We start from the raw sequence: 576,716 nt of genomic DNA, 5'->3' as shown, positions 1-576,716 counted from the left end.
GAAACCTTCTTTGTGTTTCGGAGCCATGTTAAATGAAGGTCCCATGGAAAGTGCAGGCTTGCTCTAGGCATTCTCAAAATGTCACCTTTTGCTTCGTATCTCTCTTAATATTATTTGCTGTGCAGCAAGTCAACAATGGGCCTGTGAGGAGATAAAGTATTGCAAATGGAGCAGAATTACAGAGCATTGCCCTTATCCCACTAGCAACATCTCCCACTGTTCTACCCTGAGGCAAAGCAGCGCGAGGCTCAGACTGTGCTCAAGGACCACAGAGCTGCAACAAAAACAACAACAACTGAGACTGAGCTTTCTATAGTAGCATCAGCTGCATCCCAATTGTTACCTCTGCCTGTGCTGAAAGATGTTTCTTTAAAGGAAACATCTGTGTATCTGATTCTGTGTATCTGAAGAAGTGTGCATGCACACGAAAGCTCATACCAAGAACTAACTTAGTTGGTCTTTAAGGTGCTACTGGAAGGAATTTTTTTATTTTGACTATGGCAGACCAACACGGCTACCTACCTGTTTCTTTAAAGGAATTCAGCATGCTCTAGTAGTCTCCTGGGGATGCAGGTGGCGCTGTGGGTTAAACCACAGAACCTAGGACTTGCCAATCATTTGGCGGTTCAAATCCCCGTGACGGGGTGAGCTCCCGTTGCTCGGTCCCTGCTCCTGCCAACCTAGCAGTTCGAAAGCACGTCAAAGTGCAACTTCCGGGTTGGCGCCATCGCCGAATGGCGGACTCCCTCCGAGCTCCGGAGGGAGTCGGCTCGGCAGGGGCTGGGTCCTACCGCGCCGGCGACGCGGGGACCCTCAGAAACCACGGGCACGGAGCCCGTGGACATGGTGACTCGGCTGGCATCGTTAGCGCCCTCCCGACTTGTGAAGGAGCCTTTTTAAAGGCTACGGATCGGGTGCCGGGGAGTGGCGTGGTGCTTTGAGTCCTCCGCTTCCCCTGCCGAGCGCAGCCGCATGCCATTCGTCGGAGAGCACTGGCTTCTTCCTTTGAAAATTTGGACATTTGGCGATAACCCGTGAGTAATTGGAGTGGCGTGGTGCTTTGAGTCCTCCGCTTCCCCTGCCGAGCGCAGCCGCATGCCATTCGTCGGAGAGCGCTGGCTTCTTCCTTTGAAAATTTGGACATTTGGCGATAACCCGTGAGTAATTGGGTAACCGGGTACAAAAGGAGAAAAAAAAGGATTTTTTTTCGGATTCGGCACGAGCGGGGGGGGGGATCCAAAAAGGAAGTCAGTCCCCCCCCCTGATTGTAAACATGCGAAAACAAGGACTGGGAAACCAAGATCGATTTAGAAGTTTATCGATGACAAAAATTATCAACTCCACGATGTGAACTACAAGAATTGTGCTGGAGGAGAAGAGCGGAGGGTGAGAGAAAAAGGCAACCCCCCCGGGAACCGGGGCGATTTGGAGAGCCTGGTGAAGAGAGATGGAGAATTTGACAGCTGTCAAAGGAGCTGTCAAAGCTAGAGAATATAAAGAGGACTTTGTTACAAGTATTTTGCTGGTCAATTTTGTTACAATTTGATATAATATGGACATAAACTGTCGGGGAAAAAGAAACAACAAACTGACTTTTGGAATTAGAGGATACAAAGTTATTGCAACCCCCCTAGAGGGGTTTCGGGACATTACAAGTGTCGTATGTGGAAAACTACTCTGGGATGTGCACAGGTCTTATCTCCTGGGAAAGCTGTAAAACTGAAATACTATTTTGTCTACAGAGGTGACCATAATACAATAGAATCTTCTATTGAAGCAAGGAAGGAACTGGACGTAAGTCTTTGTCCCTGAATAACAAACCTCTGTAGAGCCATTAAATCTTGGAACAAGAATGTTTTAACAGCTGAACAAGACAGAAACCTGAGAAAGTAAGAAATAAAAGAGCAAAGGACTAACTACGACACGGAAAGAACAACGGAAGGAGCAACAAATGATTAAGGAAAACCAAAGGCCTCTACTAGACTGGATTTTTGAAGTTAAATATTACCAAAACAACCAAATCTAAAGAAAACCGGCAAGATGGATTGAGATAAATTTTGGCTGTGGACTTAAGACCTCCAGGCCGACAACAAACAGACAGATGGACATGGGGAATCTAAACCGGGGAAGGGAGGGGGAATCTTAGAATCCAAAGGCTATGTAATCAACTTTTTGAACTTTCCTATATTTTCTACCTTATATTCTTTATAACTTTGATCTTACATGTTTTTGTTTTTACTTTTTTTTTTAAGAAAGGGGGAACTCGTGGAAGGAAATGAGAACTGATCTTGGGGGAAAAATTTTGTTTTATTTTAAGATGAGGAATGTTGTTAAGATTGTGTAAATTTAAATTGGCTTATGAGTAAAATGTATTAGGTTTAAATTGGGAATGAGAGCTTGTGGAACCAACTTAGGGAAAGGGGAATACAATCGGGAGGGGAAGAAGGGAGTCCCAGAAAGAAGGCTATGAAAAGAAGGGTTTAAATTTGTTCTTCTGTTTCTTTCTTTTCTTTATCTTTTCTATTTTTTCTATTCTGTTATTATTGGAAATTTTAATAAACATGATTTTTTTAAAAAAAGAAAGCACGTCAAAGTGCAAGTAGATAAATAGGTACTGCTCCAGCGGGAAGGTAAACGGCGTGTCCGCGTGCTGCTCTGGTTCGCCAGAAGCGGCTTAGTCATGCTGGCCACATGACCCAGAAGCTGTACGCCGGCTCCCTCGGCCAATAAAGTGAGATGAGCGCCGCAACCCCAGAGTCGGTCACGACTGGACCTAATGGTCAAGGTTCCCTTTACCTTTACTTTAGTAGTCTCCTACTGCGGTGGAGAAGGAGACTCTATTGCCTCACTTGCCTTCTGTGATAAAGTCCTCGATGTTTCTGTGTGACACAGCTACATCCTCATCCAGTGGAAGAGCTTCTATGGCTGTCACAGTTATGTCCTTCTCTTTATGGTCCAGAGTTCTTATCCCCTGGAGAAGGGGAATCAGAGTCCAGGTGTCTGACACCTTCGTCATGAGGTGCCTATCTTCAATGTAGCAATAGGATTGGTGGTTATATAAGATACCACACACACAAAAGACTGATTAGGTCTGTCTTCTAAACAAGCCATTGCCAAGAACCAAGGAGGCAATGGCAGACACAGACTTATGTGCCTTTATTTTTCTCTCTCAGTCTAATGTGTATGTTTGCTTCTCCGAAAGCAAATTTAATAGTTAAACTATTTGGTAGAATGAAGAGAAAGACATTGTCTACAGTCTGATTTATTAACAAGCTGGTTTCTAACATTTCTCAGTACATATAAAACAAACCAGACAACTGTGGGGAGAGCGTAGGAAACCTAAACGGAACTCACAACCACACAATTGAATCATTCAATTTTAACATAGTGATTAAATTCACTATGATATACAGCTCTTATTTATAAAGTGCACAGCATTCCCCAAGAAAGACCATGTAGGTCTGAACTACATTGGTGTAAGATATTTTCTGAAAATCACATAACTCAATGCAGTGTCATTCGCAAGACCTGAGTTCATATCTAAGGACTCAGCCATATAGCTGCATGCATATAAAATGTTTTAAGTGTGTTGCAAAGTGCATTATACAAATGTGACACTATATGGCGATGGTGAGCTATGACAAATTCAATATATTTTTCAAAAAACTTTTTTTAAAAAGAATTTTCATAATCTTTTTTTATATGTGTCTAGATTCTACCTAAGTGCTTTCTGTTAAGCGACAAAATGCAAGACGGGGGTTCAGGCAGACTCACCCACACATTAAAATAACACAAAGAAGTCATTAGGCTTAGTTCAGCAAACACGAGTACAAGACCTAAACATAAACTAATATATGCACATAGAGGTTCTGTATGAAACAGGAGATCATGAGTGGTTCAGAATTCCTCCTTCACTTGAAGGAGCTCTATGTACATATGTCACCCTACAAAAATACATTACAATAATTTGAAGAATGTGACTGGAGGGCACTAGACAAAGCTTGGGGAAGGTTACAGACACATAAATTCATCAAGCGGATGCTCAGCATTTAGGGAATCTCATCCACAAGGGAGGACCCAGCTTTATTTTGAGAAATTTACTTTGCTTACTGAAGCAAAGCCACAGGTTGTAAGAGGCGAGAATAACTATGGAAGATGCTTTTAGCCTGAGATGAAGTATTAAGCGACCGAACAATACAGAATGAATTTGCTAAATTGGTTGACATGCTGCCTAAAATGGATATTGTTTCTATTTGGATTGCTTGCAGCAGTTTAGCATGAGCTTAAATAATTTATTTCCTGTTTATGACTTTAAAAGAGGTTTTTCTAAATATTAGCATGTGAAACAAAAAAGCTAATTTTTCATGAGCGATTTCTAACAGCAGTTAAGCCCTCCAGTGCATTCCAGGAAAAATAATGCTTTATTTTGATTCAGTTCTCTTCTTATTCCTGAACATGTTGGGTGGGGAAGCCACTTTTAATGACTGAAAGCCAAATGTACATCCTTTCATTGCTCTGTTGCAAAAGAGGTTGATGGGTATTTGTTGGAGGAGATTGACCAGATAAATTTTTGGCAAGGAATTTACTCCATCTTCCAACTGGCTCTCGGGACATCTTCCTATCCAATGAGGTTGCAAGGGGAGAAACCCAGATCTAAAAATTATCCACTGGGTTATCAGCACTTGTTTGAACCAAGCCATCACAAGCAGCCATTTATTTTTGACTGTTCTGATTCCAAATGAACTGCAGCAGAACAAAGAATGTTTTTATTTCTATATTTAAAGCTGCCTTTTAGAAAAAAAATCGTTAAGCCAGCCTTGCTTAACCCAATGCCTTCTTGGTGTTTTGGGTGGAATCTACACACATATAAAAAACGCTGTGAAAACACTTTTAAAAAAAGTTTTGAAAAATACATTGAATTTTGCATAGCTCACTGTCACCATCTAAACAAAATTTAAAAATTCCTTCCAGTAGCACCTTAGAGACCAACTAAGTTTGTCATTGGTATGAGCTTCCGTGTGCATGCACACTTCTTCAGATACACTGAAACAGAAGTCACTAGACCCACCATCTAGTGTCACATTTGTATATTGCGCTTTGCAACACATTTAAATTGTTTTATTTGCAGCTGTGTAGACGAGGCCTTGGACCACGATTCCTATCACAACTGTGCTGGCTGGGGCTGATAGGAATTATAGTCCAAAACATCTGGAGTGTACCAGTTCGGGCAAGGGTGCATTACACAGAAGCTTACATAAAACATCAATATACAGAATGTGAGCATGTAAAACACAATATCACAGTTACCAAAAGCAACCATTTAAAACTATTATAATAATATTATGATACATTTTAGTATAATGCTACAATATTTTATACTAAATAGTGATTGTATTAACAAAAATGCTGAACAACTGATCTTCTCTGTCGTCTTTGTCTTTCTTAAATCCCAGTGTTGCTAATTAGCCGATAAAATTACTTGGTGGATTTTATACTGAGTCGGCAGGAATATAGGCCACTTGTGATGTGTGTGTTGGGAGCATTTATTTTATTTTTTTAAAAAAGAGCAGACTATGAATTCCTAGCTGGTAAAATTGAACATCAGTCATTACCATAGCACTGCCTCCAAGGCGCCGCTTCCTTTCCATCCATATGTCAGGTCTCCGTTCTCTTCTCTGGGGTTATGTTCCTGTGATTTGTTCATTTATTTTCCCTACAAACCAATAATAAGCCCAATAACAGCAAGGGAGAGATGACAGTGGTTCTATCTGTCTTTAAATCTTTGCCTCCATAATTACTCTGACTTGTAGAGATACTGTCCTTAAGTTTAAATTCAGAATCAGCAGAAAAACAGCCGTTTCCCATTTGCAGTCGGCCACAATGAATGATTGGAATAGGTATAAAAATCACTTTCTGCTTTATGATGTGTGGATTAATGAAAGTATTAAACCATTCTAAATGATAGATAAGGAAATTATTTCCACTGTAGCTTGAAAGAAATAAAACCACTCTGTCTTAAATTAAAGAGCCTTAAAAGTTTGCCAGCTCATCAAAAGTACATGGCCACCAAAATGGGGGCAAGTTTATCACCATTTATGTATCACCTTAATTTTTTAACATTCATCATTTTTCTGCTTCATTACTGTTAGTGTTTCCCATCAACTTCAAGAAACACACTAATTTCTGCACAGAAGAAGAGTAAATATGAGTCGGGCTAATATGGTTTTATGAGGAGAAAGAAGATTTACCCATTTTATTAGCATTTTGCGCTATTAATTTTATTTCATTGACATTGTTGTCTCCATTGAGAAAGTCTCTCTGACTGGAAGAGCATTAATTTATGACATTTAGAGATTCAGACAGAAGCTGAGTCCAGTTAGAGATGCCTGTATGAGAGGTGTTTGTGAACGCATGGGCTTGAGTATAGCATGAATGTATGCATGTCCACCTGAATGTGAATATTTTGTACTTGCTTTGATATATATAGACCAAATACAGCAATAGAAAAATGCAATGCTGTTAGATAACTGAAGGCAATGGGTAACTGATGCCATATATATTGTTGTCCTTTCTAATGCAGAGTTATTCTGGTGTCCTAAAACCTGCTGAATCAATATGCATAATAAGATTCATGGCCATAGATGTCCAGAAGTGGGACTGAAATAAGAAGAGAGGGGGGGGGATTGATTTTTTTAAAAAATGTTGAATATTCTTAGATTTGTGATTTGGAAATTTAACTTTGAAGGATACTTCCATGCCGATACTTTGTGCAGGCCACCCAGACTGAATGCATAGAATAAGGATACCACACACTTGACTTTGGATTGAATAAGGACACAACTTTATTGAATACATATGAAAGAGGTTTGGCATAATAACCATTAACTTCCGGCCTGCCTGCCAGAAGTGATGCCAGGGACCAATCCAACGGCAGGGGTTCCTAATACTTACATCAAATAGGGGCACCCTCACAGTGATTGCTGCCTTGGAGAGTGCTATAGGCCCCAGCCCCCATCTGGGAAACTGTCCTTCCAATGCTCCAAAATGGCGCTTGCTTAAAGCTGAGCTACAAAATGGCACCACCCTTAGTACTCAAGCTCTGCTTCCTGCAATGTCATGGGAACAGCCTCCAAACCCTTGAGTGTGTCCGCTAGCTGGAAGAAGGGATGGGCTGCTAACGAGGCCGAGGACAAGGCTGTGGGACACTACCATTGGCACCAATGATTTCAGCTCTGAAGAGAGGGTGAACCGCAGCTGGGGCTTCAGAGCAGGTTCACTCCATGTACCATAGCAATAGCAGGAGACCCTGACCTGAAGTGCTGATGCTGACCCTGAAGATCCAAAACCCGACGAGCAGCAAGAATGATCCAGTGATCTGACACCCAGGTGCTGGGTCCAGGTGCAGGGTGCTTAAATTCCCTGGAAGCGTACCTGAAGCAAGCCTACCTGCTCCATCAGGTCTGCCCCCAAGGCCAGACCTGCATTTAAGCTTGCCTGCCATCGGTCAATCACACAAACAAGCTTGAACCCAGCTCCTGATAGGTGCGGGGGGCATTCTGCCCCCTTCAGGCAGGATCCTAGCATCCTAAGCCTCTTCTTCAGGCCTATGGGAAGCCAGTGCTGGCCCACAACGCTGCCACACTGGGGAGGGTGAGCAGACTTGTGAGAAAAGCTTATATTCCAGCTAGTGATGTTGTTGTAGTTTGTAATTTCCTGGCTTGGAACATGAACATAAAGGTTGCCATCATTATGACCCTTGAGCTAGAGCACTTTAGCTGACCAAGCTCCTTCTGTTATGATGACTATGGCAGAAAGTGATGCCTTTCTCTTGTTCCCACTCTCTAACTAATGTCAGGTTCTGAGAAAAATTGCATGTCCTACAACATGCCATATCAGTGATACAATCACCAGGGATGGATTCATGACCCTCACTTGTTACCAAGTCTGCATGTACCCCTGATTACATATGTAAATATGTGTCAGCATAAATATGTGATATTTGAAATTTTGGGTCCAGATGGAGATTTGTTCTTTAATTACTGGGGACATTTTGCAAAAGGTCCAAAGTTTGGTTCAAAATAAATTTAATTTTACTCAGTGTCAAATTGTCGCCAGAGAATAAAATAGCTGTATGGCTTAAACTGCCCAAAGGGTTACAAATAATTAAATGGATAGTTGGGACAATACACCTGCGTAGATTTCCTCAATCCCACAGTGTCTGGACCAACAGCATCCCCTTTCCTGTTACTAGGATAGATGTAGAGGTGGTGAATATTCCTCTTGCCTTATGGTGAAGGGCAGTAGAATCCAGCAGGTGGCAATGGAAATCTAGATGCAATGGGGGAAACTGAAATGCAACTGATGCAGTTTTGGACCACATGAAGGTAGAAAGTACAGTGAACTATGGGAAATGGAAGAGATAGAAACTGAAAGGTTGAAATGCTAATAGTTACCTGTTCCAAGGGGAGTAAAACAGCAGGTTTCTCAAGTTCCACAATGGCCTAAGAATCTGGGGTCACTGCTGTATAATGATTTTCTTGAAGCAACTAAGCATGATTCTCTGGATAAAAGCCAAAGTCTACCTTTCAATATTTGTAGACTCTAATTGACCCAGGGAGCCCTGTATAGTGTGGAACTGGATTCTCTAACTTTGATCCTCCAAATAGTTCAAGGACAGGGGAATTGTGTTAAGGGAGAGCACAGGGCTATATGGCTCCTTTAAGCCAAACATGAATGGAGGCAAGGGGGTGGGCTAGAGGAGGGGAGTTAGTTATACTCGGAGAAATCTGTTGTAGGAAATATCTCATGAAGAGTGAATATTCTGTGGTCCTTTGTGGACAAATGCTTGAGGGGAAGGGGTCAGCTGAGATGGAAGCTCATCAAGGTTCAGCCACAGAAGGCTAGAGGAGGAAGGGAATTGCAGAAGAAAGGTTGTTAACCACTGGAGGTCAGTTTGAGCACCAAGTACAATATTGCAGATCATGCAGACACAGCACTGGCACATAACATTCTCCATTTGAATTATGAGCAGAGGAAGAACTTCAGGGCAAGGCAGCTCTTTTTGGAGTAAATCTGAACATCCTAAGTTTGTAACATTATTTTCAAACTTTAGGGGCATCACTAGTTGAGGCCCCTAGAGTTTTATCCTTCAGTATTTGTGATCTTGAAGGTTTGTGCATATATAATGACTGAATGTTGCCATGAGGAAGTACATTTGTATAGTCGGCCATATGTTTGTATTATTATGTATACAAGACCCCCCTTGGGATATGCAAAATATTCACGAAAGCCTAGCTTTCTTTAAAACTAAGGTCCCATTTATTTGAATACAACTTCTGAAAGCAGATTTTTGAAATAACGTATCTTTACTTTCTTTCAGAAAAATGAGCAGTGACTCTCTAGAGCCAATTGAATAACTTCTGCAGTGTATTGAAACACACTGTTGTAGCCCAAGTAGCTCTCTATTTCGCATAGAAATAGCAAAACAGGGCTAATTCTGTGATGAGAAAAAGCTAAAATTGCCTTCAAAATGCATTGCAAATAGTGGGAAATAATTTGTATCTTTTCGCAAATTGTATTCATACAAGAACAATCCTATGTTGTTCATTGTTGAAATGTGTAATCAAATAAGGACTGGTTCACTAAACACCATATCCATGCACTAGCCAAATTTATGGACCATTTTATAATTCCATGTGATTAGGTTCTAGGAAGGTCTGTCATATTTTTTGCTTAACACCTTAACACCTTTTCTGTGTGTGGATAAAGAATATTATCCATATATGTTGTTCTACCAATTTCTTATGACAGTAATCTGCCAAAGAACTACCCAAACACCTCTCATTTAGCCAGCATGAGGCCTGCAGTGTGTGTTTAATGTCTACAGAGTATACGATTGAAAGGGCACCTGAGATTTTTGCTGCTTAGGAAATGAGCTTTTGGTGGTGGTGGTGGGGAAAACATTTATTAAAAATGGGGGGAAATCATGCCCATATTTGAAGAGGCTTTCATATTTTTTTTGAAGAAAGAAAAATGTAAATAGTCGTGACATTTTCTGTAGAAGTACTCATTTCTTCCAAAGAAAACCTCTTTTGTATCAATAAAAGCTTTTTGATGGGCCATTATTGACCCTCACAAGTGCTGCTCAAGGCTTAATGTTAAGGTAATTTATCTTTTCAAGTTGGTTTCCTCTGCCAAAAACACATTCCAGACTTTGCCTGACTGACATTTTGGTGATGTGATGAATGCACAAAGTGGAGAAAAGTGGCATATAGTGCAGGTAAATAGGAATTGCTAAATAGGCTTTGTATGAAGAGAGTTCCATTAGTCTACAAATCCCAGAAGACCATGCTTCACATTATAAAAAACTTGCTTGGATCTGAAGTCCCCATAGTTTATTCCTACAAGAAAGGATGCTGTGACCGGTTATGCATGCACACACACACGTCAAATATGTCCATCCCGTGTGGAAGTGGGTAGGACACTGGGAGCCCAGTATTCAGCAGTTGTCCTCCTGTAGAGGGCATCATATATATATATATATATATATATATATATATATATATATATATGCTTTCGTAGATTTTCACGGGTATAGGAATGCAGGTTTTGGTGTCTTCGGGTGTCTTCCCGTGTAAGAGTCGGGGTGTCTGTGCGACGTTTCGACAAGGTCTCACTCGTCATCTTCAGGCTGGTGCTTTCGGCTTCTTGTTACTGGAACAGAGCAGAATCTGGCTCAGATATGTTGACGACACCTTTGTAATTTGGCCACACGGGAAAGAAAAACTAGATAGCTTCCTCACACATCTCAACAGCCTACACCCCAAAATACAATTCACTATGGAAATAGAAGACAACAACCAACTCCCCTTTCTTGACGTCCTAATCTACAAAAAACCTGATGGCTCCCTAGGACACACTATCTACCGGAAAAAAACACACACCAACCGCTACTTACATGCACAATCACACCACCACCCTGCACAAATAAACTCCGTAGCCAAGACTCTCATCTCCAGAACCAAACGCCTGGCTGACAAAGACCACTTGACAACTGAGTTACAGAATCTCTCAAATGTGTTAATCGCCAATGGATACCAGAAAAACAGGGTTACGAAGCTAATCCAAAAAGAAACACCCCCCAAAAACCAAGACACAGAAGAAAACAATGGCATGGCCCTCCTTCCTTATATCAAGGGCACTACAGACAAAATCAGCAAAATCCTCCATAAACACAATATCAAAACAGCCTTCTGCACCAACCAAAAAATAGCCAATATCCTCAGAAACCCAAAAGACAAAATCCAGCTGGAAAACCAAGGGGTCTATGAAATACCCTGCAAAGTCTGCCCAGCCACGTACATTGGACAAACAAACAGACGAATAAATGCACGTATCGCAGAACACAAAAATGCCGTCAAAAAAGAAGAAAAAACTTCCTCTCTTTTCCAACACATGAAAGAAACAGGACACGAAATTAATTTTGCAGATTCCAAATTGCTCTTTAACATGGAACATCACCACAAGAGAATAATCATGGAAGCCATCGAGATAGAGAAACACCCTCACAACATGAACAAGCGTGACGACACGTCCCGCCTGCCAGACATCTGGAAATTAGCCCTCCCCACAAAAACCGACACCAGAACCAGAGGCACACAGAACGCCGTCACCAATCAACCACACCAGACCCAAACCCAGACCCTCTCCACAGACATATTACAGACTCCATCCAGCAACCAAACTATAGTGGCACCTCCGGATGCTGCACCCCCCTGCAATCCCTACACAGATCTGGCTGGCACAAGGCACAAAACCATAGCTCGCCCCTATACACGAAGCCAAGCCAGAGCACAACTAAATGCAGCACAGCCATCTTCTCAGAAAAACTCTTCACAAGCTCAAGAGGTCAAGACACGAGAGCCTCAGCAACTAATCTACACTTAATGACCCACCCAGTGATATTCAGAATATCACTCATGAAATCACCCAAGATATCCCTCAAGTAATTAATGACCCACCCAGTGATATTCAGAATATCACTCATGAAATCACCCAAGATATCCCTCAAGTAATTAAGGAACAAAAGAAGAAAAGGCACACTAATCTAGGAACTTCCTCTCTACCCAGAACGTTGGAGGCTATACACCACACCCCTCAACAGTATTTATAGGAACTCAAACACCAGATTCTGCTCTGTTCCAGTAACAAGAAGCCGAAAGCACCAGCCTGAAGATGACGAGTGAGACCTCGTCGAAACGTCGCACAGACACCCCGACTCTTACACGGGAAGACACCCGAAGACACCAAAACCTGCATATATATATATATATATATTCATTTGATGAGTGGTAGGCTATAAATATGCCTAACACACACCCACACCCGCACACCCCTCTTCATTTTGTTACCAACAAAGGCAATCTGGACTGGAGGCAAGTGAAAATAAGTTTACAGTTTATTTACTGTCATGAGGCCATGACACTTGTGTAGAGAGAGAAACACGAGTGTCGAAAATGCAGGAAACATGATCCTTAGTTTGCTAGGGTTAATTTGTGCAATTAAGTAATTGGCAGTTTATGGCCCTTGACCATAACACAGACTGACCTCTGCAGGAAAATATGCTTGCCATCAGCAAAAGTCTACTTGTATATGCTAATCCAGCACAGTTGTTCATCTTTCTTCTTGCAATACATGACACTGTTAGATGTGTCCAACACAGGGTAAGCTTTGGGGTTAATTTTGTGCTGTGTATATTTGCAAATTATACAGCAAAACAAGATGCCAAGAAAGGCAATAAATTGATCTTGGTTGCCACAGAAGGAAAAGTGGAACTGGTCTACAAGGGAGGAGGGAAGGTTTCAATTGGCTTTGCAAAGGACAGAGGAACATATTTTTAGAGACTCTTTAAAGATAGGGTTGGGGACGCGGGTGGCGCTGTGGGTTAAACTGCAGAGCCTAGGGCTTGCCGATCAGAAGGTCAGCGGTTTGAATCCCCGCGATGGGTGAGCTCCCGTTGCTCAGTCCCTGATCCTGCCAACCTAGCAATTTGAAAGCGTGTCAAAGTACAAGTAGATAAATAGGTACTGCTCCAGCGGGAAGGTAAACGGCATTACCGTGCGCTGCTCTGGTTTGCCAGAAGCGGCTTAGTCATGCTGGCCACATGACCCAGAAGCTGTAGGCTGGCTCCCTCGGCCGATAAAGCGAGATGAGCACCGCAACCCCAGAGTTGGCCATGACTGGACCTAATGGTCAGGGGTCCCTTTACCTTTAAAGATAGGGTTGCTGAATCTGAGTCCTTGTAGGAATCCAACTCATTTCAGCCCTAGCCAGCATGGCCAGTGGCCATGGATGAAAGGCCACAGTTTCCCTTCCCCCCTGTAAGATCTCTCATTACTAAGATCCAATGGGATGTGGCAGGGTGGGAAGGAAGGAAGACATGGCAGGGATTGCGAAAAGAGATGTGTGACACACCATAAACAGCTTTAGAAGTTTGGCATAGTACAGGCAGAACAGAAGTGAAGCAGATCCTAGCACAAAACCTCTACGTGAGTTGGAGATTTGAAAGTATCATAAAACTTCAGACATTGAACACTCCAGTCCTTGCCACATATGCACAGTCTGTTGGCTCCCTGCAGAGGAGACAGGGATGAAGACAAAAGGGAGATTCAGAATGGTGTAACATTAGGAACACTGATCAGGCTGAGGGGTGAATGGAACAGAAGGCAGAGAAATTTCCTCGCTTGACTAGCCCAGGCAGAAGGAGGTGGGGGGAAATTGCAGGTGGTGACTTATTCCCTCCCTTACCTAACGATGACCACCTTGTGAAAGAATTTGTAGGTTCTTTTGCCCATCCATCTGCCTTTCCACGATTGTAAACACCTGACTTTATTCCTCATCCAGCCACCTTGTGCATTCCCCTAATTAAACTAGGGAAAATGCATGCGATGAAGAGGGCTGCCGGAATTGAAAACAGAACTTTCTTGCATTCCTGGGTTCCTTGGCATCTTGACAGGTCACATAGCCACCGTAGGGGATGAAGGTAATTGCAGCCAGGAAGTGATTGTTAGAATCTTCCTTTTGATATCCAGACTCTCGTTCTGCTTCGCTGCCCTTTTATCCTCTCTTCCATGCGCACCTTATTATTCTCCCAGCAATGCCTGTGTTTTGAAAGTCAGCTTTGTACAATTAGCGCTTTTAAAAGGCAGTCTTTCAAAATCTCTATTATGGAGGAGGGTCACTTGATGGAATACACAGTAGGACATACAAGGTGAAGCTAGTGTTTCAAAATATATTGGCTATGAATCTTCTTATCATCTATATGTAGCAGCTGTATAAAGGGCTATGAGGTTGCCCCCAACGTCAGAAGTAAGAAGGACTTTCTGATTCTGTAACTTGTGAGCCAAGTGTGGGTTACTTGAAATACATCACCCAGGGGCTTGTTTTTGCAACTTTGACTCTTGGAAGTTTGTCAAAACTTGGCCATTTTCTAGAGAGAGAAAATCATAGAATCATAGAATCATAGAGTTGGAATAGACCACAAGGGCCATCGAGTCCAACCCCCTGCCAAGCAGGAAACACCATCAGAGCACTCCTGACATATGGTTGTCAAGCCTCTGCTTAAAGACCACCAAAGTAGGAGACTCTACCACACTCCTTGGCAGCAAATTCCACTGTCGAACAGCTCTTACTGTCAGGAAGTTCTTCCTAATGTTTAGGTGGAATCTTCTTTCTTGTAGTTTGGATCCATTGCTCCATGTCCGCTTCTCTGGAGCAGCAGAAAACAACCTTTCTCCCTCCTCTATATGACATCCTTTTATATATTTGAACATGGCTATCATATCACCCCTTAACCTCCTCTTTTCCAGGCTAAACATGCCCAGCTCCCTTAGCCGTTCCTCATAAGGCATCGTTTCCAGGCCTTTGACCATTTTGGTTGCCCTCCTCTGGACACGTTCCAGTTTGTCAGTGTCCTTCTTGAACTGTGGTGCCCAGAACTGGACACAGTACTCCAGGTGAGGTCTGACCAGAGCAGAATACAGTGGCACTATTACTTCCCTTGATCTAGATGCTATACTCCTATTGATGCAGCCCAGAATTGCATTGGCTTTTTTAGCTGCCGCGTCACACTGTTGGCTCATGTCAAGTTTGTGGTCAACCAAGACTCCTAGATCCTTTTCACATGTACTGCTCTCAAGCCAGGTGTCACCCATCTTGTATTTGTGCCTCTCAATTTTTTTTGCCCAAGTGCAATACTTTACATTTCTCCCTGTTAAAGTTCATCTTGTTTGTTTTGGCCCAGTTCTCTAATCTGTCAAGGTCGTTTTGAAATGTGATCCTGTCCTCTGGGGTGTTAGCCACCCCTCCCAGTTTGGTGTCATCTGCAAATTTGATCAGGATGCCCTTGAGTCCATCATCCAAGTCGTTGATAAAGATGTTGAATAAGACCAGGCCCAAGACAGAACCCTGTGGCACCCCACTAGTCACTCTTCTCCAGGATGAAGAGGAACCATTGATGAGCACCCTTTGGGTTCAGTCAGTCAGCCAAATGCAGAATGGTTCAGTAGAAGTGGCATTTAATGGGCAGAGTTTACTATGCATTTGGTTAATTTATATTTGTATCAATGAGTTTAATTCATATTTCATATGTTATTATCTCAATGTAAAATGTGGTTTCCTGTACCATCAGCTGCAGCAGCATAAAGAAGAAAAGAGCTAAGCAGGTGAAACATTCCAAGTGATTTCTTAAAAGAAAAAGAAAAAGCAATGAACCATCATTTTACCTCCTCATTAAACAATTATTGCAGTTTGTATCAATTTCCCCACTTTTATTAAAGCTTTTGAAAATAAGCTAAACATTGAGTAGTTTTGTTTTCTGTATTGTGTTAGCCTGGATAATTTCCCCCCCATTTTAACTATAAAGTATAGCAATTTTCTAGTAATTTTAATGATAGCACAGTAGTATTCCATTCTCAGTGGATCTCACATCTGGATTCTTTCTGTGGTTTTAAAGTAAGTATTGGTAAGCCAAAGTGCAGAAAATTGATTCCCTTCCCCCCCCCCACATCTCTTATTATGAGAATCCATCTCACAGCTGGTATTTTCCTTCTGTTTTCTCCACAATGAATACAATAAATTGCACTGATGTCTTTATATTTCTATCTGTATGCATGAGGTTGTTACACTTCATAATGAAAAATATCACAGATGAACTAATTTTATGTTCCTGGAGACTACTATGGATGTTGGGATAATGAGTGAACATTAGCTGCATATGGAGAGCGTGACTGTGACTGCAATGGACAGCAGTCATTTTCTCACTTCTTTGAAGGGAAGTTTACCGGAACATCGATTAGTGGCAAAAATAGTTAGCAATAGGAAATGGAACCAGAAGGACACTGTAACTTGGATGCAATTAACTTGTTAGAAACCAGAAACCTTTATGAAGAGAACAATTCCTATTATGTCCTTTTTATATTTACATTGCCCTCATCAAGAAACTGCTAATAAGAGGTACAGTGGTACCTCGGGTTAAGAACTTAATTCATTCTGGAGGTCCGTTCTTTACCTGAAACTGTTCTTAACCTGAAGCACCACTTTAGCTAATGAGGCCTCCCGCTGCCACTGGGCTGCCGCTGCACGATTTCTGTTCTCATCCTGAAGCAAAGTTCTTAACCTGAGGTACTATTTCTGGGTTAGCGGAGTCTGTAACCTGAAGCGTCTGTAATCCAAGGTACCACTGTATATAGATTATTAAAATTAATAAATAAGATTAAATAAATGAATGGATTGAAATTTAAAATAAACAGTTTAAGAAGAAAAGGTTTAGGATTTCTTATTCCATGCTATTTTCATCAGTGCAGGCATATCTTTGTATATGAAAACAAAAGTTTTAAGTTGTGTTGTTGTTTTTTTAAGTATCACTCCTCTTTCACCTCTCTGTAAACTGCCACAAACAGAAATCAGACAGGAGTGAAGTTAGCGTTATTAAACCATTTATTTGATTTCCTCCACATTCTCCACCCCAAGGCTAGTTTCTTTCTTTTGCTTTTCTATTGTTACTGTGCGATCATCATAGCATGTCTCTGGTCAATCTACTGCCAGACAGAATTTTTGTGCAGATGGTCAATAGTTTGCTTGAACAGGCAACCAACCATGTAAACAAGGACTCTGATTCACATTATTACCAGTCCGTTTCTGTAATAAAGCAAATCCCTCGGAGAAATAGCTTGCTGGTATCTCAAATTGATGATATATAAAATAAACTTCATTGCTTAAAGTTTCAGCTTTATGTTTCCTTTCACAGTGTGCCATAATGAAAAAGGGGCTGTTTTAGGCTTCCATTCAGACATACGTAAACCCCACTGAACTCATTGTGACTACTTCTGCATAGACATGATAGGATTTCACTGTAAGGCATCAGATCAGAAGTCACTTTCAGCTACTTCCTATTTTTAAAAGTTCTATGTGTGTTTCTGGCATTGCAAAAGATATGTGTTAGAAAGTTCAAGGGATGAAAAACATGTTATATAAAAAAGGATAACATTAACGCTAAAATCAAAAGGAAGTAGTAAAAGATCTGACAAATCTCACTCAATCAGAGAAGAAGTCTGTTCCTATACATCTACCATATTTTTCGCTCCATAAGACGCACCAGACCACAAGACACACCTAGTTTTTGGAGGAGGAAAACAAGAAAAAAATAATATTCTGAATCCCAGAAGCCAGAACAGCAAGAGGGATCGCTGCGCAGCGAAAGCAGCAATCCCTCTTGCTGTTCTGGCTTCTGGGATAGCTACGCAGCCTGCACTCGCTCCATAAGACGCACACACATTTCCCCTTACTTTTTAGGAGGGAAAAAGTGAGTCTTATAGAGCAAAAAATACGGTATTTGTTGGTAGCATTTTCCCTGCATTTGTATATGTCTCTTCCTTTTTCATTAAGGCATGCTTCATGGGAGCATTGAAATGATTGTACTTGTTTTCTTCCAGCAGTCCTGGTTTCCGATCTGTGTCCCTCTGCTCTTGCACTTTAGCTTGAGGCATGCTAATTGTTTCCTTTGGTCATTAGTGCTGTTTTTTGACCGTAGGTGAGCATATTTATGCCAATCATTTTATGCCAGCTCAAAGCAGTGTCATTCACCTGTTTCTATTACGTATACACCTGCTCTCTGGGGCTCTCATTAAAGGTGGAATGCATAAGTCTGTTCTGTGATTTCTAGCTCAATAGTGGCTTGGTACACTTAAAGCACACCAATTTCAATGTATCACAAGTTACCTGATGAAGCGACACGGGCTAGACCAAATGTGAACAAAGTAATAAAAAGACGAAGAGAAGAGTGCAAGGTTAGACCAAAGGGTGAGAATGATATCAAATCAAGACTAAATTATACTGATGAAATGAAGAAAGCTGTGGGTGACTAGGAACAGAATTTGGGTGGAAGGTCTGTGAGCCCCATTCAGTTTTGATAATCAAAACTCATTCCTAGGCTCAGAATTCTTTAATTCCAACTGCTAGTCTTGCACTAAGCTTCTAATCGGTGGATCTAGTAAAAAATAAAGTAGATCTCACAAGCTTGCCCCCAATTCAGATCACAGAAATCACACTTTCCTCACACCCTATGTGCCCTCTCCCAATTAAGGAGGCAGGACAAAGCCAGTCTGCCATATGCAGGTGAAAAAACTGCCGCAGCTAGGAGGAGTCATATTCGTTATACATCTTTTGTCCTTCTCTCACCACTAAATTGCTTTTGAACTTGGCAGACTTGCCAGGGAGCTCTGTTGATCTCCACTCTGAATGAAAACTGCCCAGTCTCTCTGGCTCCAGTTTATAGAAGGCAAGGCATAATAAATCACCTTCTTGCAAAAAAATAAAAATAGGGGTCATAACCTTTTCTAAAGCAACCTCACAAGGAAAAACAACAACATGTGTGTATCTAAAAAGTCTTTTATAATATGGCACCTGAGCCAGGACAAAATTTGGTGCCCCCTCCAATATTTCTTCTTTTCACAATAATTCCTTTTGCCACTGTTGCTTTTTTAATGGATCTTTTCAGTAAGTATCCATATAAATATAAGTTATCATCATTATTTTGTGCACCCTTGGCTCAGTGCTTTTTGCAGGAGAACCACCCACAGCTCCCTAAATCCAGTGCTGCCGATAGGTTCACTGTGAAACATAGATTCTGGTTTTGGAGAAATGTTGAATAACCTCACCTGCCTTACCTGGGAGCTTTGCTTTCCATGCTTTGCCTTGCCAAGTAAAGCTCTGATCTGAAATATCTGCCAAGGAAACAGCCCACATTTGTTGGGAGGAGAAAAAGGCAGTTCTGTAAACTGTCATGATTCTTCCATGAAAGGGTTATGTTGTGCAAAGTTCTTTTAAATTTGTCTATAAATTCCCTATTATTCCTGTCACTGGGTGTTTGATTGGTCTTGGGTGTTTTTATGATAGCCACAAACTAGAGGAAGGACTTGATGCTGGCTGTGATGGAAAGGAAATATGGAAAGGAATTCTCAATGGGACTGAGAGCGCCTTGAGCACAGCAGAGGTACAGTAGATGGGGAAGACAGAGGAATGCAGCTCTGGTACCTTTTCAGAGGAGAAGCAATGATGTCATCTTCCAAAGTGATTGACAGACTCTCCTAGCTCTTGCTAGTCAATGAGATGATAAATGAGGCTTTTGTTTGTTGGCGTTTAACTTAAAAGGAAGTCAGAGAAATCATACAGAGTCTTGATACAGTATTTCTTTCCTTTTCTTTGATGCGGATTCCACTTCATGCTGGGTGCTAAACTGCAAAATTGTGTTTGCGTTTCTAATTAAATACAATGAAGGTTCCATTTCAGCTGGTTGAAGATCTTATGTTAAAGCTCCTATGTTGTGCACCTATTCAGTTAGAACTAGGCAGCATTACTGAGTTTAATGCAGCTTATTCCCAGCAGGCTGTTCATCGGATTGTGGTCATGCCTGGTCCTAATAAATGGGGTATTATTCTATGGACTGGTCCATGTATATATAAAAATGGATCAACACAGTTGCCTTTTGGACTTGCCTTGAGCACATGGCTATGGAATCTTCTTGGGGTCACTGCTATAGGGTCACTGCTATGGGAGAGCCCGTGTGGTGAAGTGGTTAAGAGCAGTAGACTCGTAATCTGGGGAAGCGGGTTTGCGTCCCCGCTCCTCCACATGCAGCTGCTGGGAGACCTTGGGCTAGTCACACGTCTCTGAAGTCTCTCAGCCTCACTCACCTCACAGAGTGTTTGTTGTGGGGGAAGAAGGGAAAGGAGAATGTTAGCCACTTTGAGACTCCTTCGGGTAGTGATAAAGCGGGATATCAAATCCAAACTCTTCTTCTTCACTGTTGAAAAGAATCAGTAAATGTAGGAAACCAGAGAATCATCAGGCGTGCTCTGGATTTCTCCCAGGCTGCTCCAGTAAATGTTAACATTTTGTTAGAAAAACATGTACACAGTGAACATGTTTCAGGGTCAAAGTTGATTTACTTTTAAGCACATTCCCCCCCATTTTCCCCTTCCCCCTCAAAAAAAAAAGATATATTGCTGTGTCTAGATTCCTCTCCTCAGTATGAAAATACACACAATCTATATGCATTTTTAAATGTAACCGGGGGGGGGGGGATCCGATCACTGTTTGCTCTGAAAGCAATTCCTTTAACTAAAGATGCACAATCAGGAGAATGCATGAATGGAGAAAGGGCACATATTAATCTGATTCTCTGGGTTGTGTTGTTTGTGTTTCACTTTCTATACAGCTCAGGCCAACATTCTTCTGTGTTGTATTGTAGCAGGCCAGGTCAAATGACTTGCTGACATTTAAACGCACCATGATGTGAATTATATTAATTGAAAGAGATGCTGCCAAACTAGTAGGGTCCTTTGGGATCAAAAAAGTGCAGTATGGGGTTAACCTTTCAAAAAGCAGCCTGAAGTCATCCATTCTCAGTTTTACAACCAGCACAAAGAAATGAAACCATTTCTGCTGTGGATTTGCTGCTAGCGTCCAGCTCCAAGAGGGTGTTGCACCTCAAAACATATGTTGAAAAATATATATCATATTAAAGGAACTGATGTTGATAAGCCATGAGGATGAACCAATCAACATGTCATGTGAAATTTTAATGTACAGCTGGCTTTATTTGGTGCTGCAATTCTTACTTAGGATCTGTGTGATCTACTCCTGTTTTTCATAACAGTTCACTAAGCTACCAATTTATTTATTTATTTATTTAAAATATTTATATAACTCTATTCCTTAAAAAACAACCCCAGAATGCTTTATAACCATTTTATATGTATAACATAAAATTAAAACCCTATTAAAATGTTGAAATCAGAAATAAGCTGTTATGGGGGGGAAATGTATTATTAATTGCCTACATAAGCCTGATTGAATAGAAAAGTTTTCAGGAAGCTTTTACAAGTTGAAACAGAAAGTGCCTGCTGAATCTCAACAGTTTGCCATAAACACTAAATATGTGAGCTTCTCTGTAAAGCAATAAAGGTAGTTACAAAAACTGCACTTTTGTCCTAACAATTTGCCCTAACAATTTATGGGACCACACATTATTTTGATTTGAACTTCATCTCATCTCCAGGGCTTAAGACAGGGAACAATAGTTCTGAATAAAATCATTAGCTCCCTGTCTTTTAAAGGGCTCGCCATAAGAGCCAGACCAATACACGGCCTGGAGAAAAGGGGAACACAAATTGTTATGCTAAGGTTAGACTGAAAACATTGAAAATTAAGATTGTTGGGGGGGGGGCGTGCTAGGGGTGCCTTGGAAGATGGCCGACAATACCATCTCTCCGGCTCACACGAGGTAATTCAGGGGCTGATGATGGGAATAAATCAGCCTCCCGAATTCTTCCCAGGGGATGGGAAGATGCAGCCTCATCCGCGGTTGCCCATAAATCACCCCCAAGTTCGAAAGAAGGAGGGGGTGGGGGCACTGGACGGAAAGCCCTTGAGTGAGCTCTGGATCTCCCTGATGCTGCTTCTGAGAGTGACACTAGTTGCATTACTTAAGATTAATAATTTGGTATAAAAGTAAATGCAGCTTTCTATCTTAAAGTGCAATCCTTTTGCCATAATCTGAAAGGCATCATGATGAATGCTCAGATGAAACCCTCATGCTTAACTTTCATTGGGAGGCAAAGACTTGCTGACCACAAGTGCAGTAGAGGAGAATGTCCTGTTGCCAGTTTCAATGTAAGATTTAACTCTTATACATTTAAGAAGGGGAGGAGACATCATTTTATCCTTTGCCTCAGGCAGACAAATGTCTTGAACCAACCTTGTGTATAGGGCTAACATGTTTATTAATATAAGCTTGGCAGCATGCATGTACCACAGATTTGTTAAATGCATAGTAGATTTCCTCATGCCAGGAGTCCATAAACCTGGCTTTTTTACTTTTTATTTTTAAAACAAATTTCAGCTGCAGGTCTTAAAAATGATCTTGACTAAATATTGATATTGGTTCGTAATTGATAATTGCAGCTGCTTTCTGTGCAGTAGGATAACGCACAATAAAAGTGAAACTATTACTGAATGTCAATATAGATTTGATGCAGTAAGTTCCAATTATTCTGCCATTAAATCAGACAATCCTGAAAACCTAATTCATATGCTACCTGCTCAGGGGGCTGAAAATTCTTCAACATTAGATCTGTGAAGGGGAAAAAAAATCTTCTCTTCAAGATCTCTGAGGGAATGAAGCTTTAAGATTGTTTTCATTCCTCCTCTTAATTTTCCCTTGCCACGCTATCTACTTACAATTTTTTTTTTAAAAAAAACCAATTTGAAACTGAATCACAGAACACATCCCAGGCCTCATTGAAAGCCTACCAAAATCAAAGGGAGATTTTGTTAGTAACTTCAGTGAAGTTTTAGGCATTCTGTATTGTCTCTCTCTCTTTCTTCCTTTCTTTCCAAGACTGTTTGCTGTCAGGTGCAATCAAGCATCACTAGCTGTCAATACGGATGTGATAATGATCTGAGCTGGCATAAGACCAAATTTTAGCTAGAACATGCACACAAAAGGTAAAGAGAGAATGAACTAGAATGAGTAATGAACAAAGAGGTTATCAGAGGATACCAGGTAATATATATAATTCATGGGCAAAGTTATGGAAACATCCGTTCCTAACATTGATCTTCCAGCTCTGTTTTGTCAGGAAAATGGAGCATTTGATGGCTTTTCATACTTCTCCAGTTGTATGCAAGTATGTTTTTGTAAACCTTCCCAGTCTCTTTGTGCCTGTAGGATTCTAGTCTTACATCTCATTTGTAAATATCACTGAGATAATTCATCTATTTCCAATTTCACCCTGTCATTTCATGCCTTCTGTTAATATCTGTAATCTTTTATTCCCTAAGCTTCTTGGAAGATTGCCGCCCTCCCTCATCATCTAATGCTGACGTTTCATCGTCATCGTTATTGAGGGCAGCTACTTATGTCTAAAGCAGTGCTGTCCTGAACATTTTTTCTTATCTCATCCCCTCATCCCCGCCCAGCCATTCTTCATCAATTAATGAGAAAATAAATTGTATTACCAAAGATGTCCTCCTTAGAGATGGTAGTCTGGCTCCCTCCTTGCTGTCCTTCTGACATGAGGTGAAGACAGGCCTTTGGGAATTGACTGCTTTTAATGAAAGGGCTGGTGCTGTGCTGTTTTTCTTGTAATTATTGGTATGTTTTAAACAGATTTTATATATGCATATAATTTTAATTCTACCATTGTTCAATTACATTATTATGATTGATTTTTTTGTGTTTTTAGTAGTTCTTGTTTTTATCTGTAAGCCTCTTTGAGTCCCATTAAGGAAAAAGAGGGGTATAAATAATTTTATTATTATTAATGTTTCTATGACATTTTCATAGAATGGGATTTGCGGCTATGGGAGTCTTCTTGTGATTCTTACTTTTGAGGTTTTGTGACTCTTACAAGCCATAATACAAACTACATTTCCTGTGGTTCACATTCTGCAACATTCCCAGATGCCTAAACAAGTGAAAACCCCATGACACCCTCAGCTGGGCTTTTAAGTGTGAGAAGCTGGGGCAGCTGTCTGCCACACTCCTGGCTGGTGTTCCTTATTACTGTTGTTGTTGTTGTATAAAAAGTGACATCTATTTTTCTTTTAATGAAAGGAATGACATTTCTTAAAACAAAATTAGCAAGCATGCTTATCCCAGTCGATGGGTAACCAGCCTCCCTTGCTTCTCATGCTTCAATGAAAGTCCTGGATACAACCAAACATGAGCATGGATTTATTGAAGTGAATCTTTTTCAGTGTTTGTTTGTTTGTTTTGCAGTCCTTCACCTGAAGATTACAGTTCACAACAAATAAATACAAAATTCAGTAAAGCTTTCACTGCATTCTATAACCTGTTGATGCATCTTGTCCATCGTTTTGAAATTGTGACTAGGGACACAGCTACACTAATAAAGAAAAAGCATTTTATATGCATTATAATGCTGTGACACGATATGGCGCTGTGGAGTTCCATCTTTCATCAACATGATTTCCCACTTTGGGGTTTACAACACATTTTCTTGAAACACTTTTTGGGTGTGTCTAGATCCAGCCTAGGTAATAAAGATCTGTGTTAGCTGTGGTAAAGGTAAAGGACCCCTGGACGGTTCAGTCCAGTCAAAGGCGCTATGGGGTCGCGGCGCTCATCTCACTTTCAGACCGAGGGAACCAGCGTTTGTCCACAGACAGCTTTCTGGGTCATGTGGGCAGCATGATTAAGCCACTTCTGGCAAAACCAGAGCAGCACACGGAAACGCCGTTTACCTTCCCACTGCAGTGGTACCTATTTATCTATTTGCACTGGTGTATTTTTGAATTGCTAGTTTGGCAGGAGCTGGGAAAAAGCAATGGGAGCTCACCCCATCGTGGGGATTCAAACTGCCGACCTTCTGATCAGCAGGCCCAAGAGGTTCAGTGGTTTAGACCACAGAGCCAAGCAGATGTTAGCCACAACCGGACAGAGAATTCAGTACACTTAAGCCTATCGAAGACAAAAGACTTAAGCACTCATCTTTGTTGGAGTGTAGTCATCATCACTGACATTTCTAAAATGGAAATGTCACTACAGATTTGTGAAGGAATATCCCACACGTGAATTCTCAGTGTGGATTCTCTAGACACATTTCAGCCTGACTTCAGACCTACGTTAGGCATTGAAATGGCCTTGGGTGCCTGATAGATTATCTTTATTGGAAGAGAGATGAGGTAATGTACCTCTTTTGGTTCTTCTCAGTCTCTTCTTGGTTTGATACTAGTGATCACAGCCTTCTCCTGCATTTGCTCAGTGGGTTGCGAATTGGGCCCACAGTATTATGGTGGTTCCACTCCTATCTGCAGGACCAGCACCAGAAAACAGATTAAGAAGTTCCCTGCTTAGCTCCTTGGCATTTGTGCTACAGAGTCCTACCCGGTTTCTAAATGTCTTTATGAAAATATTGGGCGCTATCACTGAAGGATCTGGAGTGTGGTATCATCATTATGTGGAAGTCTCCTAACTCTATCTCTCCATTCTCCAATCAGGAGATACCATGTGCTAATCCAGTGTCTGGAAGAAGTAATAGGCTGGATGAGGGCCTATGACTGAATTCTTTTAAGAGGAAGGCTCTGTGGGTGGTTCTCTGGTCTGGTACTTTGGTAAACAGCCTGCTCTGGATGGAGTTTCACACCCCCTGACAAAGCAGATGCATAGCTTAGGGAGGTGATCTTACAACCATCATTGTCACTTGAGACATAGGGAGCCTTAGTGGCTATTGTCCCTCCCAGACTGAGATAACCACAACAGTACATCATTTAGACTACTGCATTGTGCTGCCCCTCAAGACACTCCAGAATCTGCAGCTGGTACAGTTCTGCACAATTGTATCATGTGACAACCAATACCTCTATATCGTCATTAGCTGCTGGTTTGCTGTTAGGCCAAATTTAAGATGCTGGCATTGGTGTATAAAGCCATGTATTGCTTGGGATCCAAATATATGAATCATTATCTGTTGCCTCATGCCGCTGCCCCATACATCAAAAGTGTAGTTTGCAGTGTCAAAGCTTAGAGTAGGGCCTTCTCTGTTCATGACGCTCAATATATGGAATTTCATTTCTCTGGAAATATTATTGTCCACCTCATTTTTTCATTTTAAGTTATATATTTTCCATAAGGCACCTGGGGAACATTTAGCTGAAGAATTGGTCTTGCATTCCATACTGCAAAATCTCATTGTAGACCCCATTTAGGTTTATGTATAATATTCTTGAAGTCTACATGCTATGGACATAACAATATGTATCAGAGGATTCTAAATCCCAAGCGTAATTCAAAACTAATTTCAGTTAATTGTGGGAGACTGGAGAATCAATTAGGCTACGTTAAAACAACAGCTGTTCATGTAACTCTGTGGGCATGAGACATTTTTTCTTTATAAACCAAAATTTTACTACCTGACACCCAAGAAATGCAAACAAACAAACAAACAAACAAACAAACAAACAAACAAACAAACAAACAGTGATTGGAATAGTCATGCTTTCCCCATCTTCAGGCATTCAGAAATGGTTTGTAATTCCTTCCTTCCCATATTTCTCTGTATTGATGCACCTGCTGGCCACCTGCCCCACGACCACACACTTAGTGCAAAAAGGGACTTATATGTATACAGATTTACATGCTCAGCGCTGTGACTAAGAACTCTGGCCAGTCAAGGAAGGTGAATAAAGCCTTAATTTGTACATGTTTCACTATTGTCATTTTTCATTTCTTTTGGAGTAGAATGGAAAATTCAAATCTCCATTAACTTCCACCACCCATTATTTCTACATAGCACAGGTAAAGATTTTACGTCGTTGTAAACTTCCCCCAAACACATAGACAAGTGTTAGCTAAACATACCTATAATATGTGTGATATGGTATCCTTATTACACAGATGTGGAATTCAGAGTGAAGTATCCCTTATGAAAGCAGGCAAGAACAGTTAAAAATAACTTTGAATATGGGTTGTTGGGGGCACCTATAGGTTGGATTTGAGAAAACCACCATTCTATACAGTTGTGAAGATAGTACAGTTGTAGCCACTGGGCTACCCATCTTATATGTAAGGCATGCACATGGATAATTCTGAGATCTAATCCCTTGTTGAGTGCCAGAAATGGAAAAACAGGGTTAACACACACCACGTGGACATTTCAGCTTAGTGTAAACCAAAAACAAATAATGTGATCTTCTACTAATCACACTTGTTATTTCCCACATTTACTTTTTCCTTCACTGAATTTTGTATTCAACCATCCTAATAAAATTGTTTTGGGAAAGCTTTAAATTACCCACATGGTGAGTACCAGAGACGTTGCAGAGAAGGGAAGCCCCTCACTCTTCTTTTAAATGCCAGGTAGATGTCCGGCCCACAGATTTCCAAGCTTCACATTAATGAGGGCTAGATGCTTGTATTTTGTTATAAATATGTCGTGAGATTCTCAGCAAGCCAAAATCTAGATCCCTCGATTCTTGCACTGCAACAAGGTAAGAATAGATGGAATGCACATGAGTACCTGCAAGTCACCATTAGAGGGGGATAAAACACCACAGTCTTGCCTCCTCTTAGCACTGATAACATCTGCACTATTGAGCTGAATGTCATAGGTAGCCATAAATAAGGTGGGCAAAGCTATAAACCAGTTGTTCTTTCAGAATTGCCATACAGTATATCTAGTAGTTGATTTCCTCCCATAGGCTGTGTAGCCACTCTCATAAAAATTGCCAACGATGGATGGATCATATTAAGAATCTAGCACACCATCATCTTCAGGGCCTGCCCCTTCAGTGGCAGTGAGAGCCAGTAAGGCCCCAAGAGTTGATTGCTGGATTTGGATGTGGTAAACCAGGTCTGCTGTCAAGCTCAATGGGTAGTCTAAAGAAAATCACTGGGCATTATACTAAGATGCAAGGTTGCTGTAAGCTAAGATGTGTAGACCCCAAATCCAATTCTTCAGCTGTTGATCACTGAGGAGATGATTCTCATGAATCTTGCTTCAAAAATCAAGTGAGAAAATCCAAATACATAATTGCGCATTGTGGGTGTGCCAGATAACACTGTTTAAATAAAATTCAGTTAGCTGACCTCAAGTAATCAAAATCCAATGCAAAGGTACTTTTCCTCTGAAGACACGCTAAATTTAGCCCTTTGAGTAATGTAACTGTAGGCAAAGGAAGATTGCCCAGAAGAAAGAAAATGTGGGTTTTGTTAGTGATTTCAGCAGAGAACTGCACCCCATATGTTTAACGAATGGGTTATCTTATAAAAGATTCTGTTTACCCCTCGGTGTTCATAATTTTGAAAATGCACAGCTCTGGTAATTGACTGGATGCCTGCTCAGTGAGCACATGCTGAGCACATGCTTAGGAAACAGAGAATATATAATTTTGGATAGAGCGCAAAGTGAAAAAAGACAGAGAGATTTTTGCAAAGGGAAAAGAGAAATGGGTACGAAGGTGCTTCCTTTTTATATAATAGCCTATAATAAAAATATTCAGGAGTAAGCAGATGGGAAACAAAACCTCATTTCACCCCATCCCCCCTTTCAGATTAATGCCATACTTGTCTGCAAACAGGTATCTCCTGTGGCAAAGGAAGAACTCTCAGCTGGACTACAAATCAATCCTAATTAAGATCACTATGATGATTAAGAGCTTCCCACCCAGGGTGCATAATTAGGATTTTATTAATAGTCTGGGAGATGCATAGGCATGAAGCATTTTCAGCAACACCAACTGTGGATATGTTACATCTCCTGCAAGATTAGGTGGTTTTGTTATGAGTCACTGAAGTAATACAGATTTCCTCTCCCCACCTTTTCTTCTTCTTTTCAGTACTAATATTGTTTTAGTTAAGTATAAGGGTTTGGATGACGTGAAGTAAAATATGATTCAGGGCCCACTGCCAGGTGTGTAAGGGCAGAAAATCCTGTTCTTTAATGAAAGGAATTCTTATTTTTTATGGCAATTTTTAGTGCCTCAGGGCAGGGGGTGGGGGAGATGGATCAAATCATAAGTCCATCTGCTCCAGCACCCTGTTTCTGGTTGTCACCAACCAATTTCCTCTGGGATGCTCAGAAGCAGACTTGAGGGCAGTATTCAGCTCCTGCTATTGTCCCCCAGCAACTAGTAATTCTGTAGTTGTGGATTTCCTGCATTGGCAGGGGGTTGGACCAGATGACTTTTGATGCCTCTAACCTCTGAGCCTGATGGTAGCTCTGGGAGACCTTCTGGCCAACATTGTTGGTACTCCTGTTGATGCTCTGGTCTCACTGTAGAACTTGTAGATGGAAAGGGCTCTTGACAGGATCACTCCTAAATGCCTTCTCTGAAATTGCAGAGCCCACAGAATCCCCTGGTATTCTGGGGAGCTGCAAATAATGAAGGACAACTGTTAGGTCACATGTGCCTACCATGTGGAAGTTGTCTCCAGCACCATTGCATCCTCAAGTAAGGTAAAGGTAAAGGGACCCCTGACCATTAGGTCCAGTCGTGACCGACTCTGGGGTTGCGGTGCTCATCTCGCTTTATTGGCTGAGGGAGCCGGCATACAGCTTCCGGGTCATGTGGCCAGCATGACTAAGCCACTTCTGGCGAACCAGAGCAGCACACGGAAACGCCGTTTACCTTCCCGCCGGAGCAGTACCTATTTATCTACTTGTACTTTGACGTGCTTTCGAACTGCTAGGTTGGCAGGAGCAGGGACCGAGCAATGGGAGCTCACCCTGTCACGGGGATTCGAACCACCGACCTTCTGATCGGCAAGTCCTAGGCTCTGTGGTTTAACCCACAGCGCCACCTGCGTCCCAGCATCCTCAAGTAGCTGTCCTATAAAGCTTTTCTGAGTAGAGAAAGTGCCTTGTGGGAACTGCCCAGGAAGAAGAGTTGATAGTACCCTCAGTAGTCTGCTGTGACCAGTTTTCTAGGCACTTTGAAGATAAAATTGCTCATATTAATTCAAAATTGGACACTACAGTTTTGACATGTCTGATGGAGGCATCTAGAGCCATTTGGCTCAGTGATGCTGGAACAATTTCAATGACTGTGGCCTGGTCCATTTAGTTGTCTTTTTCTGTGCTTTCCTTTGCTCTGCAATGTGCTTTTTGAGATACAGTAAGCAAAAAAATACACAGTATTTCAAGTGCCTATTACATTATTTTTATTTTGATATCCTTTCCTAATGGTCACTAACATGGAATTAGCCTTGGCCACAGCTGCTGCATAGTTATCAAGCTATTAAGTTATCCACCTAGAGCTCTTACCTAGTTAGTCTGCCAGCTGAGATTCCATCAGTGCATATGTAAAGTTAGGATATTTTGCCTCACTGTGCATAATCTTACACTTAACGTATATTAAATTGCATTTTCCATTGAATTGATCACTTGTCAACACTTTGGAAAGATTCATTTAGAGCTTCTGGAGCCCATTGTATTCAGGACTCCTACTGAAATTCTCCTCCTGGTCCAGCAATCCTCTGTTGTCTCAGGAACTCAACACTCCAGGATGACTTTTAGCTTCTATGCCCCTTCAAAGGCTGTCTCCCAAAAAGTATCCTAATCCTCACAGTTTTCTCCTGTTCTAGCCAGTAATTGCAGCTATTTGGGTTTTTCTTGAGGCTCCCCAGGCCTCTTTAAGCCATACTGATCCTTACCTGGTCCAGCTTCCAGCTCTCTCTTAGTTAAATCTCCGGACCTCTCCTTCAAGGCTCACACAGATTCCCTTCCACTGTGGTCAGGAATGTCCATTTCTTTAGCCAATTAAAGACACCAGATTTCAGTTCTCTGTATTTATATAAATAACCAGGACCTCACTTATGAAAGTGCACATTGATTTTGGTATAATGGACCCAACCATCCACTGGCTCTTCTCCTGATACGTTGTATATATAGGTGAAATCAAGACACGTATAAAAAAATGCTGTGAAAATGCTTTTTAAAAAAGCGTATTGAAAAATAATTTGCCATTAAGCTCCCCATTGCCATCTAATGTCACATTTGTATAATGCACTTAAAACACACTTAACATCGTATTTGCAGCTGTATAGCCGAGTCCACAGTCAATTCAGTTATATGAAGTAAAATGGCACATATGTGAATCCTTTATAATTCACAATAAAGAAAACTCTATTAGGAAACAAAAAGTGATTTCTCCACAGAGCTGTTTGTGATCCCTTTCTGTTTCTACCCCCCGAATACCTTGGTGTCAGACCTCAGCAAACTTGGCCACCTCACTGCTCAGCCCTAATTTCAAATTGTTAACGAACAATTTAAAAGGCAAGAGTCCTGATACAAATCCTTTGTGGACCTCACTTCTTTCCTTCCATTGTGAGACATATTATTTCTGCTCTCTGCTTCAGGCTCTTTAACAAGTTACTGTTCCATAACTTATCCCATCACTACTACATTTTTCCAGGAACTCTGGCTCCTAATCTGTCCCTCAGGCCATCCTTGACAGGTGGGTTGTCCCACACACTTGTCAAAGTGCCAAGCAAAATGACTCCCAAGCCCTGTCATCAGCGCTCCCCAAGTGATGAGCATAGGGCTAGCAAATCTGCTTTCTTCGGGGATCGGCTGCATGATCAAATTCCCCATGAGGAACTCAGGTGGACAGCTAATCTAGGCAGCTCACCAACACAACCTGTAAGCACCCTAATCCACCTTCAGCATGTAAGTAAAGGGCATTCACCCAAAGAGAAAAAAGGCTGTTACTGTGGAATTCTTCATGCAGAGAGGGTGCTGTGCATGGCTTTAAGGACACCTTGACCTTGGCTAGCAGCATTCTGTCACTCTAACCTTAGGGGGGAATTCAGACACTGAAAGTCATTTTGTCTGTCGGTCTGGATTGCTCACAACAAAAGCCAATTAAAGAATAAAATAAATGTTCTGCATCTGCTTCTTTCAGGCTCCCTCTCCCTCTCATAAGCCAATTGAGGAGGTCAGGCACGGCATACCATTATAACACCAAGCTGATCGCAGGGGTGGCAGTGGGCTGGGTATTAGTCTGAAAACTTATTTACTATTTATTAGTGGAGAAAATACAAAACGAAAGCCACCATTTTAGTGCTCTGCACACCCAGGCTATGCAGGCTATAGTAAAAGAATTATTAAATGCAATCTGGAATGCATTCTATGTTTTAGACTTATTTAGGATGAATGAGACTGCCAGTTCCCATTTTTCCAACAATACTTTATGTGGAAAGGCTTTCCAAGTTGATCTTGTGCTACACTTGGGACTACAGCTGAGGTGTCAGTTAGATTTTGAAAGCAGGAAAGGCAACCCCCGAGGTCAGGATTGTACAGATAAGAGGAGGCAGGTGAAAAAGCCCCGACTCCGCTCCTCACTGCTCCCTTTGACTCTCCCCACATATTTCCCCCGAGTTTGCTTTTATTCTTGCATCATAAAGGTCCTGTGTTCTCTGAAATTGTCTCTGGGATTGCAACTGGAGCACTGAACGACTTATCGTTGGGGTGACACTTCTGTTTCTGCAGGGCTAAGGGGTGAGAAAGAGAGTTAAATTGAATATTCATTGTGAAGTCTGAAGTGGGCGAATTTTCTAAACTTACGACATGTGAATTCCGACTGGAACAAATTCGGAGAAGGGCTTATCAATTTGTCCTTTGTGATTTTGGTGCTCAGTTATCATTAATTCAGCATTAGCCCATTTTGTTGTTATTGGTTTGCTTTTTGAAATTTATACTTAGGTGCCTCGCATAGCTGAGCGGGTATCCAGCAGGAATGAAAGGCCTGCTTTATGATAGTAAAAAAGAAGAAGATCATAAACAAGTTACGGTGTGTTTGTTTTTGAGACATAATATTTAAAGGCAAGTCGAAAGGAAATGAAAGAAACCAGAGCCGTTAAAGCCAAATATTCAAAGGTAAATTTCACAGAGAGTTAATATTCAAATTTCTATCATCGTAAAGGTAATCTGCAACTTTATTTGCTTAAAGTAAACACTTTAGAGCTTGCAGGCATACAGGAGTTTTTACTTGCAAACAACTGACCTCAGCCACATCAAGACTGTGAAGTCATATGCAGTATACACCCTCTCATACATTTTTCAATAGATGTGCAGCTCACAGATTTCTGTGGCACCATCATTACCAAGTGTTATACCTTTCCCACCACCATTCCCACATCCATTGCCTACTGCTGAGGCTTCCGGCCCTCATCACCCTGTCCATATCTCACAGTAACCCTCACCCCCCTGAGTCCAGTTTAACTGCTATGATGATCAACACACGACCATCCACCTCAGACCCAATGCTACTCTCATTTCCACCACAATACCCCTTAACCATTGTACTTTCTTGTGCTTCTTCATCACCCTACCACACAGCTTAATATTTTTTCTTCTGCTCCTGCTGATCATGAGCAGAAGAAGACCATATTGAGAAGAAAGCCATAGTTACATTCTTGCTTGCTTACTTACATCATTTGGCTTGCTTACCTTCCTCACAACTTGCAGCTAACATGCAAATCCACATTTAAAGTTCTCTGAAAATCCCAGTCATGTCATCAGAATCAACTATATAATTTAAAAAGCAGATTTACTCATTTTTAAAATTTATTAAAAGCTCTACTCTAACTAGTTGCTCAAGAAAACCAAGAAATAGAGATGGGGGAGAAAGGCAATTCTGTTTCAATTTAAAGATGAACCTCCCTGCTTCACACTTTCCAAAATGAGAACCAAAACACAGCATATACTGCAGTAAAGTGGGCATAAATAACATGCAAAATGCATTATATTAGGAAAAATCATTTTGCAAGAAATGAGTGTATTAGGAAAAATTGCATAGAAACATGTGCATATTAGGAGGAATTTGCACTAATATATTGATGAATTTTCATGAGTTATTATTATTATTATTATTATTATTAATTGCAGACTGACGTGGAAATGTGGAAAACTGAAGCCTGGAAAAAATGAGAAACTTGAAGAAACTAAAATTAACAGAACTGCCCATTCCTACCAAAAAACAACTACCTTATGCTATCCTAAAATGACCTTTGCATGCATATGATTGCACTGTTAGAAAATTATAGCTGTCCTTATGTTGTCCATGTTTAATGTAACACTGCATGCTTAGTAAATAGGCTTGGCAATTTGATCAACCACTATGATGATAATAATGTTTTCTACACACACACACACACACACACACACACACAAGACAGAGAGAAAAAGTATTCATGATGAGATGTAAGATGAGAATGCACTAAAATTTTGTTGCAGATTACAGTCTATTGTTTGATGCTTTCTCAGAAGTGAATTCCATGGGATTTACTCCCAGGTTAGTGTGCCTAAGACTTGAGGTCTTAAGGTTCCTTCTAGCTGAAGGCTGAAATTTCTTGGAGGACAACTATGTTTTTAAGACAGACACACAAAAAGTAAACGAGTCACTTCCTCCCCAACAAACCGTGTTTAACTGAAATTAGGATGCTAATGTGAAGTCATTAAGCTTTGGTCCTGTTTTCTTCATTAGCAGTGAATGAACATCTAATAATCATTCCTCCCCATTTCAGTATTAGAATATTTAACCAATCACATCAGCTTACAGATGCCATAAGAGAAAGGCAACGATGCATGCAATATATTACCGGGATAATAAATATCCAAGAAAAGAGCTAGTTATTACTCCATTTAATATCAATGTTTAATTGCAGCATTAAATACATTTCACAGGCTTGACAGAGCAATCCTATGCTCACATTATGCTGTGTGTGTGTGTGTGTGTGTGTGTGTGTGAGAGAGAGAGAGAGAGAGAGAAAGAGAGAGAGAGAGAGAGATCTGCAGATCTGCTACCACTGTGCCAGTGTGTAATGGAAGCCATATCAAATGCACACTCAGCCTAGGAGGAGGAGAAGACACAAAAGTAGAAAATACAAAAATGACAAATGAAACCCCACCCACAGCATCCCTGGAAACACCACTACAAACCCACAATCGGGGACTATGCTGGTGCCCACCCACACACTGAGGGGACCAACGACTTCTGAAGCTGAGAAACAATTATATCAGAGGGTGAGGGATTGGTAGGTGGAAGCATAATTTCATTTGCTTATCCTCAGAAAGGCAGGATGAGAATTACAAAGTTTTGAACAAGTAAATACCATGCGTTGTCTTTAAAAAAAGAAATCAGAGAAAAGCCAAGTGTCACATTATATATGCCGTCAATAATAATAAAAAAGCCTGATGATGGGGAAAAAAGCCTGTGTGTTCTTGTTTCTTTAGAGGCAGAATCTAAGGCATCCAGCACATTCTGAGTTCAATTTCTTTCTCTCCCATGTCACCTTCAAGAGAGAATGTGCCTTTAGGTTGCCCTTAATTATTTATTTATATGCCTCGCCTCACCGAAATCTACCAGGCCCCTGATGGTATCTTCTTAACTTTGCTTGAGTTTTGCTTTGGAAAGAAATTGCTTTGCTAAGTCAGTTTTCTGAGCTGAATAACATCAGTTTGGTGCCACAACTGAATAGATACAGTGGGACAGATATAGATGAAAGATGAGTTAGCTAGTTATCATTTGAAGGAGGAGGAGGAGGAGGAGAAGGCAGCAGTGGCAAGTTCCCCCTCCTCCTGATTTTCTCCTGTTACACACATTTGGGAGTAATATTCATTACATCTGCATGAACATACATAAGATCAAGCAGTACCTTGCTAAATAGTTCTTTTGTTTATTTAAAATATTTAGAGCCATCTTCTGAGGTGACAGCCAGAGATGTTACTGCATAGCCATTTTGAATTTTAAACTTCAAAGCAGGTTTCATTATGACATGATAGCAGAGTAAGGATACTTTCATATATCATGGTATCAACCCTCAAATGACTTTAACTAGAGTGGCGTTTGGGCTAAGATAATGACATGGGAACATAGCAAACATAGGCTTGATGGTGATTGAAAAATAAGTTGCTTAATGCTGTAATCTGTCAATGGCTTAAATCAAAGTAACTGGATTTGCTGTATTTAGTCTATTGACTTGAATACAGCTAAATTAAATCACATAGAGATGGAAAAACTGAAATGGATGATCTAATCCAACACTGTGCCCAAACAAATTATTTCCTAGAGCTAAAATATTCCCTCCATTTGCTGGTGCAACATTTTGGCAGCTTGTGAGGGAGATTGCCTATCCTTCCCTAAATATGCTTGGCACTGGGTCCAACCTTAGCCTTTTATATGTGTCTGATGCCGTACTCCACCCCCCAGTCCCAAGCACATAACAGTTGTCTGCAAGTATTGGAGATGGAGGAGCTCTAGGATTTTGCAAGCAATTCACAATCGTGCTGCCATTTTTGGTGAAAATCCTGCCATGAAAACACCTCTGGTCTGCTTCTGGGTTCCAGAAAAACTGAAGCTATCCTACTTTATAGCTGTATATAACTGCTTATAACCCTCCACCTGGTAACTGTATTTTGGATTTCTTCCCTGGTTGCTTGATTCCATAAAGTGAAATCTGTATTATCTGTATGCTACTAAAGAAGTGGAATTTCATTTCTCTCTACCATATGGAATGCATGAGGTTGGCAGTGTATTGTGATATCTCCTCTGATCAAATGCTTTATTTTTCATTAGAACTAGCTAGTGTGACATAGATACAGATGGAGTTTTCTGAGAATCTCAGTGTTGAAATTACAATTTTTTTTCTAATTCCTGTCTCTCTCCTCAATATTGATGAAGATCAAGTTCCCCTGCCCTATCATACCAATAAAAAATGATTCTTGTATATTTTATGCAATATTATGCGTGGTAACATGCTTATTATTATACATTATTATATACATATTATGCTCATATGCACTCCCAGTTTCCTAAAAGTGGGATCATCTTTAAGGATGGTCCTGGTTGCGGGCAGGCCCCCAGGCTGGTTCCTCCCCCCTAGCATGGACGGAGTCATGCTGTCATGCCAGGGTGGCACCACGATCACCCCGGCTTTTTGGCCAATCACTTTTGTGTGGGGTGATCGTGGGGGGGGGTATAAAAGTGACAGCATAAGGCATGTCAGGCACCTGCTTTCCGCTGCCGAACACCCGTCCACCCACCCTTTATTTTAGATGTCCTCTGGCCTTGCTTTGGACTTTGGTTGGTCACCTGTCTTGGGACAAGGGCCAAGTAGGAATTTTTCCATTTGGCAGATTGGCACTGGCCACTTGGGTTTTGCCTACCTCTTAGCAATTGTCACAAATTTGTAAGGTTTGGCGGTTAGGCATTGGCTCACTGATTTGTGGGGGAGGGGAGGTTGGCCATTGCCTGCCCCTTCATTGACCAAGGGTATTCCGTTAAAGGAATCCAGGGCCTGGATCCTGTCCGAAGTCTGCTTGAGGGGCTAGGGCCATGCCAGGCCTCTGGGGACACCGAGGAGAGCTACAGGCAGGTTCCCCCAATGTGGCTTCCTCTTTGGGTGGTTTACCCTTACTGACTTCCTGCAAAGGGGGCAGGAGTCCGATATAGTCCTTTGCCAATGCCTAAGCCAATACCACTCACATTTCTGTAATCAATAAAGTTGTGGCCTAAAATTTTGCCCAATAACCTTAAACCAAAATTCTGTGTCAGTGTGAATTTTATTCTAACAAGGGGCTGGTTTGGGGGCCTTGCCATGCAACAACTTGTACATATATATGCAACAATGCGTATAAACTGTATAAAAGGCATGTGCATTAATATGCTTACAAATTATGCAGCAGAAATACAGTACAGCTATATTTCTGACCCCTTTTATATATATTATCTGCATATATATATATATATATATATATATATATATATATATACCGTATATAATAAATTTGCATATAAACAGTCAGAATTACAATACACAAGATGCTCAGACATAAGGGGGCACTTCATGAAAGAGGCGGTCCAGTGCAAAAAAAGCCTAATCATATTGGATCAACCACATTCCAGCTATAAATCCATTTAATACAGATTCTCGATCCATTCCTAGCCATAGTGTTATGCAGGGATGACTCTGGTTCCTGGGCTTGCCTTGTGCTAGACAATCTTCCTTTTCATGTCAATGTGATACATCAGGCAGGAAAAGCTGTCAGTTCTTAATAGACTTTGCTTTTCAGAGGGTCAGATGTCCAAGGCTACTCTGAGCTTTCCACTTCTATGATTGCTTATTCAAATCCACGCCAAGACTATAGGAGGTCACTTGCGTGGCATCACTATGTGACAGCTGCTGAGCTGTCAATGGGCACAGTGAGTTGCACTTCTCATCAGCTCTAAACAGAAGAGTGTCCACACCCCACTAAGCAACACAAAAATTGGCATTAATTGGCATCCCTCATGACAAACTCAGCAGGGAAGCCCAAAAAGGAAAGGGGAAAAAGAACTACTACCTTCCATCTTCAGTGATGAGGCTTCTGAAAGCCATTGAGACATTTTAGTTGAGCATGGTGAGGAAGCCTATTTGTTGCCACATCCTCTTGTTTTATGCTTCTGAATCTGAGTATTATTATGATTGTTATTATTGAATTTATATACCTAGAGGTCTCAGGGCAGTTCACAGAATAAAATCAAAATATAAAACCACAAACTACATAATCAAAATATAAACAACAACCCCATACCCCCCTGTAAGCTATGGGGGTAGCAACAGTAAGCTATGTTAAGCAGGAGCGCCCCTCCCCATATTATTTCTGTACAACTATTAACAGCCCTAGAGTTTCTCTGGAAACCTTATGTCTGGCTGTCCTATCTAGTTTTGTCACAAAGTTGATTATTTCCCAGCAAAATACACTTCATGACAATGCACATGCAAATTAAATACATTTTACATAAGCTAGAACTCCTAGAAAAATGAGTTCTTCAGATTGAGCTATGGGTGGAACGATTGGGCTTTGCTGAGTTCATCTTATAGTTATGTGGCATGAAAGCCATGTCAATATGAATGGGATAATGCATATTTAAATATAAGGGAATGAAACCTAAGCATTGTATTCTAGCATCTTTGATCTCTCTTCATTTTCCATCAGCGCCAATTAATCTAACTGCTGGGGAATGACATTCTCTTCATTTGGACATGTCTTCAAGCAATGCATATAGATATACTTTCCCCTTTATAACATTTGTGGATTTGGTATTATTCTGTCTCCCATGTAGAGGACCAGTGAGGATTGAAAGAAAAACAGTGTTAGAAATGAATGGAAGTATGGGATAAAAAGCAGAGTTTACTTTAAATCACTTCTGTGCTTTATAGGATAGTTTTGTTTTTAAAGATAGCACTGAGCAACTATAATGCAACCCAGTTCACCCAATCATTACCTGGAAGAGTATCAGATGGAATCACAACACATAAAACAGGCATCAAGGGAGGTTATTGGAATTACCATGGACTGGATACTCCTTTCATAAATGGGGTAATCATTTATCCTAAAATAAATGTCTGCCTGACTGCAATGAGATCAAAAGGCAATAAAATCAGGCTTTACTTACAGCTTCCCTGTAACTAGAGAAACCACCATAAATAAACTTGAAGCTTTATATAGATATATTTTTTCTTTTCTGTTTCACTCATTGCACTCAAACTCAGACATGCAGCAAAATATGTTGGGTCAGATTCCTCCAACAGTGCTCTGTCCTGTCTTGGTGGTGGGATGAAACCACATCTCATAATGTGAACATGTAGAGATCTGAAAAAAGTGTGGTTCAGGCAAATGGCAAAATGATGTATTGACTCAGGAGACATGCTTATGCCCTCAGAGATATGATTGCTACTTGTCAAAAATGGTTCAATAAACCATCTTAATTTGTTGCTAAACTAAATTAATAACAGCAATCAAAATTAGACATGCTTTGATGATAATCAGTTGCTTAATATAATTAAGATACAAATGCTATCTATGCGTTTTTCCTATAAGCAGTGAGATTGCCCCCAAGATGGTGTAACTCTTTATGGCTGAGAATGTGAACTGACCTCATTAAAATCATTAGGTTTGTATCCCGATTAAGTTTGTTTTAGGTCTCATTGAAATCACTGTGAAAAGGCGGTCAGTGGTTTTGATGGGAACTATGCATAGCTGAGGCTGGATCCAACACATTTTGTTGGAGGTGAACTGTGGTGATAGGAAAAGCTGTTATCTGTGGTATCTGACATGAGAGGGACCATTCACACATGCAAATCATCTCTTGATGCTATACGTAACTGCAAGCTCAAGTGATAAGTTATAAAGTAATAAACATGCAGTTAATTCTTTGTGGACCCCATTTCATTAAGTATGCTTAAATTCAAATGCTGGTAATGGGCAAACACTCATTGGCTCAATTCCAAATTGGCTGGGCATTAACAAGCTTTCCTGGTCAGCATGAGGAACACAGCTTATCTGCTTCCAAAGAGGTCTCTCCTGACTTCTTTGTGCATGTGTGCTGATAGTAGTAGTGCAAGCACTTAATTCTATTGCCCCATTGAGAACTGTGAACCAGCAAATGCACTGGTGCATCCAATGACTTTGAGGAGGAAAAAATGTCTGTGGCTCCCTCTTTGCTGGCACTTGCTGACTAATGCTGAAGGTGATCTGTGCTTGGGAGGCAGACTGATGAATGATGGATTTAAGGAACAGCCCTCCAGCTGTTCTTGATTTGTCATCTTCCATGGAGGAAGAGATAGAGGGAGCAAAGGCTGCCCAGCTGTCTGGGGACAGTGTCACCACACCAGACGGCAGCAATTTAACTTCCATCTCTCATTCATGCAACGTATGGAGATGGGGATTTACTGTTTGTGCATTGCAGAGGATTTACTGGCCTCAGCAATGTTCTTGGGCAGTAGACTGTATTTCTGCGTGAGCAGACATGGACCTTAATATCTGACTATATTTTCCTTCCCTAAAAGAAATGCTTGGAGGGCCATCGTGTATCAGACTGCCCCATGAACTGAATGCACTAAATGTTCTGCATCTTGCTAAATGCAGATAAGACATTGCAGTTTATGTGAGATTTCAGGCATGAATGGCATGAATGTTGGCCTATGGCAGGGGTGGAACATATGGTCTTTCAGATGTTTTTGGACTCCAGCTCCCACAGCCCAGCCAGCATGGTCAGGGGTAATGGGAGTTATAATCCAACAATATCTAGAGGGACACAGATTCCCCACCCTTGCTATGGTTTTGCCTTCTAGGTAGACAACGCACACTTTGAAACATGACCTATATTTTTCAGCTGTGACAGGTTGTGCTTAGTTGTTTACTCAGTCCCACAACAGATTTTTTTAATCTTTTACTGCAGCATCTCTCTAACTCTCTCTCCCCTTTCTTAGTTTTAACTCTGAGATGGACAATCAACTTGTCAAATATATTTTACGACTAATCTTAATACAGAGCTTCAATTAACGCCACATCAAAACCTCCTCTTATTCTCAACTATCAGGGCCTTCTTTAGCATATGTGGCACCGCGGTGCAAAGATCTGCCCAGCACCCCCAAATTTAGTATAGCCCCCCCCAGCGCCATTGTGAATGACAAGCACCACCACTGTGTGTGTGTGTGTGTGTGTGTGTGTGTGTTTAGTGGGTGAAGGGGAGGATTCTGCTGCTCTCTCCCTCTCCTGCCCCGGCCTGTGTGCCCCTCCCGCCCCCAGCCAGGTTGAGCAAGTAATAGTCACCATATTACAAATGGAGGCGATGTTTCTGACAGTCATGAGTCTAAAGGTTACAGTGATCCCACACCACCATCTTTATGAGGTGAAAACTGGAATGGTCATGGCTGGGGAAGATTGGGAAGAGGCCAGGAGGAGCAGGGAGAGGTGGCAAAGTGGCTGGGGGAGTGTAGAGAAATGGTAGCTCTGGCAAGGCGGGGGGAAAGGAGAGGGAGAGCGAGCAAGCGAGAGATGGGCTGCTCCACCTTGGGGTTCTGCAGGATCAGAGGCAGAGGGCACCCACCCACCCCCTCCTCTGTTCTGCCAGCTGCTCCCGCTGCTCCCAGATCCATTCAGGAGCCACTGGGTGTGGCCAGGGTCTCCCTCTCAGCAGCAGCAGCAGCAGCAGGCGATCGGCTTCTCGTGGGCACGCAGCCACCACCAGGCGAGCGGGTCTAAGCTAAGCACGGATCAGCGGCGCTTGTTTCCAGCAGCGGGGACAGGCATGATCTCAACCCCCCCGCCTTCCTTCCTTCCTTCCTTCCTTCCTTCCTTCCTTCCTTCCTTCCTTCCTTCCTTCCTTCCTCCCCCTTTCCCTGCAGTGGGTGCTGTTGCTCCTCTTCCCTTCTTTCCATTGCAATGCAGTTCGCTGCAGGCAACTCTGACAGCGGCCGGGGAATGGGAGGTCAGGGTCGGGTGAGTGGCGTCGCCATGAGCCAGCTGCCCCGGGGAGCTTAGGCGGTTTCAGCGGCGGGTACCTGGAGCCCCCAGAATTCAGCGCCTGGGTGCCCCACACCCCTTGCACCCCTGGGTAAAGACGGCCCTGTCAACTATCATAATAAAATTTCATTGGGAGTCAAAAACAGATATTTAAAATTTGGAATAGAACATGCATAGAATGCTTGACATTTGCAAAAGACAATTTTGAGGAAACTTTGGGGTGCCAATTTGTTTCAGCTCTAAATTTGATGTTCCTTCTGACATTTTGACCATCCTTTTGCTCACATAAATGTTATAGAATTTACAGTTTTCCAACTCTTTCATATCTCTGTGTTAATTACCGTATTTTTTGCTCTATAACACTCACCCGACCATAACACACACATAGTTTTTAGAGGAGGAAAATCCGTAGGCATGCCACCTGTAGGCATTCCCTCCATAACACGCACAGACATTTCCCCTTACTTTTTAGGAGGAAAAAAGTGAGTGTTATGGTGCAAAAAAATATGGTATTCTCTTTCATTTCAGATAACTATGTAGAGTTTTAATAATGTAGATTAGAATTACCCCTCTACCTTTCTTTAGTATTTTAGTCTTTTAGGATGTAGACAAAAATGATGTTTGAAGTATGCAAATGTCAGCAGATTTGGTGGTTTGAGTGATGCCAAGCTGAATTTTATTATGGGCATCACTACCCAGCTCAGACCAAAGTGGGGAATGCAGGGAAACCTGCCACTGCAGCCAATGAATCTATTTGCAGCAAAAGGTCACAGCAGGTCAGGTAATATTCTCTGAATCCTATAAAAATTTATTGGTTGGGCTTTCTTCCTATTGTGAATAACTAGGAAACTTACTCTTGTTCAATGCAGACTACTTTTGAAAAGTACCCAGGAGCTGCGTCTGACAGCTAAGAGGTTTGTAATGAGTTTAAGGATTCCTTTTACTATATTTTAATTGACCTACAACAATGCATGCCTTCTTAGTATGAAAGTAATCTACATTATCTGATATTGGAAAACATCCTATAGGATGGATATGATCCTTGAGTGATCATGAAGCTGGAATCATTTGGGAGAAAGGGTGGAGTATAAATTTAATAAAACAAGACATTAAATGGAGGATTGGAGAGATTTATCCCGATTTTGTTTGACCTTCCTCTGATATTCTACTGATTTGTGTCCTTCCCAGAGCTACAGCATGGATCTGCTGTGGAAAGGATGGCCGATATGACATTTTTTTCCAGACCACCATAAAATCCACTCTCTACATGCATATATTATTCTGAACCATGTTCAGCAGCAGTGTAAACATCAGGTCCCCAATTTATTTACCTGCTCAAAGGCATCTGATTTAGGAATGATGTTGCCTCAGCAGTCAGCATTTGACTTTGTCTCCTGTGGCAACAAGTTCAATTATACAAATGGGCGCTCTTGGCCTTTTAAAGCTCTGGATAGTAGGGATTTGGGAAATGAGATCGAAGTTGTTAAGTGTTGCAAATTGCCCTTCTTGAGCTGCCATGGTTTCATGCTTCTGCTTAAGGGATTGTTCAGCAAAATGAATTGTATTTCCTAGCAGGATTTACTCCATGTTTAGATATTTCAATAGCTAACTATAGATATCTTGGCAATCCCAGTCTCTTGCCCTTATATAAGTGAGAAAAGATGACCAGTCAAAATCCACTAAGGCAGCCAGGTGGAAACACTTTCCCACTAATGAGCTCTCTCATAAATATATAGTCAAGCTCTCTCAGTATATCGGATAGCTTAATGTTAGCCACTTGTCAATCAAATGTAGATCCTCAGCTGCCAGCAAGAGCAGACAGTAAATGGGAGTCAGCATCTTGACCTGACAAGTCAAGTTTAACAAATGAGATCCCTGCAGATCAACTGAAGTTGTATAGCATCCATGGTACTGTGGACACATTTAAACAGTTCCCTCATTTCAACTGAGATATGTCCAAACCCATATTATAGATTTTAAAACTTTAAGCATAGAACAGTTGCAAATCCTGCCCCAGCCTTCATAACTCAGTGCTTGCCATAAACATGTATAACATGTACGGTAGATCAAAACTGGAGCTTGCATTGTAGGGTGTGGATTTGTGGTTGTGAGAACAAAAAGCCCTCAGATAATTCAGAATTTAGAAGTGTGATCTTGAGAATCAAGGGTTCACGTTTTGTCACTTTTCATTGTGTCCATAGATACAATGGAACCATATTATTATTATCCATAAGAACTGGTCCTCAGGGCTTGCCTCAAGATGGACAGTGAACACTTCTTCAAAATGATTTAGTGAACTCTTTAAATTACTTCTACCCATGAAGTCTGGGGCAAAGCTGAGGGTCACACCTTAAAGGATAAACCTGCCAGGGGTTAAGTTCCAAAATAAATGTTCTTCCCTTTAAGCATTTAAGTAAAGGCATAGTTTTCAACAGTGTTAAATAGGCAGCATCATGCATTGTGTTACATGCAATGAGAAGAGGCATCTTTACAGGATGGTGGTGACATAGCTAAAGGCAATCTATAGAGCATAGAATTGAACCTGGATATCTTGGGTGCTGGAAGCTGTCTTTTCCTTGCTGGAATCACAGAGATCAAGGTTGCACCTGTGTTGGTTTTCCTTTTTAATTATTGTAACAGCTGATGGAAAGAAACAACCCAGTCTAATGTCTTCCATCTAGCAATGACAGTTCCATTTACCCAAATGATCTGTCTCATTAGCTGGGGATGTCTATTTCTCACAGATTAACTCACTTCATCCTCCCACTTGGTTAAACACCAAGTGCCTTCAGCAGATGTATTATATATATATATATAATGTACCCAAGAAATTCAATCTCTCTCTATGAGACATTTGGGATGTTTGCTTTTATTGAGTGAGCCTTAAGGCTGTTGAAGGCAGCAAGAATGTCACTTATCCTCCATCAGTTTAGTCTCTAATCCTAAACCCATTTTCTAGGGTGAAAATCCCAATGAACACAGTATAGGAGTTGTTGGCTTTTAGGCTAGCTGTACAGGCCAAACATCCAGTTCACTGTGAAGGGCAATGAAGCTCTGGAGTCAGTTAGATTCCTCTGCAATTATATATCCCACTCACCTTTCCCAATGTTCCACTGAAAATTAAAAGGAGCATATGTTAATACATTAAGATGCTGTATTACAAAGCTGACCATTGGGCTATTGGGTCCAGTGCTGTCTGCTATGATTGTCAGAAGCTCACTCAGATGAAGGCCTTTCTGAGCCCCATTGCTTGAGATTGCAAAATGAGAAAGCAATGATGGAACCTGGAGTCTTATGTCTGCAAAGCAGATGCTCTACCATTGAGCTATGCCCCCACTGAGCATATAACAAAAAGGGTTTTTTTTTGTCAACAGCCTCTTTCAGATATTTTCTCTATATTCAAAAGGAGTAGATGACTGACAGCTCAAGCTTCTTGCAACCACACTAAAAAGTCCACAAAGCTGATTCTCCGTTTCTCAGATAATGCTATTGATATTTGAATTAGAGCTGGAATGAATTCTACTTCAGACTACTGTGCAGGTTGTAGAGAGATAAATGGCAGGATTCTGCTAATGCAGAGGTCAGCAATCTAAGACCCATGGGCCGGAAGTGGCCCATGAGGGTCGCTTAACCGGCCCATGAGCTGCCCCCAAACTGAGCCGCCTGCTCGGCAAGTCCCTGGGACTCTCTTCTGCGGCTCCGGAAATCACTTCTGCACATGCCCAGACGCTGGAAATCACATCTGCACATGTCAGCAGCACCGGAAATCGCTTCTGCACATTCCCAGACACTGAAAATTGCTTCTGTGCAGGCATGATTTTTGGCATCTGGGAATGCACAGAAGTGATTTCCGGCACCGCGGACATGTGCAGACGTAATTTCCGGCATCGCGCTGCACTGGTCCGGCCCATGGAGGATCTCTGCAGAAGTGATCCGGCCTATGCCCGGTAAGCCTTGCCCACCCCTAGGTTACAGACTCTTCAGGTTACAGACGCTTCAGGTTACAGACCCACTAACCCAGAAATAGGGTTAAGAACATTGCTTCAGGATGAGAACAGAAATCGCTTGGTGGCAGCAAGGTAGCAGCGGGAGGCCCCATTAGCTAAAGTGGTACCTCAGGTTAAAAACAGTTTCAGGTTAAGAATGGAACTCCAGAACGAATTAAATTCTTAACCCGAGGTACCACTGTATTGATTTTTTAACTTTTTTTAAAGAAAAAGTCAGAAGTTGTACATCAATAGCACCTGAAGTTAGTTTATACAATAATCTCTGAGAGACAAAAATCATAACAGTTATTTTAAACTGTCATTTTCATTTTATTAAGCCTCCTTACAAGAGAAGATACCTTTGCATTTCACCCGCCAATAAAATGAAGCCTAATTTATACTGGGCATCAGCAGATGGCCTTTGCAAGTAAGTTCTGTTTTGAGGGTCTGGTCACATGCAGCAGCCACCTGCGCATTAACCTATGCCCATCATATGGTCAGCAGTATAAGCTTTAATGACTCTGCACACAGGTGATATTCACTCTGACCTCATGCATTATCCCCACCTGTGCAATGGTAACTACAACTGCTAGATGTAAGTTACCTGCCTCTGAATGAGTTAAAGTGGGCATGTTTAAGTTAAGGGACCTAAATTAGTCATGTCCATTATTTTCAATGGGTCTACTCTCTCAGTAGGATTCAACCCATCATATGTCAGTACACCTATTTCCCAATCCACCAGGGAATGTGTGCTCAGAAGCCTGGTGGATCCCACAAATGGTGAGTGTCACCTATCAAAACAATTAACTTTTATACCAATTAGTTTACAATCTAACCAGGTCAAGATTACTTGTAGGAAAATCTCTCTCTCTCTCTCTCTCTGTGTGTGTGTGTGTGTGTGTGTGTGTAATTATCTTAGCCATTCTGCTAGAAGACTAGTTATGGGTCAAGAAGTCAACCCCAGTCTCATTTTTCAGACCTTGGAAACAGACCTTAATCTTCAACTTTGTGGATTTAAAAGCATGGGCAAAATCAAAAAGTGAGCTCTATCAGAACACCTGGATCTCAAATAAACATTTACTGCCTGTGGACAATTTCTGAATATTCAACAGAGATATGACTTTGTCAAAGTTCAGATTATAGATCAGCTTAATAGCAACGGGCACCTCTTCACAGATTTCTATTTTTAAAAGAATTCCACCTAGCACACACAAACAGACACTATGGCGGGTGCTCCTATTCCCATCGCTAATGTGCAAAGAAAGCTGAGAATCATTTTCCACAGTTCTGTGCCCACACAAATTACACATGTGCACGTTTTAGCTATTTTGGCTGTGGTTAACATTACAGTATGAAGTTTCTCATTCTTCAGCTTCAGCACCTGTTATAAAAATGCATCTGAGTGTATCTTACTTCAAAAGCAACTTTGTTGTAATCATTCAGCTAACTCAAAATTGAATTTCCGGGCTAGTATGATTGCTTTGAAGCAATGTATTTTTTGTGCCTCTCTTAAGCCATTCAGTCTCTGGGCTCACCTGCACTTCCTTTTGTGCCACGCATTCTAGGCCCAGGCCTGGGATTTCTAGGTTTGTGTCTGAGTGGGTTTTTCTTCTTTTTTGGCTCGCCGCTTTCATTATGAAAACTCGCTTCTGACTACTGAATCGGAACAGCAATCTGCCCAAAACCTGATTGCCATTTGTTCTGATTCATTGGTAAACAGTGGCACAACAACAGGGGCAGAACAACAACAACAAGCTGTTTAGACATGCCCCTAAAAATCCCAGACCTGTTTCTAGTAAGCAAGGTACCAAAGGAAGGGTGGATGAAGCTTTCCCTGGTGATGTGTTTGGCGATCATCAAACCACTGAAGCTAAAAGAAGAGACAGGTGAAGCTCTGAAGGTCAGCCAAAAGAACTGTGATAGGTGGGGAATCAACAGGGCCCTTTAAAGGCATATATCTATCTATCTATCTATCTATCTATCTATCTATCTATCTATCTATCTATCTATCTATCTAGAGCTATGTGTACAGCCATGAAGGTTTCTGAAATGAATGATATATTAAGACATGAATGGGGCAAGAAACTTGTCATTAGGCTCCAAGATGAAAGCAGCAAGGGACTTTAGCCAGAAACTCTATGCACCAACCTGGCAAGTTCTTCAGAGTCAGTTCTCTTTCAACCCATCATTACTGCTGGGCTCTGGCCATGCAGCTATGCTCTATGAAAAGATGTGATTCACAACCTGCTGGTGCTTTTTGCCCTTGACAGACTGTGCTTTTGAAACGCATTCCTAGATGGCATGCCAGCGTCTAGCAGAAAAGTTGCTCACAATTCCAACTGAGTTCCTCGTGCTACTTAGCTGGCTGCCTTCATTAGCAGATAGAGGCGAGCCTGCATAGGAATAGACTGAGCAATGCGCCATCCAGATTTGATCTTACTGGGCCAGTGATGAGACGTACTGCAATCTGGGAGTGATTTTTTTGCTCTCACTGAAGTGGCCTGTGCTCAGATTGGCTGCCAAACTAGAATTCACTTTAAAAAGTCAGCTGGGACAAATTATACCTTCTCTAATAAGATTCTACTTGGAGGATAGGCTTGCATGTGGATAATTTCTGCCCTTAAATCAGAGAGAAAGATGTGATTAAAAATGGAGTTCGTCCTAGTGAATCTAATCAGCGTGCACATTAAAGATCAACACAGCCCAGCAGTGCAACTTTGAAGACTGCTGATGCCAAAAAGGAAGCAAAATGAAATCAAGAGAAAAGATGGAATGAAGGGAAGGGGCACTCGTGTACAAAGAAGTAAAAGCAGGGTCAAGAAAGCTTGCATTATAGTGTATTTTGTTTACTATGGCTTTGTTGACGGAATCCAGGTTACTAGAGGTTGGAATATAAATGGTGAGGAATGTGCTTGCACCATATCCTATTTCTATATGAAGCAATCTTAGGCTTCCAAAGTGCTATGCTTTGTATATAAGTATTCACTTCGCCAAATCCAGTCTGTGATCCTCGGTGATGTGTATTCCTGGGTATCAATGCTAACCTTTTCTGTAAATAGCACTCTCATTCCTGTGGGATAGAACTTATCAAAGTTAGCTTCAGAATATACCTGTCCCCAGACTTTCAAGTAGACCTGTAATTTCCACATCACCTTTTGTGACTATCTTAGCTTAGGAAATTTCACATTCCAGTCCTAGGCCTCTTCCTCTTACAGTGTGAATTTGCACAGAAGTCAGATAACTAATATCCCCAGCTGTTTGTTCAGGCCATGTTTCAAAAAATACAGGATGGGAGACACCACAGTGGTTTCCCACTGCAGTCAAACTTCTCCTCAGATTCAGGGAACGTGTGCTGTTCCTATGCCAGGATCAAGTTAACTGACGTGGGGGGATCTTATACTTAAGTTGTTTTTCATTAATGAAATATTCCATCTGGGTAATCAGATCTGATCTCTCTGTCTCCAATTCCATTTGTGAATCAGAATCTGGTGAAAATATCCAGACATGTGGTTAAGAGCAAGACTTTGTTTGCTCTGTCACCCAGAATGGTGACCTTGCTTTTCTAAATGGCAGTCATGTCAATTTTAGGTACACAGTAGTTCCCACATTGATGGTGACAGCAGTCACGAAATTGAAAGGCGCCTGCTCCTTGGGAGAAAGGCAATGGCAAACCTAGACAGCATCTTAAAAAGTAGAGACATCACCTTGCCAACAAAGGTCCGTATAGTTAAAGCCATGGTTTTCCCAGTAGTGATGTGTGGAAGTGAGAGCTGGACCATAAAGAAGGCTGATCGCTGAAGAATTGATGCTTTTGAATTATGGTGCTGGAGGAGACTCTTGAGAGTCCCATGGACTGCAAGAAGATCAAACCCATCCATTCTTAAGGAAATCAGCCATGAGTGCTCACTGGAAGGACAGGTCGTGAAGCTGAGGCTCCAATACTCTGGCCACCTCATGAGAAGAGAAGACTCCCTGGAAAAGACCCTGATGTTGGGAAAGATTGAGGGCACAAGAAGAAGGGGACAACAGAGGATGAGATGGTTGGACAGTGTTCTTGAAGCTACAAACATGAGTCTAACCAAACTGCGGGAGGCAGTGGAAGACAGGAGTGCCTGGCGTGCTCAGGTCCATGAGGTCACAAAGAGTCAGACATGACTAAACGACTAAACAACAAGTTCCCACATTATTTCCACAACTGCCCATCTTGGCAGTCCTAACCATGTATTGTCATGATAAGCAAAAGGAGAAAAAATATGCAAACATGTTCAGATACTGAAAATATTATATTCATATGACTTTCTGTGCAAGAGTGGCAAAACAGAGACATGGGAAGCAAAGGAGAAAAAAAGAAACAGCAGTGTTTAAAATCTAATCAAAGTTTTGATGCTGGTGTCCACTCATGTCACCAGAGTTTGCACTTAAGAGTTCATTACAGTATAATTTTCCACATACGGTACCCAAACAGCCAACCACTTTGCTATGTACAGGTACCAGTAGCCTGTCCCTTTCAGAAAATCGATCCCTATCTTCATGTATCTATTCATCCATTATGCCTGCTGGCATCGTCAATTTTCATCCAGTGTGTAAATAGCTTCCTCCTTTTCATAGGGCAGAATTGATCTGTAGAGTTAGTTCGCTTTGAAGCACTGTTATCAGCACAACCTTGTGATAGACTTGTAATTTATAAAATAACACCTATTGTGGTGGCTACTGCATTAAAGAAGAAGAAAAAGACAGATTGGAGCAGGGGAGATGGGCTGGCAAGGGAGTGGGATGGAAGAAAGAGTTTATTTGTATCAGTCAAATAAAGTTCTGATGATTTTGAGAAGTCTTCCTCAGATTATATGAATCTGCGGTGATGTTAAGGTACCATTGTATTTGTGCGATCGCCTTTCTTGCTCTTTACTGAAGCAACGCAAGGAAGAAGCTCGAGTACAGAAGGGATTTTAGATTCTTGTGAGACAGAGGAGAGCAGCTACAGAGAGATGAGGAGGAGAAGGAAGATCCTACTAGATTACAGCAGCTGTAGAGGGACTGACATCTAAGAAGAAAGCTGCCAGTTGAGTTCAGCAGCTCAAAAAGGCTCTGAACCAGTGGATATCTGCACACTCCCTCCCTGCCTCTGTAATTAAAAGTTATAAAGAATCAGTGGAACTGTAGAGTCTATGGTCTGATTTATGCATTTTATGTGTATGTTGAATTAATTGATCACCTAATAGGAACAACTTAGTTTTAATATCTATACCATTATATGATACTTGTTCTTTTACGACTGAATTACTTGCTCACTTGAATTCTGATTCATTTATTTTTTACACACATCCAATAAATCTAACATAAGTTTGTGAAAGCCTCTTGGAGCATTTGCCCTCCTCCTTTGAAGCCCATGCCATTAGGGTTTCAAAATTCACTTGGGGAGTACTGCGAAGGAGGTTTACAATACTTTGTGAACAGCTGTAAAGAGATGTTCAACCATTGTTCAGAAGAGTCATATCAGCTTTCTTTCTTGGATACCTGCTTTTGTTAATGCATTCCATATATATCTGAGGTGTAATATTGATGTCTCCTGGCATTCTTTCATCTATTCTTTCCACTGTTTAGGATGGGGAGGTGGGTTTCTGCCTGGCCTTGTGTAGGTTGAGGCACATAAACACTGGAATGCAGATGAATAGGACTGAAGCTATTTACCTCATTATTTCTAAAATCTTCTCATCTGCCCGGACCCCATGCCAATTAGCCAAATTGAAGGAACATCACTCCAACAAACATCACTCAGCAGTACGGAGTAGGCAAAAAAGAGAAGACCCAGAGCCAATTTGGGTCTCCCCAAGAAATTCCTACTCAGCCCCTGGAAAACAGATGACTAGCCTGTAGGCCCACACTGCAAAAGGGTGGGAGGGTCGGCGCCTAATAAAGAAGATGGAAGAATATGGGGCATAGCAAGCTTAAATAGCTTGTCAGCACCTCTCTCTCTGGGTGAAACCACCCTTAGGCCATAGCATTCTCTATTAGGGAGATACCACCTTTCTTCTTCTTCCAGGAGAGGAGGGCAAATTTGTCCCCTCCAAAATAGAGGGAATGGCATTCTGACAGTTCTGGAGGAGGTGTTTCCCAGATTAGATAAATTTTGAGATGGGGGGGTTAAGAGGGCTTTAAAAACACGATGTACTTTACAGAGAGTCAGCCCAATTGTATATTTGATTTCGTAAATAAGGGCCATGAGGATTATAAGCAGGAACACCACTTTCAGTACCAAGGAGAGCAGCCTGCTTTTTATAGGGTTGCAGAGGAGCTGTTTGAAACACCAGGCTTTTAAAAATGTTATCACAACGGACTTCACGGTAGAAGTGCAACACTGCAAATGCTTTTTGTATTTCCATTGCTGGCGGCATCAGCAAAAAGAAACAAATGTGGCTTGGAGACTGTTCAGCCATTTCCCACAGGAGCTGCCTTCCTTGGCTCCGAGGCTAGTGTGTCGGGTAGCGCAAAGCCCTTTGCCCTGGCTACATCTGTGGCCCATCTGTCTCATACCAAGCAGATGTCATCTCTTTCCCCCTCAAAGCCAGTAACTTGAAATGGTATGTGTTGTTTTTCTCCCCAGGGCCAGAACTGGTTGTGATTAAATGTCCTGAAAGGAAACCTCTTGTCTCCTCTTTTGTCTTCCCTTCCACCTGCACCACATACAAAAATGAAATGTCCAACAGAGCCAAAGCTTAGCCTGACAACATTATTGTAATGAACGGAACCATGATGGAAACACGACATTGTAGTGGAGCAACTCGTGGAAGCAAGACAGATAGGCAATTAGCTAAAAGAGTACTTATGAACTTGTCAGGCATGACAATTTTTTAAAGCCATTTTTTTCAACAATTAACAGAACAATGGAAGCTGAGATAATGCATAAATATGTAGTTTGGGCTAAGCAGCATGAAAGAGAGAATACAGAGAAGCAGAAGTCTGCAGTCTTGACATAATTTATTGTGGGCTTATCACATTTATTGTAGTAATGACACACATGTCAGCAACATCAAGACTGCCATCTTGTAGATGGTTTATCTCAGGGAGGTTGGCAGGTTTCCATAATGACTGCATTTATATTGATGGCATATGCCAAATATGGGACACTTGCAGCTCTACAGATGTTGTTGAACTATAACTCTCACTATCCCTGACCATTGGTCATGCTGGCAGGAGTTGATGGGAGTTGGAGACCAACAATATATGGAGAACTAAAGATTCCCCATCCCTAGATTATTTCTTACCTAGAATGGCATTGGGGCTGCTGTCCCACAGTTCCTCATACATGGTTCTAGGTAAGGTAAAGGGACCCCTGACCATTAGGTCCAGTCATGGCTGACTCTGGGGTTGTGGCGCTCATCTCACTTTACTGGCCCAGGGAGCCGGTCTACAGCTTCCGGGTCATGTGACCAGCATGACTAAGCAGCTTCTGGTGAACCAGAGCAGCACACAGAAACGCCGTTTACCTTCCCACCGGTGCCGTACCTATTTATCTACTTGTACTTTGACGTGCTTTCGAACTGCTAGGTTGGCAGAAGCAGGGACGGAGCAACGGGAGCTCATCCTGTCGCGAGGATTCGAACCGCCGACCTTCTGATTGGCAAGTCCTAGGCTCTATCGTTTAACGCACAGCGCCACCCGCGTCCCATGGTTCTAGGTAGCATATACCTTTTTCAATCAAAGGGCTGCATTTTGCATGAGAAACCTTCCATCACCACTAGCCAGGAGTGGGTGGGGCCAGAGGCAAAGGTGAATGTGGCAATAAATTTGGCTTTTACTGTTGTTCAGCAGGCTACTGTGGTTGGACACAGAGGAATGGTGGGAGGACCAGCTGGGAAACCACAAAGGGAAAAAAGCTCAGAATGCAGGGAGTGGTGGTGGGACGGCAATGAGTGAAATCACCCACATTTCAAAATAAAATCTGGATTTAAATAGTAGCATTTTACTAAAGGGCTCAAATTCACATATATCTGAATCTCTCCTCTCCCCACTTGCTGTCCCACTGATCATTTATTTAGTATATAACATCCAGGAGTGTTATTGGGTTGTAGGGGTAATATTGGGTTGCTGTTTTTATTTTGATTATATATATTATGGTTTTATATTTTGATTTTGATCTGTGAATTGCCCTGAAACCTCTGGGTATAGGGCAGGATATAAATTCAATAAATAAGATCAAAACATTGAGTGTGATTCAACTTAGTTTCTACATGTGTGGAATGAGGTCTGCTCATGCAACAGGACTTCCCCCACTCTCTCTCACCTTGTGCCCTGCCCTGCGCTCTAAAAGTAGTCCATCTCCAAAAGTTTGTTGGAATAGGAAGGCCTTCACCTGCCAGAGGAAGGTGAAGGAGAGAGCCAGGGAACAATCCATTGTGTGTTCCATACACATAATTGACTTAGTGCTACATGAAGTTCTGCCCACTGTTTGTTCTAGAAGACAAAAAGTGACCTATGGGTGGCCAGGCCTCTGTCATTTGACACAGGATACATTCAGCCTAACTACAAAGGGTGGGCTGAATATGTGAATTTAGAGTATCTTTTGCAACTTCCAAAATATGGTGTTAAAAATGCCTTGGTATCAGAAGTAGACTGAAGAAAGGAGAGTATAATTTAATTGCTGGGCGGTTGCTAAAATCTCCTGCCCTCTTGCACTTCTGTGACTGTGAGGGTCATTCAGATCTACAGAGCAAGTGAAGACAGCAATCTGCAAATTATAAGCAGAAAAGACCTGATAGGTCACAGACCATCTCCCTGTGAATATGAAATGAATCCTTCTAGTATATTCTCAAGAAATATGCTCCATATTCATTTTGAATATATTAGTGCTAACCTTATTGTTCCCAAAGACTCTGACACTAAGGTACAGACTAAGGTACAAGGGAAATGATCTTATTTCTTGACAGCCTTTTGACAGAGGTGCTAAAAAGACCACTTGCTAGCAGCTTGTTACCAAGACCCTATCTAATTCAGCATATAAACACATTAATCCTCTGCTTCTTGCTCTGTACAATCCGGAAAGAAAAAAGAGACAAAGTTGTAGGAAGGCACTACTTTCCAAAAGTTATTTCTTGCATTTATACCATACTGCAGGGCTTGCCAAACTAGCACCCATGAATGCCTTTATGCCTGGCAACACCTAAGGTGCCCATGCAATTAAATATCCTTTCAAAGATACACATTGCTCAAAGGGATGGAAATATTCACACCATTTTGTGTTCCTATCACTTTCCCCTGCTCTTTTAGAGTTGGAGCCATTTTGTGTTATGCCGCCTCCCCGCACACACACATACACAGCTGCCATTTTGTGCATGGTGCCTACAACACTTTTTCAAAATTCCAAATGTGCCCCCGGCCCCCAAAAGTTGGTCCCCCATGCCTTGCTGTCACACAGAGTAGATCAGATTGGCTTCCATCTGAGGTTTCCAAGTAGTATCCCAGGAAGAGTCTTTCAACGTTTCACTTATCCTTCAGCAGAACCATATGTTGGTAAGTGACTCCTATGTCCAAGGAACTGGCCAATTGCCTGCCCTAGATGGGGTTGCACTCCCCCCGAAGGAGCAGGTATGCAGTTTGGAGGTACTACTAGATCCAGCATGATCCTTATAGAGGGTTCAGGTGCCCTGGCTGGTATAACAGTTGTGGTGGTTTCTGGACTGGGAGAGATTGATCACAGTAGTGTAAGTACCAGTGACTTCAAGACTGGATTATTGCAATGTGCTTTACGTAGGACTTCCCTTCTGCTTGATTCAGGAGCTGAAGATAGTGCAGAATGCTGCAGCATGGTTGCTGACAGGAGCAACACACCTTCTCAGAGATTGCTCTGGTTGTCAATTTCGTTCCCAGACCAAGATATTACTATTAGTATATAAAGTCCCTTAACAACTTGGAACCAGTATATTTGAAGTGGGTCTTGCCCCATATATGCCCACTCAACCACTTAGAACTTGCGCACAACATTTCTTCTGCTCTTCCAAGGAACTCAGGTTTAGTGCAGCAGTTCCAACACTCTGAAATTCATTCCCCATTGACATTAGACAGGTGCCTTCATTGTATTCTTTTCAGTACCTGCAGAAAACTGTGTTTTAGGTTGGCCTACCCAGAAATGCAAAGCTGATGTGTATTTTAATCTGTGCTTTTAGCTTATAATGTATTCTTTTATTTTATTCATTTTTCTTTTTTATAAATATTTTTACATTGAATTTTATTGACAATTTTAATGTATTTTTTCTATTCGTTGTAAACCAAATTTATAGTTAAGTGGTGTGCAAATTTTACATAAAAAGTACAGCATCTAATAGGAATGGGCAATTTTAAAGCCATAAAGAAATTGCCGGTTGGCAGAAACCTCATGCAGTTCCAATTTGCATTGCTTATATAGCATATGCTTTCGGCAATTGTTACCTGGGGCTAGGTGAACATACAAAGTGATGGTTTAAAGCTCTAAATCATTAGTTCTCAATTAGTGGTCTGCAGACCTCAGGGGTTCTTGTAAACCCACCCAGGGAGTCTTTGGCACCATTCACACAACAAAAACTACCACAGAGATCTCAAAAGTAGGGGGTCCAAAAGTAGGGGCTTGGCTTTTGAAAATCAGCAGTACTTAGCTAATTGAGAACCACTGTGATTCTAAATGTTTTGGGTCCAGAATACCTAAAAGAGCACCTTTCCTGTTCCAGACTGTTCACTGACAAAGATCTGGTGAATATACCTTTCTCTGTGTCCCACCTATGATGAAAGTACAGCTGGCAGGGACTAGACAGGGGGCCTTCTCTCTGCCAGCACCCAAGATGTGGAACATTGCGCCCCATGACATTTGGGCTAGCCTTCTCCTTTACTGTTTTCTGCAGGCTAGTGAAGACCTTTCCATCTGAGAAGGCTTTTGCATTGCCAGATAGAAAATGTTTTCATTTGAAGACTGTTTTTATCTGTCATCCCTGCCTCTGTTGTATTTCCCCGAGATTTCATTTTGCTATGGGATCATTTGCTGTGGTTTTACTGTCAGACTGTCACTTAAATTTATGTAAGCCACCTTGAGTGATGCACTGACTTCAAGAAGGCAGGATATAAACCTCTGATAAATAACTAAATAAATATCCTTGGCTATGTGGGTGTCTTTATCTTTCTATCTTCCTTTTTTCATTTTAAACAAAGACATGTCTGATGTTGTTTATTCACACATTCCATTTGCACTGGTTTGAACGAAATAACATTTGCATTTTTTTTCATTGTCAATACTTACAGTCCACTGAATTTTGGGAAACAGGGCAAACTATAAGCAAAGATAAAACTAGCAGAGCTCCCCCCCCCCTCAGTTGCAGGAATTCACATGGTACTGAAGAGGGAGATAAGAGAATCATGAAGTATCTGCCAGCTTCCTGGCCCCAAGCAAAGGAAGGGAAAGTTGTGACAAATAGGGAAAATAAAGGTGGAGTTTCCTAATCACATTTCTTCACAATCTCTTCTTCTGTAGCTACAGGATACCCTTTGCCAAAAGCGGTGCTCTCTGCCTGAGCTATTGTTGCATATTATAGTCTCCAAAGTCTCTCTTGCAAGAGGATTACTCTCTGCTATGACTTGGCTGTAAAGCTGAAAGAGAGCATCTGGGAAGCAAATGGCCACAGACTTCTGAAGATGAGCTTAGCATTATTCCGCCAGGAACATCCTAAAATCTGGGAGGTCTGTGTGTGGGCCTAGAATTTAAATTGGAGCTTGTATGCACAGATAACCATAATATTATAGTTATCTAGGGAATAATGTAAGAAGATCCTAATGGAAGATCCTAAATTGGCAGCTTGAACTCACAAGCACAAATTGTGAGGAGTATTATGGTTACTTAGTGACTAATGGAAGACACTTTGGGATAGAATGTAATTATAGCTTTGACTAAGTGCTCAAAAGAGAAATGAATACGAGCGGCAGATATTATTTCTGCAAGCCCTTCTGTCACACACACCTTTATAGTGCTTAGTGAGGGTAAGAAGCAATAAATACATGTTGGCTTATAATTTTGACACAATGGCAAATAGCAAGCCATGAAACTGCTTCTGACAATAAGATGTTGGCAACTGGCCATCTGTTTCTGTTCAGGCACAGCCACACGTATCTATTCTAAACACAAGAACAAGCAAGGTTTAAAAGTCCTTCTTGATAATTATACACTTTCCCTGCTTTAGGAATAGTAGTAGTAGTAGTAGTAGTAGTAGTAATAATAATAATAATAATAATAATAATAATAATAATAATAATACATTTCACACTGAAGCTGACCTGAGTGAAATTGCATTTTCTGTGGGAAATCCTTGCAAACCAGTAATTGGCCAGCTGGTGAATCTCCCTAGAGCTATTCTAAAACACGGAATTCTTATCTGTAACTAAAAGCTGCTTGTCCTATTATCCTCTAAAACAGCAGGACCAGAACACCACATAACCTTAAAGACCCACAGCAGCCTCACAGAGAGTTTGTAAAACAGTCCCTAGAGCTCAGCTTATATAACAAAGATCTGCCTTTTTTCTTTTTCTTTTTTACAATTATACTCTGCATTTTAATAATTATTATCAGACACCTGCACACATATAAACAAGATTCAGGGAACTTCCCTGCTAAACTGCTTCTGTTTTATTTAAATTTATACCCTGTTCAAACACAAAATAATATCTCCTAGATTTTTTTTTAACAATCACAGCTGTGCTCCCTAGAGGAAGCATGTAGCTTGCTAGCAACAGCCCTCAAGAACTTCCATTTGTTGTGTTGCAATCTCTTCTGTCTTTTGCAAAACCTCTGAACCGGTTTTTTTTTGGGGGGGATGGGGAATGAAAGCATTATAGTGAGCTGCTGAAACTGAAATGACAGGGAAACTGGTGGGTGCAAGAATTTGGAGCAAACCCACTATGAACTCAATCCAACAAAGTCTGCAGTGCTTTTATGCCACAATTCACTAGTTGTACAAATACCCAGTACTCTACTTACCTTTTTTTAAAGAAGGAGGAAGAGGAGGAAAGAAACTTGGAACCACATCATAAAAAGGTACTGGCACAACCTAACATTGACCAGTGGCTAGTGGATGCATGATTGCCAGGAATTTAAGCTGTGCACACAACACTCCCCTTTAATGTGCTGTGCTTTCACTGCATTTCCAGTACTGGGATTTGAAACTGTGTTCACACGTTATCAAAACTGCATATGTATCCTGTACTTTGCTATAAGACAGAACCTTAGAATTGTGGAGTTGGAAGGGATCCTGAGAGTCATCTAGTTCAATGTTGTGCAGGAATCAATACTACTGTTTGACGCATTGTTTCACAACTGGCTTCATAGCAAAGGGAGTCCTTAAACCATTCTTAAGTCATCTCTTTGTGGCTTAGGGCCCTTGTATTTACGGGACCGCCTCTCCTGGTATGCCCCTCAGAGGATCTTAAGGTCCATGAATAACCATAGTTTAGAGGTCCCGGGCCCTGAGGAAGTCAGACTATCCTCCACCAGGGCCAGGGCCTTCTCAGTGATGGCTCTGACCTGGTGGAATGCACTGTCCCACGAGACTAGGGCCCTTCAGGATTTAACTTCCTTTCGTCAAGCCTGTAAGACAGAGCTATTCCACCTGGCCTTTAATTTGAATTCAGCCTGATCTTTTATTTCCCTTCCCTTCTCTTCCCTCCCCCTCCCCTTTTATGAAGATTACCCGTTCTGAGACCCCACAGCTAATTTTCCCCTGGCCTCATCGCTGGCCCAAGTAGGTCTAATTCAGCCAGCTAGCCCTGGTGACTATCTAATGCTTATTAGATAGATTTCCCTTAAATTGATTTCTGAACTTTGAATTTTATTGTTATTCATGTTTTTATACGGTATTTTATGCTGCTTTTACAATTAAGTGTTTTAAATTTGTTGTTAGCTGCCCTGAGCCTGGTTTTTGAAGGGTGGGATATAAATAAAATTTTTTTATCTCTAGCCACCTTAGCTTGGGGTAAAGACATCCCCAGCCATAAACATCCCCTGGTATATACACAAAGAGCAATGAGCCTGACACCCCTGAAGCCATGCTGATATGAACAGATGTGAAATGCTCCAGGGTGGGGGAACCAATGTCATTGCATTCCAGGGTGGTAATGAGAACATACCATTTAACAAAAACAAAATGCCCATTGAGAACTGAGACTCTGCAATGTATGTGTGAGTGTGTGCCAAGATGCATAATTTTTACTGCTGAATTATTTCACTCACACACTCTATCAAATGTGTTTAGTCAATGATAAGGCATTCCGTTGTGCCTCTAGCCCTGCTTGGGCATTATATACCTTCACATGATAAAACCATGGTGCTTGCACATGTCCCACCTCTTTTGGCACATCACCTCCCTCTTTCATTTTTCAGCCTTCCATGAGTTGAAGGCTTACTGGAGTTGTTGTGCAAAATATCTGGAGGGCAGCAGGTTTGGAAGCCTGCCCTAAGAAGTAAAATGCATTGCCTTGAAGGTGCTCTAGTGCAAATATTACCTCTTGCCACAGTTCTTTGAATCCCATTTGCAACAAAGTTATTCACTGCATTTTAACCATAAAGTAGAAGACATCGTCCTGTGCCGTCCTATTTTCCATTTCCCACCAACCCTGGGCTGAAAGCAAAGTATCCTTGTACTTGTAGCTTCTCTTTCATTCCTGTGACCAATACAGCCTTTTAACGTTAACTGTAAAATTGGCTTATCGCTAGTGATGGCAACGCAGAAAAAGAAGCCAGTTCAAGACAATCAAAGAAACTCTTGATCAGCCAGCCTTTTTCACGCAACCTTCTTTTCCTCCAAGGAAAATCTCCTATTGATTGCTGTGATTAGGAAGGAGGCAAGGAAACAGGTCAAATTGGTGAGGACTTGTTCACTTCCAATTTATCAGGCTGATTGGCAGATGTAACAAAACCTTTTTGCTACTGCATTGCTGTCCACTATGCTAGGCTCTTCTTGCCACTTCAGTTAATGGTGCATTCCCTGCTTCCATTATAGAAATCATAGTAGACCATGCAACATTATTCATTTCCAGTGCCAACAATTACAAACATACCCCAAGCTATTTGTCCCTGAAATCATCCTGTTATCTGTGGAGAAAAGCGTGTTTCTTCTATAAATATTTTGTTGAAGGTTTCAAGGGTACAGCCTTCTTCTGATGGGTTATTTGGACAGCGTTTCCAGTGCAAAGTGATTAAGCTCTGACATCCCCAACGGTTCTCGCATTTTGACTTGAAATTAATTAAATAAGAAATGCTATGTTAGGTATTAGTAGCATCACCATCACCATTACTATTAAAAGAATTTATATGTCACCTTTCAAGAAGAAATACCAAGGTGATTTGCAAAGAAACAAAAGCCAACCGCAAAATAACAGGAGCAAAAGCAATTATAAAATTACAGTTACCCATACATAATATAACTACATTATAACTTCCAGAATTGAAATATATAATAAATGAGCCCATTAAAACAGGGTGACAGTTTAAACAACAAAGCAGAAGATTCAAGTCAGGAGATCAGGGAAACTTTTGTCTAAAGAGGTGCGTCTTCCAGAGCTCGCAAAAGTGAATTCGAATGCACCAGTGCAGCCTCCTATATTTCAGCAAGGAGAGCATCCTACAACACTGGTGCCAGGAGTGAAAAAGCCCAACTCTTGTGTTGCCACAAGCTGATAATCATAAGGCTGGTATTCATCATGAGTTGGGTATTAGACATATGGTTCCTATACAGTAGTACAGCTTGAAATATCCAGATCACTACCTCTGCATTCACTGCCCATTATTTATTTGCTATTTTTTTATCATGCCCTTCCTCCATAGGGTTAGTGTATTTTTATGTTCACAACAATCCTACAAGATAGCTTGAAAGATAGCAACTTGTGCAAAGTTTTATGGCTGACCTAGGGCTTGCTGATCAGAAGGACGGCGGTTTGAATCCCCGTGATGGAGTGAGCTCCTGTTGCTCGGTCCCAGCTCCTGCCAATCTAGCAGTTTGAAAGCACATCAAAGTGCAAATAGACAAATAGGTACTGCTCCGGTGGGAAGGTAAACGGCATTTTCGTGTACTGCTCTGGTTTCCCCAGAAGCGGCTTAGTCATGCTGGCCACATGACCCAGAAAAACTGTCTGCAGACAAACGTTGGCTCCCTCGGCCAGTAAAGCAAAGTGATGTCGTAACCCCAGAGTCAATTGCGACTGGTCTTAACTGTCAGGGGTCCTTTACTTTTACCTTTTTACCTGAACCTGGAATTTCCATATTGTAAAATGTTATTTTACAATTTGAGACAACATCATTGGCAATCCAGGGTTAAGATGAGTACATATGCTACTTTCCGATGTGAGAGATAAAATGTAGTTGTAGATATTTGCAAGTATCAACCTGTCCACTTTTAATATACTGTCATATATATATATATATTCAATGGTGAATCAGAAGTACCATGTGTCAGATATTAATCAATACTAAACAAAGGCATATGTGCCCTGCTGCAGGTGGCACACAGGCAGAATGGCTACAAGTTAACAACTGTTGTTTTACCCCATGGGCAGCATGAGAAGCAAGGTTTAGGCTAGGGGTCAGCAAGCATTTTCAGCCATGTCCACCTCAGAGCATGTGGTGGGCCGGACTATATTTTTTTGGGGGGGGAAATGAATGAATTCCTATGCCCCATAAATTACCCAGAGATGCATTTTAAATAAAAGCACATATTCTACTCGTGTAAAAACACCAGGCAGGCCCCACAAATAACCCAGAGATGCGTTTTAAATAAAAGGACACATTCTACTCATGTAAAAACATGCTGATTCCCGGACCATCCGCGGGCCAAATTTAGAAGGCGATTGGGCCAGATCCGGCCCACAGGCCTTAGGTTGCCTACCCCTGGTTTAGGCAGTCCAAAGCCAACATGGGGAGGGGTTGGGGAGCGGGGATCCAAGGATCAGCTAGAGAGACATGAAGACGCAAAGCAGAGAGCTGTTGTAAAGACACAATTACAGTACTCTGTACTGGAACTGAAGGCTTTTAAGCCTGAGCCTTCAGAGGCCCAGCCTGCAGATAATTTTGGTTGGCTGAGGATTTGATCTACCTATGAGGAGTATCTTACTGAGTCCTTGTTTCTTAGGTGAACACTGGGCTCCTGTGTCTGGTTCCATGAAGGGAACCATATCCCCCTGAGGATCCTGGATCCACCTGCACTAGCTGGTGGTCCCTTGACATGGTCCCCTCCTCCATATGTTTGCCTCAGGGAATGCCAGGTCATCACCCCAAGAGGATTCTTCCATCAGGGGAATGGTGATATGCCAAGGATCAGTGTCGGGGAACCTGTAGCCCTCCAGATGTGTGACTCCAACTCCAGCCAGCAAGTCCAGGGGTGTGGGATGCTAAGGGCTGAGAATCCAACATCATACCAAGTTGCACAGGATCTGTATCCCTGGAATATGCAGTCAATACAGATATTGTCCTTATGGAAATTTAAAGTGACATTGGATGTTTATATTTAAAATGTAATATTAAATGTATGGGGTTTCTTTTCTAGAACTTCCTAGTTCAGAGAGGATAGACCTTCCAGAGGAGGAAGATACCATTTCCCCTGGTGTTCATTCCAAGGATTTTATTTCCTAAACTGCCGTTCTGCCAGGATGGCTGGGTATTTTCTCTCTCCTTATGCTCTTGTAATGTGATACTGGAAAAAAAGCACATAAAGTAACCTAAGCATGAATTAGTAATAGAAACAGTTAGTCCACTGACTGTTTCAACAAGAATTACTTTCTGCTAAGTAGTATTCCTTTTCCATAACTGTTTATGAGCTTGTTGCATGATGAGGCATTCGGCTTAAAGAGCATACAGAGACTGATTGGACTATTTTTAACAACAGTTGGGTGCAATTTCATGATCTGAGGAACCCAGAAATGAAACGATCTGATTCAAGAAAGGTGAATTGTGCCATCAAGGTATTAGCAGAGTCACAGCTGCTCAATAAGATCAATTTGACAGGTTTTTGTAAATGCTGATGTGACACATGTGCCTGATACTTAGACACATAAACTCAGCAAGACACAGATTAATGCAACCTGCTTTTAACCCCACAAAGCATAAATTCAGGAGAAGTGGCTTTAAAATGAAATTCAAATTTGATGGATGTGTTTATGCCACATACTTAATATTTTGTGTGTGTATAGGAATTGACAGCTGTGTTTTATGTACGTTAGATGAAATGTAGTTTAAGAGAAGCAAAATAAATATTGGGCCTTTTATATGTATTTGATAGTCTACTGCTGTTTAACTGTTGTTAAACCTACTGTTGATGTTTTCAATCAGATTGCTATGTGATAGGCTTCCTTTCAGGAAATAGGAGCAGGCTCGAGATTAATTATGCCCAAGTGAAATCAATGGGGTAAATCATAACTCAGCTATAATCCCATAGATTTTAGCAGGAACTAAGTGCAATCTCAATATTGTATATGGGTGTGTGATACAGAGAAAGAGAGTGGGCTATTTTAAGCTACCTAGTGGCTTTGCCACAGAGTTGAGAGTCAATCCTTTTTTTATTAAAACTTAGTCTCATAGCTATTATGCTGCAGCAGCTCTCCCACCTTGCAATGTTCCTGCCTCCTCTTTTAAAAAATTGTCAGTGTTCCCATAAAAATATATTTTGACTTGCCTACTCTCATTCAAATGGAAGTCATTGGGCTAAGACTAAAGGGCTGTCCAACTGACCTGGCTGAGTCCTGAGCCTAATAGGGATGATTTGTGCCCAATCTGGAAAAGATGAGGACAGCTACAAATCACTACAGAGTGGGCTGAGATGTCCTGAATTGATTTGTAGTGATTTGTGCCAATCCAGAGCTCAAAACTGTCTCTAAAAAGCCAGACTGTGTGCAAAGTGTTGCAGTTATTAATCACAACATCATGTAAGGAGAATGCCAGAGGAGTATGAGGAGGGAGGCTGAGAGTTCTAGCTTCCAATTTGGGACAAGAATCTTACCCAAAAATCTCCAGTCACAGGGCTTGGAACAGGGATGCAACTGGGGAAGGAGGGGGTGCTGTGTGTTTTTATGTGTGTCAGTGAGTCTTGTGAGAAAATGTATCATATCAAAAACACTGGGAAGTCATCCAGTGCTCCTGCTTCACAGAAACAAGCAGGAAGACACTGGCAGAAAGCACTCTTGCCAAACTGGCACCCACAGACCCCATATGACAGTGCTGAAACAGCAAGGGGAATTGAGCTATTACACTGAATTGCAGCAGAGCAGGCCAAAGTGGAGCATGATCATTAGCAGGACTGGACGCTCAAGCAATTGTACAGTCTTAAATTTTTTAACAGTGACTAGTAAACACACAAAAATTGACCTACCTGTCTGCAATTCGGCAGGGTGGTAACTCTTGAGGGGCTAATATGTCTCCAAATTCCATGCACCTATGTGAAGAAAACAAAAAAAAATATTGTGTGTTACGTTTAATTGTTTAATTTTTTTAAGGTGGCTAGCATGAAAATACCTGAATGATATTTGTCACGGTTAATTTATTCCATTTATGTATTTCATGAAATTTATACACCACTTGATTGCAAAACAAAACAAAACTCCAGAGTGGTTTATAAAAGATAAAACAGTAAAATCAAGGAGGAGGGAATCACAACACTATTTTAAAACATACGAAAGTTAAATTATTAAAAGAGATTAAAATTACCTCAACTATCTATATATCTGGGTAAAAAGGTAAAGGTAAAGGTAAAGGTACCCCTGACCGTTAGGTCCAGTCGCGGACGACTCTGGGGTTGCGGCGCTCATCTTGCTTCATTGGCCGAGGGAGCCGGCATACAGCTTCCGGGTCATGTGGCCAGCATGACTAAGCCACTTCTGGCAAACCAGAGCAGCACACAGAAACGCTGTTTACCTTCCCACAGGAGTGGTCCTATTTATCTACTTGCACTTTGACGCACTTTCGAACTGCTAGGTGGGCAGAAGCTGGGACTGAAGAACGGATAGTTGTTGGGTAGGCTTATCTAAACAGGGATGTTTTTGATAGGTACTGAAAAGAGTACAATGAAGGTGACCCACAGTGACTTTCCAGAGTTTCAGACAAGGGTCTCTCCCTGCCTTACCTGGAGACGCCAGGGATTGAACCTGGGGCTAACACTCTACCACTGAGCTATAGCCCTCCCCCCAAACTGCCTCTTCTCCTGGCCTTCCATGCCTAGCACCTTACAGCTGCCATTTTAATTATCCCACGATGTCCTGTGGCATTGTGGGAAATGTAAAAAGGCAGCTCTAAGCCACCTCATGGTGATTTCAGCGCTGCTGCTCATCACCATGGCCAGCTCCCATTCACAAAGGAGTAAGCCCACACGAGAGCACTTTATGGGGGCCCTTTCATCCTGGAGTAAGGAAGTGGTAGCCCAGCTCACCTCAAACCCTCCACTCAGCACTATAGAGGAACATGAGAGCTCTTATCACTGCTGTGTGGCAACAAGGCACATATCTATGCTTGTAAGCTCCTAACATACCTCCTAGGTAGTTTAAGAGCATACCGTAAGGTCCTGTCGATCCATTTCATACTTGTTCCTTTCAATTGCTCTTCACTGACTCACGGAGTGCCTCACAAGCTGCCTTTGATTTACTCGAGTTTTACTCAGGGAGGCATGAGAACTTTTAATCTTAGGAATTTAATTGATTTGTGCTTTCAGCCATACTTTGTCATATGGTAAATGTGATGCCTAAAAGCAGCCAAAGAGTGTGACTCTCCCCCCATGTCACTGTCGAGAACTTTTTGAATATTCCCTGCCCTTACATTTCTATTCAGATGCATACATAAGTAAAATCCAGATTTGAAATTCAGCAACCAGCACCAACTGACAAATGTATTCCCATCTTTAGCATAGTTTAACTCCTACAGGTACCACGTGTTCATCTGAGGATGTATATGCTGCCAACCATGTTTCAACACATCACATGGATATGTGTTATCACTTACTCCTTTGCAGAAGATTAAAAATACCCGACCTGTTGTTTCCGAGACATTTACAAATAAATAACTTTTACAAATGTGCTGTTGTGGGGAAAGGGTTTTACATACCAACATCAAGAGAGCAAAAGAAGGCATTAAAATGCCATTAAAACAAAAAACAAAGCCAGGAATTATTGAGGATTTTCAAAGTTCTCTTTGTGATAATTATAGCACACTGGCCAAAACACAAGAGGAAGCGAGATTTAGCCTAGCTTTTCTTTCAGTTGCCAAAAGCCACAAGCTGGAATTGCTGGTAGTGTTGGGAAAAGGGAACACTGGGTTCAAGGTGGGGGAGCTCAAGGTCTTTGTTCGCTCTGCAATTTCTTTAAGGAATTGAGGGAACACGCATCAAATTTGCAGATGACACCAGACTGGGAGGGGTAGCTAATCTGCAGAAGACAGAATCAGGCTCCAGAATGACTTTAACAGAATGGAGAACTGGGTCCAAACTAACAACATAAATTTCAATAGGAACAAATGTAAGGCGCCTAGGTGCTTCACTGGGTTCCACTTTCCTTTCCTACAGGCACGAAGAGGGAGGTAACAGCATCAATCTTCACCTTATTTGCAGAGAAAGTCTAGAACCTGATGGAAAGTGGTAGTCTTCAGCCTGTTCAGTCCCCACCAGAAACTTAGCCTGGCCCCAGGTTTAGTGTAACTGGAAATTCACTCCAACTTTAAGCAGCTTCTGAGCAGCTTCCAGCAAAATATAAAAAAGCACAATAAAACATCAAACATTAAAAACTTCCTTATACAGGTCTTCCTTCAGATGTCTTAAAGTCATATAGTTATTGATCTGTTTGACATCTGGTGGGAGGATGTTCCACAGGGTGGGCGCCACTATTGAAAAGGCCCTCTGCCTGGTTCTCTGTAACTTCACTTCTGACAGCGAGGGAAGCACCAGAAGGCCCTTGGAATTGGACCTCAGTGTCTGGGCTGAATGATGGGGGTGAAGACATTCCTTCAGGTATACTGGGCTGAGGCCAATTAGGACTTTAAACATTAGGGCACCAGCACTGTGGAAGGGACTTATGAATAAACACATGTGTAACTGACAGGATGAGAAATAGACTGGTCTGCCCATTCCTAGTTCAAGGCAGCTAGGCAAGGAGAGTCATGGCAGGTATCAGTGATGGTTGCCTTCCACAGGACTGCAGGAGCTTATCGCCCAAAATTCAGACAGGTTTTCTGTCCTATGATACGTTTGCCAAGTGGGTGCTCTGCATCAGTTCGCGAGTTCTCGTTGAAAACAACAGTGCATATAGCTTACCTCTCTTGAATTGCTCTCCATAACAACACCTTCCACACAGTAATTAGAGACAAAATAAATCTTACTACCCTGATGAACAGTCTCTGAAACCGAAACCTGGTGATCTAGACAGCTCTGTGAAAATGGAACTGTGTATTTTCTGACAGTATAATTATTATGCTCTGTCAGATTTCTACAGCTTTTTCTTTTCATAAGAATCACTTAATACTGCACACGGATATTACTTTTGCCATCAAATATCACTTTTTTGGGGGAAGTTAATAATTTAGAACTTTTATATTAAAAAATGGCTAATTTAAACAGTGGATATGATGTCATCACCAGATGCCACTTTCATTATGGCAGGCACTGAAAATTGTATCTAAAACGTTGCAGTGAGTATCTTGTTTGTGCAGGAGTCTTCTAAAGCTTCTATGATCATTCAAGTATTCTGGTCCCAAATCTGTTGCACGGAACAAAGCTTATTTTGTTCAATGTGAGAAAGTCATCAAAGTGAATGGGGGGGGGGACAGGGAGAAGCAACATCTGAGCGGTGGACAAACTTCCCTTCTATCAATGCTTGTCCCTTCCCCATTAAAAAATGGCACAGGAAGAAAAATCACCATTGACAGAGTCCCAAGGGCAGTATGGTGATGATTTGTACTTTCTGTAGTAAATAATGTATCAGAAAAGTGCACTGTGAGATAACAATTGCTTGATATGGCCTTGTTTAACTTCCCTATAAACAAATCAGAATGCACGCTAAATAAATAGGTAATCAGGAAGCGACTGAATTTCAAAGGTCAGTTCCTGAGAGTCTTTCATTTTCGAGAATAATCAAATTTGATATTACCAATGTTCCAATAATAAAGGATTCCATTGTTTGCCTTTAAAGAAGCCAAGATATCAGTTCATTATACAATATGTTAATTCATTAGAAAAAGCTGTATCTGTATCTATGGTTATGCATTTTGAAAAGCTGTGGCCTGGTGTGTTATAACGCAAAACAAAACTTTTAATGTGTATTTATGCAAAATTACTTCAGTGGGGAAATTAAATTAAAAACCTGCTGCAGCATATAATTCCAAAAAGCAAATTCAGTCCATGAGGTGAACGCTAAACAAACTTTGAATTCTTTCATAAGGCAAACTGGGTCTTGTTCTTAAGCAATGTCTCCTGTGACCACTTCTTAGATGGTGAATAACTACTTTTGCTTTGAAGATGAGAAACGTGAAGTTCTGCAGGAGTGGAGATAGGAATGCAGTTGGCTTCTTTAAGTCTCTTTTTGTTACTTAATTACCATGAACAAACTGGGGCAAAAGATTAAGTTTTTCAACTAGAGTCCTAACGTTCTGTGGACAATGGTTGCCCATAATGCCTCTGACCAAATCATATTCCAGTGGAGATGATGTAAAATCAGAAAAAGAGGTGTGTTTCTATAGATGATCAGATAACATACTTCTACCTTCTAAGAAATATGGGCGACACCCAAAATAGTTTGCAGAATTACTCAGCTGTTTCTGCTGCCAAATCTCTCTGCTCCTCCAGGAAAAATGCAGCAAAACTCTTGTTTGGGTTTCATTAATCTTCAGAAAAGTAGTACAAGCCAACTGCACCACATTACAGGTAATTAAGCGCTGCCTGCTGCATCTTTTGGGAACTATTAACCAGTAGATACCCATCCGTCTGTGTCTTCTCCACTGAAGAATGATAGATGCATTCAAGAGTACAAAATAAAAAATTGTAAGGAAACTCAAATCTGAAAGAGACTGATAACAAGAGGAGCAACTCTGATCATCTGAAGGCTTTCTATGGTTGCAGGCTGCATTTGACAGTTTCATTTTTCTGCCTGTTTTCTCTCCACAATGTATTAAGGTGAAGAATAAATGGCTAATTAACTACTGAAGAGCTCATTGTTTCAAAGTTTGTCCACAAAGCACGCAGACACTGGTTATGAGAAGTTTAGGGTTCCCAGGATAGAGTGGCAAGCTAGATGGAGCCATGAACTTCAAACATACAGGTATGACATAACATTATATATGTACAACATATGTACATAAGTACATTTAGATTTTCAAACAGCACTATGCTAAGCTTATTTGCTCCCGTCCTAGAAATTTATCAGGATTGCAACCAAAGCCTGGATCCACTTATTCACCTCAACAGTGCCACAAACCAGTTACAACTTGGTTACTGGCTGATGCACCATAATAGTTCTTTGATCAGCAGCATTAGCAGATGGCAATGCTTATTTCCGTTCCATGGCAAGTTTCTCTTGCAGAGATGCCGCTATTCAAGAGCAGGCCAGACTGGCTTTCTAGTCAGTTGGCAAGTCCAGTTTAGAGTTGCTGCAGCCAGCTGAGCTTGTCATTCTCTGCCTGGGAGAGAAGCACATCTAAAACAATAATTGAAGAAAGTGCTTAATTTGATTGGGTTTTGCCCTGACTATTTCCTAACCTGTTTTTCAATCTTTGAGAAAATAAGCTGTGGCTATTTTTTTCACTTCTGAGTTATAGCAAGCTGTTCTATTTATTTTAAACCTTTTGTTCACCTTGCTCCTTGTGTACTATTAATTTACTTAACTCTTTTGAAACTGAACCAGCACCAGTCTTTCAGATGTCTGCTTAATTTTTCCAGTATAGTTGATTTTCATTTGCCTGAATAAACACACCTGTCACGTAAGCTGTTCACTGTAAGTAGGTAAATGCCGCTGAAGTTAAAAATAACTGTTCCTAATTAATTTATATGTTTCTAATGCAAAAAAAATCATAAACACTTGTCAGATCTAAATTAATTTCTTTGAAATAACACCTAAAATTGTGGAACCACCACCTTGTGGTGATGTCTGGCTACAGCTCTGCATATACCACTTGCTATCAAAGAGGAGGGAACCAGAATAAGTGGGAAATAAGTGACTGGGTACTGCATCTGTGACCAATTTACTAGTGGTCACACCCAAGCAGGGGTGCCAACTCCTAGGGGCCCAAGTTATTTTAATAATTTGGAAGGGGAGGACAGCCTCCCAGTGTTCCAAATGATCAGGGGGTGGAGGAAGCAGGCTCTTGCTCCTCCTGCCACATGCAGCTTCAGTGGCCAGTGGCTCCTCCTCCTTCTCCTGTCACATAAGGGAAGGATGAGGCTCTGGCTGGTGGAGGCAGGAGGAGGAAGAGGCCAGAAAGGTGTGAGAGAGGAGGAGACGCCAGCCATTGAAGCTGCACTGCTGTCACATTCAGCTCCACCCCCTCCCGACTTCCTGACATCCCAATGTCCCAACATCATGCACGCGCCATTGCCCTCCAATCTCTGGTGCAAGTTGGTACCTCTGCACCCAAGTCTTGAATTATGAAACTTTCCCTGTCCATTAGCTAGTTACATTCTGATGTTTGATGTCTGCTCACTTGATCCAGTGCCAGTTCTTTTCAACACAGCCATTCCCTTTCATTTCCAGGTTGCTGTAGCAAGGAGATCTTGTTGTGGGGGCACAATTAGCCCCCCTAGACTATTGCATTGTCCCAGGCATAAAGATTCATGGGATATAAAGGTGTAGGTATATATTAATCAACTTCTACCCACCCCCGATAGCAAGTTAGCTTGAGTTAGGGTGGGATATCTCATTTTCTGTGTGTATGATGTGTCACATGTTGTCATCATCTAATAATAAAAAAAACTTAAAAAGGGATTGCCATGCTTACAAACATCAGTTCTGACAAAAAAAGACATAAATGTTAGATTAAAAAAAGTAAATGCACCAAACACTAAGAATGCTATATCTATCTTAAATTTGACATAGTTTATCCACTGAAGAGAGTCTATTGTGCATGAAAATTACACCCAGCTCTTTTTGAATGCAGCCATCAGTGAATGGAGAGATGTGAAGTTTTAATTTTCCCAAAGCAAGAGTCACTTTCAGACCAGAGGCAAAGAGAGTGAGTGAATTCAATCAGTTTCCAAATCACTGAATTGGGATCTGAACCACATATTGTGTTCAGTGCACACCACCAGTGTTAATGTACCAGAGTGTAGCAATCTCTAGTTTCATCTCTCTTCATAGATATGAACTGGCCAGGCATCAACAAAATCTTCTGGTAGGCCCCTCTCTATGTTTCCAGTTTGTATTTGACTTGTTTCAATAAAACCTGTTTATTGTCTACCTCTCTGCACCATCCTAGACCTATGAAGCACACTTTAGGGATCTTTTATGATGTTAGAGAAAGAACCATATAAAAGCTCTCACCAACAGCAGGGAGAGAAATCAACTCCCATGTCGTGGAGTGGCATGAAGCAGTCTGCTCATTGGCAACAGTCCATGAAGAACGGCTCCAGGGGAAGAAGAAAAAGGAGCCTTTGGTTCAGTGATCAGATGCACTGTGGGGCATTATCATACTTCTAACGTGTGCTCACAGAGAAATGTAATATAAATCAAAAAAGATAGTGGCTTTGCTATAAGGCTCAGGAATGAACTACTCACCGAGAGTGTTGTTCTGAGCCCCAGCCACTAGTCTACAGTAAAGATGTAATTTGCGCTTGAAGGGAAATTGGTGATGAGCAACTCAAGATTAGACAAGATTTTAGAAATATAAGGGAAGAAGAAGGAGCAAAAGAAGCCCAGCTTATTGCTTGCTGTGAGAGATAAGGGGAAATCTCTATAGGAACCTACATGGGTTGGATAACACAGCAAAAGGTGAATGAGAAAATTTTATCCAATTATACTATTTAAATGACTACCCCCCCCTTTTGCCAGTTGAGGGGAATGAATTGGAAAGTTTGTCAGAATTCCCGAATAAAAGCATTACAAGGTGCCCTAGAAATCTCTTTCAAGCAAACGCTCATCCAGTTGGACACTTAGTTGGCAGGGAGCCTGATCTGAATAAAAAGCATTCAGAAGGCTGCAATCTTATAGTTAGGGAATAAGTCCCTTTGAGGTCCATGCATTATAAGACACCATTGTGCAGCAGGCCTCATTAATTTTCATGGTTCTTACTTCCAAGTAAGTCTGAAATCATGTGCACAGTTACTGAAGTGTCCACTCTGTTGAACTCAGTGGGGCTTACATCTGAGTAAACATGCCTAGTGGCTTGCTGAACTGCAGCCTTCACGGAATCACACAGGGTTGCAGTCAACTAACTTTTACTTTAGAACAAACCCACTGAAATGAATGGACCTAAATAGCAATGGCCATTAATTGCAATGGGTCTATACTGAGTAACACTTAGCTGAACACAGCCCACCAACTTGACTACTTTGTGGATCTGACTACTATGGCACACAAGAATACAAGAAGCTCTCATATATATTCTCCCCCAATATTGTCAACTTTGATTGGCGGTAACTGTCCAGGGGGTAGTGCAAGGGGACATCACTTTTCTGCCTGATCCTTTTAACTGGAGATGCTAGAGATGGAACCCGAGCTTTACTGGAGTTAAACTTCCAACTAAACACTTCTTTTCCTATGGGATACCCCCAACCACAACTGAGGACAACATTCTTCTCCCACTTTCATTTCCCAGCAAATGGCATTTGGAAGCCTGCTGCCTTTGATCCCAGAAGTAACATTTAGCCAACATGACTAATAGCCTTATCTTTCATACATTTGTTTAATCTAGGTTGGTGACTTTTACCATATCCTGTGGCAATGCTGCACAGAATGCCTCCTGTAGCCAGGCATAAGTACACTAATGGCACAGATCCATCTTTAACACTGCTGGAAGCTTTCTGTTTGTATGTATATGAGGATCATCTGTTCTTTTTTATATTTATGCTCTCCCTCTGTGAAAACATATTATTGAGTTTCATTGGCTATTTGAACAGGAAACATCTGCATTTTATGCCTTCAGCATTGTCTGTTATCCACCCAGTCATCAGCACTTGGACCACAGAGTAAATAATAAATATCTCTGAGTGAACACATCTTAATCCCTGAGGAAAAGCCCATGCCAACACTGCCATAGATATAGAACCAAGCTCTTCCACACTCAGCTTGCTTGCCTCTGCAAAATCTGAGGTGTCCTTTGCATTTTAGGGCAGAAGTTCCATGGGAATAAATGGAGGGTCATGTCATCCTTGTTAATAAAGTAATGGATGAACCCTTCATTTTCCATTCCACCAGTCTAGGTGCACATGTGGAAATGTCATTGTGATGTATATTCATGAAAGTAACAAGCTATTAAATGGTGATTAGGGCCAGGTGAAGATCCTGGAGGAAATGGCATTCTGCTGAAGTTGGCATCTGAATGTGAAGGAAGTATGTTAACTTGTAACAATTTGGGTGGGGGAAAGGAAAGAGCATATCATTCAATGAATGTATCAGCTTTGATTGAGGATATCACCTTAAGACTTATCTTTAGGGAACTTTGGCTGACTAAGCAAAGCTCTACACTTGTAAAACTAAGGCACATGAACCTTGTCCTACAAACCAATTAAGGCATTTGATAGCCAAACTTAGAACTTTTCTTTTTAACTTTCCTTTTTGAATTTCACTCTTTTCCTCTGAAACTGTACACCTGGCTGGTTTTACATCCTTATCCATGCATTTCCAGTTCAGACCTTTTTATTCTTCTTGGCAATAAAATGAAAATCTTGTATCTGAATCAGTGAAACTCTTAATGGACTATCTGTGCACTCGCTCAAGAAGTAAATTTCCAAGTAGAACAAATACTTCAAAATAGTAGCAGATGCAGCCCCAATTAAGCAACTGATTTATAGTATAAAGGGCAGCTTCTGTGGTGTTGAGGGAACCTCTCAAACGATACTCTACCTGCTCCAATACTGAAGCAACAGCAATGTTTGGCACTGCCCATTCAGTACTGTTTCACATGTTTGTGATGCACAACCAGGCTCTTAAGGAAAGGTAATGCAAAGACAGAGAGGGGCTACTACTGGACCATTTCCTAAGACTCACATAACAGGCTAGCGTTCAGGTGCCCATGGACTCCTTAAGATCTGTATCAAGGGATTTTCCTTCTATTTTTCATCACCTACAACCTATTGAACACTGAAGTTCATGGGAAGTGGACTCAGACGAGTATCATCTTCAGGTTACTTCTTCAGGAGGACTGTCATTACCTCATTCATGGCCCTCCGAGTTGGAGGACACAGCCCTACTACCCTTCTCTGACTCAGAGGATGAGCCCCTTGTAGTATCTCTGTCTCCTCAGCCTTGTAGAAGCCAAAGGACACAATAAAGCAGAAAAGCTCAGGCAGAATTCAGGCAGAAAGCTCTTTCGGGGAGTTGCAGCCTAACAAAACCCAAGTCTAGTCCGCCTACATAGGGCATCAGTTACCTTTAACTACCGTAATTGCAGAGACAGCACCTCAGGTAGCTGCCTTAGGGGAGCCAGTTAGAGCTCTCCATGGTCCTGTATGCTCTTTGCTTAACTGCAGCAACTCCTGTAAAATTGGGATGGGGGGGGGGACAAAAGCAAGCAAGATCTCTTGGATGAATACTGTTAGTTGTTCCCAGTGTTACAGTGGCCCAAGTGGCCTCAACGAGAAGTCAGGCATTTTGTCCAAGAGGATTAGACAAATTCATGGAGGAGAGGGCCACCACGGTTACTAGCCCCAATTGCTACACTCTGCCTTCATGGCTGGAGGCAGCAATACTTCTGAATACCATTTACTGGAAACCACGGGAGGGGATAGAGTTCTGCTTAATTCCTGCTTGCTGGTTTTCCTCACGCAACTGTTCAGCCATTGGCCTGATCCAGCAAATTTTTTCTTATGTTCTTAATCCCATGCTGTGGAACACTCTTCCAGCAGAGATTTGGCAGACAACCTTACTTTTGAATTTCATGAGTCTCTTGAATACTTTTTTATGCCGACATACCTATGCAATTATTTAAAATATCTTCTGACTAACCAGTACCTTTAATTATTTTTTGGGGGGGCGGGGGGAGGATTTTAAATGTTTTTATGTTGCTGTATACCCCCTGATGCTTTGCAAGCAGGCAGTATATATAACTATTTTTATAAATAGATAGATAAATAAGTCTGAGGCTAATTATAATAGGAAACGTATCAGAAGAGTCTGCTTGTTGTTCAGACTAATGAGCCAAATTGAGCTGGAAACTTCTTTAGGTATCTGGGGAGTATCAACCAACTAATTCTAGCCTAATGTGACTTCTTTTCTGGTCTTTGGAATCTTCTTATTTGCCAGACATTCACTGATGAGGGATGGTGATAATGTGCAGGCTGAATCTCTGCCTGCTAACTCATAGGGTCAGGACTCCTTCGGGGCTTTCGTTCTGACACATATTTCAAAGCGAAGCGGACATATATTTATTTACTTGATGTACTTATTCCCCCATGCTTCCTCTGACAAGATTCCCAGAACACCTTATGCATAATTACAATTATCCAAACAACAACAACAGTACAAAACAATTAAGCAGCAAAGTAGATGAAATTACAGCATAAAAGCAAATTAAAACTGATGGATCTGTCCCTTTTTGCTGTGTGAGACAGTTTTAGTGTGCTTATGAATGGCAAAGAATCTAACACCCTCTGCCAACCCACACCTTCATATACTGGGAAGAGGCTGAATGACAGCTTAGTGTGCTGCCTTCTTTTCATAGTGTCATAAGGCCTTCACCTTCTTCCTTGCAGAGTAACCATAACAGGGGGAAAGAAATGACACATTTCTTTTAATTGATTGGGAAAGTAAATCACGGTGAAGATGAAGGTTGGGGGGGGGGACCTGACTCCATTTGCATTTAAAGTAAAAAGTAATTCACACTTTTTGAAACAATGCGTGAACTGAAACACAGCCATCCTTTTATTTTTTCTTATTATTTTTTTTGCAATGCAGTTCATCAGCTAAGTCATGTGTACAAAAATCACATATACTGGGGCAAAGTGTATAAATGCATAAATGCATGTATTACTGAAAATAGCATACAAAATGAATGTATTATATGCATGTATTACTGAAAATGCATGCAAAATGCATTGTTGGGGGAAATGCTTTGCAGACCTGTGTATCTTAGGCAAATATATACGGCAAATGTGCATATTAGCAGAAATTCACGCTAAAATGCTGACGGATTTTCAGGAGGATTGTTTTTTTTTAATCACAAACTGATGTGGCAATGTGGACAAGGAGTCGGGGAAATGACAAAGTGAAAGTGACAGATTCACTCAATCCTAGGGAGGAGGTTGTGTTACAGCCTGGTTCACACAATACAATAAGCCAAATGAGGGCTTACCAGGACGGCATGAACATGCAGACTCTGGGAGAGACGATCTCGGCTGCTTTGTTTCTCCCTGGTCTTTTTCACTGCTGCACCACATGGGTCAGAGCCAAGGTTTCATTTAGCATGCCATCTGAACCAGGACCTGCGGTCAAGCTCTTTTCTTACTAACCACAAGATGTAGCCAAGGTTTCATAGTTCATGGCTAGTTAGGAGAAGCTAACTAGCATTGTCTTCACCTGACACTGATTTTGTGTTACACAAGCTTCCCTGGAGAGCGATCCAAATATGGGGTGGCGCAACCCAAAATGTTGTCACAATTCTTCCCCACAGCATGCTGCATGTGGTACAGGGCAAGACAGATAGCTAGAGGGTGAGATTCTCTGCATAATAGTTTCCATGCTGTTGACACACAGGAGAATGTGATTAGGATATCATCAGTTACTATATTTCATAGCCATTTATTTTATTTTGCTGCACCATTATCTGTTTTAAAATATGGTTTTAGTTACATAGAGCACTGCTAAAAAGTAGTAAAAACAAAAATGTAGTGGTTTTCTAATTATAGGTATCTATCATCCTAATTCTACTTATATCTGATCATTTTGTAGCTTTTATTCTTAGGTTTTGTAGGTTTGAATTCTTACAAATGAAATTAAAACTTATTATTTACAAAGAATACTGACCACTAGACATTTGCGTATTCTTCTAATGAAGCTTGTTAACCAAGATTTCCAATGTTTCTGCAAAAAAGGGGGTTCTTATGATCAAAATTCTTCTTTATGAATTATTCTCTAGTTGTGGCATTAATGTCATAGATGAGCAGTGAAAAGTGTCTTGTTGCTCTTGGAACAAAAGAATTGCTACGTTTTTCTGATTCTTGCTTAATTCACAGGGACCAGCATTTCACTGGCATTGGTACTTACCTATAGCAAAATCAGACACTCCTTAAAGTACAATCTAGAAAAGGAGTGTAGACAGAGAGAAGTGGTATGACATCTAAAACCTGCATCTTGATAGGTATTTTGAACTATTTTCCTACTGAAAATCTGCAGGATGTCTTTGCTAGGAGAACAATCATCCTTGTTATTTTCTCAGTGGCAGCCTGTAAACTACTATGGCATGTGGATTATGATTCTTGCATTCAGCTTGAGGGGGAGAGATGTATCTGTTTAAGTGGGAGGAGGACTCTGAACAACTGTCTTTTTTGGCTTTGTATGGGAAGGTGAATCACATCTTAACAATGAGGCAAAAAAATAAATAAAAATCCTGTTCCATTGACCAGCATTACAGATCTATTCCCTTCTCCAATTAGCATGGATGTTTTTTGCTGTTTTAATCATTACTCCTTTTTAAAAGAGGGGTTGGAAGATGGGGGATTAGTCTATTTTATGAAGGCTGGGAGCACCTGATTAGTAGCTGGTGGCAGTGTCAGGTTAGAAAGTGTCTGTTTGGGGGGGTATGAGGTGGTTCTGTGCCATTTTTGTGTGAATTAAATACTGTGGTGATGCTCAAAGACACCAGGCCCCTTATGTTCCATTACTTACTTTACTTATGCAGTAAAAGCACTCTACTGCTTTCTATTTACTATTTCAGTTAAACATGCACATCCTGCTCTTTGGGCAAACCAGCTTACAGTAAAACCCCACACAGAATTAACACAGTACGATACAGGACAGGACAGGTTGGTGGATTGCAGATAGAGGTAGTCATTTCTGGCACTTGACTGTTAGGGTTTATAGTTATGTTCCAGACTCTTCCCTCTGGAGAGAGAGAAAATGAGAAAGAACTGCAGAGGGCCACCCTTGCTTAACTGAGACAGCTGCTTCATTTCCCAAAATCGGAGAGAGAAAACTCTCCATTTGCAATATGTTCCATGTAGCGTTCTCTGCTTAAACTTGCTTGCTGCTGTGCAATACCGTCAGCACATAATATGTGAAGCTGATGGCAAGTGGCACACAGCATCTGCATGACTGTGGGCTTGGTTCGTTCTGTAACATGGAAAACAATAAACAGGCTAGTCAGTCCTGCATTTGCTCAGACCATTGGAGCCACACACTCCGGAAAGCTTTGATTACATTGCAAAACTTGTTAACTCATAGGGAAATATACAAAGGCAAAAGCTTTCAGAAAGCAGAATGAATGTAAACTGCACAATAATGGCCCTGAAAATGGAGTGATGGGGGAAGTGGAGGTTAGGCATTTGGCAAAAGGGGAAGAATGAGTCCCTGATTCACCCCTCATTAATAGTCCTTTGCCTCTTTTCGCCATCTTTATCCAGCCTGTCTAATTTAGACTGTAAACTCTCAGGGCAGACCACAGGTCAATTTCATGACCTGTATAGCTTTTGTCATAAGGGCTGGCAATCTGTGTTATGAGCAGCTGAAATATAGCATTGAACTCCCTACTATCAATGGCTTTATTGTGTATAAGATGACAATCTTACATTCAGTTTCTTTCTTAGGATCACTTATTTTGCATTTATCTTAGTAGTGGAAAAGAACTCACATTTTCCAAAAAGATTAGGCATAGGGCAGTTGATATGTGTAGCAGGCTTTCTGTAGACATGTAGCAGAGGATGCTGCCTTCAGAATATGGGAGGGGATGTTGCCCAGAGATTAATCTCTGTAATGGAAAAATAAACATGGAAGAAAGAGAAAAGGTTTTGTGGGAAGTCACAATGGAATTTTCAGAATGTGCTAAACATCAACCCTAAATCAGCAGCTAGGTGATCATATGAGCATATATCAGTGGCAATGAACAGTCGCTGTGTCTCTCCAGATGTCTGGTATGTATTTAACTCAGCAGATATATTATTGCTGCAGTATAGTCTGGTGACACAGTTTAATGATGATGGACAGTTTTGACATCGAGGCACACGCAACTATATAATATGCTCCCTATTTATTTAACCAGTGAGAATAGTTTTGTCATTAACAATACAAGTCACTTGGTTTCAGCAAAAATACATCTCTGTATTAAAAATGTGCATATTATTCACGCTTCTTGCAGCAAAACAATGACACTGATTCCATAGATCCTAATTTGGTTTGTGGTCTTCTCAAGAAATGACTGAGAATAAGGAAGATGCTGAGCGATGACTACCTAGAAAACTGTGGTGATTTACGATCAATGGGATTTCTATAAGAGTCTAGAAGTGGGGATGTAATAACAGCAAAAGGCTATTCAGAAACATTGTGCAATATTTCCTCCGTTTACAGTAGACATGAGTGAGGACTCTGTGTTAACTTGGAAATGATTTGAGATCTTGAATCATTTTTCTGAACCTATTAGAGGAATCAGAAACCCTCTACCTTCACCCCCAATCAGCCCCCAAACACACAGTCCCCTCCAGCCCCATATTGCACTATCCTCCTCACTTCACTCACCTGTCAAGTGACAGCAGGAAGAAAAAGCAATGGATCTGTAGGAAGTGGAGAGCATGGAGGCTTGCTCTTTTCCTCAATGCATGGTTGAGATTGATTATGGATTATTTAATTTATATAGCACTTAATATATTTAAAATATTTCTAAGTGGTGTACAAAAAAAGATTCTATTCTGACCTGGATAAGGAACTGTGGAGTCAAAAAGCTGACTTTTCATTTGAAGTGAAGGCTTTAGGCCAACATCTTGGCCAGGCTTCAGGGAAACCTCCGGCCATGAATCCACTTGATAGTTTTGGGCAAGACACTTGTCTTCAGACTCCTGTCTGTCTTTAAAATGGATTTAGCTCACAAACTGATGCACGCAATAAAATTCTGTTCAGATTACACATACTTTAGAATTGTTCTTTCCTTTTCTCTTCTTAATAATATCCCTGCTCTCTGAGTGGGGAGACAGTATCCCAAGTCATTGTCTAGAAATGTCATGGATATACGGCCTCCTGGCAAGTCTGGAAACTGAAAACTGGCTCCATTGTGTATGTATTCTTTTTTTTTTTAAAAAAAGATCTTTATTAAGAGTTTAAGAATTACAGAAAGCAGAAAAAGAAAAAACAATAAAAAATTAACAAAACATACATTACAATACATACATAAAAAAGAAAAAACATAAAATAAAAACAATACAACAATACAACAAAAAAGAAAAACATTAAAACACATCCGATATTCCATATCTTTACCTTTCATTTACTTGTTTCATCGACCTCCTCACACCTCCCTTTTTGTATTCTAGTTATATATTTGAACATGGCTATCATATCACCCCTTAACCTCCTCTTCTCCAAGCTGGGCATGTTTAGCCTGGAGAAGAGGAGGTTAAGGGGTGATATGATAGCCATGTTCAAATATATAAAAGGATGTCACATAGAGGAGGGAGAAAGGTTGTTTTCTGCTGCTCCAGAGAAGCGGACACGGAGCAATGGATCCAAACTACAAGAAAGAAGATTCCACCTAAACATTAGGAAGAACTTCCTGACAGTAAGAGCTGTTCGACAGTGGAATTTGCTGCCAAGGAGTGTGGTGGAGTCTCCTACTTTGGAGGTCTTTAAGCAGAGGCTTGACAACCATATGTCAGGAGTGCTCTGATGGTGTTTCCTGCTTGGCAGGGGGTTGGACTCGATGGCGCTTGTGGTCTCTTCCAACTCTATGATTCTATGATTCTATGATTCTAGTTCAATTAAGTATTTCAGCAAATTCTTTCCATCTTTCTCAATTTTTGTTCTATAATTTATCTTAACGGTCTAACCTTAAATTTTTTCATTTTGGCCCATTATCAATCAGCTTTTACTTAGTTCTTTATTACATTTCTGCTAAAACCATATAGCTTCATTCCAACATCCTTCTAACATTCATTAATTTTGCAATGTTTTTGTAAATATACTTTAATTTTTTTCCAATCTTCTTCCACCAACTCTTCTCCCTGGTCTCGGATTCTGCCAGTCATTTCTGCCAGTTCCATGTAGTCCATCAGCTTCATCTGCCATTCTTCCCTGGTGAGTAGATCTTGTGTCTTCCAGTGCTTTGCAATAAGTATTCTTGCTGCTGTTGTAGCATACATAAAGAAAGTTCTATCCTTCTTTGGCACCAATTGGCCGACCATGCCCAAGAGAAAGGCCTCTGGTTTCTTCAGGAAGGTATATTTAAATACCTTTTTCATTTCATTATAGATAATCTCCCAGAATGCCTTAATCTTTGGGCATGTCAACCAAAGGTGAAAGAATGTACCTTCAGTTTCATTACATTTCCAACATTTATTATTGGGCAAATGATAATTTTTTGCAAGCTTGACTGGTGTTATGTACCACCTGTAAATCATTTTCATTAAATTCTCTTTTAAGGCATTACATGCCGTGAACTTCATGCCAGTGGTTCATAACTGTTCCCAGTCAGCCATCATGATATTATGTCCAACATCTTGTGCCCATTCAATCATAGCAGATTTCACCATTTCATCTTGAGTATTCCACTTCAACAGCAAGTTATACATTCTTGACAAATTCTTAACTTTAGGGTCTAACAATTCTGTTTCCAGTTTTGATTTTTCCACCTGGAAGCCTAATTTTTTATCCAAATTGTATGCCTACATTATTTGATTATAATGGAGCCAATCTCGTACTCTATTTTTTAGTTTTTCAAAACTCTGCAATTTAAATCTGACTCCCTCTTGTTCCAGAATTTCCCAATACTTCGGACATTTGGCCTCCATATTGAGTTTTTTCTGTGCCTTTGCTTCCATTGGTGACAACTATCTTGGGGTTTTATTTTCTAACAAGTCCTTATATCTTATCCAAACATTAAACAATGCTTTTCTGACAATATGGTTTTTAAACGCTTTGTGTGCTTTAACCTTATCATACCACAGATATGCATACCAACCAAATACATTGTTGAAACCTTCCAAATCCAGCACATCCGTGTTTTCAAGGAGCATCCATTTTCTCAGCCAGCGAAATGCGGCTGATTCATAATAAAGTTTAAGGTCTGGCAGGGCAAATCCACCTCTTTCTTTGGCATCTGTTAATATCTTAAATTTCATTTGAGGTTTCGAATAAAGAAACCATTGTGTATGTATTCTTTCAGGGTTTTGCTTCTGAGCATTTAGAATAATTCCTGTAGTTGTCAAGGAGACAATTACTATCCGAATTGGTCTTGAGTTCAGACACACTTTTATTCCCAAAGGTAGACTTTTGGTAGTAGTATTCATTGATATATTCTTTCTCAGTTTGTTCAGTGTTACGTGAATGTTCATTTTTTTCTTCACTCAAACTATGCCTCACTTACTGTAATATATTGTTCTAGAATTGTATAATTATTCCCCAAAAAAGTTCATCATAAGATTTTTTGTAGCAAGGGGACAGAGTCTGAATTAATTATTTACTATGTAATACCAAATGAATTATTATTGTTATTCATAGTAGCGGAAGCAGAAGGAAATTCAAACATCTTTCCTATGGTTAAAAATAGACCCAGAAACTATCTTTCCTTCACATCCATTGTATATTATTTTCCTTGTCCATTAATTAATTCCAGCCTGTCACTGCTGCAAATAGTATGCCATAAAGTGGAACTAAATTTCCAATGAGATTTATATTTGTACTATCACTATCCAGTGTCACTAAAGCAAGCCAACACACACAAAACCACTCATTCTATTTGTGGCTTTTCATTTTCTCCTTTCTCTTCGTGCTTCCTTGACCCTTGACCTCTAATCTTTCCTATGCCTTACTGGACACAATCCTGCTCAGCAAACTTGAGAGACAGCTAAAATCCCCCAGATAATGATTCTTCCACATGGCTTGCTTGCCAGATCCTTTTATTCTCAGTCCAGCTTTTTGTTTAATTGACTCCTGCCTGCTAAGGCAAATGATGGGATATGGGTATCAAAACACTTCCCACTGTTAGCAAAAGTGATTTCTATCTCATTCATAAACTCTTGGCTCCCACTGCATCCTGACATATTTAATAGCCTATGTATTGTACCAAATGACAATAGCTCCATTGGTTAACAACATAACATTTGAGATTTTTGAGGCCTCAGCAAAAGGTTTCAACTGTCTCTTTTCTTGTGTGAGGCATTAAAATCTAAGAACACATTTCTTATTGCAATGAAGAAGAAGAAGAGAAGGAGGAAGAGGAGTTTGGATTTGATATCCCGCTTTATCACTACCCTAAGGAGTCTCAAAGCGGCTAACAATCTCCTTTCCCTTCCTCCCCCACAACAAACACTCTGTGAGGTGAGAGAGGCTGAGAGACTTCAGAGAAGTGTGACTAGCCCAAGGTCATTCAGCAGCTGCATGTGGAGGAGCGGGGACACAAACCCGGTTCCCCAGATTACGAGTCTACCACTCTTAACCACTACACCACACTGGCAATGAACTAGATTGTGTATGCTAAAGTAACAATCACTCATCACCGTGTGCTCATTAAGTTTTAAAACATTTAAAACTGTATAATGTAAGGAACACAACGCAATCATGGAAAAAGATACACAATCATGTCAATGTGAAGGCACACTAGAATCCTGCACTGAAAATGCAACTGCAATTGAGCATTAGGTGTAAATCAGTGTTGCTTCATTTAAATCAAGTGGAAGAAGGCTGATTTGCATGTTTAAAGATTCAGCAACTGAACTAAATACCTAAGAAACCTTCTAGTTAAATTTATTGCACAATCTCTCAGGATTCAGCAATGCCCCAAAATGAGATTACTGAACTGACATACATGCCTGTTGAGTTTTTGTCTTCCTTGGATTGACAAGACTCATGGTGAAAGTATGGTCTATACCAGGAATAGCCAACTTTGTTCTTTAGGGCTGCTCTGTTGTTCAGACCCAGGGCACTGTGAACTAGGAACAGCCAAATAGGTATGGAACACATGCACTTAGATGCTATTAGCTCATCTAATAAAGGATATTAATGGGTTTCCTTGATGGAAATGAGACTGGAAGATACCTTTTGTGTTTTCATATGGTGCATAAAATAGTAATACAATATACCGTATTTTTCTATAAAATAAATGGTGTCTCGCTGCCTCTTTTACATAAAAATGAAAATGTAAGCATAGTTCTTTTTATGATACAGTGATTAAACTAGTGTCAGCTAAATAATGTGCAAACCAAAAAACAGTTGTCCTTTCAAATTTGCACATCTCTGAATTTTGTGATGCACTTCTCCAACCAAAAAGAGAGAGAATATAGTGGCAGAAAATATGCATATTTAGAGAAAATGCAAAATGTGGTTATTAGGAGAAATGTACACTAAAGGGAGGGCAATCTTTTCTTAAATTCACAAGCTGGTGTGGAAATGTGGTGAACTCAGCTTAAAATGGAAAAATTCGAAACTGGGAGAAACAAATTCATTGTCCATAATTGTTCCATCCTTATGGATTCATAATCCTAAATGGTTTCATGCATGGTTATTACTAGAGATCTACAAGTGTAAGACTTCTTCTTTCTGCATCCCATTTCCCCCTGTCCCATCCCCACTCCCCAGTAAATAGGTGTGACTTGTAGAAACAGAAAATATGGAATCTAATTTAATTGACTGCCTAGAAACTACGCTCATAAACAACCTACAAATCAATAGGAAATGAATAGACTTGTAAAGATTTAACAGCAAATCTCTCCTGTATCCATTCACATAAATAACACTTAATCATCTCTTACTTTGTCTGTCAGGTTTTACTGTTGTGCAGCTGTGGATATTAATTTGGGTGGGGGGAGGCTGTGTCAAGATGAGGGTGGTGGTAATGCAGCTACTGCTCACATCCCTTCCACTCCAATGAACCTGCTGCAATAATTCGTGCACCAGGTGCTGGCCGAAAAAGATCTGGTGGACACACCTCTCACATACTAACCCCCAATAGGAAATGGGAACCCTTATTGACCAGTATTCTCCATTCCTGTCTTGAAACCCCTTCACATGAGAAGGGATGAGGAAGAATTTTGAATTTCAGTTCACAATAAAAATGCCATTGTTCCTAATGTACACTTTCTGGAACATTGCATGTACCAAAGTTTGCAAAACAGTTCTCCAGCCCTGTAATGTGTACAAAAACATATAGACTAGGGTAAAATGTGCATTGTGATGCACATATTTATGAAAATAACATACACCAATGCATTATAATTCAGAGAAATTCACACTAAATTCACAGTGAAGCTTTGCTGTGACTTATTCTGCTGTAAGTGCTCTGTCCTTTGGCATGTGGCCCTTGGAAGGCAGCTTAAAAGAGCTCCTGTGACATGTTATTGGCAGAGACCATCCTGTTAGTTGTCACTTTGGATTTCAGACTTCAAAAATGTAACTCCTAGCAGCTTGGCTTATGCTAACAGGGCTGGCCTTTGGTTTGGAGCCCCCCCCCCCCCGTAGCATACTGTCCTTTGATGAGACCCTGCAGTGTGGGTGGATCAATGGAGCATCTTTCCTGGGCATTGTGGGTAATTTTAAACGGTGACTCTAAGACACTAGGTGTGAGGGACTGGGAGCAGGTCTCAGCATAGTGGTGGACCCTGCCTCAAGTTGCTGAGGCCCTGGCAGCTGGCAAGGATGCAATGTGGTGAAACTGAGCCGTAACAGAAAGCAATATCATCTGCTGATTTGATTTTTGTAAAGTCACCCATAACCGAAATGTTAAATCTAAAACGCAAACCATTGCAACAAAATGAACAAAATATTTTTCATATTTCTTCTGTGTCTGGAACTCAAATGGGCTATCTATTTGCAACTCAAGAGGATGACCATTCTTGCTTTGCTCACATTTCTTTTCAAGGCTGGTGAAACAATCCTTTACATAACACAAAGCCTGAACAGTCTCCTGGTCTTCCTTTAAGCCTGGAGGTAGAGACCAAGCCAATAGTTGTTCTTTTTCCCTTGTCTTGGAAGGTGTTTGCTTTGCCTCGCTGCCTGGGAAATGGGAAACAAACAGTGGCACTTTCCTTGATTTCTTTACTTAATACTTCATCTCTTCTTTGCTTCAGAGTAATTCCCTGCCACAGCAGAGTTGTTTCAAGGAGAACAAATGTGGCTCAAGGGAAGCTGCAGAAGGATTTAGCATCAGGTTGCATTTGTAAACTGTACAAACCTCACCGTCTCAGGATGGCATAGTGTCCCCCTGGGAAATAAGTCAGTAATAATAAAAGGTGGGAGGGTCGTTCCAGTGCCAAGCAAGGAGAAAGGTTCTAACCCTCCCGAGGAGTTACTCCCTAACCCTCCTGCTTAATCAATCGCTCTTTGTAGCCATCCATTCACAGCTCCTCTGATCACACCATGAAGCTCTTCTGTTGCTGTTGTTTTAAAAAAGGTTGATTGAGTTACATCTCATTTTCTATTACCTTGCACAGAAATAAGAGTTGGTGAGCTGCATTAAAAAACACAACTTAGCAATGAGTTTTAAATTAATATCTGCTCCCCCCCATCTCCGAGTGCTTCTCTTTGGCTGCTAAATCTCTGTGAAGGAGTGGCAGTTCAACCATAGCTTCCCCATCTGAGTGAGCTGCAACATCAAAATGCAAATAATAAAACAATGGCTTCTATAGCCTTTTTTTCTAACCAACTGCAATCAACCACCCAGTTGGAAGGGTTTTCCTTCATTTTGGTCCAGCTGATTTCACTAACAGTTTGGACAGAAAGCTGAACACAATGTACGGTTTCTGACTGCAGCATTTCAGCATGTTTCTAGCAAATTTTCATTGCAGGAGTTGCCTTTTGAAACCTTCCATTTTGTTACAACCATGAAAGAGGAGTGTGTCTGCATAGCAGTTTCTTGCACTCTATTGACATGCCTCCACTTCAAGTTATATCACTTTTATAACAAACCTTACTCATCCCAAATAATCCTGAGAACTGTAGTTTGGCAAATTGCTGAACAGTCTATGTAAATCTCTCTCACCCATGATGCAAGTCTCTAAAAACACTGACTACTGTTTTTGAGAGGAAGGAACTATTAAACTAACTTAGATCATTAGTTTAGAAATGACTGAAATTTAGCACTTCAGTGTGGGAAACAATCTGGAATGAGTTAGGTTGATAGTATGTTTGGGCTGATTTTGTTTGGCCCTGAAATCAAACCTTAGGGATGCATGTTTGTTTGCTTAGGTATTAATTAACTTTTAACCTCATCTTCATCCAAAAAGGCTCCAGGACGAACTTATATCAGATCAATAACAAAGAAGACACAGGCTTCTTTAACCCACAGGCTTAAAATCTAAAAGACTTGTCAGAAAATAAAAGGGGATGGGAAAGGAAGAAAATGTGTGAAGTCTGGTCCCAGTTTTTTTATAGTTACAGAGTTCTTATAATGATCAGCCTGGGGAGTTTAGGTAGAGCTGGCAGCAAATAGAACTGATCTCTCAGCAGAGCTGATAGAATGGAGTCTAAATCTCTTCTTTCACTCGGCTGCAGACATGTAGGATGACAGATTAAGAAGAAACAAACAGAGCTAGACTAGCAGTAGAATGAATGGAATTGGCCTTGCTTCCTATCTTCTCCCACCTCAGAGCCCCACCAATGGTTCCTGAAGTTCTCATGCATCAAGAATGCATTTCTGCATCAGTTACAGATAGGTAGCCGTGTTGGTCTGCCATAGTCAAAATAAAAAAAATCCTTCCAGTAGCACCTTAAAGACCAACTAAGTTAGTTCTTGGTATGAGCTTTCGTGTGCATGCACACTTCTAGTGTGCATGCACACGAAAGCTCATACCAAGAACTAACTTAGTTGGTCTTTAAGGTGCTACTGGAAGGAATTTTTTTATTTCTGCATCAGACACACCATGTTCCTTTCAAATACTTACATCGCTACCTACAGTACTGACTGGGGAAAATGAGGGTGCTGCTGTGTGGAAGGAAGCTTGCAGGAAACTTAGACGTTTCACTGACGTTTTCCATACAAAACACAGAGGTCAGCTCCAAGTCAAAGAGTAGACATGAAACATGCATTTTGCAATCATCTTTAAATGCTTGTGTACACATATGGGACCTAATCAGGTCTCCCAGACAAATGCTTGAAAATGCATGTACAGACATGTGCCACTTCTATACTGGACATATTTGCTGTGGAAGGCAACAGTGCTTCTGACAGGGCTGTTTCCAGCAGTAGTGTGGCCTGGCTCAATCTAATAATAATAATAATAATAATAATTTATTATTTATACCCCGCCCATCTGGCTGGGCCTCCCCAGCCACTCTGGGCGGCTTCCATAAAAACCAAAAATACAATAAAATATCACACGTTAAAAACTTCCCTGAACAGGGCTGCCTTAAGATGTCTCCTGAATGTCAGGTAGTTGTTTATCGCCTTGACATCTGCTGGAAGGGTGTTCCACAGGGCGGGCGCCACTACCGAGAAGGCCCTCTGCCTGGTTCCCTGTAGCTTTGCTTCTCGCAATGAGGGAACCGCCAGAAGGCCCTCGGCGCTGGACCTCAGCGTCCGGGCAGAACGATGGGGGTGGAGACGCTCCTTCAGGTATACTGGACCGAGGCCGTTTAGGGCTTTAAAGGTCAGCACCAACACTTTGAATTGTGCTCGGAAACGTACTGGGAGCCAATGCAGGTCTTTCAAGACCGGTGTTATATGGTCTCGGCGGCCGCTCCCAGTCACCAGTCTAGCTGCCGCATTCTGGATTAGTTGTAGTTTCCGAGTCACCTTCAAAGGTAGCCCCACGTAGAGTGCATTGCAGTAGTCCAAGCGGGAGATAACCAGAGCATGCACCACTCTCGCGAGACAGTCCGCAGGCAGATAGGGTCTCAGCCTACGTACCAGATGGAGCTGGTAAACAGCTGCCCTGGACACAGATTTGACCTGTGCCTCCATGGACAGCTGTGAGTCCAAAATGACTCCCAGGCTGCGCACCTGGTCCTTCAGGGGCACAGTTACCCCATTCAGGACCAGGGAATCCTCCACACCTGCCCGCCTTCTGTCCCCCAAGAACAGTACTTCTGTCTTGTCAGGATTCAACCTCAATCTGTTAGCCGCCATCCATCCTCCAACCGCCTCCAGACACTCACACAGGACCTTCACCGCCTTCACTGGTTCTGATTTAAAAGAGAGGTAGAGCTGGGTATCATCCGCATACTGATGAACACCCAGCCCAAACCTCCTGATGATCTCTCCCAGCGGCCGCATGTAGATGTTGAAAAGCATGGGGGAGAGGACAGAACCCTGAGGCACCCCACAAGTGAGAGCCCAGGGGTCTGAACACTCATCCCCCACCACCACTTTCTGAACACGGCCCAGGAGGAAGGAGCGGAACCACTGTATAACAGTGCCCCCAGCTCCCAGCCCCTCAAGACGGTCCAGAAGGATGCTATGGTCGATGGTATCGAACGCCGCTGAGAGATCCAGCAGAACTAGGAAACAGCTCTCACCTTTGTCCCTAGCCCGCCGGAGATCATCAACCAGTGCGACCAAGGCAGTTTCAGTCCCATGATGAGGCCTGAATCCCGACTGGAAGGGATCCAAATGGTCCGCTTCTTCCAGGCGTGCCTGGAGTTGTTCGGCAACCGCTCGCTCAATCACCTTGCCCAGGAATGGAAGATTTGAGACTGGGCGATAGTTGGCCATCGTGGCCGCATCTAGAGATGGTTTTTTAAGAAGCGGTTTAATAACCGCCTCTTTCAGCGGGTCTGGGAAGGCCCCCTCACGGAGGGAAGCATTCACCACCCCACGAAGCCCATCGCCCAGCCCTTCCCGGCTTGCTTTTATTAGCCAGGATGGGCAAGGATCCAGGAGACAGGTGGTTGGTTTCACTCGTCCAAGCAGCCTGTCCACATCCTCGGAGGCAACAGATTGGAATTGATCCCACTCAACTTGACCAGACAGAACTCTTGCACTCTCCCGCCCCGGCCCTGCTCCCACGGTGGAGTTTGCTTCTTCCCGAATCTGAGCGGTTTTATCTGCAAAAAACTTTGCAAAATCATTGCAGGAGAACATGTGGCCCGTACTGGGCCCCGATGTTGCAGGTGGTTCCGCTAAATTGTGAACCACCTGAAAAAGTCTCCTGCTGCTGTTTTCTGCAGATGCAATAGAGGCGGTGAAGAAATTCTTCTTCGCCGTCGCTATCGCCACTTGGTAGGCTCGACGTTGAGCTCTAACCTGTGTCCGGTCAGATTCGGAATGAGTTCTCCGCCACCGGCGCTCTAGCCGTCTCAACGATTGTTTCATTGCCCTCAGATCCGTGGAAAACCACGGGGCTGTCCGGGCTCCATGCAATCGGAGAGGGCGCTTCGGAGCCAAACAGTCAATAGCCCTGGTTAACTCCACATTCCAGCGGGCCACCAGGGAATCAGCTGAAAGGCCATCAACATGGGATAAAGCATCCCCTACCACTCTCTGGAAACCATTTGGATCCATTAAGTGGCGGGGGCGGACCATCCGAATTGGTCCCACCTCCCTGCAGAGGGGATGGGTCGCAGAGAAGTCCAGTTGCACCAGGAAGTGATCTGACCATGGCACTTCTTTCGTTTCGCTTTTACTTAGTGTCAGATCACCAACATCCATAGAGGTAAACACCAGGTCCAAGGCATGTCCACGGCTATGGGTTGGGCCAGACTTATTCAGGGACAGCCCCATGGAGGCCATGCTTTCCACGAAGTCCCGAGCGGCCCCTTGTAAGGTCGTGTCGGCATGGATGTTAAAATCCCCTAGGACGACCAAGCTAGGTGTCTCCAGGAGAACATCCGCCACGACCTGAAGCAGCTCGGGCAGGGAATCCTTGGCGCAGCGGGGAGGTCGGTACACCAAAAGGAATCCTGTACTGCCCCTATTGCCCAACTTCCAGAACATGCACTCAGAAAACTGGGTCTTCCCAATAGGACGCCTGGTGCAAACTAATGACTTCCTAAAAATCACTGCAACCCCCCCTCCCCGCCCACATGACCTGGGTTGCTGTGCGTAAGAGAAACCTGGTGGACAAGCAGCGGCAAGAACAGGCCCATCTGCTTCATCCAACCAAGTCTCTGTTACACATGCCAGGTCAAATCCTCCATCCATGATCAAGTCATGGATGGCAGTGGTCTTCTGAATCATTGACCTGGCATTGCACAGCAGCACCTTCAGGCTATGTGGGTATCCCTTGCTGATTCTAGTATCCGTCCGGACAGGACCAGACCCGGAGGCAGGGATAGTCCTCAGACAACGACTAAACCTGCCTCCTCTGTAATGACATGGTCTGGTCTTAGCGTAACTCCTCCTCCTACCCGTGATCACTGAGATCGGTTGTCCCAGTGCATCCCCCCCTGTGGAACATGCCCCAGCCATTTTGTGGGCTGGGGCCCACTCCCCGGCAGCCCTGACCCCTCCCCCTAAAAACAAAATAACACCTTAAACAAACAAACAAAACCAATACAACAATACAAACAAAAAATATAAAAATTACAAAAACATCAAAATAAAAAAATAATAATTCCCCAAGCCCAACCAAACATCAATCCCACCCCCACCCCCCACATACAAAAAATCCAGGAAATTTTTTTTTAAAACATTTTAAAAACACTCTGTGCCTCTCCGGCAGTAACAACTGTCCTAGTGAGGCCTGTCAGGCCCCGCCCTGGGCCAGGTGGTAAGTGGCAGGGAGGAGCAGGGCCCTCAAGCACTCACTCAGGGAGCCTTCCTGGGCAGCAGGCCGCAAGCAGCACACAGTCCTTATGAGGCCCCAGGCCCCGCCCCAGGCCAGATGGTAAGTGGCAAGAGCAGGGCCCTCAAGCACTCACTCAGGGAGTCTTCCTGGGCAGCAGGCCGCAAGCAGCACGCAGTCCTTTATGAGGCCCCAGGCCCCGCCCCAGGCCAGATGGTAAGTGGCAAGAGCAGGGCCCTCAAGCACTCACTCAGGGAGTCTTCCTGGGCAGCAGGCTGCAAGCAGCACACAGTCCTTATGAGGCCAAAGGCCCCGCCCCAAGCCAGATGGTAGGTGGCAAGAGCAGGGCCCTCAAGCACTCACTCAGGGAGTCCTCCTGGGCAGCAGGCAGCAAGCAGCACACAGTCCTTGTGAGGCCCCAGGCCCCGCCCCAAGCCAGATGGTAAGTGGCAAGAGCAGGGCCCTCAAGCACTCACTCTAAATTTCAGATCAATTCAAATTCAATTGGAATTCTGCTGTAAAATAGGATTTTTTATTTATTTAAATGCAATTCATTTTGTTCCAAAGTTCTGTCTGAGTTGAAGTGAGCGAGATAGCTTCCAGATTCCACTCACTCAATAGTCTGCTTGAACAAGAAAAGAGAAGCATTGGAGGGGTGTAGACAATGAACAACACTAATCTCGTAAGAATAGTAAAATGGATGGCATGTATCTAGCAAGCCATCTAGCAGGCCTGCATTGTGTTGCTGCTCTTGTTCCATTTTGTTAGCATTCAGAGACTTTGCATCCTCTGTTGTTCCAATCCAGTGCTTTCTACTAGTACAAAACTGCCAGGAACTTGTTTCCAGAAGGAAAAGCCCAGAGGCAATTTTTAATAATACATTCATATTGATAGCATCGTGATAGAAACCAAATATGAAAAAACAAAAGCAAAGTGAATGAAGCCTCTCTGAAAAACAGGATTTCTAAGCCTGGATGCCAAACTGCTGGTGCTCTATTTGCTACCAATCTCAACCATACATGGCAAGGAACATAGGAAGATGCTCTACATGCCCACCCAAGGGGTTTGCCAATGTTGTGCTTGTCAGAGTCTACTGGGACCAATCTTCCTCACATTTTGCTATGGTCCTTGATTGTTGGATTGATTACATTGCACCCATATTGGTTTCCTGAGGCTGAAGGAGAGTTCAGTTAGCAGGGGAAATGTTCAGGGAATGTAACAGTTTCTCCAAGCTAAATGTGGTGGTCCACCAGGACTTAATAACCCCATTTTTTCCTGGTCTCCCAGAATGACAAGGGTGTGTGTGTGTGTCAATCACCCAGCTAATCAAAGTATGTGGCTCATTGGCAATGTTCACCTTGGAAAGTCACCAGTTGTGCACATCTGCAGCACTGTACTTATGTATTTGGTAGTATCCCTCTGTGTTTGGTGTGGGTCCCAAATCAAGACCTCAACTATTCAGCATAAAACAGAAGAAGGCCATAGCTGGGGAACAGAGCCATAACTCAGTGGCAGAGCACATGCTCTGAAGACAGGAAGTTCCAGATTCCACCACAGCAACTCCAGTTAAAAATAACTCAGGTTGCCTGAGTGGGAAATTCCCCTAACTGAATTTTTGAGTTTAATCACTTACTAGAGTCTAGACAGTACTGAGTGAACTAGACAGAACAATGATCTGGTTCACTCTATGACACCTTCATATAGTTCTTCATATGGGATGCCAGAGACTCATGAGCCACTCCTATACTTCCTTATAATCTCCTGGACCATGACTGGCTCCCAGCCTAGACTAAACACTGTGTGCTTCCATAGTTCTCTGAACTGCAGCTGCAGTTATAACAATAAGGGCTCTCTCCTTCAGGAAACATGGGAATGATGCTTCCCAGCAGGAGCGGACCTTGGCAATATGGCACCATGTGATGCCAAAATTTGATACATACCCTGCTGAGCCCTTGTGGTGCCTTCCCAAATATGGGTAAGGGAGACATCAAGCTCTGGAGGGAGGTGCAAGGCTCTGGCAGGGTCCTAGAGCCTCACCACCTCCTTCCCAAAGCTGAGAAAGTGCTAAGTAGGCTTTGGGAAGAAGGCAGGAGGACTCTAAGACCCAGCCAGAACCCTCCCCCCACCTCCTTCTCAAAGCCCAACACTTCTGAGGCTTTGGGAAGGAGGTGGGAAGGCTGGGAAGACATACACACCCGTTGTGTTGGGGAACAGGTTGCGCTGCCCTAAATCCATCTGTACTTCCAGGTAATATGGGAATGGTGCCTCCAAGGTTTTACTTTCCATTCCTGAAATACCATTAACGGAAATATGAGGAATGGGTTGTGGAGAAAAGTAATTCACTTTGCAAGCACTGACATGCAGATAACCTGTTATTACAAAAGGAGAAAGCTATTCAGGATGTAAATACTAGTCTTAATGAATTTTCTCAGACAGATGTTTCTTGAGTTCATTTCTTGGGTCACAATTCCAGAAGTAGCTAAAGCAGCAATCAGAGGTAGGTTTTACTCCAGAGTACCCCAATAATATTTAAGTGTGTGCCATGTGTCCCACAACTATGCCTTAAGAGCTCTAGTATGGCTTTTAAACTGATGTTGTTGTTGTTGTTGTTTGGTCCATGTAGAAGTGGAGTAATTCTACAGCATCTTGAAGCCCTTTCCCCTAGATATATATGTACTGTTAAGGCAATTCTAACACAACAGGAAGATTGAGCCCTCTGTTTGTCTGGGAGCAGCACCTGAGAAGAATTGTTGGAAGCCACTTATGTCCTGGGATTATTTCTCTAAGCAAGTTGCCTGCTGCACAAAGGCACATTTGTAAGGCAAGTACTACAGGAAAGTATATATATATATTTCATAGTTCTCTTACCCTCAGGGTTTAGGTTTTGCACCAAAGTCAGTTTCAGAGAGTTATTTCAGATGAAAGCTTTTACTCAATCTGCAATGCATTGTGATATCCAGCAGGTAGAACTCATTGAGGGAAATTGCTTCCTGGATTGATATATGATTCATTCACTCACATCTCTGAGCTATTTAGGGGAAATTATCCATGGGATTGTATCATTAGTTTAAAAGCTTCTGCAATTGTTTCCCCCTGCCTTCCCCCTTCCCATGTCAGGATAATTTTGAACCACACAAATGTATTAGTTGGAAAAACATTTGAAAAGGTTTTGCTCTCTCTCCCTGTTGTTAGAACGGGAATTTCAAGCAAGATTTCCCTCTTCATTTGTAACAACCAGTTCCATGAAGGTGGCAGAGAGCAAGGTGGTTAAAAGAAATAATCCTGGCGATGGCTGTGCACTCCAATTTCTCTATCCAACTAAGGCTAATTCTGTAAATAATGAATTCGTCATTGGTAGCGTATCAACATTATTGTTTAACCAATTTATACCCAGTCTTTCCTGATCCTTCAAAACTGCTAACAATAAAAGGAATTGCCCTCTGTGAGGATCCACATGGAATCACTCCAGGCAGAATTTTATTTCTATTTCATTTTGTTTCTTCTTACATTTATATCTCACTTTCTCCATGGAGTTCAAGGAGACATGCATAGTTTTCTTTCTGGATATTATCCTCACAACAGCCCTGTGAGGGAGGTTTGGCTGAGAGGCAGTGACTGGCCCAAGGTCACCCAGTGAGCGTCATGGCACAGTGGGGATTTGAACTCTGATTGCCCAGGGCCTAGTTCAGCACTCTAACCACTACACCACACTGACTTGTACATGAGCATGTGGAAGTTGCCACCACCACTGTAGAAAAACCTTAAGAAGTATCTATCCCTACTTCTAGCAGATGAATTAAGAGGGTTTAAAGGAACTTTTTTGAGGATATTTCCATTGCACACACCCATGCGTGTGTGCTCACTTGCACTCTTTGATGTCCAGGCTGGGGAGGGGAAGAGGAAGTCAGTACTTACTGCCAGCTAGCTTACCTCCTGACTTCCTGTGCTGTGCCTGCTTGTAGCTGGAGAAGGTAGGAGCCTGGTTGTCTCCACTGCTGGCTTCTAGCTTTATTTTTTTGTAAATCACTTATTGGGGAAATGATAAGCTTGGCAGATTGTTAATAAAAGCCAGCAAAATGCTGAGCTTTGAGATCAAATTGTATTTGAAACTGAAGTTTCAAGGACTTTGGAGAGCTGAGTACAACATGGGCAGTGATTCCTGCCAAAATAGTTCTGCTTATGCTTCATTCCTCTCCACAGTTTGTTTTTCAAATTATTACTTTCTTTTGTCAAACCTGTGTTATGACTGACTGTGTGACATCTCAAGTTTGAATGTACAAAGATGATAAAGTATGAGAATGTCAGGAGCTCGTCCTACACTCGAGTAGGACCCTGGTAGAGACACATGCCTGACTGGCATGTTCCCTCCCTCCTGGCCGATCATTTGGCAGCTTCAAAAGCTTTCTTCTGCCTGAACATCATAGTGACCGATGCCAACAGACATCGGCACACTTTGGGATCCGCACAGTATTTGCAGCTTGCGTGACAGAACTCAGCATTTTGGCTAATCTACTTTATTTACATATAAACACACACAAGGCGCATGGCAACATGGCTCCCTCTCTCTCTAGCATCAGACAGCAAAAAAAAAAAAAAAAGAGCAAAGGACAATAGTCCCACTTCACGGAACACAGTCACACAAACATCCTGTCTCCGTCACTTCCCACTTTGTGCAGTCAAAACATACGCCATCATGTGATAGACAAAAATCCCATGACTGCAATCATGGAGCAGGAATTCTAACAGAGAACACTATTAATCTGTTATTATTATGCCTCTGAATACCAGTTGCTGGGAACTGCAGTTGGGCAGAGTGCTGTTGTGCTCAGGTTGTGCTTGTGGATTTTCCATGACTATCTCATTGTCCACTGTGAGAACAAAATGTTGGATTAGATGAGCCACTTTCCTGCTCCAGCAGACTTATTTTATGCTCTTATGCTAATAAAGTTTTCTATTGGAAAATCAATGTTTATCTTTAGCAAACATGCAACTGAGGGTGCATTTAATGAAAACAATCCATTTATGTGGTGATAGTGTCCTCATTTGTGAACTTTCCCCCCATTGATGGCTACTGATGATACATGAAGACACACCACAAAGTTATATGGAGAATCTCCAAGCCACCACGTGATTGCAGTTATTATAACAATAATATGATGGTCTCAATCGACCCTTACTCATTAATCAGTACCAGGGCCAGCCCAAGACATTTTGACCCCTGAGGTGGACCCCAAAATGGCTCCCTACTCCCTAAAGGAAGAAGGGATGAGGGAAGATCTATTTCAAGAACAAGGGGGAAGAAAGATCTACATTGCGATCTGCTGCCCCTGTCGATCCAGCCTCCTGAGGTAGTCATCTCACCTTGCCTCATGGGTAGGCCGGGCTTGATCAGGTCTATTCAGTACATTTACTTCTCTAGTTTTCTGCTTAGTACTTGAGCAACATAGCCACTCTGTTTTGACTTTAGACATGCTCATTTCTTATTACAACAGCTCAAGAGAGTTTCAAGCCTACTGGCTATTAATCTGTCTTTGTTTCAATGCAAGTTAGATTCTCCCCACCCTTCCACAATTACAACTTTAAGTAATTGGATTAATCCAACACAGTGGGAGTTTCGTTCACTTAGCAAGAATACTAGATGCCCCAGAACCTCATTACTACATTTGTCACTATACAGAGCTTTCAAGTTCTGGCTGCTTCCTCATTCCTCCCTCCTCCCAACCCTGCCACCAGTTTTATGTGATAGTAGATAAGACGCTACACAGTTACGAGAAGAAAACAACAGCAAAGTTGCAAATAAGCCCTTTCTCACGGAAGAATCATTAATAGGTTTGGCGTGGAAGACAGATATCTAAAGGTCAAATGAATGAGACAAAGGGCACCATTGTTATTTTTTTATGCCCACCATAGTATAAGACATGCTCTGCAGAGAAGAGGAAACTATAAAATGCCTCCAAACTTAATGAGAAGGCCCATATTATATTCCAAGGCCAATTTAATTGGTAAGGGCAGTTTAGAGAGTGGTGGGAACGCTGCTAACCCCCCCAAAAAAACCAGTTCTACCCTTCTTTACCTTTACTAGCTCCAATAGTGGGCATTCAGACCACAGGTTGAATAAATTTCTGCCCTCAAATGAGTGCCAGCATCCATGGCAACATAGTGACAACATTGCCCAAAGGCCCAGTTATATAAATCAGGTCCACACTGGTTACAAACAGAGCTCTAGCCCCATAGAGCTACATACATTTCACATGCATGGGATCCTAGATTCAAGTGCTTCATATGAAATTTTATTGGAAAAATAGAGGTAGGCTGGCATGAAGTTAGGCTGGCAGATTTCCATTGGTAGAGACATTTTCTGAGAGCCACCTGCTTGGCAGGACTGCTGGCGTATCTTAATGCCCATCAATTGGTGTAGCTGGAATAAAAGATCATGGCCTTGGATAGCAATGCTCACACTACCTGGCTCCCTGAGATTTCATGAAAGCCAATTTTTAAGTATAAATTTGGATTGACTATGTACATTTCAAGGTCTAGAATTTGTACCCATAGTTTAAGAAGAAGACTATATGTAAAAATCTGTTTTGTTTTCCTTTCTTACTGCCACTTTTGTACCTGACGTATCAGCAATGGTCTCAGACTGAAGCTAGGCTCACCTAGAATAACCTGTGCCTTTGGAGAAATGCACTGTGATAGGGAAGAGCCTACAAAGAAATTCCCCAGAGGTGTGTAGCATAAATATATCTTTCAAAAGACTGTGTTTGAAAAGCAAGTACATAACCTGGAATAAAAATGCCTGCCTTTTGATACTACAAAATGTTATCAAGGGAAAATGAATTCATACATTATATCCACACCATTTCTGCCATGCTTCCAGAGACTCAATTTTATCTGAGTACTGTACTCACAGGTCAGAGAAACAGACACTTCTCCACATCAGGTGGAAGGAAGGGGATGCTGATAAACTGAATCTATGGAGGAGAGACCATTCAAATGAAAACTATTTTTCTAAATGATTGAGTGAGACTTTGGAGCAGATTGGATATCCCAAGAACATTACCTGAAAATGTCTTGGAAAATAAGAAACTCAACACATGATTAATGAAGAGCTTATGCTTTGTGTATGCCTTATCAGTAGTCAAAAAGTTGTGGTACATAATTTCCATATAAAACTTGTGGGAGAATCTCTCTGCCTGAGCAGTTTAGTCTTCTGGCCAAAGCAAAGGCTCTATGGGATACTTCACCACTGAGACCATAGCAAAGGCTGATTTAATGTCGATCCTAACCCTAGACATTTGGAAGTTCTCCATTCAGATCTTACACATTGCAGCTTTCCTTCACTCTCCTCCCCCCGCATACCTCCAAATCTGTTCTGGAGGGTCCCCAAGCTTCTGGAGCAGATTTGAGGGGTAGTTTCTGTGAGGGGGCAAGGAGAAAGTAGGGGACTTCCCTTATGCAAGTAGAAGTCATCACAGGACAACTTGGTTGCACTCAACCCTTTGTCCCTAGAAGGTAAATTACAAAAATATTTGAGATTATTTAAAGGATACAGGATATGAAATAAATGGCTTAGAATTTTCTTAAACCTTCAAAACAGTCTGCAATATATATGTCCATAAGCTATAGTGTGTGACTGAAGCCAGCATTTATTTATTTTTTGCATTCATAGTCACACCACAGCAGCAGAGGACTTTGGGCTCTCAAATTTCAGCGGTGCCCTGTGCAAATCTAAAATTTGGTTCCCCTGCCTCTCGTGCTCCATTCCAGAGCATTGTTTTAGTGCCCCCTGCAATGCAGCACCCGGCATGACCACACCAGTCACGCCACGCTAAAACTGCCTCTGTACACAGCGTACTTTTTCATGCGACTCTAGATAAATGCCAACATCAATGCAGCAAGAACTTCTAATGCTTGTCTTAATATGTGTCTGGTCCATTGTGGTATATAACACAGTTGGAAGCATGACATCAAGGGACCGTATTTGTTCAGTGCTTAGATTTTTCTAACACAATGGATGGTATTGCTCCCATAAAAGCTCATTTTATTATGAGAAGTTACATGGACATGTGTTTACAGAGCACAAGGCAATGCTTCCACCAAGGTACCAGATGTATACCAACTATCTTTGGAATCACCTAAGGAAATACTGGGAAAGGGAGCATAAAAGACAGAAATACAGTGAGTGTTTGAGACAGCTGAGATTCAACATACATTGCTTTAGTATGGTGGTGTCTTGGATGTTATATAAGTTCACAAATGCCTGCTTCTACTTAGTAGAGCAGAGAATGTGAAAATAAAAAAGTGATGCTTTAAACTTAGGAAAAGGGAGCTTCCTATATACAAGAAATTCTGGCACATCAGCACTGACAATTTGTACAGAATGCAGAGTTCTGAAATATTCAAGACAGGAAAATGTCAGCACGAAATTTGTTGGCATCCTTGACCCTAATGAAATATGTTGACACTTGGGGGAGGACGGGAGTGAACATGAATTTTTGGCAGATCCTAACCACCAACCTTTACTGTCAAGCTGATATTTTAAAGCTGGAAAGTTTCCTTGTGGATTGGGTAAACCAGGAAGCAGCCCCAGGATGGATACAACATATGCTATTTAAAGCACCCTTGAGCCCCTCTCCTGTTTTTGAGATGCAGAAATGAAAGACAGATGTATAGTTTCAAACTGCACTTTAAATGTTTTTGTAGCAAGGATTAAAATCAATGGATGGCTAAAGTGGATTTGCAATTGCATTTCCTTTAGAATTGCACCTTCATTCTTTCTATCACCTGTGAATACATACACTCTATCTAAAACATATGTACTGCTTATTGTCAGTTGATTCTCTGTGCTGTCCCCATTCCTTTGTGAAGGGGTATATGCACACCATCACAGGTGCACATATTACTATTTTCTTTTCTTTATCAAGGCACAATTTAACTTAATCTTATCATAAACCAGAGGGACAGGATCAAAGAGCTTTCCCTAACTCTTGTTAGTTCCACTAGAGGCCAGAGAGGAAGAAAAAGGGCAGTGGGATGGGAAAGCAGATGATGTAGAAAGGGAGGAAGCACTAAACTGTCAGACAGTGACCATTTCCATCTTTACAGGAATTTGAAGCTGCATCTGAATGGAGACAATATAGCTCAGCCTCATACTCTGGGCTGGATATGAAGGGGTGTTTTCTCCGGCTCTAACTGGGAGCTGCTAATTAGAGCAGGAAAGGCATAATTAGTGGGTGACGGTAATGCTTATTTGCTGAAGCCATGGAGGGTCCCCAAATGCTTCAAGATACATGTACTTTTGGCCCAGGAGGTGAGTGTAGCTACATTTTGAGTTGGGACCTTGGTTAAACTAAATGAAAATATAAGCCATATCAGTTGCTGGAAATCACAGGTAGGGAGTGTGCTCTTGCACTCAGGTTTTGCTTGCGTGCTTCCTATGGGCATCTGATTGGACCCTGTGAGAACAGGATGTTGGACGAGATAGGCCTTTGGCCTAATCTTCTCACATTCTTAAGCCTTTCAGATAAACCTTCCCCAAAATCTATTAGTTCTAGCAGCTCATAAAACTTGGAGAGCAAAGAGCTCTTTTTCAAAAAAAAAGAGAGAGTCCTATAGCTATAGCTTTTAGCATCAGATTTCCGGTTAGTTGACATTTCCTGCAACCCTATTGATAAAGCAAGGTTATAAAAAGAGCATTCTATTAACAACAAGAAATATCTGAAGCCATTCCTAAAGCTGGCAACTTTTTACATGTTCCTGTGCTTTCAACAAGAACTTGGCAGCAGAAATGAGCAGGTGGTTTTACTCCATGCTATGAGAAGCCAAACCCACTGAATTTCCACATAGCATCCTATTTTTCAAGTTACAGGAGCAGGCCACTAGGCCACGGCCCTTCCCTAGTCATTTAGCAAGCCATCTTCTTATTTTTATAAGACCACAACTGAATTATTAGATGTCCCTCCTAACAGTTAGCATGCCTACGATTCCTACACATTTTGCTCGCCAACCCTACACTCCTTTGCAAACTCCCAGCTCCTTCAACCTTGCACCCCAAAGCTTCTTCAATCCCCAACCTTTCACAGTACCTTCAGTCTCCTGCCCCCTCACGCCTCCTTCAACACCCCACCCACTTACAGATTTTCAAATCCCCCACACCTGCTTACCTGCCACCCCATCCCATTGCCAATCCCCACCCCCCATGGTTTAGCCCTAACTATCATTTCCCCACAGTTTGCTCAAAACTCTCAGGTAGAGTGAGAGTGACAACAATGGGAGGCCCGCCTGAGCCAGCTGCTAGCCTGTTCCCTTGGTCACTTTGCTGGTCTGCTGATTTGCACCACCAACCTGCTTCACTTGCTGCTTCTCTTCCCTGTTGTCATGTTGCTGTTCACATGACTAACTACTGCCAGTGTGGAAACCTTGTTTTTACAAAAAATATTATATAGTAAGAAACGGTACAGTAATAATGATGATGCTGTTCTGAGAGAAGATGCTCAGAGGAGGTCCTTCCCAACAGTGGAATGCTCTCTTAAGGGAGCTATTTTTGGTGCCAACACTGTATTATTTTTGGTGCCAGGTTAAACCATTTCTATTAGCCCAGGCATTTTAGATTATGATAGTTTTAGTTTGTTGAATGATTTATACCTGCAATTGTTTTGTTTTTGTATTATAAATATGGAATCTCAAATTTCTTTGAATTACAAGCTGATATCCATTATTGGATTTCATGTATGTTTTAAACACCTCTCAGATGTCTTCCAGAAACCTGCATTACATAAATGTCTTCATACAGAACTAGATGCCCTTTGGATCTTACATTTTCCTGGCCAGCAGGATTCCTGAGAGCCTCAGCAATACCACGCGAGGAACGTTCTTGTTGAACAAACAACCTCCAAGTGACCAGCCTGAAGCATTCAGACCACGCATGTAACAGAAGTACCATGATAAAATATCCTGATTTGACTCCTCTATCTACCCCAGGCTTCTTGCAGACCCAGAGACTAAAGAAACTTAACAGCTTGCACATTTCCACAGAGAAATAAAGGAGGGTCAAGGGCAGAGGGAGGAAAAACTATTATGCTGATGAAACTAACCAGAGCCTCAGGTCATCTCAAACCTGTTCAATCCCTTCCCCATTTCTTCCTTGCAGATGAAAGGACTAGAGGAGAGAAGAAAGGCTGGAGCACAGGGGATTTTTGTCCAGTGGTGGGGAAATGAAAAGGGGGTGAGTGTATCAGAACTTTAACTTTCATTACAAAAACTGTCAAGCCTTTGTGAATCCTTAAATACTTTTCAATGGTAGACTCCACTTAAAAGGATTTCAGGTAACCAGACTGGGAATGCCCTTGGCCTGAAACCATGAAAAATGTCACTAGTCAGGCTAGACAGTACTGCCCCATTTGCCCCAATCATCTAATCCCTTGTGTAATGGCTTTTTCTATATAAACACTCAGTTGCTTCACACATACAAAACTTCATGGGCACAGCACTTCTGGAAGCTTACACTGTCTCTTCTGATAAGCCCACATCATGATAAGTGAACGAGGAGTGCCGTCCATTAAGATCTGCTCCTGTGCATGTGCAAATCGTTTTTCTTTTTGTATTATTATTAAACTTGCATGGGGACATCAGTTGGTGGATTGTGACCTTGCTGTGCATTATCATAAATCATTCTGATTAAGAGAGAACTTATCAATACATGAATCTCAAGGACAAGCCTTATATTATCATATTCTCTGACCTTTGCTGCCTATTAGCACATCTTTAAGAAATGTAAGTCTTGGCTTGCATTTTTCGCTCTCCTTCCTTAATAATGAAATGCTATGCAGATGAACATAGCCCGTTACCTATTCTTAGCTCAGACCACTAGTACCGGATGCTATTTGAGAAGTTCTGGAAAATTTCATTTTCAGACTAAGTATCCTGTAATTAATGATAAATTGTCCTGAATATTTATGAAAAATGAGACCTCACGGGCTATTGTTATATTGTTGCTCCAGCAATTCCATTGTAATTAATACCAGGATATATATAGATACACACAGAGAAGGGGGGGAGAGGGGGGAGGGGAACACACACACAGAGAGAGAGAGACTAAAGGAAATATGAATTATGAGATTAGTTTTTTTATTTTTGCAATGGCAGTTACACTTATTTATCATGAAGTTCAGCAACTATATTCACAAACTGTTCATTACAGCTGGTGAAATTATAAACCAGAGTCACTTAACAACTGCTGATATCAGTTTCAACCGTGCAGTTCTTAATATTATATTGTATGTGCTATCCAGTGAGCTCACACATTCAATATAAATAGCTGGTATTGATGAACTATAGCACAGGCATTCTTTTTCAGGACCAGGAGCATAGTGAGATGTGTATTGGAATTATATGGAAGCATATTATAAGTACGAGGAGATAAGTAGCCTCCAACAATTATCTCCTTGATGCCTTTTTTGGGGCCTTCATAGAGGATTGAATCTGCTATTACCACATTTTGACCTTTTAAGTCACATCCTTTTAGGAGTTAACTTCATGCAGTAGATGCTATGCAATGGAATGTGAGCTCATTTTTAGACTCTAGAGATAAAATGGTGATGTAGCCTAACATAAGGACATGAGGTCATTCCTGTCCAACTGTCAAGATTACTGGTTAACTCATGGGAATGACAGAAACTAGGACTTCCCACGCTAATAATAGAAGAGGGCAGCTTGAAAACTCTTTGATGCACCTTAGAATAGTATGTGATGTTGCCATTGGTACTTCCCTTGGCTGTCTGCCATATTCCCAGGCCAACAGTATAAATATAAGAGATAGGAGCATTGTTGAGATCAGAGAGTAGAGACAGATGGAGGTCCCAACCCAGGCTATGTGAATGGAGGGAGAAGGACAGAATCCTGCTCTGTGGATAACCGTTCGCGCTCAGGTCTGACAGCAGATTGTGTGTAAGAATTTAAGAGTCTGAGAAGGGTTATGCTATGATAGTGCTTAATTGCTTAGTAGTTTGCCTTAGTGATTATATACGCATCTTTGTGGTTGTGTATCTAAGCTGTGTTAATCAGAAAGAAATATAAAGTGTCTAGTAGTGAGGACAGGAAAAGCAAATAAACATTTTTTATAGAGAGTTAGATAAGTGATGGAGTGCTTTACTTTTCCCCCATTTTTAATTCTGACAAATATTAATTTGGAAAGCACGCACTTTGGGTGAAATAATGTCATTTGTCCAAATATACTGAAATTAACAATCATGGATACTAATATGGAAGTGGAACCAAGTAGAACAATAAGAATAATCAATTTTAGACCCCGCCCATGTGGCTGGCTTTCCCACTCTGGGCAGTTCCCAACAGAAAATTAAAAGCACAATAAAACATCAAACATTAAAAACTTCCCTAAACAGGGTATAAATTAAAGTCAGGTTTTATGAATTGTATGTATCCAGTGCTGCTGTTCTGCTTACACAGCAGACTTCTGCTTGCACCATGGAGCTTCCTTCTCCTCTCCACTGAAGCTCCAGAGTGTTGGGGGACCCCTTGAATCAGAGAAGAGAATGGGGAAGTCCCGTTGTGATATCTGAACATGCATTATTGGATACAACCTTGAATTATAGTTTGGATTTGATATCCTGCTTTATCACTACCCTAAGGAGTCTCAAAGTGGCTAACAATCTCCTTTCCCTTCCTCCCCCACAACAAACACTCTGTGAGGTGAGTGAGGCTGAGAGACTTCAGAGAAGTGTGACTAGCCCAGGGGTCACCCAGCAGCTGCATGTGGAGGAGCAGAGACGCGAACCCCGTTCACCACATTACGAGTCCACTGCTCTTAACCACTATACCACACGCTATGTACCTCAAATGGGTTACTGAGGTACGGGGGGGGGGGGGAGTGTGTGTCAGCATGTCTGGGGAATCAAAAAGTTTGCTGAAGCAGAATAGTTTTTTGGAGGAATATCTAAGTGATGTGATAAGTTTTGAATGGAATCTCTTTTCTCAATTATTGGTGTAGAATGGTAAAAACCAAATGCAGGAGGAATTTCCAGCACAGCACTAAATATCATACTGAAATGATCAACAGAAACAAATGTTAGGAGTGAAGGCTTCAGCCCATAGGCTTCATTCAAGCCTGCTTGCTAGGGATATAAGCAAGCTATGCATTTACCAGGTAGTTGGAGTTGGATTCCTCAGGAAATGACATCTGGGCCTCTGAAGCAGCTGAAGGCAGAGAAGTGTGCATGAGAAAAAGCCAAAGTGCCAAGCAGCAGTGGCGCCCAGGCAGAAGGGTGGGGTGTGAAGAAGAAGAAGAAGAAGAAGAAGAAGAAGAAGAAGAAGAAGAAGAGTGAGGTGGCTTGGGGGACTCAAGAGTACCCAGTGGTGTGGCAGCACCCAGGATACAAACCCAATGCCCACACCAAATCCTACTTACATCTGTAAATAAAGCTGTGACCTATTTGAACCCAATATCCTTCTTCTGTGTCCTTGTCTTCTTTGGCCCCGCCAGCTGCAGGCAGCCTGCTCCTGGGCCTGCAATGGCACAATCTAACTTTGACTTGTGAAAGCCTCACCCAAATCATCCCCCTTTGACTTATGATTCAGTCTGCATACAGATCTAGTGTACCCCTCTAAGAAATACCCCTCACCAAGTTATTGGGGAAAAGACTAGGTAAGTGGGTATAGGAAAGAAGTCCTGGTCCCCCAAGAAGTTCTGGAAGGACCTAGGTTTCACATTCTGTATCCATTTCAGAATCCCCTTTCCAGTGCCACAGGTCTTCCCTTTCCCATTCAACTTATCATGAATTGAGAGATTTTTGCTTGATGAAGGCCAACTAGAATGGTACCGGTCTTGGCAGGGGCTAATCCTTACAGTATATGACATTTAATTTCCATCATCAAAGGAAGTTTCTACATCATTTGCAATAGCATCCCATGGGGCTAATGGAGCTGGGGGTAGATTGAACTGGTAAAACTTTCCCCACCATGGCACCTTCTTGCAAGGAAAGGGGCATAGTTTCATGGATTTCTGCATCTGTCTATGCAAGGCATAGCAAGCCTATCAGGAGGGAAGGAAGGAAGGAGAATTTGCTTTTGCATAGAATGCTTTTTAATGTGCTTTTTTAAAGATAGAAGTTCCTGGTCCATTGCTATGTTCTACATTCTTCTTTCCCAGATGATATTCTACTTTAGAAAATGTAACTTCTCCTTTCTGTCATCTTTGCTAAAGGGTAGTTCCATATTTCTTGGAGTCTCTGGCAATAATACTATTACTGTCCAGAAAATGACAAGGAACTCAATTTATGATTTTATGGGCTTTTCAACAAATCACTGGTGTCATTGAAAAGGGATGGTCCTAATTTATTGTGGAAGCTATCCTTCACTGAGGATGTGTCCCATGCATTAAAGCAAGCCTTTAAGTTCTTGTTTAGTGAGCACCATGGCTAGAATCTGAATTCTGAAGCTGGGATTTCCAGTCAATAGGCCAATCCTCTGACCACTTCGTCACACTGTCTCTGCACTGGAATTAGTGATGGATTTCGTAATAGCTACTGAAGCAGTTCTAGCTGAGTAGAAGAACCTCAGTGAGCTGAATAGCCACATAAAGTACTGGAAAATATAGCCATGTGATAGTTAATGAACTTTCTTACAGACAAACAAAGTGCTTTGAAGACAAACTGGCTACCATTTGTTAAATTTAGGTTAAGCAGATATGATTTTCCAATTTCCCATAAATGATTCTTCTCTGCACTGTACCCGTCCTTTAATCTAACACTTAATCCATATTTTTATCTCTACTGTGTTTTGAGTTGTGATGCACGAATATATCAATTTCAGTTTCTCTCACTTTCTCATTTTTCTGATCTTAAATTCAATTCCCCACATTTGGACATCAGATTGTGATTCTTTTGGAATGCAATTTTCCTCAATACATTTTTGTATGTTATTTTCACTAATATATGCATTTATATTTCACACTTCATTCTTGTATATGCATTTTTGTACACATTACTCGACTGGAGGCCTGCATTGCAAAATTCAGAGGTGTGAATTTCGAAGGATGGTTGTGTTTTGGTTTGTGCATTGCTTTGAAATGTGTGAATTTGGTAAGTTTGCATTTAAATGTGAACTGTGTTGAATTTCTCCCTCATCTCTAATCTTGAGTATAGTTGCTGCCAAATGTGAAATTTAGATAGCTATTGAAGATATCTTTGAGCAACCCAGCAATTTTGTGGTGTATTAATTGTACAGTTGAAAAAATTACTTTGTTGCTTTTGGTTTACTGAGTCTGTAATCTTTTGCATTTTAGCTTATATTTTCTTTGTTGACACTTCTTTGGTAGCTTTTGACTATGAAGCAGTTTATAAATCTGCAAATGGAATAAATATGAAAGTGTGTGCGGGTGTTTAGTTTGTGTAGCTTTTCCCCTGAGACCATATATATTCTGGGTATAAGATGAAGAAAACGGGGAAGAGTTGTGAAAAGAGTTTGAAAAGTTGTGAAATATGTTAGGAGGCATCAAAATGTTTTCATATATATATATATGCTCTGTTCCAGTAACAAGAAGCCGAAAGCACCAGCCTGAAGATGACGAGTGAGACCTCGTCGAAACGTCGCACAGACACCCCGACTCTTACACGGGAAGACACCCGAAGACACCAAAACCTGCATTCCTGTACCCGTGAAAATCTACGAAAGCATATATATATATATATATATGTAGGTTTTGGTGTCTTCGGGTGTCTTCCCGTGTAAGAGTCGGGGTGTCTGTGCGACGTTTCGACGAGGTCTCACTCGTCATCTTCAGGCTGGTGCTTTCGGCTTCTTGTTACTGGAACAGAGCAGAGTCTGGTGTTTGAGTTCCTATAAATACTGTTGAGGGGTGTGGTGTATAGCCTCCAACGTTCTGGGTAGAGAGGAAGTTCCTAGATTAGTGTGCCTTTTCTTCTTTTGTTCCTTAATTACTTGAGGGATATCTTGGGTGATTTCATGAGTAAGAGTCGGGGTGTCTGTGCGACGTTTCGACGAGGTCTCACTCGTCATCTTCAGGCTGGTGCTTTCGGCTTCTTGTTACTGGAACAGAGCATATATATATATATGAAAACATTTTGATGCCTCCTAACATATTTCACAACTTTTCAAACTCTTTTCACAACTCTTCCCCGTTTTCTTCATCTTATACCCAGAATATATATGGTCTCAGGGGAAAAGCTACACAAACTAAACACCCGCACACACTTTCATATTTATTCCATTTGCAGATTTATAAACTGCTTCATAGTCAAAAGCTACCAAAGAAGTGTCTCTACAAAATCTCGCTAAATTTCTCGCTAAGCAACTTCAGCCCTATGCAGAATCCATCGCTTCACATGTTACTAACTCCTTCCAGTTCATAGAAACAATAAAGAAACAATACCTACATCCCGATGACCTACTTGTGAGCTTCGATGTTGTATCTCTCTTCACTCAAGTGCCCATTAATGAAGCCTTGACAGCCATTCAAAACAAATACAACCCCCCCAAATACATCCTGGACCTGACCAACCACTGCCTAACCAACACGTACTTCATCCACAATGGACAAAGATACAAACAGATAGAAGGAGCACCCATGGGATCACCCCTCTCACCGGTCATCGCAAATCTGTACATGGAACACTTTGAAACCAATGCTTTAGACAAGTCAGAACACAAACCCAAACTTTGGCTCAGATATGTTGACGACACCTTTGTAATTTGGCCACACGGGAAAGAAAAACTAGATAGCTTCCTCACACATCTCAACAGCCTACACCCCAAAATACAATTCACTATGGAAATAGAAGACAACAACCAACTCCCCTTTCTTGACGTCCTAATCTACAAAAAACCTGATGGCTCCCTAGGACACACTATCTACCGGAAAAAAACACACACCAACCGCTACTTACATGCACAATCACACCACCACCCTGCACAAATAAACTCCGTAGCCAAGACTCTCATCTCCAGAACCAAACGCCTGGCTGACAAAGACCACTTGACAACTGAGTTACAGAATCTCTCAAATGTGTTAATCGCCAATGGATACCAGAAAAACAGGGTTACGAAGCTAATCCAAAAAGAAACACCCCCCAAAAACCAAGACACAGAAGAAAACAATGGCATGGCCCTCCTTCCTTATATCAAGGGCACTACAGACAAAATCAGCAAAATCCTCCATAAACACAATATCAAAACAGCCTTCTGCACCAACCAAAAAATAGCCAATATCCTCAGAAACCCAAAAGACAAAATCCAGCTGGAAAACCAAGGGGTCTATGAAATACCCTGCAAAGTCTGCCCAGCCACGTACATTGGACAAACAAACAGACGAATAAATGCACGTATCGCAGAACACAAGAATGCCGTCAAAAAAGAAGAAAAAACTTCCTCTCTTTTCCAACACATGAAAGAAACAGGACACGAAATTAATTTTGCAGATTCCAAATTGCTCTTTAACATGGAACATCACCACAAGAGAATAATCATGGAAGCCATCGAGATAGAGAAACACCCTCACAACATGAACAAGCGTGACGACACGTCCCGCCTGCCAGACATCTGGAAATTAGCCCTCCCCACAAAAACCGACACCAGAACCAGAGGCACACAGAACGCCGTCACCAATCAACCACACCAGACCCAAACCCAGACCCTCTCCACAGACATATTACAGACTCCATCCAGCAACCAAACTATAGTGGCACCTCCGGATGCAGCACCCCCCTGCAATCCCTACACAGATCTGGCTGGCACAAGGCACAAAACCATAGCTCGCCCCTATACACGAAGCCAAGCCAGAGCACAACTAAATGCAGCACAGCCATCTTCTCAGAAAAACTCTTCACAAGCTCAAGAGGTCAAGACACGAGAGCTTTAGCAACTAATCTACACTTAATGACCCACCCAGTGATATTCAGAATATCACTCATGAAATCACCCAAGATATCCCTCAAGTAATTAATGACCCACCCAGTGATATTCAGAATATCACTCATGAAATCACCCAAGATATCCCTCAAGTAATTAAGGAACAAAAGAAGAAAAGGCACACTAATCTAGGAACTTCCTCTCTACCCAGAACGTTGGAGGCTATACACCACACCCCTCAACAGTATTTATAGGAACTCAAACACCAGACTCTGCTCTGTTCCAGTAACAAGAAGCCGAAAGCACCAGCCTGAAGATGACGAGTGAGACCTCGTCGAAACGTCGCACAGACACCCCGACTCTTACACGGGAAGACACCCGAAGACACCAAAACCTACATTCCTATACCCGTGAAAATCTACGAAAGCAAATATATATATATATATATATATATAAAATTTCAAGCCATTGAAGTGAGATACTGTTAGTTGACATGGCTTACCTTGTAACCTCTGAGAAATTCAGTGACAACCAGGGATCAGAAGTCACATCCCAACTCGCGGTATATTCTGTCTTCACAAGTAATAGACACTTTCCTCTGCAATATTTCTGTTAAGTGATGTTACTTCTTGCAGTTAGAATGTGTAGAGATCCTTCCATCTGTCAGATACCCCTCAACTTGCAGGGAATGCCACAAATTTATTTGTTCTCCCCACAGTTTTGCTTGAGGGTGATAGCTTGTAGTCGCTGGGTGCTATTCACATATATTAAGATTTCCTCCCCCACTCCATTTATAGTAAGTAACAGCAAACTCAATCCTCTGAGCGTGGGGTGCTTGGATGGGGGAGAAAGGAAAAGCTGGGTAGAGGAGAAATGGAAGGGAACTTCCTGGAAGAGGGAATTCGTCACATTGTAATGTTTTGTTGCAGGTCCCACTTGTCCAACACTATATCAGGGGCTATGTATCTTATTAACTGATTTTTTATTGCTCTTGTATAGGTGCCTCAGGTGTGTCTGTATGTCTGTGCTGGATGCATTTTCAATTATATGAAAAATAAGTAACATATAGAATCTTGAAAAGTGAATTTAGATTCCCCACACAGAAGTGATCCTGGGCTAAATAAAAGCTGGCATGGATTCTCTGGGGATTGCTAGTTTTTCCAAGCTGAGGTTTGCAGCACAGAAGAAACCATTATTCTTCCTAAAGAACAGATGCTAAGTGCCGTGGAGAAAATGTTTGCTATTTCTTTTTGGTGAATTTCTTGCTACTTTCATAGCTTTAAGACAGAAATAATAAGATGAACAACTTTAAATGGGTAGGCAGATAGAAGCTGTGGTAACAGTGAAATGCTTGCACAATAGCCTACAAGGAGGGAATCTAGATTTCGGCAGTAAAATAATTTTTACAAATACTCACTCCAAATTTTGTTAAGAGAACTGTAAAAATGTGTGCATGTGTAAAGAAATCCTTCAAAATCTTGAACCTAGATTTTTGATTGTTTTAACTAGAACTGGATCACTGACTGAGGCAGAAATGCAGCAAAATACTTGCAGACTATATAGACGGGCTGAGAAATGTGGGTAAACTCACCAGAATTTTGGAGTTGCATGTGAAGATCCCCTCAAAATTCAAATTTATCATTTTATAATGCAAGACTTGGACTTCAAGATAAAGCCAAGTGTCGTAGTGGGATTTCTCTTCAGATTATCGGAACAGCAAATCATCTACAGCAAAGTTCAGCCTTGATTTTCACCAAGGCTGAAGACCCACACCACTGTGTACCGTAAAAGGCCTTTCAGGATGAGAGCACAAGGAAATTTCCATTGAACGCCATGCCTGCCTCTTGGTTTTTACATAATCAAATTGGTGCTAAAGACATGACTATAAAATAAGGATGTGTATTATCATATATAATATTGTAAGGGGTTTGACATACATACCTCTACAGTATGTTGTTACAGATTGCTCATAATCATAATTCTGTTACTTTCTCCTCAAAGTGGATGTATGGAGGATAGCATTGTACCCACCTCAGAGCAGATGTAGGGTCCAAGAGAACAAGCACTTTTTATCCACATGATGGTAGGACCAAGCAGCTTTTAACAGCAACCCTGACTGCCCTTCTTTTGCCCTAGGCTCAGTACCCACCTGGACCTCCCCAAATGTAGGACTAGCTGTAAACTTATGCACTTCTCTTGCCTATGGACCGGATTGGCATGTGGCACCTTCATGACATAACTTTAGCTGCCAGGTGAAAATATTTCTCTCCAACCACACATTTGACTGATTAACATTGTTATGGCTTTTAAAATGTGCTTGGGGAGGGGTGTTACTGGTTTGTATTTGCTTATTATATATCTTGTGTTCTCATTTTGTGTTTTTCTGTTGTGAACCACCCTGGGATCTTCAGATGAAGGGTGGTATGCATATTTAATAATAATAATAATAATAATAATAATAATAATAATAATAATAAATAAATAAATAATATCAGACCCATGGATGAGTGGTTTGAGGAACTAGTAAAATAAAGGGTATTTCCTTTGGACCCAGAGGTTAGGCAAAGGAACACCTTTGGTGTGGGAGCAGTCCATACCACCTTGCATCCAAGCCACCTTGCATGGCTGCAAGGCACAGGCACTAGCCAATAGGTGGCTATGGCACCAGTGCAACCACATTTCAGGCAGCATTCTGAAACCAAACCCTCTGATAACTGGAAGGAAATTTGCAGCAATAGTATATTGCAGTCTGACTGCTCAATACAGACGCAGTATCCCCAAAAGAGAGATAAATGCACCCTGTGTATTAAATTCTATATTCAAAGAGCAACGATATGGTTGTTTTCAACTACAGTGGTACCTCGGGTTACAGACGCTTCAGGTTACACACTCCGCTAACCCAGAAATAGTACCTCGGGTTAAGAACTTTGCTTCAGGATGAGAACAGAAATCGTGCTCCAGTGGCACGGCAGCAGCAGGAGGCCCCATTAGCTAAAGTGGTGCTTCAGGTTAAGAACAGTTTCAGGTTAAGAACGGACCTCTGGAATGAATTAAGTACTTAACTCGAGGTACCACTGTACTAGCCAAAAGATGCAGTGCATCTCCAGGCACCCAGTACAATAAGGCGCCATCTACATTGTAAAGGTACCCATGCCCGTAGGGGCCAGTCTTGACAGACTCTAGGGTTGTGCGCTCATCTCACTCTAGAGGCCGGGAGCCAGCGCTGTCCGCAGACACTTCTGGGTCACGTGGCCAGCGTGACGAAGCTGCTCCGGCGAGCCAGCACCAGCGCAGCACACGGAAACGCCATTTACCTTCCCACTATAAAGTGGTACCTATTTATCTACTTGCACTTAAGAGTGCGTTCGAACTGCTAGGTGGGCAGGAGCTGGGACCGAACGACGGGAGCTCACCCCGCCGCGGGGATTCAAACCGCCGACCATGCGATCGGCAAGTCCTAGGCACTGAGGTTTTACCCACAGCGCCACCCACGTCCCTACATCTACATTGTACCATGCTTCTAAATAAACATGGCTTTCCTGCATAAAATCCTGGGAACTGTAGTTTGTTAAAGGAGCTGAGAGTTGTTAGGAGACCCCTGTTCCACTCAGAGAGGTGCAATTCCAGAGTAGTTTAACAATGAATCCCTTTCCTGAGCCAGCGTGATGATGGCCTCCAAGTTGGATGGCTTTAAAAGAGGATTTGACAAATCCATGGAGGGTAACACTATCAATGGCTACTAGCTGCAATGGCTGTGTTGCACCACTGAAGGCAGCACATCTCTGTATACCAGTTGTTGGGAATCACAAGTGGGAAGAGTGCTGTTGCACTCGGATCCTCATTGAGGGATTCTTATGGGCATCTGAAGACAGCTCTGTTTAGGGAAGTTTTTAATGTTTGAAGTTTTATTCTGTTTTTAGTGTTCTGTTGGGAGCCGCCCAGAGTGGCTGGGGAAACCCAGCCAGATGGGTAGAGTATAAATAAAATGATTTATCATCATCATCTTCAGGTGAGCAGGATGTTGGGCTAGGTGGGCCTTTTGGGTGATCTAGCAGGGCTCCTATTATGTTCTTATAATGAATAACAAACATATAAATAATAAACAAAACTCCTGTTTGAGGTTGTCTTTTTATTCCACCCCACAAATTTCAAAATGGAAAAGTCCTAAGTATGCTGGAATCTTCAGTAAAGAAGGTATTAAATATTTAAAAAACCAAACTACTGGAAGACCAGCACAACACTGGCAGGAATGACAGTACAACTAGTAATTGTTGTATCTACTCCCCCCCCCCCCCGGTTCTTTTTTGAAAACTCACCAAAAAAGACTGGAAACCAAATTGTTACTGCATCTTAACATGGGTAGAAAGGGATCTTAAAATGGATTAAATATCAATTTGAAGCTAACAACTCCAGAATTGACCAAATCCATAGAGATTACTGAAACAAACATCCAAAGACACATTTCAGTTTGGAGAGTGCTAGGAATTAAGAAGGGAATTTGCTATTGATTTTGGGTTGCTGTGGTGGCGGCAAATCCATTATTGCTCCACTTCGGAGTGTCTCGTATTGCTCTTCCCTTGCAAAACATATCACCAGAGTTCCCTCTCCCCTTTGCTCTTCTCTTTTCATCCCTATTGACTCCATGGGATGAAATTCAGCCATGAGATATTAAACTGAATATCAAGTGAAGGTGGAGTAGGAGTATGTTGCGTGTGCCTGAGTGACTTCCAGCAATAACCTTCATTTTCACCACTCTTACATGACAGTAGTTGAGGGGATATCTTTAGAGAACTTTTTGAGGTCTTCGGTTCTGGACTGAATTGCACTGCTATAGGTCAAGATGTAAGGACACAGGTGGCGCTGTGGGTTAAACCACAGAGCCTAGGGCTTGCCGATCAGAAGGTCAGCGGTTCGAATCCCTGCAACGGGGTGAGCTCCCGTTGCTCGGTCCCTGCTCCTCCCAACCTAGCAGTTCGAAAGCATGTCAAAGTGCAAGTAGATAAATAGGTACCGCTCTGACGGGAAGGTAAATGGCGTTTCCATGCACTGCTCTGGTTCACCAGTAGCAGCTTAGTCATGCTGGCCACATGACCCAGAAGCTGTACGCCGGCTCCCTCGGCCAGTAAAGTGAGATGAGAGCCGCAACCCCAGAGTTGGCCACGACTGGACCTAATGGTCAGAGGTCCCTTTACCTTTACCTAGGTCAAGATAGGGATATGAACTAGGACTACTTTCCTGCTCTCATTTCATAACTATCTTGGCTGTGAGTCCTGGAAGACCTGCTTCCTGCCTTGCTAGGCTTTCTCCACCTGGCCTGGGAGGGCAGGACGCTGACTACAGAAGCTGAGACTGCTGAACAGACTCCTGGGCTAGGGTCTTGTTTAGAGGTTTCTGTTGCGGATGGGATTGTGGCTATTATCAATATTTTGTATCTTTAGTTTTAGATTGTATTATAATTTGGAAATTGTTCAGTTTGGTTGTGTACTTTTTGATATTTTTTATTATTTATGAGTACTTTTTCATGTTTGCAATTATGTAATTTTTTCATGTTACAAGCCTCATTGAGCATGGCTTTAACTATGGAAAGGCAACATACAAATAAAATGATGTCTGGATTTATAACCCTGCATTTAGCCTTTGTATCAGAGTCTTTGACAAGGTTTACCCAGTGAAATGGAAAAGCACTGTTTGGTGCTCCTCCACCGGAAAATAGGAAAAATAGGAAATAATGTCATCACTTCTAAAGGCTATATGACCAAAATAGCATTTTGTTAGTTAATATTCAGATACATTCCTGATTCAAAGAGTTTGGGGTGGAAGTTACTTAAGTTATTATCAGAGTAGACCCACTGAAATAAATGAACAGAACTAAATTAAGTGCAGGAATTTCCACTCTGAGAACAAGTTAGTTGAATGTCAACTTTAGATGCATTTTTTAGAAAGAATAAATATTTGGTAAGCCAAGGGAATTGTGTGTCCCTCATTTGTTCCATTTTATTTCCATGTGTTCATAACATCAGTCACTCAGTGTATGGAACCAGTGAATTAGCCAGAGATATAGACTTTCCTAAGATTTTGCAGAACTGGGGTGGTTCCAAAATAGTTCCCCCACAAAATGGAAGCCTTGAGGGGAGAAATTCCACAGCTGTGTAGCAGCCAATGAGAAACTCATTCTACATATAGTTGCCATCTAACAGGAATGCATGGAGTGAGTTATGAGGTAAATTTCAGTTATGAGGAGGAAGACATGGGGGAAGAGAAAGGGTATGAAGAACCCTTTAAATGTATTTTAGTTGTGCCATTTTGTAACTTGAGGGGTAAAAGCAAAAGGCCCATTTTAAATGAAAAATGTTGATGCAGTTTTCCAAATTCTACAGCTGTAGGTTTGGATGTTGTTACCTTTAGCGGCTTCAAGTAATGTCAATTGACATCTCCTTTCAATATTGCTGCCCACTCAGAAACTGAGAGCATCCAGTTATGAGGCTGGAGGCCTATAAATTGTCAAAAGCCAATATTTTTAGCACTTCACATTTGTCAAAACTCAGGGCAACTTACTGCCATTCTTCTCTGACATGAAAAGATTCCTATAGCTTCCTCCTCCTGTTCTCATACAGAAGCCACTAGACTTTCTTAAGGGGGGGGCACAAACATTGAGGGCATCAGTTTTATATATTTGCTTGTTCTAACAAAGTATGTACTGCTTGATTGTAAGAAACCTTCTGATTTACAAAAGCATAAAATAAAACACCAACATTTTCACTCCTGTTAGCAACTGTGCTGCAGCATTCTGCACTAACTGCAGCTTCCAGATCAAGCACAAGCAAAGCCCAGCATAGAATACAGTAATCCAATTTTGAAGTCACCAATGCCTGAACTATTGTGGCCAAGCTCTTCTGATCCAGGAATGGCCCTAACTGTTGCACCAGGAACAGCTGGCAGAAGAGACTTCTAGCCACTGAGGCTACCTGGGCCTCTAGTGACAAAGCTGAGTTGGGAAGCACCCACAGACTAAGAACCTGCTCCTCCAAAGGGAGTAAACTGGTGGACTGAGTACATCTTGCCAGGATTCTAGCTCAGCTTATTTTCCTTCATCCATCCCACCTCTGCATCCAGGCACTGGTCCAGGGCTTGCATGACCTCTCCTGATTCAGATGTTATGGAGAAATAGAGCTGAGTGTCAGCAGTGCACTGATGGTGCCTTGCCCCCAAACTCCTAATGACCACTCCCAGTAGCTTCATGTAACCGTTAAATATCACTGAGGATAAAATAGTGCCCTGTGACACCCCATAGCATAACCTCCAGGAAAATGAAAAGCACCCTCTGAACCAAAGCTGTCATTTCCCTTTTTTAAGGGAAATTCACTTATTCCGAATAGGATTCCTCGCAAGAAAAGGGAAAATTTGATAGCTATGCTCTGAACCCTGTCCCTTAACCAGAACCACTGCAACACAGTGCCTCCAATTCCTATTCCATGGAGCTGGTTCAGGAGATTATCACACAGTAGTACCAAAATCTGCAGGGAGATTGAGGAGGAGGAGCAAGGTCACATTCCCCTTGACCTGCTCTTTGTAAAGAACTTCCATTAGGGTGACCAAGGCTGAGTCAGTCCCATGGCCAGGCCTGACTCTTGATTGGAATGGGTCTAGATAATTTGTACCATCCAAGAATGCTTGTAGCTGTCCCACCACAATTCTCTACACCACTTTCCCCAAGAAGCAGCTATGTAACTGGTCAATTGTTACTGTAGTTTAAGGAGTCCAAGGCTGGTTTCTTTAAGAGAGGCCACACCACCAGCTCTTTCAAGGATGCAGACACCATCCCCTCACCTAGTGAAGCAAAAACTGCACTCTGGACCAACCAGTTAATCCCCCTCTGCTAGATTTAGTAAAACAGGAGGGATGGGGTCAAAAGGGCATGGGATTAGGCATATAGCCATCAGACCTCATCTGCATCAGCTGACTGCATCAGCTGAAACCGATCCCACAACACATCACCAATTAAGGCATTGAATAATTCATCTGGAACTGCAATAACTGGAGAGTCAAGGTCACTCTGAAGTCAAGTGACTTTATTGTCAAAATGTGTAGCCAGTTGGTCACAGCAGGTTCTTGAATTTTCAAGAGGTCCCTCTCCTACAGTAAAAGTCAGTAAACTCTGGACTGACTGAAATTACTCCACCTGCTGAAATAACAGTTATGATATAAGACAGAAGGGATAGCCCCACATTTCAAACCCTATACAATGTAAAATTTTACCAATGTTACAAATTTAGGGTATGAAAAAGAAAATCCCATTAAAATATTGATGGTGAATTTTTCCTTAGTGGCATTTCAAAGATGCATCTGTTTCTTCAATCAGCCAAGAGTAAGGAAGTTTGAAACACTTGGATTCAATTGCAACTGATACAACAAATAATATTTAACTAAATTTCAAGCCTTGGCATTTCAAGTTATAATGAGAACATTGGTTTTTGAGAGCTCCAAATTATTAAGGAGCATATTTATTTGCTACTACATGATTCAGGTTATAGGAACAGCATGCTGATCATTTGACTAGCTTCAAAATGTTGGTTAGAATTATCTATTTTTGGCCCAACTTGTTGACAGAAAAACATTAGTATAAAGATATAAAATTCAGTTTGGTTGTGTTGCTGTTTTGTATTAAAGTACTATCAATAGATAAATGTAAATTCCTTGGACCTCATTTTGTGGCCCAAGTTTATAACACCACTGCAAATTAATCAAGTACTGTCCCAGTCCCTGTAAGCCAGTTTGAATGAAATCTCATGAATAAACTAAGGCACGTTATTTCTGGTTTCTGGCTTGCACTGGGGAAAGTATTCTTAATCGTATAGTAAAACACTGCAATTTTGATGGCTGTCAATATCCTTTTCTATTAAAAGAAACCTGCGAATGTGATTAATGTCTAAGGTTTTAATAACATCTGGTTCATCTGGCACATCATTCAAGTCAGACCACAAAGCTCTTTGCAAACAGTAATTACCTGGATCTTTGAAACCTCCTGACCTCCTTGGGGTACATATCATTATATACATTTTGAAGGGGGAAAACAAAGGCATGGAGAGGTGAAGCTCTTTCACAGCGGGCTAATAGTGTAATTAGGTGGATGATGACTAAAGAGTTCTCACTCCCAGCTTCTTATTGTAAACACTGGAGAAGTCGCTCAAAATATTGTCCACAGCCTGCAACTGATGTTACATCAGAGTAATAGCATTTAGATAATGGTGTGCAGTAAACAGAAACTAGGGCAGTTATGGTAATAGAAAACTAAAACTGTGGGGTTGGAAGGAACCCAAAATGTCATCTAGTCAAACCCGATGCAATCAAGACTCTCATCTCTAACCCTGTCCATAGGTACCTCTTCCATATTCCCTCTAGCAGATACTGTCCTAACTGAGGGTCTTACAGAGACTCAGGGAACACATGTTCCAGTGGCGGCATAAAATCAAGCAGGGTTACAGTACTATGAAGCTTACATATCAGGGGTGTGGGTGGTGTTAGGGAAGGTTAGGGGTAGTACTTCTGGTGGGGGATACATCATGCTCCTTCTGGGGTAGTTTGTCCAGCTTTCGTCCCCACCCTACACTCAGCTCTCACCTGTGGCTCTCAGAAGCTGTCACTTTGTGACAGTGGCCAAGTCTGGGAAATAGTTGCAACTGGTTGGTTAAACGAGGTGAGAGTAACTGATGGGTCTCAAACCCTCAGTGAATTAGGGACTTCCCCTGCATGTGAAGCCATTTTCTGGCAGATTAAGTGGATAAGACCAATGGCAGCTCCAACGTGGTTTCCACACATGTTGGGCAGGGAAGTGAGGGGCAGATGGGGCTTGTCAACCTGGGAAGGTAGCCCATCTAGGAGAAGGAAAACTCTGACCCTAAACTTCAGCTGCCTTGGGGAATATATGTGGGAGAAGAAAAGGCTAAGGAGTAAACCCTACACAAATCTGCAGTGGAGTGCCTGAGACGATTGGATGATGCCTTATACACCTCCTTCTGGCTAAGAGGGGGTTCTTGTCTTCTGGGCAGCCCAGAACCTCCAAACAAACTGCCCAGGCTTGCGCCTTGGGAGACTACTTCAGTGGTGCTAATGCAGCTGTTTGACTTCACACCCAGAGTCACAATCCATTGTCGCTCATGACAGATGGATGCCCAGAACAATTTTTCAGAGAATTGAAGGGGTGTGAATGATCCTGACCTTCTGTACTGTAATGAGACCTTCAGAGTACAGATGGCTTTTGCCATCATAATTTTTTGGGAATCTTTCCTTTCTAATAATATACCTCTTCCTTTATTTATTTATTTATTTATTTAAATCATCCACGCCACACCCCACCCTTCCTCTTTAGCTGAAAAAGTTCCCAGGGTGGTTTACAAAAATCAGTGGTTATACATTTCCTGCCCTTACACTTAAAATCCAAGGGTGCTTCCAGATTGGCATTCGTACTGATTTATTTGCAGGGACATTTACAGGCACTCTTCCTGATTTGTTTGTGAAGAGGTTACATGATACGGCAACAAAGCAAGCTTTACCCCACACTTTCCAATGTATTTCCCCATTACTTGCCTTATTGCAAAAAAAGTCCATCATTCGGGGAAAGAGGGCTTGTTGGGTATGACCTTCCAATCAACTATAAGTGTGCGATCTGAATTTGCCAGAAAATGGTTGAATCCCGTTCACAAACAACAATTGTCTGGGAACACCCCAAGAGATATGACACACATGAAAAAGAAGAAGAGTGGAGAGGGAGGAAGAAAACAGCAAATGTAGGGACCAGTCCTTAAAGCTGGTATAATGACCAGCTGAGATGGAATTGTTTAGGTAGCCTGATGGAAGGGCTACCACTAGGAGGGAAGGCCAAAGGCAACTGAACTCTGAGCTGAGGCAATGCAATAACCTTGCTTCCATGTTCTTTTTCTGCTCTGAAGCATGATGGAATAGCTGCTGCTAAGTGACAGCTGAGACGTGGCTTCAGCTTTCAAAGCTGCATTTGTGTCTCTTTTTATCTGTATTTAGGAAAAAAACCCCAAAAAACCCCAATAATCCTGTTGCTGGATTAATTAGCAGCGACTAATATTCTTTTGTGGCTTATTTTATTAAAAATCCTTAATCTCTCACCAACATGGACAGCAAATATATTTCAGTTATATTGCTTTGTGCATCTCTAATATTAGGAGAGAGAAAATTAATATACGTCTCAGTTATCCTCATATTGATCTTAATATATATTTCAGTACTCTGGCACTGATGACTTACAATATAGATATTTCCTAGTGAAGAGCTACAAATTAAAAATAGTGATTTTCTTCACTAAAAGGTAACATCTAGATTATTTGTTCCCCTTCAAAGGAATAATGTACTATTCTAGAGTCACAAATGGGCTGTCACAATTTTTTCCTTTACTGCAAGAAAGATCTGTTTGACTGGGTAAGAAAGCAGGGACCATAAACTTACAAGCAAACTGTGGGTCAATTTAACATTTGCATTGTAGTAGACTTCTAACTATCAGGGTTGAGGTCTGTGTAATTCTAGAATGCATGCAGTGAAAGGAAGGCACAAACACAATTTTCAAGCACCAGAAACTTTTATGTGCTACTGTTTCAGCATTTGGATTGCTATCTCCTGCCAGCAGGGCTCCTCTGCTTTCACCAGATTCATGGTGTGCAGAAGTTCAACAGGTACAGTTTTGGAGCACAAAAAAGGTTTCTCTCACACAGCTCTTAAGGCACAAAAGCCATATTCTGAATATGGAATCACAAGATTAACCACGAAAGCTAATGAGAATTTCCCAACCTGTTTGTTAGAGCAGGAATTCAGAAAGGACTGAACGTGAAACTTCACATGGTAGCCTCTCCATTGGAAAGGTGTTTCTATTCTCTGTCATGCACAGAGCCTGGAGAACTGATGCATTCCTCCCTGATTTGCAATCCAAAATCACAAACAGGGTTTGATCCTGATTTGCAAGCAAATTACAGCTTGAAGTCATCCACAAGGGTGAAGGAGGTAAGGAAGAGGAGGGTGATAGAAGGGCCATGTAAGTATAGGACTTCCTATTGATGCTCCAGATCATGGTGTTGAAGCTCCTGGGCATGGAGAAACTAGAAGAGCATAAGGCTCATTCTTGGGAGGATTGTCCCAATACAGAATGTGTTTTCAGCTTGATTTATTATATTTGCAATGGAACACATGCATTTTCATAGTATTTAGATGGTTTTGGCTTATAGTAGTTACTGCTAGATTACTTAAATTGCAAGCAACTGCTGTTAGTGGATGTGCATATGAATACTGAACTCTGATCATTGATCATCACATGAGCAAAAGGATGATCTCATCTTGGCTGCTAGTCTCCTTCTGTAGATGCATTGTGTCAAAACTGAACAGCCAAGAGTATCTAACATAAGAGGTTAGGGAATAAGCGCCCATAAGTATACTGTTTCAAAAGATGAAGTGTTGATCGTTTGATGATGCAATAATGAGAAAGGAAGTGATGAAGGGAGAAGCAGCATCTCTTTTCATTTCAGCAGCCAGAGGTAGCCAGGAGGAGCAAAGTAGGAAATGAAAACAATTGAAAAGGATAAAGGAGAACAAATGGGGCTGCAAACAAAAACGCTTTGGCATCAGACCCTACAAAGGAAATGAGAATTACTTTGCTCTTCTTAGCTGATGGCAGGAAAAGAGCACAGCTTTTATGCTGAATGATTTAGTCACTGGGATCACCTTCCTGGCTAACCCATCTATATAATACTAGTTCTGTTTTCTGAACCACGATAATTCATGTAAGGTGAGACAAACTGAAGGTCATTTCAGACATTTATCAGGGTAAACCTGAGTCTGCCACATAATCTATGTGGACGTCTTGATAGTAAACCTGCCTTCTGGAACACTCTCCCCCCTGAACACACTTATTTTTACAGGTTTGCTGTATCTTATTGGTTACCATGAAGTTCAAACTGTTTTATGCCTTTTTATTTCTTTTGCTGGCATTGTATGCCTTTTGAAACACGAAATGGAAGTGTGCACTAAATCTGGCACTAAGCAGCTGATCTAAACGGTATTGCTACCCACAGAGCCCCGACTGGCATGGCCAGTAAGCTCTCCTCACACTTCCTGAAAAAAGTGCCCTATTTTTGCTTCATGACGGTCCCCGTCTTCACTGCAAAGGCTGCTAGGAGGAAGGAAGTGCGGTAGAGCACATGCTCAGTAAGAAAAGTGCCCCGGGTTCAAACCTTGGCATCTCCAGGTAGGACTAGGAAGGACCGTTTTCTAAAACAGATGGAGAATCTCTGGCCCATGGTCCCAATTAGGCCCACAATGCTGATTTCTCTCAGCCATGCCCACCTGTCCCGCACCTGATCTCATATGTGATGTCAGGTATGTGGCAGGTAGAGATGCAGCTAGATCAACTGTGTGGCTGAGTTAGTTCCTTCTAGGTAATTCACACACATACCCATCACTGCAGAAAGCAGTGCTTGAAGTGACCACCCAACAGCTGATGGGAGGTGAGTTCTTGGCTGCATGAGTAATTCCTTCAGGGGAGTGCCAGCTGGTTTGGCATTTGGTATTTCCCATGTGCTGAGAGTAGGACTGGCAAAGCCCCTTCTACAGTGGTAAAAGGTAAAGGTAAAGGTACTCCTGCCCGTACGGGCCAGTCTTGACAGACTCTAGGGTTGTGCGCCCATCTCACTTAAGAGGCTGGGGGCCAGCGCTGTCCGGAGACACTTCCGGGTCACGTGGCCAGCGTGACAATGCTGCATCTGGCAAGCCAGTGCAGCACACGGAAACGCCATTTACCTTCCCGCCAGTAAGCGGTCCCTATTTATCTACTTGCACCCGGGGGTGCTTTCGAACTGCTAGGTTGGCTGGCGCTGGGACTGAGCAATGGGAGCGCACCCCGCCGCGGGGATTCGAACCGCCGATCTTTCGATCGGCAAGCCCTAGGCACTGAGGCTTTTATCCACAGCGCTACCCGCGTCTACAGTGGTACCTCTTGTTAAAAACTTAATTCGTTCTGGAGGTCCGCTCTTGACCTGAAACTGTTCTTAACTTTAGCTAACGGGACCTCCCGCTGCTGCCGCGCAATTTCTGTTCTCATCCTGAAGGAAAGTTCTTAACCCGAGGTACTATTCTGGGTTAGCAGAGTCTGTAACCTGAAGCGTCTGTAACCCAAGGTACCACTGTACTGCGATTCCCCATGACTGACTGATTAATATCCTACAGCCTTTTAAAGGTGTCTGTGGGAAGCGGGAGTTATTGTTTTGTTGTTTTGGTTTAATTATTTACTTCTGTTTTATTTTGTATTTTATTCTGTGAACTGCCCTGAGATCTGTTGATGAAGGGTGGTATATAAACTTAATAAAATAATAATAATAATAATAATAATAATAATAATAATAATAATAATAGCAGCAGCACTAAGCCCCAACGAGCTGCTATTAGTCAGTGTGGGCATTTCTGAACTGGATAGCCTAATGGTCTAACTCCATATAAGGCAGTTTCCTGTGATCTTAGGAAGATCGAGGATGGCACCAATTGCAGCTGTTCTTTTGAAGTGGTACCTACTACCAACCTCTGGGTGGGCCTGCCTAATAATGAATGGAGTTGGCCCTCTGGAGCACCACCCCTATTTGTCTGAACACATTGCATAGGTGAAGAAAGGCCTGGGAGACATCTGGAGTGCAATTGTACTTCCTCTTCTTGTTGCCTGAAGGAATCCTGAATAGCAGATGAGCCCCTTAATGAGAGATATTCTTGTCAGCCCTGAGGGATGTCTCCTTAAAATAGGCAGTCAAACCTCTGATTGTGACCTTGATGCAAACACACACCCCAGATGATCCCTTTGCTGGGATTGCTGTTTGCATTTTTTTTCTTCCTTTCCAGAAGGGAAATGGATGCTTTCCAAGTTTGCAGCTATCATTGCTTTAGCTGTCATCCCAAAGACATGTTTCCAAATGCTGAAGACAAGTAGAGCCTCCTCTCTGTCTGTTCTTTTGTTTTTCTTAATAAAAGTTTCAGAGCGCTGACCATGAAAGATTAGCAAATAATCCTGAGGGGGTGGGTGTTAGAAAACAAACAAACCAGTGGCAATAAAAAACACAGAAAAGAGGAGCAGTGGTAGAAATGCCTAATCCAAAATGATGAAGCTGCCTGTAATTGCATATCACTGTCAAGATTAAGGCAGGACTGGAGACAGTGATTGCTCACTGTCATCTCCTTCTCAATTATAAAACTAATTACCAAATAAAAAATAATAACGTAATTAGCAGCAAATATTGTTCTTGAAATACCTTGCAATTTAGATCAAAGTGGTTTATGTGGTGAATTTATTGCTTACAAACATTAATAATTTAGTCTAGGAATTTGCATCCCTCCACCCTTGAAAACTGCCTACAGACCAAAATTTGTCACACTAAGGCCCCATCTGTAATATATATTTAAAGCAATATTATACCACTTCCAACAGTCATGGCTTCCCCCAAAGAATCCTGTAAACAGTAGTTTGTTAAGGGTGTTGAGAGATGTTAGGTGACCTAAACCCTTGACCTACCTGGCAGCAAGTCAATAGGTCAAGTCCCCAGCCCAGAGTCAATCCACATGTCCAACCCAAAGCCCAGAGATCCTAAGGCATCAAAGCTCTGCTGACCTTTCATACTTTGCATTCTGACTGCAGCATCTGGGCTTGGCGAGGCATGTGACCCTCACCTGTTCCAAGCCTACTCCAACTGAGGAATCACACACCTCCCAGAGCTAGTGAGCCCCACCTGGCCAGCCCTTGCCTGTCTCAGTCTCCTAGAGTGCCCTGCCTGCTGCTACCTATGCCTCAGAGTCTGCGATTTTTATGGAGAAAGGGGCCCCTCTGGCTCCGCTGATAAGTCCTATTGCTCTGGATCCTGTGCATGAATGCCCCCCCCATCTCTGGGATCCTCTTCCACCTCTTCTTCCTCTCTGTGGTCCTACCAGTTCATGACATTAGGAGACCCTTCTTCCCCTCATAGAGTTACAATGCTCAGAGTTCCCGGGGAAGAGGGATTGGTTGTTAAACAACTCTGAGAACTGTAACTCTTTGAGGGGAATAGGAGTCTCCTAACAGCAGTCAGCACCCTTGCAGTTTGTAGGATTCTTTGGGGGAAGCCATGACTGCTTAGAGTGCTACGATACTGCTTTAAATATATAGTGCAGACAGGACCTAAGACTGAAAGCTCCCTTATATTGAGTTGGACTATTGGCCTCTTAGCCCAGAGTTTTCTGTTGTGGTTAGTAATGGCATTTGGGCATATAGGTGTTTCCCAGCCCTGGTACCTGAAACACTTTTGGCTTAAGATGCTGGAGATCTTTTGTGTATACTTGTTCTATAATTGAGCCACGTGGCTCCATATCCAATGCAAAACCTGATAGGTTTCAAATAGTGTATGTCAATTGTACCATGACCCAATCAGGGCTCCTCCGCATGTGGAAGAGCTCTATGTGCATACACTGATATGGAGGTATGACCCCTGCTGATTTTGTCTGCTGAATGTGCAGATGGTTGGTGGCAGTCACCAGGTGGGGTAGGGGACAAGGTTAGTTTACGCAGTCCACTCCCACCCTGTCCTTTCATTGCATAGCAGGTCATCTGAATGTCCCTAGTACATTGACTTTTAACTGAACCTGTTTCTAGCCCTCAGTGTTGTAAAGAAAGCCCCAAAACATGTGCATTCACTTTTGCAAAATGCTAAGAAACCAAAAGATGTCACAGGGGGGATCTGGAATTCAGGATAATATGCTGAGTTTGCCTGGTCTATTCACCCTCAGTGCCTTTAATCTTACACCTGGTTCCCAAAACGTTAATACCCAGCCTTTTCTTCTCAGTATGAATATTCACTTAAAAACAAAGGGAAAACAGTCCCCTTTGTGAAACCACCTGCATATAAATAAAGCATGTAAAGTAAATTCATTTTCATCTGAATGATTTTGTTCAATTCCATTAGTTGGGTCTTCTGGGTCAGAATGCTTTTGCTTTGCTTAGTGCAGAATTATAGGTCTCCTGCTAATAATTGCTTTGCAGCCAGACATTCTAAATTATAGAACTATAGTAGGAGAAAATGTTCTCTATTTAGCTACATCAGATCCTTTTAGGGCAGTGTTTGTCATAACCTCACTATTATAAAACATCCCAAAGAGACAAATCAGTTAATGGAAGCCAGACACAGAAAATGCATAAGCCATTGACTTTTATTGATAATAGCTGAACACAGATACAAAGATCTGTGAAGCCTAAGGATGTGTATGCAAGTTGAGTGAACAACAAAATAGCAAGTTGTCTATATTCGGTTTCACTGTCTGGGTGGAATGGCCTACTTCCACTCGATGGAACTTTCTGCCACATCTCTAGGATGGGTTGCATGAGCAACAGTTGAATACGGCCATGTGCAAAGTACAGTTGAACCTCACTGTGAAATTCCAGGTGTCTCAGTTCAGTGAGGGGCCAGTGATTTTATCATCCCACAACCATGTTGGAGATTTTCCATCTTGAGGTGCACAGGTCCCCTCCTTGTATTCTTTTGGTCCTCCAATGCAATGAATCTATCAGATCTATCACGGTATTGGAGATCTTTCATAATAGGATATTGTCAGAATCCTGCCACACTCTCTGCCACACTCCAGAGAGTGATCTCAGGGTCTAGGTAGGTTGATATGGAGAGAGGCGGTCCTTTGGGGTATTGTGGTTCTGAGCCATTTAAAGCATAAGCCTCAATAAAAGCAGACCAAATGTCCTTAGATGTGCCCTCTGTGTACACAGTAAGCTCAAATAGGGGCAGAGTATGCAGACTATTTACCCATCCTTGTTTGGAAGAGGATGAGATACCTTCAGCACCACATGTTTAGCTATTCCCTTTAGGATGCATGATTCATAGTTAATGGCCTGGTGGGCAGTTCCGGGTAATATGGATGTAGTACAAAAATATGATGTTTCCTTTAAATACAATGAAATTTCCAGAACTGAATACATTGTACCAAAACCTCACCACAAAAAGCTCTTACAACAGGGAAGCTCCATATTCCTCTGCAATCCAGTCTCAGTTCTGCATAACCAACAGTTCAGGTGCAAAATTTAAAATTTGTCATGAAGCCATTGTGGTGTCCCCTAAGCCTGAACCATTGTTTTTGCTGAACAAGATACACTGTTTAGAGTATCACAGTCCATTGGTGTAAACTCTGTTTAGCAAAACAAATGCCCCAGATTTTCAAAAATGTGTTGAATTTCTGCAAGTTCACATTTAACAAAGGCAGAGTCCCCGGTTTTCAAAAATGTTCTGACTTTCTGCAAGTTGACATTTATAGCAGCAACCCATTTGAGCATGCTGGAAGTGTATTAAAGTTGCTTCCGGGCTTGCAGATGAGCAGCCCTCTCATAGAGATTCCATTTGTAAGAGATGATACCTTCATTTGGAGGCTGTGAATGTAGGCACCATACATGTGAACTGGGCCTCTGAATGTCAGATTTTGAGGTAGTTAGTTAAAAGAATGTCACGAGGCCTGCCCTAGGCAATAGATCTTGGGTTACTTTTGATAGGTTTTCCTAATGTGATGAAAGTAAGCATGAGGCCATTTAGGATAAATATACTGAAATAATCTATGAAATTACTTAAGGGAACAATCAGGAAATGCCAGATCGGATACATTCCATAAATGGTACAAATTAAATCAGTACTTTGAAAGAGTCTAATTTAATATCTATTAAGATTAATTCCTTTTTATTGTTCACTGTCAGCACTGCTCAGTGGCTGTGCAGAGATGCGGACTCACACTTCATTGCCCTGTTTTGCTTTCCTGCATTTGGTGAGGAGAAATATTACAGCACAACTGTGGATGCTTAATTGGATCATATGAAATCTTTGTACCGTGGTTTTGCAAACAAGCCAAGAACAATTTATAAACATGCAAGGTGCCATGAATTGAGTTAGTGTAAATTAATTCATAAATAACCATATTTTTTAATCTGTGGCAATTAGGACAGACTGAAGTCTGTGTTAACTCCCATGCCACTTTATTGCTCTTCAGAGCTTTGTAAATTGCTGCATATCTCATTCTTCCACCAAGCAAATTCCAGGCTCAATTCTGTCTCTTCCTTAGGAGGAAGATTGCATGAATAGGGTTCTAACAGTGGCCGTGAGCAGACTGCCCAAGGAAAAAGGTAACTGTGCCTGTGTGTGCGTGCATATGGCTCTGTCTATAGTATGATTGTCTTCTGAAGTCAGCATTGGGTGGGTACCTCCAAAACCTAACCCCTGCCCAGCACTTACATGCAGTTTTCCTAAACTGTTGCACACTGGTGGACTTAGAATGGACTCACACAGAGTCAATTTATGTAAATATAAGACAGACAGTCGTTAAAATAAAGGCAGGAATGATACAGTGAAACAATGTTTCCAATTAGAGTTGCTGAAGCCATAAGCATCTTTCATGCTGGGATGATGAGTTTGAAACTCAACATAAAGGTGTATCTTAAGACTCTAGGAATGCATGCTGCATCTGTCATCCCCACCACCAGATTTCTAACATCAGTAGTCCATTCAGCAGAGGAGGAATATTGCCGTATGGTCAAGAGGGACACGCTGCAAGCATTTACATCTGGGAACACATGTTGCATCTGCCATCCACATCACCAGATTCCCAATATCAGCGGTCCATCCAGCAGAAGTGGCAGATTAAAGTACAGCCAGGAAATATATTTTATATATTTATTATTTATTAATCTCATATACCACCCTTCATCTGTAGATCTCAGAGCGGGTCACAGCATAAAAATACAAGATGAAAACACAACATACATAATAAAAACAGGAACAAAAATAAAACAAACCAATAACCCCGCCTCCCCTCACCCCTCCAGATTTTTGCATTGTTCCCTTCCAAGCTGCCAGAAATATGCTAGCTTCTGTATACCGTAATTATTCCAAAGAAAACAGAAAGGTGACTCCAAATTCATCCACCATGAGTCTTCCTGGGAGAAGCTGCTTCCTGACCGAAGATGGCTGGAGATTCCCATCACATCACATGTTGCCTTGTGGTGAAGTCACATGAAAAATAATCTGAGATATAACCTCAGGGCTGAAATTTTCTAGTTCAGATTTTATACTGCTTACATGGCCCATGGATCCTAGATAACTATCCAGTGGAAAACTGATGGACAGTATCATCTAGTATAAGGATAATGAGGATAATGTGGAGCTGAGGATAATGTGGAGGCACCTAAGTCAAAAGAAATGGTAGGACGTTTATATGAATCTGATGAATAGCACCGGCAGCAGCACCAGAGTGTAGGCTGATTTCTAGGAAGAAATATCTCCAAAGCAGTACTCTCAATCCTCTCTAATATCAGCACTTGGTGTAGGCTTTCAAGGTGCCTGACTGTGACTAGGGATGATGGATACAGGTGAGTTAGTAAAAGCAGGGAACTTTTAAAGAACATATAAACTCTATGCATCATGTGTTAGGAACTGGGTGCTGTTTGACTTTTGATTCTAGACAGAGTCTATCTGTTTAGCTCAGGCTGAAACTGCTTGTATGCTTCATTGTGCAGAGTGCTGGAAGTACATCTGAGGCATTTTTAAGAACCTCAGGAAAGGCTTTGCTTTTTGCTCAGCCAACTTCTGAAACACATTTGGCAGAAACTTGAGAGAGGACTTTCTCAGTGGCTGCTCCCAGGCTCAGGAATCCTTTGCCAACAGAGGCACAGCTTGCCCCATCCCTGGTGACCTCACACCAGCAGGCAAATAGGTTTTTATCCAGACAGCCTCATAAGCTGAATTGTAAATATGTGGTAATTGCTTTTAGGTTTTTTTAAACTGATGTTATTGATGTTTTATCTGCCTCGTTTTAATGTGTGTGTGTGTGTTTTCTTTTGTATTTTGTGGTTTCATTGTATTTCATTGAATAATTATTTTGGTTAGCCACCTTGAGCAACATTTGATGGAACAGCAGGATGCAAGTTTAATAAAGAAACATGTGTTCACATTTTGGCTCACCTAAGGATTAAGGCAGGCATCCCCAAACTCGGCCCTCCAGATGTTTTGGGACTACAATTCCCATCATCCCTAGCTAACAGGACCAGTGGTCAGGGATGATGGGAATTATAGTCCCAAAACATCTGGAGGGCCGAGTTTGGGGATGCCTGGATTAAGGGCTGGTCCATAATACTGAAATTTGGCCATAGGATCCTGATCCTTCCCACCACAGTCCCCTTCTCTTTTATAGTGTCTCTCATCGGCTGTGAGTCTGTGGGTAGGAACTGCCTTAGCTTGTACTGTAGTTAGAAAGTTGTAGGTGCTTTAAAAGTACTTATTATTTCTAATGGTGGTGATGGAGAAGCAGGAGAAGAAGCCGAAGAAGCAAATGTTTGAATAAGCCCATTGAACAGAGGTCATTAAATTCAATAGGTCTACCCTGAGTAAAACCTAGCTGGATACAACCTTATAATAATCTGCTTTGTGCTATGCAATAATGCTTGCTTGAATAATGCAGGGATTTCCATGACCCAACCATATTGTTCATACAACTGAAGATGCTCTATTATTTTTCCGTATTTTGTCTTGCTTATGCCATCAAATCTTAAAATGTACTTTGCTCTGGTATTTTATACAATGAGCAGTATAGATAGTCCTACAACTAAAATAAAATGTGCAATAAAGAAGAAATAACATAGTGGAAGAGTTGCAAGGAATTATAAGCCAATCATGACATTAAGGGTGTTGTTCTTGGGAGCTAGGCCACATTTACAACATACATTTAAAGCACTAAACAGTCATGGCTTCCCCCACAAAATCCCAGGAAGCATAGTTTGTTACAGGAACTAAGAGTTGTTAGGAGACCCCTTACAATTCATGGAGAGGTTTAACCATCAGTCCGGAAACTCTTCTTAGGCTTCACTTCACTTCCTAGACTTAGGAACCACCCACCAATAGCTCCTCAATCAAACAGTTGACAGAGCTTTGAGTAGTAGGATCCAGACCAAATGAGCAGTTCTTCTATTAATCCTGTGTACATAATCTATCAGCCAGTGTATCAAGTAGTTGTCAAACTAAATTATATTTATTCAGGCTCAACCAGAAATGACCTGCTGTTACCTGCTGTCATAATAAATAAAATAATATATAAATATATACTATTTAAGTAAATAAAATAATCAAATGATATATGGAGATGCTATTTAATGAACACATAATGCTCATTGTATCAGCACAGTCCTGTATGCCTTTTACCTGAGCTGTTGAACTCTGTATTTGTTGATATTTATGTGTCTATATTTATATTTGTATCTCAGGGGACAAACCCATGAATTGATCACAATAAACAACCGTACTGTGTATATTCTGTGTGGTCTCCCCGCCGCCCAGCCCTCCATTTTGGCTAATGTTTCCTCCTTGAGATGTTATTTCTCTTTCCACACTCCACTTTCTCTCATTAATAATAAAACAGAGCATTTGCCTCTGGAGGATTTCCAAGATTTCAAATAGAATTATCTAATGGACAGGAGGGGGAAAGGTCTTATTGTGTGTTTGCCTAGATCTGATACACCCAGTAGTTGAAGTCCTATCAGAAGATTCCAGCTCAAAATTAAAATGAAGCGCGGGTGGGCGGGCGGGCGGGCGGGGGGGGAATTACTTGGATTTCAGATCCTCTAAAGCAGCCTGGTGAAACCATCCATTCAAATGAAGATTGACATTTTAATATCTCTACGCAGAAAAAACCATACATCTGCCATTTTGGATGAAGATCCCACAGGATGCAAGTAATAGACGTGTGTGAGCTGCTTTATTGCTAAAGACGTTAATCATTATTACCTATATTTTCCCCTTTGTGCACTAAAACATAGCATCAAAGTAGAAAAGTTTATATCCAGTCAGCTGTGCAAAGAAGTTTGAAGAACTCCCTTCTCCTTGAACGAGGGTCTACTATATGTTAGGGGCTGGAGCCAGGAGCAGGTCTACAATAACTCACAGTGTCGGTGAAGTTAACTCTTGATTCAAAGAAACAGCTCAGGAGGCCAGGCCTGTTGAGCACAGCAACTCTTCCTGGTAGCTCTTGCTCCAATGAGGCAGTTGTGAGGACTGAAGGTCCCCGCCCTCCCACAGCTATCTAAGTCTCCTCTTCCCCTGGTTCCTTTCCAAGCATTCTGAGGCTCCTTCGTCTAGTCTGTCCTTGCTCCACCTTCTTCATACCTCCTTGGGTTCTGGGAGATCGGGGGCAGGGGAGCTGGTGACCACAGGAGGGTGAGACAGTCTGGCTTCCACACCAGCCTGAATCATTGCTGCCTCTTAGCCCCTCTCCTCTCCAGCCTCCACTTATGCCTCCGATTCTGGACTCCTCGCTGCCATAGGCTCTTCCTGCTTATTAAACCCGGCTTTCAGCTTCTGACACCGCCTCCTCCCAGTCTACTCCCTTTTCTCCCTCTGACCACTCACCAATCTGAGCCTTCTTCCTCTGGGGGTTCCCCAGCTGGTGCCTCCCACCACTCCTCTGAATCCAGCCAGTCCTTGACATCTATCAGTCAAACACATCCTTTAAAAACAACAACCCTATGACACCCCATATATACTATTGGCCATCAGCTTTGGCTAGCGACAGCCTAATTTCTGTTGTCTATGCTCTGATAATCTCTAGATTAAATTACTGCCACATGTTATATGTAGGGCTGCCTTTGAAACTTCAGCTGGTACAGAATTCAGTGGCCAGATTACTCACCAGGGCAAGACTGTTTAAGCATATTACACTGCTTCTGGCTTGACTGCACTGGCTGCCAATAAGTTTCCAGGCCCAATTCAAAGTGCTCGTTTTGACCTATAAAGTCTTAAACAACTCAGAGCCACAATACTTCAAGGACTGCCTCTCCCCATATGAACTGCCTTGGACCCTGTGATCATTATCTGAGACCTTTCCTTGTGTGCCTTGTCCATGAGAGGTTCAGAGGGCAGTAACACAAGAACAGACCTTTTCTGCGGTGGCTCCCCATTTCTGGAATGGTGCCTTCATTACATATCTTTAGACGCCAGATGAAACTGTTTCACTATACAGTGGTACCTCAGGTTACATATGCTTCAGGTTACAGACTCCGCTAACCCAGAAATATTACCTTGGGTTAAGAACTTTGCTTCAGGATGAGAACAGAAATCGTGCTCCGGTGGCATAGTGGCAGCAGGAGGCCCCATTAGCTAAAGTCGTGCTTCAGGTTAAGAACAGACCTCTGGAACGAATTAAATACTTAACCCGAAGTACCACTGTAATCGGTTCTTTGGCTAATTAACATTCTATATAAACAATAAACAAGATGAGCTTGAGCTCTTGGTACAGCAAACTAAATATGACATAATAGGCATCACTGAAACCTGGTGGGATAAGTCCCACGATTGGAATGTAATAATGGGGGGATACAATCTATTTCAGAGAAACAGACCAGACAAGAAAGGAGGAGGAGTGGCGCTTTATGTCAGGGATGTGTATACCTGTGAAGAGATCCAAGATTTAGAACCTCAAAGCCAAAGTGAGAGCATTTGGGTCAAAATTAAGGGAGAGAAGAATAACAGAGACCTCATTGTGGGAGTTTACTATAGATCCCCAAGCCAAACGGAGGACATAGATGATGCCTTCCTGGAACAGATGGCCAAGCATGCAAAAGGAAGGGAGATAGTAGTAATGGGGGACTTCAATTACCCAGATATTTGTTGGACGTCAAACTCAGCCAAGAGCATAAGGTCAAACAGATTCCTCATTGGCCTTGCAGACAACTTCATTGTCCAGAAAGTGGAAGAAGCAACAAGAGGAACAGCCATTTTAGATCTGGTCCTAACCAATGTTGATGACCTGGTTAGTGGGGTAGATGTGGAAGGATCATTAGGCGCGAGTGATCATGCTCTTCTGAAGTTTACTATACAGCGGAAAGGAGCAGCCAAGCATACTAGGACTCAATTTCTTGACTTTAAGAAAGCCGACTTCATAAAACTTAGGGAAGTGCTGGGTGAGATCCCATGGACAGCAATACTAAAAGGAAAGGGAGTTCATGATGGCTGGGAGTTTGTTAAGAGGGAGATAGTAAAAGCACAATGTCAGGCAATACCAATGAGACGGAAACATGGAAGGTGCCTAAAGAAGCCAGGGTGGCTATCTAAAGAACTTTTAACTGAATTAAGTTTAAAAAAGGATGTGTACAAAAAATGGAAAAGGGGGGAAACCACCAAAGAGGAATTCAAACAAATAGCCAGCACGTGTAGACACAAAGTCAGAAAAGCTAAAGCACGGAATGAACTCAGGCTTGCTAGAGAGGTTAAAAGCAACAGAAAAGGCTTTTATGGGTATGTTCGTAGCAAAAGGAAGAACAAAGAAACAGTGGGGTCACTCAGAGGAGAAGATGGTGAAATGCAAACAGGGGACACAGAAAGGGCTGAACTCCTCAATGCCTTCTTTGCCTCAGTCTTCTCCGATAAAGAAAACAATGCCCGACCTGAAGAATTTGGAGCAAATGATTCAGCAAAGGAAACACAGCCCAGAATAACTAAGGAGATAGTACAAGAATATTTGGCTAGTTTAGATGTATTCAAGTCTCCAGGGCCAGATGAACTGCATCCAAGAGTATTAAAAGAACTGGCAGATGTGATCTCAGAACCACTGGCAGTCATCTTTGAGAATTCCTGGAGAACAGGCGAAGTCCCGGCAGACTGGAGGAGGGCAAATGTTGTCCCTATTTTCAAAAAGGGGAAAAGAGAGGACCCAAATAATTACCGCCCAGTCAGTCTGACATCAATAGCAGGGAAGATTCTGGAGCAGATCATTAAGCAAACAGTCTGTGAGCACCTAGAAAGGAATGCTGTGATCACCAATAGTCAGCATGGATTTCTGAAAAATAAGTCATGTCAGACTAACCTGATCTCGTTTTTTGACAGAATTACAAGCCTGGTAGATGAAGGGGACGCAGTGGATGTAGCCTACCTTGATTTCAGCAAGGCATTTGACAAGGTGCCCCATGATATTCTTGTAAAGAAGCTGGTAAAATGCGGTCTTGACTATGCTACCACTCAGTGGATTTGTAACTGGCTGACTGACCGAACCCAAAGGGTGCTCATCAATGGTTCCTCTTCATCCTGGAGAAGAGTGACTAGTGGGGTGCCACAGGGTTCTGTCTTGGGCCCGGTCTTATTCAACATCTTTATCAACGACTTGGATGATGGACTCAAGGGCATCCTGATCAAATTTGCAGATGACACCAAACTGGGAGGGGTGGCTAACACCCCAGAGGACAGGATCACACTTCAAAACGACCTTGACAGATTAGAGAACTGGGCCAAAACAAACAAGATGAATTTTAACAGGGAGAAATGTAAAGTATTGCACTTGGGCAAAAAATATGAGAGGCACAAATACAAGATGGGGGACACCTGGCTTGAGAGCAGTACATGTGAAAAGGATCTAGGAGTCTTGGTTGACCACAAACTTGACATGAGCCAAGAGTGTGACGCGGCAGCTAAAAAAGCCAATGCAATTCTGGGCTGCATCAATAGGAGTATAGCATCTAGATCAAGGGAAGTAATAGTGCCACTGTATTCTGCTCTGGTCAGACCTCACCTGGAGTACTGTGTCCAGTTCTGGGCACCACAATTCAAGAAGGACACTGACAAACTGGAACGTGTCCAGAAGAGGGCAACCAAAATGGTCAAAGGCCTGGAAACGATGCCTTATGAGGAACGGCTAAGAGAGCTGGGCATGTTTAGCCTGGAGAAGAGGAGGTTAAGGGGTGATATGATAGCCATGTTCAAATATATAAAAGGATGTCACATAGAGGAGGGAGGAAGGTTGTTTTCTGCTGCTCCAGAGAAGCGGACACGGAGCAATGGATCCAAACTACAAGAAAGAAGATTCCACCTAAACATTAGGAAGAACTTCCTGACAGTAAGAGCTGTTCGACAGTGGAATTTGCTGCCAAGGAGTGTGGTGGAGTCTCCTTCTCTGGAGGTCTTTAAGCAGAGGCTTGACAACCATATGTCCGGAGTGCTCTGATGGTGTTTCCTGCTTGGCAGGGGGTTGGACTCGATGGCCCCTGTGGTCTCTTCCATCTCTATGATTCTATGATTCTATATAGCCTTTTAAATGTGTTTGGGGGGGTTATTTGTTTGTTTTTGTTCTTGTTTTTATTATGTATTTTGTGTTCTCATTTTGTATTTCTACATTGTGAACTGCCCTGTGATCTCGAAGGGCTGTATACAAATTTAATAAATAAAACAATTAATAATTTCCCCTCAGTCCTTTATTATCCCAAACTTTCTGCACTCATTCCACCAGCACTTTTCCTAATAGAAATCACGTACCCAGCCCCTTGTTATTCTTTGTTATTCTGAACTGCCTCCAATTTATCTACATCTTTTTTATCTACATCTAAATGAGAGCACAATATTCCAGCTGTGGCCCAACCAGTGCCAACTGGAGTGGAACTATTTCATCTCATGTCAGTGAATCAATTTGCAGCATAAGAAATTAGTACATCAATCTTAGAAATATCTGTTGAGCTGGCACTGGCAACCTAGCTATTCATCATGGCAAACCAGATCCTGAAGCAAAGGAAGCAGCTCTTGTTGATCACATTACGATGAGGTTCCACATGCCTCAATGGCCTCTTCTGTGATCCCTTAGCATGCCAATTTGTGCTATAGCCACAAAGACAGATGCATATTATTTCATGCGTTCTTGTGAGGGCAGCGAATGACCTCTGTTTATTGGGCGCAAGATCACCAATAACCAAGCACCTGTTCACAGAAAAGTTCAGGCTAGCAACTATGGCATTAGCAGAAAGGCAGGCCAAGGCCATGCTAGAAAAATACTGTGGGAATAGAAAGAGGTTTATAATATCTAAGAGTCTGGTGAATCATACCATATAGTCTTCCTATTTACCACAGTCATAAATTAGATGCCTCTAGCCAAAAGACAAGGCATGGAGGCAATTGCTCATCTCCTGTTTCTTGCCTGCCTTCTCCTGGTTACTGAAGTTCCATTTAACTTCATGCTAATAGATTTTCCTTCTATCAGTTTGTCCAATGCCCTTTTAAAGCCATGTATGCTAATGGCCTGTCAGGACCCTGGGGTTAGACTCCCTAACTTGGGGGCATGTTGTCAGGAATTGACCTAAGACCCAGACCCAGATATCCCTAGTAACCCAGAAGCACTGATGCAATAACTTTGAGCTCAGTGAGTTTGTGTTACCATTCTCTGTCTCTGAGGACATCAACACAAAGTCCTAGTGAAACCACATCTCAGCTGCTCTGTTGAAGCTGATGACTGATAAAGCAGGCTGTGATCCTCTAGATTAGGAGACTCTATTAACTGAAAAAGGAACTAGCTAGTCAGATAGTGCTTCAGCTTCTATGAAGGCTTTGGCTGTGGATGACTGGTATTGAGACAAGAAGAGTAAGAGTCCTGAACTCTTGCCTTGCCAGAATCTAAACCTGATCCTACTTTGATTCAGCTTGTTCTGCTTGCCCTAACCTGAATTTCCCCCCTGGATCAGAACCCCTCTATTGCTAAGGTTGGCACTTGGAACAGCTACCCCCGGTAATTCTTCTGCAACTTTTAAAACTTTACAATATCCTTTTGGAGACGGGATGGTCAAATTTGTTATATATTAAAGGTAGCTGTACTATGGATTTGTATTAAGGTATGTGATACAGGAAGTCTAATTTTCAGTTTGTTTCCTAATCATGTCCAACATGAGATTTTTCATATTTATATATTTGCATGGAATTGAATAAAAATACAGTGCAAAATTACATCATGGATTGTATTCACAAGGAGACGAGGAGATGGTTGGAGATGCTGGAAGTGTTGGGATACTGCCAGGGAGACAAAGTCCATCATGGCCTCCAAGCCGTGTCCGGACGTCCATCAATCTCCCGTAGACACGCAGTATCAGCAATTAGCGACATGAGCTCCAGAAATAGCCTGCCACATTCTAGAGCTCAAGGCACTCTCTCTATCAGCAGATAATTCACAGCAGAAGTTGCACGCAGGAGAGCATTATTTACAAGTTTTATTCAGCGTTGATCAGAACAAAGAAAAACATGACTGCCTGCTTCAGTGTCTCCAGACACAGAGAGAAACGAAAGCAATAGAAAACATAAACTTCCTGTGAACAGGAAATGCGCAGACTCTGTGACTCACAAAGCCTGCTCCCTTTTAAGGTGAAACGGAAATATCCTAACAGGAAGATGGGTAGGAAGGCGTTTTCAGGTGGGGAGGTCTAAGACTTTACAGAGTGATATTTTTGCCTCCAAGAATCCTGAGATTCACTATGAATCTGAAGCAACACAGGTGGGAGACATGAATAACAAATATAACAATACCGAAGTCTGACAAATTGCACCAAAATCCGATACATAATAACAGGCTCATAGACTTAGAATATTGCTACTTGGTATTCTTAAACTGATGCAATAAACCTTTTATCTACACAATGAATGAAATAAACTAGCAAGTAAATCACTATCACATCCATTGTGAATGTGATGTGGGGTGTGTGTGTGTGTAGTTGAGAATTTGCAACTTGTAAGTCATTCTCTGACTATTCAAAGATGGCTAAATATGTTGATTAGAGTTGCCACTGAATTCCATGAAATGCCAGAAACCAGTGGTAGGTGAGAGATCTGATTTGCACACACCCATTTTGGATGGCACTTCAGAATCTCAGAGGTTGTTAGACTTCAGTTCCCATCACCCACAGCCAGCATGGCCAATGATCAGGGATGCTGGGAGCTGTGCTCCAACAATGTCTGAAAGTCCACAGGTTCCATCCCATTGGTGGAAGACCATATTATCACTATGCCACAGGGTGTAAAGGCATCAAACCTATTATGGTACTGCCCTCTCTACATCGTATTACTTACTGAAGCAGGGGACCAATATTCCTGCTGAGCAGGTCACCGTGATGCATTTGGGCATTGTATTTTTATAGTTCTTGCTCATAGTGTTTCAACAGATCATTTTTGGAACTGTCACAATCTTGTTTCCAAAAGAATAAGTTATTAATCCTAGTTGCCTTTTTCAGGCTGATAATTAATTTTCTGCAAGGTCATATTCAGCCTACTTAATGTAAGTCCATGCACATGCTGTAGAATTCGTTTGCTTTTCAAAAGGTTACAAAGGCAGATAGATATTCCATATTAGATGGTAGCATTCACTCACCTTTAAACAAGGGGTGGTGCATAGAGGGCTGGAAACTGTGTGGGTCACCAGTGATGTACAAGAGTCTTCCCAAACTTGGTGCCCTCCATGCTGCCTGAGGGAGGCTAAAGGAGATAGTAGTCCAAAACATCCAGAAAGGAGCAAGATTGGGAAAGCTTGTGGGGTATGCATTTCGGGGGGAGGTGTGTGTGTGGGGGGGGGGGTGAATGTGTTTCAGTCCAAATGAAAAACATGGACATTTGATCGGTCACTCCCCTTCTTCAAACTATTAGGGCTCCATCCAGACTTGCCCTTGCCCCAACACAGGGAACGTGATATTTACTGCTGAATGGGAGCAAACTTCTGTTGGGTTTTCTCTAGATTGATGTTTGCTCCAATTTATTGCTAATGAGTGGATTTCCCAGTGAAAGCAGTGGGGCAAAACTGCTTGGACCCATGCCTAGAATGTGTGGGACAAGTGGGAAACTGCTCAGACCTGTGCTTTCTAGGCATGGTAGGCATGGGACAAGGACAAGTCTGGATGAGCCCTTAAGACTGGTTTGCATACTGCTCAGCTTCAACTCATTTGCTTTGCATCTGTTTTGCTAAGTGTGTGTATGTGTGTGTGTGTGTGTCTTTTGTGTGTGTACATGTTTGGATACTCTCTGGAGTATGCCTTCATGTTTTAGCAGTACTATGGAATGCCCTGCACACTTTGATAGTGTGAAATCTTCTTTTCTCCACCACTTGCAACTTCATCAGTTCAGTTCAGCAAAGTCTGCAAAATTGCCAGCACCTGAAAAATAAAGAAAGGAAGAAACCCTCGAAATACCACTCTTCACAAGCAACCAAGCAGAAAGCTGAAATGCAAGGGCTTTTTACTGTTCTGTCAAATTTAAGATCTATTACCAAGGGTAAAAAAAAGACACAAACTAACGGTGATAATATATTTTTAAAAAGCTTTTCTGAAGTTGTGCTTGCATCAGTTCTCCAGCCTACTAAGCTAAGGGCAAAGTGATAAATTTGGGGTAGATGGAATGGTTGAGTTGAAATGAAAGGCCTTTGGGAGAATCCAATTCAATAGTCAGATGGGGTTCCTGTGTGCTTGTTTGTTTTCAGAAAAATGTAAAGATGTCGACCGTTACTGAGTTCTAGAAATTGTTACTTTGGGAGAAAAGGATAAGGTTGCCAACTCCTACCTTAGAGACAGTGCCTGAAAATTTAATAGCTTTGAGGTTGCAAGATATTATGCATGAACACTGACTCCTGCACTAGTGATGCTGTGGTTCAGCCTTAGTTATTCAGTAATGCTTCCCCCTTGACTTTCAACCTCCTGGGAAAGATGGCTTCATATAATACCTTAGGGTTTAATATTTTGCACTTAGTCTCTCTTTAACTCTTTTTGAACTCTTGCAAACAGAAACCTCTTAGACCCACAACAGCCTGGTAAAAGTGGTTTCTTTATTAGGAAACCACACGAAGAAGTGTCTAGCTTTCAGGCACATGCATTCCATCAATATGGCTTCACATGTAATGTAGATCTCTTATGGAAACTTGACTCTGCATTTTATACAGGCCATTATTAAACCCACAGTGATGAGAAGTCCATTACAAGATGATGGTCCCTTACAAGTTGATTGGCCTATCATAATATCTTAGACATTCCAAGCTATATAGTCTCTTATAGTCACTGTGACATGATAGATGGTATGGCAGTGGTAATTCACCAGCTACAAAGCAGAACATTTAAACATCCAGCCAGCGACATTTAAGTTTCATTTATGTAAGCCTGTGAGAATTCATGAAATCTACAAATAAGCATCGTTTTCATGCTATAAAAGTGATAAAGGACTTAACGACACACTGGATTCCTGCCCTCCACCAACAAAAATAATAATAATAATAATCCTAGGGCTAGTTGAAAAGACTTCCTCCTCTTCTATGGCATGCTTTTTTTTGTTTTTATACAGTATACAAAGGTGCCTGCAGTTAAAAGATTGTCAGGATGCAGAAAAGATATTGCTTCCCCTGAGTTTTATGAAGCTGATATCAATCTTTTATTTCATAAACTTCAAGTCTGGCATTACCCTAAAAGAGAGCTCTGCATCATTTAATGTGACACAGACAGGAATACAAATAAGATAAAGAAGGAATCATATTATCACATGCCAAATCCTGAACAGTACTATTCTAAATCTCCAGCCATTGAGGGGAGTGTCAAAGCTCAATCGAGTAAGACTAACGTAGCTTGATGGGTCATGACGGATGTATTAGCAAAATGACTACCAGTTCGGGTACACTTTGAATTACTTCTAAATTCTGGTCCAAGATTGCTGTGCTTATCGGCATTAAAATGTGCTGGCCTGGTATGTGAAGATGAGATAGATTTCCACACCTGCTACATTTATATCCTGCCGCTCTTCTAGGCCCAAAATGCAAAAGGTGCCTATAGCAAGCCCCATGCACCATGGAACAATCAACAGTGCACTATAATGCTCCCAGTTGTTCTTCTGCAACTGTGTCAGGTGTGGAGCAGGTATTTGTGGCTTGTGGAAATGGCCTTGTGGGCCAAGTGAGGACTGCTGGCAGGTCTAATTTGGTCAGCAGGGTCATCATGCATGCCTTGGGGGGGGGCAGGAACTAACCCACGGTTCTCCAGATTGTATTGGATGCCAACACCCATCAGTCCTGGCCAGCATGATGTGAGCTGTAGTGGTTTAAGCAATGTCTGGAAGGACACAGGTTCCACTCTTGCTGTAGTATGATAATCTCTTGTACCCAAGCACCAAATCTATGCACAATGCTTCAAGTATGAACCACACATGTATGAATGATGTTGTTGTTGCTGCTGCTGCCATGTTCCTCCCTCAAATATGAGCAGTCAGTGAGTCTGCATGAGTATTAACTACACTAGTAAAAAAGGGTTTTTTGGGGGGGGGGGTTGGGGATTTTTTTTTGCAAAATCGCAAAAAATGACGTTTTGGGGCCGTTTTTGAGGGAAATGGGCAAAAACACACATGCCAACATATACCCGGATTTCCCCAGCCTTTTTTTTTTCTTTTTGCCCATTTCCACTCTGACACTGCTTCCGACTGCAGTATTCTGGCTATGTCCGGAAAATTCCGAACATATGGCAACCCTACCAGAGTAGAATGACATGTGGAATCTTCAAACCATATTTTTGACTTCTGAATTAGGGAGAAGGGAGAAATTCAGTAACAAGAAAATTCAGGTTCTGTGAGCAGAATAGATTCCACAAGCTAGTTAGTTTATTCACTTTGGTTAACTGGGGCTTTTTCAAAATCGTGAGATTTTATGAACACACATGCACCCCCCCATGTGATAGATGAATTATTATTATTATTATTATTATTATTATTATTATTATTATTATTATTATGTCACTTTATCTTGCCTAGGGCAACCCAAAGCAAAAGTAGAATGGGCTGAAGTGTAGAAATGAGGAAGGTGAAATTAAGAGAGGGGTATAATTTTGAGGATAGTAATAAAAACAACCATACATTATAGCCACAGAAATATCTACCTAGGCTGTTTTTAGTCTCTCACTCTTTCCTTATAATCAAATTTACTTCCATAATCAAAGCAGCTACTTTTTTTTTAAAAAAAGAACCCCTTTGGTAATATTCCATATGGATGAAGACAGGAAGGTATTTTGAATTCAATGAAACATTGTACCCAAATGAAATTGATTGAGGAACGTGTAGGTGGAATGTAATTACCCAAGTTGGAATTTGCTCAGGGCAAGAGGGCAACTCTCCCACCCACCCTCTTTTTCCTTGAATTGAATGTCTCATTTGGAAAGGTGGCACCTGCATAAGTGGTTGCTTGATAAAGTAATCAAGGTGCTGAGGAGTTAATTGGACAATCTGCTGCGAAGTCTGTGCAAGCTCACTTTTAATATGCGCTGCTGTGAAAGGGATGATGTGCTGAGATTAGACAAATGGCAGCAAAGTAGTTCAAGAGATGTAAAACCCTGGAGCAGCTTCTCTGTGTGAAGGCTTCATAGTTTTAGAAAAGAATGGAGACTTACAAAGAGTGGAGTGACCATTGCAGCAAGTTAAGAATTGAGATAGTCCACTTAGCTAATGATACCTTCCAGTGGTATGTGGTCAGATGTTTGTTCACAGCCAAGGAGATTCTGGGTTTGAACTGCAGGGCTTATTCCATTGCAATGTCTCCTGAATCATGAATTAACAATTCCTTGACTGACCTTTATCCCCTTGTGGTGCTTGATCAGAATAGTCAATGCAGGGCTGAAAAGTATTATTAATAATAATAAAAGAACATGCTTAAGTCTGAAGAGTTTGAATACAGTGAATTTTGCCACACTTTAATTAAGCATTTATATTTTATAAACTGCATTCTCTGTCAGAGGAAACACCATACCATACCTCAAATTCATTTTTTAAAATTAGTTATTCATTCATTTATACTCTTCCTTTCTTCCAAGGAGCTCAAGGCAGCTTGTAAAGCTCTTCCTTCCAACTTCTACCTTCACAGAAGCACTGTGAGGTAGGTTAGTCAAAGAAATAATGAATGGCCTAGGTTCACCTGGTGAGCTTCATGGCTGATGTGACCTGGGTCTCCTGATTCCTAGGACTCAGCTATACAGCTGCAAATAAAACATTTTAAGTGTTGTAAAGTGCAATATACAAATGTGACACTAGATGGAGACAGTGGGCTATGCCAAATTCAATATATTTTTCAAAACTTTTTTTAAAAAGATTAAATTCACAGCATTATTTATATGTGTGTAGATTCCACCCTAGTCTGAAACCCAAACCAGCAACCACCCCTGTGGTGTTATTGAGCTACAACTCCCATCATCCCTGACCATTGGCCACACTGATATGTGGTTGATGGGAGTTGTAATCCAACAACTTGTGGACTGTCTGTCCAGTACAGCATACTGGCTTCCATGAAAACAATCAATAAAGCACATGCAGAGTAGCAGATAAAAACAGTTCAAATGTTAATGCATTTTTATCATATTTAAGTATTCTTATTCATACCACATTCAGCGAAAGTATTGATTGGACTCATGCCATGCTTTAATCCTACACATACTTGCTTTCAAATAATTTGCAGTGAAATAAATGGGGTTTAGGATTAAACTGTCAGCCAGTTTGCTTTATCTCATGTTCCACATTATCTGAAAAGGTTGGCATTATTTCACCCAATATGCGTTGATGGTGTATGCTACCATTGTAAGTAGAGACACCTTTCCTAATAATAATAATAATAATAATAATAATAATAATAATAATAATAATAAATGATTAGCTAAATGTACAACCAGGAACTGAAGTTGCTGGAGTTCCCCTACTACTGGACTTACATTTCCCCTCAAAAATGGTAAAGCACTGGGATAAAAAATGAGCCTGTTATAAGCACTTTCTTTAAAATCCTGCCAACCATTTCTTAAACTCTCCCTGTTTGTTACTGCAACTTTGGTGGTGGTTTGGAAGGATTGTGTCCAGTTCCTTTTTTTGTCAGAATCATGCAATTTAGAGATGACATTGAGCTAAATGGCAATACACTGCAACAGCAAGATTCACTGCTCTTAAAGTCATAGCTGACAGGCATTTATTATTTATTGTCTTGCAGCATTTCCAGCCTCCTTTCTCCTCAGGCAGAGTCCACCGCAGCTGATAACAATAAAATAAAATAAAATAAAAATGAATCAACATTCTAATACAAAGACTGAAAAACACAACGACAAAGCTGAGAGCAGCAGAGGGAATTTCAAAGCGTCTGCTAAAAGCAATCTCCATCAGATTCAAAACAATGTTTCATCCAGGCTTTAAGGCCCAGGAGCCTTCCCAAAGTGGTAGGTCTTCACAGCATGGCCAACTTTCCTGGAGTGGGAATTCTAGAGCTAAAATGCAGCCACCCAGAGTCCCTGGTCAACTGAGTCCCAACCAAGTGCAAATTTATGTGATCACAGCTTTGCATACTTGGCCAGGAAATAAGTAATTAAGTATAAAATGGGTGGGGCACTCTGAAAGAAGGGCCAGTAAGTCCATGTACACCCACCCCTTCCTGTTGTCTTCTGGAAAAGGAAGGAGGATGAATAACGAATCACAGATTGAACATGAGCGATCAGTGAGCAGCTGTGGCATGCTATGGGAAGTGCACAGAAAAATACGCAAGGCACAAGGACCATGGCTAATCACTGGTCATTTGCACTGAGCCTTTTGCAGGCAGAGCCATAGCTAGGGGGTGGTGAGGTGGGCCCCCGCCAGGGGCGCAGGTGAGGGGATGCACAAAATCAGCTTAAAAGTATGTCCATAAATATGTCTATACAGTGGTACCTCGGGTTACATACACTTCAGATTACATACGCTTCAGGTTACAGACTCCGCTAACCCAGAAATAGTACCTCAGGTTAAGAACTTTGCTTCAGGATGAGAACACAAATTGTGCTCTGGCAGTGCAGCGGCAGCTGGAGGTCCCATTAGCTAAAGTGGTGCTTCAGTTAAGAACTTTGCTTCAGGATAAGAACAGAAATTGTGCTCTGGTGGTGTGGTGGCAGCAGGAGGCCCCATTAGCTAAAGTGGTGCTTCAGGTTAAGAACAGTTTCACGTTAAGAACGGACCTCCGGAATGAATTAAGTACTTAACCTGAGGTACCGCTGTAAATAAAAATATCAATTATTGCCTCATAAGAAAAGGTTTTAAATAGAGGGTGAATTGAATGGGTGAAGGGGGTGGTGCTGGAAAGAAGAGCTTATTTGTCTGTGGCTAGGGGGCACAATCTGGACGGTTCTGCCAGGGGCGCAAGATCACCTAGCTACGGCTCTGTTTGCAAGCGCACTTCTCCTTCCATGAATGGAGAGCTCCTTCTTTTCAATCTGCTGTGTGTTATATGCTGTAAGGAAAGTGTTAAGAAACCGGGAAAGGGTTAGAAAAGAGGGGAAAGGACCATCCAGAATTTAACACGCATGACATGGAGGGGTGTGGAACCAGGATAAATGAATTCACTGACACTGGCAATAAGAAATAAAAAAGGAACCTCTTAAATTATGCCAAGGCAAACGGAGAAATTTTTATTCCTTGCCACCAAGTAGATTCAAGTTCTAAACAAATCGCTATGTGGTTGGAGGCAAGCAATGAACAAGCTGTGCACTTGAGTAAATTGTTCAGGGAAGCGACAAATGTTAAGATGCATTAAAGTGTTTAAGGAGCAGAAGAAATATCTGTAAGATGCACAAAGACCAAGTTAACATTGAGCAGGTCTGCAACTAGTCCCTTCCACCTGGATGATTATTGCTTTTCTATGGCTTCCTCTCACCCCTTGTTTTGCCTAATCTCTTGACCATCTCTGCCTTGTATAGCTACTACAGACAAAGTGGGGGAATGAAGGAGTTGCTTGGCTTGCAGTTCCATTTGAATCCAAAAGGTGACACTGCATTGCTCACCATCCCAATCTGTTCAAGACAAACAAATCAGCCAGAAGGTAAAAGAAGCAATTTTATTTGACTATTTAAAACTTTATTTTCCTGAATACCAAAACACCTACCTAATAGTGATTCATTTTTAAAGTAATGAAATATTTACGACTTGGAGCCCTCGGCAGCCGAACGGCACAGTGTGTTTATTCTGCAGCTCAGTAAATTATAGATAGATGAGGAGTCAAATGAATGCTTTCAGCGTATCATGTTAATCCAAACAAGCTTTCTTTATGCCTTTTAATCTGGAAAATTTGTTTTTGTTCTCCTATCCATAATTATTAAAGGCACCTATAATGCACCATAAATAAATTGGTTCCCCCCACATCCCTCCATTGTCTCATCTGACTCTAAATATGTATGAAATTCGGCCATATCATTTCTCCGCACAATGGTATGTTTTCTTTCGCTGTTTCTGGGTCCCTGGCAACCCCTGAAAGGAAAGTTGCCATGATAACTATAACAGTATTTACTTAATAAGAATATTTGTATTGAAATGAATGCAATATATTTAACAGAAATACCGGACAATTGTGGTTGGGTTTTGTTTTTGTTTGTATTTGTGCAAAGATGTTTCTGGTGTCATCCATACTATCATGTTCCATTTCAGTGTCCCACTGATTTACATAATCTCCAAGTACAAATGCAAATTAACAACATGGATTATTATCAAGGATAAATGGAACCCCAGTAGTGGGGTGACAAAGAAACAATTGTCAGGGGGGAAAACAGCTTGCTAGACAGAGTGAGTCTCCCCATTCCTCCTTCAACACATTATTCTGGGGGGAGGTTTCCTCCAGAGCCCCTAAACCAATTTTGGGGGCACACAGAGGAAAAGGGCAGGGAAATATTCCCTTGCACTAGCCAAAGTCCTTGCAAAGGCTCCCACTAGCGGGTCTCATTTGTTGAATTCTACCCAGTTATGGGTAGTTTGGATTAAGTATCCTAAAACAGTTAGACCAGGGGTCAGCAAACTTTTTCAGCAGGGGGTTGGTCCACTGTCCCTCAGACCTTGTGGGGGGCCGGACTATATTTTTTGGGGGGAAAATGAAAGAATTCCTATGCGCCACAAATAACCCAGAGATGCAATTTCAATAAAAGCACACATCTACTCATGTAAAAACACCAGGCAGGCCCCACAAATAACCCAGAGATGCATTTTAACCAAACGGACACATTCTACTAATGCAAAAACACGCTGATTCCCAGATCTTCCATGGGCCGGATTGAGAAGGTGATTGGGACGCATCTGGCCCCCAGGCCTTAGTTTGCCTACCCATGAGTTAGACCAAATACATAAGGCTAGTTGGCTAGCCTTTGGCTCTCCAGATGTTGCTGGACTACAATTCGCACAACCTCATCTATTATATTGGTTGGGGCTTATGAGAGTTGGAGTCCAAAAACAGCTGAAGGACCACAGTTTCAGCAATATATGGAACGCACACCATTATTAGACATAGTGGAGTACAGCTCTGAGGAACAGGTGCTGGTTTTTAGATTTTCCCAGTGATACTGCTGTGCAATCCTAAAATATCATTTTAGCCTTCTTAGTCATGCTTTGAATATAGCAGCTAGGTTTTTGCTATGTGTGATAATTAAATTTAACATTGCAAAAATACAGTCATCGGGGCATGCCCTATGTGGGCAATTTCTCCCTGACATCTGCTAATGTAATATATTCCATAAATTCTGTAATACGGCTGGTGACGTTGTAGTTTTTCATACTAAAAAGGATTGAGATTAATTTCTAAGAGACCATTAACAGAGATTTCCAGGCTGAAATCCTAAATGCACTTACCATGGAGTAAGCCCCACTGAACACAAGTAAACATGCGCAGGATTGTACTGTAAAGGCTGTGAAATTATGACCGCTTGCTCTGCCTGCACAAGTGATCTGTCACAGAGAACACTGGAGCAGAGCCAGCCATTCATAAATGCTCTGGGAAATGTTCATTTATTTAGGGATGCTGTCTGAACTATATAAAAGCACAAATACAGCATCTAATAATCAGATGCAACTTGAAGGAGTTGGGGGGGGAGGAATTTTGGCTGAAGAATATGCAATAGAGATCACACAATTCACAAAATGATCACTTCATTTACATGTACTTGTTTTCACAGTTCACCAGTTAAAATCCAGAACAAATTGCTAGCACTTGCCACTTGCAACCTTTTTTTGCTGTTTATTCATCTGTGCATGATATGAGTTCAGTGACCTGACAATTCTTTTTAAGATTTTTATATGTAAGTTGTGCCCTGAAGGGCCAGCTGAGATTGGGGCACTGTTGCATTTGGCATGCATACTGAAAAGGAAACCTGGTCCTTGCCTTTAAAAGGTTTTAATTACACCAGACAATGGGTATAGGGATGGAAGAGAGATTAGGTTCAGGAGTAAAATGATTTGCTTAACATTGCATGGTTTGTAAGCTTGTCTCTCATCCACTTTAACACAGGTAATGATGGGGTTTTATCATGATAACCTGTTTCATGAATCTTCCCAATGTAATAAAGCTATCTACTCAAAGTTCATATCTGTCACTACTTATTAGAGTTCAAACAAATATTCACTTTAGGCTTTTCCATTTAAATTAATCCACTAAATGAAACAAATGAAAGTCAGACAAGCTGCCCATTAATACATTTTGGGTGAAGATGTAAAGAATTGGAATGATTCAGCCCCAAGTCAAGGACATTGATTTCAACTGGAAAGTTAAATATGTGCTGAAAACATTCCTACTGAGAGTGTTAAAATGGCTAGATCATGCCTAACATTCCTAAATATTAATAAACACCAGAGTAATTCAATTCAGAGATCATCACGAGCAAAGAATATTCCTCATTTTGAAACTGAGCTGGATGCATTCATGACAGGTTCTGAGTATTACACATATTAATGTGACTCTTTTGCATTAGGGAAGATTTTCTCCCTAATGTTTTTGGCATTGGGAATGTTGAGATACCAGGAACATGACTCTCCGTTCTTAGTTTATTGGGATGGATCCTATGAACCACAAGCAGTATGCTGCTGGTATAACAGGCCTTTCCTCCCTCCTTCTGCATCTCCAAAGCCAACCTTGAGCATCAGGAACTTTCTGGTGTGACCTAGGCAAGTTGTACTGTACCTGAGAGGTGGCCATAATTCAATGACACCTTATATACAGGGTGCTGTCAGGGTCAAACCATTTTGTCAAAGATGAGTCTTGCTTACAGGCACTGTCATTAAACTGTAACATTTGAGATCAAGAAGGGTTTTCTCCCAGATGATGCTAGATACTGAAATGACATCTGTGTTCTTTTGATTTAAAGCTCATAGCATGGGATTCAACTAAGTTGTCCGACTAACGGAAGTCAAAGTAATCAAGGCAGTGAACTCCAGTAGAGGGACAAATCTTAAAACTTGTATCCCAGTGGTTGTGACTCTGAGGAAGAGCCAAGCCAGTCCCTGGCATCACCATTTGAAGAAAAGGGGGCGGAGGGGGGTAATGGGAAAGATCTTCATCTGTCAGGACCCTGGTGATCCAGGAGGAGACAATCCAAACTAAGTGGTCTGAACAATTTCATATACCAGTTGCAGGTCAACCAGCATCATTTGTGTCATAGCAGAAAATTATTTAGGAAAAACATCTAAAACAAGACAAACTAATATGCAATTAGGTAAAAACAGCAAGAATTATAATAGCCCAGTACTGGGTATATGAGTCACCATAGAATAGATGGATATTATGACTTGGAATATGCTTAAGCTGCAGAGTAAACTATTAGTGGTGCTTAATTGCATTTGGTAAATATTTATATTAAATTATGAACTGTGAATAAACATGGCAACTGAATATTAACACATGCACTAGAAACAATTTGATTTATAATCATTTTGTACTTTAATTTATATAAATCTTTAAATTTATATATAGATATACACTGGATATACAGTAGATATACAGGGACACGGGTGGCGCTGTGGGTTAAACCACAGAGCCTAGGACTTGCTGATCAGAAGGTCAGCGGTTCGAATCCCCGCAACGGGGTGAGCTCCCGTTGCTCGGTCCCTGCTCCTCCAACCTAGCAGTTCGAAAGCACATCAAAGTGCAAGTAGATAAATAGGTACCGTTCCAGCGGGAAGGTAAACGGCGTTTCCGTGCACTGCTCTGGTTCGCCAGAAGCGGCTTAGTCATGCTGGTCACATGACCCGGAAGCTGTACGCTGGCTCCCTCGGCCAATAAAGCGAGATGAGCAGAGCAACTCCAGAGTCAGTCACGACTGGACCTAATGGTTAGGGGTCCCTTTACCTTTATCTTTATACAGTGGATGCTCAGGTTGCGAACATGATCCGTGCAGGAAGCACATTTGCAACTCGCAGTGCCACGTCTGCACAAGTGCCGGTCGCGATTTGGTGCTTCTGCGCATGTGCAAAGCGCAATTCGGCGCTTCTGCGCATGCACAAGCACCAAAACCCAGAAGTAACCCATTCTGGTACTTCCGGGTTTGGTGCGGTGCAAACCCGAAATCACGCAACCCGAAGCGTCTGTAATCCGAGGAATGACTGTATACTGATTATCAATAGTTCCTGAATTGGAACATAAGCAAACACACAAATAACTTTGAAAAAATCCCATGGGAGGGAAATTGTAATAAAAGCAACCAATACCTTTCCAAATGTAAAAAATAAAAATAAAACTGTCAGATCTGAAGTGATAAGCACTTTAGAAATGTACTCACTTGAAAGCACCCATTTTGAATAAAAATGAAATCTATGCTCCAATTCAAACAGTATAGCTAGGTTCTCATAATTGCCTAATGGAGGCTTTCATTGCTGCTTTCTATTCCTTATAGTTTACTTAGAAGCCACAGGATCCTGGATAGATACTGTATATAACACAGAAGTGACAGACTAGCTCTGATGGTGACTAAATCAATACTGACTCAGACTTGGAAAAATAAGGTGCCGTTGACACAGATGCAATGAGGCATCCTGTACTCCCGTTTTAATGGCATTGTAGGATCTGAAGTAAACTGAAGTGGGAGGATAAACAACCATAGTTTGGGCGCATTTGTCTTGCTTGAAAAGAAATCAAGAGCACAGAGGAGGTTTCTTTTTTTATATATAGGTAATGTGTGGTGATGGTAGCAAAGACATCTATCTGCTATGCTGCCACTCATCCACCAAGCATTAGCTGGCAAAGCCACTTAAGGTCTTCTCAATCCTGCTCTTCTCTGTATCGTTTCAATTTTAGTATATGTGCTGCCGAAGCGAGCGCAACGTCTTCTCAATCCTGGTCCTATTTACCTAGAGACTGAGTCATCCTCCAATTGACCCTTGTCATTTGTGTATTTTCCGCTCTGCAAACAAGGTTTTGTGTTTTTGATTGTGTTTGAGGCTCTTACATCATATCAAACCATGGAGAGACTGAGCCCTGTTCAGGTTTTGGGGTGGGGTTGGTGGGCAGAGGAGGAGGGTTCAATCATGATTGGCCCCAGTGTCCAGACAGTGCACTTGAGGATGTGCAGACAACCGGTTAGACACACATGTACAAAGCTGCATGGAGGGGCAGTGCCATAAGGATGGAGGGAAGAGTTTGTTCTATTCAAAGTAAGAGATGGTGAAAACAGAGCTAACCAGTCATCCTGTTAGCAAATGCTAAAAGCATCACTGTGTCTATTATATCAATATATCGCTTGTCATATAACCATTCAGAAACAGCCCTTCCCCTGGTGCTGATCAGTTTGTCTTTACTGAAGCAATTGCAGGTCAAAGAAGTCAATGCTGTTCTAGTTTACATCAAATGAGCATCTGGCATGAACTCCAAATTACTATTTTTTTGAGGAAGAGAGGGAGTGGGGGGAACCAAAGTTAGGAAGAATAGCAAATCACGCTTTTTAAAAAAATTAAATGCCAAAAAATGCCAAAAGTGCTACTGCAGACTGCTTACGCTTAGCTGTTTCTTTTCACTGGATTGTTCTCTAATGCTGAGCGTTAATTGGAAAATAACAGCATTCCAGACGTCTTTTAGAAAATCAATATGCATTCTTTCTCCCTGTCCTCCCCCTTCCCTCTTTTTCTCTTGCCTTCTTAAGGTTGAATCCATTACTGAGATATTTTTGGTCTTGGGGATAAATGTAGAGACCAGCAACGCTACTTTTCCTTTTGAAAATAATCACAATAAGCAGACAAGGTGTCCTGGCTGTAATTGTTCCTTTCTGCTTTCGTTTATACCAGGCCTTTTGTGCCAGCAACAGCGTCTAAAGATGCTGCCCTCTAGAGCCCATGGAATAAATAACACGTGTTTCTGTTGGCACAGGGAAATAGGGATGGATGATTCACTACGGGGAGGACTAGGCATGTCCCCTCTCCGCCGATATTTCAATGGCAACATTGGGCCTATTGCTTCTGCAAGTAGATGTCACTGCAGATGGAGTGCCAATGAACCCAAATAAAAGAGAATAGAAAGAGGGGGAGGAAGAAAGCGAGATGCTAGGAACACAAATAAATAATGTAATATTTTACCAAAGACATCATAGTAAAACAAATAATAATTCCAGCAGCGTTGCATTAGACAAATTCATTTCAGATTCCCCCAGGATCTCATTAAAACTGTGTTGACCACCAACCAATCAAGATAATTATTCTAGTTGATCCACCAAAAACCATCCTACAGTAACGAGGGACACATATACTAAACTCTTTACAGATATGACTTCTGTTGTAAAAACAGGGGTGCGTGTTCTACTAACTTTATTTACTGTGGGTGGTTTTTTTAAGGGTGGAGTGTGTGTGTTGTGCACTGTGTCTTTCCAGAAATCTGTGGAGGAACACATTAGATAAGATGCCACAGTGGTTTATTGGCTGAAAGTGTTGCTTGCACAGATGTTAGAGGAAAGTAGACATCCCTTGTGTGTTAAGGACTCTGCAGAGTAATGGTATGGATCTGAAGTTCCGATAAGGGGAGTATATAGAGCCCCATAAAACATTTAAATGAGCCAACTGGCTGCTCGAGAGGATTTGAATCTGAAAAGCGGCTCTCGCTGTGATGAAAAGAGACACACTCGAGACAAGTTGCACACAGTGGTCACCATTAAAAAAACCAGCGTTTGACAAGGGCTGCACCATCTGGGAACCAATGTTTCCGACTTCTATAATTAGAATAGGAAATAACTGGCAAAGTTAAATGCTGCTCACGATATTTTATGGGCCATCCAAGGAATGTAAAAGTTGTTAAGGTGCTGTGATGGAACCCCACAAGTATTTGTTAAAAGTACAGATGGCCCACCAAGGAGACTGTTACCTGCTGTCTTTTCTGTAGCTAGTTTCCTCGGATCTATCCTTATCACTGTATTTCTGACTAAAAGTCAGTAGCGCTTGGGGGCACTCTGTACAGATATAATCCTTTCCCTGTGACTGGAATGAGTAATTCAACTTCTAATCGTGGTTGGTTTTTTTCATTGGTTTTTTTTTTTTTTTAGTATTTTATTGTCAGGGGCCAATTTGAGCACTGTACTACTGCGGCTTGTCTCAGTTCTAGAACACCCCACATAGTAATAAACAATTTATTATTTTATTTTAGAAGAAGAAGAAGAAGAGTTTGGATTTGATATCACACTTTATCACTACCCTAAGGAGTCTCAAAGCGGCTATCAATCTCCTTTCCCCTACTTCCCCACAACAAACACTCTGTGAGGTGAGTGAGGCTGAGAGACTTCAGAGAAGTGTGACTAGCCCAAGGTCACCCAGCAGCTGCATGTGGAGGAGCAGAGACGCAAACCCAGTTCACCAGATTATGAGTCTACCATTCTTAAGCCCTACACCACACTGGCGCTCACGTGTATGTGAAGATGGCAACATATAAAACTCTTTCGTTCTTCCTGAAAATGTTTACCACCCCCTAACATCAGAATAAACAGATTTTAAAATAGCTATAGCAAAGGGAAGAAAAGTTTTCTGAAGAGTTCTTTTTCATGTGATGCTTTGCCATAAATGGGGTCCCAGTACTAACTGAACAACTCACTCAGGAACCAATTGGTTGGAACCAATATCAAACCATTCTTAACTAAAACAATGTTCCCTGGCCTTCTAAATGAGTGAAAGGGAAAGGAATGGGGAGGTGAACAAGTCCTCAGAAGTTATTAGAGGATTTCTAATTGATTATTTCACCATATCGGACAATAAAGGATCGCTGCTTAAGCACTGTCTGCTTCAATCTGTGCCAACCTTCAGCCCTCCAGATGTTTTGTGCTACAACTAAGGCTGTGCTTGCTAGGGTTGATGTAAGATACAATCCAGAACATTTGGAAAGTACCAAATTATTGGAGTCTGCTTTACATCTAGACTGAAAAGATCAGAAGCAGCAATGTTTGTAGCAAATTCTGGAGCACCTCCTCCACTGAAACATCTGAGGAACGTTCAGGGAATGAAAGACTTTTGATGAGAGTTGACCCCCTCCCACATTTTCTTAGTTTCTTGCTGGATTTCACCTAAAGCAAAATAGGAAGTAAAGAAGTTTCCTCCTCAGTTAAAGATGTGAGGAAACCAACAAAAAGTTTCAGTAATCCTAGAGAAAGGAGAGAGCTATAAAACAGTGTTCCTCATCCCTGAAATAAGATTTGCCTGAATAGTCCTGAGAAGTGAAAGGGAGCTGAAGGGGAATGAACATGACTTCAAAATATACAAGAATATCCTTGGGTCTTTAAATCCCAAGATGGAAATAATTCATATAGAAAAGAGCCCACCAAGGAATATAAGTGATTGCATCTTAGCAATATCTTTTTGTTTGGCTTTAGAATACAGTGGTACCTCTGGTTATGAACTTAATTAGTTCCGGAGGCCCGTTCTTATCCTTAGGTGCACTTTCACTAATGGGGCCTCCAGCACGCAATTTCCATTCACATCCCAGGACAAAGTTCGCAACCAGGAGCACCTACTTCCAGGTTAGCGGAGTTTGTAACCCAAAGTGTTCATAACCAGAAGCGTTAGTAACCAGAGGTACCACTGCAATGTAAGTTGGCTGGGGGGGGGGAGGAAGAGGTTTATATGAATTTTAGGTGTCCACCTTCCCCTTTGGAAGAGAAGGCAGGTAAAAATACATTCCTGTAAGCAACACCCCCCCCCCGGTACCAGGAAATGTTCTTTTTTAAAAGGTGAATAACACTATTCACATGTGAATGCTGATGAGTCCACATAATGCTCTTGTGTTTCCAAAAATAGATCCTCCATTCTACCACCATGCTACACATACATTTCCCCCATTTGGAGACAGGCCATAGCTCAGTGGTAGATCATCTGCATCGCATGCAAAAGGTCCCAGGTTCAGTCCTTAGCATATCCAGGTAAAGTTGAGGGAGAGACCTATCTGAAACACTGGAGAACTGCTGCTAGTCAGTCTAGACAACACTTAGCTAGATGGACCCATGATCTGACTCAATATAAGGAACTTTCCTATGTTCCATTCTCCATTCCAATATCCCATGGCCATTGATCATGCTCTGTCCTGACTGGAATATATCCAATCAATTATTAAGATTTTTCTTGTTGTTGTACTTCAGCAAACCATGGGGTTTCTGTCAGCCTGCTGGCAGCTCATGTTTCTGTGGCTGGTGACTTTTTGGCTACATATGGAGCCACTTATATCAACTTGCTCATGAATTAATATCAGCAGGGAGGCACCCACTTGGTACTCTGCCACCACTTGAGGTCTATTATGCAGCAACATGAGAAAGGGTCTCCCTCTAAGGAATGTTTTCCCCTCTGAGGTATGGCTGGCACTGTCTCTTTTTGCATTTTGATGCCAGCTGGAAACGTATTGATTTTGCTCAGGCATTCCTAGGATGTTAGTGTATAGACCAGGTACTAAGATGTGGTTGCTTGTGGTTTAGAAACTGTTCCTGCACTGATCCATTTCGTTTGCCTTTGTTTTAATGTGTCATTCTGTTAACCTGTTTTATTATATAAATTCTATCATCTATTCCATCATTCTGTTTTATCGTAGCTTCAAACTGTTTACCCCATCATTCATGAAGAAGGGCAGGCTAGAAAACATCTAAATAAAGGAGATGTGTGCTTATAGAATATTGTAGTGGATCCTAATTGATAGCTGCTTTGGATGCAGCTAAATAGATAGATTGATTAATGCAATATCTTCATGCACATGTGTTGTCAACAATCATGACAAACTGCACACAGCATTCACAGACCATTACATTTGTACTCTTTTCTTCTTCATCATTATCTGCTTGCCTCCATTAAACTCCTCTGGAGTCAAGTGAAGAGCTAAAGGTGACAGTGATAGACAAGAATTTTTATTGTCTTGTCAATACAAATAAACCCAGAGCTGATAAAATGTCAGACTACTCATTCAGCAATGGGCAAAATTCAGTGATCTCTGAAGAGGCGGGGTGGGGTGGGGGTAGAGGGAGAGAGTGAAATCTAAGTGAATTCTTGTCATCTCTTGGGATTTGTTGAAGATTTATGCTATCCTGGTAGTCTGTCACCCAGGAAGGTAGCTTAAATGGTATTTATAGCTTGCCTCCATTTGACTTGCATAGCAGCCATGGCAGCATTGTGGGGGAAAACAAAACAGAACAGAAGTAATGAAGATTCAGGAGAAAACCATGCTGGAGTATAAAAGCAACTGACACTCTTGCTGGGAGAATCATAGATGAACATATTGTACATCGCCAATAGAGGAGTGGTGGAAAAATTGTTATGGCACCTGTTTTCAATTTTTGCACATTTTAGGTCTGAATTTCAGCTCCTCTCACAGTAGCTAGCTCTTTCCAAGCCATCCAGCTGCTAAGAGAGCCACTCTAGTTTAACGGAGAGAGTTATATTGGGACTCTACAAGATTCTGACACCATACAGTCAGTTTGCTTCATGTCTGCCTTCCCTTTGGAAAGGAAGTGTGTGCATTGCAGAGAAGGGGAAAGAGGGTTTTGGTAACCAAGCGACCTTTGTCCTTAGGGAAAGGGTCATCTGTCAGTGATAGAGCTCGTGCTTTGTATGCGTGAATCTCACAGAGCATCTCATATCCTAGGCACCTCCATAGGGGAAGGACCACAACTCAATGGCAGGGCACTTACATTTCATATACAAGGTTCCAGTTTAGTCCCCGTCTTCTCCAGGTACAGCTGGGGAATTGTGTAGCCAACATGGTGCGCTCCCGATGCTATTACACTATAGATCCCATCATTCTTAACCATTGGCCATGCTGACTGGAGCTGATGGGAGTTGGAGTCCAACATCTGGAAGGTATCTAGAGAGTCACTGCCCTAAAGTGCCCTTTATGATCCAATGCATGGATCATAAAATAAATTATTATTATTATTATTATTAGTAGTAGTAGTAGTAGTAGTAGTAAGTAGTAGTAGTAGTAGTAGTAGTATTTCTACCCCGCCCATCTGGCTGGGTTTCCCCAGCCACTCCAGGCGGCTTCCAACAGAAGGTTAAAAATACATTGAAACATCAATCATTAAAAACTTCCCTAAACAGGGTTGCCTTCAGATGTCTTCTAAATGTCATATAGTTGTTTATTTCTGGAAGGTATCTTCCTAAGATTGTGGCAGGTACTATGGTTCTGCAGAAAGCACTGGGAGAGGTTTGAGGGGAGAAACAGAATTGCTGAAAATTGCTCCCTTCTGTGTCCCATGGGCAGAAGGCTTACTGTCGGCTGAGTAGCCCCTTTGAATACAACCCTAAGCCTCTACAAGCATAGTCGATAAAGAAACAATTTGAATAAATGCAATGGTGGGAGTCCAATGAGGAAAACAACGCATTGTCCCATCAACCTCAGTCTGCCCTCAAACTGTTCCTTTCTGCCTATCTTCTGGCCATCTTTTCACTGCCTGTTGGTCTCCCCCTCCTCTTCATGTCAGTGTTTGCAACACTCATCAGGAGAGAGGATGAGAACAAAACTAAAACTAGAAATGGCTCTGCTCATCATTGGCTCTGGCTCCACCTGTCATTAGCCTCCATGGCAGATATAGGCAAACTCAGCCTTCCAGATGTTTTGGGACTACAACTCCCATCATCCCTGACCACTGGTCCTGTTAGCTAAGGATGATGGGAATTGTAGTTCCAAAACATCTGGAGGGCCGAGTTTGCCTATGCCTGCTCCATGGTTTCTGCCCTACCAGACCCGAAGGCCAGCAGTCACCACTGAGTAAAGTGGTATTCTTCTGAAATAGCAACCAGATAAGAGCTATTGATGTATGATGCTAAGAGCTGAGGACTTGTTTGTGATACTTCTGTGTGCTGAAGGTCTTACTCTTGCAGCTCTGGAAGTTACTTTCAGACCATCCTTGTGTACCAAAGAAATTAATCATATGCAAAGCAAACTTAGAAGACAAATATGTTTATTTTATTTGTGAATTGAGTCACACATGTTCTGATTTATAATAAGTAAGCTTTGTGGTATTCAGTATTCGTTCCTATGAATTTTTGACATATCGTATCAGTAATTGCTCAAAACATTTTTTTCCAACATCGGCCTGGATTTTCAGAAAATTAGGGCATCAGACAGAATGATAATATAATGTCAGTAAATGCTAAAATTTTAAAATCCACTGCCAAACATTATCAAAACAATGTGTCAATATTACATCAAAGTAAGCAAAGGAAAATAATATCCTTTCCCTCGTGCTGTTAAAAAGTGTTTTAGAGTGAGGTTATTATGATGCATTGATTGCATTGTCTCTATACATTTGAACTGGTCTACCCTTTTTTCAGATGGAATGATGAACTTGACATTGGGTGCTGGGCATTGTGCTAATCTAATATTAGCATTTGTACTTTGGTAGCAGAAATGCATAAAACTGTTCTAGAAGAGAAAGTATTCCTGCTATCTAGATGTTGGAGTGGCAATTTCGGCAAACAGGTCGAAGGGAACTGGAGCACCCAGCTGTGGTCCTTTGCACACTGTCTTAGAAGTAAGTTGCCATGAACATGGTGGAACTTACTTCTTAGCAATCATATATAGGATTGCACTGAAAATGTTCTGAAAACAGCTAGCACTGCCCATTATTAGAGATGGGAAGCCATCTCCAAATATGCAACAGAGGTGACCCAGCAAGCTGTTATTATGATATTTGCAACAAATGGTATCTTATTTTTAATTTGACAAAATGGCATAAGGATAGGGTCAGGTGCCAGGATGTCTAGCAGTAGAGCAGGTGACAAGAAACTAATGTTTCGTGACTTGGCATGGAATTTTATTTTTCACAGTCATTTTTTAAAAAGGTAACATTTCCACTAGACCTGCCTTTTCTGGTAAAAGAAAATATACCACAGATTTATCTTTCTGCACTCCTATGGAGCAAACTGCCAATAAGCAATAAGTTCAAACCTAACTTTTTATAACACACATTTCACACAAACACCAGCCCTATTTAAGCATTGTCTCTTAGACATACAATTGCAGTTCTCTGAGGGGGAGAGGAAGATGGGGACACACTCTCTGCTTCTGTTCCATCTGCCTCATTACCTTGGCTCTCCCCACAACTCTCCACAACCACCCTGGACTTCTGCAGTGGGGGATCTTCTCTACTCATGTGGCTCCCCACACAATTTAGTACCCTGAAGATCAGGATTCTGAATCTTGTGGAGTGATGGCAATGAAGGACTTGTGTGGGGAATGTCTAGATCCATAAACTATTCAAAAACTTTACTTACAGAACTTTCTTCAAAACAGAACAAAAACATCAAAGATACATCAAAATATTTCCATAAAATATATTGTGCTGTCCAGGCTCAGCATCTTAGAAGCTCCAAACATCATTGTTTTCCTAGAATGAATGTGAAGTAGGAGTTTCTGACTAGTGCTATGCAAGACATCCTGATTTGGTTCAGGATAAGATTTGGCAATCCTGATCTAATCCAGGCTAATACAGACCCAACCCAACCTGGGGCCAATATTAACCCTGAACCAGGAATTTCTTTTAGCCTGAACTTGCTGAAACTCAGTTCTGAGACCTCTCAGGGCCATTATAAGAGAAAAAGAGAAAAGTTCATGGTGAGTTCTGGCACCTCTTTTTCTAGTTCAAGGCCCTGAATAGATTCTGGGGCTTTTCAGTCCTAAATTTAATTTAGGGTTTTAAACGCCAATGAAACATTCAGTTAGGAGTGAGACAGGGCAGAGTAGGGGAGAGACCTGCAGGTAGACACTCTCACCTGTATTGTCTCATTCTCGACTACCACTACATGTTTAATCAGGGTTTAAAACCCTGATTAAATATGTGGTCAGGTGGAAGGAAGGAAAATGTCTGCATCATCTCCTTCTCCACCTCTTCTCAGTTCCCATTCCCCTTTTGACAGCCCTGGATCACTTCAGGTGGACTCGACCCAGCAGAAGCTTCTCAGGATGATTGAGGGCCCTGGCGCGACATCCCGACATCACACACATGATGTCACGAGGAGCCAGGGGTGGAGCCAAATGGCCTTTGAACACTGAGGGTGCCAAGCCACCTTAAAAAACCCCAAAACATTGGGGGGGCAGCCAAAGTGCTTCAACCCCTAGGAACCAGCACCTATGTGACCCAGGAAGATTTGGTGCTTCCTTGATTTGATCCATACCAATTTCAGATCAGCCCAGTTCAGTGCAGGCTCCAGGATTTGTCTGGATCAGATGTAAAACCCAATTCTTGACATTGGGTCTCTTTACACTTGATACATATGTTTAAGATCCACCCTATTATTTTAGTTATATCTGTTTTTAACTGATTTTAATATTGCATTTTGAACTGTTGTAACCTGCCCTGGGATCTTGTGGTGAAAGGCAGGTAAGAAATCAAACAAAGAATAATAATAAATGTTGGCCTATTAATACCCACAGCTTAAAATTCAGTTGTTGCTAGCAGTCTCTAGGACTGCTATATTTGAAAAACTAAGGAGCGGTTTGGCAGCCAAGCATCTTGACCTTATCCTAAATGCTAGATCTGGCTTGAAGGTGACTTTGAAGCAAATCATGAAATATAAACTCTCATTTTTCCCAAGGCTTTCCACTCACAAAACAGAGAGAACACCAAGTAACAGTTTATATGAGAGCCACAGATTGAAAAAAGCGGTACAATTTCAGAGCATTTATTATTAATTGTCCACAGATTATGCAAGTAATAGTCATCATTTGTCTGAAGGAAGTTCAAGCCACGGTGAAGATAATTGGTTTACAGTAGACTAAACTGGGGTCTGATGGTCAGATTACAGATAATTCATCACTGTTTCAACTTTTGCAGAAAGTACAGTGAAACCTCAATTAATCCTACTGCTCACTTTCTTGTTGCCACTTGCTTACATTCTCAAGGCTCCCAGCCAGAGAGAATATTTGAGGGCAAGTACTAAAATAATGATGAGGGAGAAACTTGAAATAAATGTCTGGCTGAGACATACTGCAGCAAGCCTGCAGCACGAGACTGGAGATGCTTAAAAATAAATAAGTGACCTTAAAATGAAACCAGAGTAAGTGACAGTTGCAGGATGGGAACTGCTGCTGGGATTAATGTGTTATGTACAACTTCCTCAACAGGATTTTGGGAGCAGCAGCTTCAAGAAGCCTCACTATGAGCTGTGGAGACAAAGCAGTGTGCTGGTTGAAGTACTGACTGTCCTTCGTGCCATCTTTGAATACTGTTAATAGGGGGAAATATCTGGGAAGGCAAGTTAAATAAGCATTCTCATTTATTTGTGTTCGTCTGCCCCCACCTCAGATGCAAAAGAGGTCAGGGGTCCTGTACCTTCAAGAGTTGTCATGCCTGCTGGAACTTTCTCTTTCACACAACTATTCAAGGTGTAAGAGTGCCATCCTCTTTAGCATCTAGTCCAGTGATGGCCAAACTTGGCCCTCCAGCTGTTTGGGGACTACAATTCCCATCATCCCTAGCTAACAGTACCAGTGGTCAGGGATGATGGGAATTGTAGTCCCAAAACAGCTGGAGGGCCAAGTTTGGCCATCACTGATCTAGTCATATTGTCTTTGAACAAAAAACAGACTCCCAGAGGTGCTTTCTTAAGATCAGTAAAAGCAAGACAGTCCCTTCCTAAAGGCTTGCAGAGATGCAATGCAAAAGAAAAAAGGGAAGAAGAGGGAAGAGGGAAACAAGTAATTTTTGGTACCAGTTACTGACATGATGTAGTGGTTTGAATAATGACCTGCTGGAGTGGCAACTGTTCTTGGATCCTAGGAACCAAATTACACCAGTGTCTCAGAAGAACCGATGAAATGGCCCTACTTTCTCTGCCTCTGCTGCAGCTTGATGGAATAGCTGCTCCTAGATGACAGTTAATGGAAGGACAACCGGATGGAGCTGGTATCTCAGCAGAGCTGATGGAATGACCCTGCTTCTCTTTTCCTTTCTGTTGCAGCCTGGTGTAGGCTTGACACTATCATTACAGATTTAAGGATAGGTTTGATAAAAAAGGAAAAAAGAATGTGCTCTTATTCACCTAGGACCCTGTTACTACCTTTTTAAATTCCTTATGATTGTAGGGGTACACAGGAGCCAACTCCTAGGGGCTGAGGTCCCTTTGACCCCCCCCCAATAAAATATCACACACACACACCGTTGATGGACCTTGCCATTCAAATGGTGGGTGGGTGCCGTGTCATGTGATTGATAATGTGGGGCAGGGCTTACTCCCCCCCCCATATTTTATTCAAGTTGGCACCTCTATAGGAGTGTGTTCAATGTGTAGTGCTAAGCAGATCTGGGAGTCTTATTAGAATAAAGTTATAAACTCATAAGTCTGGCAGGCCTTCCTCTCAGCAAGGGCCTGGTGCTAAGGGAAATGACTGATCAACACAAGGATTTTTACATATGCAGTGGGACCAACTTTTTCTTCATCTCCTCCTCCTCTGTGCTCCCTAAATATGTTCTGGGTCCCCCCCCAATTTGTCGGTGCTGATTTGGGGATTGTACAAGGAACATGTGGGGCGAAGAGAGGGGGGAATCCCCTTGTTCTGATGGTAATCCTTCCGTTTATGCAAAAAGTTCATTGAATACCACAATTAAATTTTTTATCTTACCTTTCTTCTGCCAGGGAACCCAAGGCACAGTTCTCATAAGGTCTGCCATCCGCACATAGACCAGACCCGCTTAACTTTAGGAAGCTTGCTATCAAATACCAATATCCAGGATTTTTCAGAGAAGTCAGGATAGTTATTAAACTGGTATAGAACCAATATAAATATATACTACATATTTCTTTTTTTAAAGTGCCTAAAAGAAAATGGCATAAGAACATGAAGTGCTTGCAACAGTATGCTTCAGAACACACACTAGGACTAGATTTTTGTTTCTTTAGCAGCTGAATGACAGGCAGAAATGCAACAGCTGGACTTGCCTCCCCACAATAAGAGCCTTCGCAAGAAAGTGTTGTGGCTCCATTTCAGCTTGTCATTCAATTCTTAAAGGCATAGGAATCCATCCATTAAAAAGGTGCCAACTCCATTTCTATGAAGGCGATGGAGCTCTCCAAAAGAGAGTCCCTGGCACCGTCATTCAGCTGTGTTTCCCTTCATTCTTCAAGGGAGGTCATAGCAATGAATGGCATTTGAAACCGACTGCTAAATGTAGAAAACTTCAGCTTTTTAAGGATGTTTTAAACACAAAACAGATGACATATGGATACTGCAGCTGGAAACCGTATCAACAGTCATTCACTTTCCCCAGGGAACCCACTTTTGTGAGAGACTCTAGGGACTGCTAACAAAGCATATTCAACCTCACCAAACCAATTTCAGGGGTTCTATGGAGAAGCCATGGCAGTTAAGCTATATTCACACCCTACATTGAAAGCTCTATGATTCCACGTTAAACATTCATGGCTTCCCCCTGTGAAAAACAATTGACTGTTAAGCTACTCTGGGAATTTTAGCTTTTGAGGCAGAGGTGTGGGGGGGGCATCACCCTTAGCGCAGTTTTTTGGGGGAGGCACAGGGCATTGTGAGCTGTTGTATCCTTCTCAGTCACCCTCCAGCTGGAGGGTGGCTGAAAAGGACGCAACAGCTCAGGCATCCTTTTGGTTTTTCTTCAGGGCGCTATCACAAATAGATGCACGTGTGGGGCTGTGCATGAGATCCAGAGCTTGAGCTGGCGCTTTGGAGCAGCCCTGATCTGGGGCCAGCATGACTCAGGTGGAGGCCTTGAACAAATCTGGGGACCTTGCATGGTCATGGAGTCACTCCTCTCCCAGCCACATGTTAAATCTGGGTTTAAAACTCTGATTAACCACGTGGTCCCGGAGCAGGGAGAAGGAGATTCATGCCTCTCTCTCTCAACCCCACTGCATGTTTAATCAGCATTTAAAACAATGATTAAATATGTAGTCGGGAAACCGGGGGGGGGGGGGAGAGGAGGAGGAGAAGGAGGAGGAGGAGGAGGAGGAGGAGAGAGAGAGAGAGAGAGAGAGATGTGCACAGGCTGCCTGCACATCTCCTCATCTCCCCTTGCTGCCACATCACTCCCCATTTTGATGGCTTCAGATTGTTCTGGATGAACCCAGGGCGATCTAGGGCTGCCTCAGCTCACTTTACCTGATTCTCAGGTTGAGCTGAATCAACCCAATTGGGTTTGAAATCTGTGATTTCCTCAGATCCAGTGCATGGCTCTAGTAAAAATAGTTATTGTACGAACAATAAGCTCTATCAGGTCTAACCCAACCTTTCCATTGCTGTGTATTTCTGTTTTCATGGAGACAGGCAATCATTCAAAAACAGGATCCTCCAGTCTGAGGCCGTGCATTCCGTTCTGACATCTCAACATATTATCATCTGCTGCAGGTATAATCAGTTCATGTGCACTTGAATATGCATCTCCAACACTTGCACAATATGTGTATGCACCATTAAATAGATGCATGTGGTTGTTTCACAAGAAATAGTGTATATACAGCCCATAATATGCACAGCGGCTCTGAGCATCATTAGACCAGTTATGTATCTCCCATTTGTTTCAGTGGCATTGGGACTTTATCCAATATTCTAATGCCCATGCAAAGCTGCATGTTCCATTAATGACTACTTGAAACTCTAATCAACATTATTAAACCCAAATATAGGTGGAAGAGAAGCCAAAAAAGACCTTCAAATGTTTGATACGGTTTGGAATATTTGACAAGCAGGAATGAAATGCAGGGGGAGGGAATATAAAGTGGTCAAGGAAGGGCAATGTCATGCCCCCTGGCTATAAATTACTGGCCATTTAGAGCTAGAGGGCATACACCTTGGAAATTTCTCTAAATTCCTTTTCTTGCTTTTATACTCCCCAAATCGTATTTCCATCCTTGACAGTTTTAATCCAGGCAGATCTTGGCAATGTTTGAGTGATTTATTTATCTCAATTCTGTGTGACAGCTACTACTTAAGTTGCAGGGTAATGCAGCTGGCAGTGGCGGGTGCCTTCCTAAGTTTAAATGGACAAAGGTGCTCCTTGAAGGCCGTGCATCAGTTTCTGCAGCCACTTATCCCAGGGAACAAGAGAAAGCAGACCACTGCCTGGGCAATATCAGAACATAGAAAGAGTCTGATGAATCAGACCGATGGCCCATCTAGTCCAACATCCTGTTCTCACATTGGTCAGCCAGATCCCTGTGAGAACCCAGCAAACAGGATTCGAGTACAAGAGCACTTTCCCCTCCTGCAGTTTCCAGCAACTGTTATTCAGAAGCAATTGCCTCTGTCCCTAGAGGTAGAGCACAGCCGCAATGGCTAGCAGCCATTGATAACCTTCTCATTCATGATTAAAGCTTATTGGAAGTTTGCAGCTGTACCTGTGCAATTGTTGTTGTTTAGTCATTTAATCGGTCCGACTCTTCTTGACCCCATGGACCGGAGCATGCCAGGCACTCCTGTCTTCCAATGCCTCCCACAATTTGGTCAAACTCATGCTGGCAGCTTTGAGAACACTGTCCAACCATCTCGTCCTCTGTCATCCCCTTTTCCTTGTGCCCTCAATCTTTCCCAACATCATAATTCAGTGGGGTGTGTTCTCAGGCAAGTGTGCAAATAATTGCACCATTAATGTGTGTGTGTGTGTGTGTGTGTGTGTGTGCAGCCATTTGATATTATGTGCTGTGCTTATTGACCAGGCAGTCACGGATTTGTGGCTCTTGGGTGGAGTGGGAATGACACACTGGATGGGAGAGCGTTTCACACTTCTCGCAATGAGGGAACCACCAGAAGGCCCTCAGAGCTGGATCTCAGTGTCCAGTGAATGATGTGGGTGGAGAAACTCCTTCGGGTATACAGGGCCAAAGCTGTTTAGGGCTTTAAAGGTCAGCACCAACACTTTGAATTGTGCTTGGAAACGTACTGTAGTTCTTTTAGGACCAGTGTTATATGGCCCGGGAGGCCATTCCCAGTCACCAGTCTAGCTGCAGCATTCTGGATTAGCTGAAGTTTCCGAGTCACCTTCAAAGGTACAGCACATTGCAGTAGTCCAAGTAGGAGATAACAAGAGCTTATACCACTCTGGTGAGACAGTGTACAGGCAGGTAAGGTCTTGTGTACCAGATGGAGCTGGTAGACAGGCGCCCTGGACACAAAATTGACCCAGGCCTCCATGGACAGCTGAGAGTCCAGAATGACTCCCAGGCCTTTAGGGAGGAGTCCCAGAACCAGGGAGTCCCCCACACCTGTCCCCCAAAAAGATTACTTCTGTCTTGTCAGAATTCAACCTCAATCCTCTGTCTCCCACCACTGACCAAAGGCACCTCACTTTATGAAAAATGGAACTTGTCATTAGTTGGTTTGTGCTGTTTGCATCTTATCTTGGTTTACCTCTGTATTCCTGAATTGGCTGTTTCCCTTTCCTCTGGTGACATTCATTCACCTTTTAAACAGGTATGAAGTCTGGCAGAGTGTGCAATCCACATTGTACTATCAGCTGCCATGCATTTTGGCATATTATCTCTCTTCCTCTGCTCATCTTTTGGTCCTGTTCCATTTTGTACTTTAGTTGTCTGTGTGCTTCTAAACCACCATCCATCCTGTTTCCTTAGCAAAACAGATCATGTAGTATCATATTCATCTCTCCTTTGATGTTTTGGGATGTTGCTGCAAAGCTAGCATTACACCTAAAAGCATCCACAGATTTTTCACTCAAATGCTTTTGAATACATGTGAAAGTGGATCCCTACCTCTGAGGTAGCCAAGGCAAGGTCAAGTTTAGCCACATGAAGGATTGGTGCCTCTGCTCAAGCAACAGGTGTGCCGTTATTTTATTTATTTATTATTTAGTTATATGCACCTCACTTTCAAATAAAAAATCACAAGGGTGTACACAGCCACTATTTATGTTGGAAACGCAATTCAAGCTGGGAAAGAGAACGCTATCCTTCAGGACAAACTCTACTCCATTCCATGTGACTCTGTCTTGTGTAAAATTCTTTCTGGGATCCCACTTCCAGTGACTGAACCACTGCAGAATTTACCATGAATTTTCATTTGGGAGAGAAACATAGCAGTGGGCAGGGGCAGCGGAGGAAACTAGAGACATGAAAATTTGTTGTGATTTTGCCATGGCTAAGATGATATTATGCTACACTGTATATCGTTTTAAACATTGTTAAGCGAAGTTTGTTTTGAACTGCGGCGGAGAAATATGTCAAGTAGCTTTCTTTCATTTCACTATACCTGCTCTATATAAAGATATAGATATGCGCACAGGCGCGCACCCCCTTGATTGTTTGTGCTTCTTTCTGACGTGAAATTTCTGTGATTCAAAGTGGACATTGGCTGAGATTTCAGAAGAGTTATGCTCAGCAGGGACTACTGGGCAGGAGCAGAGAAGTCCAGAGCGCCCCTCGCCCACTTTCCTTGCGCCCACTTTCGCGGGTGTCACCCCGACCCCTCCCCACCCATCCACCGCGCCAACGTGAGGGAACTTTGAGTGGCACACGCCGTCCCTCGCCTTAGATCCCCTTCCCGAAGGAGCCTTGCTCTCGCTGTTCACATCGTTTCTCAACACAGCCGCCGCTTTCCCCGAGGTGGCCAAGAGACGCGCAAGGCTGGCGGAGGGAGAAGTTGGCGCGGCCGCCGGGCGCCTGGAAAGGGGGCGAGCCGATCGCCCGTCCCTCCCGATCCAGTGACGAGAAGGAGCCGTGCTCGGCGCGAGGGGGCGGGGAGGCGATGTGGTGACTTCTTCTACAAAGGCAAGCCGGAGAAATCACCAGCCGGGGTTGGCTGGCGCGCTCGCTCTCCCTCGCTCTCTCTCGCGCGCTCCTTCAGCTCCTCCCCCGCGCGGTGGTGGCTTCCCCCCTCCATCAAAAGCCCGCTCGGCGACGCCAGCTTTTGGGGGGTGAGGGGGAACTCCGAAAGCAAAGAAAGCGGGGTGTTTCTCTCCTTTCTCCCCCTCTTTTTCTCCCCAGACTGCATCCAGGGTCTGAAACTTCGAGAGAGTTATCGCCGCTGCCTTCCTTGAAGAGCAGATCTGGGAATAAAACACAACCTGCCGTCTTCTCCCAACTCCCCTCCCATTTCGCTTCCCTCTCACTCCGTCGCTCTCTCTCCCTCTCTGTCTCTCGCACACGTTCCCTCCCCGCCCCTCCACCAGCATCAGGGGCAATGGGAAAAGTTACTGGCTGGTACCCAGGCTGGCACGTTGCTCTGCTAGCCGCCCGGACATGGCTTTTGATCCTCACTTTTGGCTTCATCGGGGCAGAAATCACTTGCAGCTCGTGCCGTTGGCAGGTGCAGCTCCAGCTGCGGGAGCAGCAGCGAGCTCCGGACGGATTATTAATGCACTTGAGGACGGCGGGGCGAAGAGGCGACGAGGCGAGGAGGAGACCCGGGGAGGAAAGAGGTGAGAGGCTCCCCGGTGGTGGCGAGGAGGCGCCGGCGAGTGCCGGGGATCGAGCCCTCTCCGCTTCTGCCCCCGCCGAGGAGAAAGACGCCCCGCCACCTGCATCGCGCAGCCTGGTCGGCTCCCGGCAGCTGAGCGGCGAGCGCCCCGAGGCTCGGCTCGGCCGCCGAGCGTCGCCCTCGGGTGGGAATCGAGCCGGGCGCGCCAAGTTCTCTTCCGCCGACGGGCGCCCGGCGGCGAACTCTCAGGCCGGCCGCGCTGCCCGATCGGCGCCCCTGGGCCGCCTGCGGAAGCCCGGCGCGGATCGGAGGCGGCTGGTGAGCCGGAAGCCCCGAGGGGCCCCGGCGGAGAGAGACAAGCCTCCGGAGAGCCGGGAACGGGCAAGTCCGGAGCAGCTGCCGGGGAAAGCCACGCGCTTCCGCCTGGAGGAGCTGAAATTGACGAGCACGACCTTTGCCCTCACGGGGGATTCGGCGCATAACCAAGCCATGGTGCACTGGTCGGGACACAACAGTAGCGTGAGTAGCCAGCATTGTCACGATAATATCAAGCACGATTGCGGGTGGGGTGGGTGGAGATGGCCCAATCTCAGCTGCTGTTCTCTAGAAAAGATTCAGGGAGCAGGATGATAACCTCGCCTTCCCACAGCACTGGATGATTCTTCGGTTTTAGTGCCCCTCGGGGGGAGTTTCGCCTTCTTCCTCGCGCGCTCCCGTCCTCCCACCCCCGCTTGTTTTAAGGGAGGGGTGGTCTTCTGTTCGTGCGTCCGTGCGGCGCTTTCTCTCTGGGGTAGAAAGTTTCCTGCTCCACTTGGCACAGCCTTGAACTGCATCTCGGTGCATTCAAGCGCACGCGAATGTACGAGGAGAGGAGAGCCCTGGATTTGGGGCGCTGCGAGTGGGAAAGGGCTGAGATCACGGAGGGTAAAATAGGTCGCGTCGCGTGTAGGATGGAAGGTGTGGATCAAACTGTTTCAAAGTCGGATGAAAAGTGTCGGATATTTCATTTCCGAGATGCTACTGGTATGGCAAGGTGGCACAAATTGCAGCCTGATTTCCATGGTGAGTGGTGGAATTATGGAGATGTGGTCGGGGGCCAAAAGCCCCCTATGGGGCCAGATTTCCTCACTGGATCGTATCTGATCTCCTGTCTGTCCATTTTCTCTCCGGCTTCCCATTTGATGACATGTATCTAACCGGCACACACAGCTTTCTCTTTTTCCCCATCGCCAAGTCAATTTTTCTTTTCCTCTTTCCCTGTGTGATACTGGCTGATTCTGCAAAATTTATAGAACTGTGTTTCTTGTACTGGGACACTAGGGTAGAAAGTGTCTCTCAGTCTCTATTATGTCACTAATTCATTGCCCCTTAGCTTTAATTTAATAGATCATGTCATGAGCAATCAGGGTTCAGTTTTGATCAAACGCATGCCAGTATTAGAATCTCTTCAAGCCTGTCCTGAATTCCTTTCCCTCAGGCATACTAAAGCACTTCAGGTTTTGCAACTGAGGATTGGCTCACCACCACATATCATCAGCTCCCGAGGGGTGGTGAGGTGCCCATTTATATAAAAAGGAAACTCAGGTTGCAAGATGAGGATAACTGCTCACCTGTTGTTCTGTGCTTTATCCCTGTTGATGCTAAAATGAGAGTTTTTCCATCCTGTAAATCTACAGTAATTAAATCCCATTTCATTCTAACATGTATCTTTTTTTAAAAAAATAAGAAGGGTACTTGTGTTACATTGCTGAAGATTTAGCCCAATAAACAGAGCTCCTTTCTTTCACAACACTTCCTAGTATAAACTGGATATCAGCTTTTAGAGAACTAGGACAACGCAGACTGGGCGTCTGTTTAATGCTGATCCCTGGGAGTTACTTTATCCTGCAAAGTTAAAGAGAACTAAGGAAATGTAAGATGCACCAAAACACAAAGGGGAAAAGTTTTTTTTAATTCATAGGGTAGATACACATTGAATCTTTCATGCTCCATCTTAAGGCATTCTTTGGGTCTGTCATTTCTAGTTCCTGTTACCTGTAGCCAGCTTTCAATTGTAGCTTTAAAAAATGATGATTTTACCATTATAAATTCCTTTTGGTATGAGGGAGTATAAATCGCAGTATGTCCATTTAGTATTCATGAGGATGTCATCAGCACTTCTTGAGAATTCAGACTTTATTGACCAGGCCATAATTTTATAGGGTTTTCAGGAACTTTAATCCAATAATGCAAAAAACCCTTGTGCTTTTCAGGGGATCTTTCCCCCTTTTTACCCATTTTGGCTATCAGATCTCTATCTAATACAGGCCCACTAAAATCAATCCTCCACTTCAAACTCCAGACTTGTAAAACTGATTGAACAAGTTTGTCACAGCTTTCATATGATACATGTTCTTAGCAATGGTTTGCAACTTAAAAGTAGGCTTAAAAGCTTCTGTCTGGGGTTGTAGCACAGAAGAGATAAGATGGAGACTTTAAATTAAAACAATATATAATTCTGATCATTACTGTATTGTGAATTATAAAATGCTACATTCCAATTTACCTTTATGGCAAGTCTTGTTGCAAAGTGAGTAGAGAAAAGTTCTTCAGTCAATTGGTCATATCCTTTTGAACTTTTGCATGTGTTTAAATGGGTGATAGAAGTCAGTTGTGTTATTTTATGTGTTCATGACACATTCATCACATTACAGTATGGTGACAGGGAATTGGTGTAGCAGATCACTTTAGATCTGCAGAATCTAGAGCAATCACCACTCTTTTGTCATTGCACAAAATGATCTTGCTGCTGAATCATCCTGTTTGGTGAAAGCAAGGTGTCTTTATGATCCAGTGAAATATCTACCATCTCAGGTGACTTTCCCCTCTAAAGTAAATGTCAGGGGCATCTTGACTAGAGTTTTTGGTTGTGTCAGGATTTGAAAACCAAATTCAGTGTTGGACCATTGTTGACTCTGGATAAGTATGACAATGTGTAACTAGGAGAGTTGATTCTCAGGACTATATCTGAACTAGTATATCCAGTGCTTTGTGTGGAGTGATAATATGCAAATAGGCAAAGTAAGCATCTCTAAAATGGTTTGGAAAAGTTGTGGAAGCGCCAGCAATCTAGAATGTGATGGTCTTGCAAATCACATAAGTGTTCTTTCTGTCTCACATGGACTTTCCCATTCCTGGCAAGCAGACTAGATGAGGAGTGGTTAATATTCACTGGCTGAAAGCCTTGCCAGTCCTCCAGGGTCTGCATGCCACTGCATCCCCCCTTCTTTGTTCAGGGAATCTGATGTCTGGGGTGGGGGGAATTAATGCACCCATCAGGCATCTGGGCTGGGGACAATATTTCCATCTACCTGTATCTACTTTTTTTAAGCTACTGCTGTTGCCAAAATTGATCAGGCCTTTATAAGATCAGCAAAAATTGATTGGAGTTAGGCTCCTGGCACAAAAAGGTTAGTCACCCCTAGGCTAGACAGGTGGTGTATTTTGACAGGAGCATCTTTCAATATATTAAAAAACTAGCTTGCTTTATTGCAGACACAGAAACCTAGTCATTTATTCAGAGCTCAAATTATGTAAGGGTGGGTTAGAGGGGCCTCTCTACTTTGTGGCAGCCCTCCTAGCCACTATTGTAGGTAAAACTGGAAGGAGTCAGGGATTTGCCCCCTGTGGATTTCATTAAGGCTTCCCCTTCCCTTTATTGTTAAAGCATTGCATTTATTGCAGCAATTCATTGGACAGAAACTGAAAAGGAATGGTAGGAAAGTCTAATTGTGTACATTTCATAGTTAATGCAATGTAAGGATTTTATAGACTTTTATTTTATTGAGTGTTTTACTCTGTTGTGTACCACCCCCCTGTGCTCTTTGGAGAAAGGGCAGTTCGGAAATAACAATCATGGAATAATTTTATTCCATCCCATTATAATAAAAGTTTCATCTCATAATTGTTAGATCACTTATTATCCTATGAAACATCCCAAAGAAATATTTCACAATGTGATAAAAGCCATATCCAAAACAACTGCACACACACCAAACACATATATATATCAATTGTTTTTAATATAAAATTTCAAATAAATCTGGTTATGAAGTGGGATAAAAAAATTCCAATTAAAAGACTTGTTGAAGGAGGACAGTTTTCAACAGGCACTGACAAGACAGTATAAATGACATCTGTCTGATATGTTATGAGAGGGAGTTTGAAAGTATGGGTGCCACCACACTAAAGGCCCAGAATTGACACTGAATGGAATAGATCTCCTGATAATATGGTATCTGCCGTGTTTGGTACATAAGGGATGAGATAACCTTTTAGGTATTCTGATCTCAAACTGCAGAGGCCTTTATACAGTAGTACCAGTCGCTAAAATCTAGCCTGGTAGCTAATTGGCAGCCAATGCAAATCTTTCAGCAGTGGTGTAATATAATGGCGATGTTCTGCTCCAGTGAGTTATGTTGCCATATTAGGTGCCAGTTGTAGCTTCTTGGCAGCTGCACATAAAGTACTTTGCAGTCATCCAGTCTGGAGGTTGCCAATGCATGGGCAAGAGCGGTCAAGCTAGCCTGGTCCTGAAACAGCCATACAGTGTAGCCTAATCACTAAAATGTGTTTGAGGGTTGTTTTTTATTGTGGAAAACTGTAGTAATGTCTGAAGTTATAATAATTCATGTGTTGTGTGATAAGAGGACTGGGTGGGGTATTACAGATATAGATGCTCCTTCCTGAACCTTTGGGTTCTTCTGGGCTCCTTTGGGAGGAAGGGTAGGATATGAAATTAATAAATAAAATTTTGTGACCTCATGAAGTTTTGGACTACAACTACAGTCATACCTCATGTTATGACTGCTTCATGTTACGTTCTTTCAGGTTACGTCCCACGGCGACCAGGAAGTACCGGAAAGGGTTACTTCCAGGTTTCGCCACTCACACATGTGCAGAAGCGCTAAATCACGCCGCGCCGCGCACCTGCGCAGATACAGCGCTTCCGGTTGCGCTCTTTTCATGTTGTGAACGGGCCTCTGGAACGGATCCCATTTGCAACCAGAGGTACCACTGTACTATCAGCCCCAAGCTGTGGTGTAGTGGTTAGAGTGTCGTACTAGGAACTGGGAGACCTGGCTTCAAATCTCCACTCAGCTGTGAAGATCACTAGGTGACCTGGGGTCAGTCAGTGCTTCTCAGTCTAACATATGTCACAGGGTTGTTGTGGGGATTAATGGAAGAGGAAGAGATCCATGTACACCATCCTGAGCTTCTTGGAGAAGCATTGAGAAATAAAAGCAATAAATGAAGAAGAGGAGGAGTAGGAGTTTGGACTTGATATCCTGGCTTTCACTCCCCTTAAGGAGTCTCAAAGCGGCTCACAATCTCCTTCCCCTTCCTACCCCACAACAATCACTCTGTGAGGTGAGTGGGGCTGAGAGACTTCAGAGGAGTGTGACTAGGCCAAGGTCACCCAGCAGCTGCATGTGGAGGAGCAGGGACGCGAACCCAGTTCACTAAATTACGAGTCCACCGCTCTTAACCACTATACCACACTTGACCAATGGCCAAAGATGATGGGAATTTGAAAGGGAAGTCCTGTTCTAGTGCAAAACATCTGGAGGATGTCAGGTTTGGGGAGGCTGATACAGTATAGGCATTTATTTTGTGTGTCCTCTTGGCCTGCTTCATGTAGCCATTTGCCTCATGAAGAGTTCTGGAGAACTTGAAAGCTTGCTAAATACTTTGCAACATTTTGAATGGTCCTGATAAAAACACTGCCCAGCCAGAGGAGATGTGTCCCATTCCACTACCTGAGGCAAAATGGAAAGTGCCACTTTGCCTGCTGCTCCTACTACTCCTGCCACCACCTACATGCTCCTGCCACTGCCTGTTCTGCTGCCTCCGTTCATCCTGCCACATCCGCTGCTAGTGAAGAAGCAGCACCAGCATTGGCACCTATTTTGGGTGAGATCCCACTTGAAATGGATGCAATCAGCATTGACAGTGGCAGTGCTTCCCAGCTGCTGGCAGAGGCAGTAGCCAGGTGTCCCACATGTGAGCATGCTGCCTGGGGGGCATGTGCCACCTGAAATAGTGGGCTTGCCCTGCCTAATGGCTGGGCCAGCACTATGCCCAACTGTGGATTTTGGAAGTTTATTTATTTTTCTCATGGACCAATATGGCTGCCTTTGTTATTATGATTAATCTTGATTTTAACTGGGAAAAGAAGCCAGGTTTTTTGTGGGTTTTTTTTTTACCTCTAGGAGAAAGAGAACAGCCTCAGTGAGAAGGAAATATTTTCTTGTCCTCTTTGAAACACCACCATTATTATGAACAGCTAACCTGTCTTTGAGTGCATAGGAACCACCATTAAGCAAACCAGTAAAAACAGGAAATCATGACAAAACACTGCAGCAACGCATGTAAGGATAGGTCGTCTCCACCCAGAGCAATAGAGCAAGCAAGAAGAGGTGGAGCTACAGCAACCACAGAACGCAACAAATTCTATGATGGTTGTCTCTATGTATGTATTATTGCACTTTTGCACACATTTAAGAAATGAACAAGTGATGCGGATATCTGTATTGCATGGCAAGTCCATTTTGTGCTCATGCATAAGCATGGAGGAAGGGAGCAGGCCCAGCTTCTCAAGTGTTTAGCTGCCACCTCCAAAGTACAGCATTGGCTGGCCACACGGACAAAGATAGTATGACTGTTCTCTAATATGGATAGCGGTCTACATTGTGCTTTTCTGGTGCACATATTTCCATTCATTTCCAGAAATATTATTCATATCAACACAAACCTATGCATGCTTATTTGGAAGCAAGACTTAATATGTTTGGTGGGGCTTGCTCCTAGTTCAGTGTGCATAAAGTTGTAGCCTATGCAATCAAAACTCTTAATAGCTCCCTGGAGATGGGCTGGTGGAAATGTATGGTCTCCCACAGAAAGACTTTCTTACATGTTGCTTCATAAGATGCAAAGCAAGAGGGAGACTCGCAAAAAAAGCTATATCTTTTAAAGAAACCTGTAGTTATTTCTCCAAATAATCAAGCAAAGAAATTGGCTTCAGAAGAAAAACTCTCATTATGAGGCAGTTTGGAGATAAGATGGCATAATGAGATTCCTTGTGGTTATTATTGAAAATGCAAGGTTGTGTACAACACAAAGACAGAATGAGAATGCAGCTTCTTTCCTTGGTGGAAGAATCCTCTGTGCTGAACAATTGTGGAATTGCTACCTGGGAATTTATACCTGCAAACCTATAACGCTTGAACATTCTAAAGTATAATAATAGCTCCGTTCTGGATGCCTCAGAGTGTGACTCTCTAAATTTGTGTTGTCCTGTGTTTGCAGCATTCAGGAGAACACCTCCAATAAATGTCATAGGCTATTTTATGTTGCAGAGCAATGCGCTTTGCTTTATAACAGTGACAGTAGATGTAAACATCCTCAGGACTGACTTCATTTGAGGTGATGAAAGTTCTCTCTGTGATGGTGTTCAATGGAAGAGTAATTATTCACACATGTCAGGTATCCCTTTGATACAATCATCAAATGATGCAAATCAGATTGAAGAATGCAAATCTATGAAGAAGGGAAGAACGATGTTTGGTTCTTCTTCTGAGGTCACAAGCAAGATGAGCGGGCATTAAAGTTTAGCATGGGTTTATAAGAAGAAAATGTAGCATTGTAGTGAGCGGAACAAGAAGGCATCAGAATGTGGGAGAAACAATGGCCTTGAAATGGTGTACAGTGGTACCTCAGGTTAAGAACTTAATTCATTCTGGAGGTCTGTTCTTAACCTCTAACTGTTCTTAACTTGAAGCACCACTTTAGCTAATGGGGCCTCCTGCTGCTGCCATGCCTTTGGAGCACAATTTCTGTTCTCATCCTGAAGCAAAGTTCTTAACCCGAGGTACTATTTCTGGGTTATCAGAGTTTGTAACCTGAAGGTACCACTGGATGCCAATCTGAGCCTTTCTTGTGGTTTATCTCTGTAGATCATGATATGAATAAAAGTTGGCATAACTTGATACAGTGGTACCTCGGGTTACATAAGCTTCAGGTTACATACTCTTCAGGTTACAGACTCTGTTAACCCAGAAATAATGCTTCAGGTTAAGCACTTTGCTTCAGGATGAGAACAGAAATCGTGCTCCGGTGGCACGGCAGCAGCAGGAGGCCCCATTAGCTAAAGTGGTGCTTCAGGTTAAGAACAGTTTCAGGTTAAGTACGGACCTTCGGAACAAATTAAGTACTTAACCTGAGGTACCACTGCATAAGATTCCCATTATGAACCATATGCACTCTATGATTTGCTGGATCATGGACCAATGAATGGGTGGCAAAGACCCTGCAGCCCTTGCTGGCACAGGTTACTAATGGGGAGAGCATAACTCTCAAACAAAAGGCACAGCCCTCTTGATCTGGGACTGAGGCTGTACTTACCCTTCAAGACAGGTATACTCTTCCCTCCCTTTCTTACTTCACTTCTAGCATGGGTCTGTCACAAATGTCTCTCAACTTTTGAAATAGGCATCATTTTACTCTTTAGATCAAGGCGTGGATCCTGTGTGATTTGCTGCCCACAGTAACTTGTAACTTGGCTATCTGAAGGAGCAACCATATATTCAGTTACTCTCATTTCATGTAATAAACCAATCTTTCTTTATTCCTCTTGTGCAAGAACCTCTTGGGGCATAAAATTAAGAGTAAACACACATTCATATCTAGCACAAGTTTTAATTTCCAACAAAAGGTCCTCAACCTCTTGGGTGTGTGTGTAGCAATACACATGAGTACTGGGCAAGCATTGTGGATTCAGACACATTCCTTGTATCAGCCTGAAGTACCTTTCCTGAGTATTCAGGTTTTCATGTCTCTTGTTATGTTAGTGCTTTTTTAATATTACAAAGTGCTTCTCAGAACAAATGGGATCTTTGCACGTTTGAGTAGAGCTTTGTTAAAAATGGCAGCGACATATAAAGTTCCATCAAAAATAAAAGAATGCCCCCCCCAAAGTTTCCCTTTTTTGCTTTTCTCAAATAATAGTCATCATACTCCTCTGTACTTCATAAATCTCTCCTATGCCCTCCTGATACGAAACAAATTCCTACAGTGAGAAAGCTCTCAGTAGAGAGAAGCCAACACAAACTGCAATCAGCCCTTGAAACAAAAAACGGTTTCACCAAAAAAACAAAGCAGCTTTTCATGTTTCAGAACCAAACCAAATGGGTGCCATAATTCTTCTGCCTTTGTCATGATTCATCTCTAGCTATATTTTCCACTGTGTTGCCCAGCTAGCTTTTTAAAAACTATACAATTTCTGTAACAAGATATACTGAAAATATCCTCCCCTCCCACCCCCAAGAATAACTCTATTGTGATGGAAAGGACTGAAAGGAAATATGATTCACTAGCTTTTGGGAAACTGGCTTGTGCTGAATGAAGAACACAAACCTATTGTTCTTTACAGATGAGTTGTGTCTTTCAACTGGAGAACATGGATTCAAGATTTTCACTTGCCAAGTGACTTTGGGAATGTAACCTTGCTTTGTCTCTCCCACTCTATGATTATATCATTTATTTTATTGAGTGAGACCATAGGTCCATGAAGGGATTAAACATAAAGGTTCATGTCTCAGCCCTGCCCCTTCAGCTCCTTTAACATGATAGTTTGGGAAGTGACCATGGGACCTTCTGCATGCAAAGTATGTACTCTACCAATGGAGCGCTAAGCGTGTGTTGTGTGCACTTCAAACCATTGAACTACAATGGGGCTCTCTTTGATCAATTCATCCAGCAGAGGTAGTGACAGTAGTACTGCTATTTGATAGGAAATTCTAATTTTGCATAATTGCAGAGAAAATATCAATGGGAATCAAATGGACTTGATATCCGTTGTGTTTGCCTAATCCTTATGGAAACCATCAGCTTAGATGAGAGGTGGAGAACCTGTGGCTCTGCAGATGCTGTTGAGTCCAATGGTCAGAGATTATGGGAGTTGTAGTTCAACAGCATCTTGGGAAGTCACAGGTTCCCCATTCTTAGTTTTGATGAAAGATAGGTCAGTCTTTTTCTTTCGGTGCTTTTGGCCAAAAATGCTAAGGAGAACCTATGTGGTCAGAGACAGTGCGCATCTGAATACCAGCTACTGGGGACAAACATCATGGGAGGAATATTTCCATCTACCCCACCCACTGTCCTTGGAAGACTTGCAAGTTGCTGCAGGGAAGGGACTGCAAGCAGCATCATGGAAAGGGTTTTTCTAGGACCAAATTGAAACTGTAATGCTCCCTTATTATTTTTGTTATTGGGTGCTGGATGTTGTTTATGTAATCATGTTATATTTATAGTTCTGAAATGTTGCTTTCTGTATGCTATTATATTTGCTATTGTTTTGTAATGTTATCAGGGAATTCTTTATGCACCATTTGGTTTTGAAATGTATTGTTTTATATGTTGTCAGCTGCTTTGAGCATCATTTTCTTTTGGTGGAAAAGCGGCATACCAATAAAATGAATGAATAATGGACACAGGAGAAAGTGATTGTTTTCATGCCTTGCTTGTCAGCTTCTGGTGGTAGCCAGCTGGTGGCTTTTGGAAACAGGTTGCTAAGACCAGATGGACCTTGATCTGTTCCAGCAAGTCATTTCTTCTGCTCATCATCATTTAACCTAGATGTACCCTTTTGTGTACTGATGTATCTGAATTAGATTTTACTCGGTTGCTGTCATTTTCAGCATTTGAATCATATGCTGGAATCTTATTCTTGACCTTTCAAACTATAATTAGATTTTTTTATGCATCATTCCTAAACCCAGTTGTGTATACTTAAGGCAGTGGATATCAATAAACTGGCACAACTGAGTCCTGCAGTCTCAATAGGAGGTGTTAAACTCCTACAGAAACTCATTCTCTCCCCCCGCCCATTATTTTCTGTCTCTGGAGCACTGCTGGAATGGACTGCTGCAGCAATACAATCATTTATGATTTGTCTTCAAAATATAAATATGGAATTTTGGTCGATTAAATAACTTAAATGATCATCAAAGGTGTGCATAGCTTTTAGGGACAGACAAATCTATCAATTTTTGTTTCTATCAGTTTATTTTTCCTAAGTTCATTTCTTCACATTTCTGGATCAGTCCATGAAAATTCATCAGCATGGTATTGAACATTTCTCCTAATATATGCCATTTTGTATGCATTTTTGCCTGATACAAAGGTGTGGTTTTTTTACAAGCTATTTCCTCCAACAATGCATTTTACATGTTATTTTTACTAATATGTACATTTTATCCATGCTTTCCCCTAATATACTTATTTTGCTGCACATTATTTGGCTGGAGAACTCCATCAAAGCATTCTGAGGGCAGCAAATTTTGAAGTCAGGTATTTTGGTCTGCATAATGTTTCAGAAAGTGAAAATTAGGTTCGCAATAAAGTCCAAACCTCATTGAATTTCCATCCCATCCTTAATAGCTACTTCACTTTGCACTGATTCCTCCACTAGCATCTGCCACTGAAGCTACTTTTCTTATTGTCTAAAAGTTTTGGAAATTATATGCATATTCACATATGAAATAAGCAGAGGGTAAAAATGTCTGACTAGGCCCTTCAGCTGCCTGGTTCCCTTGTTGTTTAATCAGCAGGAGGTGAATTAAAATGGCTGCATTTCAGAGTCCCATAAGCCTCAAAGGCAATGAGCCTCTCTTAGTTTTAAGAAACATTACAGTGCATGAAGGTGAAGCGACCTGCTGTGTTTTGGCTCAGAACAGGCAAAGGGTATAAAGCAAGTCTCTTTTGCCATTGTGTTCTCTGATGTTGAAGCAGCAGGAAGAAGTACTGTTGGACTGGCTGGGCTGACATAAAAATACATGGGGTGCCTATAATGCACAGAGAACTTGCAGTGTCTGGAGAATAGAGCCCAAACCTATTCATCAAGTAGATTTGCCACCAGCCACCAGGGCAACACAATTGAATGCTTAGCAGCTAGCATCTGACAATTTGCTTCCTAATATCCCTTAAAATTTGAATATCAGTTGTAGCTAATTTCATGTTATGCAAAGGCCTGCTCAGTCTGGCATGAATAACCAGGGAAAGGCAGGGTGGATGGGGAGGGCGGGGGGAACGTGGATAAAAAGCCAAGCACAATATATTCTTTGCGTATTCAACGTGGATGAAATATTTCATGAAGTTTGGTTCTCCTATACATGGCAACTGTTCCAGGCACACCATACTGCATGATTATTAAAAGAAAAATAAATCCCAAACTCATTTGTTTTGAAATTATGTGCGTTCGTTCTTTAGGATAGATAACCCATGGAAAAGTATTGACCTAGGCTTTGTGTGCTCCTTTGACTTATCAGCGCCCCACATCACACATCTAGGTAGCCAATAATCACAGGCGGCTTTCGTGTAGCTGGTGTTTAAATTTAACTTTCAAATGAATGACCCTTTCTTGTGAAATCTGGAGTTCTTGCAGTGTGAGAGGGCTGTGCCACATTGGTGTTGAGAGGTCTAAATTGCTTCTAGGCTGGTTGCAGTTATAAGCTATGAAGCAATTATTCAAACTGTCCTTTGAATCCACCACAGCTAATGTATATAATACAAGTTTTCATTAATATATCAATAATTTGAACAGAAACTGTTACATGAAAAGAAGGGCAATTTTGGAATTTGTACTAAGATCTTGAGTTCGATTTCTTCTACTGAGGCAGTAGAGGTGATGAGATATCTTCATCCTCAGCACATTGTTGGTACTAAACAAACATTTAATAGAAACTCTAAAATCAGAATGAGTGCATTGGTGCTAATAAGATTTTTGTTAGCTTGCTCATTGGAGCTGACTTACTCAAGCTCTAATTAATCATGATACTGGGAATTGGAAAGGAACTTACCACAGGCTAGAATACCTTCATTTGCTGGGATGAGATTTAGCCATTGAGAACTCCCTCTCTAGAGGTGGATTTAGGGCAGTGCAACCAGTTCTACCTCACTGGGCACTGAGTCTAGGGGGCACTGCAGGGCATCACAACCATGATGTGTAGTGAATTGAGCAGAATGGAAGATGGGAGGTGCTTGGCATGTCAAATTTCAGCCTCTAAACATACAAAAGGACATGGAGATAGGTGACTCCAAATTCAATTTTATGCTCAAATGAATGTCAAAGGAATACACACACACACACACACACACACACACACACACACATATATATATGGTGTGTGTGTGGGAGACCTATCTTGGTCTAATTTATACGTAGGTGTCTTTTGGTAGTGATAATGATAACATTTATTGTCAAGATCACATTATTATCCCACAGGGTTTTGACCGCAGGGATTTGACCTGGAAATGCAATTTGCTTTCCGCAGAGTTTTTACTCAGGCTTGCAAAAGTAAGAAGAGGCTTAAGTATATCATTACGTGGAAATTATTCAGCATAGTGTGACTTGTTGTTTCCAAGCCAAAGGCACATTGTCCTGTGATAATGTGAAAGTCAATAGATTTCATTTTTACAAAAGCAGCTTTGTTCCTTTCTTTTTCTTTTTCTTTTTCTTTTTTGCTATTGAGATTTTAGAGTAGTTCAACTCCCTCTCTTTTGACCTGCCTGCAGTCTCAGGAAGGCAATGTTGCCCTGGTTGTACTCAGGCTGCAGCATCAAGAAAGAAATATCTGAGTGAAGATTACTTCACATGACTATGTAGTCAGTAGTGACACAGAATTCAGCTAGTCAACTGCGTAAAGGCTAGGACTGAAGGAGCTATGAGGCTGGCCCAGTGGGAATGGCTGGCTAGCAATCTTGTGCAAATTCTCAGTTATTCACCCACAGAGCTCATCTGCACTTCCTGCAGCAAATATAGATAGATGACCTAGAGAAAACCCACTTGAACATGCTTGTCTCTAGACTGGCATAACAGCAGAAGGCAGAGCAACAGGCTGTCCTGCCTATTTGCAGTGCAATAAATCAGAGCTACATTTAGGTAACTAGATGACTGCAGAGTGTGCTGGAATTTGGTCTCCTGATATTCTGAGGTAAAAAAATGGAGCCCCATTTTAAAACTTTCTCCTTCCTCAAAGTATTTATATATCAATCTCATCTACCCAATTTTCAAGAATAAGTCAGGAAAATAGATATTAGGAGTTCAAACTGCAAAAAAATGCATCAAATCATTTGACACCTTGGGGTGAAGAATGGGGGATGAATGAATGAATGAATGAATGAATGTGTCAGATCCATAAGTGAGGATTCAGGCCAGTTAACTAACTTTATGTGGAATGGATGTATGTGTGTGCCATTTTGTCATTTGCCTCATAGAGCAAAGTGCCTTGGGACAGTCACGCTGTTTTGGCACCTTACACATGATTGTAACCTGGTAAAGGCATGGAAGTACATTGCAGTCATGCCAAGCAAAGTGTGTAAAGCAGAGGTGGGCTCTGCCACTGCAATGCCACCCCTCTGCCCTAAGAACCATTGATTGATTGCGCAGAGGCATCCTGACTTACTGAAAGTAAATAACCAGGGCATGGAAACACAAAAGATGGAGTAGATTAGCCTAAAGATTAAAACCTTTTGCAAATTATCAAAAGCTGCAGAAATGGTTACTTTAAAAGGAAACAGAATTCAATGTGCAGAACCCGTTGCTGGGCTCCACACATCTCCTATACACATAGAGGCTTATGACCATATACCCGCAGCATGCGGATGCTCTGAATGTGCAATCTGCCATTTATTTTTGAGTACACATAGTGAGACTGTGTGCTATATATAAAAAGGTAAAGGACCCCTGACTGTTAGGTCCAGTCGTGAATGACTCTGGGGTTGCAGTGCTCGTCTCGCTTTACTGGCCGAGGGAGCCGATGTTTGTCTGCAGTTTTTCCAGGTCATGTGGCCAGCATGACTAAGCCACTTCTGGCGAAACCAGAGCAGCGCACAGAAACACTTTTTACCTTCCCACCGGAGTGGTACCTATTTATCTACTTGCACTTTGACACGCTTTTGAACTGCTAGGTTGGCAGGAGCTGGGACTGAGCAACGGGAGCTCACCCGGTTGCGGGGATTCGAACTGCCGACCTTCTGATTGGCAAGCCCTAGGCTCAATGGTTTAGACTATATATACCCATGTGCAAAAACTCTAATCAGTGAATGGAGAAGCCAAGCAGGCATGGTTCTGTTGTACCCCTGCATTCATTTCTATACCATCTGGACATTTTCATTGGGCTTAAGTTGGCCCTGCATGGATGCATTGAGCCCACATTTTTAAAAGGTCACTTGGGTTACATGAAATTGGTCTGAACTTTGCCTTAGTTGTCAGCTCAGCCTTAACATTTGTATACAGAATTCCTACCCTTATACAATTCAATATACCCTTAGCGATTCCAGCATATCAGTTGGTTCGCCATCCGGATCAATGGGGGCCTGTTAGTTGTCAAAAAAAAAGAAAAAAAAAAGATGCCCACCAACTTTCCTAGAACACTGACTGTGCTCCTACAGCCAGTAGAAAACACTAGCGTCTAAGGAATGTGTTACACTACCATACCAATAAGCACTGTAAAACTGCCACTTTAACATAATCATATTAAAATTGAATTATTTTGTCACCTTTCTCTACTCCATGCATTTCATATTGAAGATTCATTTGAAAATATGTGATTGTAGCCCATGCTAGTCTTACTTAAACTCACTGAAATTAATGAACATGACTAATTTAGGCCCATTAATTTCAGTGTATTACACAAGGGTAATACACACAAGACCAAGTTCATGGCTACAGCATTTCTTCTTCTTCCTGTCTCAATTTATTGAAGACAATATGGGAAATTTCTCCAAAATTTTCTTCACAGCAAAGCCAGCAATTTTCTATACAGTGGTACCTCAGGTTACATACGCTTCAGGTTACATACGCTTCAGGTTACAGACTCCGCTAACCCAGAAATAGTGCTTCAGGTTAAGAAATTTGCTTCAGGATGAGAACAGGAATTGTGCTCTGGTGGTGTGGTGGCAGCAGAAGGCCCCATTAGCTAAAGTGGTGCTTCAGGTAAGAACAGTTTCAGGTTAAGAACGGACCTCCAGAACGAATTAAGTACTTAACCCGAGGTACCACTGTACTAGATTTGGCAGCTAGGCTCTGTTCATATCTCCAACTGGAATATGGTTTGCCCCTTCTTTTGCCCACTTCATTATGTAAAAAAAGAACTTATTCTGTTCACCAGCTTTTTCCACCCTCTTTCTGTGTAGCCCAAAGAGTATTGACACTGTTGCTGGGATGCTTCTTTGTGATGGACACATTGCAACAGAAACAATGATTTAAGCAACCCGAATTGCAGTCGGGAAGCTGAGATCGTTACTATAATGTGGCAGGCGGCAACAGCTGGAGACAGCATGATGTGCTGTTACTTTCTTGATTCATAAAAAAAATGTCACTCACAGGATAAGTATAGGTGCGAAGATTTTTGTCACTTTTTGCCCATACTGTGGGATGTGGAAGGTACATTTGCAGATTAAAAGGAAGCAGCCTTAGGTAATCTGTGCTTTAAGAGAAATTTCCTGGTAGCCAAAGGCTCCTTGGCTGGAAATCACTTCAGGGGAACAGACATGGCCAAGCTGGGTGGTTCCTTAGCTGAAATTAAACAGGGAAAGGGGCTTGTAAATACCACCAGCAGCCATGTTTTTCTCCATACAGTTCTTCCTGAGAGTGAATGAACGTCATCAAACCCCATCAGTCCCAGTGAGACTTTTCTCAATTACACTCCCAGCATGTGAGGTGAAAGAAGCCTCACACTGTAGTTTCTTCATGTCGTGATCAACTGGATTATCTAGTTTGAAAGGACAGAAATCCCTTTTAGCATAACCAGTAGCCCTTGGAACACATCATAAGTACTTTTTAAAAAAGAAATGTAGCCACTTGGTTTTTTTAAAAGGGTTTTCCATTTTAAATCTGTACAGAAATGGGGCAGGGTGGACTTTGTCCCATCTCCCATGCAGGACTCGGATGGACCAGGCTTTAATAGGTGCTTCCATACTTAATTCCAACATATACAGTTTCCCCAGAAGGATACCGTGGATAATGGTATTGAAACACACTGGGACATTGAATCAACAGGGACACACTCCCTCATCTTGCTCATGCTATCAGTGATCATACAGGGTGGTCAGCTGGTATCCGTGTCAAGGGTGGGCCTGTACTTCAGCTGAAATCTATCTCATCCAACAGTGCCTGAAGGTGAGAGCATCTCAGCTGTGCAATGTTACAGTTAGTATAAGTTTTCTTCCTCCTGAAACTAGAAGTCTTCCTCCCCATCACAAAAATATATACAAGAGGGTGCTGCAAAGTCTTGGTGTTCAGTATTTCATCATTGGTTAGTTAAAAAAAGATGGAGGCAGAGACCATATGGAATAAATAAATGCTAATTTAGCTGAAAACAGCACAAAAAGTGTGAGACAAGTGATGCCTATCACAAAATATACAGGAGGTCACCGCTAAGTCTTGGTGCTCAGTATTTCAGCTGGAGCAAGTGCAGTAAATGATGCAGATGATAATTACTTTCTTTTTATTGCATAGTAAATAGCTGTGTACAGTCTCTCATAAATAGCTAGAGTGCTGCCCTGAAGCACATAAATCTTAAGGAGCATTTTCCCTGCCCCACTAATAATCCTTGTAACATGCAAGGCAGGCATCTTTCTCCAGCTGCCTTTTGCCCTCATAACCCACTGGAGTTTGCTACCAGGCTCTGGAGGAAACAAGCTTGCAGAAAATCAAGAGCTACCTAATTGGTGCATCTAATCCACACCATGGAAGATTTTGTGCTGTTGTTTGTTTGATAGGCTTTAGTACTCAGTGTTCAGCAGGGTAGGTCGTGGGCAGGGCACTACACTGAAAACATCCCAGTGAGGAATCCTTATCATGCTCCTATCCTATAAAGGTCAGCTGGGAAAGAAGCAGGTCAACCTCATCATGTACCACAGTCATCTGCTTGGCCTTCCCAGCATAGAGCTTTGGAAGAAGGCCTCGATTATCAGTGGGGTTAATCTACATGGACTATGTCAAAGGATTCATTCATACTGAGTTGGCCAGTGACCAAAGTATCTGTCATTTGGGGTAGACTCTTGGATTTGCTGAGTTTATTGCAAACATATTGGTATCTGTAAGAAATGGAACTGTCTCCCTGGCACCCCCCAAACTGTTCCACTGAAATGGAGAGAATAAACAGCATGAAATAAAGCCTAGCATTTCTGGCTCTCTTTCTGATGAGAACCACACAAGTGCACACAAAATGGCAGAGAATGGAATTAACCAAAGCATTGTTACATGCCATCCCAATCTGCAAGCAGTGTGAGATTCCAGGGGTACCAGGCACACTTACCAGGGGCTTTTGGAACCATGGAACCTTTTTGGAACCATGAGGCACAACGGAGTCTGTGGTGTTTTTATTATATAGGGTTTATTTACCTTTACCTTACAACCTGAATCTAGATTGAGAGAATGCAGAGCATCCACATTCCAAAAAGGTTCTGTTCCTTCCATTGCTGCAGCCTCAGATCCCAAACCTTGTGTCTGACTTTCTCTTGTGTTCCTACCCCCTCAAGCTTGCAAAGCTCACACTTTATTTTCCTGTTCACTTATATAACCCAAACTGAAACCCCACACCCTTTAAACCATTTTGTCCCTTCTCATTAACTCACAGCTGGAGGAGGGGCCCCACCTTACCTTTTCTGGCATAGTCTTTGTCCTCCAAATGGCTTTCTTAATAGGTTAACGACTCAGCCATTGTTAGCTTTGTTCCTCCAATGAACAAAGTCCCTCCACACTCAGGCTGGGCTGGCTTGTTTGCATAAATTGAATCCAGCAGTGTTTGGCACAATTTAATCAAACCTTGATTAATTTTAACTTTTACTAAATCCAGGAATTATGGAGGGGATCTAGCACCCAGGAGCTTAGGAAAACCTCCTCTTGGCTGCATGTATTGATAGTTGGCATTAGTTGCAGAATGCCTGGATTTAATGAGATCTTATATCTGGATCCCTTTCCAGTGAACTCAGAGCAAGAGGAATACATTCCTATCACACCTCTGTATCATACAACAGGGTAACTGCCAATCCCTACAGACCGACAGTCAGCGGGACTAAAATAAATCCTGTTACAGATAGGTAGCCGTGTTGGTCTGCCATAGTCAAAATAAAAAAATTCCTTCTGGTAGCACCTTAAAGACCAACTAAGTTAGTTCTTGGTATGAGCTTTCGTGCGCATGCACACTTCTTGTGTGCACACGAAAGCTCATACCAAGAACTAACTTAGTTGGTCTTTAAGGTGCTACCAGAAGGAATTTTTTTATTTTAAAATAAATCCTATTAAGGTTTATGTAAAATGAAATTGGCAACACAAGGAAACATTTCCTATTTTGTTATGCTCATCTACATATGCTTATGTAGTGTAATTAACCTTTACCAGGAAATAAATACATATGTATTAATAAAAAGAAATATACACACATATTGGGTTTTTTGAGGGGGAGGAGGTTTGAGAAAACAAAACAAAACAAAACAAAACAAAACACAAGCTTTTTGCAGAAATCTGCAACATTACAACAAAGGAACTTGTCTAATATCTGTGAGCAGGGAGGTCCACAGTGTAGGTGCTGTCACACGGAAAGACTGATTTCTTATGAGCGCAGAACAGGCATTGGGTGGCACTTGTAAAAATGCCAGTTCCAAAAACCATAGTTGTCAAGTGTGCATATATATTGGGTAAGGCAACCCATCAAGTAGACTGGACCCAAGCTGTTACGGGTTTTACATTCTAAGAGTAATACGTTGGATTTGGCCTGATGCGAAATTGGCAGTCTGTATCCTTTTTTGAGCCAGGGGTGTCAAAATCTGATGGCGTCTCACTCCTGTTAGCCATCATGCTGCAACATTCTGCTACTGATTGCAATTTCCAGACCAAACACAAGGAAAAGCCTCACAGAAAGGGCATTGTAATCCACACTGGAAGTCACCAGTGCTTGGACTACTGTGGTCAAACTCTCCTAGTCCATGGACAACAGTAGCTGTCATACCAATCAATGTTGGTAAAAGGTGCTCCCAGGGTGGAGAATTTAGAGAGACCATTTGCATACAGCTCAAAAGTAAAGTGTAAAACTTCTGGTTAATTTTCTGCATTCACTTTCTTTAGGCATAGCATCCAGCACACTGCGATTCTAAACAGATGGTCTTCTGTAGGAGTACAGGTTATATTGCCTACAGTAAAACGTATTTTCTTTTACCCCAAAAATGTTCGGTATAATCGTCAGATGAAATGCAACATTTCATTCCACCCACCTCCATCACCAGAGTACATTTTTAAAATGAACGTGGGGAATAATGATGGAATATTTTTGAGGGTTTTTTTGTGTGTGTGCTAACCATTCCCTTGCTCCAGTAAAGCTAAGTAAGCTATTGAAAAATATTGTCTGAGCAGAGCAAGGGAGAGTTTAGAAAAGTGGAAAATTCTTTGTGATAATTGCATTCAAACATGTGTGGGGACCAGGGTATAGCAATAAGGTGCCAGTACCTGGAGAGCAAAGACCCATATGATCAAAAACTACTTTCTGCAGGGGTCTTTCTCACAGGGAATCCAGTTGAACCTCTTGTCCTTTGGAAAGGGAGAGAAAAATAAGCATTTTGGAGCTTTTTCTTTTGTGTGTCCCAGGCACCTAAGGGGTGCTGTAGGCTGGTTGGGATTACCAGTGATGAATAAGACACAGGAGACATTTATTGGGGTAAATTAGGCCACAACTTTATTGATAACAGGTGTAAACCGGTTTGGCAAAGGCATTGGGGAAGTTTCTGCCCTCAACCAATCCACCTGCTGGTTGAAACCAGGTAGTGGGTCGGTGCTGGCATGAGGGCCACGCTTGACACGGATCAAGTGTGACATTCCTGCCTGTGCTACTTCTCGGAAGGGATGCTATAGCCCAGGCATGTCCAACTCCCAAGAGACTGCGATCTACTTCCACTATAAAAAAACCTGGCACTTGTTGAGCCACAGTTGTTGAGCTTTTTGGGGGGAGGAAGAAGACCCAAATTTGTTGTGCTTTTTGGGGGGAGTATTCATCAAAGTTGTTTAATTTTTTTTGGGGGGGGGACAATCGATCAGGATCATGTGATCAACCAGGTTCAACCAGGGACGCCCCACGATCGGCCGGTAGATCGCGATAAAATAGTTGGACATGCCTGCTATAGCTCATTGGCCTCAGTGTGGGCTCCTAGACAACAATACCCCTTCCCAGGCCCTTTAAATGTAGTGCATTGATGTTAAAGGATACCACCCAATGCTTTATCCACCAAAGTTGTGATGATTTGCTATGAGGCAGGTGAAAACCTGCAGACAGGCCAATTAGGTGGGGGGGGGATTCCTCCCTGGCAGTGACAGAGTATTCCATTGCAATGTCCTCAAACTGTTCAGCCTACTCACCACTAGTTTGAACCATGCATACCAAGAATAGGGTGAGAGGGTGGGTGATCGAATAGGAAGAGGGCTGACACTGGATGCTATTCCCTTTTAACAAGTAGAGGCAGTTGCAGTTGTTGCCAAGCCTTCACCCAGCCCCCTAGCACTCTGCCAACTGGCTAGCTAAGAAGCCAGTTTTTGCACCAAGAAACACACAGCTGGAAGTGGAGTTCTTGCATCGGCCCTGGCTGCGTGAAGTTTCCTTTCTGAGCCTTGATACCCGGGCCGCTGCGGGCTGTGCTGGGCAGGAAATGTGCAGTTCATCAAAAGCAGGGGACAACCAGCTGGTTGGTGGGCATTTAGGAAGCACTGGAGAAGGGGCTTTGTAGGTATGGTTGATTGGCTGTACCTGCAAAGGCCCCTCTCAGCCAAGTCCCACCTTTACCTACCCCTCACCTGACATCATACGATGCCAGGTGTACAGCATAAGGGCAAACAGCCTTGTGGGTTAAATCAGGAAGCCTGGAGGCTCAGATTAGACTATAAACTATAGGGTTGCAGCAATGTAGCCCTCTAAGATTTTATCCTGTGAAAGGTATTCCCACATGGCTGGAACTAGATTTAAAACCATATTTGAATAATAGATAGCATATACATAGCAAAAGATGAGCTCTATGGATTAGACCAAACTCTGTTTCATTCATCATCCTGCATTCCACAGCTGCCCCTGGGAAATCCACAGTTAGGATTTGAACACAGCAGCTATTTCCTGCTTTGCCTTCTCAGCATCTGATATAAAGTTTATTAGAACCTCCCTCCCCTCACTCCCAGGATTAACATTTCAACTATCTATCAATCCTTAGCCATGTTCCAACTGCATATTTTCAGGGGGAAGTGCAGTCTCAGTAAACAAAAAGGGGAAAAAGAGACAGAAAAACATCAGGGACTCCCAGATTAAATGGCTGAAGCATAGTAAAAATGGTAGTTTGGGTCCCACCCCAAGTCATTGGCTTATGGCTATCCAAATGCAGCACTTGAGAAAATATTTGGATTCTGAAATTGTCCTCATTTCATGCCACATGGAAGTTTGAATTTGTGACCGTTAATCCCAATGTTGTCAATTTTACTGTTGTATACCTGGAATGAAAGTCTCCTTGGCCACACTAGACCTTTCACAGATGCCAACTCTTAGGGGCCGAGGTCCTTTTGCCCCCCCTAAAATATTTGAGGGGGCTGCTCCACCCCAAAAGTTGGACATTGCCTTTCAAACGGTGTGTGTGCACTGCATCTTGCAATCGATTATATGGGGTGGGGCTTACCTGCCCCCCCAATATTTTATTCAGGTTTGCACCCCTGAAGCCTTTGATAACCAGATGGCCCTGGGAGAGAAATTAGAAGCATCTAGCATGGTTTCTAGCCATGATATCACCAACATATCTTTATTATTATTATTATTTCTTACTGTGCTCCATCTTATTCTTAATCACGCCATCTTTCAAAGACATATCCATATTTCAAAGATGCTTTCAAAATCCTCAAACCATTGGATATCACTATAGTTGCATACTGTTTTGCACATAGGTTATTAGAGACTGAGGAGAAACATTGTTATTGGAATTAGCCAAAGCAGCAAATAAAATACTTCTCCTGTCCAAGCCAGTCCCATGTTGAAGCATTTATTAATATTACCCAGAATATTAATTAGTGGGACTTTAACAAACAGCCACACAGTACTGCCCCAACTACAAATTTCATGCATGTTTACACCATATCAACTTGTGTTATATCCTGTGTAAGGCAAACAAGCATAAGTAGAACTCTCAGGCAGAAAGATATACCACTTTCCTGCAGCTAATTGCCATCACACTGGCATTAGTCTTCTGGTTCCCATTTACCCAGGGATTTGATGGCTGAAAGTTTCTAGCAACCTTGAAATTATTAGCTGTGAGAGTATGTGGTTCTTTTTAGATGTTTTGTTATTTTATTGTTATTGTACAAGGCTGATGTGTTTGCTGTCCTGGGCTCCTTTGAGAGCAAGAGCAGAATATGAATTTAATAAATAAAATAAAATGTGATTATACACTGGTGTCACATAATACACAAGGCTTCAGGAAAGAGTGCTAGAAGTGACCCCATCACCATCTGTATGAGTATTTGGCTCAGCATTTGGGCATCATTTGTAAAGTGCATTCAGGAGAAAGCACCAAGTGGCTATTCTGTTGGTTTAGGAGACACAACTAGACTGTCTCTTGCCAACAATTATGAGATCCTGGTGCCTCTAGGCTGCAGTTCAAGTTCCTAATGGGCATTTTAAGCCACAGGTAATTGCTATGTGCCATGAAATGCAATAGCAACTTTACAAAGGAAACTTGTCTTTGGATATCTGACTGTTATTTGGACCTAACAATGAGCTATAAAGACTTAAAATCTTGTAACTGATTGCTGCTTCGAGAGAACAAAATGAAGCCGTTGGTCAGATGTGGAGGTTAATTTTGAAAAGCATCACTTCATCATGTCTCTTAAATTCAAAAGGTCCTCCATTTTGGTCTTCACCCTAAAAGAAAAAACAAGATAAATGTGTAGCTCTGTTACTGTATTGTTATTTCCCCCCTCCACACATCAAAAATGGATTCGATCCCCATGGTAACTCTACAAATTACACAACAACAATGAAAAGTAAGCCGCGCTACTAATGTCTCTAAAGTGGAGAGGTGGAATGGTGACTCACTGTTTCTGAGCTGATACCATGTGCATGGATAAGGTCACAAATGTAGGAGGCCATAAAAGGAGAGATGAGTGTAGATCAATTCTTCATGTTGTGATCTGTTTGCTTCATTGGCTCAGTCCTGAAATTCAAAGGCAACCCTGGGCATCTCACGGGTGTCCATGGAGCAACTACAGAAAACAACCAGCATGCATTTTTAAAAATCATCTGTTCTAATTGTATTTCTGTCGTTAGATTTGTAGCTTTAATCTGTAAACAAGGACATCATAAGGGATATAGGTAATTACATACATTAGATTGGAGAAACCATGCCAAAGGAGATGAATTTTGTTTACCCTCTTGAATTTGGCAGGGATTGGCTTTTTGTTGAAGAGTCTCTGGAGAGCTATTGTCTTGGCCTGGAGAGGACAAGGAAAGGATTTGCTTCTTCACAGATAAGAGTGTAGCAATCAAACAGAGCAGACACAGGAAATTACAACAGATGGGGACACCTGCCCCCAAATGTAAAGAGCTAGAATAAATGTTGAGTGAATCCAGCACTTTGGGAGTTTAATCCACTCTACTGGGAGAACCTGAGAGGAAACCATTGAAAAAACAATCACAGCTGCTTTCTTCCTTTGCTCACCTAGTCCAAACCCAAAACTGATTTCATATTCAACAAGGATGAGAAACACATTTTAGTATTTTAACCATACAAGTCCAAAGCATGTTCACTCCCCCCCTCAGTCATCAGCTCAGATGCCAGTGACATATTGAAACCAAAATCACATGACAAGATGCTTGTCCCTTCCCACTCAGGCCGCTTCGGCCACTATCTTGTGCACTTCATCACTCAGGGACTTCCTTTGCTGGATGAGTGCACTTCTTGGACAAAGCAGGGGGAAAATAAGGTGCCAAAACTGCTGTGGTGCGTTTTGGCAGAAGAAAAGCCCTGGAAGTAAGTCACAGTGAGCTCTTAAGTAAGTCACACTAAGCATTGAAGCTTACTCCTAAGAAGAGATGGGGCAATCTGTCAGTTTTTCTTTCACTCAGTTTCTCATTTTTTCCAGTCTTAAGTCCAGCTTTTCACATTTCCACATCAGTTGGTGATGTTTTGTTAAGCTATCATGAAAATTCATCAGCATTTTTGTATGCAGCTTTGTCCACATTTTGCAAAGCAATTTCTCTGATATAATATGTTTGTATATGCAATTTTCACTAATATGTGTATTTATAGGCATACTTTCCCCAGGCATTTACATTTTTGTACCAGGCTGGAGAAATAAATTTCAAAATTCAGAGAAGCGCGAACTTGGAAGGGTTTCTATCAGTTTGCATATTGTTTTCAAAAAATAGAGATGAGGAAAGTTCACCTTTAAATGCAAGCTGGATTGTATTTCTTCTCCATCCCCACTTCTAGGGAGTTTCAGAAGTCTATTTACTAGAGAGCTTCCCATTGAACAGAGTAAGATTTTGAGTCAACATGCACAGGACTGTTTAGAATTGCAACGTAAGACGTATGTATATGCAGCTCAGTTGGATTCAAAGGCCAGATGTTAGAAAACAGTTTCCTGATTCAGGCTTGGATCAGATAACTCCCTCACTCCCCAGTTGTTAATCCTGCTGCGTTCCAGAAGCTGAACAGGCCTTTTTCGCTCATGTAGACTAGTTCCCACATGATTTTGAACCCTAACCTTCCAGGGATCTAAACTGTACATGGAGTCTACATGAGCAGAGAAGGCTACCTGCTTCAGTCATTTGCACCAAACTCATGGGAAGCAATGAGGATAACAACAGGGGGTGGGGCTAGTCCTCCATCCCTGCAATTCTAATAACATGCAGGATTTGAACACTCAAAACAGGAGTTTAGTGGATGAGCCAAAGAAGGAGTTCCCGTGAGTGGAGTAAAGGATAGGGTCTGATTGCTCCTCCAGAAGCAAGTATTTCCAAAACTACAGAAGCAAACCGTATAATGCTGTGTGCAGTAGTTCACTTGAGCCAATTAAGTGATGTCTGAAGGACACTTAATTCCAGCATTTATTTCTATGGAAGATGTCGTTAAAAATTCTGTGATCCTGTTTCTTTAAGCAGCCTACAAAATGCTCTTAAATAAATATGCCTAACTGAAAAATGCACGTTTCATACTACTTTCCCCTCCTTCCTTCTTTGCACTCCAAAAGCTAGCTATAATTTGCGTCATTACCGTCCGCTAGTTCAGTTTCAGGTTTTTCACTAATAGATTTTAAGACCCAACGGAATCATTATAATCTTACATTTTGACCTCCTGTGTGTGTGTGTGTGTGTTACATAAAGAGATACTGGTGCTTAGTGGACCATTGATTTCGGTAGTGTTTCATACACGAGGGATAAATTTAGAAAATTATGCTTATTAGTTTAATCAGGTACTTCTCCTGCTATTTGAAGAGAGCCAGGAGTAGGAAGGGAAATGGCACTTCCGTTCTTGCTAGGTGGATGACAGCATCAGAAAAATATACTGATTTTTTCTGTCATATATGCCAGTAGCATGAAAAAGAGTGCTCTGATATAGGCATAGAGCTCTCCATTCTCTTGAGCAATGGGGACAGCTCTGGGTGCTGAATGGGTAAGCAAGACACCTCTGAAGGAGAGAGGTGTCTGCACCCTTTTTGCTGCTGCCATCTCAAGACAGTAGGAAGCACTGGAGAAGAATTTGAGCCAGAATTTTTAGATTTCAGCCCAGAGCAGGCTGTAATCAAGAGTTGATTACAGATTAAAACAGTTGCTATAGGCATTCACAGCTAAGAATGCCCTCCCATGGCATACAGCGAATGACACACTTCCTGGCATCTTGGAAATTAACCACCATTAGGAGATGCTGTAAAACATTTGTGGGGAAGGAATAATGTATCAAGGGTAATCCTGGTCTCACACAATTTTGTCTCTGCGCAGACAACTGCAATGGGATGAGAGAGCACTTGGATCCATTTTAATTGTGTAAACCTAAATTTCATCGGATGTGCTTGGATGCCTCTTGCAAAATACAGACAGTCTGGAGGGGTCCATCATCTCCTGTCCCCCACCAGAGCACCTCTGCTCTTAATGCACTGCTGCCACATTGAGCATGCAGCCTCTCAGAAAAACCATCTCTGTTAACAGAGTCCATAGGCGCGCATTTGGTATTTTTTAAAGTTTGTATTTTTAAACTAAAATTTAGTTCTTTTCTAGGGATGTGGGTGGTGCTGTGGTCTAAACCAGTGTTTCCCAACCTTTTTTGGGCAAAGGCACACTTGTTTCATGAAAAAAATCTCGAGGCACACCACCATTACAGCCCCGTGACGTCAGCGCGCAGCGTCACGCCGGGAGGGACATGAATTGCTAGCAAATTACATAATCACCTCCTTGAGGGCTGGCTCATCTTCTCCGAAGGCAGAACCCCATTAATTAACAGCACAGACTCACACCATAGCCAAGACGAGGGGGGAAAACCTCAGTCATGCACAGTCATGCACATGTGGGGGCTAAATGAGGATGAAGACCGGGCAGAGAGCAGGGTTCAAATCACCCCACCTGGCCAGGACAATCCCTGGGTGCTCCTTTGGGCCACTCGCCTGACCCACCTCGCAGGGCTGTTGTTGCGAGGATAACACGGGGAGAACCACGCGCGCCCCCGGGAGCTCCTTGGAGGAGAAAGCGGGCGATGAATGCAATGCACGAAATATATGAGAGGCGACCAGGTTTTGCAGGTGAGGGGCCCCCGCCAGCCTCCGCTTCCAACACCCGGCGCAACGGCGCCGAAGTTTCCCCCCGGGCTCGGCTCGGGGATCAGCGCTGCTCCCCCCCGGCTCCCCTTCACCCTCCCGGCTCTCTCTGCCGCCCACTGGGGACCCCCCTCACCTGCCAAGTCCGGAGCGCCGGTGGAAGTTGCATGCATGCATGCAGGGCGCCGCGTTGCCATTGCATTGCACTGCACTCCATGCAACGCCTGCACGCATGCATTGCCTTGCACGCCCGCCAAGGGGTCTCCCTGCGGTCCGATGCATCCCCTCCGGCGCGGATGCAGCATTGCAAAAATAAAAACCCCTCGACGCAGCCCTACCTGGGGGGCAGCCTCCGCCGCTCCGCCTCCGCGGGGATCCCTGGGCTCCATCCTGCCGCCCAATCTCCGCGGGGGCGCAGGCAGGCTGCGCGGGGTCTGCGCGGAAGAGCCCCTGCCTGCCCGGCCACCACGCTCATTCCATGGCCGGGAGAAGAGCGCTTCAAACAAAACGCCCGGCCCGCCAGGCCACGCTGGGAAACGTAGTTTGCGCACCCCGCGCGGGCGCGGAGCCCAAGGGCAAGGGGACTACGGATCCCTGCAGCCCCCGCGCCGGGGACGGAGGGAGAGAGGCCGGGTGCAGGGATGGAGGGACGGGTGGGCGAGCGAGTGAGTGAGTGGCAGCCGCCAAGCCTTGGCCGAAAGCCAGGAAGGGCCTCACCGGAGGAGGAGGAGGAGGGAGGCGCAGAGCGGGAGGGAGGGAGGGAACCCCAGGGGTCATCTAGTGACGGCGCCCCAATCGAAAATTTGACTTTAAAAAAAAAATCTTTCAAAATTTTTAATTTTTCCCGCGGCACACCAGGCAACATCTCGCGGCACACTAGTGTGCCGCGGAACAGTGGTTGGGAAACACTGGTCTAAACCACTGAGCCTAGGGCTTGCCGAATGGAAGGTCAGTGGTTCAAATCCCCGCAACAGGGTAAGCTCTTGTTGCTCAGTCCCAGCTCCTGCCAACCTAGCAGTTCAAAAGAACGTCAAAGTGCAAGCAGATAAATAGGTACCGCTCCGGCGGGAAGGTAAACGGTGTTTCCGTGCGCTGCTCTGGTTCGCCAGAATTGGCTTAGTCATGCTGGCCACATGACCCAGAAACTGTACGCTGGCTCCCTCAGCCAGTAAAGCGGCATGAGTGCCGCAACCCCAGAGTCGTCCGTGACTGGACCTAATGGTCAGGGGTCCCTTTACCTTTTACTAGTTCTTTTTTTAAAAAAGAAAAGGCAAAGTTCAGTAAAGTTTTGGCTTCTTCAGTTTGTTCGATAATGTCCTTTATGACTAAGCATGTATTCAGTAAATGTTTGCCTTTGAAATAAAATAAATCAAATTAAATTCACTGGGTGCACACCATAATTAAATGTGCCATGCATGCCTATGGTCTCATCCACAGCTCAGTTTAGGGCATTCAGCTGCATACTCCACCTGGCTCCTTGGCATATAACTTTTCCTCGCAGAGGCAGGTGCGGAGCAGCACACTGAGGACATGGCAAAAGTGGCCTGTTGGATGGCCATGAAGGTCCACTGGTTTTTGCAGGACAGTGGCACACTGAGCATGAAGGCTCCCTGGTGGGAAAGCCATTATAAGCCCTTTCATGTCTCCTAGAGCAGCCAAACACACCATGAATATAAATGCTAAAAGATAAGGAAGCATGTGCAGATGTGTCAATCAATGGTTTAAATCAGGTTGTAGAGATAGTAACTCAAAGGTTTATTTCTTTTATTTTATCTCATTCATACCTCACCTTTCAGGACAGCTCCTTACAAGGCAGCGTACATATTTCAAAAGCAATAAACATGACATAATCAATAAAAGCAATAGAATAGCACATAACGTAAGACAGTGCTAAAATGTGGTCTTTAAGAATCACGCTGGCACATACAGATTAAAACTAAGCAAAAGGGTTTTCAAAGCATGCTTAGCCACGTAGTGAGTGGAGTGTGCTCTGGGTTTCCCAAGGAAGGAAATTCTATCAACTGCGTGTCATGGCAGAAAAAAGCCCTGTTTCTGGTACTCACCAAAGAGCCTCATTCAGCAGGAGACCAGGGAGCATGACGTCAGATGAGGATCTTAAAACCTGGTTGGTTCATATGAGATGAAGTGGCATTTTAGATAACCAGAACCAAAACCAAATGTTTGGTTGAGATTTGTGGAAGTAGGTTCTTCTCCCCCACTGGTTCCCGAACTGTTTACAAAGATGAGGTATCCTTTGTTGCATATTAATTTTTCCAGAAGACATACAAACAGACACTGAAGAAATGATCATGGGAAGGAACTGTCTGATGGTTTTGCACAAAACCTCTGCTCAAGAGACAGGAAAATTCTAACTATTCCCAGGTGTTCCATAGAGGTTGCATGCCTAGAACCTCCTGTCTGGGTTCAAAGGACTTGGGCCTTCTGATTCGATGGTGCTTAGCACCTGTTATCATCCCTGGTATGTTAAAAGATTCGAACTTACTTTTTAGCACACAGTTGAGCGTTTTAGCCATCTCTCATCTTGTACTTAGATTTCCTACATCAGAATATTGTCATTTGGCTTTCCTGCAACTGCTAATCTCGGCTGATTCCAGCAGGATCAAGATAGCGTTCCAGCTGGCTGTAATCATTTGACACACAGGGCATATGTTTACAAGACATTTAAGGTTGCTTAATAGTAATTTTTCTCTGCAGGTACTGTAATACGTTGAATGCTGATTTGTGTGTGTGTGTGTGTGTGCATGTGTGTCAGGACTCTCTAATCCAGGCATAGGCAAACTTTGTCCTCCAAATGTTTTGGGACTACAACTCCCATCATCCCTAGCTAACATAATGCCCAGGATTCTTTGTGGGAAGTTATCAAAGCTAAACTGGTATAAAAGCTGCTATAAGTTTGCAGTATAGATATTACCACAGATTAGGAAAAGCAAACTTTAAAGAGGTTAGAGCATAAAACCAAAACCGTGTTTATGTGTGTTTATGCACAGGACTGGATAAAGAAAGAAGGCCACATGGCTTTAAGCACGAGTAGATTTTATAAGATGGGGTGCTTAAAATATCCCCTTTTATTCACCTCTGAAGGAATAAGCAGATAAAATTCAGGGGCAGGGTGCTAGCAACTGAAATCTCCCTTGGCAAGGGTTGTAGTACCTTGGCAGGGGAACTTTAGACTGCAATCAGCTCTCTCATCTTATTTTTTCAAGGGTAAAGTTCATCATCCTTTTTTACTCATGAAATATGTTGTTGTTGGTCTTTCCTGAAGACTCATTTGAAGCTTCCACTTTTATCTGACGGTCTGGATTTCAAAAAGGAATTTAGTACTCTTCAATTTATGTATTTCCTTTTTCACAGAAGAGGGTAGACCTTTATCTCAATTCCGCAATTGTGCAGAAACAGGATAGTGTTAGGATACTATTTGGTTAAATCCTGGGCACATTCTTGCTGGATCAGGAACCAATATCAAAGGAGGTGAATGAACAGACATTCAGAGTCAAGGCATTGAAACACAATCTCTACCTACACTGTGGCATAGGATAGGGATGTGGATCGAAATCCAGTTTGTCTTGAAATATAGATACAAATGAGCATCCCATTAGCTGTTTCAGGGCAATAGTTGATTATGACTCTCTTTGGACTGTGGCCTTCTCTCTGCAGGTTTTATACTATTTTATTTCTGGCATTCTGCTGTACCATCTGCCTGTTTTGCTGCATCTGTATTCACTTATGTTCAGCTTTATATCCACTTTTGAATTTATACAATACTTTGATTGTCATAGCTGCAATTTTATGTTTCAGGTTTTTTTTTAATTGTATGAATACATGAGCTGGAGACTAGTAATATGTGGTGTTGTATATTTCTCTCTCTCTCTCTCTCTCTCTCTCTCTCTCTCTCTCTCTCTGAGAGAAACAGCTTTTGTATCTATTGAATTTGAATCCGAAAAATAGTGAAGGCTAATTCTTGGAGAGGTTAATGCAAAACTGGGGAATTTGATCAATTCATTGTGGGTCAGTAAAGTTTCAGTCTTGTTTTTGCACCACAATGGATCAGAAAGCCTAATATGATTAGGAAATAAATTTATTTTAGCATAGAAAGTACACAAAATTATATGCAGAACAGAAATAATATACTCTAAACCAGAAAGGGAAGTTGGGGGAAGTCGGTGGGGGGGGGGCTGAAAATGTAAAATGTAATTTGAATTTTCTGAATATGTTAAAATTTGGTGAAAAATCTCAAGAAAACTTATTTAACCCCCCCCCAAAAAAAAGGAAAAAAAGGGGAGGGGGAGCCTAATATGATGTTATATGACCTGTAACATTTCCAATACAGTAGAACCTCTACTTACGGACATAATCCGTTCCAGAGGTCCATTCACTGGTCGAAACGGTACACTAGAAGAGGCATCTTGTGTGTGTGCACATTTGGTGGTAGCGTGCTTCTGCGCACGTGCAGATGGCAGAAGCACCTTCTGCACATGTGTGAATCATGGCAAACCCAGTGTTTACTTCCGGGTTTGCCGCAGACGCAACTTGGAACGTCCGTGAGACGAGGTGTATGTAAGTCAAGGTTTCACTGTACTGCTGAAGACACCAATCCAGCATGTGTTCATGTAGCAGAACCAGGTTTCTGGATCTGAAAGTGGACCCCACAGTTCAATCTAAAGGGGAAAAGATAATACCAAATGCAGGAATGTAGAGAAGTGTGGAATATATTTTGGCAATTTAAACAGAGAAAAATCACTTGCCTGTGACTTACTTAGGACAATAAACCATCTTCCATACGTTGTAAAGCAGGAAGGTCATGCAATTTCCCTCTGCTTTTTCAACTGGGATAAATAAGAAATTCATACACCCAAAAAATCCATTGCTATTGGATCCTTTCTCTGGGTACAACCCAGATCTAGTACAAAATGACCTCACATCTACCACAGCAAGTTCCCAGACATATTTGTTTTTTGGACAGTGCTAAAAGAGCAAGAGTTGGAACCCTTATGATATTAAGCCTTGCTCATGTTTCTTCCATTTGCTAGATTCTTCTCAGGAGCAATGCTCTTTTTTATGCTATCACCTGTTCTAGGTAAAGCATTACGTTTCCAGGAATGAGTCTTTCTAGTCTTTTGAGGTCTGTCTGCAGCCGTCAGCCTTGCTTCTCCATTGCTTTCCCAGCCTTCATGCAGAAACCACAGCAGCAGCCAAAAAGCTGTGCAGTAGTTAAATCTAAGTTGACCCTGTCATTCTTTTGAAAAACGCTCTTTCACATGTTTGCTAGGTTAGGGCTTTCAGTGTCTGAAATGGCTGCATGCTCCTTTATTGCCTAGAAACCACACCGAGGGACTAACAGGAAATTAAAGCAGCCCTTTGGGAGTGGATGATAGGGCGTTTAATCGTGCAGTTGCTGGATGGTAGTTTGAATTAGAACTGGGAGGCAGTTTGTTGGGTTAATGCAAATAAGAATATGAGTCCTGAAGTGCTAAAAATTAATTGGACACTTTCAGGATTAGAAGCAGATTCCCCAACAGCAAGGCAGTTTATTAGCAGGATGGAAATGCTTTTTTCTTTTTCTTTTAATGTAGCTAAATTTCCCTGTGCCTCAAGCTGCTAGTAAACATTACTTCCTTTCACTTTGGAAATGAAATCAAACCAGGTCACTTTCGCTTTTTTTTTTTAATTGTCAGTTTCCCTTTGTTGTGTTTTTAATAGATCCCTACAGCTACTGTTTCCTTCTCCTTCCCAGATCTAACATATAAGGTTGTTGCAAAGGGTTGCTTCATATCAAATGTTTTGTTCTTCACCTTTCTGGGGCATATTCTGGGTAATTCTTTATCCTGGATAGGTGCAAGTCGTTTTTCCCCTTCCAGTCACAGTATCTCTCTTTCCTTCCTAGTCCCCACCCCACCCTCTTTACAGATTCCAATTTAAAAAGGCAAGGCTTCTGTCAGCATACCTCATAGCCTGACTTGCAACAGAAATTATCATTCTGCTAGGAAAGATTCCTTTCATTGTGATTTGTAACAACCAGGAACTACTATTTAGTTAAGCGCTGCAAAACTCCTAAGTGTGCCTTGAGCTGTGGCAGTCAGAATTATGGTTTCTTGCCATGGTTGCAGGGACATCGCAAGAGGGGTGTGTGGGGTGCAGTCCACCCCGTGTGTCATGCCTGGGGTGTGTGTGACAAAATCCCTCTGGGTGGATCAGCGTGGGCGGTGCTCGCACCCCAAGATGGGCGGATTTTCGTGATCGGTGTGATCGGCGTCGTGAAAACCTGCCCACTGACCGCGCAAATATGCCTGGCGATTAGCTTGGCACACCCACGGCTGGCGGGGATCACATGGTTTTATGTGACTGTCAGTCGGATTTGCGCAACCTGCGGGGCGTATCTGTTTCGCAGCCAACCTTCCCTAAAAAAGGTCAACTTTGGGGTAGGGTAAAGATAAAGGGACCCCTGACCATTAGGTCCAGTCATGACCGACTCTGGGGTTGTGGCACTCATCTCGCTTTATTGGCTGAGGGAGCCGGTGTACAGCTTCTGGGTCATGTGGCCAGCATGACTAAGCTGCTTCTGGCGAACCAGAGCAGTGCACGGAAACACCGTTTACCTTCCCGCTGGAGCAGTACCTATTTATCTACTTGCACTTTGACGTGCTTTTGAACTGCTAGGTTGGCAGGAGCAGGGACTGAGCAATGGGAGCTCACCCCTTCTTGGGGATTTGAACCGTGCCGACCTTCTGATTGGCAAGCCCTAGGCTCTGTGGTTTAACCCACAGTGCCACCCACATCCCACAACTTTGGGGTACCCTCCTTTAAAAAAAGCTCAACAACTTTGGGCAACGTTCCCAAAAATTGCAATGTGGGGAGGTGACAAAAAATTATTCGCACCAGGTACCACCTGAGCTTGCTATGCCTCTGCATGGTTGTCATGGTTGCTTTGAGTTGGGTGGGAAGAAGGCTACAATCTTATACTAGCTATACAAAAAGACCCCAAACAACACCTGATTGAGCCAAGGTAGTAGGCTTTCCATGTTATTCAAGAGAGAGAGAAAGGCTTTTGGACTTCATAAGACTGTAGATCTTTTCTGAAGTAGATCTTTACTGAAGTTCAGCTGGTCTTGTGACAGGTGGAAGAAAAATGGTTGTGCGTTGAAGAGAAACACATTATTTTGTCATATGCAAAATGTTGTCATCTCTGCAATTTGGAAAAGCACAATTACTATCATTCCTAATTAAACTGTGCCTACACAGATTTCATTTTTAATATGCTGTGAATTGTTGATTTTGGGAGAGTGCGGATTTTTGTTCTTTAACTCTATTAATCAAATAGATAAGGCGTGTGGAAGAATGAAATGAAAAGATGGAAGACTTAGATAGCCTTAATGTTGGAAACAAATTCAACTTTTTTTGGAAAATGCTGGAGCTAGAAGCTTAGGAAGGGTATACCTCTTTTGTTTCTTTTCTCTTTCTCCTTTGCCTATCTAGTCTATCAGCCCCCATGCATGTGCCCCATCATTATATAAGCAGAGATTAAATTCAATTATTTGGCAATTCATTGTCCAAGTAAAAGATAGGAAAGTTGAAGAAGCAAAAAAGACAAATGTTGGTTTGCTCAATATTTTGAAAAGCACTGTTATCATCATTATGGATATGTACAGCCAGTCTGGTCTCATTTAATTCTATTCTTCTTCTTTCTTCTTCTTTGGCAATCACTTGTAGCAGAGTAAGATTGTCTTCCATAAACACGGTTTTAACAATGAGTCCGTAAGTGACTGTGGAGGCCGATTCTGGATTCACACGTCCTTCCACTGTGCGGACATTGGTTGGTTTCCTGGCGGGAGTTGATCACGGCGTGGATTTGCCAAGCATGCCTTCCTCTTAGCACGTTTCTCCCTTGCGTCCTGAGTTAGAGTGTCTTCAAAGCCCATGAAACCTTTGGTAAAGGCTGTTCTCCAATTCGAGCGCTCGCAGGCAAGTGTTTCCCAACGGTTGGTGTTTATACTACATTTTTTAAAAAATTGTCTTGAGACACTCTTTAAACCTCTTTTGCTGACCACCAGCATTAAGTTTTCCATTTTTAAGTTTGGAATAGAGTAATTGCTTTGGAAGACAATCATCAGGCATCTGCACAACATGACCAGTTCAACGAAGTTGATGTTGAAGAATCATTGCTTCAACACTGGTGAGCTTTGCTTCTTCCAGTACACTGGTATTAGTTCGCCTGTCTTCCCAAGTGATGTGTAAAATTTTTTGGAGACATCATTGATGGAATCTTTCGAGGAGTTGGAGATGGCGTTTATAAGTGGTCCATGTTTCACAAGCATATAGTAAGGTTAGTAGTACAATAGCTTTGTAAACAAGCATTTTGGTTTCCCTCTGAGTGTCCCAGTCCTCAAACACTCTTCACTTCAATCGGGATAAAGCCATATTCGCAGAGCTCAGACGATACTGGATTTTGGCATCAATGTTGGCCCTTGTGGAAAGATAACTGCCTAGGTAAGAGAAGTGAACAACATTTTCCAACATTACACCATTGAGTTGGATTTGTGGCGCTGCAGAGGGGTTAATTTGTACTTGTTGGTGCAGCTCTTTGGTTTTTTGGATGTTGAGAGATAGGCCAAGCTTTTCATTAGCTTCTGCAAAGATATTTAGGGTGGTTTGGAGGTCATCCTTTTAAATAAATTTTTTAATCCTTTTAAATTTGCTGTGAGAATTATCACAATGTTGAGTGAATTATAACTGAGTTGACTAGAAAAGAAAGGCTGCTAGGTATCACCACACTAAATTTCTTGCAAACCCATTTGCAACATTTGATGCTCAGCTGCTGCTCCTTTAGGCCACCACTTCCCTTGCGTAGGTAGCAGGGTTTGTATATCCTAAAATATAGAGTCAGATCCCTTTGCTTTTAAATACCATGTACTGCCTAAGGCTTAAAAGCTACAACTTGTGTGCAGTTGGCTCAATAGACTCATTGGGAAAAATAATGTGCTGTGGGAGAGGCTGCTGTTCTAGCAAAACAGAGATAGCTTTTTCTGTCTCCCTTTACCTTTTTACCTAAGGGGGGAAACTGCTGCATTGATTTTTTTCCTTTATTAATGAAAACAGTCACACTGCAATTTTGTTTATATATGTTGCTTGGAGGCTAACAGGAAAATGCTGAAGAAAGGACTTTATGAGAGGACTTTCATATAGCAGGGCTCTGCCAACACAGAGCAATCATTTCTCAATTAAATCTCAGTGTGAGGCGGTTTGATATTATTATATGCATTTGACTGATGAGCACATTGAGCCGTTAGGGAAGTTGCATAGTCTCCCCAGGATCCAACTGCAAGGCCACGGCAAGCACAGAAGGAACAGATGGCTAAATCCAGGCCTAACCCTCCAACATTATTTCACAGATATAAATAAGGACACGGCTGTACATGACTGGCTGGGGTATTGTTTAGGGAGGTTTGTTGGGGAGTGGTTGTTGCTGATTGTTTTTAGTATATTTATTTTGGATCTTGTGATTTATGTGTAAATTGTTTTATTTGTTTATGTACTTGTTGATGTTTGATTTATTGTTTATGACTATTTTTGTTATGTTTATACTTAACACAATTTTTCTCTGTTGTAAGCAGCCTTGAGCATGGTTCTAACTTAGGAAAGGAGGCACACAAATATAATGATTGCTTGACTAGGAGCGAAATCTGGCAGCCCAGCAGCACTGCCTAGTGGACAACGTCGGGGCCAGCAGAACCCAGAATTAAATGTCCTGTAAGGAGAAACCAAAAGAGCATGGGGCAGATGGCTTCAGATGACAAAAGCAATTAAGCAAACACATGTGCATAACATTGCCTATTGAAGAAGTATGGAGAAGTATGACATCTGTTTAAATCTAAGCCTTCGGCTATGAAAGAAACAAGAAACCTTGGGGGTATTAATGCCGTAAACTCCTCCAGTTTAGGCTCAGGTTGTGCATTTGTGTAAATAAACCATATATCAGCAAGAGACCACAGTCTCTGCTGTGCCTCAGTTTCAAAAGGAAACACAAACCTTGGTAAGCTCCTGAAACTCCTGGAATCTCACACTGCCTGGAGATTGGGGTGCCATAAAACAGCATGGAGAAGGCTTCCCATATATGAGGGAATTCTTAATAGCACATAACTGACTTTTTTTTGCTTCTTTTCCTAATCTTGCTATATCAGAATGCCATGGCCTCTATTACTAAACTGTGTCAAAATGCAATGATTACACCCACACACCCCAAAAATGCTTTTGAACACTTTCTCCTCTGTTTGTCATGACTTTGGACTAAAGCCCAGACAGAGAAGGAAAGGGAAAGAGAGAGAGAAAGAAATTAGTGGGTGGAGAATTAATTTGGTGTAAAAGACTTTTTGACAACGCAGGAAGATTGATAATGAACATTAGTACAGCTAAACTGTAGTGATTTGTATATTTCCCCATGTCAACAAGCTTACCATTACAAAGATATCATAGGTTACCATGCTACAGAAAGGCTGTTCAATGCATCAAACTGATTGCTCTCATTCATTCTGTTCCTTTGGGTCAAAGATTGTTTTAAGGGGGATCTTGGATGAGTCTGGTAAACTTTGGAACTTTTCAGCTTATCTCAGTCAATGGTTTATTTTTAGCAAGCACATGCTTTGCAAGATCTTTGTTTTTTGCTGCCAAAGCAAACCCCCCCCCCTCCATGTCTTGGTAAAATGACCGAAGAGCTGTCATACTCAGGAAAACACATACAACAAACAAAGCACAATCACCGTTTTCTTGTCAGTTGATTTGTGTGTGTGTGTACGTGCTTGTACAAGTGTGGATGAATTTGTGTGGGGGTGTGAGAGCTGACAGCTTAAACGTTACAGCATGCTGCATTAGAGATAGCACTGACGGGTAAATATTGAAGCAGTGTTTGAATCTTCATTTACTGAAGTAGAAGAATAAGAAAAGGCCATATATTTCCCACATAGATTTTTTTATTTTATTTCTTTGTCACGGGCTAAGTCCTTTGATCAGCCACATACCCAGAAGATGGACTGTCATGCTGCCTGACTGCTTCAAGTTCCTTATTATCTGGTTCCTGGCTGTTTCTTGAATTGCACTTCCATTGGATCCATTCACACAACACTGCGGCCCAATAATTCTTTTACGAAATGGGGTATTTCAGCTGCATGTCAAGGTGCTCATAGTGGTTTTGTTGTGCATCACCCCTCTTTCTCACCCTGAACACATGCAAAATGCCTATACAGTGGTACCTTGGGTTAAGAACTTAATTCGTTCTGGAGGTCCGTTCTTAACCTGAAACTATTCTTAACTATTCTTAACTACTTTAGCTAATGGGGCCTCCTGCTGCCGCCGCCATGCCGCCGCGCCGCCGCTGTGTGATTTCTGTTCTCATCCTGAAGTAAAGTTCTTAACCCGAGGTACTATTTCTGGGTTAGGGGAATCTGTAACCTGAAGCGTCTGTAACCCGAGGTAACACTGTATGTGTTTTTTAAAAAAATTCAAACAAAAACACACCTTCACGTTAAAAAAAACCAATTCCTTATTTGCCCAAGTTCCTTCAAGTAAATGTATGCATTCAATACCGTATTTTTTGCACCATAACACTCATAATAATAATAATAATAATAATAATAATAATAATAATAATAATTTATTATTTGTACCCCGCCCATCTGGCTGGGTTTCCCCAGCCACTCTGGGCGGCTTCCACAGAAACCAAAAAACACTAAAATATCATACATTAAAAGCTTCCCTGAATAGGGCCGCCTTAAGATGTCTTCTGAATGTCAGGTAGTTGTCCATCACCTTGACATCCGATGGGAGGGCATTCCACAGGGTGGGCGCCACCACCGAAAAGGCCCTCTGCCTGGTTCCCTGTAGCTTCGCTTCTCGCAATGAGGGAACCGCCAGAAGGCCCTCGGCGCTGGACCTCAGTGTCCGGGCAGAACGATGGGGGTGGAGACGCTCCTTTAGGTATACTGGGCCGAAGCCGTTTAGGGCTTTAAAGGTCAACACCAGCACTTTGAATTGTGCTCGGAAACGTACTGGGAGCCAATGTAGGTCTTTCAAGACCGGTGTTGTGGTCTCGGCGGCCGCCCCCAGTCACCAGTCTAGCTGCCGCATTCTGGATTAGCTGTAGTTTCCGAGTCACCTTCAAAGGTAGCCCCACGTAGAGCGCATTGCAGTAGTCCAAGCGGGAGATAACTAGAGCATGCACCACTCTGGCCAGACAGTCAGCGGGCAGGTAGGGTCTCAGCCTGCGTACCAGGTGGAGTTGGTAGACTCACTTTTTCTCTCCCAGAAAGTAAGGGGAAATGTCTGTGCGTGTTATGGAGGGAATGCCTACAGATGGCGGGGGGGGGGATCTGCTGCTGTCGTGAGCAGAGGATCTATGGTTCCCCTTCCTTCCCTCCGCCGCGGCTCGCTTTGAAACAGCAAAGCGGGAGAAGAGCCGCTGAGTGGGGATGAGAGAGGGACAGAGAGCCTGCTTCTTTAAAGGAGCAAAGCGGGAGAGGAGAGGAGCCGCTTACACGAGTGTAAGCGGCTCCTGTCCAGTTGGTTCCTTTAAAGCAAGCAGGCTCTCTGTCCCTCTCTCCTCCCCACTCAGCTCGCTACATAGCAGCAAAGTTTTTCAGCTCGCTAAACCGGGGATGAGTGGGGAGGAGGGAAAAGAGCAGAGCCTGCTTGCTTTAAAGGAGCAAAGCGGGAGAGGAGAGGAGCCTTCTCCCCTTATACCCCTCTTCTTCATTATTAGTAGCATCCTTCTCCACCCACCCCACGCGTGTTCCTTCTCCCCTTAAACCCCTTACCTGCATTATTAGAAGCATCCTTCTCCACACACCCCACGTGTGCTCCTTGTCCCTTGAGGGCTTTTCCTTCCCTCCCCACTTAAAACGTGGTTACAAAGCACGGATCCACATGGATCCTCAGGATTTTTGCACTGGGTCACCCCAAATTCACCATCAGATCACATAGCATGTCCATGGCTACATCTTGCACCAAAAAAATCACGCACCCACTGTTGCCTGGGGCCGCAGTGGTGCAAAAACATGGTTACAAAGCATGGATCCACATGGATCCTCAGGATTTTTGCATTGGGCTACTCCAAACTCACTGTCAGATCACATGTCTGTGGCCATAGCATGAACCACAAAAATCATACATCCACTGTTTTGTTTAGAATTTTTTTTCTTGTTTACCTCCTCTAAAAACTATGTGTGTGTTATGGTCGGGTGCGTGTTATAGAGCGAAAAATACGGTACATACCTCACTACAGGTATGAAATGGAATGGAATTGTGATATTGAAAAAACTGGCCTCCATTGGATATTCCTATTTATCTTATTTACCCTGCTTTTTAAGAGAAAACTTCTCTCTTGTAAACTCATTTACCCACTAGCAAAGAACTTGTTGTATGATCTAGTGCAGGGGTGGCCAACTCCCAAGAGACTGTGATCTACTCACAGAGTTAAAAACTAGCAGTGATCTCCCACCTTTTGTTGAGCTTTTTTTAGGGAGGGGTAAAGCCACACATTTTTTGGGGGGGGTGCAGGGCTAAAATGTTGAGTTTCTTTGGGGGGAGCCACTGATCTACCAGTGATCTACCACAGACACCCAGTGATCTCCCTTTGATCATGATCTCCCTGTTGTACGTGCCTAATCTAGTGGATGGAATTTACAGGCACAATATAGTGTCCAGAGTGGATCAAGCCAGCCAAATTCCATGCAAGTAGGTCCCAGCTGTTTTGTGCCCGTCACCTTTGGGAAGAAGAAGAAGAAGAAGAAGAAGAAGAAGAAGAAGAAGAAAAAGAAGAAGAAGAACCCCCATAATTGCATGAAATTATGGCCAATTGTCTGAAAACTGCAGACATGACAACTGTGCCTTGTAGGGAGGGAAACTCCCAAATTGGAAGCAAATTGGTCCAGTGGTTGTGTGGGGGTCATTACTTGGATTTCTTGGGGGAAATAACTAAAAGGTATCTGCCCCACTACCACCACCCTAAGCACTGGGATATGACAGTCTGGGTGAAGTAATCACCTTTGATTACAAGCTTGAGCATTGGAGCTCTCTTCCATTTCTCCATGTTCCATTGATCTGCCACTCTCCCACCCTCATGTTTCCTTATATAAGCTTAGAGATATTGAGAAGTATTCTACTTACAAGTCCCATTCTGCCAAGAAGTCTCATCCACTTGCACTATGAGACTCTTCCTCTCTTTTCCACCATGTGCACCCTACATCCCAAATCTGCTCCAGAGGGTTGGAAGAATCTCTGGAACAGTTTTAGAGAGGGGCAGGGGGGAAACAGGGGGGAAGCATTCCATTGCACAAGCAGAAATCCTTGCACTGATTTCACCCATGAGTTTTACTTTTAGCAGACCCTTCTTTGTCTGTAACAGGGGGGATATCATACTAACAGAACACCAGCATGAATGCCCCCTAATTGAAGCATCCTACATAAACATCAGTTGTTTCTGAAGCTATTGACATACAGCTATTGTGGATGGAGCATACCTTTTGCAAACTTATTTATGTGCCATGTTGGGTCAACTCATACACATTGCATAAATCTTATATTCCGTCTGTAGCTCCTGTAGTGCAGAGATGAATGATGAATTGTATACTAAGAGCTGGAATAAAGATCTGGGTTTCTCTTTTCTCATTCCATCAACACTCTTGACTACTGATTGTTTCATCCTTTAGGCAGACATAAAAGACAACCTGTCCCTGGGTTAAAAATGGTACCATGGTTCAAACTGAAGCATTCATCATCATTAACTGAGGGGTGGAATATTTACAACACATTCTTGCTTGGACCTTCTGCTATTTAAAAAAATGCATAAAAGCTGTTTCATACAAGTTCCAGGATCTTTCATTTTCACCAGAACTTTTGGACCATAATTTGAAAGAATTCAGGTATTTGTGCCCCATTTTAATGGGATGGGATGGGATGTGTAAGGCCTCTGTTTCATCTTTATAGGTGTGTTATTTATTGTTTGGTTATACTTAGTTTTAGTGCTTTATTGTTTTTGTACGTTGGCTTTTGTGAGGAAAGCAATCATGATGTTGTTGATGGTAATAATAATAATACTGAGGATGATAATGGCAAGTGTGCTAGCCCCATTGCCATAAACCCATTATGTTTAATTCATAATTGCATAACCTCCTCTCTTCAGCACCTGTGAAATGAGGGATTAATGAATGCATGCATGCATGCGTGAATAATGAACTTAGTATTTTCCTTGCAGGGGACCAGGGAAGACATTAAAATTTGTACAGCATTTAAAAATATTTAAAGCACAGCGTTCATACTGTGGCAAGGCTAATGACGCAATGTGTTGTCTAAGACGATCACAGCAAAGATGGTACTGAAGTGCCACTGATTTTTAAAATTATCTCAATTTATCTGAGAAAATTTGTACATGAACCACTACTGTATCAACTCAGAACTGAGCAACCAGTCATTATTTTATGAAATGGATGTTCTTCAAAAAGTATTTGCCATTGCACCCATAAAGAAGGCACAAGAACATATAGCATGGTTAAACAGGTTATATTTCTTAAAATATAAGAGTTAGAAATAAACAAGCTAGAGGACTATGTGCACCTTAGGGATATAAATCTGACCTGTACACAATGGCCTTGGTGGCCAGCATTCACCCTGCTGCACATGGCAAACTCACAGGGGTAGGGGCATCTCCAAAGACCCCAATGCCAAAAGGCAATGGAAGGTGGTAAGAATGTCCCATAGGAGCCAACTCCTAGGGGCTGTGGGGGCTTTGGCCCCCATAATAAAATATTATGGGCCCCCAGAAAGTTGACGGGCATTCCCTTTCAACTGGTGTACACCAATGTGTCATGTGATTGATTATGTGGGGTGGGGCTTACCTAGGCCCTCCAAATATTTTATTAAAGTTGGCACCCCCTGGTGTGTCCTTAACTCAAGAGTTTAAGCAAGCCTTCCTTAAATTCACTCATCCTCCCAGATCAAACACCAATAAACCTAATTCAAGGGAAACATCTCTTTATCTGCAAAACTGCTTATCTGGCTTCCCAAAGTGCAAGTCATTTCTGCTAACCAGTAAAGAGGAAGCGTTAGGTGTGGGTGCAAGTGCAGTGCTGAAACAGTCAGAATGGCTCCACTGCTGTACCTGCACCACACTGCTTTGTTGTGTTCTGAATCCAAAAGGACACAAGTTCCTTTTGGATTCAGAACGCAACAAACTCTCAGAGGGGGTGAAGGTTAAACAAAAGCTGCAGAACACTGCAATTATCTTATATCCCTTCCTTTGGTTGCTGGGAGCATATTCAGCAAGAAATGCAACTCCTGGGTCTGGAGCATTGGCTGGTATGCAGCTCTTTCTGGACCTACCCTGCATTGAGGTTCTGACAAGCAGATGAGTTTTCAGGACTTATGTACTATCTAGTTTACATAAATCACATCTGGCATTTGGGCCTAGATACATTGGTGGCCTTAACAATATTTCCTTGCCAGAGCAAAGGAGTAACTAATATACACAGCTTTAAGACTAGCAGATACTGTCAGGAGCTCGTCCGACACTCGAGTAGGACCCTAGCAGAGACACATGCCTGACTGGCATGTTCCCTCCCTCCTGGTTGATCATTCGGGAGCTTCAAAAGCTTTCTTCTGCCTGAACATCACAGCAACCGATGTCAACAGACATCGGCACACTTAGGGATCCGTAGTGTCTTTGTGGCTTGCGGAACAGAACCCCAGCAACTCAGCATTTTGGCTAAACTACTTTATTGACATATCAACACACATGGAGCACTGCAACATGGCTCCGTCTCTCTCTAGCATCAGACAGCAAAGAGAAAAAACAAAGGACAATAGTTCCACTTCACGGAACACAGTAACACAAACATCCTGTCTCCATCACTTCCCACTCTGGGGAGTCAAAACATACCATGTCATGTGATAGACAAAAATCCCATGACTGCAATCATGGAGCAGGAATTCTAGCAGATACTAGCCTACCCTCCTCTCAGAGGTTGCTCCTATATGGCAGCAGTCTCCATATGGGGAAAGCAGGTAGTGATGCTGAGCTACCCAGCAGGCTGCGACTGCATTTGAACTTGGGATGATGGAGAAGTGGAAGACACAGTAAGGTGTGTGAGCCCCAATTGTTATGCTGCTAGGAAGCAGCAAAGCAAGCTGTGTGATTCACTCACACTTCCTGTTTCCCCTAAAAGTTTGAATGCCTGAAACCACTTAAACTAATGATTGATTATTAATTTCTCTTGCCCCGTCTCCCATTTTGGAAATTAATTGAACAGGTTAAGTGCTAGCTACAGAAAAACTGTTTCCTTAGCTTTAATGGGAACCCTGCGCTGTGCAATTACACTCTAGAAACATTATGGCTTTGTTGTTGCAATGTCCAATTAAGGTTTTATTTTTCATAATTAATATTTTATTAAATTTTAATAAAAAGAACCCTAAGCTGTAAGGCCTGATAGAGATTTGATGACACAGCCAGTTATAGCTGTTCCTTCACAAGGGCATTAGTGAACAGCTCTTATGGAGTACAGGCAAGCTTAATGCTGACTTTGGTCTTCTCCATCCACAAAATATAATTATTAGTTGAAATAATAAAGAAATATGCAGACCATTAGGCATAATTAAGAATGGATTTAGACAACCATTTCTGCCCCCACAGGTATTTTTTCAACATTATTTGGACATAATATTCCTATTGGTCTGGTACCTGCCAATACTGATTTGGTCCAGATCACAGACTATTCAGCAAACCAGGCCGGGCCCTTACAATTACCCTTTCACAGGGTAGTAAAATAAAACACATTTGCTCCTTGATTTCCAACAGGCTTCTTGCATGCCTGGCTTCTTGTCCTGTATTTTCCTTCTTTGGCAAAGAAGAAGGCAGTAAGAAATTTGATACCTCAGCTGACATTACTCATCCTCAAGGTCAGGACTCACAGTGAGCTGACAAGAATTGTTCCAGTTCTCACTTTAAAAGCTGGCCATATTGGAGACAACAGAAACACAAGAAGAATAAATGAGAACAAGCGAACATTGGTAATGTTTGGCACAAGTATGGAGGCAAACTGGCTTAGCCAGTAACAATACTGAAAAACAAGGATCGGTTACAACCGGATCTCAAGAAAGAAAGGGGAAACAATGGTTCACTGTATCCACTAGGTGTCATGGGCCAGGAATCAGCTTCACCTGATGAACAGCATCCTGAAGGGGGAGAAGCCGAAGTGACTCCACCTGCAGCTTATAAGACTCCAAGGACACAGAGATGTGCTGATGAAAACCAGCTGGCTTCAGCCTTCTTAAGCAGAGATTCCAGCCGCAGTCAAATGCTGGTAACAACACTTTTAGTTCATGGCCATGCTGTACTGCTTCCTGCTTGTCTTGACCCCATGATCATCAGTTTCCCCGACCCCCTGGACTGTCTGACCACATGGACTGCTGTTCACCCAACCCCTGTCTAGACCTGACTTTGGATGCTGAGTCTTCCTCCAGGCAAGTACACTTCAGAGACTCTTCTGGTTGGCTGGCCTCCCACTCCACTGAGACTACCACGCTAAGAGACTTAGTATTGTAAATGGGTCATTGAAATATTTCAAACAGGTCATTGTTTTAAACTCATGGAAAGCATTATTAAAAATCAGATTGTCAAGCAAATAAAAGAACAAGTCTTGCTGAAGCAGAGCTAGTATGGCTTCTGCCAGGTAAGTCCTGTCTCACAACCCTATTCGAGTTCTTTGAAGAATGCCCACAAACACATTATGTACTTAAACTTTCAAGAATCTTTTAGTAAAGTCTCTCATTAAAGACTCCTTAGCAGTCATGGGACAAGAGGGCAGGTATTTTTATGAATCAGTAACTGGTTAAAAAACAAAGAGCAGAGACTAGGAATAAATGGACAGTTCTCCCATTGGAGGTATGCAAAGTTAGACTTCCAAGGATTGATGTAGAGAACCCACACTTTTTATTTCACATTTATCATATATGATCTATAGATAGGGGTGAGCCATGAGGAAGCCAGATTTGCTTATGATACCAGTTGTTCAGTGTGGGAATAAAAAAGGAATTGCAACGAGCTCCAAAGGATCTTTACAAACCAGGTGAATAGGAAGCAAAATAACAAATACAATTCAATGTAAGCTAGTGTAAAATAAGGTATATTGGTGCAAAAAATCCTAATTTCATATATATTTCATGTAATGGGATGTGAACTAACAAGGGATCAAAGTGGATAGCTTGATGAAGATTTGACCCAGTGTGTGGCAGCTCTGAAAATTCCATCTCACGGATAATTAGGAAATGCATTGAAAATAAAACTGCCCGTACCATGTCATAATGCAAATTTAAGCTGTGATCACACTTGGAATACTGTGTACAATGCTAATCACCTCACCTTGAAACACAATGGAATTTATTTCTAAGTCGGCATACAGTGGTAGAGGTTGCGCATTGCATGCTTTTAAAGTTCATAAAGTGCATAGGTGCAACAAAGTGTCTGTATAAAACAAAAACAATATGCCATCAATGTGTCTGAGATTGTGATCTAGGTCTCTGTGGTCAGGAAAAAGCCCATAAGTTATTCAGCAGTATCTGAAGGAAGGAAACAGAGGTGTTCTGCTTAATTGAAAGCTTGACTATTGGAGTGTTTCCAGTGCACACAGGAGAAATTATACAAACTGTACCCTAGAACAGGTCCCCAATAGATACATTAGTAGCAAATACAGATTGATATCACTTTAACACAAATAGTGTCTTACGTGTACACTGTATTTTTTTGCACAGATATATTTTTTTGCACACTGTATTTTTTTGCACAGATATATATATCTGCCTTGCGTGCTATGGTCCATGGGGTCACAAAGAGTCGGGACACGACTAACAACTAAACAACAACATATATCTGCAGAAAATATCAAGTGTGAAGCAGACCTCAGAATCTATTTAAATAAACAATACTTTTTCTTTAAGTACACAAGATTGCATTCATGTTTGAAACAAAGTTTTAAACATAACCCTTAAGCACTAAAGCCATTGATACATTAAATGCCATATGGATGTTATATGGATCATTCATTGAGACTAAGGTTTATAATTTTATAGCTACTCTTGAATGAAATATCCCCACACAGAATAGGTTTGCTATCTCTCATAATTACGTGTGTTCAAGGAACAACAGATCGTGAGTACCTTTTCATAAGAGCATAAATTTTCATTGTTCACGAGCTGCAAGTGTGCAGTAAGAAGGATCCATTTTATTTTTGCTTAGCGTATTCCTTTGTTGGAGGTCTCCTGGACCTTGTACACCAACTTCTAACAGCTGGAAAATGACACTCCAGCTCTAGGTACATCTTGGCTTTACAAGCTTGGGGAGGAAAAGAGGTAATGAAAACTAAAGGAAAACTACTCACAAGCAATAAATGAGTCTCATTATAGTGTATTGTAAACCAGCATTTTCATTACAAAGACTCGTTAAAACGGACAGGAAAAGAGGTAAGTGAAAAAGTTTGACTCCAGATTATCTCTGCTCTTGAGAAAACAAGGGACCTGGAGTAGAATATTGCTTACTTAATGTCCCTATGGTTGGTTGTAAGTTATTTTTGGGTTGTCCTGGGCAAGATAAAGTGACTAACAAATTTAATTAATAATAGAAAACAGAAAAGAATAGAAAATTGTGACATAGGTCCAGTGCAATTCATTCTTGGGCCCCTGCAAATCACGGTTCACAAATCTGAAGCCAGGTTTGCAAACACACAAATACCATTCCCGAGTCCCCTCATTTCTGTATCAATTCCACCTCTTTTTAACTTAAATAGCAGGTTAGAATGACACACTGTATTAGCAGCAGGAGCAGTTTAGGAATAGCACCCTCTGAAAAATTAATTGAATAAAGATGAGTGCTCATCTTTGGTCAGGGTTCAGTCTGACTCATTTTCTCCTTGTATAAGAACAAGCACAAAGGAGGTTCCCAGCCCGCTCACAGGTGCTTATAATATCAGTGGAAACAGTTGGTAACCGCCTTCAATTTTAACTTGAAGATTGCCACTTGTCCAGTTTTAATTTTAATTTGTTTGAATTAATTGTGGGATATATCTTAATTTATTGATTGCTTGTTTATATGCATTGTCTTACTTCTATGATGTTAGCTGCTCTGAGCCCAACTTTGGCTGGGGAGGGCAGGATATAAATAAAAAATATTATTATTATTATTATTATTATTATTATTATTATTATTATTATTATTATGAAATCATTTGGAAGAACCCTCCAAAATCTGCTTGCTCTCCCTGATTGAGGGTGGATTTTTCATAAACACAACAATCCTAAAATTATTAGAGTTAGAGAGAGAGAGAGAGAGAGAGAGAGAGAGAGAGAGAGAGAGAAAACCAGTCTATATTGAAGAGTTAAATATACAACTTTGTATAATGGGTGGATTTTGGCTCCACCCCTTGGACTTTCCTCAGCTAGATTTTTAGTTTCAGCTTAAGTTGTACTCTCTACCCAGCTAGAAAAAAGAAGTATGTTTGCCTGTAGTAAGATGCAAGAGCTTGTTTATTCTGCAGTTATGATGATGAGTAGAGCAGCAATGGGTGCTGATTACTAAAGGGTGAAATAAAGAGATAACTTAAAGTGATCTGAAAAAGACTACCCCTAAACCACCCTTTACTCTTTTAAAGTACTGAGTAAACTCAATCACAAAGGCTATTTCTTCTTTTTCTTGAGTAATAGATGGCAAAGGATGAAAGCATCCCCAGGGGAATAAAAACACCGTTGTGTGCACTGCAGTTAGCTGGCCTGCTGCCACTTTAGACTGTAATTCAGCCCAATTTCTGATTTTCCCAGGGTGTGCATCTCAGCATGAGGCCTTTTGATAGCCAGCAATAATAAAAATAAAAATATAATAGCTTTCAACAATTAGTTTCCAGTGGCTTAGTTAGTCTTTTATATAGCAAGTAGTTAAAAAGCTTTCCCTTAAATGTCCAACAGGAAGGAAAATCTAAAGGTTAGGGAGGAGGGATCCTCAAGGAGGAGTTAACAAGCACAAAGTATTTATCTTCTCTCAGCCCTTCATTAAACTTGAAGTATGCACAAGTGTTTTTTGGGTGGAATCTAAAACTGAAGATACCTAGTCCAGCATCAACGCTAAGCTCAGGAGCTCACTGTAAGTACTAGGGTAGTTCAGTTCATGAAGAATCAGAACACAGGTGAAAGAGGACTGCAGCTGTAGGCAAAGTCAAGCTTTTGAGAATGCTATTATTGGGGATCTCGTGTATTGGTGGTGTTGTGATACGTGATTAAAACTGATGTTTGGAGGAAACAAGTTCCTTCTTAGTTGTAGCACAACAACCCATTTTGTTTTTACACCTTTTGGTGTCCCCATTGTCCACTGTATCCTTAATATCCTTTTTTTCTTTCTTTTTTTAAAAATGCCAGCCATTTAAATACTGGTGTTCATATACAATATTTTCACTTGACCTTTACATAGCCCATTATGCAAGTCAATACACTCTGCGCATGTCGTAGTAGTGAGGGGAGAAGTCACTGCCTTGCTTTCCCCCCAGACTGGCATTCACATTCCTCCCATCAGTGGCAAGGGGAGAGGGAATGGCTGGTGCTATTAACACTCCACCCCCAAAATGTCCCACCTAGAAATTCTGTTTCCCCACCTAAGAAGGCAGGCAGGCTGCAAGGCTGCTCCCATCACCATCGTTGCTGCAGCTTACATGGGTGGGGCTGGGGTGGGACATGGTGGAAATGAGGCCAGGGCTGTGTGAGTGCCCTGACAGAACCAATTCAACAAGCCCAAAGTTGAATCCCCAAGCTTTCCACTGCCCTTTTGCACCCCAGCCCCATTCATGTAAACTGCAGTGACATTGGGGCCAGGAGCCCATCGCCATGGCTTTGCTTAACCTCTGCAGCCCCTACCCTTATTTGCAAATCATGGATTCCTGTGCCAATGTTAGCTTACACCTGATACTTAAAATAACTTACCGGTATGAGACCAATAATGCTTAATGCCTAAAGAACGAATGGGGAGGGGTTTTTTTGCATTAAGGTGAGCAGATTAGGGGTCTTGATCATTAATGTAAATACTGTAATATGGACAGGTCAATAAGGTTTAAATCCTTAGAGATGGTCAATACTTGCTGTCTGTGAGGTTTCTTTTTAGCTTTAGAGAGAAATTATGACTTTGGCAGGTCATTTTTAGCCAAGAGAATGTTTTAAGAGAAATATCTGGGAAAGGGCAGAAAGCAGTACACCATTATATGAGAAATTTTATTTTCAGAATATGAAATATATTCTGGTATATCTTTTTATTTAATATGTGCACACACAGTAACATTTTAGAAGTGTTACAAATTGTTAATGTAATTTTATACCAAAAGGGGAGATGACTGAGTGCATATAATACCCCAGTTGATACTTGTTTGGGAAGCAGCAACTAAACATTCCCTTGATAGTTAACTATCAGCCACCATCCAATTATAAATACCAATACATATTAATTCTCATATAGTTGAATTTTGAAATATCAAGCATTCAGTGAATATTCAGCACATATTTGACTATACTGAGAATATCAGTATCTGGCATATTTTACAAAGGACATTTTTAAGGATTTGGGAAGAATAAATTTGTTTAAGCTCTAGAAGAAATACAGCGATCAGGACACCCTGTTTGTAGCCTTTCATCGGCTACTTTACTTTCCACAGAGGAATACCTGCATTTGAATAAGCCAAGCATCAAACCTTTTGTTGCCATTTCGTTGTGTAAAATTGACCTGGACAGGATCTATTTGTTTCCTACACTTGCTATATTAGTCCTTTTTGTTCTTGTTGTTTGGTCAATGACATTCCATTTTAAAGCTATGCATTACAGGAATGAAATGTGCAGAATAGCTAGGCTATAAAGGATCTCTCTTATCTTGCAAACACTTTTACATAATCCATTAATTTTAGTCCCTTTCCATGGAGGTGCAGGTTGCAGCCACAGCAAAGGTGGCATTTTTCCATCTCTGCAGTATTAAGCAGTTGGTCCCTTACCTTCTCGCCCTGATCTGGCCACAGTGATCCATGCGACGGTCACCTCTAGGCTTGATTATTGTAACTCACTCTATGTGGGGCTGCCCTTGAAGCTGACCCAAAAACTCCCAACAGGTGCAGAATGCTGTAGTGAGGCTCCTTACGGGGTCCTTGCTGTGGGATCACATTTATCCAGTGCTTTACCAACTGCACTGGCTCCCGGTGGAGTACAGGGTCAGGTTTAAAGTACCATTTATTAATCATGACAATAAAGTATTTGAGTTACATAGGTGAATATAAGAAGTTGGCTCACCTAACTCTTTCCTGGGTTAAATAGAAAATGGGGGTTTGTGACTTGGGGAGGGCAGCCATTCTTAAGCTTTCTAGTAATTTGGCCATTAGTCACAAGATGGTGCTTTTACATTTATTCTTTGTGACTCTAAGAATGGCAGCCACTCCATCTGCTACAGTGGTCTCACACTGGCAAGGACCACAACTTTGCATCAAAGTCAATGAACAGCCATTCCCTTTTAATGCCCATCAGGTAAATGATGCCAGTGCTTGGGCACTGGCTCTGGTTAGAAGGAGGCAAACAAGTACAATAAGGGAATATATCATTGATTATGTCTTGCCATAATTTGAACTGGCTCAAGATTGAATAAGCAATGGCCACAGAAGCAGATGTAATATTTTAACCACTGGCATTTAAAACTGCCTCCAGAGTTGAACATCTTTAGTAACCAGCTGTTTAGTTTCTGTGGAAATTGCATGGTTTGGAAGGGGAGATATCACCTGAAAGAGGAACACAAAGGTGGGAGCTGCTGGTGGCTTTTAGGATGACCATAAGACTCTCCTCTATTTGCTTCTTCATTGTCTGAGCTGCTATTGCTCCTTTGGATCTGGCCTTTGACATGTAGTTAGCTGATGGGTTCAATATCTAAATTGCCCTTTGTCAGTTATGATTCCAGGGCAGTTTACAACCCAAGCATCAATACAACAGAACAATTTTAGAAATGTGAAACCAATATTAGTTACAATTCTCAATTCACTCATCAATTCATATCTGATGTCATCGAGATTAACCTGTTTCAAGGCCTGGATGAAAGGTTATGTCTTTGACTGCCATCAGATAGAAACCAAGAAAGGAAGGTGACAGTCATATCTCTTATGAAAATGAGTTCCATAATTGAGATGCCACCACAGAGAAGTCTTTTTAGACTCTTATTTTTGAGGACCAATGCTTCTTTTCAGTTGAGATGCATTTCAAAAGACATATGTCAAGATCAAATTTTTAAAAAAGTGTTTGTATATATTTCAGCTCCAACAAATATAAGAACACTGCAGTCTTATGCATGAGGATGAGTTAGTCGAGGTTTGCTGTATAGGATCAAAACATAATAAGCAAATGTGTAATTTTGGTTTTTCAGTGCATAATGCACCTGACTTCTACATTTCTTGAGCAATGCTTTTGCTGTTGTACAGGAGAATTACTCTGTAAAAGAAAATAGTAGTATCATGATCATTCTTAACAAAGAATCAACATCACTGGCTGTCTGGCATTAGGCAGTAGGATGACAACCATGATAAGTTATCTTACCTCGAATGGATCCTTTCCCTAAATTCTTGGCATGTCTGGATCTTGCAACAGCATGTGCTTGCTTATAAATATAAATAGTCTCATTGAAAAGAAACTGCCTTTTCTCAAAGCAAGGAAAGGAAGCAGAAAAGGCTTTTATGGAGAGAAGAGGAAATTGTCTTCCCTTGGTAATAGAAGAAAGCATGATAACTCTTCAAAATTTTGATGATGGTATTTCTGATAAACACACTCTTTGAAAGTTGAGTATAAATGGAAGCTGTATATGAAAATAAAAGAGGTACATATACCAGCTGTAGAACATTGTATTTAAAGTCCCATCAATATACTTCTTGAAATCATAAAGGCAGGGTTGTGTAGCAGTTAGAGCATTGAACAAAGACTGGGGAAAGGGCAGGGTTCAAATTGCTACCTAGCCATGAATTTCACTTAGTGATCTTGGACCAGCCAAAGTCTCTCAGCCAAACCTACCTAATACGTTTGTTGCACTCCTCATTTTAGCATGACAACAACTCTATGTGCCAGCCACATATGCTCTATGCTGATATAATAGGGTACTGATGGTACCACAAACCCACCTTATGTTACAGAGGGCAGTTCTCTATTTATAGGAACCTTCTATTGGTTCAGAGCTTATTTAAAGATGAAGCACCCGAAACTAAATAGTTTCTACTAGTGTAAGGGAGCCTCCCTTCTTTTGCCTCTCCCTGTGTCCTCCCAAAATCTGTTCCAGAGGGTGGGAAAAACCCCAGAGCAGGTTTAGGGGGTGTGAGAAGAGGAAGGGGGATTTCCATTGCTCACTCAATCGTCCCTGCATGAGCAGATCTGTTTAGCTGCATACCACCCCTGGATAGCAGGCAGAGCAAGCACAGACAGTCTACCCTGCTGTTTCCATCCATACAGATAAATTAACAAAGGTGAATTCTATGCAGACTTGTGTCCTCTTCTCCAATTGGATGTTTACTGAGTCCTCTCACTCCTAGCCTTCCAGCATACTGTAGATTTTTCTTGGTTCCATTCGGGAATGGATTTGCTTTCGTATGTTTGTCTGATGGTTTATTTTTTACTCTCTTCTGCTGATGTATTTACTTTTATGATTATTGGCATTTTTATTGTAATCTGGTTGTTTTATGCCTATTTTCATTTCTTTTTCAGTTAGCCATATCTGATGCCTGTTTTGCACTGAAACGGTTTTGGTTTTGTACACAATTTATGTTGGCATAAAAATGTTTCACAGTCAATATTTAAAAACAAAATTCTCAGAAACTTCTCTTTCCCCATCAGCCTCCAAATGTAATGCAGGAAGACCTAGGTCAGCTGAATGGCCAAGGCAGACTTTGATGAATAGATTCAAGCAAGACTCTGGTCTTACTTGAGGGCTAGTTGGTCACTGTGAGAACAGGACCCTGGACTATATGGCCTGATCCAGCAGATTTTTCTCATTTTTTTAGGGAAAAAGAGAAAAGAAGGTGTATGATGAGTAGGTGGACACGTCCTTATTCATCATTTCTCTTTGATTATGGCCTTCATGACTTTCAGAATGATTAGTCACTCACTACTAGGCAGCAAAGCAGGAGGCAACTCCAATTTTTCCTCTTATGAGTAGTAACTAGCATCCTTCTTGACATTTCCAAGACAACTGAAAAGCTCATAATTCAAGCAGCTGAGTGAATTTCAACAGCAGAGTGCCCATATATTAGGGAGAAAGAAGATTCTATTGTATAGGACACCTAATCATTCAGTTATCACAGATGTGCTGAATAAATTTTATTCTACTCCCAGGGAAGACAGCTGGAAAAGAATGAAGTAGGCAATGTTTGTTGATTTCAGTGATTCTGGATTGTGCTTATCCAACATAATAGGGGGGGGGAGAAACCCCAGTCTTAATTTCCCTTTAATTTCTTGCCTTTGTTGTTCTTCCAGCAACAGCAAAAGGAAAATGTTGCCCATTTCATTCTCATTGGGGAGATGGCAATGCTAAGTGTTGGATTGCATTATTGCAATGATAAGTCTTGCTGACAGAATGAGGGGAAAACAATGCTTGGAAATGGAAGGGGCGTTCTTCGACTCATGGAGCAGACTAATTAAAAACCAAGCCAGTCAGTTAGATTAAAAAATAAAAAGGCATGTTGATTATTCATTAAAACTCTAATAACAGAGAAGCAGTTCAACTGTTCAATTAGAGTCTGGTTTAAACTAAAGAGGCCAGATTCCTGCATGATTTAATTCGTGGCTGTGAAAATCTTGGACGCTGCCACTCTTATCCAAAGCCTATTGACGTACCTGTTGTATGCTCATGCATACAGAGCATATGACAACCTCACCCAAGCTACCCACCCACTTCCCTAGGAACTTGCTAAAACCTAGAGGACCATGGGAAACTACCTTATAGCAGGCCAAAATATTCATCCATTAAGCTTAGTAATGTCTTCCCTGGGCTGCTTTGGGAATAAGAGTGGGGTAGACATTTTAATAATAATACTCTAATGCTAGATGCATTCCAACAGAGATCTTCCTAAATTCTGCCTGATCCTGGATGGTATTCAATTAAGAGAAGACACCCTGAAATTGATGGACCCAACTTAATTTTGTTCATTAATTACAGTGGGTTCACTTCAAGTAAAAGCTAATTGAATATCACCATCCCTTTTTTATTTTAGAATCATAGAATCATAGAGTTGGAAGAGACCACAAGGGCCATCGAGTCCAACCCCCTGCCAAGCAGGAAACACCATCAGAGCACTCCTGACATATGGTTATCAAACCTCTGCTTAAAGACCTCCAAAGTAGGAGACTCCACCACACTCCTTGGCAGCAAATTCCACTGTCGAACAGCTCTTACTGTCAGGAAGTTCTTCCTAATGTTTAGGTGGAATCTTCTTTCTTGTAGTTTGGATCCATTGCTCCGTGTCCACTTCTCTGGAGCAGCAGAAAACAACCTTTCTCCCTCCTCTATGTGACATCCTTTTATATATTTGGACATGGCTATCATATCACCCCTTAACCTCCTCTTCTCCAGGCTAAACATGCCCAGCTCCCTTAGCCGTTCCTCATAAGGCATCGTTTCCAGGCCTTTGACCATTTTGGTTGCCCTCCTCTGGACATGTTCCAGTTTGTCAGTGTCCTTCTTGAACTGTGGTGCCCAGAACTGGACACAGTACTCCAGGTGAGGTCTGACCAGAGCAGAATACAGTGGCACTATTACTTCCCTTGATCTAGATGCTATACTCCTATTGATGCAGCCCAGAATTGCATTGGCTTTTTTAGCTGCCGCGTCACACTGTTGGCTCATGTCAAGTTTGTGGTCAACCAAGACTCCTAGATCCTTTTCACATGTATTGCTCTCAAGCCAGGTGTCACCCATCTTGTATTTGTGCCTCTCATTTTTATTTTATTTTTTTTGCCCAAGTGCAATACTTTACATTTCTCCCTGTTAAAATTCATCGTGTTTGTTTTGGCCCAGTTCTCTAATCTGTCAAGGTCATTTTGAAGTGTGATCCTGTCCTCTGGGGTGTTAGCCACCCCTCCCAGTTTGGTGTTATCTGCAAATTTGATCAGGATCCCCTTGAGTCCATCATCCAAGTCGTTGATAAAGATGTTGAATAAGACCGGGCCCAAGACAGAACCCTGTGGCACCCCACTAGTCACTCTTCTCCAGGATGAAGAGGAACCATTGATGAGCACCCTTTGGGTTCGGTCAGTCAGCCAGTTACAAATCCACTGAGTGGTAGCATAGTCAAGACCGCATTTTACCAGCTTCTTTACAAGAATATCATGGGGCACCTTGTCAAATGCCTTGCTGAAATCAAGGTAGGCTACATCCACTGCGTTCCCTTCATCTACCAGGCTTGTAATTCTGTCAAAAAATGAGATCAGGTTAGTCTGACATGACTTATTTTTCAGAAATCCATGCTGACTATTGGTGATCACAGCATTCCTTTCTAGGTGCTCACAGACTGTTTGCTTAATGATCTGCTCCAGAATCTTCCCTGGTATTGATGTCAGACTGACTGGGCGGTAATTATTTGGGTCCTCTCTTTTCCCCTTTTTGAAAATAGGGACAACATTTGCCCTCCTCCAGTCTGCCGGGACTTCGCCTGTTCTCCAGGAATTCTCAAAGATGACTGCCAGTGGTTCTGAGATAACACCTGCCAGTTCTTTTAATACTCTTGGATGCAGTTCATCTGGCCCTGGAGACTTGAATACATCTAGACTAGCCAAGTATTCTTGTACTATCTCCTTAGTTATTCTGGGCTGTGTTTCCTCTGCTGAATCATTTGCTCCAAATTCTTCAGGTCGGGCATTGTTTTCTTTATTTAAAAGACTAGAGTTGCAAGGGATTGGATCTGGGATCTTTTGTATACATGGCATGTGCTACCAAGGTAATGGGGGAATTTCTCCCAATGCAGGTTCCTCAGGACTGCAGTAAGGAAGGACAGTGTTAAATCCCTAGTCTATGGGGTATAAATAAATTTATTATTATTATTATTATTATTATTATTATTATTATTATTATTATTATTATGGCTGTGGCAATTCTGATAATTATAAACTCATTCTCCTTTTCCAGCCACTAAACATATTTATTCTTTTTTTTAAAGCACATTAAATGCAAAAACACATTTAATATTACGTTCAATTTGGCCCACCCTCCCTCTCTCATATGCACCCACACCACACACATGGAAAGGCTTGGGGCCCCATGCCTTCCACCACTAACTCCAGTCAACACAAGTATTTTAAACCCCAGATGGGTTCAAGAGGGGTTATACAAATTCAGTTAGTAAGAGTAACAAAATTAATGGGAAAGTTGTACTCTCAGGTGCTGGAAAGAAGTTGTTCCTGATGTATAATTCAGGAAAGCAAAACAATTTATTCATATATATATACATATACATATGAACTGTGGCTGGCAGAGATAAAGCACAGATAATACACCTACACACTGTTTCTTTTAGGTTGGCAAAAATGACAAATGTGCAGGCTTTGCATTCAAAACAACTTTTTATTTCCCTCCAGCAAGTATGACCTGCTTCATAAAACATAAAACCAATGGAACAGCTACACTGGAAATTAGGCTTTCTATATCCCATATTAAATGTGACAAAAATGGGATGGGATGCTGCGTGTGGAAAGTCTTATGCTTTTGTAAGTGTCTTAGAATTGGCTGAAACATTTGTGGGAACAGGTATGACATGCAGTTCATGGAAAGCAGCCCACACAACCAGCATTTCCAGGTACATGGAATGCACTGTCCTCTTTTTAGACCAGGTGTGGGGAACCTTTGGCCCTTCAGATGTTGCTGAACTCTGGATAGTTTGTCAGCTATGGCTGTTCCTGGACCTACATCCTAGTCATTCGTGTCCTAGTAACATCACAATTGGATGATCGCAATGTGCTCTCTGTGGGGCTACTCTTCAAAACTGTCCAGAAGCTGGTACATAACAAAGCTACATGTTGAGAAAGGAAGCTAAATAGAATTGTATCACCCATATTAAAAGCACTGCGCTTAGTATACAAAGACCTAAACAACATAGGCCCAACAGTGTCTCTTCCCATACTTGCCAACCTGGGCCTTGAGATATGTGGGGAAGACCAGGATCATGGTCTTGACAATGGATTTCACTCCTTTTGGAATTCCACTTGTCCCTTTAAGTGTTAGTATTGAGATGCCATTTGACACATTGTTTACCCAAGCGTTAGTGGAAGGAAGAGAACTTAAAGCCCAACAATTACTATGCCTGTGATACTGTATTGTGGAAATAGGCTGACTTATTATCTTTTAGACATATTCTTTTATGTATTTTAACTATCAATTGAATGGCAGATGTTTTTATCAAATTTCTATTCTTTTTCATAATTTTCACATGCAATTTATTTTCTCATGAATTAATGAAGAATAATTCTGATGGAGGGGGGAGGGAAAATAGGAGATTTTTTTTTACACAGGACTGTGTAGCTCAGATCAAAGAACAGAAGGAAACAGAAAGCTGCATAGACAGTGCTGTGAGCTGACTCCAATGTTCAAACAGCTGTTCGCTTGTTCAGCAACAGTGACTACATAACTACATTTAACTGTGAAAGAGACTCAATTTTAACCTGAAGGCTGCCATTTCTCTCAAGTAATTTCTTTTAAAAGAAATGCACACAGTTTCAAAACACCTCTTGATTCAAGTCTAATATATTTAAAATAACATGGTCAAAGGAAATAACAAAGCTGCAATTATCAATAATTGCAAGTGATCAGAGCAGGTTCCTTTAAAAAGTAATGTATATTTCCTGTATTTCTTAAAGGTCAGCATATCAAGATGTTAATGGTATGCTAATAATAAAACACGTTACTGAGAACGCCCAATAGAGAAATTCCTATATAAGCTGACATTAAGCTGTTATCAACTGGGGAGGGGGGAAAAGCATAGTACTGTTATTCTGGGAGACCTGGGAGTAGACTTGTTAATCACAGCTGAGGATATACAGAGTTAGTGGGCTATTGCAAGATAAAAAGCTGGTACAGATTGAACATCTGAGCAGAGTTTCAGGTGATTAATCTCATTGTGTTCTTCCCCCACTCGACTTCTCCTTACTGCTACAGATTGGCTAATTAATATTATAGCAGCATTTAGAAATTTAGGGCAATAACTACCATTGAGACCCTGATTTGTAACCTGCTGTGCTGACATATTGTCAGGAACAGTTCCCATCCCAGCGTGCTAGCAAACAACACATGTGAGGAATGGGCTGGGGAGTAGGGAGGCAGGGATAGACAGGCACTCAGACATTCTCCATATTCCCCTAGCAGGCCAGTGAAGAGTAGCTGAGGCCTCCTGTATATCAATTTAGGTGTTTAGCTTTGAAAGCCCTGTCCTGGTGTTTTTCAAGAGCCCAGCTGTCTACTCTTCGCTCTGCGGTGAATAATTAAAAAAGCTTGTTTAAGGAAAAAGAAAATGTCCAACCAGCCTCCCTCTGGGTGTTCGATCACTCGCTGTCTGTGGTTAAAGAGTGTTAGCCTTTCTTTCATTCTTTCTTCAGAGCCAATAACATAACAATGAGAGGAGAAAAGAGTCACACTAACTCACATCAATGAACAGAAAGCCCATTGTGAGTTAACAGAATATTGGAATGGATCGAGAAAGTGAGCCAACAGTGACATAGTGCAGATCATGTGTCACATCCTGCATGCTCTTCATTAGAAAACAAATGTAGCAAGTTTCATAACGAGCTTGTGGAATGGGTTAACACTTTTTCTTTTGTTTTGGCTTTACCAACTGCATGGCAGGCAAAACTATAACAGGTGGAGCTTTTAATTTAATGCCACAAAGACCAGTGATAGTGCATGTGTAGAGTGCTGAGTATTATAATGCAGCTTTAAAAATTATTATTATTATTCCACCTATCTGACTGGGTGGCTTCCAGAAAAATATAAAAACACAATACAGGGCTGCCTTCAGATGTCTTCTAAATCATATTGTTCTTGATCTGTCTGACATTTGAAGGGAGAGCTGCTCAGAGGAAAGGTAATCTAACAGTGTTACAGTTACTTTTAGAATACTGTGTGCAAGTGAGACTGTAACACACTGGTGGAATGCTCCAGTTCAGGGTTCCAGACATACCTCTTTTAAGTTCTCCAGTCCAGTATCTCTCACACTCAGTTTTCCTCCTCTCCCCTCAGCCCTGCATCCCATGCTGACTAACCATGTTCAATCATAATTAGCTGTGTGGTTTGTTTTTTGTTTTGTTTTATAAAGAAACATGTTCTGCATTTCTTCCAACCTTTGTTTCCCCAAGACTGTTGATACTTCTCATGTGCAGCAGTTTTGGCTGCACAAATACCTTTCCCTGGAGATTTAATGTAGGAAAGGATAAGACCTTCAGTTGAGTAATTCAACCCCAGGGTTGTCAGGCTACAATAGAGGGACCTCAGATCCACAGGTGTTGTGGAGATGCATAATAATCCATCTCATGACCCTAAAGAACAGGGGTGTCCAACTTCCAAGAGAATAAACTGACAGTGATCTACCCATTGTTGAGCTTTTTTGTGGGGAGAATCAGCCAAAGTTGTTGAGCTATTTTTAGGGGAGAATGAGGCAAAGTTGTTGTTGTTGTGGGTTTTTTGTGTTTTTTTTTTGCTGGGGGGCATCAGGGCCCAGGATCAACCAGGTACATCCCATGATCAACAGGTCGATCGTGATCCTGTTAGACACCCCTGCTATAGAACATTGCTGAAGTAAGAGGATGGAATGGGGGAAGTTGCTGCTGACCCCAAAGAGCCTAGTAGTCCCCCCCCCCATGAAACCTTGTGTTTTTCCAGAGGCATCTAGCAGCCTGTATAGGCATAGACATAACTGAAGTAATTACATAAAAGATAAAGGGACCCCTGACCATTAGGTCCAGTTGTGACCGACTCTGGGGTTGTGGTGCTCATCTTGCTTTATTGGCTGAGGGAGCTGGCGTACAGCTTCCAGGTCATGTGGCCAGCATGACTAAGCCGCTTCTGGTGAACCAGAGCAGCGCACAGAAACGCTGTTTACCTTCCTGCCAGAGCGGTACCTATTTATCTACTTTCACTTTGATGTGCTTTCTAACTGCTAGGTTGGCGGGAGCAGGGACTGTGCAACGGGAGCTCAACCCGTCGCGGGGATTCGAGCCACCGACCTTCTGATCAGCAAGTCCTAGGCTCTGTGGTTTAACCCACAGTGCCACCTGTGTCCCAAAGTAATTACATACATACATGCTTGCATATGCATAGGTTGCTAGTAGGGTTGCCAGTTCTGAAGCATTCATTGCAAGAGCAGTTTGAATCTGAAGAATTAGCAGATGAAAGTTTTCAGGGCATGAAAATAACCATGATCACCTACAATTGCTGCAGATCAGGCACATGTTAAAGGCAAATCTACAAGACAATCCTCAATGGTGAGAGGATAAGAATTAACTTCTAAGGTCATTAAGGATTGCTCATTCCCTCAGTCACCATATGTTTAAACATGTACAGGATGGGCAGGTTTGGAAACTGGGTCCAGTGACAGCCAGTTAGAAGAGATCAGCTGTATCAGTTTCTCAATAAAGGGCAAGCAGCTGTATGCTATTCTATGACAGCACTTGGAGAGATCCACCCACATTGGCACATTATCCAAGGTCATATTTGATGGATCACTACTGGGTTCCCTTTTTCTTTACCTTAGCACTGGTGTACAAGTAGTTCTCTTCGGCAGCGAGGTCTCAATTAGCTTTAATTACAGCTGGCTCTGTAACTTTAATTAAATATAGGTGATAGCCCTTCTTCAGTAATTGTTCCCCAGAGAAATTACTTTAGCGGGTGCAATATCTTGCATGAGAAACAGCCACGGTGGATTTGTACTGATATGCAGCAAGACTGATGGTGCAACGAAAAGAAACTCATCTCTTCATTAATATTTGAACACTGTCATTCTCCTCTCTGCCATTAAATTTATAGCATTTTTTCCCCAGCTAGTGGAGAATGACACAACTTAATAGGATATGATGGGAGGTTTGGAGAACTGAATATCTATTAGGAGTCTACAGATTTATAGTTATTGATCATTACGATAACCAGTGCACCTTGAATGTTTCACAGGCATGCAGTTTTAACTGGTAGTACTAGTAGCCATGAATGAGAACCCAAATGGATTCAACAAGCTTTTTACACTACTGATTTTATGAGGGCTCCCCCTTGCCTTATTTTAGATACCACACCAAAGACCCATGCACCAGCCACCTAAGACTTGTTATCATTGTGAGATCAGTAGAAAATAACTTTTAATTCCCTAGAATGTTTGAATCCAATGGGCTGAAACAGGACTTCACTGTTCAGAAAAGTACTGTTTTCATAAGAACCACCTAAATGTCACAGGATATCTCTGGTGACATTCTACCAATGTTAACATACTTATTACATCGCTCTAATAATTTGGTCTGGAAGAGCCCACATGCAGATGAGCCCAGCTGCTATGTTTCTGCATGGAAATATGGTACTGGACTTCTGATACTGTGCATCTTCAGTGCCCGTTGAAACCAACAGGACAATACGCTCTGTGAAATTATTCTTATTAATGACTCCAGTTGCATTGTTTGACGTGGCCATATCCAGTGTTGGCTCTTGCGTCAATTATTTTCGCAAGTGTAAATATAATGTGCATTATAGATAAAATGTGTGTATATACTCAGCAAGGCCTGTGATAGTACAGAGAGGGACAGAGTGGTGCAATTTACATGAGGTTTATTTTTCCACTTGCAAGCTTCTGTAATAGATGTCATGAATAAGGATAGGGAACCTTAAGCCTAGGGCCTGAATGTGCCCCCACCCCAATCTCTGTCTGGCCCTTGACTCCCTCGCTGCAGGCCACACTGCTAACCAGCTCTGCTTCAAATGCTTCATGAATGTTCTTTCAGGTTGAAATGTGTTTTTTTACTTTGATAAAGCCTCTTGCTTTCCTGAACGCAGGATAGAGAGGTGTGTGCATGTAGAAACTAGCCTACTATACAAAGACAAAAATTACATCCATTGCTCCACTAATTTTTGCCACTGGCCCCACCTGAATCGAACTTTTGCCTCTGCCCACCCCCATGCTATGCATAATGACTTGGGAATAACCCCTATTTAGCACAGTGGGATCTAGGGTGGCCATAAGTCCTATTTTACAGGAGCACTGTCCTCCTGTATGAAAATGTGTCCAGTATGAATCCACTTCAAAGATACAGAACCATAAGCAGAGAAGGCAGTTGCCCATCTGCAGCTAGTTCCCTTGTACAGCAGGATGAGCTGTCACAAATGCCATCTGGCCACAGTCTTCTCCACTATGGTCAGGTGTATTTCTGTTTAAATTATTGGAATCATTTCTAAATTTGCTAGCTATACATATAAACTGGTATATGCACATTTTATGAAAATCCATGTCCTGGTGATGCATGTGACTGCCCTAGTAGGATTTCTGAGTTATCAGGTTATAAATATGCTTAAATTCCAAGTACAAACGGAAACCTGTAGAACTGAGTCCATGCCACTTTGTTTGATGTTGGAAACAAAGGTGAGGATGGGCACGCTGAACCTAAATTTTAGACCTGTTCCATTGTTTGACACCATTCTTGATATTTTTGTTGTTGCAGAACTATATATGTATAAGGAAAACAAAGAGAGGAAAATGTTCTTAAAGTATGTGCACTGCAGTCCACTTTAATTATTCAAACTTCCCTTTTCCTCTTTTCATACTCTCTCTCTCTCTCTCTCTCTCTCTCTCTCTCTCTCTCCCCCCCTCCCTCTCCCTCTCTGCCCCCCTCCCCTTTTCCGTTTTCTTTTAAAGTCTACTCTGATCAGCTACACTAGTGTTCAAAGACAAGATTTCCCTCCCTGCAACCCCATGATGATAAATCTTCTTGGCATCTATGTAACAATTTTATCTTCAAAGTGTTGCATGCAGTAAATAATTCATTCCCTTGTTCCCACATATGAGGCAGGTAGGGGAGCCCCGCTAGGTCCATTTCACAGCTGCAAAAGAAGCTGGCAAACGGTAGGGGTGCTCAGAGTTAGCGCATAACATTTTTAAGTGATCCTTCCTTATCTTCCTCTTACCCCTCAATAAAATCAGCCCAGACAGGCTTCTCATTTATATCTAATGATGGAGAAGATAACTTGGGTGGATTTGGGGGAAATCCTTTTGGACCCAGGGATGGAATGATAAGTCATGGTATAAGAGCACTTACCTAATACTTACCCATTTCTGCTGCCAACTGAGGTAATTCATTACTTAACAGAAAATACAGCAGTGTGGAATGGCACTAATGCCAAAATCCAGGAAAAGCCCCCCATGCAGGATAATAGATCAGTTTTGAAGTCAATGGGACCTTCATGGTGATATCGTGGAAGGTCTCTCTACACCTGATAATGGGTGTATCTATTGTCCCTCAGCATTTTCCTGTTTCACAGTTTAGAAGAGGTTCTGACACTCTGGGAAGGGGACTACAGGAGGTGTAGGGAGGAAGAAAGATGGCTCAACTTTTGGATTTAACTCATTAGTGTTTTTGATGAACCAATTCTGCTTATATATACTGCACTCAATTCAAAATGCAACTGGGATACATCAAAAACATTATTATTATTTGTACAGTGGTACCTTGGTTGTCAAACTTAATCCATTCTGGGAGTCTGTTCGACTCCCAAAACCATTCAAAAACCAAGGCACGGCTTCCAATTGACTGCAGGAGCTTCCTGCACTCAAGCAGAAGCCATGTTGGATGTTTGGCTTCCAAAAAACATTTGCAAACTGGAACACTTGTGGGCTTGCAGCGTTCGGGAGCTGATTTGTTCAGGAGCCAAGCTATTTGAGTACCAAGGTATCACTAGTAGTAATAGTAGTATGTCGTCCTTCATACGTAGATCTCAGGGCAGTTCGAACATCAAATTACAATATAAAAACCACATATAAAAAGGCCTGTTCTCGTGTTAACACCCTCTGGACCTCTTGTACATGAAGAAGAGCCCCAGAGGATGATCTTCATATGGAGAGATGCGGTCCTTGAAGTACTGCACTCCTGAACCATTTAAGGCTTTGTAGGTTAAAACCAGCACTTTGAATTGAGTTGGGAAACTAATGGGCAGCCAATGCTGTTGGGCAAGGATTGGTGTAACATGCTCAAACCTTCTTGCCCCAATGAACAACCTGCCACTGAATTTTGCACCAGCTGAAGTTTCTGAACCGTCTCTAGAGGCAGTCCTACATATAATGCATTGCAGTAATCTAACCTAGAGGTTACCAGGCATAGACAACAGTAGCTTGGCTGTCCCTGTCCAGATAGGGGTGCAACTAGGCCACCACCTGAACCTGATGGAAGGCCACTGACCCTCAAGAGACAGCAATGGATACAGAAGTACCCCCACTACTTCAGAGGGAGTGTTACTAGGCAACCTCCCAGGCATCTGGTCTAGGAAACCACCCACTTACAGTGCCTCAGTCTTATCTGGATTGAACTTCAGTTTGCTGCTTCTCATCCAGTCCATTAGTGAGACAAGACAATTGTCCAGCACATCCACTGCCTCACCTGCAGATCTAAAGGAGAAGAAGAGCTGTGTGTCATCAGCATATTGCGAACAACGTACTCCAAACTTCCGGATAATATCACTCAGCAGTTTCATGCAGATGTTGAACAGCATAGGGGATAAAACTGAACCCTGAAAACCCCACACTGTAGGCGCTATGGGGCTGAATAATTCTCCCCAAATTAGAAAGAAAAAGCACCTTTTTACAGCTCTGTCCCACTATCTTAGGCATATGCCTAATCAGAAGTAAATGCCACTGGGTTCAATGGAACTTATTTTCAGGTAAGTGGATATGGGATTGCTGGCTTAGTGTGTGATCCACAGAACATGCTCCCTGGTCTACTTCCACCTCCCACCCCAAGAAAGGGCTTATTCCTATTAACTTTATTTCAGAATAGTTTCATTTGAAGATCCTTTCAAAATCAATAGGACTCATCTAGAATAAGATTGGTGCTTTTTGGCTTCTAATGGCCTATTCCAAAGTAATCTTACTGATAAATTTAGGGCCTGGATGACTTCTGAAAATAGGTCTTAAATCCTATTCTACAAATACATTAGTCAGTGTGATGATGCAAACTGATTCAGGCTGCATTCCTAAGTTCAATTTACTTTTAGGCAAGCCCCTCTGAACATAACGGAGCACAGGAATGAGTGGGCCAAACCAGTTCAACTATTACTTTATCAACTGTCTTCCTTAATTGGTTTGTGGAATTGATTATTAGATTCCTTAAGTCCCCATATCTTAATTAGAATGTTCTGTTCATTCCTGTTAAACTTTAGCCATACTTGCAAATATAAATACATTTAGGATTGGAGCTGGCTGCCTCACTCCTGAATGCATTATCAGAAGCAAACAGTTTTAAATAAATTGAGTTGTAGAGCTTGCACCCTCATATGTACTTTTGTCTTTTTAAAAGGCACAGCAAAATGATGCAACCATGTATTTCCCTGTCTGCCCCTGCTCAGTCCCTTTTCCCACCAGGTGCATTGGGTATGAACCTGTAAAGAAGAACTCATGAGCTCTGAGCCTGATTGTGCCCAATCTCTATGCAGCTCCAGCCATCCAGAGTTGCGGTCTAGCAACATCTGGAGGGCCATGAGTTCCCTGCTTCTGCTCCATGCGGTAGAAGCAATTTTAAGGGAGAACAGATTGTGTTGTTCTTACCTATGTGCACTGGAGTATGTGAATGGAGACCAGAATGTAGGCATATCATTCAACCTGTGAACGCTGAGCACACCAAGAGGACCTACCAACGTGATCACAACCCTTCCCAAACAACTACAACTACAACTAATTACTTATACCCTGCCCATCTGACTGGGTTTCCCCAGCCACTCTGGGCGGCTTCCAACAATAAATTTAAATACATTAAAACATCAGTCATTAAAACTTCCCTAAAGAGGGCTTCTTGGGAAAGATTGAGGGCACAAGAAGGGGACAACAGAGGACGAGATGGTTGGACAGTATTCTCGAAGCTACCAGCATGAGTTTGACCAAACTGCAGGAGGCAGTGGAAGACAGGAGTGCCTGGTGTGCTCTGGTCCAGGGGGTCATGAAGAGTCGGACATGACTAAACGACTAAACAACAAAGAGCCTTCATATGTCTTCTAAACGTCACATAGTTATTTATATCCTTGACATCTGATGGGTGGGCATTCCACAGGGCGTGCGCCACTACCAGCAAGGCCCTCTGCCTGGTTCCCTATAACTGCTTCTTGCAGTGAGGGAATCGCCAGAAGGCCCTTGGCGCTGGACCTCAGTGTCCGGGCAGAACGAGGGGAGGGGTGGAGACGCTCCTTCAGGTATACTGAGCCGAGGTCATTTAGGGCTTTAAAGGTCAGCAGCAACACTTTGAATTGTGCTCAGAAACGTACTGGGAGCCAATGTAGGTGTTTCAAGACCGGTGTTATGTGTTATGTTATACGTACCATATGAAGGGCAGGGAATCTTTTTTTCAGCCTGAGGGCCACATTCCCTCATGGGCAATTTCCTGTGAGCTGCAACTTGGTGGGCAGGGGCAGAAGCAAATGGGGATGGAGCAAAGGAGGTGTACAGCAGGCTATGTACATTCCAGCCAAGCAAAGACTGAGGTTTCTATGCCTACACCTCTGTCCCTCAAGGCATCAGGAGGGTATGAAGTAGAGCCAGTGACAAGCATGATCTGGGCAACCTAGCAGAACTTACTTCCTAGTAAACATTTAGGAATAGGTATGATCCGCTGTCTCAAATTAGTTATTTTCCTAATTTTTATCCCATCTTCTGTTATGGAATCCATGGTAGACACTATCTAGGCACTGACTAGCCCTAAGCCTGCTTAGCTTTAGCAGGGTGGTAAAGCCAACCCACTTACTTCACTGCTCAATGCAGATGGTATAAAACACCTATGTTCTGTCTCCACAGTAGGAGTCAGTAATATCAGTAGCTGCAAACCTTAGGAGGGGAGAGTGCTCTTTATGCTTGTATCCTGCTTGCAGGTTTCCCAGGCATCTGGGTGGGCACTGGGGCCAAGGTATCTCACTCACCTGGAGTTGTGGGACTTAAGTGGGGTGCCAAGCATGACTCCTTCAACACCTGAGGAGGTCTGGTCAGTTGAGGATTGGGGTAGCAATCATAAAATCAAAGGATTATAGGGTTGGGAGGGACCCCCGTGAGTCAACTAATCCAACCTCCTGCAATGCAGGAATCTTAAGTGAAGCATCAATGACAGATGGCCATGCAACCTACTTCTGCCTTCTATACAGGGGCATATATGCACTCACCTTAATTTGAAGCAGAGGTGGCTGCTAGGGAGCTCCCACATTAGTAATATCTCACATTGGTATTAGGATTGTTGTCAATGCTGTTAGGTTACAATAAAGATACCCGAACTAATTAATGACATGTGTCTCATCTTGTTATTCTGGATGTGATTGCAGTCATTTTCTCTCCAAATTCAGACTCGACTCTACTCTTATTTGGATTATGATACAAAAGCTTCATAAACTGTACTAGAGAGACTAATAACACACTTTTATAATTCTTATAATTCGGTCACACAAAAGTAAAAATTCAAGAAAGTGGATCATAACTTACAACTCATATTGTAACTCTAAATTCATGCATGAATTGAACTGTAGGCAGTTTGTTCTGCTTTGTATATAAAAACCTGGTAGCTTAATAATGGAGACTGCAGCAAACAGTGTCAAATACATAGGCCAGCTTCATCAATCCCTCTTTCCAACAGTTTTATATTTCTGTTTAATACAACTGAATGTTGGGTGGTGTGAAATGTTATGAGCATTCTAGACCTTCAAGCAGAGATATCTTACACAAATATAGTTGAAACAGCTGCTGCCTGGAATACTGTTTCATGCCTCTCTGGGGACATTTTGTTATAAAGTGGTAAATAAATAATAAAATGCTGGTCAGATTCAGAGTTTTCTGGTGGCCTTAGGCTGCAGCCCTGTATCTATCTACCTGTAAGTAAAACTTCATTGAACTTTCTTCTGAGTAGGGCTGGGCAGCTAATTCTGTTCATTTTTTTTTTGTCTGTCTCATAGGTCTATTCCACCCCATTGTATGCCTATGCACCCCATTCAATCTCAACAAAAGCATATTTTGCCTTTCTCTCTCTATATATATCAATATTACACACCTTTATGTAAAATATACACTTTTCAATGAATGCACCTTTAATATACACATGTCTCCATGCACTTTTAGAGGTGAGCTACAAATGTTTGTGCACACTTTTTGTGCACTGGAAAAGCAGTGCAAAATCTGGAGGACTGTGTAATCTGAATGGAGTTGTGTTCCCATCAGCAAGCAAGTTTCAAAGTGTTGTATTTAGTCAAATCATTGCAAAAAGCAGACTAAACTTCTGAATAAACATGTAGAGGATTGTACTGTTTGTCATATGCAATATGTAATCTGCAATAGGATCTTTGACTCTTCCAAGCCCCTCTGTCCTCAGAATATTCTACCATACTGTTTGAACAGCTGTTGATGTTGATTTATTTTATACCCAACCAATCTCTGTGCTCTGCAGGAGGGCCTTTTACAGATAAAAATATCACCAGGAGATCCCCTCCAAATGATGTTAGAACCTCTATATGATGTACCACCTACATCTCAGAATGTCCTCCTGTTATACATCAGGCATGAACTCTAATGTTTTCGGGTCGGGGGGTACCTATTTAAGATACGCCTTTTTCAACCAAAACTTTTAAGTTGAGATTTTCATCTTAGTCTGCATCTGTATTGGACTTGAAATCATTTTTATATGTCTTTATTTCTAATCACTTTGGGATGCTTCACAGGAAGCAATTCATGAATGAAATTCATAATAATATAAGATTTTTATTCTTCCCTTTCTCTGAAAGGAGGCCAGGGTGGCAAACAACAGCTAATAAAAATAATATTGCCATTTAAACAAAAGATTTTACAGCAAGCTAAATATCCCGCCAGCTAATAATTCCAAAAACAATGACTTTCAGTTACCAAATACCTATGTGAACAGGAATATTTTTGAAATTCTGCCTAAAGGCTAATAATGAGGAGGACTGGTGCATCTCACCAGGGAGGCCATTCTTTGAGAAGGGACTGGTTGCAGGTCTGTACCAGCAAGAGAACATTCATTGGTGGCACCACCAATAGTAATGAACCAAGGTTAGGCCTGCACTATCCCATCACACTCATGTTACCCTTTTGACATATTATCCCAGTCCCCATCAGCCAACTAAAAGTTCTATCCACAAAGGCTACTAGCCCGTGAAAACAGTTACCCTATATATTTTTACCATTCATTGGTGGAATAAAAGGGGAAAAAAGAACCAGTGCTTGTAAAGCTTCCATGCAACAGTTCCCGTATGTTCCAAAAATTTTATTAGTTTTCACAATATTATAAACAAACAAATAAACACACACACACACACACAAGACAAACAAACATAAATCATAGCCTTATTAAAAATTACAGTTATTAACTTTGTTAAGTGACTTCCTCACTTCCCCTTGGTTGAATTTCATTGCATGTCCTTTTAACGGTTTTCCAAATCCCAATTTTTTGAAATTTAACTTAAACATTAACATCCTTAGATCTTCACCTTATAGAATTAAACATATTAATTCATCACTTAACATAAATAAAATCCTAAGCCCATTAAGTATCTGCAAGCTATTTTCAGTTAGCCATGCAACAGTTCTCAGTCTTCGGAGACTTTGTGTAGTACTGCCAAGCCATGAACATAGAAGTATTCCACTCACCCAAATATTATTCTTGTATTCCAACCTTTTACATACCACTTAAGTACAGTCATATCTAAGCAGTCCACAGAAAACCCAATACATTGAAAATAAGAATGAGTTAAAACCATAAAATCAGAATTCAATTTTAAAAGCTGCTGGAATGATAAAAATGAAAACCTTCAATAAGCCCTAGAAGTTCACATTGTCATCTTTATTTCACAAAAACAACAGCAGTAGAAGCTTATTAGCCATGTCCCTTGATTTGCAGTGATACTTGCACAGGGCACTGGGGATGGTGTCTCAGCTATTCTCACACATTAGCCATTCAGCATGGTCTACAGTCCCAAAAATAGGACCCAAGGAAGCTGCCTTATACCAGGCCAGACTTTTTGTCTATCTGGCCCAGAACTGCCTGTTTTGATGGGCAGCAACTTGCTAGAACTTAGGTAGAGACTTTCCATATCACCTGTTACATGCTTTTTTAAATCATAGAAGCAAGGGGCTAAACCCCAGGCATTTTTGCATGCAAGGTGTGTGCTCAACTGTCGAACAGTCCTTGCTTTCACACAAAACGTGCTATGGTGGTATGTGGAAGACAGAATAATGGCAGCAGGGAGAATTTCATACAATATTCTACCATTCTTTTAGAGAGTCTGTTGCCACATTTCCATTAAAGATCTGAGATAGGAGAAGTTTTATATCAGTGGCCCAATGTGGGATTGAGATCTTGATGGATCTCCATCAGAACTCTTAAAATATAGACATGGATAAAAACAGCAAGAGAGAAAGAATACATTCTACAAGAGAAAATTTCAGTAATTTTCAATAACATCAAAAAACTGTAAATCCTCCCTTTTCTGCAAATGGGTTCTCCATTATAATTTTCAATTTCAATCTTACTGAGATAAGCTACACTTTTCTATGTGGATTATCTTCTAAACTGCTCACCTTTTCACTAGTTTCTTGAAAGCTTCTGTCTCCTTTGAAAATCTGCGAACATTCCTGCCAAAATCTGTCTGGCCAGATATAAAAACATTAAGTAAGAGACAATAAACCTCAACTAATTGCCTTTTTTGTTGCATGGAAAAAAATTTGGGGAGGGAAATGAGGCATTGTGTGGGGAAATTGCAACTGCCTTTTTTCACAGCATCACTGAACACAGCAAGCATGGATTTGTTACTTGTCACTGAAAAGGCATCATTATAATTTAGTAATGGATTTGTTTTATGCCTCATTTTCAATGTATTTTATAAAGCCACCATTTTCTTGCTCTCCTTTTTTATTACTTGTTTATATATAAACATGCAAGTATGAAGAAATAGCAAAAACATAACATATAACCAAACATGTTATTTACAACACTAAACCTTATGCTACTAACCATTACTTCTAATCATTACCAATGTTTCTTACATATGCTGGTTTATACATTGTTGTTCTTTCCCAATCCAGAGGGATGTTTGTCAAATTGATACACTACTTGATACATCATTCATATACACAATGAATAGGGAAAATGTATGAAATTGTCCCTCTTTACTTAGCCCTCTGATCAAGTAACTCTGTTACTTTGTTGTTAGATGTTTTTATACCCTTCCTTTCCTCTAATCCAGAGCACATAGTGGCTTCAGATGAGGATTTTTAAAACAAGCATCTACAATAAACAGATATGATGCTTCATTTTTGGCTAGTATAATCTACCAAACCTGGGTGATCTAACTATATACTGTGTCCAGATACCAACTTCCTTTTTCCTTTTCCCCCCCTGCCTAGATTCTTGCTGCTGTGAGCATGGAGATGGATATTTCTTTATTGCAATATTTGACTATCCACAAATACAACAATAAAACTAATTTGATAGTCAGGAATTGTTGTTTAGTTGTGTCCAGTAACCGCATTGCTCTGTCAAGTTGGAGCTGACACTAATTATGTGAGGGGTATGCCTCTTAAATACCCAGCAAATAAAACACATTTCAACAAATGAAAATTAGTAGTGTGTAGCCTCAGAGATAGACAACCTCTCCTTTTGAGATACTTTGTACTTCTAAGGGTCAAACTAGACTGGACCCTTAATGTGCCATTCACAACCAGATCAGTAATAATAATATAATAGGGAAACAGAAGGAAAATTTAATCAGAACTGCAGCACACAGACACAGGAGGTTGAACTCTCTGCAAGTGTGATTCCAACAAAGATTGCCCTCTATGCCACTATTGGCCTGAAGGTGGTGGCAGACGCTCCCATTGACACCAATGAGACCCTTTCCCCTCTAAGGCTAATAGTGTGTGTGTGTGTGTGTGTGTGTGTGTGTGTGTGTGTGTGTGTTGAGGGTATCTTTTTCTTTTTTGTAAAGACTGCGGCTGGGGAGAAACACTGTAATAGAGATTAAAATTGTTGCTGTGCCTAAATACTGAGTGGCAACCTTAATGTAACTGCTCATGACATGATTAGTGTCAAGTATAGTCTGGGATTTATATACTGCTCAATTTATTGTGTGGTGGTGAAGACCTAGCAATGACAAATAATTTCTCATTGCTATATACCTCCAATAGTGTTCAGAGACTAGTGAAAGAAGATCTATATAACCCCAAATTCCTACCAAAGAAAATTATCTTGTCTCACTTCCACAAAGTTCCATCATAGAATGCAAAGGCTGGGAGGGATGACTAGTCTTGCTCAGTGCTTTTTTATTTTAAGGATGATCAAATTAGCACTGAAATTGGATCGTGCCTGTGGGTGTTTTCCCATTCCATCATCAGTTTTAGTCAGTTAGATTTGTCAAGAGAGATGTGTTGTAGCTTAATGGCAAAAGCAATATAACTGTCCTTCAACCTTAGATTCCCAAATGTTGTTGTATTACAATGCTCAGAATCCTGAGCCAGTCTAGCTGTTTTCCAAAGGTTCTAATAAAATTACTTGCAAAAATAATTGTTATAACATCCTTTTAAAATTTCTCCGTCACCTTATTTTTGAAAACCATAGTACCAAAACCTTATGGAAGTATTGCTTTCAACCTCAAAATGGTGTGTTTCTGTTTGTTTTTAAAGAGTGCAGCTATTACCTGTTTCAAAACAAAGGGGGGGTGAAAAGGGCCTCTTCATCAGGGGTGTTCCGTGAATCTGGAGAGCATGCTTGTATCAGGACGTCAGGGTTGAATGTATTGTTCTTTAAATGTTACGATGACTAGTTCACGCAAGTTTCTCCCCCGAAAAGGTTGTCATATACAGTGGTACCTCTGGTTAACTACTTAATTCATTCCGGAGGTCCATTCAGGTTCTTAACCTGAAGCGCCACTTTAGCTAATGAGACCTCCCGCTGCTGCCATGCTGCCGGAGCACGATTTCTGTTCTCATCCTGAAGCAAAGTTCTTAACCTGAGGTACTATTTCTGGGTTAGCGGAGTCTGTAACCTGAAGTGTATGTAATCTGAGGTACCACTGTATAAAAATCCTTGGTGGGAGATCAAGAGTAGGCCGACTCTTGAGTCCAGTATGGTTCAGAACTTTCCCAGGTGAAATTATGAACATAAATGTTGGGGTACTGCTTGTGGGCTTCCCTTAGGCAACTGCTAAGGACCATAAGTACATAAGAAGAGCCACTGCATGAGGCCAATGGGCCATCTAATCCACCATCATGTTCCACAGAGGCCAGTCACATGCCCATGGGAAGCCTGCAAGCAGGACATGAGTGCAACAGTACTCTGTGTTTCTCAGCAACTGGCATTCAGATGCATGCTGCCTCCAATGGTGGAGGTAAAACATAGCCATCACGGTTAGCAGCCATTCATAGACTTATACTCCACAAATGTGTCCAAGCCTCTACTAAAGCCATGCAACTTGGTGGCCTATGACTACTTCTTGTGGTAGGATGCTGTGAGAACACAATGTTAGACTAGATGGGCCTTTGGCCTGACCGTGACCTTTGAGTTTCTTCGGCGCTTTAGAAAAACAAAGTACAAAAATGAGAGGTAAAAAATAAAATCAGAGGAGGGAAATGAAATCTAGGGAATGGTTTGGGGAAGGAAAACATCATGAGTGGAAGGCTAAGAGGACCAAAACACCAATTTAGGCATTCCTGTTATAGGTTTGGTTATGCGAGGGAGGAGTTTTTGCTAAAACAAAGTGATGGTGGGATTTTTTCCACCACTACTATAGGAACTGAGAGGTTTTGTGTGCATTTTGGGGTGAAGGCTCCTAACTTCAGTTAATGTGTTTTCCAATGGTTTTCACAGTGGCATGTGTGTTGATTCCCTATCCAGGAATGAGGGCGCCAACCAATGGATATACCCCAGTGTTACTTTGGGAACTTAGCAGAGATCCATGGCCTGCTGAATAGAGGCAGAAACAGTGTCTCTGTTGGAAAACAGCCAGTGTATATTTGCTGCTTTCTTGCCCTAAGTGTCTAATCCTCAATTATATTCTTCCCAGGCAAAACAGGGATTCTGGGAGAAAGATGCTCAGAGAAATTTTTGAAATAGCTGCTGGGCCTGCCCTCTTGGTACCGATTGGTTCACCCTCTGCCTTGATGCCCATTTCTGTGTGCCAAAGTTCAAAAATGAAGACTTGCACGTTCCTTTGGAGTTTTGCAGTTTGAGAAGTGCAATCCCAGTCTTCCAAACCTGTTCTAAACTTGGAAGGGTGCTAATCTGGAAAGCCTTTGTGGGCTGACCTTTGCCAAATCTTTCAGGGACATCTTTGGAATCTGTTTTCAAGTGAACGTTTTGGGAAAGACTTGAAGGAAAAGGAGAGGGAAATATTTATAAAAGAGATTTGCTGCTGATTATATCAGCGTTGGCATTTGCAGGAGCACTTCTAAGGAGCTGATATGAAGTTAAGCACAGCAAAGGAGGCAACAAAGTGGAGGATGCTGTGATTGCCTGGGTCATGAACTCATGTTCTCCAGTGAGACAGAAAAAGAGAATCTTTAGAGAGCCATTGAATACACTTGAGCTTCTGTCTAAGCAAACACAGCTAGCACTGGTCCGCAGATTCATTTTTAGAAGTTTTTCTTCTTTCTCAACATTTATTAAACATAGTCTTTTAAATCAGTTAAACCTCGAAGAGGAAAGGTCTGGGTCAGTTCTTGGTTTTCAGATGAGATGGGAGGCAGGATAATTAAACACCAATGGGAGCTTGCTGCAAGAGTCCTTGCAACAGAAGGGCGAAAGAGCAAATGACAAAGTGAGGGAAGTCTGATAAGCCCTTCTTCTGGATGACACTTCTGGCAGCTGGAACTGCTTTTCAGCTCGGCAAGGTTTCTCAATCAATATTTCTACACTCCATTGATCTAGTGGAATGTACTATAAAACAGCAGCAAGATTACATCCAAGCCTCCAATTTTCTCTGCCTGTAACTCACAGGATTGCTGATGGACCAAACGTGAGCCTGTGCCATAAAAATTAACATCATGAGATATGGCTTTTACATTTCAAAACTGGGGAGGTGGATCACCTTGGAGGTGTTAAAGCCGTATGTGTTTAATTTCATTAATACACCTTTGGAATAAATGCTCTAAAATACAGAATAGTTTCTTCTGTGCTCTCAGACAGTGTGGCTGGGAGATAAGCCATGATTATCTTTCTTTATCAATAGATAACAATGGAGCTCTAAAATAATACACTCTCTGCATGTGGGAGCTGCGTTAATATCCTTCTTAGGTAGGATTTGTTTATACTTTGAGTTTCGGTTTGTAGAACTTTGTGACAGGTGCAGTATTTTTACTTTCCAGAATGCACAATTCAGTGACAGAGAAAGGGCATTCAGAGGTACCCTTTATATTTAAGGCTCTTTTCTGATTTTACTTGGCAATTCAGTATGCATGAGTCTTGTTAGCTCAGCAGATGCAAAGAATGGAAAATTGTCACGGGTCAAAAAAGGAGTTTAGAAAAGTGAACAAAGACATGGAATGGGAATTTATCCAGCAGGTTCCAACAAAATTTCCATGGGCATTTTCCAAGCAAAGTCCAATTAGAATAAATCTGAAAAGCCAAAAACTGATATCGGGAATCAGCCTAATATCCCAATGGATATAAAAAAGTAATAGCCACACCAACATTTTTGCCCCTTAATGTTGATTGTTGTTGTTTAGTCGTTTAGTTGTGTCCGACTCTTCGTGACTCCATGGACCAGAGCACGCCAGGCACTCCTGTCTTCCACTGCCCCCCACAGTTTGGTCAAACTCATGTTGGTAGCTTCAAGAACACTGTCCAACCATCTCGTCCCCTTCTCCTTGTGCCCTCAATATTGAGGTGTGATTTAATTGCTTCCTAACTGCTGCCAACTATAGCATTTGCTTATTTCTTCTAAGCTATTAGGAATGTCATTGACAAGCTGCCTGAAGCCATGGTATATGAATAGTTAAGCATTGTCCAGTTTGATATCTTGTCATGTTTCATTGACTAGGATATATTAATGACTATATATGTGCTCTTGTGATGGTATGCTGTTACATCAGCTGGTAGGGGAGGTTGGAATGGTTCTAACTTCTTGAGTCCAACTCTCCCACAAGCCCCTAAATGCAGTGGGTGGAAGACAGAAACAGTCATTAAAATTACTCTTACAGACTGCTGTAAAACATTGGGATATATATTTTTTTTAATTCATGCTGAGTCCGGAGACGATATCTCCAGAAGCAGACAGACCAATGCCCCCAAATAGGCAGAGTCATGTCAAAGAGACATTAGGTCTGTCATGTTGATTCATATGGCGTCCAGATCCCAACATCAACAAAAAGTGCCGCCCTCACCTCAGGAACCCTTGTGCTGAGTTTGGCGACAATATCTTGAGAGGCAGTCAATCCTATACAGAACAAAAGGATGGACAGAAAAGCCACTTTCCAAAATATATAGTAGATATAAAAATATCAACAGGTACTGGAATATATCAATGTTTCTATAGATCTGCTACAAGACAATGTTATGTAAGAAACAATAAATAGACTATTGATTTTAATGGGAGTTACTCTGAGATAAAAGCAAGGACAAACCTAGACAGCATCTTAAAAGTAGATATCTTAAAAGAGAATGGCCAACAAAGGTCCGTATAGTAAAAGCTATGGTTTTCCCAGTAGTGATGTATGGAAGTGAGAGCTGGACCATAAAGAAGGCTGATCACCAAAGAATTGATGCTTTTGAATTATGGTGCTGGAGGAGACTCTTGAGAGTCCCATGGACTGCAAGAAGAACAAACGTATCCATTCTTAAGGAAATCAGCCCTGAGTGCTCACTGGAAGGACAGATCGTGAAGCTGAGGCTCCAGTACTTTGGCCACCTCATGAGAAGAGAAGACTCCCTGGAAAAGACCCTGATGCTGGGAAAGATGGAGGGCACAAGGAGAAGGGGACGACAGAGGACGAGATGGTTGGATAGTGTTCTCGAAGCTGCCAGCATGAATTTGACTAAACTGCGGGAGGCAGTAGAAGACAGAAATGCCTGGCGTGCTCTGGTCCATGGGGTCACGAAGAGTCAGACACGACTAAACGACTAAACAACAACAACAACTCTGAGATAAGCATGTATAGGATTTCAGCCTTAGGTGATCCAAGTAAGTAAACAGATGTTGACAGTGCTGTCACAACCCTGCTCCAAAGGTGTAGCTTTATGTGGGAAGTTACATTGAAGTTATTCATGAGATCCCTTCTCTAAGCACCTATCTTTTTAACTCTTGGTTATGAGTTCTCAATAGAGGAGGCAGTGCAAAAGAAGGAACAGTAGACAAAATTAAATCACATTCTTTTTCCAGTAGCAAACCGTTAAGCAGAATGGGAAATGGTAAGATCTTGAACTGTCTCCTTAGTTCTGAATAGGTTCAAAGGCAGCTAAGGACTGGCCAGGAGGTTCACAACTGCAGGTTGAATTAGTTATAGAACTTAGTAATGGCATGACCTACCCGTTTGCTGCTCCTTGTATCACTGTGAGCCTGAGCATCTAAGTTCCCACCATCTGCTGAGTTCAAGTTTAAACTTGAATGGCAATTTTTGGCTCTGTTAGAAGCCTCAAAAGTAAATGACCATCTGCTGCCTTCTATCTAGGTTTGTCCTAAGCAGAAAAATATCTAGTATCTGAACAAAATAATATCTGATGAAATGAGAATCTTGCCCTGCTCAGCAGCTCTGTGATGAATCAGAATTTGCTATTTAAATGTTCTTATACTTAAGAGACTATAATATTTGCTTAAAAGAGCATTACATAATTTGGATATGTTGTGGTGATTGGTTTGACTTGGCATTGACTATGTGCTTTGATTTATTCCACCTCAGTTTATAATGTTGGCACATGCACATGTTGGTGATATTGCTGTGTGCATACATGTACGTGACTCCATTTCCCCTGGAAACTAGTTTTTGTGCCACACGTGTCCTTGAAATTGTTGTGAATGCAAATGCTGCAGTGCTGTGGCTCTGGCAATATTTGCTTACACTTCATGATTTTGTTCTGTAAATTGCACACCCATTTTAAAAGTCCACATTATTTCAGAGTAAGAGGTTCATATACAATAAAATCAGGAGATGTATAGTGGCAGAATTGCTTGTGCAGTATCCTGCTTTTAGTGTACAGTGGTACCTCAGGTTAAGTACTTAATTTGTTCCGGAGGTCCGTTCTTAACTTGAAACTGTTCTTAACCTGAAGAACCACTTTAGCTAATGGGGCCTCCCGCTGCTGCCATGCCGCCGGAGCACGATTTCTGTTCTCATCCTGAAGCAAAGTTCTTAACTCAAGGTACTATTTCTATTATTATTATTTCTACTATTACTGGGAGGTGGACAAATATTGTAAAGAAATCCGTTCAAATGTCTCATTCAGATATCCGTTCCAATGGCATCACACAACAGTGAGAATGGCAGTGATATCTTAAAACCATCATGTAGGTAGATGGTTTGCTGCATACTAATGACAGTCAGAAAATCTTCCTGTATATTATAAAAATAATATTTTAATGTATTACGGGCTAGAAATTGCATAAGGTCAGCTGCTGTTCAGCATGGGATAAGCTGAGTATTTGGTTAGTGGTCTGAAAGAAGAAAAATATTATGTAGGGAAATTCAGAGTAAGACAGGTTCTAGAATTAAGGAACTGATTGGAAGTTTTGGGACCTCAAAGTAGTTCCTTTGTTACAGACAAATCCCTTATTTGATTGAAATGAAAATGTTGGAGGCCATTAAAAATTAACTATGTATTTAAATAATAGAAGGAATATCAACTCACAGGCTCTGAACAGGCACCCGACCAGGAGAAAACACATGTTCAGCATGAAAAGAAAAGCCGAGAAACAAAAGTAAGTGAGGGAACACAATGAAGCACAATTAGGAAAGCGGAGAGACATTGCTATGAACTAGAAAAGGCAAAGAATCAAATATGTTAAAGTGTAAAACTTCAAAAGAGCCATGTTTTCATTGGGAGAAATAAGCATCTTTCTCTTCTTACATTTCCCACCTTTGCATTGAAATCAGGTATGGACAATGCAAAATTGTCCTTGGAAAAGTGTATCTTTCAAAAGATCTTAGAATCTGAGCTCATCGCTGATCTCTCACAAACTTCATTGGTGGGAAAGGACTTCTGTATTTAGTTGTGGGTTTGCTCTGATCTTCTCCATTTCCTGCTCTAGAGAGTACTCATAGAATTGTAGAACTGGAAGGGACCACAAGGGTCATCTAGTCCAACCCCCTGCAATGCAGAAATCTTTTTCCCAATGTGAGGCTCAAACCCATGACCCTGAGATTAAGAGTCTCACGCTCTACTGACTGAGCTATCCAGTTGCCCCAACAACCAAAGTAGTTGAGAATGATTGGGATACAAATACACCATTGTACTACTGTAGTGGTGTGTGTGAGTAAAGGAGAGAGAGAAAGAGATGAATACTTCCCAGTCCAGACTTATCAATCATTTGATGGATTCAGTGTTTGGAACTGTAGCTCTTAATTCTGAAAGTTCACTAACTGAGGACTGCTCCGGATCAGCAGCTTCTTGAGTGTTTATTCTGATTTACTAGCACAAAATTTACACAGAGGTTAGATTATACCTGGTCTTTCCTGAGCATTTATTCTGATTTGTTTGTGGGGCAGTTATATGACAATGAGCATTCATCCTGATTTGCTTGTGGAGTGTTTATAGGTTTCCCCATTTGTCACTCCTTCCTTCCACACTTTTCAAAGCATTTCCTCCTAATTTTCAAAACTGCAAAATGTTGAATTATTTCTTAAAAAGTGGATTTGTTGCACTAAGCAACAGAGTCCTTTAATTCACTTCACAAACATACATTTTCTGGTATGCAGTTGAATCCCTGCCACAAAAAAATAACAGTCTGGAGGAACCCTCAGAATATTCTCCTCAACACGCATTGGAGTCTCAATGGTACCCTTCTGGATTTGTGATAAATAGACATTGGTTTCCCAAATGCATACTCATGATAAAATAAATGCTGGCGCTGTATTTTATTTACAGTGGCATATACATTTTTCGGACATAGAGATTATCTTTCTGCAAGTTAAATATCATAATTTAAATAGCCCTTAAAACTGTTGCGTTTTCCAGGTAGAGTTGCCAGCTGGTTCACAGAACCTGCTCTTTGACATGTAGAAATTTAGCAGTCAGAGCTTTTCCTGGCATGGATGTAAGGTGATGGGGAAAGCTTCATTTGCTTAATTCCTCCGCTTTAGGCTGCTATTTAAAGCACAAGAGGAGGGGAAATTTGAAAGAAAAGAGAGACTGGCAAATCTATTTGAAGGTATATTTGCTTTTGAAGTATGACACTTCCCCTTTCAATAGATTAGTTACCCTGCCACTAAATTTACTGATTTGGTGTAATCTCTTGCTTTGCTAATCAGGGTTTATCAGTATCACCAACAGTGCTTACTTTAAGCAGGTATGGGCTTGGTCAGCAGCCAGAATAATGGCCACCTGTGAACCACCTGCACAGTCACATGAATAAAGGTGTGCAAGAGATAGGTAAGAAATAAATAAGAAATAAAAACAAGGCCAATCCCCTCAAAATAAAGACTGCACAGTGTCATCAGTTTCTTAATGTTCTGTTATACATTTTCTGACAAAGAGCCTAGGGCTTTTTCCATGTTGCCTAAGGAATCGTCTGTCCATTCTCTGCTCAAACCCAGTTACTATTCTTGGTTAGGTGGAGGAAGGTCAGTTTGTGTCACTGCTATACCTCTGTGCTGCGTGGCTGAGCGGTATACCAACTCAAACACTAGGGTTTTCCTACCTAGTAGTTATTTCCCCCAAAACTTTAGTTTTTATATTAAGCAATATATTTTTATACAGAAATACAGAAATAAATACATTAAAAAAATTAGTGGAAGAAGCCTCAGGTGTCCACTTCTTCTTTCCATCAAGTGAACTAGTTCCTGTGGTCATGAACAAATGTCCCAGAGAGTACAGACTACACAATACTGGTTCACCTTCATCCAGCGCACATTCATGAAACCATACTAAGGGCTTCACTGGCTGCATCAAGTCCTGAAGAAGCACATACTACATGCACTTTGTTACAGGTTTTGAATGTTTCTCCTTGGGAGAAACATACCAATGGCGAGCCAACAGCCGGTGCACAAAATAGATTTAGAATCCAAATGGATAAGGAAAGCATTGGGCCGGAAAAGAGCAGGAAAGTGAAATCAAAGGTCAGTGGCAGGATTAGGTTTGGAATCCGTGCTCGCTGGCTGCTATTACAAGCCCTTGGCCTACACTCCACTGGATCTGCCAACATGCGATAAGACAGTTGAACATTTTCACAGCCTTTCTGTGAAACTAATACTCCAGCCAGCATTCAGCCCAAATTATGATGATCCTTTCTAAACCAATTTCAATGAGTTTGGAGAACATTGCCACTTCCCTGCCTGCAGTTGCTTTGACAGACAGGATGAGAAGGAAGACGTGCAACCTATATACGGCAAAGAAAGAAACAATGAAAAGATATGCCATAAAAATATGAAAGCTGTCTCTGAAATCCCGTAATATTTTATTGCATAATTAACAGCTCTTGCTGACATGCTCTCCCTCCTGACTCCCTTTAACTTGCAGCATCTGGATGGGGTGATACAAGGAGCCCGGTTCCGTTTTCCCCATACAGCAGTGTTCTGATTAATTAATCATTGTGAGTGTTTGAATAATACATTAAAGATAAACTTCAATGCTTGTGGGGGGGGGGAGAAACAAAAGAGAAAATATTGCTCTTGTTACAGAAAAGATGTGGTCCCCAAACAGCAAGCAAGATGTAAAGGTAAATACGGTCTAGTGCTCCTTGTTTGCACAGCAGCAGGAACCCGTACTCGGCTTCGTGACAGAATAATTTCCACCAAAGCTAGTTGCCAAACTGCTCAAGGGTTATTATTTTTTTGTGGGGGTGGGTGTGAGGTCGGGTGAAATGAAGAGGAAAGCTAACGCAATGGCTGATCATGAATTTTTGAGTCAACAAATAGTGTTCCACGAAGGAAGGCGGATGGGAAGATAAAAATACTTATTATGTTTCTGTTTCGATGTTCCCAAACTCACAAATGTAAACTTTAGAAACCTGCCAACTTGTGTAACTTCCCATGATCTCAGGTGTCTCTTTTATCTGTTTCTGAATTTTCTGTCACAGCTATGTAGGTATGTAGCTGTTGCTTGTTGATGCCTTCTTTGTAGATTTTCAATGGGCGAGAGGAAGGCAAGGCAGTGGGAGGCTTTGAATGCCTATTTTGGAAGTTTAGAACCAAAACACTGCTTGAGATGCTGCCTTGGTCCTAATCGTGATAATCCTATGTTTCAGGTAAAGTAAAGGTAAGGGACCCCTGACTGTTAGGTCCAGTCATGGACGACTCTCGGGTTGTGGCACTCATCTTGCTTTACTGGCTGAGGGAGCTGGCATACAGCTTCCAGGTCATGTGGCCAGCATGACTAAGGCACTTCTTGTGAACCAGAGCAGCACACGGAAATGCCGTTTACCTTCCCACCGGAGCGGTACCTATTTATCTATTTGCACTTTGACATGCTTTCAAACTGCTAGGTTGGCAGGAGTAGGGACCGAGCAATGGGAGCGCATTCTGTCGCAGGAATTTGAACCGCCAACCTTCTGATTGGCAAGCCCTAGGCTCTGTGGTTTAGACCACAGTGCCAGCCGCATCCCTGTTTCAGGTAGGGTGGTGTATATATTGCTTTTCAATTACGGTAATCAGGTTTCTAAAGTCACTCGGAAATGTCATTGATAGGAATACCATTTAATTTCACATAAATGTGTTCTGGAGTGTAAGAAAACATGTGAAACCCAGCATTAGCAAAGCATCATGATTCAGTCCTGTGTGCTTACTCACATTAAGGAACTGTTTTTGCAGCTCTGAAACAGGGAGATTGGAACATGCTGAATGACTATGTGCTCATACAAGCTCTTACATGACTATATGTCATTTCAAGAGTGGCAGTCAGTGGTAACACTCTTGAGCAGAGCTAGGACAGTTTTCTGCATGGATCTCTTGAAGGTATCAATGTAGGCTGTGCTATACTGCAGCCTTCAACATGACAGACTGGGGGTGTAGTAGATCAGTTGGGGAAGTCAGATTAATTCCAGCCAATTTATACAGTTTGTGATCCTGACCAAGAGCAATTTAGGAACGTGCCCTATGTATTTATTTTCAAAGTTTTGTTCCCTTTTATTATGAAATGCATTCATTCATTGATGTGCAAATGTGTTACATTATACCTGATACCTTAGAGATAACTGCATGGTGGACTTTTTGCACCAACCCACCTCTTTCTTTAGATATAGGTCTGATGTTATTGTCAGCTCCCCTGCCCACCGCCCTTTCTCCATTCCCAAGGCTTGCCATGCCTCATGTTTACACAGCGGGCCAGTGGGAAAAGGTCAAGTTTATTTCTCTGACCTTTTACAGTTTTGTAAGCATTGACAGCTGGAGGTCCTCATTGCCCACATGTCAGTTACAATGAAGCATTCTTTCAGGTAATGACATGCAAGCGGAAAGGCGCTGAGAAGATCCACCAGCGCTCTTCACGGGGAAACACAGAGTCTCTGTTTTCTTTCCGGCAAAAAGAATGTAGTAGCTCATCAGCCTCTGTGCCCTCGTCGTCTTCAAAAGATTTGTATTCTGAGGCTACATTCACATATAATTTTATCTTGAAAACCAGACAATGTACGATATGGAACATGAGGCACCGCCAGACTGGATAGTTGTTTGCTTGCTGATCCAGTGTCAAATTGTTCGGTTGTAAAAGGGGAACCATAAATTGAGAATGTGAGAAATAACTAGGATTTTGCAGAGCCATGTGGTGGTGACACATGCCTGGCATCAAGGTGACAGCAAGAGAGTCACAAACCAGTTACATTCCTAGGACTGTCAAAGAAGGATTGCACTCAGTGCTGGTCTGGAGAGCTGCTTCATATTTGTTAATAAAGGAGAGATTGTCAGGATGTAGCAAAATCCTGTGTCGTATTAATCAGTCCAGAGAATGTTTGTGAAGTCCGGGGTTATGCTAACTGAGTATTAGGTTGGCTATGTGCATTGTGGGTTTGCTTATTCAGAGAACTGGGAGGAAGCAATGAAGTAAAATTTGGTGCATTATCAACTGGAGTTTATAATTTAATATGGAATTACTTAAGTTTATATATGTGCATATATACATATATATGGTGGGGTTCAGGGAGCCGCTAAATCTGGACAATCAGAAATATGGCTACATGTCAGCATAATTGTGAACAAATTCCCTCTGGAGAGATTAGTCACTTCCAATCCTACATAAGTTATGGCTGACACCTTCCATTCTACCTGGGGCTGGTTTTCTCTAGCTGGTAATTGAGTCCTGCATTATATACCATTGGGAATGTGCTTTGTGATTCCCACAGTGACAGATAGCACACCACATAATCAAGGAGATGTTATTACTCATTAATACTGACTAGCTAGGTCACCCTCATGCATTATGCAGGGAATACACCTCTGCTTTGCTTTAGCCCAAGGGAAGCATTAATGGTCAGGTTCCAAATCTTAAACCAAAGACCTAGCAGGTAGTTAACTAGACATGTTGACATCTCTGTTAACTTTAGTGGCACTCTTGGGCATCTCTGTTCTAATGCGTACAAGTTCTTTTGTCTCTTGCTAATATCTCGTTTTGGTTGCTGAATATTTTAAATTGGGATCTGACAGTTACATGCTGTGATCATTCCCATCAGCTGTATGAACAATGTTCTTTTTCTAGGAGAAGGGTTATTTTGTTTTGCAAAGATAAAAGGAAATATCAAATGGTCTGAGATTTATGTTTAAAATAATGGGAAACAATGGGGGGGGAATTGCAATCAGTAACCTATAGAGTGGAATTTATTACTGTGACTGACATAAAAGGAGGGAAGTATATCCAATAACCCTTACTCTTAGTGTGCCTGGTGTTTCAGCAGATATACCAAAATGGAGTGGACAACTGGGCTTAATTCTATGCATTGTTTAAAGACCATGTGCATAGAGACATTAGGGTTCAAAGTTAACAGAGAAAGTCTGCCTTTCATTAATGATTCAAAACATGAAGATCAATTCTAAAAGATTTAGCACTTGCCCAGGAAGCTGAAAGTTTTTAGCACCCTTTTTTGTTTTTTTGAGGAACAGAAGGTGAGGAGGTTGATGCCTTCCACTGCAAAAGGAAAAAGTAATATCCCTGTGCTTTTGCTTTGAATGAAAGCATAAATGAATGCCAACTACCTTCTGCTTATCATGCCAGGCAAACTATCCTTCCCATCTGCCCCTCACCATTCATATATTAAGTACCTTGACAGTTATTATCTGGCATAATTAAATGTGAAATAAAACAAGAAATTGCTCCTGAGATTTGAGCATAGGCTTCAGGAGTATATTAACATGGCAGCTTGGGAAGCAGCATGGAATCTTTTTAATAAATTTAACAACACACACATTTGATTGTGTTAGATGTTCTGGCTTGTGTTTCAAAGTTGCATGGCTTAATTTCTCTGGGGAGAAGATGGGTTCTTTAAACATCTTCCTTTCTCTCTCTGATAGTCCATTTACTCTCACACACCCTGTGCCCTTCCTCGCTTCTTACCCACGAGGCATCCTGCTTTCTCCTCCCTGACACCCTCTTTGTGGTCACTTGACTTTCCCTCCTCTTTCTGCAGTCACTCTGCTCCCCTTCATCCAGCTTTCGCTTCCTCTCTGCAGTTGGTCCACTCCCCCCCCCATATTGTTCAAGGTGACTTTCTCCTTTTCCTTTCACCTTTTCCTTTCAAGGTACTTCATCTCTACTATGTCTGATGCGAATGGGTGCTAGAGACATTTCTATATGGAAGTTGTTCAGCTTCTGTCCTCCTGAGGCAGCAGCCATGTTCGAATCCACAAAATGCAGTGCTGGAAACTGAGTGGTTCCCATACAGATCTGCCACAGTCCAGTGAGGACATCTAGGCAGCTGGGGGTACAAGCGAGAGACTTGCAGGTGCAGGGGCATGGCTCCACGGGTGCCTTCACACTGGGGATTCCTACCCTACATTAAGATAGGCCTCTGTGGGAAAGCTTCCTTGGAAAGGGGGGAAATATTAAGAAAATGTCACCGCTTTTCCTGCTCCTACACTCAAAACTTTTAGGCCTGCTTTTGCCATGAATGCAAATAAAATGGAGTCCCACAGATTTCATGTGAAAGTTATGCTTAAACCTCTCCAGTTGAAATCAGTGATGCTTAAAACTGCTAAACGTTGGTTGCCTCATGTTTCCAGTTAGAAACCTGTGGGAAGTTCTGTGGAATAATTTAGGCATTTCTCTTTCCTTTCCCACAATGTTTTGATAGTCACATACAATTCAAGATATGTGGATCTGATTCAGTGGAAAAAACTGTATTTTTCCAGAGTTTGTTAAGGCTATCTGATGTTTATAAAATATTTGTTTTTTATTAACAGTTTGCATTTTATATGTACATTTGTCACAAAATTGTAACAGCAACTTGGCTACCCTTAAAAAAAATGAAGCGCTTTGAAACCCAAAGTCCCTCAGCACTGGATCAATTCATTTGATAATTCCCTAAGCTCGAATATAAATGTTACACCGTGATTAGCTGGCTTTACAACACTTCAAAGCTTCACTAAAGCCAGTCAATGCAATAAATAAATATCTAATGAGCTTTTTCTCTGCCAAGTAAAAGGGTCCAAACAGCAGGTGATACTTTCAATCAGTCAGCACAAACCCTGCCTTAGCTCTATGAAATCTTTTTAATATGGAGATTGGGATGATGAAACACACTGCTTAAAGAATGAGGGGTGGAGGTGGGGAGCCTCACAATGATTAGCTTTCTTGCAGGTAATAGTTAAATGTCACCCAGTAAAGTACAGCATGGTGGTTTGATTCTTCCTCCATATTAATGCATGAGTACAGCTGTGAAGTCTTTCCCCTCTACAGTCGGAGGCAGTATGCCTCTGAAGGCCGGTTGCTGGAAATCACAAATGAGCAAGAGCCTTGTTGCTCTCAGGTCTTGCTTCCTTGCTTCTCATAGGTTTCTAATCAGCCACTGTGAGAACTAACTGTGCCTTTGGCCTGATCTGGCAGGGTTCCTTTTATGTTCTAATGTTCTGCTTCCCAAGTTTTTAAAACACCATTGAAGATAGCAGTTTATTTTTTCTTCGTTTTCATGTTAACTCATGGGATGGCCATACTGTACCCAACCCAGGCATATGAGACTTGACCAGCTACAGAAAAGCACCTGGGAGAGCAGATTATAATACTTTCACCTGAAATCTGGCTGCTGCTCACTACAGATTCCTCAGCATCTTTCTTAGGGACTTCTATTGGTGAGGAGAAGGATCTTTGGGATTCCTCCAGTTGTAAGAGTCCTGTGAGCCAAAAAGAAACCTACCAGTTCAAACTCAATTCTAGCTATGGCTTTATTTTTTGCAAAGGCAATAGTTCCTTATTTATAAATTTTTCTTCTAAAGCTGTAGAACTGGTATCAGCAGCCAGTGCAAGGACTCAGAGCCGTCTTTCCCATTGGGTTTACTGGTGTGTTATGCCAGGCCGTCAGCATCTCAGGGGCGCCCCAGCGAGTGGGGGAGCTGTGCAGCTTTGCTGGCGGCCTCCCCTTTCCCTCCTGCACACCCGCCAGCTGCGCCCCAACAACCATATGGCTGGCAGAGGTGCAGTTTCCTTCCCAAGCCTCCGCGGGAGGAGAGCGATCCCTGCAGAGGCTTGGGAAAAGGTTGACAACTCTGAGAAATGGGGGATGGGGCACCGGAGGGATCTTTGCACCACGGCACCGGATACTTAGGATGGCCCTGCCTTTGGTATTCCTCCAGTTCTAAGAGTCCTGTGAGCCAAAAAGAAACCTACCAGTTCAATCTCAATTTGAATTATGGCTTTATCTTTTACAAAGGCCATAGTTCCTTATTTATAAATTTCCCTTCTAAACCTGTTGTACTGGTATCAGCAGCCAGGGCAAGGACTCCTGCTGGCACAGTAGGGTTCTCTCCCACCCTCTGCCCCCAGCATGCCTGCTGCTCCTCCCCGAAATCCACTCTGGGAGGCCAGGAGAACTTGCAGAACAGTGTAGGGGGTAAGGAAAGAGGAAATCATTTTGCCGGCAAGCAAAAATGCTTGCACTGACAGAATTATCTCTTTAGCGAAGCACTGAATTCTACCCTGTGTGTTGCAACATTCCATGTTGTGAGGTGAAGCTCTTCCATTGAATACATGACTGTACTAATCCTTGGGCACTTGAACTTAACACCAATAAAGCTTGAACACAATTCACTTATTGAAACAGTTATTCCACAAACATTTGCATGTGGGTTGTAGATGGCAATAGGTATGAATATAAATGAATGCTGTGCTTTTCTGAATGATATGATTGAAAGGCATCTCATCTTGGCTGACTGCTACTTCTCAGCTCTTCCAAGTGCCCTTTTGAATCTTTCTTTTATGATATTTTACCCTTCTTCAGGGCTTGCTGAGTTGAGAGAAGGGTGAGTTAATTGTTTTATAATTGTGTATCATGTTTCTCCCAGACAAGCCAAGTGATTTATGCCCTGCCTTTGCGTTGCTTGCTTTCCTCCATAAATCATTATCTTAGGCGGCACATACCCTGCTGACTCAGTCACTACTCTACTCGTCATGAAAGTGTTCCTCCTGCTAGCCCAAATGAATGAGGAAAATCAAAGCCAATCATCTTCAAGTGAATGGAAACCATTTTGAGAAGTCATACAGAATCAACTCAAAGTGGAAAGCAACATAACCTGATCCAAACTAAACACAGAGGCCTAGGAAAAACTAATGTCCAGCTGAGGTCCATGGAGTCATAATCCCTTGCTCCCCTTTGAATCCTGACTAATCAAGTGAACAGTCTTGAACCCTGTCCATCTAATGCTGATTATGTGAAAAGAAGGCGGGACTGTTGAGGTAATTAATGTTGCCCATATGGATGCAGTTGAATGAATAAAAACTGACTCTTCTTTGAAATAAGAATTATCCAGGCAAAAAATACGGTTCAAAGGTTTACTTACAGAAATTTAACTCCAAATAACTTGAAACAAATAAGGTTACATTCAGTTAGATGCATAATTTCTTATATTGATCCCAGCGTAGGTATACATATATTAGATATCTTGCGTCCTAAGCTAAAAATCAAAGCTCAATCTCTCTCCCAGACACCCTCCATTTAGCCTGAAGCTGCTTTCCTGGAGAGAGATTAGCACGTCTATTCTCTTCAGTAGTTGGAAAACAAAGGCTCACTCCACCCAAATGGATGCCTATAGATTAGCATATGCATGGGCCTGTAACGGTATAGTTTGCAGGTGACTGAGCCCTCAGAGATGCAGTCCCATGACACCGCCCAATTACCTGTTAGGCACTACATATAGGCTCTGCTTCAGCTTCAATGGAAATTCCCATGCCATGCTTCATAGTACCCTATACAAATACATTTTATAATTATTTTCCATTTCAATATACATTAAACAATTTTACTTAACAGGGACGCACCATTCAAGACAGTGCCCTAGGCTGTCCTTATAATGACAGTCATTCCCTCCACCCTTTGAATCCATGGTGACTGCTCCTTGCTCATCTTACTTATTCACTTCAGGCAAGACATGCAATTTTGCAAACCACCTCAAGGTTACATGTGTGTAGCTTGCAACATTTCAGTTTCCATCCAGTGAGAAAGTCTGAGTAGCTCATTTGTCATGAACAAGCTTCATTCATACAGCTCATGCGTAAAGGCAGCCTTTGCCCAAAGATACACACCAGGACTCAGATTTCTAAGCTGGGTTCTGATTTCCTTATTTCAGTAATTTAAAGCTCAATAATGAGCTTTAAAATTATATCCCATTTAAAGTAATATTGATCTCGTTTTGTGAACCTGACCATGTTGTTGTGAATATACACTGCTTTTTTCTACACCATCCTTTCCCAAGCTGACTAAGTAAGGCTAAGAATAAATCTTTTGCCTAAACAGAAAACTCTCAAGCACAGCCCAATGTTTATGTAGGACAAAGTTTGTATTTCCTATTTATAGCCCAGCATAGTTCATAGAATCATAGAATCATAGAATCATAGAGTTGGAAGAGACCACAAGGGCCATCGAGTCCAACCCCCTGCCAAGCAGGAAACACCATCAGAGCACTCCTGACATATGGTTGTCAAGCCTCTGCTTAAAGACCTCCAAAGTAGGAGACTCCACCACACTCCTTGGCAGCAAATTCCACTGTCGAACAGCTCTTACTGTCAGGAAGTTCTTCCGAATGTTTAGGTGGAATCTTCTTTCTTGTAGTTTGGATCCATTGCTCCGTGTCCGCTTCTCTGGAGCAGCAGAAAACAACCTTTCTCCCTCCTCTATGTGACATCCTTTTATATATTTGAACATGGCTATCATATCACCCCTTAACCTCCTCTTCTCCAGGCTAAACATGCCCAGCTCCCTTAGCCGTTCCTCATAAGGCATCGTTTCCAGGCCTTTGACCATTTTGGTTGCCCTCTGAGTCTGACAGCCTCCTACCTGAAGTGACTAGTCAAAGCTTTTATGTTTGAACCCTATGGTAACCATCTAGCTAACAGACATTTGATGCAGCTCTCATAAAGCAAACATGTGCTATTCTCAAAAAAAGGTCAATAAAGAAACGGGACATTTTTATTTTATTTTTTGCCTAGAGATTCTGAGAGAATATTGTTAAATGATATATTTTGGACTTCCATACACAAACTAATTCACAATTCCATTAAGAAAGCTAAACTAAGGGTTAACCTGGAGGAAAGAGGAGAATATTGAATGTAAAAACTCTAATGCCCTTGGTGTACATGTTTAATACATCAGGTCTGAGCCACTGTTCCAGTTTCTGATGCTGTCCTTGAGAAGAGATGTCATGCAGATGCTTGAAGAATGGATATAATAGTTTATGATTCCAGCACCTGAAGTCCTATCATACCATGAGCTCCCTAGAGATGATAATCATGCAAACCTAATATTACTTAGCTAACGATAATGTCATGCTGCCACGCTGAGTTACATGGATTGCTTTATTCTTGTCACCATGAATGTCTGGCCGATTAACTCTGATTCAACGTAAATAGAAATGATGTCAAGGATCTTGCAAAATAAAAATGGATAGATGTTAGCTGAGACCCAAGGAGCAGTATGATACAGATGTGTCCTTCAGATGGTATCACAACTGTAATATACAATGCCATACTTGCCTGTCGAGGCATCACAATGTGTGGAAATCCCCTTGATGAAAATTAATGTCTTTCCCATTGAATTGAAGGTTGGATTAAGCTTTTAGTTGACTTCACACAGGTGTGCATCTCAAGGCATTAGAACAAATGCAACTCCTGTCAAAGCAGGTGATCACAACATCTTGTGGGAGATTTATCTGCTGAAATTGAATGAGCCAGGATGCTTTTGCAAATAAATGGAAAGGGACACAATCTTTTTTAAAGTGTTGTGTGGCATTTAGGATGCATGCAAATTAGAATTATTTGTACTTGGACAATTAAGACAGCAGCTTCCTGAGAGTGGGTACAGAGCCACTAGATGGTCACAAAAACTTTTGGAACTGATTGCCAGGCTGTCAAAAAATAGAAGTAATTCAACATAAAGAGAGCAAATGAAAGAGAGGTTTATAGATTCAGGGTTGGATCCAGCACTGGGGAAGTCCTGTTACGAAAGCACACAACATTGGATACAACCCTCAGTACTGATTGTAAGACTTCTGGGCAAGGAATTTTTCTTTCAAGTATCACACTTAGCACTCTGTTGATCACCTAGGGCCGCCTAATAGAAGTGATAACAACAACCCTCCAAGGTTTCTCGTGGATAGGTCACCCTAGCAAGATGTTTGCTAGGAATGAGAACAAACTAGGCAAAATATGGAATTTAGAGCCTTTTTGCACCCCCAGTTTGGTAGTGACTGTGGTGGTGGTGACAATCATTCATTGAATTTCTGACCCACTCTTTACCATGAGTTTCAGGGCAGGTTACAATAATATAAAAATACAATATTAAAATCAGTTAAAATGATATTCCATCCAGTTAAAATGATATCCAGTAATATATGTACTGGGTTGTACTACATAATTTTTTATCAGGAGCACATGGTGGATATACTTATATATACTTACATATTTACATTCGTATCCCATTCTTCTTCCCCAAGTAGCAACAAAACATCAAATCAATCTATCATAGATATTTTTAATTTTATATATATATAAAACAATATTTAAAAAGTTACATAGTCTCACAACAAATAATGGGAAGATTGCCATGTACAGCAGATTTCAGGCATCGAATGCCTAGGTGAACAGGGACGTTTTAAAATTCTTCCTGAAATTTAATGAGGGAAACAGGGGAGAGAGAGATGGAGGGGATAGCCATCATTGGCTACAGCCTTCAGGCATTTGGAGATTCACTTCTTCATTTCACACACACACACACACACACACACACACACACACACACGTGTTCAAGCAAGATACTACATGAATGTAAAGTGTTTCATGGTTCAGAATACTGGGAAGCCTTAGGAAGTGACCCAGGTAACTCCCTTATAGGCTTTTTGATATGAAATGACATTTCATATCTTATCGTATGAAACCTAGACCCACTGGTGGGTTTTCCTCTTTCTTGTCTCATTCTTATTTGATACTATTGATCCAGCTATCTGTTTTTCATCTGGGAAACGCGAAAGTAAAAGCCGAGAGTCTTGATAATGGAGATTCTAATAATGACAACCTTGAAGGATCATTAGAGCAGTGTTTTTCAACCTTTTTTGGGCAAAGGCACACTTGTTTCATGAAAAAAATCACGGGGCACACCACCATTAGAAAATGTTAAAAATTTAACTCTGTGCCTATATTGACTATATATAAAGTAATTCTCTTGAATAGGAATAAAATAAACACAAATCAAATAAACACAAACACTTAACATCAGTGGTGGGATTCAAAAATTTTAGTAACCAGTTCTGACATTCAAGCATGGTTTAATATTTTTTTCTTTAATGGCAAACAAAAACGTTGCAGACTGTTCTCTGCTCAGCGGAGAGGGAGATGTTAGAGCCCCGCTGCTCTCTATGGGGAATCGGATGAGAGCAGACCGCCTGTCCGCTCTCATCCGATCCCATCCGATCTGATCCCCACCCAGGACGGATGGAAAATAGGGTGGACACAGTCCGGCGCCCGCCTAGTAGGCGAAAATGTGACATTATTTTTAAAAAAAATCTTTTGAATTTTTCAATTTTTCCCACGGCACACCAGGCAACATCTCGCGGCACACTGCATTAGAGTGACCGTTCCCTTCAGTGTCAGCTTTGTTATTGGGATCTGAAATGTGTGTGGGGCCTCTGACATTTTCCCAGAGGAAAAATTATCCCAGTCAATGCAAAGTTGCTCCTGGGAATACAGTGGTGCCTCGCAAGATGAAATTAATTCGTTCCGCGAGTTTTTTCGTCTAGCGAATTTTTCGTCTTGCGAAGCACGGTGTCGGGAAAGTTTTGGAAAAGTTTCAAAAATCACCAAAGTCTTCAAAAAAGGCTACCACACCGCGTTCTATGAGTTGCTCCTCGAAGTCAAGTTGCAACTGTATTAACGGTGTTAAGAAAAAGGAAACAAACTTGCAAGACGTTTTAGTCTTGCGAAGCAAGCCCATAGGGGAATTCGTCTTGCGAAGCAGCTCAAAAAATGCAAAACCCTTTCGTCTAGCAAGTTTTTCTTCTTGCGAGGCATTCGTCTTGCAGGGCACCACTGTACTTTTTGTAAGTGAAACCCAGACAGTTTTTGACTGGTAAGAGGCGAGACAGAGAAAATGTTGGATTTGAAGGTACATGAGATATTTACAGTCTTAGAGCACTTGTGTTGCATGTGGAGTTCAATGTCTGGCATATTCAGGTAGGACGGGGACAGGTTTTCTGCCTGAAACCATGGCGAGCCACTGCCCATCTAGCTACATGGGACAATGGTCTGACGCCTGACTCAGTTATAAGGCATCTTTCTATTTTCCCAGTGGGGAAATGTCATGTTTGGGGAAGGGCCATAGCTCAGTGCTGGAGCAGCAACTTAGTATGAAGAAGGTCCCAGATTCATTCTCTTGCTTTTCCAAGAAGACTTAGAAAAGAACCCCGTCGAAAAGCCCAGAGAGTTGCAGTCAGTCAGTGTAGGTAATACGGAGCTCAACAGACTAATAGTTTAACTTGGTATAAGGCAGGTTCCTATGTTCTTAGAAAATGGTCTGCATTTTCCTACTTCCATTCTTTCCTGGCCTGTACTACCAGCTGACTTCCCCAATAATTCTGGGAATTATGTCCTCCATTTTCCCTTCCTCTCTTCCTGCGTCTACCCCCTTTTCAGCTGCCTCTAATAAAATCTATCACATCTTTGCATTCAAATGTCTTCAGTAGTTGCACTTTCACAATTGAAATCAGAATCCGACCCCGACCGAACTTCTTTGATGATGAGTCTCTTGTTCCATCTTTTTATTATTATTATAATTGTGGTGAGGTGGGAGCAGGGCACATCAAATAGCATTAAAACCTGCATTAGCAAAGTCAGAAGAATCAGCAGCCTATTTAAGCTGGCTGCTTTTGTTGCCCTAAGTAACAGAAGCATTATTCTCATTTGTGTTTCATTTCAGTTACCATTGCCTAAAAAGCTGTATTTTATTTAATCATTTCAGCCTTTGGAGACATATTAAAGTGCCTAATAGGGCAAAGATAATACATTAGCAAACAGAAGAAGTGTAGTCTTGCTTCGTGACATGGGCTTGTGCTGGGGACAGATGAATCAGTCTGTCTCCTCTCACCAAGAAGTCTACCTCATCCTGTTTTTGCATTCATCTGTGATTTATTTTTATTTTTAAAAATCTTCACACAAAAAATCAAATATTTATTTCAGCACATACTTTTGAACTCATTTTCTTTCAAAGCACACAAGTATATCCCATGATACATATATCCACATGTTTTTGAGCTGTTAACTGCATCATCATGGCATTAGGGAAAATGCACATCAGGTTGGTTTGCATTAGAATTTCTGAAGACTGAATTGCTCAAGCATCCCATCTCCTACTGTACACACATCTTAAATGCTTACAGAAATGACTGAGTCTGATCTCACCTATAACCAAAACGATCAAGGGGGTAGCACAGCTCCCCTGTGTGGAAAGGCTGCAGCATTTGGGACTTCTTAGTAGTTTATAAAATTATGCATGTCATGGAGAAAGCAGACAGAGAAAAGTTGTTCTCCCTCTCTCATAACACTGGAACTCATGGACTGTCAACATACAGAGGGCCGGGAGGCCAGCTGGAAGCCCCAGCTGAGCCATCTCCTTCTATTGGCCAGTGCTCTGACGTAAATCAGCGACCAGGACTTCAAAAGCCAGGGTACGCTATTAGCAGATAGAACTGCACACACAGAATAGGTGTGAGGCTTGTGAAGTTATACTATAGCTACAGAACATAAGTAAGAACAAAGTAATGTGTCGTCTCTCTCTCATGTCGCAGAGAGAACGGCTAAAGCAAAAGCTATACACAAATGGAAGTTCCCAGCATACTGTGCTGGAATGTAAACGGGCATGTGACATGTAAGAATTCCACACTTCTGTTCCTTAAGGTGGAACAGAATTCTCAACATGGACATCCAGTGGTGCTGAATGTTAGAAGATTCAGGACAGATGGAAGAAAGTACTTTTCCCACAGTGCAGTAGTGGACTTTGGGCTCTCATATTTCAGCAGCGCTCTGTGCAATGCTAAAATTCTGTGCCCCCTGCCTCTCGCACTCCATTCTACATCATTGTTGCTGCGCTCCCTGCAGCACAATGTGGCTGAATATTATTATTATTATTATTATTATTATTATTATTATTATTATTATTTGACTTTATATACCACCCTATACCCAGAGGTCTCAGAGTGGTTCACATAAAAGGATCACAGTATATAAAATAAAAATAAAAGCAATAACCCAATCAACCAAAGGCTTGGTTAAAAAGGAACGTTTTTTACCTGGCACCTAAAGGTGTATAATGAAGGTGCCAGGCAAACTTCCCTGGAGAGAGCATTCCACAGATGGGGAGCCACTGTAGAGAAGGCCCGTTCTCATGTTGCCACCCTCCAGACCTCTCGAGGAACTGGCCATGCTACCCTAAAGCCGCCTCTGCACCACCCATAGTTAAACCAGGGAACTTGCTCCCACAGGAGGCAGTAATGGCCACCAACTTGGATGGCTTTAGAAGAGGATTGGAAAGATTCATGGAGGATAAGGCTATCATTAGCTACCAGTCATGATGGCTATGCTCTGCCTCCCTGGTAATACTTGTGAATACCAGTTGCTGGAAAGCACAGGAGGAGAGGGTGCTTTTGTACTTGAATACTGTTTGGCAGCTTCCCACAGGCATCTGGTTGGCCACTATGAGCTCAGGATGACCCTGTTCTACCTGGTCTGAGGATCTCATCATGCACTTAAAAAAAAAAAAAGGATCTTCCTGTAGTGGCTGGATAAGGATTAGAGGATGCGACATTTTTACTGACTGCAACAACCAGCTGCTTTAAATCAGCCCTGGAGCCTTTTTTAAATGAAACAACACTTCTAACTGACTCACATATTACCTAGTGGCATGGGGACAGCTTCCCTGATATGGGAAGTATAGTGGTGTGGATGTTCTAAAGAGATGGAAGTATGCAAGGTTGTGTGCTTCTTCTGGTAGAGTGCCCACAGGGTGAGGAAAGCTCATGTAATCCCTAGGGTGGTCATGTGTCCTACTTTACAAAGCTATGAGAGGACAGTCCTCTGTTTGAAGGAGTGTTGTGCTTGAAGGGCTGCCCAACCAAGTCTTGTTAAAAAGAAAGACTCAAAAGAAGGGAGGGCAGGTGAACAGTCGTCACCTAGACAGAAGGCAGACTGAGGAGGCTCACAGATCACCTGGTCTTAGGTTTCCTTCCTATAATGAAATATGCTGCATTTCTATCTAAATTATGGCAATTATTTGCATGCATATTGGCCTATGCACATTTTATACAAATCTGTTCCTCCATACACCCTTGGCAATGCACAAGTTGCCACCCTAGAAATCACCCTTGTGTATTTGGAATAATTACACACACTCTCCAGCAACAGGGATCTGCACTATGGGAAATTTTATTCTATTCTGTCTGGCATTTATGTGTGTGGCCCCTGGTAAATAATAACAATAATAAAATGGTATGCACAATGTCCCCCAAGTTATACAAACTATATATATATATATATATATATATGGAGGTTTTGGTGTCTTCGGGTGTCTTCCCGTGTAAGAGTCGGGGTGTCTGTGCGACGTTTCGACGAGGTCTCACTCGTCATCTTCAGGCTGGTGCTTTCGGCTTCTTGTTACTGGAACAAGAAGCCGAAAGCACCAGCCTGAAGATGACGAGTGAGACCTCGTCGAAACGTCGCACAGACACCCCGACTCTTACACGGGAAGACACCCGAAGACACCAAAACCTGCATTCCTATACCCGTGAAAATCTATGAAAGCATATATATATATATATATATATATATATATATATATATATGCAGGTTTTGGTGTCTTCGGGTGTCTTCCCGTGTAAGAGTCGGGGTGTCTGTGCGACGTTTCGACGAGGTCTCACTCGTCATCTTCAGGCTGGTGCTTTCGGCTTCTTGTTACTGGAACAAGAAGCCGAAAGCACCAGCCTGAAGATGACGAGTGAGACCTCGTCGAAACGTCGCACAGACACCCCGACTCTTACACGGGAAGACACCCGAAGACACCAAAACCTGCATTCCTATACCCGTGAAAATCTATGAAAGCATATATATATATATATATATATATATATATATATATATATATATGCAGGTTTTGGTGTCTTCGGGTGTCTTCCCGTGTAAGAGTCGGGGTGTCTGTGCGACGTTTCGACGAGGTCTCACTCGTCATCTTCAGGCTGGTGCTTTCGGCTTCTTGTTACTGGAACAGTAACAAGAAGCCGAAAGCACCAGCCTGAAGATGACGAGTGAGACCTCGTCGAAACGTCGCACAGACACCCCGACTCTTACACGGGAAGACACCCGAAGACACCAAAACCTGCATTCCTGTACCCGTGAAAATCTACGAAAGCATATATATATATATATATATATATTGCAGGTTTTGGTGTCTTCGGGTGTCTTCCCGTGTAAGAGTCGGGGTGTCTGTGCGACGTTTCGACGAGGTCTCACTCGTCATCTTCAGGCTGGTGCTTTCGGCTTCTTGTTACTGGAAGAAGCCGAAAGCACCAGCCTGAAGATGACGAGTGAGACCTCGTCGAAACGTCGCACAGACACCCCGACTCTTACACGGGAAGACACCCGAAGACACCAAAACCTGCATTCCTGTACCCGTGAAAATCTACGAAAGCAAATATATATATATATATATATATATATAAATAAAATTGGAAGTGTCTTGTGTTCTAGAATTATAATTTTGTGCTATAATTCTGGAGAGTGGGAGCAGAAAAATTAATGAATCTGTCTAAGAAAATCTTCATTACCCTGTGGGCTTAAAGCTATTATATCTTTTCAATTTTATTTTGTTGAAGTTGTATGCTATTTAAACCCATGCAATGTATATAATAATGAATCTGAGTATTCTGTTTTTTGGGAATGTATATACACACACATACTTCCTTACACCAGCTTATTTTGGCAATAATTTAAAATGTCCAGGATTAGACATTAAATCCAGACTCAAAAATATTTAGTCCTGATTGATTTTTCTTAGCCATGAAAACCACTAACATTTTTTTTCTAGAGGTTGAAAAAAAAAAATAAAATTCAGTTTTGCCTTACCAGAATAAGCTATGCTGTGCATCTCTCATTCAGTAAAATTCTGCTCTGGAAAAAGATAGTGTTGTGCTTCTTTCCCCCCTGCCCATGCCTCCCCCCCCCCATGATACAATTACTAGCATATCCATGTGAACAGAAATGGTAATAACAAGACTATATTCATTCTGCTTGTTTACATTGGACTTTCTTTGTGTAGGCAAACTATCATTCTCCCACCTGCAATCTACTGCTGCCCTCTTTTGCAAAGTTCCCTTTGTGATTGCAGGTGGAAAAGTGGTAATGTGAAGGGTAAATATGCTGCAGTGATTGGAATCAGAATGAAGCTCAGTCTGCCTCCACTTTGCAGTAGATGCTTCAGGGCTTGTTGTATTATAAATCAATTCAATAAATAAGTTGTGAAATATTTAATGCCAACAGACCTTAACGGGTAGGGAAGGATTTAATACAATACAAAACATAAACTTGATTATTTGTGCAATCAGCACTAAGCTATTTTACAGTAATAATATCTTAAACTCTGCCAAATTTAAATGAAAAGAAGTCACTGTTCTGGGGTTCTGTACACAGAAACATGGGAAGCTGCCTTAAATTGAATCAAACAATTGTCCATTTAGCTCGGTATTGTCTACACTAACAACAGCTCTCCAGGATTTGAGGCACCAGTATATTCCAGTCCTATCTGGAGAGCCCAGGGATTAAAGCTGGAACCTTCTGCATGAAAACAGATGTTCTACCACTCAGCTACAGAAAACAGATGTTCTACCAACCCTTCTAAATTACTCCTAAATGAAGTTGAGAGTATGACATCTCTAGAAAGGTTTTTTTCCACAGGAGAAGTACATAGAGAAGTTGAAGCAAAAATGTGGAAACGTTCTCCCCCTTCTCCAGCACAAAGTGTTTGAGAATTAGCCATTTCTTCAGGAGACTATATGAGCAAGTACAATCAAGCCTGTCTGTGACTACTTGCTGAACACCTTGCTGAATGAGTGATCCAAACAAAATGAATGTTTTCTAAGCGAAGGGTGCCTTTTAGGGTTTTCCAACATACAACCTAGGGTTGCCTTTTGGAGCATTAGGTACGCCCACAAGTAAAGCAGGACTCTAAGTGGTGTGTTTTTGGTCCAGTAGCATTCTGCTGGAAAGCCTTGGGAGACAGGGTTTCCTGACTCTAGATTGTCAAAGTTCCTTGAGCCATCTGGAACTATCTGATAGGCATTTACAAGATTGCTTGTGGTATTCTGGTCTTTGTGTTCATATCCAATTTGCAGGCTTCCTAGAGGCATCTGGTCGGCCACTGTGAGAACAGCATACTGGAATAGATAGGTCATTGGTCTGATCCAACAGGCTCATCTTATGCCTTTTGTTCCTATGACTGCATAAGCTGATCTTTGATAGACTCATTGATTCTAGTTACAGATAGGTAGCCGTGTTGGTCTGCCATAGTCAAAATAAAAAAATTCCTTCAAGTAGCACCTTAAAGACCAACTATACCAAGAACTAACTTAGTTAGACTCATTGATGAAAGCTTCAGGGCTACAATCCTATGTTCTTTGATTCAAGCATATTCCATACACACCTAACATCTTAGGGATGTGAAAGAGGGAGAAATCATAGAAGTTTGAAATACGGTACTCTCCAAATTTCTTGTGCAAATTTGACAAACATGGGCACTCAAGCATTTTTTATAGTCTACTGGTGGCTCTGAGAGTATAAACCAGAGGTAGCTTGTTTGGTTTTCCGAGGACTCCTGGGAATAAATAGTACTCTAATCTTGGTATGGACTTTATTTTTAAAAAATAACCATAGAATAAATTTAGATTGTAAAGAAAAGAATTTCTAGGCTTCAATAAATATTCTTAAGAAGCTTCTTTCCTTCCTGTCCCACCACTTAATTACAGTGTGTAAATATGCATATGGCCCTATTACTGATGTTAATCCTAGAGCTGATAAGGTGGGGTAGGAGAGAATGGAAATGAATTGGAATATGGATAAGCACACAGCTTTCATTAGTCTACCTAAAAGTAATCACAGATCCACGACTGGTAATATACATCTTCCAGATACACAGCACTAATTACTTTGGCAAAGTAGTGCTCTGTCATGCCTATCTCTGCATTGTATTCCTTCAGTGCACCAAGTACTCATATATCCTGGATTTTTCTTTTTCAGTTGGGGGAATAGTGGGGGCTTATCAGTCGTTCTTGCTGAAGTTGCAAACAGGCAATGTTTCATGGAGCTTGACAGGATTGTGGAAGCATTCCTTCTTTTTCATTTTGATTTGCTTACCCATACAGTAAACAAGGAAGAACAACCAAAGGTTCAATTTGCAATTAGGCAAAATATTTTGTGTCACTTTGTCTGATAATCACCGAATGCAACAGGTAAAACTAGCTCTCTCTCTCTCTCTCTTTTAAAGTGCTGTTCATAGAATAACTTTTATTTGGTAGATTGACTTAGAACAAAAATAAACAGTATGAGCTACTTTCAAATCCAAGGAATTTTATATGCATTGCAAAAAAACAACAAGATGCTATTCTCTTTCATTTTTACAAGTAAATCAAATTGAATTATTCATCAGCACAAAATGTTTCCTGTACTCCTTTCCCCCCTCCCAGATCTTTTTATGTTTTAAGTCATTCTCAGACACAGACTTTACACAAAGGAACTGTTAAGTTCTTTGTACTTCTTCTAAGTCTGTGCATGTCACTTTTCCATTCTGACTTTTATCAGTGGACAATGCCCAGGTGTTTCAAAACTGGAAACAACTACACAAATGTACAGCTGTATAAACAGGTCAGAGTTCCACAGTACACTTACTGGTAGGACTTAAGAGCTGTTCATAGTGCAAAGGTGAGCATTTCCATGACCACTGGCATTATGTTCCCTTCTCTCAAGGAAATCTTTTTCTTCCTGGGTCTTTGATTATGGCCAGGGAGTTTTTTTAAACTGGAAATCACCAGAACTCAGTTCTGGCACCAGTCAGGTGGGTACCGTGGCCATTATAAGAGAACAAGGGAGGTGTTCACTGCGAGTTCCAGCACCTCTTTTTCTAGAAAAAAATAGCACTGATTATGGCTGAAGCTTCCCAGTGATAAACTCCCTGTGGTTTTTTAGGTTGAATCATAGCTCCTCTATGATTACTCCCATGAAAACACAGCTGTGCATATATGGTTTTAACAGTCCCATCAAGGGCCTGACAGGGTTGCTGTTGCAAATACTGCCTTTAGACCAGGAATTCCAGTTCATCCAGTTTGGTTTTCAAGCCTTTTGTCAGGGTCTGGGCAGAGGAGGAATGGTGGAGAGAAGAAGACAGTTCAGAATTACAACAGGGGTTTGAGGGAGGTCACAGCTCAGAGGCAGATGAAGGGAAAAGCTGGGAAATAGTGGAGAAGAGGAGGAAGAGGAAGAACCAGGAGGACAACAGCTGATGGACACAGTGTCTTTAGAAAGCATTCAAGACCCCCCTCCTCTCCCAGAACCCAGGAAGCCTTGAAAATAGCAGAGCAGAGGACTCAGAAGCAAAGGACCCTCAGTGCCACCCACAGAAGAGATGATGAATGAGGAAGTGGGAGAAAAAGGGTTTGGAGAGTCACTCGGGACAACACCATTATTCCAAGAGGTTGCATCCCAAGCCTCTCTCTGTAAATATTGAATAAAAAGCAGATGGTAAGGACTTTTCCTTGTCTTATCCATTCCTAGCAACCTGCCATGGGGGGGGGTGTGTGTTTCTTCTGCCACCTGACACTGTTTCAGCACAATTCAAAGTTTCACAGTGGGAACTCGTGAAAGTGGTATGAAACTCATATAACTTTGTAGTATGAACAAATGCAACCAGAATCTTCCTGCTTATCCTTTGCTTCACATTGGAACCACCAGGGACAGAAGAATAACTCTCTTCACAAAACCATGCAATGTGTTTGAAACAGTGAGAGATATGCTTTCAGTGGGCACTCCAAAGCTCTAGGAAACTATTTGAAGAGTTGTCAAAGCCCAATACTTTTGTCATTATCCAACAGCAGTGGAATTCCTCTCTGTTTGGACTAGCAGTTGGTGGTCTGGTGTTAAACCATTATAAAATGTAATCTTAGCAATATTATTGCTAGTCACCCCCTTCTGTTTTCTATATTTCCTTTTGTTTTACACATTACAACAATGTAGCATGTATAGACTTGGTCCAGCCACTTCAGTGTAAGCATTGTGGATACTTGCTCTCTCTTGGTTATGTCATGTCTACACAATTGTGCTTAGGGAAGTCAGAATGGTGCTAGCTAGTTAAAGAAGTGTCTTGCTTCCCTCTTAGGTTAGTGCTTGTCTGCTATATTGGAAGTGTGTGTGTGTGTGTGTGTGTGTGTGTGTGTGTGTGCAGGGCATACAAAGAGTGGGGCCTTTAAATACAAATACAAATTAATATTATTGTTCATTGTATCACCCATACCTTAGAGAAGGGCTGGGGAATGGGGTAACCACATGCTCTACTGTACTTAGAATCATTTCTAAGTTTGCATCTATACATATGCAGCTGTGAAGAAAATGGGAGTACCAATATCATTATTAGAGTAAATAACTAGAATTGTATTTCTTCCTATAAAGAAGCACTCTGATTAGTATGCATGCTAAACAGAAAGCTTAACTCTCTTATTATGCAGTCTACACTGAAGTCAGAAAGAAAACAGCATCAGTATGAAACAGTGGTAAATTCACAGATTATTCTGTATCACTGCTTCCATAGTAATCTGCCTTGAGATACAAACACCTCCTTTTAAAAATCCTACCCATTAGCCTGTCATGCTATATCTGAAGATGATAACCTAGATATGAACTGCTCTGAGAAGAAAAAGTGAGCAAGCAAACTAGACTGCTGAATGCTTGCCAAGTATGAGTTCCTTCAGCTGGGCAGATGACTTTATAAGTATATATATAAAACATCCTGTAAAGGTCCCTGTGCACTGATGCTGCTGTGTAAACAATTACAAACACTGACAATGAGCCAGTTCACATGTAACTCTAAGCCAAACTAAGCGAGTGTGGGCTCCAACAACAGAGATTGCAGCCGCTTTTCACTGCCTCTGGTCCTGCTGTTGCTGCACTGTTGTGACCTAACCCATGGTCTGGCTCAGCATCTTATACAAACCTGGGCTTGTGGGTTGTCTCACTCCAGGCAAATAATGAGTTGTAAACAAGGTTTGCTCCTGAGTTTACAGTCCATGGTTTATCTGGAGAAGACAACCCATGAGCCCATGTTCAGATGATGTGCTAAGCCAAACCATGGCTAAGATCACAGTGCTACTGCAGGGGGAGGATGTAGGGAGCACCGCAGCAAGCCACAAACACCTTTCCAGAAAACTCCACACTCATGCATTCACACTAACTCATAGTATGCCTTAGTGGTACACGCAAACCAGCTCCATAAAAGGGAAAAGCTCCAGCCACCATCTTCATCACAGCCTCATCAATCCAGCACTGGCAAAGCGAAAGTTGTTCTTTCAGCCTACATGGACCCTCAGGATTTATGCACTGGGTCACCCCAAATTCACCATCAGATCACATATCATGTCCATGGCTACAGCCTGCACCAAAAAAAATCACGCACCCACTGTTGCGTGGATCCGCAATGGCACAAAAATGTGGTTACAAAGAATGGATCCACATGGATCCTTAGGATTTTTGCATTGGGTCACCCCAAATTCACCACCAGATCAGATGTCTGTGGCCACAGCATGAACCACAAAAATCATACATCCACTGTTTCGTTCAGAATATTTTTTTTCTTGTTTTCCTCCTCTAAAAACTAGGTGCATCTTATGGTCAGGTGTGTCTTATGGAGCAGAAAATACAGTAATTGTTTTTCATTTTTTCAAGCACTGTTCCCATTTATCAAGAAGAATAACATGAAGTGCTCCTCAAAAAAAGCAATCTATCTAATATATGGCTTTTCACTCCATCCTTTGTCATTTTACTAGTTTTATATGAGCACATTGTTTTGCACATACACATATATACATATCTGGGAAAAGCAGTGGTGGAAATGTGGGGTGCTCTGCACTTGACTTCATGTCTCTTCTTACCAAGATAGCTAACAAAGAAGATAGAAAGTTGTTTTCTTTCCATCTAGATCTTCCAGAAAACTGTTCTGCTTCATTTCATGGCACAACATTACTCTTACGTTTGTTTGAAACTTTGCATGGTGTTTCACTAGGGAAGTAGCATTAAATAACATGTTTTCTTCCAAAGCTTGCTATTAAAGCCACAGGGCTTGTTCTCTGACTGGAGACTGTATAATGCAAGCTATTATTTTCCCCCATCAGAAATGCTTTAATTGTCTGTTAAAATTCTAGGCTGCTCTGTTCTCAGAACTGGATTGCTTGAAGAGCATTTTCAGTGGATCCATTTATTGGCTTAACAACACATCAGTCAACTTAATCTTCAGTTGTCATTTATGTAGCATAATCCTTCCAGAAGTTTATCAACCTGATATCATGCTGAGCTGAATTTTATTTTTGGGTTGTTGCAAGGAAAGGCTTTGAGACAGGTATTTTGTTCACATCAGCCTACACAGGGAATGTTAAATTTCATTTTGGACATCATTGCTGAACTGAAACTTGGGTTGAGAAGAATATGGAACAACTTTGCCACTCATTGCTGAACTGAAACTTGGGTTGAGAAGAATATGGAACAACTTTGCCACAAGCAAAATTTTAAGATAAGCAGAGTGAGTCTGCCTTTTGGCACTTAAATTCTATATTTCACCTTGATAGAGTTTTTACAGTATCAGAACTCAATATGTACTGACTTTCTTTCCTTCTTTCTGCCATATGCTGCAACTGTGAACATTTCATTTCTGATCCTTCATATTAGCAATTGTCACTCTCATATAACTAAATTGGTTTTCTTTTTCTTTTTTGTTTTGTTTACCATTAACTTATATGAAAAACACAATAAAAAGTCTTAATTTTGAGGTTTTTTTCTTCAAAGAAAAATCATCACTGATAATATGAAAAATAGTTGGTTTGTCATGAACCATTATAATTTAGTACACAGAGTGCTGGACTTGTACTTCAAATTTTTACTCAATCTTAATTTTGCTGGGTGACCTTTTGCCAGGTAGTTTCTTGCTTTTCCAGTTTTTCAGATATCTTAAAATTTAGTATCTTAGAAGTAAACTTATTTTATATGGATTTTTTTTTTAAAAAAAAAATCTCCACTTTGGCCTTGAAAATTTTATTTAAAATAATCTAAATTTTCATAGTTCTGAGACTTGACAGACTTAATGGTATAATGAGATTCATCATTTGCAATGAATACAGTGGAATTTAGGGATGCTGATCATTCTCTGGATTGTGACAAATGGTTTGGATTGTGAAGTAGATGGTGAAACTCATTTTGTGGAAATGTTCAACTGGTCTTTAGGATGATCATCCTAGAAATAGATTATGGCCCTCACATTGTGAGAGGTCTACAAGGAGAAAAAGTGTGTGTTGCTAAGGGCCATGGCAGAGGGAGAACCAAGAAGGATGTTAGCCTTTCAGAAAATTAAGAGGAATTTATTTTTTTCTTTCTGTTTTGCTTAGGAGAACAGATATACACAACACAACACACCACACCACACATAAATGACTCACAATTACTCTCTCCCTAGGAACAGGTGCTGAACAAGCATCAGGGAAGGTAGGGAAAATAGGTATATGTTTCCCTGGAGGCAGACATGTCAAAAGTTAGCCGTAAGTCAAAGGGAATGGAATATAAAACTACATTCCATACCTGCTCTTTGACAAATAGCTGACCATAAGTGTAAGTCAAATTAGTCTAGTACATGGCTCACTGAACTGGTGACAAGGCAGCAGGTTTCCCTGAGAAATAATTCAAAAGGCCTCTGTTCCATTATAAATGAACACAGTTGCAGAGATGTTAACCCTTCCATTGCACCACAAACGTAATCCTATAACTGCTGGTACTCAGAGAAGCAAGGAGGCTTGAAGATCTGAACTTTCCTGAGCAGCGCTGAGCTGTGGGCTCCCATTTTGATTGTAGAATGGCAGCATTACTGCTGCTAAGGATGCCACGACTCCCTTATTCCATTTTTGTACTTGTTTAGCATCTTAGTTCTTTTTGCAGGAGTTTAAAAGGACTTGGATAAACATGGCTGAATATTTACCTGGTCTTCGAGGAAAGGGGGGGGGGAGAAAAGTGCAAATGGGAATTTTAGAGGACAAATACTATCTTAATCTTCATTCAAAGGTCACCAGTCCGATAGAACAACTTTCTTGTCTCGGCAAATTCTGAAAAAAGCCTGCAGGGTATAAGCAAAAGCCAACACAGATCTGTGGCCCATCAGGCATTAGAATCTTGGTTGGCACTATCAGATGCAGTTAATAAGATTTGAAATATTGTGCATTGCTTTATAATATGCTTTGACTTGCCCCTCTGTTTCAGTTAAGCAATTTGTGGCTGAGAAGTGTGCCAAGGGAAAAGAGATGATGCTCTTCAAATGGGGCTCATGTTACTGTTCAGTGTAAAATTGCACGGGATTTGCATGCAGTTGTTTCACACTGGTCTCCCTGTGTTATATGCCCTCATTTATGGTTGTCAGATGAAATCTACCAACTCCCCACCCCCCCTCCCACCACGAGAAGCTGTAATGTTTTGTAGGGAATATGATAGGAAGAAAAAAGTGACAACCCTTCAGAACAGTGATGACCAAACTTGGCCCTCCAGCTGTTTTGGGACTACAACTCCCATCATCCCTAGCTAACAGGACCAGTGGTCAGGGATGATGGGAATTGTAGTCTCAAAGGAGCTGGAGGGCCAAGTTTGGCCATCACTGCTTTAGAATAAGAGACATCTGGCAACCCAGCCTTAGTGTGTCAAACATGGCTAAATGAGTCCATTACATACTGTTAGCTGCTAGCTCTTAAAAAACAAAGTTATTGGTGCTGGAGATTGTTGCTGCATTCTTCAGTTTAGATACCACCTCCTATGTTGTTTTTCATAAAAAGAAAGAAGGCTTGTAGTGAATTATGGAAATATAAACAGCAGCTTGGAGCCTTGTACATGTGTCCGAGGGTGCCAAAATTGATAAATCCTTAATAAGATCACCAGCATTTAAGCAGAAATTTAATACACACACATAGGGCCTGCTCACACCACTTCCTGGTATGGATTTAGTAACTCATAAGAGTGCATACCCCTCAACTGCCCCAATTAAATTTGGGGATCTGTGCTCTGGTGTGAGAGCATGAAGATGAGGGTTTTTTTAATTTTATTTTATAGCAATGCTTTCTGGGATTGTGGCACATTTTCCCAATTTTTGTAGCCATGGGAATTGCTGGATGCTGAAATTGTGCTGGTTCCAGCAATGTAGTTCCTTGAAGGTACTTGGAAAGCCATTTTTTGTTTACTGTGTGAAAATATGTGAATAGGTTGGTATGCCGAGCATGGGTTGAGTGGATCTGTGCAGTATTCAGCAGGTTATGAAGTATCTATGTGACTTCTTTACCACATGATCTGCTTAAAACTCAGCTCACACTTATGTGGGCAATGCTCAACTCTCTTTCAGAATTTTTGCCCTGCTTATGATGGGTTGAGTTCAAGGTATGTGGATGCAAAAGGAAACCATTGGCTTAATCATATGCCTCAAACTCCACACACATAACCAGTCAACTCACCTTCTGAACATGTCAAATTGGTCATGACTGGTCTTTGTCATTGTGAAGTTCTTAGATTCTCAGGATATTCTTTGATACTGCTGGTTGATGGAAGTTTCCCAAAAGATATATGTCAAAAGTAGGGACATGGGGAAAATTCAATTTGGTCAGCATTTTAATGTGAAATTCTCCAATTCACACTTTCTGAAACAATATGTGAACTGACACACAGACATACTTTGAAACTAACACATCTCCTGGTTTTGAAAGACAGTTTTCCAAACAAACAATGTCTACAAAAATGTGTAAATTAGGGGGAAGTGTCCCTTAAAATGCATATGGGAGACAAAATAACATGCAAATATGCATTATGTTAGACTAAACTGCTTGCAAAAAATGTGCATTTGGGGGTGTAATGGTTCTAGGGGTTGCTCGTGCGTAAATCGGCACCATCACTGGCTGGGTTACCTGGGTGAACTCTCACTGTCCAGACAGCCATTCACCTGTGGCTGTCTCAATCGCTGGCAGAATCCGTCAGTGGGCGTTTCTTGAACTTCTTCCAGCATAAAAGTTCTTTGACACCTAGTCGCCGCCTACTCTTCCTGCGCGGAAGCCTTCTGCGCAAGGAGGGTGTGGGCAGCGGAGGACCAGTGCTCTCCCCGCTGGTTTCTGGCGAAGAGTCATGGAGCCACCTCGCCGATTCCCCCATCTGCCCCCCTTCTCCACTGGTGCCACGCTGATTTCCTTCCCCAGAAGATGGGCTGCTTCTCTCCCTCCCGGGACGCTCTCCAGAATCTCTCTGGACTCCTCCCTCTCCCTCTGGCTCCGATGGCAGTTCCCTGATGGGGCAATTGCATAAAAATGTGTATATTAGGAGAAATTCACCGTATTAATTTATTTTACTTCTTTTTTTAAAAAAAAATCAAACTGATGCAGAAATGTAGAGAACAGAACTTAGTAATGCAATGAGTAACTTAAAAAGAAGAGAGAAATTGACATATTTATCAATTCCTAGCCCAAATGCAAGATTAAATTGAACTGAATGTAGGCTACTTCTATAGCACAAAAGAGAACCAAACTCTTGACTGGCTCAGAATGGACAATTTACTAAGTTGATAAATTTTCTATTTGGCACCTGTTTATGGTGCACCCCCCACTCTTTCCTTTCTATGCCTCTGTTTTTGTCTCTTTGAATATAGACATCTCAGAAATATATTCACATGGGACACTTATTGGCAAGTTTTGATACTTTAAACATTGACATTCTTCATCTTTGGGGAAATTCATTGAAAATGTTTTGATTTTAGGGTTCATTATAACGGCATTGTTACTTTCACCATCTTGAAGCACACAGGACTAACATCTCAATTGAAGGTTGACAGTTTTAGCAGACACTAAATTGGCTCCATTAAGAGGTAGGAATGATTGCTTCTATTATGAAATCCCTACTCAGTCCCTATATCGGTGGATGAAAGCTTCCTAGATATTTGGTGTTGATAATGCAATCTCTAGCACACCAGATATATTTCTCTTGAAAAGTAAATGTGTCCCTTCCCTTTTGTGTTCAACATACACAACAAAGGAAAGATACTACTGCTTTAGACAAAGCATTCTTATTTCTTAGGAACATGTTTCTGTTATGATGCTCATTGATGAGTAGAGTGGGTTACTCCACTTACCTTAGAGCAAGTCCATTTTGATATAAGCACATAAATGCTTCCACTGAAACCTTGGAATAAGTAACCCCCATAGCAATTGAATTGTTTGCCAGATTCTACATTGTACTTTCCATAGCATGACTACACCACATTTCACAATGCTGGTTGATGCTGGTGTGGCAGAACTAGCTGCCAATCCAAACTGCTTTGTCAATATTACAAAGGCGGAATTTGGTTACCGAGTCAATGCCATGATACTTGTGCAGCCATTCTTCTGTTTTCCATCGTATTGTTTATTTACTGGCACCAACATTTATACAATCGGACACAGATGTATCCAAGACAAAAGGACTGTGTGCTAGATGTGAATTGTTCAGATTAACCAACCTTGGACTGGGGGATGGATAGAGGGAAGGGATCCAGCCTTTTTTATCAGTGTGAATTTGCTGATTTCAAAAATAGAGATCTGCTTTCCTGAAACTTGCAGAACTAGATGTAATAAAGCATTTCAACCAGGTACTAATTAGATTTCCCAAAGGGGGAAGGGAATTCTATTTTTGGTCACATACTAGGCACCTCATTACACAAAATGTGTAATTCTGTCATTTGTTACATGTAAACAGCTTCTATTGATTTCACTGGGACTTTTCCATGATTAACTAGTGACAGGATTATATCCAAATAGATAAATCTTAAAGTAGTGGCTTGAAATAGTATCTTGCACATAGAGCTTTTCATCTCAGCCTTTGTTCAGCCTCTGAGAAAAAAGAATATCTTTTTTTTTAATGCTGGCAGCACTACCAACAGGCTGCATGGAATATAGGAGCCCAGCGGGAATAGACCTTTAGCAGGAATTCATATCTGTACTCTGAAACATGCACTTTTTATTGGTTACATCCCCTAAGGACTTGTTAAGGCATTAGTTACATTTTACCACCCTAAATGTCTTTACCATAAACAAATGAAACTTTGGAATCCAAGTTCAAGGAATAAACTCAAATGAAATGCAATTTAACCACTCTTTGGGGATAAAGACTTAAGTGGGGAAGAATGAAGAATTGATAGCCTATTACGACTTGTAATTTTCCACCTTGAATTATTGACAACCTGTGACATTACACCCTTACAAATTACAATCTATAAACAGCTTGGAAAATATGACCTTTGCATTACAATTGGTCTCCAGATGCCTCTGAGCTTATTTTCAGGCAGCTGGCAGAGGGTTATTTTCACTGAGGCTGAGTAGGTGTGAGAATGCAAGTAAGTGGAGAACTTTATTATACACTCAAGCCAAGCTTTCTTTCTTTCCCCCTTTCCCCCTCTGCAGGAGAACTTGAAAACCTGATGGATTATGGGTGGCATGACTTTTTTTAAGGTTGAGGATGAGGGAAGTAAAAGTCATTAGAAATTTTTGGCAGTAATTGATTAGCAGTCATGGAATAAATAGAACTAATTAGCTAGAGTTTGTTGACTTAGCACTTTAACAAAATTGAAGGTGAGAAATACGGTGCATTCATGTATGTGTGTGTTTTTTAAAAGGAAAAACTGTTCTTTGGGAACAGTTCCTCAGGAATGAGTGGGCAGATTGGAAGGCATTGTTTAAGTGGAAATGAATGGGCTTACATTCCAGCCCTCCTTTTTGGCATCTGTCCCACACAAGGTCATGTCTTATGAGACTGTATAAGATTGTTGGGCTTTGAACTTTACTCATAAGCAACTGGCAGGAGCTCATTTATGCTGCCAAGACCCTGTTTAGTCAGTTCATTTGTCCAAGTTTAAGGACAGTAGCTTGTCAGATTTAATTATGACCTCTGAAAATTGCTGGTGACGTTCCATAAATGTTAATAGATTTTTCCAACAATATAATATATTCATTATATTATAATGTGATATAATATCTTTCTTTCATAAAGCTATTGTAGTTAACAAGACATAAAGACTTGTACGGGAAAGAATCTGTGTGAAACAGGTGAAGGGAACCTCTTTTGTAGCACCCTGCTTGTGGTTAACGCTTAGCTGGAATGAAATATTCAACGCAGCAATAGAGAAATTAAAATAATAATTTATTTGTCAGACAAATAAATGAGAGGCACAGTGGTATATGGTTACCAAGCTCTGGCCTGGCCTCCTGCCATTATGGCCAGCACTTATATTCCCTCAATCCAGCCCCCTTTGCTCCTCCTTTGGCTGCCTCTGTCCAATCAGCCTGGTTGGATTTCCTATTGGCTGATTGCTATAACCAATCCTAAAAGATACACCCATATCCTCCTGTCCTTATATGGAACACAAAGAGCTATATATTGTTACATCTATAAATGACAAATAAGTAGTAATATATCTTACATGTGTCTCAACAAGGAATCTTAATTACCAGCTCACCTCTTGCCCTCCTTGCCCTATTGCCTTCTAAAACAAATGGTTAATCTTAAATTTTTATCTTGAACAGATGTCAGAGACCTTGGGTTCATATTCTCATGCATCATCAATGAAATATCTCCTTTTGGAGGTCTTTAAACAAAGGCCTGACAACCATTTGTCATGAGTGCTCGATTGGCGTCTCCTGTCTGGCAGGGGGGCTAGGCTGGTGGCTGACTTAATTTCAGGATAAATACAACTCTTACAACTATATGAAATAAGAATCTAGCATTTCTTAAATCCTTTGCATAATTACATTTAAGCCAATATATTTAATACACAACACAGGTAGCCTCTTAAAAGGAATAAGGCCTTTGTAAAGTAGAAAAAGGAACTCAGTAAAAAGCAGTTTCAAAAGAAGCCTCTTCAGTTTACACCCCCCCTTCAGCCAGCTGCTTTTCCCATTAGCTCTTCCCAACATTTATTGCCCTCTAACTCTCTCAGTTTAAGAAAGAAACAGCTTTAAAAAAAGACTTCCCAAAAATGCTCTCTTTCTGCCAGCTAGATGCTTCTCCATTTGGTCTTGGCCTTTTAACCTTAGAAAGAAGATCTGGCCCATTTTACTGGGAGGCACATTGGTATTATTTTACTATTTACTCATTCCTAATTATGTTTATCTCTGCCTTTTTTATCTTCTGTAACATGTAGGGTCAGTGTCCTCGTTCTCAGCCTGTAATTCCCCCTTTTTACGACTTTGAGAATTGTTTTCTGCTATCAATCAAGGGGCCCCCTTGTCTAGGAGGAAAACATTGCCAGTGTTCTCTAAACAGCTAGTCTTCTTGCCTGGCATGAAACATTTGAAAATCTAAGCCCATTTAATTTAGGAACCTGATCAAGATATAAGCCAATATAAGCCTTGATTAAAATGCAGTCTATATTCAGATGCCACACTTTCTTTTTTGGTAACCTCCTGTGGACCCCATGCCAGTAATGGGTGGGGCCATAGGGAAAAAATGTGCAAAGCTATGCATGCAGATTTTACCTCTGCAAAATAGGCAAGTTTGTACACACACCCTCTATTGCCTTTGAAGCATCTGAGGACTGGAAGAGAGTTGGGTCTGAGTAAAGCAGGGGTGGAATGACATGGAGACAAGAAAGGTGGTGGTTTTAAACAATAACAGTGACATGAATAAAGTGAGGAGGGGGAGACAACAGAGAGGAGGGAGGTTGTGGTTTAAAGGAAGGTTTGGGTACAGTGAGAAGGATGCTGAAGCTTTGTTGTGTTAGCTTTCAGGTGCTGGCTTCTCTGTTGTACCCATCTCTACTTTTTCTCCTTGTTATTTTTTTTTAAAAAAAACCCTTAGTATTTCCCCTTCCTAATCTATCCACACCTCCCCAATTGTTTTAAACCACCTTCTTAGGACTAAGAAGGATTTCCCCTTCTTAGGACTAATCCACACTTCCCTTTTTCACTGTGCTTTCAAGGCAGAGATCCATGCTTTCCCAGTCCATGAGACACCACACAACCTTCATTGGGGGCCATACAATGATGATCTAGTGCAAATGTAGTATTGAGAGAAATGGGGAAGCAGTATCACAATACTGCCAGAGCAAATGTCTGTACTTATCTTGAGGAAAGCTAAGCTATGAAACAGCTTGCCTCTGGGGAAACGCTGTGGCAAATAATTTCGCAAATTCCATAGAGGGATCAGCTATCACTTGAAAGTGGCACCAGTAAGTTCCAGCTGATTATGTCAGTCTCTGCCTTCATTTTGCGACTGGTTCTGCAGCTTCAATACCATTCTTTGACTGGCAGACCTTAGTAATTTTCAGCCATTTCAAGTAGACCCTGGCAGCACCAGCTTTGAGAAGGCCCACTTTAACTAATAGTACATGCCCATCAGGTTTATCAGAAATAAGCCCCACTGTCTTCCAGGTGACTTATGATATCATTAATTAAATTTATGAAGTTTTAGGGAAGTGTAGATAAAACTATTTATACTGATGAGCTTGCTTCTGTTGTCCTCTCCCAATCATAAGGTAAAGGTAAAGGTACCCCTGCCCGAACGGGCCAGTCTTGACAGACTCTGGGGTTTGTGTGCCCATCTCACATCTATTGGCCGGGGGCCAGCGCTGTCCGCAGACACTTCCGGGTCACGTGGCCAGCGTGACAACGCTGCTCTGGCGAGCCAGAGCCGCACACGGAACGCCGTTTACCTTCCCGCTGGTAAGCGGTACCTATTTATCTACTTGCCCCCGGGGGTGCTTTCGAACTGCTAGGTGGGCAGGCGCTGGGACCAAGCAGCGGGAGCGCACCCCGCCGCGGGGATTCGAACCGCCGACCTTTCGATCGGCAAGCCCTAGGCGCTGAGGCTTTAGCCCACAGCGCCACCCGCGTCTCCCAATCATACATAGATATATTTTGTAAGGTATGCCTTCCCCTCTAACTCTGGGGTTCTCCAGTTACTCAAGGGCACTCCACTCCTTTATCATTGTTGCATTTTCCTTGTGACCATGCAGTTCAGTTCAATAACTCTGTCGTGGTATCTTTTTCCTTCTGACAGGGAGCTAAACAGTGATTTATTGCCTGAATGCCTATCCCTTTCATGAAAGCCATTTGTTTAAACATCAGTAAAGCACGAAATTAATTATTCATTGCATGCTAATTTTTCACTTTTATCTGCTTTAGAAAGCCTCAGAATAAGCTGACTGCTAGGTGTTCAGATATATATAAATATGTCACATTATTTCTAGCTAGCAGTTCTGGAGTCTGGTATTTTGTGTTTTAATTATTTCCCTCCCCACAATCTAGTGATTCTATTCCAAGGAAGGTTTTCCACATCAACCTTTTCTCCTCTCTTTGCAACATTTTCTCATTCTCCTTTAGAAAGTGGCTTACAAATGGTCAGTTCATATGGCTACAACTTCTGGCTAGAAAGATTTGTGTCTGGGGTTTATAGGATCTATTATAACTGCAATCGTAAATATACCCTGCAGGACACCATCTAGTAAATGAGGTTTGGTGTGTGTGTGTGTGGTGCTAATATACTGAGGTGATTTTGATATAAGATTTGTTGGGTGCTTCTGGGTAGTGCAAGATCATAACTTTGTTTAAATTTGTGCAGGACGTGTATGTGAGAGAGATTTTTCCCATCACATGAGTTCATGGGACAGTAATTATTTTTGTTTGTTTGTTTGCTATATGTACCCCATTCATCTAACTGGGTTGTCCCAGCCACCCTGGGAGGCTTCCAACACATATAAAAAGATAATAAAATATTAAACCTTAAAAAGCTTCCCTATACAGGGCTGCCTTCAGATGTCTTCTCCTTGATATCTGATGGGAGGGTGTTCCACAGGGAGGGTGCCACTACAGTAAGCACTGTTCAAGTTTGCAATCCACTTCATAGCTGTGAAACCAGGAACCATCTTCCTCAGTTTATCATTTCATATGAAGTGTGATAGTCACATGAGGGCTATTCCAAATGAACAAGAAAATGGTGGAAGTACAGTGATGGGAAACCTGAGGCCCTCTAGATGCTCCTAGACTGCAGCTCTAATAATACCTGAGCATTGGCTATGCTGGCTAGGGTTAATGGGCAGTCCAACAACACTCAGAGGACCATAGTCTCTCCATCTCTGCTTTAGACCAATGTTTATTGCTGCCCAACTGTCTCTGGACAGTTTTTCTGTGTGTTTACAAATGAACTGACAGATGGCAGCCATTTTGTGTGAGAGAGGGGAACTAATCAGTCTAGAAAAAGCTATGTGTTTACCACAAGAGGGACAGCTTGTTTGAGCAAGCAGTCTTGCTTGTTAAATTAATTCTGTCATGGCCAATTGACAAGTCAGATTTTTGTCACTTTTTTGGGGGGGGGGTGTCTTCTGACATATCCAAGATTGTCAGAATTGGAAGTGAAATATCAGATGGATAAAGGTTTAGTATTAGAAGGCTTAAATAGTATTATCTTCATTTTCTTTCTCCATATTTGCTTTCACTCATAAAGCATCTGCTATATATTTATATATGGCACATATGTAGGAAATCCAAACATTTTGGGCAGGGGGGTCAGACTTCAGAATGCAACAACATACATCACTTCCATGTTTCATCTCCCCAGCCCTACCGCCATCCCAAATGCTGTGAGGTAACTATTCAACACAGTTCCTCTGGCAGATTTGCTGCATGAAAAGTATTTGTGTTTATTTGTTATATTTGAAAAAGGGATTTGTTTCTTTTCCCTATACAGTTTGGAACAGCTCACTTCTGTGAGCTGTCTGTATTACCTAGAGGGAAGATGAGTGCTTTGTTTACCCATAAGGAAGCTTGCTTAAGAAGCAGTTTTACTTGTAAAAGCAAGTAAGCCATAGCCAATTGGCTGGCTGGGACTTTTGACATGACACAATCTGCTTGTACATGCCCTCACTTTGTTATGGATAATATGAGTGAATCTATCAGATATGAGGCTTGAATACAGAGAGTGCCATATAAACTCAGAGAGAGAGAGAGCATTGTATTGGATGTCACAATCCATGTTCCTTGTTTCATGTTGCCTAGGTTGCTGAGCAGAGGTAAACAATGGTTTGATGTATGAAGGAATGAGTGAAAATTAGCCATATTAAAAGTAATATAGCACCATGTTCTTGTAAACAACTCCAGGGCCATTAGTCCTTGAAAGCAGAAAACTAGATCTGAACTGAATTTTTATGAATGTTTACTTTTGTGCTCTAATGCACACATTTGATGAGGGATTTTTTTGTCAGTTAAGAAGTCATGCCAAAACAGAAAATATAACTTTACTTCTTGTGCAAATATTCTCGGCTCAGAGGGAAGACTGCAAAAGCCTCCAAAGTTTGATTCTGAAAGTTCCAGGGAATTGTACATTCCCTGAATAAGGGACAAAGACACCCTTGTATGGACCAGCACACACATTTAAATGTGACAGATAATGTCTACACAGGGTAAGCAGTTTAACCATGGTCCATGATGCATGTAAGTTGGAAGTTATTTGCCAGCCAGTCTGATGTGAGATGGGCTTGGTGATAGCTTCATTTAATGAAGACATATCAGCAGTGGCCAACGTTTCTGACATGTGTGCCAAAAGTCTAGTCCAAAGTATTGAATGTTGTTGCTCTGTTGTGCACTGTAGTCCGTATGCCAGCTTTTCATTCTCTATGCCAGTGGTTTTCAATCAGTGTGCCGTGTAGCCCTGAATGGTGTACCACAGGTAGCACCAAGCTCCATCCCTCCTTCCTTCTCTCTCTCTGATAACAATAATCAGACCTCGGTAAAGAAAGTACACTCCTGTTGGTTGGGACCATTAACATGATGCATTACAATTGGACAGGCTGTATTGGGTATTGTCGAGGGGCTGCATGGAGGAGGACAAGAAGAGGAGGGAGAGAGCGAGCTGGTGAGTTGGAGGGAGGAGGCAGTAAAGGCAGAGATGAACATAGGGAGTAGATTGATTGATTGATTGATTGATTGATTGATTGATTTGAGATAACTGTACTTATTAGTTGGTTTGCCTGAGACAGGCAAGAAGCCCAAGGAAGGGAGGGAAGGAGGAGTCAGAGGTGATATCCTAGAGGGGTTAAAGTGGGGCACAAAGCAGGTGGGGGTTCTACGCCAAGGGGGCAGCTAGCCAGCTGGTATTGAGTGGGATGCACCTGGCAGATTGGGGGGCTCGGATGGAGGAGAGCACCAGTGGGTGAGAGGGGACCAACTTGTATTCACTTGTATTCACAGGATCAAGTGGGGTTGGATAAAGAAACAAGCAGAAGACCACAGTGGGACAGATATTTGTGGCAGGGGCACTGTTGGTAAGGGGGCTGGAGGAGCCCCACAGAACTGGAGAGAAATTAGGGAGCAGAAACAGATTCAGATAAGGCCTTTGAAGGGGAAGTAGGGCAGAGTCAGAGGTGGAAGTCAAAAGGGCTGAAAATCTCTATGCAGTACCTTTGAGTGAGTTTGCTTTTAGATCACTGAAACAGGGAATGGGCAGAATCACTACATAGAAAAGCAGGCGTAAGTTAAGTCTATGACTTACCTTGGACTTTTGTTTTTCTGGTCTAAGTGTTTTTGAGCAATGATGGAAGTGAGCAAACATTACACGTTCATTGGGGGAGAGACAGGTCTCTTGCAGATGTCTTGCCTCGAGGCTCACAAAATTCTCAATCCAGCCCTGAGGTTATAAATCGAAAGAACCAAATCACTTGGAATTATAGCAGAAGCATGTTTTTATTAGGTTGATTTATTTGCCTCTCTTTGAAGAACTCCATCCCCAATGAAGTGATAAAAGCTATTTGCTTGACTTTAGCATCTTATTGTACTGGGGGAAAATGGAAATAATTTGTAGGTAGGAAGCCTGGTGATTCATAAGATACTAAAATATTTTCAGGTGGAAAGATTGAGTTCCTACAGATAGGTTGTTTTGTGTTAAAAATAACTGCAATCAGAAATTGCTCCCTATAATGTATTTACAAAAGAAAACAACCTTGTTTTCTTCCCCCAAACACAAAGATCAGATATGAATCTGTGGTCTTATGCTTGCAGATCCTTATGATAGTTAGTGGTGTTTTTTTCTGGGGGGACGCGGGGGGATGCATAGCGTGTTCTCCGTCATGGAGAGCACGTGTTGCAGTGGGGGCCGCCAGGACACTCCAAAGTTGGGGACGGGCTAATTGACCATTGGCCACTGAAACGATTGGGCTTCCCTTGTTGTTGGGAAGAAGTTGATGTTGCCATTTGTTGACTGACAGCCAGAAATGCTAAAACTACTTGCACAAGGCTAGGGCTTCCTCTTTTTGCTCGTGCAACGAATTGCCCGTCCCCCCCCCTAGAATTAGGGTTATTCGCGTTGACCTTGCTGTGCCTGTCATGGGGTCGTATGCTCTTGGGGCAGGGGCCCAGTAGGAATTTTGTCCATCTGGCTGATTGGCTGGTGCCATTTGGTTTTTGCCTACTGCGTAGCAAATCGTCACAACTTGTAAGGTTGTGGTTAGGCATTGGTTTATGGTTTGGTTGGTTGAGGGCATGGATTGGCTGTGCCTGCCCCTCTAATGCTGCTGCTGCAAGGGATTCCGTTAAAGGAATCGGGGGCTAATTATTGCTTGTCCACCCTGTCAAGGGGGCTCGGGCCACTGCAAGAGCTCCTGGCTGCATTTGGGGTGGGCTGAGGGCAGGTTCCCTGCTCCGTCGCTAGCCCCAAGTGTATTCCCCTTTTCTGACTTTCGCAGGCATGTGGAATGTCAGACTGTCCCCCACGGTGGGGGCAGCTAGTCACAACCAATGCCTAAGCAACCACTCACTTGCTTGTATTTTAATAAAGTTGTGGCCAAAATTATGCCAAAAACCTTAAACAAAAATTCCGTGTGATGTGTGAGTTATTGGGGTGGCCCTGGGGACTTCGACACGCAAACCCCTAAACATTTTGTGACTCTAAGTTTGGCCTCATTGAGGCACAGCATTTCAATATGAGTAGGAAAATGAGAGTACCCCTAAACATTTTTTTAAGAAAAAAAAAGCAGTGGTGATAGTTAATACATTTCAGAATCACATGCAAACATCCCAACATCGCAAAGCTGCTTTTCAGTAGGCTTTGCCTGTCTTCTGTTTCAGAACATGGGTATAACAAAGCAACATCAGAAGTGGCTCACACCATGCATATTGTTGCTAGGGCAACCCTGTGTTTGTGGGCCTTCTGGTCTTTTATGCATAGAATCATCCCAGCTATACCTTAAAGGTTGCTCATTCTATTCATTAGCACAATTGATGCCTCTTCCAAACCACATGGAATAAGAACAGGGTTATAGTGACTAATCTTTCTAGATAAATGTCAGTGTAAAAGTGGCCAGAGTAGCTGCCAGGGGAAAAGAGCATTAGTGTCAGGGAAGCTTAGCCAAGCGATTAAGTGACACTATATTGGCTTGATATGGTATCCATGTTTTTGAAAGTTGTGTCAAAATAGTTGGATCCCTTGGGCATAGAGTGGAAAGTAATACGAGTCTTCTAGGAACATCACACAAAGTTGCATCCCTGTAATTCATAAAACATAGCTGTAGGATTTCTTTCACTATATTCTTTATGGAAAACATGAATACAGCATCCCAGTGGCCTTTGGTCCCCTGGCTGAAGACCAGAGTTTGTTTCAAATGACTTGACACTGCCAACACTTTCAAAGGGGCAAGTATTGGATTTTGTGGCTTGCATTGGAACTGAAAGGCACAAGCCTTGAGATAATTATCTTCCAAAGGCACAGATTCTCATTCCCTAAAGACTTGTGGAAACAAGTAGCTTGTGCCTGTTTTGACAGCTGCCTTTTGTGATGCCTGGGGAGCTTGAAATCATAAGCTGATCATGGCTATGCATGCAACTTTGGCTCATCCTAGATCAGTTACTGCAGTTGGAGGTTGAGATCTCTTTCTTGGTCTGATGGGGAGGCCTAGCAGATGTACTTTGTGCTAAGGTTAGCACAGTGTAAACTGCTCTGCTTGGATCTGTGTTTATGAATATTCATGTGTCATGGAACCTTGCAGGTCACTTCCTGCTAGGAATTCCTCATCTGGAGGACATCATTGCTCTGTGCCATCATCTGCCCCTGTTTCCTCCCCTTCCCTTTTCATCATATTATGATTTAAATAATGGCATTGTTCTGAAATACCTGCCTCTAAATGGCAGGTAACCACCAGGTTTCTCTCTAGAACCCATGTTGATCTCAGACATCAAATTATACATTATATGATAAATCAATGCTTTGAACTTCCCATTAATTTTCTTTTCTTAATGACAGCTGCTAGGGAAAGGGGAAGATTTGAACCTAGGCCAAAGGTTGCGTGGTGAAAGTAAAGATCCCTCCACCTTTGCACTGCAGCTGCAGTCCAAAACATTTCCCACGATACTGCTTTTAGGAGAGAAAATTGCACATGAAAATCTATCTAGGAATCTCCCATGTTTTGCTACTTTGGGCTTACAATGTCCTCTTAGTATTTGCATCATCTGTGCATGACATGTGGATAGCCAAGACACTGAAACAGTCCTTGTTGTTTGCTGGTGCATTATTCTCCAGCGCCTTTTCTATAAAGATATGCCAAAACGCGAACACGAGCATCTTCAGGAGAATTGTAAAAACTGGGCTGTTTTTGGTTGCAAAACTGGCAAATATGGAAACACTTCTGAACGCTTGAATTTTAGCGCATTTCTCACACTGCCATTTTATATACACTTCCCTTGGAATTAGTACCATTGAACTCAATAGGGTTTGCTTACAAGGGCTGGGTGGTAAAATTTTGTCTAACACATAAAATGCCATTATCTTGTTTTAAAAAAATGATTATTCACAGATGGCATTCTTAATAGTGCACCTTCTTTTGATCTGGGTAACTGTGATAGATTATAAGGAAGGAAGCATTATATATAGTATGCTGAACAGTGGAAATGAGAGCACTTGATATGTTAGGGGGAAATAATTAAATTCAAATTGCTTGAATGGAAAACATTGCAGGTAGTGGGAAATGTTAAAGGACAACTACCGTATATACTCGAGTATAAGCCGACCCAAATATAAGCCAAGGCACCTAATTTTACCACAAAAAACTGGGAAAACTTATTGACTCGAGTATAAGCCGGTTCACCACACCACAAACCTGGTGGTGGTGGCAGTGGGGGAAGAAGAACAAGCAGGCCTAAAAGGCTGCTTTCGGGCTGCTCGTTCCTTCTCCTCTGCCACCGACAGCAGCAAAGGTGGAGGAGGAGTAAGGAGCAGCCCAAAAGGACCCTCACTTGAGTATAAGCCAAGGGGGGCTTTTTGAGCATTAAAAATGTGCTGAAAAAGTCTGCTTATACTTGAGAATATACTGTACTTCTATTAGTTGCTTACATTAAGGGACTACAGAAGCCCCTCAAAGACCAGGGGATATGTAAGCAAAGCTTACACTCATTTTTCTTTACTTCTTCTATAGCTAGTTGTGTTTGATGAAATTACTGTAGATGAGAGGAATAGAAACAAAGAGAAAAAAGGGCAATGCATTATTTTTCATTACATTACCAAATTCCTCTACACCCATATTTTGACATTTAGAACAACATAATATGCATGTCTTTGTTCATTAGGGTCTTCAGATTAGCTAGCAACAGCCAGGGAGAGAGAAAAAGAATGTTAAATGTAAACTAACCTTTTACAGGCTAAACAACAAAGAAGCGGAAGTAAGAATGAAAGAATAAATATTTTACATGATGGGTCCACATAGCTTTTTTTGACTAACAATACACAAAATGAGAGACCCTCAATGCAAACATGCATTTTGTTATCCTGTTTGCACTTTTGTCTTTGTATCAAAAAATATGTACTTTATCAGAAAAAGTAATTGGAAAAGAAAGGTTATCGCACCATAGAAATAAAGTAAAAGGGGTATTATGAAAAGGGGTGCATTAAAATGAAAGATGAGGGGATTACCTAATAGTTATTCAGTTTACATATTTTTAAAGATCACTGTATATTGCTTTAACATAGAAGTGGTTTAAATATGAGTAAAGCCCAAGATTTACTGGTAATCTCTCTAGGAATATTTATTCTTAGGTTGGGTCATTAGTATCACTTCATACAGCCAAAAAAGCATTGAAGTGATGTAGACTGCGTTGTCCTCAGCTGTTTTTCTGCAAACCGCTGTGCAAAACCAGAACTGGGTGACATCTCCCAGGGATCTAGGGAAGTCATTGGACCCTAATAAATAGCCCTTTTTTCTGGGAGCTGACCCCATGGGAAAGCTGTAGCTTCAGGACACCTGACATGCCCTAACTGATCACAGCTCCTTACCCTTGACACAACCTTCCACAATTTCTACCAGGATCCCAGGAACAGAAAGTGTGGTGAGAGTCTCTTAGTTAGGCTAGGAACAAAAATCAAGTCTGGGAGAATAAAACTAATCACTGAGACCTACTCAGGAGGGGGAAACAATATCTTATAAGTCCTCTGGAACAGAGTCTTGCTAATATTCCAGGAAGGAGTGGGGTATCCAGGGTAGCTATAAAATTGCTTAGTTGGTTTCTAACTGATCACTAGACAGAATGCTGGGCATTGCATGAGTCCAAACGAAATGTAACTAAGTGCAAAATAGCACACTGAGAAGAGCTTCTGAAGATGTCTTCAGAAGCCCCCTCAAAGTGTTATTTTCTGCAGCACTCTGATCAGGGGTTGTGAAGATCTGCCAATCATCTGATTTTCAGATCTTCAGAAACTCAGTTCAAAGTGTTGCACAAAATAGCAGTTTGAAAGAGGCTTCTAAAGACCCCGTGGGCAAAAAGGTCACCTGATAAAATTTTGACATCAGATGATGGACAGGTGTGAAGCTCCACCCACCTGTGAAACTTGGCCTACAAGGGGCAGGAGAGATAATTCGGGCTAGAAAAGTTCCTTACCTCTGAACTAAGACATTTGTCACCTTGGCTCAGTCTGATATTTCCAGGAATGACACAGTTTGTAAACTTAGCTCTCTGGAAGTGCTCCTTATCACTACCAAGATCAAAGCTCCCACCTGTGGACTACACCCAAAATGTGAACCTAAATCTTCAAGAGGACTGAAACTGAAATTCAGTATAGGTTGAAACACTATCCCCCACTCTGTCTTTCTGCTGAAACTTTTTGCAACCCGGCCTGATTTATTTTTTTCAGTACAAACTTTATCTTAGCTGCTTGATAAAATGCTATTTCAAACTTGATTTTAAAGTAGTTAAATTGATGTAGTTTTAGTTGCTACTTGTTTGATTATGGACTAAGTGCTGTTTTTGCTTTTGTCTGTAAGCTGTTCTGAGGGCTCGATGGGAGCCATGTGGTTGGTAAATAAATCATAATAAATGATTGGTTCATATGGGGTTATTGGCACAATGGCAGCTGAAACAATATGGTGCCAAGCATGTAGTCGCGCACAGCAGAGATGAACAGCTAATTGCAGCTGGAAATCGCTAGTCATTCTGCTGTCCTCCATTTTCCAAACTCTGATCTACTGAAAGTTGATGACTCACTTTCATTTTAATTTCACTTTTTTTAGAGAGAACCTGAGCTTGTGCTAGGTGTCAGGCTGCCTACCACCCTGTCAGATGGCATTCCCACAGCGGGTGCGTATGCCTGACAAAGACATGTGCCAATTAAGGCTTGGAAAGTGCTAAATTTCAATCACCGCCCTCCCAGGAAAGCTTATCAGTGGCAGCAGGGCGGCTGTTTGTTGAAGATACAGAATTATGTTGCCGCTCCGCTCCCTGAATAGACCTATAAATCCCCCACTACGAAGATGGGGAAGGGAGGGGCATTTGCACATAAAGCATTTCTGGTAGTTGCTCTCCTGATACAAGATGGCAGTAAACCAAATAATGAAGTCAGGCTAGCAGTGTGCCAGGTCTCACATCCATCTGTAACAGGAATTAAGGGCACTGTCAGCAACTGAACCTGTTAACCCGAAAAGCAGCTTAACAAAACCTCCAACAGAGATAGTACTTAAAGTATGTCCATAGTTTTGGGGGGCACCACTGTTTTCTATATGTTTTGGTGGTTTTACAAGGGCATGGTGAAATTACTAGAGCCTGTACTACCCCATATAAATGATATTCCATTGAGTGTTATCTACACCAGGGGTGTCCGGGACTTTTTTCAGCTGAAACTCACAGGAACTCAGTTCTGGCGCTTCTCAGGGTGGTGCCATTGCCATTATAAGAGAACAAGGGAGGTGTTCATGGTGAATTCTGGCACCTCTTTTCCTAGAAAAATAGCATTGGAGGTGTCTAACCTGTAGCCCTCTGGTTAGACTCCTGCTCCCACCAGTCTTAGGCAGCATGGCTAATGGCCTGGAATAATGAGAGCTGTAGTTCATCAATGTATGGAGGACTACATGTTATCCACCCTTGCTATACATGACCACAATGCCAATAAGGTGGATATGTGGCTGTGGGGGTTGGGGTGGGGGGAATCTGGCCTACCACAATGAATGAATGAATGAATGACTTTACAGTAACTAGCATGGAAGCCACAAGCACACTTTGATTAAGTAATGCCAGAAGCACATCTGCACTGAAAAATTATGTAATGCAGCTTTCCCTTAAAATTTCATTTAAGACTAATCTCTTTCTCTCTCTCTTTTAATTGGGTCGGTAAACCCAATTAATGGGATGCTGTGGGTGTAATTCATCTTGTTTTAAGCAAAGCATTTGACAACATGCCCCATATTTCGCTCCATGAACTGGTTAAATTTGGGTTAGATGATAATGCCACCAAATGGATTTCCAGCTGGTTGGAAAATGGTACTACTGGAGGGCTCATCATTGGTTGCCTTTAGGGTGCTGCAAGGCTCTGTTCCAGGTCTGGTATTCTTTGTACATTGGGATCAACGCCTTAGGTGAAGAAGTGGAGGCAATGCTTGCTAAATGTGTGGATAATCGGGGAGAAATAGCAAACACCTCAAAAGATAGGAATAAAATTCAAAATGACCCTGATAGAATGGGAAATGGCTGAAATTAACAAAAGGAAATTTGATACAGAAAAATGCAAAGTTCATCATTTAGGGCAAACAAACAAAACATCAAATGGGCAGGTATAAAGTGGACAATATATGTACTTTTGTTTGTTTGTTAAACAAGAAAAACTTTAATAAAAAGTTTCCAGATCATAAAATGTAACAGCTGCCATTTTAAAAGGATATAAACTAATTGAAAAAAGGTACAGAGGGGGGCAACAAAGGTAGTTAGGGGTATGGATGACAAGTCCATAAGCTAAACATGTTTAGCTGGATGATAATACTCTTGAGAGGCCTCAAGGGCTATCACACAGAAATGATCAATGAATGGTTATGTGCTGCCCCGGAGAGTATGGCTACATCCATTAACAGATTTCAGCTAAAGTTCAGGAGAAGCATTTTATCCATAAGAGCAGTCCTATAACTGAACCAATTACAAACAGGTATTGTGGGTTCCCTTGGCAAAGGTCTTCAAGCACCTATTGGAAAGCCATCCTTTGTTCTGCATTTCCAGCATTGTACAGGGTGTTGGACCTACAAGATCCTGTCCAACTCTATGACTCCATACTATTTAGAAGAATATACTATACTATGGGTCTTTATTAAAGTCTGTGGTTTATCTATCAGTGTTGTACAATGTGAGGGCTTATTTCTGGGGGCAGGGGGTAACTGCCAGAGTAGAAGATCTTGACCATTAATTCACGTGGAGCCCCTGCATCAGGTCTAGAAAAATAGTTTTAATCTGGCTCACACCATGTTGATGTTTCACCTTTATCATGTGCTTTGAGTGATAAAGCAGATGACCCTTCCCTTTTTTCTGAGAGAAGTTGCCACATGCGGCAGACACTGTTGAGAGGAATTCCGATGTCTGCGGACGTCTCTGCAGACACTTCCATATCAGTTAAGCAAATGCTTGAGCAATTCATTTAATTATGTTAAGCACCCATTAACAGCAGTCTAAGTCCTCCCCTGGGTCATATCAGTTCTATGAGATTCTAATTGTTAGAGAGTAACCATGATTTCCTTCTTGTGCCTGCAGGTGATTTTAATTCTGACAAAGCTGTATGACTACAACCTGGGGAGTATCACGGAGAGCTCACTGTGGAGGTATGTAGATAAGCTGAGTTAATAATTACCAACTTACTTAACAATTTGGACACTGTGGTACAGTCCTTTCATTAGATTTAATTGGATTTCTTACATGATGGAAGGTTTGCAGGTCTCTCAGAGTGGTCATTTATGGCTCTGCTCATTCTTCACACATGGAGATGTCAGAATTGAGCCATCCTCTTCAGCTACAGTACATGATGTACTGCTGCTTTCATGTATCTGCTAATTAAAAATGAAAATTTGATTTAAAAACTGAAAGCGAAACCTAATGTTGTTCCAATTTGTAGTAATAATTTATTTCCTACAATATGGTGAGTAGTGCATTAACAAGCTCTTTTTCCAATAGAATAACAGAATCCTAGAATCTTAGAGTTGGAAGGGACCCAAGGGTCATCTAGTCCAACCCCCTGCAATACAGAAATCTCAGCTAAAGCGTCCATGACAGATGGCCATCCAACCTCGGTTTAAAAACCTCCAAGGAAGTATAGCCCACCACCTCTTGTGGGAGTCTGTTCCACAATATTAGTTAATTTCCTTTTCAAGCTTAGCGGTGATATTTTCTTTCTATTCACGCTTTTCTATTCACACTGCCTCTGCTACACACACACACAATCTCTCTCTCTTAACATTATATATAATATTTAACTCAACTCTTACTCTTTGCTTAGAAAGCTTATATGGAGCTTTTAATGGACTCCTGTTTAGTCACCCATTATACCTAGAGTTGCTTAACGTCAACAACAATGTAGCAATGTGTGTCCCAAACTAATTCATATAAAAATACTGTATGTATTTCCTTTGTGCATTCTCCCATCCCATGTTGGGAAGAAACATGCTGGTCATCTAATATTCTCTTGCATTGAGTAAAGGAATCTGAAGGATAGCAACTTGAAAAAAAATTCTACTATTTTTGTCAAGAAGACAGAAGTTCCAAGTGTTTGCTTTTCCCCCGTTTTCCTTTGCATTTATAAATTACTACATGGTTACAGTATTAATAATAAATATGCCTATGTTTATTATATCATAAATGGAAAACACAGTACAGTATAAATCTAAAAGCATGAACTTCTCCACTGACTCACCCCTCCGGTAGATGGCAGTGCTGCTGCTGGGAGACAAGCTTCTAATGGTGGAGAATAGTACAGATGAGGTTTGGCTTGGGGCATTAGATCTTTGCACTGAGAGGGGATCTCTTCTCTTTAATTTCACCAGAGACTACCAGTAGATGTGTTGCAAAGTTCTTTCTATGAGACAACAAAAAGTGATATTAGGAAGTTTTTAAAGAGTTTAGCAATAGGCTATTGGGTGCTATTTCTATTTGCCTTGTGACATTAGTGTAGACCTTGGTGTTTGTTCCTTAAAAATATCAAACAGTACATAGAAATAAAATGAAAAGAGCAACCTTTTGCAACCTTGAATGTTCCAAGCTTTTCCAGGTATGATGTCAATGAATGAAATAATGTATTCTCTTGCAAATGAGTGTTTTGATCTTGTTTGCTTATAAATGACATCCAGTTTCTGAAGGCTGAAGAGAGCAAGGACTCCCCTCATCCCTCTTAGGTTCAATATACCGTATTTTTCGCCCTATAAGACGCACTTTTCCCCCTCCAAAAATGAAGGGGAAATGTGGGTGCATCTTATGGGGCGAATGCAGGCTTTCGCTGAAGCCTGGAGAGCGAGAGCGGTAGGTGATCACCGACCCCTCTCCCTCTCCAGGCTTCAGGAAGCTATCCGCAAGCAGCGGGAACGTTCCCGCTGCTTGGGGAGAGTTGCCGGCATCCCGAAGCCTGCGCGCGCTGACCTCAGCGCGTCCAGGCTTCGCGGACCTCTCCCCAAGCAGCGGGAACGTTCCCGCTGCTTGGGGAGAGTTGCCGGCATCCCGAAGCCTGCGCGCGCTGACCTCAGCGCGTCCAGGCTTCGCGGACCTCTCCCCAAGCAGCGGGAACGTTCCCGCTGCTTGGGGAGAGTTGCCGGCATCCCGAAGCCTGCGCGCGCTGACCTCAGCGCGTCCAGGCTTCGCGGACCTCTCCCCAAGCAGCGGGAACGTTCCCGCTGCTTGGGGAGAGTTGCCGGCATCCCGAAGCCTGCGCGCGCTGACCTCAGCGCGTCCAGGCTTCACGGATCTCTCCCCAAGCAGCGGGAACGCTCGGGAGGGCTCCCCCTGCTTCGGGCGAGTGTCTGCAAGCCTCGCGCACCCGGCAGGAGGTCCCGCCGGGTGCGCGAGGTTTGGGGCGGCAGCCTGTCGCCCGAAACATGGGGAGCCCTCGGGAGGGCTCCCCCTGCTTCGGGCGAGTGTCTGCAAGCCTCGCGCACCCGGCAGGAGGTCCCGCCGGGTGCGCGAGGCTTGGGGCGGCAGCCTGTCGCCCGAAACACGGGGAGCCCTCGGGAGGGCTACGCCTGCTTCGCGCGAGTGTCTGCAAGCCTCGCGCACCCGGCAGGAGGTCCCGCCGGGTGCGCGAGGCTTGGGGCGGCAGCCTGTCGCCCGAAACACGGGGAGCCCTCAGGAGGGCTCCCCCTGCTTCGCGCGAGTGTCTGCAAGCCTCGCGCACCCGGCAGGAGGTCCCGCCGGGTGCGCGAGGCTTGGGGCGGCAGCGGACTGCTTGCGCGCACCTAGAAGCTTGGGGCGCGTTGAGCTCAGCACGCCCCAAGCTCCTGGTGTAGCGCAGCGATCCGCTAGCCCTGGGAGAGCCCGGCGGCTCTCCCAAGCCTAGCGGACTGCTTGCGCGCACCTAGAAGCTTGGGGCGCGCTGAGCTCAGCACGCCCCAAGCTCCTGGTGTTGCGCAGCAATCCGCTAGCCCTGGGAGAGCCCCGCGGCTCTCCCAAGGCTAGCGGACTGCTTGCGCGCACGCAGAAGCTTGGGGCGCGCTGAGCTCAGCACGCCCCAAGCTCCTGGTGTAGCGCAGCGATCCGCTAGCCCTGGGAGAGCCCCGCTCTCCCAGGGCTAGCGGACTGCTTGCCGGCACGCAGAAGCTTGGGGCGCGCTGACCTCAGCTGGCCCCAAGCTTCTGGATTAGCGCAGGGGTCCGCTAGCCCTGGGAGAGGCGCCCTGGGAGAGGCACCCGGCTCTCCCACGCTAGCGGATACCTTACCGGCACGCAGAAGCTTGGGGCGCGCTGAGCTCCGCACGCCCCAAGCTCCTGGTGTAGCGCAGCGCACCTGGGGGGGAAATAAATTGTTTTTCCTTTATTTCCCCCCAAAAAAACTAGGTACGTCTTATGGGCCGGTGCGTCTTATGGGGCGAAAAATACGGTAGTGATATTTTCTCATTTTCCTTAAACTTTTAGAATGATGCAGGTTAAAAATAAAGCAGTAGCTAAGTCCTATGGCCAATTTTTCATGTGACATTTGCAGGTAGAATTAGTTCTTTGATTCATAAAATTTGGCACATGTGAGCATGTCCTCGTATTTATTTTGGATATTGGTCATTGTTTTGCAGAATCAATTGAATCAAGTCTTTAATATAAGTGGTCATATTGATATTTTAACATGTTACATTTAAGAAGCATATTGACAAGTTGGAACATGTACAGAAGAGGGTAACCAAGATGATTAGGGGTTTGGAAACCAAGGCTTATGAGAAGCGCTTGAGTGAATTGGGTATGTTTAGCCTGGCTAAGAGGAGGTTGAGAGGAGATATGATAACCATCTTCAAATACAGTGGTGCCTCGCAAGACGAAAATAATTCATTCCGCGAGTCTTTTCGTCTTGCGATGTTTTTCGTCTTGCCAAGCACGGTCCATCGCAACTGCGCCTCTTCAAGCGGCTTTTTTAAAAAAGCGCAAGATGTTTTCATCTTGCGAAGCAAGCCCATAGGGAAATTCGTCTAGCGAAGCAATGCAAAACCAAAAAACCCTTTTGTCTAGCGAGTTTTTCGTCTTGCGAGGCATTCGTCTTGCGGGGCACCACTGTACCTAAAGGGCTGCCACATAGAAGATGGAGCAAGCTTGTTTTCTCCTGCCCTGAAGGGTAGGATGAAAACCAATGGCTTCAAGTTATGGGAAAGGAGATTCCCTCAAAAGGTGGTGAACTGTTTTCCTTGGATATTTCTAAGCAGAGCTTGGATGGCATCTGTCATGCATTCTTTAGTTGAGAGGAAATTGAAGAGAAGCACTTTTGCCTGGTGCCTAAAAATATATAATGAAAGCACCAGGCGAACCTCCCTAGGAAGAGCATTCCACCAATGGGGAGCCACTACAGAAAAGACCCGTTCTCAAGGACAAAATTGGAAGCATCTACTTCCTGTTTTACACTAACCAGAGGCTTCCTGTTATTTTTTAACTTGGGAACTATGGTTAGTTGAAACTGTAGTTAGTGAACAAGCAGGAGAATGCACCATGGTTTGATCCTAGGTTGCTTGAACTAACCATCATTTAAACAGTTCCCTTCTGTTTCAACATAATGGGGAGCTGTGGTGAGTCTCATTCTTGTGACTGTTCCATATGGAGGGGTGAGATTGTGCAGAGTCATTTAAGTAAAACCATACCATTGTAGACTTTTATATCAATAAATGCACTAATTAAGCATGGTTCCTTCCGGGTCTGGGTTTAAGGAGAAATAATGAAGCTTTTCTTCCATCATTTTTTCAGTAAATTTTCAGTAATGTGATTACTTGCCAGGTTTGGATCTTTCTTTCAATCACCTAGCTCTGGAAATTTAACTAAAGTGATTTTAAAAATGGTATTAAAAATAATAAAGTGATCCACATGAGGTCCTAGGCGTCAGAAGACTTTCTGCTGCTACTACACAGTGTGTAAGAGGCAGAGAAGTCGATAGGCAGCAGAGCTTTTCATGCACCAGTCTCAGTGGATCAACAGGCTCCGAGTTACAAGGGTGATTCCACTTTTGAAATGAGTTATTGAGATTTCTCCCCAGCTAGACTTGGCATTAATTACACTATAATCCTCTAGGTAGACTCTGCCTTCCTTGTGCTTTTGATTTCTCTCTCTCTCTCTCTCTCTTAAAAAAAAGCATTTATTTTTCTTCAAGAAAGGGAGTAAAGGTAAGAAATAGCTTGTGTGACACAGAACAATTAGTCAAGTTGGATTTGTTTATATATATTTTCTTCTTCCAATGCTCTCCCAGATATCTCCTAGATCACAAAAGGGATTAAGCTTTGAGACTCTGGAGAAAACAGTGGTTTCTGCTACTAAATAAAGATAAGCTTAAGTTTAAGATAAGTAAAATGTCAGAATAAAAGATACCATATCTGCAGGGAATTGGTGGTGGTGGCAAGGAGACGGAGGGAGGAAATAATCTCCACGTTTGTAATGTGATTGAAACTGTGTGGAGACAAACATTAAAGAACTGTGATTAACCTTATCCTTCAAGGCTTTGAATGCCAACCAGTGATGCGCTCTCAATGGAACACAGCTGCAAGTGGCTAGAATGATATTTTTTACACTGCCCATTCCTTTCCTTGAAAGTGTGAGCAAGTTCTGTCTTAAATTCACCTCGACACTTTCAAGCTAAAGGTAAGTTATCACATGCCTGCTTTTCATCTGATGGCTGCAGTTAAAGCAATGGCTTATATGGATGGGACAGCCACCATAGGTCAGGCACAGAGAGAACTATTCAGGGTGGTATTTTTAAATTGAGTTTTCAAGTTTGATTTTGACTTGGCCAACTCAAAATTTCCCCCATTTCCCGAGACTCCCTATTTATTTAACTCTCTCACTCTTCCTGCAAGACGAACCTTCTTCCTTAGGGAAAGGGAACAAATGGCGAAGGGATGGATAATAGGCCAAGTCCTCTCCAAGGTGGTAAAAGATGCTAAGCACACAATGATCTCATCAAGCCACATGTTCCAGTGGGAAAGTATGAGCGCATTCCATTTGACACCATGCCCCCTCCTGGGTTCCCTCCTTCTCCCCTCTGCTGCATAATACCCTCTTCCCCAAGACTTTTATTCTTCTTGGAGAAGAGTAGGTAGACTGACAGGTAATACAGAGGAGTAAAAGGGATGCAGGTGATGCTGTGGTCTAAACCACTGAGGCCCTTGTGCTTGCTGATCAGAAGGTGAGCAGTTCAAATCCACACAACGGAGTGAGCGCCCATTGCTCTGTCCGAGCTTCTGCCAACCTAGCAGTTCAAAAGCATGCCAGTGCAAGTAGATAAATAGGTACTGCTGTAGCGGGAAGGTAAACGGCGTTTCCGTGCACTCTGGCTTCTGTCACAGTGTTCCTTTGCACCAGAAGTCGTTTGGTCATGCTGGCCACATGACCTGGAAAGCTGTCTGTGGACAAACGACGGCTCCCTCGGCCTAAAAGTGAGATGAGCGCTGTATCCCATAGTTGCCTTTGACTGTACTTAATCGTCCAGGGGTCCTTTACCTTATAGAGGAGTTGGATGGGATAGGATGCAATTCTTGTTTTGAATTGAGAAGTTGGATCCACCTTGTAATGGGATTCATATATTCTAGCTGTGTGTGTGTTTTACCCCTTCTCCTCAGTCACCCCATTCTAGTTGACAGTGGCGGTGGTAAGACTTTATTGTGTCGAAAAGCCCAAAGTCAGTTCCGTGGAAGCTTACATTGTTGCCTGTTGTAACTAAGCTAGCCTAACTTCAAATGTTACTGTTATTTCTGAATGAGATCAATTTGGGAAAGTGCTTTTCTGTGTGTATAAAGTTGGTTGGTAACAAGGGCCACAATCTTCCAGGAAGTTTTCACATGCAGACTTCACTGAAATGAAATGTTCAGTTCCCAGTGGATTGTCTTCAGGATTTTTCTTCATGTAAGATAAATGTTGAAATGCTCTGACATTCTGAATTAGGATGAACTTTTGTTGCTTCCATTTTCTCCCTCTGCTGAGATCATTGTGCCCATGAGCACATTTCAAGAACAATAGCTACTTAAAATTTTTTCCCTCAGTTTTAAAAATATAAAAAAGCAAAGTGTTAAGCAAATTGCAGAATGTTGAGATTTCTCTGTGTCATACCTGCATCTGTCATAATGGCTTTGCTTCTGTGAATCCAAAGTAAAAGACATATAACCAGCATATAATGGATGACCTCCAGTCCATTCACATTTCCCTCATATCCTATGAAAAGTTTGTCCAAAAGTATTTTAGGTGTAGAAAGAAAGCCGAATCCCAAAAGGTGGTGAAATGCTTGCTTTTAATTTGCATCTTACATTTAGAGTGTGCATCTCACATATATAGTGTGGTCTCACAGGTCTCTGAATGTTATCCCATGTTTTACAGCAAGATTCTTTGGCACTTTCTGATTATCATCAATGAGGCCATAACCTTTGCTTCATTGATGTGGTTTTATTGACATGAATACCATGGATTACAGTTTGCAGGAGCAAACAGGAGCAAATTGATCCAAGATAGAAAGGCATTTACATTTCTCACTTTCTAAGCAGCTAATGGGGCTGAGAAAAGTGGCTCAAAAATTGTTACTGGAAATGGTTAACACCTTAACTCACTTTAGGCATTCAGTTTGCGTGTACAAAGGGGAAGCAGGGGTGTGCAGAATGAGTCCCACCACTGCAGTGACTCTCTGTATGCTAACCTATTGCCTTTGAGATGTTGTTGGACTCAACTTCCATCAGTCTCAGCCAGCATGGCCAGTTAGGGAAAATGGGAGTCATAGTCCAGAAACATCTAGCTGGGTTTGCCACCCCTGCAATAGGCTAAGAACTTTAGTTTAGAAAACAGCATTTCAATTATTTTTGAAAAATGAATTATTACCTCTTATGCAGACATATAGCTGTGTATGTTCAGTTTTCCTAGTAAACCTGAGGGTTTGACCTGACCTGAGGGTAGAGGTCTGAATTTGAAAGCAAACTCTGCATATTTACTCAGAAGTCAGTGCTGATGTGGTCAATGGGACTTACTGTGTTCAGCACTGGTGTCTGATATTTATTTTTGTGCATCGCTTCTGGTCTCTGTTAAGCCTAAATGCAAATCCTTTCATAAAATCAACCTTTTAAAGACCTCTCTCCCTGTATCAACAACATTGAATTGAATGAGACTGGAGCCAGTGATTAACCAACTTATTGAGCAGGGGTCATAAAACTTGGGTTGAAATCAATTTAATACTTTAAAATTCTCCTTGGGGCTCTTAAGGTAGATTCTAAGGCTAGATGTTCAAATCTGAATATTCAGCAGTTCCCTTTGTCTTTCAAAGTGAATTGAAATACAAATTTAGGCGGTGATATCTGTTTATCAGACTTTCAGCCATGAGTCTGAAACATCAGAGAATGTGCATATTCAATGCAAATGCACTTAGTAATGGGAATTGGGCAATTCTCTCTGTAGATGCTCTGATATTATTCAGTATATGGCTTAAAGGCAGAAATACCTGTTTCATATAACTCAATAAGAATTTTCCTTTATTTGATTGTATTCTTTGTCTTGCAGCAAATCACTCTATTGAAAAATAACTTTTTGAGACCCCAGGCTCACTTATTTAAAATAACTTTTGAAACAAAAAAAGGAACAGAAATGAAGAAACATTCTTTTAATATTCCCACACTGAAACTTTGCACCTTGATGTGGCGTGTCTCCCCCTGCATCTCCGAAACATTTTATTAGCAAAAGGAATAGATAGCAGATTAACAAAGATATGAAAACAAAAGGAGGATGTATCTGCTGCCAAGGAGCACCAACCACCACTGTTTCCATTGTTAAGATTTTATTTCATGGCAGAAGTGTGCTGGGAAGGGTAGTAATTAGGCAGAAGTAGCTCATTGGGTGAAGTAGAACCATTAACACGAGCTTCCCAGCTGTCACTTATGGGGAGAAAGGAGTTCCCAAGGTGTTGGAGAGGTCAGTACAAAACCAATTCAGAACTCTCCACTACTTTCCCATTCCCGTTATCTCACCTGGCAAACAACATCTGCCAGGAAGCAAGTCTCTCTTTTAAAAAAAATAAAATAAAATATATTTATTAGAAGTTTAAGAATTACAGAAAAAAGAAGAAAAGAAAACAACAAAAAATTGACAAAACATACAATACATAAAAGGAAAAGCATAAAAAACAATACAACAATACAGCAAAAAAAACCAATAACATTAAAACACACATCCAATGTTCCATATCTTTATCTTTCATTTACTTGTTTCATCGACCTCCTCACACCTCCCTTTTTGTATTCTAATTTAATTAATTGTTTCAGCAAATTCTTTCCATCTTTCTCAATTTTTGTTATATAATTTATCTTGACGATCTAACCTATTAATTAACTTAGCAAATCCTTTCCATCTTTCACTATATTCTGTCATTCAGTTTACCTTAATTTATTTAACCTTATCTTACCATAAAAAAACCTTAAAACTTAAAACTTAATACTTGTTTGTACATGACTCCTTATATCATTTCTACTAAAGCTAAATAGTTTCATTCCAACATTTTTCCTAATACTCATTAATTTTACACTAATTCTCAAAATAAATGTTTAAAAACTTTCTTCCAATCTTCATCCAACGTCTCTTCTTCCTGGTCTCGGGTTTTGTCAGTCCTTCTTATCCATTCCATCTAGTCCATCAACCTGGTGATCTTATGTCCGAGGCTCTTAAGTCTTTTCCATGTCCCTTCTGCAGATCTTCTTCTTGTTTATACCTGCACTTTACTTTGTCTTTTGTTGATCTTTTTCTTAATTTCTTTCCTTTCTCATTGGGGGGTAGGTCTCGGGAGGACTCCAATCCAAAAATATCTCCATCTCCCCTCAGCAGATCAGCCCATTCCCCACAGTCCCATTCCCCACAGTCAACACTGTAATCCAGAAAGTATTTAAAAGCATGTTTCAAAGTCCTTCCAAAATTAAGAGCCCTCACAACTCCAGACCCCCCCCCCCAGTCCACTCTAGATTTAAACTTCAAGAACAGTGGCTTATGCTCCTGCAAGGCCTCAAGTCTCCCCATTTGTGTTACTTGAGGTTCAACAGCAACCTCCTCCATTATCTTCTGCACTTGCACTTGCCCTGTCAAAACAGGTTCCTGGGTTGGTTCCTGAATGATTTCTATATGGGTATTCGCCGTTTGTCCAAAGTTTTTAACTGCAACAGTCATCAAATCCATCTTCTCATGCATCTGCTCCAGCAAAGCGCTTGTCTTGCAAAAAGCAAGCACCAAAACTTCTTCTAAACACATTTTTATTCAAGGTCAGAGTCTGGTCAGAGTCTGGTCTCACGATCCTAATCTTCACAGTTGTGAAATCCCCAGCTCGACTCCAGCAACAATTTAACAAGCTCCCACTAGAGGAGACAATTTCTATTTGTATCCATCTTTTAAAAGCAGGACCAACAAAAGAAAATTACTTTCATTTTTCAAATATTTTGTTTCTTTTGAATGCAAAAGGCAACATTGGAATCAATTTGTTTCTCTTTTTTAACTATCTGTCAAAAGACGTTTCATTCACAGTCAATGAACTTCCCCATAAATTTCTGTCTCTGACATCCCGTTCCCAGGTTTGAGATGGTGGAAATTTATCTTTCTTTACTCTCTCTCCTGCAGGCTTGAACAGTCAAAGATCCCCCCCCCTTTTTCTCCTGCTTCCAAGAGGGGTTTTGGTGGTAATAATTGAAGGAAATTTAGACCTTTATATACGACTTTCCAGACTTTAGCTTGCAGAATTTTTGCTTCAATCTATTTACAAAAACAGGAGTCGGACTTCCTGTTTAGAACCTTCCCGCTTCAGTGCCAAATTAAAATGTTTCTTAATCCAATTTTCTGTTCTACTCACGGGTACTTGTTTAGAGTCCAATGGTCCACAGGAAAAAGTCAGCGCTCTCCGGCAACGGCTGTGTGGCTTCACTCAGTAAAAGTAGTGGTTGATTCAAAACATGTCACTTCGGGTCCCCGAAAAAGGGTTTCCCTGCGAGTAGGGGAGGCGCTCCTGCCAGGAAGCAAGTCTCATTGGTTTTGCAACTAGAGTAGTGCAAACAGTGCCCCAGACTCAGGTGTGACAGTCGGGGTAAGTGCAATATCAGAATAGGAGTGGAGGTGTTACTGAGAAATAACATAATATAGCCTGAGTCTAGTTTCACTTTTATATGCCTGTTGTCTCTGTCCATGGAGTTTTCTTGGCAGGGATACTGGAGTGGCTTGCTGGTTCCTGCTCCAGGTGGAGCATGTTTAGTCCAAACTCTCCACTATGACTTGTCCATCTTGGGTGGCCCTGCACGGCATAGCTCATAGCTTCTCTGGGTTGTTCAAGCCCCTTCCCCACGACAAGGCAGTGATCCATGAAGGAATGAAGGAAGAAATGGAGGCAGTGAGAGATTTTACTTTCTTGGGCTCCATGATCACTGCAGATGGTGACAGCAGTCACGAAATTAAAAGATGCCTGACATCACCTTGCCAACAAAGGTCCATATAGTTAAAGCTATGGTTTTCCCAGTAGTGATGTATGGAAGTGAGAGCTGGACCATCAAGAAGGCTGATCGCTGAAGAATTGATGCTTTTGAATTAAGGTGCTGGAGGAGACTCTTGAGAGTCCCATGGACTGCAAGAAGATCAAACGTATCCATTCTTAAGGAAATCAGCCCTGAGTGCTCACTGGAAGGACAGATCATGAAGCTGAGGCGCCAATACTTTGGCCACCTCATGAGAAGAGAAGACTCCCTGGAAAAGACCCTGATGTTGGGAAAGATTGAGGGAACAAGGAGAAGGGGACTACAGAGGACAAGATGGTTGGACAGTGTTCTCTAAGCTACCAGCATGAGTTTGCCAGACTTTAGAGTTCTTTCATATCCACTTATTGGTGATGAATAATGCCACAAGACTGCCTCTCATATGTTTAATAGAAATCTATACCCTAAGAAGGCCTAAATCCCAAAATTAAAGATGAACTTCTATTTCTAAAGAAATTTCCTCACATCCAAATGTACAATTTTTTTTATGTTAGATTTGTATCCCACTTCCCCTCCCCCCTCCCAAAAATGTGCAAGGTGGCTAAAAGGTTTTTTTTCCTCACAACTAATCTCCACAGACTCTTTTGAATACATTGATTTCTTCTGCACATATACCATATCAAAGTCATTCAGATGAGTATCGCAAGAACCATATTCTAGATTCCAAGGAATCTGGCTTGACTCAGAATTCACTTCAGTGCATTCTCCTTTGGTTGGCTGGTCTTTATAAGACATTCCGCATTAATTAGGAAGCCAATTTATTATGCACATTAAAAGTGCATTCTGTCTTGCATCCAGTCATGAAATGTAGTATTGCTGCCATGCAAATCAAGAGAACCTTGTTCCATTTGCAACAGAGGAGTCGGCATGTAAATCAGAAATATGAATATTAATACTGACATTTAGTAGTCAGATACTGTAAATTGCAGGTGTGCATTGCTCATACAGTTTTTCAGTTCTATAACGTTTTAAAAGTTTGTTGATTCTGTTTTCAAAATGGAGCTAATAAGTCGGGTATTGCCATTACATGTGTTGATATTTTGCACAGCTGCATCATTAGAGTTTGCTAGGCGAACCTTATGTGGTCCTTTAAGGTGTGTGGAGCAGGGCTTGCCCTATTCTCACTAGTACAGTGGTACCTCGGGTTACATACGCTTCAAGTTACAGACGCTTCAGGTTACAGACTCTGCTAACCCAGAAATAGTACCTCAGGTTAAGAACTTTGTTTCAGGATGAGAACAGAAATCATGTGGCAGCTATAGCTGTCAACATTTCCCTTTTTAAAAGGGAAATTCCCTTATTCTGAATAGGATTCCTTGTAAGAAAAAGGAAAAGTTGACAGCTATGGTGGCGGTGGCGTGGCGGCATTGGGAGACCCCATTAGCTAAAGTGGTACCTCAGGTTAAGAACAGTTTCAGGTTAAGAACGGACCTCCAGAACGAATTAAGTTCTTAACCCGAGGTACCACTGTACTTGGAAATCTCCTTTCCATGTATTCTCATTGTGTGTGGTGAGCATTTCATGCCATCCAAAAAAAATCCCTCTTGCTTACTCCTAGCTATCTTTGTGAATTGTAACTCTATCAAACTTTGCATCATATCAAGTTCCCTGATGGCTGTTCACATTTGTCTGTTCCAGTTTTCCCCCTCCTACTCTATGGTTTCCCCTAGTGAGGAAAGTTTGCAGCATTTGAGGCTTTTTGTTTTGAGAAAATGCAAGTAAGGGGAGACCTGACAGAAGCAAGGAAAACTATGCATAGTATGGAGAAGGCGGAGAGAGAAAAGATTTTCTCACTCTGCCATAGCTCTACGACGTGTGGACATCCAGTGAGGCTGAATGTTGAAAGATTAAGAACAAGAGAGACAACTTGTTCAAACAGTTCAGAGGTGAGCTAAGGAGCTTTCTCCCACAAATTGGAGCAAAGCTGGCCACCAACGTGGGTGGCTTTAGAACTGGGTTAGACAAATTTATGGAAGACAATGCTGCTAGCTACAGTGGTTATATTTTCCTCCACTCTTGGAGGGAGTATGCTCCATAAGTGGAGTTGATGGGAATCACAAGTGGGGAGAGTGCTATTGCACTCCACTCTTCCTTTTGGGCTTCCCACTGACATCTGGTTGGCCACTATGTGAACAGCATGCTGAACCAGATGGAGCTTTGTCCTGATCCATCAGGTTGTTCCTAGATTCTTATGATCCTAACTAAACAAGGATCACATAAAATAATAATAATAATAATAATAATAATAATAATAATAATAATAATAATATTTATACCCTGCCCATCTGGTTTCCCCAGCCACTCTGGGCGGCTTCCAACAAAATATTAAAATACAATAATCTGTTAAACATTAAAAGCTTCCCTAAACAGGGCTGCCTTCAAATGTCTTCTAAAAGTCTGGTAGTTATTTTTCTCTTTGACATCTGGTCAAATGCCCCAACATTGTCATCTAATTGGTTATGCAGTGATGTGAAAAATAGATGTGAAAAATATAGTGTTGCCCAGGGAGTAGGGATGGTCCAATATTTCCATTTCGTTCTCTCGGTTTCTCATTTTTTTCCAATTTTAAGCTCAGTTTTCCACATTCCACATTGTGATTTTTTTAATAAAAAAAGCAGATCCTTGTGAAAATTTAGCAGCATTTTAGAGTTCATCCTAATATACACATCTTTGCATGTAATTTTATCTGATTTACACATTTTTGCATAGCCTCATCCAACAAATTTGTATTATTTCCACCAATGCATGCATTTTTGTGCACACTTTACCCCACTATATGCATTTTTGAACACATTATTTGTCTGGAGAACTGCATTGCGAGATTTTGTAGGGTGGCTGTGTTTCAGCTGACATAATGTTTTTGCAAATCAGGTAGTTTTGCATATAAATGCAAACAGGATGGAATCACCCTCTGCCACTACATTGCCGCAAAATGGGAAGAGAGACAACGTATCTATAGTTGCCTAGGCAATAGGTTGTGCAAGTGTGTTTCCTCTTTCTTCCTGTTCTGCAGTGCGGTGGGTTCTTTGGCTACCCTTGCAGTGCCTCACCTATGAGCCTCGCTTAGGCAATGGAGAGGCATATAGTTTCTTCCTGTTCACAGTGTGTGAAATTTGCCTGTCTGCAGCCCCTGGAATGATCAACAAAGGAGCAGAGTGCGGCATTTTGGCTCTGAACCTGAGCACTATGTGACCATTCGATAGATGCATGTGTTTTGAAAACTCTTAGAGCAACATAGGCCAAATGTCTTCACTTATTTCCAGATAAGCAAACAATTGTGTAACAGCTGGTGACAGCCTGAAGCCTGTTTTATCTTTCCTGTGCCTTCCAATTTCTGTTGGCAAGAAAAAAGAAATGTTCAGCATATTTGAATGAGGATACTTCCAGAATCCACTAGTATTTTGTCCAAACAAGTAAAAAGAACTGTGTCAGGTTAATCCAGTAATTTCCAGACTGTGTGGTAGTGCTCACTAGTGTGTTATGAAAAATGAACTAAAGGTTTGTGAGCTCAAATCATCCATTCACAGAGCAGGCTGCTCACTGTTTCTGTTCACTACTTTTGCCTACCTCTTGTCAGCCAGTTTTTCCAGGCCCATGCATTTTTTCGTATCTCTCTACTAGATCAGTCAACCACTCCTTATTTTGATGCACCTGAGTTCCCTGCCTTTTGATCTCTTCATGAACATTGGGCCTACCTCCCTTTCAAAATGACTTAAGCAGAAATAAAAGGATGGGTTCCTTTGAAAGTGTTTAAGATTCCCACGTCAACCTTTAAAAATAAACCTGATTGGGTGTAAGTGTGAACTGTACTTCCAGTTATTACTGCGGAGGGGAGACAGAGTGTGGCACAGCTATGAAAAGGTAGGGAAACCTCCAAGCTATTCCACTGGAAGCATGCACCATACTTTTTTCTCTTCATGTGCAGGATCTGTCCTCTTATCAAATCCACCAAATCAGTGGGGCCCCTTTTATGGCAATGCAGAAAGTTTGAGTGGCCATGTTAATTAAAAGTATATATTAGCACTCTCATTGAGCAGGGGCTGCCTGCACTTTTCATTGTGCATAGAACATTCCTTGATATATATATAAAAGTCAGAGACAGCTCCTGCTCTCATTAAGCTTTGTCATGCATTGGTGGCCCAACATACATCTTGCGACCAGTAGATTGGAAGTGTAGGGCACAGGGCGGACAAGGTGGTGGTGGTGGGTGGTCTGCACTGGGTGTCACCTCTGAAGGGGGTGACAGAATTCTGTGTGGCACTCACCATCTGTGAGAGACGCTGTGGCGTTGGCGTTTTGACATTGTCAAAACAGTCCGCCCGCTGCCTCCCCCTCAGCTGTAGGGCGGTAGGCAGACTCACTCCCCCCCAAAAAAAATTGGCTCTGCAAAAAAGAAAAAAAGAAAAGCTTTGGTCAATCCAATGGGTAGATCACTGCCAGTCCCTTGGGAGTTGGACACGCCTTCTATAAATAAAATAACATAAGCCAAAACACAACCCACCCTGTAGATTTAAGTATCTATCCACAGTCGCCTGCTTGTTATCAGAGGCCCAGAGTCCACATTCCTTTGTCAGAAGATGTGAAATAAAGTCAAACCATTTTTGAAGGCAATAAATAAATAAATAAATAAATAAATAAATAAATAAATAGTTTCAGTGTTTGTGTGTGTTGGGGGGTTGACAAGAATTTTTTTGCACCAGGTACCACCTGCCCTTGCTACGCCACTGGTAGGGCATGCCATATTTTTATTTGTTTTCCTAAACTCTTGTCTTCATTTACTGAAACTCATGCTGTGGTCCTGCTGCCAATTGCATGCACGTTGGTAGCCACAATCCCTGAAGCAATGTGTCCCAACTCTCTCTCTCTCTCCTCCCCCCCCCCATGGACAACTTGATAATTGCTAATGGTCTTGACAGATTACTGAATGATTTTGGTGCCTGTTGTAGCAATTGCAATGCATTGTACTACGTGGGTTATAATGTGTTTTAATTATTTCTTTTGTTTATATTATACTTTATTGTATTAAAATTTGCATTCCATAGAATAAAGCAATAATTTTTTTTTTTAAAAAATCAATATTAATGTTTTATGCAGACATATCACAAACCACCCGAATGAAGCTCCCGGATCACTGCTGGTCCACGGAGCACAATTTGGGAAACCCTGCCTTAAAGCATCATCACTCATTGCAGGATTATATTCAAAGGCTGACTGACACCATAGACTCCTCTTAATGTATCATGCTCCCGCTGAGCATATTTTTTCACAACCTGTGCATGGATGAAATAAAAGGTACTTATACAAAGTCACCTTCTGCTTCCATTGAACTAGATGTGTATATTGAAACCCTAATATACACCCTGCTGTCACTACATGGGGAAGTGAGACGTAATTAAGACTGAGTTTAGCACGTTTATAATGTAATTGAAAACGTGTAATTGACATAATTAATTGTGTACTCCCCTGTCCCTGCCTGCACTGCTCCCACAGAGCGTAAAACACTCCTCCCAGATTGTCTGATATGTGCACATATTCTGACAATAAACTTAGATGTGTATGGGTTTGTTTTTTTAAGATTTGATCTTAGGAAGCAGCTTTAATGGAACTAAAAATGTGCAAAATTTATAAGTAGCACTCAAGCCAATATCTGAGGAAAGTGTTGAATTCAATGACCCTGACAGAGCGAAATGGAAAGCAAATTTGTGTACACCTTTGTTTGCAAACTTTTGCATAGCAATTGAGGTCAAAGTACTTTTTGTTAAGATTCTCATGACTTGAAGTGTCACCAAAGGACATAATGAAAGCAGCTTTGAGGCCTTGAGCTTGTGAAAGAATCCCACTCTCTAAGAAGAAAAGAACCCATTTACTTATTTATTTATGTACCTGATGCTGAAGGGGCAATTTATTTGAAAGGATAAGCAAAATTGTATAGAGCTACATTTTCCATCATAGTTAAAAAAGAGAAAATGCTTTAACTAAATTAAGACAAATGGCACAGATGACGTTGACTTGAACTGAACTGAACAACAGGCTAAGCAGCAGATCTAAGCAACTAGCTTATAATTAAATATTAACAACTAAAGCAGCACTTTTATGCCATTACCCAATCAGCTGCAGCACTGAGAAAATGCTGGTTCTATGACCAATCCCACAATGCCATCAGAGTCATTAGCACAAAGCCATACCTCCCAACATTTCCGTTTTCTTCCCTTTGCAGCAAGATCCAGTTCACCATATCCCATGTTCCTCTCTGCCTGGGAGTAGGGATGAGGGATGATTTTGGTTCACTCCATATTTTAGACTTTTGCTAGACTGGAATGTAAAAATGCATATAAAGTTGTATACCTAAGAACCTTTCCAGCCTGGTGTACTCCAAATTACTACTTTTTTTTTTGCAAGGTGGTCTGGGGGCTCCCCTAATTCTTATTTTATTTTATCATCATCATCACTTTTTTGCTTTTAAACCACTCCTAGCTCCTTGCAGCAGCTAGAAAGAGCTGTGCTTGCTGTGCTTGTTCAAAACCTTTCAGTAAAAAGCACCTGAAAGTGACAGTCCATTATGATGTGCCACCCCCACCTGGGTAATCGTATGGAGAAAAAGATGACTGCCCCACGTAGCTAATTGTACAGCCAACCTTTTCTCTGCACAATTACCCAGGAAGGGAGGGCACGTCATAACATTCCTCCATTTCCAGGGGCTTTTTGCTCAAACACTGCAGCAAACACTACAATTTCTATCTGCTGTGAGCAGATAAGAACTGCTTAAAAGCATGCAAGAAAGAACCAGGGAGCTGTCAGACCACCCCATACACACTTCTAAATAAATTTTTGAAGTGCAAGGGTCAAATTGGATTGGCCCCTTGTTGGATGCTATGTACTATGCCATTCTTAAGTTAGGTTCCTTTTAGTCTGGTAATGGACTGAAAACCAGAAAAAACTAACTAACTAACTAACTAACTAAGCCAGCCAGCTATATTCCAGCATGCAGTTGCAAACACTTATACAGTAGAAGCCAGTAGTACATACTTAGTTGGGTTTTGAAACCTATGATCTCATTTCCTAGGGCTTTTTTTTTGTACAATTTGTATTGCAATGTTCATTCAATTCTGTTTGTAAGACACCAATGCAACTGAGATTTAGAAGACTGCATGAATGCTGGACACAATCCATCCATAGGGTTTACTGTGCGTGTCACATGGCAATGAAAGGGTCCTGCAAAACCATGTGAAGCTTTTGTTGCCCATGGGCCTTGCACAGGTAAAATACAAGTAAGGTGTTCCCAGTGTGTGTCCAACAGATTGTTCACTGTTGTTCTGTTCATGGGGTTCTTTTTGTTAAAATGAAATAGCACCACAGCCCTTGTGATTAAATCTTAATGCCTTTAACATGTGCATCTTCAATATTTTTCTGTGATGAGATGGCATGACAGTTAAACATCAAATTTTGCAAACAATTATTGTTCAGCTATTTGGATCAGATACGTGTCATTTATTTGTCATTTTAACCATGGTTTTTCTTCTTCCTAAAGTATAATTGTTCATCCTTTTACAGTCATATGTGTTTGATTTTCTTAAAGAAGCAGAGGTTCTTTCTTCATTAATGAGTCTCCGCCAGTGGTGGCTGGTAGCCCCTGGGCCTGGTAGAGTGGCCTGTGTCCAAGGGGGTCATGTGGGCAGGACCAAAAGTGGGGCCAAAGTGCTCTTCTTTTCTTCCCATCTTTACCCCTGGCAAAGGTGTGGATTGATAAATCACAACCAGGTGCATTATGACTGTACCTCCTTGCTTCCTGTTATGATCAGGCTATGGTTCTGCCATTAGTGCTTGGATGCGCAAGGCAAACTTGCAGACTGGATTGCAAACACAGTTGAAAGCTGAGGCTGCAAGACTGCATTAAGTAGATAGAAGGTTGGCTGCCAGATATTAGTCATGCTGAAATCCGTCATGCTTCAGGGCTCTAAGTAGAACATATTTTTTTTTTAGACCAATCTATCACTTTCCATCTGGGAAAACTCCCATTCAAAATCTAGGAAGCTATAATCTTTCATTTCCTTTTTTAAAACTCATCAAGTCTATGATGCCTAAAGGAAGACTCTGTATAATTAATACTAGGCAGGTGGTGTGTCTTCATTATGTGGGCTGATTAGTTATGAATTGTGTACACAGCAACACTATGTTTCTATCCTGCTTTTTAAAAAACACACACAATAAGCACCCCCAGCCTATCTTAAATTTTTATTCCACTCATGTTGTTTCTTCTAACCTACAGTCACAGAAGATGGTGTAATAGTATTATGTGGATGTAATTAAGGTTATACTCATGAACAACCTAGCTTTACATTTCCGTAAAGTCTTAGGTCTAATTGAACGGTCTATGTGGGCTTTTGGTTTGAAGCCAGTCGCTGATGGTATATGAATGCTAGCACTGGTATGTGGGGACAGCCATCTTTGTGTCTTATAAGGTGAGGATCTGGGGGTGCTTGAAGCATAGCAGGGACAAAAAGAGGGGGAAGCAGCAAAATAACCACAGCAGGAGCTGGACCAGTGATTCAACTCTGCACAAAACCTAGATAGCCCCATTTGCCATTGATGGGAAGTTGAAGCTGCTGTGGCACTGTAGTTTTGTTGCACTGTAGTAAACAGAAAAGAAGAAGCAATCCATATTAGTATTATATTTCTATTACTAAAGCATAATCATAAACTTATTTATTTAGATGTATGGCTCACTGAGTTCAATGAGACTCATTTCCAAGAAAACACAATTAGTGACAGATTACTGTTAATCTCTTTTCTCAGCACAGAGCGTATTTTGATGAAACATGTTACAGATAAATTTCTCCAGGTGTATTGATTTGGTCTTTGTTGTTATGGTTGCTTTTGTGCATATAATTTGTTGTTCTCATTGGCAGCTTTGCATTGACTACCCGGACATTCACTTTCAATGTTGAAATTGATATAATCATTATGTATTATTAGAGCCGCAATGATTATGAAGTGCTTGGAACTGGTGAGAGATGATGACAGACAGAATTGGTATGTTTCTCTGATAGAGAACATGACACCATTTCAGTTTTCAGATATTTGAAACAATATTAGAAAGAGCAAGGCACCTAAGGGAAGGCCTAGAAGCAATGACTGTTTGGCAAATCAAAAATAGGCTGGCAGTGCAGATCAGTAGTTCAGTCAAAGAAATTGCCAGGGACATAGGAAGCTGCCTAATACTGAATCAGACCATCACTTCATCTGGCCAGTATTTTTGACACTGACTTTCAGTGGCTGTCCAGAGTTTCAGTCAGAGGTCCCCAGAGAAATCAAGAAATGCATTTAAATGTAGAGATTCTAATAAAAGGCCAGAAGTCTAGCGGAATCATCCTGTTGTCGAGAAGTGGTCTTGATGATCCAAATTCTCTGTTAAAGCGACAAAAGTTAATTTCAAGGGCCAAATAACAGCTGAAATTGATGTTTGAATTTTGGCTATGAAACAGTACAGCTTCAAATATCCACTTCAGGGATTTCAAGACGTATTTCAAATGTAATGTTCAAATGTAGTGTTTTCCTTACTCCATCCTACAGACAGGAATGCCACAGTCTTGCAGTCACTGAGTTTGTCTTCATAGATCTCCCCTATGTGGAAGAATAATTTCCCAGATAACCCTTTAAAAATATCTGGCATCTACTTTCATGGGAGTAGCCAGGATTTTTGTTGGGGGTAGGAAGCCAAAGTTTTTGAGCAAGCTTTTTTTTGGGGGGGCGGGCATCTCCTGGGGGAGGCAGAACCTCAAATAATTGAGTACTTTCAATGATTTTTCTATAGTTTTGTGGATGGGGGATGGGCAGCAGGGCAGCTCCTGGCTACTCTCATGCCAAGGCTTCAAGTTAATTACTGGTTTTCTGAAGACAATCAATTTACAAAAGAAATGCAGAATAGGGGCCACATGTATAAGAACATCCAAATCTTCCACTATCCACACATAGAGTCAGAGAAGACAATGTAATGGAATTATGTGGAAACATCTTAGGCTATAACATGCAGAAGATAACAAGTAATGTAATAAACCAGAAAGGGAAGGTGGGGGGAGTCAATGGGAGGGTGGGGATTGTAAAATATAAAATTTGGATACAGTGGTACCTTGGGTTAAGAACTTAATTCGTTCTGGAGGTCTGTTCTGAACTTGAAACTGTTCTTAACATGAAGCACCACTTTAGCTAATGGGGCCTCCCGCTGCTGCCGCACCGCCGGGGCACGATTTCTGTTCTCATCCTGAAGCAAAGTTCTTAACCCGAGGTACTATTTCTGGGTTAGCGGAGTCTGTAACCTGAAGCGTCTGTAACCTGAAGCATATGTAAGCCGAGGTACCACTGTAATTGTATTTGCAATTTGTTATAAAAAGAAACTCAATAAAAAACGTTTTGGTTTTTTTTAAAAAAGAAACATCTTAGGCTATAGTCACATACAGTCATATCTAGGGTTGAAGTAGCTTCGGGATGAATATTTTCGGGTTGCACTCCACGGCGACCCGGAAGTAACGGAGCGTGTTACTTCCGTGTTTTGCTGCTCGTGCATGTGCAGATGCTCAAAATGACATCACACGCATGCGCGGAAGCGGCAAAACGCAACCCGCACACATGCAGACACGCAGTCACGTCTTACGTTTACTTCAGGATGTGAACAGGGCTCTGGAACAGATCCAATTCGTATCCAGAGGTACCACTGTACAAACCTTTCATAAAACCTATCATGGCAAGAAGTCCATCCTTTATCTATTTGCCCTCCTTTCATTCATAAATTTTCCTGACAGTGACAGAACTGTTAGCTGATGGGTGTCAAACATGAAGAAGATGTACAATGTTTCTAGGTCTATCTTACAGGACTGCAGTCTCCTGTTAGAGGACACATTAGACATCATGCTGGTCCTTTACTTAATGTTATACAAATTGTTCTATCTCTATGATCATAACCTTGCAGTGAGATGCTAATCCCAGTGATTTGTCTGTCTTCGCTTTGCCCTAGCACACGAAGAGTAATTCGCTGTAACTGGGAAGAGTGAAATAATGATAATAACAATAATGAAAACATGATAAATTGGATTAAACTCTCAGTGTTAATGAGATAGCCAGAGACATAGAATGTGGTTCTGCCAGCCATCAATGGGTTCAGAACATAAAATGTTTTCTTGGCAGGAGGCTTCTCAAGCCTGGGAAGTACAAAGCACAACCACCATCCAATATCCTTCTGTAAAGCCTGTCATGCAGACTCTTGCAAGGCTTCAAACTTACCAATAAGCGTAGGGTTTGTCGGAAGGTTGTAGCAGTTAACAACTCTGCTCATATGTTTTAGTATGTCATGTTCATTTTGTGCTTCAGAAGATGCCAGGATCATTAGATAAAACAGGAGTTTAATAGTTGCCACTGTTCAGAAAAACGCTAAAATGAGCAAGGTATATGAAGCATGATGTATCATGTGGGAGGCTGCCAAGTGACTATTTCCAAGTTCAAAGTGAGAGATTGATTTTAATCATCTTACTGCAAAGCTTCCCAAACTGTGTGTTGCAACACGTTAGTGTGTTGGCTGCTGTGTGTGTAGGTGTGTCATGCGCCATGCTCCTCCCGGGGCTGGAAAGGGTTTTGTTCAACCTCTGGTTTGCTAGTGAAACTGAATTACTGTGTCGTGAAATGATGCGTGTCTAAAAAGTGTTTCACCACCATGAAGTTTGGAAAGCTGTGTCTTACTGCTTGCAGAACAGTCTAGCAAATGGCAAAGATCTAGCGTAGCAGTTAAGGAAACAGGTGTCATGCTTAATTTTAAGCGAAAGTTGACAAGTAGCTGTGGGCAGGGCTGGTACTGGAGCTCATCTAATTACAGACTGAGCACAATGTTTGGAAGAGGATTTAGCTCAGCTCATGATTAGACCAATTTGAAAGTTTGTCTCTGAAATCCTCAGTTGTGAACTCCAGCTGCATAATTACTCATCCCATGCTTTGAATGACAGCAATGTGATTAACAACTTTTCCAAGGGCTCATTGGTCACCTGGATGCAGTATTCTCATTCCCAAGGCATTAATGTGTGCAGGTGAAATGGTTGATGTAGCCGGGAAGAAGATTCAGAGATTGTTCACTGTTAAGTTTTTATAGGCTGGGGAGCTCAGAAAGATTCCAGGGAAAGGGTACATGAAAAAATGTATTATGGTGGAATTTAATATTCATGACAGCTCCTGCTTATGGAACCATTACAAATATATGCATAATATTGATTTTAATATGTATTGGTTTTTATTGTTCCTGTTTGAATAGGGGAAAAAATTGTGCCAATGATTGGCCAGTATTCCTTATATATAGACAGAACTGAAGTGAGTGAGTGGAATAAGAGTCTGAGGAGAGAAAGAGTAAGAGCCACATCAAAATTTGGACCTGCTGTCTGTCTCAACTGGCAGCAGCTCCCCAAAGACTAGAGAAGTGGTTTTTCCCAGACCTGCTACCTTAATTTGAGGGATAGGATGTGGGGTGTTTTATACGCCACAGACATGCTCTATTTTGTATTTATTTATTTACTGTTTATTAAATTTGTGCATCATGTGCACCAAGGCTCTGAGTGACTTTCAACATATGAAATGGCTGGGTTATGATTATTATTATTTTTTAAAAGTACACAAAAATATTAAGAAGTCACCCTTCTGTTATGCAAAGTTACACACACACACACACTTCTGTATCCAAAACGACAGAAATAAAAACTCAGCTGGAAGAACCATGTTTGCGAAACCTGAAAATCACCAGTGTTAAAGCTAATGCTGTAGTTGTGTCCCTGAGCTATGGCCTTTTTCCAAATGGCCAACATTTTTCTTGGCAGAATAATAGCATTAGTTTGTTACTGTTTAGTGTGGGGATAGTATTGCTGTTATAGTTGCAGCTTGGATTTCTGGAGGTCATACATACCAAAGGATGCAGGAGCACTAAAATTGCTTGCTTTTACCTTTCTGCAATTTCAGATGATGCCTTCAGCCTTTTTAGAAGGGAAATGTGTCAAACTCCCCATGAGTTGTAGCTTATGTATTTGTGACATGGGAGAACTGGGGGACATTGTGCACTATGTATTACTCTTTATATTCTTCCCCTAGGAAGAATTAAGTAAAGGAGTCCTTGACAGCATTTTATTTTTAAATGATAATGAAAACATCATTTGTTTGGGATCTGATGGGGATAAATATGTAATTAATGCAAAAAGTTACTGTGTTTACCCTAGGGGTCCAAAGAATTAAAGATAAATTTGTCTAATAAAATGTGGTACGTCACTGGAATCCTCTATGATAAACTGCAGCGCTATAGGCTTTTTGTGCTATACAAGCCACAGAGTGGTTTTTCTTCCTATTTGCCAATAATAGTGGTTTTTAGCAAATAAAACTTGACATGCTTAGTTGTATCTCACTATTTTACTCGAGCTAATATTTTACTCCATCCCAGAGGTTCAGCGATAGTAACAATGTGCTATTACAATAATGTATAGTACGTAATACTGTATGGTTCTGTAATATAGCTCCATTATAATAAAGCTCAATTGCTTGCTTAATTCTGGTCACCAAATACCTGTCAAAAAAGCGATGTCTTTATCAGCTAAAGAAACTTGGTTTAGGATAGTGGTTGGATAAAATAACCTGTGGAAGACGCTCAGTGAACATTGAAAAGCTATTGCAATTAATGGGCCCCTTCAGACACCCCTCTTCAGATTGAATCAAAAGTGGGCAGAGCTCTTGACCTAACCCTCAGGGGGGTACTTACTCTATCTATCTATCATCTATCTATCTATCTATCTATCTATCTATCTATCTATCTATCTATCTATCTATCTATCATCTATCTATCTATCATCTATCTATCATCTATCTATCTATCATCTATCTATCTATCTATCTATCTATCTATCATCTATCTATCTATCTATCTATCTATCATCTATCTATCTATCTATCTATCTATCTATCATCTATATCTATCATCCTTCCAAAGGAGCTCAGGGCAGGATGTCAGCAGTGGGCATAGCTGCCCAACCTCTTTCTTTTACATATGTACCTCCACACATATAGCCTCTTCATCTGATCCATGCTTAAAGGGCTTTTTTACAGCAGCATACATCTTTTGTTAAATAAAAATTGTTGACATAAACACAGATCATTTGAGGAGAGGGGATATTGCCTCTCTGCTAATCTAGAACCTCATCAAAGCCTAAATCTCTTCTCCCTATCCTAGCACCTACCCTCAATTGGTGGTGTTTTCCCCCCTATCACCAGCATGTGCAGAGGTGTCGAAGGCACAGAAAAAATTAGGCTAACTACCTCCATTCTGGATAATCTCTTTCCTTCAAGAATGTCTGGCACTGACCAGACACCTTGCCCAAGAAGGGGTTGTTAGTGTTTGGGTGGGAGTTCTCACACACTTCTGAGTCCAGGGAGGTCATCTTCAGTACTAGCACTTTGAAGGCAAGCGATACCACCCCCTGGTTAAAAAAAGACACTCAATATTCCCTAGACCCAACCTGCTGGTTCTTATCAGCTCAAGATCTGATTTGGTCAAATGTATAACCTAGACAGGGACGCGGGTGGCGCTGTGGGTAAAACCTCAGTGCCTAGGACTTGCCGATCGCATGGCCGGCGGTTTGAATCCCCACGGCGGGGTGCGCTCCCATCGTTCGGTCCCAGCGCCTGCCAACCTAGCAGTTCGAAAGCACCCCCGGGTGCAAGTAGATAAATGGGGACCGCTTACCAGCGGGAAGGTAAACGGCGTTCCGTGTGCTGCGCTGGCTCGCCAGATGCAGCTTGTCACGCTGGCCATGTGACCCGGAAGTGTCTGCAGACAGCACTGGCTCCCGGCCTATAGAGTGAGATGAGCGCACAACCCTAGAGTCTGTCAAGACTGGCCCGTATGGGCAGGGGTACCTTTACCTTTATAACCTAGACAGCATCTTTAAAAGTAGAGACATCACCTTGCCAACAAAGGTCCGTATAGTAAAAGCTATGGTTTTCCCAGTAGTGATGTATGGAAGTGAGAGCTGGACTATAAAGAAGGCTGATCGCCGAAGAATTGATGCTTTTGAATTATGGTGCTGGAGGAGACTCTTGAGAGTCCCATGGACTGCAAGAAGATAGCGCTGAGTGCTCACTGGAAGGACAGATCGTGAAGCTGAGGCTCCAATACTTTGGCCACCTCATGAGAAGAGAAGACTCCCTGGAAAAGACCCTGATATTGGGAAAGATGGAGGGCACAAGGAGAAGGGGACGACAGAAGATGAGATGGTTGGATGGTGTTCTTGAAGCTACCAGCATGAGTTTGATCAAACTGCGGGAGGCAGTGGAGGACAGAAGTGCCTGGCGTGCTCTGTCCATGGGGTCACGAAGAGTCGGACACAACTAAACGACTAAACAACAACAATAACCTTGATAAGAGGGTGTACTTGTTCACTTGATTGAGTTTAGGGGGGTACAGTGGAATATAGGGAGATATACTGTAAAATATGGAGGGGTCGTGTTCTAAAGTGTTTTGTAAGTTATGTATTGAATGAAGCTGGAAGTATCTACAGTGTCAGGGTATACTGGATCAACAGGATCTACTGCCCCAATAAACCCTGCTGCCTGAAGTGGTTACCTCACCTTGCCTCATATGTGGGCCAGCAATTCCTGGTTGTGGAATGAGTGGCTTGACATGCTGGTGCCATGCCACTTATTTAATTGCTACACACTGAGAGAGAACTAGGAACAGGACTACACCACATGGTGCCAGCCTTTTGTTTTTGTTGCAGGTTTACTTTTAATATGTGATGTTTTATGATAATCCCAGAAATAGGCTACAGTGGATTTCTTAAGCATTGAATGTGCTGGACATTTCTCAGTTATTTCAGTGGATATCTGCAGGGAATATTGGCTTATTTTTGTTCAAGTACAGTGGTACCTCAGGTTAAGAACTTAATTCATTCTGGAGGTCCGTTCTTAACCTGAAACTGTTCATAACCTGAGGTACCACTTTAGCTAATGGGGCCTCCCACCGCCACTGTGCGATTTCTGTTCTCATCCTGAAGCAAAGTTCTTAACCCGGGGTACTATTTCTGGGTTAGCGGAGTCTGTAACCCGAAGTGTTCGTAACTCGAGGTGCCACTGTATAGCTTTTTGGGTTTGTAACTCTTCTTATTGTGGAACCCAGGTTTTCTAGATTAAATTGGTAAAGTAGGTGGTGCCTGAGGCCTTGCAATTGTGTCTTGTAAAATACTACAAAAGTGTTATATAATACATAAGCATCCTAGAATACTATGTAGAAAATAAAAGACTTCTGAAATTGCCTTTTGACAGAATCTCCTTTTCTCCCCTGTCAAACTATACTGTGGTTTTCATTGCTTGAGGGGTTGGCAATGCTATCATTTTTTTCATTGCGTGATTTAGGCTCAAATAATTTTTATAGCATAGGAAAAATACGAACTGAACCTCAGTGTGTGAAGGAAACAGGTAGTGACTGATTATCCTGCCATTCTCTCTCTCCCATATTGAAAGAAGTGTAGTCTGATGAAAAAGACAAACTGATATTACTGTCTGATATTAGGACTACAGCAGCGCCCCCAAACCCCCAGTAATTAAAAGCCTCTCAACCCTTTCCAGCTCTTAACTGCATTTGTGAGATTCCCCCCACCCTTAGTAAATCACAGGCTTTTAAAATGGTCTCCATCCTCTGACAAATCTTTGAGTGGCATGGCCGTAAGGGAGCAAGGAAATGATTTTGTTAGAAGACAAACTGGACAAGAAAAGTTGTATGGATTGATTGGTTTTAAAGTATGTTGTGTTTCACTCTACACTTTCCCCCAGATTAGAGTGGATAGAGAAAAGGAAGCTTGAGCTGGGAGATGGAGGAGGTGTACATGTGACTACTGAGTTAGGGACAGAGGGACAGAAGAGTAGGAATGGACTGACCCCCTTTCTCTTCCTCTGGCTGAGGTGTTCTTTCCCTCTTTGGAGGACAGAAAAGGGGTAGTAAGCAGATGAGAGCTGCCATGAACCCTATGAGCATTAAAGCTGAACATTAGAGAACTGGTTTACTTGACTTCATTTGATACCTGAACGGTACAAACGATTTGGTGCTCTCCTAACGCTAAGCAAATCTTCCATTTTCTTGCATCGCTATCATTCTTTCAATGCATTTTTAGCATGATCATTATAGCATTGTGAGGTCAAAACCAGAAATGAATCAGCTTTCCCATAACTTATTCCACTTCCACAAATGGAAGTTCCAGGATTGGTTGCATTCTCATAAATTTAGAGTTAATCAGCACCCAGTGCTTGTGAACTGTTCTTTCCAATAGCGTTCTCACTGGGCACATTTATTCCAATGCCCTTCTTGGAAATAAATAATACCTTACACCAGGGATAACCAATGTGGTGACCTCCAGAAATTCTTGGACTATAATCCCTGACCATTGGCTGTGCTGGGTAATAAAAAGTGTATTCCAACAGCATGTTGGTAGGTAGTCTGGGCTGGATCTATCCTATGGCTTGTTCCTGTCTGGCCTAATGCCTCTCCTCCTTATCCCTATTTCCTTCCTGAGCTGTGAGCACATGGCCCACTGCATTTCCTTGATGACAGGGAGGAAGAGAAGCTTCTTTTCCCTTGTGCAATGAAGAAGCTAGGCAAGGAGCTACAGCTGGGACAGAATATGCACCCGTCCCATAGCTCACCTGCTGCATTTCCTTGCTGGGTGAGGCCAGGGTGTGGTTTCTAGGATGGAGATCAAAAGAGAAAGAAAGGGAGAAAGAGAGAGGGAGAAGGAAATGGCACACACACAGAGAGAGAATTAACCCACCTTTTTTTTTGGACATTGGCTCCATTCATCACTGCCTCGGGCTCTGCCAACCAGCAGTATCCACAGAGGAACACAGCTTTTTATACTCTTCATAGACTTCAGGAGTATGTAAAAAGTGCCTGTCTTTTCCTTTGAAAACCAACAAGGATGCAAAACTTTTAACTTCCACTTGGAAAATACCACCACCAGCAGATACACTGAATCTCATGTGACTGTATGGTATTACAAAGCAGCCCTTCTATGAAACTCGTGAGTGATTAGTTTTTGCACCACATTGATTTTAAACATTTAAAACTGTCTTTAAGGAAAACACTCATCTAATTCTTTGATTTCCTAAAAGAAGTAAGTTAGTTCTTTGCAGCCTTTCTTGATGCATGGTTTATCATCTGTACACTCAATCGTTTGTGTGTTTGGGAGGCGGGAGAACATAGTGTGCTACATTTCATTTCTAGGCCTAGAAAACAATAGCAAAAGTGACATGTTTTGTGTGAAAACCCAGCATATCCCTTCCCTGCAATTCACTCCCACAGTCCTCATGCACAGACCATAAATTGCAGGAGTTTGTGCATTACTCAGGGATGTGAGTTTGATGTCAGAAGTGTTTTAATAGCTTTTGATTTACTTTCTTAAGTGCTTATTAGGATGATCGATGATAACATTTTGAAGCCAGTTCCAAGCTTGGGAGACACTTACTCTAGTCATTAGCCTTCCAATGTGTCCCCCTCCCTCTAATAATTTCTGTGCATGGGATGGAGAGGACCTGAATGAATCACATCATTTCTTTCCTATATTTTTGTCTCTGTTGACACTGCTTGCCTTTCACATGGTCACCTGAATATCTATTGTTGGTGTGAAAAAAAGCAAAATGAAAGACTACTTGACTGAATAGAACTGAAGCTGCCACAAAACATCTACTATGGGATGGCTAGGCATTTTGCCAAGAAGGCATTACTGGCACTGACTGATGTGAGCCTTAAAACTCCTGACTGTGTTTCTGATGAATGAAATGTGTGATAAGAATGAGACTTAATGAGTAAATCTCTAGATTTGCATCTAAATACTTAAGCATTGGTTTTCTTATGTGACATATGCCTTTGGTTGGGATACATTGTGATTCTTCTTCTTTATATATCCCAGAATAAATTAAGCACACACAGCATTTATAGTAAACACAGCACATGTAGGCTTCAGTCCTGCTCAAAGTTTCATTTAGTTCAATGAAGTTTAGCTCAAAGTAGTAAACTCCATGAACTCATTGGGCTTTATTTCAAAGTATGCATTCGCTGTCCCTTCATCCCTCTTTTCATGTTTTATTGCTCAGTGTGACTGACTTGTTGATTCTACTCTGTTTATTGGAATGCTCACAGTCTACCCTTCTAACAATATGAATGAACTGTTCAGTATGGGGCTCAGTCGATACTTGGGACTGGTGACTACTGAGGTGCTTTCTAAGTTTTCGCTTACATTGACCTAATCCAGAGCTTCTCTGTATGTGCCTTTGGCTCTTGTAAACATTAAGCCTTCTACTGGTATCAATGGTTCATGCAGCACTCTGCATCCAAAAGAACAGAACTGCCCTGTGCACTGAAATCCATTAGAAACTTTTTTAAAAATTATGCCACACACTGCTTCAGAATTCCTAGTTCTGTGTGAAACCAGCAACTGTACTTTTTGCAGCTCTACATGCACAACTTTGCTACATAAATGAAATAGGGGGAAAGAAATATTACAGTCATAAGGATCATTCAGCCAAGGGTTCAATTACAAAATAATACCGGTCAGCTTCCTAAAATGTAGAACTCCATGCCACAAGCTCTCTCTTAATGAATTTGGCAAAGAATTAAAAAGCCATTTGAATTTTCATATATTGTTCCCCAAAGTCCTGCTGAGGCGCATTGCTATTGGGAAAGTAGAATAAAAACAAATGATTGCTAATTTGAAGGATTCTCCATCCCCACAAAATGGTTATGCAATGAAGTTAACAGGAACATAATAACCAGGCGGTGTGTTGTGTACTCTAATTACATGCTGGGTGTACAATGCCTCTTGAGATGCCAATACACAATTGGCAGCTTCTACTGTGGGATACAATTCCACACCAGATGTATCAGCCAGGCTGTGTTGACTCAAATAACAGCCTCTCTTAGAAAAATAAAATAAACTCTGTTTAGCAGCAAATAAATCTTTATGTTCCTCCAGATTTTTATAGCAGCATAGTTTGAAATCATTAAGAGTTTCAAGGTTTTGTTTTTTTCAGAAGATGGCAGGGTTATGTGATTTTCCTAATAAAGAAGTCCCTCCTTTTAGAGCCAATCTCATTTTAAGTATCCAAATCTTTTATTTTACTAGAAGGTATAAAACCATGGAACGAAAATGCATAGTCCCTTCAATTGCCAGCATAACTGCTTTGATTTGGGCAGCAGAACAACAGGGGCAAGAGCAGATCTAGCCCCCGCCCGCCCCCCAACAAAATAGAGAAAAATAAAGCAGTAGCACCATCAAATCCTAGAATTCTAGAGTTGGGAGGTCCAACCCCTGTAGTGCAGAAATCACATCTAGTAGTGGGCAGAAATGAGGTCAAGCAGCATGTACTACTAGCTGTAGTAGCATGTTGTCCAGAGACAAAATTTTGCCTTTAGAAATATATACTCTCTCTAGGTAGAAAAATGTGACACATGAAATCATTTTAAAATGAGAAGTCCCAATAAAATATTGCTGTGCAGAGTTCCTTCACTGCAGGTATGCAGTGCCCTTTTTCTTTCTCTCTCATATCCCTCTTCATAATTTTTTTTTATGTTAACTGTTGGCTTTCTGTGCTATCCTTTATTTGTCTGTTCAGAACTAAGCCCTACTAAGTTCAATGGAGTCTACTCTCGGGTATCCATTAATCTGATTCCACAATATAATGTAATCCAACCTGCCACCACCTCAAAATGCATTCAATTTCATTTGCCCACCTTCATCCCATGCATCTCTTCCTCCTTCTCTTCATTTGTATTGCTTAAAGTTTTTATATATACATATATATATATATATGAGATTGTATACTCCTTGGGAGTAGGGATTTCTCTCAAGCGAAACCATCTAAAGTTCTATTTACACTGCATGCAGAAGGTCTCAGATTCCATCTCTAGCTAGGCCTGGGAAATTCTCTGGAGAGCCACTGTCAGTTCAATACCAGATGGACTAATAGTCTGGTGCCCTATAGGGCAACTACCTTTATTCCTATGACATGCAAACAGAATGTATCCCAACCAGCACCAAAATCTCCTGATGCCAGTATGGGCCAGTTAAACAACAGGCTACAGAGGCTTTTCAAAAGGAAGCTCAAGTGTGAAACTGCTTTTACAATTCATCAAGAAGTTATATTCATTTAGGTCTGAATAGATGCGTTTCTTTTCCCACTACAGAACAAGTTAATTGTTCTATCACCTAACACTGCTGTTTTAAAGGGTCGCTGGGCTTACTTTGCATGCATTCCAGCTCTAATTGAATTGTCACTCTTTGTGCTTCTGTTTTCTTTCTGTCTCAAACAACCCTCCTTTACAACTATGTGCCCATATACCTAGAAATGATGACTGGGCCTCATGCATCTGATGAAGTTTACTCCAACAATACTCAAAAGCCTATACCATAACAAAAATGTGTTAGTCTTTAAGATACCACAATACTTTGTTGTTGCTTTCATTCAACAGGTTAATCATTAGAGTGCTCAGTATGTTCCTGAAAGCATTTATTTGTCAAAATTCTAATTTTGCTGAACGGATACCAAGGACAAGCCAGAAAGTTCACGTGATGTAGAAATTTAGTTGTGGAATAACATTGTGCACAGGACACATATTCTATGCTTTGGAGCTTTGAGTTGACATGCAGTCTCTTCTTAGGCACAGTTTGTGCACCTGCATTTCCTAAGATATCATGTCTCCTCAATTCTGGAGAATTAAAACCATCTAGATTATGGGTGGAGAATGGAGATATGAGTTCTGAGGTTACCAGATTTTATTCAATGAATCCAGCGACACTTTAAATAAATAAATACTATACGTTCGGGACGTTGATGCTTCAGCGATGGTGGTAGCAGAGGGGTGGCCGCTGCCTTGACCTCAACCGCCATGTTTCCCCTTCCTCCGAGGCTTCTGTCTCCTTTCTCCATGAGCCTGGGCAGCCCCTGAGTTGTTGGTTCTTTGTTGGTGGGGGTGGCGATGCCTCCCTTTCCATCAGAGCAGCCCCAATCCCATTCCTATTTGCATGCAAGCGGAAGGGACGCGGGTGGCGCTGTGGGTAAAAGCCTCAGCGCCTAGGGCTTGCCGATCGAAAGGTCGGCGGTTCGAATCCCCGCGGCGGGGTGCGCTCCCGCTGCTCGGTCCCAGCGCCTGCCAACCTAGCAGTTCGAAAGCACCCCCGGGTGCAAGTAGATAAATAGCTACCGCTTACCAGCGGGAAGGTAAACGGCGTTCCGTGTGCTGCGCTGGCTCGCCAGATGCAGCTTTGTCACGCTGGCCACGTGACCCGGAAGTGTCTCCGGACAGCGCTGGCCCCCGGCCTATAGAGTGAGATGGGCGCACAAACCCCAGAGTCTGTCAAGACTGGCCCGTTCAGGCAGGGGTACCTTTACCTTTACCTTTAGGAGTGGCAGAAATCCCTCAGCTGGGAAGGGAGGCTTCCCATTGCCTAACTGAGAGATCCCTGCCCCCTCCTGCTTGCACGCAAGTAGGAGTTGGGAGGCTACTCCAATAGACAGCATGAAGCCTCCCTTCACAGCTTAGTTGCTGGGTGTCAGGGAAGGTGGAGGCAGCCCGGAAGCGGCATCTTAGAGCCCCTGCACCACCATCATATGGGGACTTCCAAGCAGCTCCTGAAGCCAGCCAGAGCCAACAGGCTGCTGAGACTGCCGCTGCTGCATTTCCTGGGACCATTAGATGAAATCCGGGGACATTCCAGGGATGGAAATTTTCCAGGGACTTATTCGCAAATCTGGGGACTGTCCCCGGGAAACAGGGACATCTGGTAACCCTAGACTAGATCATTTTGCTAACACTGATGGTATGCTACTGTCTGCATTTTAGGAATCAAGGTCTCCTTGTGATCCTAACTGCACTATAAGCTTATTTGAATTCTATCCCAAATTTAAGTTTTTTTACTCCTCAGAATCTTGGGAACTGTACTTTAGTGAGATATAGTAAAATTCCCCTCGTACAGTAATACATTTATAAGTCTTTAAGACACGGGTGTCAAACACAAGGCCCACTGGCCGAATCCGGCCCGCCGGACCTCGTCATGTGGCCCGTGTAGCTGCCGCCGGCTGCCAGCCTTCACCTTTTATTCTAGGTTTTTTGGGGGGGGGGGTTGACACAAGGAAGTTTACATGGTGCGGCTCCCTACTCGCCTCCCCCCGTCGCTCTTAATGACGTGGTTGCTGCTTCAAATGTCCCCGCGTCTCTCCACTTGCGCCTTCGTCGTCGGGGGCTGAAGCGAGGTGGGTAGCTGGCTTCTTTCTCCCGCTCACTGCTCAAAAAGTGCAAGCGGAAGGTCAGGTCTCTCCGTGCCGCGGAGGGGGAGTCTTTCTCCTCGGAGAAACTTTTTTATTCCAGCCTTGGATCTTCTCTGGGGTGCAAACTCGCCCTGCGGGAGGCGTCCTCTTCATTTCACCTCCCTCTCCATCTTTGCACAGCCAGCCTTTCCAGGACCAACGATGCCTGTGATCAAGTTGTTCTTTGGGAATATGGGGTGGCTGGTGGGGGGGGTGTGAGTGGGAGAGAGAGACGTGCGCACACACTCCAAACACCCTTAAAATAAATGTAAAGTGGGGGGCGGCGATGATGATGGCTGTGATGGGAGGGGGCTGTGTTCCCTGGCACCCCCTCCACTCCCCGCCCCCCACCGCCGCCTTCCTCCTCCTCCTCCTCCTCCTCCTCTTGCAATTTCGCGGCAAGCCAAGCGAGGAAGGCGATCTGGCGCCCGGCTCTCTATCTCAGCTCCACAAGTTGGACTCCGCGCCCGCGCAGCAGTGCTGGGCGGTTCTCCCAGCCTTCCGGCACATGTCAGTCCCGCTGGCACATTCCTGGGAGGAGATCGGACGCGGCTCCTTGCAGCCCTTCTATCACTCGGTCACACAATTGGGCGGCTTGCTCTCCGCCCTGCCAGTAGCTCCACCTTGATCTCTCCCTCCTGCCTCGGGGAAGGAAAGGAAGAAGCCGGAGATCCAGTTGTAGGCAGCGCGCTCGCGCTCTTTCGCCTTTTGCGCTATGCAATGGCACCCCGAGATGGGGGGGGGTAGGGGAATTAGCCAAGGAAAATGAGAGTGCACAAGGCATGTTGATGCTTTCCTGTCAGAGCTCTCTCTCTCTCTCTCTCTCTCTCTCTCTCTCTCTCTCTCTCTCCCCCTCCCTCCCTCCCTCACACACACACACACACACACATTTTATTTACAGTCCCATGCCGTGTATGTTTACTCAGAAGCCAGCCTCACTTTCTTCAACAGGAGTTTCAAGTAAATGCACATAGGATTGCAGCAATCGTCTCATTAGGGCTCATTCTTTGTAACAACTTTGTTTCCTAGTTCTGCTGGATCTCTCAGCGGCCTTTGATACAATCGACCATAACATCCTTCTGGACTGTCTACATTATTACAAAAAACAGTAATAATTGAATGCAGTGACAATAATTTATGATAATAAAGAGTGGACACATAGTCCTACAGATACAACCGGCCCTTTGAGGGTGACCAAACTGCTGATGCGGCCCCCCGATGAATTTGAGTTTGACACCCCTGCTTTAAGAGAACGGAAAGACTACAAACTATGCATGGTTTGTATCTACAAACCAGATACAGTTTGTATTTCAGTCTTTCAGGTTTTTTTTCTAGAACATTTTTACAATGTCCAGGATTTCATCTTTCACAAGACAATGTGACCCTCATCGTTCAGAGTCCCTATTTGCTGTTCCAAATACAAGACTGTTCATAGTGATGTATCACTCTGTTTATATAAACAAAACCTGGCTTTGATGCTGGTGATGTGTTGTTTGCATTTTCTTTTATTGTAGGGCATTATGATCTCTTGACTCTGTGGGTAAATGAGGGAGAGTGCCTAATGCATGGATCATTCCTTGAGGCAAATAATTGAGTCCCTTCTGGCTATATAATTATATGAGCAAGGTCCAGATCTGCAATAATGGCCAAGACAGAACAGATTGGGGTTGGATTTGCTTTTGGACAGTTGGTACATTGTTTTTGCTAATCCAGCCTGGAAATCTTTCACAGGCAAGCTTTCTTTTAGCCTGCGCTTGGGCCAAAAGCACAAAAATATCCTTTGTGTGTGATTCTGGCAGTTGTAGTTGATGTCTGGGAGTAGCTGAGTGCCCCAAGAATTTGGAAGCAAACACCTGGTTCATTTTGAATTTGAACAGAGTTCTGGGCTTTTTGGTCCTTGATTTGAATGCCTCCCATAGCTAGGGACAATTGTTGTTGTCGTTGTTTCACCTCCCCGATTCTGTTCACAACAGTGCTTCTCGATTTTTCTTAGGAAAGGACCTAGTGGGGAAAAAAATAGATTGGACAGTCTCTGCCTCAAACATTTCACAATGGGTTCATGCTGAAATGAAAAGATACTAATGTTGATACAACAAGTCTGCAATCTTACCTGCATAAACCTAGAAGCAAGCTGCAAAGGAACTTAATTGTGAATAGATTTGCATAGGATTATAAAGGGGCATGAAAACACAGGAGCTCTTGATACACACCGAAACCCCTGCAATGTCAGTAGGTATGGATTAAATGCTAGAAGTCCATCAATGTCACCTCTCACTTCTGTCTCTTGATTTGAGTCAAGAGCAGAGTTCATAGTCTGGAGAGGAAATGTGCCCCCCCCTTGAAACAGAGAGATCTTACTGCACAGGAAGATGTTTTCTTAATAGTGAAGTTAAACATAAATCAAACTGGATCCCTTTTAACAACAAAAAAAAACCCTTCTATATAAAATGCAAAAAAAATACTGATAGAATAGGAATGTGAAATAGAGCAAGTAAAGGATTATATGGTTTATTGGGCTCAAGATACAAGGTGCTTTTTGCAGATGACAAAATATTTAATCAAAAGCACACACACTATACTTGCTCATTCCTAATTCTAATGCACTCCCCTTCCTGCTGTCAGGGAACTGACATTGGAGCCAGAGGTGGAGGGAAGGCTCTCAAGCGATGCTGGAGAAGGGCCCAGCAGGGAGAGAGGCAGCTCATCAGCTGGGGAAGGAAATCAGCGTAACACCAGGGATAAAGGGGGGCAGATGGGGGAATTGGTGAGGGGGCTCCAAGACTCCTCGCCGGAGACCAGCGGGGAGAACACGGGTCCTCCGCTACCCACACCCTCCCTGCGCAGAAGACTTCCGCGCAGAGAGAGTAGGAGGAGACTTGGTGTCAAACAGCTTTTATGCTGGAAAAGGTTTAAGAAACGCCCACTGACGGATTCTGCTAGCGACTGAGGCAGCCATGAAGTGAAGGGCTGTCCAGACAGAAAAGGTTTAACAAGGCAACATAGCCAGGAGTGGCGGCAACTTACGCACGAGTAACCCCTATATTCATTACACCTGCTGTGCTAATTTTCTACTTGCAGTTTCCCCCCCTCCAGTGTAGGATCATTATGCACCCAGCAGTGCCCTCTGACCCCTCTGGGCCCAGCATTTTAAAAAAGTCTTGTTCTGGATATGAATCTACTTGTTCAGGAAAGTATAGTTCACAAATGGGGATGACAACAGAATGCTGCAGTGTGGTGTTCTTGTTCAGGTTTCCAGTCAGCCAGCCAGCAGCATTCTTAATTTCAAGATATTCCATTCCTATCCTGCCTTGTATTTTTCAGTTCCCACATCTCCAAACAGTTATTCATGTTCTGCATTCATGGAGCATGCCTTCTCCTTGGGTTCACTCCAAGTTTCTTTTTTCATGTTCTGCAAACTTTGGGGTTCTCCAAAGCCTGCTTATACAAACATTCCTTCCAGTCAATTGCTGGACAAGGGGTGGGGGATGAATTATCTACTAATTGCTTCAGATTTGGTTGCCTCTGGAAGTATTTAATTTAACCAAAAAAAAAAAAAAAAGACAAGAAATTTTTTTATAGCTTTCAACACAGAGGGAGGCAGGAAGTTCTATAAGAGAGTCAATGAGTAAAGCCTGTTCGTTTCACTTTATTATCTACATATGAGTTAGATTCAGAGACAGAATTCATTCATTCTGCTTTAAAGCAGCCCTTCATCAAACAGAGATTCCAGGGTAGTTTAGTCTCATAATTTAGTGTCTTCTTATTTACTACCAGCCCTATGTACGATTTCATTAATAAGCTATTCTATAAATCATATTCAAATTAAATAGATAATTATTAATTGAATTATGCATTAGTTTTCTATATAATAGATCCCAACTGCACTCCACATTGGGATCTTGGGGTGGAGGGGGGGGATTCCATTCATGCAAATGTAAGCTTTATTTTGTATGCCTGATTGCCATGCAGGAAGGAGGGGGAAAGGAGGTCTTAGGCTGAATCCAATGGTGCCATGGGCCACATCTAGGCCATAGCCCAATAGTTTCTCATTCCTGACCTTTAAGTTATTTGCAACTGGCTTAAAGTGGATTTGTAGTTCATGGTGGCTCATATGTTAGAGTAAAAGAATCACACCATACTATCATACCTAAGAGTGCATGCTCAACTTTCCATTTCCATCAGTGATAGCTATACAGTAGTGGACAGCACAGTTCACTTCCACTGTTAACCTGACCTCCCACCAGCCAAGTTGCTGCAGCATACGGAGGAAGGACAGCAGAGGCAGCAGAAAGATTGATGCACTGGATTGGCTCTGCTGGTGTGTTTGCACTATGCCAACCATGCCACCCCCTTCTGCTTCCCTCTCTCCATCCTGCAACAACGACTCAGCTGGAAGGAGGTCATACAAGCAGTGCAGTCCTACCATGCTGTCTAGTAATGTTGCTTTTTTATATAGAGGTTTCATACCACCTATCATGTGGACTTCCCTAAACATGTGTCATGCTGAATCGCACCAAAGATCCATCTAGACCATCATTCTTTCTCTAGTGATGTGCAGCAGGATGCCTTTGGGAAGGTCACACACAAGGCATGATAGAAATAGCCAACTCCATTCCCTGTTCTCTGTCTTCAGCATCTGGCAGCCAGAATTATACTGTCTCCGAATAAGATGGTTTCTCTTTTAGCTATCATGGCTAATAGCCAATGATAGATGTAGTCTCCATTAATTTGTCTAATACTTTTAAAACACATCTAAGTTAATGACCATCATGAAATTCTGTGGCAATCAATTTTATAATGCTCCATTTGTTTGTCTTGAAACCGTTCCAGTCAATTTCATTGGATGCCCAATTTTTAATGTTTTGACAAAATGTAATTCATTCCCATTCATTCCCCAATAGTGTTCAGAACAATGTAACATTTTGTCACATACCATTGCAATTAAATATTCTTTTTTGCTAACTGAGAAAGGTCCCGTCCCCCTACCCAAGTGACATGCTTAAGCCCTCTGATTTATAGTTGCTTTAGGATGTCTGGTGCCAGAGCTTACAATTACATAGTTCTGAAGAACATTGATTACACTGGTCAACAACAAATTTGTTGTCTGCGTTTTTTCAGATGATTTAGGACAAATCTGATGCGCTGAATCCAAAAATCACATTGGTTTTGCTCAACCAGGTCAAGTTTTTGAGCTGTGGCCACATGCTTCACTTACTTGTGACAGGCTTTTCCAGGATTGACCATGGAGAAGTTGAAAGCTGGCATCTTTGACGGTCCTCAGATCCGTCAGCTCATCAGAGATCCAGAGTTTGGAAACTCAATGAACGAAGTGGAACTGGAAGCGTGGAAGGCATTTGTTCTGGTAGTGAAGAACTTTCTTGGCAACAATAAGGCCAGAAACTACGCAGAACTTGTCAACAACATGCTGACTGCTTTCAGAAACCTGGGCTGAAACATGAGCATCAAGATGCACTACCTATTTTCACATATGGACCGGTTTCCTGAGAACCTGGGTTCAATGAGTGACGAGCAAGCAGGGGGAGAGATTCCATCAGGGCATGAAAGAGATGGAGACCAGGTATCAGGGTCGCTGGGACGCAGTCGTGATGGCTGACTACTGCTGGACTCTGAAGAGAGACCTCCCTGCCGCTGAGCATTCCAGGAGTTCCAAGAAACGGAAGTTCAACCCTGAAGTTTGAAACATGGTGAAGCAACATGCAATTTACGTGTACTTACCTTTATCAATGCCCACCATTCAGTTTACAGTAAACCTGACCTGATGGAGAGAAACGGATGCCATTTCCTGATTCAGCAGTGCAAAAATACCCTAAATCAGCTGTAGAAATCTAGACAAGATTCAAAAAGTAAAAAATTGTTGCCCAGTGTTATGAAGAGTATTTATATGGAGGGAATTCATGCAAGCATTTGGATAAGAGTCCCCATATAAATTTGCTGGTGCCTTACTTTGTTCATGCTACCACTTTTATTGGGAATGAAACTACACCAGATTCTATTATAGATGTTGCCACTACATTTGCTTCCTAACCACTCTTTCAGCACCATCTTCGGCATGACATAACTGAATCTCTTTAGCAGCATTTGCATCTAGAGGGCTTAGATGAAAGACCTTGGGATGCCTGGGGCCTTGGCTTCAGAATTGACCTGTATAGTATTTAATTCTATGCACATACAGCTGCAGTAGGACCTTGTTTGCTCGTTAATTAGCATTAAGGTCATAAGGAGAGTTTGCAGTTGCTTTCCTCCCTTGTTGTTGAGTAAATTAATTCAGTTGTGGGAGGATATTTCAGTCCCAATTTAGTCAGAGTGCTAAGCTCAGGAGGCCAATATGAAAGGCGTGGTGTATCAAAGAATGGAAAGGTGGCAGAGGTCACAACCAGAACAGCTCTCATGGTGCAAACTTGAAGTGATGCAGATGATAATTTTGTAGGAGCAATGGGAGTTCCTTCCCATTGCTCAAGGTCTGATCTCACATTTGGGATTGGATAATCGGTCAGAGAAAATAGATGGGAACAGGGATCTACCTGCAACACACACACACACACACACACACACAAACTTAAAATGAGGGGTGTAATCATATAGCCATGCATCCTGTGAAGAAAGAGAAACTTGGCATTACTACAGGGGAAGGAAGTAGAATTTGTCCTGCTCTCTATTTTCTGTTCCAAATAATAGTAAAGAATGGGATGACTATTTGGCCTGGGCTGATAACATTGCAGTAGTTATTATGAGCTGTAAATAATAAGCAACCACAAGAAACAGTCTTCAAAAGCATGTGAACTTTGGTTGTTGTAAATCTCAAATCCATGTAACCTTCTTCCTACCATGCCTGGTTTTGCACTGAGTGTAGTATTACCAGATCAATTGATGATAGACCTACATTAATATTACTCACTCATGAAACCTTACTTGTTTTAAAATTGACACGGGAGCTGAAATTCAACATATTAAGTCTTTTCAAGTATGAAAATACAATTATGTGGGAAGCTTCACCTGTTGACATTCTGCCTGTCAGGCATCTTATGACATACGTATAGCAAAAGAAGATACAAATTTGCATACAGCACAAAGCAAATGCAAATTTTTATGTAAATTTGTATCCCTTTTGCAAGTGGGTGAAGGCCGCCCAATCTACATGCAGTGTAATGGTCATCAATAGTTCTGTTAACACCCCTTGGCAACACATTCAGGACAGAAAAAAAGAAAATACTTGTTCACGCAGCACACAGTTAAACTATGCAACTTGAGGCTGTGGTTGCCACCAACTTGGAAGGTTTTAAAAGAGATTTAGACAAATTCATGGAAGGCAAGGCTATCAACGGCTCTGCTCTGCCTCCATGGTCAGGGGCAGTAATGCACTGGAATAAAAGTTGCTGGAAACTCAGGAGTGGAGAATACTCTTGTGGGTTTTCCACACGCATCTGATTGGCTACTGTGAGAACAGGATGTTGGACTAGATGGACCATTCACCTGATACAGCAACCTCTTATGTTCTTATGGCATGTTGACTGTAATCAAAACATGATGTGTTGCCAAGGGGTGTTAACAGAACTATTGATGACCTCTAGAGTTATTTGACAACAAGAAAAACTTCTCTCTATCCACTTTCTTCAGGCCATGCACAGTTTTATAAACCTACCTCATTTCACCTGCCAAACTTTGTGTCATAAGCTTTGGATCTGTACACTGAAATCCAAAACCAATTGAAGTTAGTGAGGACTCAGCTACATTAGTCAAGTTACAACATTATAAGTGTGTTATAACACTGCAACACCAGATGGCACTGTGGAGCTGAAATCACAAGTCAATGATATTTTCCACTGTGAGCTTTACAACAGTTTTTTTTCAGAGCATTTTTTATAGCTGTGTAGATCTAGCCAGAGATTCCTCTCATATATGGAAACTGAAGGTTTTTGGAAGTTTGCTGAGGATGGCCCAATGTAAGACTAGTAACGAAACATCTTTGCAGAAGCTTGCGAAAAGCTTGACCTATCATTCAACATCCAAAAAACCGAAGTGCTGCACCAACAAGTACAAAACAACCCCTCTGCAGTGCCACAAATCCAACTCAATGGTGTAATGTAGGTAAGTGTTGATCACTTCTCCTACCTGTGCAGTTATCTTTCCACATGGGCCGACATTGATGCCGAAATCCAGCATTGGCTGAGCTCTGCGAGTGCAGCTTTCTACCAATTGAAGTGCAGATTGTTTGAGGACTGGGAGATTCGCAGGGAAACCAAAATGCTTGCTGACAAAGCTATTGTACTAGGAACTTTACTGTATGCTCGTGAAACATGGACCACTTATAAATGCCATCTCCAACTCCTCGAAAGATTCCATCAATGGTGTCTCTGAAAAAAATACGTATCACTTGGGAAAACAGGCAAACTAATGCCAGTGTACTGGAAGAAGCAAAGATCACCAGTGTCGAAGCAATGATTCTTCAACATCAACTTTGTTGGACTGGTCATGTTGTTCAGATGCCTGATTATCATCTTCCAAAGTAACTACTCTATTCCGAACTTAAAAATGGAAAGCGTAATGCTGGTGGTCAACAAAAGAGGTTTAAAGACTGTCTCAAGGCAAATATTAAAAAAGTAATATAAACAATGACAACTGGGAAACAGTGGTCTGTGAGTGCTCCAGTTGGAGAACCGCCTTTACCAAAGGTGTCATGGGCCTTGAAGACACTTGAACTCAGGACAAAAAGGAGAAATGCACTAAGAGGAAAACACACTTGGCAACTCCAACCTGGAAACTATGTCCCCACTGTGGAAGGATGTGTAGATCCAGAATTGTCCTCCACAGTCACTTATGGACTCACTGTTAAGGCCATGCTCATGGAAGACAATCTTACTCGGCTACGAGTGATCGCCAAAGAAGAAAGATTAACCACAGAATCACTAGTCACCACAATTGTTAGTAGTTTGCTGTGTTCTAGTGTAATATGAAATTTGGGCACAGTATAAAAGTGTTACAGACATTCTAATTCTATTTCTATTTTGTGGGTTATCAGTCCCACTGTTTCCACATCTTCTCATTACTTCTGAGCGTACATGTGTGTGCAATAAACCCTCACTCACATACCATGCTTATAATGATTTCCACTCTAATCCATGGAAGCTTGAACCACCGGGGGGGGGGGAGTTTCATTTTTAAGGTGCTACAGGACTTTTTGTTGCTTTATATTTTACCAGGAAGCTTTTTTTTGGGGGGGGGAGACAATAACAACAGCGCTGAAATAAGTGTAAGTGAAGCAGTTGGGTCTTTGGTATTTAAAACTGGATGGATAACTCTGCCCTTGCTCTGGCAACAGCATCTGGCACACTAGGAATTATAATGTTCCCTTGAGCACCCATTAATAAGCCTACATTTCCATCAAGGGAACAGGCGGGTGATGCACAGATCGTCACTATCCTAAAATGAAATTAGAGGCATAATTTATGTATACATTTGTCATACATTTATAATCATTATAATGCAAGTGCCTAAAAATAATTTCTAGATCTCTATTGGATAACTCTGTCTCCCCACCTCCACCACATTCAAACTCCAAGGCAGACATATCTTTTCAAGCAGAGAGAGAGCTCTATGTGTAGTTCTAACTGGGATGTATTTGAAACCTTAAGGGTTTAAAATAATAGGGATCAGTTTATGTGAGTCAGACACAGAAACTTAATGGTGAATGTGGATGATGATGCAAGATCAAGTAAGGGTGAAGATGATAGCCTTATTCAGTTGTTTGCCTGAATGTGTGTGGACCAAGAGTACAGAAAAGGTGTGGGGTGTCCACAGAATCCTAATCAGGTTTCTTGATCACAATGAGGATTCCAAGCATATTCAACCCTTTTGTGCTTGAAAGTCCCCTTCACATCTTTCACCTCAACAGCAGAAGATCTGAAATTCAGCTGGCATGGAAGGGGATGTGGGTTAGGGCATGCGTGTGCGTCCCTGCTACCGCTCCAGTATGAGCCCATTTGTATTCAGGTGAACATCCATCCACATAAGGCTAGACAAGCACCCTAAATTTGGTAGAAGTGATCTGAATACGCATTTGGAAACAGAAAAGGGAAAGAAGGGCCTTACTTTGCTTTGGAGCAAATACATTTTCAAACCATTTGCATCCTACTTAAATATGTTAAATCTATATTCAGCATAAGAGAATTTAAACAAGTGCCTCAAACTCTGAACGATTTGAATTGCAAAGTTTCTCTGCGAGCATTTCAGAAAAGGTCCTCTGATTTTCTAAGAGTTCTCTTTTGACTTATAGGTGTTTCCAGACAAGTGTTTATTGTTGGATCACTGCTCCTCTTGCCTGTAAGGTTTTCTTTTTCTTTTTCAGTGTAAAATCATTTTCATCAAAATGCAAGCCTATGTTTTAAAGAACTGTTGCCAGTGATTGATTTACAATGTCTCAGTGATCTCTTTACAGTTTAAGCCCTTGCCTAGATGCACCCATACTGCTAGCACATGTGCTCTGAAGGTGCTACATTAGGGATGGGGGAGAACTTTGATTCAGTTTGAATATAAAGCTGAATCTATCACATTTGCACTTTCCAAAATAACGTGAGATCTGACACAGAGCCACCTTCCAGAATTTTCACTTAGCCAGATTTTGTGATGCAGTTCTCCAACCAAAGTTCACAAAAACTACATCATAAGGGGAAACAAAGCATAAAAAATTATATATCAGTAGAGTTGTCTATGAGGGGGTTGCTTTCCTCAATGCTCCCTCCAAGCTGCTAACCAATCACATGCAGGCACCAAATGGGTTACCAGGCTTTATTTGCTTCTTTTCAGGTACCAGCTACAAAACAGCAAGTCTAAACCATGACATGTTCTCTCCCCCATCCACCCAACAAACAGGTTAACTTGTAGGTTTATAGGGGCTGAGGGATGCTGGCAACTAGCCAGCCCCATCACATGCTCCCACTTTGGGAGACTAATTGTTACAACCTGCCTGAGGGGCACCACCCAGCAGTACTTGCTTTCAGGATCACTACTTCATGACAAAAATAACATACACCAGTGCATTATTTTCAGAGAAATTGCTTGCAGAAATGTGCACATTAGTCAAAACCACAGACAGTAATGTGTTTATTGAGAGAAATTCACTCTAAAATGCTTAACATTTTTAATGGGGATTTTTGTTTTATTTTTTGCAAATTTCCTCAGAAATGCGAAGAGTGGCCTCATTTCAGTTCTTTCAGGTATAACCTCCTGACCAAGTCAACAGAGAAGGCTAAATTGTTGGGCAATACTTTTATTGGGACTAACCAAGCTTTCATGTTTTGTGGAACTCTCCACCAGACAAAATATAACACGAAGCAGTGGCTGAGGGTGACAAGAGAAAACGAACAAATAAACAGAACACCCCAAATTTGGTCAGCTTGTAAACTCAGTTCCAAAGTGAAAACTGGAGGCTGAATGAGTCCCTCCCAGGTTATACACCTAGGATTCTGGGAGAAAGAAGCAATGGCTGCCCCCCATCTCTAAGAAATTAAAGTCTTGCTTTTAGGCCAGATCTGTATTGACCCGTTTATTAATATACACTATGTTAACATATATTGATTGACTATATATTAATATATATTAATGGAACACATGGAAATAATAGAAGAGGAAACTGCTATATCATTGTCTATGAGAAGATAACCAGGATTTGTGGTTGCCAGCCTTTATGAAGAAGCAGCAGCAATGTGTAGCATTTAAGAAGAAGTCTGGAAACTTAGATGATGGTGGCATGAATATGGCTCACTCTATCCCACCTTTACAGAACAATATATATATCTATATTCTTTTTTAGACCACAGCTGCAGGCCCACTTGTTCCTTTGGTTCACATAACCTCGGCCTTTAACTGTGGGGTTTGGCACAACCGCTCAGTTTTTGCCACATAAGCTTGAAGTTAGGTATCCCGTGTCTCTTTTGTAGTGATAAGGACAAAATCCAGAAGCCAGTAGACACTTAGCTTTAATCTTCTGCAGTTGCCACGGCTGCTCTTTTCTCAGGGCTAATAATATTTTTTTGTCACCAAGCAGCTATATTTCAGCTCTTAAAATGAGCCGAGGATGTTATGCAAGAGGGAGCACGTTTTTCCCAGGTGCTGGCAAGGCGCCGGTGCAATCGCAGGCTGCCTCTGCCTTTTGATTGACAGCACTGTTTTATCTGACGCAAGGAGTGTGTTTTCACTCAAGACAAGTGGAACAAAATCTAATTTGTCTGGAATGGACTCTACTGTGAAATGTTAAACTGACCTTTTCAAGAGAAATTTACTTGATAGTTCCAAGTGAAGCCCCGGCTTTAAGCTAAACCTGTCACCGAGACGTGATTAAATTCCCTTAAATGTACAGCAGTTGCACATATTATTAATGGAAATTGAAATTGGCCTAAATGGTAACCATAAATTTCAAAAGGTGGGTGGGAGGGAAGAATGATGTGAAGGTTAAGGTGCCTTAGACACCCTAGGATTCATCACAATGGATTGAAAACATTGTTCCAGTGCCATGGAACAGCACAGCCTGTCTTCCTTGAATTTACGTGGCCTTTCCCCCCTTTTCATTACTCTCTCCTTTTCCACAGATCCACCAAGGAGCCACATAGTTATGAGTATATATGAGTACTAGTGAAGCAATCTGGCCATCTTCTGTACAAAACACTCCCCCCCCATGTAATTAATCAGAGAGATTGTCTGTTGCATCAACATTCAATTTCTATACCTGGCTATGCACATTGAAGCATATATTACATACACAAACCCTAATCAAGTGTGAAAGGTCTGTGTGTGCATATAAAATTAGAAACATGTATCTTAAAAACCTCAGTAGCAGAAGCAGCCTAATCATTACTTGGTGCAGTAAAGATGAAAAGTAAGGAGATTAATTCAACTACTAAGATTTGGTAGTCATAAAATTCCAACCAAAATCTTAAGGGAAAAGGCTCATTTAGCCCGGAAAGGAATTATTCCGAGTCGACACTTCGAAGATATATCATTCAGTCCATTGATCGCATCTAAAAGACAAAATAAGATGAACAAGGCCACTCCACCAGAAGCCGACATCTGCCCTACTCCCGTGGAAGAACTCAGCAGATGGGAGAAACCGCAGCCATCTACCCGGGAAATCACGCAAGAAAAATTCGAGCTCCCAAACCAAGCGACTGTAGCATCAAACAACAGCCTCGCTTTTGACACAATAGACTGGACAGTCCCAGAAGAAGAAGATCTGCTGAGTAATTTTACCAAGCTACCAGTTAAAGAACAAATAAATATACTCAGTAAATTGACGATACTGCAGGCCAGATTGACCGAAATTCACCAACAAGGTCAACAAAATGCAGTAGAAACAATACACAATCAAACTTTACACTTACCAGCCTTCTCCCCAAAATGTATAGTCAAAAAGAGAGCTATTAATGGAACTTTCAAATCTATAGATGCAGAGCTTCAAATCCAGCCTCCTTTAAAATATGAAATGGCAAGGAAAAACTCCAGTAAAGAGACTATAAATTCCTGGCTGAGATATCAAATACTAGCTCCAAACGAAATAGGTACCCTTTATTTAAGTACTACAAAGGACTCTAACATTGTCGAACAAAAGATGACCTCCAACAGACCTGGCACACTGAGCTCAACACCAAATGAGGCCAAAGAAATGGAAGTAGAGACTGAAAACAGTCCTACTGTCCATAACAGTCCACCAACCACAGAAATCCCTCAGGAACAAGGAACAGTTAAGGAAGAAAATCAAGAAACGGAGGAAATTTTAATTCCCCGCACTTTAAAAAAGAATCTAAAAGATCCACCATTACCCTCCCCACCGAAAGCAGCGACAAATGGCTGTATCTACACAAGACAAAATTCCTCGCTGGACTCAATAACAGAACTAGAATGACTAAATGCTGCCAACCACCCACCAACTCAAAAACGGATTCTACGCTTACTGTCCTGGAATATTGCAGGGTGGGGAAACAAAGGCGGAGACCCAGACCTAATGAACTTCTTTAAAGACTTTGAATTAATACTTCTACAAGAAACATGGTCAACTAGAGATATTAAAATTAATGGATTCACCTCCTATACGAAACCCGCATTGAAAACAAACATGAAGGGCCGGCCGAAAGCAGGGTTCTGCTGTATGATCAAAGACAAACTAGGGTTTGAAATCAAGCACCTAGAAAAATGCTTACCACTTGCACAAGCTCTACTTTTAACACAAAAAGACGATACTTTGCTACTTATAAATGTCTATATCCCCCCAACCAAAAACAACAGCAGCAGTGAAAATTGGTCACAATTAACCTCCTACATAGAAAATTTGACCGATAAATACCCAAATGCCTCACTGATAATAGCAGGTGATTTTAATGCTAGAGTGGGAACCAACAATGAACAACTATGTAGCAAACTAAATTGGAATACTGATAATGATATCGCACATGCCCTGAAAATAGGACGTTCCTCCAGAGATAGGGTTGTAAACAACGAAGGCTTACGCCTACTTGAATTGTGTAACAACTTTAATTTACAGATTGTGAACGGTTCAACAAAAGGCGATAGAAGCGGGGAGTTTACATACTTCTCCCCCCGAGGATGCAGTGTCATCGACTATATTCTTGTTCCTTATAATATTATAAATTCGATCATGGATCTCAAAATTGGAACGCGTACTGAAAGCGACCATCAGCCATTATCGTTGTTTATTAACTTAAAGGACGAAACCAAAATAACCAAGTATAATACCATAGAACCTTCTCAACACAAACAAATGACTCAATTAAAATGGTCCCAGGAAATGAGTGCAGCAGTGGGGCAAAAGCTTACAGCCAACCTGAGAAAACAAGTACTATCCAATTTAAAGACCACTAATCCCCACAGTGATATTCCGAAAATCTATAATGAAATTTTTCAAATGTTTGAAGAGCTTAGTACCCCACTTAAAGTTTGGATACTTAAACATAGTGCTAGCCTCTGGTTTGACGATGAATGTTTCCAGCTAAAAAGAAAACTGCGCCAAACATTCAAAAATAATCGCACTAAACTAGAGCCCTCTTATCTTGATGAAAAAAGAAAATATCATTACATTCTGGCCGAAAAGAAACAGAAATATGCAACCCAAAAATGGCTACAATTACTCGACTCAATTCAGAGCAAAAACAACAAAGCGTTCTGGAATCTAGTGTATGGAGGATTGAAAGCCGAAAATCAATTAATCCAATCACCAATTGCAGAATCCAAATGGTCCCAATATTTTACATCTGTCTTTAACAATCTACACAGTGAACTTAAAGGAAATGAGACCACTAAAAATAAAATCAATAAACTCCAGGAGTGGCCAAGGGTAGAAGAAGCGGAAATTAGAGAAATAGTTAAAAATTTTAAATCGGGGAAATCCCCTGGGCCAGACGGTCTACCAATAGAATTATTCAAGACCTATATAGATTGGTGGGCAGAACCCTTAGCTCAATTGTTTACTCTCATAGACAAAGATGGGATCATACCTGAGATATGGTTAAGATCAATAATTATCCCAATCTTTAAAAATGGTGACCCAAAAGAACCAAGGAATTATAGACCGATAAGCTTATTATCAGTGATAGGGAAAATCTACGCTAAGCACCTTTTATCTAAACTCCTTACCTGGATGAAAAATCTAAATTTACCAGGGAAAGAACAAATAGGTTTCTCCAAAGGTTGCTCTACATTAGACCACTGCCTTATACTTATGCATTTGGTTGAAAAATATAGATCCCAAAGGCAATCTAAGATATATGCTGCTTTTGTAGATTTTCGTGGTGCATTCGATTCAATTGACCGCCCAAAGCTGTGGAGGAAACTTGCAGAATTAAAAATTGATCAGCGCTTATTGACTTTAATACAAAATCTATACTCTTCCAATGTCTGTCAAGTCAAACTTAGCACCAAGGGTCACCTTTCATTAGACATCCCAAACTCGAAAGGGGTAAAACAAGGGTGTATTCTTGCCCCCTTTCTATTTAATTTATTCTTATCAGACTTGCCAGATCACCTTCAAAAAATAGAATCACATGCCCCTAAACTTAATCAGAAACCAGTTCCTCTCTTATTATACGCAGACGATGCAGTTCTACTATCATTAACGAGTTTGGGTCTGAAACGTCTTATATCTTCTCTGATCCTTTATTGCGAATGTAATAAACTCTCAATAAATTATGAGAAGACAAAAATTTTGGTCTTCTCGAATGGTTGGAAACTAGAGAAATGGAAAATAAGAGGGCAAGAAATCCAACAAGTAAAAATCTATAGGTATCTGGGAATCTTATTCCAGAGCAATTTAGGGTGGGCAAATCATCGCACAAACGCCATAAAACAGGCAAAGTGCACCTCATCAGCAGTTGCCCGTTTTTATTATCAGAAAGGTAATCAATTTATTCCTGCGGCCAATCAGATATTTCAAACAAAAGTGCAAGCCCAGACACTCTATGGAATCCCACTATGGGTCCAAGCATATAACAGTGATTTAAAAAAGATTCACTCCAGCTTTCTGAGACGTATTCTTGGACTCCCAGCTGTGATCAAATATGAAACAATGTGTGCAGAAATAGGCATACACACAATGGAATACTGGGCCTGGTCCACCTCAATAAAGTACTGGTTACGCTGCCATTTTCGCTGCTCTCCATCAAGCCTGCTCGCTGATTTACTCGAAGACTCTTATAAATCAAGATGGTACCAGTACCTTGAAAAAAAGATTGAATCTTTAGGCATCGAGCTGGAGCCCCTGTACAATTCTAATGAGCAATACATTTTCCATAATATCCTAACTAAACTAAAGGATGTCGAGAGACAAAATATTATGGCAGCTGTAAACAAAATTTGCTCCCCCATATTCTATGATTTAAATATCTTAGATAGCAGAGCCAATTATGTCACTAAATTAATAATCCCAGCCCAACGTAGGGCTTTTATGCTGGCCCGGTTGAATGTTTTTCCCTCAGCATTTGTCTGGGGAAGATATCAAAACATCCCTAGAAACAAGAGACTCTGCAGATGTTCTATGAATGTCCCGGACACTGTAGAGCATATTCTCTTTCATTGCCCATTGTACAGTACGCTCCGTCAACGCGTGCTGTCCCCTCTTTTGGGTGGCCTGGAACCCCAGCAAGGTGAATGTGTGGGATTCTGCCTATCCGACGTCGACCAAAGGGTAACGGCGGGGGTAGCTGAGTTTTTGGCAGCAGCCCTCCAAGGAGCAGGTTAACAAGGAAAACCACTGACTCTATATGTATATATATATATATGTATGTAGGCAACCGCTGCCTTTTTATATATATTTCAAGTTACTTACATGTTATTTTCTCTTTTATGGTTTTTATTTGTACAATGCCTAATAAAGGTTTGATTTCAACAACAACAATTCAACATGCATTTGCCTCGACACATTTGTTTATCTATTACATTTGTATGCCACCCATATAATTGAGTTCTTTCAGCAGTTTACAGACCACTGAAAACACTCCACTCCAACTCCCCCTACCCACAAAAATTGTAAGAATACTAAAACCAGATAAAAATCAGGACAAACGCTGCAGCTAAAAACAATTTGAAACCAGTATAAACCCTTGATGATTCCATCAGGGGGAATAACTTAGTGCAAAGCTCTAAAAGCATTAAAATGTCTATTATAATTGAAAGGCCTGGGAGAAAAATAGCATCTTTACATGGCACTTAAAAGAACATAGTGTGGTCATCAGATGAGCCTCTCTGTGGAATATAGTTCTTAAGTGTGATTGGGCATGCATGTATCTTGTGTTTTTATGAAGATTAATAGCTCATACGTAGGGTCAAGACGTTTGACTGCACACGCTAGTTAAATGAGCAGGAACAAAACATTGCAATATTCCCTTTTATTAAAGCATGTGAATACTGAAAACTCTATCGTAAAGTATGACCAAATGGTAAATGGATCTTCTCTCAAACGATTTATTTTTGCCATGGAATCTATGCCCAATTTTCCTTGTGCTCCATTATGTTATGACGGCCTAAAAATAAGACACCATTTGATCTGTTGCAGGCATTGAACTACAAAAATCGTTTTGGAAACATGGAACAGCTCATTTCAAAAACATCAGGCTATGTCTCCATGACACGCAAACACCAGTGTATCAATTCATTAATAGACTGCTTGAACACTTCACCTTGGCCGCAGCACACTGTTGTATGCTTGATACATAATGTGTGCTCTTGACCATTTTTCTTCAGCACATTTTTTCTTCGGGCCTCAGAAACTATATTAATCTTCTGCTGTATGCTTTCATTTCATTTCCTGTAAAAATACATCTTCCACTGCTGGAATTGACCTCAGGTTAGGTGTCAAGGGAACAAATTACCACTCCATATCCCAGGAGAAGCTATAAATAGACTGCTTTATAACCCAGTTGATCCCCTAGATATATCGTAATAAATATACTGCTAATGACACAAAGGGCTCTGATGCTTCTTAACTTAGTGTACTAAATTTTAGAGACACAGAAGATTCAGGGTAAGTTTTAATGCACTAATTTTAATGCATTGATTTTCATCTGTGCCTGGTAAGGGAAAGACAAGGTAGATATTTGACATCTATTCTCGGCTGTGGTCTTCCCTCCAACCAGGAGGCCCACAGTTGCCTTACCAACCAGTCCTTGGGTCTAGTGGGGTTGTTCTGAATGCCAAGTCAATCCAGAAGAAAATCTGTCTTGTCTATGATTTATCAACCTGGTCCACACAAATGTTTGGGACCCCAGAGAGGAGCTCACATCCACTTGCAACGTTTCTGTATGTAACTGTGTATTTTAGTAATGTTTTCCTTAAGTTGCCTGTTGTTGCTTCAGTTTTTTTGTACACTGTTTAGAGATATTTCTAGTTATTAAGTGGTATAGAAATTTTAAAAATCACAAGCAAGTCATTTTGCTTCTGCTTGGTGTTTTTTGCTGCTATGCCTCACCACTAGTTAAGGAACAGGGGTGCAGGGGGAGTGCATCGCCCCTGGCAGCATGATCCCAGTGGGGTGCCATTGCAGCTGCCCCCATGCACTGGGCACCATGCCTCCGCAGGCAGCGCACCACGCCCCCAGGACACGTGCCACGCCCCCAGGACGCACGCCAGCCATGCCCCCATCTGCTCTCCACCCTGCCCGCTGGAGCTTGAAGCTCCGCCACTGTGCCTCATTAAGCTAAGCCAAGCTTTGGCTTAGTATGTAGTCTGAACCAGGATTTGTTTTTAAGCTTTCTCCTCACTCACCACACATTCTAACCAAGAACGTTTTGGAAGCATGGAACATCTCATTTTGAAACTTATGGAATAAAGCCAGGTATTACACTCGAGTGCCCTGTGCGTTTGGTTTGAATCCTTAAGAAGTGAAACCTATGAACTATCAAATAAATGTAATAGTTCTACAGTGGTTTATGATAGCAAGACATGGGCAACTTACACCCACCAGGAGCAACTCCTCTATGCCTTCCATATGTGCTACGTCAGGAAGATTTTGGGCATCACATGGCAGGACAGAATCTCGATCGAAGATGTGCTCTCTCAAGCCCTCATTCCCACCATGTTTGCATTCCTGTCTTAGCAACATTTATGCTGGCTTGGTCATGTAGGCAGGATCTCCAAAGACATGATCTACAGGGAGCTGACTTCAGGCAGACTAACTATGTGTTGCAAAGATTTCTGCAAATGTGACATAAAGGCTGGCAACATGAACCCTGCCATGTGGAAATCTCTTGCGGATGACCACAACATCTGGAGAGTGAGGTCATGTATGCATAGCAGTGACCACAGGAGGAATGACCTCTGGGAGCAGCGCAGAAAAAAGAAATGCCATGGTACACCTGCATGAGCACAACCAAACGCCTTCATCTGCCCCAGCTGCAACAAAACATATCTCTCTCTTATTGGTCTGTCTGCAACCACAGCAGGCAGTGTAACTCTCTACTGGTTTATCCCCAAAGGCACACTCTTCCATTATCTCCCAAGACAGACCAATGCCAACTACGCTGTGTCAAGAATATTAGTGCGGATTAAAAAAAAACCCACATGCTTTACAAATTCTCTACCTGCAGGAGTTGGTATGGTAACACCTGTGTCAACTGCCTTTGAAAGGCAAAATTCCTTTCAACTCTACTGAAACCTGTCAGAGGCAGTATGCTTCTGAGTACCAGTTGCTGGAAACTGCAGGAGGGGAGAGTGTCCTGCTTGTGGGCTTCCCATAGGTATCTGGTTAGCCTGGGAGAACAAGATTCTGTACTGGATGAGCCACTGGCCTGATCAAGCAGCCTGTTCTTTGTAGTACCTGTTTTCTTCTAGCCCAAAGCACTGTGGTTTTCGGAAACCTCCTTCCATGTCAAACTTCTGGTATGGTTTTTCTAACGCAAAGTTGTGATCTGTGTGGGTGATGGGGAAGATCATATCATGTCAGCCCCCTTTGATAGATGGTGAGGGGTGAGGAGCCACCTGCTGTTTGCTCCCAAGTGCAAAACTCATTTGCCACCCACCAAGCCTGCATGATATTCTGGCTATTTACATCCATTGGAAATCTAATCGTTTGCTGACGATTCTATCGTTTGGGGGAGCCAAATGTAGTTATTAATGTGATATATAGCAAAAGTTGGTGACAGAGGCAAAACAAGAAAATGAACTCCTTAATACCCAAGTGCTTAGGGAACGGGATTGAACAGATGAAGTCACTTTTCACATTCTAAGATAAGCCATATGGTTGTGACAAATGATTTTAAGCTGTACTTTTCTGGAAGGGTGGCATTTATGGGTTCCTAGAAACTTGTTTAATTTTCAGCCAAGGGAAGCAGTAAACAAACATAAAGCAGTAGCTGTGAAGAGACTCTTGTCATTATGCTTGGGGCTGACAGTAACTTGGAATTGGGGCATAACATGAGCTGCTTGTCCTCTGATAATCTTCAGCGTGACCTTCATGAAGGCCCCCGTTGTAAAATTTTGCTGCCTTTCAATGCTCCCCCATGCCCATACCCATGCACTGTCTTGTACCCAAGTAAATTAAACTTCCTCCAGCCCACCCAACTGACAGGGAGAACAGTGCATGGGGAGGGTTAACCTTGAGTGTGTTTTCATGAGTGAGTGCATATAGGTGAGTAGGAGTAAGTGTATGTGTGAGAAAGTTTGTGTAAATGCCTCCACTAGCCCCACTCCACTAGCTGACACAAAGCCAGTAGTCCCATCTCTCCACCCCTGCATATGGCTCTCAGTGACTCATAGGCAGCTCACCCCTGTGGCATAAGAGTGAGGAACATAGCTGGTTGAATGTTATTTTGGTCCTGGGTGAAGAAACTTACAATGAGGCTTTCCTGTCAGCATGAATACATGAGTTGCATCAGTTTTTCATTCCTGAATCTACTTTCCTGGTTGAGCTTCCAAGTGCTCAAAGACATAGGTAGTGTTGGAAGAAGGGGAGGGAGTATGAACTTCCATCAGCTGCAGCTTGTTCAGTAGCACCCTCCTCTTTAGAGTACCTCTGAAGAGAAAGACAACCCTTAGCATAAGAATGTAGGATGAGTTTTTCTGGATGAGACTAAAGGCCCACCCAGCCCACCATTCTGTTCTCACAGGGGCCAATTGGATGCCTATGGGAAGCTTGCAAGCGGGACCTGAACATATTTAACTTAACTCCATCAAAATCAGTAGAACTTCTGAGAAAACATGTCCAGTGGTGCCTCAGGTTAAGTACTTAATTCGTTCCGGAGGTCTGTTCCTAACCTGAAACTGTTCTTAACCTGAAGCACCACTTTAGCTAATAGGGTCTCCTGCTGCTGCCGCGCCACTGAAGCACGATTCTGTTCTCATCCTGAAGCAAAGTTCTTAACCTGAAGCACTATTTTTGGGTTAGCGGAGTCTGTAACCTGAAGCATATATAACCTGAAGCGTATGTAACCCGAGGCACCACTGTATCGGGTTGCTGCCAGACTGCACTCTGTTTACTGAAGGGATTCACACACATTCTGTAAGTTTAGGTTTGTACATGTAAAGCGGATTAAAGTGCTCTGGCTCCCTAGCACAACAAATCCACTTTACAAAACCACAGGCTTTTTGCAGCTAGAAAAGTGACAGGAAAATACACTGAAAAGTGTGGGATGAACAAATGACCAATGGGAAGATTTGTAAACACTCCACAATCAAATCAGTATGAACATTTATTGTCATGTAACCACCCCATTAAAAAAACAAACCTGAATGCATGCTGAATATGGGTCTGACATAGCCCAACACCATGTAAGTTTCGTGCAGCCAAATCAGAATAAATACTGAATAAACAGGTCATTTGGAGAAGCTCTAGGATGTGAGCACTGATGTGAAATACACTGTTCTTTCTCTTTCAGAATTCTGATATGGAACGAACCTTCCTACCACCTCCTCAAGGGCATTTTTAAAAATTTAACTATAGACCATATTTCTGGACAAATTCTCCCTAGGTGGTAACTTAAAATGTCGCTCATCCTGACTTAAAATGTACTACTGCAAGATATTTTCACGTGGTGAGAGGGAGCTGCTGAGTCACCCTCCCACCCAGGCCACTTTTGCTTCCCTGGACAAGCCTGGGGTGCAGCAAGGCAGTGCCATGATCAGGGCTACCTACTCCCCTCCAGTTGAGATGAACAACAGTGACACCACTGCTGGGAGGGCAGCTCCACAACTCTGTCCATACACACATGCTACTACGTACTGGACTTTGTAGGGGAAACCATCTACAGTGGTACCTCAGGTTACAAACACTTTAGGTTACAGACTCCGCTAACCCAGAAATAGTAATAATAATAATAATAATAATAATAATAATAATAATAATAATTTATTATTTATACCCCGCCCATCTGGCTGGGCTTCCCCAGCCACTCTGGGCGGCTTCCAAAAGAGTATTAAAATACTATAATACATCAAACATTAAAAGCTTCCCGAAACAGGGCTGCCTTCAGATGTCTTCTAAAAGCCTGGTAGTTGTTGTTCTCTTTGACATCTGGTGGGAGGGTGTTCCACAGGGAAGGCGCCACTACCGAGAAGGCCCTCTGCCTGGTTCCCTGTAACTTGGCTTCTCGCAGAACGATGGGGGTGGAGACGCTCCTTCAGATATACCTCGGGTTAAGAACTTTACGTCAGGATGAGAACAGAAATTGTGTGGCGGTGCAGCAGCAGCAGGAGGCCCCATTAGCTAAAGTGGTACCTCAGGTTAAGAACGGTTTCAGGTTAAGTGTGGACCTCCGGAATGAATTAAGTTCGTAACCAGAGGTACCACTGTACTTTTGTCCTGTGCAGTGAATCATAGGGTCAAATGTATAGGCTGATTTTAATCAAAGCATAAGCTTAGAGACAGAAAAAGTCAACCTGCAATTCTGAAATAGCCGCATACTTGTCCACAGAAGGAACAAATGAGCTCTTGCTTTAGAGCTGGTATTGTTAGAGTAGCTTCAGGTGACTGCTTTGTGCACCGTAAAGTGTCCTTGTTTGCCTCCCTTGTATCAGCAACAGGAAGCTCTTTTTAAATCATGGACGCAACGTGTGTTTTGATCTGCACATGTAACATTCTGAACAGTATTCAATAATCCATCCTCATATTGGTTTCAGTTTTTGAAACCAAAACTGGTTTCATGGTGAGGTCAGGGAGGAAACGGTCTATAATCGAGTCTCTCTTTACAATACTAATTACCAGGGTTGTAGCTGTTGTAAGGCCATCGAACAGAACAGCACCCTTGAACTGGTCTTTTTGAACTTTCTGAAAGAAGTTTTCTGAAGTCTTTGAGCCAGCCTGTCTTTGAAGTGAATGCTCCATATGTTAAGACAGGTGGTACATAGCATCTGAATGAATGTAAAGGGAAATGTCCAAGACATAAATGTAGAAAAAGCCAATTAATGATCAAAACACTACTGACTGCAAAAGACCTTGGAAAATTAGACATGCATCGTAGCTAGAGATGTCACTATGTTTGTTTCCTTGGCCTAGAATATGAACCTGTGTAACTGTTAAAGCCATCACAAACACGAGAAAAGCAATATAGCTTTAGAGCAGCCTTCCTCAACCTGATAGTTTCCAGATTTATTACACTACCATGCCCATCAGCCCCATTAAGCACAGTCAAGAGACAGGTGTAATGGGTATTGTAGTTCAGACTACACCAACTTGGCAGTTACCAAGCTGGAGACTGCTGCTCAAGAGTTATTCTCTCACTTGTACATTATTTTAAGTGAGAGAATAACTTACCGTATTTTTCGCTCTATAACACACACCCAACCATAACACGCACGTAGTTTTTAGAGGAGGAAAACAAGAAAAAAAATATTTTAAACGAAACAGTGGATGTATGATTTTTGTGGTTCATGCTGTGGCCACAGACATGTGATCTGACAGTGAGTTTGGAGTAGCCCAATGCAAAAATCCTGAGGATCCATGTGGATCCATGCTTTGTAACCACGTTTTTGCACCACTGTGGCCCCGTAATTTTTTTGGTGCAAGATGTAGCCATGGACATGCTGTGTTATCTGATGGTGAATTTGGGGTGACCCAGTGCAAAAATCCTGAGGATCCATGTGGATTCGTGCTTTGCAACCACGTTTTAAGTGGGGAGGGAAGGAAAAGCACTCAAGGGACAAGGAGCGTGTGTGGGGTGTGTGGAGAAGTATGCTGCTAATAATGCAGAAGAGGGGTATAAGAGGAGAAGGCTCCCCTCCTCTCCCGCTTTGCTCCTTTAAAGCAAGCAGGCTCTGTGTCCCTCTCTCCTCCCCACTCAGCAGCTCTTCTCCCGCTTTGCTGTTTCAAAGTGAGCCACGGAGGAGGGAAGGAAGGGGAACCATGGATCCTCTGCTCACAACTGCAGCAGATCCCCCCGCCATCCGTAGGCATTCGTTCCATAACACGCACAGACATTTCCCCTTACTTTCTATGAGGAAAAAAGTGAGTGTTATGGTGCAAAAAATACAGTGATTCCTCTCTCTCAACCACTTTAGTTTGTTCATTTGGCATTCTATTTGTTTGTCAGTCTGCCTTTTTTATTTGTTTTTTACATGGTGCTAAGATATCAGAACAGGGGACGCGGGTGGCGCTGTGGGTAAAACCTCACACCTAGGACTTGCTGATCGTCAGGTCGGTGGTTCGAATCCCCGCGGCGGGGTGCGCTCCCGTTGCTCAGTCCCAGCGCCTGCCAACCTAGCAGTTTGAAAGCACCCTTAAAGTGCAAGTAGATAAATAGGGACCGCTTACTAGCGGGAAGGTAAACGGCGTTTCCGTGTGCTGCACTGGCTCGCCACATGCAGCTTGTCATGTAGGCCACATGACCCGGAAGTGTCTGCGGACAACTCTGGCTCCCGGCCTATAGAGTGCACAACCCTAGAGTCTGTCAAGACTGGCCCGTACGGGCAGGGGTACCTTTACCTTTAAGATATCAGAACAGAGAACAATACCTTTGTTTAAAAACTGAAATGACTTAAAAAGTTAAATGAAATTAAATAGAGATTTGGTGTTTCTCTGTGGAGGGGGGTTGTAAAAAAAATATCAGCTGAGCATGATCATTTCTTATGACTGATATGTATTGCAAATACACAGTGAGGGGGGAAATATATCAGAATAAAATCTTTAGGCACATAGGAAGCTGCCTTTTACAGAGTCAGACTATTGGTCCATCTAGCTCAGAACTGTCTGCCCTCATCTAGGGTTTGATGATCTCTCCCAGCCTCCTCTGAGATGCTAGGTATTGAACCTGGAACCTTATGCAGAATGCACTATCACTGATCTACAGCACAATGCTACATTTTAACTTCAAAAACCAATTTGATTCCCGGTACATTTTCAAAGGGGGTGGGATGTAAAAGGCAAGACAGTGCAATAGCTTTCTTGAAGACTGACAGAAGCTTTCTATGTATGTTCAGAATCACATTATGTTTCAACACTGAGCTGTCTACCCAAACGCCTCCCCTACCTGTTTTTAAGGTGGTCAATAAAAAAATAGGGTGGAAGAATTTAAAATACATTGCTGTGCCATTCATATCGGGATAAAAGTTGTTCAGGGTAAAAATTAAAAAAATCATGATGAAACCTATCCCAGTTGCTGCAGACATTTTAAAGATCTAGGAAACACAAAAAATGGGGACTCTGCTTGACCAGTAATAAATTGTTATTTTTCATGCACAAGAGGCAACTCACTAGAGCTTGTTTTTTTAGTTGCTTGACTGCCTGTGGAAAGTCAGTGTTGCACATGTGTGTGCTTAGTTCTTTATTCATGGAATACCAATTCTTCTGCTTAATCACTTGGGTCCTGTGGCTGAAGCCTGATCTTCCCCAATGCCTGATCTTCCCCAATGCAAGTCTTGCCAACTAACTCTTCTCTCCTGCTGAGTGTCAGGTGATAAACTGACTGGATGTTGCTGCTTTCTTGTTTCCAGATATTTCTGTCCAAAAGGGGAACAAGACAATTGTTGAATAGAATTGTTGGGAGCTGAGAACAGAGGCAAATTGAGGGGAGTGCAACTGTTTTGGTCACACTGGGCACGGAGCTTCAGGGGCACTGCAGGGGATGCCCCAACTATTATGGGGAGCCACTCAAATTGATGACCCCAAGGTCTACCACTGCTCCCAATCTTGATGCACACAAGTCATTACCAATGATACCTGGCAGTCAAAACAAGCTGCAAACAACCAGGTCCTGAGCTCAGAAATTCCCTGTGAACACAAGTTCTGAGTTCATCATTTTGAATGATTGCTTATGAGATCTGGGCGCTCCAGTCATGTTTATTATTTGCTCTCCCCCTCCCCCCGTGGTACAGGTAGTTCACACATCACACCTGTTCACAGGTGCATCCATGAAGTCAACAATAGCCTGCAGCCATGGACATTTTCTGTCTGTGTCATCCGTGTATCCTTAATACAAGTACATTTTTTCTGCATTTGAATTAGACACCTGTTATTTGGGAGGTTTCAGGGAAATGCAAGAACAGAGTTTCAAATGTGCAAGAGCTCAAGTAAAACAAGTCACACATTTCTGATCAGGGAAATAAAAAAACATGCCATTAAGCAATATAGTGAAATGTTGCATTGCAGCTGGCAGCCTCAAACATTCCTGTGTACAATGTTTAAGAAACAGGTGACAGTTTCCTTAGGGTTCATGTATTCAGTGGATGCAGATTGCCTATTATCATTCTGAAATACTGCGAGGAGCAAATTGAGATATTGTCCTGACAGTGGGCGGACTAATGGAATCTGGTGACTTTAAATAAAGTGTGCAAGTTATTTTGTTATAATACCATAATAGAAATGTCATATGTCTGACAGAAGAAAAAAGGAGGAGAGAGTGTGAGAGAGCAACTGTCAATGAATAATAATGAAGTTATTTAAATGCCAAGATCTTTGGGAGGGGGAAAAACATGGTACAAAATAAAAATTATTCTGGGTATGTATAACAAGGTTTGAGCTAAATTTATCAGGCAGGAGCTGGGTGGGTGGAGAGCAAGGTTAGCGCTGGTATAGTTAGAAGGGATAGGAAGATCAGGAAGTCATTATTCTCATTGTTTTATTTCCCCTTGGAAACACTCCCAAAATAATGTTGAATCACAGGTATAAATGTTAAATTTGTGGTTTAAATTTATCCCTCTCTCATTATTAGATTTGTAATTTGCTCTATGCACACCAGTTTTAAATGAAACAGATGGATTTTATGTCCCTCAATAGGCCAATGATAAACACAAAAATCATAAATGAGCCTAAGGAACAAAATGAGGAGACCTGCAAAATGCAGGGTTTAAAATTATTGCTCTTAAGATCCACAGCCCAATCCTGTGCCTGTCCAGAATCAAATTCCTCATGGTCCAATTAACTGTGCAGCAGCATTCTCCAACATGGCGCTTGCAGGCATAGCACCCAAAACACACACCATGGCACCCACGTAACACCAATTCTTGCCTAGACGCATTGTCTGAGTCGAAATCAAGTCACAGTGTGTATGAGTGCAGGTGTGTGATTATTAGCAAGTTTTATTAGGCAAAGGTAAAGGGACCCCTGACCATTAGGTCCAGTCATGGCCGACTCTGGGGTTGCACACTCATCTTGGTCTATAGGCCGAGGGAGCCGGTGTTTGTCCGCAGTCAGCTTCCAGGTCACGTGGCCAGCATGACTAAGCCGCTTCTGGTGAACCAGAGCAGCACACGGAACGCCGTTTACCTTCCCGCCGGAGCGGTCCCTATTTATTTACTTGCACTTTGACGTGCTTTCGAACCGCTCGGTTGGCAGGAGCAGGGACCGAGCAACGGGAGCTCACCCTGTACGGGGATTCGAACTGCCAACCTTCTGATCGGCAAGTCCTAGGCACCACCCGCATCCCTATAGCAAGTTTTATTAGCTATTATTAAAAGCATAATGTGTGTAGGTGTGTGCCTTTTAGGTATTTAGGATAAAAATATTGAAATTATTGAAATCCATAGAAGCATTCCTGATCTTATGACTGCTGATGAGTTCATGTTAAAAATATCTCTCTGAAACACTTCTAACATCCCAATGCCCATCAAAACCTAATTCTTCTAACTATAGAAAAGATGCACTAAATAAGTATTCGGCTATTAATAATTGATTGATTGATTGATTGATTGATTAATTAAATTTATATCCCACCCTTTGCCTCAAAGGTACCCAGGGTAGCAAACACAGAGAAAAGTAAAACAATACAATTAAAAATAAAATAAAAATTATATTTTAAGCATTTAAAAACAATTAAAAAATTATAAATACTTTTAATACTGTTGCATTGAAAATTCATTGGAGTAGGGATAGCTGGCAATTCTGAACCAGGTTCTTAGTTGATCTGATGACCTTGGAACTTTTCTAAATGTCTGATTTTTTGCCGACAATTATTTCTGAATTTAATGTACGCCACTGTTCACTCAGATGTATGCCAGATAGCTAGCATCTGTGTCAAGACGCTTTCAATATGTGAGTTTCTCCCACTGCTTAATTTCTAAAAAGCAGTGGTAATAGGATTCAGGGTGTCTAGATGCCATGTTCTCATCCTAGGAAACATTTCTATCTCAAATGTGTGCAAATTGGTGTTTTTAATTAGGGATCTCTTAACTTTGGACACAATTTCAGCATCCAAATGGCTATGTAGTCCCCAAATAGGCAGAATATAAATACTGTAAATAGTCCCAAATCCAATGTATTATGGAGGGCAAAACCAAGGCCTTTTAATAATTCTACATGCCCAGTGCATTTTGAGGGAGAATCCTCCTTATTGGCACCTATAAGGTATACAGTATTAAACTATGCAGGTTTCCGTCGGGGGGAAAACATGCTTTAATTCAGATACCCACACTCCATCTTCATATTTAAATATACACAGCAAGATGAATCAAATCATGGATGTCAGTCATTCGGCACTTAGCAAGATATCTATTGTCTTGGTTAGCCAACTCTGTAATAATCATAGTCTTATGAACAGTCATTGAATAGACAGCGAAATGACCTGCAAAAATAGAACAATGAAGTAGTTGCTAAGCTGTCATGATATCATTTTCTTTTTCCAATATGAGCAAGCGTTTTCTTTACTGAGCAAACATCTTGAATTGTAGCACTTGGCTTGAGTGGAATAAATCCGCTATGCTATCTCAACATGATCTTAAGGCTGAGATTGGTATCTGGCAAAGAAGTAACTCAGTCTCTTGTTGTCATGACACTTGGCATTTACGACAAACATTACCACCACCTCTTAGAACTAGATTAACATTTCTTATTGTAGGCGTTTATGTTGGAATGGCATCGGGAGGATGCAATTTTAATTTTTCCTAATCCAGTTTAAATGCAAATGTTAACCACTCACATGATGGCATGTGTACATAATTAAGTGTCATTATATACTACACGAATCACTCAGAAAGCTCCAGAGAGCTATTTTGCTGCATGTCTAAACTTGGAAACCAGCCAAACAGTTTACATCTTAGTTTTGCTTTGGTGTTTATGCTTACTAAAGTTTTCTTAAATTACAGGTCAACAGATTATGGGACAACATATGAAAAACTTAATGACAAAGTGGGTCTGAAGACCATTCTTAGCTACCTCTACGTCTGCCCAACTAATAAGCGCAAGGTAAGTGACAACATATGATTGGTTTAACCCTGACAGAAAATTTACATTGATTGTTAGTTAATATTTACATAGTGCCACCAATGTTCCTGAATAACAAACAAACAAAAACAAGTAGTTTACAATTTAGATGGTCTTGTACGTTCTTTTAAATGTTCATTGCATCCTGGTTCTTATGCTGCTTTTTGATGAATGGCAATCTTTCATAATACTATATAGCCCTTTTTAATCATTCAGTGAATGCATGGATAGGGAGAATGTTATCTCTTCCCTTATCTTCACTCCCATCTCCTTGTATTACCTGTCCATGTATTCAAGTGAAGGTGAGAACAGAGACCTACAGGTGTATAACATATGCACATTCGGGAGCCATGCACATGGCCAGGTCCCTGATCATAAATATGAAATATTCATATGTTCGTTCATCTGCACCTGCATAGAGCTCTGTGCGCAAATGCAGATGAGCATGTGGCAGGGGAAGAAAGCAGCATTGCAACCCTGCTCCGTACACATTTAGTGTATGAGTGGAAAAGATGTAGACATGGCCATGCTTTCTTCCAGCCTGAAGCTTTCGTCTTGGTGTTCTACTGAAATGGCATGAGAAACATCCTAGTGAGACTATAGGATGGGAAGTGATTTCATAGATCCAGCCAATGAGGAGCTGCATAGGGAACCCCTGAACTGTCCTTTTTGACATCTTTAGCCCAATCCCCAGCCTCACTTTCTGCACTATAGCCTTTGATGTTTTCCATTTGACTCCTTACCATTTGACTCCACTGAAGTGTTTTAATCCTTTGCTTACTTTATACTGGAATATTGTGGGTTTGTTTGGTTAAGACATGTTAAAAAACAGGGCTAGTCACAAACCGTATACTACATACTGAATAAATTTAAGAAGTACGGTAGCTGGATGCAGGAGAATGAAGAGCTACAAGATGCTTGATGAAATATATCCCTGGAAAGCAAGGAATTTTGCAATGTTATTATGACCTGTGCATGTGACACATTATTAAACAATTAAAAGTTATCTAGAAACATTGCCAAAAATGTGCTCTTTCTAAACAAAACAAAACAAAACAAAAACCTGCAACATTTCAGATATGCAAAATTGTTATTGTATTCAGATTCACATGTCTCGTATTCTTTAACAGTGTTGAATACAATAAATTTGGGAATAAGTTTGATTCACCCATACTGAAAATGCACATGATAAATAGTATGAAGCCTGAAGTTATTTTGTTTCTTCTTGAATTAGGATGAACTCATTGCTGGGAAAGGGAAACGGCTCATTAAGATGTTAGAGCCTCATCTATAGAGGCCAGATTGTATTTAAAGTTGTTTGCCTTTTAAGTACTCCCAATAGTGAGCTGAAAAGGATTTGACAAAATCCTGCAGAGAAAATGCATCCCAAAGCCCGGAAGGTTTTAATCATACGAGCACCCCACTGAGCAACAATTTATGAGGGATTTGTAATACGGGAAATGCTCACAAAAGAGGGATAGTTATTGTTGCTGTTTTCTCCTCGTGTACATATGAACAGTTTATCTTGCTTAGGACAGACAAGAAGTTTTAAGAGCACTGAAAATAATTTGGGAAAGGCTTCACTTCCAGGGCCAGCCTTACCATTTGCTGGGAGCAGCTGTTGGAGGACAAAGGTTGTGTGCCTGTCTTGACTCCCCGACGCATGTGAGGAAAGGAGACCTGTCCAAACAAGAGTTTGCTCCTCTAGTTTGCCTTTCCCTTCCTGTGAACACCACCAGCTAAAAGACCTTCTTTTCCCCTAGCTGCCTCCACCTTGGTTAGTTACTGGATCACCTCAAAAACATCTTTAGTCCGTGTGTGGGTTTGGCTTTTAAGCGTGGGGTGGGCAACTACAGAAAAGAGAGCACAAAGCTTTATAAAAGGGGGAGGGGGTTAATCTTGAAAAGGTTTCAATATATTAATAGTTACATGGACACAAACAATCCAAGAAGACAGAAAGATATTGAAAATACATGAGGATAAATGCAGCCAGCTATTAATATCTCAACAGTTTCTACAAGCTAAAATTCCTTTTAGCAAAATTCTTTCAGTCAGAATTCTTAGGATCTTATGTCAGGCCACTCTCCTTCCTCCTGCACCAAGATTGATCTTCCAAGAACCTCAGATCCTTCATCTCCACAAGTAGTTCATATACCCCCAAGCTACTCCCCGCCCCCCCCCCATAACCCAATCCACAAACCAACCAATATCAAAAAGTATGCTTTTGCGTTTTACAGACCAGACTACTAGAATTCACACTTCACCTCATTATTTTCTAACACCTCCTGATATGGTTATATGCCTGCCAAGGTTGACTCTAGGAGGCAAACAGCCCCCATAATTCCCAAACTAAATTATATATAAGATTGTCATGTAAACTGTTATGCCAACTAGCCAGGTATGCTCAGGTGCCGTGGAGGAAACTATCATATTGTCACTGTTGAGGTAGGATACAGCTGCCAGTCTAGTAAGCTTTCTGTGGAAGAGGGAGATATTTTTCCCTTTGCCTCAGGCAGCAAAATGTTTTGGGCTGGCACACAAAAACATTATTTATTATTTACACTCACGTACAACCTGTTTATTGATAGCAAACTCATTGTGGACCCAGGCATAGAAATCCTGCAGCCAGTGGGGCCCAAAGAGAGGGCAATAAAGACAGATACCTGGAAGAGGGCAGAACAGGGACAGGGCAGGGGTGGGACGGGGTGGAATAGTGATCATAATAGGGCATAATGAGGTGGCGCAGACTTGTGTGCACACCACAGACATGCATGAGGGCCAGGAACGGAACCCCGAAGCAAAATGGTTGACGTCTGTATATGCATTTATTGTTTTTTGACTGGCATAAATTTAAAGTTTTAAATTTATTTCAAAACTCTGAATGAATTATATGGAAATGTCACACAGCCTAAGAGCTAAACAATACAATAGAACCAACATCATTCAATAAATTAAATAAAGAAGAATGACTTGAACAGGAAGTGTTAGAAATTTTCTTTTTAAATAATCAACTTTAGGAAGCTAGTATAGATTGCCAAAAGTAATCATGATAAGTACTGGTGCTTTGTTTTAATTGTTCCAGTGGAATGTATCCTGGTGTTGAATGAATGGTTCTTCCTTGTGTCTTTAAATCAGTGGTTCCAAATTAGGGATTTGGGGACCGCTGGGGGTCTGCAGAACATATCCAGGGGCTCCTTGGGACGATCCACTGCCAGGGACGTCTCTTTTTAATTGCAGAGTGAAAGCCTTACACATATCATCCAGCCTCTGCTCACGACCAGTGCCTGCTTTCTGGCAAATGAAAAACTTGTTAACGAGTTGCTGGATTGCAAGTGAGCTGGGATTGGGTGCAAACCTCTGACACAGTTTCTTCAGGTGCTTACAATTGGAGGGGAGGGGGCGAGACAGTGCAAACAGCTCTATGTGACCTCTATGTGGGCATCTGGAAAGAGAATGAGCAAGCATGCCTGGAGTGCACCCAAGAGATTGTCCTTTCCCTAGCTCACCAGCTCTGGGAGTGGGAGATGGCTCCACATGGCCATTAAGCAGCTGTCAAGCAGGAAATGGAGGAGGCAGGTTTATGCCCAGAAGCAAATTGATTCCCCGCTTTGGACATTCCTTGTCTGACAGTGCCATGACACATGGGAATCATCACAAAAAAGAGGCAGTCATGATTGAAGCTCTTGGCCAAACAGATCCCAAAGGGATTGGCACACCCAGCCATCATTGTCATGCTCTGAATCTGAGGTGGGCATCAAAGAGCATCCAGGGGAATCTAAGCAGCTCTGATGCAGCAGTGGGATTGAGCCAGGAAAATGCTAGGAGCCAGAGTGGCATCCCAGCTTGCATGGCACTGAGCCTTAGAAACCTCACCCCCCAACTCCCAGTTGTGGGGAAAGGGAACCCCCAGTCAGAGATGTATTCATAGTAGGGCAAACTGGCACTTGTTGCCACCTCTAATTTCTTGCCACCTCAAACTGCAACAGTTGCCCTCTTGTAAATGTGTCTCTGAATGCAAGGTACATTAACTACAGCTACTATTAACTATAGTTTCTTGTTAGAGTCCAAAAAAAATTAATAGACCTTATTTATTAGAGTAGTAGTCTTATTGAAAGCCACAGGCCTAAACTGATTTTCACCTGAATTTTGTAATTTGTTTGGTTTATGCTAATTTGTTGTGGGTACTTTAATATACCACACCTTGTTTTAGTGTAACAGCTGGATGACAAAACTATCAGATCTCTTGTCAGTTTTACAGTATTCCAACACTGTGATTCTAATATTTATTTGACCAGCATTCCCTAAGTAATATGTTGCATATAAACGCACATTGACATATTTTGAAAAGCGTCTGCTGTAGTCTGTGAATGCCAGTTTTCTCTTTAATGTTTTATATTCCACCTTTCGTCTCTCTCTTTCTCTCCCTCCACCCCCAAAATAAGCACAGGTTGTGTTTTTTTAAACAAGATATTCCAGGCAATAAATGAATCTGTAGCTCCTGGAGGGTTTTATGAGACATAAAGAAGAAAACATTATTTACCATTTAAGCTCCTGATCAGTCACTATTGGGGTTTTATTTGGGTAAATTACAACATCTTCTTTTGGATCAATCTATAATAATAGAAAACAATAATCTAATAATACTGAGGGGTATAAGCCTTGGAGATATAAAAGCCACAGAAAACATGTTTATAGGCAAATAACTCTCATCTTGTTGAAATACGGTGCCACCTGGCCCTGTGATTTATGACAGGGGAGAATGGGGGAGGGGAGAGGGAAACCTCAGTTCTGACAAAAAAAAAATTCTGCCTGCATAGTTATTTGTCAACAAGTATCCAGAAGAGCGAATCTCCAATGTCCAATACATTTCTTATCTGGTCCGGTCTCCTTCTAATGGGCTGTTGCAATGAGAGAGGAGAAAACATATAGTTAGCACATAGAAGGAGTTTGAAATTTGAAGGGAAATGTAGCTGAGTTTTTTCTATATGTGTTTTAGAGGAATTGTGGGGAAGCTTTTTCAGACCAAGGGCCACTTTCTCTCATGGGCAGCCATCCAGGGGCCACAATCCAATAAAAACATAGGGAAACATCCATCCAATTGTTAGAGACAATGTCATATTTTAAGGGCACATTCCAGCCAAGCAAATATACTTGAGGAGTGTGTAGAGCAGGGTTGTTATGAGCATAGCCAAGGGATGCAGGTGTGGTCAAGGAAGAGTCCAACAGGCCATATGGGGTGGCTTTTGACTCTAGACTTGGGATTTACCACCCCATTTTAAAGTAACTGAGGCTTCAATCGAAAAAGAAAGAAGAAAAGAAAAGTTACTAGGGAGTAATACATCACTTGATACAGTGAACCTTCCTTCTGAAAAGACATACATAGGATTACAGAGAAAGTTCTCAAAAAAGACTTCTTGATTTTTATTTTTATTTTTATAAGAAACACTTTTTATTATTCTATATGGGCTTTAACGTCAAAGGTCTCCAAGTATTTGATTTTTAAAACTACATGGGATGAGTAAAAATCCTGACTGATATGAAAATGCAAGCGAAAAAAGAGACTTATGGTTGGTTGGGGGAAATATTTTTTCTGGAATCACTGAGCTGCTGGCTAATTTAGATGCTGTGTCCTCATAAATTGCACACTGTGTTCTTTCCAAGGAACCAGTACATTTGTTCTTTGTACATCTCAACACCATTGTATCTTTGCATCTCCAGTTAATTAATAAAACTCCAGTTGATAATATCTGCCAGCACTTTCATACTATTAATAGCACAATGTCTTCTCATCAGATATTGATTATTTCCTGTGGGCCTGGGTTTTGTTTTCTCTTGTCCTGCACTCCTGCATTAAATTTTGCTTTTATATCTTCTAAACCTTTCATTTTTAATTGCTGTGCTGCGGAATGTGCAAAATGAATGGGTTGCAGATGCCTTAATCCTTCAATATTTTCCTTTTTATGTGCAGAAGGGATGATTAATATGTCTAGTATTGCTCTGCGTGTTTCCAAGACAAGGTGCTATGAGCTATGGGTTACAGAGTTTAGTAGGAAAGGTGTTGCTTGATTTCAAAGCAACAGAAACAAATAGAATATTTATCCTACTGTAAAGCTACCTAACTTTCAAAAATAGGAGATGGAGAGAAGCAAAGCACAACTACACATTTTGCTTTGATTTAGCACTGAGCTAAACCTGTGTGTCCGATTAATGACAGTTTACTCACACTAGGTGATAGGTGCAAGGATATGTTGATGAACCCTCAGATTAAAGTCTAGTCCTTGGTGTTGAGCTCAGATATAGCTTTGGTTCTTCTTCATTCTAAGGGAAAAAGATCAAATTGAAAGTCATCAGCTCCTAAAGTGAGTTTGTGGGTTTAATGCTGGTGAAGGACTTCTTTTACTAATAGACAGAGAGAATGAGACTGTATGAAACATGATTGATATGGTAGTGGAAGCACGAAAACAAGACGGCTGATTGTGATAGCTGAGAAGGTTACACAGACAGGTCATAAAGCCTGATTCTACAGTGGTCTAGGAAATGCTTTGCAGACAATGCAATTATGGTGTAAAGATGTATAAGATTAGCTGTTTTGTGCTCTGAGTTTTCAACACAGTATGGGGGGAAATCCTCAAAACAAAGGTTTAAAATGTGATGTACCTCAAAGAAAATGTTGTAGTCTTCTAGGTCAAATTTGCTTCACCTGAAATTCCCTCTCCAGCTGTGGCTATCTCTGCTGATTCACCTGAAAGAAAAGAAGTTACAAAGGTTGACCCTAATATGCACATATAGCTTAGTTTTTAGACCAATGAGATTCCCCCCCAAAAAAGTTACATTAAAATATATATATACACAAACATACTTGTGTACTGTAAACACAAAAAGTCTTACAAAACGTAAAATAGTGGATGGGAGGAGGAGGAGGAGGAGGAGGAGGAGGAGGAGGAGGAGGAGGAGAAGCTTGCTCCTGGGGAAGTTTTGGGTAGTTTCTCCAAGAGCTATTGATAATGTAAGAATGTAATGTAATAATATTCCAAAAGCTAGATGAGGTGTCTGGTTTTTATTACTGACTTTTAGACATACTTTTTTTATTTAAAAAAATCAATTATTTTAATGTAGAGATCTGAATATTGTTTCTTCTATAGTAAGTCCAAAAAGACTGCTTCAACCTATATAACTGGGAGACATCAAATTTATGTACCAGATTTCTACTCCTGTTTTTCTTTTTTCATATTAAGTATCTTTTTTTCCTTTGGTTTTAACAAAGCTGCCTGGGTGTTTTATTGATGCTGCTGGATCCCTAAAGTTGAAAATATTTATAAATATGAGTGCAGTATTAAGACTTCGATATATTTTATTTTATGATGGATGACATTGCATAGCTTAAACCGTTGAAGCAATATTCTTTGGCTGGTTGAAACTCTCTGCATTGGCTGAGACTTATAACCTTGGATGCTGTTCCAGAAACAAATGCAGTCGATAAAGCAAGGAGAGTTTCGTCAAATTGTACAAAAGACAGTTTATGCCTTCACTTTTTCTCCCTACCCCCACAACAACAACCACAATCCAAGAAACATGTTCTAATTTCTATAGCTATTAAGATAGAAATATCTAATTGAAAGTCACTGGCATTGTTGAATATTGAACTTCTTTAATTCTGTGTTCAGTATAGAATAGCATCAGGGTTGTTGTTGTTTTCTATAGTTGAGCTATATTTTTATCATCTTTATTTTCACAAAAGTTTCCTGCCTGTGTCAAATCGTTTGTCTGACTCCTTTCTCGGCCCTGTTGAGATTCTTTAGATTAGCTCTAGCATTCTATAAGAAAGAGTTCTTAATTCAGTAGTACAGTAAAGTTTGCATACCCAGGTTCAATCCCTGGTTTCTCCTGATAAACAGAACTTCTCAAGAACACTTATATGCAGAAAACATTTTTTCTATGACTGAACTGATACCTCTCTCTAAAGGTAGTGCAGCAGAGAGAGGGTTAGTCTAGTACAGGGGTCTGCAACCTTTAAGACAAAAAGAGCCACTTGGACTCGTTTCTGAAGAAAAAAAAAACTGGGAGCCACAATCGGGCGGGAAGGTGATGTCGGGACGGTGCGTGACTAACGCAGGCACCGCCCCCATGCGACGTCACAGCCAGTACAGCGCCCGCCACAGTGGGGAGTGTCGGGGCGCACAATGCGCCTCCTCCCCTCGCTAGTATCCGGAGCCGCGGCAAAGGTGTAAAAGAGCCACATGCGGCTCCAGAGCCGCGGGTTGCTGACCCCTGGTCTAGTACTTCCCCTCCTGGTGTACTGTCTTCTACTTACAGATACTTTTCATTACATGGCATTTCCCCACCTGCAGTCTGCAGTGACCAATTTCTTCCATTTCATAGCTACTGCCTCATTCTGCTAATTTTTCAGTATCATCTGTTGAAGGACATAATAAGTGATCAAATCTTCATGATGAAAGAGCACCATAAATAGAGCATGGAACAGCTGTTGTTCTCCTCTGAGGGAATGTCAGAATGAGTTTTACTGGTGTAGCATGAATATTAAGAAGAAAGCCCCATGTAAGTCTAAGGTAACAAATGAAAATAGTGTTATCTTCTTCGCTGCCGATCTGAACAGAGCTACCAGAAATGACCTATTTGCTCATATGGCCTTGGGCATGAGCTTTGGGACCAGGGACATGTGAGATCAAAATTTCAAATATTTAGCATCTTATATCTATTTTATGACTCTTATTGGTTAAATGTGCTCAGTCTCATTTCACATTGCACAGCTTTCTCAAATTATCCCTAGTTAAGGTGTTGTTTAAATAACCACAGCAATATTTCCCCCTGCTGCTGAATCTCTGCTGTCATTCCTTGGTATGAGGCCTTTCCCTTTCCTCTCATTTTAAGAATGTTACTGACATTTACAAATTCCTACAGGATGATTCAGTCAATTACTACCAAAGACACCCATTGTTCCCAGCAAACTGACCTTTACTCTTAGGCCCCAATTAAAATCTATTTCACTTTCCTCCATAGAGGAAGCTATAATTGGAATCTTGGACCTTTGCCAGGAATAACTATTCCACCCACCCACCCCCTTTTATTTTTGAAAATGCAATATTGAGGACAAAATGTAAATTAATTTGGAGGGGAGCTGATGTAGTGTTTAATGAAGATTTTTAATTACACACAAAAAAATTGCCTGTCAGCACAAATAAGTGCAGGGAGACAGAGGAAATAATTTTCTGAGTGTGCATGGTGATATGGCTTATTTTCCTTCACTTTCTCTACTTTACACTATGATGTCCCAATTATTCCACAGCTGGCATTTGTTGATAATTGGAGGGTAGAATCTGTTGCTAGCTTTGCAATACCTGCTTTCCTTGTCTCACTGATTCAATAATTAAAATATCCCAGAACTGTGCAAATGTTATTTTCACAGGCTAGTGTGCCTGTAATTTTTTTAAAGCCCTGGAACAGGTGCCCTTTCAATGCCAGATTAAATCCTGTGGAGGCCCCTGGACATATTCCCCCCCCCCCCGTAAATTATCTCCTAATATGTTTGTGAACACCCTACACACTAACTCACAGAAAGCTTCGTATCTGGAGGTTTCTTGTGTGCGCACTCTCGTGGGATAACATTGAACTAAGAAAGCTTGATTGTAATTTCCTTTGAAGATCAATATTATTTTGATCCATTGTCACGGGGGCCCGTAAAAGGCCTGGCTCACTTAGTTCTTCTGATTGCGGCACAATAATATTGTTATAATACTAAGCTGGAAGGCAGAACCCTTTAATTCCTGGATCTAGCAAGTTTTAGAATTTAATCAAAGTTTCTGTTTCCTGGAATAGCCGGGCTAGCCTCCTGGTGAGGTGATAGCCTGCCTATCTGGTGATAGCCTGGTGAGGTGATAGCCACTAATGGCAAATGGGTGGGGGGCCCTCCCTCAACAAACAAAGCCAGAGTTGCGAGTAGAGTTGCAGGGATGTGACCTATAAGTAAAGCAGAGAGAAGAGAGAATCAAAGCAATTTTTGAGAAGAATGCTTGATTTCTGTTTGAATCTAAGGCTGTGGCTATGGGTAAAACAAGACCCTCTTAGGGTGTTGATGCTGTGAACCCCTTCATCACAGGCTCAGGTAGTGTATTTGTGTAAATAGGCCATATCTCATAAAGACACCACAATTTCCACTGTGCCTCATTCCAAAAGGAAACACAAGCCCTAGGCAAATGCCCGAAACCCCTGATATCTTGCACCGCTCAGAGATTGGGTTCGCACGCAAGAATATCATTGCCCACCATCAGGGCCGTCTTTAGCAGATGTGGTGCCGAGTGCAAATATCTGCCCGGCGCCCCCAAATTACCACAGATGGGGGGAGCTGTGCACTGCCAGCCATGGGGGGGAGACTCTCCCCCATGCCGCTGCAGGAAAGCAATCCTCGCAGAGGCTTGGGAGGCGAGCTGCATGCCCGCCAGCTGTATGGTTGATGGGGCGCAGCTTGCGGGCATGCAGGGAAAGGGGAAGCCGCCAGCAAAGCCACACAGCTCCCCCACTCGCTGGGGCACCCCTAGAGGCCGGTGCCCTGGAGCAACACACCCCTAAGCCCTATGGGAAAGACGGCTCTGCCCACCATACTGAATGCCTCAAATGCATGATGCGCATCCCTTTAAATTCTCCCTTGTTTTGATTTTGATCACATTCGTGACTTTTGTTTTATTTGTCTTGTCTGATCTTCATTTGTCAGACATGCCTTTTGAGTAGGCTTTGATATTTGAACAGACATAAATTTGAACTACTGAAATCCAAATGCCAGCTGCAAAATGTGCATACTTGAAATATGAAAGCTTATAATATATTGACACTTCCATTTGAAATGCATGTTTCATAACAGAGAGTTTTGTTCTGTTTTAAGAAACAAAAAAATTAACCTTTTGAATGCAGGAAGTACCTAAAATTACAAAAATTGGCAAGATTTAATTTATTATTGTCACCCATGCAGAGTTTTCAAACATATCAAATTCAAAGTAAGCTGTAGATAATATCAAACATCTCCATAGCCAAATGTACAAGATAAGGATCATTTCCAAAGATCCTGTTTTTGGTATGTATTTATTGGGCCAGACATTCTCTTCAAAACATTAGATTTTAATTGGTGTTTGGCTGAAACCCCAGTGCAACCCACTAATCTGCTAAGAAGCTAGAGGATACTGTTTGGTTCATTTGTTCTTCCAGAGAGCCAGTGTGGTGTAGTGGTTAAGAGCGGTAGTCAAGTAATCTGGGAAACTGGGTTCGTGTCTCCGCTCCTCCACATGCAGCTGCTGGGTGACCTTGGGCCAGTCACACTTCTGTGAAGTCTCTCAGCCCCACTCACCTCACAGAGTGTTTGTTGTGGGGGAGGAAGGGAAAGGAGAATGTTAGCCGCTTTGAGACTCCTGAAGGGGAGTGAAAGGCGGGATATCAAATCCAAACTCTTCTTCTTCTTCTTCTTCTTCTTCAATGAGCTCATCACAGCATTTTAAGCATACAACCACTATGCAAATCATGTTAAGCTGAAGGAATGGCTTGTGAAGTTCATTACTGGGAGCCACCAGCCACCACTGTGGGACAATCTAGGGAAGAAGGGATTTCCCCCTCTAGGAGTAAGTGTTGGGAGATTCTTTGATTCTATGAGATAGTGGTGCATCCTGCACGTGTGTCTGAGTCAGCACTCTACAACCTTTGCCTAGCCATCTCTGCTGAGACTGTGGGCTGCTGACATCTGAATGGGTGGCTATTCCGTTAGCAACTGTTATGGTGCTGCCATGCTTTCACCACCAACACTACCTGGCCAGTAATAAAAGAACAGTGGTACCTCTGGATATGCACACCTCTGGTTGCATATACTTCAGGATGCGAACATGGCAAACCCGGAAGTATTTTTCCGGGTTTCACCACGCGCACATGCGCAGAAGCGGTCGCTCCGGTTGCGGAAACCTCAGGATCCAACCAGAGCTCTGGAACGGATCCCATCTGCAACTGGAGGTATCACTGTATTGCTTACTAGGGGTTTTGAGTTTTATATTGAGTTTAACAATATAATGCCAGCAATGTGTTGCTTTTCTAGTTTGGGTTTACCAGCAATGAAGTTGTACACCCATTTCAGGTTGCTGAGGTATTCCACTGCTCATAGTTGGTACATCACAAGAAAGATGGAATATCTGGCAATATTTGGGCCTCAGATTTTGCTCTCACATTTTGACTTCTGGATTAATATGCCCTCCCAGGATTTAAGTATTGCTATACGTTGGTTCACATAGGAGTATTTCGAAAACCTCATCGCAAAAATGCAACAGAAGTGTTAACATATTTGTGCAAATACTGAATAAATTGTTTAATAAAAATGTTCTAATTGGTTGGAACACTCTATTCTGGGACAGAACAGTACAAAAAAAGCCTTCAAGTTAGTGAAATTCAGACTCTACACTTTACTTCTTCTTTTTTAAAAAAAAACCTATCATCATTTTTCTTATCCAACTCCCCAGCAATAGGAAAATGTTCTTCATTGCTCAATGCATTTCCCAAACTCTGTTAGACAAGATTCCGTTCTTCAAGGAGATGGAGAGTAGCAGCAGGAGGAGTGAAATGGAGGAGAGGTTTCTATATGAAGATTAGGATTTCCCCAGAGGGAAATGAAAATATCAACATAGTTCTCTTTTTCTGGGAAGATCTAAGCAAAAGGCTACAAGTTAAATGCATCCTCCAGGAATCAGCGAAGGCCTTCTATCACAAGAATCTAGCAGAGCCACTTGGTTTACATGGGGAAAAATTGAGGGTTTTAAAATTATCTCTGTATTTGCATGCTTTGATATTAGAAATTCAATGCAAAAGTAACTTTTGCTTTCCTTTCATGTGGAAAAAGAACCCCTGACTCACCAGAGGTATTGTAAAGTAGGCAGGAAACATGGAAGCCTTCTTTACAACTGGAAGAAGTCAAAATCACATGCTATTCCTTACACACCAACACCTTAGGGAATGCACTTTAGGTGGCTATGGCAGAACCTAGCAGCTAATTAATTAGACTGCCCAGATGACAAGACCCTCATCCCTTGGTCTCACTGATGTGGTCCAAAGGAAAGCAGGGCAATACATGTGGTACCAGCTTGGCTGAAGGAGTTGCTGGAAGGAGGTGTACAAGGTGCCATCCAACCACCTAAAAGACTCTATTGTGGGTTTATGTAGGGATTACTCGTTGTCTTTTTCTTCTCCTAAAGATGTCTCACAAGGCAGCAGGTATAGATTTCTCCTTGAGGTTTACTCCCGAAGTCTTTCTCATGAATGAATATAGCCACAAGGCAGCAGAGGTTTAGGATCAGCTTTCTCCTTCTCCTAGATCAGGGATGTCCAACAGGTTGATCGCGATCTACTGGTAGATCCCTGCGAGGTTTTGGTAGATCGTGGTCAATCTCTGGCTCCCTTTCCTTAATGTCGCTAAAACTGACTCCTGTCACGCCCCCTCGGCCCGCCCTCCATTGTTGTATGATCTCTGCAAGGGAAGATGGAGCTTTCTCTGTGCTGCTGTTTTGATCCATAGCAATCTTTTTGTGAGTGACTTTATCCCTTTGTCCCTTGCCTTTAACCCCCCCAAAAGGAACGCCCCCCGAAAGTTTTTCTTAACCCCCCATGGGGCTTTTCTCCTCCCTGAAAAAAGCTCAAGAACTTTGAGCTGAACCCTGCCAGTTTATAATTCTGAAAGTTGATCTCAGTCTCTTGAGAGTTGTCCACCCATGTTGGCCACTACCTTCCCATTTGCCCATCATTTGCCTCTACAGTACATAGAGTAACTGCCTTCTTGATCATTAAACCCACTATTAATTAACCCAAGGGTTAACTACTGATTGCAATTAAAATGTGTGTTATGTGTGCTAATAATGATATTTCCTTTCATCAGGATGCTAATATAATTATTGAATCAATATGACAGAGTGATCACTAATTTGAGTACCTTTCTGCCTGAAAAGGTGCTACCTTCCTAATATTTTGTACATTGCTAAGTCAAAGTACACCATCTATTAAGAGTTTGTTTCTTACAACACATTTAGTACTCGAGGTCCAATATCCAAGTACAAAATAAATGTACATCATACCAATTATGAAAAGGAAAAGTATAAATTGCAGTTTCCCCCTTCAGAAGATTTGCAAAAGTCTTCTAATCAGTTTGTGGATATTTTGAAATGAAGCATATTATACTCTTACACACACTTATAACTGACAGATAAAATCAATATTTGTATTTTGGTCTTAGAACCAATGTAGAAAAAAGAAAGAAAAAAGAATAGTAAGATGAATCCCTAAAGTACTATCAGAATACTTTACTGATTAATTTATATACGTACTGCTTTATGTTCATCCTTTGTCACAGATAAATTGGCATGTCATGGGGAAAACGTGTTGATTTGCACCCTTAGTCATCTCCTCCCTCCTTCCTTTTATTAACATCTGAGTGAGCATCTCCCTTGATCTTTCCATAACTATTATCCACTAGGAAGTCACATCTACATCCATGACCTCCTGAGTAAGAGATAATGGGTGCCTAGCTGCTGCCTCATTTGTGGAATTGGTCTTGCTGAAAGTGGATAAATCATATGGCATCTATTTAATCCACTCCTTCCATTTTTCTCCAGTCTTTCAGTTTCCTGCACCAAAAATTCTTTTCTAAAGCACTAGAAAAACCTTTCTCTGTCTTCCTTCTGTTCCTGTGACCTTCAAAGATATATTCTAAACAGGTTCCCACAGAAGGTCTAGGCATTGAAGCTTAGGGTGGAGCTAGAATTGATATCAGACTTCACACAATGCAGAATGCTACAGCCCATATTGTTAGCGGTGGAAAGAAGAGCCTATTCAACCCATGTTGTGGCAATTGAATTGATCTGCTGTTACTTTCCAACTGCAATTCAAGGTGACCTGGAAAGCTTTTCACAGCATAAAGGTAAAGGTAAAGGTACCCCTGCCCGTACGGGCCAGTCGTGTCCAACTCCGGGGTTGCGCGCCCATCTTGTTTAAGAGGCTGGGGGCCAGTGCTGTCCGGAGACACTTCCGGTTCACGTGGCCAGCGTGACGAAGCTGCTCTGGCGAGCCTGCACCAGCGCACCACACGGAAACGCCGTTTACCTTTCCGCTATAAAGCGGTACCTATTTATCTACTTGCACTTAGGGGTGCTTTTGAACTGCTAGGTGGGCAGGAGCTGGGACCGAACAACGGGAGCTCACCCCACCACGGGGATTTGAACCGCCGACCATGCAATCAGCAAGTCCTAGGCGCTGAGGTTTTACCCACAGCGCCACCCGCATCCCCTTGTTTTCACAGCATAGGTTCCATATATTTCAGATGCCATGTCTCCCTATATAAATGTAGAACTAAATGTGATGCCAAGCATGGGTCTGGCAAACATATCTTCTGTGGTCCCTATTTTCTCCGCAGCATGAATTGAATACTGCAACATCATCATATCATACCCCTTAACTGTCCTGGGAAAAAGGGACCAGACAACCATTTTGGGCTATATTTTCTCATGCAATTTTGGGGTGCTCTTTGATGCATCTGCAATCTTGTGCTGCATCCCAAAACACATTAGCAAGATGGTGCTGATGTAGCCTTATTTGAGTTCACCGATTGGGTCTGCGTTGCTCCGGGACAGGAGGAAGGAAGTCAAATGACACCGAGGTTGGTTCAAAGAAAGAGTTTATTCTGCTCTCCGGATAGCAGAAGGCATTTGCGTGATCAAGTCCACAGCAAGTCCAAAGAAATGAGAAGTTTCATGCAGTACATATATCCTCCAGACACCTTCTCCCCCTTCCCCAGCCACGCCAGCTTGTACATGCAGGTTGACATCACAGATGTTCCTGCTCTGGCACTCTTAACCATAAAAGGGATTTCCTTCCTGCACTCCTGACCATAAAAGGATCTTCCTCTTCCTACTCTTATCTTGGAGGAAGAGGCCATCATCTCCGAGAACACGCTTCTGGCGTTGTTCCCAGACTTGGGTCTGTGTGTCTTTGTGGTAAGAACTTAAGGTAAGGCACAAACGTGTTTTCTCTGTTCTACTGGTACAGTCACAAACTGATAAAGGAGAGAGCTGTGTTCTTGTTATGCTCTACTGCTCAAGTTTATGCATTTTAGCTAAGGAAAAATAGGGATTTTGGTGCAGTTTAAAACTGCCTGCACAGTCAGTTTTGGGTTTTGGGAAACCCATTCCTTCACTGAGAAAGCAACTCTTTACCATGCCGTTGCTTTCTTCACCTTCCTCATAGCACTGCCATTTAAAAATGTACAACGCACATAGTGTTGGAACATTTTTTAAATGGTGCTGTGGAGAAAGCAGCAGCAGCAGCTAGTGGATAGAAGAAGTATAAATAGAAAACATTTATTATTACTAAATAGTCAGTTCATGTGCTGATCTTTTTTTAAAAAAAACAACAACTAGGTACATACTATAAAATATATTATATTATGTGATATATCTAAATTACAGCCATCATAAAGCACTATGTATAGATTCTTGTAAGAATTATATGAATAGGGATCATGCTGCAGTATATAATTTGGTGCATTATTGCTTTGTAAGAGTTATAATGCAACTGGCATCCTGAGATGGAAAAACATTTCTTATAGTTTAAGGATATTTGCCAGGAGTAGGTACAAAGACACCTTATGAATAAATGCTTTAAAAACAAAACAAAAAAGCAAAAACAAACTGAAACAGATTCATCACCAGAATAATGAGCAAATAATTCTCTTTAGGTGATTTCCCTCTCTCCCCCCCCCAACCCCCAAATGGCATCCCTCCATAGGATAGCTGCTTTGAAATTCTAAGCAGTCAGAAGGCTGTTAGTTGATTGAAATGCAAAACCTTCAAAAAGATAATTGTGTCTCATCATCCTTTGATGAATTCTTCCCAAAATATCATAAAAAACTCTTTACTACAATCCACTGACTTGCCAGAGCTGTGGGCCCCAATCCAGGGAGTTGAAAGCGCAGTGGAGAAAATTGTTTAGCTTCTCAGACTGATGTCAAGCTACAGGTTGTTGAGGGCGGTCCCTGACCTTTCCCCCCACCTAAGTGAAAATTGACACTATGAAAACTGATAATCTGTAAGGTGGAAATGACTAATACAGCAGCACTGCAAGTGCCCAGTTCATGGTTGTGGTGGTGGTTTTCCCTCTGCATAGTACCCTTTTGTAAATGGCCGCAGGGAGAATTTGGAAGCTGTGCTCAGGGTATGATTGTGCCTGGCGGTGCATAGTCCAGACAGAGTTGTGCCTCCTTGTCATGCTCATGCAGGATGAAGCCACTCCATGAAATCTCTCGGCAGGAAGGTGTTAGCGTTTAATGTACATAAAATGGTGTGTTTGACTGTATTGTGTTTAAAATGCTGTGTTTCCCTTCAGCAAGAAGGTCCACTATGGCAAAAGCGTTGGAGAAGGCTGGCATTTTGCCATTTCAATGTGTCAAGCTCCCTGATGACTTATTGCCAGAAACAGAAGCTCCAATGATGAATAAACTTAGGATCTCCGTCTCAGACCAGAGAGAGGAAAGTTTACTGAATCACATAAAGGACTGAACCCCATTTCTTGTTTGCAATGTGTTATTAATATAAATGTTGCAAAATACAAAGTAACTCATATTTAAGATTGTTCTGCAGCAAAGCTTTGAAACTCATTCTTGTGGTGGAGAAACTTCATTTCTACACTTGCACCATGAGCTTCCTCCCTCTCAGAGCTATTCAGATCACTGTTGACAGGGTCAGAAAGGAATTTTCTCCCTTTCCTTTTGGTCTCATGGCCTGCTTGTGTGCTTGCCATAGGCAACAAAACGGCCACTGTGTGGACAGGATGCTGGACTAGGTGGGCTACCGGCCTGACCCAGAAAGCTCTTTATAGAACATGAATGGCAAATTTTGTCCTAGTGCTGCCATTCTTATTTGCCTCAATATAGGCATCTGTCAGCCAACTTTCTTAGATGGGACACACAGAGAGAAGAAATAGTGTCTTATTTATCCAAGGCTCAATTAATTTAAGGGTTTGTAGGTTGAAGCCAGTGCCACTAATTGTGTCATTCTGAGTTTGATACCTGTGGTTTTCCACTCACAAACAATATAGGGAAATAGAGCTTTCATGCAGTTTGCCACCCACCTATTGTTCTCACATAGCAATCAGTGGCCATTTTCTCACATTAGTGGAATAAAACCCTGATCTCTTTCATGGAACAGGAATGCAAATGGCTGAGTTCCTATGTAAGGACAACAGTGTAGCTGATAGATTCCCTCATTCCTTAATGGCTAATTTCTTCTTTCTTCAGACCATTGGCAAGAGATAGAGAAATGAATAAATGGCCAAGCTCTGGATCATCTCTGTATAATTATTCATTTGTCAATTTTCAAAGCTTCCAAATAACAAGCAAAATTAAATGTGATTTGGCAAAGCAAAGCTGGCATGATTAGTACATAATGAAGAATATGCCACACAACTAACCAACAGACATACATTCAAAAATGAAGGCCAACTGAGTGAAGAAGCGGTCAGTTGAAATGTTCACCTGATGACTGCCTTGGTTTCTATGCAGTTTCTCAGTTGAGAACATAAGAAGAGCTCCATGGGATCAGGTCTGGGGCTGACATAGTCCAACATCATGTTTCCAATGGCTAACCAGATGTCTATGGGAAATGCACTAGTAGGACCTGAGCACAACAGTGCTCTTCTTTCCCTTCTCCTGTCCTGATTCCCAGCAGCTGGTACAGTGGTACCTCTGGTTACGTACTTAATTCATTCCGGAGGTCCGTTCTTAACCTGAAACTGTTCTTAACCTGAAGCACCACTTTAGCTAATGGGGCCTCCCGCTGCCACCGTGCCGCTGCTGCGCGATTTCTGTTCTCATCCTGAAGCAAAGTTCTTAACCCGAGGTAATATTTCTGGGTTAGTGGAGTCTGTAACCTGAAGCGTATGTAACCCGAGGTACCACTGTACTCAGTCACATACTGCCTCCATTAGTAGAGATAAAACATATCCCTTGTGGCTAGTAGCTGTTAAAAATCTTACATTGATGTGCTTGTTGAGCACATGCTCATTGAGGAAACAAAGCACAAAAAATAATATTTGTGTTTATTGGGAAGCGTAGACATGAGTGAACTGAAAACCATGGCCAAATGTACATGCACCAGTTCAGGAATTCATTTCAGAAATTATCTCTACTAGGGACTCAGCTAGATTGGTAAAGAAAAAGCATTTTATATGTGTTGTATATGCAATACAACACTGTGGCACCAGATGGCGATGTAGACTCCCGTCTTTCCCAACCAGATTTCCTTGTATGAGTTTACAACACATTTAACTGAAATGCTTCTTTGATGTGTCGAGATCCAGCCTAGGTCAGAAGAATGATAGAGTAGAACATGGAGAAGTGGTTACACATGGAACAATAACAGAACAAAATGTCAGGTGTCTGGTAACTATGGTGTATAGACAGAGACCATCTGGTGCGAGTAAGAATTGTTTAGGCAATGGCAACTGGTGTGGGAAGCTAAAGTTAAGCTTCCGATCAGATGCTGGTGGGAAGAGACTCCTAGATTGTATATGGGGGGGGGGCTCTCGTGGGAAGAGGTGCTTGGCATTTTCTCCTTCTCTGCACCAGTTAGGTAGTGGCAAGTTGCAAGAGAGGCAGTGACAGCCATAAGAACGAACTGGGTGAGAGACTTACAATAAACATCAAATATCAAAATGCAGCATCATTGTCAATGTCAATGTTACATTGTCTAATGTATCAGGGACTATGCACTTGCTAAAATCTATGCAGTTGTGAGTTTGCATTTTACACTGACATCTGTAGCTCTAGTTCAGCCCTCATCTACTTGGCAGCATATACCCAGGCTTCCATCATATTCTGTTTCCCATGTGGTTTCTTATGGTAGACCTTTGCATTTGTGACTGAATACGATTTTCCAGCCAGGCTAATTCATAGTTTACCTATGTCTGCCTTTCACTGAATTGTGAAGCCAGGCTTCTCTGAGCTATCAGAGCTTGTTTTACACAGATGATGCAGAGCACTTTGTCACGGCTAAAAATTGGCTGCTGTTTCTTTAATGCTTAAAAAAGCTGGGTCACCATGACTTGTATATATAGAGTGAGAAATGTTAGTTTGGTGTTGGGTTGGGTTGGTTGGTTGGTTGATTAGTGAAAGCTGGTAGTGGTGATGTGTGTCAGTCGCTTTTGCAGAAAGACTTTTAAGAATAAAAGCAGAAAGTACTCTGCAAGGATACTTTTCTCGTGGATTCTTTTATGCCAACAACGGTCCGAGGACCAGGCTGAGACGACAAAGGGAGGTCAGAACCCTTTCTTTTTTTTTACAAACACCGACACAGTTGAGTATAGAGAGGGATCTATCTAATCATATCCCATCCTTTCCCACCTTTTTCTCCCATAAATTCATCCAGAAGGGTATTATTAGTTTGGGGTCTGTGTGGTTCCTGGGTGCTGATGCAGTGGCTAAGAAGGGTCCTAGTATTTTCCCTACTACTCTCATGGCATGTCTTTCTAGTGGGGTAGCTATTAGTCTGTTGCAGCAAAAGAGACAATCAGGAAATCTGTGATACCTTAAAGACTAACAAATTGACTTTTGCTTGACAAGATCCCACTTTCTTAGATACTCTGTCAACTATGTCTTGCTTGCCAAAAATAAGGGGAAGACAAAATGAAGTAATTAAAAAAAGTAACTCTTTCAGTACACAAATCAACACTGTTTGGCTATTTATGAGAAAGTGATTATAGAAGAAAAATAATAATAAAACAGAATCAGCAGAGGGTGTATAGATGGATTTACTGAGGTTACACAAGCTTGATATTTTGTTTTATTATACTGAAAATACTTCTCATACCTGATGGGGAGAAAATAACATTGCAGTTTGAACATGCCTGCCCAAAAGTAGGACCTATTGACATCAAGGAACTTAAGACTGCAACCTAATGCTCTAAGATTAGCAACAGCCACAGATTGTGAGCAGGTCATTTTTCTGTTTCTCTTAGAAAGTGCAAGCGCCTGTTGCTGAGCAGGAGCAGGGCAGATGAAGATTCTTCTAATTCATGAATATGCAATCTCTAGCCAGGAGACCCACTGAGAATGAGGATATTTTCTAGTCACTCAAAGGCACATTGGTTTGCACTTCTGTGCTCAGTCAACTAAACAATGTCTTATATCAAGCCTTTAAAAGCTTCATTTAAATAAAATTTTGCATATGTAAGTGAGACTGCATTATGTTAATATGCCATTTTGATCGCAGTCCCGGAACGGAAGGAAAGGAAAGGAAAGTGATATTTTATCCATCACAGCCTCAACATCTTTTTTTAAAAGTATGAACCTGGCAGTGTCATGAATATGTTTTATTCTAAGATATTCTATTTTACTAGTGAACCATTTCATTATTTTTACCATAAAATTGTGCTGCACTAGACTATGTGACTGTACTAGGCTGCAAGATACCAGCTATGGAAGGAGAGAGGAGGACTTGAAATCTGGGGGAATACAATGTATTATAATTGCTAACCCATTGTTTGGATAATTAAGTGATTTTTCCACTCGATATAGTTTTTAATTACCATCAGCATTGTCCTAGGTACAGCACAGACTATGTATGTATGTGGCGCGTGCGCACACAACACACACAAATATATTGTGCTTTTTTCTGGGGGACACAGGGGGTGCATACCCCTAAACATTTTGTGAATCTAAGTTGGGCCTCATTGAGGGACAGTATTTTAATATGAGTAGGAAAATGAGAGTACCCCTAAACATTTTTTTTAAGAAAAAAGTGCTGTATATACACACCACACACACACACACACACACACACACACACACACACTCCACATATACATACCCCACACATCTGACTGGGTTGACCCAGCCACTCTGAGTGGCTTCCATGAGAATATACAAAGACACAACAGAATATCACACATTAAAAGCTTCCCGATACAGGACTGCCTTCAGATGTTTATGGATGGTCATATATTTATCTATTTGACATCTGATGGGAGAGTGTTCCATAGGGCGGGCACCACTACTGAGAAGACCCTCTGCATGGTTCTCTGTAACCTCACTTCTCACAATGAGGGAACCACCAGAAGGCCCTCAGAGCTGGGCTGAATGATGGGGGCAGCGACACTGCCCAGAAAACTTACAGTAGTCCCATCCTACCAGCAAAGATAAGCAAGACTGCAGTAACGGCAGGAATTAACAATGGTAAACACAATGGGAATAGGGACAAGTTGGGTAGTAGTGAAGGAGATGTCAAAGGGAGGCCGAAGAATTTCAGGAAAGCCTTTTCTGAGGAGGAGGTGAGTCTTCAATGAGCAACATAAAAAGAAGGAAACAGCTTAGCAAATAAAGAGGCTCAAGCTCTTTGAAGGATAGGGGCAAGGAGCAAGTCATGTTTCCTTTGTCAAGGGGGCCATTATTCCAGCAATTAATATATGCTATAGTATGTCCCAATATAGTCTTGAGTATGTAAAATCTGGTGCTCAAGTACTGCATGTTTGCAGCGAAAATCAAAGTGACATCACCTGGCCTATCTGAATAGTTTCCATGTTACTCTGGGGATTACAGGAGCAGAGCTTCTGGCATCAAAATGAGTTAGGTTAAGGTTTATATGGGTAGATTCAAGAAGGCTGGTGCTCTTGCTTTGTTGGTCTGGGAAGCTTCTCTGAGCTAGACCGTTTTGGATCTTGGTCTAGGACAGGCATCCTGAAACTCAGTCCTCCAGATGTTTTGGGACTACAGTTCCCATCATCCCTGACCACTGATCCTGTTAGCTAGAGATGATGGGACTTGTAGTCCCAAAACATCTGGAGGGCTGATTTTGGTGATGCCTGGTCTAGGATCACATAACTCTCTTGGCTCAAGGATTGGAAATCTCTCCAGCTTTGGTCTGTTCTATTTTTACTGTTGCTCTATTGAAAAAAAATCAGTAAAGATTTAAAAAGATGAGGTAGCTTCTTTGGGTTTATGGCTCACTGAAGACAGCACTGGGGTTTTTTAGTCAGGTGATAAAGTTTTCTGGGTCCTATACTGAGACACTGGACATATGAAACCAGATTTAGACCAGGGTGAGGCCCTAGAAATGTTCCAGCTCCCATTAGCCCAAAGCAACATGGTCAAGCTTAATGGGGAATTGTAACATTAAGCAAGCCACCCGTATTTTAGATTTAAAAAAAAAAACACTATTCAAGCATTCTACCAACACATGAGCAGGAACAAGTGTGCTAAGCTATGTCCCTTGTGCTTAGCATATTTGGTCCTGCTTTCCCTGCTTGGCTTTTGATTTTTAGACATGATTAGAATATCTCAAGAGGGCTATCGTTGGGCTATTGGTCCATCTAGCTCAATATTACCTATTATGGCAACATTTCCTGACTCTGCTATCTACAGCTATATCCTTTAATTGGGATGCAGAGATTGGACCTCAGATCTTATGCATACAAAGAATGACCTCTGTGGCTGAGCTTTTTCAGAAAATTTTCTGAGAACTAAAAATGCTGAGCGAATACCAAATTAAACCAAGAGGAGTTCCCTCATTAAAATGATATACAGAACACTAATGCTGAATGCACACAACTAAAAAAAAAAAGGAGGTATTATGATTTTCATAAGCCCCCAGTAAACACACTGTCAGTTTCTAGATATTCATGTCAATGGAAACAGAAGCTTTCAAACTGACAATGTTCAATTGATCTGCTGTCAGGCAATAAAGAGTGCTAAATGGTATAGGGCTTATCTATGAACAAAGAATTGATCACCACAGTAAATCCAAAGTTCTTGGAGAAAACTTATCTCTGATACTTAACATATGAGTTATAGAGGCAAACAACATATTCTCAGCAAAGTCTATAAATATCTGATTTTCCTGGTCTGAAAAAGATATGATGTTTTCTCTGAGAGTTATTTCATTTTGCTTTTTTTTTGACATAGATATTAATCTCTATGTCAGAAAAAGTGCATTATCTAATCAGGCGCAAAGTCTGGACTGTCCCCCCCCCCCCATCCCAGGTTCATGTGTTAGAAATCTGATGCATGAACCCAGGGCAAGAATCAGTCTGTTATTCATATTTTATTAGATACTAGCTTCCCCGAATGCAAGTGTAAAATCACGGGAGTAGATTGCAGGTGGACTCTTGTGAAAGGGCTACTGTTGCTCAGGCTCACTAGGCCAAAAAAACCCCTGGTCTTGGCCCAGACCAGGGGTCTGCAACCTTTAAGACAAAAAGAGCCACTTGGACCTGTTTCCGAAGAAAAAACAACAACTGGGAGCCGCAAAACCATTGCGACATTTAAAACAAATATATCTCTGGAGCCACGATCTGACAGCGGGTGGGAAGGTGACGTCGGGACGGTGTGTGACTAACGCACGCACCGCCCCCATGCGACGTCACAGCCAGTACAGCGCCCGCCACAGTGAGGAGTGTCGGGGCGCACAATGCGCCTCCTCCCCTCGCTAGTATCCGCCCCGGAGCTGCAGCAAATATGTAAAAGAGCCACATGCGGCTCCGGAGCCGCAGGTTGCAGACACCTGGCCCAGACTGAAGGCCATTACCATCTGGCTTGCTCTTAAGAACATGGGAAGCTCCTTTATAGTATGTCAGTACAGGGCCAGATTTAGGTTTGATGAGGCCCTAAGGGTAATGGGGCCCTTTACATGTCCAACTGTCCTTTGTCAACAACAAATTGTTGCTGTTTTTTGTGTTGAATATATGCTATATGGTAATCTATGGACCTAATAGGTATCTAAAGCCATTTGCACATAACAAAATATGTATTTTATCAAAGTAATTGTTGAACTGAAATACAATTAAAGGTAAAGGTAAAGGACCCCTGCAGATAAGTCCAGTCGTGTACAACTCTGGGGTTGCGGCACTCATCTCGCTTTACAGGCTGAGGGAGCCGGCATTTGTCCACAGGCAGTTTTTCTGAGTTATGTGGCCAGCATGACTAAGCCGCTTCTGGCGCGATGGAACAACAAAACCAGAGCAGCACACAGAAACACCATTTGCCTTCCCGCCAGAGCAGTACCTATTTATCTACCTGCACTGGTGTGCTTTCGAATTGCTAGGTTGGCAGGAGCTGGGACTGAGCAATGGGAGCTCACTCCGTCACAGGGATTTGAACCACCGACCTTCTGATTGGCAAGCCTAAGAGGCTCAGTGGTTTAGACCACAGCGCCACCCATGTCCCTGAAATACAATTAAGAAGTATATTAATAGTGAAATAGAACTAAGAAGAAGTATATGTTTTTGGAGGGCCCCAAGAGAGTGGGGCCCTAAGCTATAGCTTGTTTAGCTTATACGTAAATCTGGCACTGTAAATACTGTATCTAGCTCAGTATTTTCTACACTGACTGGCAACAGGAGTTTCGCTCAGTCCTACTTGGAGATTCTGGGGATTGAATGTGATACCTTGCGCATGCACAGCAGATGCTCTATCACTGAGAGATGGCCAAACCAAGCCTTTTCTTGTTCTGCCCTCACATGTTTGCATGCCAGCTTTCATACAAGGACATCCTGCTTCTATCTAAGGCAGACGTGACACCATCCCTACCCCCACGTACCCCTTCAGGACACCAGGAAGGAGAATGTTTAGTTGCATAGTACCGCAGTGTCCACATCCATCTGTCTGTACAGTAAAGAGCACTCAGGTTGCATCATAACTATTTCCCATGCATGTACCGCATACCCAGGATAAGATATGGTGTGCATTAATATTAAAGAGATTGTTTTTGTTGTCATTCTGAGCATGCTGTGGAGTTTTATGGCTTGCAACAAAACGGCAAATGAGTTTACACAATACATTTGACAGTGCATGTGGATATTTAAGAATCCTCCCCCCCCCCGCCCCTAAACAGGACTTAATACCTGAAACCAGCTCCCAGTGTCTGAAAACAGTGTCTAAAACAACAACAACAACATGAGATTGGTTTAAACATAGAAATAACTATTATTGACTTTCTGCTTGCAGAAATGATCCTTTCCTGGATCCAACTGCTGATCATTCTGATTTTGCAGCACACCTAACATGGATGCACAACTAGAAAGCCACATTATGCTGTTAAGATGCTATTATTGTTTTTAATGAGAACTTCTGGTTTAGTCCTATATTACTAAACCAGACAGAGTGCACAAAAAATAGAAGGTCCTACCAGCATACTTTGGGTCATAATATATGATGTCCCCTGCTGACCCTGAAGTTGCTTTCATCAGAAGTGCAAACATGGGATTGCTGTGAACAAAAGTATCAGTTGATCCATCAGATTCATGTAATGAGTCCAGTAGTCGTTGACTGTGCATCTAGCAACTTCAAAACCTTCTAGGTTAGTTTCTAGGCTGGTTGGATCTCTCATTTGGTCCAACAGAACCATTTAAATGCCCTTGTCTTATTCATTTCCCATTACAACCTGCTCATGTTTTGATATTCATAATAATGATGTAGTCCTTCAGTTAAGGAATACTTAAATCCAGCCAACCATTTTGAGAAACCTTTGCTTCTTCACCGTTGTGAAAAGTTTAGGCTCCCTTGAGTATGAGAGCCCAGGGTGTTTAATGAGAGGAAACAAGACACAGAATGGTGTATTATCCCTCTGGCACTGTGCCTTTTCCCCCTCCTCAATATCTCGTTTTGTCTGCTGTGTTTCACCTTCCCTGAGCAAGATGCATTGTCAGCATGACAGAACAAAGCTCTTTGGAAAAAAGGGAAAAGAGGAGGAAGAAGCTGTTGTCTGAAATCTAAGCCCTCATGCAATATACTGTGCATCAACCGCAGACAAGTTAGGAATGTCTCTGTTTTGTCATTGTTTCCCCCAGCTTTCCCAGGGGACAGCTATCAGAATGACAACCTCCTACAGCTCAACCATGCATTGCTTCAGTGATGGGATGTCAGAGAGAAAGGGCTTATCTTGCAGTCTACCCAGTAAAAATGAAACAACCCCCCCAAAAAAAAATCTTTCCTTGTAGGAATAGCCTCTTTTACTGTCTTAAAGAGGGACTAAAGGTTTATTAGGGCTGGCCAGCAGCTGTTAATTGCCTAACCAGAGCTAAACATATTCTTAACAGCTGGTTAAAAACAAAACTCGTATGTATGTATGTATGTATGTATGTATGTATGTATGTGTTAAGTTATAGGATCCTTCAACAAGTTTTCAGGTTAGGTTATTATGAAAAAAGTATTCTGTAAGGAGCTACTGGAGAGTTGATGGGAAGAAATCAAGAGTGGAGAGGAACAGGGTTCTCTGATTGTACATTTATGCTGTATATTATGAAGCTGTGGTTTAGGTTTGTGTGACCATCAACCTGTATGCTCCAAAGGCCTAGATCAGGCAGAGACAAACTCAGCCCTCCAGATGTTTTGGGACTACAACTCCCATGATCCCTAGCTAAAAGGACCAGTGGTCAGGGATGATGGGAATTGTAGTCCCAAAACAACTGGAGGGCCAAGTTTGCCTATGCCTGGCCTAGATCCTTCAGTGTATATGAGGGGAGAGTATCTAAATCAGTTGTTGTTTAGTAATAAGGAAAGAAAATGCTCTTTGTGTTTGTTCCAGGGTCCAAACTTGATATTTTTTTGAAAAAAATCCACTGGAATTGAACAGTTTCCAGAACCTAGGGTGATAAGCGCAAATGAAATCCTGAAATGGAAACAATTTTACCATGGTTTGGGCTGGTTTTGTGCTTAGCTTAGGGAATGCTGGAGGCAAGTATGAAAGTGGAGGAGTCTGAAAATACCCCACACAACCTAGGAACCTAGAAACAGGAATTGGCATCAATTGTACAATATGTACATGAAAGGGGAATTAAGAAAGCAGTGAGACAGAGAAACCAAATAGCTAGAGAGAAATCAGGAGAGGGGGCACCACTGAATTTTCCACATTGGTTTTGAACTCATCAGCTAGAAGCTTTGGTTGTCAGGCCACTTCTAAGATATATATTGTACTTTTAGTATGTTGAAAATGTGGGTTGATGGGTGAGCAGAGACTTTACTGCTTGGAAAGATATTGCACAGATTAAATAGAGGATTTTATAGACCCAACAACCATCATGTATCAATCCATCAAAAATTCTTCTTTCCCCTCTTTGTAAAAGAGGGATAGATAGAGGAGCTTTTAGGAAAAAAGAAGAATAATTGATGGAGTAACTGGTTCAGGGAATAATAATTATACAGGCAATAATTAATACAAGGACTTGTCAAGGGCCACATTCCCTTTTGTTCTGAGGGCCACAGCATGGGTGAGGCCAATTGTAAATTTTACCATTGTACAGCAGGCTAGTTTCTATATAGACATTCTCCTCTCTATTCTCCATCATGACAAGCAAGATGCATTATCAGAGTTCCAAAGAACATTCCAGCCAGTCAGAAACACTGATAGAGGATGTGAAGCAGGGCTGGTTAGAGGTGTGGCCTGGAGAGAGACTCTAGGGCCAGATAGGTACCGTATTTTTCGCTCTATAAGACGCACCAGACCATAAGATGCACCTAGTTTTTGGAGGAGGAAAACAAGAAAAAAAATATTCTGAATACCAGAAGCCAGAACAGCAAGAGGGACTGCTGCGCAGCAAAAGTAGCGATCCCTCTTGCTGTTCTGGCTTCTGGGATAGCTGCGCAGCCAGCATTCACTCCATAAGATGCACACACATTTCCCCTTACTTTTTAGGAGGGAAAAAGTGAGTCTTATAGAGCAAAAAATACGGTAGTTTTGGAGGGTCACATTCAGTCCCTGAACTTGTGGTTCCCCACTCTGAGCTTGAGAGACTGTAGCTAAAAACCACTTGTAGAATTCAGATATCTATTTTTTTAAAAAAAAACCACAACAACAACATCAGGATAAGAAAACAAAGACACTAGTTGTTACTGCTGTAAAGTAATTACCATAGAATTATCAGCTTTAAGGTAAACCTAATTATGTCAGAATAACTGGAACAATAAATGGTCATGCCAAACCTGTTTTTGAATCACAAAAAGCTATTTCTCATTTGTTTTCCCCTCTGCTTTAATCATCCAGCAGATTCTACAATTAACTAAGACACTTGTTGACAACAGAATTAAATGCAGCTTCTTTGGGTTTAATTCTGAAATTTGTTACCCAGCAGATGTTTATCTAAGTACCCAAAACTCAAGAGAGATGTTTATTGATGGCTGCCTGTGATCTCAAATAAGTGTGATATTTGCAACAACAGGCTTAGAGAGTTAATGCATGATTCAAGAAATAGGAAATGTAATTACAAGAAAAATTAGGAAGCTGCAGTGAAAACTTATTGTACTGAATTTAAAAATGAATTCCTGATGAGAAATGGAGAGTTGATTTCTTAAGTACCTCAAAGCTAATTCTGGCAATATACAGTAGACACAAAACTTGTTTAGTCATATAACTTGTGCAATTGAGCTAGTTTCTCCTCATGTAGTCCCATGTGACCCCAATGATGTTGTGTAACCATGTGTATGGTATCAACCATATGTGTCTTTTCTCTCCAATTAACACCCTATCCAGATGTAATCAGCCCCTTCTGGATTGTTGTGATATTCATGCATGTGAGGTCATAGGAAGTGTGGGCTCAGGGTGTTTCTGTGTGTCTCAAGTGGGAATTGCATGCGCAAGGGGATCGTTTTTTTAAAACCAGATGTGGTGTTTCTTAGAGGTCCAGCAGGAACCACTGATGTGCAGAAAGGTATGTTCATGCTATATAACCATACTTTCAGGAATTGAATCAAGTATCCCTTCCAGAGGCCAAAGAAACCAGTTACATAGGTATATTCTCCTGGAAGCTATAGGTGTCTTCAAGTAGCAAAAGCATAGGGTTCTATTCCGTTTTGATTCTATTTAGAGTAGAGCCACTGAAATCAATAGAAGTCACTACCTGACCTGGTTATTCCTTGCTGGCAAATGGGAGAAGAGTGGGGTTGTTTTTTCCCCTAGCTACCCCTCTTTGGCTCTGAAGTGTAGGTGGGTTCAGGCATGACCCAAGACCAAGATTCAGCTCAAAAGGGATTTATAGGAATATCATGAACAAGAATGGCAAATAGGGGCACTCAGCCCAGTTTATACAGTAGACTTTAAACATTAATTCCAGTGGTCAAAAGAAACTCAAAGTAGCTTTTAAAACTAGCAGTCGCTGACATAAATGCTTCCTCTTACAGGGCTCATGCAAATGTTGATAATTCAATGGAGTTTAAAATCTCTGGTGAATTACCAAGTTTAGCTCTGGAGGAGGCCAATTTTCTTGTCAGAACAGATTTGCAAATGGTAAAGGAGTCATGACCCGCAAACCCATACTGATATATTGTTGTCTGGGTTATAAATTATTTCCTTTAGTGGGTACTTAGCTAAACCCTGCTACATTTGTTAAGCTTGATGAATTAATTGGTTTGATCCATAAACTACTTAGCCCAGTTTAGTCCCATAGTTTAGTCTCAGTGAGAGTTAAAACTCCAAACTTATCTTCGTTTCAGTGCTATTTACTTCAGGGTGAACATTGTTTGGGTCAAACTGTAAGGTTGCAAACTGCAGTTCTAAATGTTATTGTTTGGAAACAAGTTCAATGGGACTTACTTCTGAGTAGTGCTGGGGTATATAAACACACAAAACTCCAAACTTACTGGAGCAGGTCAGGAGCCACTAGGTAGAAAAATGTGGGAGTCAGGGTCTAAGAAGAGAGATGGTACCATAGCTGATGTCTGGATTCAAGCTTGGAAATCTTGAATTGGCGATATAAGAAAAAACTGCCAACATAGAAGTTATTGTGGTAGGAGACTTAGCTTCTCTTTGACCTTCGTCTTTAGAGCAAAATATATGACGATCTTTTAGGTACCTTTATGAATGAGTTGTCTTCCTCCTTTCCTAGCAGTTTTAGCCTGCCTCTCATCAACATCCTTTCCTCCCTAAAGCAGTATTCCTAAGAGATAAGTGCTTCCCTGGTAGTTGCCCTTGTTTAGCACCTTCTTTGTATTTGTTGCTATACTACCATTTCAACTTATTAAAACTTTCAAAAGTTTTGAATTTTCTAAACAATCAAATGTTCAGGGAATTGAAATGCAATGTTCTAAATTTGTACTTTATTCTTGACACATTACAATGTGATGCCATGCTTTTCAGAAAAGGTTCTGCACTTGATTAGTTCATCATTTATATGCTTTTAAGCAATGGGAACATCATTTCATTATTAAGAACATGAAAAATTAAAAGTACAGTTCTGTTATCACTCGGCATTCAGTGCAATATTCCATTATTGTCACAGCTGACTGAATATCAGGAAGGAAAAATAAAAGCCCTCATCAAATAAATTATTCAATTAAATTACATCCATATTTGCTGAATGCTGTTTTCTTTGAATAGCAGGCAAGTATGTCTAATTATTGAAATTAACAATGCAGCTGATGAGTCTGGGAAATAATGTGAGACAAAGGCAGGAGATTGTATCTCTATCTGACAAAAATGACTATGGCTAGCCAGACACATGTTCTGTGTAGGACATAAATTAGCTCCAGCTGGAACTGGAAACAGTATTTGTATAATTACTGCAGCAATTCACATTTTTTGGGGGGGGAATCATGTTGAACTTTGAATGTAATATTTATTTATTTTTCAAATCTGAATTGGTTTTCAAAATCATCAACATTTAGATTGGCAAGATATAACAATTACTGCCAAAATCAAATGCGACTGAGCTTGGGGCTTTTTCCAGAACTGTGTCTGTTCCTATCCTATCTTCCTATCTTCATATTTGCTTCCACTTGCATGCATCCCAGAAAAACTATGACACCTCCTTTCTCCCCGTAAAAGCACAGTGGCTATTTTGGGCACTGTTACGGTATATCTTGCAATTTCATGTCAAGATCTTGCCCTGAAAAAAGTGTGAGAGCAAAGCACCCCCCCAAAAAAAAGTGTGGTTTGGGGTTTGAGAGCCAGTGTGGTGTAGTGGTTAAGAGCGGTAGTCTCGTAATCTGGGGAACCAGGTTCGCGTCTCCGCTCTTCCACATGCAGCTGCTGGGTGACCTTGGGCCAGTCACACTTCTTTGAAGTCTCTCAGCCCCACTCACCTTACAGAGTGTTTGTTGTGGGGGAGGAAGCGAAAGGAGAATGTTAGCCGCTTTGAGACTCCTTAAAGGGGGTGAAAGGCAGGATATCAAATCCAAACTCCTCTTCTTCTTCCGTTATGTTACACAGTTCATGTGACCCACATGGGAACAAAGATGGGAAGACGCACATCCTCATTTTGGGACTCAAGATCTTGGAGGATATGCAACTTTCATTACCATTCTTGTACAGTAGAAATGCTTATTTGCTGTGTTGCCAGCTTCTGAGACGAAAGATGGAAGCTACACTCAGGGCCTTTTGTGTTTTAGTCCTTTATGAATGAAGGTGATGGTGTTAAATTGTAGGGGCTCCAATCATCTTTCCCTTCTGTTGCACAGATATTTCATTTCCTTACCATTCAATATACAAAAGCCTGACACTGAGGAAATGGCTGTTCTTTCCTATGAGTGTAGGTGTTCTGTGCAATGTGATTTTGCAGCTGTTGTGTAGGCTATAGCTACACTTGGAATTGCATTCATTCCAGTCTCTCATTTTTTCCTGCTTGTATTTATGTGTTAGCAGACCTGTTTGACAGGAAACAAAGCAAAGAAGGCAAGCACATCTTTTTTTATTAGACAAACAAGACGTAAAGGGACAAGTCAACCATAAATGAATGAATGACAGACTAATTCAGGCCAGGTTAGCATGTGGCAAACTAAACCAAATGCAGCCCATCAGATGTGTCTTGTGAGATGCTTAACAGACACAAACCTTGTTTTTTGTAGCAGGCAGAAAGAAGAGGAGGGAGATTGAGCTGCATTTGGCTTGGTGGATTATAGTGTGGCAAGGCATGGCCTCCAGAAGAATTAGTTTGGCTGTACAGTCACACCTGGGTTCTCGAATGCTTTGGTACTCATCTGTTTTGGCTCCTGAATGCCACAAAGTGAGTGTTTTTTTTGAAGCCAAACGTCCGATGCAGCTTCCGATTGAGTGCAGGAAGCTCTTGCAGCCAATCGGAAGCCGCGCCTTGGTTTTCGAATGTTTTCAGAAGTCAAACGGACTTCCAGAATGGATTCTGTTTGAGAACCAAGGTATGGCTGTAATTCAATTTTGCTGTGTGCTTGTGTGCAAATGCTTGTGCGTGTGGAGATACTTGTATACAGTATGTGAGAAGCTCTACATCTAATTAAAAACATTGCTATAATGATTCTGGAGGTCATTGTGTAATCTGGTCCTTGAAATATGTTGTTTTGGTTTTTAATCTCATAAAAATATGTCCTGTTTAAGCCTTCTCTCTCTTGTTTGCTGAATTATGATTTTGGTTTGGTTTGGTTTATTATATTTCTGTGCTGCTTTTCATTTAAGTGAATCCCAAAGTGGCTTACAAATAATAAATAACAACACGATGGAAAATAGAGCATCAGAAGTGAAGCACAGATCATATAGAATAATTAACAAATCATCAGTAAAACAATTACAATCTTTAAAACATTGTTAACAAAGCAACAACTAAAACATAAGCTAAATATGACAATCAGGGCAGAAGTCATATGATTAACAAATCAGTACAGTATTTATAATATATAAAACAATATTAAAAACATGAACAATATAGCAACCAAAAGATAAACTAAGCAGGGTCAAGTTCATACACACACACTCCACACCCTATTCAGCTCATTAGAATACACATACACAATACTTTTTTTCTGAGGGGATGCAGGGGTACGCATACCCCTAAACATTTTGTGAATCTAAGCTGGGCCTCATTGAGGGGCAATATGAGTAGGAAAATGAGAGTATTCCCAAACACTTTTTTATAGAAAAAAGTACTGCACATAAACATCATGTCTGTGGCAGCAGCTCCCTTCTAAAGGGGCAGCGAAGAAGAAGCCAACCATTCCCTGATGGCAAACAGAGTCTCTGTCCTCTCAAGCCTTATGCATACACATACACATACTCTAGCGGCGTGTGTGTGTTTGCTGTAGTCATGTGTACCCAATTTTGTATAAAATCACACAAATTCATGCTCCCAATACTGTGAACTAACATTACTTGGCTGAGCAGACTTCTCTGTACTGAACATGACAGGGTGGAATGGAGGATTTCTCCTCAAATGAACCCAGGCCAGAACTATGGCTTCTGGAGACTGGTGCGTTTCTGGGAAGGGATTAAGACCGCATGCACTTTTGCACTCAGTGGTTCCACCCAGCTCATCAGCCGAAGGGCTTCAAAGTTGTGTATTTTTTCTTAATAAGAATAAGAATAATTTATTATTTCTACCCCGCCCATCTGGCTGGGTTTCCCCAGCCACTCTGCGTAGTTCCCAACAGAATATTAAACAGAATAAAACTTCAAACATTAAAAACTTTCCTAAACAGGGCTGCCTTCAGATGTCTTCCAAAGTCAGGAAGTTGTTTATTTCCTTGACATCTGGTGGGAGGGCATTCCACAGGGCGGGCGCCACCACTGAGAAGGCCCTCTGCCTGGTTCCCTGTAACCTCACTTCTTGCAGTGAGGGAACCACCAGAAGGCCCTCGGCGCTGGACCTCAGTGTCCGGGCAGAACAATGGGGATGGAGGCGCTCCTTCAGGTATACTGAGCCGAGGCCATTTAGGGCTTTAAAGGACAGCCCTAATTCTGCTCCGAAAGGTACTGGAACCAATGTAGGCCTTTCAAGACCAGTGTTATGTGGTCTCGGTGGCTGCTCCCAGTCCCCAATCTAGCTGCCACATTCTAGATTAGTTGTAGTTTCTGGGTCAAAGAGAGTGTGTTGCACAATCCAAGTGGGAGACAACTAGAGCATGCACCACTCTGGCGAGACAGTCTGTGTTTTACAGACTGTTGTTGAACTCCTATCCTTTTTTCAAACCCAATAACATCCACTAGGAAACCATTTTCATTCTTATACTTCCTGTATAAATTACTGCTTTAAAATTCCATTTTCTGAGCTGTCCATTCTACTTGGTACTTCACCTTTTTCACCCTTTTTCTATTAAAGCTCTCGGATACCACTTCTTTTATAATTATTCACTGGCTTTGTCACTCTGTTGACATAGCTACCCTTTTATTTTTATCATAAAATATTGTTTTTATCTAACTGTCAAAGACATGGCAACTAAAGACAGCACACATTAATTACAAGCTCTGATTGTAGTCCTTTGATACTTGCTCGTGGGAGATGTTCCACAAAATCAAATTGCATTGTGTTATTCTCCTATTGTATGAAAACCTGCTGCCATCTGTCTACCAAGTCAATAAAATTCTTAACACCAAAGAAGGAGAATGCTGTCTAGAATCTGCACTGATTCGCTCTTATGTGAGCTGACAAAATAATACAACAGCTGTTCCCAAATATGGGCAAAGAATTTCAAGATTCTAACCCACAACCCCCTGCATAGAAGATATTTAGTACTTTGGTCTCTTCATTGGATCAGCCTTTTAATGGCAGAAGCATAATGCTGACCAAAAACATTTGGCCAAAATTTGAATTCAGATATATTCTCATCGGATCCCCCCACCAATATTTAGCTATTCATTTTTTAAAAAACTACCCTTCCAAGTTTCTCAGAGGGTATATAAGATTTCTTTCTACCACTAGTTCTAAAATTTTATCTTCAAACCAATCCCACGAGGTAAGAAAGGTCACCTCACAAACACTGTGGCTGAGTTGAGATTTGAACCTAGGTCACCCAGTCCTAGTCTGATACTCTTTAACACCATACTATACTATGCTGGCCACATGACACAGAAGCTTTACACCAGCTCCCTCGGCCAGTAAAGTGAGATGAGCACCGCAACCCCAGAGTCGGTCACGACTGGACCTAATGTTCAGGGGTCCCTTTACCTTTACTATACTGGCTTTTAGGGGACGTGGGTGGTGCTGTGGTCTAAACTACAGAGCCTAGAGCTTGCAGATCAGAAGGTCAGTGGTTCAAATCCCCGTGACGGGGTGAGCTCCTGTTGCTCTGTCCCTGCTCCTGCCAACCTAGCAGTTCAAAAGCACGTTAAAGTGTAAGTAGATAAATAGGTACTGCTCTGGTGGGAAGGTAAACGGTGTTTCCATGCGCTGCTCTGGTTTGCCAGTAGCGGCTTAGTCATGCTGGCCACATGACCCGGAAAAACTGTCTGCGGACAAACGCCGGCTCCCTCGGCCTATGGAGCAAGATGAGGGTGCAACCCTAGAGTCATCCACGACTGGACCTTGTAGTCAGGGGTACCTTTACGTTTACCTTTATACCGGCTTTTAAATGCATTCCCGTTTCCTGAATAAGAACTGATAACGGTAAGAGTCAATATTTCCATCATGGTTTGTTGGGATGGGGTGCAATACAAAGCTCCCACATCTGCATGACTCTTTCTTTTGTGGGATGGGATTCCTCCTTACACGCAGAGTATTACTCTGCTTGTAGAGAAGAAATAAAAATCCTTTTCACACCAGGTATAAAATGCCTGAAATTCATCAAGGTACTGTACTCCAGTCATACCAGTGATTGTGCTGGCATGATAAGGATGGAAAGATCAGCCCATTTCTGATCCATATCATTTTCACATGTATCCACTGTCCCATTTCTGCAACAATCTGCACATTTAAATAGATATTTTTAAACAGCTTGGTACATTTTTGTGCTGAGAACTGCCTCAGAACATTTGGTAACTGTGAATTTTGGTATGTAACTAAGTTCTGATCTGCATTTCCTATTTCTGGATGGGAATGAACTCACTCTGAAGGAACAGGTATGTCATCTGAGGGTGCCCATAAACCCATCTTTGTCATTTGAGGCACAGGTGGTTAGGAGTGCACTGGCTTAAATTTTGTCTGATGTCTCAATTTTCACCTGATTGCCTTGTATTTCTAACCGTGAGTTGGCTTAATCAGCCAAAAGGAAACAACAAATTTACTTCAGATAAAAGGCTGCTTTAGTGAAGGCAGCCAGGAAAACCAAATGTACTCATTTGGTGATAGCAGTGAGCAGTGCTTTTTTCCTAAAAATAAAATGAAAAAAGTTTAGGGGTACTCTCATTTTCCTACTCATATTGAAATACTGCCCCTCAATGAGGCCAAACTTAGATTCACAAAATGTTTAGGGGTATGCATTCCCCCCAGAAAAAAAAATCACTGGCAATGAGGACTGCAGAAAGGGATAAGTTTGATGGTTTGCTTGCTCCCAATTCCCCCATGGTGCAGACCTTGGCATGTGATATCACAGCAATAGTGGCAAAAAATAACAATAACCTCAATAAGGAATGACTCTCACTCACATTCTAAATCTCTAAATTATTGCTGCTTTGGTTTGAAACTTCTGGAGAATCATTTCTGACCTTTTTTCTATTGCTTTCTACATGTATGTAGGTTATTTTGCTTCATTAGAGCAAATAAGAATCTTTTAAATTTTCTCCCTCGTTCATAATTGTGGAAAAAGTTGAGAGGAAAATGCAGAAGCCACATTTTGAAGTTTCACACTGTTGTGCAGAATTCATGCCTAACCAGTTATCCTGCCCTAACCACTATTTATTGGTTTACATTCAGTCAGAATGAAAAGCATAGATAAATCAAGATTCAGCCATCACCCCCAGCAAAGGTAATTATTCTCTTCTCAGGCTGGTGCCTAGAAGTGATCAGAATCCATTTACTCACAGCAGACACAAGTTGCCTTTACAGATGCTCCAAACGAATTGTTTAAAGGTTTTTCTTTTTTCGTTTTTCTGTGTGGAAAGTCAATAAAGTTGACACAAGCTCCTGCAACCAAACCAAACGCACCCATTTATCATCCTTCCCTAAAACTGAAGAAACTTTGTTTTGCTTTTCTTAGAAGTTACACATGAACATGAGTCGAAACGTGTTAAGTTTCCAAACATTTTATTGACTAGGTAGATAGTGGTATCTTCTAAAAATAAATAAAGAGATGCTCATTATGTTTCCAGCTCTCCTGGTGTTCACGCCAAGTTTCCTGTTACGTATTCTATTGGCATATTTTATATGAAACAAAACAAGTTAGCTGAATGAGTGGCAAAGGAGTTAAAATCAATAGGCAAGTGTAATTGTCAACCATTGTCTCTAAATCAGTGAAGTAAATATTGTTGCACGCCACCACAAGGTCAGCACCAACACTTTGAATTGTGCCTGGAAGCATACTGGCTCACATAACTGAATTTTAGCTTCTGGCTCACATAAGTGAATTCTCCCCCTTGATCTTTGTCATTCCAAATCCTAGCGAGTTGAGGGAGGGAGTCTACCCATTTTCCATCTGGCACAGAGTCAATTCCTTTGTTACCTTAGAGGGCCATTACCTTGTCCGGCTATTTCAACAATTTGAATCCTTGTTTAGATTATAACACTTCCTGGGTCAGGGAATTATAAGGGTCTTGGCGTGCAGCCTACCCCCACAAAAAACAGATAACAATATGTAACAGCTTCTTTGTAATAAGCCATATCTTTACTGCAAGTATATACGGTATATGTTTGTGGATTTTTTTACATACACCAGTTAGAAATGCAAATAATCAAGTGGTATATAAATGTATTCAATAAACAAAGATAATTTATATATTTTAATTCACGCAGAGCAACTTCCCTACAAGAAAAGTTTTCACTATTTGGGGCTTTTAGCTGAGAAATGTGAGCAAGAAGATATGAAGTTAAGAGCTGTATAAAATTATATACAGTGTGGCTAAAATGGCTAATACCAGGACAGATAAAAGGAAGTACGTCTTCACCCAGCACATTGGTTGTTTCTGTTACTAGCATGAAATAGGAACACCATGAAATAAATTTAAGGTAGTTTCTTTTTTTCCAAGATTATATCAGAACAGACCCATAGCTCTGAAATTTTCCAGGGGGTACCATTTCTGTAGGCCTGTGTGGCCTTTTGTAAGCAGGTTGACACTGGGAAAATATGACTTGTTTCAGGTTTGACTTTATACTGAGAAAGTCTAGCACAAACTCTGATGTCAGTTTTCTTAGAATACATGAGATGTGAAAATACCAAAAGGTTACTACTTCCTTCAATTGCTAGCAGTTATCAGACAAGATTATGATGTCGCAATAGGCTGACATCCATTTCCTTGGTACACATGAAAGAACTGATGTTCAGATTGCCATCAAGACCATCTGTTCTTGGCTGAACCCTATTTGATGAGGGGGGCAGTTATAAAGAAATGCTTGCTGTTTCATTTAAAGGCATCAGTTTTGCAAAGTGTCTTCAATTTACAGAAGAAGAGCTGGGAACATGCAGGTTATTTTGGAACGATGTTGCTCTCACACTAATTGTCTCTTGTTAAAGAAGCTATCCAGAGTCATTAAAAAAATCTCTTGTTAATGTATGCTCTTATTTATGACAGTCATAAAGTAAGCATTTATAATAAGGGACTGGGGGGAAATCTGAAATTTTCTCAAGTGCGCTGCTCAAGATAGCTGTGAAATCATTTTATTATTAATGTACATTGTATCTGTTTAATTGGACTGTGTTTAGGCTGGGTTCACACAACTATATTGGTGAGTTGAGAAACTGGGCTGAGTAGTTTCTCTGAAAGGAGCTGTGGCTTTGGTAAACTGGTCACATTCATTGAGCATGTGAAACTTGACATTTATGTGTGGTCACTTAAATTCACGTAGACATTTCAGCTAGTGAAGAAAAACACCAGCTTGTTCTGATTTCAGGCTATGTGATCATGTATTCAGGTAGGCTGCATTCAGACATTTTTTCTGCCTTCTTGATGTTTCCTTACCTGATCATTTCTGCATTTTACGTCAAAGCCACTTCTGGAAACCTAGTAGAATTCAGTGGAAGTTTAGTGCTAATTTCCATGTTAATCTTTCCCAGGAAAAAAATAATGTTTGCAACCCCATTGGCTTGGAAAATCTCAGGCATTTTGCACTATAATTTCATGTGACCAAGTTTGGAGCAGTATCCCAGTATACAGTTCTTTTCTGCTTTTAAAAGATTTGCATGTCGGACTGATATATCAGTCAAAAAGCCACAGTTCTGTAACACAACAGGTACTATAGTATAAAATGAAGAATAAAAGTTGGGACAAATGCATTGGCATTATAACCAGTACAATTAACACAATAAATCCACATATAGTTGTCAGAAAAACCCTGCTAGATCATAGGAAGATAGATCATAGAATACTGCTGTATCTAGTTCAGTACTGTCCATACTAGATGTGTGGAATCTCAGGCCTGGAAGATGAATGTAACACTTCAGACCTCTCTATCTGGTCTTTGGTGCTCTTCCTAATCTATGCCCCAACCTTCTCCAGTCCTTCTCCAGACTCTGCTAGAGCGTTTTTGCCTCTCTGGGGTATGCCCTTGAATTAAGATAATGCCTCTCGCTTTCTGGATGAAGGATGGAGATGTGTGTGCATATTAACCTCTAATTTTGTGTGGCTAGAATGCAGCCTATTGTATAAAGGTAAAAATCACGTCTGTTGCTAGCTTATGGCCCTTCCACCTTTGGCATTCAGTCCTTGGAAGGTTCTCCACCAGGGAGTATGGCCCTCCTGCTGAAAAAGGTTCCACACTTCAGGTCTACAATGACTGGGAGCTGCCCAGAGTTTTAGATAGGAGGTTCTGCCTGGTACTGAACCCAATACCTTTTGCATGTGAACCAAATGCTCCACCATTGAGCTATGACCCTTTCCTGCAAGTTAGCCCAGAACCTGAATCCATCAAACCCCACATCATGTTTCCAGTACAGTGGTACCTTGTTTTACAAACTTAATCTGTTCCGGAAGTCTGTTGTTAAACTAAAGCATTCTTAAACCAAGGTGTGCTTTTCCCATAGCAGCAGGGGACTCAATTTACAAATGGAACACACTCAACATGTTCTGCTTCCAAGGCAAAGTTCACAAACCAAAACACCTACTTCCGGGTTTGCAGTGTTCTTAATCCAAGTTGTTCATAAACTAAGCTGTTCTTAAACCAAGGTACCACTGTAATGGCTAGTTAGATGCATCAGGGAAACCCACAATTAGAGCATGTAAGCAACAGACGTCCTCCCTTTGTCTCCCTAACAACCAGTATCCATTTGTTTCTTTACAGCATATACACCCTACCTTTCTAACAAATGTTCAGAGTGCAGCTTCCAGTCATACTGTTTCCAGATATGGAGGTTCCCTTTAACTATCATGACTAATAGCCCATGATAGACCTACCCTTTAATGTTTTCTAAGACTGTACCATCACTACATCTGATAGCAACAGATTTCGAAAGACTGAGTCACAAGTGCCCTGTGTCAGATGCAGGACTAAAGCAGATTCAGCTTTTCCAAATGAACTTGTTAGTGATAGCAAGCCAAAGTTAAATCCCAGCTGGAAGACGGCACCAAACTGCCGGTTGCCTGTGGCTGCCAGAGGCTAATATAAGCATAGGAATAGGTAATCAGGCAAATAGAGCAAGTGCATGTATCCTTTCAAGTCTAAGGAAGTCAGTTCTTTCAGGTTACTAGTGTTCCACTGTATAATTACATGACTTTCTCCATAGTCTCCAACTATTTGTTCCACCTATCACAAATACTCTCATCAGGGATTACCATGTCCTTAGGCAAATAGATCCATGCATTCCTTTAAACCACTTTCAAGCTTCTCTTGCTTTCTCTTATACAGTATACACACACACATAATCCCCTTTATATTGATCGTCATATTAAAAAATAATCCATTGTTCATGGTCCTGGGTACTCTGAATAATTTGAGCTATAGCTGCTTCTTCTGCACGGGCAGCCTTCCTAAAATAGGAAGTTTGGGTTGTGTTGCTGCGTTGAAGTTTCGTTCTGTGGTTGTTTTGAACGTATAGCACCTTTTATTATTATCCAGAAATGACAAATTTGTTTTCTGTAACATGGCCATTGTCACAGCCTGGGTTAAACAAACTAACAATTCCATTTATGCCACAATAGACATATATTAAAAACAACAACAATAATAAAAACCACTTTATGTCAAGCAGGAGACTTATTATGTACTCCCCTAACCCAGGAAAAAGTGGATTTAACATATTCTGCATCGCTTGATCTCCCATAAAGAAAGGAGTTCATTTAAATCTCTTTCTACGTAGCCCACTAATTCTCTCTGCTGGGACAGTCAAGAGATTAAAAAAACCTCTAAACTTCCCTATTTAATAAAGGACTGTGTTCTTTGTATTTAAGAGGCAGAAAAGCCATCATAATCTACCAGTGCTGACTTGGCCATAAATCCAGAGGAAGTATAATTCTACTTACCCACTATTTATCAAGCATGGAAAGAAATAGTACCCGGCTATCGGCTTACTCAATTTTTCTTTGAGACTGTTTCATTGCACTTTGTTATTATCAGTCATGGTGTTAAGTAAAAGCAAAGCAGGAAGATACAATCTTACAATTAGACTGGCCATGGCTGGCATCCCGGTGGAGAACTTAATGCAGATTCAGGTAGCGTACATAAAATAAGGAATATATTTTTTCCTGTCTGATAAGACTGGACCCTGTTATTACAAAGTTTCTTTCTTTTTATTCTCTGTTTTTATGTTATTATTTTAAATGTTCTTATGTTTGCATTTTTGTACACAGCTTAGAGATACTAAATAGTAAGTGCTTTAGAAATAATTTTAAATAAAACAATAAACGCCAAAGACTAGTTTTGTTTTTGTTTGTTTGTTTTACAAAATATTCAGAGTCCATTTTAAGACAAATCTAGGAATACCAAAATGCATGTGGGAGGGGAGCAGGAGTGTGGCAATAGGCCCCAAGCTTCCCTATGTTCATGAAGTATTTATTTATTTAAGGAATTTATTACTCCACTTTTCTCTATATGTCTCAAAGTGGCTTACAGAAAAAGGAAACATGCAAGAGTGGTGTAGTGTTCAGCGTCCATCCATCTGCATGTCTTTACCTGGCAGCCTTACTGACCTTGAGGCCTGCGAGTTCCATCAAGAACAGAAGGGAGAGCTGTGGCTTATTGCCACCCCCTATTATATTTATATTTAAATGGGACGCGGGTGGCGCTGTGGGTTAAAGCCTCAGCGCCTAGGGCTTGCCGATCGAAAGGTCGGCGGTTCGAATCCCCGCGGCGGGGTGCGCTCCCACTGCTCGGTCCCAGCGCCTGCCAACCTAGCAGTTCGAAAGCACCCCCGGGTGCAAGTAGATAAATAGGGACCGCTTACCAGCGGGAAGGTAAACGGCATTCCGTGTGCTGCGCTGGCTCGCCAGATGCAGCTTGTCACGCTGGCCACGTGACCCGGAAGTGTCTGCGGACAGCGCTGGCCCCCGGCCTCTTGAGTGAGATGGGCGCACAAACCCCAGAGTCTGTCAAGACTGGCCCGTTCGGGCAGGGGTACCTTTACCTTTACCTTTATTATATTTAATAGATGGAGGGCACAAGGAGAAGGAGACGACAGAGGACGAGATGGTTGGACAGTGTTCTCAAAGCTGCCAACATGAGTTTGACCAAACTGTGGGAGGCAGTGGAAGACAGGAGTGCCTGGCATGCTCTGGTCCATGGGGTCATGAAGAGTCGGACACGACTAAACGACTAAACAACAACAATTATTTTTATCCCCCTTTTTTGCAGTAGCTGCTTCAGCGCAACAGTTCATGCCACTTAGAGTGAGAATCTGGATGTGTTGGAGAGAGCGACAAAAGGTGCTAAGTTACTCAGAAGTCAAAGAGTGAGAGTCTGTAGACACAGAGTGAGGCCCTGGTTGAGTGAAAGACAGAGAGAGAGGGAGTGGAATACCATAAGCAGAAAATAGGGTGTGAGCTATTCAGATGGTTGGTTGTTTAATCTGTTTGAATGTCTTGTGCTTGCTTTTGCCTAGGTATTTGGTAAAAAAAATATTTTTTGTTTATTGTTGTTTGCTCTTTTTTCTTTTTTTTACCTTACAGCAGATTTGTGTTTACGGCCCCATGTCAGTCCAGTGTTGCTGGATTTATCATCTGAAAAAAGAAGGAAATTGGTGGGACTTGGCAGCTTCCCAGAATAAGCACCCCTTTCCTTTGCCCTCCTGCTATTTCCACTGTTCTGTGGACAGTCTTTGGCATCTTCTTCTAGTTACTAAGAGGTTAAGTGCTCCTTGTACCAGTGCAGCCTTCCTTGCAGCAAGGTCTGGATGCATCACTTACTACATTACAAAGTGAACATAAAAATGGCTGGACCTGGCTGGAGTATGCACGGATGGTGCCAAGATTATTAACAAGAGATTTGCCCAGGGTGACACAGAGTTCATTATCTGTAGAACATTGTGAGGATGGGTGAACTGATGGCAAGACAGCTGCTGAGTAGGTTTTAACCCATGGGGAATGAGGGATTTACACAGACAGGGAGATCCGTAGCTGCAGGAATTTCTACTCCATTTATTTTTATTAAGCCTCATAAACACCGAATCGTATATCCACATCCTCTGGGAGACTAGTTCATAGACTTATATGGCTCATTATAACATGTTCTCTCACAATATTCTTCTCAAATGCCCTTGTTCTTAAAAAGATCCCATTCCACCTAGTTATACACTTGTAATATGTCCCATGGTTTTTCTTCTCACCATAGCTGTGCCCCAAATGCACTTAGGGATTCCTTTCCATCATGAAGCAATGGGAAAGGGTCCTAGAACTCAGAAAAGAATGCACTAATTCTGTAAAGGAAAAGCACATATGCAAGCTATATTAGATTCCACTATATCAGTGTTTCCAGCTGTTTTGGGACTACAACTCCCATCATCCCTAGCTAGCAAGACCAGTGGTTAGGGATGATGGAAAATGTAGTCCAAAAACAACTGGCAACCCAAATTTGGGAAACAGCTCTGTATCCACCCCCAACCTAAGCCTTATTTATTTCAGTGAGACTTCCTTTGTCAAGCATCCACTAAGTTCTTTAGTACCTTTAGGTGCAGCTCATCAGGCCCTCGAGGTAGCTGAAGTCTCCCATGACTACTAGCTATCTCCTTTTTCAATGTTTGGTAATCTGCTGTAAGAAGGCAGCACTCAAGTCTTCAGTCTGGCTTGGAGGTTTATAGCAGACACCCACAGCAAGGTCACTGTTTCCCTCTCCTACCAATTTTACCCATACTGTACTCTCAATCTGCCTTCCATGCTCTGAGTCACGGATCTTTTCACAACTGCAGACACCATTTATATACCTGTATAATGCTGCTACGTACTCCTCCCTTCCTGTTTGGTCTGTTCCTTTTGAACAGATGTTCCTTTTGAAATGCGTCTTTAACTGGAGACTTCCATGCTGTACATGCAAGCCCAGTTTTTGAGCTGCTATCCTGTGCAAACTTAGATGAGAAAATGAAAAGCACAAAAATATAGTGTATACTCACAGTTGAATATACTGTTCTGTGTTCAGGTACAGTAATTCTGAGGAAAGTACCCATTGGTTTGCAACTCAAGCATGCATAGAAATATAGCCACAAATTATCACAATAAAGAGAATTTCTAAACATAATAACAAAGGGGAAAAAACCCCAAACTTTCCATCATTTGCTTCATCTATTACAGCATGACTGCACATAAAACTAGATCATTAACAAAGTGACAGATGTCACTCATGTTGCTTTATACTCTCTTTGGGAAGTGCTTACTATCAATTAGCAGCGCAGCTTATTATTCAGAAATTACTTTCTCAGCCAGGATCCAGCAAATGTGGCAAAAGCAAGAGCAAAATGTCTGATACAGTAATTGGCATTGTTCAAGTAAAATATTTACCCCTTTTTGTTTCTGTTTGTTTTTACCCAGTGATTTTTTTCTTTACAAACCATTTAGGGGTACTCTCATTTTCCTACTGATTTTGAAATACTGCCCCTCAATGAGACCAAACTTAGATTCACAAATTTTTAGGGGTATGTGTTCCCCTGCATCCCCCCAGGAGAAAAACCACTGTTTTTACCATAGTCTTTCAGTATTTTCAGCCTTCCTGCATACAGGATTGCATATGATTGAATTAGAAAAGAAATATAGTCCATGTATTCAGTCCCTTCCCCTGAATTTGTGGCAGGGATATTAAATATATTAGTTAACTAATCATATGACTTGTTATAAATTTTCCTGCAAATATTTCTGAAGAAAGAGAGGCCTTTCTCTGTCAACAACACCTCTTCCCCCAGAGGTGCATCTAGCATCCTCTTAGTATAGCTTTGCTTTATATTGAAGATGCATTTCTTTACCTTGGAATGTGACAGCTATGATCTTGTGCTTGGTAGGACCATTTTAAACAGTTTTACTTGCTTTATAATTTTAACAATTTTATCTGTTTTTAATGACTGTATATAATAGCATAACTGACCCAGGGACCTTATGGCAAAGTGCCACTAAGAAATCTTATAAATAAATAAAACACCATCCCAACCTTTCCTGTTCTCTATTTTTCTTTTACTTACAGGAGGTTTTGACATGTGTGACCCCTCTTTACTAGATTTCTGAAGTCTGGTCTATTTAAGGCTCATGCAGACTTCCTTTTAATGCCTCCTTTAGAAGGGGATGATTCTCATAAGTCAGGAGATGCAAGTTCAAAATATTAACTTTTGTATTTTAAAAACCTCAAAGAAACCCAAATGTTGTTTGCTCCAATTCAATAGTAAAATGTGGAATTTCCCCCCCAGGGAAAGCAGAGGATAGAAAACCCCCTGCTTGGACACAGACTTGCACCTAGAAACACAACACAAAAGTCTGGATGAGTCCTAAATCTTACCAAATTCCATTTTTTTACGGGCTCTATTTTAAGCATTCTTTCTGACAAGGGGTGTGCATGGTTCTTCTCTCACCCACCCCCATGTTCTTGTCTACTGCAAACAGTAGGAGGATTGTCACAAATAAATAAGGGTACCTGAAGCATCCTCAATGGCTGAGAATGGTTTGTGTTGTTACAAACACCATGAATGACTTTGTATATAGTAAAACTTTAATGTAACCAGTACGGTCCTCAGCTTTTACACTTCACTTTCCTCTGAACTCACCACTGACAACTATTTTCCCTTCACAAACATGTGCATAACCATCAAACTTTGCACACCACTTCATGCATTTGATGAAGCAGATACAAGTCCACAAAAGTTTATGCCATCCTTATTTGTTAGTCATTATGTTATCACAGGACATGGGTGACGCTGTGGTGTAAACCACTGAGCCTTGGGCTTGCCAGTCATGACGGGGTGAGTTCCCATTGCTCGGTCCCAGCTCCTGCCAACCTAGCAGTCTGAAAGCACATCAAAGTGCAAGTAGATAAATAGGTACTGCTCCGGTAGGAAGGTAAATGGCATTTCCGTGCACTGCTCTGGTTCGCCAGAAGCGACTTAGTCATGCTGGCCACATGACCCAGAAAAACTGTCTGCAGAAGCGGACAAACACCGGCCCCCTCGGCCTGTAAAGTGAGGTGAGCACGGCAACCTGAGTCGTCTGTGACTGGACTTAACTGTCAGGGGTCCTTTACCTTTATGTTATCACAAGACCCAGTGGCTTTTACTTGACTGCAAGTTTCTGCCACGATCTGTAATGATGATGCAATGCTCTATAGACCTCAACTGATTTCACCAGGTCTCACAGATGTCCATACTATGAGCATTCTGACTGCTATAGTGGGTGGCTTTCAATTCAGATTAGATATCTGGAACAGTTTGCTTTTGCCCCCTGCTACAGAATTTCCAGTCCACAGATTCTGAATGGAGACACTATCAGATAATATAAATGGAAGACTAAATATAGAAAATTCACATCACTCAATAAATATATTCATAACACTTATACCTGTACATGTGTGCCTGCTTTTGCATGGACATGCATATATCCATGCATGCATACCTATACAAAAGAAGTGTAAAATAGGCAGACAAATATGCTAATTACTTAGTTGGGTGGGCTGAGCGAACAGCTAATATGCATCAGTTTTAATTTTGTTTTAGGTAATGGAATTACTCAACCATCTGTCTGTTCATTTTTTGAATATTGGCACTGCTGATATATCATCCAACAAGAAGTCATGCTGATATATGTCTATTTAATATCCGTGCCAATGGGTGCATCTTGCTGAGGGAGCTTTTTGTGCACCATTCATACTGTTTCTGCCTAGAGAAGCCAGATATGTAGAGTTGTTTCAGTGCGTCGCTTATTTGCAGGCATGTGCACTGGCACAATGAACCGTGGCCAAAATCCAAAGAACTGATATCTGCATGCAGGAGAGCAGAGAGCATGCATAGCCGAGGCTTTATGTTGGTGCCATAGTAGCTCCCACTGCCAAAGAGACAATCTGTTGTTCATTTGGAAAGGCAGTTGCCACTTTGCCAGAAAGAAGTGCTGCAGTTCTGGTTGCGTGTGCATTTCTGCCCCATGTATGCATCTCACCTCTGTGGATTCTGCTCCACGTCTTTGTATTGTTAGCTATATGAAATGACACCGGTCGGATTAAAATACTTATCATTTGTTTATCCGGATTCCTGAAAGCAGAATTAAGTCATGAGATGGGCTGACATGACCAGTTTCAAAGTAGAGAGGAAAACAGGAGAGGAACATGGATGAAAGACAGAAAGGACATGGGGTGTACACAGCAGTTTAATGTAGATTTTATATATCCCATCTGTGCATGCTTTTTCACATCATCCACATGGTCTATTCATCCAAGCAACTGTCTGTGCTTTTGCCCTGTTGAATTTGGATCTTCCTGATTAGCAGATAATGTCAGGAGGGGAAATCCAGCATAAAATCATATGGGTCAGATACAGTGGCGTAGCGTGGGGGGTGCCGGGGTGCCGGCTGCACCGGGCACAACATCTGGGGGGGCGCGCTCGCTGCCTCCGGAGTCGCCGAAGAGCCTCGGGTGCAGGCTGTAGTGGAGCCGCATGTCTCGCGGAACCGCCGAGCTGTGCGCGCGTCCGGGCTGAAGGCGCCCGGCAGGCAGCGGCTCTCAGCGCTCGCCGCGGAGGACGCGCCAGGCAGCCCCTCTTCACAGCCCCGCCTCCGCCGGTGCTGCTGCAGCTGCTGGGCAGTTGCATTTTCCTCGCCTCTTTGCCCCCCTCCTCCTCCGGGCAAGCGGCGTCGTTTGGGCGGCAGCGCCAGCGGCAACTCGCGGGTTGGGGGGGAGCAAATTACTTGCCTTGCCCTGGGTTAGGGAGCGCAAATTACTTGCGTTGCCCCGGGTGCTGAGAACTCACGCTACGCCGCTGGTCAGATATGTGCAAACTGTGCGCATTTGCACCCTGATGTATACACAGCTCTGGAGTGACATTGCATAGAAGAGTGACAGTCCAGTGCCCTCTATATACCGACTCTCAGTCCTGCAGATCAAACCAGTCTCTCCATTTAAAAATGACCAGTTACAGCTTTCTCATTGAAGTGATTCATTTGATCCAATCTGAATCCTGTCTTATTTCTGTGAGTTAGGAATGAGATTTGGGAAACATTAATAACACTTGGCCAGGGGAGGGCGAGAAACAATATAATGGCAGTCTTCCACAGTGAAGGAGGACAAACTTTTATTTGTGTTCCAGGGTTTCAAGTGCTGAGAGTGAAATACTTTTCACTTAGCAAGTTGACTCAGGTGTTTTAGAATGATGTCCAGATCTGTGAAAAAGTTCCTGCATTTGAGAATGTAACCAGTTTTGTTGTAGAGAAAGACAGTAGGCATGTCAAGTAGTTGATGGTGACACAGTAGCCTATATTACTAGGAATCAATCTGGAAATGCAAGCAGCTATCCATATTGATAGTGTATGTAGGACTAGAAGAAGAAGAAGAAGAGTTTGGATTTGATATCCCGCCTTTCACTCCCCTTCAGGAGTCTCAAAGCGGCTAACAATCTCCTTTCCCTTCCTCCCCCACAACAAACACTCTGTGAGGTGAGTGGGGCTGAGAGACTTCACAGAAGTGTGACTGGCCCAAGGTCACCCAGCAGCTGCATGTGGAGGAGCGGAGACGCGAACCCGGTTTCCCAGATTACGTGACTACCGCTCTTAACCACTACACCACACTGGCTCTCAATTTCACTACCATGAAATTGCCCCAAAAACATTGATGTCTGCATTCAGGGTTTCCAATTTCTGCTATATATATTTTAAATTATTTATTTACCACTTTAAGACACTTCTCAGCTCTCACTTTTACCCTCATTATGGAGTTTTGAGCAATGTGTTTGGCATCACGATGACAGCCCTCTCTTTCTTGTGCTGCTGATGTGTTAATGAATGAGTGAAATCTCAGAGGAAGAGAAGTTAACCTTTGCTTTTCCAGTTAACAGTGCTCAGTCTCTAAATTAGTAACACTACATTAGTGACCTCAAATTTTCATTTTTTCAGTGGCATAGTATTTTACTCAGTCGATGCCACTTTTGGAAAGAATAGGGGGGTTCGGTAGAAACCAAACAAAACTGAGCAGTGTTTTCTGTAATGCAAAACTGTTGCGCTCCTGCTCAAAATGCAGTTATAGGGCACATCTGTCCTATCCCATTCACTACCCAAATTACAGTGAACTGTAGCAATGCTGAACACAGTGAAGAACTTAGAGTAGACCGGATTACAAAAGTATTTGGAGAAGTTCTGCTAAGTAGGATGTTTAGTTATAAAATCCCTTTGCCTTTGAGAAGGTCACCTTTGTTTTGTATCAACTTGTTTGCTTTGATTGTGTTGCTTTGCACAGCCATGGCGCTCACTAAAACGAATACTCTTTCATGGGGGGGGGAAGAATTTCCTAGAGCTTTAGAGGTTTTAGCTATTTCTTTGCCTATCCTCATCCTAAACTCCAGTATTCCTCTGCTTGATCCTTACAGATTATGTTGCTTACTGACCCCGAGATTGAGAGCAGCCTGTTGATCAGTTCTGATGAAGGTGCCACCTATCAAAAATACCGTCTGAACTTCTACATCCACAGCATGCTCTTCCATCCCAAACAGGAGGATTGGATTCTGGCCTATAGTCAGGATCAGAAGGTTAGTATCTGCAGGGGGTGTTGTTGTTTTTTGTCAGTGACATGGTACTTCCGGCAGGCATGGGTTGAAAGTCATTTAAGGAAATGTTTCTTGCAACAGGCTTCTTGCCCATTTCCACAGGTTGAATTCTGAAGCATTGTGCATAGTCTTGCAGATATTTATGGCAACTGGGGTTAACATTTGAGGTACTAAGTATGTGAAATTGTGGTATTTAATCTCAAATTATAAAATAACCGATCATTTTAGTGGTACACAAGAACAGAGGAGAATTTAGTTTGGTTCACAAATGCACTGGCCTAATTTACACATCCTAGACTAATGCACAGATCATATACAATGCATTAAAAATACAATCCAATACAGCAAAAATGTACCGTATATTTTAGGAGAAGCTACATATAGATAAAATATTATTTACATTTGTGTTTTGTGACAAAATAAATATTAAAAATTGTACTCATAATTCTTTTTTTTTAAAAAATCACAAGTTAATGAAGGAAGGAGCGGGACCACCGTATAACAGTGCCCCCAGCACTGTTATGGTCGATGGTATCAAACGCCGCTGAGAGATCCAGCTCTCAGTTTTGTCCCTAGCCCGCCGGAGATCATATTTAAACCTGAGGCGGCTCATACTTAGTTTTTCAGCTAACCTGGTCCTACTTAGTTTCTACTTCATACCTAGGCTAATGCTTTGCTTCCCTTTGCAAATGAGAACTTTGCTAGCTGACTCGAGCACTGCCCTGAGCTCCAGTGGGGAGTGGGTGGAGAGATGGCAGAGATCTTTCATTTTGACAGACAGGTCTAGATTTTAACCACTGTGAATTTTTCGACCAGGGAAGTTCAAACACCATAACTGGGGGAGGGATGTTTAAAAAAGCATAAAACATTTGGTTATCACATGACCATGTGAGATCTGCCTGGGAGACAAGGATGTTTAGAAGACCAATGCACTATTGGCATCCTTCCCAATCCCTTTCTGTTTCCAAACAAGCAATTTAAAATCAATACTTCAATCAATGTGTTTTCATTCCACTCTCTTTCTTTTCTTTTCTTCATGGTTTGTGTTAATTTGGTTGCTATTTGGCAGGCCTTTAGTACTGGGGCATTTCACATTCCCTGTGTTCAGTTCTAGGGCCTTCCATGTGATTTATTTGTTCCCTTTTATTCTATTTCCTTTCTTCTTTCCAACAGGCAACATCCACTTTGATTTATCTTTTTTTTTGGTTCACTTTGTTTTCTCTCTCTTTTTTCCTTTCAAGTTTGCACACACGCTTCTCAGAGTCCCCACCCACCCCTTCCGGCTGCATGTGTGCCTGTCTGTTGTTTTGTATCCCTTTCCAGTTGTTTTTCTCCCCTTCTCTTTGTTGTAGTTTTCTTGCTCTAAGGTCCATTCTATCTCTTCAGTTTTTGGGTACCTGTGATTTAATTGTCTCAAATTCTTGCTGGCCAGTATTATTAAATGGATTTTTAATTAAGGTTTTCTCTCCCCTCCCCTCTTGAGGCCAGGTACTTTTTTTCTCCAGTCAACTAAGCTTTATTGTAGCTCAAATAAGTTCCCAGTTGCGTTGCTCATTGCTAATCTATTATTGCCCATTTACCAAGGGAAATATTTGTCATTTCACCTGTTTTCAGACTCACTGCAAACGAAACACAAGGGGAGGTTAAGGTTAAGTGATTTCTATTTTAACCACCCCAAAATGATGAAGTTTGCCCTTGCAGGAGAACCACACTGCACATATTGTTTTGAAAGGTGATGGACTTTATTCCCTCAGAAGAGGCAGCTGTTTGTACTTTTGTCTAACTCCCTTCCAAGTTGTCATTTAAAAGCACAAAAATAAACAAGATGTCTGACAAAATGGCAAAGAAATGTAATTATGTTTCTGAGAAACCAAACCTAGGAAATCATTTCTCAACAAGGAGAATAGGGTAATTTTAAAAAGCCAAGTAAACAGAGAAATTAATGGATTTTTTGCACAATCTTATGCAGCATAGGCTCCTCTCACTATGATTGACAGGTGTGCCTGTTCAAGGGAAATAATACTGGTTTGTTAGATGTCCAGCTCAAGGCACTGATCTCAGGCATCCTGAGCTAAGAACACAATGTCTACATCTAGATCTGGTTTATGGCTTGGTCCAGATATACATTGGATGAGCTGGATTCTTCCACCTAAAAGGATAAACCTTCATTTTATTATCTCTCTGCTTTCCTTCTCCTGAACTCACTGCATTCTAAGAGATCTATTATCTCAACACCTGAGCTCTTGTATTTAGGTGGCTATTTAAAATGTAAACTAGTTTTCCATGATAGACACTGTCCAAGGCTTTATAACTTGAGCAATGAACATCCCTTATGACAGAGAACAAACAGAGTGTACTTGGATAGTTGTCCATGATGGGCAAAGTTTGCATTGTGAACCCATCAGGCTTCCGAGTGGGAATAAGCACCTTTAAAATAGATGCATTTATAAATCAAGGTTGACAGAGGAATTGCTCACCTATGTAAACAGGTGTTTGTCAGAGAGAAAGGTATGCAAAAGGGGGGGGGGATAACAAATAGTAGTTCTCCAAGTATAGTGAGAACCTTTTAATGTCTGGCTAATGTGATGGGTAAATGTTGCCCATTAGAACTGTCCAACATTACTGTTTCAATCTCAGTTTTCCAAGTTTCTGTTAACAGGCATGTATGCTACATTGTTATTCTTCTTAGCTGTAGAGAGCAACATAAACTGAACCCTTTACAGTACAATCTGCTGAAACCATCAGTAAATAAATAATTTAAAATGTAATAGTCCAAACAAAGCATTGGGCATTGTAGGGAGATAACATTAATCTCAATGTGCAATTGACTGCATGAAATCTAGCAAGATTAAACAGAAGTAGGTCATTGTAATTAATCTTCTAAGTGAGGCTAATGAATGGATGTTGTTTTGGGATTTTTAATGTGCAAGAAGATGCCCAGAAAATGCAGTATGGGGTCATCACACTGGTTTTCAGGTGAAGCCGTGAAAGTTCCCATGCATGTGTGTAGTACATTGAGGACTATGGGAAATGGCTCACATGGATGTCAGCTGCTCTGGATTTAACATACATGCACAGAAATCTGTCAGACTATACCTGGAGTACTGTGTCCAGTTCTGGGCACCACAATTTAAGAAGAATATTGACAAGCTGGAACATGTGCAGAGGAGGGCAACCAAGATGCTAAAAGTGTCTGGAAACCAAGCTTTATGAGTAAAGGTTGAGGGAGTTGAGTATGTTTAGCCTGGAAAAGAGGAGACTGAGAGGAGATACGATAGCCATCTTCACATATCTAAAGGGCTGTCACATGGAGCATGGGGCAAGCTTGTTTTCTCCTGCTCCATCAGGGAGGACCCAAACCAATGGGTTCAAGTTACACAAAAGGAGATTCTGATTAAACACCAGGAAGAACTTTTTGACAATAAGAGTTGTTTGACAGTGGAACTGACTCCCATGACAGGTGGTGGACTCTTCTTCATTAGAGGTTTTAAAGCATAGACTGCATGGCCATTAGTCTTGTATGATGTAGTTGAGATTCCAGCATTGCAGGGGTTTGGACTAAATGTCCCCCAGAACCCCTTCCAACTCTATGATTCTAATTTCCCTTAATATAATGCATTATTTCTTTTCACTAATTGATTCATTTTCATGTGTATGTCCCCCTGATATGCATCACAGACAAGTGCAGATTTTGATGGATGGCTATTTTTCGGTTCTCATATTGTTATGGAAAGTGCAAATTTGGTAAATTTGGCTTTAAATGTGAACGGAATAGAATTTCCTCCCCATCCCAGCTGGCCATTTCTCCCTGGGAGGTTGCCCATGAGGGAGAAAGGTCTGAAGAAGGTCCCCACCCCACCCGGCCTGGAAATTGCAACTAATTCTAACCATCCGGCTGTTGTTATTGCAAAATTAATCACTTTTTTATTATTAATTTTGTATTGGATCCAGATGGTCTCCCCATTGCTAGTCTTTGATGGGGAAATGATTCCAGTTGAGAAATTGCCTCTATGTCACTAAGTTTACAGTCGGCAAACATAGTCTTAGAGCTTGGTGAGGTGTTGTTGTTTTTCTTGAGAAATATATGTATACCTTGTCTTTTGCTGCCTTGCCCTTCATTTATGAGTTTCTGCAATAGGTACAACTGATAGAATGCATTTTTCTTTTAATTTGCCCATAAACTATAGTGTACAAACTAGGTCATAAAGTGTGCCCTCAGAGTGCATCCATCAGTCGTTTTCTTAACACAGCTCACTAAACATTATGTTTTGGGACACATATTAAAATAAATGAAAAAAATAAACTAGATAGTGGTAGGGAATAGAAGAACAACTCCTAATAAACAGGGGGGGGGCAAACAGATGATACCGAGGCAGACAGCCTGATGGCTCTATAAGTCTAAAACATCTATCAAGATTCCAAAGGAAAAACTGAAATAAAAAATGTCAGAAATGTCAGAAACATAGTCGTTTAATTCTGGAGGACATTTAGTTATAGAACAAGGGAAACATATATATTTTAATGGAGTTGCTGCAGAGCTTGATTCTAGCTGGCCCAGAATGTTATCTTTCATCATTCTGCGTAACTGCTGGATGGATCCTTTGGAATGTGGTCCAGTGGTTACATGAGACATTGTGCTACCTGAGGCAGGCATCTCTGGCCCTTCTTTGTCCTCTCTCCCTGGCTTACCACTTAACTGTGTTGCTGTTGCTGACACAGAGGCAGTGCTGGCCATATCTCAGCATCTGCCCCCTCCCCCTTTTTACACTATGAGGAAGGGCAGGCATCCTGGGCAAGATGGCCAGGAAGTGGCTAACTTTTTTTTTTCATTATTACAAAAACTTGTCAAAAGTTACTCTAGTAACTTTAAAGTTTTTAACTAATTTTAAAAAAGGATTTCTAACCATGGTGAGAAAACTGATAGTACAGGCAATTTTCTGGGCCACCTTACCCATAATGCTTTGCTCTGAAGGATCCCCCAGCCCTGAGTGAGGCAGTGGGGAAGGAGAGCCAGAGACTGAGATGTGGCCAGCATTGTTGCCATGTTAGCAGTAGGAAAGCATTTAACAAGAAGGGATGAGCAAGTGAGGCTCATACTGGAGAGCATGAAATGATTCCAGAGTGCCATATACTTCTAATTATTTTCTTAAAATTAATTTATTATTTATATCCCACCCATCTGGCTGGGTTTCCCCAGCCACTCTGGGCAGCTTCCAACAAAATATAATAAAAAACAAACAAACAAAAAACAACAACACCTAGGCGGTTGAAGGGGACAGCAAGGCAAACAAGCAAAGCAACAAATTTGCCACCCTCTTCACATGCTGCCTGAGGCAAATGCCTCATTTGGCCTCTTGACAAAGCTACCAGTACCTTTCCAAAAGCTTTCTAAGAGATTCTGCCCAACCTGGTAATAGCCCCTTGGCTGCTTTTTCCATTTACTCTACAGTAGCCTTTCCCAACCCTTTGCCTTTCAGATGTTCCATGCTGACTAGGGCTGACAAGAATTGTGGCCCTAGGCCTGGGTTGGGAAAGGCCACTATATAGTAAATGGAAGTATGATGGTCCAATCATCCATCAAAAATTGTGGTCCATTACATCTAGAGGATGCTAAGTTGGTAATGACTTCTCTGTAGAAAAGCTGCTCCATGTGATAATATGTCTGTCATGTTCAATGGCTCACCACTACCACAAAATTGCCTCTATGCTACTACAAATCATTTGTGTTGATCTGGAGAAAATTGGTCCCACCACTTGTCTAGCCATTGCATGGCTCACCATGTTTTGTTTTGTTTTGTTTTGATGACAATCCTTCTGTGGCTAAGTGATTAAGGCTGAAATCCTACACCTACTTAGAGAATAGGATCCATTGAACCCTGTAGGGACTTACTTCTGATTAAATATGCTTGTGAGTGTGCTATTTTATGCATTTTCCATGTGGCAGCAGGTATAGTATGTAAACTGGTTCTTATCCTTGGGGAAAGATCTATCAATGGACAGATCTATCAATGTATAAGAACCATGACAGCTTACAATGCAGTCTTCTTGTTTAGTTTTCAGTATTGAATAATGGGGATAAACAACATGGGATGTTATCTCCAGTATATCATGCTTGTCAATTTGCTAGGGTTCTCTTACTGACCACTGTTAAATGAGATAACCTGATCTAGCCCAGCAGTTTGCGTATTTGGGGCTGCTGCTGTTGCTTATGGTAGGGCTGATACCCGAGTCAGAGATTCATATACATTTGGGTGCAAAAGTAGTGCTTGATGAAGTTCTTTTTAATTTATACTTGCATACATAGCATTTAGGATGAAGATGCATTGAGAAAGAAGAATCAAACTGCCACTATATTTAAGAAAAGAGAAGCATTTGAGAAAAGAGCATTGATTGAAGATACTTTTCCCTGAACATGTTTAATGATGATTGTAAAGGGACACCACAGGAAAACTAATTGCTGGGATGTTAATCTTAGTACATTTTAAATGACTGTTTCTCCTCTAGATGGATATCTGAAGGTTTTATTGCTATCAGTGGTTTCCATGAGAAATAAATAAATAAGTTCCTAGGTAGCTAGGGAAAGATATTGATAGCTTCTGTGCTGTGTGACAAATTTCTTGGTACTATTTTAAGTGTTTGGATTTCCCCCTACATTCATTTTATTTTATACATTAATGAATCTTTCAACTGTGGAGGTATCAAAGTTTGGTTTGGCAGAACTGCCAATTAGGTCAGGAAAGAGGATGTAATAACAGAATATTTCTTGGATCCTTAGATATGTGTACAGAAGGAATTTCATGGGCAGATATTTCCTCTTCACTCCCCACCACTATTAGCCACCTGGTTGCCCCAGAAAACCTCTACAGATAACCAGGAGACCCTCCTAAAAATGTGGGATGGTACCCAGGAATACCGCTGTGGGAGGACAGAACCACCCAGAATCAGACAGATACCCCCCAATACCCTCTGGATAAGCTTTGCAGGGGCGCAGGGGGCTGTACAGGGTGGAAGAAATGGGGAACTTGACTTCTATGAACTTCCTTCTAGATAGTTGCACTGAATCAGGAGTGGGGAACGTGCAAATCTCCAGATGTTCCTGGACTACCACTCCCATTATTTTTGTGCATTGGTCATGCTGGCTATGACCGATGGGGTTTGGAATCTAACAGCATTGGGATGGTCCTGCCCTAAGTAGGGTACTGACTTAACTGAAATATTCCAGACAGGTGGAATCTCTAGCCTTTAACTCCAGTATCAGATTTTCTCACTGCAACAACTGTGTGTTGTGTGTGGTTGTCTGCAGATAAATTTTGATGCATGAACACCTGTTTGAATGTGAGGCCTCCATGAAAACTTGTGCAACCTCAGCATGCAAGTAAGTGGTTGTGCATGTGAATTTCTCTGCAAACAACTGTGTGCACACATTCTTGTTGCATGGAGAAGACCCAATGGTGTGGACAAGGGATAAAAGCACAACCCCTTCCCAAAGTCAACATGGATATGCCCTACTTGAGAGTAACCCTAGGACTTAGGACAACCCAGAATGCTATATGTTTACTAAAAACCAAAAAGCACATCCTACCCCTTCCTATTTGAGGAATTCTGTACCCATAATTGCTTTTTGGCCTATGTAACCTGTTGCATATAGGCAGATAGGCATATAGACCAGATTTATACTTGACTGTACATTATACTTTTTTCTTCTGTATTCATCCACAGCACAGAAAATGTACATCTTTTTTAGACCTTCCCTTCCCCACCTTCTTTGAGTACAGTGTGCCAATAAATCATGCATAAATCCCATGGAAATGAATGGGGGCTATGCAAGATCTTATACAGATCCTATTCACCCCCCCCCCAATTCATTATATATAAAATGTGGTGGAGGATTGTGTCCTTTGATCGATAACTTTCCCAGAAGAGAACACATCATGTCTTCATTCTGTACAGCTCATGAATAGTAAATGTTAAATAATAGTCGTCTATAGTGCTCATGGAGAGCAGAGTGTGCCGCATGCCAAGTGGGGACACAATTTACAGTCACTGAGAATCCAGGCCATATGTCTATCTGAAATACAAGTTTCTCCATAATATAGGAAAGAGAGTAGAAAAGGAAGAAATAAGACTATTCCCTAAGGAACAGGGAGATATGACCCTGACTTTTTATTCAGTTTCTGCTTGGTCTGAAATTCATTTTCTGTCCTTGGACAAGAATGAAAAGAAACTGATGATGATATCAAAATGTTGCTGTCTGCCAAAAAAATATTTTCCACCAAATTGTAAGTGTTTTTAGCATCTGGTAAGCACATTATACAGTTTGATGCAACAATGGGGATTTATCAATATTTAGGCTCTGGGTGGGGGGAAAGATTGTGTGAGGAGGAAGGATTTACACAAGCAAATATGTTGTATTAAGTAAAAGCTTCTAACAACAACAAAAAAGCAGCACTTCTGCCTATCAAGCAGCAATAGAATGGAATGGGAAGGAAAAAAGATGTCAGTGTCCATTTTGGTGGAACAAAAGCCTGATTGACATCACTGTTTCTTACTTCCAGTCTACCTGTTCTCTCCCAATCCATAATGGCACTTCCCACATAGCAAACATTTGACAAAGCCCCCCAACTGAGAACACTACATTTAATTTACCTGGGTTGTTAGTTCAAGCCATATTTGTGATGCTTCAGTACTTACTAGATATAATTTGACATGTCACATGTTGTTTCATGGTCAATCCATTTATGTGAGTTATAGGCTTAAAAATGCCTAGCTTGAGTGGCGTTTATATTTTGTGATCAATGTCATGTTTGTTGGTAACTCTCCTACCAAAATCTCACAAGGAAATTGGCAGACAAGTCCTATTGCCAAGCTGAGGTCTAGAAACATTGCTAACCTTTGCTTTCTCAATGTTACTTACACTTTGCCTCAAGAAGATCTCGGTCTGTCTGTCTGTCTGTCTGTCTGTCTGTCTCTCTCTCTCTCTCTCTCTCTCTCTGTGTGTGTGTGTGTGTGAATGAGATCAGATCCATCCCACAGCAAGTACTCCAAAGAAGGGGAAGGAATCTGTTGCTACTGTATGTTTTATCTGTATATTGGAGGGTATATGAGAGAGAGAGCCTCCTGATGTATATTTTGCTCTAGAAGTCTTAGATTGGCCAGAATCAAGTATACACTTTCAGAGTTAATGCTAAATACATTGCCTTTGTCCCAGGTTTTTTAGACTTGTCAACCCATGTACTATCTGAATTCAAAGGTGCACATAGATTGCCAGATGTGAAATATATTGGCATTATTTTCAGCTCTCCTGCCCCACTACTAGGTCTAGGTGCAAACAATCGACAGTCATAAATTATAGCAAATTATCTACAAATCTAATCAGTCAATCTATCATCTCCACAGCCCTGTGGAGGCACCCATCTTGTGGCTTTATTTTTGGTGGTGATTGTGATAGACAACCAAAGCTACGTTCTGCTTGTTCTAACATTGCTATATTTTTACATGTTTTATTTCCAGCATATTGTTTTGTCTTGTCTTGTCTTTTTGTTTTGTATTTGATATCTGATTTAAAAGTTAGATAAAATAAGTTGACTGTCAGGGGGTTGATTAGCTGCTTGTGCTTAAAAGTGTGCCCCTTCAGAGTTTGTGCGGCTCCACAAGCCTCTGTGTGTGACAGAGCTCATCAGACATGTCTGCTCTAGTCACTGGTGGAGTCCGACAGTGGCTGTTTGCGGAAACGCCTCCAACAAAGAAGTTCCTTAACGGAAACACGTCTCCTGGACTCACGACGTGACAGCTTCCGACGAAGCATGGGTCTCCCTGCAGTTGCTTCTGACACCTCCCCACTATTTTCGCTGGAAGTGTCTCTCACCCCTTTCTCTCCCCTGCTTCCTGCCTGCGTTGCTGCGTCTCTCTCAGTATTACTGAGATCCCCCTCCAGAGACCCCGTGCTCCCCCTGCTGGTCCCTGCTTTGGCTGTTGAGTCTCTCCCAGTCTCTGGGAGCCCTACCACCTCCTTTCCCTCTGATGTCAGTTCCCTGACATCCACCTCCCCTCCAGGGCCCCCTTCCCCCCCGCCCCCTCCCTTTCCTCTGGGCGGTGAGGAGCTGAAACCCCGAAACGAATCCTCTTCATCTTCAGACGTCTCGAACATTTCCCTCCATCGGTCTTCGTTCCGACTCGCTGAATCCTCCTCCACCTCGGAATCAGCGAACCCCTCCAACTCTTCTTCTTCGTCAGTGGTGGCGAAGTATTCCCTCCGGAACCTCGCCACTGGCTGGGGTTTACGAGGGAATCTCTGATGAAAGGCTTCAATCAGAACCTCGTCATCTACATCCTCTGCCCTGACCCAGGTGTTTTCCGACTCCGGTTCCCCTTCCCACATTACCAAGTACTCTACTTGCTCTCCCTTCCACCTGGAATCGAGAATCTCCGCTACATGGTAGCTTTGTTCTTTTTCCTCCATCGCTGGTCCCCTATTGACCCTCCCCTCTCTGTCCCCTATATACGGTGACAGCAACGATCTGTGGAACACTGGGTGCAACTTCATGTGGTTCGGTAACCGGAGTCTGAAAGCCACTGGGTTGACCTGTTGCGTGACTTCAAATGGACCCAGTCTTCTGGGTCTTAACTTCTTACAACCTCCTTTAAACGGTAACCCTTGGGTGGACAGCCACACCTGGTCCCCCACCCTAATGCTTTCCCCTTCCCTTCTGGTTTTGTCTGCCTGCCTCTTATATTCCTCCTTCGCCCGGTTTAAATTAAGTTGAAGTTGGCGGTGGATAGCTTCCATTTCTTCAACGAACTGTTCTGCGGCTGGAACGCTCCAGTTCTCCCCCTCCCCCCCTGGGAAGGCTCGGGGATGACACCCGTGATTGGCCAAAAAGGGGCTCATCCCCGTGGACACGTTCTCAGCATTGTTGTAGGCAAATTCTGCCAACGCCAGCTTCTCCACCCAATCATTCTCTCTGTCATTAACATAACACCTCAAATATTGCTGGAGGACACCATTGGCTCTTTCCGCCTGCCCATTGGTTTCGGGATGACGGGCAGTAGAGAAATTGACCTCTACATGCAATAAGCTCATGAGCCTCCTCCAGAACCTGGAAGTAAATTGTTTCCCTCGGTCCGAAACCACCCTCAAGGGGGCGCCATGCAACCTAAACACATTTTCCACAAACAATTTGGCGGTTTCTTCTGCTGTGACCGCATGTGAGCAGGCTATAAAGTGGGCCATCTTGGTTAACAGGTCTACCACCACCATGATGGCTGTTTTCCCTTTGGACCTGGGCAGATCAGTCATGAAATCTATTGCCACTGCCTCCCATGGCCTCTCCGGCGTGCGTAGTGGTTCTAATAAACCTGCCGGTGCCCGCCTCTCCCCTTTGGCTTGTTGGCATCTGTCACACCCTCTCACATATTCCCGCACATCTTCCCTGACCTTGGGCCACCAGAATTCCCTGGTGACCAGCCACATGGTTTTGTGTTGCCCAAAATGCCCTGCTGTGGGGTTATCGTGCAGTTGCTTGAGTACCTTTTCCCTCAATTCCCCTTCAGGTATGTATAACGCTCCCTTGTAGTACAATGCCCCATTTCTCTCCTCAAAACCCCCGGGTTTGTCTCCCTCCCTCCTGAGACTCCTGAGTTTGTCCTGGGCGTATTCATCCTGCACCGTTCCCTCTACCAGCTCCCTTTGCCCCACCAATGCCGCCCCACACACCCAGCGGTCCTCGGGAATGACATGGGTCTCCTCGGGTGCACCCTCTCCCTCCAAATATTCAGGTTTGCGTGAGAGAGCGTCAGCCCTAACGTTCTCCGGGCCTGGTACGTAACAAATCTCAAAGTTAAATTTGGAGAACTCCTGGGCCCATCTCAACTGCCGTTGGTTGAGCACTCGCGCAGTTCTCCAATACTCTAGATTCTTATGGTCCGTGCACACTTGCACCTTCTGTTGTGCACCAATTAGTAGATGCCTCCATCTCCGGAAGGCCTCATAAATGGCAAGAAGTTCCCGGTCGTACACCGTGTAGTTCCTCTCAGATTTGTTCAGCTTTCGCGAAAAGAAGGCACACGGTCGCCACTCTGACCCCTCCTTCCCCGGCTGCAGAAGAAGCACCGCCCCTATGGCTCTGTCCAACGCGTCTGTTTCGACCCTCAGCTTTTTTTGTAAATCCACATGTAGAAGTTGTTCGTCAGAGGCGAAGGCCTTTTTCAGTTCATCAAACGCTCTCTCCGCCTCCCCCGTCCAAACAAACTTCTTTTTGCCGCTGAGACAGTCCGTGATGGGCGCCGTCAGGTGGGCGAAGTTCCGGATGAACTTACGATAAAAGTTTCCAAACCCTAGGAACCTCTGCACATCCTTCTTGGTCTTGGGTGTTTTCCATTCCAGCACCGCTTGAACCTTGCTGGGGTCCATAGCCAACCCCTTATCGGACAAGCAGTACCCCAGGAATTCCACCTCCTTGGTATGAAACTGACACTTCTCCAGTTTCACCCACAGTCTGTTGGCTTGCAACCTGCTCAACACTTCCCTGACGTCTCTCACATGTTGCTCCTCGTTCTCCGAATACACCAACACGTCATCTAGGAAGGCCACGCAATTCTTGTAGAGCAAAGGCCCCAGCACGTGGTTCATAAAACTTTGAAAACACGCGGAGCCTGTTTGTAATCCAAAAGGCATCACGAGATATTCAAATGCCCCCAAAGGGGTGAACATGGTGGTCTTCCATTCATCCCCTTTCCTTATACGTATCAGGTTGTACGCCCCCCTCAGGTCCAGCTTTGTAAAAATCTTTCCTTTTCGCACCCTGGTCAAAATATCATCAATCCTGGGCATGGGAAAAGCCGCAGGCTCAGTCACTGCATTTAACTGTCGAAAGTCACATACCAGCCTCGGCTTGTCCGTGTTTTTTTTATCCACAAAAAACACTGGGCTACCCCCCGCTGCCTTAGACTCCCTGATGAAGCCTCTCTTCAGGTTCTTGTCAATGAACGCTCTCAACTCCTGCATCTCCCTGTCTGACATGGCATACAGCTTGCCTACAGGAAGCTGGGCTCCAGGGAGTAGATTAATCTGGCAATCAAAGGGCCTATGCGGGGGTAGTTGATCAGCTTCCTTCTCGCTGAACACGTCGTTGAAATCAGCATACTGTGGTGGCACCTTCCCTTTCTCCATTACTTCAGTCCCTGCCAGGGTGGCTTGGGCCCCTGCTGAACCCCTTTCCCCCCTGCAGTGTTCTAAGCAATGTGCTGAACCGAAGGAAACCACTCTTTGATGCCAGCCCACCAGCGGATCATGTAGGGCTAGCCAGCTCATTCCCAAAATAATGGGAGCGCCTCCCAAGGTGGCCACATTAAACGCTATCAGTTCTGTGTGCCTTGCCACCCTCATTATCATTGGGACGGTCTGCAAGCTGACTCCTCCTCCCAACAGCTCCCTGCCATCGATTGTGGTCACCTGCAGGGGGTTGCTTAAAGGGATAGTCTGTATCTGATGTTCAGCAGCAAACTCCTTGCTCATAAAATTGCAAGAGCTGCCGGAATCCAACAGCGCCTTTATTTGTAGGGGGTGTCCATTTTGCAGCTCTAGCGACACTTCAATCACTAGGGCAGGTCGAGGAGCTTCTGGTACGGGCACTTTCACTGCTCTTGAGCCTGGTTGCAGTGCCCTGACGGCAACCAGGCGTTGGCTTTTACTTGCTCCGTTTCTCCCTGCTCTCCTCCCTCCACTGCGCCCACCATCCCTTGCCATTCCTTCCTCTGGGGGCAGACTCTGGCAAAGTGGCCTGGCTGTTGGCAGAGATAGCATTTCCGGGCTCCCTTTCCCTCCTTCTTCGCCCCCTCACTGGGCTTTGAAACTGCGCGCGCGCGGGCTGTTCCGATTTCCATCGGCTCTGCCGGCGGGAAAGCTGGCTCAGGAATGTCTGGAATGCGTAACTCCTTCCAACGTTCCCCTCTCCCTTCCCGCCTCTCCAAGGCTCTTGCCTCCTGGCGCGCTCCAATGGTCAGCGCAGACTTGGTCAGCTGATCCATCGACACAGCCCTGGGGCTCCTGGACAGCTCGTCTTTCACAGCCGAAGAAAGACCTTCTTCAAACAGCATCTGAATGGGTGCTGCCGATAAATCCCACCCCAATCTGTGAATCAGCATGGTAAATTCAGTCCAGTACTCACGGACAGATCTGCTTCCCTGCTTGCAAGCCATCAGCTGTCTGCGCACTACCCCTTCCTCAATATCGCTGGAAAACATGATATCCATTGCACGAAAGAATTTCATAGTGTCCTTTAGGATATCGTTGTGCGTTGCCATCAGGGGCCGAACCCAATCACGCGCGCCCTTCTCAAGATGCCCAATTACGAAAGCAACTCGTGATTCCTCATCAGGGAACTCATCAAACTGCACATTCAGGGCATATTGCATCTCTGTCCTAAAGGCATGATAGTCCTTGGGGTCCCCCCCAAACTTCTGTACCAATCCTGGTACCTTTCTGGGGAACTGAGTGGTTCTCCCCTTCTTGTCAGCATCCTGCGCCCTCCTCTCCTCCAGCCTCGCCGTCTGCAGCGCAAGTTGGACTTCCAATGCTCGGTATCTTTCCTCCAAGCTTGGACCAGCTCCTCCGGCTCCGGCTCCTGCTGGGTCGCTCATGATGCTTTCTCCTGCACAGGCAGCGTACAAAGACTGTCGGACTGCTGTCAGGGGGTTGATTAGCTGCTTGTGCTTAAAAGTGTGCCCCTTCAGAGTTTGTGCGGCTCCACAAGCCTCTGTGTGTGACAGAGCTCATCAGACATGTCTGCTCTAGTCACTGGTGGAGTCCGACAGTGGCTGTTTGCGGAAACGCCTCCAACAAAGAAGTTCCTTAACGGAAACACGTCTCCTGGACTCACGACGTGACAGCTTCCGACGAAGCATGGGTCTCCCTGCAGTTGCTTCTGACACCTCCCCACTATTTTCGCTGGAAGTGTCTCTCACCCCTTTCTCTCCCCTGCTTCCTGCCTGCGTTGCTGCGTCTCTCTCAGTATTACTGAGATCCCCCTCCAGAGACCCCGTGCTCCCCCTGCTGGTCCCTGCTTTGGCTGTTGAGTCTCTCCCAGTCTCTGGGAGCCCTACCACCTCCTTTCCCTCTGATGTCAGTTCCCTGACATTGACTAAATAAACTGAAGTCAAAGGGACTTTAGGTGTTGGCATGGCTGTGCCCAAACACTGCTGGTTTGCCAGACTTCACTTTTACTCTGCCAAGCTTATTTTCATTGTTTGTTTTTACAAGGTAATGTCTAGAAATAAATAGGTCTCTTCTTCCTGCCTAATTGCATCAGATTTTCCTCTCATCTCCTAACCAGCAAATGAGAAGCAAAAAAACCCTGAAATCCCATAGTAGTTCACAGTCAACCTGATCCAACTAGAAAGATGAAATACCCTCTATTATTTATGGGTCAATATTCAAGGAAATGTTTTTGCAACATCTTAGTTTCTCCCAGGCACTCTCATGAATATGATGAGAAGTTTTAAGTATTTCTTCCCAGCCTGTATTTTCTGCCACTTTTACCAGATACAAACTAAGATCAGGATCTCCAGACTTTTCACCTATGAAGCTGACAAAGTTGTAGATTTGCCATTGTGACAACACTATCAATTAGAGTGCAGTGATTATACGTATGTTAGCATTGCCTACCACCTCTTCTGTGTTCTGCGTTTCAGGTGAAGCGTATGTTGAGATTTCTTTTCTTTGGGTTACATACTTAGCAGATGTGACAAGAGAGAACATGTTAAATGAGCTCACTTTCTGCCATAGCCCAGAATCCATTCTCAAAAACAGAAGCAAGTACAGCAAGGGTATTCCCTGGATAAATAGTGTCTAATATAGTTCACAGGTTTGGGATTCACTTCAGTGAGATTAATCTCCACCTTTGTCTGCCTTGCGCTCACTGCCTGCGTTTTCTCAGCTATGACAGCAAAGTATTCAGTACTGTCATTATCAGCTGTCACAACTGAGAAACCACTGAGGAGTGACAGTAACCTCAGCTGTGGTATGATCTCTTGATGAAGTAGAGAGGAAACTTGATAAAAGAAGACGGCTCACAAAACTAACCTGATGAGGTGTAATTTTCTCTCTATTCAACATTTATTGTCATACTGTCAATGTACAATTAAACAAAGTCACTGGCAGAAGAATAATAGATTGCATTTTTTCTTGATTTCTTCTTCTTTTTAGTTATACAGTTCAGTGGAATTTGGAAGAAGATGGCTACTACTCCAGGAAAACGTAACACCAAACAGATTCTACTGGTAAGAGGCAAGCAATTTCATATCACACAGCTCCCAGAAAGCCACCTCTTCAGTGTTGGTTGATCTTTTTGAAGATTGGCAGGGTAATTTGATCAGTTTGATTTGTGGGTTTTGAGGTCTTGTGGTAAGGTCTTTAAATATTCTTAAAAATGAATATAACTGTCAGGAAACTGACATCGGAGCAACAGGAGAAGGAGAGGCTCTCCGATTCTGCAGGAGAAGGTACCAGCACCAGGGGGAGACGCAGCTTGATAGAGGGGGAAGAAAATCAGCGTAACACCAAGGATCCAGGAGAGCAAATGGGGGAAGAGGGGAAAGGGCTCCGGGATTCTTCCCTGGACGTCAGTGAAGAGAGCACTGGTCCTCCACTACCCACGCCCTCCCTGCGCAGAAGACTCCCGCGCAATGAGAGGCAGAGACGACTGGGTGTCAAACAGCTTTTATGTTGGAAAAGGTTTAAGAAACGCCCACAGACAGATTCTGCTAGCGACTGAGGCAGCCACGTGGAGATGGGCTGTGCAGTCAAGACGGTTTAACCCAGGCCGTTAAGCTCCCAAACGGGGAGAGTTTACGCACGAGTAACTCCAAACCACTACAATAGCATTTAGTCTCCAGTATTGTATTGTATTGTACATTTGTGTAGTTCTCTTTATACCAATATTCATTTTTTTAAGTCCCACAGCCATTTTCCTTCATGCCCTGTGATGACCACATGCACACTTGTAGGCCATTCTCTCAAAAACACTTTACATCTGAGTGAATTATTATTGTATTTAATCTTTCACTTCCTCCAAAGAATTCAAGGTGGAATCCATCCATTTTGTTTTCACAACCTCACTGTAAAATAGGTTAGGCTGAAAGATTGTGATAGCCCAATGCAGGCAGTGAAGTACATAGCTAAGTGGGAATTTGAGCCCTCCCCAACCCTAGTTGGACACATTTTCACTACACTAGACTGAATCTTGCTGGTTGGTATACATGGCTAGAACTGAACTGACAATATATGCAGAGCTTTTGAATAATTCATTGTCATGATCACAAAAGCATTCCATGCTAGCTTGTAGCTACTGTAGCACAAATACTAAGATGGGAGAGAAACAAGGCTGGGTGGCGACACCTTAGGAAAGACATCCTCTTTTTCTCCCACACAGGAAGGTATATATCTTCTATTATTGAACCTGACATGTTGGCATCCTCTACACAACATCTGTCCCTTTAAAATTATGGTTTGTTCCTATGCACTTTCTCCCTCTGACTTTATTGATAAATCTAACCTAGAAATTAAGCAATTAAAATCCATACCATTATTCAAGCTAATATTTCTTTAAGTTGCTTATATCCCTGCTATAAATTGTATGGGGTCTTTCAGAAGCTCTTGAAATGAACATAGCTAGCTTAGAAAGCCCCTTTGGCAAGCCAGAAGGGCAAAACTTTAAATGGATAAACTTACTTCCAAGTTGTTAAAATCAGATTCCCCAGACTCTTAGAGTGAATAAGAGGTATCTTCAGAGCATTTGGTACTTCTTAGTAATACTCTAGATGGTAAGATCAAAGCTATATTTTTTTGAATATCAAGCTGTATAGTTTAACTGCCTTTTGACCCAGCCATTGCCCTCATTTAATTATCCCTTTGGCACTTTGGTTTATGAATACATGTTCATCTCAAAGCTTCTGTAGAGAAATCTGAAAAATACTACTGTTATGGAAGCTATTGTCATATTATTGCTGGGTTCCTCCCCCCTCCTGAAAATACTTGTTTAAATGGTGTGGACGTGTGTTTCACTGGAAAATTGTTTTCAAGTTCCAGTAGAAATCAATATCTTCATAAAAAAAGAAGAAAAGTAACAGTCCATTCCACATAGTGCCCTGAGATTTTAACTTCAACCTATTATATGAATTTCACCTATAGTTATTATTAAGAACTGGCTAGAGGTCTCTTCACTAAAATGTCCCATTTGAAACACAATTTTTCTTTATATGTGAACTTTCAGACAATTTGTGGTTAACGGATTATTCCAGAAATTTTCATGGGAAGATTCAGTCTTTGGGAAAAAGATAAAGTAACCATAAGGCCAGATTGTGTAAGCAAGAAAAGAAGTCATTTGCTTAGGGATTCAGGGAGGGGAGACAGTTTGTGGTCCAGATGGTTCAGTGCTATAAAAATGACAAACCTTGAATGTCATCTTTCATGCGGTGAGTGGAGGAGCATTCTGTAAATGGGAAGAGACAGAGAGATGGATGGGAAAGCAAATGGACATGAGGTCAGTGCAAGGAAGTCGTGAATCCATTGAGACATGGAGGATGACATGCAGAAGTGAATGTGAGGCCAATAGAGTCATTGTGTTGGGGGTGGGGGTCGACTTCGTATGACCCTGCTTCGTGAGGCTAGAAATTTTGACATTGGGATAAAGAATACTTACAGGATCCATGATACTTATTGATGCTAACTATTTGCAATGTATTAGAAATGGCTATATTGAACAAAACTATTTTGATTTATATTTGTCTCAGGGGTAGAGCTACACATTACACCCAAGAACAAACTGCAGGTGCAAATGGAAAGTTCATTTTCACTCCTGCATTGTGGGAGGTTACTTATCCCTTGCTCTCCAACACGTGTTTTTCCCTGCCCCCAGTTCATGTTATTGGCTGCCACTGATGGGGCTGAGGAAACAGTTGACATGATGCAAACAAGCATCCCTAGTTCACACAATTAATGCTCCCCATGTGATTGCATGGAGGCTGCTGTTATGTGAGAACTATCCCACAGAAGCAAATGAAAAACCCCGACAAAGAGACTTGCAAATAGTCATTTGTCTGTCATTCTCAGTTACTAAAAAATAGCCCCTAAGCAAGAATCAGGGAAGCTTTTGAAAACTGGAATTTTTTTTTTAAAAAAAGAAAAAAGAAACTGACCCCAACCCCTGCCCCTTAGACCATCAGTATGCTACAAGTGACTAATTTAGGTTAATATGGACAGGCAGGCTTATTTTAAAAAACACAGTCTTATTTGCAGATGCTGGCTACATGGGTAAATCTATGACTGAGTACCTTTTAAAACATCGATCCCTTTTGATGGACTGGGCTTTGATGTGTGTATTCAGGTAGAAGAAGCCAACCAAGATAGTGTGGAGTCCAGCATAGTATTTATCAGCAATTCAGACCTTTTCATCCCTATGGGCATCTGCTGGAGGCTGATGTAGAACTTGCCAATCAAAATGACAGTACAACAGCCCATCTGGGAAAATCATCTGGCTGAGAACACACACACACACACACACACACACACACCATGGCAGAGGAGTGGAACAGCTCAGGAAAAATAATGATTAAAAATGGATACATCTCATAGCTTATCCATAGAGCAAGGATGTGCTGGCTGGCAGCTTCTCTGGAGCTCTGTGCAACTGGAAGTTAATGAAGCATTTTTATTTTCAAATGGATTTTGGAGTTGGAAGGAAGTCTGGGTCAAGGTTAGAGCCTCAGGGGGTAAGGGCTGATGTTCTACTGCTGATAGCTTTGAAGAGACTGGTCTCTGAGGAGTTGGGGATAGATGGCCTACTGCCATACAGAGGCGGGTGAATAGCGCTTTTAGGTGCCAGAGTGCCTGCACAACAAAATGTTTGAATTTTCTGTAATTAAAAGATGATGCTGCCAGCACAACCGAAGGGGACTTTATATCTAAATGAACCAGGGCAGTGGTCCAGGCCTCCGGCATCTTGTGTGAGCAAGCCATAGCTGTTTGTGTAACATCTTCCAACTGATGTGACCAGAGAAGCATATGCTCCATTTGGCATGTTGTTCTCCATTGGGATCCCAAAGTTATTGCATTGTATTTAGCAAAAAGTTCTTGTTAAAAACTCCTCCACTTCTTTTGCCTCTGGGATATCCATCCTACTTCCAGACACATTTTGCTGCAGGGTGCCACTTTGAAACTCTTACTGAATTCTGACTTTACATTTATATGAAACCAGGCCCAAACCCCACCTTCAGGGAAATTGTGTCCTCCATCACAGAGAGAACGTGTTGTGGTGAGGTCACCCAAACTGCCCTGCTGTTGCTGGGACGGGTACGATTGGATGGCCTCAGCTCCCAATTGGTCACCCCTCTGTTGTTGGGGAAGGAATTTGGCTCAGGGAGCTAGTGATTGGCAACCAATGGGCTATTTATATCCCTGCACGTGTCATTGAGCTTCCTATTTTCGCTGCGTGCACAGGATTACCCGCCCTCCCTCCCTATATTTAGGGGCTTATTGACCTTGCTATGCTTGTCATGGGGTCATCTGCTTTGGAGCAGGGGCCTAGTAGGAATTTTTGCCATAGGCTGATTGTCTGGTGCCTTTTGGTTTCTGCCTACTGCGTAACAAATCATCACAACTTTGTAAGGTTGGCGGTTAGGTTCAATTGGTTGGTGGAGGGGATGTGGTTGGCTGTGCCTGCCCCTCGAAGTTGCTGTTGCAAGGGTATTCCATTAAAGGAATCCAGGGGCTCGCTTTGCTCTTGTCTGAACCCCTGTCAAGGGGCTAGGGCCATGCCAGAGCCCCTGGGAGCATTTGGGGTGAGGTTAGAGACTGGTGTTCAGCTCAGACTTACCCCAGATTGTTTTCCCTTACTGACGTCTGCCGGAGTCCAGGCTTCAGTGCTGCCCTGCCAAGGTCAGGTGCAGCTAGTCAGGAACCAATGCCTAAGCAACCACTCACATGCTGTAATCAATAAAGTTGTGTCCAAAGTTATGCCAAAAACCTTAAACCATAATTCTGCATCTATTGTGAATTATTTCAAGAGCGGTTTGGGAACTTTAACACGCAAATAGCTAGCCTATCCCAATTTCCATAGATGGTGAAATTTACAGATAAAATCACAAAGAGAATGACTGCATCGTATATTCCTAGCTCTTGTTTGTGATTAGGTTCGTGGAAAGGAGAAAGAACATCATCACCCCATCCATAAATAAGCATCATTAGTCATAAACATGCACATATTGAGCACCTGCAAATCTCTACAGAGAGTTTTGCCCACCCGAGCCTGAAGTTATTGCATTCCTCTTCCATGTGGAGACAAAACAAATGGTAAAACTCACCCACTAGTTAAGATGGAGATGTATAATGAGGATAAGTAAATGGTTGAGAAGAAGTGAATGGAAAAATGACCCTCCATGGATTTCAGAAGTGGAGTGGTGCCCCCAACTTCCTTTGCTTATTATCCAAGATATTCACCACCTGGCTCTTTTTCCTTGACTCAGGTCTGTCCCTGATCAATTGGTCTTATCAGTGGAGGCACTGATCCTGCATGGTGCGGAGTGCTCCTTTGCAAGTGGGCTTCACACCCTGCAAATGAGCACCCTGCAGAATTTTCTCACTCCCTGGTCTTGGTAGAGAATATAGGGGGGAGAAGGAGATGTAACTTCTCTCCCCCACCCTACAGCCATATGTTGTTGTTGTTTTTAACAAAATAAATATTACCCTGCCCCACAGCTTATTTGATAATTGTGTAGATCTTTCCTGTGCAAATGACACTGTGGGAAAGATCCTGACCATGTGGGTGTAGTATCCATAGACAGCCATAGGGTGACCCTTCCTGAATCCCAAAATGGTTTTTGGCCTTCTAGGGGGACAGTGGACATGATTTTCACCACTCAACAGCTCCAAGAAAAATGCAGAGAGCAAAATCAACCCCTGTATATGGCATTTATTGACCTGACTAAGGCTTTTGACACTGTAAATTGTAATGCCCTGTCCTTCTGAAAATTGGCTGCCCAGATAAATTTGTAAACATCATTCGGCTCTTCCATGATAATATGACAGCAACAACTGCAGATAACAATGGCTCTCAAAGTGAACCATTCACAGTGGGATCAGGTGTTAAACAGGGTTGTGTTATTGCCCCAGCTCTATTCATTATTTTCATTGCCATGATCCTACACTTTGTTGAAGGGAAACTCCCCACCAGAGTAGAAATCATATATCAAACAGATGGAAAGCTCTTCAATCTGAGTAGGCTAAAAGCAAAGAGTAAGGTTACCGTAACTTTCGTCATAGAGCTTCAGTATGCTGATGAAAATGTATTGTGCGCCCGCTCAGAGGATGACCTCCAAACCATCCTAAATATCTTTGCAGAAGCTTACAAAAAGCTTGGCCTACCACTCAACATACAAAAAACCAAAGTGCTGCACCAACAAGTACAAAATAGCCCCTCTGCAGTGCCACAAATCCAACTCAATGGTGTAACATTGGAAAATGTCGATCACTTCTCCTACCTAGGCAGTTACCTTTCCACAAGGGCCGACACTGTTGCTGAAATCCAGCATCACCTGAGCTCTGCTAGTGCGGCTTTCTCCCAACTGAAGTGTAGAGTGTTTGAGGACTGGGACATTCACAGGGAAACCAAAATGCTTTCTTACAAAGCTATTGTACTACCAACCTTACTATATGCTTGTGAAACATGGACCACTTATAAACGCCATCTCCAACTCCTCAAAAGATTCCATCAACGGTGTCTCTGAAAAATTTTACACATCACTTGGGAAGACAGGTGAACTAATATCAGTGTACTGGAAGAAGCAAAGATCACCAGTGTTGAAGCAATGATTCTTCAACATCAGCTTCGTTGGACTGGTCATGTTGTGCGGATGCCTGAAGATCGTCTTCCAAAGCAACTCCTCTAAAGGTAAAGGTAAAGGTACCCCTGCCCGAACGGGCCAGTCTTGACAGACTCTGGGGTTTGTGCGCCCATCTCACATCTATAGGCCGGGGGCCAGCGCTGTCGGCAGACACTTCTGGGTCACGTGGCCAGCGTGACAAGCTGCATCTGGCGAGCCAGCGCAGCACACGGAACGCCGTTTACCTTCCCGCTGGTAAGCGGTACCTATTTATCTACTTGCACCCGGGGGTGCTTTCGAACTGCTAGGTTGGCAGGCGCTGGGACCGAGCGACGGGAGCGCATCCCGCCGCGGGGATTCGAACCGCCGACCTTTCGATCGGCAAGCCCTAGGCGCTGAGGCTTTTACCCACAGCGCCACCCGCGTCCCCCTCTAAACCAAACTTAAAAATGGAAAGCGTAATGCTGATGGTCAACAAAAGAGGTTTAAAGACTGTCTCAAGGCAAATCTTAAAAAATGTAGTATAAACACTGACGACTGGGAAACACTGGCCTGTGAGTGCTCCAGTTGGAGAACAGCCTTTACCAAAGGTGTCATGGGCTTTGAAGACATTTGAACTCAGGACGCAAGGGAGAAACGTGCTAGGAGGAAGGTACGTTTGGCAAATCCACACCATGATCAACTCCCACCCGGAAAACAATGTGCCCACTGTGGAAGGTCGTGTGGATCCAGAATTGGCCTCCACAGTCACTTACGGACTCATTGTTAAAACTTTTTTTATGGAAGACAATCTTACTCGGCTACGAGTGATAACCAAAGAAGAAGACCTGTGTTAATGTCACAGATGTGCCTGGAAGCAGAATTGGCTGTGGTTTAGTCCATGGGAAGCCAGAAGTAGATACAAGGTGGGTGGTTTGGGAGCAAGAATATGAAAAGTATGAGCTAGGACATGTTCAACTTTCAGCTCAGCCATTGTCTCACTGAGGGGTACTACAGGCAAGCTAGTGTCTCTCAGCCTCAGTCCCATCCCATCTGTAATATTGGGATAATAACTCTAGCCAACTTTACAAGGTTGCTGAAAGAATTATGAAAATAATAATAATGCAATGCATATAAAATGGGGATTTTGTAGAAGTGCTAAATAGATAGAACTAGTTATTACTGGTGCTGTTATTATTTTGACTACAAAGAGGAGCCCATAGCAAAATATAGCACAAATGCCAAGAATTGATGAAGCTATAACTAGCTCAGCAAATGTGAGGAACAATTTCAAGTCCCGTTTAAACACTGACCTCTAGGACTGCTGAATGCATGGAAATAAGTGAAGCATTACTTGCTCATTGCAAAAGGAAAACAGTAGTTCTAAACCAAAATGTTCAACGTTAAAATGTTAAGAATGTTTCCAAAATTGCCTTTGACTACCTCAGCTTCTTTTCCTGTATCCTAAAAGTCTACATAGGGACTCGATTTTCCAAAAAAAACCCCAAGGTGGTGCTCAAAGCACAAGATGTCTTCATAGGGTGTTTGCAGGATGTCAGCCTTTCACCTTTCAGCTCTCAAACATTTGACAACCCAAAATATAAATAAATTGCAGCTGTCAGCTATATGTAAATGTTAAAGTTTAGTTCTTACAACTGCTTAGGAATGAAATGTGACTCTTATTGATCTGAACTTTCAGTGAATAATTACCTTGCTGAAAAAACTGTTGTAATGATGAAATACCAGGTGCTGATGATCTTTATTGCCTGTTTGATTATGTGTCTTTAGAGCAAAGAAAAGTTTGACTCACTGGCACTTCTCTTCCATTGCTGTCTATGAGTTATAGACTTTTTCACACTCGTAAAAATAAATATAATAGGTGGAAGACTCTACCTGACAAGATCTTTATTGAATTTCTTGGGCAAAGAAAATAAGTGATATGAAAAGGGAGCCCAGTTTTTGAGAAATACAGCCAGAGTCTTGGAAAAAGGAGACCGGGAAGCAACAACAAATCTGCTTAGAAATGAAGAGCACAGTTTTGATTAGAGTACCGTAAGTCTTAAAGAACAAATAGGTTTAAGCTGCCCATTAATAATGCTGCACTGGAGATCAGGGCAGTGTATAAATATTAGGAGTGCAGTTTTGAAATAGTCTTGCCAGAATGGTAGTGGCAAAAAAACCACACAAAAAAACACAAACAAAACCCCAAAACCACCCTTATTAGTTATTATTATTATTATTATTATTATTATTATTATTATTATTATTAAACAAGAGCTTGATAAATTTGAGCAGCGGTGCATGAAGATTTGTTGATGTAGTAGCCTACTGAGAATGTAAAAGCTAAGTTGCAGGCTGTGGCCTGGACTTCTCCTTTGTTTTTCCCTCCAGGAATATCTGTATTAATGTTGCATATTTTATCTACTGTGACCAAGCAGCTACATTCAGTGCTTAGTTCTCTGTTGCAAAGGTTGCTTTGTTGTGACTTCAGCGCTGGACCTCAGTGTCCAGGCAGAATGATGGGGGTGGAGACGCTCCTTCAGGTATACTGGACCAAAGCCATTTAGGGCTTTAAAGGTCAGCACCAACACTTTGAATTGTGCTCAGAAACATACTGGTGTTATGTGGTCTCGAAGGCCACTCCCAGTCACCAGTGTGGCTGCCGCATTCTGGATTAGTTGTAGTTTCCAGGTCACCTTCAAAGGTAGAAAGGTTGTTGAACTTTTTTGGGGAACCCAAAGTTGTTGAGATTTTTTGGCAAAATCACAGAAGAAATTGCTGTTTTTCAGCTGCCATTGGCTGCCATACGTCTAGACTTTCCTGGACATTTGTACTGATTTCCACCTGGATATGTCCTGGTTTGGCATCTGTGTATCCCAATTCTTGGTGACTTCATTTACAGTGAGTGTTTAGCACCTATAAATTTAGGCACTCTATCTACAGCAGCAATAGTAAACTTACATTGGAATGTGTTTATGGCAGTGAAAATTCCCAGGGACAGAACACTTTTCAGGGGAGAGAAAAAGAGGTGATCTCAAAGATGAGAGGTGGTGGGGAAATCTGAATTATATCTATATCTTTTATAGAGAAAAATGAGGGGATTTTAGTTCAATCCTGGTATTAAAAGCAGATTATTTCACTGATGTAGAAATATATGTATTTTTACATATCTTATTCCTCATAATAGGGATGCGTATCTCAACCAACCAATATTTATGAATCAGTTACTTTTTATGTGTTCCCTTTCAAAATTAATGAATTTCCAGAGGAATTACCCTGCTAGCCTTTTGCAGCACATCAAAGAGTCTTGTTGCATGTGGAAACTGCCCCCCACGATGTTTTCCATTGATTTTTAAAATTGTCAAGAAGCAGCAAAATAAGACTGAAATTCTACTCTCCTTACTTGGAAACAAGTCCCATTGAATTCAGTGGAGTTTACTTCCTAGTAGACAAGGTTAGGATTGCATAGAGTCTGCTTCTATCAGCAAAACCGCTTACACAAAGCAAAAAAGAGTTGAGGAAAAAATAAAAGCAGTGAATCACCTGATGGAACAGCTGCAATTATAAATCAATGAAAACGTAAATAATGTGCATTACAAAGTGATGTATGTATAATGCTGCCTGTTAGGAAAATAACAGACAAAACTTTTGTTGTAGAGAACTAAGGCAAAAAGCATTCCTGGCAAGAGTCTGTGCTCTGATGAGGGGTTAAAGGGGGGACAGAAGGAAGCCCACCTGACAAGCCCTTCTGCCATCCTTACCTATAAGTCTGAATCATTCTTTATGTGGGTGTGTGGTGATGTGCAGTAATGAGTGAAAGACATACTCTTCCCCAGTGGCGGAGAAAGCCACTTGGGGGTGCCTGGGACGGCATGCCCAGGGGTGGAGAGAACCGCCCATGGGCCAGAGCGATGGTGGGGTGAGCCACCCATAGGGGCAGGGTGCACTGCAAGGCCTGCAGAATCTGCTTGCCTCCTCCCACTCACCCACCCTACAGCTGGGGGGAAGGGAACGGGTGGACTGTTTGGGCAGCGCGGAGCCTGCAGTACACCCAAGCCACTGCGTCTCTCCCAGGAAAGACGCATGGCTTGGGCATGCTGCAGGCCCCACGGTGAGTGCTGCCCGGCATTTTGTCACCCCCCTCAGTGGTGACACCCGGGGCAGACTGCACCCCCCGCACCCCCCTTCCTCCACCTCTGCTCTTCACGTGTTCAGAAGCACCTTTCCTAACATGGGCTCAACCATGGAATTATAAACCATGGTATGGATTCCAGAATCTATCCCCACTGAGCACAAGTGAAGCTGTGGGCAGGGCACTATATTTTCCTCTGTGGGTTGACCAAACTTTGCTTTGTTTCTTTTGCCTCTGCACACAAGCAGAATGGGATAGATGTGGATGGAAAGGAGTTCTTTGTTTCCTAATGGTAGAATGTAGTTTGCAGGGAAGAATAACATAGCTCATAAGTGTCGGGCCTTATTAGCCATAAGCAAGATAACGAGAAAGTAGGATTGAATGGAAATATATCACATAGCCAAAGGAAGAAAGGAGTTATGCAGTACTAGCATAAACTGAATGCATTGATGCAAGGTAAGTTTATGTGTTGAGGAACCTCAGGAGCTTGAAATGTACCTGGCAAAATGCTAGTTTCCAGGGCATAAATTGTCCTAAACTGAGGCGTGTATATTCTGTGCTGTTATTCTTTGGCTCTGATGTCCCGTTTGATGCTGCTTTTGAGATACAGAAAGCTGCTCCTCACAGCTGGAGGTAGGAGTAGCAGCTCACTCTCAATATTGCATTTCTCTGATTCTGAGATAAAGCTTACCAGTTAGTTCAACACATCACACTAGTTGCTCTTGACACTTATTTTCTGAAATAAAAGAAGAAATGGGCACGGATCTATTTAAAAAAAAAAAAAATCCTGTCTCTGTTACATACTCATATAAAACAAAATAACTGTTGTACTTTTATTGCTGGGCCTCGACATAAATTCTTTTGAAGCTTTGAAGCCCTTATGGTGACTTGAAATGTTTGAAAGTGATTAAAATTTTAGGAAGCAACTTTGTAATAGAAGCTTTTGAGGGGGTCTTACATTTTTCATAGCATTACAACCGTTTTCTGCAAAGGCAGCCAGGAACATCAGTTTGCTATTCCCATTGGAATGACTCTGTCTTGAAATTCCACCCCCTGCCTCCACTAGTCTCTAACTCTCCCACCATTTGTTTTAAAATTCCAGCCAAACAATTCCATAAGTAAAACATGAAAGCCATAAGTAAAACATACAGAATATGTCACAGTGTAAATCTACATTAGGTATTTCTGCTAGTGGACTAGAGACCCTAGGAGCAATGGTGCGTACTCATGATAAAGACTGACAGTAAAAAAAAGGGTGAAGAAAAAAATATGGCTATGTTTAAACTATAAATCATGCATGAACAGTTTCAGACCCAGGTTATAAAGTTTTGGTGAGTGGAACTTTAGATGTATGCAGTAACTGTAATCTTAATCTTGAAAATATTTTAAAAACCCATTTCCTGAAATTCCACGGTTTAAGGCAAAGTATATCTTGAGCTGTTTACGTTCTTAACCATGCTTCTGGATAACTTTTCAGATTATTGCCTTTTACTCACAAAGTAAAGTTTATTAATTTGGAAATGAGATGACCTACTTTATAATTATTTCTTTTTATTTATTAAATATTTATACCACCCTATACCCACGGTTCTCGGGGTGGTTCATAGGATAAAATCACAATATAAAAACACAAAATACATAATCAAAATAAAAACAAAAATAACCCAATAACCCCCCCAAAAAACGCATTTTTAAGGGGCATATTGAGTAGGCAAAGCATGTTGCACACAGCTTGAGTTTGGGCCAATTGTTATGTCTCGGCATAAGCTACCTCACAGGGTTACTTTGAGGATAAAATATAGGAGAAGTATAATTATTATTTTTATTAATATCATTTTATTAAATTTCCATACCACTCTTCATTTGAAGATCACAAGAAAGTTTACAATATAAAAGCACAAAAATATACGGCATAATAACAAAAACAAAAGTCTACAAGCACAGTTTTAAAGGCCTGAGAGAAGAGGAATATATTGGCTTGAATATGTAGTAAAGGTACCAGGTGAGCTTCCCTGGAGAGAGGATTCCACAGGCAGGGAGCAACTACAAAAAAGGCTGAGCTTCTCATGGAGGAGGTGCATGAAGAAGAGCCTCAGATGATTATTGCAGGGTCTGGATTGGCTAATATGGGGAGAGGCAATCCTTGAGGTATTGTGGTCCTTAGCCATTCAAGGCTTTATAAGAAGAGAAGAGAAGAGAAGAGAAAAAGGAAAAGAAAAGAAAAGAAAAGAAAAGAAAAGAAAAGAAAAGAAAAGAAAAGAAAAGAAAAGAAAAGAAAAGAAAAGAAAAGAAAGCACTTTGAACTGGACCCAGAAACTAATTGACAGCGAGTCCTGTCAGGCCAGGATCATTCCTGCTCCTTCAAGCATGGCCAAACTTGGCCCAACAGCTGTTTTGGGACCACAATTCCCATCATCCCTGACCACTGGTTCTTTTAGCTAGGGATGATGGGAGTTGTAGTCCCAAAACAGCTGGAGGGCCACATTTGGCCATGCTTGGTTTACACTCTCTCTGAGTGTAAATATTCTGCCAACGTCTTCCCAGTGCTGCCTGCCCATGTCTAGTATCTCAAGCCTTTAAAAACCCCACCTTCATATGCTCATATCTTGATGAAAGGAGCACAGCAAGCATAGGACTATGATAATTTGCACAGTATTTTTAAAACATACTTTTTTTTTTGGAAAAAGTAAATTTTAAAACCGCTGGAGCTATCCATCAGAGATTTGGTAGAGTTAATCATTTCTTTAAGCGTTAATGCCTTTTATAAACCCATCAAAAGCAGGCAACCTCCCATCCATCTAATCTAGGGAACCACCCATTAACTGGGTCTCAGAATTATCCAGATTGAGCTTCAGTTTGTTGGCTCTCATCCAATCCATTACTGAGGCAAAGCCCAGCACATCCATTGCAGATGTAAAGTAGAAGTAGAGCTGTGTAGCGTCAGCATATTGCTGACAATGTAGTCCAAAACGCCAGATGACCCCACTCAGTGGTTTGAACTCTGAGCAACCCCTCATTGAAGCCTCCATGGGGCCAAAGAGCACTCCTCAAACATCACCCTCTGGAAGCAAAACCAAGCAGAACCGGAAACACCACAAAACCAGCCACCTCTAACTAGGACCGAAGGATACCATGGTTGATGGTACTGAAAGCCACTGAGATGCCAAAGAGAATTAACCGTGACACATTTTCACTGTGTCTCTCCCAACAGATACAGATAGGTAGCCGTGTTGGTCTGCCATAGTCAAAATAAAAAAATTCCTTCCAGTGAGCTTTCGTGTGCATGCACACTTCTTCAGAATTTTTTTATTTTGACTATGGCAGACCAACACGGCTACCTATCTGTAACTGGAGCCATGGAAGGCACCACATTGAGCCGCATGAAATGGAAGTCCATCAACCTCACCAAGAGGTATCTGAAGAAGTGTGCATGCACACGAAAGCTCATACCAAGAACTAACTTAGTTGGTCTTTAAGGTGCTACTGGAAGGAATTTTTTTATTTCTCCCAACAGAGGCACTCCAAGCAGTTTCCGTGCCATTACTGGGCTTAAACCTAGATGGAAATGGATTTAGAGAATCAATTTCCTCCAAGAGTGCCAAGAGCAGGTAAGGGCCACCCCCTCTCTCAAGGAGGCATTAATTACCTCCCTGGCCCAACCATCTGTCCCCTCCCTGCTAGTTTTTTTTTCATCCAAGAGGAGCAAGGGTCCAAAGTGCAAGTGGTCGCCCTGACCGATCCAAGCACCGTGTCCACATCCTCAAGCCTTACTAAATGAAACTCATCCAACATAACAGGACTAGAAAGTGCCCTGGACACCTCTCGGGAGTCATCTGCTGTACCACGTACCAAGCATTGGTTATCTTATGTACTAATAACCATCTAAGCCACTAAGTCTCAAGGTGATTTACACATCAGATAACTAAAAGTTAAAAACACAAAAACAACAGAGACATTTAAAACAAGGGTAAAAACCCTAACAAGTGGACACTTGTGACCAAGGCCCATTTACCCATCTGGGAAAGCCTGTCGGAACAAACATCTCTTCAGTTGTTTCCAGAAAGTGCAGAAGTGAGCTCCTCTCATATCTTGAAAGGAGTGTGATTCTACAAAACAGGAGTGGCCGTGCTTCAATGGCCTTCCCTGCTCAGCTTACAAAAGATTAAAAAAACATAAAAACATTTTACATTCTTCTTCCTGGCAGGGCTCTAAAACACAGGCCTACAATTAGGTTTCACCAAATTCAATTGAAGGGGAGGGTGTGAGGGCAGACAGTCTGAAGACTGAATGTACTTAAGTGGACAGTGCACAGTTAATTCAACTTGCCTAGATATAACACGGTCGTGAAGCTTACTATTGATCTCGAATAAGTCACCATTTATTGGACTAAATTTTGTTATATTTTTGATATGAGAATAAAATAGGATATGCCCATGTGTGCCACCCTGAGTTCCATAGTAGACTAATGTCAAAAATAAAAAGTTACTTTAATTTGGAAATGAATTTCCTTTAAAAATAAATACATCTGTTAAATTTACACAGCTATTTCCCCTATATTATAGTGATGCTTTTTGGATACTTTGCAACTGAAACGGAAAGCGAGAGAATAAGATTATTTTATTATTTTGTCCTGCTGTTAGCTGCCTCCAGTAGTTTTATAATGGAAAGGTGGGGTTGCAAGCATTTTTCATGAATAAATGGAAGGATCCACATTGCTACAGTTTTGGAAAGCTCGGTGACTTCTTTGCACAAGACTGGCCAAGGATGAGTGCAATAGGAAAACTTTTTTGTGAATCTAAACTTCAAGGTGCAGCTCTTTTAGGGTATGGATAATATATCACCCAAGGTCTTTCTCGGTTACGGGAGGGAATAGCTTGCTCTGCTTCCACCTGAAAGAATCTCCTTCAGTTCACAACTTGGCACTGTATTGCCTTGGTAGATTTGAATACAAATCACGTCCTCCTCTGTCACGGTTCTTTATTTCTTCAGTGCTTCCTCTGTTATCTGCATCAGGACATTATGTGACTTTACAGCATTTATTAAGTAATACCGTCAACTGCTCTAAAGAGAGACAAAATGCCACCTGAAAGATAAACCAGTGACTTTTCAAAGTCTCTGAAAAGGGAAACATCTAAAGGGACAGGATTTGGTTTATGTTTTGTGATTCCAGCTTTACTTGACAGATATAACTTGCATGTAAATTGATTAATAATCTGCTTCTCCACCACCATTTGATAGTCTTTTGAAAACACACATGTACACAACCATATGAAAGTGTCAGACTAAATCCATTGCTGATTGAACAACTTTCTTTGAATGGTGGATTTTATATTCATTTTGACCCTGCTGTATGTAGACAGTGAACCATATTCTAGTTTGAGTTAAAGGAAAATTTCAGTTGGCCAAATTCTTTAAGTTAACACAGCATGCATGAAGTCACCATTTAATGCCTGCAGAATCCAGAAATGAAAGCCCCTTTCAGACAAATTTGCAGGCGAAGGGAAAGGCTTCACAGTGCCAGACTCCCCTCCCAACTTAAGTGTTTTCATTTCAGAAATGAGCCAATGCACATATTCTGCTTTGGATCCAAATCAGAACCAGAAGAAATCAGGGGTGCTTCTTAGCTGGCTTGAAACAAAGAGGGAGGGAAATTATTTGTTTGCACTGTATAATCTGTTTGTTTGGGGAGGGAGGGTTGCGCCTTTCGGATGCCTAACTTTGTAATAGATTTTGGCTGACTCTGGAGTCTTTTCCCAAAAAGAAAGATGCCAAGAAGGGAGACTGACAACAAGCCAGCATTGGAATTGGCAGGTCTCTCTGTCAGTGGAATAATGCCTGAAGTGCCTAAAACTCCTGGACCTATTTGTCTCCATAGTTTGGCAGGCTTCATCCCCCTCTGAAGCAGCTATCATATCTTCAAATTTCATCTCATAGAGTGAAATTTATTGGGTTTTCCTCCAGCAATCTTGAAGCAGCCCTTTCCTGTGGGGATGGCTACCCTTTTCAAATGCTCTGCTCCCTGTGTTTGGGAAGCATCAACAGTAGCATGCTTCTGACATTTACTGAAAACACACCAGGTTGGGAAAAGACCCTGCTCTGGTATCAGTTTCTAAAAAGATAAAATTTGGAACGGATCAAACAACAACAATTGATCATAATATCCAGGGAAGCTCATATAATTTCTGAACCTGGGGTAGCTCAGTCAGATGAGCATATGATTCTTAATCTCAGGGTGGTCGGTTTGGGCCCCACATTGGGCAGAAATATTCCTGCATTTCAGGGGGTTAGACTAAATGGCCCTCATGGTTTCTTCTAATTCTACAATTCTATGAAATGCAATGGCCTTGGGGCTTTACAGGTGATATTTGAACCTGCTAAGGAAGAGCTGGTTTAATATAATCAAACCTTGCTTTGGTTGAAGCAGCTACCAAATGGATCAGAATGTCCTGAATTGATTTGTAGTTCAAAATATTCTGCCAGCATCTTCCTGATGCTGCCTGCCCATGTCTAGTATCTCAAGCCTTAAAAAACAACAACACCTTCATATGCTTTTAAAATCTTGATGAAAGGAACACAGCAAGCATAGGACTATGAGAATTTGCACAGTATTTCTAAGACATACTTTCTTTCTTTGGAAAAAGTAAATCTTAAAACTCCTGGAGCTACCCATCAGAGATTTGGTAGAATTAATCATTTCTTTAAGGGTTAATATCTCCAATTGTCAGGCCCAGTGCTTTTTTTCTTAAAAAAATGTTTAGGGGTACTCTCATTTTCCTACTCATATTGATATACTGCCCCTCAATGAGGCCAGACTTAGATTCAGAAAATGTTTAGGGGCATGTGTACCCCCGGAAAAAAAGCACTGGTTAGATCTGTGTGAAGGAACAGAAAAGTTAGGGCCATTTTAGTTTCATAATGTCAATGGGGTTTCCAGAGATTTGAATTTTCTGTTTTCATCCAGATTCAAATATGGGGTAGGTCAGAGTAGTCTAGACTGGATCAGGTCCAATTTAGATTTACAAACTGGGGGCACAAATCAGATCAGGGGGTCAATGCACAGCCCTAACATCCATCCCACAAAATGTACATTGAAAGTTATACCATAGGATAGCAGTATATCTACTCCCTTGATAATATGGCTGTCAAATGCACAGTTTCTACCATTAAAAAATGGACGTTTATTTAGAGAAAGAAAGGGCAGCACTAATTTATAAGAAAATATGCCCTGTCTTCCAGAGTTGAACCAAACAGAATGATTTCTCTACTTAGGGTTAACCATGAAAGCACTAGTTAGTGAATCACCTTGCTTAGCCACATAATTTATGTACTGTATTTTTACAACTGTATTTGAATAAAATCTGGCTGATGTGAAAAGGTCTGAAATTACTTTTCTGTGCTATTCATTTTAACAAAACAGTTACTATTATTAATCTCCTCAAAATATTACCCACATTTGTATGCTCTAACATGTATTTTAACGATTTTGTTTAATAATGGTATAACACCTACATGATTAATTCAACTAAAACCTTTGAGTCAGTCCAAATCTTTCACTGGTTTATAAATCAAAAAGCGTTTAAAAAGAATACATTTTGAAAGCCCTGAGCCAATGTTTCGTAATGTGTCTAATGGCTTTCAGTGCCTAAACCACATTGCTTTTGATTCTGCCACAAGTGAGGGCTCATTTACATTTCCACTTGTCCCATGCAAACACACACAAAGAAAATTATCAATAGAGGGAAAGCTCCCATTAGTGCCCATTTTGGGTTCCTTGAATTAGCCATTGGTCAGACTCTATCTATCTATCTATCTATCTATCTATCTATCTACCTAGTAATACCTGTGTCTTGGACTTGTTTTCATATAAGTTGAATGGGTATCTTTTTTTATTTTGCAAACAGAATTACGTTCATAGTGATGAGATAGACTTCCAATGCAAGTACTGACAAGAGTAATTCAAAAGCTTCAGGGTTTCTTCCCCCAGAACACCTAATTTAGTTAGGCTTTGGCAAATATAGACTACTGTCAATGTTAATCATTTTTAATTCACTTAAATCTAGTAAGAAATAATGATCAGTATTTGTTCTTCCGCATGAATTGCTGCTGATGGGTTAGGGTCTTCCAGACGTATTTGTTGAACAAAATTAAGTAATTGAATGGATCAAGTATTTTCTTTTAACCACAATTTAGATTTTGCTAAATTACCAATGAACTTCAGAAATGAATCTGTCTTCTCTACTAAGAACAAAACCTAAGAACAAAACGTCCTGAAAATTCAGAGCATCCTTGCCTAGTTTAAATCCTTGTTTTTCTCCAAGAATTTAGTCACTAGTGACATTTTCAACAAGTCTTTCTTACCTATGAAAAAGAAGGAGAGTTCCCTGGGAGGAGGGATTGATCGTTAAACCACTCCCACAACTGTAGATCTCTGAGGGGAATAGGGGTTTCCTAACAACTCTCAGCTCCTTGAATTCTTGGGGAGGGGGGTACTATGGCTGTTAAAATAGGTACCATAGTGCTTCACCTGTATGGTGTGAATATGGCCCTAGAATGTTCAGAACTAAGATTGACACACTGAAATCAAAGCAAAGATTAAGGGTATCTCCCAATTGTCAGTAGCTTGTGGAAGTGATTCAAGAACATAGGAGAACTTTATGGTCACAGCAACACCATACATTTAAAGCACTCATACCACTTTAATGATTATGGCTTTCCCCAAGGAAACCTCAGAAATGTAGTTTCCTTGTTACAAAGCTGTACAAGCCTCTGGCCACCCAATGATGTTGGACTCCAGCTGGCATGGCCAGTAGTCAGGGATGATGGGAGTTGTAGTCTAGCAACTTCTGGAAGTCCCCCACCACACCACCACAACAGATGCTGCTCCCTAGCACTTGGATTCAGCTCATTTAGCATCCAGAGATGAGCCATAAATAATATGTGACATTGTGCAAATGGCCACAAAGCTTCTTTTAGAGAATTGCCTAAAAGCAGATCTATAAGAACCCATTTAAATGTATCTAACAAAGCATTTTTCCCCCTATTCGCATATTATGCTGAGCGTATTATATTTTGGTATTGCTGATCCTATGAGCAAATAAGTATATTTTCTTTTCTAGTTGTTCCTGAATCTCACATTCATTTCATAAGAGAAATAATAACTGCATGAAAATTAAGGGGGAATTTGTTTTCTAAACAAATTATAAATTATTTCTCATTAAACATTTAAGCTATGCAAATAGACACAATGTTGTATAAAATGTTCCATATAACATAGCATACAAATACTATAGTTTTAATTTCTCCTTTTTCAGGTCTAGGATGGGTACTACTAAAGAGCCAGACATAGTCCATTTGGAGTCAAAGACAGTGGATGGCCGTAAGTTCTTTTGCTTCTTCATAGTCATTTTATTGCAAGTGTAAATACTTGGTCATGGAAAGAGCATCCAGATGTAGGATATCATCAGAGAGATCTAGCAGCAGCAGCACATTACTGTCTGGTTTGGTGCTGCAGAAGCCATTCTCAAGTAGCTTGGAATTCATAAGGATATTCTGCAGCTAAATACAGTTTATACAGAAATAGAAAAGATTTGTAAGTCATGTAGGATCTGCAAGAGGAAAGCATAAAAATGAAACAACAAGCATAAAATGTTTTTCTTCTTATGGCCTGCTTCATTTGATCAGCCCTTTTTTAGGGATGCTGTGGAAGTGTGTAATATTTGAAGTTTGAATCTTGGTTTCTTTCCTCCACAAAATGGCTCACAAACTTTGGAATCATTTCAGAATGATAGCATTCCCTTCTCTCTGCGGTTATCCCTGAGCTGGGGAGAGAGACACAGAGATGTTTCAGTTGGTTTTGCTTCTGAAAGTCCCTCTTTTTCATTTCTGCCATCTTCTTGAATACCTGTAAACTGCATACCAGTATGTTTTAGTGATTTTAATGTTTGGTTTTATTATTGTTCTTTTTATGTATTTTATATGTAGCCACAACTTTTTCACACCAGACTGGGATTGTTTTGATAATGAGCTGCCAATAAGGTAGATGGGAAGGAACATAATTAAGATTGATTAAGATTGATTGTACTATGTGCAATAGTATACAGTAAAATAAGTAACATATTATGCTTTGTTGTATTTTATTTTGTTGTATTCAGGCCTGTGTTTCTTGTGGTGAAGGCTGGTATAAAAATACCTTAACAGATACATTAAATTTTGACAGAGTTGCAGTGGAAGGCTCAGTGAACAATTACAGAGAATAAAATTAGACACATTATGCCAAATAGTTAATAAGTATATCCAGTTCAGTTTTAAAAAGAAGTGGAGTAAATAGTTTGCGTAGCATATATTTATGGCATCCAGTATCAGTTTAAATAACATTCAGCATTAATTTCTGCAATGTATAAATTTAATCCCACCATTAACACTTTTGCAAAGTCCTGAAGGGTTTTTGATCAACTGTACACTTTGAAAGTAAATAACTAAAATCCATATTTATATTTAATAGTTTCTCTTGAAGTCTGAAAGCCCATTTTAACTAAAAGTAAATAAATGAGTGTGGAAGTAGTGTCAATTTCTGCATTTTCCATTGAATGACTCTCATGTGAAGCTTATCTCAGGCTTTCATTTTGTATCCCATGGGTATCACAGCAAGCTTGCAGTAAGCTTAAAACTGAACCAGAAAAGAGTTTTAGAATGGAAGAATGAAGGGGGAGTTTTGCCTCTTTGAGGTCACCCCAAATACAGATGCTTTGGGGGTTAATGTGGTGGAGTCTTCGCCACTAAATGCCTAGAGTGAAGATAACGGGCAGTAAATTGTTTAGATTGTGGGCTACCGTATCATTAATTTAAATATCTGATATGCAGCATCTTAAATAGTTAAAGTCAACCTCCCCAAACTCAGCGCATGCATACTTACTACCAAGGTGAAAGCGGAGAACTGTGATTCCTAGCATTCATCCTGGCTCTGAGCACTGGATTGGTATTATGGTTCGTCTTTGTTCATCACAATCCATGTATTTGAAATATGTTTTAGGAGGCTCTATCAAAACAATCTGTCCCTGAGCTAACAAAAAGAAAAGCATCAATGAGACTCTTGGTGATGGATCTGAACTCTAGGTCCCTTGGACTAGTAAAGCATGAGAGGTTATTTTGGGCAAATACCACTCAAATGTCTCAGGCTTATCACCGATGCTCTCTGCATATCTCTACTCCTCAAACCCACTCTGAACCTGTGAGTTGTACTTATTTATATAGTGAATGCCTTTTATGAAATGAAGCTAAGTCTTAGCCCAGAACATAGTAGAATGGATTTCCCCCCCCCAAAAAAATGCTTGGGCCCCACTACCAACGTGCTCATCTTGTCCTAGCAAAAGCAGGGCATGTGGTTTGGGGTGGAACCTGAGGGAAGCTGCTTAAAACAGATGAGTTCATTGTTCTCAAAACAGTGAGAGAGTTCCTTGACCACATCTGATTGTGCTGTCAATACAAGGCACCCGGTCAGCCTCATCCAAGTGCTCACTCTTCTAAACTGCAGAGGCAAATCTACACATTAAATAGTAGACTAGGTTGACAGAGAAATGCTGTTCCATAATGACAGGGCAGTTAACACATGGCCTCTGTAGAGCTTTATCTGATGTGCCATATTTTGTTTTGTTTTTTTTTTTATAAAATTTTTATTGGGTTTTCACATTTTATATAGACAAAAACAAAAACACAAAAAACAAATAAACACATAAACAAAGAAAAAAAATAAGAAAACAACAACAAACATATATACTTTCCCGAAAATGTTATTTCCTAACCCTGGTCATTGACTTCCCCCTACCCCCTCCCTTGCATCCCCATTTCCAAATTTATGTCAGCAAATTGGCATTTCCCTGTCTTAATATTAGTTCTTTTATAAAAACAAACAAAATTAATTTTTTCTAAGTTGGACCTCAATTCCCTTCCATCGATTTCCCATTTTATCTTGAATAATGATCTTTTTAACCAAATCCCATAATCATGAGTGTTGTTAGAACTTAATTTTTCCCTCCCTCCCATCCCCGGTTTGCGTCCCTTCCCAAAGCATGTCCAAAATAACAGTTCCTAGCCCGGGTTCCTCACGTCCGAGGCCCTCCAGTCTCTTTCAGTCCCTCTCCGCCGGTCTTGTTGGTAATCCTTTATGCCAGTCGTCACATCTCGAAAGAGTTCTTTCACCATCAATCCAAAGTCTCTTCCCATATTTGCAAACAGCTGCTGAAGAGTTTCCACAAGGGATGAATCTTGAAGGTAATCAAAGTCAGAGTCTATGTGGAGGCCCCGATTATATTTCTTTATTTTAAATTCCTTAATTTCATAGACTCCCAGGACCTCCACTTTCGTCTTCTGCATCTTTCGTGGATTTATAGTAGATTTGCTCCAATAATCTCCTTGTTTGTATTCCACAGGCGTCAGCTTCTGTTCAGTATTTTCCCACATCACTTCTTCTCTTTCTTGTTTTGTCTTCTCCTCTTCTTTTATTATCATTTCTGGTTCAGCTGTGGATTCTTTCTCATTGAGGTCCTCGTTACATTCAGCAGGACTACTTGTTTCAGAAGTCAAGGTCATCAATTGTTCACTCATAGCCGTAGTCTGCTCTTGTAAGATTCCAACCAAATAGAACATCCTTTCGATTTCTCCCAGTATCTTTCCATCCACAGCCATTGTAGTTCCACAGAATTCCCTCTAGAGGGAATCTGGTTACTTAGTATCCTTTTCCCCAACAGTCCTTTGTCTTGTTATTGTTTCTTTATTTCCAACAATTTTAGATCAATTGTAACTCTTTTTAATCCAGAGGTAACTTAGGTAGCAATTTTCCGCTATTAACAGTCCGTTTGACAGCTTTGACAGCTGTCAAACTCTGCACTTCTTAAACCAGCTCCAAAGCAGGACGCTCCCGGGCCCGGGAGGGGGGGTTGTTTACAACAGAACACAAAACATCCAACACTCCTCTCTCCTGCTCAAAATTTCCAAATCTTGGAAGTTACTGTCTTTTTTTAAAACTCACCCTTTACAGGGTAGGCACTCCAGCTTAGTTCTTTTTTTTCGTTGCTCTAGATCGTCTGCAAGGTGGGGGGTGCGGACTTCCTTTTAGCACATCCCCCGATCGTCTCAAATTCAGTGGATAAATTTCTTAAAAGCCAAGTCCAAATTACTCACGGGTTGTTTTTTCAGCCGAATTTCAAGGAAGGAAGTCAGCGCTCTCCGGTCATGGCTCGCGGCTTCGCTCAGCAGAGGTAGCGATGGACTCTCAGTGCCGCGCCACCCCCCGTATCCCCTCCGCAGCCTTTAAAAAGGCTCTTCGCGAATCAGGGGGGGCGCTTAAGGCACCCGCCGAGTCTTCAGTCCGCAGGCACCGCGCCTGCGGTTTTAAGGGTCCCCGTGTCGCCGGCACGGCAAAGACCCGTCCCCTGCTGAGCCGATTCCCTCCGGAGCTCGGAGGGAATCCGCCATTCCCAGATCGCGTCAACCCCGGAAGTTCCCTGATGTGCCATATTTTGATGTGTATTATGATATCCTTGGAATGAAGCCTTTACAGATATTAGGAACTTGGGAATCATATACTACGTACATACCATATTAAGGTAAGGATCATCTGCTCAAGAATCTTTGTTCCTTATGTATCTCATCAAAGAGGTAGATCACCAGGCACATCAAACGTGCTTTTATAACCAGCCTACACATAGCCTTTACTGGCCACAATGGTAAAGGCACATATTTAGATTGACTGTGTGAGTCATAATTACTGTAGTTAAAAATATGTCCAGATTTGCTTCAATCAGTTCATTCTTTAAGTATTCACCAATGGAAGGTGATTACTCCAGCTCTACAGTTTGACTGAATTTGGGAGAGAGAAGCTTCCCATCCACCACGATCCAGCACAAATAACTTGAAAGTAAATTTCACCAAATCAATGGATATGTATCACATATGTATCACAACCTGTTTCTAGATGGTTAGAAAAACAAAGGGACGAACAGCTAGCTATTCAGTCCATGCAGACCAGAGCCAGTGTGGCAATTCTTAATCTCTTTTTGCTAGTCGAGATCTGGTATATTTCCAATGTTACCGTAACAATTGAAACAGCAGCTGTTGTTGGGTATACGAGTGCTCAAAATGAGAAGCATAACATCCCAATTACTAGTGGGAGGCAGAACATCTGTGCCAGAAAAGGAATGAAATTAATTCCAAAGCTTAGCAATGGGATATATTAATTGACATGAATTAACTGTAAGTGATGAGGTGCTTCCTGCGTAACTGGGTAAATAAAAAATCCTCATGGATTGCATACCAAGAGAGTACCTGTTGTTGAATTGTGTCTCAATGAACACTACTACCCTAGCTCAAGAGGAAATAATTATTGAAAAAGAGCTGTAAAAATGCAATATCTAAAAATCCTTGTATTGAGTCCTTTTTTTCTTTTTCTTCTTTGCTGTCTCACTTTCCTCATTGTGATAGTCATGGACTTAAATAGCACTGAAAGGACAATAGACAAAGTCATGGAAGATAAGGCTGTCCATGGTTGTCTTCGAGTCATAATGGTTGTATGCCACCCCTGGAAACAGACAAACTTTGGGCCAAACTTTCTTTAGTCCAAACATCACTTTCAACCTTGACCACCCCTGCCAGCAGCAGATGTGACTAAGACTGGTTGTGACAAAGTCATATACAGAATACAGTCGCCCTCTCCATCTAATCTGCACAGATTAACAGAGAATTGAGTTGTTAAACCTCCATGCTTAGCAAATGATCAATCTGATGATAGCAGAGGGGGCAATTTACATCCCCACCAGACTGCTGGGCAGGCAGAGAGTTTGAAAATTCTCCAGCCACCAAAGTGCCATGTCTACTTTTGTCACCATGGCCATAATTGATAGGATCTTTCAAGGTGAGGGGAATGGGATAAGACAGCAAACTTTTTCAGCAAGGGGCTGGTCTACTGTCCCTCAGATCTTGTGGGGGGGGGGGCGGACTATATTTTGAAAAAAAATATTGAACAAATTCCTATGCCCCACAAATAACCCAGAGATGCATTTTAAATAAAAGGACCTGGCCCCCAGTCCTTAGTTTGCCTACACATGGGATAAGAGAAAGCCAGATAAGACACTCAAGCTGTGAGTTAGCCATCCTTGAACTAAAGTGTTTTAGAATAGAATCATAGAATCATAGAATCATAGAATCATAGAGTTGGAAGAGACCACAAGGGCCATCGAGTCCAACCCCCTGCCAAGCAGGAAACACCATCAGAGCACTCCTGACATATGGTTGTCAAGCCTCTGCTTAAAGACCTCCAAAGAAGGAGACTCCACCACACTCCTTGGCAGCAAATTCCACTGTCGAACAGCTCTTACTGTCAGGAAGTTCTTCCTAATGTTTAGGTGGAATCTTCTTTCTTGTAGTTTGGATCCATTGCTCCGTGTCCGCTTCTCTGTTTTTATCTGATTTGGCAGAACTTTCTTATATTCTTATGTCTTTTACAAAAACAACATATTTGAGACCAATTGCAACAGAGGCTGCAGTTATGTGCACAAATATCTCAGTGAACATACATTAAGATGCACTGTGCATGAGTGTGCTCTGTGCCTCATAATGTATGAGACAGACCCATTTGATTTCATGGTCACTATGTATTCAGACAGCCAGGAACCAGGGCAGCTTGAGGCTCCCATCAGCATATTCACATTATATATGCATAGCAAGGTATGTGTGTGTATGTTTCCCGCATTCAGGTAATATAGCAGCTAAATATAATATGGAGCACTCCTTGGTTTGAAACCAACATATGGCTATTTGGGGAAGGGGGGGTGCTAGAAATATAGTGGAACAGAGTGTTTTTATTCCCAAAATGTCATGCCATGATCAATCTCTTAATGTGGGAAAGAGTTCAGTGAACTGAGGCTATGAGTGAGTACAGATGGATGAATCTGTCATTTTTAGTTTCTCCCAGTTTCTCATTTTTCCAATCTGAAATTCAGTTTTGCCACTTTGAGTTCAGATTTTCCCTAATACACATTATTGTACGTGGATTTTACTTCATATGCATGTATTGGAAAGCAATTTTGCCCAACATGATGCATTTTTATATGTTAGTTTCACTAATACACATGTTTTGAGGCACACGGTTCTCTTATAAATGCTCTTTTATATATATTATATGGTTAGGGAACTGCATCACAAATTTCAGAGAAGTGCGAATTTCAAATGTTTGTTGCATTTCTGTTTACAGACTGTTTGGGGAAGTTCAAATTAGATAGTTTTGCATTCATATGCAAACCAAACTAAAACTTTGTTTCCATCCCTGAGGCGCTAATGAGTTATTGCTATTAATTTTTATACACAAAGGGAGCTAAACACTGTGGTTTAGAATGCTACTTTGTCCCTGTGGTGATTATGCAGTTTTCTAGGGAGAAAATAATGAAGCAGAGGGACTTATTGTTTACATAATCAGCTGCTCATTGTTGCAGAGGGGAAAGACAGTGTTTTCAAAACTCATTTCCTCTTCCGTTTTCTTTCCCATCACCATTTTCTTTCCTTCAAGTAAACGTAGATTGCCATCAAGATACAGCACTCAGGAATTCACTGTGATGTTCTAACTATATGCGTGTAGCTGTATTCCCTTGCTCAGTCATTCATGTTCCTCACTGTTGATATTGGATATGACTGTGCTAATTCTTTCCTTTCAAGTACTAGTAGTTGTACATGTTTTCTTTCTGAAAGAGGCTTGAGGGTCTGCTGCCTTGCATGTATTTCCTAAGTGAGTCCTATGTTTCTTGAAACTATTTTTAGATACCTTTTAAAACAATTTAATAAAAGTTCCTAGCTGTTTTCTTTTGCCAACTAAATGAGTAGTGGTAGGAATGGGGAATGCAGATTTAGAAAGAATGGCTATACTTTAAATAGAAATGCTACACAGTATATTGTGAGGAAGACTGTGAACAGGTGACCTCTGCACTCCAGGTGCTAACTGTCTAAGACCACATCTTAGGATTCTTTATCTTTCAACTGCACTTTAAATAGAGGATGCCTGCTAGTCACCCTACTCAGTTGCTTCCTGCAGTATGGAAGAGTAGAGGACAACTGTGAGATGGATTGTTGTGTAGGCTTAATTCTATAAAGGGGTTGCATGTACACGGGAAAAACATGCACCCACTTTCAAAGTCATCCACACAAGAATACCTACTTTTCTTTGCCATGGAGAAAAGCACTGGAAATGTTGGGCCTCAATCAGCCTATCATGGCCACTAGTTGCTCCACCACATACCTCTGTTCCCTACCAAACCCTTAGAGTTGGCTTGACAAGGAAGGAAAACCTCCAGAAACATGCTTATAGAATTTTAAGGTGAATTTGGACTTTTTGCTTTGGCAAAACAACTTAATAATTTGGATGGAAACTAGAAAGAGTTCAGTGACTGTGAAATATCTTTAGAGTAGGGAAGGGCTGCAGGGAGAACAATTATAGAGATTCCAGTTTCCTGCACAGGCTGTTCTGACCACACTGTTTCAGTTTTTTCTCTTTTCTTTTTCCAGTATCTCTTCCATGTCTAGCAAAGTCACCCTGGCTATCCAGACTTTCCATCACCACCAGCTAGAAGTAGGCTAATAGTGGCAAGTGCGGAGGGAGCAATTCATTCCTTTACTTCTATTTTCTGAACTACATTGATGAATCTTAGTTAAGGGCATCAATTTATTGCAAGGATGAAAGCATATTTGGAACATATTTCATTGTAAAGTTGGGAGTATTCAGCCGCTAAAGGCATTGTTGTTGTTTTTGTGATTTCAGATGCACAGTACATCACCTGCAGGATGCAAAACTGCTCTGAAGCTATAAGAAGTAAACCTTTTCCAGGATACATTGACTCTGACTCCCTCATTGTCCAGGATGATTATGTGTTTGTTCAGGTTTGAACAGCTTTTCCACTGATTGATTGCAAATCATTTGTCCTCCTTCCTTGAATTTTAATCTGCCTTCCCTCACACTTGCAACAAAACAGATTGCATGAATGCTCCATTTCAGTGCATCGAAGCCAAGCATTGGTCCCATCGGGATGCTAATTGTTTCCTTCTGCCTCTACCTCAAGTACCTTATCAACACGGGGGTCATGAGGGGTTTTGCCTGGAGTGTGCACAATGTGTACCGCAATAATCTACCTTGCTAATCAGCCAACCTCATATTTTATTCCAAGAGCATCCTTCCATCTCACCAGGTTTTTAAGTTTGTATGCCAGATTCTGATATCACAATTGCAACAGAACAATCAAGTTTTTTTCTATTAGTTTGAGCTCGGAGTGTAAGGGGTAAGGGAGAGAGATGGAAGGGGAGTACTTGAGAGGAGTAATCAGGCATGATTGTCATGCATGGGCTATGATTATTGCAAAAAGGATGAAGATGAGATATATTCAGCTGAGCTGTGTTCCAGGTGAAAGCCAGAGAATATATCTGAACAGTTTCAGGTTTCATTATCCTCCTGCTGCTGTCCATTTCATAACAAAGAGAAAGGAAATAAAACGCAAGCAGAGTGGAGATGTGCTATAAATTATCTGGCTTCCAACTATTTCATGAGGTTCTGAGGTCTCTGATTTCTGACCTGGGATTATACTGGGAGTCGTGGCTGTATTGCCATACTGTCTTACTTGTCTCTCCCAGCTATAAGGGTAAGCAGAATTTGACCTAGAATTTGACTCCCCCATAGCACCTGCCCACCCAAAGAAGAACTTTTGCCAGCCCTCCTGTCTATTAAAAGAGCACATATACATTGTATTGCTTTTTTCTTCCACAACAAATTTACCAAGTGTCATCCATTGTTACCCATACTGTTAAAAGTGTAAATTCCATTGCCTGTTACATAATCAAACAAAAGTACACATTACATTGCATTGCATTGCATTGCATTGCATAGTTAAGTCTATTGTGTGGTTTATAAAGGCCACACTGTTAAGCTTAGACTAAGCTGATATTCAGTGCTTTTTCTAGAAAAATAGGTGCCGGTACTCACAATGAAGTTGTTAAAGTAAGTGCCACACTTTTTAACAACAAAAAGAGCTGAATACCCTTTTGTACTCCTGGAAAAAACAACAACCCACTGCTGATTCTATTTAATATGGCAGTCATCACCCTTGTTGTTAATGTATGATGATGACCATTCATTTTTACTCATGTTACTCAGTGTAAGCTACTGAGTGTCACTTTGTTTTGTCCTAAACCAATTTTGAGGGGACAGTCTGTTTCATTGGCTTAGTTCAGGGGTCAGCATTTTTTTTCAGCAGGGCGCTGGTCCACTGTCACTCAGACCATGTGGGGGGCTGGACTATATTTTGGAGGGGGGAAATGAACGAATTCCTATGCCCCACAAATAACCCAGAAATACATTCTAAATAAAAGCACACATTCTACTCATGTAAAAACACACTGATTCCTGGACTGTCCATGGGCCAGATTTAGAAGGCGATTGGGCCGGATCCTGCCCCCAGGCCTTAGTCCACCTGGCTTAGTTGCAGCTAGCTTTCCTTTGTGGTTTAGAAGAAATTAAGTTTCATTCATTCATTCATTCAGGTGTTGAAAACACAGATTGCTTTGAAACATGTAACAATAAGTGTTAAGCACTCTGCAAAATTCAGAGCACTTAGGTACACTTGAGACAGCTGACCAAAACTTTCAATCTGGTCTTGGGTTTGAAGGGGGCGGGGAGTTTTCCCAAAGTTGACACAAACATAAAAGGTTGTGTCATTATACTCTCAAGTCCTGATTGTTAGAAACTAAGAACAACTACCCCTGACACGAGGATTACAAATGCTGCATGCTCAAATGAGGATTCAGAAGGCTGCTTCTAGGCACTTATATTTGCAGCTTTTCCTGTGCCCTTTTGTCTTTCTGTACAAGCAATCTGAATAGGTTAGGCCACTTAACGCTGTCAGTTTTCACTGCTGACAATCTGAATGATGCCTATTTTGTCTCCTGCTGTAACTGCAGTCCCATTTCTGAGCTGTCACTGCCGCAATTGCATTCCCCTTTCCAGCTTGCCTATTATTTTCTCCCTGCCTTTGGAAAAATGAAACAGTGATGATAATAACCTTGATAATAAAAGAAAACTATGTTATATGTTGCAGCTGACATCAGGAGGCCGGCCTCATTACTACGTGTCCTATCGGAGAAATGCATTTGCGCAGATGAGGCTTCCTAAGTATGCTTTGCCAAAGGTAAACTCTTATGCTCAGGATATTCATGCATGCACTTTCACTTCACGGGTTTGACCAGCAGACTAGCATTACTGCTTTTCAGCAGCAACTTCAGAATTGGTTTAATTTGCACTCAGACCTGATTCCTACTAAAGAAAATATCCAAGCAGGGGGAAAAACAACCCCATCCATTAAGGTCAATATTACAGCTAGCCAAGGACATCCATTCAAAATGCAGATTGACTTTTGAGTTGGTGGAAATTACTAATTAGTGTTTCATTTTAATCATTACTGACATCTGTGGTTTTCTCTTAAAATGTTTTTCCTTTTTCTTTGTGCCAGTAGCTCCCACATTTTGCTTTATTAATGTAACTTAATAGGGATTAAAGAACAAAGCGCCTTTGTGTGTTGGCTTCACATCTTCCCTAATTAAGAACAATGAAGCAGTGGAACCTAAAAGGATATCACTGCCTTCTGGAGCTAAAACTTGTAGAAAGCCCATGTAAAATATGCCAGTCAGGAGGAAGCAAATTTCACTTAGAACTTGATTTTAAACCACTACACAATCAAAACTCGAGGGACAGGGAAATTATTAAGGACTGCTGTCCTTCATACAAACCAATTTGTTCCATTATGTCACAAGCTGGAAATATGGCCTATGAAATTCCTTGCCAGCTTTTCAGTATGCAATGGTTCGTGGTCTCTTTGTTCAGGAAATGACACTGAGACATCTCCCTATGGAAATGTCAGCACCCTTGACTCTCACTTTTATTTATTTGTTGTTGTTTTTTTAAATTTGATTTCTTACCTTTCCTTCACCATAAGGCTTGGGAACACGAGGTTTCAAATAACCATTCAGGCACAAACACACTGGGCTACCTTTGGCCAATTACTGTCTCTTGGCCTAATCTACTGCACAGGGTTGATGTGAGGACAGAGGAGAACCATAATATAACACTTTGAACTCCATGGAGGAAAGGCAAAATACACATGTAATAAGTAAATAATGGTGTTTTGCAATATAATGTAATGCAATTTGCTTTAATTGATTCCTTATTTTATTTTAGATTATTTTAACTAATACTGTGTTTTTAAATTGTTGTAACTGCCCTCCCCAGGGAACTTCATGATGAGGGGTGGGTAAGAAATATAACAACAACAACAAACAACACACCAGGGGCCTCGAATTGGGGACTTTGGCAGCCCAGAGACTTTATTCCCAGCACCAGTTGCTGCAGATTTTACTTACCCACCTCCTTACCACACCTGAAAACCACCAGTCCATCTTAAAACTATGTTATCTGTCTCTAGCTCTTGGTCCCATATCTGCCTGTTCCAGATTCTGCCTGTTGGCCTAATTGGTCCATACCATTTGTTTCTGACTCCAGTGGGTCCTGCTATCTAACATATAAGCAAAAAAGCAGGTCAGTTATGCAGGCATTGCAAAATCTAAACGTTGATAAAGGGAGCTATTAGGGTTCCAAGGGGTTGCTCGAGAGCAAGCAGGCAAATGCCTCCCTGCTCGGCTGTGAAGCCTTGCTTTTGATGCCAAAATAAACTTTATCTGCCCAGAGCGCCACTCTCCCATGGCTGGCTCATTCACTGGCAGAATCCATGAGTGGGCGGTCCTTAAACCTTCCCCAGCAAAGTAGTTTCTTGACGCCCAGTCTGCGCCTCCCCTTTCGGCGCGGAAGCTTACTGCGCAAGGAGGGCGTGGGTAACGGAGGACCTCTCTCCTCCCCGCTTTGCCGAGGCAAGGTGTCCTGGCACCGCCTTGCCTCCTCCGAGCCCTGAAGGTCCTCTCCACTGGAGGCGTGGTTACTCGCCTCCGCTGAGGAGGAGCTGCTTCCCACGATCTTTGAGGGCTCTCTGTAATCCATCTGGCTTTTCCCCTCTCCCCCCTGAGCCGATGGCAGTTCCCTGACAGGAGCGTATGGAAGGGGATGATGCCAATGCAAGTATAAGAGGAGTATTTTGTTCTAAAGCAGTTGCATAGACTTGCACATAGTTTCACTAGCGATGGAGACCATGGATGATTGCTAATTACTTTCTTTACTTACTATTTTACATGACTTTAAAAGATGTACAATTCTTTTTGTGGAGAAATTGCCTATTAAACACAATATGTAAAAATGCTGATGAATTACCATGAGGACTATAATAATAATAATAATAATAATAATAATAATAATAATAATGTAAATTGGTGTGGAAATGAACTGAACTTAAGAAAAGTGCTGGAGTTGGGGTGGAGACTGAGAGAAACCAAAATTGGCAGATTCGCCCATCCCAGCTAGCTATACAGCCAGTTATATTTGTGGAGAACAGGCAGAAAAGTTGGAAGTAGCAATGAACACCTTTCCTGTATATGTTGTGAGTCTGTTCCTTCTTAAGGATTCCCCTTGGTTTTCTAGCTGGATTCATATTTTTAGGATAGATCCTGTTATTGGACAGAGCATATATATTAGCTTCTCCCATTCCTTGTAGAAATTGCTCATATTAAATAGTTCCCAAGCAGCTTCCACTGATTTCGGATGTCAGTTGGCTTAACAAGCCCCAAGAGGCCTTCCTGTCCCCCAGCACAGATGTTGTTGAATCCACCGACAGGGTGATATTTAAGGCAACAAGGTGCTTCATTACAATCTCACAATATCTTCAAAGGGTGAACATCTAAATCTGTATGCACAGAGCTACAGTGGTAAAGGCATGTTGAGGATGCTGTTATCAAAGCAGGTGGCTGCCTTTATTAAAAATGAACAAAGCGCAGCACAGTCAAAAGGAAATGAAACAAGCAAGGTCCTTTATGACTAGAGAGACTTTAATCTCTTTCAGCTCAATTACTCTGCCCAAATAAAATCAATGGCGTGTAAAGCTTTTCTTAGAGACCACAGTAGCTTGTGGAATTTTGGTACCCAGACAAAGTGGCTCGATCACTAGATTCCCCACCTTGATGTTTCTGCTGCTTTGGGTGAAAATAAATGGTAAAATCATGTGCCTCTGATGCAGCGATAGTGAGAATGATTCATATTAAACATAGAAGAGACCTGCAAATTTCATAGAAGAGGAACAGTTTATCAGTTTGGCGCAACTGTAGATGGCTTTGCACTATTGTTACTCTTTTTGTGCTAGTGATTTTGAATCAGTTGTGATCAGCATAATGACTGGTATATTTGGTTTCCAGCATACTGCTTTGTGAGTGTTTCTATCGCCTCCACAAACACTGTGCCTATCAGACAAAGCATGTATCTGGAATTTCTCTAGGGACATAGATCAGACAAATTAATATACTATCAGACCATTGTTGTGGCAAATAATACAAATGGCCCAGGCATAATTCAACCAAACGTTAAAAGATAGAACAAAATTAATCCAGCAGGTCTGTATGTGGACCAACTTTAGTGGTCCATCATTACAGCAGTCAACTATGTTATTTGCAAAACATTCTCTACCTGCAGCATTTTGTTAAAGCTGCTTTATAATTATGCTTCTGTCGCCAAGTATGCATATTTATATTGAATTTTAGAGATACAAAATGAGTGGATGGAAAATAGATTGATGGAAGATATAAGGTATTTAGGTCAACTCCAAGCTCTAATTTTAATGTCTGGGATGAAACTCTTCCCATAAACTTTGATGGACGTTAATCGGCACAAAAGTGTTTGCCAATGATTACAATGCCTTAGGCATGGAACGCTCCTTTGCCAGGGCCTGGGCTGGCCCAATTTTATGGATATGTGTTGTTGACTTTTTCATTAGAAAAAGTCTGGGGCTGGGAGGATAGCATCTGAATATTCTTACCATAATGAATAGGTGCCTCTCTTACGATCTGTGTTAACCAGCAGCAGTTTTCCTGATGGGGCAGAGCTGCAGCATCCTGCCATTTACCAGGAGTGATGAGTCTGTGATGAGGACTTGCTGTGCAGACACACAGTGAAGCCCAATCTGGCACTCTCACCAGTGCCTTTGCACAGTCCAGACCTCGCTGCCACCTCTTCCCTCCTCCATCCAATGAGCAGCAGCAACACTGCTCTCTGGAGGCTATTGTTGTGGCTCTGCACCACCAGGCCAGCAACGTCTGATCTTCAGTGTGGCCAGTTTTACCCTGCTACTTTCTTGTGTCCTGAGTGCTAAGTCTCCACTTAGTCCACTGCCCCAGACAGGAAACAGATTCTAGGAGTATTGGACAGACCCTTAAAAAGGTTGTGAGACTCATCCTCTAGATAAGATAAGCCTTTGCTCTCTGTTTCTCCTCTGTTTCTCCTTTCCTCTGCTTTTGTTTCTCTTCCCATTTCTTATAGTACTGTACTTCTTAGATTAGTCTTTTTGCTCTTTTTAACACAGCCATTGTGAAGTGCTTTGGGGTTCTTTAAGGCACTTAGTAGATTGTTGCTGTTGCTGTTCTTTATGGCTGGTTATAAGGCAATGAGCCTGCCTCTTTTTCCTGTGCTTATATAACATTCAGCACTCCAGCCTGGTGAAAGGAAGATAGATTAACCTATGGAATCAATTATTCTCTTCTTCTTCTACATAGAGAGATATATATCTTATGCACATTGATTAAGCACACTTATTAGTGCAGTGTGTGAAATGTTTGCACCCTCACAAGCTATTTCTTAGGAAAAGTGATGCCCAGCTTTTCTAATCTCAGAGAAGTCTTCCACATCTGTCCAGCTGCTGTGAAACTCCTGCATGTTTCAGAGGGCTGTGGAATGCAATCAGATTGTACTGAGTGATCAACAGTGTGGTCAACATTCCCCCAAAGCTACAAATTTTAGGGGGGGGGGATAATTGTAGACAAGTAATTTGTCCATCATTACCTTTCATACTGTGAATTCATGAACACCTCAAAACTGCAGTTTAAAACAGAAAATGTAGCCGTTCATCTACAACTGATAAGAAAAATTGGATTTCGTTAATAGGTTGTTTTTTTAAAGGATAGAAGTGATGCATGATTCTGTGCATTGTTTACAGATATAATTGCTCTACCTAGGTAGCAATGTGATGAATTGAGACTGAGTACATTCTAAATGAATCTACCACAATATACAATTTCACTCCTAATACCTGCCTTTCTCTACTGTCATTCAAGCATGTTTATCCTTGTTGGGTAGTTCTGCATTTTGAGTCTCGAGCCTATGCCCCCTCTCATCTTTCTGAACTTTGCTATCCCTCCAGATCATTTTTATGGTCCCGGGTTCTGTGATGGTGGCAAGACTCTGTGCTCCTCATTCATTTTTAATCATTGAGCTAGCAGGTCAACAGGACCTAGCACCCTATAGAGCGGGGAGGGAAACCCAGCAATGCACAATATAAATTAGCTGACAGCATCTTCAATCAAGATAACAAATCAGATATTGCATTTATGCCATTAAATCTGCCAAAAGGCCAAGATCCCCTGGTCAGCTGAGAAAAGGGCACTTGCAGCATCTTGGCAATTCTGAAAGCATTGACCTTTAGCCCTTCACATTCACCCAAACAAAGTCATGTGCATAATGTCGTTCTTTCCCTGTAAAGACATAAGGTATAAAGGCCAGACAGATGGGCTGCATCTTAATGCTGACTATCCTGCAGTGATACAGACTGGGGGATTCTGAAGGCTGGTGTTTTGATGCTTTTGTAGGCAGATGTATGGGAAAGGTGTCACGGCCAGTGTCAGGGGGCATTCACTAATTGGAAGACAGCATTCCCTCCTGTTCTTTCCAAAGGCAAGAGGTGTCTTTATTTCCCATGGAAAAGGATGGTGGTGGTACAACTTCCCTCTCCATCCCCCTGTATTTAGCTTCTCTTTGTCAGCAGGAAGATTGTTTCATGGTATGATTTACCCAGTAGAAATAACAGGCGAATTACTGTGTCTGACACAAAGAAGAAGGGACGCATTATGTGGTGCATCTGAGTGGTATTTGTTGCACACGACAAGTTTGCTGACAATTCCTCAGTCTGGCAATATATAGACTGAATAAAGAAGGGAGGGAGGAATGGCGGGGTGGGGAACCACAATGTTTACTCAAAGCAACCAAGAATACAAAATATCTCCTGTCTGAATACAGAGTGGAAGAAGCCGCCTGGTTATCTGCAAGTTATGAATACTGAACTGGCATGCCTATGAGGCTCTCTCCTCATGCATTTGTCATTCCAGTCTCCAAACCCTGTGTTAGCAGATGACTATTTTAAAAATGTCAGGTTGGCTATTCCTAAACCAGGCAATGGCATCTGATCAGTCCAAGCTGGAATTTGAATGGCAGGCTGCCAATCAAATCTGAGTAATGGAGGCAAAAGTCTAGAAGGAGATTTCTAACAAGAGGCACCTGCTTAATAGCTGTGCCCCCTGGCCACAAAGCTCTGCACCGTTGATCCTATAGTTGGGAGGGCTGACTGGGTTTAACCAATTGCAGTATCCAATAGAAGTTTGGATGCCAGTAAATGTAGATAAAGAGCTTTGTGGCAACTAGTTCAATGATGCAAGTCTTATTTTCTCTTTTTCCTTTAATTGTTCCATGGAAAGATTTTTATTTCTGGATTTTTAGTCATCATTTATTTGTTAACGTTTGAGCTGCTAGAAAAATAGGTTAAGGTCATCTGTGTTAAAAATGCAGATACGTATTAATTAGACACCGAGGACAGACTTGTATGTCTTGGAACAGCAAAATGCTACCGTAGCATTAGTTTGGGGGGCTTTCCTGCAAAAATCTTTATGAGGTACAATAGTACAAGAAATTAAAGACATTGCTTTGTAAGTATCCGCATAACCAATAGGGGACTGAAGCAGCACAACAGTTAATCTGATCTGCACATTTTATTTTAACAGCAAACACTTTTTTTTAAAAAAAGGAGCTTAGAAAGTCAGACATTTAAAGAATTCTCAAGTACATTTAATATGCTGTTTGACACTGCTGGATTTACAGATTTCACAATTACTTGGTCATGTGCAACCCAGTCCTGTACATGCTTACTCATAAGGAAGCACCATTGTGTCCAGTCTGCAAGTGGATGCTAGAATGCAACCTCATTGTTGGAATCATCATCATCCCTACTGTTTTAATTCACCTGGAATGAGGCACAGATCCCCTTTCCCTACATATCTAGGTTTGAGTATGGTATTACAGGGATAAGCACATGATTACTTGACTGCCTATGTAGCATTGCTCAAACTGTGGCCCAGGAACCTCCAGCCAGGCCTCAGTGTTGCAGCCTGACCCCTAGTAGTGCAGTAGCCTTTAGGTTTAACTGACTCTAGAGGCAGCAGCTCCCCACACATGCACACTACATAGGCATGACTAGGAGCAGCAGTTAGTTAGCAAGTGAAGCTATAGCATGCAAAGTTGGGTGAGGGGAAAGGAAAGGAAAGAGCGGATATGAGCAATGTGGCTGGCTGAGTGTGAGGAAAGAGAGAGAATGGCAAGGAGGGAAGCAAAAGGGTTGCATAGACTGAGGGAGAGGAAAATCAGAAGCCTTTGGGGCTGCTGTAGAGTCTTCTGGCTCCTCCATGTCACATTTGTGTATACCTACACCCTGCTCATCCTTTATTCCTGCTCAGTCTCCTGCTGAGGCATGAAGCTTCTCTTCCCTCCACTGAGGCAGAACAACTGGTGGGGACACTGCAGGAAATACAATGGGGGGTGTATATGGGAGATACAAAGTCAATATTTTTAAAGTTGTATTAATAATCTCAGAACAGAGAAGAAGGTTGTAAAAGAGGGAAGCCATTTTAGGAAGAAATGAATGTAAAAGGCACCAAGAGGAGGGATGGAGGAAATTGGTTGTTTAGAGATAGGGCTAGGTTTGAAATTATATATGAAAGGAAAATGAGAAGTGTGTGTGTGGGGGGGGGAGAATAATATTAGTAATAATACTGTGAGAGGCATGCAGGCATAGGGTGTCTAATTTTTGACGACTTCTACCCTCTAGATCCTCTGAATCAGCAAATTCTGCCTAAATTGGGGAGGGTGAGTTAGACTATCTCCAGAAACAATGCATCCTATTAACTTGAGGAAAGCTGAAGTATATAACTTGTCTCCACTGGGAAATCACTGTGGCAAAGATTTTAGCAATTTCCCAAAGACCAATTAGGTCCCATCAAGAGAAAATAATGTTAGTAACCTACTGCTGGTTATGGCAGTTGCCACCTCCATGTTGTTGCTGACTCTGCTCTTGCACCACCATTTTGTGAGTGAACCAGCTCGCAAAAGGACCCTGGACATAGAAAGTTTGAGAATCCCTAGCCTATGGCATTTCCTTTACCATAATGAACAGTGGTTCCTAATTGAAGAATTTTCTCACACTGTTGAAGGACAGAAAGGAATTAATATTCTACGTTTCTTTTAATACACTCACCCTCCATTGCTACTGTACAATACCATCACCAGTGTAAATGTTCACTTAATGTGTCCTCAATTCATTATTACTGTGCATATATCTGAATAAGAGAGAATGGGTAAAATATGCATGTGCACATGCAAGTAGATTGACTTTGGTTTCTGATTAGACTTCATAATGAATCTCTGCCTTCATCCACGAGGCTTACTCTGCCTTGCCCTTGGAGCAGAGACAAGTGAGATGCCCGACAATGATGCTTCTCTCTGTGCTTTCTCCCCCAGGACATGCACGTCATCAGCACTGATGAGAATCAGGTGTTTGCTGCAGTCCAGGAATGGAACCAGAACGATACGTATAATCTCTACATCTCTGATACCCGAGGGGTCTACTTCACCCTGGCTTTGGAAAATGTCAAGAGCAGCCGAGACCTGGAGGGCAATGTGATGATAGACCTCTATGAGGTATGTGACGATAGGGCGCATTGTCACCTCTAGTTTATGCACACACAAAAATCCCCCACTAAGGCTGGGATGCCCAGTGTAGCTGGACGTTTCTGTGGGTGCAGAATGTGTTCTCTTTCTGACAAGAGTTGGGTAAATCATATTGCACAAGGGCCACATTCATCTCCACTCGTAACTACCTTTCCCAGTGAAGAGGTGCTAAAGAGAAGCAGTATCCTGAGTTTCACCAAGACTTGAGGGTGCACGGTCACAGCTAGGTTCAGGGATCTCTCTGGCATAGATTCTAAAAAGGAAAGGTGACAAGTTTCTGTCTGGGCTGAAGAAGAATTCTGACTCCTGCAGGCATCTTTGGAGTTGGAGCAGCTTTGGAAAAGAGCAGCATGGAACACCCTTGTGGAGGATTGCAGAAAGCTTAACAAAGTGGAGCTGTCCCTTGAGCAGAATATTGAACAAAATAGGGACTGAGAAGTACACAGCTATAGAAATTAGACAGGCATTAGCTCCAATACAAAGGGTGATTTCGTTAAGGACAGGGCTGGATAGAACAAGATCAATAAATGACATCGGGTGGTATCTAGAAAAATAGTTTAGCTGGATATTGCCCAAAGAGCGATCTGCCAGTAGATTTCACAATGTAATTTTCCCACTAGAAAGAAGACAGGAAGTTACAAGGGGTCTCTGGACAATCAGAACTTGCAGTCAGGTGACTGACACGCCCCTTATGAGGAAATGTGAAAATATTTACCAAGAAACATCAATATGGACCAATTACCCATGGGAAGATGCTTGCAAGAGGCTGCATCCATTACTGACCTGAGTTAATGAAAGCTAAATAAGGGTGCCTGCTTGCATTATATAGGATAGAAATTATGGGGACTGATTAGGCTTGCACTTTCATAATCATAATTGTGCATATTGGGTATTGCAAGAAAAATCCCCTGCATAGCAGTGACTATGGAGAGAATATTTGGTGGGAATGATAGGAACTTCCCCTGAGAGAAGTATACTTAACTTGAACTGCTGTATCTCCGTCTGATTACCTGCAGTAGTGCTAAACGCATTGCTTTGAGCAAATCCAAAATAACCTCATAGTCCCAGGGCATGTACAAAATTCCAGTCAAACTGAGCCTCTCACTTTTGAGGACCACTCTCCTTTCTAGACAATAGCCTTGGACTTCTGCATTCTTCCATATCAACTATCCTTTATGTGGACAGCCAGTCTGTATAACAGAGTAAGTTCCACCTCATAGTCAGGAATGTTCAGTTACTGAGAACTTGCACTCAGGAACTGCATCAAGACTCCAAAGTCAAAGGGTACACTATCTCCAACTCTTACCATTTTGAAACACGTTTGACTTAGGAGTGAGACTGGGGGCAAACATTTTGCCAAGCTTTGAGTAAAACCACCAGGCACTGGACAAAATTGTGCAAGGTTTCCATCTGACCACCCCTGGTCTATAGAAAAATGTGGTACAGACCGAAAAGCAGAATCCCTGTGCTGTCTACCTCAATGTGAAATTCCCTAGGTGGATTGACTTTGACTTTTGCACGTGACTTAGAACATCTTTTACAGGTAAGCACCTTGACACAACCATCCAGGAAGCCTGAATGGGCAATGTTTAAAAGCAGACAAAACTGGGAAGGAATAGTCATGTCATTTCCTGATCACACTGAGGATGATTTCTTTCTTTCTCCCCCCCAACCCCAACCCCCCATTAATTCCCCCACCCCAAGCTTTGGCAGGCTGTTGAAAAGGCTGTTGCTTCCCATTACCATCAGGTTGAGGAGTGGTTTCACTGCATTATGTAAAAGTGTCCTACATCCCAAGAGGGGGAAGGAGGAGGGATCGAATGAAAAGCTTCTGTATTATTAGGCTGACAGTTCATAGCAGTCTGGATTGAAATTGATGTGATCAGACTGGTCATGTCGTATCTGCTGATTGCCTAGATAGAAAGAATATTGGCTGACACCAAGGCTGGCACAAAGCGTTCCCTTCAATCTGATTGTTCTGACTGGGGATGAGCTGAAAGCCATCCAGTGCAAGTCTCCCAACAGGATTGCAATGAATGATGAGTGCTTAGAGGTAAATGAAGATAAAGAAGAGATAGCAGGGAGGGGAGGGGGGATCCATGGATGGATTAGAAAGATGTAGAAAATAGAGGGGGGGGGAATCAGAGGCTGCATGGGTGGGGAAAGGTGGTGACAGTTCTAAAAATGCTCATGGGTATTCGTCAAAAAGCATATTGTCCTCAGCCAGCCTTCCCCAACCTCTAATTATGATACAATTACTGTGGAAATGGATTTTTTTGATTGTTATTTTTTAAAAGACAATTCCTGACCACAGGTTTACAATCTGAAAGACACAATACAAATGCAATGGAAAACAGAAAGCATCCAAGTCAGCCTTAAATACATTTAGGACCTTTCTACCATTTATGGTGGTGCAGTTTCCTGGGTTTGGATTTTTTGGAGTGCTGCCACACAATGTTGCCATTATTCAGAGCCAGTGTGGTGTAGTGGTTAAGTGCGGTAGACTCGTAATCTGGTGAACCGGGTTTGCGTCTCCACTCCTCCACATGCAGCTGCTGGGTGACCTTGGGCCAGTCATACTTCTTTGAAGTCTCTCAGCCTCTTAGCTGCTTTGAGACTCCTTTGGGTAGTGATAAAGTGGGATATCAAATCCAAACTCCTCCTCCTCCTCCTCCTCTTCTTCTTCTTCAGCTGGTATACCAGAATAACATGCTCCAAACCCCACAAAGTAATGAAACTTCTGTGAAAGATCCAGAACAGAAGTTTGTGCAGGAACCATCCTGGTTTCTATGCGAAGGGGTTGGTGAGTGTGGTTTGGGAGATGGCTGTTTTGTGCCACTTCCCTCTGACCTGTGTGAGCTGTCAGGCATGTGAGCTGAATTCAGTGAAGAGATAATAACAGACAGAGCACTGCCTGTGATGGCAATTCCTAGCTGCCAGCAAAACCTCATCATGACTACCATAGTTTGCCATAGTTCCTTTTCTAATCTCCTATACTCCTACAAGATTAGAATTCAGGAATAAAAAATGTAAAGTTAAAGGACCCCTGACAGTTAAGTCCAGTTATGAATGACTCTGGGGTTGGGTGCTCATTTCGCTTTATTGGCTGATGGAGCCGGTGTTTGTCTGCAGAGTGTTTTTCCGGATCATGTGGCCAGCATGACTAAGCCACTTCTGGCGAACCAGAGCAGCACACAGAAACGCCGTTTACCTTCCCGCCGGAGCGGTACCTATTTATCTACTTGCACTTTGATGTGCTTTCGAACTGCTAGGTTGGCAGGAGCAGGGACCAAGCAATGGGAGCTCACCCTGTCACGCGGATTTGAACCACCAACCTTCCGATCGGCAAGCCCTAGGCTCAGTGGTTTAGACCACAGCGCCACCCGCGTCCCCTAGAATTCTGGAATCCTTGGCATTAAATAAATAAAAACTACAAAAGGGCTAATCCAGGCACGTGCTTATAACTCCAACAATTTACTGGCTTGAGGGACATGGAGGGTGTATACAGGGTGTGACTAAAGCCACAGAATTTTTCTGCTTTTGGGTTCAACCTATCATTAGTGTGCAAAGGAATGCTCTGCACTTACTCTCTAATAATAGCAACATGTGACCAAAGATGCAGACAATCAGTTGCAAATCCAGCTGCAAATCCATTAAAACATCAGGTCAAAAACAGCAACTGTACCTCTCTAAATGGTGCATGTGGGAAGGCCTTTACTAAGGAGTTGTACCTTCTTCCAAGTGAACAAGCTAAGATTGCATTGCATCTGTGCACTAACATTGCGGGAAAGCACTTTCCAAGGTGGCTTGTGCCTTCTCACTCCGAGAAAAGATTTATGACTAGCATGAAAGACGGAGTCACAGAAATTCAGAACATTTTTCTACCTGATATATAAAATGCTGTTTAGTCTTTCATGACTAGCGTCTCCCACAGAGAGAAGCATGAGAGCAAAGCGCAATTGTATCAAAATAACAGGAAAGAAAGTTACAAACAGAGTTTGGGCAGGGGCTGGAGCACAGTACTTTTTGCCTCCTTTGGAGTACTTTCCCTTTCAAACTCACACCCTGCTAGACATGCACGCATTAGAAATTTCCCCAAGATTTCAGCATACAGTTTGAAAACGAATCTTGACTTCACTGGGGCTTGTGGGGGACTCAATAACTGCGTTTTAGCTTCCTTTCATCCTGGTGAAAGCAACTTGGAGGGAGGTTAAAGAAAGCAAGTCTGGTTAATGTAACCACTCCTTACAAGTCATTCCGCAAAGACCAAGTTACAGCAAAGTTCAGAAGTACATAAGAACACAGGGAGCTCCCTTATACCAAGTCAGACCATTGGTCCATCTGACTCAGTAATGTCTACACAGATTGGCAGTGGCGCTCCGGGATTTCAAGGGAGATGGTCTCACTTAGTTCTACCTGGAGATGCTGGGAACTGAACCCAGAACCTTCTGGATGCACAGGACATGCCCTGCCATTGAACTGTGCCCATCTCTTTTGGCATTTCCTGACACTCATGTGTTACAAGTTCCTTTGGGCTGCAATAAACGAGGCTCCACACCACCATAATGTGTATGTGATAGTTTCAACCGCATCTTGCATTCCTTCTGCTTAAAAAAAATGTCCCCAAACTCCTGCTACCATACCTGCCATTGTTCAGGACATGCACACAGATTGCATGTTCATAGGCATACTCTAAGTATAAATTATAACATCGGGGGCGTGTGTGTCCCACCTCCTGCCTCTACGCTGCCTGCCTCATGTGCTAAGAAAGGAACTGCCCCCATTCAGCTTCTATTTGTGTTTCTTCTTCAGATCGTCATTAAGAACCGAAGTTAAAATGCAAGTAACTTTTCCTGCTGCTACAATACTTTGCAGCTGGGTGCCAATTAAATAATAACAGCAGAGAAGAAAAAGGCCCCTTGGGTGACATTATGTATCAGTTCTTGTACTCCCCTGCCAAGGGAGCAGTTCGTGTTGCAGGAACCAGAAACACTCTGCTGAAAGACCAAAGTTTTAGCCCTCCCCTCTCATCCTCCTGCAAACCTAGCAATTGGCACAGTGACAGGTTGTCTGTCATGCTGCTGTAGATATTGTGCTATTGATTTCCAGCACATAGGGAAAGCCAGACCTGTTTGACAAAGCAAAGCTGTTTCTCATGTTGCTTCCTGCATCCCATTCAGTTTTATTTAGAGCTGAACAAATTGCCCTTTTCAAATTTGTAAACCATCTTTGTGTCTCTTCCGAAGGCCTTGAACTTGCTTTTCTTTCCATTTCATTAATTGGAAGTTTAGACCTAAGAGAGCTGCTTGACGACGTGACTGCTTCCGCAGGGAAAAAAAGAGAGAGAGAGAGAGCAGGAACAACATGTGTTTCTGGCCAATGGCTTCACCGAATTGTTGAATAATGGAGCTGGAAGGGAACTTGCAGGTCATCTAACTCAACCTCCTCCACAGTGCAGAATCTGCAATGCAGGAGGCAACTACAGCAAGCCCTTGGATGCTGTGGGTAGCCTTTTAAAGGAGGATCAGACTATGGAAGATAAGTCTATCAAAGGCTTGGTGGTGAATAGTTCTGAGGCAATATTCTTCCATTGCTAGGGAAGGAAAGGCTACCTGTGCCCTTTTCTGGGCTTCCTAGAAGCATCTGAATAGCTATCTCACAAAACAACATGGTGGTAGTCTGATCCAGCAAGGCAGGAACCTCCAGGAACCTCCATATTTGCTTTGGCTTCTTCTCCAGTAGCAACTGTAAGAGGGAGCTAATCACACACACACCAACCAACTACTGTGTCTTATATGGCACAACCAAAAATTTCCAGGGACTTAGCTAAATTAAGGAAATTCATAGGAGACAAATTGCCCAGCTCCTTCCTCCTACAGCCACATGTGTGCTCTAAACAAGCTAAGGGAGCCTCCTGAAGGATGTGAGATGAGGTACAAGGCTACTGGATGGGGAACTTTCATAAACTTCCTTAACATCACTTACCTTAGGACTCAAAGTATTAAAACTTTGGACTGTTTCCACCTTTGCTGGCAACCCCTTGTACCCCATCCGGAAAGGAAGTTGCCCTCCACAAGGCACAAGGGGGTGCAAGAGTCAGAAGGAAAGGGGGAACTTTTATTACTTGGGATTTATTAAGTTAACTTACCATCATATCCAGACCATTATGTTCCCATCTTTGTTTCATGACTTTTCATTGCCCAAACCCTCCCTTACAGTGTCTGAACTTTGAATCCACAGTGGTGTCTTATGTTATTCCTTTTCTAGCCTGTGGTTTATAAGGCGGCCTTTGATGCATTTTCCACCCGAGTCTGCTGTATACTCAGGCTATACACCATACCCCAAAGCTGGATTTGACAGGTAACAATGCATGCACAATCTGTGTCAAATTTATCTGTTTTTCAGCCATGCCAATTTTTCCTAGGTAGCAGGGATAAAGGGAATGTTCTTGGCTAACAAGAAGATTGACAACCAAGTGAAAACTTTCATCACCTACAATAAAGGAAGAGACTGGCACTTGCTACAGGCCCCAGACACAGATCTGAGAGGAAACTCGGTTCATTGCCTCCTGGTAAGTGAAGGTTTGTGGGGACAATGGGGCAGGGGGTGGCTTTTTGTGACAACAGAATGACATGATCCATTAAAAATAAATGCATCTTCCTCCAGGGTTGCCTCTTCCCCAGTAGTACATACTATGTGAAAACTCCATTATGGAGGTTTCTAGCATCTCTGGAATGAGAATCAAGCTGTTATTGTATTTAAGGGGGGAGCATGTGCATTACTGAACCTTTTCCCTGATGCATTCAGTTTTGGCAATATAGGATGGACTTTGTGCCAAGTCAGAACACGAGATGGCAAGAGGGAGTTCTTTGTAGGTGCAAATGGGAGACAAATTGGATATTTGTATGCTTAGATATCTTAGGGTGTCCCTGGTGCAAATAATAGTACCAGATGATGGTATGGAAATCTACACAATAACTTGTGGTAAAATGTGTGACTTCTTGTCTCATAATCTTCTTCTCTCTAAAAAGGATATGTAGGACCTTTGCTTAAAATGGAAACAAATACAGTGGTACCTCGGGTTACAGACACTTCAGGCTACAGACGCTTCAAGTTACAGACTCCGTTAACCCAGATATATGTAGTATCTCGGGTTAAGAACTTTGCTTCAGGATGAGAACAGAAATCATGCTTTGGCAGTGCGGTGGCAGCAGAAGGCCCCATTAGCTAAAGTGGTACCTCAGGTTAAGAACAGTTTCAGGTTAAGAACAGAACACCGTTCTTAACGGTGAATGGCTGTTCATGAAAGGCTGTATATTTCCCTTTTCTCCAGTCACATGCACCTCACTAACTCATTTCAGCAGACCAACCTAATTAACACCTCTTGGACTGTCCCAGTGCCCTGCTGTCAATCCAATAGTGAAGATGCACTATCAGAGCAATTCTGTATGGTGTTGAGTTCAAATATTTACCCCTAACCCCAAGAAGGACAAGGAAACCCACCTGGGCTCTTGCACTTGAAACAGCTCACAACAATCTGGGACCAGAGCAAGTGCCATAGCATTGCATATGTACTCTAGGCAGATATTTGAAGTTATTGCATAAAGGGCAGAATGCCTAGCTTACTCTTGATTATACATGTAAAGATTAGGATCAGGAAAATGAAGCTGAATTCTGTAGAGATGTGTCAGCCTTGCAAGACTTCTCTCCCCACATCTACTTTTCATTTCTCCTAAAGTTTCTTGGCTAGTCTGCGCTTCTTTGCTCCTCACCCGATCAGGATTTGTCTGCCATCTTGTGGTCCTCAAGGGTACTTAAGAAGGAGAGGGTAGAACTTTTCCTCCAACATATACATAAAGGGTCATCATATCACGTGGATGTCTGTCAAATGGCAGGTGTAAGAGATTCAGAGAAGACCGCGAAGATAGGGCAGAGAATTCCCATAGGCCTCAGAGAGGAGGAAGGGGAGCAAAACACGCCAGCAAAAGTTCAGCTTGTGCTGTGCCCATCAAAGCAAAGTAGGGGAGAATTGCGTTAAACTTTTACCCTGTAAAATACAGCAGCAGTCTTAAACCGCCCAATATGAAAGTATTAAAAGGAGAGAGACTGAGGAGGCAGTTATCTCAACTGCGTTGCAGTGCTGAGTAAATTACTTCAAATTGCTCATGGTTTAAACATGCCAGGGAAGTGGTGGTGTGTATGAGTTTGGTTTTTAAAGATGTGTTTCCCAGCTTGCCCTTCAGAATAGATAACATTATCAAGGCACATAAGTCTTCATGCCTTTTGCAGATGCTCTGCAGCCCACCGAGTTTGCTGCTTTGTAACATCCCCAGTTGGATTGCTACAATGTGTGACCCTTACAAGGCTGTCAGTTACTGTTATGGTGTTTGGTATATTGTTCTTGTGTAGTGACAGGCTCATTCATTTGATTCTGCTCTGCTCTGCTCTGCTCTGCTCTGCTCTGCTCTGCTCTGCTTGCTTGCTTGCTTCACCCCCATCTCTTTTGTGTTGCCTTTTGTGACATCCACAAGAGATCACACCCTACCTCCCAGTGCTTGGTATCCTACTCACCTCTTGGCAGCACACGCCATATTGACTTCACCATACTGAAAGCCTCTCTGAAGAGGCATAAATGCTGAAGAACATGAAGAACACTTTTGCTCCCAGGGGTCTCACCTTGCATTGGGCAGGCAGGGGAATGAATCATCTGATACAAAGCTTGTTGGCATTTAGTGGTAATCTGCTTCCCAGTGGCTTTTGCGGTTATTTATTAACTGAGTAAATAACAGGTTGGGAAGTAACCTTGGTAGGCCTTTTGCATGTGTAGCCACTGAGATTGTTTTGATCTTTGAGGGATTATGCTAGCCTCTGGAGAACATTACAACCCCGGGCATTAGGAATGAAGAGGATATGCCCTTGTTTTTATTATTTGCATTCACTGTTCTTCTCTTCCTGCCACCTGCTGCCAGCAACCGCATTGGAGAGATGCTACAGATTTTTTTTTATAGTTATGATAGAGCTTTGCTGTGTGTTGGGAGAAAGATAGCTGTTCCCTCTCTGTAAAATAATAATAATAATAATAATAATAATAGCATCACTAGAAGCAGGAAGGTATCCCTCTGTTTGCTCTCTGAATCTAATGTCATAAGTATATTTAAAAACAAATAAATAAGAACTAAGAGGAGACCTGCTATTAGGCAGATGGTAGGCCAGCCACTTAGGTTGCAGATGTGGGGACAGTAGCACCAGTGCTGTGCTGGTGACAATACTTATACTGGGCTGGCTACTTTACCTGGCTGCCTTCTCCCACTGTGTCACAGACCATGCCATTGAGAAAGGTCTCTGACTGAGCAAGCAGGCAGGCAGGGAGGCAAACAGCTCAGGCCAAACAGCTCATCAGGCACCATTCATCCATTACTCTGCTTATATCCATTTGTTTAAGCAGCCAACCAGCAGGTGCCAGGTGGCTTGGTGAATCAATAGGGACAGATGTTATAGAATCATGGAATTGTAGAGTTGGAAGGGACCCTGAGGATCATCCCTGCAATGCAGGAATAAGCAGCTGTCCCATACAGGCATCAAGCCTGAAACCTTGGTGTTAACTGGACCATGCTCTAACCAACTGAGCTATCCAGCCTGTTGGAGGGCAAATCTCTGTGTGGGGTGCCCTTCACCCCCTGTGGTAGCCTGTCATCCCCAGGTGTGTTGGAGGACCTGGTCTGGTCAGCTTCCATATGTAGACTAGAATGCTAGGTGAACGGGCATCACCTTGACTTTTGCTTCGGTCTTAGGCTGGCAGTGGTATATTGTTAGATAGGGCAAATACCTCTTTCTGTTCTAAACTTAAAATTTTAAAACAATAGCTAACACTCATGAGATGAAAAGGATTTTTGCTGTTGATTTCAGTGCAGTGAGAATGTTGCTTCAACACCAGCTAAAGGTCACATGTGAATGGCAGCAGGTGGATGTGGAGACATGCCTAATGGTTGCTGTGCATGGATTTCTTAGGCACACAGAGCCTTCACACACACACACACACACACACACACACACACACACACAGTCTGTGTGATCCTTTAAGGTGTTCAGGTAGGACATTGCCACAACATCTTTGGCAAACAGGTGATTGACACAGTCACTGCTTTTAGCAGCTGCTGAATATGTGGAGCATCCTTAAGCATACAAGTGATTTAAGAACATTGGCTATTGTGGCACCTTAAAGACTTGTGAGCTGGATTCAATTTCATCAAATGCATGGGGTGTGATCCTCAGTTGTCAGCCACACAAACACAATGGTGTAAAGGGGAGAAATGTAAAGTCTGCAGTTAAATAAGAGTGGGTTTTTATTTATTTTTTAAAGTACAGTTTGTGAGAATTCAGTTATAGCCTAAATGTATGCAAAATTATTTTTCACAGTGGCAGTTATTGGTAGTAACACAGTGATCTTAGCATTGCTTAATAAATCAAACAAAGTGCTTAGGGGATGGGAAGGAAAATCATTTTCTCCATTTAGACCCAAATGAATAAAATTGAACTTCTTAATAAATTACAGTTTAGCAACTTCAAACTGGAGATTCCCTCTGAAGTGTCTTTGGAAAGTCTACCCTATGCTCTCTACTACTTACATGCATTTTCTCTTTTCTTTCCCCAAGCCCTATTGTTCCCTTCACCTACACCTGAAAGTTTCAGAAAATCCATACACTTCAGGCAACATTGCCAGTCGAGATACTGCTCCAGGCATCATTGTGGCTTCTGGTAGGAAATGTTTCAGTTCTATGTATAGATGTCTGCATCACTTTTTACAACAAAACAACTACACCACAAACTGGCTTATAAGTATAAAACCAAATTTACTAGAATAATAGCTATAATAGAGATAGACTTATAACTATTCAAACAACAAACATACTAAGGTCCCATGTGCAAGACAAAGCCTGGAGATACTGTAAACATGGAGTGGATAAATGTACAACTCTATCTTGACAAGTTACATGTACAGTAAATGTTATACAGACTGGATAAATGAACTGTTCAACAACCGTGTCTACATCACTTTTTAGACTGAGAGTTGAACTCTTCAAACTGCAGTTAATGTGGAATAATGGTCACAAGGCTTGTAATCTCACCTCTGACACTAGAGGGCTGAACATATCATAGAGGCCTGAACATGTCATAGTCTCTCACTTTCTAGTTCCCCACCATCATCATAGAATCATAGAATTGGAGGGTCATTTAGTCCAAACCCTACAGTGCAGGAATTGAACGTCATGAAAACAGTACTGATTTATCTTACAGGTTTGTTGTCAGCACATAGTGCACTTTAAACATAATGTTTGAAAGCTCTGTATAAATGCTTATCATCAGGATTCATTTACGGTACTAAATTGGCCATGTGGTGTGGCTATCAAACCAAAAATACACATTCTTAAGTTGTTAACTTCAGATAATTGTGGGGTTTCTTTTACAGGTAATATTGGAAATGAGTTGTCGGACAATGATATCAGCATGTTTGTTTCATCGGATGCTGGAAACACGTGGAGACAAGTGAGTAGCAAATGAAAACAATTGCCAGTGGAGGCCAGGTAATGTAAACTACTTGCAAAAAGTAGCTGTGCCATGATAGGGAATCTGTAGCTCAGAGCTGCATGTGCCGCTCCTCCCCACCCCGGTCTAATTTCACATGGCTCTCTAGATGTTGCAGGCCCACTCTTTGAATTGCTACTCTGGGAATTATTTCTTGTTCTACATCATGTGTATATATGGGGGTGGGTTTTTTTTTGGGGGGGGGAGATGTGTTTGAGTAGAAGTGGCTGTTACTCAGTGATGCAAGTTGGGATGAGGGGACCCTGCACTGAGTTGTAGAGTGAGGGGAGCTAGGCAAGTCTGTTGCACAAGGGCTGATGAGCATCACTGGTTCTGGTGGTGCTTCAGCCAAAATTCACAAACAGCCAAATTTAGGTTAAATACAGAAGTTATCCCTGAATATGATTCAGAAAATTCTCACAGCCTGACTGAGACGCAGTCTTTGTGAACTCACTGTGCAAGTTGACTCAGTCTGTAGGAGTTACTCTTCAGTGCTCATTCAGTATTCATCTGATATCTGTATTCTCATGATATTTTCCTTAAGAGTCTTTCAACACAAGTCATTACATTTACATCCTCAAGATTTATGCGTTATGGAATTTTCTTTTTTAAAAAAATGAAGTCGTAAGAACTAGAAATGTACTTTGTTTCTTCAAATGAAAGCTCAGCGTAGGAGTCTCGAGATGCAGAAATCTCACCCAGTAGCAAATTCTCCACTTGCATAGGACTGAGTGGAACCTAAAAATATGCACACCCCCAATAAAGGTCATTGAATTGAAGCCACTGCTACAAAATTGGAAGAAATGCAATCCATCGCCAGATCAGTTCACATATTCCAGGACCCATGGTGGGGGGTGGGGAAGGTGAGATCAAAGTTCAGGGGATCATGCTCCCATTATTGAAGGAGCAGAATCATAATGAAACAACACATTGGTTAGAAAAAACAACCACCATAAATATAAAGTATGATGTAAATTCAGTTAAATATTATCTTGTGACAAAAAAGGGAAATTGTTTCAAAAATAATGAGTCTTCTTTTTGTCTAAATCAGGCATAGACAAGCTCAGCCCTCCAGATGTTTTGGGACTACAATTCCCATCATCCCTGACCACTGGTCCTGTTAGCTAGGGATGATGGGAGTTGTAGTCCCAAAACATCTGGAGGACCAAGTTTGCCTATGCCTGGTCTAAATGGATGCTTCTTGTAATAACTGCTGCTTGCCATGCTGTTTGGGCCTTTTGGGTACCACAGAAATTGACTAACCTGGAGGATATTAATTTTCTTCAGTTGCTATAAGAGTCAGCCCCACAACCACAGAATGTTTAGCTGGTTTATGTCCTTGATGATGCACCCAAACAAGTAACATTTAGCAAGTAAACTTAAAGCATCCTGGAGCTAATAAAACATCAACTGTATTAGGAGTAAGACTTCTGTATTTACAGAACACCTGTGTGCTACTCTTTTAAAGGCAATTTATTAGGGCTTTTATGAGTTTTCAAAGTGCTTGTATAGATGGCCACCCTTGCACAAATCCTCATGAGCACCGTCAGGCAGCAGAGCAGATACTTCTTGAAATCCTTGGATGGCTTTGGGTTCATTTGCTTGGAATATGTGAAAAGAAATCTCAATTTTTTTTGGGGGGGGAATTCAAGGCTTGTACATTTTACATTTGATATTTTCAGTAAGAAGGCAGTCTTAATAATAAGGGCTGAGTTGAACAATCTTCCTCTCCAGATTTCATGGCAAGAGTTGTGACTCAAAACTCAAAACTTTTCACAAAGACAAACCAGAGCCACAACCTAGGGCTTCCTGCCCTTAGGAGCCAACCCCTAGGGCCAAGGTCTTTTGCCCCCCCCCCATAAAATATTTGAGAGGGGCAGGCCCCAACAAGGTTGATGGGCACACTTTGTGATTGATTATGCAGGGAAGGGCTTACCTGTTCCCCATGTTTTTTTCAAGTGCCTTCATCTGATACAATTCTAAATGCTGTTGTTATCAACATTATAGCCAGTCCTTTTATAACACTACCATAATCTTTTATATCCCTTTTATAACATTGCCACATTCTTAACAGCCAAGCTACAGCAGGAACTAAGACGTCTAGGTGCTTAAATAAATACTTGCCTCTATTCTATTTTAATTCATTGCCTTTCTGGTTCTCTTGTTGATCCTTGCTCCTGCTCTTATTATTTTATGAGAACAGGAAAGTGCCATTCATTATTTACATTCCCTTACTCGCGGTAAAATATTCTTATTAACTTATAATGCAAGTCATACTAACTCTATTCCTTGGTTATCAGAGCCTTCGGAAAATATTGCAGATTCCACCACCATCACAAGATAATCAGTGAAATAAAGGCAAATAGAAACCTCTCCTAAAATCCAACAGAAGTATTAATTAGAAAGTAAATTTGACAGTGCAAGCCTATGCATGCCTACTCAGAAGTAAATCCTGTTGATTTCAATAGGACTTACTCATAGTCTAAGGCTTTGCAATCCTAAGCACCTTTTAGAATAGGTCTTATTTGAATTCAGTAGTACTTGCTTTTTGTTAAAATACAAAGCTGATATAGCTTAATAGCTATCTAATGCAGTCTTATCCAACCTAATGCCCTCCAGTTGTTTTGACCCACAACAGCCATCAGCCCCAGCCAACATGGGGCTAACAGTCTAAGGCAGTTCCCCCCCCCCTGTTTTTTCTTATGCTACACTTAAATAGCCCTAAATATCAGCCCCAATAAGCAGCACAGATTTGGGGATTATTATTTTTTCCAGATTTCATGAATATCCCAGGGGAAAGCTATCCACAATTGCACATACAGTGGTACCTCGGGTTACAAACGCTTCGGCTTACAAATGCTTCAGGTTACAGACTCCGCTATCCCGGAAGTAGTACCTCGGGTTAAGAACTTTACCTCAGGATGAGAACAGAAATCGCACAGCGGCAGCGGGAGGCCCCATTAGCTAAAGTGGTACCTCAGGTTAAGAACAGTTTCAGGTTAAGAGCGGACCTCCAGAACGAATTAAGTTCTTAACCAGAGGTACCACTGAGGCCTTCAGGAGCCCTAGAATTGTGACCAAAACACTGGAATTGCGTACATTCTGGGAATGGATGCAAGGGTTTATGGGTTCATCTTGAATTTCACAGAGAATGTCCAATCTTTTCTTCAATGCTGGGTGCAACAATGTTTCAGTCACTGGGAGGCTAGAGGCTGTGGCCTTGAGAATCTGAATTGGGTCTTGCCAGATCAACCCCTGTCTTGTCCTAGATGGTCTATCAGACAGATCAGAGACAGCGAGAATGGCAAATGGAGCACCTTTCTTGTCCTGAAACCATTAGCTTCACAGAGGTTCTTGGTACTATAATCCATACAAGGTTTAAAATCCAAGAACACAATACTTAGGTGTGATGTGCAATGTAGTGGTTTATTGTTATGCACATCTGTGAGCTCATTTAGGATATGTCTTTCTCCATAATATCCAGCACCTCCACTGATTAAGAGATAAGGGGGATGCATTCAGATGCAGTCTCCAATCATTAGCATCACTGAGTGGAAAGTGAGAATAGCAGTTGCCATTTTGAAGGCAAATTAAAGCTGAAGCAGCATTTAACAAACCCTCTGGCAGGAACCCCATCCCCATCCTATCACGCCTTTTGTTACCTATTTTTGATATGAACAAGAGAATAAAAATAACATGCTAAAAATAACTCTGGCATTGATCCAGAAAGAGAGAGAAGTACAAAAGAAGAGCCTTGCTAAATAAGACTAAAGACTTATTTAGCACAGTATTCTGTTCTCATTGTGGTCATCAAGAAGCCTGAAATCAGGACATGAACTCAGTAGTAATCCCCTGATCATGAGGCAAGCAAAGCACATCAAAGCCTATTCCTGCTGGACTCATCCCCCACCGCACCCCCATGGTGCCACTAGTACTTTTTATATTGTGAAATATAAATTTCACATAAATTTCAATAGGATGTGTGGATTTCAGCTTTAAAATACCTGCCTATCAGTTACCATTCATAAGAACAACCTTCTGTTCATCTCTCACACAACTAGAAATTGTGATTTCCAAACAAGTTCTTCCTCTCTTCACTCTTTGTCCCCCTGCCGGAGTACAAACATGTAATGAGCTTTGGCAATCAGGTAATGAGATGGACAACAATGCATGGTTGTTGCACATCAGTAAATATGTTTTTAGTAAGTAGTTGGCGTTTAATTAAAGTGCAATAACTACCCTCGTAAAGTGGAGTCAAGTACATACTTAAGTGGAATTAACAAAGCAAAGAGTAAGTGCTGAACTGACAATAACTTAGCCTTCTAAACATATAATGTTGAGGGTCATTGCTAGCATGCCGAATTCCAAATGCATTTATGGTTGCTGATTTAAAGCATATACGACATATAGATATATTTATTTATTGGGGGGGGGAGTTAATTCCTTATAACCAAAGTGGTGTCTCTAGTAAACAAGACCCTCTAGTGGGTCAAAGAGGAATGGACTCTATTCCTTATCTTTTGGGTAAATCACTTTGAGCCTTTATTTTTGGAGAAAGGGAATACGAATAATGATAATACAGTGGTACCTCTGGTTATGAACTTAATTCATTCCGGAGGTCCATTCTTAACCAGAAACCACTTTTGCTAATGGCGCCTCCCGCTGGCGCCACACTGCTGGTGCACGATTTCCGTTCCCATCCTAGGGCAAAGTTTGCAACCCAAGGTACTTCTTCCGGGTTAGTGGAGTTTGTAACCCAAAGTGTTTATAACCCAAGGTACCACTGTATCAACATCAAAAAGGAAATCATTCTTGCCCACAGTGCATGTTATTCTGAGTCCATATTTCTTGTTGCAAACAGCACATGCTTAAAGGCCCCATTTGTACTATATGTTTAGAGCAGTGTCATACCATTTTAAACAGTCATTGCTTCCCCCCCCCCAAATCTTGGGAGCTGTAGTTTGTTAAGAGTGCTGATTTTTTAGGAGACCCCTTCCCCCCTCACAGTGACAATTCTTAAGAGTGCTTTAATAGTCAGTCACTCTTCCCTGGAAATTTGGGTGAACATGTCTGTGATTTAGACCCCCTCGGAGTGTGGTGGTTGGTGTCATCTCTGTGGTTGCTTCCAGTGACATTTCAAAACCTCAGTCCCTGAGGTGAGGTTCAGCTGCACAGTGTATTTACATAGCACACAAGCAAAGCACTTCCCAAGAAGTTGTGCCATCTGTATGCAAAGCAGAACAATGGGGGTGGGGGCAAAGATGGGGAACTGGACTGAAGCAATGAGTTGTTACCAGTGATGATTACTGCTGCATCCAAGTACATGTGAAGAGGGGCTTGGATTGCAGCAAAATCCTGCAAAACCTTTCTAAGCTCAGTGTTTGTGTATTTGATATATTGAACCCTAGCAGAATCACAGACTAGACCAAGGCCATTAGGAAGTCTTTTACTGATATGATTGCAAAACTGTGACCTAAGTATCTCAGTGTTGCCTAGAAAGCATGTGTTCCCAGACTAAGGCAAGTTAAACTTAGTCCTTTTTTATGTATTTCTCCAGATCTTTGAAGAAGAACACAGCGTTCTTTATCTGGATCAAGGTGGGGTTTTGGTTGCCATGAAACATACGTCACTGCCTATAAGACATCTCTGGTAATTACTGTAACTTCTCTGATCTCATTAGTCATGAAGTCCTTCATTATATATTACACGCCATTGGCAATCGGGCCATGACTAAATATTTTAACTAAGTGTCAAGATATGCCAATTAAGAAACTGACACGCTTTCTCTTTTGATCGCACTAAAGCTATTATTACAGTTTCACACACAAGATGTGCAACAGAGTAAACCCTTTAATGGTCCTATTGTCATTTGGGTTAATATTAAGGAGCTGAACTCCTTTACTTCCCCTGAGGTTTGGGAGCCTGGGATCAAAAAAATATTAGTAATCACAAACCCTTCCATCTTCTAATCTGACAAAGTTCCATATATTCTTTTTATATACATGATAAATCTACTGTTTAAGAATCCTGCAAGATATATGGATAATTGTAACCCCCCCCCCCCGACAGTGTTTTGCATTTATCAGCACTGTATTTGATCCATCTACCATTTTACTTCATATTCTTCTAATGCCATGAGATTATTTTGAAGACTCACACTCAGGCCACACTGCTTCACATGGCATTCAGTATATGACGTAAAATCAATGCCCGTCCCATGGGAAATCCTATGTTCATCTTTCTCCACTGTTAGTGCTTTGATATTTAAGACACTTACACGGCAGGGAACCATATTTTGTGGAACTTTGCAGTTCCTAAAATCTGTTTGCGATAAGCTGTCTTGTATAATGTAGCTCAAGTTCTTGAATCTGAGTCATTTTTGCCATGTACAGCAAATAGGTGGTTCCTTTTCTTTACATCTTCTTAAACAGTGTTTTCCCCCCAAAAAAGTTGTTTTCCATTTGTGTTTTCATTAGGTTAAGTTTCGATGAAGGAAGGTCCTGGAGCAAATACAGCTTCACATCCATCCCACTTTTTGTTGATGGTGTTTTGGGAGAACCTGGAGAAGAGACTTTGATAATGACGTAAGCAGAGAATCCATAGTGAATATATATAAAAGCTAATAATCAGATGAGATATCATTTCTAACCTTTGAAGGCAAGGGAAAGACTCTTCATTGCTACATTTAAAATGATCCCAAGAATGTTGTACATTTTTGTTAATTATATCGTAAGTTATGTCACATTTCTTACATTTCATAAAAATACACAAGTTTTTTGGTAGTGCTTTGGGCATTTTACTTACATTATAATTAATTAGTTTAACTGAAGGCAGGCATTGAACCGATTGTAAAACATGCAGTTGGTAGACAAACTTAGTTGGAAGCGCTTCACTTGCTTTATTTCAAAATAATTTGCTTCTAAGTATATCTTTAATATTGCTGTTTGAATTGCCACTTGCCTCATGAGTCATGTGCATCAATCCACTAACAGCTGTTTCATATGTCATACATGCATCAGTGATGAGTACTGAAGAAAATATTTTGAATAAATCCCTATTGCATTTTTAATTTGCAATTTTTCTTTTCTATTATAAATTTATAACACATGGTGAAAAACACACTATTTTGACACCACACATGTGCAAACACTGATCTTGGCAAGTTGGGAAGAACGAAGGACATTTGGAGTTTTGAGAAGCTAGAAACTACTCACTGGTATTGCTCCACAAACATATTGCCACACTTACTTCATTGTTATGTGATAGAGTTTTGCATTTAGTTCAGCTATCTGGGCTACTATAAATTCACTACAGGTTGATTCAAAGATACTAAATATGGATAAAGGTATGCTCTTACTCAAATGATTACGTTTTCTGGTAACAGTTCAGTATGTTTTATGCAGAGTTTTTGGGCACTTCAGCCATCGCTCTGAATGGCAGCTGGTGAAGGTGGATTACAAGTCAATCTTCGACCGACGGTGTGCTGAGGACGACTACCGTCCCTGGCAGCTTCACAGCCAGGTAAAAAAGTGTGCGTCATTATAATCTGTGACCAAAGATACAAAGTTCTGTTCACCCTGATTTATTTGCCTGGCCTCCTGTAGGGATCTGATATATGCAAATTCCAGCTGTGGTAATAGGGCACTTACAGTAGAAGGTGGACCTTGGGCTTGCCGATCAAAGGGTCACGGTTTGAATCCCCACAACGGAGTGAGCTCCCGCTGTTCTGTCCCAGCTCCTGCCAACCTAGCAGTTCAAAAGTACACCAGTGCAAATAGATAAATAGGTACCACTGCAACAGGAAGGTAAACAACGTTTTTGTGCACTCTGGTTTCCATCATGGTTTAGTAATGCTGGCCACATGACCCGGAAAGCTGCCTGTGGACAAACAGCAGCTCCCTCGGCCTGAAAGTGAGATGAGCACAGCAACTCCATACTGTAGTCGCCTTTGACTGAACTTAACCCTCCAGGGGTCCTTTACCTTTTTTACCAACAGGTTTATGTTTATCTGCATTCACACACACGCACACACACTTCTTTGCCCGAGTGTTTTTGATTTCTTCAGCTGGAGTCTTTGTAGTGTTAAGGAATGAGTGGCCAATTGTGAAAGTGGAAGAAGACATAAAACCACTAGCTATTTCTAATTTGGTAAACAAAGAGCCTCAAATGGGAGGGTGGGTGTGTTTGTGTTGGTATCCATCTATCATCTATCTATCTATCATCTATTTATCATCTATCTATCTATCTATCTAATCTATCTATCATCTATCATCTATCTATCTATCTATCTATCTATCTATCTATCTCTCTCTCTCTCTCTATCTATCTATCTACCTATCTATCATCTATCTATCTATCATCATCTCTCTCTCATCTATCTATCTATATCTATATCTATCTATCTATCATCTATCTATCTATCTATCTATCTATCTATCTATCATCTATCATCTATCTACATCTATCTATCTATCTATCATCTATCATCTATCTATCACCTATCTGTAGGGATACACCTCACCATTATGAGGGAGTGTGAAGTGGAATTCTATGTCATGCTAATAAAATCATTTCACTCGCACAAGCATTTCCTCTTGCCAGATCAAACACTCTCCCCTTTCCTCCCCTTCTGCCCTGCTCTGGGAGTTCTCCCAACCCTGAACCTCCCCCAGAGCCTATTGGGAGTGAAGGGTGCATTGGGAGAGGAGAGGAGCAAAGCCCTGTTGTGGAAGCAGGACTTGTTGTTTTGGCTCTAAACCACACAGCTATTTGATTGAATCCATCCTATTGTTTTTCTCTCACCTCAGGGAGAAGCATGCATCATGGGAGCAAAAAGGATCTACAGGAAGCGTAAGTCAGAAAAGAAATGTATGCAGGGCAAGTACGCTGGAGCCATGGCATCTGAACCATGTGTCTGCACAGAGGCAGACTTTGATTGGTGAGTACCGCTTTCAGCATTTTAGCAAGGCTATAGTTTATATGGTCCTGATAATGAACACAATGTTGACAAGGGAATTGGAGACTAGGAATGCCTGAGGAATTTGATTTCAGTGAATCCAGATGTGAACTGACTTGATCCCACTTCCCAGTCTATTCAAATGAGGAAGTAATTATTCTTGTATTTCAAATTTTGTGATATAATTCTAGGCTGAAAAATGCATTAAAATGCATTTGTATTGTGTGATGAAATACATATTTAAATATAAATTAGAGTGTTGATTTCCCTGCAGCTTTTGTGTTTTTTTAAAAAATAAATAAATGCACAAATCATTCCAGACAAGCCTTTTCCAAAAGTTTGCTGGAAAATATGTAGAAGGGGATTTCTTTTCTTCCTCTAAATCATGAATTTTCCACACCAGCAGTCACAATCACCATATTTTTCCCCTCTTTTGCAAGTGGTTAAAACCCTTCTTACTACCACCTTTTAGCACTCAGTCTGGGAGAAAAATTTAGCAGGAGCTGAGAAAAGAGAAGTGAGAAATACTAAAAAGTATTTTGTATAAGATTTGAGGAGAGGAAATTGGAGGACACCCAGGGCCCCAGGGAGTTGGCACTTATATTCCTTTCCATCACTTGAATGCCAGGGAGGGACAGTTTAGCACCCTGTTGATATTTTGCTTTTTGTATCCTGGTTTATATGAATTGCTCCTGCACTCAGCTATAATGCTATTTAACTGCATATAAATTTTTTTAATTGCAATATTTTATTTCATAAAGTGTGTTCTTGTCAAAAATGTATGCACTTTTTATTTTGTCTGTGACTGCTGAACATAGTGCAGAAGGTAATTTATTGTTTTAAGTATTGACATTTAACTAGTAGTGGGACAAGATTTTAAAACACAGATATAGGCAATGGGTACTAATCCAAACATTTCATTCTACTATGGCAAAGAGGATCAGACTTTGTCTGAGGTGTGCAAGTAAAATGCCCTTCTCTTGTGAAAAAGGACAATAATGAGTAGTGCATTTCATTACCTTTAGAATTTCACAGCAGGGAGCAGATTAAGATTACAATCCTAACTCCATTTACCTGAGAGTAAGGCTCATTGAATTCAGTGGGACTTACTTTCAAGCAGACATGTTTAGGATTGCAATCTTGGTGCATACAGGCTGCCTCTATGAATCATTTTGTGCAAATTAACAAACAATACGTCAGAAACAAAAAAACAATGAGGCACCTGTCAGGACAATAGCAATTATATATCAATGGATATGTAAATTACATACATTGCAAAGCAGTTTTCATGCCTAGTTATGTATAATGTGCACATGTTGTTGTCGTTTAAAAAACAAACTTGCTGTAGAGAATTAAGTTGAAAATCATTCATAGCAAAGAATCTGTGCCATGCAGGGGGTTGAATGGGTGAGTGGAAGAAAAAAAATGATGGATAATTCATTTCCAATGGATGCCTCCAGCATCAATATTGTTTTTGTGGGGTGTTTTACCAATATGTAGATACACATTTGTGTATCAGGAGAACAGTATGAAAAGAGAATTGTGCATACTTATCACATCAAGGTTCCCTTTCTGCACTATTGTGTCATGGGGCTGATGGAGAAACATTCAATTTTAATCAGAAACTTCCTAATTTGCACTTCTTGTACTGTGTTGGGGGCCACCCAAAGTGTCTGGGGCAACCCAGTTAGATAGACGGCATATAAACAATAAAATTCTTATTCTTATTAAAACAATGCATGATCTGAAATGTAATTATCTTTCAAAATCTGCAGTTTCTGAATCTTGTGATGCAGTTCTCCAGACAACATATGCAAAAATGTATATATTAGGGGAAAGTCTGTATAACAATGAGGAACTTATTTTTAAAAATTCCAAATTGCCACAGAAATGTGAAGAATTGAATCTAAGGATGGAAAAATGAAACAAAGCCTATCTGATAGATAGATTGATCCATCCCTAATGATACCTGATTCTTAATACAAATTTTACTAATCTTATGTTCTCAGATGCAGAGCATGAGCTAACTCGCATCAAATTATGTTTTCCATAGTTCAGGGTATTGTAGAAACAGCACTGGTGTCAGACATCCATTTATTTTTATGTCTTTCCAAAGTAAATTTTATGCTTTCCACATTTAATTATTCAAGCACCTACTACTTTTTTGTTGTTGTTGTTGGGCTGGGCATGAAAAATCTGTATTTACCCCAAAATAATGATTTAAAATAAACTAAAAAATAAACACTTACTTTGTAACTACAGCTTGAAACTATTTCACCAGAAAGGTTTGAAAAAAAACAATGCATGTTTCTAGAAACAGAAAGTAATGTATTGTCAAAATGATCTTTGGAAGAATGAGTGAGTTACAAAACGGGAAAGGAGTCAGCTTAGCAGAGAGATTACATTTGCATGCATTGCCTGCTTCTCACTACCAGGGGGCAATAGTGTTTCAGAAATGATTATCACAATGAAAATTGTGTACAGTACTTGGTCCTAAGGACAATATTACCTAGCAACTGCCTAGAAGCCAAATTGTATTTATTTAGGTAGTAAATGGATTATGGGGTGACACATATGTTATTAAAGCATTTATTTACCAGGTTTCCCAGCATTTTACTGCAGCATGCAAAGTATCACTCCAGCTGCAGATTTTATTTTTTATTCTGTATGAAAATGAATCTCGACATGTTTTTTAAAAATGGATCATTTCGTTTTTGTGCTAGGTTGGCTGTAACAGTGACCTCCATTACTTGTTTAATGCCCTAACTTGCTTTGCTAAAGCACCATGAGTCAGAAAAAGCTTATCTTTATGTGAGGATAGTAAAAGGTAAAGGGACCCCTGACCATTAGGTCCAGTCGTGGCCGACTCTGGGGTTGCGGCGCTCATCTCGCTTTACTGGCATACAGCTTCCGGGTCATGTGGCCAGCATGACTAAGCCGCTTCTGGAGAACCAGAGCAGCACATGGAAACACTGTTTACTTTCCCACCAGAGCAGTACCTATTGATCTACTTGCACTTTGTCATGCTTTCGAACTGCTAGGTTGGCAGGACCAGGGACCGAGCAATGGGAGCTCACCCCGTCGCAGGGATTCGAACCGCCGACCTTCTGATCGGCAAGTCCTAGGCTCTGTGGTTTAACCCACAGTGCCACCCACGTCCCTATGTGAGGATAAAAGACTTCATAATCAGAACAGACCTCATGGTGTGTCAAGGAGGCTTCTGTACCCAAAGTTATAGCCCTGCTTCAATAATTACATGTTTGATATGCCCCCTTTCCTCCACCATGTAGATGATGGAGTAAGTGTTGGGACCACCACATAAATTCCTGAAGGTGCAGAATTCCCCCCCCCCCCATTTTTGCTCCCCAGTTTGAGGAAGACAGATTCCACACATGGGACCTCTCTGGACTAGGGGGCATTCACATGTAAACCTTGCAGTTCACATGACCACCATGGAAGGAACATAAGGTATACTACTCACCTACCAAATGAATGCTGCAGGCAACGTAAAAGAAGAGTTTGCTGGATTAGGCCAATGACCTCCCTAGGCCAGCATCCTGTTCTCACAGTGACCAACCAGATGCCTATGGGAAGACCACAGGCAGAACCTGAGCACAACAACATTCCTCACCCCACACAGTTTTCAGCAACTGGTATTCTTCTGTCAAAACTCAGATATCAACATGGAGGATAGGATACACCTCCTAAAATGGTGGCACTGATCCAAAGATTAACTGAATTATTATTTGAATCTTCTTATCCAAGTCAGTGATATTCTACATATAATCATGCACACACATAGACCTTACCTGGTCTCCCTCACACCTCCCCGTGAGTTTTTAAACCTGAAAAAAACCATAAGTGTTAAACCTCAGTGTAAACCTTGAGTGTATCTGAAGAAGTGTGCATGCACACGAAAGCTCATACCAAGAACTAACTTAGTTGGTCTTTAAGGTGCTACTGGAAGGAATTTTTTTATGTTAAACCTCAGTGCATGGAAAAGCTACTGGAGCAATCGTTACAGTATGGGTAACTATTACGGTCGTGTGAAAGTAATAACGTAACATGCAGCACAATCTTTGTCTGCTCAGAAGCATGTACCATTGAATTCAGTGAGGCTTATTCCAAGGTAAAGTGGGTTTCATAATTGCAGCCTTAGGTGTCAGGCTGTCAGGGAACATGTCAAATACCAGTTTCAAACACCAGATGTCTGGCTGTAATGCTATTGATCTTAGTGCACTCCCATTTTCAGATTTAAGTAGCGGGGTTCATCCTTTGTCCCAATTGATGCTGATGCTTGTTGATTGCAAGGCAGCCTGTTGTGTCTGCAGTTAGGCAGCAATTTGTTGTTATCATCAGAGTTCTGTGTGCATCAGAGAGAAGACAAGAAATTCATTAGATTACAGGTCTGCAAGGTGAAAGAGCGATGCTAATGCCTCTCTAGTGAGATGCAAAGGAGTTGCTTCTGTCATTTCTCAGCATATTTCTCTCTCTGTGTGTAGGTAGGTGAATGAATGGATGGATGTATAGGCAGGCAGGCAGGGAGTTGCCAAAACCAAAAAATGTTGCAATCAAAAGTCAGCATCTGTTTGCTTACTGCAGAGAGCTAGTTTTGTGGTAGAAACATACAAATGTATCTTAAATGGAAGTTAAAGTTGTTGCTGTTGTTTCACTACTTGTCCTTCAATTTAAAATCACAAGCTGGGCTATAGCACTTAAAACACAATGCTAAAAGCCCTGTTCCGTACCCAATAAGCATGGGACGCCTTTGCCTGGCAGCACAGGGGCCCATAGATTGCAGCAAAATGCTGGGCAAGATTTTTGCTTAGTATCTTCTCTGTGTGATGCGCTCATAGGAAAAAGCTGTCCTTGTTGCAGAGGGGAAGGGAAGCCTATACAGTGGTACCTCGGGTTACATACGCTTCAGGTTACAGACTCCGCTAACCCAGAAATAGTACCTCGGGTTAAGAACTTTGCTTCAGGATGAGAACAGAAATCGTGCAGCCGCGGCGCAGCAGCAGCAGGAGGCCCCATTAGCTTAAGTGGTGCTTCAGGTTAAGAACAGTTTCAGGTTAAGAACGGACCTCCAGAACGAATTAAGTACTTAACCTGAGGTACCACTATATAAGGCTGCTTCCCCTGGAGCTCACAGTCATTTTGGTATGAGAACTTCCTTCCTGCCCACCTTCGGGTTAGAGCCTTCAGTGAGCAATTTTGGATTGCTGGTTGACAGGACTGGAAATGATTTTTTTCTTTCTCAACCCGATTAGCACTTCGTTGGCATTTTTCTCACCTTTCCCTTCCTTTGTTAGGTGGAAGAGCGTTGTTTGTATGAGGGCAAAAATGGCATTGGGCAGGATCAACCTAGCCTGGGGGGGGGCATAAGGGGTCTGAGAATTCAGTATCTGCCTGCTTGGAATCAGTGGCGAAGCTGCATGGGGGTGGAGAGCAGGCGGGGGCGTGACTGGCGCCCCCTGGGGGGCATGACATGTGCCTTGGGGGGAGTGGGGCAGCACCCGCAGAGGTGTGGTGCGCGTTCTGGAGGCGTGATGTGCTGCCTGTGGGGTGTAGCATAGTGCTGCCGGGGGTGGTCCATTCCCTCCACACTCCCGTTCCTCTGCCAGTGCTTGGAATCTGCATCTGGTCCCCCAGTAAGACCTTGCTTGCTTGGTTTGCACCACGGTAAGGTTCAACACTGGCTGACTCCTGTCATACGGGTTTGGAGCGATCCAAACCCAGCAGATCCATTCCATCAACATGGGACTTGTGGAATGATGAACTGATCCTGGGACCCAATGCCATGCCAACCCTTGCCCTGTCTACTGCTATCAATCAAGGTTTGGCCTGATTGTATCCCATCACCGTTGTACAGTCTGCTTATTTTGCTGCTCTCATGGGCCACATAATGCACCTGCCTGGGCACAGTTTCAAACAACTTACAATCTCAGAATTAAGGTGGAACCTAAAAATATACATCTCAGGTGTCAAAAGTCGGGGTAAGGAGGTGCCACATATGGGCATTAATCACCAATAGATTAAAGGCTGGGAAAGGGAGCACAGAACTAGACAGGCATGAAAACCTCCTAATTAAATTATAACTAGTGATTGATATAGTAAGACTTAAACAATTACATTCCGACAGATGTGGTCAACTATGCATTAAGAACAGGTCAGAGTATAATGTTTTCATGAACTCAATGTGAACTGGACATTCTAGGGTGATGAGGGAATGTCTTAGTATTAGAACGGTTTGTGCAGCATCATGTGCAGAAGCAAAGCTTCCCATCATGCCACAGTCATGTGCAGAAGCAAAGCTTCCCTTCATGCCACAGTCATGTGCAGAAGCAAAGCTTCCCTTCATATAACAAGCAAGGATGCATGCAATCTCTCAGTTCCAAGAGATTGCTTCCATGCTCAAGTTTACTTTGAGTCTACAGGCCTCTTCTTCTAGTGCTTGCTCTAAAGGAACTTTGGGGAGTTTCCAGACAGGCTTCTCATTGGGCATTCATGCCGATACATTCACACAAGCCTTACACAGAGGTTGTACAATGTTACCTGTTTAGTGAACATTCATTGTGACATCTACAAGTGGAGATTACACAACATTGCCAGCTAGTGGTTGTTATCCTGCACTTTCCAAATTTTTAATCAGACATTTTGCACTTACGAAAGGGATAAGATAGTTGTGCTGCAAAGTTTGGGATGCCAACCAAATTTTGTGTGAATAAACAATCTCTCTGGAAGTGCCCTTGCACCACTATTAAGCAACAAAGGGGGGGGGGGGGAGGTGGAGAAAGCATCCAAATAAGAGCATGTCCATACAAACATACATACAAATGAAGTGGCCCTGACAATAACGATAGAGATTTGAAGGGGTCCAATTGCCTCAACAAAGGGATATAGCCCATATCCATCAGTTCAGTATATTATGGAGGTGTGGAGTTATATAGCATAGTAATCTATAGTATATTGGCACATTATATTGAATTGCATGTTTATACAGATTCATTATTGATAAATCATAGACTCTGAATATGAGGTCTGAATCATGATTTCATTGACAGAGTTCAGTCCTGGAATATATGAAGATATGCATCTCTGAGTATATGCAGAGTGTTTTTCTGTCACCTACATCCAGCTCTCAAAACATCTTAACTAAGGCAGGACTCCCAAGGCAATTCAAAGGACAGCTTGAGCCCTGCTTCTGCTCTTTTCAAAATTAAGCACTTGTGTCATCCATATCCAGCACTGAGAGATATCATCTAGGATTCCTTGCCTAGAAGAAAGGGTGCATGTAGCATAAAAACTCAAACTGATTAAATCAGGCTTTGAACACGTATTCTCTTTTCTGCATATTTTGCTGCTCTGCCTTTCACTTGATTATTGAACATGCTGTGAGAGTGCAGCGTTACAGCTTTTTAATTATATTGATACATGAGACCTCAGCAATACAAGCATTTCAGTGTGTTGACAATCAGATTACAGAGGAAAGAAACCTCATTTATAAATAAATGAAAATGAGTTTTATCACTTGTGGAATGATAATTTCAATAGCCTTTACGCTGTCTCTCCACTTAGGATGCTTATAAAATTATTTTGCATCCTTTGCGTAACCAAGGATCTGTTTGCAAAACAATTAACCAGTGTTTAGCATGCTTGCAAAAAGACTCAGGAACGTTATACATATGAAAGAGTGAAGTGAAAATGTTGGCTCAATTCCATTGCCAAAAAGAACGGATGGGGTCAGGGCTTTTTTTCCAGTTGGAACTCACAGGAGCTGAATTCTGGCACCTCTAAGGTAGGTGCCATTGCCATTCTAAAAGAATGAGGGGGCTGTTCATTGTGAATTACAGAACCTCTTTTTCTAGAAAAATAGCACTGGACAGGGCTGACCAACAAGCGCTAACTGCATCATCCCTTCTCTACCTCTGTACCTTTTCTTGTGCAGTCTTAGCGGAAGTTCAGCCTTCATTCTCCCCTCCCTTTGCATATAACTTGTTTTCAAAGGAAATTGAGCAATTCCTGGGACAACACTCAGCTCAGTTGTGGACCACACATTTTGCACCCAAAAGGTCCCACATTCACCCTCTGACATCTCCAGCAAAAGGATCTCAGATATCAAATCTGGGGGGCAATCTTAGAAACTAGTGGGGAGTCAGAATAGCCAATCTACTGAACTAGATTGACCAATGGTGAGATCTGATATAAGGCAGCTTCATTTCCTCTGGCCATAGTTATCCTCTAGATAACTTCCAACATCACACAACAACCCAAAGAAGTGAAGGCGACAAAATGCATGGGGAGTCTGGTACATATTCGCTGTGCTTTGACCTACCCATCCACTGGGTACTAAAGAGTAGTTTCTGCTAAAATTATGATACTGAAATGAATGGTCATGATCCAAAATCAACCAGGCTCAAATGTTGTATAGTTACTGACAGAGCCATACCTATGCTTCCTTGTGCCCTTGGCAAGGAGCTATATCAGCACCCTCACCCACCCCACGTGTGCCCTTGGCAAGGAGATGTATTGGTGCCTCTGAAGCCGGGAGAGACCAGAAACCCAAAAAGTTTGCACTTTTTTCACCTTTCATGCTCTTCCAGTGTCTTTCTCCATTGCTGCTCTCCTCCACCTCTCCTCCTCCTCCTCTGTTGGTCCATCTGTCTGAGCATGCAAACAGATGGAGGGGGGGGGCTCCTAGCCACTCCAAGCCAGAGTGGGGAGGTATGGTTTTTGAGCCATTGGTAGGAGCCAATCTGACCAACCTATGTATGCCGATGATGACTGATTGAGGCAAATGCAGACAAGAAGCCCACAGCTGCACAACACCACCCTCAAGTTGTAGACAGGTGTATGTATACTTGTGTGAAACGGATATATGTGCAGAAGACAAAGTAAGCTTCCAGGGCTGTGTTTATGTGAATGTGGTATACCTCTCTGCAGGCTTCACTATAACATGATCTCTCAGAATTATGTGCTTCTGATTCACATATCACTGAAACAGTCTCTCCTTCATTCAAACCAGTGACTATGGATTTGAGCGTCACAGCAATGGCCAGTGCTTGCCTGCATTTTGGTACAACCCATCCTCCTTGTCAAAAGACTGCAGTATTGGTCAGAGTTATCTCAACAGCACTGGGTGAGTTGTTTTCAGATCAGACTTACCAGAATCTAGTTGTTAATATTATTTGTGAATGGTTGTTAAGCTTTCCTCATGCTGTTCATCAGGTCTATTGCAGAGCAAGGCTTCAAATGCGGAGGGGCTTGCCAAGGGATTCTAAGACAGTCTAGCTACCAGTGATGCATATGACCCAGCCTTCCCTGCTGTGCCAGTCTGGAGCTGGCACAAAGAAAGTCATATTTATCCTTCCTCTCTGGCTGACATCAGTGCCAGAGCTTTGGAAATGGTGGCATCTCTGCTTCTCCATTTATCCTCATTTTGTGTTAGATTGTGTAAACACTATACCTTTAAAGCACATGAAAAGCAAACATACACCCCTCAAAGACTTATGGGCACAGTAGTTTTTTTACGAGTTGCTGTCAATTTTAGCTCTGTGAGAGGTAAACTACAATGCCCATAGCTCTTTGAGGGAGAGAATCAGCTTTGAAACTGTTTTTAAGTGTGCACGCAACCTATGCTGTTTTGTGATAAAATTCCTTATTATCAATTGCTGTCAGATTAACATTTAGCATCATTAATGGTCTTATTTATTTTGGCTACTTTATTATATCTGTGTGTTCTTAATTTGTTGTGAATGGCTATGAGACTTTTTCTGTAAGAAGTGATGAAATAATAACAGTTGCTGTTATTGTTATGATTTGCTTAAACTAATTGGGATATTGTGGTGGTGGTCTTGAAAAAGAGTAAATAGTCTTAAGCAAGCATCTTGCAGTGGTCCTTCCTTACACTGTTGTGTCTGCTTCCCACTTTCAACAGGTATAGGAAGGTTGTATCTAATAACTGCACAGATGGTGTGCGTGAACAGTACACAGCCAAGCCTCAGCAGTGTCCTGGCAAAGCCCCACGAGGACTCCGAGTTGTCACTTCAGATGGCACATTGACATCAGAACAAGGGCACAATGTTACCTTCATGGTGCAGCTGGAGGAGGTATGTTGTCTTTCACACATTTCCCACTGGGGCTTTTGAGTCTGAATCGTTTAGAAGAAAATGGATAGAAGTGAACAAAATTAATTGGCCAGTGGGATTTAACTGATTAATGGCTTGATAAATATGAGCTGTGTATCTGGGCTACAATAAGCAGGGCTTCGTTAACTTCTGTAACCTTTGCTCACTTCCACTTTTGCCCTTCCCAATTCCTTGAAGGGTAGACCCAAAAGTGAAGTTACCTGGGCAAATATTGCCAAGCAAATGGCAAAGCCAGCATTTAGAGGATATGGAAAATTTACATTTCTGAAACAATGCGTTCTGTCAACTACCATTTGTTACTTAAATGAGGCATGGAGGACACCCAGTCTTGCTTAAGAAGTGCTAATTGTGGATTAGTTTCCATGTTGAAACATACAGTTTTATTCTTCTTGAATCCCACAACTTAGTGACTTGAAAAGTCAACACCTACTGGTGAAAAGACAACCAAGGGATAATAAAGACCGTGACATCCGTTCTATCAACCATTGAACTCAACATTATCAAATGCATGTACTCATAGGATAGTTTTATGCTAGGTGCATTTGCAAGATAGTAATGTGTGCATTCGCAAGGAGTTAAGATGGGGCATTCACTCTGCAGAAATCTAGAGAAAACCTCACCCATCAGTTCCCATCTTTATACATGTTTAAGAAATAGATGCTACAAAACTGACTGCAGCATCTGAATCGAAGCAATTTACACAATATAAGATAGCATATAAGTATAGAGGTATATTTGTGTTAAGACATGGAAAGTTTTTTGCTACCAAATTTGGCTCAAGACATGTGTGTCTGTGTGTGTGTGAGAGAGAGAGAGACGGAGAGAGAAAAAAATTAAAATTCCTATGCTATAGGTGTCTTAAAAACCATCTCTGCACTGGACTATGGGCTGAAAAATTTGAGTTACGGTAATCTGCATAAAGACCAGAAAAAGCAAATGCTTGAGAATTACATTCTGGAAGACATCCGAGGAGAAACAACAACTGCCTGTTGCAAAACCTGCTTTAAAATATGCTTTAAACATCTGCAAGGATAAAGAGATAACAAGTCATTGCTTAACTGAAAGCTTCCAATTAAATGTCAAGCTTGGGACTAGATTTAAAAACATTTTGATTACATCTCATTGTTTAACATTTTGATTTACATGTAAGGCCCAGCACTTCATAGAAAAAAATCATGCTTGCAGCCACTTGGGTGAGACTGAAATTGATTGTTTGAAGGTGTTGTCCTCATTAAGATGATTAAAATTAGCAGTATCATCTCCTCCCACATTGAAACTCCATGCATGACTTACATGTAATCAAGTTATAATCATATTCTGTAAATGGGCCAGGCTGCTACTTTTGAATCCATAGGTGTAAAGAATCTCAGAGGCTGTGAGAAGAATTCAGGTATAAAATGCAGCTAATTATTTAACACCTTGCTTGTTTATATAGCCATGGGTTAGGCATGTGCATCAGCTCTTTGTATACCCTGAATTACAAGGTGCATTGGGGTAATTCGAGGAAGGTTCTCATTTTACCTCATTAGATTGTTCTATTACCAAGATGCCTTGAGGTGTATCACTTCATTTTCAAGTGACTCTGTTTGGACCCAACTAAGGAAGCCCCGCAGAGCTCAAGAGGGAAGGTGATGGAGAGTTGGGGGAGAGGATCTCTTATTCTGATGGATGGGGCTAGCTTTTAATCATAGAGAATTATTTCCTCGGCGCACTCCAATCACGTTGAGTTGATGGAAGGGTTGGAAACTGCTTAGAATCATAGAATCACAGAATTGGAGAGATAAAATGAACCCCAGGGTCATCTAGTCCAACTCTGCAATACAGGAATCTCAACTAAAGCATCCAAGACAGATGGCCGTTCAACCTCTGCTTAAATACTTCCAATGAAGGATAGTCCACCACCTCCCAAGGGAGTCCAGTCTACTGTCAAGTAGCTCTTACTATCATAAAGTTTTTCCTGATGTTTAGTTGGAATCTCCTTTCTTGTAACTTGACGTCATTGGTTCGGGTCCTACCCTCTGGAGCACAAGAAAACAAGCTGACTCCATCTTCCATGTGACAACCCTTAGATACTTGAAGATAGCTATCATGGCTCCTCTCAGTCTCCTCTTTTTCGAGGCCAAACATACACAACTTCTTCAACCATTCCTCATAAGGCTTTATTTCAGGACCCTTGATCGTTTTTGTCTCCCTTCTCTGCACACATTCTAGTTTGTCAATATCCTTCTTAAATTGTGGTTTTCAGAATGGGACACACTATTCCAGGTGAGGTCTGACTATGGCAGAATAGAGTGGGACTATTACATCCCTTAAGGGACGCGGGTGGCACTGTGGTCTAAACCACTAAGCATCTTGGGCTTGCCGATCAGAAGGTCAGCAGTTTGAATCCCCACGATGGGGTGAGCTCCTGTTGCTCAGTCCCAACTGCTGCCAACCTAGCAGTTCGAAAGCACACACACACAAAAGTGCAAGTAGATAAATAGGTACTGCTCCAGCGGGAAGGTAAACAGCATTTCCGTGCACTGCTCTGGTTTCGGTGTTCCGTTGCACCAGAAGCGGCTTAGTCAAGCTGGCCACATGACCCGGAAAAACTGTCTGAGGACAAACGCCGACTCCCTCGGCCTGTAAAGTGAGATGAGTGCTGCAATCCCAGAGTCGTCTGCTACTGGACTTAACTGTCAGGGGTCCTTTACCTTTATTACTTCCCTTGATCTGGATGCTGTGCTTGTTGAAGCAGCTCTCTCATAGAGAGAGCACAGAACAATTCAGAAACAGATCATTTTTTTAAAAAGAAATATGCACGGATACAAGCAGCAGCAGGTAGCAGAACAGTACAGGCAGGACTGTGTTGCTGACCTGGCTTCCCAATGCTTCGTAATGCTGGTTACTGAGAGAGAGAGAGGGCAAAGCAGCAGGGAGCTTGGTGCAGTGCAGCCACAACAGCAAGAACATCAGATTGTGCCCACTCCATGAAAAGCCCCCCTTCAACTTGCCCCTCTCTGGATTACTTGCACTGCAGCAATCCAGGGTTTCAGACAGCAGTATTTCCACCAGGCAGAAGATGCCGAGGGATGAACTTGGGGCTTTTTGCACACAAAGCATGTGCTTTTCAGTATAAATTATTTGGAGAATATTTGATAAATATTCAGGTACTCGGAGAATGTTTGAGCACTATTGGATGCCATAGAGGACCATCTTAAAGAGACTTTGGGGAAGAAATGATTAAGATACACTTAGAATCACAGCTTTGATGCATTGATGTAAAACCTGTGGGAGAAATGTGTTCCCTTTACTGCCTACCTTATTATCTGAGCTCAGCAGAGTCACAAAACTATTCAGTCTAGCACTACATTTGTCACTGTGATGAATGAAGGGGGGGGGGAATGACAGATACAGATCAGTCTTTTGTAATTTCATGTACTGTAGAAATCCTCATTATGGGTGTCAGTTACACATACCTAGCGATATTCTATATTTACTGAGTTGCTCTTGTGCAGCTTTCTACACCCTACACTGTAATTTCCTGGACACCCTACACTGTGATTTAGTCAAACACCTGATTACAGAAGTGTTCTCAAGCCATTTGGACTTATGCTTTATGTTTGGACTGTGGTATAAGCACATCATGCAGAAATGCACTTCCTATGTATATAATACTGTGAAAGATGTTCTGACCAATTTATGGGATGCAGGGGGGAAAGACCTGTGGGAAGCAACACAGGAACCTAGGAAAGTACGTTATACCAAGTCAGACTATTGTTTCATCTAGTTCCATATGATTTGACTCTTAGCTGGTTGCCAAGGGTTTCAAGCAGGACTCTGTCCCACTATCTGGAAACAGCAGGTATTGAACCTGGAACCTCTCTTGTATGTAAATCAAGCGCTATACCACTGAACAACAACCTGTCCCCTATGCTGTGGAACTATGAAGTCAACTTTCAACACACTTAGAAATGTTAAGTTTTGGGTGTCTCTTTTTGCCCCTCTTCTTGTTTTTCTTCGTTGGCACAGAAAATATCTGTCCTGCTGGTCACACTATTGTATAAAAGCTGCTTGCCCTGAAATACTGAAATTCTTAAATGCCAGCTTTTGAAACATGGCCTTTTAGAAATGTGTTAAATCCTGAACTACAGGTTGTGTATTTAGTTCAGGGACAGGTGGGAGGCATTTTCAGTTCAAAGGATTAAATAATTTTAACAGGAATGAACTGGAAAAAGCAAGGAAATTCATCTTGTGAAAGAGGCACTGGAAGAGTGGCAGCTGTAGGTCTCCTCTAATTAGACTGGAAGGAGGCACCTTTCTCAGCAGGAAGCCATGATGTGAATCAGAAGTCCACGTCCTGCTGAGCTCCAAAGTGATTTTCTGCTCCTCGGACAGCTGTAGACTCAGCATATTCTTTGGCCCACCAAAATTTATTAAAAGGGATTAAAAAGAAGAAGACATATTAGAAGCGACTCAGTATCTTTTTCTAAGTCCTTTTTATATTATGCCAAGGCTGCTATAACCATGTACACTTTGTGCTGGGAGTAAGTTTCAGTGAACCCTGTGATGCCTACATCCAGTGCTTTTTTTCTAAAAAAAAAAATGTTTAGGGGGACTCTCATTTTGACTTAAGAAAATCACCATTTTATAGTTCAAATCAGGAAAACTAAATACAGTAAATGGACAAAAGTACAAAGATTTACAAAATGTTTAGGGGTATGTATGTATGTATGTATGTATGTATGTATGCATGTATGCAGAAGCGGACTTTCTTTTTCACTGCTGATATCAGCAGTGCAAGAAAAGTTCTTGCTTGTCTGGAGTTGATGCCAGGTGTTTTCTTGAAGGGTGTGAGGGACATAGACAGCAAGCCTGTGCACACTTACCTTGGAATAAGCACAATTGAACACAGTGGGACTTAACTTCCAAATTAAACACGTATGGGTTTATGCCACATGAGATTAAGTTGGGATGTAATAATGGTTTTCCATTATTTAAAATGGCATTATGAACAAACATTTCTCTCACAGATATACACACATATACATTAACATATATGTACACCCAGTCACTTTGTTGTAAAATTCCTAAATGGGATTTTGCATCTTTAGGGTTCTGACTTTTGTGGCATACACAATTTGGACCAGATTCAAGCAGTCCTGTCATTCTGAGCAGTGGCGTAGCGTGGGGGGTGCAGGGGGGCCCGGCCACACCGGGCGCAACATCTGGGGGTTAGGGTTAGGGGGCGCAAATTACTTGCCTTGCCCCGGGTGCTGACAACCCACGCTACGCCACTGATTCTGAGATCCATTCTTGAGATATGACTGCATTGCAGAATGTCATCCAGATACTGCAATCCACTAGGAATTTTAGGCAGAGTAGCATTAATTGTTTCTGTGATTCACCAAAACTCAATTATAGCGGTGTGCCAAAACAGCTGCCTCCAATCTGCTATCCCATTCGCAGGCGGAAAATTGGGAGCAGCAATTTTGGGAGTCATAATTTGACTCATGTTGTGAACCCCTGAAATGTTTTGGGGAGCAGAGAACAATTGTGTCAGGACTGGCAGTTTCTACTTTTGTGTTCTAATTCACTGATTTTGGCAGGGGCTCTTAAACAGAAAGAAGACAAGAAGCCCCCTCCCCAGAATAACTTTGCCTACCCCAAAACAATTTCATTCTTCTCCTTTAGTTTTGCCTCAGTGGTTTTGTCAAAATGCCCCCCCAACTAATTTTTGCTGAACCAGACGTAAGATTTTGACTGATCCCTATAAATGTAGATTCTTACTTGTACGCCTGAATACCTTTCAAGATGGCAAATATTCAAATTGCCCTGGATTCCATATCTATTTTATACTAATTATCCTCCCTACCTCTCTAATTTAGGGTGACATTCAAAGATCAATAATCCGTGTGGATTTTGGAGACGGCAGTGCTGTGTCGTACGCCAATCTCAGCTCAACAGAAGATGGGATCAAGCACGTCTACCAGAATGTGGGGATTTTCCGAGTAACAGCGCAGGTGGAAAACAGCCTGGGGGCAGACAGTGCTGTCATGTACTTGCATGTAAATTGTATGTTATTACATTGGTATATGAAATATTTTAAAGATTCTTTCTTTCTTTCTTTCTTTCTTTCTTTCTTTCTTTCTTTCTTTCTTTCTTATACGTTTGTACTATGAAACCTGCTAAGAGGAGGAGTAGTTCACTTTTATATTAACATTTATTCTTTGGGAAGATGGAAGTGAAAGAGAAATGGGTACCAAAAAAATTCAGCAGGACATCTTAATACTGTGAGGAAATGGCCTCTCAAAATTCCCCACCCTATCCATGAGTAAAGTAACCGAAGACATAATTTCACTGAATTTCTCCAAGGAGGATGAAAATTCTCCACCTTTTTATCCAGGCTGGGGCTCACAGTTGTCAGTAGCACAACGTTCCTCAGATTGCCATTTGTTTTTTGTTGCTGCTGCAAGAACTGGCAATAGCAACTGTGTTAGCAGCATGACCGCCATTTTGCCTCTTCCACAGTGCCCCAGACCTAGTATGATTCTTTAGTATAGCAGGAGGAGAGATGGCAACCACTTTGTGCTGTGCTTTCTCAATTTTGATTCCTCATGAAAAATTGGAAAGATTTGTTTATTAATGTATTTATAGCCTGCTTCAGGCCTGGCACCAAACAGTGGGGGTTGCTGTCCTCTGGGACTGGTGGGTGAAGGAAAGGGTATGTAACATCAAGTGGAGCCAAAGCTAAGATCACAGTAGACAGGTCACACTTGAGAGCCAGTGTAGTGTAGTGGTTAACAGCAGTGGACTCGTAATCTGGTGAACCGGGTTCGCTTCCCTGCTCCTCCACATGCAGCTGCTGGGTGACCTTGGGCTAGTCACACTTCTCTGAAGTCTCTCAGCCTCACTCACCTCACAGAGTGTTTGTTGTGGGGGAGGAAGGGAAAGGAGATTGTTAGCCACTTTGAGACTCCTTCAGATGGTGATAAAGCAGGATATCAAATCTGAACTCTTCTCTTCTTCTTAACACTGAGGAGCAGTTGATGCATGCAGACAGACCCACACAGAGAGTAGGGGAGGGAGAAGGAGCAAAGGTAGGGTCTGGCGGAGGTGGATGTGTGTGGAGAAGTTGACTGGCTGAAGGGTGGGGAGGAATAGTAAGGTTAGGGGCTGATAGGAAATAGAGTTTGATGGAACAATAGTGGAAGCTTGGGAGGAAGATGAAATAATGAGGTTAGATTGGGGGCAGAGAGAGCAATGTTCTAGACACTGGAAAGAGGCAAAATGAGAGGCACCAGTGTGAGTGCTGTCCATAATCAGGACCTGCAGGACATAGCCGACTTTCCATGATAAGCACACGGTTGTCAGGAGTAGTTATCTCTTCCATTTTGTTTTCAGTCACTCTCCCCATGACAGCCATTTTGTGTTTTGCCATGGCACCTCCATGGCAGCCATTTTGTGACGGCTAACCCCCCAGCACTCTCTCAAAATTCAAAAGCTGCCCACTAGCCTAAAAAGGTGGGCAACCCCTGGTCTACTTGAAAGCAGGTCCCACCCAGTTCAGTGGTACTTCTTTATTATTAGTGTGTAGAAGATTGCAGCCTTAGAAAGGAAAAAGGAATGGGAAAGGTAAAAGAAGGAATTGGCTTAGCGGCTGAAAGGTGCAACAAGACTTTTGATAAGTGGGAATTGCCCTAGGCAACAAAGTCCCTTTGGGCTGTATTCTAGTGAGCACAGGGAAGCCTTGCTGCAGAGGTGCCAACTTGTGAGGGAAATGGGGAGGGCAGGAAGTTGAGCAAATGCCACCCTCAATTTACATCAGGATGTTGAAGGAGCCAAGAACATGGTGGCAACATGGATTCAGTGGCCAGTGGCTCCTCATCGCCCTCCTCCTCCTGCCACTGCCACTGGCTGGGGGCTTCTCCCCCCCTTCCCCTCCATGGCAGGAGGAGGAGGAGCCACTGAAGCCACAGCATGCTCAGCTCCACGCTGGGCCCTGATTTTGGGGAGTTGCTGCCCCTGCCCTGTTCACATAGTCAGTTTGCTCTCAGAGGATGGGATTTACAGAGTGTGCAAACAGGCCTTTGTTTATACTGGCCCATGAAAGAACTATAACATAATACAAAGCTTTAGTTTGAAGCTGTTGAAAATACCTAAGCTGATATATGCAGTGCTTTTTTCTTTCTTTCTTAAAATATGTTTGGGGTACTCTCATTTTGACGCAAGAAAGCCACCATTTTATAGTTCAAATCGGGGGAAATAAATACAGTAAATGGACAAAAGTACGAAGATTCACAAAATGTTTAGGGGTGTGCGTATCCCTGCGTCCCCCCCAAAAAAGCACTGTTTTTAAATGCAAAAGGTAAGATTTTATATAAAGAGCAAGCAGCCCATTGAACCTTGATACAAAATTTACAAAGTTCTGTTGGCCAATCTTTACTTAAACAAATTATTTATTTATTTATATGTGAGTTTGTATTTATTTATATAAAGCAGTTCTCAGCATTATGCCACAAAAGCTAAACAAGGATACAGAAATGATTAAGATCAATATTTAAATACCAGCAACCAAAATAACCAAAATCAATATGAAAGAAATGAAATTGCCTTCTTAGCCTCTTATCTCTTCCCATCTTTATGAAAATGCCAGCGGGGTGGGGAGGCCAGGCCTTCTTTGTTTGTAAAGGTCACTGCAAACACACTTGAGTGCTGGTAATATCTCCAGAGAGGCTGGGGGGGGGGGGTCTCTGATAACACAGGGCCATGCAATCTGCTACAATTTGACAGAAGATGATTCCGCAGGGGCCCATCTTCACTGTGCACTACTTTGTTTGCAAGCTAATGAGGCCACTTGATGGAGCAGCTATTTGCCTATGCAGGCCACAAGCTACAAAGGAAAAGTCGTTGTCTGGGTCATTCCTCTCTGGGAATGGGTTTCCCCACCACATAATTTGATCAACACAGTGTACAGCATTAGAATAGAATGCAAAAAAGTTACTGAGGCTCTCAGCAGGATCACAAGCGGCATAGCTTTTCATATTTTCCTCAGTGTTTCTAGAATCAAATTACTCAGCAGACTGAGTAATTGTGGCTCCCAGCAGTCTAAGGCAAGCAGGTACAGAGAATGGTGATATTCAGTTATAGCAGGGGTCTGCAACCCGCGGCTCCGGAGCCGCATGTGGCTCTTTTACATCTTTGCTGCGGCTCCGGGGCAGATACTAGTGAGGGGAGGAGGCGCATTGTGTGCCCCGACACTCCTCACTGTGGCGGGCACTGTACTGGCTGTGACGTCGCATGGGGGCGGTGCGTGTGTTAGTCACACACCGTCCCGACGTCACCTTCCCGCCCGCTGTCAGATCGTGGCTCCGGAGATATATTTGTTTTAAATGTCGCAATGGTTTTGCGGCTCCCAGTTGTTGTTTTTTCTTCGGAAACGGGTCCAAGTGGCTCTTTTTGTCTTAAAGGTTGCAGACCCCTGAGTTATAGGGTAGAGAGGGCTAGTCTGTCCCTAGTGCTCATGAAAGCTGATTCACATGATCAGTTGCATATGCTTTAAAGGTCAAGAAAGGGCAGTGTCTCTCTGGTTTTAAACTTTATACTTATGGTTAGAATGCTAAACATATATGTTTTTTAAAAATATCATGAAAACAAAGGATTATAACAAATAAAATAAACGAATAGTTGCAAGCTGGTGTTCTAATACAAAATTAGTCCAGAAGAATCTACTAAATAAACAAACGAGGAGCATTGTAAATGTAGAGAGACTTTCTGTAAAACCATAACAAGAATGCAGAAGAAATTTGATTTAGTTTGCATTTGAAATCTATCCAATTCCCACTGTGAGAACTGAAACACAGCCATCCTTCAAAATTTGCACTTATCACAATTCTGTGATGCAGTTCTCGAGCCTAGCAATGTTTACAAAAATGCATATATTACAGAAAAATCTGCATAAATGTGAAGCCATTAGTGAAACTAACATAAACATGTATTATATTAGTGAAAATTACTTGCAACAATGTATCCATTAATCAAAATTGTATATGAAACTGTGTCTGCCATCTGTGAGCAGAAATTCACACTAAAAAGCTGGTGGATTTTCATGAGGATTCTTCTCATTATTTTAAACCACACAAATTGCCTGCAAAATGAGGAGAAATGAATTTAAGACTAGAAAAATGAGAAACAGAGAGAACCAAAATGGATTGGTGCTTCTATTTATAACCGTTGCTCATAGACATTAGAGCACATAGGAAGCTGCCTTATACTGGGTCTTTGTAGTAATATTATTATTGTTATTAATTTATTTATTCCCCGCTCATCCGGCTGGGTTTCCCCAGCCACTCTAGGCAGCTCCCAACAGATTAAAAACAGAATAAAACATCAAACATTAAAAGCTTCCCTAAACAGGGCTGCCTTCGGATGTCAGATAGTTGTTTATTTCCTTGACATCTGATGGGAGGGTGCCACCACTGAGAAGGCCCTCTGCCTGGTAAGTATTTCAAGGCAGAGATCTCAGATGGAGATCTCTCCCATCACCTGCAACCTGATGTGAGATCTTCTACATGCAAGGCATATCAATTCCTCTATATGCAAAGCTCTACCATGGAGCTACAGTTTCCCCTCTGCCCAAAAGAGCTGCACTTGGGACTTGAACCAACAGATGCACGAGAACACACACACTAGAGACGTTTGCCTCCATAGCCTGGATGGTTGTAGGACCAGTGACAGTGACATGCTGGGAATGACAGGGCTAGCTAGCATGTCCCTAGTTTGCTCACTTTATGGGGGGGGGAGCACACTAATGCCTCATACACAGAGTGAGGAAAACAGGATATACCAATTCCATGAACATGAATGGTCCTTGTGGAGGCAAACCCTATATTTTTAGGATGGCTTGAAAAGTTTTAAATAACAATTGACCCCAAGATCATAAAAGGTTGTCCAACTCTGCAAGAAAAAGTAATGTGTATTTTTATTGCTCTCAATATCGTGTAGATAGGAGTACAGCACCACCTGCTGTTCCATAGCTGCATTTTCAAAGCTGCATTTTTTTTGTTTTCTAACACACTGATTTCAGAAGTTAATCATAATTACCCGCTTTGGTGATTTAAAACACACACACACACAAAGCTGCTCAGCTCTCAAAGTAGAATCTATGTTCTACTCATGATTCTTCATAAGTCACTTTTGTGAACTGTTCCTAACGGGGCAGCAATAAAACTACTAGCACATTTGCAAAGCTAAGCATGGTCTGGTAGGGTTTCAAGCTGGGTGGGGCAATGTGTTGAGATTCCTGCATTGCTGAGGGTTAGACTAGATGACCCTCGTTGTCCCTCCCAACTCTATTTTTCTATGATTCTGTAATAGTCAGAATGTGCCTGCTTCAATTAGAACTAAATGGCTGAGTTTGTTCAGCCTATTACATTGGATGAAACCAAAATACTGGATGTTAACCAGAGTACTCAAGGCCAAGTTTGGATAATTAATTAATAATAGCTTAATAAATATTTGATTCCATTGCACAAACACAGATTGCTCTGACTGCATGTAATGAAAGAGGTCTCCTGGTTAGGCCAATATTGTATCTATCTGGCATAACACATATTACATCTGGTGAACAACTTTTCAAATTTCCAGTTCAGATATCCATTTTCCATTATGTGCACTTATTGCAGGAAACTTGGCCTCACATGTGGAGCATCCCCACCCCTCTTCTTAAGTGAAAATGTGTGTAACAAACAATCTACATCTACTGCCACTTCCAAGAAACATTCCATGCATGTACAATAAAATTAATATAATCAAACATTAAGCAGGCTTGTATAATAGTTTAGAGCTGATTACACCAGTTAGGTGAGGAGACCTGAATCCAGTTAAGTAACACTCAGGGCAGACATATTGAAATCAATGGACATGATGAACTAAAGTCCATTGATTTTGATGCGTGAGTATGACTTACTGTAGTTGGAAATACAACCCTAAATATCCAACATTCTTAACAGATGTTGCCATTTTGCACATTAGAGCTTTAATAAAAAGGTTTCTAATAAAGATAGGAAGTGACACCAATATATTGTTTCTGCTTCATTTTGTTCAGCTCCTAAAAGTTCAGAAGACAGAACTGATCCCCATCTCCCAACTCTACTGCCATGAATTTTCATGTATAATGCTAGTAAGCAGAACCTAGATAGTTAAAAGAGAGTAGTAATGGGTAGGGATGGGGGAGAAATTCATTTCAGTTTGCATCTGAAGCCAAATCTATCAAATTTGTGTATTTTTTTAAAAAAAACCCAGTATGTGAACAAAAACACAAGCATCTTTTAAAATTTGCACTTGTCTAAATGTTGCAATGCGCCTAATGCAGCCAAGCATTGCTCACAAAAATGCATCTATTAGGAGGAAATATGTGTAAAATGAATACATACATGAAAATAACATGCTAATATGCATTATATTAGAAGCAATTGCTTGCAAAAATGTGTGCTTTAATCAAAACTGCATGCAAAAGGTATCAGGAGAAATTCACTCTGAAAGGTTGAAGAATTTCCATGAAATTGCTTAAGAAATGTGGAGAACTGATTTAAGACTGGAAAAAAATGAGTAATTAAGAGAGAACCTAAATTGACAGATCCTTCCATCCCTAGTCATAGGTAGCTTGTGGTCATTTCCTCCTCATTGTATTGTGTGAACACCTACAAGTAGTCGCATTTCTAAAGATAGGATAAAGCAGCAGCTGTCCATCATTCCCACCAGTACCAACAGAGACCTTTTCTCTTGAAGCTATGCAAAGGTGTAGTTTTGGTGGGATCTCAGTGCCATGTCCAGATAAGTCCTGACATGAACAAAAGTCAAGAGGTATAAAAAAAATCCACACTGGGTTCCTCGGTAAGATGTAGATTGAATAACAATAATGGAAAGAAATCAAATTTCATTGGGAGCGTAGGAAGCTACCTACTACTGAGTCCCACCATCAGCCCATATAGCTCAGCATTGTCTCTACAATGACTGCTGGTGACTTTCCTGGGTTTCAGGCTGGGGTATTCCCAGTCCTACCTAGAGATGCCAGGGTTTGAACCTGGGATTTTCTGCATCCAAAATGTTCCATCTCATTTGGATTGGTTCTGCATGTTTACTTGTTTTAATTTGATTTTTTAATTTGTATTTTTTATTATTATAACCTTCCCTGTGACCTTATGGTGAAAGGCGTGTAAGGAATCTTAGAAGGAAATAAGTGCTCCACCACTGAGCTACAGCCTTTCTCTTAATTGTGCTGTAGGGTGCTACACCTTCGTCCGTATTGTGTATGGATATTTTGTAATAGAAATAAAGGGATGTGGTAATAAGCCTCAACCTTGAGAATGCTTGCAGGAAAACAACAGCTATGATACCATTCCACCACTCAAAATATAACCTATGTGGGGAGAAGACTCTTACCTTGTTATACTTGGTGGGAAAACTTGTTTTCTCTGGGTATTGTTGCATTTCTTTCCTTTCCTCCTTCTCTTTATCTTCAAAATAAATTGTTCCAAATGAGAGACAGAGGGCAGTAGGGCCAAGTATAAATCTATTCTTTCCCTGATATTTTGCAAATTGTCTTTGCATAAAAAAAGGAGACTAGATTTGTGAAGAAGTTATGAAATACTTTGGAACGGATCCTTGCTAGAAATAGATATTTCTGCTGTTGACCTACAACACTCTTCCTATCAATCTGTAAGGGGCCCCCGCCCCCCGTTAATGCAATATATTCCCAAGAAAAAGCAACACCCCTGTATTAACTCAGCCAATTACCACTTAATGTCTCCTGAGGATATGGCCATCTATATTTGTTTGGTTGGCTTCTGCATAGCAAAGATTTTGCTCATTATCTTTACCATTTGCAAGTTGCTCCTCTGAAATCTTTATCCAGAATTGTCATAGTGCCACTTCTCCCAGATACAGTTGGTTTATAATTAGAATCAAATAATTAAATTTAATTATCCAGATCTAAACAATTCAATAAGCAATCATGTCAGTACACATATCTTGTGTTTCTGATCATTCAGAACACCAGATAAATGTACGGTGATAGTTTGCCTAAGCTGCATTTGGAGTTTGGGGGCTTGAGTCCATGTTGCACATTGGATTGTTTGCAGGTATATGTTTTAAAACAAGCAGACTATTACTTGCTGAAGCACTTAGGTTTGAGTGAAAAGATGGTCTATTTGTCACAGTGCAACAAAAGTTACAGCTCTCATATTCAGTTATTGGGTGCTCAGACCAGTGGCGTAGCGTGGGTTGTCAGCACCCGGGGTAAGGCAAGTAATTTGCGCCCCCTAACCAGTGGATTTGCGCCCCCTAACCCGTGGATTTGCGCCCCCTAACCCTAACCTCCAGATGTTGCGCCCGGTGCGGCCGGCCCCCCCTGCACCCCCCACGCTACGCCACTGGCTCAGACCAATGCTTCATCTTGGCAAGAATTGTCTCTCTGGTGGGTAGCACCCATGCATGGTCTGATTCTAAGGGGTTTTAAAGCCCTGCTTACCAGGACACTATAACAGGATGTGGTGAAATTCGGGGTCCTCTGTAAAATAGTACTTGTTTTGCTAATATGCTTTGGACTGTCATAGTGAGAGCAACCTATGTGTAGAAAGGAAAGTTTTTATTTGCTGCTGACATCAGATAATGTCCTTTTCATCCTAATTAGCCACTTTTAATCCTATAAATTGCCCATGCAATGTGTTATTGAGAAAAGAACACTCACAAAATCTGGAGAACTGCACTCCTTTGGGTGTGGGCTTGTGTTTGAGATTGATAATCAGAAAGCATAACACTGCAAGCTGCTTTAGCATTCCCAACCTAATCATAGACTGTGCTACAGCATCCACAAAACCTGATATGCACCTGTAATCTGGTAAATGTGGTGGGGGAAAAATAGCATGGCCTGACAAGGTCAAACTCCATCAGCATTCTTCAGCTCACCTTAAGGATAGCTATACCGAGCAGGGTTGTTCTACATATGGCAACATTTCTGCATGAAAGTTACTTCTGGGTTAGAGTGTGAATCCCATCTCTACAGCATTGTGTATAATTATCTTCTATGTATACTAAAAGAACATGCACTAGGAAGCTGTGACTGGCCATGGCTTCCCAGAGTCAGTGAAGAAAGAATATGGAGGCTGTGGAAGCCTTATAACTGAATCTTATATTTGTTTCCTCAGCAATTAGTCCCACTGGGGCTTCCTCTCAAATAAGTTCACATAGGATTGCAACCGGTGTTGAAATAAGAATTTGTAGGTAGTAGTCTGCAGCCCTTATTGAAACCAAGGGTGGGGTCAAAGACAAGTATAGAGTGTTAATGCATAAAGCTAGACTCATCTACACTTTTCTCCATTCTCTCTTGTTTCCAGGTCCTTTGGAACATGTCCATTTATCGTTGCCCTTTGTGACAACAAAGAACAAAGAAGTTAATGCCACGGCAGTCCTGTGGCCCAGTCAAGTTGGAACACTGACTTATATCTGGTGGTTTGGAAATAACACTGAGGTTTGTATTTCATGGAGATAAATTAATTGTTAAATTGTGACATAATAACATTATCACGGGGCTTGTGATTTCTCTCAGGGAACAGCTTACAGGGCCCTGCAAATCACAGAGAGCAACTCTCAGCACTTTTATGTTGCAAATCAGCTTTTTTTTAAAAACTTGCTTAACTGTCTCTGTTTAGGCCTAATTTGCATCTTATGCAAATCACTAATCCCCCATTGGACACGGCTGAAGAGATCAAACTGAGAAAACTGCAGAGTGACAGATTATCAAAGATTCCAAGATTTGGGGCTTTTTTCCTTTCCTTATGTAAAATGCAAGCTTTTTTTTTTTTTTAACTCATGTTACAAACCCGGACTTCAGAGATAAAGTTCTGAGTTCAGCTGATGATGTCTCTGCACTGCTCCAGGGTTTGAAACCGTGTTTTACAGTGTGTTGTGCTCTGTAGCACTAGTAAAAAGGAATGTTTGCCGAGAGTCCCAACTCCTTCTCTTTTCATAATGCTAAGCCTATACGAAGTCCTCATTTGTGCTGCTAAGCTGCAAGAATGCCTCATTACCACATTCCAAGAGAAGTGAAATGACATGTAGTACATTTCCCTGCCTACGGACAGTAGTTAGCATAAAACAGTATGCCAAAATAACCCACTACCCACCCTCATTTGTTCACTGGAGGGAGAAAAATCTTTAATCGGTGCCTGATAAATTGTGTTGCTAGGCTCATCTAAGGCTACTTTGAATTTCAATAGGAAGTTAGGAGAGCTCACACTAGCAGGAGGTGGTTGACAGGGCGGTGGGGCAGCGACATTCAACTAACCTCCCAAAAGTTTAGTCCTGGCTCTTTAGGGTGGTGGCAACTGCTAGCATGACTGAAGAATTTTTCATATATCCAGGGGGTCAGTTCAGGTGTAACACAGATATGCAGTGTGTTTCCCTTATCTCAGTTTCCTTTATATACTACACCTCTTGCCACATAAATGGCTGTAAATTTTAAGTCTGCCGCCTTTTTGCCTGCTCTTATTTGTCGGACTATTTAACCTACCCTGGGTTCACCCAATGAAGGGCGAGCTACAAAATATACTTAATAAATACTAATAAATAAGTCGTGGTGACAAGAGGGAGACTTGCACTGCATAAAATTCCCTGCGGCGGCCTTTGTGAAATTAGGCCAGTCTATGAAACTGCCTGCTAGTTCCAGTTCCCTTGCTTGATACTGCGTATCTGATGCTTTGTCTCTGCTGCAAGGCAAGATATATAGGCTCAAATGAGGTATCTGATACAAGCTGTTACCAGTGGGATTGGGAACTGTCACATCTTGGTGGTGCTACGGAGTGGCCATTGTGCTGCTTTATTTTGGATACTATTGCAATGGCAACAGCTGGGTAGCGGTGCTTAAACATGGAGTGGAAATGGTGCAGAAACCAGGAGTAGGTCTCTAAGATGAAAGAGAGAGTAAAGGAAACTCAAGTATTAAGAGGACAGTAGCTGCTACAGAATCCCCTGCATTAATGCAACTAAGTTACACGTTTTATTAGTGGCTGCCGCTAGCACAATAGTATCACAAAAGCAAAGTAGTTTGTATTGTGTCAAGCTCTAATACTTGGTGGCCAATACAGTATCTCGTGAGCCAAAGGACTTCGGTTGTATAAGTGGGGTAGTTGATGTAGCAAGGACATTGTTGTGGGGAACCATGGAAGTTCTCAGTTGGTAGGTGGAAAACATAATGCACCATTCTAATGAATTCACTTACAGAATATGATTTAAGATGTAAGATGAATTGTTAATACTTTGAGCAAAGATGGGTAAGCTCAGGCTTGGGAGCTTTCTGGTCTTTCTTTATGGCCCTTGGGACCCCCACTGCAGAATGCAGCCCTAAGGCTGCAAAAGGTTTCCCATTACATTTTAGGGTGACATATGAAAGGGTAATCCATTTGTGTCTTTTTTGCTTTTGCTATTTGTTTATTTTTTCCCTTGAAATAATGTAACAACAACAACAATTTATTATTTATACTCCACCCATCTGGCTGGGTTTCCCCAGCTACTCTGGGCGGCTTCCAACATAATATTAAAATACAATAGTCCGTCAATCATTAAAAGCTTCCCTAAACAGGGCTGCCTTCAGATGTCTTCTAAAAGTCTGGTAGTTGTTTTTCTCTTTGACATCTGGTGGGAGGGCATTCCACAGGGTGGGTGCCACTACTGAGAAGGCCCTTTGCCTGGTTTCTTTCCTTGTGTGTTCCCTGTAACTTGGCTTCTCGCAGTGAAGGAACTGCCAGAAGGCCCTCAGCACTGGACCTCAGTGTCCAGGCAGAATGATGGGGGGTGGAGACGCTCCTTCAGGTCTTCTCCCTCTTTTCTGTTCCAACTTTTACATTCCCTTATATTTTTCTCTTTGTTCATGCCACCTGCAAGGATATATTCCTCATGCTTGTATCCAGGATCTTATTGCATAAACCTTGAATTATTTGTCCCTGATTGAAAGCCAGAAATCTGCAGCACTTTTGCCACCAGCTGAACTGATTGTTCTTACGCACTTTTGCAGAGGCTTCATTAACTCTTATTTTTATATCCATTCACATCCAGTGATAATCTTGACCTGTACTGCCCTTTGATAAGATGGAAATACACATTATCTTTGTCTCTATGTTACTGTGAGGATAGGTAATAAAAGGATCCTCATGTAAAATAACTTCATGCATGTGTTAGGGGCTGCAGTGTTAAGGGTTATTTTTCTCAAGATCAGCAACAATACCAAAATCTGTCCCCGTCATAACCACTGATATCTAAAATGGTTCAGTGGAAGAGTTTCCTTCTCATATTTTGAAATATGAGAATTGGCTGGTTATTTTGGGAGGCATTTGTCCACCTGTATGCTGACTGTCTTGAGTCACCTGAGTTAATCTACAAAGTCTTATTTCCAGCTCATCTGTTTTCTTCTTGCTGTACCCTGTGGTCTGGATTGTGTTGAGGGTGTTCAAATGGATAAGATTGCCAATCGATGTTCCACTTATCCTTCCTCAAATTGGAGCTTCTAGGAATCCTGGTGTTTGGGTGGGTGTGGCTATTTATTTATTTTGTTGCTCAATATCTCCATGGTTCCCTTCTTCAGGCCAACAATCCTGGGCATCCTTAATCCAAGTGTATTTTCAGCAGCAGGTTTAAGAGAAGGGTCGTTGGCCAGACTCTCTATGCAACTGAAAATAAGGCAAGCCAGAGCATTAAGTACCTTCCCTGCTTTCTTCTTTTACCTTTGCAGCCACTGATCACCCTGGAAGGGAGCATTGCATTTACATTCTCCACCGAAGGGATGAACACTATCACAGTGCAGGTTTCTGCAGGAAATGCCATTCTGCAAGACACCAAGATGATTGCAGTGTATGGTGAGCCCTATCTTGTTCATTGTTATTGATTCATTTCTCAGACTACTGCAGCGGTTGTCCTACACACACCCCACACACGTTACTCAGAGAAGAAGGAACTAAGGACACAGACAAGATAACAGCTTTCAAGGGGAATTGTATCTGTAAGATCAAGTTGTCAAGAAGGGCAGCTGCGAAGGTTTGATGCTCTTACATTTTGTGGAGTTCTGCATAGGACCCAAATTAAAGAACATCCGTGAAGTTCAGGACTGCATATAATTTTATTTTATTTTATTTTTTGCACTCACGCCCACATCAAAACACATCTGGGAAACACATCTCCCAAACCTCTGTTGTTCTGTATCTGTAGTGGCAGCACATGCTCAGTTCAAGTGCTGAAGCCTAATGCCACCCTAACGTTCATTGCACCTGTGCTCCTATGCCTACACTTACCATACTTAGTGTCTCAACACACTGGACATAAATCTGGTTGGAAAGAGACACATACTATGCAGTGTGCAAAATAGAGTGTGAACTGACACAATAGAGTTGGACTCTCACTTTAGTGGAACAGCACTCAACACCTTTGCCAAATTGCAGAAGCCTAAAGAGTAGCATGGATAAGAGATGTTGTTGGGGTATTAGGGGTAGGGGGTGGGGCTTAAAGATTTCCATATATTTTCCCTCATGTGCAAACTAAAAAATACTTTCTGCCAAAATGCACTTACCATTTGCATTTCCCCCATTTGATGTTCCCAAGGTTGTTTTGGTGAAAAAAAATCCAAGTTGTAAAATGTAAATGTAATGCTCAGAGCTCCTGCAAAACTAACTTGCATAGAATACCCAATTCTTGTGTTTCAAATGCTGAGCTCAGTATAACACTTCTCCTAAATCCCCAGTCTCGGTTCCCCTGCTGTTTAGCACTTTAAAATAATTGCCATGCAGCCTCTCTTATTTTGAGGGATGTTTTGGAGTGTTTCATTTGTATCCTTTCAAAAGACAAACACCCTAATTGCTATGTAAGATGCCGGCATTTTGGGGAGATACAGAAAGGGAGGAGGGAATCAAAGCAATTAATGCAAATGAGGGCTCTGCCTGATGGAATGCAGGTTCCAGTCCCCTGGTTTATGGACCATTAACACTTAATGAGCTGATTGCCAATAAGGCTCCAGACTTACCTGCATTAACAGTTTACTCCGTGTCAAAGCAAAGTTAAAGTTGATTTAATTAGAAGCAGACCTGAAGTATCACTTCAGAACCAGCTCAGGATACCCTGGATGTTGTTTGGGTTTACAGGATTTAAGTAACATCATGCACCGTTCTGATAATGGGGCAAAGCACAGCTATAACATAATAATGTAAAACTGTACAAAGACAAGACATCCCACGACTGATTCATACACCTACCATGGCCCTGGCATCTCCCTCTCTCTTTTTAGGCTACATTGTGGTTAGCTGAATTTTTCCAAAAACCTTTCAAGTGCCATTTAAATTCCCTGTAAAATAGATGGCTACACAGACTGGTAGATGGTTACACGGGTAGACAGATTTACAGATAGATAGATATACAGATAGGGGGGGAAGCTTCACTATAACCTCAGTGTAATAATAATAATATTCTAGGTTCCTCCGCCCCCATCCCTTTCCATCCTTCCTGCTACACCAGTGCATCATCATAAATAATGTTGTTCTGATTGAACAATTGGTAGATCTAATTCTAAACAGTTATTTGCTGGCACAGCCGAGTGATAGGATCAGAATGTTAATCAAGCTGTGTTGTCCAATATGCACATCAATCTAATTGATTAAAAAGCCAAGCACATTTTAAAAATTCAGTAGCCACGTCCCAGGAGTTTTCACTCATAATAGCCTTTGTGTTCTCTCCATCCCGTCTTCCCCTAGAGCAATTTCAATCGCTACGGTTATCGTTCTCTCCAAATCTGGACGACTACAATCCAGACATTCCTGAATGGAGACGAGACATCAGTCGAGTCATCAAGAATGCTCTGGTGGACGTAAGTGCAGAAATAAGTTGTCACTTCTGCGTGATGCATTTCTTTCCCTCTGTCCAGCACTCGCTTTGGAAGCTCTCACCTGCAGGAACCCCTCTATAATACCACTTGCAGAAACTCTTCAGTGATTTTGCAGGGTTATTCTGGGAAACAGCATTAGTTGAATTTGGGAAACACAAACAGTTCTGGTTTTGCTCCTCATGGCTCCAAGAGGAAGCCACCTCTGACATGTTCTTGCATCTGTAACAACATGTTTCTCTTTTGCCATGTACTGAAATATGTGAAAATTTATCTTGTTTCATTTGTAGCTAGAGAGAGAAGCAGTTTAGATATCCAGCTTGCAGTCTTCAGCTCATTTTCCCTTCAGTTTGCACTGCTTCATTGCAGCATTTTATCCACAACTGTGGTGGCATTCAGACAGTACACCAAGGCTTTCCAGGTCACTGAGGGCTGCCCTGTGCCTGAGCTTTGATAATGCAGTTCATTAATCACCCCTGCTAGATTCACTTAGCAATATGGAATCAAAAACAGAAATGCACATTCCTTTGCCACCTTTTCTCTATAGAGTAGGTGTTCCAGAACACAGAGCAAGGGAGTACTGGGACCTATTGTGCAAAATAATATTATTGGGGAAGTAATTATCTAGCCTGTGAAACTGGTGCAGTTCTACTGAAGTCAATGTGATTGACACAGTGCTTGTGACAACAGAGCAAGCGTGTTTGTGAATACATATTTTTGGGGGAACCCTTCATAATAGTCCACTTTCTCTAGCTTCTCTTGGATGAACTTCTCAGCAGGGAATGTTAAGGGGTTGTAAAGGAATTTAACTGTGTTTTCTATTGACTAATAATAATAATAATAAAAAGAAACAGAGTTTAATGAGCAGAAGCACTTATGATTAGGTGGCTAACCAGAAATGGGGGGGGGGTAATGTAACTGAATGACAGGAAGAAAAGCAACAGCAAGATATAACTGTGCTTGCACAGTGTTGTTTATAAAATATAGAAATGGAAACAAATGGAATCATGGGTCATCCCACTTGTTCCACAACAACAATGACCAACCACTTCAAACCACCAGATTCTTGGGTGAAATTTGGAGGGAGGGAATTTCAGAAGCTCAAGCATAGATGAACAGTGTTGTGTGTTGGGGCAAAAAAAGATTCTTAATTTCACATAAACCTTCATGGGTTCTGATTTGGCGGGGACTGACCAGGAATGAAACCTTGGGGTGGTAGTAGATAGCTCAGTGGAGATGTGTGTGGTGGCTGTAAAAGAAGCAAATTCCATGCTAGGGACCATTAGGAAAGGAACTGAAAAAAAATTGCAAATATCATAATGCCATTACAAAAATCTATGGAATATTGTATATTCCAGAAAAAAAATATTTCTTTATTTTGTAAACAGCACGTGTCATTGGCAATTCTCGTCATCTCACTCGAAAAAGGATATTGTGGACTTGGAATAGGTTCAGAACAGGGCAACCAAAATGATCAAGGGAGTGGAACAACTCCCCCATGCAACCCCATGCCTCAAAATCTGCCTTGGAAGATTGCAGGAAGCTTGGGGGGACCCAAAGCAGTGAGGAGGGGAAAGCAAACTCTCATTGCACAAGCCAAAGTCTGCTTGTGCAACCTTGGATTCCACTCACCCTCTATCTATCGGTATTTTAGCTGATTGAATGATTTTAGTCCTCTTAATTTCAAGGCTGTGATGCTACCCTGGTATATCATCACCCTTTCTTTCTGCATGCTAGGTAACAGGCATTTCCAGTAAGCATATCTTGGTGGCAATCCTGCCAGGCTTACCCACATCAGCAGAACTCTTTATTTTGCCTTATAAGGATGTCACAGGGGAAGACAAACGAACAGCAGAAGACCTACAACAGGTACTGTTTCCTTTCATTATGCACAAGTGGTGCGTGCAGGGAAGAGACTGCATTTTAACTTCTTCTCCCCGTCCCACCCCCCAAATGTTGGCAAACAAACACTGCAAATTTCAGGAAGAATACATAACCATTTTCATTCATAGCAATACTTACTGCATGATAGACATCTATAAGATGTTAATGCTCATGCTTGCTTGCAAGTCACACCAGAAGGTCTGTTTATGCTGCTTCCCGGAATCTGTGCTATAGAAGGACAGGCATGAGTGGGAAGTATACAATGCAGGAAAAGTGTGATTCCCAGAAGACAGAGAGAGATCATAGCCCACACTATGACATTCACATGGGTTTTCCTAAGGGTCATATCACCCATTTTCCACAAAGGGGATGATTTCACTATGAAGGCAAAATCCTCACCTTTATGATGTGATTCTTATAGATGTCAGAAATGAACTCAATTAGTGATGAATGTGCTTTTATTGTATAAACATGCCAGTCGTAGAAATGGATATGTTGTTTCATAAACTCAAGATGCCATGTGTATTGACACCCCCCAATGTACCTCAGCCAAGCAGAAGTACCCCCCAGTTTATACTTTATCTTTGCTTTGCTTTTATCTTGCTTGACAAACTACACATCTTTGTAATTTTCTCCTCATGCTGGTAATGAACATCAGGAAAGAAGATTGACTGCCTTGCAGATACCCTCCCCCAACATAAATTGGAAAGGAAGGCAGTACATAGAATCCCAGATTTACTACTGACCCAACTCGCCTCTGGCACTTGGCTGCTTATTGCATTCCACAAATTATTATATAGATATTTTCCCTCTCGCATTCCCAGACTCACTGTGGTCATAAAGTATTGTAACACTGGCACATTGTCATCATAAGCCTTTATAGGGAGACAAGAGTAATACAGCTTTTAACAGGGACTCCAGTATCCTCTCCACTATTCTTCCTGAAGGGACAGGATTGTAATCTGCCACATTACTGGAATTATTCTTTATATATTGCTAGGCATTTCCTGTGGAACAATATAGTACTGCATGGATTTTACAATATAAGGTTGAAACTCCTTCCCCACCCCATGAGACGTTGGTGTTGGGTTCTCATATCACCAATTGCTCTGATTTCCAGTATCGTGGTTCATGCCCACAGTGGCTTTGCTACTGATTCAGGAGCCATGAACCCACACAGAGCTGAATCAGCTGACTTTCAGCCAATAGCAGTAGCTGTCAGTGTGTTGAGGGGGAGCTGCCCTCTTGTGTGTCTGCGGCTTACCTGGATAGGGCTGAGGTGAGACAGGCTGGTAGTGAGGTTGGAGCTGTGAAAGTGCACCAGTGGTTCTTGACCTCACTGCCACCTTGAACCCAAGCCATGTCCAGGTAAGATGCAACAAAGTTTGTGTCAGCAGTGTGAGTCCACAGCTCCAGCCTACCAGACCAGTTGCCCCTAGTGGGAGCTTAGGGTGAAGAACGGGTAATAAATAAACAAATAGTACCCTATCTGTTCCTCTGAAATAATTGTGAAATGGTGGGTGATTTGATGATGTAGTTTCTATAGCTTATATAACATGACAGCGATAATGACTCCTTGAATTATTTGAGGTGACAGGGAACTCTGGGGAGGAGAACTAAGGCTCTTATGAGCAGGAAGACTGAAAATAGGTCAGTATTTCAGTTAAGAAGGACTCTGCTGTCAAAATAAGGGCTCGTGTGTGGGGAGGATTTATTTATTGGTTCATTTATTTGTTTGTTTTATCTTGTGATGCATCTGTACTTGTGTGAGAGCACTGGAAGTAGCACTGAACTTCTCTAACTCTCAGCTGAGCTTAGAGCTCACAGCTGATGTTTGCTGGAAGTGACGAGCCCTATTTATTCATATTCTCACCCTCCCCAATGTGATTTCCATCATGTGAGGGTGTAAACAGGGATAAGCCCATTAGCCCCCTACCTGTGTCTTCCCATTCCTGCAGCTCCCCACCCCACATGGTGGGGGTCATCTGTTGCAGGCAGTCCCTTCTACTCAAGTTGGCTCTTTTCAGCAAAAATTAGATGACCATGTTTCAGGGCTGCTATGCTTGCATCCTTCACTGCCGATATTACGTTGAGCTTGGGGTTGGACTAAACAAATTACACAGTCCCTTCCAACACTATGATTTTGTTTGAAATTTTCATTTGCTCTGTTTTTTATTTGATCACAAGCACTGGGCAGCCGTGGGGCAATATTCAACTAAATCGTGTGCAGGGGTTTACCCCCTCTCCTCTGCCCACACCCTGTGCCATCCCCATAAGGACTGGAGGGAAAGTTCAGAAAATATTTAAGTGTGCTTCAGGGGGTAAGGGAAGAGAAGGAGAACATTTCATTGCACAAAGAGGAATCTTTGTGCTGATAGAACTTTCTCCTTAGCGCTATACTGAACAAATCCATAGTTTCTTCATAGCTTTCTGCTCCTTCAGTTCATTTGTGTCTCTCCATGCCTCTCTTTCTTTACCAGTATGGATATTTACATTGATAAAACTTAGTGTGGGAGGAGCGAGGATTCAATCATAGCAATCTTGATTTCACAGATAAATGCTTTACAAATCTTTTTGTGCTATGCTTATTAGTGTGCATGTATATTCATGTGCATTGATAAAACATTGCCTCCAAAAGGCAAATTTGATGTGAATATACACTAGAGTCCCTCTATTTAGTGTATTTTTCATCTTTGTTGGAAGCTGCCCAGAGTGGCTGAGGAAACCCAGCCAGATGGGCGGGGTACAAATAATAAATTATTATTATTATTACTATTTGTGTGTGTGGGTTGTTGTTGCTTTTTAAAAAATAACCATCCCGCAAGACTGCATGTGTTCATAGTATAACTGAGGCCCAAATAGTCTTACCTACATGCAGACATACATTTGATCATTTTAGGATTGTTTTCTGCAGGGTTTTTTTTTTAAAAAATCAATGCACATTCAAACCAATTTACATAGAGAGGAGAAGATTTCAGTAAATGGAAAGAACTGAAAACTGCATTAAACTGCACATACTTCAGTTACAGAATTAATATTACAAAGTCCACTGGTTATATTTGCAATGCAGGAGGAATGTGATGCAGGACAAATGGAGCTGGAAAAACAACAATGGAGCCAAAGGAGAAATTATTCCATCTATAATAGTTAGTAGGAAAGTGTGCATGTGTGAGAGGCAGATGGAGATAAAAGAATGAGTAAAATGAAGTTAACTTGCAAAAGAAGAATTGAGCAGCACATAAGACTCTTGTGGTGTCAAAGGTCATAGTTACACATCCTGACCACCATTAAATATATATTACTAAGTTCTGTTCTCACACACACAAGCCAAGCAACTTTCAGTGTGCCACTGGAGGGCAGTATTATACCTGCACACACATGCCACAAGTGCCTATAAACATTTAAACTACTTTACCCAGTTCATGCTATCCAGTTTATTCATAAACTTATAATTCTGGGCTGGGTCAGAATTTTAATGTGATGTTGACATTTTACTTCAGAAACTGTTGAAATTTCAAATGCAAACAAAATGTGAAGTACAGCTGTTGAAAGGTTGATGTACACTACATACAGAAACACACAATTGCTGACTGACACTCAAGTTGCCTTACAAATGATTAACAGTGTACTCCTTTGCATGCTTACTCAGAAGTAAGGCCTGCTGTGCTCAATGGGACTTACTTCCAAATAGGTGTGCATAGGATTAAAGTGTAAATATAGGTAGAGAGCCTCATTCATAGCTAATATAATGTTAATTAGGCAATGTTACATGCAGCCATGGGGTATTTATGTCATTGCTGATAACTGTATCTGCAATCAGCATTGTAAAGTACAGAGCCTTTAAATCTTTGCTGCTTGTTTCCTTTGGTGATTCCTAGTTCAATAAAAGGAGCTTAAGATGGCTGCCTGTTTGTTCTGGGCTTCACTTCACATAAAGCTGTGTGCACTGCAACCAGGGCATACATTAGACTAGCTCACTGTGCCTGAAGCAGTTTGGACCTGTTGCTGCATGAAAAAAACGTATACTGTAAATATCTGTACTGGTGTTGTGACATCAAGACTGAAACAGAAGATTTCTCTCGCTCTAGAACTTGGGACTACAATATTTCAATATACTAGAATTAAAAACATCCCCCTCCCCCAAATGATATCACAATATGGAACCAGATTTAAGCTGGACATAATCCACAGGGAGATGCTTGTGGAAGTCCCAGTGAGAGAAACTGCCACAACTTTTGTTTCATCTTATTTCATTCAAGGTGCTTTCAGAAGGATAGCCTCTATGTAGACTGTGCACACACAGTTTTTGCATAACTACTTCAGTCCATAAACTCTACTGAAATGTTTGCAGAGGCTTTGGGTTATAACTACTATTTTTCACTAGATATAAGAAATGAGAACAAGAAAGATAAAGCAGTTTTCTTTTTTGTGCTGATGGCCAGTCATATGATCATTTTTCCCAATCAGATTATGAATCATCTGGCCCAGGCATAGGCAAACTCCGGCCCTCCGGATGTTTTGGACTACAATTCCCATCATCCCCGACCACTGGTCCTGTTAGCTAGGAATGATGGAAAATGTAGTCCCAAACATCTAGAGGGCTGAAGTTTGCATATGCCTGATCTGGCCCCCAAAATTTCCCTCCTCCCATTAGGGGTAATGCATATAAATGCTTTGCTGCAATATACATCAGTTCCTGCCTTCATCTGTTCCTCCTATCTTTTCCTTCTGCCAGGATCAGCTCTAAATATTTGACTATTATTCTAGGTCCCCTTCTTTATTCATTTGTGATCTTACTAGGGGAAAGTGCCCAACATTGCTTAGAAACCACACACACACACACACACACACACACACACACACACACACACACACCAGTTCAGGTATGAAAGAAGTGGTTAAAACAGGTGCGGCTTTGAAACGTTCAGTCCGCCATCTTGAATCAGAATGGTACACAACTGTACAGAACTATAGAATTGTAGAGTTGAAATGGACCCCGAGGGTCATCTAACCCAAACCCCAGCAATGCAGGGATCTCAACACAGAACTGAAAGTAGATTGGGCAGGAGAGAGTTTCCAATTGATATGGGAGAACCCAGTGCCATGTAAATGGAACTGCAGGAGCAGGTGTGTCATTCAGTGGTAGAGCATCTGCTTTTCGTGCTGTGGGTGCCATGATTTGACCATGGAATTCCCAAATAGACTTGGAGAAACCCCTGTCTAAAACCTCTGAGAGCTTCTGCCAGTCAGCCTAGAGAATACTGAACTAGAGGGGTCAATGACCTGACCCAAGATAAGGCTTCCTGTGTTCCCGTGGCCCACATTTTAAATGCCTGAATAAACTTGAATGGGAGGCAGAGGGATACTGAGATTTCTGGCACACACAGTGTGAGAAAGGCAGACCTTATTCAGGCAGAACTACCCCAGAAACCAAATTAAATTTGTTTTGTTCTCTTTGTAAATTAACTCCCCCTCTCTTTCTTTTTACAAATTATTTGTTGTTATTATTCATTATATGTCCGTTGATGAGAGAATGATAGACAAAGAATGGCTTCTATTACAAAGAAACATTTTTGCACATTGCGTCTAATTCTGCAAATGAAGCAGATAAAGTCAATGAAGCTATGTGAAGGACCAAAACTAATTCAGAGACCTAATTATTTTCACAGGGGAGAACTCTTGATGACTCTAAATTAGGTGTTTTGCAATGCTGAGAAGCTTCATCTTCAGCATAAAAGCAAGAGAACAATATAGGGCAGCCATTGGGCATAAATATGAGGCAGTTTGGACCTGTGTGTGTCTAATTCCAAGAAAAGGCATAAAAGTATAACTAGATTCTAATGTTTTAAAATGCTGTTAATTAAATAGATGTCAGGTCTGCCGTTGCTCTTTTTATTGCATTTTATTTCCCCCCCTTTTGTATCAACGTTTTATGCAGGTGTATTGTATTTCAACTTGTAACCTGCTTCCAAATTGTTTGCAATGAAGAACTAGAGAGAACTGCATTTAAGGGAGGGGATGAAATGGCTGAAATAAACATTAAAATATGGCTTTGCAGGCAAATTTAAATTCCTTTTGTTTCATTGGCAGAGAGTGAAATTTCCCCAGGATGTTCTTGCGTATAAGCCCCATTGAAATGAATGGATAACTTATGCCCATTCACTTCAACGGGGCTTGTGTAGGAGAGCAGTCCTTTTACTGGTGTTTTTTTTTTAATCATTCTCTGATCTTTCCACATCAGCCTTGCTATTTTGTGGAACCTTAGGATCTGATAAGATAATAAAATAGTGCAACTCTAAAGTGAAATGATTTATGTATTCATTTCCCCCCTTAATACAGTGGTGCCCCGCAAGACGAACGCCTCAGAAGACGAAAAACTCGCTAGACGAAGGAGTTTTTCGTTTTCTTAGCCGCTTCGCAAGACACATTTCCCTATGGGCTTGCTTTGCAAAACGAAGCTTGCCCTGCAAGCTCCGGGGATAGCGGGGAAGCGCAGCGCGTCTTCCCCGCTGTCCCCGGACCTCTTTTGAAGCAAGGGGCGGCGGGGAGAAGATCGCTTCTTCCCGTTGCCAGCCCCGCAATCTCTGGGGACAGAGGGGAAGGCGCGCGCGCCTTCCCCTCTGTCCCCAGACCCCTTTTGAACCAAGGGGCGGCAACGGGGAGAAGCGATTCTCCCCGCTGCCCCTTCCCTTGCTTTAAAACAGGTCCGGGGACAGAGGGGAAGGCGCGCGGCGCTTCCCCTCTGTCCCCGGACGGTCTCCATAGGAACGCATTGATTGATTTTCAATGCATTCCTATGGGAAGCAGTGCTTCGCAAGACGAAAAACTCGCAAGAAGAAAAAACTTGCGGAACGAATTCATTTCGTCTTGCAAGGCACCACTGTATCTCATTTATTATGAAGCAGAGTACTATGTAATACCAGTTAACTTTTTAAAAGATCATATTGGATAGATAGATTTTGGAAAATAAAAAAATAAAATGACATCTTCAGTCCTGTTCTACACAACACTGTTCTTCTGTTACAGGCTTTGTTCTCAGGCTCCTTCCTGAGGCAAAGTTGTCTGTTGGATGCTTGTAGGTGGGTGATTTCAGGAAATAAAAATGGTGGCTCATGCCCTTGGATTTCCCACCCTATTTTCTTCAGCATGAGATCTGCAGCTTCTAGAACCCTATAAAACATACCAGAAACAGTTGGGTGGGAGAGATTCTTGTTGTTGTTTAGTTGTTTAGTCGTGTCCGACTCTTTGTGACCCCATGGACCAGAGCACTCCAGGCACTCCTGTCTTCAGGAGAGATTCTACTCCAAGCTAAATCCCAGTATCTCTTGTGGTAGGTAGTAAAATGCCCCCCACCCCAAAGCCATAGTCATGTTGTGTTAGAAGAAGGGCACACAAAGTCTGCTTCCTTGAATCAGTATTTCTTTGGAAAAGCCATGGGTTGTTTTCCCCTCTTTATCCCAGTAAGTTAGCATTGGCTGAGACAAAAAAAGAAACAGCACCCTAATGGTGTTAGTCAATATATTTCTTGTGATTTTTGTTTTGTTTTGTCCTAAGCTCTTCCCCACAATAAACCTACATCACTTTTTGTTGATGATCCGCCACCCCAATCTTCTCAACCCATTACATTGACTGGGACAAAAAAACATGTACAATTGAGGTGTTTTTAAAATTTATTTTGTTGTTGCTGTCCCAGGTGCTTTTTGCTAGTTGGATTGGACTTTGCTGATTGGATTGAAGCTTTTTGCTGACTGGATGAGCTTTGGGGACATTGTTGATCACTCTGCAGGTGGACTGTGTTGTAGATCTAATTTTGTGTAAATTCTGCTATGGAAATTGAACCAGCCATTTACCTCCAGAGGTTTGGGTACCCTTCAGATATTTCGTTCAATTTGTTCTTACTATTACAGCTCTGTAAATCAGAGGCCACAGATCATACTTCCTATGACCTCTACTTTCTTGGTTACTACTTTAGAGCAGTTTATATTGTGGTGGCTGTCATCCAAGATATCATTTCATGTTTTGTTTCGGTGCGTCCAAGCTGGAGTTGCAGCCGTGGAACCGTAAAAGGCCACCTGTCCTTCTGGAAAAGTTGGCACATTTTTACACTGAGTTGGTGCTATGGAACATTACTTGTCATGGCTGCAAATTCCCTCCTGGGCAGTTGCAATTGTAAAATACTTTTGGATTTCTCTCATGCCAAACCGTCACTGAAGAGCACTTGAGACTGCGTACAAGTGGGCAAGTTTCAAAACTGACAAAGTATTCTAGTCTAGTAGACACAACGTCACATGGAAAATTTTAGTCCTCAAGTTTCTGTGTGGATTGCACAATCCCAGACTGCCTTCAACTGTAAGGGAATCTTCATGATTCCTACATCTGCAACTGGAATTTACAAACATAACAAGTCAGACTTGCATCCCTCTGTTAGCTGCAGCAAACACATACAGGGCTCATATCACAGGATTAACAATTAGGACACGGTCTTTTTAAGAGACAGAAACCCTTCCCCTTTTTATTTCAATACTCAACATACATAAAACATGAAAAATATTTAGAACAACCAAAACATTTCCTATAATGCACATTTAGTAACTTATATGAAGAGTGCTTCACATCACTACATCTTTTTTTAAAGCAAAAGTTAACTTTTGGGCAGGCATCTTGTGACAGAGATCTATGTAGCTTCTATTTCCATAAACTAGTGATGTAATTCCCTAATGTAATTTGTTTTAACTAAGCCCTCATACATCTTCAAAGGTTCATGAGAAATTATCAGGCGTGAAAGGACATCCCCATCATTTTAAGGCCATTTGCAGCCTCTTGTTGATTTAGTTTAATTCTGTAACACTGCTAAGATGGGAATCAATGTTTTGATTTTTATTCGTCACTGTGAGGGATTTATCAGCAACTTTTTATTATCACAATTGAATTTTTAAAATAATTCTGGCTCCTGCATTTCATATTGGCCACTGATAGCTTGGAACACTATTCTTGGCTCAGCATTAATCAGGAAATCTGTTTACATGCTGAACATTAAACTAAGCTTGAAGAGAACCAAATTTCTTGCACATGTTATCTTTTTTTATTAAAAAAAATGAGTGAAGATGGACATTCCATATGTCTCTCACTGTGTCTGTCATCTCTGAAGACTGCCTGCCTGCCTCCTATATTTTCCTGTCTCCTTTTCCTTTTTCAGAATAGCTTTGATTTTTTAAATTAATTTTAAGTTAATTAATTGCACTTAATATTCCCATAAAAAAATAAAAGGAGATGCAAAATATAAAAGGAAGTCCAACAGCTAAACTGGGAAGAAGGCTCAACTAGGCATGATACTGACTGTATCTTTGTATTTAATGTTTTTAAGATGCAAAGAGCACCATTGTCAGGATTGCAGCTGATGTGATAGTATCAAGTTCAATACGATTGAACTAAAAATATTTCCATACTTAGGACAGACCACTTGCTCCAGAAGAACCTGCAACATGCTTATAAATGGGGACTTAAAGAAGCTAATCAACTAAAAAATGAAATATCACTAAAGAGAGTAATCTTAGAATAGTATTCTCAAGATGTGGAAGAACAGAAGATAAGCTAGGATCTAGACTGGCAGGCATAACACTTACCTCCGATGAAGAGGGTTAGGAAGTGGTACAAGCATCGCTCCACTTCGCTCTTCTCTGGTAGCTACCTTCAACCCTCTCTGCCCCAATAGCAGCTTCATTGACCTCATCCACCTTCTGCTCTTCTGCTGGCATGGGTGTCAGGACCTCCGATGGGGTGGTGCTTTTTCTGCTTCATTTAGTATGGCTGCTTTTAGATGAAAATGAGTCATATCATGAGACAGATATGTTTTGATTTCTTCAACAGGAAAGATTGGAGCGAACTGTAGCCCAGAGTAAACCATCAGAAGTCACCAGCCCATTGTGTGTGGGTGGTGGGGTGGGTGGGTGTGTAACAATATGTAGCAAAAACTATCCTACATCAAAGTTCCTTCTTTCTCATGCCAAGAAAGGAGAAAAGTGAAAGGAAATAGAGAAAGGAAAGGAAAGAAGTAAGAAAATGACACAAGAAGAAGGGAGAGGGATAACATAACAAAAAGTCTAGAATACCATAAATAAGTTTAAAGGAGAAATATTGTCATTTACTTCGCCAATCCAGAAATGAATGGATTTCATTTCTAGAGTCACTGGCCCATCTCTTGTGTCTTGATATTGTCTTGGGATGTGCACAAAGCATTTTCTTGGGGATATAGATTATAGAGTCGAAACATCTTCAGACTCCTAGGGCTGACAAAGAGAAGGTTCAAGTTTGAATATGTGTCGGTATAACCACAAATTCATGCCCATTTATCTAGGTTCAAGTCAGAGCCATTGTAGCATTATCATAACTTTCTCTGTAGCTCAGTCCATTGCTATGTGAGTTTTTGGTGTTCTATCCTGAGCCAAATCTAGGGGAAGTAAGTACTGAACTCAGACAGTGCACTAGTGTGAAAAGCTCTTTCCATATCAATGGTGACAACCCTGATACAGAGCACTGCAATGCCCAGTGACCTATTTTTTATTTATTTTTTGGCTACGTGGTGTGTATTGTGTAAAACCTATGCTTACACATACAGTTCAATACTTTTGAATAGGTTCTCAGTTTAAGTTGGCAGCTTCCTCCACTGTTTGTAGCAGCCTCAATCACCAACTGGTAATATTGCGGAAAGAAACCTCAATCAGAAAGCATTCATAGATACAGTACCCACTTTAGAAAATAAATAAATAGGGGTGAATACAATAGCATCATTTCATAACTGCACTCAGACCTTTTATGCCATTTTCTCTGAAGCATCCATTGACAGTCCCCGTCTGACAAGATACTAGGCCAAATGGACCATTGTTCTTGTTCTTTGTGATTGTACCCATATTTTATTTTTTACAATAATTTCTTATTCCAGATTTCAGATATATTGGTCCAGAAACTGAACCAAAATGCCATCCAGTTTGATTTAAAGCCTGGGGTTCGAATCCTTGTCCATGCTGCCCATTTAACAGCAGGTTGGTATAGATTCCTAAAAACCTCTGCCAGTGTTGTTAGCACAGCTTATTATGAATTCTCCAGTGGCAGCACTGTGGAAATGTCAATTTTTTTAGTATTTGGAATATTTTGTATTTTTATTGCAAGATATTGAAAATAGCTCAATCAACACTTTATGCATGTTTACTTGGAACATCAGGTAGAAGCCTTATTGTGTTCAACAGAGCTTACTGCTACCAAGTGTGCTTAGGATTGCAGTCTGTATGTGTTACAAATCTTGGAATGGCTATTTCACTCAGCCTGTTATGGCCTTTAAAGAGCACATTGTAGAGGAAGGAATGAAGCACTTAGTGGCTGTGGTGCTGTATACAAGGCCCCTGCCTCCAATGTCCCTGCACCCTGAGTGTGCCATTGTATGATGAAAAAAAATTGTACCCCTATGGGTACATGAATATAAGAAAAGCCCTGCTGGATCAAGGCTCACCTTTTCCAGTATCCTGTTCTTGCAGTGGCCAGTCAGGTGCCTTCAGGAATCTTGCAAGCAGCACATAAGCACCACAGTACTCTCTCCTCTTGTGATTGCCATCAATTCAGAGGCATGGAGGTAGCTTGGTTTTATTTTATCATAAAAGGTTTAGGTATGGCATGCCCTCCCATGCGGGTTTTGTGGCCTCATTTGCAAGGCTCATGGCAGCTGCTGTAGCAGTTCTAAGCAGAGAGAGAGAGAGAGAGAGAGAAGTTAAAAAGCAGTCCTTGGAGCACATTGTAAAATGTAAGTAAGATAATGCTGTGCGTTAGTTTTTTAGATGGGACAGAATGGTCTTTGTACCAGTCATGTATGTAACTGAAACAGACAACTCAACCCTTAGTTGCTGGTATCTAAAATAAACAACATTTGAATGCCTCTTTGCAAGTTGGAATTTGAATAAATGTGGGAAAATAATCTGTCAAATTCCAAATTCAGACACTTTTCACTTTAACTTTAATGATAATGATGGCAATGCTGAGTTTCCCCCTTTTCTCATTTTCCATTCCTTGCTGGCTAATTAGTAAAATCATAGATTAAGTACAAATCAGCTGAGCCTTGTTTGCGGGATTGTGACATTCTTGTTTCCTAAACTGCTACAAATTTGTTGCCAGTTTTCTCAAGATACCTTTAAAAATCTATCAACACAAACCCATTTGTCATTATATCCCAATAAATCTAATATTATATAAAGTGTTTAAGCTGCATTGTAAGTATTATTTGCTAACTCTGTGATCTTCAATGATTCATGCACAAAGATTGTCACTGTTTTCATGTGCGCAAACCCTGTTGGTGTCAATGGGAAATGCGTAAGTAAACTGAATAAAATGACCCTTTACTTGGCTAGCTTTTATTAACAATATCCAGCATTATTGTTAGTGATTCTATGTCTACTCTGTATCAACATTAATTCAGGACTCCTTTTGCTGTTGTGGCTCCTATAAGATGCATATTTCATGTTTGTGAAACATGAATTTGGCATGTCAGTCAAAATAATTACTAGCTATGACCTGACCAGTTCAGCTGAAATGCATTCTACATCAAGATAATGAAGTTCATGCCATAGTTTACATTTATGAGTCCTACTGGCTATGTTCCTGTGCTGACTGCAACAGTTCTTCAAGGTTTCAGACTGCAAACACTCCCAGCCCAACCTAGAACTGTTGGGGATTGATCCTGAGACCTTCTGCATAGAAAGCATGTGCTCTGCCACTGAGCATGGACAGCAGTGAGCTCCCACCTCTCGCACTGACACAGCGCCTAGGAGATCAGAAGCTTTTGCTTTCATTTTCGTCCACGCATCTGCTTGCTCACAGAAAATCCAATTGCCATTTGTTCTGACTGAGCACTAAAGAGCAGTTTTTTCCAGGGCAAGAGGAAGTGTGGATAAACCATAATTGTGGTTACTCATTGTGACCAGAGCTGGAGAAAGTGGTTACTGTTAACTGATTTAGGAAAAGAAGCCACCTTGAACCACAGTCCTGGCATATATATTTTTTGCCTAAAACTGTGCTTGGTTGAAAAAGGAAGCAGACACTTTCAATCTCTTCCTGGCTCTGCAAGAGGAGTGGTGAACAGGAGTGCATGAACAGAAATCAGACGATACGTTTTCCTGTTCATTTCATGTTAGTTAAAAGGTGAAAGCTGATTTGACGCGCTGTTTAATCCAGCCTCTTCCCTGTTTCACTGAAGCCTAGATTTCACTTTATCCACTGTAGAAGGAGAGTAGGGTTTCATCAGCTGGCCTTACCCGGCTAATCTGCACCCAAAAGCCTCATCCCATCAGATTTCTGCTAATGTACATCCCCCCCCCCAATATATGCATCTTGCTTGCCTTCTACAAATGGTATTGGTCAATTTGCCATTTCCACCACAATTTCTAATACCTTAATCAGTCATTTGGTAATGGTGGGTAGAGATGCACTTTCTCAGTATCTGGCTAACACTTCCTTGGCAGCATTTAAGTGACTTATAATTAAGATTTTTCACAAAAAATTGGATCCCATTAGCCTAAATATTTAACAAACAAACAGAATTCCAATTTTGGGCTGAATGTCACAAATGTGTTCACAGTTTAAATACAGCTAGAACAAACTACTTTCATAAATTTAATGATTTCTACTCTTGCCTAGTCTTTCCCAACCTAGGGTCCTCCCAATATTTCTGGACTACATATCCCATCATCCCTTACCATGGACCATGGTGTCTGCAGCTGATGGGTGTTGGAGTTTAAGTCTACTTTTAATCACAAGGCAATGGGCTCCTGCTATTTGTGTGAGGATCTCTTTTTGGGTAAAATTTCAATTGCCTGTGTGAGAAAGGGTCTTTGCACAGAGCTCTGGGAATAGTGCATGCAGAGAGCAGCAACATTCTTTTAAAGGGCATAAGGAACGAGTCACTGTTTAAAGCATTTCTTAAGCCAGATTTACTAATAGCTTCTCTTGGGATCATGGCTGTGTGCTCCTCTATCCAATTAGCAGCGCAGCAAATATCTGCATGTCCTCTTTATAAGTGTGAAAAACCTACAGGAGGTGAAGAAAAAATGCCTAACTCCTGTCACTACTGAATTAAAAGTGTCCTCTAAATAGGCAGCTGTCACCTTTTCAATGGACTGATTTCTTTCTTTTAAAAACAGAACAAAAAACTAGCTAGTCAAATGGTATAGGATAGAAATGAAATCTTCGTTTTTTATTTCCAGTTGCCTAAATAATGCAGAATGACCAGGGAATTTAGGTTTATTCCACATTCCACTCTGTCCCACCACACCCCAACCGCATCTCCCCCTAACCCAGAAAAATTCAAAAGCCCATTTATTCAAGATTACCAAGTTTATTCTTAGAATGTTTATTCAAAAGCATGAAGAGTGAATATAAACGTCTCCGGACTTACAATGCTTGCCTCGAAAACAAAATGAACATTCTGAGCTCCCAATTCTTATCTGGCTTGGAATTTTAATCTGAGCTGGGGAAGAATTGCCTTCTTAACCCCTTTCAACTACATTTTCTGTGTGCTACTTGGGGGCTGGTGCACAGTGTGCTAGATATCAGAGTAGTGAGGTCTCTCTTCCCTTCTCTACCAGAGCACAAACACATTAATGTGGAGGCAGAGGGAACAGAGAGAATTTGGGGGGATTTGCCTCTTGTTTTCTCAATGGATATTCCATCCAAATAAATACTAAGTGAAAAATTAAGTACTTGAACTATCTGTAAATAAAACAAAGTGCCACGTCCATGCTCAGCAGGTAACTTTATCATGTATGGCAATATGTTTCCACATTTGAATTTTACATGAAACCTATCTATTGCATTGAGAAAAGCCCATGCACAATCTGGCCAGAGTTGCATTAATATTTGACCTTGGATATAGTAGCATATTTTTCCAGTTTATTTGCAGTTTCTACAAACTAGTTAGGATTGGTAAAGGCACTGGTGGTGGCTTAGTATGTTTGCTACAGCATCCAAGCCCAGGTCAAATTCAGAATCATCTTAACAAGAGCATACTTTTGTTCATGGTTTTGGAGAAACTGAGGGGGGGAATTTAGTGAGGACAGGCTGTTCTCTTTGACTGATTTGCAGAGCAGTATGACAAAGCTGCCAGCTATTTGGAAGGAGTACATTCTGCTTTTCTGGCAGGGCCAGTCCTCAGTCAGCCTTTGAGACCACATACCACTGCATGGTTTGGTCCAGATACTACTGTGTTTTGGATTGGGATTGTGCAAGCACAAGTCCTAGATGCTCGGTAGAGGTTCTGTAATTTTCAGTTCACATGACATTGTATGTTTCTGCTGAATACAGTACAGCCCTCTGGATAAGAAATTTGGAAACATCAAAGGCAGCTGTCCAGGAAAAGGGTGATGATTACTTTGCAGTTTCTGTGTAGGCTGATTTGGTGGTGTGTATATAATTTTATACCTCCATTAACTGATCCCCAAAGATGTGGTTTCCAAATGGAGGACCAATAACAACTGTGCCTATTGGGAGAGGTTTGTGAATTGGCTGTGAAGACACATAACAACAAAGAAAGGCAGATTTCTAAATCCAAGGCATAGTAAACATAAATAAATACATCCTCTAGTTAGAAAGCCTTATCAGAACATTTGGGACCTAATGTTCTAAACTTTTCTTTAACTTTTTACAGCCCCACTCATAGATGTCACACCTAGCCACAGTGGTTCAGCCATGCTGATGCTGCTCTCCGTGGTATTTGTGGGATTGGCAGTATTTGTAATCTACAAATTCAAAAGGTATGACTCCTTCCTTCTTTCCCTGCCATTCTTCTGTCAGGTGTGAAAGCATAATGCAAAGAGCACTTTAGCATACACGCCAATTATGGTTTCTGTTAATGTTTTAGGAAGATTCCGGGCATTAATGTTTATGCACAGATGCAGAATGAGAAAGATCAAGAGATGGTCAGTCCAGGCAGTCAAAGTGAAAGCATGCCTAATGTCCCTCAAAGGGAGCTGATGACCCCAGAACAACTAGTAGATGAGAAGTTGGATACCCAGCCCATAGGTAAATAAACTACAGCAGCCAATAATTAGTCAAAGTCTGCATTCTCATTGGCTATATCTATTCTGAGTCTTCCAACCTCCTCTGCTAAAACACTGTTCCCACTGCTCTGTTAATCTCTCTCTAAATTGGTCTAAACTAACTCCAAGATCTTTACTTCTCCTCTTCTATTTATTGAATAAGAAAATCCACAGTGAAGTTTTGTCTTCACTATAATAACTCTCTCTGCAGTTGTTCAGGGTTATGAAAACAAGAAAGTTGTGTGATCAGGAAAATGTTTCTGAGTTTCTGGTTCACAGTTGCTGCCATGAAGTTTACCTGTACCTATGAAGCTGCGTGATAGTTACTGGGAAAGTGCAAACTCCACCTTGCTAGCCTCCCAACAAATTGCAAAGCACTTTGTCTTCACTGCACAATAGATTTAATTATTGCTATTCCATCTCACGTTTTAGGGCAAGCCCCTATAGAACATTAGAAACAACAGAGCCTCAGATAAAGTGTGCTATGCTTTCAAAATATCTTCCCACGAATAGTCACTCTAACTACCTAACATGGTAGGAAGCAGTCTGGCAAAGGATGCATAGAGACATATCACTTTAAATTTTGCCATCTCCCATTAGTGTAGTCTATCTGTTGAGAAAGAAAGAAAAGATAGATTGAGGATGTACTTTGCTAACAATGTTATCCAGAGTAGCCTTGATGTGGTCTGGGAGATTTCAGTGCTACTTCAAGAAAACTGATAATAATTATTTTTCAGTGCTACAGTGTTTGTGTTCCTTGGCTTGGTTTAATACGACAGACTGCAGACCAAACTCTTGGTAGCAGTCCTCAGTTAACTCAGTTGGTTTTGGCAGGATCTCACTGGAAATGTCTTCAAGGATAACAGCCTGAGAGTTTCAGCCAAAAGGGAAAGCAAACAAGATGCATGTATGTAAAGTTCTGCAGGAACTGGTTATGTTCACCAAACATTAAATTGTTGCAGGGCACATAGAATCATGTGAGTTACCAATCTTCCTAGCATTTGATCATGTGGCAAGGAGATTCTTGCCTCATGCTTGTGCCTGAGCAGAAATCTAGGGAAGTCAGTGCAGGAGAAAGTCATCCTCACCACTTGGACACAGGCTAAAGAGGAATCCTTCCACAAGTAGCTGCATATTCAGAGGAATATAGGAAGATGCCTTCTACTTAGTCAGACCCTTGGGTTATATAATCCAGTATTATTTGCTCATACTGGCAGCAGAAAAGATCCTTCCCATCACCTGCTCCCTGAGCTTTAAAAACAAAACAAAGCAAAAAAATACAAGAGATGCCAGGGATTGAACCTGGGACCTTGTGCACACAAAGCTCGTGGTGCAGCCCCTTCCCAAGGGGCTGTACATTGTGACTTGGAAAATTGTGGTTGCTATTCACCACCTGATTACCTTTTTTACTAAATTGTATTCCTCTCATTCTTAAATATTATATGGCTTTCTGGATTGAGCATCCTAGTTTTGATTTGCTATTCCTGCCTGATAGACAATTTGAGCATGATAGTTATCTGCCCTGTCTACATGTTCTTTCTTTCTTTCTTTCTTTCTTTCTTTCTTTCTTTCCTCTCTCAACCTCTCTCTCTCTTTCCTCTACACTCTATAATCTAGATTATATATATTTTGTTGGACAATGTTAAATATGTAACAGTCCCTCAGTGCAGGGATTTAAACTTGCTGACCTCTGTTTCCTTTTCAGTCAAATGATTCTATGAATAACTTGAAAATGCTACATTCTAGAAATCTTGGTTTCCTGAAAGTCTTCATAATTAAAATGTGTTGCAAGATGCAAAGTTCATTTCTGTCTGGTTTTATCATTACCTGATGGTACAATTGTTGTGAATATCCAAATAAAAAGCCGTATTTTAAATGCCATTCTGTACGATGCACAAATCATTTAAAATGCAGTAGCTGAATTTAATGGAATAATGCCATTGCCTTCAATGAACTTGGGCTGTTTTAAATTGAAATGCTACAGCTTTACTTTCCCCCATTTATTTTCTTTTGTATTATATGCAATGAACTATGAGGGTTGGGGTTCTGGCAGGAATACACTTTTGACAACAAAGCCAACCCTTTCCTTCTAGGATGACCACAAAACCACATAAGAGAAGGACAACAGAATCAGTGGATAGCAAGGTTATCCATTTTTCAATTGATGCCGATCTTGTGCTTTAATACTCAGATATAAAGTAGGATAAGTTTCCCCATTGCTTTATGCCGATGCAACAGACTTCTGCTTGTACAATGAAACATCCCCATCCTCTCTTCTTCCCTGCAGCTGCCTGCACACCCTCAAAAATTTGATTCTTGTGATTGAGGGACTCCTCCCCACACCCAAATTGATCCATTTGTGGGCATGCTGGGAGAGGAGAGGAAGTCTCCTTGCATGAGCAGAATGCCATTCAAACATCATCATCATCATCATCAACAACAACAACAACAACAACAACAACAATTACAGTTCTATCCTATCTTTCCTTCAAGGAGCTCAAAGTGGCATACAGTGGTATCTCGTGTTATGTACTGTCCCCCTTACAAATGCTTTGGGTTACGTGCTCTGCTAACCCGGCAGTAGATGCCCCTTGTTGAGAACTTTGCCCTGGGATGCGAGTGGAAGTCGCACTCCTGCAGCGCGGCAGTGCCTTTAGCGAAAACACGCCTCATGTTACGAGTAGTTTCGGCTTAAGAACGGACCTCCGGAACGGATTAAGTACATAACACGAGGTACCACTGTACCTCCTCATTTTGTCCTCACATAACCCCCAGGGGTAAGTTAGGCTGAAAGGCAGCGACTGGCCCAAGGTGACCCAGGGAGCTTCTTGGCCGAGTGGGGATGCGAACCATGGTCCTAGGTCCTAGTATGATATTCTAACACCACACCATAGAACCTTATATGTTCAGCTGCACAAGAGCAAAACATTTTCATTGATACAAATGTAATAAGCACAGAGTTCACATAATAGTTTTTAAATTACAGCTCAATCATACCAACATAACAGCTTTCAAGTGGTAAAAAATGCACTATAAAACTAACAGAAATTCTCATTTACTTTCATATACAAATGTTCTATCAGGAGAGTTACATGAGTTCCAGAGAACTTGGGAGACCTTTATAAATCTCCATTGCAGCCTGAAATATTTGCTCCAACCTCCAAGCAAATCCTGATTATTGCAAATCACAGTTAGGTTTGTAGTACTATGCCCACTTTCCTGAGAATAAGCCTCTTTAGTCAGTTGGGTGTGTGTCTGTAGAGCTATTAATGTCAGTGCTAATATATACCAGAGCTATCTTGTCCGTTTCATATCAGGATCTTTCATGGGGATAGGGGACCATTGAGAAAAATCTTGCTGTAACTCAGTGAACCTGTTTTCACAAATGCATGAACACATATTTACATTCATCATGGGGCATTTTCTTCCACCCCTCTCATTTTCACAGTCCCATCCAACTCTTTGTTGATTCATAAGCCACTTTTAAAGCTCTAGGGTTCATGGATGCAAAAGCACAGCAAAAGAAATTCTTGAACTGAATTCTGAAGAGAATAAAATTAATACGATGATGAGCAAAACAATGAGAAAAACTCAGAAAATCATGAATTGGGCATTGGAAGATCAGAACGTGAGCAGCAAAATGCTACAAATATTTGGCCCAAGAGTGGCAGAAATGTTCTGACAGGAATGAGAGGAGATATGAAGCAGCTGGGAGAATCAATACAAATGCTAAGATAAAAATGGGATCCAGGGAGAAAAATTAACCATTAGTCAAAATGCAATAGAAAAGAAAGGGAATTGACTAGCAGATGGACAGCAACCGAACAACAATTCATAGGAAAGAAAAGGGAAATAGCATTAATATTAAATGAAGGCAAGGAATGAGAAGACAAAGAGATGATGAGCAAGGGGAAAGCATAAAGCCAACTTTGCTGCCAAAGTCTTCATGGCCAATTGAATGAGAAAACACGAAGCCACTCAAAAGAAATAACAGCAGGAGTCTTGCAGAGAGAGTGCATACGTGGAAGAACTGAAAGAGAAAAAGCGCATGAATAAGAACAATCTTATTACACATAGAGCTGCATCTCAAGAGACTATACAAAAGGAAATGAGAAAGAGAAGAATGGCAGGGACTGTGGATGTAGTTAGGTCAGGCTAAGCATGGTGCTGGTTTCTGAGAAGTCTACCTAACTAACAAATAGAGATGATTTTTGAGGAGATGGGGAGCTGAAGTTGGGGTGGCAAACCAGTGGTCTTCCAGATATTGCTGAACTACAGCTTGCTTCTTCCCAGACCATGCTGGCTGGGGCTGAAGAAGAAAATGTGTGATCAGAGGGAAAGAAATTCTGCTCAACAGAATTAGGCTGCATTCACACAACACTTGATTCTATTTTCCTGACATTTTCTCACTTGATACCGTAATTTCCATGTTTATTGTCACCTTTCATACTCAAAAACCCCTTCTGGAAATCTAGCTGAATCTTGTGGAGGTTTAGCACTCATTTCTGTGTTAATTGCCTGCAGAAAAATCCATTTGTGACCACGTTAGCCCAGAGAATTGTGAGATGAAATTTGGTGTGGTATGCTGGGGTGCAGTTATTTCCCATCAAAGTCATGGGTGACTCATGAAGGAACAGAAGCAGATAAGAACATAAAGGGTGGCACCATATCTAATGATGTCTACTCTTGAGTCATGCCATGCCCACTGGCATGAATTAAATTTAGCAGGGCATGTTGATATATCAATCAAAAAGCCACAGTTCCATCTCACAACAGGCGATGTGGTGTAAAAGGGCCATTGAAAACCAAGACAGACATCTTAGCATTATAACCAGGAAAACTAATGCAATATTCCCCATGCCTGAATTCAACCTTAGTATCAAACAATGACCTAGCAAGAGTGACCGTTTGGGTTCAGTCCATCACCTCCATCAGCAAGTGTGAATCACTGACTTCAGTTATATTCCAATACCTAAATTTCAAGTTCTACATTGTTAGAAAAGGGACTCTAAGCACTAGTTTAAGTCTGGGCTGACATATCCCTTGAACAGTACAGTTGGCTTTCTTGGCCTTCAGCACTCAAACTTGGAGAATTCTAAAGGCACGGAATGTAAGTCATAAGAAGGTAGAGGTGCAATAATCTATCCAGAAAATGACCTTTTAAATGGATCATAAGGAGTAAGGAACAGAGCAAGACCTGCCAGCAGCAAGGAAAGAGGCACATTTTGACAATTCTGTAAATAGAAGTTTATTTATAAGTATACAGTTGGTGATTAAATGCATGCAAAATATGTTCTCTTATTATAATTGTGTGGTTTTTATTCTTAATCAGCTTCCCTTCCTCCCCCTCTCCTTGCCCTTGTGGTACTGTGCTTTTAATGAATCTAACTGATTCTAGCTGGGGTTATTTGTAGGGTTGCCAGATTTCCAAAGACCAATTCTTGTACACAAGAGGCTATTGGGAGGAAAAATTCCTGGACATCCTGGACACCAACCAACGAGCGTGAGCAGACAGCCAAGGACTGCCCAGAGTCCAGGACCAGACAGTGCATAGACTGTTGCCCTACTGATGAGCATGCTGGCGGTCAGATGTACGAGGAGCGCTCATCAGGCGCAGGTGCGCTGGGTTGCTGACCAGCTGATTAGTAGACTGGCGGTCAGCAGAGTGGAAGGGGGGCTGGGGGGGGGCTGTCTGCCGAGGGCAAATACCAAAGCGTCAGTATGGAGAAGTGAGTGGGCAGATGGAGTCCTTTCAGAGCTGCCAGTCACAAGGCTCAACTATGAGTACACTGCACAAAGCAGGCAGTTCTTCCATGTCCAAACCAATCATGGATATCTGGCAACCCTATTTTGGATCTAGCCTTGGCTTAATATGAGCCAGAGCTTACCAGGGCTCAGTCTGAGAGCATTTCATGATGCCAGGCTCAGCTTTGGACACTGACAACTAAAAAGAGCTAGAGTGCATCTCTTATGCATGTGAGGGTTGTCTCTCTCTCCACGCTGAGTTATCACAGCCAATCTCAACCTGTCTGGGATTAAGGTTGCTTCTTAGTGAATCATTAGAAGTAAATGAACATCTCCACTCAGACAGAAGAACAATTTTCTTAATCTGGGGGAGAAGATGTCACAGAGTCTATTTGGCTTTGATAGGATTCTAGCTGGTCACCTGAAGTTGCTCGTTTTACGCAAGGCTTCGGTTAAGGGCCCCTTGTGGACAGATTAGGTAGAATATAATTTTGTCAAATAAATAAAGCCAACAGGTGCTGCCAGCATAGTTTGACATATCCTTATGGAGGATGGATAAGACATCCTCCATTCAGTAATGTTTCTGTGGGCAGCCAAGAAAACTTGGAGGGACAGAAAGTTAGCACTATCCTTAGTGCATAGCCCTCCCTATTTCTCTTTCATGACAACCGGTTCTGCTGGAGGGCTTTGGATATTCCCAGAGATAAGGAGTTTTATGGCAGAAGGTACTGCTTACATGCAGAATGAGAGCCTCTGGTGCTCTTTCTTTAAAAATTAACCACTGGATATGAAAACGGACTCAGTTCACATCTGACAGTCACTGGGTGGGAACACACTCTGCACAAAGACAAATGCACCGGCAGATTGTCAGATCTCTGACACCTTGTATTTCATTTCAAATGCCATTAAAAGCATTGTGCTGCTTCTCAGAGGAACACAGCTAGTCCCATTCCTCCTCTCCCTCATCTGCCACTCCATAATTTGACATGGTTAAGTCATATTCATTAGTACAGGAACAAGACATTACAGTCTGCCTTCTAAATGACAAGCAGATATTCTGGGTGCATGGTGTGTTAGGAAGAAACAATTAAATCCAAAGACAATTGACATGATATTGAGAGACTTTCTGCTCCTGCTCGCTTTGCTAACTCTCCTTTTGTTGTTGTTTTTCTCTGCCGCAGGAAGTATTTCCACAGTTGCTGAGACACAAAGCACAAAAGAAATCCCTACCTGTATAAATGTTTGAAACAAGGACACCAGTCTATCTCTGTCCCCTTCACCCTGATATATATATATATATGTATAAAAAGAAAAAAAGGAAACCAATCACTGCTTTTGGACTTTTTGATTCTTCTGACGACAAAGGGGTTTTTAGCTTTAAGCCTGTGCATGTGGATGTCATTTGGATAACATATTGGGAACTGCAGTGTACAGGTGCTCTATTTTAATGGAGTAAAAGAGGAAGGAAAAAAACACTTCCTCTTAATCCTCTTCTCTCTTCTTTTCTAATCAAGGTTTAATTTGTAAGTGATTCATAATGAATATAGGCCAAGAACGTGCATGGGGTCTTTGTGGGAGGGGGTGGAAGTTCCTGACTTTCGGTATAACTTATGCTTTTAGCACTGCAAGATTGTAGATGGATTTGCCACTCCAGTCTACATTCCTGCACCTGCAATCCTATACACACGGACTTAGAAGTAAGCCCCACTGAACTCAATGAGGCTTTCTACTGAGTAGACATGCATAGGAATGCAGTGTCAAATACTCACAAAAAAATCTGCACTAGAGTTTGATGGCATCACAATGTTCTTAGGGGGGTTGTTTATGTTTTTCAGATGTCTCTGTTTGGACTTTTACTTTTTGTCTTGTGATGTTCCTTTGTCTAAAGCTGTTTTTAGCTTGTTCAGATACAGTTCAAGGTCCAGACGCAGCTCAAGTTCCTTTCACTGGCAGAATCAAATTATTTCCTGAACATATGTTGTCCCTTCATCCATGCCTGTCTAGGGCAGTGTGGCTGTCCAGATGTTCCTGGACTTCAGCTCCCATCAGCTCTAGCCAGCAGAGCAGGCAATAAAGGATGGTGGGAGCTGGAGTTCCATCAAACACAGTTTTCCCATCCATATCATATGGGATAAAGAACTAGCTACTCCAAGACTGACCTTTGAAGTATCTAACCATAAAATACATTTCACTCTCTGATTGTTGTTAGTTACATTCTGCACATACCCATTGCAATCAAGAATGAAAAAGGAATGGTGCTATCCAGTCCAAATTGATTCAGTCCTGCTTAGCATCTGCATCAGTTCCTTCATGTGTTTTTTCCAGCATTCTGACTATTCTATTCTGACAGGAATAGTTTTAAAGAAAGCTGAGTGCAATTTGTGGCAGGCATACAGTATTTCCCATATTTGCTCCATTGTTCCATCTGGCCTAACAGTTCGAGCAATTAGTGTATAGATCATGAGCACAAATCCTTTTAAAAAACAAAAAAAACACTTTCAGCTTGCAGAGGACGTGCTCAAGAATAATAGTTTTGCAACTCCTGGTGCGAGTGCTAGAGCTGCACATAGTACAATAAGCTCTTACAATGTGCTCAGCCCCACAAGCTGAGGATGTAAAAGACACCAAGGTATATATAAGGTCCACTCACTTAATATTTCTTGTCCCATCCTATGGCTGGATAATGGTACACCTGTTACCAAAAATAAAGCAGTGAAGCTTTCTTATCTTCATGCTATATGCACTGCTCTTCATCTTAATGAACAAAACATTTCCTCCTATCAGTTTCAAAGCTGTTAGAACTCAGATTAATCATTGTCATTGCTCTGCTCTGATCACATCACCAGGGACTCATCACAACTAGGTCCAGCTACAAGTGCTACAAACTAAACTGAAATTATTTCAGGAGCTAGATTTAGTCCATCAGATGTGGCCTATTGATCTTGAATTTGTATCACTCATTCCCCAGTCTCCCACTTGTACTACACATCCTCTCCTCTCCACCCCCATGCACCCTCAATATCTACACAAGAGGGTTGGGGGATGCCCTGGAGCAGATTTTGGGGCACATAAGAAGATGAGAGTCCCACTGCATAAAGTGGAACACTGCTGGTGCAATATTGATTACAGTCCAATAAGTCCAGACTGGAGCACTGCCTCCCCAACGCCCTACTGGTGCTGATGTCCAGTAATAATCTGGATAAGGCAATTTACAACCTGAGGGCTGCAGGCTTTCAAATATATTTTATGTTCACACACATTAGGAGAGTACAAAGTTGGTCATAATGGGAAGTACAGTTCCCATGATCTCCAGTTCTCCTGAATGCACTGTACACATGTAGATTTCTCCATTGCAGGATATATTGGACTAGATGATCCTCGGGGTCCCTACAATTCTATCATAGTGGTATCAAATTAATTTTGGGAGCTCCATATTCCAACTCTGGATTGGATCCTTTTTTTGGCCATTCCCTTTAATTAGGGAAATAAAGTTTGGGTATAAGGACTAGCCACTTCGTATTAGAACTGAGGCCTTCAAACACTGGTATCCAATGGCTTCTATGTGACTGGATGCAATGATGGAATCTTTTTCAGGCATCTGAAACCAGTTTGTACCAACAGCTAATATCCACGTCAATAATCCAGTCAATTCAAGTTACTTCCAGATGTTCACACTGATTTCTGTCAAGCAGCCTTTCCCAAGCTGGTGCTATCCAGAGGTTTTGGCAGACAGCTTCTATCACCCCCAGCGAATGGTCAGGGATGATGGAAATTATAGTCTGAAACCTCTGTTGAGGCTGAGGAAGGCTGCTGCAGATCATACCTAAGACTGGTTCCCTTTTCATCTCTTTCAGCAATCTTTATTCAGTCTGCAGCTAATTGGGGGGTTGCTTAAATTGAATCAAATAATGAATTGTGTGTGCAGGTTCTTCTGACTCCATCAAAAATTCAACAGTTCAAATGCTTGAACTCCTATAGCTTAAAATTGTTAAGTGTGCACTGTGAGATTATGGATTTCAGAATGAGTACTGAAAAATGTGAACGTCTTGATAATGACAAAAGTATTATAGCTAACTGCTGTTTTTAAAACACACACACACAATTCCTGGTCTGCTGCAAAAAACTAATAGGCTGATCCATAAGGATCCTACAATGCATTCTTCTACCACTTCATTACATAGCAGGACTTTAAAAAATGAAACCTAAAAATCATTGAAATCAGATAACGCTGATGCTAGTTGAATTCCAACCTTCAGTTCCAGCAAAGAGAGAGGATGGGGAGGTAGAGCACAAAGCCCTATACAAAGACATTGCTGCATTTCAGTCCTGTTGTGCTGGTGTTGCTGGCCAGCTTACCATTTATTATGCTATGGCACTTGTGGGCATTGGGGGAGGGGGGAGCCAGTACCCTACAGAGTAATCACAATACACAAAGTGCAACAGGCTAAATAATAATAACCATAAACATTTTATTGGTTATTTCCTAACGTAAAGGTCTAGTCCAGTATGTGCAACATATACAGTTCATATGTACATTATATAACCTATGAAACTAATCCCAATATTAATACATTTTGTCTTTTCTTATCTTTTCCTATTGTTTCTTCTTGTGAGTTCCTGTATAACACAATCCTTGGGCTTTCTTATTGTTTCTTCTTGTAAGCAGGTAAAAATAGAAAAGAAAAGTTATGTTAGGAAATAAACAAGAAAATATTTATGGTTATTATTATTCAGCCTGCTGCTCTTTGTGTATTCTGATTACTGTATTTGTGTAGCAAGGTATTGAATTTGTTTTGACCCTACAGTGTAATGACAGAGTCACTACAGTTGAGGCAGCAAACACAGATATGGCTCACCTGTGCCTTATCCTAAAATATGGCTCACCTTTTGTCTTCTGTGGAGCTTACTGAATATTACAAACCATCATTTGCATATGTGCAAACCATAGTCATATTTATAAACAACCTGCTCCAATGCAATTTAATCTGATAGGTATTTAATCTACATGACAGGGTGCTGATGTAACTGCTGCAACACAGGCCATTAGATGTATTCAAACAGCTATACAAATATTTAGGGTCAGAATGTGAATTTCTGTTTGATTTAGTGGGGTCAAATCCGCTTGAATATAGGTACCCTGACTTAAATTGTTTATAGACCAATTCACACAATAATTTTAGCATGGATGGGATAATGAAAAGTGAGTTGCCACCCCCACCACATATTTATGGCTTCTCATATGAATGCTCTGACGGGTGCTTCAGATCACAAGTTTGCACCTCTTTGAGTAGATTTGGGCCAGATTGGGTCCTTGTTTCCACATGGCAAGATCCCATGTTGCTGGGTTTTAGGCCTTTCCTACCCGAGCAACCATCGAGTTTGGCCATGCCACGTGCTTTTAGTATACAGCTGATGAGTGCAGGTGAGCCATGTGGGATTTTGCCACAAGGAAGTGCAATATAAATTTATATAGTCACTTTCTCATCTGTAGCCCCTTAGAATGAAGCTGAGTGTTACTACTAACAAGAACACAGAGACATAGTAATGGTCAGAACTTGCATATGACCATCTCCCTTGGTGAGCACCAACAGTTGCTTCTCTGGAAAAACTTCAAGATTTTTGCTTGGAGCTCAGCAAACCATAATGCTAAGGCATGTCAAGGATGTGACTAAGTGAAAAAAGATGTCAGGGATGTAACTGAGGGCTGCCCTGCACATAGATATATATTCACCTCAGAAGTTGAATTTTAGTCCCAAATGAACACATTTGAAGAAAAACTGGGAACTTCTAAATGATTTATGTCTGCTGCTGATGGTTTTTCAAATTCCTCTGCACCTTTTGCTACAAGATTTGGCATCACTCATGTGTCTACAGCTGTAACTCTTGGGTGGCTGGGAAAGTAGTCAATGTTCACTGTATAGTAACCCTCACAATTCTAATAGGCCATGGAAGTCCAATGTTAGCCAAGTTATTTTTATAGGTCAATTTGAATGTTTTTCTCTCTCTTATAGCATTGGATTTACTGCTAATTTTGAAATGACTTTTTGATGTAATCCCCCCCTTTTGGTTGGATACTATGTAGTGTAATGTATAATTGCTATTGTTTATTGCTTTTACAGTCATATTTATTAAACAGATTCTGTCTCTAAAGAAAGTCACAGATGTTTTCTTCAATTATCGTATACTGCTTGACTGCGAAAATAATAATAAAAGTTTTACTTGTACATACAATGTAAAATTGAAGAAATAAGAATTTTGGCTTAAGTATTAGAGTGAAATCAAGCCTAAGCCCCATTGATTTCCATTGTAGTATTAACATGCATGCTTAAATCTCTCCCATTGAAATAAATGGGTCTGAAATGGCTTATATTCTAACTGACTTGTACCCTTAATTATCACTCTAACAAAAGGGTGGCGCTGTGGGTTAAACCACAGAGTTTAGGACTTGCCGATCAGAAAGTCGGTGGTTCGAATCCGTGCGGTGGGGTGAGCTCCCATTGCTCGGTCCCTGCTCCTGCCCACCTAGCAGTTCGAAAGCATGACAAAGTGCAAGTAGATAAATAGGTACCGCTCCGGTGGGAAGGTAAACGGCGTTTCCGTGTGCTGCTCTGGTTCACCAGAAGCGGCTTAGTCATGCTGGCCAAATGACCCAGAAGCTGTACACTGGCTCCCTCAGCCAATAAAGCGAGATGAGTGCCGCAACCCCAGAGTCGGCCATGACTGGACCTAATTGTCAGGGGTCCCTTTACCTTTACCTAATCACTCTAACATATAAGCAGATTTGGAAACCAAATCAATTTCAAGCCATGAAACACACAGACTGCTATTAATGCTAGGAATTGTGCTAAAGCAACACTAGCCTATTACTATTACTATTACTATTATGCCACCCTTCATCCTAAGGTCGCAGAACAGGTCACAACAACAGAATTGTGCATTAAATCCAATGCAGTGTGCCTCGGCATTTGTGGTTGAAGATGGGGGATGGCACATTCATTGCACTGAATATTCAGATGGATATTTTTATTGCTTCTTTAATCTTTTATTCCCTATATTGTATTGTATTTATTGTAATGCCTGTGTGGTCCACCAATACTTCCAGCAATCTTCAAGTTGTTTGAGAGGAAAAATAGTTGTGGGAACCACTGGCATTGATCAAATCCAAATCTATAGATCAAATCTTGTTGCTGACTTTTTCTGTCTTGCACTACATAACAGGGAAAAGATGGCTTCATGAAGTCAGACATCATGAAATACATTTGAATAGGGCTGCATGATGGCAGGGTCATATGCATAGGTCATGTTATTGAAGTGGGTATTTTCTGGTCAACTTATGTGGTGTGAAATAGTCCAGGAATATGGGAACAGTATCAGTAAAGACGAGATCACAGTGGAGAAGAGAGCAACCATTGCCCACTTTGGATTACGGTTGCATCATAAAGGTGTGTGTTTTTTTTATGTAAAATGAGAATTTCTGATTGCACCTTTTTGGGGGCGCTTTCCAGTTAGTTCAACTACTCTTGCTGTGTGATTAACCACCTCTTAGTTTCCACTGTGAAAGGGTAGTCGGTGAAATTAAGGGCTTCTTAATTTCACTTCTGCTTTGTAAATTTCATCCCCATTAGCAATTTTGTTCCAGTTGGGTCTCTTGATGCATGCACAACACGCTGCTTTAAAAGGTGCCAGACGAAACCTTTCCTGTGTTAGGTCTTATTAGGGGAGATAATAAATGAAAGATTCCATCAGTTCAATCGACATGGGGCATGAAACAAGGCAATGTATAAAACAATAACAGTTTCTCGTCATTTTTCTCTAAATAAATCAAAGCTATTACAAGCAATGTGTGATAAATCATGGGTCTTGTGAGGTTTTTGGTCCATGAATGTTTGTGATAACTCAAAATCGTCCAGTCATTGCAAGAACCTACACAGCTGCCTCCTTAAGGGACTCAAGTCAGTTGTCTCATCCTTCCCCACAAAGCTCTCTCCTCACTGCAGGTGCTACTGCGGTTCAGCCTTGGGGGGCAGTCTTGCAGAAAGGCCAGGGCCTTTGTATGATGAATGAGGTCCAGATTCACCATTTGGCTAAGAAAAACAGAAAATTTTGCAGTGTAATAATCTAACAGGATATCCTCTGTGAATGAAAGTGGGGCCTTCTATTTAATGTGGAAGAAAGAGCAACTTGCTTAATGGAGTAAGTGATATCCTGGCAGCAGGGCCTGACATGAGGAATAGGCTTTCTGGGTGTTCTCTAACATAGTAACAGGCTGGTGTAGTGGAAATGCAGAAGACAACTGTATTTCGAGGAGTTAGGTGGCATGTCCCTTTCCCTTTAACATCCCCAGTTTGAGGTCTGCTGGATTCTTGTGTTTCACACACCTCTCTGGAGTTTCTTGGGTTTTTCTGTGTTGCAAGTGCTGGCTGGATGCCAGGCTGCAGGTAGTGGGAGACTCTCAGCCGCTCTGTATTAATTCCATCTCAGGGTCCTGGGCTAATCATGAATAATGCCAGGTGCACTTGATTACATCAAGGCAGGCTACAAAAGTGATAGGTGGGAGGGGCCCAGAGAGCTTCTACTCTGATCAAAGGACCTGATGCTGGGAGATCGACGGCCGGGGTCTTTCTCCTGCTGCTCTACCTGGGGCTCCGGGCAGCTGAAGGGGGAGATTGGGTAGCCCCTGTCAGGTATGTTTTATTTTATGCTTTGTATGCCTGCTGTTTATTTGTTAATAAAACTGCTTTGGTTCCCCTTCCACCTCCTCATTCCTTTTGTCCTGATATCCTTGGAAAGAACTGGTGTATTTGGCAGCATAGCTGGGTAAAAATATTTGTATCTCCCTTTATTGCTATTGCTGTGAAGTGGTATGAGGTGAAGGGAGAGGAGAGCTCTACTAATTTCAACCAGGTCCAGTTTGGGGGCAGAATTGGCCTTGGTGACTCTGTCGGACAACCTTTTGAGGAGATGGGCAGGGAGCATGCAGCCCTTCTGCTTCTGTTCTGTTGCTCAGAGGGAACTACTACTACTAATGTCACATGGTGTGTGGTTCAAGAACATGGGTTTGCTTAGCACCCTTATGATCCTGTTGGTGCACTGGAGAATAGCCAGAAGCAAGCAGAATTTTGTGAATAAAATAGTAATGAGTAATGAGTGTGCCACTAATAGAGGTATTTGACAGTTTCAACCACTTAAAAATCTGTGGTTCTGAGTGGCTATCAAGACTTCACATGAATGGCTTACCACAGGCTGGAGCCAGCATGGGCTGCCATGTTCTTACACCATCATATTAATAAACCTTTGGAAGGAATCAGCTTCCAACAATAAACTGTACTGGGGGAAGGGACAGTAAGCCCTGGGAAACTCTGTTCTCAGTTGTTTTTCTTCTGTTCTTCCTTTTCTTTTCTTTTTTCTTTTTCTTTTTCTTTTTGCAAATACTGTCTCCACATATGCTGTGGATTTACAGACATGTACAAATAGGCAGTGAAATGCAGATAAATAAAATGTATAAATAGATACTGAGGTTTATTTAAGAAATGTTTTCTATATTCGCATAGAATCTACTTTCTCTGTGTTAAGTGGATGCAGGTCATACAAAATGCTGTTCTGCCAGTTCCATAATGTACTATATCTATTTGCCTCATTTTGAACACAATGCAGAGATAAGAGTACACTAGTGATTTCAAGTTCTTAAACAGCACTGCTTCTTAAAGTTCACACAGTGCAAGATGAAAGTCAGGAACATTTGGCTTTTTCTTTTTAATTATGCAGAGATTTCCCATTTGTATTTCTGACAATAGCATTAGTTCTGACAGCCATAAATCATAACCAGTGAGCATGTTATCTTTGCCTGATGATCTCTAATTTAATGTAAAGAAATTTGTCTCCTCCACTGCCTACATCTCTCCAATCACTCATTGCTCAGAATGACACAACCTGAGGTAGTAGATACAGATCCTTATTGGGTGCAGGGTTTATTTTTAAAGTCTATTTTCCCCACTTCAGCTAATGAGATACTGTCACAGCATTTCACCATGAAATGGAATAATAAAGTGCAGAACTGACTAATGCTTGTGATATGCTGAGATTAGAAAGTGCAGAAGAATGTTGCTTCAGAAATAGTCACAAGCATTTTCTTCTGGATCGGAACAAAACATCATCACAAAACAGCCTACAAAGTTTAAAATACACACGCAGTGCCTTTTTCTGTTGGGAAATGGAGCTGTTCGCTGACACTCACTAGGTTGGAAATAGGAACTGAAGGAAACTTGATGTTTACAATGTTAGAAACTAAAAATGACAAACTACAGTATGGCTGTGGTTGGTGACTCCCTTGTAGATGGGGCTGTATATTGGAACCATATTCAAATTCATATTCCTGACTTCCTAAACTCTATACTCTGAGATAATGCTTCACCCTACTGATATTTTCAGGAATGTCCTACATCCTAAACAAGCTCTTGACACAAGGTCTTTCATGCATAGCTAACGGATGGAATTTGCAATCAGAAGATGCAGTAAAGGCCACCAACTTGGATGCCTTTAAAGATGGTTCATGGAGGATAAGTGGCTACTAGCCATGATTATGTATTACCTCCCATGTCAGATACAGTAGGCTTCTGAATATCAGTTGCTAGAAATTAGAACGGATGGGGCATGCGTTTGCTCTCATGTTCGGCTTGTGGGCTTCCTATAGGTTAGCTACTTTCAGAACAGGATGGTGGACTAGGTTGGATCTTTGGCCTAATTCTTATGACCTTAGGAAGGTGGTCAGAACACCTTAGTTTCTTCCTTAGTTGGCAGGAGCATGGTTGGATGGTCATAACAATATATAAATGGTTGTGGACACTCTGAAGCCTAGGGTGATTTTTGAAATCCTTCCATATTTGCCAGGAAGAAAACCTGCATATTGTAGAAAGGTAAAGGAAGGGGAAGACAACACCTAAATATTCAAACAGCTTATTAGGTTTATTGTAATAGTTGTATTTTATATTGTACTGTCTTATGTTATAGTGTACTTTGTCTTGCAGTGTGGGATCTGGATCCTGTTTACCTCTGTAAAGGGGGGGTAGATGGGTCTTTTCGTACTTTATTTATTTATTTATATTACTATCTTATGATTGTGAAAGACCTTTCTCAATAGAATCTCAATAAAAAAACTATACAAAGAAACCTTACCTAAAGGCCTCATTTTAGTGAGATGATTAGCTGTTCCTTTCCATATTCTATGCCAATCAATCTCCACTTTTAAGTATAATCCAGTCCAGTTCTGCCCCAGAGGTTTTGAATGCTCAGCTGTGTTTAGAATCAGTCACTGCAATTGCTCTAGTATGTTGTCAGACTGAGCCACAGTGTTCTTGCTATTCTTATCAACTTACCATAGGAAAGGGTGGTGAAATATATGAATCATATTGATAGCAATCTTCCTGTCTTTTGCTTAACTGCATATAGGTGAATAATGCATCTAGGGCATTCATGCATAATACTGTTTATTTCACTTTATGACAAGATGTTAGATGAGTCATCTGTGGCCCAAGGAATTTTTTTATGGTTGGAAGAGTTCCAGGTGGGTTAAATCCTTTGTAGTCCTATGCGATGCACAGGATCATCAACAACAGAAGTCAGCCACGTCTGATTCCATACAGGCCCACCTTGATTGTTAATTTTGGTTGTCATTTTTCCGTCCGCCCTTTATACTCCTGGTGCCCCCAGATAAGGATGGGTGCATAGACATCTTCACTTATAATGGGCATCAGTTTCATATTGTTAAGAGATAACACTTTTGCAGATATGTACTTAGAAAAGTGTGTGTGTGTGTGTGTGTGTGTGTGTGTGTGTGTGTAAAAGAGAGAAATACAGCTTTCTTCCCATTACAGAGGCATCCCTTCAACTTTCTGATAATCACAGATAGCTGCCATCTATTATTAGGAGAAATAAATAAAATTATGTTGGTGGGTGGGTAATCCAGGTTTCAGATGATGTGGCTTCCCCAGAGAAAGGATCTTGTGCAGAGCTTTTCTCTGAGGGGTGCCCCCACCCCCCAGTGGAGGGGACCAAATTGTCAGTTTGATTGAATTCAAAACTCATCCAGCCAGGTGTCAGAAAGCATGTGACTGCTTCTTTCAAGAAAGGTGATGGGAACTCTTGCAGGGGTCACCAACCTTATAGGACCATGGGGACATCGGGAAACTTTGATCACTTCTCTACCCCATCCCTGAATCACTCCCCCTTCCAAACAGGCAGAAATTGAAAAGGTATGCCCACACATTTTACTCTTTCAAAGGATTTGGATAGCAAGTCAGATACAACAGAATTTATCTGGGCCTTAACAGGCACATAGAGCTGAAAAAGGAAATAGGAAAGTGTCACTACTTCCATCAACTCTGTGTTCTTTTCTAGATAACTATCATCACCTCCTCATGGCCTTAAGGGGCAGTGAGTGACTGGGGGGGGGTACTCTAAAGAGCCATTGCACTCATGGGCACCATGTTGATGACCCCCTGGCTATTACAAGGGACGTTCTTTGGTGCCTGTTTACACAGTGAAGTCATGACTATTTTTTGAAGTAGTTAAATTCATAGGTATTGATTGTGTTGATTCCTATGGTGTCCTGTCAGTGAATCATAAAAAATTAGATCCCAAGTATTAATTTGACCAATAACTGACCAATAACTCCTCCATAACTGACTGACTCCTTCGAATCCCATCTAGTGAGCACAATGAAACAGGCAGACAGCATTTGGATGAAATAACAAGCTGAGGTTAAATAAATGCAGGATCAAAAACTTCTGAACTCCTCTTCTTGGCCCTGTGGGAGAAAGAGTGAAGGAGGCCATTTGCAATCCTGGGAGGAAGGCTAGGTTCATTCATGTAATACTAAGCCATCACTTAGTGTTAAGTCCAAACACAGCCTATGCAATTAACTGTAATCACCAGAATGAAGGATGTGCATTTGAATGTGGTAATTCAAAGCAAAGAAATCAGCCTCTTAGGGGGGGAAAGGAGGCTGTGCGAATTTGTATTTCAGAACTAGAATTCTGTGACTCAAGGGAAAAGAGTTTTTAAAAGCACTAGTTTATGAAAGTAAGTTTCCCCAAAATAATCTGTTGCATATTGCTCATTATCAGATCCACTGGAAGGGACTTTCTTAAGACACTAATGACACCTTGGATAGCTAGTTTCTTACCTAATGCAAAATAAATGTAGGTATTTTAACCTAATAAATACTGAAGTGTATGATCTTTCCACTATGGCTTATCTTTAGAAAGCCACAAGCGCATACAAGCACTTCTATCAACTAAGGAGAGAGCCCAATTTTGTTGATTTCTTTGTACATCTGACGGATTAGGAAAGCAGAACCAATCACATTGTCTATCCCTTGAAAATGCCTTTTTTGACATTGTGTATCATGCAAGATAGTGGGGCAAGTTTTGTGTGCAGGAGGCAAGGCTATTTTTTCAAAAAAGGATTCTGCTTCTGACAAGCAAATATAGAACAGGAGAAGTCAAGCGGTGAATATTTCAAGCTTTGGAATCAGATTTTATTCTAAAATTGCACTATATATATGCCTGAAAATCATCTGCAAGAAGAGGTGACAGAGAAGTTAGGACTTGAGCAGCAGCAGATTTATTTTTTAACCAGATGATGCATGAAATGGCATTACCTTCCAGCCTACAAATGAAACTCTGCAGCTATCTTCAGATACCTGGTGGCGGGATTAAAAGGCCTCTCTCCAGCCTTTGACTTTGGCATCTTTGAACGTCTTTCTGCTTTCATGCTGGACAGAAAATTGTGCATTTAAAAGGCACGCTTTCTTCTAGTACAAGGTGCCCTGAGGAGATTTGTACAATTTCAAATCTTGCCTGCCAAGAAATCAAGAGGTTCTCTTTCTCTCAGGAAGAGTGAGCTAAAAGGACAAGGAGCCAGTGAGAATTTCAGAGACAGAAAACTTTGTAAATATCCTAGGGATGTCACAAGAGAGCTTTGCTGGAGCACATGTCTGCTTCACACTTGACCTCTTTTTGCTGGGATGTGATTTGACATGGTCTTGCTTACAGCACACCTCTCTTTGGTTGTTACCTGTTGCTTGTCGTTCCCATTGCTCTGACTTGCATGTTCTGCTTATTATGTTCTGTTCCTGTTTATCCCATCCTATCAAAATGGTAATGACTAGGGCTGTCAACTGAATAAAGATGATCTAATTTCCCTCATCCCAGCTCCCACAGATTAATTAAGCAATTTAAATACATTTAAATGGTGCACAACTTTGATGAATGTATCTTTTTAAAATGGATCGTGGAAAAAGATTGCTTCCCTTAAGCATGAGACAATGCTGTTTAAATAAACACATTTAATAAGCAAAGGTGCTACTGCTATTTTTTTCTAGCCTGGCCAGTTGGGGGAAGGGCCATGACACTATAAATGGTCAGGATACCCCAACAGACAGCCTCTTTTCATCCTTTTTCTCACCACTATCAGACCCCAGAAAAAGACCGTGGGGTGGGGTCACCATCGTCCCACATGTACAAATGCACACACATTAGGTCCAGGAAATTGTGGAGAGTGCAAAATGGTGACTGGGAGGAAGAGACAGCTCACAATTAGCAGTAGAATCAGCAAGCAGGACCTGGAAGAGCTCAACTTCCAAGCAAACAGGTCACCTTGTCTCCCTCTCTACACCCACCTTTCACACACACTTACCCACTTCCATGGCAGTGGAGGAAAAACAACATTACATCCCCTTTTGCATGTTGTGATCCTTGAGGGGCAATTGTCTGGTCCTTTACTCATAGGCACAAGGCAAAGTTGTCATTTGAGCTATTGCTTTTCAGTTTAAATGTAAGCCATGTCATTTATGGGCGGGGTAACTCTAGAATAAATCATTATAAACCAGATCCCGATTTGCATACCTACATATCGGAGGAAATTTCATCCAATAAGCATGATCGCCCAATAAATAGCTTCACAAGCCTTACAAAAATAAAATAAATTTGTTAGATTTCAAAATAATACCACCACTAGTAATTAAACATTATGAACGCACAGTTTGAATTTTGCTTGCAGGTGCCAAGGAAATTATATGGTGATACTAGGTCACTTCCTAGAATTTTGCATTTCTCTTACTTTATGGTGATTATACTTATAAACTGCCAGACATTTTAATTACCATTACAGATACCTGCGGGCTTCAACTGGAAGCAAGCCACTGTAGAATTCAATTGCTAATTAAATTCCACTGACTATATTCTTCACCTGAAACCCCTTAAGAAGATTGTGTTTGTCAAATGTTTTTCAGCCAAATAAGCACTTACCTAATTTCAAATTGAATATCTTTTTCAAGATTGGAAATGATCTTTCATCCACAGGGAGTTGTGGAAACAGAATGCTATCACAGTGACATCTGGGAAATGCATCTCTCCCTTCCATTTAAAGAGAAATCATATGTTCTGATGCAAAGGAAGGACTCTGTGTGCATATTCTAGTAAGAAATAATCAAAAATTGTGTCAGCCTGCTTATGAATGAAAGGCAGCAGTCCTACACATATTCAGTGGGCATAATTAATGAAAGCAATGTGACTTAATTCCAAGTAAATGTGATTAATATTGGATTGAAAATCCATTTTGGGCTGAATAAATAAAACAGCTCTAACTTCTCTATAACCTTTGAAAGAGAATATTGGATAATTTGCACATAGTCAGACCACACTCCCATTTGAGGATTTGTAGTGTCTCACCACAATTTTGGATTTGCATACAGTCATAGTGGGTACAGAAGCACCTGCTAAAAGCCTTCCTGTTTAGACAAGCCTACCAGACGCTTATAAAGTTGAGGTAATTTTAATCTGTTTTAATATTTTAACTTTTGTGTGTTTTTAAGCAAGGTTGTAAATATTTCTTGATTTTACTATTTTAACTTTTATAAACCAGTTTGAGATTTTTTTTGTGATCAAGTGGTATATACATTTTATGAAACAAAATAAAGAAATAATAGTAAAGGCAGGCTTCAAAACAACATTGGCCATGATAAAAGGAGTGATGCAGACTGGTCACTGAGATGGGAAAAGTGGTTTTAAACAGTGGCAGAGATTTGAGCAAAGCACGGATGAAAGAATACTGAAAGTGGAAAAGTGGCCATTTTAAATAACGGCAAAGATGTGCTAGAGAATGACAGTGAGTGATGAGTGGCAGTTTAAAACAAGGTTTGAATGCAGCAAGAAGGGGGTGGGGAAAAGGCTCTGTTGTGTTACGTTTTTCCTGTTGGCTTTTGTGTGGTACCTATCTCCACTATTTCTCCTTGTTAAAACTCTTTGTGTCTCTCCATGGCTGCTTTACTCAAACCTTTCTGGTTGTTTAAAACTGCATTTTTTTATTGTGTTCCTCCTAGTATACTAAGAGTTCTGCCATTGTTTAAACAGACGCATTTCACCTTTCAGTGTTACTTCCTTCTTGCTGTACTCGAACCTTTCCCTCTTCTGTTCCTTAGTTCATTCAACCATTTATACTACCACAATCACTGTATTCTATTTTCTATACTCCAATAGAACCAATGGTAGCCAACACAGTGCCAGTGCCTTCCAGTTGTTTTTGGACCACAAAATCCATCATCCTTGGTCAAGCTGGCTATGGCTGATAGGAATTGGAGTTCAACAACATCTGAAGAGCACAATGTTGGCTACCCCTGGATAAAACATTTGTCCCAGAGATGCTGTTGCCAGGTGGCCAACTCCTGTTAGAGGCAGGAAATGCAGAAAAATAAAAAGAAGAAGAAAAAAATGAGACAGATGTCAGTTTGACAGAAAGGGAGCATGAAAGGAGAAGGATTATGGAAAGCAGGTGAAGTAAATGAAATCTTATTTCAAAATGGCGGGTAGCCTCTTCCCTTTGAGAACAAATCCAATATTTTGTACTGTAAACCTAATCCAGGCTATAATATGTCAGAATACACCAGCATCTTCCCCAAATAGAATCTGCAAAGCATAACCCGGAATCAGTCATTCTTTGTAGGCCTTTCAATGCAACACAGCTTCACCAAGGACTCAGCTGTGATAGTCTTGGTGATCTATGGTTCCACAGTGGGAATAATCATTGGGATATTGTTTTAATTACTTCATTGCCTATAAGGATATAGCTACAGCATATTATCATGGGAGTAGCTGAACAGTGAAGCAAAACTGTAGAAACTAGGCAACGTCCTCCTAATTTGGGTGTCTAATTAAGCTATCTTTAGTCATGACAATATAGAAGATACATTGAATCATAGATAGTCATGCACAATATTTACTGAGCAGCACAAAAACTGTGTAGAATGGTAAAAATTATGCCGAATAAATGGATAGAACCACAAAGGTTCTTAGGTGACAGGCCTGGAAAATACATCTTGACACTTTGAAGAGTTCTCCCTCTCTTTTCATTTTATTTCCTACTCCTATGAAAGTGTCAAGATGTTGTGTTAAAGTACAGACTAACTGAGTTGAAGAATGGCATGTTCAGAAAGATTTAATAAAAGTGAAGTTTTCAAAACAATCACACAAGAGCCTGAAAGTAAACATACTTTCTTAATGTAACTATCCCTTTGAACAATGCCTTCCTTGTTACCGTTTTCAATGTTAGCAGGTCTTTATGTAGCTCTCCTATTTGTGTTCACAAGCCTAGATTTAAGGAGTAAGGCAGAGAGGGGAGCAACTACAAAATTCTAAAATTGTTGAGTGTCAAATTTTTTAATTTGGTGATTTATTTTCAGTATTTCAGATCAATTGTTTTTAACATGTTAATTGTAAGATGCTTCAAATTGTTGTGAATCATGAAGAGAATTCTGTGAATTTGGACAGTCTACAACTGTTTCAAATAAATAACTTACATGACACTGAAATACCTGATCTGCTGCATTAATCAAAAGATGGCACTACATATTTTCCTTCCTTGAATTGCAGATTGAGCTGCTTCAGAGTAGACACAAGAGTATTCCGTTTGGATTCCTTTCACTATCATGAGCCAATATGTTATTGGCATTATTTTATTTTATTAGTGTCTAGTTCAACTTTTAACCATGCAACAAATCAGCCAACTGATAATGAAATAAAAAGTAAATAAGCAAGTAGATAGCTAAATCAATAAATATTAAATAATTAATTCCACACTGCTTTGCTTTAACAAAGACATGACCCTGAGCTCTTCTGAACATAACATACAGCTTTCTAAAGGTAAAGGTACCCCTGCCCGAACGGGCCAGTCTTGACAGACTCTGGGGTTTGTGCGCCCATCTCACTCTATTGGCCGGGGGCCAGCGCTGTCCGGAGACACTTCCGGGTCACGTGGCCAGCGTGACAAAGCTGCATCTGGCAAGCCAGCGCAGCACACGGAACGCCGTTTACCTTCCTGCTGGTAAGCGGTACCTATTTATCTACTTGCACCCGAGGGTGCTTTCGAACTGCTAGGTTGGCAGGCGCTGGGACCGAGCAGCGGGAGCGCACCCCGCCGCGGGGATTCGAACCGCCGACCTTTCGATCGGCAAGCCCTAGGCGCTGAGGCTTTTACCCACAGCGCCACCAGCTTTCTAGACACCTCTTAATCATTTTAACACAGAACCCAGAACCTCCCCCCCCAAAAAAAAGAAAAGATGTCCATAAGGGTTTGTGGAAGGAAATGAATCCCTTTCACTTTCCCCACCAAAAATGTCTGCACCTATTTGTCTGCAAACTGGTCAGACTTAATCTACTCTGTGCCTGTAAATTCCATCCGCTTTGGCCCAAAAGGTAGTGGGTATAGCCATTTCTAAATTACCCATAATAGTGAACAGGATTTCATATTACATTTGCTTTTCCCCCAGGTGGCTTCCTTCCCCTTCCTTCTTAGGTTTCAGAGCAAATTTGATCTGGGGATTTTTTTATTTTTTTAAAAAAAGAGATTGTAGATCCCTTATCATATACTCCATTTCATCTTTCTGGGGGCCCTTCTTCTGCATTAACCCATGAAGTAAGGAAATGGTGACTTACTCAAGACTCTGGGGTTACTGCAGAAGAGGTTTTATGTTTGGAGACCCTCTGCAGCTTCATTGTTTCTAAGGGCACACTGCCTCTTTACCAATCGCTGCAGATTTAATGAGGCCACCTGTACCTCATCATTGAACATTCTGCTCATATTCAGCCCCAGGACTCTGGTGCACAGCTTACTTTCAGCAGAAGGAGTAAAGCCATTTCACAGAAGCCTGGGAAAGAGCAGGCATTGGTTGCTCAAAGGGGTGCACAAGAGGTCTTTACATAGAAGTAGTCTGGCAGAGTTACAGATGCCTTGAGAGGCAATAGTGGGCTGGGCATGAAGGCAGCATGGTGGTAGAGGCATCCTAGCTATGGAATAGCCTCCCCAGAAAAGTCTCACTTGGTGCCTTCTCTGTTGTATTTTCATCGCCAAATGCAGCCCTTTTTATTCACCCAGGCTTTATTATAAACTATTATATAAACTGACTATTGTGGCCCACTGCAGTTTAATACCGTCAGTAAACTATTTATGTTGTCTCTTTTGCAAAGAAAGGTACTTTGCTGTTATTTTCATTTAGCTTCCTTTTATCACTTACTGTAGATTTTAATTATTCACATTGCATTTTATATGTAATATTTTGGGGAAAAAGTAAGCTTATTGATTGACACCTAAATAAATTAAATTAATACATCAATCATACTGAGGCTGCAGGAGGCAATCTCCACCCTTGTCTCTATGTGCACTAGATACTTTATTTTTCTTGTGTATCAACATGACATGAGGGGAGAAATGATGATGTGGCATGATTGAATGCAATTTGCCTTCTACTCTTCTACAGTTCAATGCAATTAGAAAATCATGTGCTGCTTACGAAGATAAGATCTATGGAAACAATATGAGCAAGACTTGATAACAAAGTTAGGAGCTGAGAAATATGTACAATTTTATCACAACTTTTCACTTTGTCAAAGCTTATTACATGCCTGCCATGTGGGAAGCTGGTGGGTGTTTGATTACCATCTGCAAACAAAATCAAGACTGCCTCCTAATGATTTCCGTCAAAGAGGACCAAAATAAGAGAAGATAGTTAAATTAAGAGTGTGGGCCTGTTTGTTGGTATCGGTTTCCCCCTCTCTTGAAAGTTCGTTTGTGACTCATTAAGTGTCTGTGGTGTCTATGACTCTTGGAGATCGGGTGGGTCATTCTTCACAAATAAATTCCAAACCAATTTAAACTATGGGGTAGTTAAGTAAAAAAGAAAAGAAAAAGGGATATTAAAATACTTTCAGCATTTCCAGTCACTGGTTTATTTCAGCCTTCGATCTTTCCCAGAGAACAATAATGATACCAATACATTAAAAGTTAACATTTACCCCTTAATATGAGACAATTTACTCATGAAGGGATGGTGGATAGCCTGCATTAAACATGAAAACAGACTGATTTCCTGCAGACAAACTGGGAGTGGAGGGGGAAGTGAGACATTGGTGAAATATATATTTAGAATACATTAAGAGGAAAGATCACAGCTCAGCCCTGAGCAAGATGGAAGACAGTTATATATGTGACAGAAGCCCCTGCTTCTGTTTTCCATGTGTTTGAGGTCCTGTCTGAACAATGACCTATGTTCATACATCCCAATATACACAGACTTCATTAGCACAATGAGCACTCACACTTTACATTGTGGGTGCCCCTTGCGGGATCGCACATGGTGCTACAGTTCCCAGGGAGCTTACTGGCAAACAGGCTGGCTTGCCTCTCAGTGTTAATTTTTGGAGGTTCACGCCCAGCCTCAGTAATCAAGTTTCTTGCTGGGAGGTGGGGCCAGCCCCATATATATATATATAGATAGATAGATAGATATAGATATTTATTGAGAATTTAAAATTACAGAGGAAAAAAGGAAAAAAGAAATTAAACAATACAAGTCAATAAAAAGAAAGAAGAGAACAAAACACACAATACATCAAAACCAAAAACAAAAGCAAACAAAAAATTAAAAACAAATCCAATATTCCCAAATCTTTATCTTTCGTTATTTTGTTTCATAGACCTCCTCACACCTCCCTTTTTTTGTATTCTAGTTATTAATTATCTCAGCAAATCCTTTCCATCTTTCACTATGTTCTGTCATTAAATTGTCTTAATTTATTTTAACCTTATCTTACCATAAAAAGCCCTAAAACTTAAAACTTATTTGTACATAACTCCTTATAGCATTTCTACTAAAGCCAAATAGTTTCATTCCAACATTTTTTCTAACACTCATTAATTTTACAATATTTCTCTAAATGAATTTTTAAACTTTCTTCCAATCTTCATCCACCGTCTCTTCTTCCTGGTCTCGGGTTCTGCCAGTCCTTTCTATCCATTCCATTTAGTCCATCAACCTGGTGATCTTCTATCCGAGGCTCTTAACTCTTTTCCATGTCCCTTCTGCAGATCTTCTTCATATTTATACCTGCACTTTACTTTGTCTTCTGCTGATCTTGTTCTTAATTTCCTTCCTTTATCGCTGAGGAGTAGATCTCGGGGAGACTCCAACCTAACAATGTCTTTATCCCTTGTCGACAGGTCAGCCCATTCTCCATAGTCAGCACTAAAATCCAAAAGGTATTTCAAGGCATGTTTCAAAGTCCCTCCAAAGTTAGAGGCCCCGACAACTCCAGACTCCCCCTGGCGCAGAACCAGATCCCAGAAGCCAGAACAGCCCTGCATAGGAGAATCTATCCAATTTCCCATCTCCAATCCAAACGAGACTCCATCTCTCCAAATCTGACTTTCTCCAAGTTCGGTCATGAAAAACAACAGCTTATGTTCCTGCAAGGCTGCGGCTTTCTCCACTTGTATTACTTGAGGTTCAACAGCAACCTCCTCCTTTGTCTTCTGCACAACTTGCCCTATCAAAGCAGATTCCTGGGTCGGTTCCTGAGTGGTTTCTCTATAGGTATTCACTGTTTATCCAAAATTATTAACTGTAACAGTCATCAAATCCATCTTCTCATGTAGCTGTTCCAATAAAGCGCTTGTCTTGCAAAAAGCTTCTTTTTGTCTTGCAATAAAGCGCTTGTCTTGCAAACTAAGGCTTCTTCTGGGCACATTCTTGTTCAAGGTCAATGTCTGGTTCTCACGATCTTTAATCTCTACAGCTGGAGAATTCCCCAGATCGACTCCAACAACACTTTCAAAAGCTCCCTCCAGGGGAAACACTTTCTATTTGTATCCGTCCTTTTAAAAGCAGATCCAGCAACAAAATTACTTTCGTTTTTCAAATATTTTGTTCCTTTTAAATGCAAAAGGAAACATTGGAATCAATATGTTTCTCTTTTTTAGCTATCTATCAAATGTTTTATTCACAGTCAATGAACTTTCCCAAAACGTCTGCTTCCTAGCAACCCGTTCCCAGGTTCAAAGTGGTGGAAATTTATCTTTCTTTACTCTCTCTCCTGCAGGCTTGAACAATCTAAGATTTTCCCCCTCTTCTCCTGCTTCCAAGGGGGGTTTAGTAGTTTTAGCTGATGGAGATTTAGTCCTTTACAAAAGACTTTCCAGACTTTAGCTTGCAATGTCTTTGCTTCAAACTATTTACAAAAGCAGAAGGCGGACTTCCTGTTTAGAACCTTCCCGCTTCGGTGCCAAATTAAAATGTTTCATAGTCCAATTTTCCGTTCTACTCATGGGTAGTTGTTTAAAGTCCAATTGTCCACAGGAAAAAGTCAGCGCTCTCCAGCAACAGCAATGTGGGTTCACTCTGTGAAAAGAGCAGTCGATTCGAAGCACCGCGCCGCGCACCCCACATCGCTCCGGATCCCCGAAACCGGGTTTCCCCGCAACTAGGGGAGGCGCAAAAGGTGTCTGCTGAATCCCACGTCCACAGGCTTCTCCCGCCTGTGGTTTTTGATGGGTCTCCGCCTCGCTGTGGCGGTCCAGACCCTAATTTCCACGAAGCGGATTCCTCCTGATCAGAGGAAATCCGCCATTGCCAGAGGCGCTAACCCGGAAGTCAGGCCAGCCCTATTTATAAATAGGGGGTGGAGCTGACAATAGCCAGGCAGTCAGCTCTGGAGATTCACCCTCCCTACCCTCCCTTTGTTTAATGTTTCTTGTTTGCAGGTTAACTTTTTCTTCCTGTTTAGCAGGCGCTGCTATGTTCTTTGACTGGTTGCTGTTGAAAGACTGGGAATAAATTTTTCCTGCATTGACAGGTTTTGTCTTCCCCGTAGCAATTTGTCACAACTTTGGCAGTTATGGCCTTGGGTAGAATCCTTTAGTCTTTTCTTCCCTATAGGGTGGGGGCATGAAGTGGTGACTCAGCCCCCTGCGGCGGGGGTTCCAGGGTCCCCCTCTTAAAGGGTTATAGCTATGGGTGTCACTGGCCATACACTAAAAGGTCGTCAGTGAACTACCCTGCATGTGAGGATATGGTCTTCGCTGCCTTGGCTGCCTGCTACACTTACGTCTTGCAGAGCACCCCCATATCCCATTTACCCTGATGAGCCCCAGTTCCCCCCGGCCTGGGGGGCTGGGAGGGATACACGCCCAAGGCCTAAGCCAAGCATAGCTGTCAACCTTCCCTTTTTTTGCGGGAAATTCCCTTATTCCAGCACCATTTCCCGCGGCTTCCCGCTGCTATCCCGGATTGCTAGATATCCCGTAGACTGTCCCCAGGACAGGTGAGGTTGCAGATCCCTTATTTTCGAGGCTGCTGATCCCTTATTTTCAAATCTGAATGTTGACAGCTATGAAGCCAAGATCTTCCTACATTCATAAATTTAACAAAGTTGTGGCCTGATTTTAATTCCATATAATGTTGTCAGAGTCTTTATTCCTTCCTTATGATCCCTGGGGGCTGGGACTGTCGCCAACTGGTTATACAATCTGTACTCTTAAAAGTTTAGAGTCCATATATAGAGTCAAATGGAATTGGATGTAAACATGTTGGTCCTTGTGCATGAACTGTAGTAAATTTGTGGGGATCAGTGCTTGGCCCTACCATTAGGCAGCATGAAATGGCAACCCGAGTTGGCAGATAATGGGAGGGTTTGAGAGTGGTAGCAAGGTGTTGGAGGACAGAGATAGGTATTGCCATGAGTAAGTAATGGGTTCACAGTCCTGTGCACATTCATTTTTATTGTGGTCCTTGCATAAGCTCAGTTTGTTTCAGTCCACGGCTCATAAAATGCATGTCAGCTTCAGCCATTCTTGTGTTTTTTGAAAATGATATACCATACTTGGCTTTGATCTGGGAGAATTCCTTGCATAATGGATTTTACTATTTGCCGTTCTGCTACTGTTAATCATTGCCCCCTATCACCAAGTATCTATTTGTATACCCACAAGGGTTATGTATTTGGTTTGTACTGCAGTGTCTTTATTTGCACCTGCAAGTGTGTGTGTGTGTGTGTGTGTGTGTGTGTGTGTGTAATATTTTGTCTCCACACAAGCAATAAAATGGTAAGGAGGAATGGAGAGCAGAGATGGCTGGATTTATCTGTGATACTTGCTTAGCAGCCAGTTGCAAAAACAAATCAGAATGCAGAAGGGTGGGATCCTAACCCAACTTCTATGGAAGAAAACAGGATTGATTTAAATAGGAATTACACAATCATGGTAGGAGACAGGATTAGAAACACAACAATGAATCTTAATGGCTACTCACATCACTTCTGTTAAACAGAATTCCAGGGAATGCACACTTTATCGGCACAACAGATCTGACACTGAAATGGGTTGTACAATCATAATGCCCTAGTTTGATAAGCTGACTATTGGTTTGTTACTTTTCATGGTTGAATACATGCATGTTGCTAAATCTCACTAGCACTTGCATGAAACTTGAATAGTTTTCAAAGCTCATGAATGGGGCTCAGGTGAGGCGCAAGCTCAATTATTGGGGAAAAATGCCGCCACCCCTAGCCATGAACCTGGCTTTCCTTGCACTTCCTAAGCTAGTCTGCTTCCCTCAAGTATAGGTATCTTTTCTGTCTTCTTGCAGCCAAGCTGGTGCCTAATATATTGTTCTGCTTTCCTTTGGACTACATCAGCAAGGCCGTGTGTGTGTGTGTGTGTGTGTGTGTGTGTGTGTGTCTTGTCATCTGGGACAGCCAATGACACGGCCCAGGCTTGTACCCTGGGGATCTCACTTTGATTATGCTAATGCAGTGGTTTGACTTCACCCTCAGAGGCACACTCCATTGTCTCTTGAGGCAGATGGATACAAATATCATTCTTTCCAGTAAGTTTCAGCTGCAAGTACAGCCAACTTCTGATCATAAAATGGTACAATATCAAACAGATGTTCCCTCAGTCTCTGTGTCTTCTCTATCCTTTGATCTAGATTTAGCTCTGTGCAAAATGTGGCTCTTTGTTCCCCATTTACTGTTATCGGGATTTATATTTTTATTTCTTTAAAGAAAATGATGCCCACACCCTTTTGGATGAAGAAGTTGACATTTGGAGTCTCTCCAGAACAGTTTAAGTCTGCCAAATTGCAGATCCTGAGAATTTTGTGGGGAGGAAAAGGAATCTACTTTTCTTCATAACACATGTTAGGCAAACTAAAGCTCCAAAAATTATATTAGTTTCATATCTGGTGGAGGTGGGGTTTATCTATTTCTTGCCCTAGAATAATTAAGAGGTGGCTGAGTATTGCTTGTAATTTTTTAAAAACACTAGTAGCTTCACACTGACCAATTTAGCTTTCCTAGCACTTGCTCTTGTTGGAAGGGGATGTCCTCTAATTGGCATTGCAAGGTAAAGCTGTCCGCAGCACTGCCTATGGCATATCAAAGAGCTCCAGATAATTTTTTCCCCAAGCAGAGCAGTGGGCAATTTTCGAAAAAGTTTAACAATAATTAAATCATCCAAAAACTGTCCAGTACTCTGCGGGCAACATTTAAGCTACCTCACTTTATTGCATAGCGCATGGATCTACAGCAGAAAAACAGAGCATAAACACACACACACACACACACACACACACACACACACACACCTTGTATATGTGGTGATATAGTACACAAACAATAGAGAGTACAAAAAATGTGACAATAGGCTTTGTGAGGAACCTGATCCAACTTAGAGTGATTTGTTGACAACATGGTCAACATGAGAGGGCTAAAAGATCGCCTCCAATTTCAGCAGAACCAAAGGAGATGTGGAGTGGGTGCATATCTATCCACACAGAATGGTCTTCCTACCTCTATAAATCCATGTCTTTTCTGTACTGTTAAAAAACCAAATAGAAGACTTGCATTTGAATTTCTAACAGTTTTGTTTTCCTTCTATTACATTTGACTTTATGATAATCCCACCATTTTAGAAATGAAAAATCCCGTTTCCATTCTCATAAGCCATCACATAACTCCATGCTAATCTGCTTCATTTACATTGAATATTAACTTCATTGAGAATGGTACTAATTAATCCTGCATAAATGTAATTTGGTTGCTGCGTAGCTCAGCAGCATGAAAATTAACATGGCAATAGGAAGTTAGGCTATCTGATACAGTTTCTGGTTTAGTCCTATTATGCTATGCAGGATGGACACGGCTCACAATGAATTTAATTACTCTGCCTCTCAGTCGCTTTCTCTTAAACTTGAAAAGCACCTCTAAGCCTTCTTCCTCCTTTGCAGAACACAGTCCTCCTACATTTGCTTTCCCACCCTGTTCCTCTTGCAATTCATTCCACTTGGGTTGTCATCATTACTAACAGCTAATGCCTAATGCCCTTGCTTGCAAGGTCACCACTTGCCAAGGTAGCACTGAAAGCAGCTAGCATTCTTTAATTACCAGCAACACAGAATCCAACTGCTGTCCAAAACAAGAACAACAATAACACCCAGATGTAAATAAAGAATAATAAATCCAACAGATTAATATAATCATATGATCACTATATTCTCAAATAAATAAAACTCCAGCCACTGGTGGGGGGTAGGGAGAACACCTGGTTTCCAGGTGATAAGCGTTTTGTCTTAATCTTCCACAAGCCCAGGCATCACATTCACCCCTTTGTCTCCAGGACTTGGCTGAGGATGGGAAAGAACAGATGAGGGTTGAGGGCCATTAGACCCACCAAAAGTGGGTCACATGCATGCATGTGTGTGTGTGTGCACGCACACACACACACACACACACACACACACACCATGTGTACAAGCCACACAATTACTTACAGGACCCACAGGTGGCAACTGTTCTCATTATGTGCACATTACACCTTTGATTGTCAGTCCACCCATTGTTTTTGTATGGCTATTATAAACCAAGCTGTTTCTTGCATTCTTAATCAGGATGGGTCCAAATCTCCCTCTCAGTTTCCCTGCTGAAACAGAGGCTGAATTTCTGCAGCTTTTAGAGAAAGGCATTTTCCTGAGATGATGGGCAGTTTCCTTACAGGGCTTCATGAGGAAGTCTGATGAGTGGAAAGTGTGGCGACTTTCATGGCTTATAGCTGATCACACTTCTCATTATACCACTGGAATGATGTCACGTTACTCATAAGGCATTCTGTAAAGTGCAACTGAATGGAAGCTGTGGAGACAGTTCACTGCTTCTGTTAAGTGGCATTTAAAAAAAACATTGAAAAAAGGGGTCCCTTTACCTTTACTAGTATTTTAATAAGGATCTGAACCCCATTAAATATCTGATTGTGAAGGAGAATAAAAAGAAGGAGACTGAATAGCCTATGTATTTTTGTTAC

General features: G+C 41.7%; 1 protein-coding gene and 1 long non-coding RNA gene across 8 annotated transcripts; one reads left to right on the top strand and one right to left on the bottom strand.

The window, feature by feature from the left end:
• The first annotated feature begins 171,058 nt into the window (after positions 1-171,058).
• SORCS1 (sortilin related VPS10 domain containing receptor 1) lies at positions 171,059-555,192 on the top strand. Of its 7 annotated transcripts, XM_082225231.1 has the most exons (28): positions 171,060-173,154; positions 301,894-301,961; positions 366,698-366,797; positions 417,601-417,759; positions 433,979-434,052; positions 454,072-454,136; positions 462,558-462,676; positions 464,881-464,970; positions 473,544-473,723; positions 480,178-480,324; positions 484,406-484,508; positions 485,221-485,297; positions 490,894-490,985; positions 491,813-491,920; positions 492,740-492,857; positions 494,144-494,274; positions 503,318-503,431; positions 504,230-504,401; positions 510,308-510,494; positions 519,815-519,948; positions 523,204-523,327; positions 525,209-525,321; positions 527,074-527,205; positions 538,160-538,259; positions 542,903-543,008; positions 543,116-543,276; positions 548,708-548,910; positions 550,220-555,192. In XM_082225231.1, the coding sequence occupies exons 1-27, from the start codon at positions 172,399-172,401 to the stop codon at positions 548,845-548,847; spliced, it is 3,870 nt and encodes a 1,289-aa protein (XP_082081357.1). In that variant the 5' UTR covers positions 171,060-172,398; the 3' UTR covers positions 548,848-548,910; positions 550,220-555,192. The 7 variants fall into 7 exon arrangements, with proteins under 7 accessions (XP_082081358.1, XP_082081361.1, XP_082081363.1 ...); XM_082225232.1 differs by lacking the exon at positions 543,116-543,276 and having other exon boundaries at positions 171,059-173,154; XM_082225233.1 differs by lacking the exon at positions 548,708-548,910.
• On the bottom strand, positions 404,538-482,413 carry LOC309533723. The gene is made up of 3 exons (XR_014220435.1): positions 482,325-482,413; positions 406,601-406,642; positions 404,538-404,612 (listed from the first exon to the last, which is right to left on the bottom strand). It is a non-coding gene; the product is annotated as an uncharacterized lncRNA (long non-coding RNA).
• Positions 555,193-576,716: the final 21,524 nt, after the last annotated feature.

The sequence above is a fragment of the Podarcis vaucheri genome, assembly GCF_965113315.1.
Source record: "Podarcis vaucheri genome assembly, chromosome: 5".
Classification (NCBI taxonomy): domain Eukaryota; kingdom Metazoa; phylum Chordata; class Lepidosauria; order Squamata; family Lacertidae; genus Podarcis; species Podarcis vaucheri.
The sequence above is the reverse complement of the archived record's forward strand: the minus strand, read 5'-3'. Positions and strand labels throughout refer to the sequence as shown.

Bases quoted from the DNA above. Each gene is read 5' to 3' on its own strand.
- SORCS1 (XM_082225231.1), top strand. From the start codon at position 172,399: ATGGGAAAAGTTACTGGCTGGTACCCAGGCTGGCACGTTGCTCTGCTA. The intron at 366,798-417,600 runs GTAAGTGACAAC...TGATCCTTACAG, and splicing joins GCCCAACTAATAAGCGCAAG to ATTATGTTGCTTACTGACCC. The intron at 504,402-510,307 runs GTATGTTGTCTT...TCTCTAATTTAG, and splicing joins TCATGGTGCAGCTGGAGGAG to GGTGACATTCAAAGATCAAT.